Here is a 439,405-nt window from a genome sequence, read left to right as displayed (position 1 = left end):
AGGGTACTGGATTCTGGAGACTGAATTTTGAGGATGGAGCTGACACACTGGAACGGTACATAGCCCACTACCAGGGATGAGGAGGCACTTTGTCAGCATCATCCTCCCTTCTAGGCTTGCCTTATTCTCCAGCTCTCCAAGGGCTCTCAAATACAGCCTTGCCAGTCACCCCTCAGCAGCCCTAAAGCCTATGAAGAGCAGACACTGTTGACCCCATTTCAAGCAAGGAAGCTGAGACTCAGACATTAAGAACTGTGGGGAAAGAAGGTCTGGAGATGCCTCTGACGTGGGCTTAACCTTTAGGCACCTCAATGACCTGTGCAGTGATGAAGGTTGACCTGATGGCCTCAGACACTGCACGGCCCAAAGAGAGGGAAAATAAATGCTTCACCAGGCACCCTTTGGTTCCACCAGTAGGGAGGAGGGATGGAAAGAGAAGGAGCTATTTCCCCACTCCCCCCAATGTTCATATCCCTGCCCCTCCCCCAACTCCAGCACATGACTGTCTCCAGATATTTGCTTGGAATGTTGGCCCAGGAGCAAATTCCCGTGGATTTTTGAAGACCCAGTCTTCCGAGAAGGCTTCGGGAAGACCCCGTGTGACCTCACACAGTTGGCCTTTCCCTCTGTCCTAGAGCTCCTGATAACAAACATTGCTGTAATAACAACTGATGTTTATCCTGCCTCAGTTGCCACATTGAATAGTAAATTACTGGTGTCCATCTAGCGGGCAAGTCCTGAGACAAGGCCTGTGTCATCACGAGAGTAGTCGGGCTTGAACCCTGCCTCGCCATGTGTTGCCTGGGGATGCCCCTTAGATCCAGGCCTTAGTTCCTCATTGGTAATGCCTGCTCCGTCGAGTCGGTTGAGAATTCAATGAGGAAATACAGGTAAAGCTCTCAGAACAGCATTGGCTTGGGAGCTGAGGGTCCTAGGGGAATAGGGCTTGGGAGCAGAGACTGGCAAACACTGCCAGCCTGACCCAGCAGGGACAAAGAACCTTCTGCCCTGCACAGGCAGGTTGGCCCTTCACTGTGTGGCGCCTGAGAGCTGGCCCCGGTGATCTCTGAGCTCACTCCCACCTCTGTGTTTTTGTTTTGTCTTTTAGAGAAGTTGTAGCGAAAAATCAAGCAGAAAATATCTCTGGGATTATTTCGATCCCGACCCATTGCCCAGGTTGCTCTGCCAGCTGCCACTACAACCCTCGAGGCACACATGGGCTAGCGGGAGGCCTCCATGCTGTTTTCCAGGTGTGTTCACCTGCAGGTTGCACTCAAGTTCTTTGAAGAGTAGGAGGTCATTCATGCTAATAATAGTAATTAACCCAACATCTTTTGTTCAGGCATTCGGGTATTACAGGTTTGACAAGGATGTGAAAAATCACAGCTTGTGGGCCAAATCCGGCCTTGATCCCTGGCGATGCCTGGCAGGAAAGGAGTGGAAAATGGCTTGGAATGCCTGCCTTCAGGCTAATTCCTTGAGAGAAGCTGGGCTCAGGGCTGGGAGGGAAGGGCAGTGCTAATGGAGGTGGAAGGTGGGGGAGGCACCTGCATGGTCTGAAAACCATCTAGTCCTCTTTCCCTGAAAGCCTGGATTCCCTGTACAGGTAGAATAGGGGACTTGGTGAGCAGAGGAGAAAGGACTTGAGAGACATTGTGGGTTAGGGTGGCAGAGAGGTCAAGGAAGAGACACTGGTGAGAGGAAGGGGTCCAGGCCTTTGTCCTTGCCTTCCCTCATCCCGGAAGTCCCCTCCCCAGATACCCAGGAGGTCCCTCCCTCCTTTCCTTGACGTCTCTGCTCTAGGGTCACCTCTCAAAAGAGGTCTTCCCTGACCACCTTGTCCAAACTCGCTGTATTTTTCTTCTTGTCACTGTTAGGTTTTTCAGTCAAGAAGAGAAGAGATGAAAACTCAATCAAAAGGAGTTTTATTGTCCGGCCGTGCACAGGCTGGCTGAAGACTAAGAAAATGGCGACAGCCCTGAGCCAAAGGACAGTAGGGCTTATAAAGGATGGTTGGTGGGAAATTTTTTGTCCAGGGAAGGGGAGGCTGCAGGTCTAGGTGTGGCAGTTTCTCAGGGGCTACTTTTGGGAAAGGGGGTAGCTGGCAAGTTTCCATTGGCCAGTTTGAAAGCGGGGACTTGGAAGTTTGAAAGTTTAAAATTTTAAACATTCAGGATTCCTAAGGGTGGGGACAGTGGCTTATTGCAGACCCGCAGGGTTCCTAGGGCAGGGAAGGGTGGTGGCTCTATTGCATAATTCCTAAGGGTGGGGGTGGGGTGAGGAGCCAGGGCCTAAACCTAACAGTCACCACTTGATTTATATTTATTTATTTATTTAGTATTTATTATCTGTCACTGTTTTCTAGAAAGTAAGCTCCATGAGGGCAAGGATTTTTTGCATGGTTTTGTTCCCTGCTGCATCCCCAGCACAGGGCCTGGCACACAGTAAGTGTTTGGCAAATATTTGTTTGATGAATGAATGAATGAATGAGTCAATGAGTAGAAGGAAGGTAGTGGGCTGGGGTTGGACAGGTGCACCCAGGCCTGAGCATGCCAGCGAGATGGGCCCACAGGGAAGTGGGAATCTGCCTGCTGAAGTAACACGTCGGGTGTAAGGGGGAGAGGGATATCTGGAAATAGGAAACAAGGGGTCTGAACAGAGAGGACAGTCACTTCTAACAACAACCTCCTTGTGCTTGGGCAGCAGCCCTGTCATCGAGCTCACGGCATGAGACAGGGAGACGTGGCAGAGCCCGGGAGGTGTGGGCCATCGGCAGCTGGCCCCGTGGGTGGACGCTGCAGCAACGCTCGTGGGGAGCCTGGAAACCACGCCACAGCATGCAGGCCTGGGGCCTGAGTAATGATATCTGCAGTGCCTTTGGTTAGGGCTTAGTTATGCAATATTTGATACAGACAAAAATACATGTAATATGTATGCAAAGCAAGAGGCTCCTATATAATAAAATAATAAAAGGAACACTCAATGAACCCACTGATCACCCCCAGAGTCAACCGCCACCTTGATTTTTGTGTTTATTGTACCCTTGCTTTGTTTTTTAAGTGGTTTTATTGCACCTGTAACCCTAAACATTACATTGTTTGGCTTTGCTTGTGTGGTGGTTCGAAGCTGTATGTGCCCCAGAAAAACTGTTCTTAGATTTAATCCATTCCTGAGGTGTGAACTCATTGTAAGTAGGACCTTTTGATGAGGTTACTTCAGCTAAGGTGTGGCCCACCTCAATCAGGATGGGTCTTAATCCGATTACTGGAGTCCTTTATAAGACAATGAAATTCAGACAGAGAGAAAGCCCTGGAAGCAAGAGGCTGAAATCAGCAAAACTGGGAAGAGAAAGGAGAGACCAGCAAACACTGACATGCACCTTGCCATGTGGCAGAGGAGCCAAGGATCGCCAGTATACAGTCTTCAAGAAGAAAGCATCGCTTTGATGATGCCATGATTTGGGCATTTCCCCAACCTCAACCTCAAGCAAATAGATTCCCATTGTTTAAGCCAAACCGTTTCATGGTATTTGCTTTGAGCAGCCTCAGAAACTGAAACAGCTTGTTTTTGAGCTTTCTAAAAATGGTGTCATACTTGCTCATGAATGTTCTTGGATTCACCCTTGGTTACTTCTTTTTCTCTGGTGCATCCACAGTGTGGCTCTACCACAGTGTAATTATCCATCCTTCTGTTGGTGCCCAGGTTTGCTTTCATGAACAAAGCGGCTGTTCATTAAAGCTGCATCAGTGCCATTGTTCTGAGCAGGGTTTCTGAGGAAATATCGAAGGTGGCTCTGTGTGCCTCCCCCTTGAAGCACCCAGAGGTTCCCTGACATTTTTCTCAAGGGCCCCAAGGACTACTGCCTGGATCCCTGGCTCCTATTGTAGGAAGAGCCAGTGGGAAACTTTACTGGGCAACTCCACTGCAGGCCCAAAGCCTGATGTTTCTAATTTACCATCTGTTGCCATTTAAGAGGCAAAGCAAGATGGAGAGGGCTGGCTGGGTGCTGAGGGAGGGCCCAGTGTGGTGTGACCCCTGTGTGAAAACCATGGTTCCAAGGTGACACTCAGCTTTGCAGGCCCAGAAATATGTCAGTAACCCAAGGTAATGAGCCCACCAGAACCTGTTGTTAAACCCCATGATTAATTTCATTCCCCGAGTATCCATTATTCAAGAGACCCATTCCTAGAGTCAGGATGCATGAAGAGCCTCAGGAGGTTGCTTGGTAGACAGGAACTTGAAGCCAGAGAGGGGAAGATCTCAAGAAATGAACCATCTGGCTGCATCCCTGAGCCTGCAGCTCCAGGGCTGAGAATATCCGCATGTCCCAGATCTGTGGTCCCCACCCAGCATGATGCTGCATCAGCTCTGTGAACTTGCATCTCTCATCTCCATCCAAGCTGACCAGGCACAGGCTTTGGACACCATAACTACAGTCAAGTTGGGTTTTGGTTTCAGCCTATATGTTAGGAATCCCCTATCTTCATGAGGGTTTAAAGGCAAAGAGTGGGCTTATGAGAAAATACCCACCTATCCATGTAATTGAACATCAAAGTAAAGAGCAGAAACTACAGAAGAGAATATCTTACCTGCCACTAGGGAGGAGAATGTTCCTAAGAGCGAGACTAGACTTAGTTCTGAGCATCCCAGCAGACAGGACACAGAGTGGTTTGATTTGGGTTTGAATAATGCAGTTGATTCACACATCTAGAGTTTTAAAGAGAAATCAAGAACTAGGTAAGCACAAGAGATCTTGGAGGTTCCTAGGGAGTTCTTTTAGCAAAGGGTTCTGCAGTTTCCATTTCAAGCACTTTATTAATAAAACAAGGCTAATTCTCATTCTGTGTGGAGCCTCATAGATCCAGAATCTGTCTCTGTTAGGAACTGTGGGGGAGGGTCCCCTGCTCAGGGCCACCAGCATGCAAGGCCCCCACAGTTTGATTCCACAAACATGTATTGAGCACGTTCTACGTGCCTGCCAGACACAGTGCTCAGCCCTGACGATGCAACATCTTATAAGGTGTGACCCCATCCCCCAAAGAGAACTCAGGTGAGTTGGGAAAGGGACAAATAAGTGAACAACAGCTCTGCAGTTGGACTGAGATAAGCACCGGGGCTGGCAGAGAAACATCCTGGACTCAAAACAGGGCCACAGTGTTCAGACACGACAAGCCCCAGATCACCCCCACCGTCAGATGAGAAGAACCCCACATGGCCTGGTCTCCTTTTCTGTGGCAAAGCACCTGTTGGTCGGAGAGGTTGGGGCTGAGGGCTCATCTGACCACTGGCCAGTTAGCAAAGCACATACTTTTCTTACCCACAAATCAAACGCTTGCAGCCTAAAAACCATGCTGACCATATGGACCTTTCCCTGGGGACTTGTGGGCCTTCAGTTCTTTCCAGCATCTGGGGGTCATTATGGGATGAGAAGATGAGCAGGGGCCTGGGTCCAGGTGGCCCAGGGGGGTGCTGGGCTTCCATCCATGATTCAGTCCTGGCAACGTGGGAGTCAGGCAGTTGCTAGGATGTGAGGAAATCGGGTATGTGGCTTCTCCCACCAAGCTGAGGTTCCTGGACTACAGCAGTCACCCAGCAGTGGCTTCTGCTCTGAGCCCTCAGGCAGCAGATGCATACATAAATAAATAAATAAGGCATGTGACAATGAACGTGGAGTTGGGAGACCGGGGTTTGGGTTTCACCTGTGTCACTAACCTGCTGTGTGACCTTGTGAAAGCCAGATCCCCTCTCTGGGCATCAGTTAATTAGCAGGTTAAATGTGAGGGAGATGATGGCTAGCATTCCACAGTGAGGTCGGGCTTCAGAAATTCATCCACTGAGGAGCAAGAGAAAACTTGTTAAAATGCATTATTGAAATAAGCGGGAAGTATGACCTGCGGGGTACAGAAACACGCCAGTCCAGAGGGCAGGGCAGGAAGCAGCTCTTTGGCTGGATGAAAGGAGGACTCACTTCTTTGTCAGAAAGCACAATATCCCTTCCGAGGGCTAAGGAATCTGTTGTTTGCAGAGAAGCTTTCAAGGCTTGCAGAGCGCTCTAAGAACTCAACCTGCTTTCAGCCCAGGAGGCTGGGGCCAGAGCCGCTTTCCCGGGCACGAATGCAAGGGGGCAGGCCCGGCCCGGGCGGCGGTAGCCAATGAGAGCGCCTCCCGGTGAGGTCATGCGGCCCCTCGGCGCTTCATTGGCGGATCCCGGCGAGGCTTCGGCGCCCCGCGCGGTCGCAGCCCCCGACCCGGGGCGCCAGGGCTGGAGCGCGGTTCCGCGGACTTTGTCCCGGCCCTCGTTTACCCTGAGCGGCGAGCGACCCGAGGAGTCAGAGCCGGTCTTCTCCTTCAGGGAGGAAAGAAATGCCCAGAAAAAAGAGCTCCTCCCCACTCCAGAGGCTGGGTTTATTTATTCTGGGGGAACCCTCAGTTTCGTCGGTGAAGTGGAGGGTCTGTTTGTATTTTACTTTAATTCAGGCCAACACACTGATTAAATATCCACTGTAACCCAGTCAGGACTCGAGCAAAGGTCCATGGGTTGACCACCTTGTATTTCTGTCTCCAGCCTTGCTGACTCTGGAACCAGCAAGTTGAAGAAACTCGCAGGCCAGGATGTGAAGCGCACGTTGGGAACGGCTCATTTGGGAGCCACTGACTTGAAGCAGTGGCGCTCCAAGTGGGGACCCCAGACCAGCAGCAGCCGCGTCACCCGGAAATTGTTAGAAACGCAAATTCTCGGGGCCATCACCCCAGACCTACTGATCCAGCAACTCTGGGGCTAGGGCCGGCCTTCTGTGCTTTCACAAGCTCTCGGGTGATGGGGATGCGTGTTTGAGAACTGCCGGTTGGTAGCTTTGACCTTTGCAGCTGCTTCAGAACAACCTGGCGAGTTCGCTCCAGCACTCACAGAATGTTAGGGCTGGGAGAGAGGCCACTAGTCCAGTTCCTTCTGAGGTCGTTAATTTGGGGGAATCCCCCTGTCCACTGGAGGCGGCTCCTAGCAGCTGCCATGATTTTGGCCACAGCTTTTTTGTATGCAAGCTGGACCAATCCTTTCCTGGATGTTAGGAATTGATTGAGACACTCTGTGAGCGACTGGATCCTAAGGGTGAACTTGGTTCCCAGGGGCAGGCCTGCTTGTAATGCCACGAAGCCTGGGGAGTAGAGAAAGCCAATCTGCAGAAGGAAGAGGGAGAATGAAGCAGACCTGTAGAGAGGACTGGAGATGGCGGTTGGGGAGAGAATCCATGCCAAGATGGCCACTGAGGCCTCCCTGGAGACTTCTCTCGTGCCACCCACCCAGGCTCGCTGGACTCCAGGCACATTGTCCTCAAGCAGGCAGAGCATGCTCCCATCCCCAGGCCTTTGCACATGCTGTTCCCTCTGCCTCGAACTCGCCCCCCACGTCTTCCCCACGCTGCTGCTTTCCTCACAATCGCTTCTCAGCTTAGATGTCACCTCCTCAGAGTGATGGCGTGACAGCAGCCCCCTCCTCCCAGTCCGCTTTCTCACATTAGCCTCCTTCAGTGCCTTCATTACGTGTGTCAGCCTCAGGGCTAGCACATACAGTTCTTTGCACATCGGTTCCCCATAAGCTCCTTGAGAGCAGAGATCCTGTCGGTTTGTTCATCGCTGGATCTCCAGGGCGTGGCACAGGGAGTGGTAACCCAGTTAATATCCCTTGAGAAAGATGACTTTCCCAACCTTCCCAGCTTCTTTCCGTGCTCAGGTTCATGAGACACCCAGCCTGTGCTCTCTGATAACAAAACCCACTCCCAGCTAACCCATGCGGTTTCTCTTATTTGCCACCCAAAGACTCCTGAGAGGTTCCACTTTGCTTCGCAGACAAGGGAACCGAGACCCAAGTGACTTGCCCAGGGTTAGGCGGCAGTCAGAGGGACAGTGAGGACCAGGGGACTGAGCTCTCAGGCCACTGCTGCCCCCTCAGGGGACTCGCCCCCGGGACTCTCCCCACAGCAGAGCAGTGAAGCCTCCTTCGGCCTTCTTGCCCCCTGTCGCAGCCTTTAATAAATCTGCTTCATTTTCATAAACATTCCCCAGAATAGTCTGTGGTCAACAGAAAGATGCTGAAGCAGTACCTATTCTAGGAAGGTATTTTAGTTTCTGATGCACTACAGTGGAAATGGATGGTTTGCGGAAGTTGCAAATTAGTAAACTGATTCTCCCCTCACCCGAATTTCTTTTTAAAGACACTTCTAGGACCTTGTATTTCAGCCCCCATTTTGCTGCAGTCCAGAAAGGCTAATGCTTCTGCCCAGAGGAAAACATAATCCTAGTTTCTGCGTGCAGAATACTCTTCTAAGGAGATTTGTCAAGGAAATGGGATCCTTGCACCTGGCCGGGGACCTCAGCAAATGTGTGCTGAATGGCTGACTGAGACACCCACTGCCTGTGATCAGACTCAGAGGGGCAGGCTGGCCATGGAGGGCAGGGAGCAGAAATCTGGTAGCTGGGATTTCAGTAGGATTGCACTGAATCTGCAGATGAATTTGGGGGGTATTGTCATCTTAATTAGTCTTGTCCTGTTTACTCCCCCTGGCCCCCTGGTCTCTGCAGAGCTGCTGCTGTTGGAAAGAGGCCAGGAGGCCGCATCTGCTGGGTTCCAGCATCCCCTGGGACATTTGGGTCCTGAGTTAGAGAAGGCCTTTGCTTTTTTCTCTCAGAGACCCCTGGGGACCAAGGCCCAGCTTCCCACAGAGTCATCTTCCGCATGACTCCTAGAATTCCTGGCACTGGTCTGGATACAGTTTCCCAGAGCTCCTCTCCCACTCCAGGCCTGGCCAGCAAATGTTCCCAACCGAGGCCTCAGGAGCCTTCGCCATAAAAAGGAAGCCAAAGAGGCTTTTACATGTTGGGCCCCCAATATTTTTGTTGCATAAATGGTCAAGATACCCAGATGTACCAGTTTGAATATATTATGTCCCCCAGAAAAAGGCCATGATCTTTTAATACAGTCTTGTGGGGGCAGACGTATTAGTGTTGATTAGGTTGGAACCTGTTGATTGAGTGTTTCCATGGAGATGTGACTCAATCAACTATGGGCAAGACCTTTGACTGGATAATTTCCATGGAGGTGTTATCCCACCCATTCAGGGTGGGTCTGAATTAAATTGCTGGAGCTATATAAAAGAGCTGACATTTTGGAGAACGCCATTTTTGAAACACAACCTGGGAGCAAGCAGATGCCAGCCATGTGACTTCCCAGCTAACAGAGGTTTTCCAGATGCCAATGGCCAATAGGTACTGTGCTGGTTTGAATGTATTATGTCCCCCAGAAAAAGCCATATTCTTTGATGCAATCTTGTGGGGCAGACATATTAGTGGGGATTAAGTTGGAACATTTGGATTAGGTTGTTTGCATGGAAATGTGCCCCACCCAACTATAGGTGATAACTCTGATGAGATATTTCCATGGAGGCGTGGCCCCACCCATTCAGTATAGGCCTTGATTAGTGGAGCCATATAGATGAGCTGACAAACAGAAGGAACTCAGTGCAGCTGTGAGTGACATTTTGAAGAGGAGCTACAGCCAAGAGGGACACTTTGAAGAATGCACTGGAACTGCAGATGAGAGACAGTTTGAAGAAGGCCATTGAAAGCAGACTCTTGCTCCGGAGAAGCTAAGAGAGGACAAATATCCCAAGTGCAACTAAGAGTGACATTTTTGAGGAACTGCAGCCTAGAGAGGAACGTCCTTGGAGAAAGCCATTTTGAAGCCAGAACTTTGGAGCAGACACCAGCCACGTGCCTTCCCAGCTAACAGAGGTTTTCTGGACACCTCTGGCCATCCTCCAGTGAGGGTACCTGATTGCTGCTGTATTACCTTGGACACTTTATGGCCTTAAGACTGTAACTGTGTAACCAATACACCCCCTTTATAAAAGCCAATCCATTTCTGGTGTTTTGCATAATGGCAGCATTAGCAAACCAGAACACCAGGTAAGCAATAGCCCTCAGGGTCTGTTCAAAGTCACCAAAAAAAGGCAGATCTGCCCCAAAGCCCCACCATCATTAGCAATTTTTGCCTTGGGCAGGTGCCTGTTAATATGCCACTGAGCCTGGGGATAAGACTTGAAGCGCAAATTAGTTTCTTATGTCCCCTTCCCTTGGCCCCCGGTGGAGAACTGCTCCTGGCAGAGTGTGGTCCTGCAGGTGGGCTGTGGGAGAAGCCAGGAGAGAGGGAAGCAGCAGACACTGCCTGCCTGAGGTGGGGAGGGGTCTTTATAGCTTCAAGATCCTCCCGAGGCCAGGCCTGGACTGGTTCCTGGAGCCTGAGAATGTCGGGGCTGGAGGGAGGGCCTTGGAGGGCACAGGGTCAGACAGCACAGAGATTTGCTGACCAGGCCAGGGTATTGGAAGGACTTGCCTGAGTCTGGAAGCTGTGCCCCGTGGGATGAGGGCCCAGGACACCTGCCTGCCCTCCTCTCTACTCCCGCTGCTCAGACAAGCCATTCACCTCACAGCTACCGCGTGTCTACCACGCAGTCAACCATCGGGATTGTGCAGTCCCTGCCCTGGGGAGCTGACAATTTAGTAGGGAAGAGATGCATTCATTAATTCCACAGTCACTTACTCATAAAGACAAGTGCTGTTAAAGAGAAGTGTGGTGTGGGTGCGGAAACAGGGCTCTCCAGCCCCTCCCTTAAAGCCAGATGGTTAGGCTGAAGGCCCGGGGCCAGGGGTGTGGGGGTGAAACACCCTGGGCAGGGGGACAGCAGTGACAGTCTGGAGTCAGGAAGGGGTTTGGGGAGTGAGGAAAACAGTGAGAAGGGGAAGGAGCTCAGGACCAGGGCCTGGTCCACGGAGAGGTGGGGAGGTGAGCTGGGCCTGGGAAGGCTCTGGGGCTTTATCTTAGGAGCAATGGGGAGCCAGAGAAGAGTTTTAAGTGGGAACGTGACATGATCAGATTTGAATTTTTAGATGGTCACTGAGGTGACACCCATCTCTAAAATCACTGACTCTGACCATGGTCCTTGGGGGATGCCCAAGCCTCACCCCAGGAACTGCCCCCCAAGAGAGCCCTTGGGGACTTTGAGATTACAGAACCCTCTGTAATCTCAGCAGTGGTCCTTGGGTTAAAAATGGGGCTCAAATGAAGTCCGAGAGGTCACTCTGGAGGGCATTCTTATGCACTATATAGAGATCCCTTTTTAGTTTTTAGTGTACTGGAATAGCTAGCAGGAAGTACTTGAAACTGTCGAATTGCAACCCAGTAACCCTGATTCTTGAAGACGATTGTATAGCAATGTAGCGTACATGGAGTGACTGTGTGATTGTGAAAGCCTTGTGGCTCACACTCCTTTGTGCAGTGTATGGACAGGTGAGTAGAAAAATGGGGACAAAACTAAATGAAAAATAGGGTGGGATGGGGGGTGGAATGTTTTGGGTGTTCATTTTTACTTTTATAATAGTAATTATTATTATAATTATTATTATTTTGGAGTAAGAAAAATGTTCAAAAGGTGATTCTGGTGATGAAAGCACAACTGTGTGATGGTACTGTGAATAGGTGATTGTACGCTGTGGATGATTGTAGGGGATGAGAATATATCTCAATAAAAGTATTTTTTTTAAATGCAGCTCAAGCTACTTTAATTCTCTAAAGAATGGGGACACTTCACCCCACTCTTAACCCTGAGCTTCTGGGAATGTCCCTGGCTCCCGAGAGCCACGCTGGTCTGGCCCTGAGATTGTGACCTCGGAGCCAGGGCATGCAGGGATGTCTCTGGAAGGCTGGTCTCCAACTTCCGCTGGGAGGCCGGGGCGCCGTGTCCCTCAGGCCTCCTCTCCACATCTCTGAGGTCTCAGAAAAGCCACAGAGGCGCCTTCTGACCAGGATGGAGGGTCAGCGTGGCGCAGCTGCAGGTGTGGGAGGGCACGTGGCCCGGGCACCTTCTGCATTAGTAGAACTTGCACAGTGTGAAGGATGCTGTTGTGCAGACAGCCTCGGCTCTAACACCCATCCCTTCTCAACTCACACTCTGTGACCTGCTGACTCGCGGTGTCCGTATAGGAGGCAGGGAATGAGCTTCCTCGCTCTCTCTTCCTTCCCTCCCTTCCTCCCTGCCTCCCTTTTTAAGGAAAATTTCTAAAAATAAAATATCTCGATGCCCAGGATAATTTCTGAGGGTCTTTTCCTAAGACTATGCGTCATTCATGTAACCTTTCTGAACCTCAGTTTTCTTGCTTGTAAAACTTTTCATGACCCCAAAAGTATCCGAGTGAAGGAGTGTCTGGATACTCCACACAAACTGCCTGCACCCCATTCTGATCAGCAGCCAGTGGTGCCTGTCCAGAAACTCAAAGTCAATGAAAACCTGGGCCTCCTTGGCTCATCCTCCAGAATCTCACCTGGAGCGGTTTTAAGAAGATGCAGAGGAGGAGGAGAAAGCCCCCCGCTTCCAAGGGGCTCGCTATGCTCCACAACAGAGAGTGGTTGAAGCCCCAGCCTAAAGCCCCCCCAAACCTCTACTTATTAAGGAGCAGTCATCAGGGAATAGGGTTTTGTTGGTTTTGTTAAGTTTTATTTTAAGTACTGTTAAGTAAAATTAAATGGCCACCTGCATTGATTGGGTTGCCAGGAGGGACCCTTTTCTGAGAAGGTCTTTCTAGTAGACAAAAACAATTGACCTGCAGGAGCTTTAGGAGAAAACAGGACAATGGAAGGCACCTACAGAACTGCAGCTAAGCAACACCTGCTGATAAACCGGCTTTGGTCCAGGAGAGAGAGCTTGTCAGCTTGAACAAGCATACCAGGCTAATCAGTGTTTATCTGCTCCCCACTTTGTAAGACCCCCTTATGGGAAATGGAAACTTAGTGTCAGCCAGTGAGAACATTTCCTCAGTTGCTTCCATGGTTGCCCTTTTTAAGCTCCACCTTTCCCCGCCGTGGTGGAACTCCCTTCTACTTTCTCAGTGGGATGCTGCCCAATTCATGAATCGCTCAATAATGCTGTGATGTCCTAAATTTAATGTTGTTGAAAAGCTTTCCTTTTAATAGTGCCTTTGGAATGAAAAGTATAAAAGTGCATCTCGATGCAGGAGTTTGCACATTATTTTTCCCTGCTCCTGCCAGTAGTCCAAGTTGGATCTTTAGCTTGTTCAACACACACAAAGCAGAAAGTATTTATGGATCAAAATGGCAGAGAACATAGAAAGGCTTATTATTTCACACGTGGACCATGACAAACAGGTTGGCTTGCCCCCATGGGGGCCGGCCACTGCACTGCCCCTGGATGAGGGTTTTATTTATAGTGGGGACATAATCACGCATCAGAAAGTAAGGTGGGCTAACGACTGGGAGAACATATTCAATGTCTGCTGAGGCAATGAGTTGCGGTCTTTCAAGTTGTAGAGGATATAGCACACTCCAGCATTGATAGATTAATCAAATCAACAACTTTGCTGTAATTTGCATTCCTTTCTCCCTCAAGGATAGAACTAAATATTTGGCATCCATTGAGCCCTTTTTCAAACTTGATCTCAGAATAATTCTTACTGTTGAATGAAATGTCTTGGTAGCAAACAGCACATTCATTCCATGATGTTCTTTGTCACCACAGAACATTGCCCACCTTGGGTGTGGGGAGGACGGGGTGAGCAATAGTAGCTTCCAGGGTGAAGAAGGCTCAGAAACTCGAAGCCAATTTGCCATATTTAACCCTCACCCACCTTACCATAGGGTACAAAAATGTTTTGAGCTGCCATAAAGTACTCTAAGATCTGCGTGTCTATGCTTTCACTGAATTCAATTCCATGAGTACTTATTGAGCAGCTACTAAGTGTTCAGGATACTGCTGAGCCCCCAGAAGAAAACAGAAGTGGAGGAAAAAGTTTCTACCCTCCTGGAGTTTGGGATCTGCAGGGAAGACAGATGTCTCCTTAAAAAGGCTGGACCTGAAGACTGGGCAGAACCAGACTACCTGAGGGAGGTGCCATTGATTCTGTCTCTGCCCGGTATCCAGTCTCCCTGCCTCCAGCCTTCTGGTTCTGCTCCCATTTTGCTTCTGAGGAAAGACCTCAGACGCACCTGTTCAGTACCTGTCGGGGAAGAATCCCAGCCCTCCTCCAGCCAAGGGTGGAGCACCTGGCCCAGCCAGGCAGGGAGGACCCTCCCTCCCAGGTATTTCAATCTTGCCTGGAGTTACACAAGGATGAAGGAAAAAAGACACACAGTCACACACACTCACACGCACACACATACACTCACCCATATATACACATATGCAATGCACATACCCTCTCACACCTACCCACACACTTGCTCACATATTCACACACTTTCATACACACATACTCCCACTGGATCAGACTCTGCTCAGCACTGGGGCCCTACAACAATCCATTGGCTTTCGTTCCCAGGCCTCAGGGGTCAACCCAGGTCCCTGTCCTTTCCCAGCCAGTTCTTTTTCCATTTGCTCCTGCAGCTTTCCCATTTCCTCCTCATCTATTCCTTTTTTGCTTAATTTATCCAGAGGGAGTTTTCACTGCTTTCAAACAAAGAGCCCGAGTGGCACACCTGGGAAACTATGTTTATGTCCATCAGCGTCGGAAACGATTAGTGAGAAGTGACCAGCACTCAGGGAGACGGACAGAGAACAGGTCCTGAGCCCAGACCCAGGCAGGGGGGCTGGTGCTGCCCAAGCAGGCCGCGAGCTCTGAGATCAGAAGGAAGACTGCCCTCGAAACGGAGAGCAGGGAACCCCGTCTGCACTGATCAGCTGAGCAGAGGTCTTGACATCTCCCCCCTGCTCTGTTCGTCACCACCCGCACCCCCGCATGTTGGTCTAGGAGGGTCCCACAGTGGGAGCTGGCTGTGCAGAGCGGGCCTGTGCACACGTTCCATTCCGTGGGTCATGCATCTGCCAGGCCAGGAGCCCCCAAAGAAGCGATGGCCTGCGTGAGTGAACACACACAGCTCCTTGAACCGAACTCTGTGCAATCGGCTTACTCACCCTGGGGATAATCTGGGTTAAAGTTGTAATCCTGGGACAGCCTCCTCTGGCCATCCATTGTGCTCAGGGTGTGCTGTTTCCCAAACCAGTTGTTACGGGAATGCTTTAAAATTACTTCCACTAGGTAGCCTTGATTATTGACGATGATTGTATAACTATAGAGCTTTTATTATGTTACTGTGTGATTGTGAAAACCCTGTGACTGACACTCCCTGGATCCAGTGTATGGGCAGATGAGTAATAAAATAAAGACAAAATATAAATAAATAATGGGGGGGGTAAGGGGTATGGGATGTTTTGGGTGTTCTTTTTATTTTTATTTTATTTATTTATTTTATTTAATTATATATATATATATTGAGGAATGCAAATGTTCAAATGTTCTAAAATTGATTGTGGTGATGAATGCACAATTATATGATACTGTGAGCCATTGATTATATACTTGGGATGGATTATATGGTATGCGAACATATCTCAGTAAAATTGCGTTACGAAAAATTAGTTCCACTACGCATGGAAATCTGTTGCATGCAGGCTTTCTCTCTTACAGTACTCCTGTGCCTCTTCTCGAGTTTGTATAATCAAAAACTGGCTACTAGGGGAAAAAGAAAGACAATAAAATAAGGTTTTAGTGGCTAAGAGAATTCAAATAGAGTCAAGAGGCTGTCCTGGAGGTTACTCCTATGCAAGCTTCACCTAGATACGCCAAATGGACACAGTATGATAAGCCCAAGTCAGCAGTAGTCCCGAAAACCTTAAAGAATACCAGGATCCCTATCTGGGACTCTATAAAAGTTTCACTCATTAAGTTTATTCTTCAGAAACTTAAATTCTCCAGAGAGCTCCTATGCCAGCTAAGTTCCAAAACCCAGAGGCAACAGCCTCGCCAAGAACATCAACCAGGTGCATCCACCTTCCCCATAATGTCGACACCCCTTTTCAATAAGAACAAGTTAGGGTGGTCATTCCCTAGACATCCCTGAAGATAGGGAAAGTGATTAAGCCAGAAGAAGGGGTAGTAACAGACAACATGGAATTTAACAAAGGATTATGAATACTGAATCTCTATGTAATTTTCTTTTTCTTAGTTGCTAGGTGTGCTGGTTTGGATGCATTATGTCCCCCAAAATGCCATTATCTTTGATGCAGTCTTGTGTGGGCAGGAAACGTATTGGTATAGATTGGGTTGGAAACTTTTGATTGGATGTTTCCATGGAGATGTGATCACTCAACTGTGGGCGAGATCTTTTATTGGATAATTTCCATGGAGGTGTGGCCCTGCCCACTCAGCATAGGCCTTGATTAGTTTACTGGAGCCCTATATAAGCTCAGACAGAAGGAGCAAGCTTGCCACGGCCAAGAGGGACACTTTGAAGAATGCACGGAAGCTGAGAGTGTAGCTGCAGATGAGAGACAGTTGGAAGACGGCCGTTGAAAGCAACTCTTGCTCCAGAGATACTAAGAGAGGAAAAATGACCCAAGAGCAACTAAGAGTGATATTTTTGAGGAGCTGAAGCCTAGGAAGGAATATCCCGGGAGAAAGCCATTTGAAACCAGAACTCTGGAGCAGATGCCAGCCACGTGCCTTCCCAGATAACAGAGGTTTTCCGGGTGCCATTGCCCATCCTCCAGTGAAGGTACTCGATTGTTGATGCATTAACTTGGACACTTTATGGCCTTTAGACTGTAACTGTGTAACCAAATAAACCCCCTTTTATGAAAGCCAGTCCATTTCTGGTGTTTTGTATTCCAGCAGCTTTAGCAAACTAGAACACCAGGGTATTAAAATAGCTAGGAAGAAAGAACTGAAATGGTGGAACTGTAACTGTACAATTTAACAAGTACTTATATAGGAAATTTCCAAGAATGTTATGAGTTACAGTACCATAGTTTCAGTAATTTCCTTATTGTGAAATATAACATATATACAAAATGGTGATAACTTTTGAAGTATAATTTAACAGGTAGCTATGCAGCAAATTTCAAAGCATGTTACATGTTACAGTTTCACCATGTCAGTTATTTCCTTCTGCTATCCTAGTACCCTAGAATCTAAAAAAAATTTATTTATATAAAGATTCAGTATTCATAATCCTTTGTTAAATCCTATGTTGTCAGTTACTACCCCCTCTCGTTTGATCACTTTTTCAATCTTCAGGGATATCTGGGCAGTGACCACCCTAACTTGCTCATATTGAAAAAAGGGTGTCGACATTATGAGGAAGGCAGACGCACCTGGTTGATGTTCTTGGAGAGGCTGTTACCTCTGGATTTTAGAACTTACCTGGCTTAGGAACACTCTGGGGGATTTAAATTTCTGAGTAGTAAACTTAGTGAGTGAAACTTTTATAAAGTCTCAGATAGGGACCTAAGTATTCCTTAGTATTTTGGGGACTACTGTTGGTTAGGGCTTGGCATACTGTGGGCATTTGTGATATCTAGCCTTGCATAAAAGAGACTTCCAAGACAGCCTCTTGACTCTATTAGAAATCTCTTAGTCACTGAAACCCTATTTTGTTACCTTTCTTTTCCCCCTTTTGGTCAAAAAAGTTCTCAATCCTTCCTTGCCAGGGTCAGTCTCATTCCTGGGATCCGTGTCCCACATCACCAGGGAGATTCACTCCCCTGGGAGTCATGTCCCATGTAGGGGGGAGGGTAATGAATTTATTTGCAGAGTTGGGCTTAGAGAGAGAAAGGCCACATTTGAACAACAAAAGAGGGTCTCTGGAGGTGACTCCTAGGCGTAATTATAGGTGGCTTAACCTCCCCTTTACAGCCATAAGTTTCATTAGAGCAAGCCTCACGATTGAGGGCTTGACTTTTTAAGTAGGGGGGCTCCTAATTTCACATAATATATGTTCTCTCTAAGATAAACAATTAATGTCTCATATTATCTTCACTTAGTTGTACAACCATCATCATTCACCTATGAGTTCTTAACACACTTGTCAATACCAGCTGTAGTTTCAAAATACCATGGGGTCCAATGTGAAAATTATTGGTGGCTTTGCTCAGTGACACCCCTTTCAGCTGCATCATCTGTGACTATGAAAGTTGGACAGAAAAAGCACTAGTATTATTAGAAACATCAATGGATAAGAAGATTCTTGACTCAGTCTTAGCATGTCACTTGGTATCATTTGCAACACAACATTCTGCTAGGTAAACTTGTAACATGGGGCAGCAGTGAGTCAAAGCTACCCCCCTTGCAAGTCATCAGGTGGCCTAAGGTTACCTGCTTCACCCCATCCTGACACGGTGGCTTAGTCCCCAGCCTTTGGTATTACCCGGTCTGCACCTGGGGATTGTATCTACCTTCTTAAAAATAGCCATGTTTACTCAAACACCATAATTACATGGAACTTTGAATAGGAGTGAGTTCTGGTTAGTTTGTGCAGGCTATCATGAAGCCCTGACACTTCCCAGAGTAATTTGGGCAGAAAATGAAAAGTATTTGCAAATCCCCCTTGAGATACTGGGGGGAAATGTGGAAATATTAAACTTCCCCACCTGGGGAATTTCTGATATTCTCGCAAGCACTGGGGACTATCAGTTTAGAAGGCTGAGTCCTTGATCTTGGGGCTTGCCCTTATGAAGCTTGTTACTGCAAAGGAGAGGCTAAGCCTACTTATAATTGAGCCTAAGAGTCACCCCCAGAAAATTCTTTTGTTGCTCAGATGGGGACTCTCTCTCTAAGCCAACTCGGCAAGTAGACTTGTTGCCTTCCCCCCATTGTGGGACATGACTCCCAGGGGTGTAGATCTCCCTGGCAATATGGGACAGTTCTCCCAAGGATGAGCCTGGATCTGGCACTATACGACCAAAAGGGGGAGGCGAAATGAAACAAAATAAAGTTTCGGTGGCTGAGAGATTTCGAATAGTGTTAAGATGTCATTCTGGAGGTTACTCTTATGCATTATATAGAAGTCCCCTTTTAGTTTTTAGTGTATTAGAATAGCTAGAAGGAAACCCCTGAAACTGTTGAATTGCAACCCAGTAGCCTTGATTCTTGAAGATGATTGTATAACTATATAGTGTACACTGTGTAATTGTGTACACTGTATAATTGTGACCATGTGATTGTGAAAACCTTATGGCTCACAATCTCTTTATCCAGTGTATGGACAGATGAGTAGAAACAATGGGGACAATAAGTAAATGAATAATCGGGGGATGAGGGGTATGGGATGCTTTGGGTGTTCTTCTTAATTTTATTTTTATTCTTATTTTTATTTTTTGGAGTAAAGAAAATGTTCAAAAATATGACACTGTGAACAATTGTATAATTGGATGATTTGGATGATTGTATGGTATGTGAATATATTTCAATAAAATTGCATTTAAAAAATAGCCATGCGGGGGGCGGGGCAAGATGGCAGACTGGTGAGCTGTATGTTTTAGTTACTCCTCCAGGAAAGTAGGTAGAAAGCCAGGAACTGCGTGGACTGGACACCACACAGCAATCTGCGTTTGGGCATACTTCATACAACATTCATGAAAACGTGGAACTGCTGAGATCAGCGAAACCTGTAAGTTTTTGCGGCCAGGGGACCCGCGCCCCTCCCTGCCAGGCTCAGTCCCGTGGGAGGAGGGGCTGTCAGCTCCAGGAAGGAGAAGGGAGAACTGCAGTGGCAGCCCTTATCGGAAACTCATTCTACTGATTCAAACTCCAACCACAGATAGACTGAGACCAGACACCAGAGAATCTGAGAGCAGCCAGCCCAGCAGAGAGGAGAAAGGCATAGAGAAAAAAAACAACACGAAAAACTCCAAAATAAAAGCGGAGGATTTTTGGAGTTCTGGTGAACATAGAAAGGGGAAGGGCCCGGAGGCGCATATGCAAATCCCGAAGAAAAGCTGATCTCTCTGCCCTGTGGACCTTTCCTTAATGGCCCTGGTTGCTTTGTCTCTTAGCATTTCAATAACCCATTAGATCTCTGAGGAGGGCCCTTTTTTTTTTTTTTTTAATCCTTTTTTCTTTTTCTAAAACAATTACTCTAAGAAGCCCAATACAGAAAGCTTCAAAGACTTGCTATTTGGGCAGGTCAAGTCAAGAGCAGAACTAGGAGAGCTCTGAGACAAAACGCAATAATCCAGTGGCTGAGAAAATTCACTAAACACCACAACTTCCCAAGAAAAGGGGGGTGTCTGCTCACAGCCATCATCCTGGTGGACAGGAAACACTCCTGCCCATCGCCAGCCCCATAGCCCAGAGCTGCCCCAGACAACCCAGTGTGACGGAAGTGCTTCAAATAACAGGCACACACCACAAAACTGGGCGTGGACATTAGCCTTCCCTGCAACCTCAGCTGATTGTCCCAGAGTTGGGAAGGTGGAACAGTGTGAATTAACAAAGCCCCACTCAGCCATCATTTGAGCAGACTGGGAGCCTCCCTACACAGCCCAGCAGCCCAGAACTGCCCTGGGGGACGGCACTCACCTGTGACATAGCACAGTTATCCCTCAACAGAGGACCCGGGGAGCACGGCCTGGAAGAGGGGCCCACTTGCAAGTCTCAGGAGCCATACGCCAATACCAAGGACTTGTGGGTCAGTGGCAGAGACAAACTGTGGCAGGACTGAACTGAAGGATTAGACTATTGCAGCAGCTTTAAAACTCTAGGATCACCAGGAAGATTTGATTGTTAGAGCCACCCCCCCCCTCCCTGACTGCCCAGAAACACGCCCCATATACAGGGCAGGCAACACCAACTACACACGCAAGCTTGGTACACCAATTGGACCCCACAAGACTCACTCCCCCACTCACCAAAAAGGCTAAGCAGGGGAGAACTGGCTTGTGGATAACAGGAGGCTCGTGGACGCCACCTGCTGGTTAGTTAGAGAAAGTGTACTCCATGAAGCTGTAGATCTGATAAATTAGAGATAAGGACTTCAATTGGTCTACAAATCCTAAAAGAACCCTATCAAGTTCAGCAAATGCCACGAGGCCAAAAACAACAGAAAATTATAAAGCATATGAAAAAAACAGACGATATGGATAACCCAAGCCCAAGCACCCAAATCAAAAGATCAGAAGAGACACAGCACCTAGAGCAGCTACTCAAAGAACTAAAGATGAACAATGAGACCATAGTATGGGAGATAAAGGAAATCAAGAAGACCCTAGAAGAGCATAAAGAAGACATTGCAAGACTAAATAAAAAAATGGATGATCTTATGGAAATTAAAGAAACTGTTGACCAAATTAAAAAGATTCTGGACACTCATAGTACAAGACTAGAGGAAGTTGAACAACGAATCAGTGACCTCGAAGATGACAGAATGGAAAATGAAAGCATAAAAGAAAGAATGGGGAAAAAAATTGAAAAAATCGAAATGGACCTCAGGGATATGATAGATAATATGAAATGTCCAAATATAAGACTCATTGGTGTTCCAGAAGGGGAAGAAAAGGGTAAAGGTCTAGGAAGAGTATTCAAAGAAATTGTTGGGGAAAACTTCCCAAATCTTCTAAACAACATAAATACACAAATCATAAATGCTCAGCGAACTCCAAATAGAATAAATCCAAATAAACCCACTCCGAGACATATACTGATCACACTATCAAACACAGAAGAGAAAGAGCAAGTTCTGAAAGCAACAAGAGAAAAGCAATTCACCACATACAAAGGAAACAGCATAAGACTAAGTAGTGACTACTCAGCAGCCACCATGGAGGCAAGAAGGCAGTGGCACGATATATTTAAAATTCTGAGTGAGAAAAATTTCCAGCCAAGAATACTTTATCCAGCAAAGCTCTCCTTCAAATTTGACGGAGAGCTTAAATTTTTCACAGACAAACAAATGCTGAGAGAATTTGCTAACAACAGACCTGCCCTACTGGAGATACTCAAGGGAGCCCTACAGACAGAGAAACAAAGAAAGGACAGAGAGACTTGGAGAAAGGTTCAGTACTAAAGAGATTCGGTATGGGTACAATAAAGGATATTAATAGACAGACGGGAAAAATATGACAAACATAAACCAAAGGATAAGATGGCTGATTCAAGAAATGCCTTCACGGTTATAACGTTGAATGTAAATGGATTAAACTCCCCAATTAAAAGATATAGATTCGCAGAATGGATCAAAAAAAATGAACCATCAATATGTTGCATACAAGAGACTCATCTTAGACACAGGGACACAAAGAAACTGAAAGTGAAAGGATGGAAAAAAATATTTCATGCAAGCTACAGCCAAAAGAAAGCAGGTGTAGCAATATTAATCTCAGATAAAATAGACTTCAAATGCAGGGATGTTTTGAGAGACAAAGAAGGCCACTACGTACTAATAAAAGGGGCAATTCAGCAAGAAGAAATAACAATCGTAAATGTCTATGCACCCAACCAAGGTGCCACAAAATACATGAGAGAAACACTGGCAAAACTAAAGGAAGCAATTGATGTTTCCACAATAATTGTGGGAGAATTCAATACATCACTCTCTCCTATAGATAGATCAACCAGACAGAAGACCAATAAGGAAATTGAAAACCTAAACAATCTGATAAATGAATTAGATTTAACAGACATATACAGGACATTACATCCCAAATCACCAGGATACACATACTTTTCTAGAGCTCATGGAACTTTCTCCAGAATAGATCATACGCTGGGACATAAAACAAGCCTCAATAAATTTAAAAAGATTGAAATTATTCAAAGCACATTCTCTGACCACAATGGAATACAATTAGAAGTCAATAACCATCAGAGACTTAGAAAATTCACAAATACCTGGAGGTTAAACAACACACTCCTAAACAATCACTGGGTTAAAGAAGAAATAGCAAGAGAAATTGCTAAATATATAGAGACGAATGAAAATGAGAACACAACATACCAAAACCTATGGGATGCAGCAAAAGCAGTGCTAAGGGGGAAATTTATAGCACTAAACGCATATATTAAAAAGGAAGAAAGAGCCAAAATCAAAGAAATAATGGATCAACTGAAGAAGCTAGAAAATGAACAGCAAACCAATCCTAAACCAAGTACAAGAAAAGAAATAACAAGGATTAAAGCAGAAATAAATGACATAGAGAACAAAAAACAATAGAGAGGATAAATGTCACCAAAAGTTGGTTCTTTGAGAAGATCAACAAGATTGACAAGCCCCTAGCTAGACTGACAAAATCAAAAAGAGAGAAGACCTATATAAACAAAATAATGAATGAAAAAGGTGACATAACTGCAGATCCTGAAGAAATTAAAAAAATTATAAGAGGATACTATGAACAACTGTATGGCAACAAACTGGATAATGTAGTGTAAATGGAGAATTTCCTGGAAACATATGAACAACCTAGACTGACCAGAGAAGAAATAGAAGACCTCAACCAACCCATCACAAGCAAAGAGATCCAATCAGTCATCAAAAATCTTCCCACAAATAAATGCCCAGGGCCAGATGGCTTCACAGGGGAATTCTACCAAACTTTCCAGAAAGAACTGACACCAATCTTACTCAAACTCTTTCAAAACATTGAAGAAAAGGGAACACTACCTAACTCATTTTATGAAGCTAACATCAGTCTAATACCAAAACCAGGCAAAGGTGCTACAAAAAAGGAAAACTACCGGCCAATCTCCCTAATGAATATAGATGCAGAAATCCTCAACAAAATACTTGCAAATCGAATCCAAAGACACATTAAAAAAATCATACACCATGACCAAGTGGGGTTTATTCCAGGCATGCAAGGATGGTTCAACATAAGAAAATCAATCAATGTATTACAACACATTAACAAGTCAAAAGGGAAAAATCAACTGATCATCTCAATAGATGCTGAAAAAGCATTTGACAAAATCCAACATCTGTTTTTGATAAAAACACTTCAAAAGGTAGGAATTGAAGGAAACTTCCTCAACATGATAAAGAGCATATATGAAAAACCCACAGCCAGCATAGTACTCAATGGAGAGAGACTGAAAGCCTTCCCTCTAAGATCAGGAACAAGACAAGGATGCCCGCTATCACCACTGTTATTCAACATTGTGCTGGAAGTGCTAGCCAGGGCAGTCCGGCAAGACAAAGAAATAAAAGGCATCCAAATTGGAAAAGAAGAAGTAAAACTGTCATTGTTTGCAGATGATATGATCTTATATCTAGAAAACCCTGAGAAATAGACGATACAGCTACTAGAGCTAATAAACAAATTTAGCAAAGTAGTGGGATACAAGGTTAATGCACATAAGTCAGTAATGTTTTTATATGCTAGAAATGAACAAACTGAAGAGACACTCAAGAAAAAGATACCATTTTCAATAGAAACTAAAAAAATCAAGTACCTAGGAATAAACTTAACCAAAGATGTAAAAGACCTATACAAAGAAAACTACATAACTCTACTAAAAGAAATAGAAGGGGACCTTAAAAGATGGAAAAATATTCCATGTTCATGGATAGGAAGACTAAATGTCATTAAGATGTCAATTCTACCCAAACTCATCTACAGATTCAATGCAATCCCAATCAAAATTCCAACAACCTACTTTGCAGACTTGGAAAAGCTAGTTATCAAATTTATTTGGAAAGGGAAGATGCCTCGAATTGCTAAAGACACTCTAAAAAAGAAAAACGAAGTGGGAGGACTTACACTCCCTGACTTTGAAGCTTATTATAAAGCCACAGTTGCCAAAACAGCATGGTACTGGCACAAAGATAGACATATTGATGAATTGAATCAAATTGAGAATTCGGAGACAGACCCTCAGATCTATGGCCGACTGATCTTTGATAAGGCCCCCAAAGTCACTGAACTGAGCCATAATGGTCTTTTCAACAAATGGGGCTGGGAGAGTTGGATATCCATATCCAAAAGAATGAAAGAGGACCCCTACCTCACCTCCTACACAAAAATTAACTCAAAATGGACCAAAGATCTCAATATAAAAGAAAGTACCATAAAACTCCTAGAAGATAATGTAGGAAAACATCTTCAAGACCTTGTATTAGGCGGCCACTTCCTAGACTTTACACCCAAAGCACAAGCAACACAAGAGAAAATAGATAAATGGGAACTCCTCAAGCTTAGAAGTTTCTGCACCTCAAAGGAATTTCTCAAAAAGGTAAAGAGGCAGCCAACTCAATGGGAAAAAATTTTTGGAAACCATGTATCTAACAAAAGACTGATATCTTGCATATATAAAGAAATCCTACAACTCAATGACAATAGTACAACCAGCCCAATTATAAAATGGGCAAAAGATATGAAAAGACAGTTCTCTGAAGAGGAAATACAAATGGCCAAGAAACACATGAAAAAATGTTCAGCTTCACTAGCTATTAGAGAGATGCAAATTAAGACCACAATGAGATACCATCTAACACCGGTTAGAATGGCTGCCATTAAACAAACAGGAAACTACAAATGCTGGAGGGGATGTGGAGAAATTGGAACTCTTATTCACTGTTGGTGGGACTGTATAATGGTTCAGCCACTCTGGAAGTCAGTCTGGCAGCTCCTTAGAAAACTAGATATAGAGTTACCATTCGACCCCACGATTGCACTTCTCGGTATATACCCGGAAGATCGGAAAGCAGTGACACGAACAGATATCTGCACGCCAATGTTCATAGCAGCATTATTCACAATTGCCAAAAGATGGAAACAACCCAAATGTCCTGTAACAGATGAGTGGATAAATAAAATGTGGTATATACACACGATGGAATACTACGTGGCAGTAAGAAGGAACGATCTCGTGAAACATATGACAACATGGATGAACCTTGAAGACATAATGCTGAGCGAAATAAGCCAGGCACAAAAAGAGAAATATTATATGCTACCACTAATGTGAACTTTGAAAAATATAAAACAAATGGCTTATAATGTAGAATGTAGGGGAACTAGCAATAGAGAGCAATTAAGGAAGGGGGAACAATAATCCAAGAAGAACAGATGGGCTGTTTGATGTTCTGGGGATGCCCAGGAATGACTGTGGTCTGTTGGTTTCTGATGGATATTGTAGGAGCAAGTTCACAGAAATGTTGCTATATTAGGTAACTTTCTTGGGGTAAAGTAGGAACATGTTGGAAGTTAAGCAGTTATCTTAGGTTAGTTGTCTTTTTCTTACTCCCTTATTATGGTCTCTTTAAAATGTTCTTTTATTGTATGTTTGTTTTCTTTTTAACTTTTTTTTATACAGTTGATTTAAAAAAGAAGGGAAAGTTAAAAAAAAAAAAAAAGAAAAACAAGGAAAAAAAAAGATGTAGTGCCTCCTTGAGGAGCCTGTGGAGAATGCACGGGTATTCGCCTACCCCACCTCCATGGTTGCTAACATGACCACAGACATAGGGTACTGGTGGTTTGATGGGTTGAGCCCTCTACCACAGGTTTTACCCTTGGGAAGACGGTTGCTGCAAAGGAGAGGCTAGGCCTCCCTATGGTTGTGCTTAAGAGCCTCCTCCTGAATGCCTCTTTGTTGCTCAGATGTGGCCCTGTCTCTCTAGCTAAGCCAACTTGAAAGGTGAAATCACTGCCCTCCCCCCTACGTGGGATCAGACACCCAGGGGAGTGAATCTCCCTGGCAATGTGGAATACGACTCCCGGGGAGGAATGTAGACCTGGCATCATGGGACGGAGAACATCTTCTTGACCAAAAGGGGGATGTGAAAGGAAATGAAATAAGCTTCAGTGGCAGAGAGAATCCAAAAGGAGCCGAGAGGTCACTCTGGTGGGCACTCTTACGCACACTTTAGACAACCCTTTTTAGGTTCTAAAGAATTGGGGTAGCTGGTGGTGGATACCTGAAACTATCAAACTACAACCCAGAACCCATGAATCTCGAAGACAGTTGTATAAAAATGTAGCTTATGAGGGGTGACAAGGGGATTGGGAAAGCCATAAGGACCACACTCCACTTCGTCTAGTTTATGGATGGATGAGTAGAAAAATAGGGGAAGGAAACAAACAGACAAAGGTACCCAGTGTTCTTTTTTACCTCAATTGCTCTTTTTCACTCTAATTATTATTCTTGTTATTCTTGTGTGTGTGCTAATGAAGGTGTCAGGGATTGATTTGGGTGATGAATGTACAACTATGTAATGGTACTGTGAACAATCGAAAGTACGATTTGTTTTGTATGACTGCGTGGTATATGAATATATCTCAATAAAATGAAGATTAAAAAAAAAAAAATAGCCATCCATATGCCTGGGTAAACTGCTAATCCATGGGGCTGGCCTTAAGATTTCTGAACCACTTTGATGTCAGTTTGGGCTGACAGGTGACCTCACAACTGACCAAAGTTCGAGAAACACAGCATGTGAAGTACATGCTGTTTTGAGCCTGTAGCTGGATTTGAGAATTGATCGAAGGACAGATTCTGAAAAGAGTCTTTGCAACTCAAACGTGTTTATGTTTACCTTAATCACTTCCTCTCTGCCTCAAGCCCATTGGCTGTACTTGTAGTGAAAGGAAATTTATTCCATTTGGTTGGGAGATTTCAGGGCTGAGAGACAGGAAGAGAAGGGGATAGAAATTAAGATGAGTAAGTCTGCAAAGGGAGCCATGCCAAAGGAAAGTCATGAGCAACTAATGAACAGGCTTCTTCCTCAGCAAATCAAAAACGCCATTGCTCTTTTTCATGAATATCCGTTCAAAATTAGAGCTCTAGGAAAGATGTCCTGCAGTTTCATTCTTGATGCAAAATACAAACAAATAAGTGCCCTGGACACATCCTGGCTACAGGGACTCCCAACTCAACCAGTAAACAAATGAAGCTTTACTCTTGGGCCAAATAATGACCTAAGCTTATAAGCTGAGGAAACATTTGTCTCAATCCTGTATTTCTGTTTTAGCTGGTTGAGCTCCAGATGAAAATGTCTTGAGAAAAGCTTTCAGGGGCATTGGTACCACTTCAGGAAGTAGGTGGAAAGTGGGAGATTTTCTTGGGTAAAAGCACTGTAAGATGGCTCTCCTGGGTCCCTCGCTTAAGAAGAGGAATCTTCTTTGTGTTGTATTCATTTGGGGGTTTTGTTTTTTGTTATTTACTTTGTTGCCCCAAAGGAAATGAAAAAACATTATAATCAAGAATCAAGAATTAACAAATGATTATGATTATTAAATCATTAGATAGACGCTTTTTTAACTTATAGTATATTGTAGAATAGGTAGAAGTCAATACCTGAAATTACCAAAATAGCCCCAGCCCTTGTTTATACTTACTACTGTGATGGTAACCGCTCCACCTTGCCTTGTTGAATGCATAAAAATCCAAGACTCCTTGGACTTGGGGAGATGGATTTTTAGGCTGAGAGGCCATCTGATCTCCTGCTTCCATGTTTGTAGGTAAGAATTTGGCAGCAGTTTGGTGACTCTGGTGTGACAAAAGGTCCCTAAAGAACAAGGAGTCTGACTGCCCAAAGTTCTGGAGCCCCTGCAGGACAGGTAAGCACGATAACTCAGCATTTTGTGGCCACTAGACCCTGCTAGTCTGTAGTCTTGGCAATCAGGCTTTCCCCATTCTGCTGGCACTCCAGGCTCTTCAGTGGTTTAAAGCTTCAAAGGGAGAAAGAATTGCCAGTTGAAAGTTCAGATGTCTGATTAAGTGAGTGGCTCACCAAGGTAAAAGTGGATTGGGAAGCTTGTACCAGGGTTCAAGTCCCCTGACCTGGCTTGAGGCCCCAGGTCTTGCGTCCAGAATGATGCCCCTGGCTCCGAGCTGCACGCCTTTCTGTTTTCTGAGTGCCATTCTGCACAGGGTTCGAGGTCCTGCACTGAGTCTTGTCTGTTGAGTATACACCTGAAATATATTGTAAACTAATTAACCCAACAATTAATTGGTGTTTAATAAAATTAAGTGTTTAGTGTGTTTAATTGTTAATTGGTCTGTTGCTGCATTTGTATTGTTCAATTGCTCCTAATTGGTTACTAATTGCTGAAACTCTTTAAAATGGAAAAGTCTAATTCTAATAGCCTTCCTGAATGTAGCCCTGTGGGCTGTATTTTGAAAAATTGGAAAGGTTTCAATTGTGCAACCTATATAAAAATGCTTTATTTCTGTAGTATAGTCTGAGCTCAGTATGATTTAGATATAAGAGAAAAATGGCCTGAAAATGGGTACTAAAGGAAAAAATATACTGTATTACAATTAGATTTGTTCTGCAAAAGAAAGCAAAAATGGGATGTGATGATGTATATTCAATCCTTTATTTGTCTCTCTCAAAAGTCAATGTTATTCCAGAGTAATTTGGGCAGATAATAAAAAATATATTTACAGCCTCCCCCTCCCCAGCCCCAAGGATCTGGGGCAAGGTGCGGATGTGTTGGACATCCTCACCTGGACTGGTGTTGATGTTGTCACAAACACTAGGACTGGCGGTTTGATGTGCTGAGCCCTCGAGCATGGGACTTGCCCTTATGAAGCTCATTACTGCAAAGGAGAGTCTAAACTTGCAGGTAATTGTGCCTAAGAGTCTCCCCCTGAGTACCTCTTTGTTGCTCAGATGTGGCCCTCTCTCTCTCTAACTGAGCCATCTTGACAGGTGAACTCGCTGCCCTCCCCTCTACGTGGGACCTGACTCCCAGGGGTGTAAATCTCCCTGGCAATGCAGAATATGACTCCCGGGGATGAATGTGGACCTGCCATCGTGGGACTGAGAGTATCTTCTTGACCAAAAGGGGGATGCAAAATGAGATGAAATAGTTTCAGTGGCTGAGAGATTTCAAATGGAGTCGAGAGGTCACTCTGGTGGACATTCTTATGCACTATATAGATAACATGTCTTAGGTTTTAATGTATTGGAATAGTTAGAAGTAAATACCTGAAACTACCAAACCCCAACCCAGCAGTCTGGACTCCTGAAGACAATTATGTAATAATGTAGATTACAAGGGGTGACAGTGTGATTGTGAAGACCTTGTGGATCACACCCCCTTTATCTAGCGTATGGATGAGTAGAAAAATGGGGATAAAAACTAAAGGACAAATGGGGTGGGATGGGGGGATGATTTGGGTGTTCTTTTTTCACTTTTATTTTTTATTCTTGTTCTGGTTCTTTCTGATGTAAGGAAAATGTTCAGAGATAGATTGTGGTGATGAATGCATAACTGCGTGATCATACTGTGGACAGTGGATTGTATACCATGGATGATTGTATGGTGTGTGAATGTATTTCAATAAAACTGAATTTAATTAAAAAAAAAAGTCAATGTTAGTGAGAAAATAAATAATTTCACCTGCAAATATTAACGGAGAAAATAAAAATGTCTTCCCTGATTCAAGTCTGGAAGATCCAAGAGAGCCTTTATTAACTCCTCCTTTATATATCTCTTTACCAAAGATAAAGAAATAAGATAGAAATGGCCTACCCACTTCATACCATAATCAGCCAGGGCTGCTCTTGAAAACCATCAGCTGAGACATCGGCATAAGCCTCTCCAGCAAGTGCCGACAGGAATATATGAACAGAGAAGCCCAAGAAGATTTGTATAAATGCATGCCCTAGCCAAACCTGTAGAAGGAGCACTTCCCAAATCTGGGTTTGTCACTCAGCACGGCCAGTAGAAGTCACACCAAACCAGAGTGAGAAGGTAAAGAGGGTTTATTTACACCAGTGGGAGGACAGGGGGGGAGGGAACCTTTCCCAAATCAACCTCCTTGAAGTGTTTCTTCAATTGATTTCTTTTTTTCCTTTAAAATATTTTATTACTTAGAAAGCATAACAAGAGCAATAGTCATACATCAATAACAACACAAATGTTATCAATTGCAAAAAATAATATTTTGGTATTATAATTTATAGAACAATATATAATACTTTATTAATGTGATATCTTGAACATAACATTTTTCTGGCTCACTTTTCTGCAAATTTATTTATTAGGTCATCAAAAACGTAGACTTTTAGCCATTTCTTTTTTTAATTAAATTCAGTTTTATTGAGACACATTCGCATACCATACAATCATCCATGGTGTACAATCAGCTGTTCATAGCACCATCATATACTTATGCATTCATCACCCCAATCTATTTTTGAACATTTTCCTTAAACCAGAAAGAATAAGAATAAAAAATAAAAGTAAAAAAGGACACCCAAATCATTCCCCCCATCCCACCCTATTTTTCATTTAGTTTTTCTCCCCATTTTTCTACTCATCCAACCATACACTGATGCTGGGTACAGGTTTGTGCTGGTTTGGATGTATTATGTCCTCCAAAACACCATGTTCTTTGATGCAATCTTGTGGTGGCAGATGTATTTAGTGTTTCGATTGGAATCCTTTGATTGACTATTTCCATGGAGATGTGACTCAGTCAACTGTGAGTGAAATGTTTGATTGGATAATTTCCATGGAGGTGTTACCCTGCCCATTCAGGGTGGGCATTAATTGGATCATCGGAGTACTTTAAAAAGAGCCACACAGGCCCAGATTCTTGCTATAGCCAAGAGAGACACTTTGAAGAATGCACAGGAGCTGAGAGAGGACCTGAACTTACAGAGGCATTTTGAAGACGGCCGTTGAAAGCAGTTTTGCTGACATTTTGGAGGTATTAGCCCTGAGTTTGCCCTGAGAAGCTGATACAGAGACATTCTGGAGAATACCATTTTGAAACACAACCTGAAAGCAAGCAGATGCCAGGCACACGCCTTCCCAGCTAACAGAGGTTTTCAGGATGCCAAAGGCCTTTCTCCAGTGAAGGTACCCTAGTGTTGATGGACACTTTATGGCCTTAAGACTATAACTTTTTAACCAAACAACCCCCCTTTATAAAAGCCAATCCATTTCTGGTGTTTTGCAAAAGGGCAGCATTAGAAAACCGGAACAAGATTCATCCCTGGGAGTCATATTCCACTTATGGGGGAGGACAGTGAGTTCACCTGCCAAGCTGGCTTAGCTAGAGAGAGACGGCCACATATGGGCAACAAAGAGGTACTCAGGGGGAGACCCTTGGGTGCAATTATAAGAGGTTTAGCCTCACCTTTGCAGCAACGAGCTTCTTAAGGGCAAGCCCCAAGATAGAGGGCTTGGCATACCAAACCATCAGCCCTCAATGTTTGTGAGAACATAAGCAACAAGCCAGGTGATGAAATTTAACACTTCCGCATTTCCCCCCAGCTCTTCAGTGGGGGCCCTGCACACATATTTTTATTCTCTGCCCAAATTACTTTGGGATGTTTGACTTAATTTTGTATTTCTATGTTTTTTGTTTTTTGTGTCTAACCTTCTACTTGTATCTGTCTGTTTGTGCAATGTTTATTTTCCTACCTCTGCATGGTAATACCCAATTAACAAACAAAAATTCTTAAAACTCTATTCCAATTGCTTAAATAGAAATAAATGCTTATATATTTAAATTAATACTTCTGGAGAACCAGAGGAGGGGGAAAAAACCCTCTAGGAACCAGGGTTCAAGGGGTTAATGTTAGCTTTAGGTTCTGGGCCTTCTCCCCACCCCAACCCTCAGGACTTTTGCCATAGAGCCACCACCTCTCACCCACCCTAGGAACCCTGCACATCTGCAGTAAGCCACTGCCCCCACCCTAGGAACCCTGCGGGTCTGAAATAAGCCACCGCCCTCACCCTTAGGTATCCTGAACATTAAAATTTTAAACTTCCCCAATTCCAAGCCCCCGCTTTCAAACTGGCCAATGGAAACTTGCCAGCTACCCCCTTTCCCAAAAGTAGCCCCTGAGAAACTGCCACACCTAGACCTGCAACCTCCCCTTCCCTGGACAAGAACTTCCCACCAACCATGCTTTATAAGCCCTACTGTCCTTTGGCTCGGGGCTGTCGCCATTTTCTTAGGCTTCAGCCAGCCCGTGCACGGCCGGACAATAAAACTCCTTTTGATTGAGTTTTCATCTCTTCTCTTCTTGATTGAAAAACCTAATAGTCAGTACTTGTAATTACTGTAAAAAACCTGGACATGGGAAAGAAACAGCTGCCTGGAATTTCTGAAGGGCAGTAGAGGACTGCCTCAGGAAAGGGCAAAGATCTTTCTAATTGTCCAGGTCAGATCTCTAAGCAAAATAGATCTGATAATTGGAAACAATTAAAAGAAGGGCACTGGAACACTCACCGTTATGCGTCTTAAATCCCACCACCCTTGGTTGAAAAATTTAAAACCAAATTCAACAGAGACCAGCTTCATTCTCTCTGTCTCATGTTTCCCTGCCCCCAGGGTCCCTTAAACCTCGGCCAAATCTGAAGGAAACAGCTAAGACAGCTATGGGGGAATGGTTGGGTGCAGAAAGATGGGGGTAGGCGTGGGTTTGATTTAGGATTCTTTCTACTGGGCCTGGATTAGAAAGGATAGGTTCAGAGGAAATGTTGAGGCATGGTCATTGTTACAGTGCCCGCGAGTTAAAGTACGAGACAGCCAAACAGAATTTAAAGAGCCTTTATTAGCCGGCCGGCGGCTGCCGTCTCTCACTCCGCGCAGGGAGTTCAGCAAGCAGCAGCCCCGACCTGTGTGCGCTGGTGCCTTATATAGGCAGAAACCGTATCCTAGAAACGCAAGCAAGCAAGCTATTCTAACAGAAGCAGAGTTGGCAGTTAGCTCTTGATCACAAAAAACAATTTCACAAAGAGTTTCACTTGGAGATGGAGCAGTTATTGATCATAAAAAACAATTTCACAAAAACAATTTCACAAAGAGTTTCACTTGGAGCTGGAGCAGCTATTGATCACTAAAGGGTTACAAAAAGTTTCACTTGGACCTGGAGCAGTTATTGTTAAAAGGCTTATGCTTGGCTGATGCGTGCAACCGCAGCTTTGCCTCCCCTGAACGGTAAAGTTTTGCTTCCTTTAACTGGTACAGGCCCAGTCTCACTACCCCCTCCTCACGGCCTAATGCCGTTTACACAACACTGTTGCTTTGCAGATGTTTTGGGATTAAGGGAAAGGGACCCCACTACAGTCATTTTTAAAGTTCTGAGAGAATTCTCCAATTAATTTTTTCCCCCAATAATACCTTTGCAACAGTGGTCGTAGTAAACAAATCATTATTAAAACATAGATAGCCTTGGGATAGGGATAAGTGAATAAAATCTAATTGCCAAATTTCAGTAAGTAAAGGAAAATGTCCTTGAGAGCTATGGAAAAGTTTTCCTGCATTTATCCCTGGGACAAATGAAACAATTGTAGTATATTTTCCAGAACCTGATAGTCAGTAGGCTTTTTTTTTTTTTAAGTGCAATTTTATTGAGATATAGTCACATACCATATAATCATCCAAAGTGTATAATCATTGTTCACAGTGTCCTTATACAGTTGCACATTCATCACCACAATGAATTGTTGAATATTTTCATTACTTCAAAAAAAAAAATTAAAATGAGAATAAAAATAAAAGTAAAAAAGAACACCCAAAACACCTCATACCCCTCATTCCCCAATTATTCATTTACTTTTTTGTCCCCATTTTTCTACTCATCTGTCCATACACTGGGTAAAGGGAGAGTGTGAGCCACAAGGTTTTCACAATCATTTGGTCACACCATATAAGCTATATAGTTATACACTTACCTTCAAGAATCAAGGCTACTGGATTGTACTTCAACAGTTTCAGATATTTCCTTCTAACTATTCTAATAAACTAAAGACTGAAAAGGGATATCTAAATAATGCATAGAGTTACCTCCAGAATGACCTCTCGACTCCATTTGAAATCTCTCAGCCACTGAAACTTTATTTTGTTTCAATTCTCTTCCCCCTTTTAGTCCAGAAGTCTTTCTCAATCACATGATGTAGGGTCCAGGCTCATCCCCAGGAGTCATGTCCCACGTAAAGGGAAGGGCAATGAGTTTACCTTCAGTGTTGTCTTAGAGGGAGAGGCCACATCTAAGCAACAAAAGAGGTTCTCTGGGGGTGACACTTAGGCACAGTTATAAGTAGGCTTAGCCTCTCCTTTGCAATAACAGGTGCTATAAGGGCAAGCCCTAAGATCAAGGGCTTGGCCTTCTAAATTGGTAGTCCCCAGTGCTTGCGAGAATATCAGTAATTCCCCAGTTTAATATTTCCACATTCTCCCTCTGACCCTCAAGAGGGCTTTGCAAATACATTTTTATACTCTGCCTAAATTACTCTGGGATGTGTCTGGGCTTCACATTAACCTGTAAAAACCAATCAGATCTCACTCTCTATTCAAAGTTTCATGTAATTATGGTATTTGAATAAACTGACCATAGAAGTTAAATTATATAGTGTGCTAGAGAAAATATAGATTTTTCACCAAATAATAATGTCCTCCTTTGGTCTCGCACAGAAATTAATGTTTTAAAACACAGTCAATATCATCCTTTACCTTTTAGTTTGATTTACCTCAGTCTTAACCAAGCCCATTTTGTTCATATCTCTTATTAAATTCTGATCTCTTTTACAGCCTCTTTAACATTTGCTGTATGGGGTAATGCTGACATTCATAGCCGTCAAACTCCGGCTCTGAGTCTCAGGTGTCACACAGATACCTGAAGTTACAGGGACTTAACAGGTTATACACAAAGAGCTCAGCATGTCAGAATTTAGAAATTACCATTACAACTCACGAATAGATGTGACTGCTGTAAGAGCTTACAATCTAGGAACCTTTACCATAAGCCTTCCCCTGATAACCTATGCTCTCAGATTCAATTCTCAGAGTTTGCACATTATAGTTAGTCCATATTAATGAGGCATTATATTGTTGGTTTATAATATTTTTAAAAAGCCTTTGTGTCAAACTATGTATTCTTACAAAACTGGAGTTTAGTTTTCTATCTGTTAAAATACAGATTTTTGGTCTGCTCTTAATGAAAAGTTATAAAAAATTTTCCTTAACCATCTTAGTATTCTGTCTAGAAGACAAAATTTCTGTTATATCAGAATAATATCCTAGTTGATGTTTTTTTATTTCAAGCTGTTGCAAAAATAGTTTAATATATTTCATGGGAAGTGTTTGGGAAGTGTTATAATAATTAAAAGGGATTTTCTAGCCTTCTGTTAGTTAAATTTGTATGGGTGATATGTTATTCATATATTTAGAAATTATACAAAATTCCTAAAAACTTGACAATATTCTCATGTAACCAAGAAATTAACAATTAACAAATGACTATGTTACTGAATCATTATGTAGATGTTTTTCTTTCTATATTGTAGAATAGGCAGAAGTTAAACCTAAAATTAATGAAACTCAACAGTCTCAGCCCCATTTATGCTTTTGTAATGGTTATTCTAGCCTAGTCTCAACCTTGTGTTTACTTACTATTATAATGGTAACAACTGCATCACCCCCTTGTTTGAATCCATAAAAACCCTGAACTCCTTAGACTTGGAGACAGATTTTTGGGCCAATAGGCCCATCTGATCTCCGGCTTCATGCACAGCAATAAACTCTTTTCTCTCTTTGAAACCCCAGTGTCATGAATTGGCTGTTATCACATTGGTCAGAGTACCTACCACTTTTGTTCAGTATCAATTTGGCAACTGATATCAGTTTTGCTCTTAAGGAAGGAATCCGACGGCCCAAAGTTCTGGAGCCCTGGCAGTACAGGTAAATGTGGTAACTGAGCCTTTTGCAGCCACTAGACTCTTAGTCTAGAGGCCTGGCAACCAGGTTTTTCTGTGCTCTGCCAACACTCCAGATCCTTGGTGCCTTAAAAAGCTTCAAAAAGAGAAAGAGTTTCCAGTTCCAATGACTGGGTAAGTGGCCCTCAAGGTTGAAGTGGATCAGGAAGGTGGTACAGCAGTTCAAGTCCCCCGACCTAGGCTTGAGGCCCTGGGCCCCGCTTCCAGGACTACCCCTCCCCTTACCCTGACCTCTACACCTTTCCGTTTTCTGGGTATCATCCTGCATGGAGTTCGAGGCCCTGTACTGTGTTTGTCTGTACAGGGTTCAGGACCCTGCCCCGAGTTTGTCTGTTGAGCATATTCCTGGAGAATAAGTAATCCAACAATTAACTGGCATTTAATGAAATTAAGTATGCCTGATTAACAGTTAACTGGTGTGTTACTTGGGTATAGTGTTTAATGCCTGTTCAAATGTTAACTGGTGTTTTGTCCAGCTATGATACCAGACAAAAGCAGTGAATTCTCTTCCCAATATGCTCAAATGACCAATTCCTGAGACACCAGGCTTTCAAAGAGAGAAAGAATTTATTGCTAGGCATGAAGCAGGAGAGCAAATGGTCTATGAGCCCAAAATCTGTCCTCCTGATTCTAGGGGGTTCAAGGTTTTTATGGATTCTAGCAAGGGGAGATGAAGTCATTACAATTTCAATAGGAAATACAAACAGAAAGGAAGGGAGACAGAGTTATTTCAATAACAAGTATGGGCAGAAAAAATTTACAAAAGTAGAAGAATGAAACTGGGCTGGAACCAGTTAATGGCTGACTCAACTTCCTCCATTAGCGTTAGGGCATTTGCTCTTACAAATTTCTAAAGTAAAAAAAAATGAACAGAGGCACAAGATAAGGGCTTTTCCAGTCATTCTCAGGGATCAGGGCAACTGGATCACAATCCAGAGATTTCAGGTATTTCCTTTCTATTCTAACATACCAGAAAGAAAAAAAGGAATAATTATATGATTTGGTAGTCATAATCATTCTTTAATTCCTAGCTCCTCAGTTACAGTTATTAATTGGTATGTTACTTAAATATATAGTAAGTTTTAAGCATCTACTTAAATTTCTTAATGGTGTGTTATGGTATTTGTATTGTTCAAGTGTTTTAACTGGTTACAGATTACAGAAATTCTTTAAAATAGGAAATTATAATTCTAGTAGCATTCCTAAATATAGCCTTTTGTGCTGTATTTTGAAAAACTGGAAAGATTTTAGCTATGTACCTATGGAAAAAAATAGTTTATTTCTGTAACACAGTCTGGCCTCAACATGATTTATAATCAGGAGAGAAATGGCCTGAGAATGGCTCTATAGAAAAGAACATGGTATTACAATTAGATTTGTTCTGCAAGAGAGCAGAAATGAGATGAGATGATACATGTTCAATCCTTTGTCTCTCCCAGCAATCAACGTTGATGAGAAAATGTAAATTTTTCCTGTAAAGATCAGAGGAGAATAGAAAAATGTCCTCCTTGATTCAAATCCAGAGGATCTAACAGAACCTTTATCAACTCCTTCATCTGCTCCACCTGCACCCTGCAACCAAGGGGTCAATAGATCAGGAAAGGAGGAAGCCCAAATTGGGCTAATATTCAAGTATACTAGTAAAGGATGTAAAAGTAGGGTTCAAATTAGTGAATCTTATATTTCTATGTTTCTGGGTTTGTGTTTGTGTGTGTGTGTGTGTGTGTAGCTATTTTGTATCTGCTGTGTAATGTATTTTTCCTATCTTCAGGTAGTAATACCAAAGTGGCAAAGAGCTCTACTTGAATTGCCTAAGGATAAATAAGCACACACATGCACACACACACACATTATAAATTTGTACTCCTGGAGTCCCAAAAAGAAAAAAAGAAGAAAGAAAAATCCCTCTAGGCACCAGGGTTCAAAGCCTTAGTACCTGTACTTACTGTAAACAAGCCTGGGCATTGGAAAGAACTGCCCTCTGGAATTTCCCAAAGGCAGCAGAGGGCTACCAGAGGGCTGCTTTGGGAAAAGGCAAAGACTTTTCCAATTGTCCGGATCACAGCCTTAGGCACAATGGATCTAATAACTGGAAACAATTAAGAGAAGGGAATAGGAACTCTCAGCAACACTAAGGTCTCCTTAGGGGTCTTAAATCCCGCCACCCTCATTTAAAACTTTTAAAACCAGACCTCATTCTTTCTTTCTCACCTATCCCTTCCCCCAGGGCCTAACCGACTAAGGCAGCTATGGGGAAGGGTGGGGTGCGGAAAGATGGGGGAGGTGTAGGTTTGGTTTTAGAATTCTTTCTACTGGACTTGGAAACTAGACATGGTGGGCACAGAGGAAATGTTGTGGAATAGGCCATGCTTGTTCTGAGTGACTTCCTCAAGTAAAATGTGTTTTCCAATAATACCTTTGCAATATTAACTACAATAAAAAATCATTATTAAAATATAAATAGCCTTGGGATGGGGGTCATTGAATAACATCTAATTGTCAAATTTCAGAAAGTAAGAGAAAATATCCTTGAGAGCTATGGAAAAGTTTTCCTGGATTTATGCTTGGGACAAATTAAAATGTTGTATATTTTCCAAAGCTTGCTGCTTTTGAGGTTGTTCATAATTTTAGGATATTATGAAAACAAAGAGTTTTTTTCACTTACAACAGAAAAAGCAGCATTATTTCTATCAGAGCTGTAAGACGGTGAAACATGTAAGTTTGCATTTAATGGCATTAAATCATTAGTTTAACAAACTATGTTAAAAATATGCTTTGTAGGATGTTTAAATGCAACCAATTAGTTAGGATTTAAGGACTGATTATAATTACTGAATCATTATATAGATATTCCTTTTTACTTTCTGGTATATTAGAGCAGACAGAAGCAAATACCTGAAACCTGAATTGTAATCTAGCTGTCTTGATCTCTGACAATGATTGTATAGCCTTTATTTTGTGCCCTTGTGATTGTAAAAACCTTGTGACTAACCATCACTTGTACCCATTTATCCAGTTTTTCAACTTCAAATTCTTATGACCACTAAAGAGAACCCCTAATGTTTATTAATGAAGGGTCTTGGGTCAGCCCAGAACTAACCAACCCCAAGTCCAACGTTATCTTGATAACCGAAGCTGGATCTAACCAAAATGGTCCCCTCTGACATGCACAGTAGCTGAGATTTTAACCTACAAGTCACCTATACCTCGTTATAATACTAAAAATCACGCCCATCATCATATTAGGTTGCCGTTTTCTTACATTCTGTAACTAAGCATGTAATCAGTCTGCACATGCTCAATAATTAGATTACTTCTAATTACATAATCTGAGGCCATCGTACTCATTATCCTAAAACCTGCCCATCTTTTGATGCTATAAAACTATCAGAATTTCTGCAGTTCGGGGAGACAGATTTTGGACCGATAGGCCATCTGTTCTCCTGCTTCACACCTAGCAGTAAATTCTCTCTGTGAAACCCTGGTGTCTCAGGAATTGGTCATTTGAGTGCACTGGGCAAAAGAATCCACTGCTATGGTCTGGTAACATAAAGACAGTATTGAAGATCTTTTTGATAACTTAAGGTATCCACATATGTAAAGTACACAGGATGTGCTTTGTTAAAGAAAGTGGTGTAGACTTGTCCATGAGAATGTGTATGACAAAGCCTGGGTGAATATGGAAAGTTGAGGAAGTTTGTGGAAGTGAATTTTGTTTGTCATAGTCAATGTTGTCCCAAATCCATAAGCTTGTCTAAGGGAGTGTAGTTGTAAATGACTAGTTTTTACTGTGTAACACAAGACCTGAACAGATAAGGAAAGTTCTAGGGTTGTAGAAGGGTTGTGAAAGTGAATTCTGTTTGTTGTAGTCAATGCTGACCAAAATTTGATAAGCTTACTTATAGTATTTTGAAAGAGCTTTTTGTGTCAAACTGTGTATTAAAAAAAAAAAAAACAGGTGTAGTTTAGTTTTCTCTCTGTTAAATTAATGCAGATTGTTGGTCTGCTCTTAATGAAAGGTCATAAAAAGTTTTTCTTAACCATCTTGAGTATGCTGCCTAGAAGACAAAGATTCTGTCACATCAGAATATCCTTGCTGATATTTGTTGACCTTATCTTCCTTTATTTTAGAAGACTTTTTGTTGTCCTTTGGTTAAATAAGGAACCAAATATTGTTTCACAGTAACCCATTTTCCTGTTTAGCGTAGTGTTCAAACCTGACAACTTTTGACATTTTGCCCTCCCCAATTGAACCCTCAAGGATGTCTTTCATTTCAAACCATTGCAAAGGATTTGCTCTTTTACCTTGTAAAAGAGGTGCTAAAATAGTTTAAAATATTGCACAGGAAGTGTTTGGGAGGTATTATAATAAATAAGAGGGATTTTCTATCTTTCCATTAGCTAAATTTATATGGGTGAAATGCTATTCACATATTTGGAAATTGTATAAAATTCCTAAAGACTTGAAAATGTTCTCACAGTCCATGTTATATCTTGATACTGATACAGATCATGGAAACAACCAAATTTTCTTGTCAGTTACACTACCTTGCTCTAATGCTTCTCTTAATGTACATGTGGTCAGCAAAAGGGAACTTCAAAAGAGAAGCAGTGCAAGTTGTAAATTATGTTCTATTACTTAACATAACCCCGGTAAATATATAAACATGAGACAGGACAAAACTTCTGCTATGGTTTGTGGTTGATGACCCCAATATACGTCAGCTGTCAAATGTTAAAATAGCTTCATTTAGAAAATATTTATAAGAAAACTAGGGCCTAGATTGTAAGCTCATACAGCAGTCACACTTATTCCCCAGCTCTGTTATTTCTAAATTCTGAGATGCTTTGCTCTTTGTGTATAACCTGGCAGCTCCCTGAAACTTTGGTTCTCTGTGTGATACCTGAGACTCAGACTCAGAGTTCTCCAGCTTAAGAAGTTCTAAAGAAGCAACACTGCCCCATACAGCAACAGTTAAAGAAGCTGAAGAAGATTAGACTTCAGTTAGGAATGTAAATGAGGCTGATCTGGTTAGGAATAAAGTAAATAAGAAGACAGGGTAAAAGATGACCTCTGTATTCTAAAACTTTAATTTCTATGTGAGAACAAAGGAGGAGAGATATATTTTGTCCAAAATTTAAATTTTCTGTGGCACTCTATCTAATTTAACCTTTCTGCTCAGTTAAACAACGTAATTCAGCTTTATGTGGCATGGAACCTAGGATAGGGAATGAGATCTTGGTATTCTGTACCCTGATGTATTTGAGTGTTTGGGGCATAAAATGAAAAAGTATTTGCAAGCTCCCTTGTGGGACTGGGGAAAGAAAGCATGGAACTATTAAACTTCCCCACCTGGGGAATTCAGGCAATATGGGCTCCCAATTTACTCTTTTCAAAGATATAAGCCCTGCCTAATAGGACATAGTGCCTAAAAGTCACTCCCTGAAAATCTATATTGCTCAAATGTGGTCTCTCTCTAAACCAAACTCGGCAAATAAACTCATTACTTCCCCACCATGTGGGACATGCTTTCGTGGGTAAATTTCCCTGACACTGTGGGGCATGACCTTCAGGGGTAAATTTCCCTGACACCATGAAATTAGCAATGGATTCATGACCTAAAGTGGGAGAAGAAATAAAGTTTCAGTGGCCTAGAGATTTCAAATAGAGTCAGGAGATCATCCTGGAGTCTCATTATGCAGGTCTCAGCCAGATATTGCCAACACTATTCCTGAAAACCCTAAGGAAAACCTCAGGTTCTATCTAAAATCTATGAAAAGTTATTTCCCCAATGTAGGAAAGTTATAAATCACCTCCTTCTACTCCTTTTATTTAAACCTGTAATTTTAAATTTAATTATTAGTTTATTTTTCGGAGACTTAAAGCCTCTGGATTGTTCTTATGCCAGTTAAGCCATGAAACCCAAAGGTACCAGTCTCTCCAAGAACAACCAGTTTCATTCCTCTACTCCATAATGATGACACCCGTTCTCAGCATGAAAAAGCTAGAATGGTTGTCACCCAGATATCCCTCAAGATAAAGGAATGGACAAAAACAAAAGGGAGGAACTGTAACTGAGAAATTAAGAATTAACAAATGATTATGATTACTGAATCATTACATAGATGTTTTCATATAGTGTAGAATAGACATTAAGTTAATACCCGAAATTTCTGAGTCAACTTGTCTCAGCCCAGTTTATACTTTTGTAATGGTCATTCTAGGCTAGTCTCAGTCCTATTTACAGTTACTATTGTAATGGTCATTATTATAGCCTAGTTTCAACTGTTTGTTTACTTACTATTACAATATTAACAACTCCATCCCACCCCCCTTGTTTGAATCCATAAACCCCCTCAACTCCTCAGACTCGATGTGGAAGTTTGAACTGTTATGTACCCCAGCAAAAGCCATGTTCTTTTCATCCATTCCTGTGGGTAAAGACCAATTGTGGGTGGGACTTTTTGATCAGGTTATTTAATTGAGATGTGACCCACCCCATTCAAGGTGGATCTTAATCCCCTTACTAGAGTCCTTTATAAGAGGATAAAATAGATGCGGAAGCTAAGAGATGAAATAGAGAGAAACATCCAGAGAAGTTTAGAGAAAAAGCCACAGATGGAGAAGCCAGAAGCTGAAAGCAATGAAACCTGGGAGTGAAGGACCAGCAGACGCCAGCCATTTGCCTTCCCATGACAGATGTGGCCCAGATGTTGGCAGCCTGTCTTCAAAGAAGGTATCATCCTGTTGATGCCTTAATTGGGACATTTTCAAGGCTTTAGAACTGTAAATTTGTTAGCTAATAAACCCCATTGTAAAAGCCAACCCATTTCTGGTATAGTACATTCTGGCAGCTTTAGCAAACCAAAACACTCGGGGAGACAGAGTTTTGGGCCAATAGGACATCTGATCTCCTGCTTTATGGTTAGCAAAAACTCTTTCTCTCATTGAAACCTTGGTGTCATGGATTGGCTATTATGCACCTTGGGCAGAGAACCCCGTGTTTGTTCATTAACAATATCTTCCACAAATTCTATGCAGTACCAAGGAGGAATAAGGCAAATACTAGGAGAGAGCATGGTGAGAAAGCCAAGTAGCAGGGTCAGCAATCACATTACCAAATCCACAGGTGTTTTGAGATGGAGGTGGAGATATATTAGTTTCCTATTGCTGCTATATCAAATTACCAAAAATTTACTGGCTTAAAACCATGCAAATTTATTTTTTAAAAATAAATTTATTGAGATATAATCATATATCATAAAATTCATTCTATTACAAATTTACAATTCAATGTTTTTTAGAATCAGATATGTGCAACCATCAACATAGTCAATTTTAAAACATTTTCATCCTCACAAAAAGACACTAAACACTTTAACTATTGCTCCTGTAACCCGCATCAGCTGCAGCCCTGAGCAACCATTTATTTACTTTTTATTTATAGATTTGCCTAATCTGGGCATTTCATGTAAATGGAATCATACAATATATGGTATTTCGTGACTGTCTTCTTTCACTTAGTGTATTGTTTTCAGGGTTCATCCATGTTACAGCATCTATCATTACTTCATTCCTTTGTAGGATCGAGTAACATTTCATTGTATGACTACATCACATTTTATTTATCCACTTATCTGGACATTTGGGTTATTTCCACCTTTTGCCTGTTATAAATAAGGCTGCCATGAACATTTGGGTATGTTTTTTTGGTGGACATGTTTTCAGTTCTCTCGGTTATATACCTAGGAGTAGAATTGCTGGGTCATATGGTAATTCTATGTTTAACTTTTTGAGGAACTGCTAGACTCTTTTCCAAACAGGCTGTAGCAATTTACATTTCAACCAGCAGTGTGCGAGGATTCCATTGTTCCACTTCCTTGCCAATACTTGTCATTATCTGATGTTTTGATTATAGTCATCCTGGTGGGTGTGAAGTATCTCACTGTGGTTTCAATTTGTATTTCCCTGAAGCTAATGTCAAGTATCTTTTCATGTGCTTAGTGACCATTTGTATATCTTCTTTTGAGAAATGTCTATTCAGATACTTTGCCCATTTTCAATTGGGTTCTTTGTCTTTTTATTATTGAGTTGTAAGAGGGGTTCATATTTTCTAGATATAAATCTCTTATCAGACACGATTGGCAAATATTTTCTCCCATTCTGTGAATTGTCTTTTCACTTTCTTGATAGTATCCTTTTAATTTTTATGAAGTCTATTTTATCTACTTGCTTCTGCTTTTAGTGTTGTATCTAAGAATCCATTGTCAAATACAAGGTCATGAAGATTTATCCTTATATTTCTCTCTGAGAGTTTTATAGTTTTAGCTCTTATATTGAGGTCTTTTGATAAATTTTGAGTTAATTTTTGTATATAGTGTGAGGTAGGGATTCAACTTTATTCTTTTGCATGTTGACATCCAATTTTCTCAGCACCATTTGTTGAAGAGACCATTCTTTGTGTCTTTCTATGAATTTGTCCACTTCATCTAAGTTATTTATTGTTATACAATTGTTCATAGAATTCTTGTATAATTCTTTTTATTTCAGTTAAGGTTAGTGGTAATGTTCTCTCTTCCATTTCTGATTCTAGTAATTTGAGCCTTTTTTCTTGGTCGATCTAAAGGTCTGTCATTTTGACGGTCTTTTCAAATAATCAGCTTTTTGTTTTATTGCTCTTCCCGACTGTTTTTTTGTTCACTATTTCATTAATTTCCACTCTCATCTTCTTTCCTTCTGCTTGCTTTAGGTTAAGCTTTCCTATCTTTTTTTCTAGGGTCTTAAGGTGGAAGATTAGGTTATTGATTTGAGATTATTCTTCTTGTTAAAATATAGGCATTTACAGCTATAAATTTCCCTCTATGCACAGTGTTACCTTCATCCCATAAGTTTTGGCAAGATGTGCCTTTTCATTCATCTCAAAGTATTTTTTAATTTCTCTTTTGATTTCTTCTTTGACCCATTGGTTATTTAGGATTGTGTTGGTTTCCTCCTATATGTACGTTTCCCAAGCTTCTTTTCATTATTTTAAATTTCATTCCATCATGCTTAGAGAATATGCTTTGTATTATTTCTGCCCTTTTATATTTATTGAGGTCTGTTTTATATTTGGCATATGGTCTATCCTGGAGATTTTCCATGTGTCCTTGAGAAGAATATATACTCTGCTATTGTTGGGTGGAGTGCTCTAAAGATGTCTAAAGATGTCTGTTAGGTCTAGTTGTTTTACACTATTGTTCAAGTCTTCTTTTTCCTTATTGCTAATTTACCTAGTTGTTTGATTCACAAATGAAACTGGGACAATTCATAATAATTGGGACTATTATTGTTGAACTATTTCCCCTTCATTTTTTTGCTTTATGTATTTTGGTACACTGTTGTTGCTAGATGCCTACATTGTTCAGAATCACTAATTATTTCTTCTGCCAGTTAAAAGTCAACTTTTGGGTCCTTCTAGTGAAATTTTACTTTCAGTTTTGTATTATTCAATTTCAGAATTTTCATCTGGTTATTTTTAAAAATAATATCTATCTATTTATCTACATTCTCTATTTTATGTGGCATTCATCTTCATACCATCCTTTATTTCTTTAATCATGATTTCCTTTAGTTTTTGAACATATTTATACTGGTCACTTTGAAGTCTTTTTCTGTTAAAACTGACATTTGGTCCCTCCCTCAGGGAGTTTCTGTTGCCTGCCTTTTCCTCCCTGTATGTATGTGTCATACTTTCCTATTTCTTTGCATGTCTAAGTTATTTTTTTCCTATTTCTTTGCATGTCTAAGTTATTTTTGGAAACTGGGCATCTTAGATAATATATTAAACAAGTCTTGGTACTGCCCCTGGGGGCTTGTTATTATTTGCTTGCCTATTTATTTAATGACTGCTGGATTATTTTAGTGCTCCTTTCCTCTCACTGCAGTGTGAAGCCGCCAAAGTTGTTCCTCAGGTGGTGTAGCCATGGGTATGCCCAGTCTCCCTGGGCTGACGTTGTTTTTTTTTTGTTTTTTTTTCATTTTTATTGAGATTGTTCAGATACCATACAATTATCCAAAGATCCAAAGTGTACAATCACTTGCCCCTGGGTACCCTCATACAGCTGTGCATCCATCACACTTAATTTCTGTTCAATTTTTAGAAACTTTTCATTACTGCAGACAAGAAATAAAGTGAAAGATGAAAAAAGAAAAAAAGAAAAGGAAACTCTAATCCTCCCCTATCCCTAACCAACCCCCCTCAATTGTTGACTTGTAGTACTGGTATAGTACATTTGTTACTGTTTATGAAAAAATGTTGAAATACTACTAACTGTAGTATATAGTTTATTAAAAGGTATATAGTTCTTCCTTATATGCTCCTCTATTATTAACTTCTAATTGTATTGTCATACATTTGTTCTGGTTCATAGAAGCGATTTCTAGTATTTGTACAGTTGATCGTGGACACTGCCCACCATAGGATTCAGTTTTATACATTCCCATCTTTTGAGCTCCAACTTTCCTCTGGTGACATATATGACTCTGAGCTTCCCCTTTCCACCTCATTCACACACCATTATTCTCACATCTTGCTACCAACACCCCTGTTCATTTCCAAACATTTAAGTTCGTCCTAATTGAACATTCTGCTCATACTAAGCAACCACTCCCCATTCTTAAGCCTCGTCCTTTATCTTGGTACCTTATATTTCATGTCTATGAGTTTACATATTATAATTAGTTCCTGTCAGTGAGACCCTGCAATAATTGTCCTTATGTGTCTGGCTTATTTCACTCAGCATATTGCCCTCGAGGTTTTGTCATCAACCCTTTTTTTCTTAATATGGTTTTGTTCACTCACCATACATTCCATCCCAAGTAAATAATTGATGGTTCTCTGCGTGGTCATAAATTTATGTGTTCACCACCTTCACCACTATCTATATAAGGGCATCTGCATTTCTTTCACAAGGCAGGAGGGAGAGTCAAAGAAGGCAGAGAGGCAAAAGAAAGAGGAAAAAAAAATGACAGCTAGGAAGTAGCAAAAGGAAAAATAACCTTAAATCAAAGCAGAATAAAGAATCAGACAATACTACCAATGTCAAGTGTCTAACATGCCTCTCCTATCCCCCCTCTTATCTGCATTTACCTTGGTATATCACTTTTGTTACATTAAAGGAAGCATAATACAATGATTCTATTAGTTACAGTCCCTAGTTTATGCTGATTGCATCCCTCCCCCAATGCCTCCCCATTTTTAGCACCTTGCAAGGCTGACATTTGCTTGTTCTCCCTCATAAAACAACATATTTGTACATTTTATCACAATTGTTAAATACTCTAGATTTCACCAAGTTACACAGTCCCAGTCTTTATCTTTCCTCCTTTCTTGTGGTCTCACATGCTCCCCACCTTCCTCTCTCAACCGTATTCATAGTTACCTTTGTTCAGTGTACTTACATTGTTGTGCTACCATCTCCCAAAATTGTGTTCCAAACCACACACTCCTGTCTTCTATCACCCTGTAGTGCTCCCTTTAGTATTTTCTGTAGAGCAGGTGTCTTGTCCACAAAGTCTCTCATTGTCTGTCAGAAAATATTTTGAGCTCTCCCTCATATTTGAAGGACAGCTTTGCTGGATATAGGATTCTTGGTTGGCGGTTTTTCTCTTTCAGTATCTTAAATACATCACACCACTTCCTTCTTGCCTCCACGGTTTCTGCTGAGAGATCCGAACATAGTCTTATTAAGCTTTCTTTGTATGTAATGGATTGCTTTTCTCTTGCTGCTTTCAGGATTCTCTCTGTCTTTGACATTTGATAATCTGATTATTAAGTGTCTTGGCGTGGGCCTATTCAGATCTCTTCTGTTTGGAGTACGCGGCGCTTCTTGGATCTGTAATTTTATGTCTTTCATATGAGATGGGAAATTTTCATTAATTATTTCCTCTATTATTGCTTCTGCCCCCTTTCCCTTCTCTTCTCCTTCTGGGACACCAATGATACGTACATTATTGTACTTTGTTTCATCCTTGAGTTCCCGGAGACGTTGCTCATATTTTTTCATTCTTTTCTCCATCTGCTCCTTTGCGTGTAGGCTTTCAGGTGTTTTGTTCTCCATTTCCTGAGTGTTTTCTTCTGCCTCTTGAGATCTGCTGTTGCATGTTTCCATTGTGTCTTTCATCTCTTGTGTTGTGCCTTTCATTTCCAGATTCTACTAGTTGTTTTTTGAACTTTTGATTTCTGCCATATATATGCCCAGTGTTTCCTTTACAGCCTCTATCTCTTTTGCAATATCTTCTCTAAACTTTTTGAATTGATTTAGCATTAGTTGTTTAAATTCCTGTATCTCAGTTGAAGTGTACGTTTGTTCCTTTGACTGGGACATAACTTTGTTTTTCTTAGTGTAGGTTGTAATTTTCTGTTGTCTAGGCATGGTTTCCTTGGTTATCCAAATCAGGTTTTCCCAGACCAGAACAGGCTCAGGTCCCAGAGGGAAGAAATATTCCATATCTGGTTTCCCTGAGGGTGTGTCTTAGAAAATTGCTCCACCCTTTGATGCCTCAGGTCACTGTGCTTTTCTGCCCAGCAGGTGATGCCTGTTAGCCTATAATTCTTGACTTGTGTGAGGAGGTATGGCCCTGTTCCTCCAGGCTCTGGGGTCTGGTTCTGAATGGAAAGGGCCCCACCCCTTTCCTCCTAAAGAAGGCAGACCCCCCAGGTGGAGGTCATTAGCATTTTAATGGTCTTGCTGTCTGCTTGTGCTGTCTCCACCCTTCCCCGAGTCACAGCCCTGGAAACTGAAAATGACTGGGGCTTTCTCCACTGAGCCAAAAAAGAAGCAGATAGTCCCCTTCAGACCCAGTCCAAGGCGACCCTCCGGCTCTCCAAGGTCAGTCATCACCCAAAGCCTCTGTCTGTTTTTTGGGGATTTGTACCTGTAGTGAGCAGTTCACACTCGCTACTTAAAACCCCAGTTGGAGCTCAGCTGAGCTATATTCGCTTGCTGGGAGAGAGCTTCTCTCTGGCACCACGAGGCTTTGCAGCTCGGGCTATGGGGGAGGGGGTCTCGTGACTTGGATCCGCAGGTTTTATTTACAGATTTTATGCTGTGTTCTTGGGCATTCCTCCCAATTCAGGTTGGTGTATGATGAGTGGATGGTCTCGTTTGTCCCCCCCGCAGTTATTCTGGATTATTTACTAGTTGTTTCTGTTTTTTTGTAGTTGTTCCAGGGGGACTACTTAGCTTCCACTCCTCTCTATGCCGCCATCTTGCCCTGCCTTGCATCCTGACATTGTTTTTGGGAAGGCTCCCTTTCAGTCTCTTCCCTTGACCACATTCAGCTGTGAAGCTCCACTAATTGCTGGCTGATTGCACTACTGTTTTCAAAAATTCCCTGGTGCATAAATTGGTCCACAGACTAATCCAATGAAATTCAGGCTTCTTTGAAGGGATAGTTCATGGAGATGGTATTTCAGATTGTTTTGACCCCATTAGGGCTCCTCTTAGATGCCTCTTTCCCTAGTTGTTTCCAGCAAACTAGTTGGCCTCCAGTTTAACCTGTATCTTCAGCGAATCTACCAAACTCCCAATTGCTTTCCCTCACAACTTCCACTGTTTCCGAGAGTGCTTTAGGCTTGAACTTCTCCTCAGTCTGTTGCAAATGAAACCAGTTTCTTGGGGAAGAGATTTATTTCTGTCTTTTACAGCTCACTTCTCTTACACCCCCCACCTCCCCAGGGAAAATCTCTGGGCCACAGCTCTGGACCTGTGGGTGGGTACCACGGTGAGCTTCTGAATAACACTCCTGAGAATTCCTTGGATGGGGTAAGTAGCTTCCAGTATTCTCAGCTTCCTCTTCCAGATTGGTGAGCTGAGTAATCAGGGTCCCAGGATTCTCAGTAGTGCCACACCCAAGGTAGAGCCTCTGTCTCAGAATTGAGGGCTGGGTGGAAGAAGGGATTCCTTACCTCTCAGCCATCCTTGCTGAGAACTCAGCCTCAGCAACAGGTAGCTGATGGCAGGATGAGAAATGCTGACATCCTATGACTCCCGGGAAGACAGCCTCCAACTTGACATAGAGTGAGCCCTGTGTTCTTGGCTGTGCCAGTTTAGAGTGGAGTTTCCATTTTGCTGAGCTGGATGTCAGGAGTCCAAAATAAGTCTTACTGATATAAAGCCAAAGATGTCAAAATGTCAGCAAGGCTGACTGGAGTTGCTAGGAGAGAATCTGTATGTTGCCCTTTCTAGCTTCCTACATGCTTCCAGAGGCTGTCTACCTGCTGGTAACCCCTCCCTCCATCTTCAAAGCTAGCAGCATAGCATATTCTCTACCATTCGTCTCCTTGTATGAGTACCCTTGTGATTACACTGGGCCCACACAGATAGCCTCCTTACTTTAATCATAAGATTAAAGGATAAGATCCTTACTTTAATCATATCTGCAAAACTCCTTTTTCTATATCAAGTAACACATTCACAGGTTCTAGAGATTAGGATACAGACCCTTTGGGAGGCTCTTATTCTATCTACCACAGGGTGGGAAGCAGGGGAGAAGCAAAATTGTTGCTTCTAGCTCAGAGGTTGGTACTCTGCACTAATGCCCACCTTGGCTCATTCTCCCACCACCCAGCCTGTTCCATCAATCAGCAGAAACACAGGATATGTCTGCAAGGGAAGCTGTCTGTACCATGGGGCTGCCAAGAAGGGACACCCGGAGTGTCTCTCCCTCACCTCTTTGCCTGGTTTCCATCTTCACTTGCATGATCAGTAGATGTTCTTGTCTTGGTTTCTACCTAAACCTAGATAGTAACAACCATTTATTGAATACTTGCTGTGTGCCAGGCATGACTGAGCTAGAAACTTTTTAAACATAATCTTAAATCTATGTAACGACCCTTTGAGGAGATATTATTCCCATTTTAGATTCGAAGAAACTAAGGCACGGGGTGTAACTTGCTCAACATCACATAGTTAGTAAAATGGGGGAGTAAGGATTTGCATCCAAGTAGGTTTTAAAATATGTCCACAAATTCTTTGATACCCCTCCCTTCAAAAGGCAGAGCCTAATTCCCCTCACCTGAAGGGTGGGCTGTACTTGGTTGCTGGCTTCTAGAGAACAGAATGTGGCAGGGGTGATGGTCAGTGATGTCTGAGATTAGGACATAAAAGGAATTGTGGCTTCCTCCTTGCTTTTCCTCTTAGATCACTAAATAGGGGGAAGACAGTTGCCGTATTCTAAGGACACTCCAGCAGCCCTATGGAGAGGTCTGCATGGCAAGCTTCCTGCTGAGTAAGCCATATTGGAGCAGATCAGCCAGTCCCAGTCAAGCCTTTAAATGACTGTAGCCCTGACCGACATCTTTACCTTGATTCCAGTTCTCGAGACTCTGAGCCAGAAGTGTCCAGCTAAGCAGCTCCCAAATTCTTTAACCATGGAAACTGTGAAATAATAAAAGGCTACTGTTCTAAGCCACTACGTTTTAGGGGTATTTGTTATGCAGCAATAGATAACTAAGATAGCACTTGAGCTTATGCTCATCCCATCTACTCATGCTTCCTAAAAAAATAACCAAACTAGGTAACTGTTTCTTTGGAGGCTGAGAGAAGCTGGCCTTGAGGGATGGAAGATGGGTGAGTTTCAGAGGAAAAAAGTGAGGAGATAAGGGAGTAAAGTAGCAGGGGGAAGGAGAGAGGGCTCAAGGAATGACAGGGTCGCAGATGACAGGGCGGGTGGTAGCCAAGGGGAGTGGGGGAATCAGCTACCAAGAGTTGTGGTAATGAAGAACTAGTCATTCCCTCCTGATGACCTGCTCAGGGGCTGGTTTGCTCTGGAGCCCTCAGGTTGTATGCAGAGGTTCTAAGAAGGGAGTGATGAACAGGCAACTTTAGAAGACTGTCATGAAATATTGTAAGGGTCATAGCTTCTCTCCTTTCAAGGGCTTCTTAGAGCAGAGTAAACAGTTAAGCACATAACAGAAACTCTGCATTCAGTTATCTAGACACAATTCTAGTTCAAGCACAAGTTGAGTCTTTTCTTCTAAGAAGTAAAATTACTGATTACTGTAGTGTTTCTTTAATAATGTTACTTAATCTCAAAAAACAACATACCATAAACTCACCCCCTTACCCCTGCACAACCCCCCCCCCCCGACAAATCCAAATCATCAGATATCAGGTATTTTTACATTGACAGGTTTAATTCTTTTCTTAAAGCTTGAAGAAATACATCTTTAAACACATAGAAGTTGGTCAAAATAAGCCCTTACTGCTTTGTCAAAAATAAAACCCACACATAAAGCTTCCTGGCTAAACTCCCAAAGCAAGAAAACATCATATTTCTACAATATATCCGCTTTTTGATACATACGCGCTTTCAAGTCCATACAACTTATTCAGACCTACCCGAACAAAGGGAAAACGAATTTCAAGACCATAAAGGGAAAATAAACATGCCTTTTACAATTTTTTAAGACAAGTAGCTATGGAATTCTGAAAATTCTTAATAAATAGTTCATAATATAAAAATTCTGAACTCCATATAGTTTACCTTTTATCATTGGCAGTACCAATTATCACTATAATAAATCATCCAAAGAACATGAAAATAACAATGCATATTTACAGCAACAAAAGGTACATGTAACATTTAGCTCTTTTAAATAATCCCAGAAGAGAGAAGTTCATTATAAATTAATACTTGAAGATTCTAGCCCAGCTAGAATTAAAAAAAAAAAAAAGGTCTATCATAAAGTATATAAATACAGGATTTAGAAAAGCAGGGAAAGAAAAGCTACTACTTAATAAATGCAGGAGGTATCAAGCAAAAATCACTCCATCTGGGGGAAATTAATACCATACTAATATTAATAAAATAATGGAAGATGGCATAAAATACAGATATAAAATAAAATTGATCCTTGGTGTGAAAATATTTTTATTCCTTGTAATTTAAAGTGTCTTATAGTCTCCAGAAAATATTTGGAAAAAAAGGCATGCAAATAAGATTCCAATTACATGCAAATTGAGTGAGTTTGTCAAGGTTTGCCCCAGAAGGGCTTTTTCAAAGAGGTTCAAGACCCTTTCTAACTACCACCCAAATTAATGTTTACACCAAAATAAGAAATCTTCTATTCCCAAAGCAAACCCTACCAGTGGGCTTCATAGTATCACATACAGTATTTAACAGCACCTTTTGCATCTTTCTTGAATAAAAAACAATTTTACATAGTGAAAAAATTGGGGGGAATGCACGAATGGGAGAGAAAAAGAGGCAGGTATGCAGGTAAAGAACCTCATTAAACCAGGCAAAGATCAGCAAACAAAACAAAGCAAAATGCAAGCAGGTTTCTGCAAATGGAACAGCTTACCCCCTTGACGAATGACTACTCAGCCCTAGCTGGGAGAACTTGCACAAGCTGCCTGGCTGTCTGAATATAACAGATGCTCCTTCATATTTAAGGAATGATGATTAGCTACTGCTTATCAGGCAACTAACAAAGCGAGAAACAAAAAAGGTTACAGTGACACCTTCGGAACCAGCCCCTTGAAACTGGAAATAGTTTTGGCCAGAGATGGGTGTGTAACCACATGTCTCAAAAGAGAAGTTTTAAAAAGGGGCAGTGACTATAGGTTTTTTATTTTATGGACACAGCCACTCTGGCTGGTGAGTTTTCTGTCTGAAAGGCCACTCAGGACTGCTATATAATAGTTGGTGTAGCTGCTTAAAAATGGTCTAACATAGTTAATTTGGTGGCTACACACAGATAAGCATTGCTAGAGTTTACAGTCTATGGCTGACTCAGTTTAACCTGGTAACACAGTAACCTGGTGGCAGCACGATCAAGCTCAGCTTCCCTTAGAAAGATGGTAGAAAGAAGAAGAAATACCATGGTGTATGAGCCTATGTGAGTGTGTGTGTGTGTGTGTGTGTGTGCGCGCATGTGTGTAATGAGCCCCAAAAGAAAAGATACAATTAAGTGGTTTGCTTTGTTGGTGCAAATTTGAGGCCAGTTAGTAAAACTGAGGTGTTATCATTTCCCAAGGATGGAGCAAAGGGTAGAGTTAAACCTCAATGCTAGATGATGGCCCCAAACCTGACCTGGTAAGGGAAAATTGATACATTGGTGTGAAGCCTTCTTACCCGGCAGCTAGTTAGTACAACTTAGAATCCTGGGTCTCCCTGAAGTAGGCTCCCAAGAGGAAAACAGTTTCAGGGAATTCTGACACTTTATTCTGGGAAGGAATCCAGTCCTCTGTGGGCTTTCTACAACCTGGTTCATTAAGTCTGGGGTCCCATCATCTTCCCCAAAGGTCCTGACATTGCTTACCAGTTATTGACACAAAATGAACTGCTCCTAACTGTTTGGAAAAACCTTCAACTCAATCAGTTAATTAATCTAGTTGCCATAGCAAGACAGAAACAGATGTCATGATTTCAGGCCTGTTTTAAAAAAAAACAAAACCAAAATCAAAACAGACCTTCCCTCCCTCCTTGCTATCATAAATACTAAAAGGAAGAAGATATGAATAAAAGGGAAAAAATATTTTCAACTTTTTAAGAAAATGGAGAAAACAACCCAATTGACCAGAGAACCAAAAAAAAAAGAAAAAAAAAAACAACCCCTTCCAGAACGTATTATATAACTAGGCACTTCAAAAGAAGGACAGCACTCAACTAAAATTTTAAATGTTTGCATCTTCTAATACAACAGATGATCAGATCAAGTTTTAGAAAGTTCTTGAACAAAAGATACGCTTCAAAGCAGTGGGGCAGCAGTGCCCCTGGGAAGTTTTCAGGAAGAGAGCACCTGTCAGGGATGTCTCCAAGAAGGAACCCTGCTTCTGGTAGGAAATTGCACTGGGTGAGCAAGCTCTAAGATTTTAGTATATCGTAAAAGTACTGCTATGACTAAGGTTTAATCTTGATCATCTAGGTAGCCCTCTGAAATAAATGAAGTCAACTAGAATAACAAGAGAGACATTCTACAAATTAGCTAGGGCAATGACGTACCATATTTTAAACTCAAACTCAGGCGTAATATATACTATTAACTTCTACTAACATATTTGATGACCACAATTATTAAAAATTTATTTAATTTAAGCTTACCTTACTCTCAGTTTCTACTTCAAAATGCTAGCCAGTGTTCACTATGCAGAAATAGGCAGACACTTTTTAAATTAATTGCACTAAAAATAGAAAGTCTTTAGTATTGAGTATCAGCTACTAAATCTATGTTCTGCCCATCTTTGGGATCGGTGCACTTTATAGAATTTTTTTCTCTCCTTGATCCTTCAGCATCCTGGTGAGGTAGAGAAGGACAGGGATAATTATCCCCCTATTACAGATGAAGAAGTAGAGGCACAGAGAGGTTGAGTGACTTGCCCAGGGTCACAAGTCTGGGCTCAGTCTGGAAATACAAGGTCGAACTGCCTTCCTGCCTCTGTTTCACAAAACCATCAGTAATATTCATGGAATGTGTCATGCATAATACATTTTACTCTTTGACTAAAGCCAAGGGTTCAGGGAAGAAAGAAGGAATAGAGAGAGTTTTTTTATTGGTAACTTTGTTTTCTTTCAGGGGACAAATGTGCTTTTCTGTAGATAATGATAACTACAATTAATAAAAATGGAATACTGAAATCCAAAGCTGAGGCACCGACTAAGCCAGACCTGAAGGACAAGCTTCCTGCTCATTTCTCACAGCTGCCAGAGATGTCAGTTCTCAGAAAAAGAGGCTCACTGTACAATATTCAACTTTTCCTTTAACTTTAACACAGTGTTCCCAATCATCTCAGTAGTCGGTTTAACAAAAAAGAACCAATTTAATAATAAGTATGTTGGTTGACTGAAGGAATATATAGTATTTTCGGTAAGAGTTCTGGAATATAGAAACATGACTTTATGTCCAAACAATTCCACTATAAGAAAGTTATTAAAAATTATCAGTACATTTCCATAAGAAATCATGTCTTTAAAGGTGAAATTTCATCTAAAATATTCTCTCAAATCTATGGCTCATAAGCAAACCACGTTAACTTCCAATGTCTAAATACCCTCAAAGAAAGCAAATCATTAATGTCTATGTCCAATTGTGTGAAACTCACCAAAATAAAATCTGATTTGAAAACAGTCTGTAATATAAAGTGTTAAGTTTAACTGGAAAACAGCATCATACACATCTCAAACTGAAGTCTCCCATTAAGAAAACCAAAGAAGTGGTTAGTAAAAAAGTAGGCAGCACATTTATGGTGTCTAGATAAAAGCAACCAAGTAAAGAAAATGCATTCATTAAGTAATCTTTTCTAAAAAAATCACCTACTAGCTATGGATGTTTTGAATGCTCAAAGTTTAGCACTCCAGAATCTCTGTTATAAATAAAAAAACCTAAGCATCTTTTAAGCCAACTTAATCTTGGATCTCTGGCATGGCATCACCTGTCACAGCTGTAGTAGGTCTTTAGGGAACAAGGTAGCATTACGACTTCGGACTTTTCATTTAAAAAGAAACTAACAACAACAAAAAAAAACCAATAAAACAAAAAAAAACCAAACAGACAAAAAAAGAAGACAAGTAAATTAAGGAGAAAAACATTTTGAAAAACTGAAAACAACAGCAACAACAACAAAAAGGAAACTAACATGGACATCTCCTATCCTTTCAGTTGGTCACAGGTACCAAAAAGTACTTCAGCTCAGGTGGGGATCACTGGCAGACAGTCACTTTAAGGAGTGAGTCTTATCAAGTCCTGTTACAAGCCCCAAATGTGTGTGTGTGTACATACGTACACAAGTGCATGTACACGTCACAATACTGAGCTATTATTCAAGTAACAAGAAAACAGAATGATTTTTCCTCCAAATTTAGATATGTATTTAGTTAGACTATGGATGCAATCTATTTTTAAGTAATTATAATGCAAGGATCCTAATTTTAAGTATGAAAATTTGACACTGTAACATAATTTAAAAATTCTTAAATATGCTGCCACATTTAAAACTAAATACCCTCCCCTCTTAATACATCTGACATAATCTGCTAACATTGAGAAGAAATGTAGAACAAAATACTTAATTTCACACAATTATATGAAACCAGTGCAGAAACTGTTTTCAGTCTATATAATGAAGATTATACATTAAGTATAAAAATCACAAATGTCAACTTTTTAGGTCTCATAATAGATGTATGGTTCAAATCAGTCAAAACTCTAATTAGAATTTTTAAAAACTCAAGATTTTCACTGAATGCGGTCATCACTAAAACAGTTTTCTGGATTTTTAGGTGACTAGGGTTTGACTATTCTGACATTATAAAGCCAACACTAAACTTAAAGTCGAAGACACTGAAATAAAATGTCTGGAATACTTTGGCAGGAGACTTTACTCAAATATCTAAAGATATATCAGAAATAATCATTCAGTAAAATACATACTGTACTTACTACAAATAAATTACCTTCCCAGCCCAGCCTTTTGGTCTTAAAAAATATACCCAATTAGACTAATGACGCACCAAAATATACCAATTAATACATTTTAGGTGTGCTACTAAAAAGTTTGAGGAAAATTTCTCAACAGCTAGGTACTATTAAAAATACTTTCAAAACATTTGCCATTCAAAATTTATAAGAAGTGCTGATTTTATTGTACTGCAATATATATTCTTCACATACAGAATGATTTTATGTAAAGTAATCTGCAGTGTGAAACAACTTTGTTTACATCGGCTATAAAAGTATTTTGAGGTTTTCAAAATGTAATTAATTTTCTTTAATACAGCTCATTTTCGCCAGGAACAAAAGCAAAGTTTGGTGTGATATTGCTATCAATGTCGATACAAATCAATTCTCATGTGGATAAAATTTTGCATCCAATGAATATAGGCATATTAGGATAAATATATTTTCAACAATTACACTGCAGTTAAGGGAGACGATATTGTTCCTGACTACTTTGAAAAATGGCAAAATCACGAGTAATAAATTTTCTGGTATTTCAATGGCATTTTGTTTGACAAAAAGACAACTGTTCCAAATGACTTCATGAATAAATAAAATAATTCAGTTAACCGTAAAATGAACCTACTTCTGAGAGAAAGTTAACAGAGGTAGGGGACGAGAGATCTGAGAGAAGCACTTACCTAAGAAAACTGTAGGTAAGTCAAGGGCCTGGTGGTCCCATTATGATAAATGAGGCCAAAAGTTAAGGATTAATCTTCAGAGCAAAGACAAAGTAATGATAAACTGGATTTGATCACTATTAAAATATATAACACCTTGCTATCTATCCAAGTATTACCCATGACTGGGAAATGATGATGCAGTGAGAGTTCTCTCTTTTTCTCTCTGTTAAGCTGAACTTGTTATCTGCAAGAAACAAATCCACTTTGTCCCAAGAGCTTAATTTTTGCTGTGTGAGAGAAGATTTCCCAAACATAGTATCAACTATGAGCAAACAGAATTGCTGCTGCATGAAGAAAGGAGGGCTGGAACAGTATTCTCTGAATAGCAAGGCGTTTGAACTGACTTCCTCAAAATAATTATATCCTTTTCTAGCTGAAAGTTCTTTTTTATTTTTTAAAAATTGAGAATAAGTTTCACATAATCTAAAAAGTCACCATCTTCTCTTTTTCTTTTAACCATTTTAAAGGGCCATTTCAAGGTTCTAGTGCATTCACAATTGTTGTGCGAACATCACCATGATCTCATTCCAGAGGATTTTCATACCACCCCCCCACAAAAAAAATCGTACCCATTCCCCCTTCTTCCTAGCCCTTGCAGCCACTAATTTACTTTCTGTATCTATGGATTTGCCTATTCTAGACATTTCCTATAAATGGGATCACAAAATATGTGGCCTTTGTGTCTGACTTCATTCACTTAGCTGATAGTTCTTAGCCATTCCAAAAGGGCAGCAATTCCACGAATCCAAACCACAGGGACTCAGGGGTCTTATTTATCCTCGGAGTGCACCTAGCTTCTATGAGGTGACTATACCATAAAAAAGTTCTAGTTTTTTGACTGCCTTGGATCACTTGAAACTGAACTGTAATTGGAAGTACAAAATGTTATCTCTTGGTCTATGTCCTTGGAATAGAAAAATAATCCACTGATGAAGTTTCTGAAGTGGGAAAGGATAAAAAAGAAGAGGCGTATAATTTTGACTATAATTATTTTAACAGTTACATGTGTCCAGATGATATTTTTCTCTTGGTAACAGTGACATTTAAGTAATTCTGAAAGACTGAGAACATTAAGCTACTTTGTAGTCTTTAAAGCATGTGAAATGCTTTTTAAAAAGTGAAGTTACAATGAGAAATCATTAATAGGCTGATTCTTTATCAGATTTTATGTTGACACTCATGGAAAGATTTGATGTCAGAGCTAAGTTTGTTCTCCATTGATCAGTCCTGGAGTATTAATTCACAGTGTCAAATTACTATGCTCCACCAAAGCAAGCATGTGTTTGTCTTGTCTGTGGTGTTGAAACTTATAGCTGGGGATTAACTTAATGTCTTAAGCTTTCAAAAGGTGGGCCAAATATTGATGTATTTTGGGTACACTGTGAACTGTGTTAATCTTGAGAATCTAAAAGGCAAAAAATATTTGCATGAAGTAAGAGGTCATCATTATTCAAAAGATCTCCCAATCTTCAGTCTTTCTCTCCTCTTGCACCACATAAAACGAGTTTGTTTAATGAGTACAAGTACTACACAGAAACCATTTAGTAACTTTTCTATAAAAACAATAGGATATAAGTCCCCAAGTGGCAGAGGTCTTATCTTATTGACTGTTACATTGCCTGTATCTAGAAAAGTACCAAACTTGAAGTGCAGCTAAAAAAAAAGTTTAGGGAATGAAGGAAAAAATGAATAAACCTGGTGTCCTCAAATAGCTGTGAACTAGTGACAACCAAGCCCCTGTGGGGATATCAATAATGTTGATTAAAAATAATCACCACCATATGTCTGCTTTTGGCCACGACAGAGAAGCTTGTTATTGGACTGTTCTTCCCACTGAAAGTAACAACAGAAGAGTGATAAAATATATGAAATATCTGGCTATAGGCCTGGGGGCACAAACCAATGCAGGCAGAACTTAAAGAGCTGCAATCTCTGACAGCAGGGAAGCACATCGAGGTGAGCTCCATTTCCATTCTAACTTCTCTAAAGGCACTGCAAGTTCACAGCCTAGGGAAATACATTCGTAGCAGAAAGCAGCAACCCCACTTGGTTGAAGAGACAAGGGCTGGCAACAGTTTGGGCTGCCATAGTTGTTAGGACTTGAGGGGACAAATCCCAAAGAGGAAAAAACCTCAAGGAAATGAGCCCAAAATGCTGCTGCAATAACCCCTTGAAGTGTTTGCCAATCCTGAACTCCTGTGTACAAAGTGAGAGTCAAGAAACCCAGCAAAAAGCAGCAGCTGGGAGGCTAATGAGCTGAGAGATTTTAGTAGCCCTTGGTATATATACTCCAGATTTTCATTTGAGAACCCAGAGAGGCCACTTGATGGGACTAAGTGCAAAATTGAAATATATGTCCTAATAAAAACTCAAATTCACTCCAAATAGGTACTGTGATCAGCTTATACTCTACTTGCCTGCCAGAAGAAAAGATAGCCATCTTAGGAGGAAGATAACATCATTCAGAGCCTTTACAATCTTTAATATACATTTGGCCAAAATGACAAGGCATGCAAAAACAGGACCAAATAACTGAAAATCAAGAGATAATATGGACAAAAGAAACATCCCAAAGGTAATTCAGATATTGAATTTATCAGACAAGAACTTTAAAAGTACTGATTAATAAGTTCAAGAATATAGAGGAAAAGATGGAGAATTTCAGCAGAGACCTGGAATCTAAAATCTCAACAAATAATTTGGAACTGAAAATATGTTAGACAAAATATTAGCAAACTGAATCCACTGATGTATGAAAAAGAATAATACATCATGACCAAATGAAGTTTATTCTAGGAGTGCATAATTTCAAAATCAATTAGTGTAATTCATCATATTACGAGAATACAGGAGAAAAACTACACGATCATCTCAATAAAGGCATAAAAAGCATTTAATAGAAATAGTGAGAAACTGAAAATCACTCAATCTGGTATAAGGTACTAATAAAAAACTACAGAAAACATTATATTGAATGAAGAAATAATGAATTCTTATTTTGAGTTCAGGGACAAGTTAATATTTCACCACTCTATATGATGTTTGCTGTAGATTTTAAAAATCAATACCACTGCTTATAGTTAACATTTTACTGGAGGTACTAGTAAGCTCAATAAGGCAAGAAAAATAAAAATTGGAAAGGGAGATATTAAACTATCATTATTTGCAGAAGATATGATTGTGCTCATGACAAAATACAAACTACATTCTATAGAATTAGAACTAAAAAGTAAGTTTAGCAAGGTTACTGGACAGCAGGGCAATATACAAAAATCAATTTTATTTCTATATACTAAAAAAATAGATAATGAAATAAAGATGGCATTTATAATAGCATCTTAAAACATCAAAAACCTAGAAATAAATCTAACCTCTACATGAAAATCTATAAAAACATGGCTGAGACAAATTAAATAAGATCTAAGAAAATGGAGGGATATACCATGTCTATAAAGTGAAAGATTCAAAATTGTGACGACATCAAGTCTCCCGAAATTGATCTACATATACAATGCAATTTCAATTAAAATCCTAACAGATATTCCCCATTCCCAGGAAAATGACAAGCTATTTCTAAAACTTATTTGGAAAAGGAAAGGGCTAAGAATAGCCAAGATTCCTTGGAAGACTAAAGTCAGAAGTCATGCACTACTAGATAGGAAGACTTTATAAAACTCACAGTAATTAAAACATTGTGGTTTTGACCCAAAGATAGATAAACAGATCCATGGAGCAAAACGGAGAATACAGAAACTGACCTACATATTTATAGTTCATCTAAAAGGTACAACTTCAATGCATTGAGCTTTTCAATACATTGCCCTGGGTCAACTGAATACCCATATGGAAAGAAACGAACTCTGGCCACACTCACACCTTATACAAATATCAATGCTAGATGGATTACAGGCCTATTAGAAATGGTAAAATAATAATGCTTTTAGAGGAATACAAGCATATCTTCAAAACCATGGAATAGGCAAATATTTCTTAAACAGGACACCAAAACCATTAACTATAAAAGGAAAGACTGATGTATTAGACGTCACAAAAATTAGGAATTTTAGTTCATCAAAGGACATGATTCAGAAAACAGAAAGACAAACCAAGGAGAAGATATTTGCAATAATATATCAGGCAAAACATTAATAAACAGAAAATATAAAGAACCCTGTAAAGCTATAGGAAAAAAGAGACAACCCAATAAATATGGACAAATGACTTGAACAGGCATTACACAGGTGAAGATAACCAAATGGCTAAAAAAGATAAGAAGGGTGTTCAACGTTATACTCCCCACGGAAATGCACATTAGAACACAACGAAATACACACTTGCCAGAATGGCTAAAACTGTAAGGCTGATTGTACCAAGTATTGATGAGGATGTGGGTCAACTGGAACACACATTGCTGGTGGGAGTGTAAATTGGTACAACCACTATTGAAAACTATTTTCCAGTATCTTCTACAGCTAAACATACATCCACCCTATGTCTCTGTAGTTTTACTTTTATGTATAAACCAAAGACTTGAGTACATATGTCCATCAAAAGATATGCACAAGAAAGTTCATGGCAGCTTTAGACATAAGCAAAAAATTATAAAACTACCCCAAAGTCAATTAACAGTAGAATAGACAAACTGTGCTATATTCATATGATGGAATATTATACAACAAAAGGAGAAGCTTTATGAAAGGAGCAAACCATCATGCAACAACACAGATGGATTTCACAGACATAGTGTCGATCAAATGAAACCAGACACAAAATACAAAAGAGTATAACTCCATTTGTAGAAAGGTTAAGAGCAGGCAAAATAATCTATGGTGACAGAGTCATAATAGTGGTTACCTTTGAGTCTTAACTGCAAGCTTCATCTTGATTCTGGGTGATGGTTACATGGGTACATACATATGTAAAAATTCATCAAGCATTTCAAGCATGAGCATGAAAGCAACTGTTACGTCAATGAAGACAACAGTTGACAAAGGATACAAATGTATTCATGTGAACTGAAGTTTGGATTATACTTTTAATTGTCCATGTGGAACAGAAGAAAAACAAGGCTTTTCATCTTTTTATCTTCCATTTACCTTCTAGTAAGACAAATTCTTAACTTTATGTAAAGCTGTGGAAGAATTTACATAGTTACAGAGATTATTGCAGCTCAGATTATTTTCAACAAGTTTTCAATTCCACATCTAAGGATACATGCAATTTTAGAAGCGTACCAGCTATATTCTAAAAATGCCAGTCTTAAAAAAAATTCCACTAAGTATATGTATGCATGGTTTCTTCTTCCTCCTTTTAAAAATTCATGCCAGTAAAGTTTTTAAGGATCTTTTTCAAAACTTTAGTACTAAAACATTAACTTTATATGTCATGTAGCACCTTTATATTTTCCCTTATTTATCAAAAGAAAAATAAGAATCATACATTAAATCTTTTATCAGTATTTATAATTTAAGAAAACAGGATAACATTATGCTACCTAAAATAAACTGTCATGAGCAATAAAACTGCCACAGCAATGTGTCTTCAATGAGCATCACTGTCAAAAAATCCATCCCAACAGTGCATGTTTTACATGACTAGTCTCCTATAAAGTTCAAAATAAACTGCAGTTAAACATGTCAAGTGTTCCTGAAATGCAACCTTACTGGACTTGAAAACAAAGCAAACAAGAGAAAGAATGATTTTCCCATCTACATACAAGCAGAAGTGCCAGAAAATAAAGCTATAGTAGTCCGCTCACACAACTTAAATTTCCTTTGCTAAGTCATGATACTGCTTTTCTTCCTTTCTGTTTTTTTTCTCTCTCTGTCTCTGTCTCTCTTAATATAAGAGTAATGAAAAACATACCTGAAAAGATAAGAAATGCTCAATTTGAGGAAGCAAGAATGAAATTGGAAACAGAATTGAATTTTCCAGTGAAGAGACAAATTTTACAAAACCATATAAAAAAAGTGTTGTGCAATGGAAAAGAATAATGGAAACAACATAAAGCTAAGTATTATCCCAGTGTCCAGGACTTGGAGAGCAGTTGCTATATTAAATACTAATATGGCCTATTTGAAGCATTCAGGTACTAACCCAAAGCAGCATTCTAACTATAAAAATATTACAAAATGTCCATCTAGCCATCCTGGCAAAAATACACCAGAAAAGTTAAGACTAATGAATAATTACCAAGAATCCTGCCTTTTGACCCAAGTCTGCTTCTAAATACATAATATCAAGCTTTTTACCATGTGGTCAGAAATAATAATGGAAAGAAAATGCCTGGCAATAAACAGCACCGATTATTTTGCACTAGTGTGAAGAAACCAAGAAAGATACATTTGGGAGACATTTTAGTTTTTTAGTCCTTTTTAGTCAAATTGTAGAAAAATATAAAGTACTGGCACCTGCCTAATTCATAAATTCATGAAATAGGATGGACAACAACCTTGGGCAAGCGAAGCATTTGAATAGTAATCAACTATTTAATTTAAAAACATAATTGGGAGCTGGCCATACAAAGAAAAGGACTCAAAAGAAATATCTTGAAAACTCAAAAATAAGAGCTAAAGATGAAGACTGAAATGAGACTGTCTAATGTTCTTAAAATGAAAAATGTTGCCTCCTTTAAAATATATTTATTCCCCAATATAAACAAAACTTAACTATTCTTGAGGAAAAGGTTCTATCTAAAGAATGTCATAACTTGGAGTAAAGCTACTTTATAAAACAGTGAATAAAACCTTTATGTTGCTGTAGCAGCTATTTTCTTTGGGTAGACTATGCTTAAAATATTTATTTGATACATATTTCCTCTGTTATCTTATGATTATTTTTCCATTATTTTAACAATGGAAAATGTTTTAACAATGACTTACATTTAAATTCCAAATTTCATCAGAGCCTGCTACATTCATTTTAGTGCCAGACCCTTTATAAAATGTCTTAATCAAATAACCACTTTATTAAATGATAAGGACACTCGTGTAGGGATATAATTAATTGAAGGCCAGAAACCAGGGTATTATGGTGATGTAAGACATGTGAGGGGCTAAAGGGTCACATAATTTTAAGATATTTCATTATAATTCAACTATAAGACAATTATTTTGACATAGAGTAAGTGGCATATTAGAGTTTAAATTAGTACTTAGATACTAAAGAATATTAGGAATCTGATCACCCAAATTGTGTTCTTATTATTGGTCACTGGCAGAACATCCAAAGTAATAAGCAGTCTAAGGCACATATAGGACCAATAACTTAGAATGTTTCACCATTTTAAGGTACCCTATTCTTAATAAATATGAAAATAACAGCTGTTGGGGACAAGAGGAAGGAGCAGACAATAAATTATATACTTTTATAAAGTATATGAGAACACACTTAAAATAAAGTGAGATACAAAAGGAATTTCCTTATTAAAAAAGTAGTCACTGCCTTACTAGTAGCCTCTCTAAATATAATAACTTATATGTTACTTTATATTTAAAATGTAGCCATTTACATATTTAAGAAATCAGCAGTAATCTAAAACAATAACATCAAAAAACAAAAAACCAAAAGCAGTCTTTCTTTAATGGGTAAATGAATCTGTGACTCCCAGAAAGACAAGCATGTTAAAATTAACTCAGGCTACTGTTTTTTGTTTTTTTTTCCAGTTGTTTATTTTATAAAGGTTTGGAAGAAATAATGAATTGTAAAGTAGCAAATTTAACTTGGGAAATAACCTACTCGGTCATTGGATCTGTCACAGTAATTAAAAAGAAACTGGTCTTTTAAAATTTTTTCCTGTATTCCTTTCCTTTCCACATTTTTGTCTCTCAACTAGCCACATATAGTTACAAAATGTGCTACATGAATCAGGATTTATGATGGTATGAAAACCTCATAAAATAAAATCTGTAAGGGAAGAAGGTAAACGGTGATTTGGCTCTATCCCCCAAATCAATGTTATAAAGACAATTTAATGTTTATATTTGTTTTTCTTAGATCTACTTTTATTTTTCTCCTAATACCTAAAAAAGAGTCCTTACATGTAACATTTTTATATGAATTACTTTTTATTCTTTATTTTTGATGTGATTAAATGAAAGCATTATGAATTTTAAAGTGTATTAACAGATAGGCTGCATATAACTTAACTGCTGCAAACTTATGTCCTCCTGGTGTTTATAAGTAGAGTGAGGATGAAGGTATCTGACAAGGGTATCGTGAGCGTTTTTTGAGGTCTTTTCAAAAGCCCATTCTAGATTATTCAGGGAGGCTCACCAGTTGACAGATTAGCCTTATCTTGCCTTCCTCCTCTTACTCTGCCTGCCTTTTCACCCATTTCATTGTTTGCCAAGACCTCCAGAAAAAGAGACAAGGAAAAGAAATGAAAATAAAACCCACTGATTTCCAGTATTCACGGTGAGTCTACTCCATAATCAGTTATTAGGGTACACTTATTGACCATTTTTGTGGATCATTTTCTATTAACATTAGAATGTCCTTTTAGTTTGTACTTTAAAACTAGTATTTTTTTTTTAAACCAGAATACACTGTTTTAAAAATGTCTTGAAGAGTCGACTTACATATTTTCAAATATTTTCAACATAACTACATTTATAAATGGACATTTTTTGGTTATTATAAATCTGTGCTTGAAGGAAATACATTCTGTGACTTAGCTTGCTGAATAGGTATAGTGAATCTAATTCACATAAGATTTCCCATCATTACTAGGAATGACTGAAAGTTAGGAGTACAAAACTTTCATTAACTCAGAATTATGTAGCCAGTTGGGCCACTGAAAAGTATAAAAAGCTATTCCCAGTAACCACTGTGGACAAAAATGTGAATAGGATAATATAATATTTTGAAAATATTTTAATATTTGCCATTTTTGTTGCCTGCGCTACTAATATGTACATTGATTTAGTAATAAATATGCTACCATTACATAGAGTGCAATATTTTTAGTATTCATAACTGGTTGAAATTAATGCTGCTATTATCTCAAAAAAGGAATAAATAAATACCATGCCCAAATTCCAAACTAATGCTCAAGAGGCTATCACTAACAAAACTACAAAATACACAAGTCAGGCATTATCTTTTTAAGCATGATTCCTGTAAACATAGCAAAGATCACTTTTCTCAGGCCTGACAATTCATGTGATGGCTTTTAAAAGAAAATATAACATACATAGCCTATCACTTTTTTTTTTTTGCATAGGGAATGAATTAACTTTTTTTAATGCAGCAATCTTTCAATGAAATGTCTCACACATAGCACTTTGTTGTATGTATGAATTCAGAATTTTTGAGCAATAAAAGTGCTCTGCATAAGTTTATAAAATATGCTTTCCAGATTTAAAATTTAACAGTAAATTTTCAAAACAAGTCATAGTTATGATTCTAAAATATTATGTACATAAAATATGACTACAGGAGGAAATGCCTCACTGTAGCACAACACAGTGTACAAATATGAAGCACAGTGTTTAGTATAATTTCCCTTTAGTTTTTCCTCACATCAGTGCATAAGTGGCTAATGATTATGTTATACAATGCCCTATTCTCCTTGTTGCATACAAAGTAGAAGAGGGATGTGAGGACTAATTTAAAGTAGATAATGGAAAAAATGGCTAAAATACAGTACATAGGCTTTAAATAGCGCACTTCATAAAACAGCTTGTTTTATTCATACTCTTTTATAAAGTGCAATATTACTTAAAACAGAGAGATGTGTACCTTAATAGTCTGCAATAATCATTAAAACAAATTGCCAGGAAAGAGCAGTGCAAAATTAAAAACATACATATCTTAGCATGCATCTCATATAGATCCCAAATGTAGACTATGGGATCTTAAGTTCTTATATCCTTTTTTTTTTCACTGTTTAGAAAAAGATTAATAATAGCTGGTTATCATCATATATAGCCATAAAATAAAAACAATAAGTTAAAATCCTCTCTCAAGAAATAAGTATATGTCACACATAAAATTCATTACAGAATCTTTTTGAAAGCAATCAGATTTTTTTCTCTGATAAATCACTGTTCACAGGGTGCAAATCTCTCAGAAACCCACGCTGTCTACAAGGCAAAGCAAAAGGTATCATTACAGTACAAGTTAACTCTTGTTGGCAGACATCTAATAAGCTGTGACTTATTCTGTAAGCAGCTCAGAGCTAACCCATTCCAATTAAATTTACAGAAACCTTTGCTCTTTCAAGAACAGTCCTGTTGGCATCATTCTAAGTCATTAAACAGTATAACGTGCTCTATTCACAGTAACATTTTCTGTCCAGTGCTTTTGGACGAGGATGACCAAACAGGTCTTCCTGAAAAAATTCACTAAGAGGCAGATTCCAATGACACCAACGGGACACATTTTTAAAAGCACAAAACATCTCCTCAGGTATACACTGAGGGAAATAAAAGTGCAAAGCTTCATCAATTACATTCCTACCATTCCTAGGATACTCAGTCTGAGAAATGGAAGAGGGTTTCTGGATTATTGCCATCAGCAGGATTGCTTGGCTGCAGTGTCTTTGTAGGTGTAGTTTTACCATGAGAATGAGAGGAAGAAGAATGAGAACTTTCACTTGAGCTGCTGCGAGTCTCCGTACTGGTGCTAGTCTTTTTCATTTTCCTTCTCTTAGCCAGAGGAGCCTTATCCACAGTCTGAAGGCAAAACCCCTCTCTCTTGTATTTGTTAAAGGCCTAGGGGAGAAATGAAGGAATCTCTGTGAAGGTAAAAGTATTTAAAATTTTCTTAGCAGTTATGACCTGTACTATAAGACAGCTTGTAGTTGGCAATTGTAGCTTTAAGTTGTCTGGAAAGAAAGTCCTTAAAACTATTATATCCAAACCTTCTGGCAGGTACAGAAGTCCATGGGAAAAGAATCTGGAGGGCTCTGTTTAAATCAAACCAGCTAGGCATGCAGGAGTCTTGGTTCTAATAAATCCTTTGAAGAAATCAGCTACATCCCGGTAAGAAACCAATGACTGATAGAAAATTCCTGAAGAGTATCCAAAATCTAAAATGCCCATTAATTTTATGGGTTCTATGACTGTGATTTAAAATTCTGGCCACAAAGACAACCCTGAGCAGATGTGATCCATTACAGGTCCCTGATCTCCACTTCCAACTAAATGTAATTTGGGTTTACCTTAATATTTAGAAAGAAACTCGGCCCTACACACCTTATCCTGGCCTCGTCGTCATACCTATCTTCATTTTTCTTTGCCTCTGCTTGGGTTGTGCTGTGGCTACTCCTGACAACCTTGTATCACATGTCACTGAGAAGGTTTCGACCATCCAGTACAAGTTCCTGCAGTTACATCTCTTCACATCTCAAGATATCCTAGTTGATCAAATTTTTTATCCATTTCTGCAGCTGAAGAAGAGCTATCCATTCTCCTTTCTCAAGATAATCCCTTCAGATTATTTTATTTTTATTTCTCCCCAACTCATCTACTTCATATACTAATTATGTGTAAATATTATACTTCATATACGACTTTGTATGCTAATTAACTTATTAATTTGCATCTGCTTGGCACAGATGTGCATAATCTACAGTTCCTCCCATGTCATCTCAGCCTTTCAAACATACAATCTATACTTAATTCCAATGAACTCACTTCAATATTTGTCTCAAATTTGTTACTCAGTTATTGTCTGGATGCACACCATATCTCTGACCAGTCTGCAAAGTCTGTTGTATCTCACCACTGCTAAAAGATGGTTACTGAATGAATGGGATTTCACATGTGCCTTAGTTCCTAATGTTTATTTATGGGTTTTAAAGAAAATGATTTAGCTTATTTGAGAGAAAAAAAAGTTCTATTATGCATGTTGCTTTCATTACCTACCGAAAATTTTCAACTGTTCAAATATCAGACTACTTTCCCATTCCGCAAACTCATTCTAAACATCAAATAAATATTTTGGGGCCTAACAGTGACTCTGGTCCCCTATGCACTTCCTGTTCATATCTGTTTATACCATGAACTATTTATAAAAACATACCTAAAATTAAAAGGGCATACATATTATTTTAAATGCATTACTAAGAGTATATCCCTAAAGTTTTAGAGTTAGAACAGCTAATTATGATTCCTTTTCAAACCACCCTACTCCATAGAGCACAGGGGGTCTTACATGGAAGGTTGCTTTCACACAGGTATGCACGGCAGCTCCAGAAGATCCTAGAATGTCTGGAGTCATCAGAGGATTTGAGGACAGCTGGCTGCCATCCTGAAGCCATTCATTGTATCTCAAGCCAGACATTTTAAGCCTTTTATTTGGATCTACTGTGAGAAGTCCTGAAGAAAAAAAATAAAATATTTTAATTTTATGATTTGTCACTTAAAACCTAGTTTAAAATCAGTCTCACAAATAAATCTCAATGATGTTTACAGGACATGATGGTTTTAGATAAGGCTTCAACCTAACACATTTTCATATAAATCCTCTAGTGTATACTGGCTGCTAATGATAAAGTCCACAATAGCTTATTTCTAGGAGGCTGTAGGCTAATTGGCTTTTGAGTCAGGAGAAAATAACCATCCAAAACAAAGACTCCCAGTGGTGACTTAGTAAGCTTCAAATGAACTAAGAGCACCCAGATGTACTTCACTGAAGTATCAAACATTTACTGAGCATCTTCTACAAGCCAGAAAGTGTAGTAAGGCACTAGAGATATGGAGACAGAGACTCAAAGAGGAGCTATAGGGAGAAACAGACAAAAATGCAGCTATTATAACATGAGGAGACAAGTGCAATAGCAAAATACACATGCACAATGTGTGAGTGGGCTTGGGGGAAGGGCTCAGGCCCAGGGAAAGGGTTCAGCCTGGGTAATGGGGGCACCCAGAAGGATTCCAGAAAGTAAGTCCCACTGGATGAGCACAAGTTGGCTAGATGAAGAGTGCTATTCCAGGGATTAAGAAGAGTAAGTGTAAGAGAGTCCCACGCATGGCACATATGAGGATTTCATGAAGGGCTAAGTAGTTTGACCTGAGTTAGCACATTCTCCAAAGGATTTTTAACAGAAAAAAGACCTGATGACATTTGGATATTAGAAAGGTCACTGTGCCGGTTTGAAGGTATTATGTCCCCCAAAATGCCATTATCTTTGATGTAATCTTGGGTGGGCAAAGGTATTGGTGTTGATTGGATTGTAATTCTTCGAGTGTTTCCATGGACATGCGACACACCCAACTGTGGGTGATGACTCTGATTGGATGGTTTCCATGGAGGTGTGACCCCACCCATTCAGGGTGGGTCTGCATTAGTTTACTAGAGCACTATATAAGCTCAGACAGAAGGAGCGAGTTTGCTACAGCCAAGAGGAACACTTTGAAGAATGCACAGAAGCTGAGAGAGGAGCTGCAGATGAGAGACAGTTTGAAGACGGCTGTTGAAAGCAGACTCTTGCTCCGGAGAAGCTAAGAGAGGACAAACATCCTGAGAGCAATTAAGAGTGACATTTTTGAGGAACTGCAGCCTAAGAGAGGAACATGCTGGGAGAAAGTCATTTTGAAACCAGAACTTTGGAGCAGACGCCAGCCACGTGCCTTCCCAGCTAACAGAGGTTTTCCGGACACCATTGGCCATCCTCCAGTGAAGGCACCCGACTGCTGATGTGTTACCTTGGACACTTTATGGCCTTAAGATTGTAACTGTGTAACCAAATAACCCTCTTTTATAAAAGCCAATCCATTGCTGGTATTTTGCATTCTGGCAGCATTAGCAAACTAGAACAGTCACTCTGTTGAGGCAGTGTAGGATGGACAGGTAAAGTTGGAGGAAGTGGGACAAGTTGGAAGTATATTGCACGATTATAGGAGGGAAATGATGATGAGACTAAGGAAGTGGCCATGTGAATGGGGAGGTGGAGACAGCTGGGAGGGATACTTAGGAAGCTGTGCCTGCAGCACTGAGTGACTGGCTGTGGAAGGCATGGAAGGTGCAGGTATCTAGGATGATACCGAGATTTGTTTCAGTGATCTGGTTTCTTGGCAGTGCCAACAGAGGAGACAGGAGGAAGAATAGGTTTGGGAGAAAGTGAAGTAAAAATGTGTAGTTTAGTTTTGGATGTGTTAGATTTGAGATGCCTGTGGGATCCAAATGCTAGTTCATATTGCATGCATGGGTAAGATTACTTAGAGAGGCTCTTCTGAGTAAGAAGAAAATAAGGCTGAAGAGAGTACTCTGGACACCTTCAGAACACACAGGAATCCCTTGAGCAATTAGCCAACAAACACATGGGTAATGGGCATGATTCTACTTCAATCACTGCATCGTATACAATGTAAAATTTCATTATATTCTTACCTTGGATCAAATCTTTAGCTTCTTGGGATACATTCTTCCAGGCTTCTCCTTCAAAGGAGAAATCTCCCTTTTTAATTTTTTTCATGATTTCCACTGCACTGGTACATGTCAAACTTTTATCATGAGATTGGAAAGGAACCTGCCCTGACAACATTGTATACTATGAAGAAAAAGTAACAAAACAGAATAACTGCCAAAATCACTTTTGAAGCCACTCTAATAAACTTAGTACTAATTTAATTAGTATAATCTATAATATATTATGACTAGAAATATTGATTTTAACAGATTACTTGACTTCTATCACTGAAGCAACTGATAACACTTCAGAAACTTAAAAATGAAGTGGCTTGGCTTATTATATCAAGTTAAAAAAAATTTTATACCTATATTCAGAGCAAGAAGACCAAAAACAGGACAAATCCAACTGTTTCCCAAAAGATGGTATAATGTTAATAGAAAATTCAGACAGCAGAAGCCCTTACATAACTTTTTTTCTTCTATCCAATTCCACACATCCTTTCCTCAGGACATGTAACCATGGTTGAAGGCTTTTAAAAATTTTTATTTAGGCCTATTTTGTTTGTCATCCCCACTTTAATTTTCTTCTTTTCATTGTGCTAAATATAATGAATTATCTATGGCCATCTGTTTTCATTGTGCCATGTGTTGAAAATTTATGTTGAAGATTTTTCCCCTTAAAAAAAATCAACAGAAAAGTCAACAAGGTAAGGCTTGTCTTTGTGGCAGGCACTGGATTTTAGGAAAGTGATCCTTTAACATTCCTGGAGGCTTTTCTCCTGCTTACTGGCTGATTTAGTCCAGCAGAAATGGAATGCAAACGGCACTGGTGGTGGGCCGGCTGGAGTTAACTGAGTGACCGTGTCTGCGTGTAGAACTGAGAGGCCCATGAGCTGCCCAGTGTGAGAGAAGAGTGGCACCAACAGAGCCTGGCGGATGGGAGGACTTCACCACGACAGGTGGTTAGGAAGGGATGCAGAGAGGAGAGTCTTGGTTCCAACCCCAGCCCTAATGAAGAGGTATGGAAGTCACAGGGATGTTCCAGGGACACAGAAGGAACACACCATTTTCCTTTTCCTGCCAAGCTCATCCTCAAGATGGCAAAATGGTGAATCAGCTCTTACTTACACACTGACTCACAAAAAAGATGGAAATTCTGAAGACAGGATAAAAAAATATATAAAAAGGAAAACCAGGATATACAAGACCTGATAAGAAGGATGGAGAATCCAGGAATGAGACCCAGACAAAAAGAAGAAGAAATGACACCTCTGAGATTATCAGAGACATGAGGGGCTTTGGGCAAATTTGGACCTTCTGAAAAAGAAAACAGTGGCAGAAAAAAATACACTCACCAGAATGGAGAGTTCGAAAGTGGAAGAAGAAGAAGAAAAGGAGAATAAACTTTAGTTTTTAATTTGGAGCAAACTAACAGGTAAGATACTTGTCTCAAGGAGGGAGAAGCCAGAACATCTGAAGAAGTCTAAAAATAACCTCAAAATACAAGACCCACTCACTCCCCTCAATCTCTGGAGTGGACGGATGGCTCCAAGTAGACCTGAGAGACCAAGAATCCACCGGTTGGCAGGAACTGTCCAAGATTACTCTGCAGCTGCCTCCTGGCAGATCCCGTGGCTGTACCTGCCCCTCTTCCCAACCCCTTCTCTCGTGTATCCTTCATGCAGACACCGAATAATGTTTATAAAATTTACATCTTATCACAACATGCTACTTTTCAAGTCCTTCATTGACTTCACTGACTTCCCAACATGTAAGGATCCCCAAATCCTTGGCATGACTCTTGCCTGCCAGCGCCTGCAGTTCCCATAATCCAGCTCCATATTCTGTACCAACGGTTCTTTGGCCTCCATGACTGCAGAGACTACTTATTCTGCTTAGAATGCCATTTTCCTTCTTCACCATTTAGAGTGTAATTTCTCAGGGCATAACTAGGGTCTCTGCCCCCCGTTTTCCATTACTACAGGGAGAAGACACATGGTACACTTTACAGTCAGACAGACCCAGGTTTACAAAACTGCTTTTTTCTTACTATCTTTATGACCTTAGTCAATCTCTCTTAGACCATTTCTTCAGCTATAAAATAAGAGTAACAAGTAATATTATGAAATTATACATTTAAAATACCTAGCATGGTGACTGGCACAGAGGAGGTACTCAGCAAATGGGTACTCTCCCTGGCTTTTAAGGCTTACCTACTGTGGAAAGAACCGTCTCTTTTCCAATCTCATCCTCTACTCCTGTGCCCAGAGCTGGGGGCTACTATTTACCCTGGCATGGACCGTGTGCAGACCTCTGTTGGATGCCTTCTCACTTTGTGGGATCACTATCTAACACCTGACTGCCCAGTCGTCCAAACCAAGAGCTCTTGAAGGGAGAACTAGGTCTTAGTTCTCTTTCCCCTGTACTTTACACAGTGCCAAGCTGAGTTTGCCATCCAACTTTTATATTTCCTGAATGAGTAATACTCTTTAAAAATACTTAAAGGCAGTGATGTGGTAGATGCAGTAGACTTTGGTCTTAATGAAATATATGAAAGCTACCAGGACACAGCCCTGGGCACTCGGTGGAACATGTGCCATGTACATCCCAGTTCCACTTCTCGTCCTCAGATGACAGGAATTCAGCCCATGTTCCTCCTTTTTTTTTTTTTTTTAAAGTTTCTACCATCCTCTTGCTACATAGTGGAATGTAGTTTCCCCAGCTCTTCCCTTTCTAACTATTAAGTTTCACCTCTTTAAGCATGGGACAGATCTTCTTCTGTTATCTATGGGGGAACAAAGGAAAGACAGCAGAGAAGTTGGTGCTGCCTATGCTATCAGGTATTGCTAAAAAGCACTGTTCTCATAACTCCAGAAAAGATAAAATCACCATTCTACAGATCTCAAAACTGAGTATGAAAGATGATGACAGTAAACTGTTCAAGATCTACCCAAAACGAGGTACTTCTTAGTGGTGATAGTGTTGGTGGTAGTAGTAGGAGTAATAAAAATAAGAGCCAACATTTACTGACTGCTTCATTTGTGCCAGGCTCTGTTCTAAGCACTCAAGATGTACTAACTGATTTTGTCCTCGTAACAACCCCATGAAGTAGGTACTATTACTTTCATTTTCTGAAAAAGAAATTGTGGATGCAGAAAGGCTCAAGAATTTGCTTAGCTACACTGCCAACAAATGCAAAACAAAATATGAAACCAGACAATTGGCTGCCAGAATCCAATTCAGTATTTTCGAAAACACATTCCACACTTGTTTCACTAATTCTTATACAGAAAGTCATGAAGTTCCAGAAGCTTAGCAATATCATCTTGGTATTCTTTCCCTGGTTACATGTCCATGAGCCCCGCTGGTTTTATTTTGGGGGTTTTTCTTAGAGGGTGAGGCATTCTAATCCCTCTTTATAGACTCCTATGCACCTAAGGATATGGTTCTTTTAGCTTCTCCTTCCTGCTCCTCTTTTGTTTTAAAAATAAACTTTTATTGGGGCATAACATACATACATAAAAATGCCAAATACTGGGTGTACAGTTTAATGACATCACAAAGTGAACCAACCTTAACTCAGCACCCACAACAAGAAGTAGAACAATCCCAGCCTCCCAGAAACTCCGCTCACGCCACAGATGTACTTCTCCTGACTGCTGACATCACAGTTTTGCCTGTTTTTGACCTTTATATAAATGGAAACTTATAGCATGTATTCTTGTATGTTTGGCTTCTTTTACTCAATATTGTTGTGAGATTCATCCATGCTGCTGCAATAGCAGTTATTCTATCTTGTTTATTACTGAATGATGCTGTACCAGGTGTCTATGCCACAGCTACTTTATCCATTTGACTCAGACCTCTCTGACGCACCACTTCACATCCTCTTACCCTCACCTGTCTCTGGGGTCCTGCTACTGAGAGAGGAGTCTGCTCTGTGAGGGCACAACTGGCATAACTTACTCCCCATGGTCACTGGCCAGCAGGGTCCTACTCATGCCCACTCTGCATGGCTCTTGCCTCCTGCTCTGGGTAGCGTGGGATTCTTACTCTGGGGGAAAATCTCTCACTCATTATGGGGGATGGGATCCAGTAATAAATTCTTAATCCTCTGACAGACTGACCTGAGACATAGAACTTGGAAGATGGTCCCATGAGATCAAGCAATCAGAATCAATATAGCTTCTGGCATTGATAAATAGCTATTGATCTGGTCAATATATTCTTCTTGATTCCCATCAATATGAAGTAAGTTACTACATGGCAAGGATAGCATTCACTGTCTTGCTCCATCCAGGACATTAACTTTCCTGCTCTCTGTTATAATATAGTCTGCAGGGACCTTGATCACCTTGACAGTCCAAGGAACACTATGCTGATTCTCTATATTGATGTGTTCATTAAATTAGACCTGGAGAGCAGGAACTAGCAGGTGTCTTAGATGCCCACAAGCCACATGCATGCCAGAGGGTGGGAAACAAACTGCACAAAGGTTCAAGGGGACTATCACATTGATAAAGACGTAAGGATTTTAGGTCTCCAGTGGTCAGGGGCATACTGAAATACTTCCCTCTAAAAGACAAATGGCTGTACCTCATACCACTAAGAAAGAGACACAGCACTTAGTGGGATCTTTGGATTTTGGAGGCAGCATATATTGCACTTGAGAATACTGCTCCAACCCATTTATTGGAAGGCTACCAGTTTCAAATGGGGCCCAGAGGAAAAGGGGTTCTGCTGCAGGTCCTGGCTGTAAAGCAAACTGTCCAGCTACTTGGACCATAGGATTCAGTAGATCTGATTGTACTAGAGGTATCCGTGAAGGATGAGAATGCTGTGTGAAGTCTCTGACAACTCCAATAGGTGAGCTGCAGAGCAGACCTGAAGGATTCTACTGCATGGTCACGTCTTCTGTGGTAGAGAATTACTCTCTGAACATAGCCTCTGGGATGCTACTGGGTCCTAGAAGACTCTCCAATGCACAGTGGAAATGGTACACTCAGTATCAACCAGAAGGCATAAAGAAATTGTATGAATAAGTTCATATCGAGGTTCATTATCACCTATTTCTGTTGCGTCAATACTGGAAGAGGAAGAAAGGAACTTGGGCCTGGGTCACAGATGGACTGACACTCCTTCTCTGGAACACAGGTGGCCTGGTAGAACATTAAAGGCTTGGTGAAGGCTCTAGCTCAGACAATACCCTATGGGGCTGGACACTACTTGAGGACTCTGTGTTGAACTAATGGCTGAACCATTGGTGCTGGAACCCCATATCTAAATGCAATGGATGCCTTACCCACTTGCAGAATCCGTTTTCCTGTCCCTTAGGCTCTTGCCCAGTTTAGAGGTCTTGGTTCCATGAACTCAAGTGATCAGTTACACTTGATAATAATAATTTGTGGCTAACTTAGTACAGCAGCCTCTACCTGTCACTGTCCCTTTTTTCTCACTCTTGCTTTCCTGGAATTATGTTCCTTAATTACATAATAAAATAAAAACATTAGCTTCAGATTCTGCTAGGGTATCAGACTAGGTATCAGACTAGGCTGTCTTTCTATTGTTTATGAACATTTGGGTTGATTCCAGTTTTAGGCATTTTCAAGCATGCTGCTAAATACCTTCCTGTACATTTCTTTTGGTACATAAATATACATATTTCTGTTGGGTATATTACTGGCAGTGGAATTGCTGAGTCTGCATATGTTCAGTACATACTGATGAATAGTTTGTCAAAGTGTGCTCCACTTCTTGATACTACCCCACTTCTTAACATGTACATTTGGGCCTCAACAGAAGAAAGCAACCTTTACAAACATATAGTTTTAGTGCTTTCTGATATGTAATAATGCAATAGGCTGTTGGGTGGAAAAACTAACTCTCCATCTTTGGAAGCACCAAAGCAGAGACTGGTTGGTGATCAGGGATTTTGGAGAAAAGATCTGTTCTGTGGAAGAGAGAAGAATTAAATGAATTTTAGGCTCTTCTCAACTCCAGGATCTTACCATTTTAGTGATTATCCAGCAATCAACTTCTGTTAACAATGTTTCTGTCTGCAGAATATTTGAAAATGGCATAGCAAAAAAATATATACATAAAGATACCTATATCTATCTATCGAAAGAGAATTTGTACATGATCACTCACCAGAGAGAATGAGAGAGAAAGAAAAAGCAAATGTGGCAAGATGTTAACAATAGGTGAATATAGCTTGGGTATACAGATGTTCACGGTATTCTTCCTTTATCTTTTCTCTAGGTTTTAAAATTTACAAAATAAAATTTTAAAAATAAGTTTGGTAAAAAAGTGAAAATCTTAACTGTCTCAAAACATGATGGGAGAACATGCTTTAAGTGGAATTACATACCATCCTATAGGTAGGTAATATATTTTATTCTACATTTTCTAAATACTGTGTAAACTCTATTCTACTTAAAGTCCCATCCTTTTCAGTTTGAGACGGCATACCTGGGGGATTGTATCCTGGGGAGAGACTGTGAGACTGTGGGGAGAAGGGAAGCAGTTAAGAGTTGTAATCAAATCCACATGATACTACATGATGCATCTTCCTGAAGTATTTATTTTACTTAGTGAGAATAATATAATTTATTTCCATATTAAAAGATCCACATCGATGTTTATTAGATGCAACATGCAAAAGCGCCATAAATTTCTAAGATATGCTAGAAGACTACAAACAACTTCTGCGCTTCTTATAGGATAATTCAGGTTTTGTACCTAGATCCTCTAGAGATATGTGTTCATATGTGGAAAAGTTAGGAACACACTCTTCTTTTTTGGACAGTTTAATACAGATGTTAATATATATTTTTTAAAATCTCTAACTATTTTCTTTACGTATTTCTAAAAGGCAAGGGTTTTTAAAAACCACAACCACAACACCATTAGCATACCTAAAAAAACAAACTAGCAGTAATTTCTTAATATCATCTAATATCCAATCAATGTTTAAAATTTCCACCAATTGTATTACATATATACACTATATTTGTATATTGTAATTATAACTACATGAATTGGAGTTTGTTTGAATTAGGATTCAAATAAGATGCAAACATTGTTTTTGGTTGTTATGTCTCTTACATGTTTTTTAATTTTTATTTTGAAATAATTTCAAACATATAGGACAGTTGCAAATACAATACAAACCCCATACAGAGAACTCCAACACCCCCCACCCCCAGATATCCATATCTACCAATTTTACATTTTGCTACCTTTGCAGTACCTTCTTTCCTCCCTCCCTCCCTCCCTCCCTCCCTCTCCCCTCTTCTTTCATTCAACTATAGCTATTGTCTTTCTATCAATTATCTATCTACTCATTTATCATCTTCTGAACATTTGAGAGCAGGCTGCATATATCATACTCCTTGAACTCATATCACTTCCATGTACATTTCCTACGAACAAGGATAATCACTTATGTCATTAACTTAACTGCAGTTAATTCAAGAAAATTAATATGGGATATAAAGCTTAAATTCTATGTTCCAATTTTTCCTTATGCCCCCTTTGAGCTTTTCTCCTCCATTCTTAAATCCACTCCAGTATCATATATTGCATTCATTGTCACTAACTCTTAATTAACTTTTTTTCAATTAACTATATAAAAAAAATTTTTTTTAAAAAGATATACAATAAAAAAATATTTCAAACAAACCATAACAAGGGAGTAAGAAAAAGACAACCAACCTAAAATAACTACTTTACTTCCAACATGTTCCTACTCTACCCCAAGAAAATAACCTAACATAGCAACATTTCTGTGAACTTGTTCCTGCCATACCCATCAGAAATTAACAAACCATAGTCATTCCTGGGCATTCCCAGAATGTTAAATTTACCCACAATAGCTTATCTGTTCTTATTGGGTTATCGTTCCCCCTTCATTAATTGCTCTCTATCGCTAGTTCCCCTACATTCTACATTATAAACCGTTTACTTTAGGAGTGTGTTGTTTAACCTCCAGGTGTTTGTGAATTTTCTAAGTCTCTGATGTTAATTGGCTTCTAAATGTATTCCATTGTGGTCAGAGAACGTGCTTTGAATAATTTCAATTTTTTAAATTTATCGAGGCTTGTTTTATGTCCCAGCATATGGTCTATTCTGGAAAAAATTCCGTGATCGCTAGAGAAGAATGTGTATCCTGGTGATTTGGGATGTCATGTTCTATATATGTCTGTTAAATCAAATTCATTTATCAGATTGTTTAGGTTTTCAGTTTCCTTATTGGTCTTCTGTCTGGTTGATCTATCTATAGGAGAGAGTGATGTCTTGAAGTCTCCTACAATTATTGTGGAAACATCCATTGCATCCTTTAGTTTTGCCAGTGTTTGTCTCATGTATTTTGTGGCACCATGATTGGGTGCATAAACATTTATGATTGTCATTTCTTCTTGTTGAATTGCCCCTTTTATTAGTATGTAGTGGCCTTCTTTGTCTCTCCTAACATCCTTGCATTTATATATACATATATTTTTTTGTTAAGTAATTGATGGATATATTTATTTGAGGCATGGATAACTTAGAAAACAAATAATATTTTTATACATTTACAAAGTATTTAATATAAAATGAGTAAACATAGTTTTATTTACTGGCTAAACAAGGCTGTTAAAGGGACTTTGTGCTCATGTTACAGGTTTGTTACATTTTTTTTTTTTTTTTACTTTTGTCACTATTTTTTTTTTTACTCTTCATTTTATTGAGATATATTCACATACCACGCAGTCATACAAAACAAATCGTACTTTCGATTGTTCACAGTACCATTACATAGTTGTACATTCATCACCTAAATCAATCTCTGACCCCTTCATTAGCACACACACAAAAATAACAAGAATAATAATTAGAGTGAAAAAAGAGCAATTGAAGTAAAAAAGAACACTGGGTACCTTTGTCTATTTGTTTCCTTCCCCTATTTTTCTACTCATCCATCCATAAACTAGACAAAGTGGAGTGTGGTCCTTATGTCTTTCCCAATCCCATTGTCACCCCTCATAAGCTACATTTTTATACAACTGTCTTCGAGATTCATGGGTTCTGGGTTGTAGTTTGATAGTATCAGGTATCCACCACCAACTACCCCAATTCTTTAGAACCTAAAAAGGATTGTCTAAAGTGTGCGTAAGAGTGCCAACCAGAGTGACCTCTCGGCTCCTTTTGGAATCTCTCTGCCACTGAAGCTTATTTCATTTCGTTTCACATCCCCGTTTTGGTCAAGAAGACGTTCTCCGTCCCACGATGCCAGGTCTACATTCCTCCCCGGGAGTCATATTCCACGTTGCCAGGGAGATTCACTCCCCTAGCTGTCTGATCCCACGTAGGGGGGAGGGCAGTGATTTCACCTTTCAAGTTGGCTTAGCCAGAGAGAGAGGGCCACATCTGAGCAACAAAGAGGCATTCAGGAGGAGGCTCTTAGGCACAATTATAAGGAGGCCTAGCCTCTCCTTTGCAGCAACAGTTCCCAAGGGTAAAACCTATGGTAGAGGGCTCAACCCTCAAACCACCAGTCCCCTATGTCTGTGGTCATGTTAGCAACCATCGAGGTGGGGTAGGCCAATACCCCTGCATTCTCCACAGGCTCCTCAAGGGGGCACTACATCTTTTTTTCCTTGTTTTTTTTTTTTTTTTTTAACTTTTTTTTAAGTCAACTGTATGAAAAAAAAATTGAAAACAAAAAACTAAAAAAAACATACAATAAAATAACATTTCAAAGAGATCATGACAAGGGAGTAAGAAAAAGACAACTAACCTAAGATAACTGCTTTACTTCCAAGCTGTTCCTACTTTACCCCAAGACAGTTACATAATATAGCAACATTTCTGTGAACTTGTTCCTACTATATCCATCAGAAATTAACAGACCATAGTCATTCCTAGGCATCCCCAGAACGTTAAATAGCTTATCTGTTCTTCTTGGATTATTGTTCCCCCTTCCTTAATTGCTCTCTATTGCTAGTTCCCCTACATTCTACATTATAAACCATTTGTTTTACATTTTTCAAAGTTCAGATTAGTGGTAGCATATAATATTTCTCTTTTTGTGCCTGGCTTATTTCGCTCAGCATTATGTCTTCAAGGTTCATACATGTTGTCATATGTTTCACAAGATCATTCCTTCTTACTGCCGCGTAGTATCCCATCGTGTGTATATACCACATTTTATTTATCCACTCATCTGCTGAAGGACATTTGGGTTGTTTCCATCTCTTGGCAATTGTGAACAATGCTGCTATGAACATTGGCATGCAGATATCTGTTCGTGTCACTGCTTTCCGATCTTCCGGGTATATACCGAGAAGTGCAATCGCTGGATCGAACAGAAACTCCATATCTAGTTTTCTAAGGAACTGCCAGACTGACTTCCAGAGTGGCTGAACCATTATACAGTCCCACCAACAATGAATAAGAGTTCCAATTTCTCCACATCCCCTCCAGCATTTGTAGTTTCCTGTTTGTTTAATGGCAGCCATTCTAATCGGTGTTAGATGGTATCTCATTGTGGTCTTAATTTGCATCTCTCTAATAGCTAATGAAGCTGAACATTTTTTCATGTGTTTCTTGGCCATTTGTAGTTCCTCTTCAGAGAACTGTCTTTTCATATCATTTGCCCATTTTATAATTGGGCTGTCTGTACTATTGTCATTGAGTTGTAGGATTTCTTTATATATGCAAGATATCAGTCTTTTGTCAGATACATGGTTTCCAAAAATTTTTTCCCATTGAGTTGGCTGCCTCTTTACCTTTTTGAGAAATTCCTTTGAGGTGCAGAAACTTCTAAGCTCAAGGAGTTCCCATTTATCTATTTTTTCTTTTGTTGCTTGTGCTTTGGGTGTAAAGTCTAGGAAGCGTCCGCCTAATACAAGGTCTTGAAGATGTTTTCCTACATTATCTTCTAGGAGTTTTATGGTACTTTCTTTTATATTGAGATCTTTGGTCCATTTTGAGTTAATTTTTGTGTAGGGGGTGAGGTAGGGGTCCTCTTTCATTCTTTTGGATATGGATATCCAACTCTCCCAGCCCCATTTGTTGAAAAGACCATTATGAGTCAGTTCACTGACTTTGAGGGCCTTATCAAAGATCAGTCGGCCATAGATCTGAGGGTCTATCTCTGAATTCTCAATTCGATTCCATTGATCTATATGTCTATCTTTGTGCCAGTACCATGCTGTTTTGGCAACTGTGGCTTTATAATAAGCTTCAAAGTCAGGGAGTGTAAGTCCTCCCACTTTGTTTTTCCTTTTTAGAGTGTCTTTAGCAATTTGAGGCATCTTCCCTTTCCAAATAAATTTGATAACTAGCTTTTCCAAGTCTGCAAAGTAGGTTGTTGGAATTTTGATTGGGATTGCATTGAATCTGTAGATGAGTTTGGGTAGAATTGACATCTTAATGACATTTAGTCTTCCTATCCATGAACATGGAATATTTTTCCATCTTTTAAGGTCCCCTTCTATTTCTTTTAGTAGAGTTATGTAGTTTTCTTTGTATAGGTCTTTTACATCTTTGGTTAAGTTTATTCCTAGGTACTTGATTTTTTTAGTTGCTATTGAAAATGGTATCTTTTTCTTGAGTGTCTCTTCAGTTTGTTCATTTCTAGCATATAGAAACATTACTGACTTATGTGCATTAATCTTGTATCCCGCTGCTTTACTAAATTTGTTTATTAGCTCTAGTAGCTGTATCGTCGATTTCTCAGGGTTTTCTAGATATAAGATCATATCATCTGCAAACAATGACAGTTTTACTTCTTCTTTTCCAATTTCGATGCCTTTTATTTCTTTGTCTTGCCGGATTGCCCTGGCTAGCACTTCCAGCACAATGTTTAATAACAGTGGTGACAGCGGGCATCCTTATGTTGTTCCTGATCTTAGAGGGAAGGCTTTCAGTCTCTCACCATTGAGTACTATGCTGGCTGTGGGTTTTTCATATATGCTCTTTATCATGTTGAGGAAGTTTCCTTCAATTCCTACCTTTTGAAGTGTTTTTATCAAAAAGGGATGTTGGATTTTGTCAAATGCTTTTTCAGCATCTATTGAGATGATCAATTGATTTTTCCCTTTGGACTTGTTAATGTGTTGTAATACATTGACTGATTTTCTTATGTTGAACCATCCTTGCATGTCTGGAATGAACCCCACTTGGTCATGGTGTATGATTTTTTTAATGTGTCTTTGGATTCGATTTGCAAGTATTTTGTTGAGGATTTTTGCATCTATATTCATTAGGGAGATTGGCCGGTAGTTTTCCTTTTTTGTAGCATCTTTGCCTGGTTTTGGTATTAGATTGATGTTAGCTTCATAAAATGAGTTAGGTAGTGTTCCATTCTCTTCAATGTTTTGAAAGAGTTTGAGTAAGATTGGTGTCAGTTCTTTTTGGAAAGTTTGGTAGAATTCCCCTGTGAAGCCATCTGGCCCTGGGCATTTATTTGTGGGAACATTTTTGATGACTGATTGGATCTCTTTGCTTGTGATGGGTTGGTTGAGGTCTTCTGTTTCTTCTCTGGTCAGTCTAGGTTGTTCATATGTTTCCAGGAAATTGTCCATTTCTTCTACATTATCCAGTTTGTTGCCATACAGTTGTTCATAATATCCTCTTATAATTTTTTTAATTTCTTCAGGATCTGCAGTTATGGCACCTTTTTCATTCATTATTTTGTTTATATGGGTCTTCTCTCTTTTTGATTTTGTCAGTCTAGCTAGGGGCTTGTCAATCTTGTTGATCTTCTCAAACAACCAACTTCTGGTGATATTTATCCTCTCTATTGTTTTTCTGTTCTCTATGTCATTTATTTCTGCTTTAATCCTTGTTATTTCTTTTCTTCTACTTGGTTTAGGATTGGTTTGCTGTTCATTTTCTAGCTTCTTCAGTTGATCCATTAGTTCTTTGATTTTGGCTCTTTCTTCCTTTTTAATATATGCATTTAGTGCTATAAATTTCCCCCTCAGCACTGCTTTTGCTGCATTCCATGGGTTTGGTATGTAGTGTTCTCATTTTCATTTGTCTCTATATATTTAGCAATTTCTCTTGCTATTTCTTCGTTAACCCACTGATTGTTTAGGAGTGTGTTGTTTAATCTCCAGGTATTTGTGAATTTTCTAAGTCTCTGATGGTTATTGACTGCTAATTGTATTCCATTGTGGTCAGAGAATGTGCTTTGAATAATTTCAATCTTTTTAAATTTATTGAGGCTTGTTTTATGTTCCAGCATATGATCTATTCTGGAGAAAGTTCCGTGAGCACTAGAAAAGTATGTGTATCCTGGTGATTTGGGATGTAATGTCCTGTATATGTCTGTTAAATCTAATTCATTTATCAGATTTTTTAGGTTTTCAATTTCCTTATTGGTCTTCTGTCTGGTTGATCTATCTATGGGAGAGAGTGATGTGTTGAAGTCTCCCACAATTATTGTGGAAACATCAATTGCTTCCTTTAGTTTTGCCAGTGTTTCTCTCATGTATTTTGTGGCACCTTGATTGGATGCATAGACATTTCTGATTGTTATTTCTTCTTGTTGAATTGCCCCTTTTATTAGTATGTAGTGGCCTTCTTTGTCTCTCAAAACATCCTTGCATTTGAAGCCTATTTTATCTGAGATTAATATTGCTACACCTGCTTTCTTTTGGCTGTAGCTTGCATGAAATATTTTTTTCCATCCTTTCACTTTCAGTTTCTTTGGGTCCCTGTGTCTAAGATGAGTCTCTTGTATGCAACATATTGATGGTTCATTTTTTTTTGATCCACTCTGCGAATCTATATCTTTTAATTGGGGAGTTTAATCCATTTACATTCAATGTTATAACCGTAAAGGCATTTCTTGAATCAGCCATCTTATCCTTTGGTTTATGTTTGTCATATTTTTCCCCTCTCTCTATTAATATCCTTTATTGTACCCATACCGAATCTCTTTAGTACTGAACCTTTCTCCAAGTCTCTCTGTCCTTTCTTTGTTTCTCTGTCTGTAGGGCTCCCTTTAGTATCTCTAGTAGGGCAGGTCTCTTGTTAGCAAATTCTCTCAGCATTTGTTTGTCTGTGAAAAATTTAAGCTCTCCCTCAAATTTGAAGGAGAGCTTTGCTGGATAAAGTATTCTTGGCTGGAAATTTTTCTCACTCAGAATTTTAAATATATCGTGCCACTGCCTTCTCGCCTCCATGGTGGCTGCTGAGTAGTCACTACTTAGTCTTATGCTGTTTCCTTTGTATGTGGTGAATTGCTTTTCTCTTGCTGCTTTCAGAACTTGCTCCTTCTCTTCTGTGTTTGACAGTGTGATCAGAATATGTCTTGGAGTGGGTTTATTTGGATTTATTCTATTTGGAGTTCGCTGAGCATTTATGATTTGTGTATTTATGTTGTTTAGAAGATTTGGGAAGTTTTCCCCAACAATTTCTTTGAATACTCTTCCTAGACCTTTACTCTTTTCTTCCCCTTCTGGAACACCAATGATTCTTATATTCGGACGTTTCATATTATCTATCATATCCCTGAGGTCCGTTTCGATTTTTTCAATTTTTTTCCCCATTCTTTCTTTTATGCTTTCATTTTCCATTCTGTCATCTTCCAGGTCACTGATTCGTTGTTCAACTTCCTCTAGTCTTGTACTATGAGTGTCCAGAATCTTTTTAATTTGGTCAACAGTTTCTTTAATTTTCATAAGATCATCCATTTTTTTATTTAGTCTTGCAATGTCTTCTTTATGCTCTTCCAGGGTCTTCTTGATTTCCTTTGCATCCCGTACTATGGTCTTATTGTTCATCTTTAGTTCTTTGAGTAGCTGCTCTAGGTGCTGTGTCTCTTCTGATCTTTTGATTTGGGTGCTTGGGCTTGGGTTATCCATATCGTCTGGTTTTTTCATATGCTTTAGAATTTTCTGTTGTTTTTGGCCTCTTGGCATTTGCTGAACTTGATAGGGTTCTTTTAGGATTTGTAGACCAATTGAAGTCCTTATCTCTAATTTATCAGATCTACAGCTTCGTGGAGTACACTTTCTCTAACTAACCAGCAGGTGGTGTCCACGAGCCACCTGTTCTCCACAAGCCAGTTCTCCCCTGCTTAGCCTTTTTGGTGAGTGGGGGAGTGAGTCTTGTGGGGTCCAATTGGTGTACCAAGCTTGCGTGTGTAGTTTGTGTTGCCCTCCCTGTATATGGGGTGTGTTTCTGGGCAGTCAGGGAGGGGGGGTGGCTCTAACAATCAAATCTCCCTCGTGATCCTAGAGTTTTAAAGCTGCTGCAATAGTCTAATCCTTCAGTTCAGTCCTGCCACAGTTTGTCTCTGCCACTGTCCCACAAGTCCTTGCTATTGGCGTATGGCTCCTGAGACTTGCAAGTGGGCCCCTCTTCCAGGCCGTGCACCCCGGGTCCTCTGTTGAGGGATGACTGTGCTATGTCACAGGTGAGTGCCGTCCCCCCAGGGCAGTTCTGGGCTGCTGGGCTGTGTAGGGAGGCTCCCAGTCTGCTGAAATGATGGCTGAATGGGGCTTTGTTAATTCACACTGCTCCACCTTCCCAACTCTGGGACAATCAGCTGAGGTTGCAGGGAAGGCTAATGTCCACGCCCAGTTTTGTGGTGTGTGCCTGTTATTTGAAGCACTTCCATCACACTGGGTTGTGTGGGGCAGCTCTGGGCTATGGTGCTGGCAATGGGCAGGAGTGTTTCCTGTCCACCAGGATGATGGCTGTGAGCGGACACCCCCCTTTTCTTGGGAAGTTGTGGTGTTTAGTGAATTTTCTCAGCCACTGGATTATTGCCTTTTGTCTCAAAGGTCTCTTAGTTCTGCTCTTCACTTGACCTGCCCAAATTGCAAGTCTTTGAAGCTTTCTGTATTGGGCTTCTTAGAGTAATTGTTTTAGAAAAAGAAAAAAGGATTAAAAAAAAGGGCCCTCCTCAGAGATCTAACGGGTTATTGAAATGCTAAGAGACAAAGCAATTAGGGCCATTAAGGAAAGGTCCACAGGGCAGAGAGATCAGCTTTTCTTCGGGATTTGCATATGAGCCTCAGGGCCTGAGCTCTGCCCTTCCCCTTTCTATGTTCACCAGAGCTCCAAAAGTCCTCCACTTTTATTTTGGAGTTTTTCGTGTTTTTTTTTTTCTATGCCTGTCTCCTCTCTGCTGGGCTGGCTGCTCTCAGATTCTCTGGTGTCTGGTCTCAGTCTATCTATGGTTGGAGTCTGGATCAGTAGACTGAGTTTCTGATAAGGGCTGCCACTGCAGTTCTCCCTTCTCCTTCCTAGAGCTGACAGCCCCTCCTCCCACGGGACTGAGCCTGGCAGGGAGGGGTGCGGGTCCCCTGGCCACAAAAACTTACAAATTTCGCTGATCTCAGCAGTTCCACGTTTTCATGAGTGTTGTACGAAGTATGCCCAAAGTCAGATTGCTCTGTGGTGTCCAGTCCACGCAGTTCCTGGCTTTCTACCTACTTTCCTGGAGGAGTAACTAAAACATACAGCTCACCAGTCCGCCATCTTGCCCCGCCTCCCCTTGCATTTATATTTAATCTGAGATTAATATTGCTACTCCTGCTTTCTTTTGGCTGTAGCTTACCTGAAATATTTTTTCCATCCTTTCACTTTCAATTTCTTTGTGTCCCTGTGTCTAAGATGAGTCTCTTGTATGCAACATATTGATGGTTCATATTTTTTTATCCTTTCTGCCAATCTATATCTTTTAATTGGGGAGTTTAATCCACGTACATTCAATGTTATTACTGTGAAGGCATTTCCTGAGTCAGCCATCCTATCCTTTGGTTTATGTTTGTCAGATATATTTTTCCCCTCTCTCTCTTAATGTCCTTTAATGAACCAATATTGACTCTCTTTAGTACTGAACCTTTCTCCATCTCTCTCTCTCCTTTCTTTGTTTCTCTGTCGGTAGGGCTCCCTTTAGTATCTCCAGTAGGGCAGGACTTTTATTAGCAAAATCTCTCAGCATTTGTTTGTCTGTGAAAAATTTAAGCTCTCCCTCAAATCTGAAGGAGAGCCTTGATGGATAAAGTATTCTTGGTTGGAAATTTTTTTCTCTCAGGATTTTAAATATGTCATGCCACTGCCTTCTCGCCTCCATGGTGGCTGCTGAGTAGTCACAACTTAGTCTTATGCTGTTTCCTTTGTATGTGGTGAATTGCTTTTCTCTTGCTGCTTTCAGAACTTGCTCCTTCTCTTTGGTATTTGATGGTCTGATCAGAATATACGTTGGAGTGGGTTTATTTGGATTTATTCTATTTGGAGTTTGCTGGGCATTTATGATTTGTGTATTTATATTGTGTAGAAGGTTTGGGAAGTTTCCCCCAACAATTTCTTTGAATACCTTTACCCTTCTCTTCCCCTTCTGGGACATCAATGAGTCTTATATTTGGACATTTTATTTTATCTATCATATCCCTGAGGTCCATTTCGATTTTTTCCCTGATTCTTTCTTTTGTTCTTTCATCTTCCATTCTGTGGCCCTCGAGGTCGCTGATAGGTTGTTTGGCTTCCTCTAGTCTTGTATTATGAGTATCCAGAATCTTTTTAATTTGGTCAACAGTTTCTTTTATTTCCATAAGATCATCTTTTTTTTTATTTACTCTTGCAATTTCTTCTTTATGCTCTTCTAGGGTCTTCTTCATGTCTTTATATCCTGTGCCATGCTCTCATTGTTTGTCTTTAGTTCTTTGATTAATTGCTCCAAGTACTGTGTCTCCTCTGATGTTTTGATTTGGGTGTTTGGGTTTGGGTTATCCATATCACCCGGTCTCTTCACATGCTTTAAAATTTTCTGTTGCTTTTGGCCTCTTGGCATTTGCTTTACTTGATAGGGCTCTTTCAGGATATGTAGGATTATTCAAAGACGAATCTCTGATTTGTCAGATCTACAGGTTGGTGGAGTACCCTTTTTCTAACTAACCGGCAGATGGTGTCCATGAGTCACCTATTCCCCTCAAGTCAGTTCTCTCCAACTTTGGATTTGTGGCGTCTGGGAGTCTGATTCTTGTGGGGTCCAACTGGTGCACCAAGTTTGGGTGTGTTGTTGGTGCTGTCCACCCTGACTGTGGGGTGTGTGTCTGAGTGGTTAGGGAGGGAGAGCGCTTTAATAATCACACCTCCCAGGTATTCCTGGAGATTTAAGGCTGTTGCAAGAGTCTAAAACTTCATTTCAGTCTCACCACAGACTGTCTCTGCTGCTGACCCGCAAGCCTTTGGTACTGGTGTATGGTCCCTCTTCCAAGCTGTGCCCTTCTAGGGCCTTTCCTGAGGGAAGGTTGTGCTACGTCACAAGTGTGCGCCATTTCTCAAGGGAAGTTCTGGGCTGCAGGGCCATGTAGGTGCATTTCCAGCCTGCCATAAGGATGGCTATATGGGGTGTGCCAATTCCCTCCTTTTTGCACAGCTCCACCTTCCCAGCTCCCGGACAATTAGCTGTGGGTGTGCGATAGGCTATTGTTCACGCCCGACACTGTGGCGTGTGCACGTGCCGCTGGAAACGACTCGTCACACTGGGTTTCTTGGCGCAGCACTGGGCTGAGGCCCCAGCATGGGGCAGGAGCATTCCAAGCCCACTGGGAAGATGGCTGCAAGGGCATGGTTTTTTTCCCCTTTTGGCTACCCTCTGCTTTCCTCCCTCTGAGACAATTAGCAGCAGGTGCATGAAAGGCTATCTTTCACTCCAGATATTGAGGCATTTGCACAGCCCCTTCCTGCTGTGCTTCACTGTGCGGTTCTCGCTGCTGTATCTGCAGCCACTTCAGGTTTTTTTTTTTAAAAAAAGAACTAGTCCACCTCCAAACGCCAACCCTCAGTTTCCCCACACTGCAGCATGGCTGCCGTATATTCAGTGGCTTACTCATTTCAGAATGCAGACTCCTGGTTTCACCAAGTGCACGGTCCCCGTGGATTTAGCAGACCTTGTCCAGCTGGTGCGTTGCTGGCACTGGTGTTCTGGATCGCTTTCTGGCTTTTATCTAGTATTTTTCAGAGATGTTTTTTTGCCCTGTCTCACCTTGTCACCATCTTAGTTTCTCTTTTTAACATGCCTTTTAATCTACCATGTTGTTTGTCCTGCAGAACTTCCTATAGCCTGGAATGAACTCCTGTGGTATCACTTAACCTGCTCTTTGCTGAGTTTTTCTTAAAAATTTGACAGACCAAGAGGGATGCACATGTCATTACACAAGTGGTTTCTGTCTATATGGCATTAGTAGGCTTTAAAGTACCTATCTACATGCTTATGACTGCCTTTGAAAACCTTAAAGAGCATCATGGTCATAATTGGCCCATATTTAAAGCAAGGTCTCTTTCAAAATGGGTAATCTTATATTGTCATTAGAAATGAAAGTTTTTTTTTTTTTTTTTTTTTAGGCCATTTAGGACAGTGCTACTCATGAAAACAACGCCTTAAACAAAACTCTCAAGTCCTCAGAAATTGTTTATTTTTATTAAAAATAAGTTTATTTTTATTAAACAATTTTATTATTTTATTAATATTGTTTTATTTTTGTTAAAAATCTTATTTTATTAAAAATAATCTTATTCATAAATATGTAAGCATAGTTTGAAAATTATAAACTATGATATAAAGTTGCTCAAATGAAATACATATAAATTTTAAAAATAAAAGAAGTACCATACTGCAGGACAACTGGCAATTGGGGAAAAAGAACTGCCACCAAAATAAATCCTAAATGAAGTACAAATTTAAGTATAAAAATAAAATATAATAATTCCAGGAGAAAATTTAAGAGAATTTTTTTTTTTTTTTTGAATACTGGGTTGGGAGTAGAGGTGGAGTGACAATGACATCAAAGCCAGATACCATAAAGGAAAAGACTGACATTTCTTACTATGTTTCAAACAAAACAAAACAAAAACTTTTCTATTTAAAACTTAAAAAACAAAAACAAAACCTCATATAGTTATAAACAAATTTTTCAAACGATAAAGCAGAAAAAACATTTCAAATATTTATGACAGATTAAGAATGAGAATCATAATAGAGTTTTAAAATTCAGTAAGAACAGTAACAACCTCATAGGAAAATGAGCCAATTTCACAAAAAGCAATTGATAAAAAAAGAAAATACAAATGTCCAAATACATGAAAAGATGCTCAGGCTGAATATTCATTAAATCAATGCATGCAAATTATAACAACAGTGGGATATAATTTTAGATTAAAATTGGTAGCATCCAATGTACTCGCATACATTTGATGAAAATATGACCTGGCACAACCCTCTAGAAGGAAATGTAGACATATGTGTCAAAGATGTGCAAACCCTTTCTCCTAAAAATCTACCCAAAGAAATAATTAAACATATGCAAATACATATATAAAAAATTTTCAATTATATAGTTTATAATTAGTGAAGACTTGGAAAAATAACTGCCCATTAGTAAGTAAGGAACGTTTAAATAAATTTTGCAAACTCAAACCATATCTACAGTAGACTCATTTGTTAAAAAAAACAAACATACATACATGTATAGAAAAAAATGTAGAAAGCTATAAATCATAGCTACATTTGGTGGGGGAAGAGAGTGAGCCTGTGTACCAATACCGTCTTTGTATAATAAGCTTATGGGTTATTTTCACTTTCTTCCTTACACCTTTTCTGTACTGTCTGAAAAATTTTCTCCAAGACCATACATTACAAATTATATGCATAAAAAGTAGAGTTATTATGAGAAAAAACACATATCCTGGACTTTTTTTTAGCTTAATCTGTTTCTGATTATGGCAGCCAAGGCTTCTTTCTGAAAAGCATGCTGATCATAACTTTTACCTCAATAAGTTATTATAAATATAAATATTTCTAATCTTCTCTGTTAATGGGCTAATTTAACCTAAATAACCTTTAATTACATTTTTAGCCTGAAACACTCACTGACTAGTTTTTTAAAATGTTTTTCTCTTAATGAGTCACTTTGCTATTTTTATACTATACCCAATATAATAAGCATATCTTCTGGAAGATAGACTATTGCTTCTTTTAAAAAAAAACAGCATATAACTTTTTTATTCATATAAAATCCAGCTGTCTTAAATGTTTTCAAATTAAAGCAAAATAAAAATTCTTACATTTTCTCCAATGTAATTTTAAAGAAAGGAAGATATTTTTTAGTCAGGCCTTTAACTGGCTATACAAAAAAGAAACCAAGCCACCAACTGTTTCACAAATTTAAGAAAAGCAGCAAAGAGAGAGTTAAGTACATGGGACCCCAACTGACTAACTTGAATGGCTCTACTGAAATGAACTCACCAAAATGACACCCAAACTCCAGAGGTCACAGGACTCATCGTAGCCGTTGTGATTCAAGAGCTCTGGGGCAGCGTAATGAAGAGTGAAGCACGGAGTCTTAAGAGGCTGATTATCAGGTGGCTTTAAGCGTGCAAACCCAAAATCAATTACTTTAATTTCCAAGTTATCATTTTCATCAGTGAACAATAAATTCTGCAAGATACAAACACCAAACAGATTACTCCTTAACACGTCCTGGGTTTTGGTGATCCCCTTTACCTGTATGTTGAAATCTGGCTTATGCGTAGAGGGGTCTGCTGAGGTGAGGCTGGGGAACGATCGCCAGCTTAGTGTTGCTTTCTGCTTTAGGCTTTTTAATATTATCCCAATTTTACAATGCTATGGGAAACACTTTTCCACTGCACCATTCCTCTTCTGATGTCAGACCCTTTGCGTATGCTTTTCCCTCGATTTGAACTTGTCTTTTACTTCCTTAACCAATCTCCCTGCCAGATTCCTCATACAGAGCCATCACTCTTAACCATTCCACCGAACCAACGTTAGAGCTTCTTAAATTTTCATCCAGCACTATTTACTTTCCCTTTCTAGCATTTTACATGGCCATATTACTAGTTTAATGTCCTTGTCCCACATTAGACCATAATCCATGGGGGCAAGGACTTGGTCTACCTTATTTGGGACTGTATCCCCAGGGCTTGGCACAGAAACAGTCATATAGTAGGTGCCTGGTAAACAGTCGTTCCTTTGATGAAACCATAAATAAAAGAGTTATGTAATATCTAGTAGAGTCTGTGAATGAAGGCATGGAGATATATACTACATTTCAGAATTATTTTCTTCAAAATAGTTAACACAAATATTTTTTGATGCTTAAAGATATCTTTGAATTATTTTAAAAAACATGTTGTTCTGAATCATTTGTCTGTTGAGGCTTCTTTCTAGAGCACTAAAATTTTACTGTACTACTTTTGTATTTAACAGATGCTTAATAAAACTCTACTGATGAACCAATAATCATTTTATCAGTATACCAAGCTAGTGCCCAACAACAAGTGAATCTGATTGTACAGGCTTCAAAAATTCTAACAAAATCTGTCATGTCTTTATGTCCATTAAATTATTCCCCAGCTCTGGAACAATATTGGTTTGTTACTACTATTTTAAAAGAAATAAAAGACATCATAGACCATTTCGTTGATACAAAGAAAAATCTTCCAAGCCTTCTGCTTAAATAAGCTAAAAATCAACAAAGATGGAGGAAAGAAAAAAGAAAAGCAAAAAAAAATAACAAAGTTTTCTTAAATTTTCTCTCATACAATGCTTCATCCTGAATTTGTGAAGGAATTAAAATGTGGCTATCATTAAACGTGAGCTTCACCACACTGAAGTCACAACTGGGACCCATGGACGTGCAGTCAGGGTGAGTCTCAGCAAATGACACCTGAGCCCCTCCCCAGCGCCAGGAGATGTGCTAGGCACAGAGAGTGAGGCAAGCACACCTGGCCTCTGCCTTCCTGGGGTCTGCTACGTCCTTGGGAATGACTGAAGTCTGCTCTAAATTAAAACCGAGGAGAAATGGTCTCAGTCTTTGAAGAGGAGGAACTGAGGGGATGTGGCATTCACTTTGATTTCGGGGCTTTGATCCATTCCTCCTATTCCTGAGCATGTAATATTGGAGCTTATTGCTCACTCACCTCCTCCTCTCCTAAAGCCCAAAGTGCAGAGTTACAGACAGTTCTACACAGAGTTGGGTATGGACAGTCAGGAATGGAAGGAAGCAACCAATCCATCCCCTTTTATCCTCATCTCCAGTTCTGCCTGAAACTAATTTGATATATTTTTTTTCTATCTTTCAAGAATATGGGGACAAGTTTGGAAAATACAGAGAAGCCTACTAAAATGTTAGCCAGCTTCTAAATTTATCTGATTCTCACCCAGAACTTATGATTTTGTCTATGCCGAAAATGAATACCATATAGATATCTACCAAAAGATAAATAATTAGATCTTAAAATGCTTTATCAATGGGAAAGGAATTAAACTTTTTACTTTGGAAATAATATACTCTGCCATTTAAAAGTCAAAGTGAAAGCTGTTTTATTATGCAAATCTTAATGCAAAGGTCCAATTTCATTTCTCCAAAATCCAGTTGGATTTAGGACCATCACTTGTAGAATGTTCTAAATAATCTGGTGATTCTGCTTCATTTCAGGTGACTAAAGAAAAGCTTTATAACAAATAAGAAGAATTAAAATACATAATACCTTTTGATCTAAAGTAGGAAGATAAATTCTGCTGGAGAGGACATTTGTATCATTTGAGTCTCATGAGATGACAGATGGCCATTTATCAAAGAATAAAACATGTTAAATGAAATCTATACAGTCATGGAACAGATCTTTTCAATTAAAAAAATTACATGCTTGTTCCTTGTCTACCAAGAAAACATTTAAGTGGTGCGCTTTCACATTCAAAAATAGCTAATTTCCAGTATACACAGCACCATGTTTTCAGTGGGCGTTATGTAGGAGAGTGAGAACTATGATGAAGAAAGCAGAGGGGTAGCTATCACAGTTGCAAGTTCATAAAACAATTCACTTTTGATTAATTACTAGTAATATGAATAACAATAACAGAAAGTAACAGAAGTTTAAAGACTTTAAAGGAACAAATCAATTATACTTAAATGCAAAGAATTCTTTTAAAACCTTCCTTTCCTCCAACAACCCAAGATACTTTAAATAAAAGGCAAAAATGGTGCTTTTAGAGAAATAATCTTTTGTGGTCTAATACACAAAGAATAAACATCAAATAATCTTTTAAATATAATTGGAAATGTATTATAATCACATTGTAATTAAAAATAAAGTTCTATTTTGGAGAGGAAATATGTATAATTTTGCATATGGTAAAAGATGATTCATTATTATCCTTTTATAAATTATTGGTTTCTGGTGTTCAGTTTTCATAGTTATTTGTTAGTTTTCTAAAAGGGAAGAATATTCATATTTTTGATACTAAAAATACTGAAGAGGGATCATTCTATAGTTAGAACTTTCTGTATTAACCTTTCCAAAGAAGAAATATATAAAAAGCTGCTACTTCTGCATTGCTACATAGTTCTATAAATATCATAGTACATGAGCACAGAAAGGCACATATATAGATAGTACAACTAATTGAAGCAAGACAATTCTTTATGTTTAAATATTTAGAATAGAACTACATGCATCCCTATTCATAAAGTAATCAATTTGATTGGAAATGTGAAAAATAAGCTTTAAAATATACTATTTTTAAAATCCTCAAAAATGGTATATATAGAAGGGATATTTTCTGCTACAAAAATTTCCATTGCTATTTTTAGTCCACAACTGTTGCATAAAGTATTTCTTCCACAAAAGGCTCTCACACTTACAAATCTAACGTCAAGATGATCAGGTGGCAAAAAAAAAAAAAAAAAAGAGAAATTTATTTTAAACTGAAATAGAAAAGAAAAAAAAATTCAGAAACATGAAAATTTGCAAGTATCTATTTAGCAGAAAGTCCTGTAAGTTAAAAAACAAAAAACAAAACTAACCCACACATACGTACATAAAACAGAAAACCCCACACGTATTTGGGGACTTCTATAAGAGACTATGTTATTCTATACCTCGGGTTTCAAGTCTCTATGCACCACTCCAACATCGTGCATGTGGCTTACAGCTGAGACAAGCTTCCTCATGATGCAGCTGGCTTCAGTCTCACTGAAGTGTTTCTTTTTCTTAATGCGTTCAAACAGCTCTCCCCCATTCAGAAGTTCCATCACTAGAAATGTATGAAGCTAGAAAAGAAAAAAGAATAATGTGGAGGGCCTTAATAAAGATGGGGAGAAGTCTGTTAATGTATAAAATATTTATTGACTATTATCTAGCCAATAATTTTAAATAATACAGCAATCTTTGTATTTTGCGGGAAGGAGGTGAAGGACAATGTGGGTCTTTTATTTATTTTTTTTTAAATTCAATTTTATTGAGATATATTCACATACCATGCAGTCACACAAAGGGTAATGTGGCTCTTTTAGAATTCTATTTTGGTGACAGAAAATTTCAATACTGCTGTGAAATTTTTATATATCTTTTCCTTGACTAATTCTTTCATTTGAATTCCACTCCAACTCTCTGTATGAAGTTTACAAGCCTTTCTTTTTAAAGTGTGACTTAGAGCTGACAATAATGTGAAATCCTCTGCTTTAATTAATATAGACGATTACTGACTGAGTATGAACAGCTGCCCACAGGAGGCCAGGCATACCCATTCAATGGCAAATTTACTTTTTAAAAGAGGCATTGTTTGATGATGCCCTTTTAAAACCTCCTGTTAGACCTCAACAGATTAGCTTCAGGGTTCCTGTTAATACCCATGGTAAATATCCACAATTCATTGTGGATTAGTAATCATTTTTGATACCAACAGCTTTATCTTAATTAAACAGCTATTTTATAAGTTATATATGTGGTATGCTTTGCATACAATTCCATAAAGAAAATAACAGGAACTCTTAAAAAGGCAAAGGACTTAATCAGCTCTCAAATGAACAAATGGTTTAGAAAAAAATATCAAAACAATATTCAGATAAAGTGCTATGAATTATAGCATTGTCATTTAACAAACAAAATAAAATTTGTCTCCTTCTGAATTAGCAAAACCCACAAAAACTGCTTCATAAAAATACAATTATAAGTACATTATCCTGCCTATGTTAGACAAATTGTAAAGGGTGAACACCCTTTTATTTTCCATTTTTTCATTGTGAACTTTAACATACATATATAACAGTGATAACTTTCAATGTACGATTTCACAAGTAGAGAGCAAATCTCAAAGAATGTCATGGATCACAGTTCCACAACTTCAGCTATTTCCATTATTGTATAATATAACATACATACAGAAAGGTGTCATCTCTTAATGTATAGCTCAAAAGCAGTTACATAAGTAATTTCAAAAATTGTTATGGGTTACAGTTTCACAATTTCAGTTTTTTCCTTATTATGCAATACAAGGTATATACAGAAAGGTGAAGACCTTCAAGGTGCAATTCAACGAGCAGCTAAAGAGCAAATCCCAAGGGATGCTACAGGCTACAGTTCCACGATGCCATTTACCTCCTTCCAGCCATTCCAACACCCCAGCATCCAAAGAGAAAAAAAAAAAAAAAAAAAAAAAAAAAAAAAATATATATATATATATATATATATATATATATATATAATTATACAAAGTTACAGTATTCACAGACCTTTGTGCAATCTTATCTTGTTTGTTGCTACTCCTTCCTCTCAATCTCTTTCTCCATCTTCAGGGGTGTCTAGGCAGTTTATATTAAAAGGGGGTGTCAACAGTATGGGGAAGGGGGCTGCATCTGATTGTTGTTCTTAAAGAGGCTGTTGCCTCTGGGTTTTAGGACTTGTCTGGCATAGGAACACTCTAGTGGATTTAAGTTTCTGAAAGATAAAACTTAGTGAGTGCATCTTTTATAGAATATCAGGTAGGGACCCAGGTATTTGGGGACTATTTTTGGTAAGGGCATGGCATACTGTGGCCAGCTGGAGACTGCAAAAGAGAAACCTCCAGGAGAGCCTCTCTCAGCCACTGTGACCTCAGCTTGTTACCGTTCTTTTCCCCCTTTTGGTCAAGTAGGCATTTTCAATCCCTCACCTGCCAAGGCCAGGCTCATTCCTAGGAATCATGTCCCACAGGGTGAACACCCTTTTAATAAGAGAATTGCTTTCAGGTAACTAGATATCAATCTAATTTGAGTCTCTACAGTCGACAAAGAAGGTCAAAGTTGAAGGTGTATTCTATGGAGGCCAGTAAGCATTAAAAAAGATGAAGGGCAGTATCTATAGTAGTTTAAAAACAGGTTTGGGAGTCAAACCTGGATTTGAATACCAGTTCTGCTATTTACTTATGATCTTGGGGATATTAGTTTATTTCTCTCAACCTTAGTACCCTTACCAAAAAAATGTAGACAACAATGAGAAAATGCATGTGGTCAGCTGGATAATGGCCCCCAAAAATATCTACATCCTATTCTCCAGAACCCATGACTGTGGCCTTACGTGCCAAAAGGGACTTTGCAGATGTGACTGAATGAAGGGTCTTGAGATGGGAGATTATTCTGGTGTGTAAGCTTCTCATAAGGGAGGCAGGAAGACTGGAGTCCATAGTAGATGTGACTATGGAAGCAAGAGGCTGGAGTGACGTGAGGAGGGGGTCAAGAGTCAAGGAAAGTGGGCACCTCTAGAAGCTAAAAAGGCAGGTAAATGGATTTTCCTTTAGAGCCACCAGAAGGAATCAGACCTGCCAACACCCTGTCTTTGAATGGGTCAGACTGATTTTGGACTTCTAATCTCCAGAACTGTAGGATAATAAATTTGTATTGCTTTAAGTCACTAAATGTGTGGCCATTTGTTACAGCAGTAATAGGAAACTAATAAAGTGTGTAAAGGACAATCCATGATACACAAAATGAACCATACTGTTCCATAACCAAAGACTGAAGACACACCCTCAATCAACTTCACACATTAGTTTAAAAGAAGACAATTTATATTCTAGTAACTCTTGAATATAAAAATAGCAAATAATTTGAAGTGATGAAAAAGTTTTGGTAGTGGATGGTGGTGGTGGTAGCACAACACTGTAGATATAATTAATGCCACTGAATAGTAAACTCAAAAATTGTTAAAATGGCAAATTTTATTATATGTATTACAACAAGAAAATAAAAATAATAGTAAATAAATTTAACTTGTGACACAAACAAAAAATTAGGGATCTAGTTCCCAAGCTCTGACATCAGTCTGAAAGTCAGAAGTCAAATGTCTGGTTGTGATGCTACAAGGGGCACTACTGCAAAACCAGAGGGGATGTCTAAGGTTACCCACCGATTCCTTGACTGACATGTGAATTTCCTCCATATCATCTTCAACAAGAGATTGTCCAGTCTCTTCTCATATTTTGTGGGAAGGAGGTGAGGGACAATGTGGCTCTTTTATTTATTTATTTTTAAGTCAATTTTATTGAGATATATTCACATACCATGCAGTCAAACAAAGCGTAATGTGGCTCTTTTAGAATTCTATTTTGGTGATGGATCCATTATCACTGAATAGCTCGATGGGGTGTGAGGTGGTAGAGGATCAAGGAGAACCAAAGAGAAAGCAGATGATGATGTCATTTTTGAGTGTTCACTTGTCTGCTGTGAAAACCAGGCCATGTTTCTGCCTCCCCTAAGGCACTATTACAAAGTAATTAAAAGCTTGAGCTCTGAAGTTAGACTGCTTGGGCTCAGAACCTAGCATCACCACTTATAAGCTGCGAGATCCTGTAACTTATTGTCTGTGAGTTTCTGTTTTCTCACCTTACAGAGTTACTGTAAGCACTGAATAAGATGGTACATGGTGACTATCTGGTTGGGACCTGGACCACAGAAGATATTCAATAACAAATGGCAGCAGTTATTACAGTACGATGCTACTGCTGCTGCTGCCAGAGTTTCACCAAGATGTATCCTTCTTTGGGAGATTTCAATGTGGTAGAGAACCAGGCCACATTATCCCAGCTGAAGTACGTTACAGCAGCACAATGAAGAGAGCCTAGTACTGGAGACCAGGTTCTCCCCACTAGATTTTTACTGACTGGCTACGTGACCTTGGACAGGTCTCAAGACCCTTCTGAATCTCAGGTTCTTCATTGGTAAAATCAGGGCAAACCACATCCAGGACAGGTTTTGGCTCCTGTCCCTAGTGTGTCTTCTTGAGCAGAACTTCATCTCTAAGATAGTCTTGGGGGAAAGAATACTGTAATGGAGCAATCTCTGTCATGGGAGGTTGCAGCAGGAGGGTTGAGAAGGAGATATGGACCTGATACAATGGTGTCCCTACCTTATCCAAAGTTATAAGCTTCTGTGTTAGGTTCCTGTTAAAAAGTAGGACTGAGTGCTGAAGAGGGAGCAGCATGACCCGGCTTATGGTCTGAGAATTTGCTTGGCATTGGAAGATGAAAGAGGAATATCCTTGCCTTTTTTCTTTTTCTTTGTTCTTAACTTGCAGTAATTAGGCTTAAGCTCTACTCTAGAAGTGAAAGGAAACTTGAAGGCTGAAAACCAATATCCATTACTGAGTACTGAGAGGTAAGCAGAGACTACGTCATGGTGGGGGGCAGCTGAATGGGCAATAAGCACACTCACTGCAGCCGATGACAGTGCCATTGAGCTCCTATCTCACTGCCCTACCTTCCATGGCATATGTGGCTTCTACTCAGTGAGAAAAGCAGAAGTGAAAGGATGAACTGATTTGGGGGTGGGTAAGAGTGTGTGTGCTTTGGTTTCTCTGCCCTCTCTGGTGATTGGGTCATGTCCCACATCTCTGACTCTAACCCAGAAGCATCACCAAATCTGCTGAAAGACAGAACGTTGTACGTGAATTAGTACACACAGAAAAAATGTGTAATACCTGATCATGAAAAACTTCATGCAACTTCACTATATTGGGGTGTCCTTCACAGAGTTTCAGAGCTGTTATTTCTTTCTGAGTATTGGCTTCCATCCTGCAAGATGAGGTAGTTAGCCTCTACATATTTCTTCAAGCTTTTTATGCCAGTATTGCCCCAAATCTAATTTTGTTTTTATTTACAGTGCATTTAGAATATATATATGTTAGAGTATCAGAATGAGGTGTCCAGGAAAGTAATGAATCACACTACCAGAACAAGTAACACATTATTCTGGAAAAAATTTATATATCTGAGTCAGAAAAGAGCTAGTCATATGAAGAAATGGATGCTCTACTTGTCCAATGATTTGGTATAAGAATATATAATCATGGAGGTAATAATTAGTTACCAAAACAACTAGCTGGCTCTGAAAGATTTAACTTGCTAAATAATAGTGGCTCCCTAAATAATTTAAGAAAAAAGTATTTCAAATATACAACTAATAAGAATAGCCACATCTGCTGAAATCACTAAGCAAGTCTGATTAAATATCCCTGCCACAAGAAAGTTTTCTCATAATAAACTCAAAAGCATGACATACTATGATTTGTGCCTAAAATGGATTACTTTATCAGAAAATATCTACTACAGCTAAAAGTATATTGGAACAACTCTCAGATAAGCCAAGTAGTTAAAACCCATGGGTAAAAAGCCTTAAAATATACCATTAATACTCTTTTAAAGAAATATCTTCATTTACCAAATGAACTCATTGGTTAGGATGAACACATAAGAAACACTACCAGAAATGGTCATACCTTTTGCTGATTATTTTCACTGCAAATGCTTGGCTACTTTTTTTATGTACACACTTTCGACAAATTGAAAAACTTCCTTCTCCCAATGGTCTGTCCTTCAGATCCAGGTCATAGTGTTGATAGAATGGAGAGTCCTGATAAGAAATCAACAGCATTTAACTTAAGAAAATATTAGTAACACACAGGGATAAATAAAATTGTAGAGTAATAGAAAATTATTAATATTAACATGAATGGAATATATCTGTAATCTAAATTTCATCTAATTAGAGTTAATTTCTATTTTTATCTAAAATTCATCTAATTTGAACTATTTTTATCTATAGCATTTATTTAAGATATATATTTTATATCACTAAAAAAGCTCATTTAAATTATGTTATAATTCTCCAAGGCAAACATTACTATTCCCATTTATTCATTTTTAAAAATTGTGCTTTAATCAAATAGTAAGCTTATTAAATTCACCTTTACAGACTTGAAGACATTAATTAGTGTTGGCATTTAAACATTCATGAAAACTACAAGTATGTCATTTAAATAACCACACATCTTTATACCTTCATCATTGCACTCCTGGCTACATTTGTAACCCCAGGACGTTCATCTCCCATGTCAAACTGAAGAGGATCTATCACAGCTGCATTACGCTTGAACAGAATAGAAGGCGCAACAAAGGAATAGCCCTAAAACAAAACAAAAAAAAAACAAAAAAAAAACAAAAAAAAAAAGAAAAGGTAGAGAAGGTAGAGAATAAAGACTTGAGACTTTGCAGTTTAGCAGACTAGATTGTGACGATTTTTTTTCTTAAATCAAGAAAAAAATGAATGAAAAACATTCAAATATTTGTTGAGATAAATCTAATTTTATTTTATTTGCAATTCAAAATGCAGGATCATTTCGAATCAAAAGAAAAATGCTTTTCAGAAGGAGATAATGCCATCTTCTGGCAGAATTAAACCAATTCAAAATTAAAAGACAGAAAAATACTTCTACTGCATTCTACCCACAAATTGGACTCCTAGCTATAATTCTTTAGCACTGCTGATAAATGTTTGCCTATTAACAAGCTAACTGCTCAAAAAAGATAGTTAAGTGGTCCTAGTGCTAACAGTTTTCAAACTAGGAAAATAACAAGTTTTATTACAGTTAGTTTTATTACAGTTAGTTTCTAATTCAGCAATTATTTGACATTACTTCAGAATAATTAAATTTAAAATTGAGTTTTGGAAAAAACATAAAATCTAACTGCAGAATGGTGAGCTGAACCAAAACTGGTATAATGATAGACAGTTAATCGGGTCAAGCTAGTTCACTCAGCAAACACTTCTCTAACATCTACTATGGTCCTGCACAGACATTGGTGATGCAGAGTGAACAAGAGAGACGCAGTCTGCATGGCCAGAGTAAAGTATTCTAAAGACACACTTAGAGGAGTCAAAGAAATGAAGCCATGAATATTTCATCTTAAGTCTGACAAACATCTTTCTCTAAAAACAAAATCCTTTCTAAATCTTTGTTAAATAGCTGGAATGCAATTAGGATTACTCACTGAAGAAAAAAATCAGGTAACACTGTTTATTGACTAAGGATCCTTTTATGTAACTAAAGGTAAAGTAAATTAGTTGTGAATTTTTTTATAAAAGAGCCTGAACAAAAATAAAATGCCTGGCATAAAATTAACACTTCTTTATGTTGAAAATAAACACACAAACAGTACCTGCTGTTTAGCAAACCACAAACTTCAGTTTTGCAGTATCTTTGCGCTTAATAATTCTTAAGATTAGAAAATCTTTTTTTTTTTTTCCAAAAACCCATTTTAATATGGGAAAATTAATCTTTTCTTTTGCAGCACACACAGCCAGTGTATGCAGGCGTACTCAGGGATTACCTGGAACAGCCTCTCACAGCTCTGGGGAAGTGCTGCAGGAGAGTAGGTGGGATCCATTTCTGTGAACTCCTCTGCAAAGTTACTCACATCTAATTCATCCCGAATGACTGGCTTAAACGGTGCGGGCACTTTTTTGGCAGCTAAATCATCCCAATTTATTTTCTAAAGCAGAGCAAGAAAATTGGTACAAAGTAGAAATCAATCAAGTCAACATATATTTTCCAGGAATAGCAACTACAGATTAGGATTTTTAAATGATTAATAAGGAGAGAGGCTAAAAATAAGGGCACAGATTTCAAACCAATGATTAATATTCTTTTCCAGGCAAAAACACATTTTCAGACTGCAGCTTACAGGCTTCAGCCAACTTTGTGTCTAAAAGATGAGACGGCTGCTTTACGTCACTGGGGAATCTTGTGCTATCCTCTGGGGGCTTCAAGACACCCTAGTTTACCTTTAGGGATAATAGAAAATTAATTTTGTCCTGAGCTTCTAGAGACAGGTATTAAGCCAAAAAAAAAAAAAAATCAATAAAGGGCTTTAAAACACTGTGGATACGAATACTAACTCTAAGGAAACTCCCTGTTTTCTAGAGGCAGTCTTACTTCACTCTCCTCCTGTATTAGCCTTTCCTTCTGGTCATCTGGACAAATTAAAAAATAAACAAACTCGCTACAAATCACACATTTGCTTATGTCTATGCATTTAAACGATACCAACTATCATACTGATCTAATTGCTCTTTTCTCACTGAATGAACTGTATTCAAACATTTTAAACACTGCCTCTTTCCTCCCCCATGGAATAATCCAAGCTCCCTTTCTACCCATGTCAGACATTTACTGTTTACCTGCTGTATTTGACATCATTCAAATCTAACCCACTCTTCTGTCTTCTTTATGTTGCTGCTAGCCACTTAAAACTACATCAGGTAATAACTGAATTGAATCCTACAGATATTCTATGATCACATTTCTTTGAATCTAAGATGCTATCTTTGATAGTAAGATATACCATTACTTTACATACTACTAAGAAAGAAAAAAGAATTACCAATTAGAATAGTAAGATGCTGTCCATTATAAGATGCATAGTGATTTCAGGGTTGGTAAAACATGAAAAGTTGCTATTCTTGGCTGATGAAATTCACTTACATAAAATGTTTTTATTATGCCCCCTTGTGGATGCGAAGGATATAAAATCATTAAATTACAGATTTTCAAACTTTTAGCTAGAATGGGTTTTAGAAATCATTCAGTTATCTTCTTTATTAGATCCAGAAGGAGATGGAAGTCCAGAAATAAGAACTAATGTTTTCATTTAAAGATTAGCTGGGGGAAGAGTCAGGATCAGAACAAATTTCTTGGCTTTCTAGTTAGTATTCTTTCCTTGATCTGGTTGTAATGTTTTCCATTATAAGCATGTCATTTGTGCTTGGCTATTTCATACATACTGAGGGAAAACTTCTAGAATAAAGGGATAATTTAAAGAAATAGACTGTTAGCAGGAGAAAGTTTAGTATGTAGAAAATTGAATGCTATTATGATCCTCCCCATCCCTACTCCAATTTAGGGGGAAAAAAGACCATCTAAGTCCAGAAAAATAGAGCTCTAGTCTTTCCTAAAGTGTCCCTATCATTGTAAAAGCCAAAGCAATGAAGAAATCTAACATTAGTATTCCAAACTATGGAAAGGAGAAATTTCTCTAATGAGAAAGATATAATATTCACAAACACAAAGAACTGTGGAGAAAAATACAATTAGAGGTATTTTGCTTGACTAATTCCTTGAATTTTACCTGATTGTGAATTTCTGAGTCAAGCTGCTAAGCTAGATATTTCAAATAGCTTGTTCAAATATTACTATTCCCAAGCCATATGAATCTTTGAAATGCACATACTGAGAAGTATATTTTATTCTAAATGTATTTCTCACTATGTTACTAAACTTCTGTAGGACATGCACTAATATTTTTTAAAATGGTTTCACTGAGAAACTGGAATAAATATGCCCTTTTTTGAGTATAGAAGAACAAAGAATTCTTACTGTAAATCAGTATTTGTTTTTCATATTTAAAAAACTAACATGCTTAGTCTACAAAAGAGTTTTTCCTTTGTTTTAGTATACTCTTTTCATTCGTTTTGGTGACAATAATGTAAGGACTTAATTTTCAAAATAAAAACAAAACTTGGATGGTCTCTTTAAATCATAAATATTTAGGTCATGCTTATCAATAAGAAGGAATTGTTTAGAAGCCAAAAGCTCAGGGTTTTAGAAATCAAGGTCATGATATCCCAGGTTTGATCATTTTGACTGAAATAACTAGCCAACTTACTCTATTTAACTTATTTAATCTTTGATGGTTTTTTGGACTAAACTGAGCAAACAAAATTGAGCAGTTGTGCTGGTGCCCTGAAGAATGGTCTCATTAGGCTTTTTCAGAATAAGAAAGAACTGTCACAAGTAAAAAAGAAAATAAATGAATATCTCTCTATATGTTATAGATACTAATAGAGAAACATGTAGATTTTGAATTTTCTAAGATTTCTCCTGGGAAAAGAAGAAGAGACACAACCACCATCTAAAAGGTGAAGCACAGTGATAGCCATAGCTCATGAACTGAAAGAGGAGTAAAAATTATAATAAAAGTTTCCTCAGAACATATGCCTAATTCTCAAGATTATACATGGAAACCAATACCTAGAAACTCTAACCAACTGGAATGTGCAAAACTGCTATATGATCTTCTCCACCCCCACCTCACTCTATTTAGGGAGAAAAACCATTTACGTCTTAACAAATGGAATTCTGGTCCTTTCTAAAGGGTCCCTGCCACTTAAAAAAAGATGCAAAGGGACACTGAAAATAAGGAGAAAGTGACCCCAAGAAGGACTGTGTTCACTCATTTCACCAACAATGCTGAGCATTCTGAAAACAGCAGAGGAAAGGAAATCATCTGTTGAATAAATTTCACCTGAAAGAAGAGATGTTCTTTGATTTCATCTGCATCACGTGGACCACATCCTAATCTTTTCTTGGGATCTTTCATCAAAAGACGCTGAATTAGGTCTTTGGCTAAAGCACTCATTTCTTGAGGATAAGGAGGCTCACTTTTTAATATTCTCCTGTAGGCAGATAAAGCTTGCTATTAAAACAATCAGAGGATGAAGTTATAGTGACATTTTTAGCAAAATCAAGTATAAGTGAAACATACTTTGAGACTGAACCACATGTGAAAAATGGAGATAAAAATATTTCAAATAAGATATCATGAAATCAAAGTTATGAAACTTAAGTAAGCTGGAACAAAAGGCATTGAATCAGTTTTCAGTAAAAATCAGCCCTAATGGGAGGCTGATCCTTAAATACTTAATTGAAAAAAAAAAAAAAAAAGGTGGCAGTGACTGCTTAGGGCTATATCAGAATTGTTATGATCAAATATTTCACAATGACAACAACTATTAATGAATTCAGGTAGGTGAATTCATTAAAAGGACAAAAGAGAACTTCAACTTTATCAGGCTCACATAATCTTTCCCTGTGTGCCAGCAAACATATGGGGCCGGCGGGAGAGCAGAGAGGGAAATAAGACCCAGGCAGGATGAGCCAACCATTTGGATATGGTTCAATTCTTGATATCTCAAAACAGACACCAGAGCTTTTCATGGGGGTGAAAGCATCTGCTTTGTTATTTGCTACTATAAAACAGATAGGCAAACCCTATGAGGCAGGCGGAGCCCAGAAATGGAGTAAACTCTACTATTTATTACGGAAAATAAAAAAATTAACATAATCAAGTATCTTGATGCATTTTTCTAAGGTCACAGAGGAAACCAGTCCAATCCAAACACACTTCTCTACCTCTTAAAAGCCAGATTAAGAATTTAATAAGAAAAAATAATGGAGGGGAATGACTGAAATTAAGAAGCATGACACAGAATATAAATGAAGATAAGCAGTTAGTTATTTGGTTTATAAAAAGATCCTCTATATGGGTCAAAATATTAATAACTGTTATGGAACAAAAACAGATATTAAATGTATAAGGAATAGATAGTGTAATAAGAGCATAGACTAGGAGCCAGACCGAGCTCAAATTCCAACTCTGCCGCTTTTTGGCTATGTGACCTTGAGGCGGTCAATTAACCTCTCTGTACCTCTGTTTCCTCAACTGTAAAACGGATATTATTATGACTAAATGAATTAACACGTAAAGTATTCAGTACAGCATCTGGCACACAGCAAATGTCTGATAAGTGTTGGCTATTAACCATTCTATTCCCTCATTCTAAGGCAGCCACACAAAAACACAGGCATAGAAACTGTTTCAAGTACTCATTGAATCAGTAAAATGATAGCAGAACTGTTAAGTTTTTACTAAAAAGTCCATCAGTGTTCTTAATTTAAAAGATAATTCTACTTCTAGCACTCCATTGTGGGGCCAAAGAAAATGGTGGTAGGACAGGGAAAGGAATAGTACCCTCTCTTATTTTTTATTTTTTAGTATTCCTGCTCACTGCCTGTCAGCGTTATCAGCATTGGAGATAATCCTCTCCCCATATCAGACACAGGCATATCAGAGCAAGAAACAGGGAGTTCTGTTTCTCAGGAGAAAATAGGCATAATTTTCCCAACTTTCTCCATCTTTAATTTACTTCCACAGGCAAGAACTCTTCATGTAAGATCAGGGCATAGCTCAATGTACTTTTTTTTCTTTAAGGCAATTTTATTCAGATATATTCACATATCATACAATCATCCAAAGTGTACAATCAACTGTTCACAGTATCATCACATAGTTGTGCATTCATCACCACAATCAATTTTTGAACATTTTCATTACTTCAAAAAATAAGACTAAAAATAAAAACGAAATTTAAAAAGAACACCCAAAACATCTCATACTCCCTTTTCCCCCTATTATTCACTTTTTGTCCCCTTTTTTTCTACTCATTTGTCCATACACTGGATAAAGGGAGTGTGAGCCAAAAGGATTTCACAATCGCACAGTCACACTATATAAGCTATATACTTATACAGTCATCTTCAAGAATCAAGGATAGCGGATTGCAGTTCAACAGTTTATGGTATTTCCTTCTAGCTATTCTAGCATACTAAAAACTAAAAAGGGACATCTATATAATGTATAAGAGTAACCTCCAGAATGACCTCTCGACTCCATTTGAGATCTCTCAGCCACTAAAACTTTATTTTGTTTAATTTCTCTTTCCCTTTTTCGTCAGGAAGGCTTTCTCAATCCCAAATGCCAGGTTCAGTCTCATCCACGGGAGTCATGACCCACGTTGCCAGGGAGACTTATATGCCTGGCAGTCATGTCCCACATACAAACCAACCACATTTTGCTCCCATTCAAGGTTGCATGTAATTATGGTGTTTGAATAAACCAACCACACAAGTTAAATTATATAGTCTGCTACAAAAAGTATAGATTTTGCACCAAATAAACATCTCTTCCTATGGTCTCACACAGCAGTTGAAGTTTTAAAACACAGTCAATATCATCCTTTTCCCTTTAGCCTGATTTATCTTAATCCTAACCAAGTCCGTTTTGTGTGTATCTCTAATTAAAGTCTCAAATTTTTTTCAGCTTCTTTAACATTTCCTGTATGGGGTAATACTGACATTCATAGCTGCTGAACGCTGGCTCTGAGTCTCAGGTGTCACACAGATACCCAAAGTTCCAGGGACTAACCAAGTTATACACAAATGGCTCATCATCTCAGAATATAGAAACAACCATCACAACTCAGGAATAGATGTGACTGCTGTTAAGAGCTTACAATCTAGAAACCTTTACTATTGTCTTCCCCTGATAACCTATGCTCTCAGATTCAATTCTCAGAGTTTGCACATTATAGGTAGTCCATATTAGTGAGGTGTTATAATGTTTATCTTTTCGATTCTGGCTTATTTCACTCAAAATACTGTCCTCAGGTCCATTCACCTAGGTGCATACCTCAAAACTTCATTCCTTCTTGCTGCCATTTGGTATTCCATTGTATGTATACACCACAGTTCATCATTCTGTTTATCCATCAATGCAACTTAGGCCACCTTCATCCATTGTGAGTCATGAACATGGCTGCCATAAACACCAGTGTGCAGTGTCCACTCATGTCCCTGTTCTGTTTTTCCAAGTACATACCCAATAACCAAGTTGCAGGACCATATGACAACCCCATAGTTAGCTTCCTGTAGAATCACCACACTGCCCTCCAGCTGGGCTGTGCCATTCTACTTTCTTATCAACAGGGAATAGGTATATCCCTCTCTACACACATTCTCCATCACTTGTATCCCTCTTTATTTTTTTAAACAGTTGTATTCACACACCATAGAATCCTCCCTAGGTAAATAATCTATGATTCCCAGTATAATCACATAATTATGCATTCAACACCACAATCTATATGAGGACGTTTCCATCTCTTCCCCAAAGAAAGAGGAAAAGGAGAAAAAAATGAAGAATAAAAATAATAAAGATAGAAGAAAAATAAAAATAAAATACAATGAATAGGTCAGATAACATCACCACCACCAAGAATCCCATTAACACTTTCTTATATCCCCCTCATATAGATATTTAGCTTTGGCATATTGCCTTTGTTACAATTAATGGAAGCATCTTTCAATGTTATCATTAACTATAGACTCTAGTTTGCACTGATTGTATTTTTTCCCCTATACCTTCCAATTTTCAACACCTTGCAATGTTGACATTCATTTGCTCTCCCTCATTTGAAAACATTCTTATATTTGTACATTTAATCACCATCATTGACCACTCTAGGTTTCTCTAAGTTATTCAATTGCAGTCTTTATCTTCTATCTTTCCTTCTGGTGTCTTACATGCCCCGAGCCTTCCTCTTTCAACTGTGCTCACATTCATCTTTCTTCAGAGTACTTACAATATTGTGCTACCATTACACAGTATTGTGCTATCCATTTCTGGATCTATACAATTAATCCTGTTGAACCTTCTGTACTCCTTCAGCATCAAATGCCCGATCTCTAACCTCTTTCTATTGTGTTTCAACTCTCAAATTTTGCTCATCATTGTTAGTCCATATTAGTGAGACCATACAGTATCCATTGTTTTCTTTCTGGCTAATTTCACTCAATGTAATGTCTACTCTCTACCATTTTGTCTTTTGGATTTTATATGTCTATCTCACATTATTTTAATTTTTCCCTCTCTCTTTTTATCCTTACTGATAGTCTTCATTTCTACACTCTTCTCCAAACCTCTCTCTCCTGTCTTTTCCTATCTGCCTGTAGCACTCCCTTTAGTATTTCTTATAGAGCAGGTATCTTGTTCATAAACTCTCAGTGTCTGTTTGTCTGAAAATATTTTAAACTCTCCATTTTCGAAGGACAGTTTTGCCAGATACAGAATTCTTGGTTGGCAGTTTTTCCCTTTCAGCATCTTAAATATACCATACCATTGCTTTCTTGCCTCCATGGTTTCTACTGAGAAATCCACACATAGCCTTATCAAGCTTCCTTTGTATGTCATGGATTGCTTTTCTCTTGCTGCTTTCAGAATTCTCTCTTTGTCTTTGACATTTGATAGTGTGATTAATAAGTGTCTTGAATCGGTCTACTTGGATCTTTTCTGTTTGTGGTAAGCTGTACTACTTGGATCTGTAATTTTATGTTTTTCATAAGAGATTCAGTGATTATTTCCTCCATTATTCTTTCTGTTCCTTTTCCCTTCTCTTCTCCTTCTAGGACACCCATGACATGTACATTCATGTACTTCATGTTGCCATTCAATTCCCTGAAATGTTGTTCCTATTTTTCCATTCTTTTCCCTATCTGTTCCTTTGTGTGTAGGATTTCAGATGTCCTGTCCTCCAGTTCATAAATCTTTTCTTCTGCCTGTTCAAATCTGCTGTTGTATGTCTCCATTGTTTTTCATCTGTTCCATTGTGCCTTTTATTCCCATAAGTTTTGCCGATTGTTTTTACAAACTTTCAAGTTCTTCCTTATGTTTACCCAATGACTTCTTTATATCCTTCATCTCTTTTGCCATATCTCCCCTCAACTTGTTGATTTGATTTTTGAACTGATTTAGGAGATATGATTAATAATTAGTTGTTTCAATCCCTGTATCTCAGTTGAAGTGTGTGTGTTCCTTTGACTGAGCCATATCTTCATTTTTTCTAGTGTGATTTGTAATTTTTTGTTGTCTGGGCATCTGGTTTCCTTGATTACCCCAATCAGATTTTCAAAGACCAGACAGGCCTGGGTCTCAGGAGAAGGCTGTATTAAGTATCAGGTTTCCCTGACGGTGAGACCCAGCTGATTGTCAGACTTTCCTGTGAGGCCTCTAGACTCTGTTCTTTCCCTATCCTGCCAAGAAGGTGGTGCTTGTCAGCCCACAGCTCCCTCCTGGCATAAAGAGGTGCAGTGTATTTAATTCCCAGTGGACCCAGTACTGGCCAGGGAACGAGGGTGTCAGAAGCCATGCTTAAGCTGTATATGAGCTGGGCCCTGCCCCCCTCTTTTATTAGGGAAGATAAGCCCTTTAGGGAATTGTCTCCTGGACTTGAGTTTTTCCTTTGACTCTCTGACCATCTTAACTCCACCGTTGCCTGGGTCAGTGCTGACAATTGAAAATGGCTGAGGCTTTCTTTAATGAGCTACTTAGAATAAGAGAGGAAAAAAAAAAAAGAGGGAAAAAAGCAAGAAGTCCCCTTTTCAGAACCAGTCCCTAGCCCTCCAGTTCACCAGGCAAGAACCGGAATTGGTACCCGGTTTTGTGTGCCCCTTTTCTTGGGGCACAGCCCTTTCCCAGTATTCTGATCTCAACGGACTCCAAGAATCTGTAGTTTTATTTACGTATTTTTTTTTTCTGTCAGCCCTGCCTCCCCTCTGCCAGGATAAACCTCCAGGTTCCTTTCCTGCTTGCTCCAGGTTTATCTGTGCTCATAGCATCTGTATTCAGTAGTCCAAATTTCTTAATTACAACCACAATTGGAGCTTGGTTGAGCTACATTTCCTTGCTCCCAGCAGGGACTGCTACTTTTTCTCACAGCGAAGTTTTGCAACTCAGCCTACCATGCTGTTGGGGGTATTTAATTCCCAGTGGACCCAGCTCTGCAGTTTGGGGAGCTTTACTTACAGTTCTATGCTGCGATTTCAGCCATTCCATCTATTCCTGACTGGTGTACAATGTTCTCTGGTCATGCATGACCCCCATCAGTTGTTCCAGACTATTTTCTAGTTGTTCCTGGCTATTTACTAGTTGCTCCAGGGGACTAACTAAATTCCACACCTCCCTCTGCTGCCATCTTGCCCTGATCAATGTACTTTTGCTGACATCACTTAGAGGAGTGACTAAGCACTCTCCATTATTTCTTAAACCATAAGTCAGTCAGCATTTATTGGGCATGTTCTCTATGCTAGGCACCAGGTAAAGGCACAACATACTCTTTTTGCCCTCAAGGAACTACCAGTCCTGTGAAGACATACGAAGAGAAATGTCAGTCATTGGGGGTTCATCCACAAAAGGAGGGAGCACCAAGAGAGGAGAGAGCCCCAAAATCAGGGCTGGCTTCACTGAGATGCCAAGACTGGAAGGAGGAACAGACGGGGACCCATGTACAATTTGGGGGAGGCTGTTTTGGGAAGACAAACAACAGTGTCAGTGTGCAGCCTGGGCCATGTGTGGGAACTAGTTTCAGATCTGGATGAGGCAAGGATCAGATCAGGAAGTAACTGGGTTTACAGTGGAAATATGAAGGAGTTTCTGTTGAAAACAGTGCTGCTGGAAGAGCAAGGAGAACAACCAGTGATAGTCCCAAACCTTTCCCTTTCCTTAGGGAAGACTACAGCCAGAAAACGAACAGGAGTATCCCCCAGCAGATGACAACCATGCCACACCCATCCAAAAGTGACAGTGGGGACCAGCAGCAAGGTTAGAGGAGACTCACTGAAGGTTCCTGCTGTCCCTGCAGACAGGGTGCACAGAGCTTCCCTAGCAGGACAGAGAGGTTCTGAAGACTGTTTCTGTCACTTAATTCCTGCCATGCCAGGAAGAAGAACAGAAAAAGCTTAAACTTTTTCTCCATGTGAAGATGATCTTGGATATGCTTTCTTCTTACACTGCTACCTTGAAATACTGGGTTAAGATAAAGGTGGAATGTCAGATGTGCCGGGTTATTGTAAAAGTAAGCCCTGGCTGTGGAGAAAACTTTGATATCTGACATCCCAGGATGCCTTCTTCAGCTGTAGGCTCCAGGGATGCTCCTGGAAGACTTGGGGCTCACTAAAGAGATAATGTGACCATCATGTTCTCCAAGTTTCTAATGTCTGGCTACCTAATGAGGAAATAAAGTAATGCATTTTGAAAATGAGGCCAGTATATTGAATTCAAGCAGTGATACTTTTATCCCTTTTAGAGGATGAAAAATGAGTCATTACTCTATTTGGATCATTTTTCTGTTCTGTAAAGAAAATGAAAAATCCTACCCTACACTTAACTCTCTTGCAACCTTTCTGTTAGAACCAGTTTCACTGAAGCTGCCTTAGTGGTAGGATTTCATGTAGATCTCTAACAAATAGCTTGAATTGTGCTACTCCCTCAGCATTGGTGGCTCTTGAAATTCAGAAGCAAGAAATCCTGACTACTTGTAGTAATGTGATAGTGTACTGCATTTCTACCAAAATTTAGCATAGCATTTTTACATTTTAATCAAAATTGTCATTGCTGAATGCCTCATTTGCCTGCCCTTTAACAGTACCAGCCATTAGATGAAAGTTTTCGGCAAAGATTTCCTAGAACTGAATGATGGTACAAAAGGCAGAAAATACTCCACCATGTGTGTCTTAATCCATTTCTTTTACCACCCTAAAAGTCTGCTCAAAATGGGGTCTGAAGCTGACTTAGATTCTTTTAGTTGAAAGGTGTTCTAAAGGCCACCTAGCCCACACCCCGCTAAACTCGACAGCTGAGTAAGCAGAACCCCAGGGAAGCCAAGGGCTGTCCCAGCCCACACTGCAAGTCAGGGCAGCCCAGGACTCAGCCTCAGCTCTCCCTCCACTATAAGTGACGCATTCCCTGCGCTCTTGGTAGTCAGGAGAGTTAAATAGTGACCTGGCTTCTCTGTCTGGTCAACATTTTGATAAAATTTTTTAGTAATTTGATGGAGATCATGTAAATTTTTATTTTATTTTGAATGGTGAGGGTCTTATTTTAAAACCCATTTATGTGAATTGCAATCTTGTTTCTTCCGTTAAACCATGAAACAATAGTTTACACTAGCGGGGAAGACATTAGAGTAGCCTTTTAGAATGTAGTAGCAATTGTGAAGAACTTGGGGGTCTTAAAATTCCCAATGTGCTTATACCTTCTGGATCTTAAATCCAATTGCTAAAATTTTAAACTATTTTAACCTAATGTTTTTATCACCAAATTTTCTTTAACAGTGTTCATTTTGTCATCAATTTTCTTGGGTTTGATATATTCGGTAAGGTGGCAAATATGCTTTTCTTGAAAGCTAATTCTCATGGACTGACGTAGCACCCAAGTTCCTTTGTTTGTCATATTCACTCAAGTACCTGGCACAAAATGCACCAAACCTGAAACAGCAGCTTTCTGTAAATGCTCATGAGTTTGTATTGTTAATATAATTGTTGATCCACTTATGATTTGTGCAGTACTGTATATGTGTAGAGATTGAATTGTCAATAAAAACAATGTGGCTTCTTTGTGATCATTAAAAAAAAAAGTAAGCCTGGTAGATGAACTGCACCTGGACGGAGGACTGTGAGCTGGTACATAGGCCCTGAGGGTTTTCAAGTCCAAGACTATATAAAAGACTTTTGGAGAACACAAGCTTTGGTTTCCTTGTGTTATCTCTTATGGCCAAGGTATCCTTGTGGGGGCTTGGGAGCTCTGCTCAGGGGCTGTGATAAGATAGAGTTTCTGTGTTGAGGCTGTCTGCACCCCAGCTACTGGAAGGACCCTGATGAAGCAGTATGATGCTGTCATGCTGATACACTACATTTCCAACCCCACATCCTTTATAAAACTATGTAACACTGGTGCCAGAGTGCAGCCGTTTTGAGCGGTGAGTGGGGATGTCAATCTGAACCTGAGCCCACTGCTGGCTGTGCAGAATGGGCACTGCAAAGGAGGGTGTGGGTGGGAGATTCCCAGGAACTTCTACTCATTCACAGTGCTAGAGCACCTGCAACAAAGGCAGGAGACATTTCACCCATTCCAATGGGCTTGATGTCTGAACTGGTAATAACCCAGAGTCAGTTCTCTTTCCCTTCTTCAGAACGGATGTAGGAAACTCCAGAAATGAGCTGCAGTGGGGTAGGACCCAAATCAATCTTAAAGCCCTCTAAAATCAGAACAGGCTCTGGGTTGACACACATCGTACACACTTCTTCACGTGCATGTTATCATTTAATCCATACAACAATCCTACCAAAAGGATGCTTTACTATCCCTGTTTTACAGATGAGGCAAGATCTCTTTCAAAAAAGCAAAAAATATAAATATGAATTAAAATTCCAACAAGATGTTCCACAATACAGAGAATTTTACTATTCATCTGCAAGAATAAGCACATAACAACACAGCCAAAAATTTTTCCAAAAAGATAATTAGAGAGGGAATTTCCCTAACTACATATTGAAATGAATTCTAAAACAATACAGTAAAATCAACAGCCAAATCAAGAAACAGGAAAGCTACTTGGAAAATACCCAGGCATTTATAAAAACTTAGTATTATTTTTTTAAATGACCAACCAACACAGGAAAGGCTGTGCTGCTCAACAAATGAGTTAGGAAAACGAGCTATTTGGGAAATAACCATGTTAATCCCTTGCCTTATACCACAACCCAATATAAACTCCAAATGGATTGAAAAATTACATGCAAAAATAAAATGGAATAAAATTTAAAACTATAATAATATAAAAACAAATAGAAGATTCCTTCCCATTCATGAAAGTTAGGTTTTTGAAAATCCATGTGGTAAAAGAAATTCACAATTGACTAGCCTAAGAATTTACCAATTGGGGTAAAAGCATCAATATTAAAATTAAACCTATGGATCTAAATTTTCTAAACGGTACAACTCGACAGTCGATTTGTTCAAACACCACAATTGCATGGAACTTTGAATAGGAAGTGAGATACGGTAGGTTAGTATAGGCTGCAGTGAAATAGTGACACATCCTAGAGTAATTTGGGCAGATAATAAAAAATATATTTACAGCCTCCCCCTCCCCAGCCCCGAGGATCTGGGGGAAGGTGCGGATGTATTGGACATCCTCACCTGGACTGGTGTTGATGTTGTCACAAACATTGGGACTGGCGGTTTGATGTGCTGAGCCCTCGAGCATAGGACTTGCCCTTATGAAGCTCATTACCACAAAGAAGAGCCTAAAGTTGTATGTAATGGTGCCTAAGTCTCCCCCTGAGTACCTCTTTGTTGCTCAGATGTGGCCCTCTCTCTCTCTAACTGAGCCATCTCAACAGGTGAACTCACTGCCCTCCCCACTACGTGGGACCCGACTCCAAGGATTGTAAATCTCCCTGGCAACGCAGAGTATGACTCCCGGGGATGAATGTGGACCCGGCATCATGGGACTGAGAGTATCTTCTTGACCAAAAGGGGGATGCAAAATGAGACGAAATAGTTTCACTGGCTGAGAGATTCCAAATGGAGTCGAGAGGTCACTCTGGTGGACATTCTTATGCACTATATAGATAACACCTCTTAGGCTTTAATGTATTGGAATAGCTAGAAGTAAATACCTGAAACTACCAAACTCCAACCCAGCAGTCTGGACTCCTGAAGACAATTATACAATAATGTAGATTACAAGGGGTGACAGTGTGATTGTGAAGACCTTGTGGATCACACCCCCTTTATCTAGTGTATGGATGAGTGGAGGAATGGGGATAAAAACTAAAGGACAAATGGGGTGGGATGGGGGGATGATTTGGGTGTTCTTTTTTCACTTTTATTTTTTATTCTTGTTCTGGTTCTTTCTGATGTAAGGAAAATGTTCAGAGATAGATTGTGGTGATGAACGCATAACTATGTTATCATACTGTGGACAGTGGATTGTATATCATGGATGATTGTATGGTGTGTGAATGTATTTCAATAAACTGAATTTAATAAAAAAAAATAAAACCTATGATTGAGAGAGAGATGGATGGGGGGATAGATATGCATAAGCAAGGATGGTCAAACATTCAAGGCAGGATTTACGTGGTAAATACACAGGTGTCCAACCTAAGCAACTTCTCTACACGTTAGAAATTTTCATAACATAATATTGGGGGAAAAGGGGAACCTAGAAACCCTGTATGTGTGTTTTGCACATTCACTAAAATATAACAATAAAAAATTCTCAATTAAGAAAATACTAATGGCCTTGAACACATTAGTAATAATGGGCAATGAGCACTTGTGCACTTCAAAGTCTTTGCTCAAGGATCACCTTATCAGAGAAACTTCCTAACCATCTGTTCCTTGTTTGCTAAAGCTGTTTTGTTCATTGCTCAATTCTCAGGGTCTAGAACATTGCTTAGCACATAGAAAGTACTCAACAAATATTTACTGGATAAATAGTTGTCTATTGTTTGCCATTTACCACACCTTTCCTCACTCAGGATCTTTCTCCTTCACAGTTTCAGTGAGATGCTCACAGTAACTTTTCTGCATTTTTGCAGATGGTATGCATTCTTATAGGTTAGTTCCTTGTTATTTCTATTTGGTCATCTATTTAAAGGTTCACAATCTTTCCTGTTTTGTGACTTAATGTTGTTGATTCTTACTTCCAGGTTTCCATGTGGTCCTAGAATTATGGAATTACTTAAGTATAGTATATGCCTGCCTGAGTTAGAAAGCTTTCTGTGACTTAGCTTACTCTAAATTTTTGTCCAACATTAGGGGAACAGTAAAGTATATATTGGCACTCAACAGTATATTCTACAGCCATTACAAAATTATGTTTACAAAGGGTTTATGATTAGAGAATGCTTATGACACAAATTTAAGCAAAAACTGCAAAATATAAAATTATGTTTCTAGTGTAAGCACAACACTATGCAGGGGGAAAAGACTAAACTGAAATATATCAAAATATTGTTTGTTTCTCAGTGTTATATTTACGACTGTTTCCATCTTATGTATGTTTTAAACTATAACATGAGCTACGCTTAGGAAAAATAAAATGAACTTCATTTATAAGATCATGGATTCACTGACAGCAGTACAGAGTGGCAAGGGGGAAGGAAGTTTTGAACCGCCCCTGTGCAGGCCCACCTGTGTGCCCTGTGGCACTCTAAAAATTACTCAAAATAGTCCAATGATGCATGAAACAATGGATTCCCTTATTATGGTCCATGGGTCAGTGCTTCCCTTTCCTTTATCTTAAATAAGCATCTGCCTGACTAGAAAAGAAAACAGCGACAAGCAAACAACTGTTATTCATAAAAGAGCATGAAGCAGCTTTCCAATCACTTTATATTTGACCCCAGTCCTACTGCACAAGAGCTCTAGGTCCCTAGACAAGTAAGCCCTGTTCCTTCACCTGTAAAACAGTGAGCGCTGTGACCTACCTTTCAGGGCTGTAAGGTTTAAGTAGGTCACCTGGGTGACCCAGCACAGAGCCTGGCTCACAGTGCTGCGTGGTGAGCAGTGCCCTCAGCAGTGTCACTGCAGAGGAGGGTACCTTCTCTAGGCCACCAGAGTGGCTGACAAGAGTCCCTTGCCTTCACTTCCCTTTGGGTATTTCTGAGTTCTTCCTTGATCCATCTAACCTGTGTTTCCCTAGGCCACACCACCTAGGTCATTAAGAATGATAAAATGAGATTCTTTGGCTGGTACCCTTACCTGCTTTTGCGGAATCTGCAACTCTATTCCTTGGGGTTCCCAGGGCATGTCTTACGTGAGCTCATATCTTCTTCGCATCTCACTTCCCTCTTCCACCCAGCATGAGAATGGGTCTCCTACCACCACTACCTGGGAAGCCACTTGGAGGAACTCCCTTCTTGCTGCTGCTTCTGGTGCTGAAAAGAGAAAGCCTCTGCTCCCTGTGAGGTTTTATGGGACTCAAAGATGTATGGTCCTGCAAAGATTTTGGTAAAAAACAACCTTTTTTTTCCCTAGTCAATTGACAGTGTCCTCTCCCTAAAAGTGATAGATACTACTCAGAATTGCCCTTCCTCTCCAGTGGCTAAATTTTCCTTGGTGAACTGAGCTGATCTGCCTGGGCTCCTTTTCCTTGGACTTTGGTACAGTGACAAAATCATTTTATCACTGGTGGGGCTACTCCACTGGTTTACCAGACATGCCTGAATGTAATCATAATCTCAGAGGTGGCCACAGCTTAGGCTAAAGCTGGGTGCATTGTCATACTCACTACAGTGTTTATTGGCAGATTACATCCCTGTCCCTTTTCTTCTCTACCCTGTTTACTGTGATTCAGAAAATGCTCTTGATGACTCTACTTCTCTACATACCCAGTTCTCACTATTTAAGTGATGCTAAGGATGGGGGAGGATAGAGAACTCAGACCTTGGGGGTTCACTGAGGCCAAATGACTGTAGGTGACAATAAAACTAAGAGAATGTACAGATCCAAGAGCCAGGTAGAATGCAAGGAATTTCAAAAAGATTGCTAAATTGAAAAGAGCCAGAGGCAAAAAGCAAGAGTAAAGGTTATCGTCAGGATAAAGGAAGAGACCCTTACAGAGAGGCCATGGAGAATCATGAGTTCATGATGGATATTGGGGCTCTCCACACCCACAGACCAAACTCAATGACAGAACCATGAATGGGAAAGGTCACCTTCTTCCATCCGTGGTCCGTTCTAAAACGCATGACGCTGATTTTTTAGACTTCAGGGTGACGGGAATAATGGAGAGGTGGCAGTAAAGTGCCTTTATAAGCTGGGAACAACAGAAGATCAGGTCTTCAGGTGCAGCTGTGAGGGACTAAGGGGCAAGCACAAGAACTGATAACCAGGCTGTGATTCTGATGGACCTTCTCCAGAGGAGAAAGGTTTTATTCAGGTCCCCCAGGGCAAATTAACATCACCCATACCCCCATATATCATGTAAGTGACTAGCAGTAAAAAGATCAAATGGATGATGAAAGGGAAGAAGGTACAAAGCTGAGTGCAAAGGGGAAGGGTCATCTTCACCCTGTTTCTCACCTTGTCCTTTTGTCCCTGTGCTCTAGTTACATTGCTGGAACTGTCATGCAGAAAAAGGTTTGTGGAAAGGGTCCATGCAGGCAGGCTTCTAAGATGGCCCCTGTGGTAGACTGAGTCATGTATCTAAGAAAACACATGTTCTTAATCTTAATTTGCATTTCCTGTAGGTATGAACCCCTTGAAAACAGGACCTCTAGAAGATGTTATTTTTGGTTAAGGAGTGGCCAACGGAATCAGGATGGTGTTAATCTGGATTACTGGAGGTCTTATAAAGAGGACCCAGAAGTCACAGAAGCCAGAAAGGAGAGGGTGTGGCTAAGTGATGGGTGACAGAAATATAAGCCCAGGATCACAAAGACTCTGGCAGCAATCACCAGAATGCTCCAGATTTTGGGGGGAAAGCAAGCCTTGTCATCATCTTGATTTTGGACTTCTAGTCTCAAAACCATGAGCTATAAATTTCTATTGCTTAAGCCAACCCATTGTGCGGTATTTGTGATAGTGCCTCTGGCAAACTAAGACAGGCCCTAATGATTCCTGTCTCCTGTATTTATGGCCTTGTGTAATCCCCTCCCCTTAAGTGTAGGCTGGTATTAGTTACTTGATTATAACCAATATCATATAGTAAACATGATGGGATGTCCTTTCTATGATTAGGTTATAAAACCCTGTGACTTTCAACTTATTAGCAGACTCTTTCTACTGCCTTCTCAGCTTGCATGCTTTGATGAAGCTAGCTGCCATACTGGAGAGGCCCACATGACAGGGAACTGAGGGCAATCTCCAGCCAACCACCCATAAAGAAATGAATCCTGCCAACAACTGCATGAGTCTGGAGGCAGATCCGTTCCCAGCAGAGCTTTGAAATAACTACAACCCAGCCAACACCTTGACTGCTGTCAATGGGAGAAACTTTGAAGTAGCACCCAGCTAGGCTGTGCCCAGATTCCTGAGTCACAAAAATTGTAAGATAATTAAATGTATGTTCTTTAAAGCCATTAGGTTTCAGGGTAATGTTTACGCAGCAAAGGATAATGCATACAGAGCCAGACAGTAAATATTTTAGGCTGTATGGTCTTTGTGGCAACTATCCAGCACTCCTGATGTAGCACGAAAGCAGTCCTTTTAGACAATACGTAAATAAATGTGTGGCTCATTCAATAAAACTTTTATTTATGGACACAGAATCTGAATTTCACATAATTTTCACAACATGAAATATTATTCTTTGGATTTTAATTACTTAAAAATCTAAAATGATTCTTAGCTCATGAGCCAAACAAAAACAGGCAGAACAATGGACTTGGCCCATGGGACATGATTTGACCTAAAGAGTAATAACTAGAGCTTTGTTTAATGTCATAACTTTGATAACACTTAGACCTGGATTTATATAACATTATGCTAATAATAATACAATAAAACAATTTAATGAAGCATTTTATTGATGGAAAATGAAATACCAAATAAACACTTCCTGGCAAATATTTTCTACATTTCGAAGATAGAGAAAGTGAAACAAAGCAGCAACCCTGTCAGAGACGATCGAAGAGCTGCAAATAGACCTTTATGCACTGATTCCTAGGTGAGGCTATATTCAATTATCATGGTTTATGGAGAGAAACCCCAGGCAAGTGAAGGGATCCTTCTTAAAGGGACAAGCAGAAGAACAGATGGGGATTCCAGTGACTAGGTATGTATCTCCCCATGTAGCAGAAACACACACCCTAAAAGAGGAGGTTCTACACAGAAAGACATGGAAAACTAAAGGAATACACATATGTAAGAAAAATATACATTACCTACATGAAGTAAAAATAAGAAACAGATTCACAGGAAAGCTAAAAAGCCATAATTCTAATCTATGATGCTGACAATTGAGTGATGTCAGGAATCTGGAAATGACGTCATGTGAATGGTTAAAGGAACAAGAAAGGTTTGTCCTAGATAAAAATTATCTTCAAATACTTGAAACAGTGTTGAAAAGGAAGTAACAGAATTATTCTATGTTCTTTAGAGGACATGTGGTTGTTTGGAACTGTATGTATCCCAGAAATCATATTCTTAAAGCTAATCCATTCTTGTGGGTGTGAACCCAATGTAAGTAGGATCTTCTGATGATGCCACTTCAGTTAATGTGTGACCGACCTCAATCAGGATGGGTCTTAATCCTCTTGCTGGGGTCTTTTATAAACAGAATGAATACAGAGAGAGAGAAAGAAAGTGGGTGGGGGGAGAATGCCACAGGAGAAAAAAGCTGAAATCAGTGGAACCTGGAAGAGAAGGGAGACATCAGCAGATTCTGCCATGTGGCAGAGAAGCCAAGGACTGCCAGCGGTCAGTCTTCAGGAAGGAAGCACTGCCTTGATGATGCCTTGATGTGGATATTTCCTGGGACTCTAACTGTAAGCTAATAAATTCCCACAGTTTAAAGCCAACCCATTTTATGGTATCTGCTTTGAGCAGCGTAGGAAACTAAAACAGATTTTGGTACCAGGGGAGTGGGGTGTTGCTACAGCAAATATCAAAAATGTGGAAACTACTTTGGAATTAATGAGTAGCGGCTGGAAAAATCGTGAGGTGCTTTAAAGAAAAGCTTAGATTGCTTTGAAGAGACTGTTGGTAGAAATATGGATTGTAAAGGTACCTCCAATGAAGCCTTAGACAGAAATGATGACTGTCATTTTAAACTGGAAGACAGGTGACCCTTGTTTTAAAGTGACAAAGAACTTTGCAAAATTGAGCTCTGATGCTGGATGGAATGCAGAATTTGAGATCGATGAGGGTGGATATTTAGCTGAGGTGATTCTGAAGCTAAATGTGGAAAGTGCAGCCTGGTCTTTCTTTGCAGCTTACAGTAAAATGCAAGAGGAAGGGGATAAGGTGAGAACTGAACTGATAGGCACTAAGAAGCCAGAAATTTATCTGGAAAATTCTGAGCTTCCAGAAAGTGAGTCCCCAGATATAATGCTCCATGTAAAGGTTTACCTGAGCATGGAACAAGTCAGCTATATCAGTGTAAGTCAGAAGAGGAAATGCAGCTATCCATAAAGGATTTGTGGAAAGTTCTTTAGTCTGATGGTTTGGAGCCCTGTGTACTACATGCAAAACCAACAAGTTTTTTTGTGATATCTGTATGAATGGAGCTTCTGAGAGGGTTGAGCTTATGCCCCAGAGATGTGGAGAGTCTGGCTGCCCCCAGTTTTCTCAGAGGGTGGAGCCTATTCCTTGGGGATTCGGAGAGTCTGGCCATCACCCCAGTGTTTTAATATGGTGTAGCCTTTACCCCAGTGTTCTGGGAGAGCATAGTCATTAATCTAGCACTTGGAAAGGGTTGGGCTGCTGCTCCATCAGGCCTGAAGGACAAAACATTGTTCTATAGATGACTCTCAGACCTTGAAATCCAATGGAGTATGCCCTGCAGGGTTTTGGAATTATTTGGGACCTGAAACCCCTGTTTTCCTTCTAATTTCTCCCTATGCAAATGGTAATGTTTATCCTATGCCTGTCCCTCCTTTGTATATTGGAAGCAGACATCTTTTTCTCTAGGTTTCACAGGTCCTCAGAGGGAGGGGAATTGTGCCCCAGGACAGACCATACCTATAACTGATTTTGATGACTTTGTACTAAGCACTGTTTCTGGAATGACTTAAGGTTTTTGAGATATTGTGATGGAATTAATGTATTTGCATATAGAAAAAAATGTCCTTTTGGGGTCTAGAGGGTGGAGTGTGGTGGTTTGAAGCTGCATGTACCCCAGAAAAACATGTTCTTAAATCTAATCCATTCCTGCGGATGTAAACCCATTGTAAGTAGGAGCTTTTGATGAGACTACTAAAGTTAAGGTGTGACCCACTTCATTCAGGTTGGGTCTTAATCCTTTACAAGATATTGACATTCAGACAAGGAGAGAGAAAGCCACAGGAGCTAGAAGCTGAAAGCAACACCCAGAATACAAGAGGCAGACCAGCAGACACTGGCATGTGTCTTGCTATGTGGCAGAGGAACCCAGGACTGCCAGCAGCCGGTCTTCAAGAAGAAAGCATCACCTTGAAGATGCCTTGATTTGGACATTTCCCAAGACGCTAACCGTAAGCTAACAAATTCCCAAGGTTTAAAGCCAACCCACTTCATGGTATCTGCATTGAGCAGTCTAGGAAACTAAAATAGTAGGAAAACAGACAAATTGGATGATACATTATTTTGAAACACTGAAAGTCAAAAAACATAGACACTAAGCAGAGATCATGGAAGATCATAATAATTAAGGAATGGAAGAAGTCAATGATGAAAAAGAGCCTTGGCTAATCAGGACATTTGGGGACAAAATAATGATGCATTTTGCTGAATGATGCATTTTGCTGAATGATGCATAATTTAAGAACAGGCTATGAAAGATTTTATACCAGAAAAGACAATCAGAATGATTACCTTGAAAGGAAAGGTACAGTAGGATAATTCAGCTATTATAGTTTGTAAATTTAAGTCACAAACATGGAATCATAGACTAATATCAAGCTTTACGCAAAATTATTACCAACATGGCAAAGTGGATAATTAATTGATTAAAGATAAAAGACTCCTATTTAAATCCCTGAAAAATTTATTTGCTCTAGATTTTTAAGATTTTAGACAATCTGATTCAGATTCTCTTTCTCTTTCTGAAACCAGATGCCAACTGATTGATCTAAAGGCAATACAAGCCATTTAAATTTAATGTCACTTGGTCCAGAATATTCCTGCCCTCATAATAAGCAACATATTCTCTCTCTATAGGCAGACCTATGGGGGAAAGGCAAAGTACAGAAGAAGATTGTATGTGGAATCAGAAAGAGGAGAATTAGTCAGAGGAGCTACTGTTGAATGTTGTCAGACCAAAGACACACTTTGTACCTGCCACCACAAAAGACATGACCTTGCCAACTGGACCTAAATTATAAAGACTATGCCGTGGTTTCCTGTAATTCTCAGGCATTTTCAAATTGTCAAAAAAAAATTTTTTTAATTTGCAAAATCATATTCAGAACTGTTCGTAACAGGCATGATTTTAAGTCACAATAATTTCAAAAAGAAGTATTCCTGATAACTTACCTTTGGTCTTAAATAATCTGGAATACTAAGAATTATTTACTTCCTAGCCTGTCCTGGAAAAGGTACATTTAAAAAATGTTTAACAGTTTTATTGACATACAATAAGTACAAATGACATAGAATAAACTGTCCATATATAAACTGTACACTTGAGTAAGTTTTAACATATGTATACATCTGTGATACAATCACCGATATCAAGATAATGAACATATTCATCATCCTCCAAAGTTTCCTCATGCCCCTTCTTCCCTCCTACCCTGCCCCGTTCCCTGTCCCCAGGCAATCACTGATCTGCTTTCTGTCACTATAGATCAGTTTCCATTTTCTAGAACTGGAATCATACAGTGTGCATCCCAACTTGTGTGGTGTAACCAGTTTTGGGCTATTACAAATAAAGTTGCTATGAAGATTTGTGCACAAGTGCTTGTATGGACATAGGCTTTCCTTTCTCTTGGTATACATCTCAGAATGGAATGGATAGATCATATGGTAAGTGACAATTAACATGCTAAGAAACTGCCTGTTTTCCAAATTGGTTGTACCACTGTATGTTCCCCCTAGCAGTGGATGAGAGTTCCAGTTCCTCCACATCCTTATCAACACTTGGAATCTCTTTATTTTAGCCATTTTAATGGGTAACAAGTGGCACCTTGTTATGGTTTTAATTTGCATTTCTCTAATGACTAATGGTGTTGAGCATCTTTCCATGTGCTTATCTGCCATCCAGAGATCTTCTTTGGTGAAGTATCTGTTCAAATCTTTGGCCCATTAAAAAAAAAAAAAAAAACTGGACTGTTTGTTTTCTTGAGTTTTGAGAGTTTTTATATATTCTGGATACATGGATCCTATCAGCTACATGATTTGCAATTTTGACCAGTCATTGACTTGTCTTTTCATTCTATTAATGGGGTCTTTCAAAGGGCAGAAATTTGATTTTTATGAAGTCCATTTTATCAATGTCTTCTTTTATGGACTGTGCTTCACTGTTGTATCTAAGACATCTTTGCCTAACCCAAAGTCACAAAGATTTTCCTGTATGTTTTCTTACAGAAGTTTTATAGATTTAGATTTTTAATTTAGGTTTATGGTCATTTTTTTGACATAAAAATACAATTTGATTAAAAGTGTAGGTTAATAAAACATCCAATCTCAATAATTATCAAAGAAATACCAAATAAACAATGAAATATAATTTTCACCTATAAATTGATAACAATTTAAAATGATAATATCCAGTATTGGCATGGTTTTAGAAAATGGACGTTCCTATATATTGCTTTCATTATATTATTTCTAGAGGTCAGTTTGGCATCATGTCTCAAAAGCTTTAGTACATTTCTAATACACTATGAACCTACAATTTATTTCTAGAAATTTATTCTACATAACCAGAAAAATCCACAAACGTATACATACATATATAGCACGTGTGTGTGTGTGTGTATGTAGCCTGTTCTCATTAACAGCAGAAATTTGAAATAATATAAACCTCCACCGATAAGATATAAAATATATTTATTACATTACCAAGTATATTGATCCTGCCTCTGCTTAGCCCATTTCAGTTAATTGGACTTTGCTCAGATAAAAACATGGGTTTAGTCTTGTTCCTTCTACTTCCCTTCATCATCCACATCCAGTGAATCCCCAAGTCTACTTCTTAATAACTCAGGTTGAGGTCCTAGCATTTTTTAATATATTCAATTTTATTGAGATACATTCACATACCATACAATCATCCGTGTACAATCAATTGTTCACATTACTATCATATAGTTGCTCATTCATCGCCCCAATCTATTTTTTGAACATTTTCCCTGTACCCGAAAAAGTGAAGATAAGAATAAAAAACAGTGTAAAAAAAGAACACCCGCATCGTCCCTCCTCTCCTGCCCTATTTTTCCTTTAGTTTTTTTGTCCCCATTTTTCTACCCATCCATCCATAAATTGGATAAAGGGAAGTGTGATCCATAAGGCTTTCCTAATCATATTGTCACCCCTTGTAAGCTACATTGTTATACAATCGTCTCCAAGACTCAAGGCTACTGGGGTGCAGTTTGTTAGTATCAGGTATTTACTTCTAGTTATTCCAATACATTAAAACCTAAAAAGGGTTACCTATTAGTATGTAAGAGTACCTACCAGAGTGACCTCTCGACTCGATTTGGAATCTCTCAGCCACTGAAACATTATTTCATTTCATTTTGCATCCCCCTCCCCTGCTTTGGTCAAGATGTTCTCAATCCCACAATGTCGGGTCCAGATTCATCTCTGGGAGTCATATCCTGCGTTGCCAGGGAGATTCAGACCCCTGGGTGTCAGATCCCAGGTAGGGGGGAGGGCAGTGATTTCACCCACCAAGTTGGCTTAGCTAAAGAGAGGGGGCCACACCTGAGCAACAAAGAGGCATTCAGGGGGAGACACTTAAGCACAATTAATAACCAGGTTTAGCCTCTCCTTTGCAGTAACAAACTTCATAAGGGCAAGTGCCGTGATAGAGGGCTCAGCCCATCATACCACCAGCCCTCAATGTTTGTGAGAACATCAAAGCTATCCAGGTGAGGAAGCCCAACACCTCTGCATTTTCCCCCAGCTCCTGAGGGGGCTCTGCATATGTATTTTTTTCATTGTATATATTTTTTCAATTAACTTTATCAGAAAATTAAAAAAAAAAAACATTTCAAACAAAAGCAAAATAAAGAAATAAGAAAAAACAAATAAGCTATTATAACTACATTACTTCCAACATGCTCCTACCCTACCCCAAGAGAACATTTAGACTATAACCCAGCAAAGGAATAAGAAAAACAAGTAACCTAAAATAACTACATTTCTGCGAACTTGTTCCTACCATTCCTCTCAGAAATTAACAAACCATAGTCACTCCTGGGCATTCCCAGAACATTAAGTTTACCCACAATAACTTATCTGTTCTTATCAGATTTTCATTCCCCTTCACTATTTGCTATCACTAGATCCCCTACATTCTACATTATAAACCATTTATTTTACATTTTTCAGTGATCACATTAGTGGTAACATACAATATTTCTCTTTTTGTGCCTGGCTTATGTTGCTCAGCATTATGTCCTCATGGTTCATCCATGTTGTCATATGTTTCACGAGATCGTTCCTTTTTACTGCTGCATAGTATTCCATCATGTGTATATACCACATTTTGTTTATCTATTCATTTGCTGAAGGACATTTGGGTTGTTTGCTGCTATGAACATTGGTGTGCAGATACCTGTTCATGTCACTGCTTTCAGATCTTCCAGGTATATACCGAGAAGCGCAACTGCTGGATCAAAGGGTAACTCGGTATCTAGTTTTCTAAGGAACTGCCAGACTGTCTTCCACAGTGGCTGCACCATTATACAGTCCCAGGAGCAATGAATACGAGTTCCAATTTCTCCACATCCTCTCCAGCATTTGTAGTTTTCTGTTTGTTTAATGGCAGCCAATCTAACTGGTGTGAGATGATATCTTATTGTGGTCTTAATTTGCATCTCCCTAATAGCTAGTGTTTTTTGGCCATTTGTATTTCCTCTTCAGAGAACTGTCTCTTCACATCTTTTGCCCATTTTATAATTGGGCTGTCTGTACTATTGTTGTTGAGTTGTAGAATTTCTTTATACATGCAAGATATCAGTCTTTTGTTAGATACATGATTTCCAAATATTTTTCCCATTGAGTTGGCTGCCTCTTCATCTTTTTGACAAATTCCTTTGAGGTACAGAAGCTTTTAAGTTTGAGGAGTTCCCATTTATCTGTTTTTCCTTTTGTTGCTTATGCTTTGGGGGTAAGGTCTAGGAAGTGACCTAATACAAGATCCTGAAGACGTTTCCCTACATTATCTTCTACTAGTTTTATGGTACTGTCTCTTATATTGAGGTCTTTAATTGATTTTCAGTTAATTTTTGTGAGGGTGTGAGGTACGGGTCCTCCTTCATTCTTTTGGATACGGATATCCAGCTCTCCCAGCACCATCTGTTGAAAAGACTGTTATGTCCCAGTTCAGTGGTTTTGGGGGCCTTATCAAAGATCAGTTGAACGTAGATCTGGGGTTTATCTCCCAATTCTCAATTCAATTTCATTGATCAATATTGTCTATATTTGTTCTAGTACCATGCTGTTTTGACTACTGTGGCTTTATAATAAGCTTCAAAGTCAGGGAGTATAAGTCCTCCCACTTGGTTTTTCTTTTTTAGAATGTTTTTAGCAATTCGAGGCATCTTCCCTTTCCAGATAAATTTGAAAGCTAGCTTTTCCAAGTCTGCAAAGTAGGTTGTTGGAATTTTGACAGGGATTGCATTGAATCTGTAGATAAGTTTGGGCAGAATTGACTTCTTAATGATATTTAGCCTTCCTATCCATTAACAAGGAATATTTTTCCATCTTTTTAGGTCCCTATATATTTCTTTTAGTAAAATTATGTAGTTTTCTGTATATAGGTCCTTTACATCTTTGGTTAAGTTTATTCCTAGATACTTGATTTTTTCAGTTGCTATTGAAAATGCCATCTTTTTCTTGAGTGTCTCTTCAGTTTGGTCATTTCTAGTGTATAGGAACATTACTGACTTGTGTGCATTAATCTTGTATTCTGCTACTCTGCTAAATTTATTAGCTCAAGTAGCTGTGTTGTCAATTTTTCAGGGTTTCCCAGATATAAGATCATATTATCTGCAAATAATAACAGTTTTACTTCTTCCTTTTCAATCTGGATGCCTTTTTTCCTTTGTCTTGCCAGATTGCCCTGGCTAGCACTCCCAGCACAATGTTGAATAACAGTGGTGACAGCAGGCATCCTTGTCTCGTTTCAGTCTCTCGCCATTGAGCACTATGCTGGCTGTGGGTTTTTCACATAAACCCTTTATCATATTGAGGAAGTTTCCTTCAATTCCTAACTTCAGAAGTGTTTTTATCAAAAAAAGGATGCTAGATTTTGTTGAATGCTTTTTCAGCAACTATTGAGATGATCATTTGATTTTTCCCTTTTGATTTGTTAATGCGTTGTAATACATTGATTGATTTTCTTATGTTGAACCCTTCTTACATGCCTGGAATGAACCCCACTTGGTCATGGTGTATGATTTTTTTTAATGTGTCTCTGGATTCGAATTGCAAGTATTTTGTTGATAATTTCTGCTTCTATATTCATTAGGGAGAGTGGCCTGTAGTTTTCCTTTCTTGTAGCATCTTTACCCTGGTTTTTTTTTTTCTGAAACCTTGACTGTTTTTTTTTTTTTAATTGAGATTGTTCAGATACGATACAACTATCCAAAGATCCAAAGTGTACAATCAATTGCCCACGGCACCACCATACAGCTGTGCATCCATCATCACAATTATTTTTTTTCAACTTTTAGAACATTTTCACTACTCCAGAAAAGAAACAAAGACAAAAAAAAGGAACACTATACATTCCGTCCTAAGTAAACAATAGTTGGTTTCCCATATAGTCATGTATTTATGTATTGAGCACCATCACTACTCTCTAGATAAGGACATTTCTTCCACAAAGATGGAGGAAGAGTCAAAGAAGGCAGAGAGGCAAAAGAAAAAGAAAAGAGAAAGAGAGAAAAACAAACAAACAAACAAACAAAAAAACTTGATAGCTAGAAGGTGACAAAAGGAAAGATAGCATTAACCTAAAGTAGAATAAAGAGTCAGACAACATCACCAACGCCAGGAGTCCCATACTGTTTCCCTATTCCCCACCCCCCCATATGCAATTAGCTTTGGTATATTGCTTTTGTTACATTAAAGGAAGCATAATACAATGTTTCTGTTAATTCTAGCCTCTAGTTTGCACTGATTGTATTTTCCCCCCAATCCCACCCTATTTTTAACACCTTGCATTTGTTCTACCTCATGTAAAAACATATTCGTACCTTTTATTACAATCATTGAGCACCTGAGGTTTCCCTAAGTTACACAGTCCCAGTCTTTATCGTTCGTCATTTGTTCTGGTCTCCCATGTGATCCCAGCCTTCCTCTTTCAACCATATTCACAGTCATCTTTGTTCAGTGTACTTACATTGCTGGGCTACGATCTCCCAAAATTGTTTTCCAAACCTCTCACTCCTGTCTCTTCCTTTCTGTCTGCAGTGCTTCCTTTAGTGTTTCCTGTAGAGCAAGTATCTTGTTCACAAACTCAATCATTTTCTGTTTGTCAGAGAATATTTTAAGCTTTCCCTCATATCTGAAGGATAGTTTTGCTGGATATAGGATTCTTGGTTGGTGGTTTTTCTCTTTCAGTGTCTTAAATATATCACCCCACTTCCTTCTTGCCTCCATGGTTTCTATAGAGAAATCCACACAGTCTTATCAAGCTTCCTTTGTATGTGATAGACCGTTTCTCTCTTGCTGCTTTCAGGATTCTCTCTTTATCTTTGATGTTTGATAATCTGATTATTAAGTGTCTTGGCATAGGCCTATTCAGATCTATTCTGTTTGGGGTATGCTGTACTTCTTCGATCCGTAATTTTATGTCTTTCATAAGAGATGGGAAATTTTCATTGATTATTTCCTCTATTATTGCTTCTGCCCCTTTTCCCTTCTCTTCTCCTCTGGGGACACCAATGACACGTAAATTCTTGCTTTTCGTTTTGTCTTTAAGTTCCCAGAGATGATGCTTGTATTTTTCCATTCTTTTCTCTATCTGTTCTTTTGTATGTAGGCTTTCAGGTGCCTTGTTCTCCAGTTCCTGAGTGTTTCTTCTGCCTCTTGAGATCTGCTGTTGTATGTTTCCAGTGTGTCTTTCATCTCTTGTGTTGTGCCTTTCATTTCCATAGATTTTACCAGTTGGTTTTTTGAACTTTCAATTTCTACCTTATGTACATCCTGTGTTTTCATTATATGGTTCAGCTCTTTCACCATATCTTCCATAAACTTTTTGAATTGACTTATTATTAGTTGTTTCAATTCCTGCATCACAGTTGAAGTGCAAGTCTGTTCCCCTGACCGGGCCATAACCTCATTTTTCTTGGTGAAGGTTGTAGTTTTCTGTTGCCTAGGTATGGTTTCCTTGGTTACCCCAATCAGGCCTCCCCAGACCAGAATGGGCTAAGGTCCCAGAAGGAAGAAATATTCAGTATCTGGTTTCCCTGAGGGTGTGTCTTAGAAAATTGGTACACTCTGTGATGCGTCAGGTTGCTATGCTTTTCTGCCCAGCAGGGGGCGCCTGTTAGCCTGTCATTTTTGACTGATGTAAGGAGGTGTGGCTTTTTCCCCAAGTACTGAATGAAAGGCAGGTAGTAGAGCTGGGCCCCACCCCTTTCCTCTTAGAGAAGACAGACCCCCTAGGGGGAGGTCATTAGCATTTCAGTGGTTTCTCTCTGCCTGTGCTATATCCTTGTCTGGGTCACAGAACTGGGAACGGAAAATGGCTGAGGCTTTCTCCACTGAGTCGAAAAAGGAACAGAGCTAGTCCGAGGCGACCCTCCGGCTCTCCAATGTCAGTTGTCACCCAAAGCCTCTGTCAACTTGTTGGGGATTCGTACCTCGTAGTGAGCAGTTAACACTCGCTAATTAAAACCCCAGTTGGAGCTCAGCTGAGCTATATTCGCTTGCTGGGAGAAAGCTTCTCTCTGGCACCACGAAGCTTTGCAGCTCAGGCTGTGGGGGAGGGGTCTCCCGATTTGGAGCCGTAGTTTTTACTTACAGATTTTATGCTGTTATCTCGGGCATTCCTCCCAATTCAGGTTGCTGTATGATGAGTGAATGGTCATGTCTGTCCCCCTGCAGTTATTCCAGATTATTTACTAGTTGTTTCTGTTTTTTTTTGTTGTTGTTCCAGGGGGACTAACCAGCTTCCACTCCTCTCTATGCCGCCATCTTAGATCCCCCTCTTTACCTTGTTTTGGTAGTAGAGTGATGTTAGCTTCATAAAATGTGTTAGGTAGTGTTCCATTTTCTTCAGTGTTTTGAAGGAGTTTAAGCAAGATTGGTGTCAGTTCTTTTTGGAATGTTTGTTAGAATTCCCCCGTGAAGCCATCTGGCCATGGGCATTTATTTGTGGGAAGCTTTCTGATGACAGATTGGATCTCTTTGCTTGTGACTGGGTGGATGAGGTCTTCTGTTTCTTCTCTGATCAGTCTAGGTTGTTCATGTGTTTCCAGGAAATTGTCCATTTCCTCTAAATTACCTAGTTTGTTGGCATACAGTTGTTCATAGTATCCTCTTATAATTTTTTTTCTTCATTTTATTGAGATATATTCACATACCACGCAGTCATACAAAACAAACTGTACACTCGATTGTTCACAGTACCATTACATAGTTGAACATTCATCACCTAAACCAATCCCTGACACCTTCATTAGCACACACACAAAAATAACAAGCATAATAATTAAAGTGAAAAAGAGCAATTAAAGTAAAAAAGAACACTGGGTGCCTTTGTCTGTTTGTTTCGTTCTCCTATTTTTCTACTCATCCATCCATAAACTAGACAAAGGGGAGTGTGGTCCTTAACGGCTTTCCCAATCCCATTGTCACCCCTCATAAGCTACATTTTTATACAATTGTCTTCAAGATTCATGGGTTCTGGGTTGTAGTTTGATAGTTTCAGGTATCCACCACCAGCTACCCCAATTCATCAGAACCTAAAAAGGGTTGTCTAAATTGTGCATAAGAGTGCCCACCAGAGTGACCTCTCGGCTCCTTTTGGAATCTCTCTGCCACTGAAGCTTATTTCACTTCCTTTCACATCCCCCTTTTGGTCAAGAAGATGTTCTCCATCCCACGATGCCGGGTCTACATTCCTCCCTGGGAGTCATATTCCACGTTGCCTCTTATAATTTTTTAAATTTCTTCAGGATCCACAGTAATGTCGTCTCTCTCATTCACTATTTTGTTTATTTGTGTCTTCTCTCTTTTGGATTTTGTCAGTCTAGCTAGGGGCTTGTCAATCTTGTTAATCTTCTCAGAGAACCAACTTTTGGTGTTATTTATTCTGTGTATCATTTTTTTGTTCTCTATGTCATTTATTTCTGCTTTAATCCTTGTTATTTCCTTCCTTCTACTTGATTTAGGATGAGTTTGCTGTTCAATTTCTAGCTTCTTCAGTCGCTCCATTAGTTCTTTGATTTTAGTTCTTTCTTCCTTTTTAATATATGCATTTAGAGCTATAAATTTCCCCCTCAATACTGTCTTTGCTGCATCTCATAAGTTTTGATATGTTGCGTTCTCATTTTCATTCATTTCTATATATTTAGCAATTTCTCTTGCTATTTCTTCTTTAACCCGTTGATTGTTTAGGAGTGTGTTGTTTAACTTCCAGATATCTGTGAATTTTCTAAGTCTCTGATGGCTACTGACTTCTAATTGTATTCCATTGTGATTAGAGAATGTGCTTTGAATAATTTCAATCTTTTTAAATTTATCGAGGCTTGTTTTATGGCCCAGCGTATAATCTATTCTGGAGAAAGTTCCGTGAGCACTAGAGAATAATGTGTATCCTGGTGATTTGGGATGTAATGTTCTAGATATGTCTGTTAATGCAAATTCATTTATCAGATTGTTCAGGTTTTCAATTTTCTTATTGGTCCTCTGTCTGGTTGATCTCTCAATAGGAGAGAGTGATGTATTGAAGTCTCCCACAATTACTGTGCAAACACCTATTGCTTCCTTCAGTTTTGCCAGTTTGTCTCGTGTATTTTGGGGCACCTTGACTGGATGCATAAACATTTACGATTATTATTTCTTCTTGTTGAATTGTCCCTTTTATTAGAATGTAGGGACCTTCTTTGTCTCTCATAACATCTTTGCATTTAACATCTATTTTATCTGAGATTAACATTGCTACTCCTGCTTTCTTTTGGCTGTAGCTTGCATGATATACTTTTTTCCATCCTTTCACTTTCAATTTCTATATATTTAGAAATTGTCCCTATGGTCATTTTTGAGTTAATTTTTTTATGTGGTGCTATGTATGAATCAAAGTTCATTTTTTACATACGGATATCCAGGGGTTCCAGTACCAGTTGTTGAAAAGACCATCCTTTTTCCACCGAAATGCCTTTGTACCCATTGAAAATCAGTTGCCTATATATGTATGGTTCTATTTCTGGGCTCTCTATTCTGTTCCACTTATCATTTGTCTTTCTTGATGCTGACACTACACTGTCTTAATGAATGCAGCTTTATAAGAAGTCTTCAATTCAACTTTGTTCTACTTTTTCGAAGTTGTTTGGCTATTCTAAGTCATTTGCATTTCCACATGAATTTTAAAACTCATGTTAATTTCTATGAAAACAAAAAGCCTGCTGAGACTGCATTTGGGAATACAATGAATCCACAGATCAATTTGTGGAGAACTGACATCTTAACTATATTGAGTAGTTTTCTCACATGCATGTGATTTTTAATACCCAAACACTCAAGGGTGCAGTTGAGTATTAAACTGAATACTTCTTCAAATCTCTGGATTTCTCTCTCTGTGCCGCTTTTTTTCTCTCCAATTCTCTGTCCTGCAAACTGTAGCTGCCTTGGTCTTCTTGGCCTCTCAGCTCCATCTCCAACTGGGTTTCCCCCTCCCTGTGCCACGGCCTGGAAACTCTCCAAGGCAGGAAGCTGGAGCAAACATAGGGCCCACCTGGTTCATTTTCCATCTCTCAGTGCTCACTGTCCTCATTGCCAGATGTTCAATGTCTTCAAACTGTTGTTCCATATATTTTATCCATTTTTAAACTGTTTCAGGCAGGAGGGTAAATCCAGTCCCTCCATCTTGGTTGGAGGTGGAAGTGCCCATTTTAAATATTTAATGTCAAATCTATTCTAAAAGTTATAAAATTCAAGTAAAAACAGGACAGAATATGTTAATAGTAATTGGTATAACGTTTTATCACTGTTTATTTGTGCATTAACTCATTTCATTCTACAAATATTTATTGATTCCACATAATAAGTACTGTACTAGGAGCTGGTGTGCAATGCTGAGGATCAAAACCAGACTTGCCCCTGTTCTCACTGAACTTACACAGACATTGACCAAATAATTACAAATGAAAATTCAAATTGCAATTGTGAGAACCACTGAGGAGGAAAGGAACAGATTAATGCTATGAAAACCAGTAACAGGGTAATTTTATGGTATTTGTTTCCATGAGTCTATATCTGTGTGTTGAAGAATATCATCCCTGTTTCTTCATGTTAAAGTCACAAAGAAATTACATTTTGAAAACAGAGGAAAAAAGTATCCATAACTTCATCAAATAAACTTCTCAATATATAGTATACTTCCTAGGTGTAAGACAATGTGCTGTGCTTTGGAGCATACAAAAATATGATATTCCCTATGAAATTTAAGATCTAATTGGGGCAATAAAACATAAAGGTTATATCTCTACATAGTATAAGAAAAAAATGGAAATTTACCACTTTAACATCACTCTGTCTATTCTCATTTTGAAAGATTATTTTTCCATGAGGCTAATTGCAGAAATTCATTCAATTCCTTTGAGAAAATAATATTTTTATTTTATTTTGATAACACTTACCTAGATATCTCAGCTTGGGAATTTTTCTCTCCATCAACAGTGAAAGGAGATGCCCCAGTTAGCAATTCATACATTAGAACACCTAAACTCCACCAGTCAACTGCCTACAAAACAATGTTAATTTCATTTTATGCAACTGTCAGCTAAAATATATTTCATAAGAAATAAAAATAGAGCAACGTATCTGGTAAATATTTTAACACAAAGATTTGCACATAGCTTTTCATACATGGAGAATTAAATTAGCACATGCAAGAAAGAAATTTACAAACAAATACTGAGGTCTCCTTAGTACAGAATTTAAATACAATGAAGTCAATCAAAGGGCTGAAAGTGTTTTAATTATTTCCTAAACTAGTAACAGTTTTATTTCTGTTAATGTTTAAAATTTCTAAAATGTGAAATAAATTTTTAAATAAAGTTTTATGTAAGTGAAACCTTTGAACTTAGGATGGGGAAAAAAAGATGTTATTAAAAAAAGTATCAATCAGCATTTTAATTAATTATTTAGTGCCAATGAATCTTATGGAATTCCTTAAAATCAAGTTCCTTGGAGGAACAAAAATGAAAATATATATTCCAATCAAGGGATTTTGTTATTTTTTTATATCTACCTAGATCACTTCTTCTTATAGAATATATCATATAAATCTAAGAGTCTTAATTGGAGAGAAGCATGAAAAGATTTAAAATAATAAATATTAAATAAAAGTGCTTTAAATTGGAAACTAATATAAATACAGTTACCTGAAATGGGAGCACTGCAAATAATATATGGCTTTAAGAATCCTGATACATTTAAATTAGTCCTAAAATTTAGACAAATCAATATTTTAATGACTGCTGAATACTCTAGTTTAAGCCAATGAGAAATCTTAACTGGATGGTAAAATTTTAAACTATCTGCTTTCAAGTCTCAAAGTTTCAGAGATAATGCAAAATTTATGCATCTATAGCTAGTTTAACGAAAATATGTAACACTGATGTATAAAGCAGGAACAGGCAGACTGAAATTGTGAGATGAAGAATGTTTACTGATGCTACACACTGTGATAAACACTTTGTATACACCATCTAATTTAATTAACTCAAAGTTATCAGGGTGTTCCATGTATAAGAAAGATTATTTATTAAATAACTGTACTGTATTCTGGACCATAAGTATGCAGAAATTCTAGGAGTAAAATACAAGGTTTTCTTAGTTAAAAATCAGTTCCATTAGGTCTTAGAAGGTAATTTTCAAATTCTAACAGTCATAAATTCCTACCAAATTCTCCAATAGCTTCAACGAATACCATGGAGCAAATTAAATCAGCAATTCAATTTTTCTCCTTATATGAGCCATTTCAGTGCCATTTGAATTAGAACCCTAAGAATGTTTTATTTTTGGATTTGAAAATACGTTCTTAAATCAATACAGACTAATAATTAAATTCCTAGCCCTAGGCTTGAAACACACAAAACACAAGTTTGAAGAATGGAGCTTTTAAATACGTAATTAGTCATTAAGAAAGAGACCAAAGATTCTCCACAGTCAGATATCTGGACTCTATATGTGGGATTTTGAAAGGGGATGAGGGAGAGTGAAAGAAGAGGAGCAAAGAATAGTCAGAATTCCTTATTTGGAGAAAGTTATTAATAAAGCAAAAGTGTTAAGAAAAAAACTAAGCAAATCTGTACTCTTTAATACAGGAAGAAAAAAAATGTGACCTAGATTTTGTAACAGAATTACTTAGAAAGACTTTTCTACAATCTTCATTTTGCACAGGCAAGGGGAAGTGAGAAGAAAAAAAGTTGGAAGTTTTAGAGGGCGTAGGAAAAAAAACAACTTATGACTATTTTGAATTTAGAATTTTATTCATTCTCCAAAGATTGCTTCAGAGATGGTTATTTTTGTTGAAGAGATATTCAACAAATTCTCCAGTATCCCATAATATTAAAGGCAAAAACCGGGAATAAGAAAATAAGAGTGATTTCCTTCTCATATGCCCTTTCAGTGACCTCTTAGAAAGCAAATAACAAAAGGTAATAGACACAACTATATGTTTCTGTATTTTTCTAGCAGAAATTAATAATGACAATAAGCATTGTTCAAAATCATTCATCACAACTCAGATGGGAATAATGTGCACAGAAACATTCAGTGACACCTGTATTATATTGTGGCACATCTGTATCCTAAAAGATTAAGGTCCCATGCAACAAAAAAAGAATAATCTTTTTTCAAAGGGAGTTACAATTGGTGCTTAGCTTACATATAGGCTCCTTTAATGGAAATAAAATACAAATTATTAGAAGAATTAATCAAGATTGAGGTTTCACTTTACCAAGTATTAGTCTACAAAATAAAAAAAAATATTTTTACCAACAAAACCTTTAAAAAGGCTAGATAACCTTTCTATTATCCTTTTTCCTCCAAAATACTAGATATCCTAATATGCTCAGGTATATAAAACAAAGGAAAGAAAAGATGAAGGTAAGAGGGCTCTTTTGAAAAGATGCTGTATGTAACTTATTAACTAGAATTGTTATTATATATAACAATATATAATGTATAATATATACATAAAGAAGCGGCAGAAAGAGAACATACCTTGTCATGTCCTGAATCTCCTCCTCTGACAATATCTGGTGCCATGTACTCAATAGTTCCACAAAAGGAATATGCTCTTTCAGCCTTAAACAAACAAACAAACAAAGTGATTTATTTCAAGCTGGTATGCCAAGTGACCAAAGAAGAAAGGAATAATACATGCCAGTGGTTGTGATACACCACAGTAGTAATGCAGAGGTAGGTAGAGTCTAACGACAGACCCTCTCTTCAAGAGGACAGACCATCACCGACATTGGAAAGACTTCTCCACGGATGCTTGAAACCCTACCATCACCCATCCCTTCATTCAGCCAGCCAGTCAGCCCTCCATCCATCCTCTTCTTCATTCTTTTTTTTGTGTGTTTGTGTATTTCAATTATTGGTTTATTCAACCATTCTTTTTAAAAAGTACAAACAGTCCTAACAGAATAAAATAGATTCTCTAACACTTTAATATGAATTACCCTATTTCTAGATAAGCAAGATTGGGAAATACCATGAAACATGAAGAGGGCAGGAAGACTAAGTGCTAAGAAGAGGGAGTAGGAAACCCAAAGATGAAAAAAGGATGCAAAATGTTTTTTTTTCTATCTTACCATCTTGCCTAAGTTTGGCACCATATGTTTAGTCATAGCTAGCAAAACTGTCTCTTTAAAAAGACTGTCTCTTAAACCTAGTGGTTTACACTCCCTTTATCCAGTGTATGGACAGATGAGCAGAAGAATGGGGACAAAAATTAAATGAAAAATAGGGTGGGATGGAAGGGATGGAATGTTTTATGTGTTCTTTTTCACTTTTTTAAAAATTTTTTTTGGAGCAAGGAAAATGTTCAAAAATTGATTGTGGTGATGAATGCTCAACTATATGATGGTACAACTGATTGTACACTGTGGATGATTGTAGGGTATGTGACTATATCTCATTAAAACTGTATGTAAAAAAAAAGATTGCATCTTAAAGATAAGTGTTTCTTTTCTGTAGAAATTCATTTTTAAAAGTAACTATCAGGCCTGAAAATTAATTTTAAAAATGAAAGTAAACTAATTTTTAACATGACTGAGTATCATATGACTCAACCCAACACAATAAAGGAGAGTAAATCTCTAAATTGTCATGCAAACATAATAAAGAGGGAAAAGAGAATTACTCTTTAACAACATATTTTCTTATGGCTATATCTGAGACTTTTACAAGCACTTAGGTGTTGTAAAAAATTTCACAAGACTCTTTAAAGGAAAGTTTCCAATTTCACTTTCTTCTTCTGTCAGCAAGGTTGCAAAAGTAAAAAAAGCATCCTGTTGCCAAATGACTTAGAGGAAGCTCAGAACCAAATTAAGTGCTCAAAGATCTTTCCTCCACCTTCATGTGATTTTTTAAAAACTATTTTTAACTTTCTATTTTTGAAATATTTTCAGATTTACAGAATGGTTGCAAGAATGATACAAAGGTTTACTGTTTACCATTAAATGGACTCCAAAGTATCTATGGTGGGGGCAGGAAAGATTACAAGCCACTATTTACTAATTATGATATAAAAAGGCTAAGTTAATGCAGCTAAAATCAGTTACAATTGTTGTTTTTTATTTGTTCAAACACCTATAAAGTAATATTTTTCTAAAAGAGATAGGCAAATAAACCTATTTAACATTTAAGACCATATTAATTTATCACTAATATTACCTGTCATTCAAGCTACTACAGAGTTAAAAACTAGTGAATGAGAATTTACCTGAATTTAAAAACAGCAAAAGCAGTGTATGTGCACCAATACAATAGATGATATGGAGTATTCACAAGCTTTGGGATCAGCTGTTCAAAAAGGTTTCACTGTTCCTTACAGGAGGATCAGATAACACTGGACAAAAAACTTCTAAAGAAGAATTCAAACAGGAGATCAACTGACAAACTCTCAGCTGTTTCTTAATAAATACTTATTTGATAAAATCAGTTCTAGCCTTTAGTTGCCAAGGTTTTGTCCTGATCTTATCTCTTATGATAGATAAATTTATGAGTTACATATAAAAATTACCAATGAACAAATTTTTTTCCATCCTATATTTGGTAAAACTCCTAATTTTGGCAAGTCTTTAACTACAAATATCTAGAAGTGTTTGATTAGAAAAGAAAGACAATATTGCCCTGCTTATCACCCAAGACTATGCTGACAAGACAGAAAGGGAAATCCTTAGGTGCCAGCAATGAAGAGGGTGCTGAAAACCAGAGAGGTAGGCATCTGACTTAATGCTGTAGCTGCACAGAGGAGGGAAGGTGAGTTGTAACTCCATACCCCAGTAAATCAGTAACCCAGAGCCTTGAGTGCTAATACTCTGATGAGGACAGATGATGAGGTCCTGAGCTCAAATTAGGAGGCAATGGAATTACCACTTGTGCATAAACCTTGTAACCTAAGAAAGCTAAACCCTCAGTAAAGTGAAATCTAGAAAAATAAATCCAGCCCTAGCACAGGTTTGTCTCTGTCTGAACCCTAGCTTTAAAAACAAATAAATAAACATTCCCCTATTAAATCAAATCCTCAGGGTTGTCCCTCTTGTAGATTTGGATTCTACTTTCCCCCATCTATGTGAAAGTGGTAACATTTGGTCTAATACAATGATACCCTGGGGTGCAGGAAAGAATCAGAGACAATTCCTACAATCTAGCTGGCAAGATTGCATAGATAAAGCCCTGAGGCCTCAAAATTACTAAAAAAATCAACCAGATTCAGTAAACACAATAACAGAAGCATTACTTCAAATACTAGACCAACAATCTGTAAAACACTGGAAAATATACTGTAAAAGATGAGAGATATAAAAGAAGGGAAAATAACCATTAAAAAGTGACAGCACAGAAAAGATTAGGAAGATTTTAAAAAGAACTACCTAAAACTTTATAAATGAAAAAATATGGTAATTAAAAAATCAATGAACAGATTAAAAGCAGACTAGACACAGCTAGAGAGAGAACTGGTAAACTAGAAGAGACATTTGAGAAAATTACACAGAATGTTTTTTAAGAGTCCCAAGCAGAAAAAATAAAAATACATCCATGGTAGAAAGATTCTATTTCTTGACTTGAGTTCTTGTTACAAGGGTGCTTGCCTTATAATAATTCACTAAGTCATACATTTCTTTGTTTTGTATGGTTTTTTAAACCTGTTTTATTTTACAATAAAAACATATTAAAAAAAACACAAAACCCATACATAGACATATTTATACCCAGGTTAATAATCAGTCAATAGCAGGACAAAATAAAGGCATAAGACAAAGACAGAATTTGCTATTCATTGATCCTTGTTAAAAAGAAACCTAAAAAATGTACTTTGGAAATAAAGAAACTGAACTCAGAAGGAAAAAGCAAGAAGCAAGAAGTAATAATAAGCAGAGAAACAGGTAAACACATGAGTAAATCTAAACGAGCACAGAATTTATACAACAAAAATGATAGTTACACATATAATTATATATTTGGGGAAATTCAATATAATATAGGATTAATATACTAAATAATAATCACAAAAAATAAGATGTAGAACTGAAGTAAAAGCTCTTTAATGTTTTTGTAGTGGTTATGAAAATCTAGAGATAACAGTTAATTTTAGACTCTTAAGTCAAGATACAAGTTAAAATTTTCAGGGCAACCACCACTAAAAGAATAAAAATTGAATATATGTAACTTCTAACCTATTAATGGAAAATTGAATAAAGAAATTTTAATGAATGAAACAGAAGACAGAGAGGAGAAAAAAAAGGAGAAAAGAGAAACTATGATAAAGAGAAACACAAAGCAAGATAAGATAAATAAAAGTATACCAGTAATCATAATATTCAGCTTTAACTAAGAAACTCTCTGGATCAAAAACAAAATCCAGCTATATGTTATTTACAAAAGGCACACCTAAAAACATAATGACAAAGAAAGACTGAAAGTAAAGAGATGGAAAAAGATATATCAGACCAACACCAACCAATAGAAAGTTGGAGTAACTTTATTAATAGCATAGGAAATGGACTTTAAGGTAAAAAGTACTGTTACGATTAAATAAAGTCATAACATAATAATAAAGGGAATATTTCACTAAGGAAATAACACAATTTCAAGCCTGAATTCCCTTAAATTTTTTTGCAGAGCTTTAAAATACATAAAGCAAAAATGAAGAGATCTTCAAGGAGAAATTGACAAATCCATAATCATAGTGGGTCTAACTCTTCTCTTATAGCTGATAGATAAAGAAGGAAAAAATGAGTGAAGGTATAGAAGAATTGAACACTATTCCTGAGGATATATAAGACCAGGTATCCAACAACTAGAGAATACACAGTCTTTACAGGTGTACATGGCATATTTATAGAAATTAACAATGTACTAGGTCACTAAGCAAATCTCAAATATGAAGGAATCAAAATTGCTTACACTTTGTTCTCCAACCACAAAGCAATAAAATTAGAACTCATAAAAACTAACCAAAATTCCTATATATTTGAAATTTTAAAACCCCATTTCTAAATAATTCACAGCCCAAAGAATAAATCACAATGAATATTAGAATAAGAATAAAATACTATGTATCAGAACTAGTGTGATGTAGCCAAAGAAGTTCTGAAACTATTCTGCCCTTTAAATTTCAGAAACAAGAAAACAATACATGCATATATTTATAAAACTTGGTAGGCAGAGCAATAAAATTAAACCAACCCAAACCAAAACACCCACTCCCCCAGCCCACACACAAAAAACGTAGGAAATAAAAAAGAAATACAGCTTGAAAATAATGGTTTTGATTTTTTTCTTTTAATATAATCATCTACATAAAAATCCAAATGAATCTATAAATCAGTGGAACTAATAAGAATTCAGCAAAGTTTCTACGTACAGGATCAATGATATTCCTATACTTCAGCAACAAAAAAATATAATTTGTGTAGACAGTACTTACAATAGGAACAAAATTATAAAGTTATTAGAAATGAATCTAATAATATATGTGTAATACATTCATAGAGAAAGTTAGAAAATAATACAGAAAGACTTAGGACACTAAATAAATGGAGATACATGAATATTTGTTGGTTGAAAGATCCAATATCCAAAGATTGCAGTTTTCCCCAGATTAATTTAAAAATTCAATGGCATATTTTATAATTCATATGGAGGAACAAAAGGCCAAAGATGGCCAAGACAGTGAAGAGGGAGAAAAAACATCAGGGGAAAGGAGAAGAGGGAAGAGGGATAGAGAAGAGGAAGACAAAAAAAGAAAAAATAAACCCAATACATACAAAGATTATGATAGTGGTAAAGAGGAGGAAGATTTCACCTTTCAGGGTCAAGACTTATGATGAAGTCCTAGGCTTTAAGATATCGTGGTTTTGACATGGGGAGAAGTAAAAAGACAAATGTAACTGAATGAAGAGCCCAGAAACAAACTCACAAGCATACAAAGGAACCTGGTATATGACAGAAGCTACACTTCAAATCAGCGAGGACTGACTAACTCTTCAAATGAATAGCTCAGAGGCAACTGGGCTACATAGGTAAAAAAAAAAAAAAGATAATTTCATGCACAAGATTTAATTCTATTAAATAAAAGATTTAGTGTGAAAAGTAAAACTTCTAATTTAAAAAAGAAAATGAGAGAGAATATCTTTACTACATTGAGACAGGAATAAGTTTCATTTTAAAAAGTTAAAAAAACTTAACCCATAAAAGAAAAGATTAGTAAATTTAATTATATTAAAATGTTAAACCTCATAATGGCAAAAAAATAAACATTAAAGAGAAGTAAAAGACTTGGAAAGTCTTTTAAATATCTTGGAAGATATTTACAAAATATATAAATTATGACAGATGAACACCAAAAATTCTAGGTATTTAAAGAATCCAACAAATCAATAAAATCACGAAAAACTACACCACTGAGGCTAGAGAAAACAGAAACAATTTAAATGTCTCTTGGTAGAAGAATGCATAAAATTCTCTTTATACAAAATACACAATTATATTCATGTACTAGAATGAAAATGAATGAAACAGATCCATATTTACTAAAATGGATAAATTTCAAAAATGAGTTAAATTAAAAAGCAATTCGTAATAGGATATGCCATTTATGTACATCTTTAAAACACAAGATGATATATCTTGTTTATGTATACACACCACACATAAGAAGTAAAGGTACTAAAATGAGATTAAATCCTACCCATTGCCCATATTTTGCATGCAGCTAAATGTGTTTAGAGAAAACATACAGTCAGGTTGACCAATTTCACTTTAAATCTATCACCATGAACCTCAAGAGGGCCTTCAATGCGTCTTCCTTAATGCTAAGGATGAACTGACCATGCAATTAGCTAAGTACTGTACCTCCACTTAGGCACTTGATTTTATCCCTCTCTGGAACAGTGTTGAAGCAATTTTCCTCTTGCTCTCCTGCATCATGATATGTACCTCCAATCCCTTTTCAGGACTGTTCCAACTAGCACATGCATAATTGTTATTTTTCCCTTCTTAAAACAAAAAAATCCTCTCTGACCCCAGTTCATCCTTTGCTACCCTCCCACCACTTCACTATTCCTTTCCACAGCAAAACTCAGAGTTGTCAATATTGGCAGATGACAATATGTCTACTCCCATTTTTTCTTTCCTTGGGTTCAACTTTATGTAATTTTTCTAGTTTCTAAAGATGAAAACTTAAGTTATTGCTATTTAGTCTTTCTTCTTTTCTAATCTTGTATTTATGCTATACATTAACCTCTAAGCACAGCTTTAGCTACATGCCATGAGTTCTCAAATCATGTCTTCATTATCATTCAGTTCAAAGTTCAAATACTTTCTAATTTACATTCTTATTTCTTCTTTGACCCATAGGCTAGTTAGTAGCAAACTGTTTAATTTCCAGCCATTTCTTAGTAATCCTTTGGTTATTGATATATTGCTTACTCCACTGTGGTCCAAGAATACACTCTGAACAATTTCAACCTCTTGAACTTTATTGGGTCTTTCTTAATGGCCCAGCATATGATCAACTTTGGTAAATGTTCCATGCACACTTGAAAAGAATATGAATTCTGTCACGGTTGGGTAGAGAATTCTATATATTTCAATAAGGTTTTGTCTTCATCTTTTCAGAAGTTTTACTATGATGTGCTTAATTGTGTTTTTTTTTGGATTTAACCTACTTGTTGTTCACTAAGCCTCTTGAATCTATGTCTTGCACCAGTTTATAAACATCCTTGGCTATTATCTTTTCAAATATGTCTTCTGCCGCATTCTTTCTCCTTGTCTTCTGAGACTCCATTTACACCTTAGGCCTCTTGGGCCTTACTTGGTTGGGTTTTTGTTTGTTTTGAGGGGGATCCTTTCTCTGATTCAGTTTGAATACTCTATTGTCCTGTCTTCCAGGTCCCTAATCGTGTCTTTTTCCAAGCATACATTGCTCTTAAACTCATCCTATTTATTTTATTTTATATATTATTATATTATTATTTTTATTTTATTATTTTTCCATTGTCTGCTAGAAATTGTATATAAACGAATCGCCAAGTCCCCAGTTGATATCCACCCCCTTTCTTTAAGTAGATAGAGGAGGGGCTGATCACCTCAGGTCTGTAAGAGATTGACTCAGAGTGGGTGGGATGCAGTTTTAGTAAGACTCATTCTACCTCTGATTCATTCCTATTTCTCAGGCATGGTCCTCCACATATTTTAATTGAGAACCTGGTGGGTATCCATCACCTTGGCTCTGAAATGCTATGGGCAACTAAGCTCTGTCTTTCAGAGGTCTCCACCCAACTCTCCAACCTCCTGCCCCACATGTCTTCAAATTTTGGTAAATATTGAGGGGGAGATGGCCTTGTGCTTGAAGCCAGCTTTCGGACCTGACAGATATTTTTTTCCAAAGCACTGTGAGAATGTAAGGGATTTCATTCTACCTTTTAGACATTTTCCATTTAACTCCCCAGTTTTGAATACAACCCTCAACCCCACCAAACGTACCATAAGGAAAGCTAGTTATATCTTTGGGGCTCCTCAATTTTTCAATTTGCTTTAAATTGAAATTTTAAATTCAATTGTTAAAAGCTTTAAAAGATTGTTTTTCTCAGTAGAGTCTCTCTGAGTGGACTAAGTCTGATTCTCTTCACAAGCACAGATTTAGCAAATACTCCCAGGGAAAAAATGGCCAAAGATCATCAACTCTGAAAAGTTCTCTTCTTGGGAATTTTAGTTCATCTAAGCCCTCCTCACTGTTTCTACAGCCATCTAATACCTTTTAAGAAAATGATTTTTATAATCTATCTGGCTTTTTCTCATTGTCATACCATGAGTATTAGCCTGATGTAACTTTCCACACCCCATCCAGAAGTGAGAAGTCTTATTTTCTCTTAAATCTACTCTACTCAGCTCTACCACTCCATCAAAGCTGTTTTGGTCAAGCTCATCAAAAGCTTCCACACTGCTAAAGCCAATGATCAATCTTCAATCCTTATCTCACTTGGGCTAACAACATTATTTGATATAGCTGAATATTTTTCATACTTGAAACTTTCTTTACTTGACTTCCAGGACCACATGCTTGCCTGTTGTCTTTCCAACTGCAATGGTTAAATTCATGTATCAGCTTGACCAGGTTATGGTATCCAGTTGCTTGTTTGGTCAATCATGAGGATATTTCATGGATTTAAATTATCAGTAAGTTGACTGCATCTATGGCTGATTACATCTACAATCAACCGAGGAGACTGCCTTCAACAATGAGAGAAGTATCATCCAATCATTTGAAGACCTCAAAAGGAGAAGTGATAATTTCAGCAATCAGAACGGAGAATTTCCATCTCAATTTTTGTCAGCCAGCTTCTCCTGGGAAATTCATCAAAACTTCATGGGAATTCCCAGCTTGCAGCCTGCCCTATGGAATTCTGACTTACCCATTCCCTCAGTCACATGACCCAGTTCCCATAACAAACCTCATAATATTTACATAATATATATCTCCTGTCAGTCTGGTTTTCCTAGAGAGCCCTGACTAACACAGATTTTGGTACCAGAGGAGGTTCATGAGAAACAGAATCTTAAGGATGAGATTTCTGAGTTGTTTCTAGAGTTTCTGGAATTTGGTTCTCTGAACTGATTAGATTCAAAGGCATTAATGACTCTATTTCTAACAATCAAGGTGGTACTGGCTGCAAATTGGTAAAAGAGATGTGTAAAATATGACCACTGGATATGGCTACTCGAATGCTTTTAAGAGGCAAGGCTCTGAATGAGTGTTTTTGACATCTTAACACAGTTTTGAGGAGTTAACAAGTATAATGATGTTCATTGTCATTCCTAAGTACTCTGGATACAGTTGTAAAAGAAAGGGATGAACTCAAGGCTTTAAATTCCCAACTTGAACACTGCATGAAGGATATGACAGTTTCTATGTGTTTCTTGAAAGAAAATCTTATTTTCGTAGTCGCAGACTTGGGATTTCTGAAAACCAAACCTAGAGTCTCATTATGAGAGTGGCTGAATTGCAATGTAAATTGAATTCCAACCTAACAGGGTGTCTGCTGTTAAACTGAGGGAATTGATTGGAAAGGAATGGGATACTGAAAATTGGAATGGGGACACAAGGGTTGATAATAATAAAGGTGGGGACATTAAAACCCTAGATTCTGCTGAGTCTTTGTCAGATAAACCTTTAACAGTCTGCCCTGAGGAATCAGCCATTCAACCTCCACAGGAATAGATTAACCCTGCTGTGCCTGATAAACTTGTAACCACCGCCTCTGAGGAAATAGCTCTCACATCTCTGTCCGAAGAAATTAATTCTGTTTTACCAGATGAAACTGCAATGGAATGTTCTTTAGTTGCCTTGAAAGACACTTCCAATTCTTCTCACAACCTACATCCAGCATTCCTCTTTACTTCCAGATCTACAACTAGGCTGAAGTTCCAACAGTCCCCAAATGGTAAGGTACAAAGTGTGACCCATGATTAGGTGTGCTACACTCTAAAAGAACTGCATGATTTTTCCAATTTATATAGACAGAAATCAAGGTAATACATGTGGGAATAGATATTAAGGATGTGGAATAATGATGGAAGGGATATAAAGTTGGATCAGGCCAAATTTATTGATATGGGCCCACAAAGCAGAGATTCTGGATTCAGTGTTGGAGCTAGGGGGTTAGAAAGGGCTCTAACAGTTTGTTCAGGTGGTTGGCTGAAGCATGGATCAAAAGATGGCCTACAATGCCTAAAGTTGAAATCCCAGAACTGCCTTGATATAATGTAGATAAGGGGATCCAAAGGCTTGGAGAGACTGGAATGTTAGAATGGATTTATCATGTAAGACATGCTCACCCACCACAGGAATGTCCAGAGGACACATCTTTCATCAAGACTGTGAGGGAATACATACGTGAGACTAACTTCATCATCTGTGAAGAGCTCTGTGGTTGCTCTTCTTTTAGGACAGATATTACTGTGGGAACTGCTGTTACTGAACTTAGATGCTTAAACACAACAGGGATGATCAGATACTGGCTTGGCAGAAGCCAAGTGGCAGCACTTAATCACAAAAGACAAGGTGGGTGTGGCCACCATAATGGACAGCAGATTCAAAGCAGCAGTCAAAAAGTCTGACTGACACAACCTACAACATTGGGTAGTTGATCATGAGATACCTAGAAGTAGAATAGATAGGAAGTCTATTAAATTCTTACTTGATCTATATAAGGAAAAGAGTTCTGGGTCAAGTGAACAAAAGTCTAACTTGAACAGAGAGTCATGGCCCCTTAATTCATTTCCAGACTTGAGACAGTTTACCGACTCAGAGACCTTTGAATGAAGGGTAGGCCAGCTCCCCTTAGGGAAGGACCCTGCTATACTGCCAAAAATTTTTACTGTTAATCTGTTCCCAGCCTTCCCCAAAGTGACCTACAGTCTTTTACCAGTGTAACTGCACTAGGGAAAAGGAAATGATCAGACATTTCAGGGATTATTAGACACAGGCTGGGAATTCCAGGAGATCAAAAACATCACTGTAGTCAGAGTAGGGGCTTATGGAGGTCAGGCCATCAATGGAGTTTTAGCTCAGGTCTGTCTCACAGTGGGTCCAGTGAGACCCGGCCCATTCTGTGGTTATTTCCCCAGTTCCAGAATGCATAATTGGAATAAACATACTGAACAACTGGCAGAATCCCCACATTGGTTTTGTGACTTGTGGCGTGAGAGCTATTATGTAGGAAAGGCCAAGTGCAAGACACTAGAACTACCTCTACCTATTAAAATAGTAAATCAAAAGCAATACCAGATTCCCACCACATCTCCATTCAACTTTCCTATTTGGCCTATACAGAAAATAAATGGATCTTGGAGGATGAGAGTGATTATTGTAAACTTAAACAGGTGGTGACTCCAATTGCAGCTACTGTTCCAGATGTGGTATCGTTGCTTGAGCAAATCAATACATCCCCTGGTTCCTGGTATGCAGCTATAGATTTGGTAAATGCTTTTTCTTCAATTTCTGTCAGTAAAGACTACCAGAAACAGTTTGCTTTCAGCTACAAAGGCCAGCAATACACCTTCACTGTCCTACATTGGGGGTGTATCAACTCTCCAGCCCTAGGTCATGATCTAGTCTGCAGGGACCCTGATCATTTCTCCCTCCCACAAGACATCACACTGGTCTACTGTATTAATAATATCATGCTTATTGGACCTAGTGAGGAAGAGGTAGCAACTGCTCTAGACTTACTGGTAAGGCATTTGTGTCTCAGAGGGTGGGCGATAAATCCCACAAAAATTCAAGGTCCTTCCACCTCAGTGAAATTTCTAGGCATCCAGTGGTATGGGCCATGTCAAGTTATCCCTTCTAAGGTAAAGGATAAACTGTTGCATCTGACCCCTCCTACAACAAAAAAAAAGAGGCACAACACCTAGTTGGTCTCCCTGGATTTTGTAGACAACAAATTCCTCATTTGAGTGTTTTCGGCCCATTTACTGAGTAACCCAAAAAGCTGCTAGTTTTGAGTGGGGACTGGAACAAGAGAAGGCTCTGCAACAGGTCCAGGCTGCTGTGCAAGCTGCTCTGCCACTTGGGCCATATGACCCAGCAGATCCAATAATGCTGAAGTGTCGGTGGCAAACAGAGATGCTGTCTGGAGCCTACGGCAAGCCCTTATAAGAGAATCACAATTCAGGAAGTTAGATTTTAGAGCAAAGCCTTGCCATCATCTGCAAACAACTATCCTCTCCTTTTGAGAAACAGCTTTTGGCCGTCAACAGGGCCTTAGTAGAGACCAAATGCTTAACCATGGGCCACCAAGTTACCATGAGACCTGAGCTGCCCATCGTGAGCTGGGTGTTGTCCCACCAAGCCATAAATAAGTTGGGCACGCACAGCAGCACTCCATCAACAAATGGAAGTGACACAGCTTGAGCAGGTCCTGAAAGCACAAGTAAATTATATGAGGAAGTGGTCCAAATGCCCATGGCCCCCAGTCCTTCCACATCCCCTTCTCTTTCCCAGCCCATAGCTGTAGCCTCTTGGGGAGTTCCTTACAATCAGTTGTCTAAGTAACAGAAAACTTGGGCCTGGTTTACAGATGGTTCTACATGATATACAGGTACCACCTGAAAATGGACAGCTGCGGCACTGCAGTCCCTTTCAGGGACATTCTGAAGGAAAGTGGCGAAGGGAAATCTTCCCAGTAGGCAGAACTTCAAGCAGTGTGCCTGACTGCTGATTTTGCTTGGAAGGAGAAATGGCCAGAGGTGCATTTGAATACCAATTCATGGGCCATTACCAATGGTCTCGCTGGATGGTCAGGGACTTGGAAGGACATGATTGGAAAACTGGTGACAAAGAGGTCTGGGGTAAAGGTATGAGTATGGAGCTTTCGGAGTGGGCAAAAAAGAGGATATTTATGCCCCATGTGAATGCTCACCAGAGGGTGACTTCAGCAGAGGAAGATTTTTTTTTTTTTTAATTTAAAAATCTTTTAATTGTAGTAACATATATACAACTCAAAATTTCCCAATTCAGAGGTATTAATTATATTCACCATATTGTGCAGCCATCACCAATATCCATTACCCTAATTTTTCATCACCTCCAACAGAAACTCTGCACTTACTAAACAGTAAATCCCCTTCCCTTCACATCTGATCCCTGTTAACCTGTAATTTACTTCCTGTCAGCAGAGGAAGATTTTAATAATCAAGTGGATAGGGTGACCTGTTCTGTGGATGCTAGTCAGCCTTTTTCCCCCAGTCACTCCTGTCATTGCCCAAAGGGCTCATGAACAAAGTGGTCATGGTGGTAGGGATGGACATTATGCATGGGCTCAGCAACATGGACTTCCACTCACCAAGGCTGGCCTGGCTACAGCCAATGCTGAGTGCCCAATCTGCCAGCAGCAGAGACCCACACTCAGTCCCCAATATGGTACCATTCCCCAAGGTGATCAGCCTGCTACCTGGTGACAGGTTGATTACATTGGACCATTTCCATCATGGAGGGGACAGCCTTTTGTTCTAACTAGAATAGACACATATTCGGGATATGGGATTGATTTCCCTGCATGCAATGCTTCCCTCAAAACTACCATCTGTGGACTTACAGAATGCCTTATCCATTGTCATGGTATTCCACACATCATTGCTTTTGATCGAGGAACCCACTTCATGGCAAATAAAGTGTGGCAATGTGCACATGCTCATGGAATCTACTAGTCTTCCCATGTTCCCCATCATTCTAAAGCAGCTGGATTGATAAAAGGTGGAATGGCCTTTTGAAGACTCAAGTACAGCATCCACTTGGTAGCAAAACCTTACAGGGCTGGGGCAGTGTTCTCCAGGAGGGTGTATACGCTTTAAATCAATGTGCACTCTGTGGTGCTGTTTCTCCCATAGCCAGAATTCAAAGGTTCAGGAATCAAGGGGTGGAAATGGGAGTGGCACTACTCACTATTGACCCTAGTGATCTGCTAGAAAAATTTTTGCTTCCTGTCCCTGCAACCTCAAGCTCTGCTGGTCTACAGATCTTAGTTCCAAAAGAAGGAGTGCTTCCACTAGGAGACAACAATGATTCCATTGAACTGGAAGTTGACTGCTACCTGGTCACTTTGGACTCCTCCTGCCTCTGAATCAACAGGCAAGGAAGGGAATTACTGAACTGGCTAGGGTTACTGAACCTGATTATCAAGGGGAGGTAGGACTGCAACTACACAACGGAGGTAAAGAAGAGTTTTCCTGGAATAAAGGAGATCTCTTAGGGTATCTCTTGGTACTACCATGCCCTGTGATTAAAGTCAATGGAAAACTGCAACAACCTAATCCAGAAACTTCAGGAATGAAGGTTTGGGTCAGCCTACCAGGCAAAGAACCACAGCCAGCTGAGGTGTTTGTCGAGGGTAAAAGGAATATAGAATGGTAATGGAAGAAGGGAATTATAAATATGAACTACAACCACATGACCAGTTACAGAAATAAGAACTGTAAATTATGAATATTTCTTTAGTTTGTTATGAACATTTGTATATATACATAAAGCAAATATTTTTGTTTTCTTCCTCATCTTATCCCCTTATCACATAATGTAAGTTGTATTAACTTCATGTTGCAGTATTTAAGTTATAAGATATTAAGTTTAAGAATGAATATTACCCAAGGACATGCATCCTATTCTTGGGGAAGTTACTGCATTTCCAGTTGTACACAGGACAGTTGACAGTTGAGAATTGTTGGAATTCACTGTTATTGTTTTCATTTAGAGATAAAATATGGTTTAAGGAGATATGTGCCAAGCTGATGAGGGGTGGATAGTTTTGGTTAAGTTCATGTGTCAACTTGACCAAGTTATAGTATCTAGTTGTTTGGTAAAGTAAGCACAGGGCTGATTGTTACTGTGAGGATATATTTCACGGATTTATCTATGGCTGATTACGTCTACAATCAACCAAGGAGACTGCCTTCAACAATGAGAAGTCTCAACTAATTAGCTGAAGGCCTTAAAAGGAGAAGTGATGATTTCAGCAGTCAGAAGGGAGAATTTCCATCTCTCCTTCAGCCAGCCAGCTTCTCCTGGGAAATTCATCAAAACTCACCAGAGTTCCCAGCTTGCTGCTTGTGCTACGGAATTGGGACTTGCCTATTCCCACTGTTCACACGAGCCAATTCATATTAAAAAAAAATCTCATAATATTTACATTATGTATCTGTGTATGTGTATCCTGTATGTTCTGTTTCCCTAGAGAACCCTGACTAATACACCAATTTACCACTCCCCTTTTCTCAGTTTCCATGGCTGGCTTCTCTTCATCTTTTTAACCTCAATGTTGGAATAGTCAAGAGTTCAGAGCTTGGTCTTTTTTTAATCTCTAATATTCTCATCCAGTTTCATGATTTTAAATATCATTTATAGGCTGGCAAGTTCCAAATTTGTATCTCCAGATGAGACCTTTCTTCCAAATTCCAGACTCATATATCCCACTGCCTATTCAACATCTCTGCTTGTATATCTTAAGAGACACCTCAAACAACTTGTCCAAAACTAAACTCCTTATTCCCGTTCCATACCTGCTCTCCATCAGGAGCCTTCTCATATTAGTTGACAACAACTTCATTCTCCTAGCTTGGAGCCACCCTAAGATTTCACTTGTTTTCTCATTAAGAAATTCCAGTAGCTCCATACCAAAATATTCTAAAATCTGACTACTTCTCACAATTTACCCTGCTACCCCATGGCCTAAGTCAACACTATCTCCTGCTGGAATTACTGCAACAGATTCCTAACTGGTTGCCATACTTCTACATTTAACCCCATGATAAGACTATCAGTCTTACCAATCAGAATTATCCTTCTAAAATAAGTCAGATCATGTCACTCTTTTGCTCAAAACTCTCCAGTGGTACCTTATTTCACTCAGAGAAGGCACAGTCCTTAAAATGGTCTTCAAAGTGTGCACGATCTGCACAATTCTTTTTCCATATGATCGCCTCCATATCCTTATTTCCTACTACTCTAACCCTCACTCATTCCACTAGCCACTTCAGCCTCCTCACTGTGCTGCAAACACTCCAGGCATACTCCCACCTCAGGGCCTTTATACTGGCTGATCCTTCTACACAGAAATGTCTTTCCTAAGATATCTACATGGTTCACACTCCCACTTCCTTCATGTCTCTGCTCAACTGCCACTTGATTTAAAGTGTTTCACCTTGACACTTCCTATCCCTGTTCCTTATTTTACTTGTCTTCCTGCTACTACTTGTACTTGCTTCTTACTACTATCTAACATACACACATACACATATTTTACCTATTTACTTGTTTATTGTCTGCCTTCTTGTCTAGAGGAGGAATTTTTGTCTATTTGGTTCATTGCCGGATCTCAAAACCTAGAACACTGCCTGGATCACAGTAGACTTCCAATCAATATTTGAATGTGTGAAAAAAAAAAAAATAGCAAAAGGTTCATAACTGTAAATGTGAATAGTGAGTGCATAGTGTTATATCATTTTCTGAATTCTAATGTATTTAGAATATTTTGTAATGTAAAAAATTTAAAATAAATTTGAAAAATATAAACATTTATTAATCACATTTATGTGATCTTATTTTTCCAGGAGATCTCTTGTTAAATTCCCTTTATGGGCTTGAAATTGAAAGTCACTGACACTCACCATAGTTTAAAATCATTTTTGCCTCTTAGAAAATAGATGAAAATAAGTTATGACTGTTAAATATGGTTTTCAAGTAAATAAAAAAGTATATATTTCATATTATTTGAACAAATGTAATATATAATACTTAGAAATGTCTATGAAAATAATCTCAATTCAAAAGTTTTACCAGCTTGCTCTGTGATACTATTTACATTACACCTCACCATTAAACCTGTGTATTGGGCCTGCCTTGAAAAAAGAAACAATATTATGAATAGACCTTGTGACAATCAATACTTCTTGTCATAAGAAAAGTTATAAAGGGATCTGTGAAGCAGAATTTCAGGTCAAAGCCATCTCCATTTGCCCCTGTCCAAAGGTAGGGGATCAAAAGTCTGCAATTCTAACACGATGGTTCCATAATCTTAAACCAAAATTGTTCATAGACATCCATGTTGAAATGCTCCTCTGGGCAAATCTGAACAAAAATCCATAATGCATACAGCTCTATCCCCTGAAATGCTTACATTCTATCCCATTAAATTTTTCATCACTGCTTACATTCTGTTATTACTAACTTCAAATTAAAATACAATACTCACTTCATCAGCCACAAACTCCTTACTCAGACCAAAATCGGTCAGCACCACATGGCCATTAGAATCAAGGAGAATGTTTTCAAGCTTAATGTCACGGTATATAATCCCCAACTGTAAAAACAAACAAATATGCATTTTAAAAAAACACTTTCAAAAACTGAATTAGGACAGTCTTATATCTACTGAAAAAAAAAACAGCATTCCCTTGCTGAGGATCCAAAGATGGCTCTGCTCTTCATCACTGGTCAGAGCAAATGTAAATTCCTCAGCCTCGGGGCTCATCTGCTGGGTTCGCTTGACTTGTCCAACTATGCCCTTATTCTCAGAGGAATATGGCTCCACTCTTATTGGACCTCCCAGTTGACTACTGCTTCTTCCTGTCTCTATTCTTGTTAATACAGTTCACCCTCACTCCAGATGATCTTCAGATCCCTCTTAGCCAATTCTAACCATCACTTCCTGATGGCTTCTGAAGGCTCTCCTGAGTACTAGGTCTCGCACTGGTTATTTTCTTGTTTTATCATCCAACAGCACCTATATTTACACTGTACTTATCTGTAAATGTCTGATATTTTTTAGGTATTTCCTGTTTGTCTAGTTATAAGCAGACCTAAACTCTGTTTTTTAATTCTTATACATTTATCCAGTATCTAGCTCAGTGCCATGTATTAAATTGGTAATTAATAAGGATGTGTTCAATAATAGACTTCTAAACATAAAGGTGGAAGATCACAGGATAATTTTAGTTGATCTCAGGTATAAATAAGCAAAGTAAGTCAATCAGATAATATTTATATATCCTTCTATTTTGTTTTATATTTAAGTTTTATTGCAAAATACTTTAGCTTTTACTTCAGCTACATAAATAAATCTATACAGGGTATATAAAAGGTGCTCTTATATCTACGTGAATTTTATGCTTTATATTTTAATTATGTCAGTCTGAACAAAATCCTTTTTAATTTAGAAACACTGCCCTCCTCAATACCAAGTGTATTTTAAAAACAGGTTCTTAATAATATCTTAATACTGAAATCAAAATTCACAAAGAAAAACTAGGCAATTTGCCTCCTAGAACAACAGTGCTTTACAAAAAAGACAGAAAGGAAACTGCTTAAAGAATTGACATGGGGAATTACATCCAGCTAGAAGCCAGTAGTACTTTTTTCAAAAAAACAACTTCTTTGGAAAAGATAATAGGAACAAGTCATTTACTATCTGTTCTACCTCATCACTTCCAACTAAACTCCTGTTTTTTGTCTCTTCTTGTAAAATCCAGTGTTAAAAGTGATATCAAGATTAATGTTGCTGGCTTTGGTTTACACTAACCTTTTATTTATCATTTTAGCATACAAAGACTAAGAGAAAGTTGGCTGGGATCTGATTTGCTATATTACTTTCATTCAATTATCAATCATATTTATATCCAGTATTCACTATGTTTTCCACTTCCGTGTTTCTAATTACCCTGTTTTAATAATAATGAATGTTCATGGATTTTTTTTCTTTAATAAACAGAGTTAAGAGAATTAAACCTTTCACCTAATTAAAAACTGAATTTGCTAACTTATTACTTGTGAATTTGTATTTTGTTTGTTTTTTTACTCTGGTATTTACAGTGATTTCACCATTGTTTCTATATAATGAAAAATTATCTAATATCCCTAGGCATAAAACACAAGGGTCTTATCAGCCTATTCCTGGGTCCAATTGCTTTCACGTATAAAGATAACTTAACAACTTTATATCCTGGAAAAAATAATCATAGGCATAAAGCTTATCACAAAAATACTACCACGAGGTCTGCTGCCCACTACTGCAGCTCAGCTCCCTACGTGAATCCTCATATTTTCCTTTTCTCTCCACTGTACTGGAGCAATCCTCCCCACCACTATCCACACTGCCTTTTTTCTTTCTCTCCAAGTTCTTATATTTTTTTTCATTCATTTTTCTTAACGTTCCTATTTCCTTCTCACAGCCTCTTTCATTCACTGACTCCATCTTGCTATTCTAATCCTTTAAAAATGCCATCCATCTTTCTTGCCTTTCCCCTCATTTGCCTCCTTTCTTTTCTATGCTCTGTAATGTGTATTTTAATCTCTTTTTATATGTGATCTAGTGTGGGACCTGAATACAACATGACAGAGAAGAACAGTGATTTTAACATGTACCTATAGTACTCTCTTTTACTGACTCATGGCAGGCTGGTCTCCTTACTGTCTCACACACCTCTGGTAAAAGTTACTTTAGTACTTCCTATTGCTGAGAAAAAACACGCAAGCCCAGTCTTCCACAATAATGTTCACTCATTAAATATTAATGATATAATAATGAAATAAGTTTGTGAAAAATAAACAAAAATTTAACTCAAAATTTCTAAGATTAATGGTATGTAAAATAATATAAGAAAAGTTTAAGCTGATTGTATAGAGTGTACAAAACTGCATCATGGATATGTATTCCATGGATATATGAAGTTTTTAGTAACTGAATTTGTGCTCCATGGAGGCAATGGAGGAGCAGAGAGGGGGTGGGGCAAGAGAGGGTGTCAGAGTCAAAAAAAAATTGGAAAAGAAAGTCAGAGTGGGAAATGGGGGAAAAAAAAGTTGGGTGGTCTAGACAGGTGCCTCTTTAAAATAACTCCTATTTCCCAGCTTAATAAGAAAAGAAACCCTTCAGATGTACAGGTAGAGTCTACACTGGAGTAAGTCAAATTAAGGAAACAGTTATCAAGACTTGAGGTTGCATTTTAAACGCTATTTTAAGAATGAAAAACTTTTGTTCTAATGATACTTTGTAATAACTAACCATAGGTGATTTTTTTCATGAACTATCACAACACCAAAAAATTGCTTAGATTCTCCCATTTTAATCTGAAGCACCGGAACTAAAATAAGAAGGTAGATTTAAATAAAGGGAACTATAAAACTGATAAAATTATTAAAACACTATAAGGATGCTTTCACAATCTCCACCAAGACAGACATGTAAAAACATTAACTCTCTTACCTCTATTGTTACTTCAGTTAAAATATTTTAAAAAGAAACCTCAAAGATTAAGCATCTTACCTTGTGGAGATGTTCGAGGGCAAGCACAATCTCTCCAACATAGATCTGCACCTCATGCTCTGTGAAACGCTCTCTTTGAGAAAGATGAGTAAAAAGTTCTCCACCATTTATGTAATCTAAAAACGAAATATATTTTTCTTTCTTTCACTTGTGGTCTTAAACTAAAGAGGGAGTATTCCTTTTAATCACTTTAGATTAATCTTAAGGCACTGATTTTAATTATTATTTTGTCCAATTCGTATATATAACATACAGTTTTATATAGAATGTATTACTAGAGTCATATAGTAAGTTTCGTAACACAATGATTTCCCGAAACTGCAATCAAATGATTATGCATGACTCATTGCCACTAAAACGATTATATGAAACCCGCAGATATTTAAACACATTCTAATATAGCATATCAGCAATCTCGGCCATCAACACACAATGGATACTTAACTTACTGTACAACATGCAGTAAAACATCAGCCAATATACAACACTAAAAAAACCCCAAACAAAACACAAAAAATAAAGCCTTTCGTTTGTGCTAGCTGCCACTTCACTATTTTTAAGATCTGTAGGCAGATTCCCTATTTTCCAGAATTGTCTGTGCACAATTTCAAAATTGTATACTAAGCAGCAAGCAGCCTTCTTGTGGTTCCATATAGCCCCCAAATAACAAGGGAGGTCATAGCACCTGAAATGAAAAGACTCCCATTTCCCTTTCAATTTGCCCTATTTATTCCAAGGGGTATAATGAAAGAGGAGAAAAAGACTACAGGAAGAAATAAATAAGGATAGGGAAAATAAATTGCAAAAAAAACCAAACCAATAATTATACTGAGAATTGGTTTTAAAAACACATTTATTGATAAACCAATAACTGATTGCTTATTAATTTAGGCAAGAACTATACAGAGTAACATTAGAAACTACTCAAAACGAAACAGGATAAAAAACTTTTCCAAATAAAAATTGCAAAAATGTTTTCAATTAGTTTCATGAGAAACTAACCATTTCTACATTAGCATACAAACAACATTTTGTGAGAAACAATGCTTATATAAAAAGTCACAAATGGGGTGTTCTGGACTCCGTCGGCCTTTTCCTCAGAGAAGTTACTCCTCCAGAAAAGTAAGCAGAAAGACAGGAACTGCGTGGACTGGACACCACAGAGCAATTTGACTTTGGGGACACTTCATACAACACTCATGAACACGTCGAACTGCTGAAATCAGCGAAATCTGTAAGTTTTTGTGGTCAGGGGACCCATGCCCCTCCCTGCCAGGCTCAGTCTCGTGGGAGGAGGGGCCGTCAGCACTGGGAATGAGGAGGGAGAACTGCAGTGGCAGCTCTTATCAGAAACTCATTCTACTGATCCAAACTCCAACCACAGATAGACTGAGACCAGACACCAGAGAATCTGAGAGCAGCCAGCCCAGCAGAGAGAAGATAGGCATAGCAAAAAACAGCAAGAAAAACTCCAAAATAAAAGCGGAGGCTTTTTGGAGTTCTGGGGAACATAGAAAGGGGAAGGGCCTGAGGTTCATTTGCAAATCCTGAAGAAAAACTGATCTCTCTGCCCCTTGGATCTTTCCATAATGGCCCTAATTGCTTTGTCTCTTAGCATTTCAATAACCCATTAGATCTGCGAGGAGGGCTTTTTTTTTTTTAATCTTTTTAAATTTTATTTTTTTCTGTTTCTAAAACAATTACTCTAAGAAGCCCAATACAAAAAGCCTCAAAGACTTGCAACTTGGGCAAGACTTGCAGTCAAGACAAGAGCAGAACTAAGAGAGCTCTGAGACAAAAGGCAATAATCCAGTGGCTGAGAAAATTCACTAAACACCACAACTTCCCAAGAAAAGGGGGGTGTCCGCTCACAGCCATCATCCTGGTGAACAGGAAACACTCCTGCCCGTCGCCAGCCCCATAGCCCAGAGCTGCCCCAGACAACCCAGTGTGACGGAAGCACTTCAAATAACATGCACATACCACAAAACTGGGCGTGGATATTAGTCTTTCCTGCACCCTCAGCTGGTTGTCCCAGAGTTGGGAAGGTGGAGCAGTGTGAATTAACAAAGCCCCATTCAGCCATTATTTCAGCAAACTGGGAGGCTCCCTGCACAGCCCAGCAGCCCAGATCCACCCTGGGGGGACGGCACTCACCTGTGACATAGCACAGTCATCCCTCAACAGAGGACCAGGGGGTGCATGGCCTGGAAGAGGGACCTACTCGTAAATCTCAGGGGCCATACGCCAATACCAAGGACTTGTGGGTCAGTGGCAGAGACAAACTGTGGCAGGACTGAACTGAAGGATTAGACTATTGCAGCAGCTTTAAAACTCCAGGAACACCAAGGAGATTTGATTGTTAGAGCCACAACCCCTCCCTGACCGCCCAGACACATGCCCCATATACAGGGAGGGCAACACCAACTACACACGCAAGCTCGGTACACCAATTGGACCCCACAAGACTCACTCCCCCACTCACCACAAAGGCAAAGCAGGGGAAAACTGGCTTGTGGAGAATATGTGACTCGTGCACGCCACCTGCTGGTTAGTTAGAGAAAGTGTACTCCAAGCTTAGATCTGATAAATTAGAGATAAGGACTTCAATTGGTCTACAAAACCTAAAAGAACCTCATCAAGTTAAGCAAATGCCAACAGGCCAAAAACAACAGAAAATTATAAAGCATATGAAAAAACCAGACGATATGGATAACCCAAGCCCAAGCACCCAAATCAAAAGATCAGAAGAGAGACAGTCCCTAGAGCAACTAATCAAAGAACTAAAGATGAACAATGAGACCATAGTACAGGATACAAAGGAGATCAAGAAGACCCTAGAAGAGCATAAAGAAGACATTGCAAGACTAAATAAAAAAAATAGATAATCTTACAGAAATTAAAGAAACTGTTGACAAAATTAAAAAGATTCTGGATACTCATAGTACAAGACTAGACGAAGTTGAACAACGAATCAGTGACCCGGAAGACGACAGAATGGAAAATGAAAGCATAAAAGAAAGAATGGGGAAAAAATCAAAAAAATCGAAATGGACCTCAGGGATATGACAGATAATAAAAAACGTCCGAATATAACACTCATTAGTGTCCAGAAGGGGAAGAAAAGGGTAAAGGTCTAGGAAGAGTATTCAAAGAAATTGTTGGGGAGAACTTCCCAAATCTTCTGAACACCATAAATACACAAATCATAAATGCCCAGCGAACTCCAAATAGAATAAATCCAAATAAACCCACTCCGAGACATATTCTGATCACACTGTCAAACATGGAAGAGAAGGAGCAAGTTCTGAAAGCAGCAAGAGAAAAGCAATTCACCACATACAAAGGAAACAACATAAGAATAAGTAGTGACTACTCAGCAGCCACCATGGAGGCAAGAAGGCAGTGGCACGATATATTTAAAATTCTGAGCGAGAAAAATTTCCAACCAAGAATACTTTATCCAGCAAAGCTCTCTTTCAAATTTGAGGGAGAGCTTAAATTTTTCACAGACAAACAAATGCTGAGAGAATTTGCTAACAAGAGACCTGCCCTACTGGAGTTACTAAAGGGAGCCCTACAGACAGAGAAACAAAGAAAGGACAGAGAGACTTGGAGAAAGGTTCAGTACTAAAGAGATTCGGTATGGGTACATTAAAGGATATTAATAGAGAGAGGGGAAAAATATATATGACAAACATAAACCAAAGGATAAGATGGCTGATTCAAGAAATGCCTTCACAGTTATAACGTTAAATGTAAATGGATTAAACTCCCCAATTAAAAGATATAGATTTGCAGAATGGATTTTAAAAAAATGAACCATCAATATGTTGCATACAAGAGACTCATCTTAGAAACAGAGACACAAAGAAATTGAAAGTGAAAGAATGGAAAAAAATATTTCATGCAAGCTACAGCCAAAAGAAAGCAGGTGTAGCAATATTAATCTCAGAGAAAATAGACTTTAAATGCAGGGATGTTTTGAGACACAAAGAAGGCCACTACATACTAATAAAAGGGGCAATTCAACAAGAAGAAATAACAATCATAAATGTTTATGCACCCAATCAAGCTGCCACAAAATACATGAGAGAAACACTGGCAAAACTAAAGGAAGCAATTGATATTTCCACTCTCTCTCCTATAGATAGATCAACCCGACAGAAGACCAATAAGGAAATTGAAAACCTAAACAATCTGATAAATGAATTAGAGTTAACAGACATATATAGAACATAACATCCCAAATCACCAGGATACACATACTTGTCTAATGCTCACAGAACTTTCTCCAGAATAGATCATATGCTGGGACATAAAACAAGGCTCAATAAATTTAAAAACACTGAAATTATTCAAAGCACATTCTCTGACCACAATGGAATACAATTAGAAGTCAATAACCATCAGAGACTTAGAAAATTCACAAATACCTGGAAGTTAAACAACACACTCCTAAACAATCAGTGGGTTAAAGACGAAATAGCAAGAGAAATTGCTAAATATGTACAGACGAATGAAAATGAGAACACAACATACCAAAACCTATGGGATGCAGCAAAAGCAGTTCTGAGGGGGAAATTTACAGCACTAAATGCATATATTAAAAAGGAAGAAAGAGCCAAAATCAAAGAACTAATGGATCAACTGAAGAAGCTAGAAAATGAACAGCAAACCAATCCTAAACCAAGTACAAGAAAAGAAATAACAAGGATTAAAGCAGAAATAAATGACATAGAGAACAAAAAAAAATAGAGAAGATAAATATCACCAAAAGTTGGTTCTTTGAGAAGATCAACAAGATGGACAAGCCCCTAGCTAGACTGACAAAATCAAAAAGAGAGAAGACCCATATAAACAAAATAATGAATGACAAAGGTGACATAACTGCAGATCCCGAGGAAATTAAAAAAATTATAAGAGGATACTATGAACAACTGTATGGCAACAAACTGGATAATGTAGAGGAAATGGACAATTTCCTGGAAACATATGAACAACCTAGACTGACCAGAGAAGAAATAGAAGACCTCAACCAACCAATCACAAGCAAAGAGATCCAATCAGTCATCAAAAATCTTCCCACAAATAAATGCCCAGGGCCAGATGTTTCACAGGGGAATTCTACCAAACTTTCCAAAAAGAACTGACACCAACCTTACTTAAAATCTTTCAAAACACTGAAGAAAATGGAACACTACCTAACTCATTTATGAAGCTAACATCAATCTAATACCAAAACCAGGCAAAGATGCTACAAAAAAGTAAAACTACCAGCCAATCTCCCTAATGAATATAGATGCAAAAATCCCCAACAAAATACTTGCAAGTCGAATCCAAAGACACATTAAAAAAAATCATACACCATGACCAACTGGGGTTCATTCCAGGCATGCAAGGATGGTTCAACATAAGAAAATCAATCAATGTATTACAACACATTAACAATTCGAAAGGGAAAAATCAAATGATCATCTCAATAGATGCTGAAAAAGCATTTCACAAAATCCAACATCCGTTTTTGATAAAAACACTTCAAAAGGTAGGAATTGAAGGAAACTTCCTCAACATGATAAAGAGCATATATGAAAAACCCACAGCCAGCATAGTACTCAATGGTGAGAGACTTCCCTCTAAGATCAGGAACAAGACAAGGATGCCCCCTATCATCACTGTTTTTCAACATTGTGCTGGAAGTGCTAGCCAGGGCATTCCAGCAAGACAAAGAAATAAAAGGCATCCAAATTGGAAAAGAAGAAGTAAAACTGTCATTGTTTGCAGATGATATGATCTTATATCTAGAAAATCGAGAGAAATCGATGATACAGCTACTAGAGCTAATAAACAAATTTAGCAAAGTAGCAGGATACAAGATTAATGCACATAAGTCAGTAATGTTTCTATATGCTAGAAATGAACAAACTGAAGAGACACTCGAGAAAAAGATACCATATTCAACAGTAACTAAAAAAATCAAGTACCTAGGAATAAACTTAACCAAAGATGTAAAAGACCTATACAAAGAAAACTACATAACTCTACTAAAAGAAATAGAAGGGGACCTTAAAAGATGAATAATATTCCATGTTCATGGATAGGAAGGCTAAATGTCATTAAGATGTCAATTCTACCCAAACTCATCTACAGATTCAATGCAATCCCAATCAAAATTCCAACAACCTACTTTGCAGACTGGGAAAAGCTAGTTATCAATTTTATTTGGAAAGGGACGATGCCTCGAATTGCTAAAGACACTCTAAAAAAGAAAAACGAAGTGGGAGGACTTACACTCCCTGACTTTGAAGCTTATTATAAAGCCAGAGTAGTGAAAACAGCATGGTAGTGGCACAAAGATAGACATATAGATCAATGGAATCGAATTGAGAATTCAGAGATAGACCCCCAGATCTATGGCCAACTGATCTTTGATAAGGCCCCCAAAGTCACTGAACTGGGTCATAATGGTCTTTTCAAGAAATGGGGCTGGGAGAGTTGGATATCCATATCCAAAAGAATGAAAGAGGACCCCTACCTCACCCCCTACACAAAAATTAACTCAAAATGGACCAAAGATCTCAATATAAAATAAAGTACCATAAAACTCCTAGAAGATAATGTAGGAAAACATCTTCAAGACCTTGTATTAGGCAGCCACTTCCTAGACTTTACACCCAAAGCGCAAGCAACAAAAGAAAAAATAGATGAATGGGAATTCCTCAAGCTTAGAAGTTTCTGTACCTCAAAGGAATTTCTCAAAAAGGTAAAGAAGCAGCCAACACAAGGGAGAAAAATTTTTGGAAACCATGTATCTGACAAAAGACTGATATCTTGCATATATAAAGAAATCCTACAACTCAATGACAATAATACAGACAACCCAATTATAAAATGGGCAAAAGATATGAAAAGACAGTTCTCTGAAGAGGAACTACAAATGGCCAAGAAACACATGAAAAAATGTTCAGCTTCACTAGCTATTAGAGAGATGCAAATTAAGACCACAATGAGATACCATCTCACACCGATTAGAATGGCTGCCATTAAACAAACAGGAAACTACAAATGCTGGAGGGGATGTGGAGAAATTGGAACTCTTATTCATTGTTGGTAGGACTGTATAATGGTTCAGCCACTCTGGAAGTCAGTCTGGCAGTTCCTCAGAAAACTAGATATAGAGTTACCGTTCGATCCAGCGATTGCACTTCTCCGTATATACCCGGAAGATCGGAAGGCAGTGACGCAAACAGATATCTGCACTCCAGTGTTCATAGCAGCATTATTCACAATTGCCAAGAGATGGAAACATCCCAAATGTCCTTCAACAGATGAGTGGATAAATAAAATGTGGTATATACACACGATGGAATACTACATGGCAGTAAGAAGGAACGACTCGTGAAACATATGACAACATGGATGAACCTTGAAGACATAATGCTGAGCGAAATAAGCCAGGCACAAAAAGAGAAATATTATATGCTACCACTAATGTGAACTTTGAAAAATGTAAAATAAATGGTTTACAATGTAGAATGTAGGGGAACTAGCAATAGAGAGCAATTAAGGAAGAGGGAACAATAATCCAAGAAGAACAGATAAGCTATCGTGGGTAAATTTAACGTTCTGGGAATGCTCCAGAATGACTATGGTCTGTTAATTTCTGATGGGTATAGTAGGAACAAGTTCACAGAAATGTTGCTATATTAGGTAACTTTCTTGGGGTAGAGTAGGAACATGTTGGAAGTAAAGTAGTTATCTTAGGTTAGTTGTCTTTTTCTTACTCCCTTGGTCTGGTCTCTTTGAAATGTTCTCTTATTGTTTTTTTTTTTTAATTATTATTTTTTATTTTTTTTTATTTTTCATACAGTTGATTAAAAAAAAAAAGTTAAAAAAAAAACAAGGAAAAAAATATGTAGAGCCCCCTTGAGGAGCCTGTGGAGAATGCAGGGGTATTGGCCTACCCCACCTCGATGGTTGCTAACATGACCACAGACATAGGGGACTGGTTGTTTGATGAGTTGAGCCGTCTACCACAGGATTTACCCTTGGGAAGACTGTTGCTGCAAAGGAGAGGCTAGGCCTCTGTATAATTGTGCCTAAGAGCCTCCTCCCATATGCCTCTTTGCTGATCAGATGTGGCCCTGTCTCTCTACCTAAGCCAACTTGAAAGGTGAAATCACTGCCCTCCTCCCTACGTGGGATCAGACACCCAGGGGAGTGAATCTCCCTGGCAACGTGGAATATGACTCCCGGGGAGGAATGTAAACCTGGCATCGTGGGATGGAGAACATCTTCTTGACCAAAAGGGGGATGTGAAAAGAAATGAAATGGGCTTCAATGGCAGAGAGATTCCAAAAGGAGCCGAGAGGTCACTCTGGTGGGCACTCTTACACACAATATAGACTACACTTTTTAGGTTCTAATGAATTGGGGTAGCTGGTGGTAGATACCTGAAACCATCAAACTACAACCCAGAACCCACGAATCTCGAAGACTATTGTATAAAAACGTAGCTTATGAGGGGTGACAGTGGGATTGGGAAAGCCATAGGGACCACACTCCCCTTTGTCTAGTTTATGGATGGATGAGTAGAAAAATAGGGGAAGGAACCAAACAAACAAATAGACAAAGGTACCCAGTGTTCTTTTTTACTTTAATTGCTCTTTTTCACTTTAATTATTATTCTTGTTATTTTTGTGTGTGTGCTAATAATGAAGGTGTCAGGGATTGACTTCGGTGATGAATGTACAACTATGTAATGGTACTGTGAACAATCGAATGTACGATTTGTTTTGTATGACTGCATGGTATGTGAATATATCTCAATCAAATGAAGATTTTAAAAAAAAGTCACAAATGTAGTTTAAAGACTTTCTTCTAAAAAATTTGAAAAGCATGTATCCCAAGTACATTCATTTGCCAAGTTTACCATAATTAGATAAAAGAACAAAGCAAAATCTTTATGAACTCACAAATTTTACTTTCTTCTTGCCTATGTAACTTTAAATTCCAAAAAGCAGAGGCAACAGAAAGAAAGTACTCAAATAGCTGGTTGTTTTGCAATGTATTTTACAAAGCACATGCCAGCAAAAAGCATTTCTCCTTCTAAAGCTTCTCTATTTTGCCAAGGTTTTTAATTATATCTGAACCCAAAGCTAATAATTAAAAAGGTGTAAAGGAACACAGCATTCCTGCAAACTTACAATGAATTTTTTTTCTATTTTGAAGTATTTAATTAAATCTAATACTGGTGTTTATGTATAAATGGATTCCATGGTGAGTCATAATATAGAAACAGGTACTCACAGATCAACTGGCAAACCGCTACGCATCCTTGAATGTCCAACTCAATTATCTTCTGTGGCCACTCCAGAAGAGATGATCACTTCTTCTTATGTTACCATCATACTTATTAAAGACTTCTACCACTGCAATTATCTTGCTGCATTGCAAATGTTTATTTGCATGCTTGCTTTCTCTGCTAGTCTGAGCTTTGTGAAGTCAGGATCAATGTATTCATTTCCATAGTGCCTCAATAAATCCCACATGAATACAAATTCTTATTAGAATAAACATTTAATAGTGTCTCTGAGAAATCAGTCTGAAACTCAAACAGCAAGTCTTTTGCAAAAAAAAAAAAGTCCAATGTACTGCTATCTCTGAGGCAACTTGATATATTCAAAAGACCTTGGGCTTTGCAATTGATAGCCTGGACTAGACGCTGGCTCCACTGCTGTCCTGACTTGAGTAAATTAAGTCTCTCTGAACTTCAGTTATTTAGCTATAAAATGGGAAGAATACACACTTACGGATTATTGTTGCTTGGAACATATAAAATGCTTTATTTTCCACTTACTGGGTAGCCTGAGAAAAAGTAACTACAACTCTAAGGAGAACCTAAGGCAACATCAAGTAATCAACTTACTACTTTTGGAATAGATTTACCTGACAGTCCAATGTAAAAATGATTCGACATCCATAAAATAAGTATATTTTATGCAAATATGTGTATATGTATACCTGACAAGGTAAATAACCAACTCTGTCTGGTGGTCCAGTTTGTACCTGTGGTGAAGTAGCTACAGAGGCACTGATACGTGCAGTGTCATTATTAGGTATGTGCTTATAAACAAAGGCAGGGATATAAGAGGCCAGTGGGAATATCCTGTAAGGGAAGCATCTTGTATTCTCAATCTTTATAATTTTAATTATTCTGTTGAGTGTATAGTGGTATTTTATTATGGTTTTAATTTGCATTTTCCTAGATAAATAATGATATTTAGCATCTTACCATGGACTTATTGGACATTTCTGTATCTTCTTTTGTGAAGTATCTATATTTTGGTTTTCTTTGTTTTTTTATTTGACATATAATACTCATATGCAATTCACCCATTTAAATTGTGCAATTCAACGATTTCTAGTATACCCATAGGGTTGTGCAACAATCACCACAATTTTAGAACATATTCATCACCTGTTCTGGTTTGAAGCTGTTATGTACCCCAGAAAAGGACATGTTCTTTTAATCCATTTCCATGGGTGCAGACCTATTGTGGATAGGACCTTTTGATTCAGTTGTTTCAATTGAGATGTGACCCACCCAATTCAAGGTGGCTCTTAATCCTTTACTGGAGTCCTCTACGAGAGGGTAAAAGGCAGAGAGACAGTACAGAGAGAAACACCAACAGAAGTTTAGAGGAAAGCCCTGAGAGGAGCTGAGAAAGCCACTGAAGCCAGGAGCTGAAAGCAAGGAAACCTGGGAGAGACGGACCAGCAGATGCTGGCCATGTGCCTTGCTATTTGAAAGAGGCACCCTGGATGCCAGCGCCCTTTCTTCAGAGAAGGTATTATCCTGTTGATGCCTTAACTGGGACATTTCCATGGACTTAGAACAGTAAATTTGTAAACTAATGAATACCCATTGTAAAAGCCAATCCATTTATGGTATATTGCATTACGGCAGCTTTAGCAAACTGAAACATCACCTCAAAAAGAAATCCACATTTATCTAATTTTTCCTTAGTTGCTTGTGCTTTGGACTCATATCTAAACAATCACTGCCAAATCCAATCAAAACTGTAAGGCAGCAAGTTTACCAGAGAGTACCAGAATAAAAGAAAATCAAGAAGAGCTCTTTTGGGGTCAGAACAAACCTCAACCATCGGCCTCAAAAACTAACCCCGGCACAGGGGTCAGAATTTATTGGCACAATTTATGCCACAAGGCATTGATGAAAACAAAAGAGCAGTCAGCCACCATTTGGTGGCATCTAACAGCTGGGTATAATACTAACAGTGGCTGACAGCTTAACAAGAAAACAAGGAAAGAGAGTCAGAAAAAGCCCTGCTTGAACCACTATGCACATAGCCCCAGCTGTGCATCACACGCAGAGGAAATAAACTTCATTAAAATACTCCAGCAAGTTATTAAACGAATAAAGAATCAAACACGAAGAAAAGCAAGCCTCGTGGCATTCTAAATTGTCACTCTAACGCACTAGGCCTTTAAAGATTTGTTAAAATTTCAGTTGTTTTCTTCTTACCCATTTTTATGGCTGCCAGTTCTTCTTGCTCTGCTGAATGCGAAACAACTCATGTGCTCCATCTCCCCACTAAGGGACTTGTCACACTTTGGAATTCAATTCACCTAACTGCCTTCTGACCTCAGCTCTTTGACGGACTTCCAAAATAGAATTTTTTAGATTATGCATCTTTTTCTCATTGTTAGGGGAGGAAGCAATGTTTTCTGGTGGCTTTCTACCTCCAAACAGAAATGGAACTCCCACTTAAAAAGTATTTTATATTTATCCACATATTTACCATTTCCACCACTCTTCATCCTTTTTCCAACTGGCATTATTTCCCTTAAGCCTGAATCACTTTCTTTAGCATTTCTTGTAGTACATATCTGCTGCCAATAAATTCCTTCAGTTTTAGATTATTTGAAAATGTTTTTATTTCACCTTCATTTTTGAAATATATTTTTGCTCACTGTGGAATTTTTGCTTGAGTTTTATTTCCAGAACTAACAGATATAATTCTATTGTCATCTGCACTTCGTTGCATTTTATTACAAGTCAAGCTGCGTGTGTATCCAATACTCCTTGTAAGACATTTTTCTCTGGCTGCTTTTAAGATTTTTCTTAGCTTCACTATAATGTGCTTAGATGTGAGTTTCTTTGTATTTGTCCTCCTTGGAGTTTTCTGAGCTTCTTAGTTCTGTGAGTTAATTTATTGAACCAAAATTTTTAAATTTCTGACTATTATTTCTTAAAAATTTTTTTTGCCCCATTCTGTCCTTTTCTCCTAAGATTTTACTTAAATATATGTATGTGCCGGTTTGAATGTATTGTGTCCCCCAAATGCCATTATCTTTGTGGTCTTGTGGGACAGACGTTTTGGTGCTGGTTAGATTTGCTTGGACTGTGCCCCACCCAGCTGTGGGTGGTGACTTCGGTGGGATACTCCTATGGAGGCATGACCCCACCCATTTAGGGTGGGCCTTGATCAGTGGATCCATATAAATGAGCTGACTCAAAGAGACTGAAGGGAGTGCAGCTGTGAGTGACGTTTTGAAGAAGAGCAAGCTTGCTAGAGAGGAATGTCCTGGGAGAAAGCCATTTTGAAACCAGAACTTTGGAGAAGACGCCAGCCACGTGCCTTCCCAGCTAACAGAGGTTTTCCGGACGCCATTTGCCATCCTCCAGTGAAGGTACCTGATTACTGATGTGTTACCTTGGACACTTTATGGCCTTAAGACTGTAACTGTATAGCCAAATAAACCCCCCTTTTTATAAAAGCCAGTCCATCTCTGGTGTTTTGCATTCTGCAGCATTAGCAAACTAAAACAGATTTTGGTACCAGAGAAGTGGGGTGCTTTTGCTGCTGAGTTTGCGAATACCAAACATGTTGGAACGGCTTTTTAAATGGATAATGGGGAGTTTCTGGAAGAGTTGTGAGGAGCTTGATAGAAAAGGCCAAAACTGCTTTAAAGAGACTGTTTATGGAAATATGGACTCTAAAGATACTTCTGATGAGGCCCTGAGCAGAAATGATGACTGTGTTGTTGCAAACTGGAAGAAAGGTGATCCTTGTTTTAAAGTGGCACAGAATTTGGCAAAATTGAGTCCTGGTGTCAGATGGAAGGAAGAATCTGGAAGCAACAACCTGGAATACTTAGCTGAGGAGATCTCCAGACTACATGTGGAGGAGATACCCTGGCTTCTCCTTGCAGTTTATAGTAAAATGCGAGCAGAGAGAGATAAACTTAGAACTGAACTCTTGGGTTCAAAGAAATCAGAAGCTGATGGCTTGGAAAATCACGAGCTTCCAGGGGGTGGAATCCCAGAAGCTATAGCCCAACATGAGGATGTTACCAAACATGGAACCCAGCTGCAATTTCAGTACAAGCCAAGATTGGAGATGGAATTATCCAGAAAGGATTTGTGGAAACTCTTATTGTCTGATGGCTTTGACCCCTGCATGCTTCATGCAAAGCCAACAGAATTTTTGCGAGATCTTTATAGACAGAGCCATTGCCGGTCTGGACTGGAGGAGACAGACAAGGAAAAAATTAAAGGAAAAATTTCTTCAAAGACAGAGCCACGGAGGTTGAGGTCTGGAGTCAAGAGGTTTAGGGCTGGGAGAGCGGAGCAGCCCACACGCATGGAAAGGGTGAGTTTGCCCTGGAGGTCGAGGGCGGGCTTTCCGCCTCGATGCTCTGGAAGAGTTTTGCCACTTCAGGTCCCAAAGAGGCTGGAGCACATTCCCAGGGAATTGGGGAGAGCCTGGCTGCCACCACACTGTTCTGAAGGGGTTAAGCGTGTGCCCCGGAGATGGAAGGGAATCCGGGAGCTGCCCGGATGTTTGAGGAGGGTGGGGCCAAGAAGGTGGTCTCCCCAATGTGTGGATATGTTGGAGTACTCACCTAAGCATTTGGAAAGGAAAGGGCTGCCGAAAAGGCCCTTAAGAAGGGTTAGGCTCCCGCTCTCTCAAGCCCCACGGATGCAACGTTGTTCTGTAAATGACTCTTAGACTTTGAAATCTAATGGAGTTTGTCCTGCAGGTTTTAGGAACTGTTTTGGTCCTGTTAACCCTGTTTTCCTTACTCTTTCTCCTTATGGCAATGGAAATGTTCATCCTATGAATGTCCCTCCTTTGTATATTGGAAGCATATAACTTGTTCTAAGTCCACAGATCCAAAGCTAAAGGAAAAGTATGCCTTAGGACTGACCACGCCTATATTTGATTTTGATGGGATTTTGTACTTAACTTTTGTTACTGAAATGATTTAAGTTTTTGTGATATTGTGATGAAATGAATGTATTTTGTATTTGGAAAGATAATGTCATTTTGGGGTCCAGGGGGTGGAATGTGCCGGTTTGAATGTATTGTGTCCCCCAAATGCCATTATCTTTGTGGTCTTGTGGGACAGACGTTTTGGTGCTGGTTAGATTTGCTTGGAATGTGCCCCACCCAGCTGTGGGTGGTGACTTCGGTGGGATACTCCTATGGAGGCATGACCCCACCCATTTAGGGTGGGCCTTGATCAATGGATCCATATAAATGAGCTGACTCAAAGAGACTGAAGGGGGTGCAGCTGTGAGTGACGTTTTGAAGAAGAGCAAGTTTGCTAGAGAGGAATGTCCTGGGAGAAAGCCATTTTGAAACCAGAACTTTGGAGAAGACGCCAGCCACGTACCTTCCCAGCTAACAGAGGTTTTCCGGACGCCATTTGCCATCCTCCAGTGAAGGTACCTGATTACTGATGTGTTACCTTGGACACTTTATGGCCTTAAGACTGTAACTGTATAGCCAAATAAACCCCCTTTTTTATAAAAGCCATTCCATCTCTGGTGTTTTGCATTCTGCAGCATTAGCAAACTAAAACAATGTATGAACAGTTTGATAATGTTCCAAAGGCCATTGATTTCCAGCTGATATTTTTAAATTGTTTTCCTCTCTTTGCCTCAGCTTGTATAACTTCTATTGACCTGTCTTCAAGTTCACTGTCTCCTTCTTCTGCAGGGTCCAATCTGCTATTAATACCACCCACTTAATTTTTAATTTCAGATATTATGTTTTCCAATTCTAGGAGTCCCACGTGGTTCCACTGGGTTCTTTCTAAAGTTTCACACCTTAACTTTATTTATAATATCCATATTTTTCTTAGTTTCTTTAACATTTTATTAGTTGTTTAAAAATCTTTGCTAATTCATTACTCTTAGTTATTTCCTGATTCTTTGTATGTGTAAATATTTCTCATTGTATACTGAACACTGTCAATGATACATTGTAGAAACTGAATTTTATTACCTTCTTTTTTTTTTTTTCCTCAATTGTGGAAACATATATACAGCCTAAATCTTCCCATTCCACCGCCTTCCTAGCATTCCATTAGTGGGATTAATCACATTTAGAATGTTGTAATGCTATCACCTTCCCACCATCCATTACTAGAAATTTCCCTTCACCGCAAACAGCAACCTTACACTCATTTCATAACCCCCCATTGCCCCTTCCCCCATTTCTCTTAACCCATACTCTACTTTTCATCTCTATGGTCATATTCTCTGATAATTTCTTTGTGTTTACTGTGGGGCTTAAAATTAAACTCTTAAATCCATAAAAATCTTGTTTTTCTTTGATACCAACTTAATTTCAATAGGACACATAAACTATGTACCTATACTCCTCCATTCTCCCACCTTTATATAGTTCTTTCAAAAATTACATATTTTACATTGAGTTCAAAACCACTGATTTGTCATTAGAGCTTGTGCATTTTATATCATGTAGGAAGTAAATAGTGGAGTTACAATTCAAAAATTATTGACTTCTATTTGTATCCCATTGTGGTCTGAGATTGTGCTTTGAATATGTTCAGTTGCTGTTTGTTTGCTTTTTTTTAATTTATTGAGGCTTGTTTTATGTCCCAGCATATGCTCCATTCTGGAGAAAGATCTGTGATCACTAGAGAAAAAAAGAGTATCCTGGTGATTTGGGATGTAAGGTTTTATATATGTCTGTTAAAATTCTCTATATCTCTTTCTCCTTTCTTTGTTTCTCTGTCGGTAGGGCTCCCTTCAGTATCTGAAGTAGGGCAGGTCTTTTATTGGCAAAGTCTCTCAGCATTTGTTTGTCTGTGAAAAATTTAAGCTCTCCCGCACATTTGAAGGAAAATTTTGCTGGATAAACTATTCTTGGTTGGAAATTTTTCTCTCTCAGATTTTTAAATATGTCATGCCACTGCCTTCTCGCCTCCATGGTGGCCGCTGAGTAGTCACAACTTAGTCTTATGTTGTTTCCTTTGTATGTGGTGAATTGCTTTTCTCTTGCTGCTTTCAGAACTTGCTCCTTCTCTTCAGTATTTGACAGTCTGATCAGAATATGTCTTGGAGTGGGTTTATTTGGATTTATTCTATTTGGAGTTCACTGGGCATTTATGCTTTGTGTATTTATATTGTGTAGAAGGTTGGGGAAGTTTTCCCCAACAATTTCTTTGAATACTCTTTCTAGACCTTTACCCTTCTCTTCCCCTTCCGGGACTCCAATGAGTCTTAAATTTGGACATTTCATCTTATCTGTCATATCCCTGAGATTCTTTTTGATTTTTTTGATTTTTTTCTCCATTCTTTCTTTTGTTCTTTCATTTTCTGTTCTGTGGACCTCTAGGTCACTGAGTCGTTCTTCACCTTCCTCTAATCTTGTATTATGAGCATCCAGAGTCTTTTTAATTTGGCTAACAATTTCTTTTATTTCCATCAGATCTTCTATTTTTTTATTTCATCTTGCAATTTCTTCTTTATGCTCTTCTAAGGTCTTATTTATGTCCCTTTTATTCTGTTCCATGGTCTTCTTCATGTCTTTTATATCCTGTGCCATGTTTTCGCTCCCCGATTGTGATTGTTTGATTAATTGTGCCAAGTACTGTGTCTCTTCTGATATTTTGATTTGGGTGTCTGGGATCAGGTTCTCCATATCATCTGGTTTTACCATATGCATTAAGATTTTCTCTTGTTTTTGGCCTCTTGGCATTTGCTCTGCTTGACAGGGTTCTTTCAAGTCGTAAAAAAAAAAAAAAATACCAATCTAATTTTTCAGAAATACAAGTTGGTGGCGTACACTTTCTCCAACTAACCAGCAGATGGTGTCTGCGAGTCACCTGTACCCCTCAAGTCAGTTCTCCCCAACTCTGTCTCTGTGGTGTGTGGGGAAATGATTTTTGTGGGGTTCAGTTGGTAAACTTAGTTTGAGTTTGTTGTTGGAGCTGTCTGTCCTGAATGTGGTGTGTGTGTCTGGGTGGTCAGGGAGGCAGGGCCACTTTAATATTCAAACCCAGGTGTTCCTGGAAATTCAAGGCTGTTGGAAGAGTCTAAGCCTTCATTTCAGTTTTGCCCCAGATGTTCTCTATTGCTGACCCACAAACCACCAGCATTGACGTAGCGTCCCTGTGTTTTCCGAGCGGGCTCCCCTTCTTAGCTTTGATCTTCCAGGACCTCTGGTGAGGGAAGGCTGTGCTACGTCACTAGTGCGCATCGTCCCTCAAGGGAAGCCCTGGGCCGCCAGGCCATGCAGGGGTACTCTCTGCCTGATGCAAAGATTAGCCTATAATTCTTGACTGATGTAAGTTCTGAATGAAAGGCAGGTAGTAGAGCTGGGCCCCACCCCTTTCCTTTTAGAACCTAGGACCCTTTCCATTTGGACATAAATTACATTTGTTTATATTAAAGAATGATTATAAAGCTCAGACTGAATAAAGCACCTGAGTGAAAACTGTATACTATTAGAATTATTCAAGGTCCACTCTGCCTGGTGGGCTTTTGTTCCATGCCAACTGGTTTGCCTTGAATAACTTTTCTGTCAAAATCATGGGTCTAGTAGATTTCTGGAAATTTCTTCTCAAATCCCTGAAAAAAATTTTTTAAAAGCCAATGATGACTGTTTTTATTCTCTTTATTATGGGAAAACTGTCAGAAACACGAGACTGTTCCATTTTTATTGCTATTCCTTTAGCTTTTTGCCTTTGTGTACATACAACAAAAATGGACTAAGCAGCATTGGTTCAATATACATTCCTAGGTACTGATGTTTCTTTAGAAGCAATATCATAATAACCCCAGATGGGGTAAGTGGGCAACAGCTCCTGAAAGATAAGAATTAAGTGATAAAAACAAGGGTTTGGGGTGCTTTCTTTTTAAAAATCTGTATCTTAACATAGCTCACATCTACTGAGACTAGACAAAGAAATAATAATAATAACCACTACTATGGATATTGGACCCCTTCTATATACACATTCTATTTAGATATAACAAATTTGATCCTCATAAACAATCCTATGTAAGGTAGGTATTATTATACAATAGTGCAACTCAGGTTAAATACATTATCCAGAGTCGCACAACTACTGGGAGAATAAGAATTATGAATGGGCACTCTGACTCCAAAAACAGTGATTTTAACTGGTATAATAGAGTTGCTCCTTTCTACCTCCAAATATGGTTTTACTGCCACTTACAAGGAGCAGCCTCATCAGGAAGTTGGTCTTTACAATTACTGTGAGAAAACCTGCCTTAAGATCAACTACTCTGTCCTTCAAATATTTAAATGGCTTATAATAATTCTATATATTTAGTTATATCACTCAGCTATGCTACTTGCTTTTCATAATTAATTTGTTTTGGAGGGTTATCAAAATTAGACATTCTATGGGGCCATACTGAGATTTTTTTTTCTAATGGTCACAGTGAGCAATGGGTTTAATATCTTTTTTTGAGAATTTGCAAAGGTAAAATTATCACTGACAGATTTTATGGCACCAAACTTAAGTGCATCAATTTATGTCTTATAGGAGTGGACCCAGGAATGTTTTGTTCAGGAAAAAAATACTTGGCCTCACAGTGGAAATGTCTGCAACTTGCAAATGTTCCTTACTTTTTCCTGAGAGGTTATCTCCTTAACCTATCTGCCCAACAGATGGATCTGAATACGGCAACATAAAAAAAGCTACATTCTAGGTTCTAGAATTAGACTAGAACCTCAAATTGTCTGCAGTCCAAATCTCATCAAATACTCAGTTGTGAGAAATAATACATACCAATGAAAATACAGGTAAATATATGTAACCTGTACATTTTTCTAAATATGCTATTTGACTTTGTATGATGTCAGAGAAGTAGAAAGCTACAAATTTTGATAACATTGTTTTGGGAAAAGTATACTCTGATCTTGTTCCACAGGCTTGCATTATAAAGAAGCGTATGAAACCTGCCATTGTCTTTAGTCCAGGAAGACTGGTGAAAACTGTCCATTACATCACATATTAGCCCCTAAATGAAGCTCTATTAAGGAAGTTTTTCCCAGTGCCTTACCTTTGGGCTTTATGTTTCATTAAACTTATACAATTTCAAACTAATAAAAAAAATTGCAAGAATAGTACAAGGAATCTCCATATACGCGATACACAAATTCACAAATTGTTTAAATTTTGCTTCATTTGCTTTAGAATTCTCTCCCTTTGTTTTTATATATGTGCGTATTTTTTAACCAGTTGAGAATAAGTTAGAGACATCGTTCTCCTTTATCCCTAAATACTTCAGTGTGCATCAACTAAGATCAAAGACATTGTCTTATACAACCACAGAATAATCATCAATATCAGAAACTTCAACTTTGCCAAATACTATATGTAATCTATACTACCTATTCAAATTGTCATTTGCCCCAATAATGTTCTTTGTAGCTACTTTTTTCCAGTCCAGAATCGAGGTCAAGATCACACAATGCATTAAATATCATGTCTCTTCAGTCTCTTTCAACCCAGAATCCTCAGTCTTTCTTTCCTGTTATCTTTGAAGAGGAGAGACCCAGAAATTTTGTGCACTGTCCCTCAATTTGGGTTTCATCCAATGTTTTCTCTAAGTTACATTCAGGTTATGCATTATGGGCAAGAGTATCACTGAAACGGTGTCATCCTTCTTAGAACATCATATCAGCATGTGATATCTGTTTGTCCCAACCCAAAGTGTTGACTTTGATTATGTCACTAAGAGGAGTCATTCAAGTAGTGTTTTTCAGGTTTCTCCACTGTAAAGTTATGATGTTTCCTTTTGTAATTAACTAGGAAACTACGAAGATGAAGTGAGACAATGTAAATATTCTGTTCCTCATCAAACTTTCAACCATTCGTTTTAGCAAGTAAAGATGATTTTCTAACTCCATCATTCCTCCTCTATGTTAGGTGGCATTCTCCCATAAGGAAGTGCTTTCAATCTGCCAACACTCATTGCACTTCCTTACTTTCTCAAACAACTAGATATTCCAATCTCATCTTGTAATTTTCTAGGCCTTATTTTAATGCAGCCATCACTGATGGATTACTATCTGCCCAGAATGGTACTAAGCACTTTACATACACCTTCCCATTTAAGCCAAACAACTCCAGGTATATGGGAAAGCAAATGGTCAGAGAGATAAAATGACTTCTGTGGTCCTATATCCAGGAAACATTGAAATCCATAGTTGAACACAAGCTAGTACTTAAGTTCAGAACAGGGAAAGAAAAATGCATGCTCACAGATGAGTGAGTAGATTATTTACACTGGCTGGAGCAGAGGTATCAAAGAGCAGAATAGTAAGAGATTGGGTGGAAAAAAGAGACATGGGTCAGACTGTTTTCAAAGCCTGACTATGGACTCTAGACTTTATCCTATTCAAGTAAATAGGGGTAACTGGAAGACTGAAAGCAGTGGAGTGACCAAATGATGGCTATGGAGTGACTTAATCATGGTTATGTGGCGAGAAGACTAATTTGATAATGTGTAAAGGACATCTGAAGAGGACTGAGAGGTAAACAAATGGACACGATGGCTGTTTCTAATTTGTTTTGCCATTAAAAATAATATTGCTTTCCCTGATTTGCCAAAGAAGTCAATACACATAGGCTGCGCTGAGTGGAGAAATGAAGTCATGTGCTCCCTCAACATAACAAATACGTGCTCTTGGGCACCTTTCTTGAGTTCCTGAGCCTCAGGATACCTCGACTGTAAAATAAATAAGATAATCCAGATCCTGAAGGCTGCTTGCAAAGAATGAAAGAGATAAGGTATGAAGAATGCCTAGATTAGTGCCTGATAATGAGCAGGTGTTTTTTAAAGACTAAAAATAGAATACAGAATATGTGTCACCTTCATCTTAAACCTCTTTGTGATTCTGGACAACAAGGGGTCTAGGATTTCCTGGCCCACAGAAAACCTTAGTTTGTATGGACATTCTTGTTACTATTCTAATTAGAACAACAATTTAAAAACATCAAAAAAACAACAATACAAGAAACATCTTTGTACATACATCTTTGTCTACTTCGTCAGGTACAGATTCCTCAAATTGGATAGCTAAGTCACAACATGTTTGCATTTAAAATTTTGATAAATGCTGCCAATATTACCAAAAATTTTATCAAAGTACTTTCTTAAAAAAGGTTGCAGCCATTTATCTCCCTCACCACAAATGAATGAATGCTTTAAAAAAAAAGAGAATTAAATTCTTACCTCTTACTATCAGTATCTTCAATTTTAGCCAAACCAACAGGCATGTACAAGACAGAGAAATTTTAAGGTGCAGAAGAACGGAAAGGGGAAGAAAATTTGGGAGTGTATAGATGCTGGACTTGATAAAAATTTTCTGTGGAAGTAGGACAAGTGGTCATCTCAGACAGGTGAAAGACAGTGATGGACTGTGGTTTTGAGAAGTAGTAAGAGACTGGGAAAGCTCATAACAAATTTCACAAGAGAGGAATAAAATGCTGACTTTCTGTGAAGCTCTGTTCAGACTGTCAGCACGAATCTTGTGCCAGACCCAGTTGATACATTTTGGTGACATATGAGCAAAATTTAGAAACTTAATATTTGGGTGAATTTTGTTCACCATGGACTTTCTGCATTACTTTTGATTTTTTAAAACTTTGCATTCAAATACTATTTCCTGAGTTTTTTGGTGCCCCTTAAATTTGGGGCCCAAGGCAAATGCCTCACTATCCTTCCCCGCTTTAAAACCTGAAGCACACTTTTTCACTTTAATTATTATTCTGGTTATTTTTGTGCATGTGGTAATGAGGGTGTTGGGGATTGATTTTGGTGATGAATGTACAACTATGTAACAGTACTGTGAACAATCGAATGTATGATTTGTTTTATATGACTGTGTGGTATGTGAATATATCTCAATAAAATGAATATTAAAAAAAAAAATATTTGGGTGAAAAAGTTCAGAGACTAATCAAAGTGACTGCTATGTCAGGCAAGGAGGAAGTTTAAGAGGCCAAGCAATTTTAGTGTGCCAGACAAAGCAAAATAGACGTGGTGGAATTTGGGCTAGTAAGGATGCACATGAAGCCCAAAAGAAGTGGTTGTGAAAGAACAGGAAAGACTTGAGGGAAGGCAGAACTCACAGAACAGGCTCAGGGATTGTGAGAGAAAATGGAAAAATGAAATATCACGGTGACGTAAGATATGTATCTGACTTTGAGATCTAAGAAGTGCAACTGGTCTGAGCAGCTATACTTGCAAATGGCTAAAGTGAAGTAAAGGCCAAAGTAAAAGAAGTCAAGGAGGTTTCACATGGTGTTGAACTGGTCTTCAATATAGCTACTAAAATCATGGAAGGTGACAGAAGGAAACCGGAGGAAAAGGAAACTAAACCTGGTGAATAAGTCACTGCAAAAAGCAAGCAGGTGCCCTAGGAGTACAAGATTGAGGAAAGGGGATTAGAAATGCTCCTTCAAAAACAAAATTCTCACCCCCCAATCAAAAAAAACAGATAGGCAGAAAGTACAAAAAAGCACGACCCAACAACAAGTTGTTTACAAGAGACTCCTCTTAGACCCAAAGACACAAATAGGGTGAAAGTAAAAGGACGGAAAAAGATATTCCCAGCAAACAGTAACCAAAAAAGAGCTGGAGTAGCAATACTAATATTAGACAAAACAAACTTGAAGACAAAAGCTGTTACAAGAGACAAAGAAGGACACCATATTCTAATAAAAGGACCAATCCACCCAGAAGACATAACAATCACAAATATTTATGCACTGTGCTGGTTTGAATGTATTGTGTCCCCCAAGATGCCATGTTCTTTAATGCAATCTTGTGGGGGCAGACGTATTAGTGTTGATTAGGTTGGAACCTATTGATTGTTTCCATGGAGATGTGGCAGTCAACTGTGGATGAGACCTTTGATTAGATAATTTCCAAGGAGGTGTTACTCCACCCATTCAGGGTGGGTTTTAATTAAATCACTGGAGTCCTAGTAAAGAGTTCACAGACAGAAGGAGCTGAGAGCAGCTGAGAGTGATATTTTAGAGAGCAGCTGAGAGAGACATTTTGGAGATGGCTGCTGAAAGCAGACTCTTCCTAATGCTCTGGAGATGATAGCCCAGAGTTTGCCCCAGAGAAGCTAAGAGAGGACAAAATGCCCCAAGAGCAACATTTTGAAGAACACAGAGGAGCTGAGAGAGGAGTGGAACACAACCCGGGATCAGCAGATGCCAGCCAAGTGCCTTCCCAGTTTACAGAGGTTTTCCGGACACCATTGGCCTTTCTTTGGTGAAGGTACACTTGTGCTGATGCCTTAATTTGGACATTTTCACAGCCTTCAAACTGTAAATTTATAACCAAATAATCCCCCTTTATAAAAGCCAATCCATTTCTGGTATTTTGCATAAAGGCAGCATTAACAAACCGGAACATGTACCTAACCAGGGTGCCCCAAAATATATGAGGCAAACACTGGCAAAACTGCAGGGAGAAACAGATAACTCTACAACAGTTGGAGACTTCAATACACCATTCTCATTAATAGATAGAACATTTAGACAGAAGATCAATAATGAAACAGAACTTGAATAATATGATACATTAGCCAGATCTAACAGTCATATACAGAACACTGCACAACAAAACTGTAGGATATACATCCTTTTCCAGAGCTCATGGATCATTCTCCAGGATAGGTGACACGTTGCGTCACAAAACAAGTCTCAATAAATTTAAAAAGATTGAAATGATACAAAGCATCTTCTCTGACCACAACACAATGTAGCTGGAAATCAGTAACAGGCAGAGAATGGAAAATCCACATATACATGGAAATTAAATAGCAGACTCTTAATCAATGTATCATAGAAGAAATTACAAGAGAAATCAGTAAATATCCTGAGATGAATGAAAACAAGAATACAATACATCAAAACTTAAGGCATGTAACTAAGGCAGTGGTGACAGGGAAATTTATAGTCCTAAACAAGTTAAAAAAGAAGAAAGAGCTAAAATCAAAGACCTAAGTACACACCTGGAGAAACTAGATAAGGAACAGCAAAGTAATCGCAAAGCAAGTAGAAGGAAAGAAATAAGACTAGAGCAGAAATAAACGAAATAAAGAATAAAAAATATAGAAAGCATTAACAAAAGCAAAAGTTGGTTCTTTAAAAAGATGAATAAAATTGACAAACCGTTAGCTAGACTGACAAAGAAAAAAAGAGAAGACGCAAATAAATAAAATCAGAAATGAGGGCACATTACTACTGAATGCACACAAATAAAAAGGATCATAAAAGGATACTATGAACAACTGTATGTATGCCAACAAATTATACAACCTAGATGAAATGGACAAATTCCTAGAAACACACAAACTACCTACATTGACTCTAGAAGAAACAGATTATCTCAACAGATCAATTACTAGTAAAAAGATTAAATCAGTCATCAAAAACCTCCCTTCAAAGAAATACCCAGAACCAGATGGCTTCACAGGTGAATTCTATCAAACAGTCCAAGAAGAATTAATGCCAATCTTGCTCAAACTCTTCCAAAATACCAAAGAGGAGGAAGCACTACCTAATTCATTCTATGAGGCCAACATCACTCTAATACCAAAGCCAAATAAAGAAACTACAAGCAAAGAAAATTACAGACCAATTTCTCTTATGAATGCAGATGCAAAAATCCTCAACAAAATATTAGGAAATAGAATCCAACAGCAAATTAAAAGAATTACATACACCATGATCAAGTGGGATTCATCCCAAGTACGCAAGGGTGGTTCAACATAAGAAAATCAATTAATGTAATACACCAACCACAATTTCTCCAACAAAAAAATTTTTTAATAAAAATAAAACTTTCATTTTAGGACACAGTAGCATCCACAACCATCATTTTTGTATCACTACCCCCACTTTTCTGGTTGTTGTTTGCATGAGATATCCTTTTCCAACCTTTCACTTTTAACCTATTTTTGCTAAAGTGAGTCTCTTGTAGATAGCATACAGATGGATCCTGTCTTTTTATCCATTCTGTCAGTCTATGACTTTTGATTGCGGAGTTTAATCCATTAACATTTAATGTTATTACTGTAAAGGCAGTACTTTCTTCCACCATTTTGTCCTTTGGATTTTATGTCATATCATATTTTTTTTCTCTTTTTACCCTTTTAGTTGCCCTTGCTGTTAATCTCATTTCTACACTCTTCTCCAAACCTCTCTACTGTCTTTTCCTATTTGCCTATAGCGCTCCCTTTAGTATTTCTTATAAAGCAGGTCTCTTGTTCACAAACTCTCAGTTTCTCTGTATCTGTAAATATTTTTAATTCTCCCTCATTCTTAAAGGACAATTTTGCCAGATATAGCATTATTGGTTGGCAGTTTTTCTCTTTTAGTATCTTAAATATATCATACCACTGCCTTCCTGCCACCATGGTTTCTGCTGAGAAATTCAAACTTAGTCTTATCAGGCTTCCCTTGTATGTGATGAACTGCTTTCTCTTGCTGCTTTCAGAATTCACTCTGTTTTTGGCATTTGACAGTCTGATTAGTAAGTGTCTTGGAGTAGGTCTACTTGGATCTATTCAGTTTGGGGTATGGCTGTGCTTCTTGGACCTGTAATTCTACGTCTTTCATAAGAGTTGGGAAATTTTCAGGGATGGTTCCCTCAATTATTATTTCTGTCCGTTTTCCCTTCTCTTCTCTTTCTGGGATACCCATAACACACATATTCATGCACTTCATGTTGTCATTCACTTCCCTGAGACCCTGCTCACATTTTCCCATCCTTTTTCCTATCTTTGTTTTTTTGTGTGTAGGACTTCAGATATCCTGCCTGCTAGTTCACTAATCCTTTCTTCTGCCTCTTCAAATCTGATGTTGAAGGTCTCCATTGTGTTTTTCATCTCTTCTATTGTGCCTTTTATTCTCATAATTTCTGCCATTTGTTTATGCAAGCTTTCAAGTTCTTTATGGCTGCCCAGTGTCTTCTTTATATTATTCCATATTTTTCCAAAATTCCAAAATTTTCCCATATTTTCCTTCAGCTCATTGATTTGATTTAGCAGATTTGTTTAAATATCTTTAATTAGTTGTCTCAACTTCCGTCTGGGCCATATCTTTGTGCTTCCTAATATGACTTGTGATTTTTTTGCTGGTGTCTAGGCATCTATCTTCTTGATTAGTTTCTTTTCTCTTTTTTAAGTTTATTATTTTACCCCAAAATTTTATTGATATACATTCACATACCATGCAATCATACATCGTGTACAATAATTGTTCACAGTATCATATTATAGTTGTGCTTTTATCACCACAATAAGGCCTTGAACACATTCATTACTCCAAAACAGTAAAAAATTAAAATAACAACAAAAATAAAAATAAAAATGAAAAAGAACAAGCAAAACTTCCCACCCCATCCCCTCCTATTATTCATTTATTTTTTGTCCCCATTTTTCTACTCATCTATCCATACACTGAATAAAGGGAGTGTGAGCCACAAGGTTCTCACAATCACATGGTTACACTATATAAGCTATATAGTTATACAATCATCTTCAAGAATCAAGGCTACTGGATTGCAGTTCAACAGTTTCATGTATTTCCTATTAGCTACTCTAACACACTAAAGATGCCTTTTAAGGCGATATATATATAATGCATAAGAATAATCCCCAGAATGACCTCTCAACTCCATTTGAAATATCCCAGTCATTGAAATTTATTTTTGTTTCATCTCTCTTCCCCCTTTTTTGTCAAGAAGGCTTTCTCAATGTCACGATGCTGGGTCCAGGCTCATCCCCAGGAGTCATGTACCATGTTGCCAGGGAGATTTATACCCCTGGGAATCATGTCCCATGTAGGGAGGGAGGAAGCGAGTCCACCTACTGAGGTGGCTTAGAGAGAGAGGCCATATCTGAGAAACAACAAAGGTTCTCTGGGTATGACTCTCAGGCACAATTACAAGTAGGTGTAGCCTCTCCTTTTCAACAATAAGCATCATAAGGGCAAGCCCTAGGATTGAGGACTCAGTCTACTAAATTGGTAGTCCCCAATGCTTGCAAGAATATAAGGAATTCCCCAGGTGGTGAAACTTAATATTTCCAAATTTTTCTCCAGTCCCTCAAGGGGGTTTTGCAAATACTTTTTTACCCTCTGCCCAAATTACTCTGGGATGTATCAGGGCTTCACAATAATCTGTACAAACCAACCAGATATCACTCCCTGTTCAAGGTTCCATGTAGTTATGGTGGTTGAATAAACTGACCATACAAGTGAAATTATATAGCCTGCTACAGAAATTATAGATTTTGCACCAAATAAACATCTCGTCCTTTGGTCTCACACAGAAGTTGAAGTTTTAAAACACAGTCAATATTATCCTTTACCCTTTAATCTAATTTACCTTAGTCCTAACCAAGTCCATTTCATTCATATCTCTTAATTGAAATCTGATCTCTTTTTCAGCTTCTTTAACATCTCTTGTATGGTGTAATGCTGACATTCATAGCTGCCGAACTGTGGCTCTGAGTCTCAGGTGTCACACAGATACCCAAAGTTACAGAGACCGACCAGGTTACACACAAAGAGATAAGCATCTCAGAATTTAGAGATAACCATTTAGAGATAACCATTTAGAGATAACCATTTAGAGATAACCAGGAATAGATGTGACTGCTGTTAAGAGTTTACAATCTAAGAACCTTTACAATAAGCCTTCCCCTGATAATCTATACTCTCAGATTCAATTCTCAGAGTTTGTCCATTATAGTTAGTCCCTATTAGTGAGGCATTATGATGTTTGTCTTTTCATTTCTGGTTTATTTCACTCAACATACTGTCCTCAAGGTCCATGCACCTAGTTGCATGCCTCACAACTTCTTCCCTGTAGCTGTTCAATATTCCATTGTATGTATACACCACAGTTCACCATTCCATTCATCAGTTGATGTACCTTTGGGCCACCTCCATCCAATGCGAAACATGAATACTGCGGCCACAAACATAAGCGTGCAAATGTCCATTCATGTCCCTGCTCTCAGTTCTTCCAAGTATATACCCAATAACATGGTTGCAGGGCCATATGGCAACCCCATACTTAGCTTCATGTAGAACCACTACACTGCCATCCAGATGGGCTGCACCATTCTACTCCCCACCAACAGCAACTATGGTTGATTAGTTTATTTTTTGAGGTCATTTTCTCTTCTGCCTTGCGTTTTCTTGTTATTTGGCTTCATTCTCTAACTGTTCTTTGACCTTTCACTCAACTTATTCTAGACCTCTAGCATAGCTTCTGTTTAACCAATAAGAATTTTTCAGCTTTTATTTTTTCTGATTCTTGCCCTGCCTATGTGAAAGTTTATGAGAGTTCCCCTTTTTGTGTGTGCAGTTTTTTCACCCTTGGAAAAAAGCTCTCTCTTCCCTCTTCCTCCTCAGAGAATGTTGATTTGCTGTTTGTTTTTTCCTCTGTATGTTTTTAACACTCCTTTCTTTACCTCTAGCAACTTTTACCTGGAGGTCTGTCTCTGGAAGGAGGTTCTCCCCATATAGGATCAACTCCAGTCAGATTTTCCCAGACAAGACAGGCCCAGGACTCATGAAGGGGGTGTAATCAGTATCAAGGTTCCCTGGGGATGAGACCAAGCAGGGTGCCAGTCTTTCCTGTGAAGCCTATTAATTCTGTGCTTTTCCTGTACTGTCCAGCAGATGGTGCTTGGCATCCTACTGCTCCCCACAGGTGTAAAGTAGTGCTTGCCTTTAATTCTCAGCAGATTCTGTCCCTGCCAGGGGCATGGCTGAGACAGAGGCTGAGGCTGACAGTGGGCTTAACCTGTTTCTGATTTCTAGCTCCTGGGGTCTGAATTCTCTAAATAACAAGTTACTGTCTTGCTGGACCTTGTCCCCCTCTTTTTTTCTGGGAGGTGAGGGGAGCTGCTCTTCAGCCCCGTTTCCTCTAGGCTGGAAATGTTACAGGACTTTCAAGTAGCCTCTCTCTCCTCCTGCCAGAAATGTACTTGAGACAGGCTGTGCGCAGCTTTTTTATGGTGAAATTATTGCATGTTTGAGACAGAGGCTGGGCTTTGCATTTTGTTGGTTGAAACTGTGGCTACCTCAGTTTCTGAGGTCAGAATTCTCAGAATGAGAGCCACCACTTGCACTGGGTCCTGCCTCACCCTTATCTTGGGGAAAACATACCCTTTAGGGAACTATCTCCTTCACGGGATTAGTTATTTTGTCCTTCAGTCATTCCTTAGCTCCACCCTTGCCTGGGGAAGGGCTGAAAACTGAGAATGCCTGCTTTACAGAAAGGGGGAGGGGGAGAAGGAGGGAAAGAGAGAGGAAGAGAGAGAGGGAAAGAGAGGAAAGGAGGGAGGGAAGGAGAGAGAGAGAGATCTGTTCCAAGAGCAAGTCCCCAGCCCACCTTCGTTCGCCAATCAAGAGCTGGAGTTGCTACCCAGCTCTATGTGCCCCTTTTGTTGGTGCACGGGCCTTTTCCAGTATTCTGAGCTCAGTCAACTCCAGAAACCTTTGGGTTTTTGTGCTGTTTTTGTTTTTTCTCAACAGCCCTGCCTCCTCCCCACTAGGGGTGGGGCTAATATAGATTCCTGGGTTTCTTGTTTGAGTTGTGGCTTTATCTGTACTTGGAGCTGGTATTCAGCAGTCTGTATTTGTTAATCAAATCTGCAACTGGAGCTTGAATGAGCATCTTCTTCCCTTGCTCTTAGTGGAGAGGGCTCCTTTGCCCCACTGGGAAGAGACCGGAGTCAGCCTGCTGTGCCAGTGGGGGAGGGGTACCAGCCTCCACAGCACGGAGGAATTTACTTACAGTTCTGTGTTGTGATTTATCAATCTTGACCCTTTCCCTAGTCCCAGGCTGGTGTACAATGTGTGTCTGGTCATGGAAGACCCCTAAATGGTTCTTTCAGACAGTTCCTGGCTATTTAGTAGCTGCCCTAGAGGATGAACTAAATCCTACACCTTCCTACACCACCATCTTGCTTTCCACAACCATCATTTTAAACATATCCTTTCTTGTTCTAAGAAGCCTCCTTTACTCAGTAAGTAGAAGAGTAGTCATCTCATAGAATAAAGATATCTTGAATGCAATACAAAAAAAAATTGAGAAATGCTTTTTTTTAAATGATGTTTATTATCACTTTGTTGAGTGCAAGTAGCATAATGTGAAGACAGATGATCTCTGAAAATGGCTGCTAGAGAATAGCGTCCTCCAAGAACAGGAGGTTTTACTTAGGATGAGGAGATAAATAAAGGGGGATGTGAAAGGAAATGAAATGGGCTTCAGTGGCAGAGATTCCAAAAGGAGCCGAGAGGTCACTCTGGTGGGCACTCTTATGCACAATTTAGACAACCCTTTTTAGGTTCTAAAGAATTGGGGTAGCTGGTGGTGGATACCTGAAACTATCAAACTACAACCCAGAACCCATGAACCTCGAAGACAATTGTGTAAAAATGTAGCTTATGAGGGGTGACAATGGGATTGGGAAAGCCATAAGGACGACACTCCACTTTGTCTAGTTTATGGATGGATGAGTAGAAAAATAGGGGAAGGAAACAAACAAACAAACAGACAAAGGTACCCAGTGTTCTTTTTTACTTCAATTGCTCTTTTTCACTTTAACTATTATTCTTGTTATTTTTGTGTTGTGCTAATGAAGGTGCCAGGGATTGATTTAGGTGATGAATGTACAACTATGTAATGGTACTGTGAACAATCGAATGTACGATTTGTTTTGTATGAGTGCGTGGTATGTGAATATATCTCAATAAAATGAAGATTAAAAAAAAAAAGACTTAAGGAGCTTGTGCACATCAGGATTACTCACAGAACACAAAAGAAAGGATTAGTAGAGGAACATGAGGGAAAGAATGTCTGAGAAGGGGAAAAACATCACAAAATTCCTAAAAATGTAAAAAAATCTCCAAAGCTTCTAGAGAATATAGCCCACAGAATCAAACCACTCTGATTATATATTTTACCTTTGATTACAGCAGCTGATTTTAGGATATCCTGCCAGAGAGACAAATTGAAATCTGGCACTAATGAGGCAGAGCAAAGTCCCAGGGCAGTTTTCCCTCTGCCAAGTACAGGGTCTAGCACTAGCAAATACAGGCATATTTCATTTTATTGCACTTTGCTTTACTATGCTTCATGGGTATTGCCTTAATTTTTTTTTTTTTTCACTAATTGAAGGTCTGTGGCAACCCTGTGTCAAGCAAGTCTATTGGCACCATTTTTCTAACAGCATGGGCTCACTTCCTGTCTCTGTGCCACATTTTAACTAAGGTATGTAATTGTTGTTTTTAGACATAATGCTATTGAACAGTTAATAGACTATGGTATAGTGTAAGTATAACTTTTGTATGCACTGGGAAACCAAAAAAATTGTGACTCACTTTATTGCAGGCAATATCTCCAAGGTATGCCTGTATAAAGCACTCACTAATAGTTGTTATAAGAAATTACTAAACATGTAATATATCAGTTAGTAACTGCTACACGAAAGGGAAAAGATTAACAGCGAAAAGAAAACCGGAAATAACACAGTAAGAATATCTTCCTTATAGACACATCTCTTAAGTTCTGATATCTTCTCCCTCTGCTAAGGGGGTTTAGAGTAGGTCTTGAGACTTATTTTGTTCATAACTGAAGAACACAAGGGACCATCAATAATCCATTCATGACAATATTTATTTCTAATTAATAGAAATAAACAGGTAAGGAATAAATCTTGTAAATATTATCAGGCATTGTCAGGTATATTTCATGAATATGACTTCCAGAAAACATTCACTAATTTAAATTACACTGAGATTTATTTACAGTCTACACAATGGAATATCTTATACAATCCTTGTATACTACTGGTTCCTTGATTAAACTAAAAGAAATTTCTTTGTTTTATAAAAATGATTATATCTCAACTCTTTTGAATTTAATACACGATCTTCTTTATACGTAAAATGGCTCATGCTCTATATGTGCAAAATATTAGTATACATAATTCCATCTCCCATATAGGATTGTCATGAAAATTAAATGAGATATCTAGGGTTAAGGTAGGGCCTGACATATGGTAAGTACCCATTAAATGGTAACTATTAGCTACTAATTAGCTACTTTGAGCTACTGTTACTATTATTTACAGATATCAACTACAATCCATAGAATTGAAAAATACTGCCAACTTTAATTTTAATGATCTAAAAATAAAAATAATATTTGTGGTGTCCTATCTTCTCTATTCTCGCAATGTGAGTATAATTTAAAGGCTTATAAATGTTTAATATACTATAAAGTACTACTAGGATCTAATTAGTAAGTGTTAAGTTAATGAGAAATTAAGTGTGCTGCTATATAATTTCTATATACAATGCAAATTTTCTTACATAATTGATATTTAGTGCAGAGATATTTGATTTTTATTCAAGTGCAACTAACTTGCATTTAATGATTTTTATGTGATGGTGTTTGGCATGCCAGATGAAACACTTTCATACTGTCTAAGAAGGATAAAAATAACACAGAAATCACACAAATAATGTGAAAATTTGAAAACACACCACCATCCTCCCTAAATCCCGTATGTCCCTTCCTCTGTTTCTTCTTTTCATGGCAAAAAGTTAAAGAGTTGTCTATATAGCTGACTCTCTTTACTTATCCTCTATATTAGTTTCCTATTGTTGCTGTAACAAATTACCACACACCTGCTAGCTTAAAACCACAAAAGTTTTATTATCTTATAGTTTTTAAGTCTGACATGGGTCTCAATGGGCTGAAATTGAGGTGTGGGCAGGGCTGTATTTCTTCTGGAGTCTTCGGAGGAGAGTTCATTTCCTTGCCTTTCCCAGCTTCTAGAGGCTGCCCACATTCCTTGGCTCATGAACTCTTCCTCTGCCAGTGGTGGCAACTGTGTCACTTCTTACACTGCATCATTTGAACCTCTTCTATAGCCACATCTAATTTTCCACTTCTGCCTTCCTTTTCCACTTTTAAGGACTGGGCCCACCTAGATGATCCAGGGTACTCTCCCCATTACCTGATTAGCAGCCTTAATGTCCTTTACAATGTAACCTAACGTATTCACAGGTTCCAAAGATTAGGGCATAGACATCTTTGGGGAGGATATTATTCTGCTTACCACACACACCCTCTATTCATACTAAAGTACTTCTACCTCCATAATACCACCATAAAGTTAAAAATAACCTCATGTTACTAAAGTCAGTGGATACTTTTCAGACCTCATATGCTTTTCAGCTGTATTTTATGTGTATAATCACTTTTCTCTTCTTGAAATGTTCTTTCCTCTTGGTTTTCATGACCCTGCATTCTCCTGGTTTTTCTCCTACCTCTCTAGCTGCTCTTTCTCAGACTTTTCCCTCCACATTTTCTTCTTTAACCCAGCCTTTAAATGTTAGACCTTTCTCGGGGCTCTATCTTAGGCCCTCTTCTTTCTGAACTCTAGACTCTTATGTCCAAAATTGAGCTCCACAACCTATACCTCTTTCAATGTTGCCCATCTCATCATATGGTGCACCCATTCATCCAGTTGCTCTTGGGTTAGAAATCTAGTTTTCTTGACCTTTCCTTTTCCCTCATATCCTACAACCAAACTATCACAAATCCTTTCTCATTATCTATTAAATATTTCTTGAACCTCTCCACCTTTCTTCAGCTTCACTGAGACTGTGGGCTGTTATATAAGCCATCACTATCTCTTTCTAGGCTATTCTGACAGCCTCCTACTTTTCTCCATTGTTTAAAAGTCACCAGTGACAGTTCCATTAATTTTTTGATACATAATAATGATTAAACTAAACCAAATGCTGCTCTTTTACTATGTGCCTAAAGCTTCACATGTATTTAAACATTACATCCTCTCAATAACCCTATGAAGCCAGTATTGTTATCATCTCATTCTATAGATGGAGACTGAGGCTTAGGGTGGTAGATTTAAGATGGTCACAAATTCTGTGAAGCTCCTCCCATTAAGAGGTTGTGTCTGTTTCCCTACTCGTTGACTGAGGAAGCTCTGTGACTCGTTTTGACCGAAAGAATGTGGCAGAAGAGATGTCATGTGACTTCTGAGCCTAACCCTCAAGGGGACTTGCTGCATCTGTTCTCTATCCGTTCCTGCGCTGGCCTGCTGCTGCAGAGATGAGCTAAACTGGCAGAAGGACCACTGTGGGCCCAGCCAAGATACTACAGCATTCAAAACATGAACATGAGAAAGTTCATACACTGTTAGTTTGGGAGTGAACACCTTCAGTTACTCAAGACCTTTGCACATCTGACATGACAAAGTTGAACCTAGAAAGCACTCCATCATTCTGTACTTTGTGTGTTTTATTGACAGAGACACTGAAATCCACTGAAGACAATGAGTCAGAAAATCCTTAAAATATTACTGAAAACTATAGAAGCTATCTAAACAGCACTAGTTTCCATTGAGAATGCAAATGCAGAACCATGAGAGATCTGGTGAGCTTTTTATGGCCATGTCTTGTTCATGCAATCTTAGGCAAGTCAGCCAATAGGAGAGGAGATGGCAGAGTTAACTCACAGAAAGAATGTCTAAATTCTCCATCTCTTACTTTCAAGGAAAGATGCTGATTTGTTTTCATTCTCCAAACACCTTCTTATTTCTAGTAATACTCTGACTGACCTTTAGTTATCTAACCTTTCTATCTCAAATTCTCTTACTAGGAATTCCTGCCCTATCCCTGCCTTTTCTTCTTATTGTGGCACCTTCTAAAGAGCTGTTGTTAAGTGCCATATTTCCCCTGTACTTCAGACTACCTTTCCCTCTCTTTCCTTCTCTCAGTTTCTCTCTGTTTCGTGCTATCCCTTAGTCTTTTTTTCCCCTACAAGCTTTTCTCTTCCTTCAGATTAATGTACATTAACTCCCACACATTTTCTCATTTTCTCCTCCAGAACACCTAAATCTCTCTCAATTGCTACCTTTTCTTATCTTACTAAACTTAACATGATGGTCCACACACACTTGAAAGTAATTTTTAAAAAATATCATACCAATATCATCTCATCTTTTTTTTTTTTTGTTTTAGTTCAACGTTCTAATAGCACCTCATGTGAATGCATTCCAGCTTACCAAAATCATTATAAAATTCTAAGACATATCTGTTTATCAGTGTTGTAAAATAGTCACATTTACTTCAAAGCAAAGAAGCTCCTTCAGTTAGTCTGTTTTGCCATATTCCTTTCTACAATGTACCATGAACCATTCTCTTACATCTCAGCTAGTATACTCACCCCTGCAATTTTTTAGATCAAACTAACACTCAAAAGTGAAATTTTAATTTTTAAATACCTTTTTACTCATATTGAAAGGATGACTCATAATGACAGAACTGTCTAGAAGGCTGGAATGGCATTCATTATTGAGAATGCTTTTGGTATCACTTTAATAAATACCTTTGTGCTTCTTTAGTGTCTTATGAATTCTACTGATTAATCTGACAATTTTTGCAGTCATACATCATCTGGTGTTTTGACAAAATCACCATTAAAAGAGATCAGAGAACACCAAAAGAAAAATTGTTTTTTTACAGATTATTTTCTACACTGAATTTCCTCCCATTTTTAGTTGAAATGAATAAGAGTTATGAGCGACAGAGAATAGATGAAAATATTTTTATATTTTTTATTGTAATCATGCACAGGTACATAAAGTTATAAAATGAGATATGGTCTCCATGTTCTAAGAATTGGAAAAGCTAAAAGAAAAAAATGCATCAACTCCATATGAAGCCATTAGGTATAAATTAAAACAGAGCCTAAAAAGATATTAATGCTATAGAAATTAAAACAAACAAACAAACAGGAATGTGACTTACAACAGATGGCTTTAGACTAGAAGTCAGCAAATTATAGCCTAGGGGCCAAATCTAGTCCACCTCTGTTTTTGTAAATAAAGTTTCACTGGAATCCAGCCATACCCATTCATTTACTATTGTCTACAGTGACAGATACCTTAAGACCTACAGAGCCTAAATGATTTACCATCTGGCCCTTTACAGAAAAAGTACTGATCCCTGGTTTAGAGGATGGCAGAATCAACATAAATGAATGGAAGGCAATCCCAACTAAACAAAGGATACTCAGTTCTGATATAAATGCTAGTTTTTTTTATATCTGGTAATAAAAGCAAATATCACGGATGAGGATTAGGCAAGATAATGCTAACATAATAATCTTACCACTTGGAGAAGGCTTTACCAACCAGGCAAATGTTATCCCAATGGAACAATCCCTGTCCAGAAGTTGGTGGTGAGCCATGAATCCCAGTAGGAGCATGAGAGCGGCCTAGATCTAAATCTCCATTTCTACTCTCCAAACATTGTAAAGAAGAGCAAGAAGAATGACTGTAAACCGTATAACCTACTCCTGCAACAAAACAAAGAGGCAAAGAAAACCCAATACACCAAACAAAGTTCACATGGAAAAATAAGCAAACAATAGGAGCTCCCAAAAATGCTCTAAAAATTAACAGCAATGCCAGTTATTAAAATATTCTGTAAAACTTTGATAAATTAAAACAGTATGGTACTGGCACATGATTCAATAAACCAAACAGAACAGAAAGTACAGAAATAGACCCAAATACATATGGGAATTCAATAAATGAAAAAGGCAGCACCTCAAGTCATGAACTTCTAACAAATGGTGTCTGGACAAATGGATAGCCATTAAAAGGATGAAGCTGGATAATTACTTCATGTCATAGCCAAAGAATAAAAGTTCTCCATGCAAAAAATAAAACCATACTAGTACAAGAAGAAAACATCAGTGAATCCCTTTATAACGCTGTAGTGCGGAGAGGGGCTTTCTAATTATGACTCAAAATCCAAGAGACATAATATTTTTTTTAAAGTCGCATTACATGTAAATCTAAAATTCCTACATGGAATAAACATCATAGGAAAAGTCAAAAGACAAGTGACAAACAGGGGAAATATTTGCAATGCATATGAAAAACAGTGTATCTCTCTAACAGCTCCTAGAAATTGAGAAGGAAAAAAATGAGTAAGGGGTGCAAACAGATAATCCTTGAAAAAATACAAATGGCTCTTTATGCATATGAGAAGGTGCTCAATCATACCCAGAAGAGAAATGCAAATTAACTCAACAGTGAAACACTACTTCTCATCTATGAGACAAGCAAATATCCATAAATTTGACAATATAATCTGTAGAGAAACAGGCATTGCTGGTAGGAGTACAAAATGGTACAAATGCCATGGAAGGGAATTTGGCAAAATTACACATGTAATGAATCAGCAATCTCCCTTCCAGTATCCAATCTTACTGTTTTTTTTTTTCTAAGCAAAAGGGAAATGATATGTGTACAAGTTATACTCTGATATTATAATAATCTAAGATTGGAAATACTCCCAAGGATTCAATTACAGAGAACTGGTTAAGTACACTACAGAAATGGAATAGAATACTATGCAGGAATAAATGGAAGGAAGTAAGCACTATGCAGGAATAAACACCAATGAGGAAAATCTCTAAGAACTGATATGAGGTGCTCTTTAAGATATCCTGTTGACAACAGAAAAGTGCACAACAATGCAGAGAGTAGACTACCCTTGGTTACAACTGATGGTATTGATATCAGGAACTCTGAAATAAAGCACCATTTGAGGTTGCTCTGAAACTAACTTCTTATTTTGAGTACTGACAGTTAAAGGGAAAGAACTGAGCATGTATCTTGCTTTTCCTTTAGAAACTATATTTCAAGGTAACCAAAGAGCTGCAGTTGATGAGAGAACTTTACTTTACTTTAAGGAAGAATGCCAGCTAATAAATATAGAAGAAATGATAGATTTAGAAAATCATCATTTCGCAGTCCAAAATGAAATCACTGATTTAAGCAAGGAGTTATCAAGTGTTGTTAAAACCAAAACCATAAGGTGTCAAAACTTCACGTTTACTTCCATTTCTGAGGAATGAAACTGAATGATAAAGAAATCAAGCTATCATCACTGTAACCCATTCTTAGCACTACTAATTGTGGAACAATCAGGTAACAGATTTCTCCTGATGTGATTCAGTAAGAAATATACATCACCAATGGCCCATTCCAGCCAAAAATGTTTAATTACAATCTACCAAGCCTTTAGTTCTAACTTTCAAATTACTGGAATTCAGCACAGAAAGGAATAAGCTAAAAGACACTACAAAATAGTTTTTTAGGCCAATTAGCCAGAGATATAAAATAGAGACTGCTCCAAATTAAGAGATTTCATGGACATAAGAACCAAGTGAGTATTCCTGGATTGGATCCTGGTTTTACAAACCAGCCGTAAGGGATTTTATTGTGACAACTACTGAAATCTGAAGATGGACTGGTATGGCAGATGGCCACAAATTCTTTGTAGCTCCCCTCACCAAGAGGTCAAGTCTATTTCCCCAGCCCTTGGATCTGGTCTGGTCTTGTGCTGGACGTGATGCTCTGTGAATTCCAGAGCCCAGCCTCAAGAGGCCTTGCTGTTTCTGCCTTTGCTTTCTGGACAGTCTTCCTGGACTGTCCTAAGAATGCCGTACTTCGAAAAAGCTGATCTATTGTACTGGAGCATAAGAGGCAATGTGGAGGAGAACAGAGGTACCCCAGCCAACAGCCAGACCAATCGCCAGACACGTGAGTGAGACAGTCTTGGCTCTTCCAGCCCACCCATCCTCCAGCCGAATGCTACGTGAGCAAGCCCAGGTTAAACCAGCAGAGGAACTGTCCAGCCAACCCACAAAATCATGAGAAAAATTAAATCACTGTTTAACCTACTAAATTTTTTGACAGTTTGTAACACAGCAATAAAAAACTTGTAAACTAGGTATTAAGTGATATGAAAATTTATTGATCAGGAAAGGTAAACATCATTAACTGAAAAAAGCTTGTTACAAATAGCATGTACAAGACACTTCATTTTAACAAAGCACACACATGCACACAGACAGAAAAAGCTAGAAGGCCATATACTAAGTAATTAGAGAGGGATATATATAATGAGTTAAATGCTGCATAGGCAAACTCTAGGTAGTGAAAATACGTTTTTACTTTCCTATTTTTGCTTTTCCAAATTTCTATATATATAATATTGATTTTATAATAAAATATTTTTTAACGAGTCTTTTTTTTAAAAGGTGTAGAGTGTTTATTTACTCTATTGTCAGACAAAGGGGTGTCTGGATCCAAAACAGCTGGAAATGTAAACTCTTGCTGTAACACCTAATAATCCATAAAATATGGATAAAGTCAACAATAAAACTTTGGGGTCTAAGTACATAGCATAATATTTGGAAAACTGACCAATATGCATTTCAAGCACTGCAAACAAAAAACTGACCATAAAAATAGTTCATACTAAAGTTCTGTTCTAGATTTCTGAAAAGTTTTGGTCTGTAAAGTCAAAATAATAGCTGAAAACATAGATAAAAGGAAATTATGTTAAATAAATCTATGTGGACAGAATATAGAAAGGCACATTTTCTAAAAGCACTGCCTCACTTATGGAATAAATATGTTGTCTAGTCCACATTCTATTCTTGAGTTGGTGCAAGAAAGGGTTTTTCTTGTTTTGTTTTGTATTTGCTGGTTTATGGGTCACTGACAAAAAAACAAAAATCGTGGAAAGCCAATAAACAAAAAGCAAGAAACTGAAGAAGCATTATTTTTTTAGCCAAATACAGAATATTTCACTTATCTACTTTTAATTAAAAACATGATTTACAAAAAACATACTATTTACAATAAACAATAAAAATATATTGAGGACTGTTATGATAAGAAAACAGAAAAGAGGGAGGAGAGAAGAAAAAAGGGGGGATGGAAGGAGGGAGAACTATGTGAAATTACATCTCATCTAAACTTCCAACAGTGATAGGAGAGAATTATAATATACACATGCAAATTAACACAAGAATGGAAAAGCCTATGATGATAGAGTGCAACACTAAACAAGCACTGCCATTTACTTCTATTAGGAATAGAAAATAGTGCAACTTTTCTGCAAAGCAATCTGGCAGTGTGCACTGAGGACCTTTCCGAAGTTCATATACAATGGTCCAATTCTATTTGCGAAAGGAAAGTATTCAGAAAGTGCCTGTGGGAGGAAATAGGAATGACTGAACAGCTGAGTGATTAGTGGCTACCCCATTATATATGCAAGTTTTTCATCAGGAAAAGCAAAGCATCTCTAGGAACAGAAGTCTTTTCTTTCTTTTTTATTTTTCCCTACTACTGGTTTCCATCAATGTCCCCCTTGTCTGCCCAGGTCACTGATTTGTACATTTCTGAGAACTCCTAAAGTCAAAATTGTGGCCCTCGTCACCATTCAGCCCCTCACATTTGAATGGAAGCACACTGTCCAAGGAGTACTCCTAATGATACTGTTTCTTAAGATTAATAAAGGAGTATGGAGTAGAAATTCCTTCAGGTCAGGAGGCCCCAAATCCAGAGCAATGCATGATATTCAAGGAAATGCCACCAAAAAGAGAAGAATGAGAGTCCAATGTCTTTGGTTCTAAGTCCAAAGTGTGTTGCCCCTTGAGTGCATGACAACTCAAGACCCAAGGAGAAACATTTTCATAAAAAGTCTGATGACAAGTGACACTTACCTAAAATGAGATGAAGCTTGGTTTCTGTCTGGAAAGCATAGTGCAATGTAACCAAAAACGGTGACTGCCTAATGTGCTCCAGGACTTGTCGTTCTGTCCTTGTGTGCTCGGTGGTTTTGGCCTTTTGAACTATTGTTGCCTTTTTCAAAACTTTCATGGCATACAGTTTTCCAGTATCATGACCACTTACTTTACGAACTAGAAATACTTTTCCATAGGCTGAAAATGAAAAGAAAAAATACAAAGAATTAAAATACTATAGAAGCAGAATGGTAATTTACTGGAAGTTGAAAGTTACAATGCACACACAAAAAAACACCTTTTTGAAGAAAAAAGTATCCTTGTGGTATTTCAAATAGCTCTTTGATGGATTTCTTCAATTTCATACCAAAAATACTTCTATGTCTAACCCTCAGTGTTTACATATCTAACCACTGCTGACAGTTATGTCTTCACTCTTTTACTGCTATTCTCTCCTCAATATTTTTAGCTGTAGGAAACTAGGTGTTATTATGGTCAACTAACCATAACCCAATTCTGGAACAACTAAGACATTTTAGACATCAGATAAAACCTCTAGGTATATGTATTGCTGTTGATACAGACAACTTAAAATAGTTCTTCATAAGAATCTCATACCCCCATATAAATCAAGCACCTCAAGTACCCCTCTATACTTATTAAAAAAAAAAAAAAAAGCCTAAAGTAACATAAGCTAGCATTATAGAAACAAAAGAGGTCTTCAGATTTAATAAACAGTAAAAGATCCTAAACTGCAAGCAATATAGACAAAGTCCTTTACATTTTTAGGCAGTATATTGCAGCTCACTGGGCCAACCTGACCATGCTTTCCATAAGTTAGCATTCCACTTGGCACAACCCTGGTGTGATGCCCCTTCACCTGGTGGAGATACTGGGCTGTGGGTACTGTGCCTCACTGAGCAGAACCGGTCCTCTACATTTATTTCCCTGGAGAAGGGAGAGAGCACAAAGAAGCGCAAAGAAGAGGGAGGCGGAAAGGCAGACAACATTTTGTGGGAGGGAAAGGTAGGTCCACAATTCACAATTCATCCCTACAAATTATAAATTCTCTAGAGTTAATCTCTTTAAAAATGCCTCCTGGAATTGTTAGGCTCAGTCACTGCAGAAGTTAAATGCTTTAACCAGACCAATGTTTCCATATATCCTGTCCACACCTCTACAATATTATCACATAATTCTGTTCTAATCCACCCACTAGAATAAGAGCTTTAAAGGAAGGGCTTGTCTACCCTGTATGTTATTCTGTTCAGTACCTTGGGAACTAAACACTGATACCTGATAAGCAGCAGGTGCGTGAACGTCTGTAGTGACCACGGGAGGTGCAGAGCTAATGCCTACTAAGGCCTCGTTTATGCCAGACACCTGCCAAGCCCCTTCCACATACTGATTCACTTCACCTCACAACAGCCAATGCAGTTAGTACTTTTAGAAGTCCCGTTTTACAGATGAGGAAATAGGTTCAGAATATTTAATGACTCAGGTAGGAAGTGGCAGACCTGATTCAACCAAAGCATTCTGATTCCAGGAACCACACTTTTAACCATAAATGAAAAAAAAAATGATTTCTCACAGATGCTAGGAATTTGATGTTATGGATTTTAATAAAAGCAACACTATAAACTTACTGAACACATTCTGGAAGACAGAAAAATTTCACAGAAGGTTTGTGTCTTATCTCATTATAAATATGGCAATTACAGGTTGAGAAGTGAACCAAAAAAGAAAATGACATCTTTTAGAACCTAACAAATTAACCTCATGTATAAAAATGAAAAATGTCCATCTATTCAGAAGCATTGAAATGAAGCTAGAAAATACTCTAATGAAGTGTATTTGCAACGGAGTGAGCCACTATATAAACTTGGGAGAAAGTCTTCTACAAGTAGCCTTGGAGCTTTTGTGTTCCTTACATATACAACAGCACCTACCCTAGTTCCTAGTCTCTCAAATTCATACCTCCAGAGTGTGACAGTCCTTAGAAATTATGTGATCCATCTACCCTCTCCCATGAAGGTTCCTTCAACAACATCAAAGATCGCCGTTCAGGTTCTTCGGAGGTTGACCATGTGACAAGACTGCTGGGTGTCAGCACCTGACATTTGAATACTTGCAGGTAGTGGATAAATGTTAACTCATTCAATTCTCATAACATCCCTATAAGGAAGTGGGGATGATCACCTCCATTTTACAGATGAAGCAACTGAAGTACAGAAAAGTTGGGTCACTTGCCCAAGATCACACTTACCCATTCAGCTCAACTCTGAGCTCACACTCTTAGCTGTGCTCCCACTGCCTCCCTTAAATGAACCCCCTCATAGACAAATAAATAAGCAATCAGACATTAAACAGAAGTCACAATGCAGGTCAGGTATTTTAATGGTGGAAGGGATACAGTGCTACCTCTTCCAAGAGCAGAAAGTTTTGCAAACTAGCCCATTTTATTGACAAAGGGCTCTAAATGTTAGAACATTTTCCCAACACTGAGTGGAAATAGGCCTTCATATAATATTCATCTGTTGTTCCTACTTCTATCTCCCATGGACTTCCAAAAAAAAATGTTACACCACTTCTATAATTTTTCAAATATTTAAAAACACGGTCATGCCATCTTGTCTAGACAAAATGTCCTCCCTTCTTAAACCAATCTTAAAGTAATATGACTTTGAGACTTCACACCACAGGAGGTTTCACTGATGTGTTATCTGACTTTGTAAAACAAGTACAAGAAAGTATTTTTTCTTTGATTTCTTTCCTGTTACTTCAAAAAAATGTTATACCACAATCCACATAAGCATGAGGCAGCATGATATATATGGTCAAATAATATTAAATCATCCTTTATATTCATGTGGTCAAATAAAAATTAGGTGTGGATGAAACAACTATAAAAGTCTAGATGAAAAAAATCTAAAAGGATTCTGTACTCTGATTACATCAAATATGTCTAGTTTCACTCCACTTTAAAGAAACCAAAACTTTAGTTATAGATGATACATTACCAGTGTGGTTTATGCAAAATAGTCAAATCAGTGAACTCATTCTCAAAGAAAGGACCTTACACCTACATCCAAAGATCAACAAGTAAATATATATTTATACATTTTTTAGAGGAAAATAATATGCTCAAAGTAGATATATAACATTTTTTTATGATTCTCCACTTGAACCAACTTCTTTTGACCACAAGTACAAAAATGTGTCACACAAGAGTTTCCACTAAAGGATATTTATCACTGCTGAAATTCATTCTTCTCATCTTTCCAAGTTATTGGAATCTTGTTAAACAGTGACTTGGTACCACACTAGCTGTACTTTTCTTTCATCCTCAGACTAGTTAAAATGTCTTTTACACTGTCATCTAAGTCACTGATAAAAATATAACCTTCCTGGCTCAAAACACTTCTTAAAATAAAGAGCACCCTTAACATGAGCTCAAGTTTTAAAATTATCTGGTGTTCAATCCTTCAGAACTCAGCTCAATCATCATTTTCAGACATCTCAAACTAGAATTCCTCTTATTGTATGTGCTCATAATACCATGCATTTCCCTTCACAGAAACGATCAGAAAAGAAAATTTACATTTATTTGTGTGATGCTTAATTGTCTAACTCCTACTAGATTGTAAATTCCAAAAAGTCATGGACTATGGCTGATTTTATTCACTTTGAATCACCAGCAAGTAACTACAGGGCTGGCCACATCATGGAAACTCAAATAATTTTTGAATACATGAAAAAATGAACAAGCAAGCCAAGTAAACAGGACAAGACCAAAGAAGTCTTAATAGTATATTACAAAACTGCCCTCCTCTCTGTTGACAATGTTGGCCTAAAGTTGAAGCTGGGTCTTTAGCAAAAGAATCTAGCATTTTAGACTCATGGTACAAACCCATAGTTGGCCAACCATTTCCCTTCCAGGAAACAACAATAAACTTTCATGAAAGTTTCCCTTTCAATTTTATTAAATCTGAGTCCTGACTACATTCCCTGGTGAAAGTAAGCTTGGCAAACTTAGCTGAGACCATTCTAGAAGAGAAAAATATTTTAACATAGTGACCTCTATATAGGGCCAGTAATGTAATCTGCCTGTATTATGCCACATCCCTTTCTCATATGCAATCTGAGAAACTCAGGGAAAGATTTCCACCCCTCCACATGTGATATGCCCTTGGCACTATCTCCCAGCTCTGACAGTCAATCCACCTGCCTATCTCCATGTTCTTCCCCTGCAAAAGCTCACTCACCCCAGAACAACAGAGCAGGAAAAGGAATGGAACAAGAAATACACACTTGGAACTCTATATTTCATTTGTCCTGCCCTTAGGAAACTGGTATCCTTACTAACAGTCCAGCTGTATGTATATGGCAAGCAGCACTTCAGTAGTAAGCATCAATGTGCCAGTAAAACTGCCATCTCTGAATGAATGGATTCTCAGAGAAGCCATCTCATTGTCACTGCAGTACAATTGGTACACAAAAGGCAAACACTCAAAGTTCAACCAAGAAACCAGCCATAACTTGGTGCTTCCTAAAAACTCATCTGAACATCTAATTAATTAGACCACAGAAGCTAAGAAACACTACTGTCCATCTCAATAAATTCTTTAAAATCTGCACTATGTTAAAATAGAGAAACACAAAGTATCTCACTTGGACAACTGTGGAGACACGGAAGGCCCCCTGGCTTAACAAACTATAGAGCAGGGCCTTCCCAAAGCTCCAGATGTCTGAAGGCCAACACTGGGCTAGGAAAAGGCCAAAAGCTTTGCATGTCTGAAAGTGGACTGCAATTTAGATGAGGGAATAGTCTCTGAGCTCCTGCTGGGCTCCTTCCGTGCTCCTGTCTCCCGCCCCCACTGTTTCCCGTCTAGCCCCCAAAGAAATTGTCCCTTGAGACTAAAGATATGTAAATACACCTCATGGCTTTAGAAAAAATGTACCCTCTCTGAGATACCTGAAAATAGTCACGTAGGAAACTACCTTGTATGCTATAAAGACCTGTAGAAATGAGTAGAATAAAACTTTATTTCGCATGAACACTGAGGACGGAGTGTGCTCCCCTTCTTTCACAATCATAGCTAAGCTCTACTCAAAAAGACTTTAGAAAATTGAGATTTAATCTTATGTGCTTTACTTTAAGAGATGACAAAAAAAATAATAGTTGTTTTCAAGAATATCTATGTATCTTTTGTCAAGATCCTGATCTCAATATATTATTTAATTTCCCCAATACAGGAACTTTTAATAACTTTGGTATTGGTTAAAAGTCTCTAGATTAATGGATTTGCAAAATGCAGACTGTGATGCAGTAGTGGATGATAATATCAATTTAGTGGGTCCAACCAGCATTTTTAAAAAAGAAACAGAGTTGAATATATTAAAACAGAAACTTCTATTTCCTCTGTATATACATATGTACATATATATATGTATGTGTATATATATATGAATGTATACAAATCTGAGCACATGGAAGGCAAAAAGGAGGGGAAGTACAGAACAATAATTAAAAACATAGACTTCAGTGACAAAAACTGCCTGGATTTGAATCCCACATATGTAACTTACTAACTGGGTGGCCTTGGGCAAATTATTTAACCTATATATATTGCAGTTTCCTCATTATGGGTAGTAACAGTTCCTATATCATAGGACTTGTTGATTAAATGAGTTAATACATACAGGTGTCTAGATAGGGCCTGGCAGATAACAAACACCAAGTAAGTGTTCGTGGAAAAAAAAAGTATGTGTGTGTGTGTGTGTGTGAGAGAGAGAGAGAGAGAATGTATGTACGTGAATACATATACTAGGCTTCAATATGAATATATCTATTGATCTGGGTAATAATTTCTAAAAGTTTGAAAGCCATTTTGTAAACAAATTTATATGTTCCCACCTTTAAAAAAAATAATAAAACAATACACATTATATAGGCCAAAGAATTTCCCATTTTGCATTACTTCTTACTAATCTCAGAGGTGAATTTAAGACTCAATTACAATGATTTGCTCATTCCAAATGTCTATGTCTATTTCACTTTCCTTTTATTTGGCTTTTAATCTGTTTTCATTTCTTATTTTCCTATTTTTTGTTGTTGTTGTTGTTGTCTAACTATGCAAACCCCCCTAAACTCTCTTTGGAAACAGATGAACTTTATTTAAAACACATTTACAATAATTTAAACATATTTGCCTTTACATATTTATCAAAAAGAAGCCTTAATCCTAACTTTCTTTACACAACAAATATTTTAATTGCACAATAAATTGTGAATATTAAAAAACATACCTTACAGGCCCCACCCCATCAAGATGTCAGAATGAGAGCTTTCAGTGCTCCAACTCCCCACAAAAGCTTTCAACAATCAGGAAGAACTTGCAGAAACATCTTTCTCAAAATTCCAAAAAACCAGGTAAAGGATTGCAGTTAACAGGGCAAGCACCACTATCAAGACAAAGCCTACTTAAAATCCACAGGAGCTCATGGCTCCTTGGCAGGCCCCTGCCTGATCTCTCATCTGCTCAGCAGGGAGCTGCCATCACTCCCAGTAGGGATCCCTGGTCCCAGTTCTGGAGGGAGCAGAGTAACCTGCTTGCACATACTAGGAGCACATGGATGGCCCAATCTGTCTGGTGGTGGCCAAAGGGACTCACTGTCCAGAATTTACTGTGTATGTAGAAGGTGACTAACAGAACTCTCCCACAGAACTTCACCTGGAGCAAGGGACAGCTAGCTGTAGGGCATGAAGTACAGTGCCCAGGACCATTAAGGAAACTGTTTCCTAGTGAAGAGGAAAGATCTGTGTACATGTTAACTGAGTAATGCCAAAGGCCAAACATGAACACCCAAGACAAGATACGTGCAAAGAAAGGACCAGAAAGGTCCCTAAGCTTCGGCCTGGAGCTATTCCTGAACTCTCTCTATGGATAAGCTCTGAAGGAGAGCACTAGCATGAGGAAAATCTGCAAAGACTGGAAAAGGTGTTTTCTTTTTTTCCTTCTCTTTTTCATATGGTTAGCTCCTGGACCTTAAGGAAAACTCAGTCATAACACTAGCTGGATACAAGCTTAAGGGAGAGAGACCTCAGATTCTAAATTCCAATGATAACACTAAAATATCAAAATGTCCAGTTTCAACAAAAAACTGTAAACCATACCAAGAAACAGGAAAAATGGACCAGGCAAAGGAGAAGATTAAAGCATCAGAAACTATCAATAAGGAGGATCAGAACTGGGACATTCCAAACAAAACTTTTAAAAAATGGTCCTCAATATGCTCAAAGAGCTAAAAGAAAAAACGGACAAAGAACTAAAGAAATCAAAGAAATGAAAGATGAATACAAAGAGAATATCAATAGAGAAATGGAAATTATGAAAGGGAACCAAAAAGAGCTGAACACCACAGTAACAGAAATTTAAAATTCCCTAGAGGGATTCAACAGCAAATAGGAGCTAGCAGAAGAAAGAATCAGAGAACTTGAAGGTGAGACAGTTGAAATCATTCAGTCTGAGGAGTAGAAAATAGAATGAAGAAGAGTGAGCAGAGCCTAAGGAACCTGTGCATACTGCATTAGCTTGAATAATTAAAAACAAATTGTATAACAATCTTCCTAGAACACCACTTTCTGGGTTTCTGAAAAAACTTGAGACTACATTATTAAATCAGTTCATAACTGCACCTATGTATGTGGTTGTGGCCAACTCCTGCCTCTCTTCATATGGATGACCCATGTAATTCATTAGGCCATTTCTTATCCCTGGTCCCAAACTACTTGAGTCCCAAACTACTTGAAAACCAAACAGTTTTTTCTACTTGGAAAGAAGAAAAAACTGCAAAGGAAACTTCTGCTCTGTCATGAGGTCTATAATCAGAGATGACTACCTATGGATTTAATTACCAAGGAGTGATGGTTAAGTTCATGTATCAACTTGGCTAGGTTATAGTATAGAGTTGTTGGGTCAAGCAAGCATTGGCCGGATTGTTACCAGGAGGGTATTTTGTGGATTTAAATCATCAGTCAGCTGATTGCATCTACGGCTGATGACATCTACAACCAACAAAGGAGATTGCCTTCAGCAATGAGAGAAGTCTCATCCAATCAGTTGAAGGCCTTAAAGGAAGAACTGTTGATTTCAGCAGTCAGAAAGAATTTTTATCTCTAATTCAGCCAACCAGCTTCTCCTGGGAATTCATCAAACCCTGGAGTTCCCAACTTGTAACCTGACCTTCAGACTTCTGTCAATCCCTGCAGTACCATGAGCCAATTCCTATAATAAACCACATAATATTCATGTACATATATATCTTGTCAGTTCTGTTTCTTTGGAGAACCCTGATGATATACAAGAAAAATACAGGAAAACATAGGTGCAAGAATGACTAAGAAGCATATTCATAAATGATTCTGTTTATACCTTCAACAAACAAGCTGTTTTACTAACTATATTAGTGCCTTAACTGCAAGTGTTTTTGTCCATCTGTAGCGGATGATGCTGATCCTCCCACTCTACCCCCTCAACCCCCAGAACCCCATCCCCCAGTTGCTATGAGTATTGGCTGCTAAGGACTCCCACTGCCCCCATCTCTGGACAAGAGCCCAATGTAGAACAGCAGTCACCTTACTGGGAGGTTAGATTCCACCATTCCCTACCTCACCGCAACTCAAGCAGCCTGCAGCCAACGACTGACACAGGTACAAAAGGCCTGATCCCTTACTCTTGCCCAGAAACTTCCCATGAATTCAGGCTAAATCAAGGCCTCAGTATCGACCATATACTTGCTTAGACACTTCTCCTGCCCTATCCAGCTTCCATCACTATGTTTCTCCTGAAAGCATGCCCATAATAAATCATATGTACCCAAATCCTTTTTCCAGGCTCTGGTTCAAGGAAATCCAACCTAAAACAGCTTCAATTAGAAATCAATTTGTATTTACACTAGGGTATCAACAACACCTTCATATGGAATCATCTTTTGATTATGGCATTAAACATCAGAAATATTTAACCCCTGGGATTTACATAACTCCACAGTTGTACACAAAATCATAAGGTGTAGTGGATATACACACACAAAAATTATAAACTTTTAAAAATGATAATTTTGACAATTTAATGAATACATGTTTTTAAATGTGCTATATTAAGAAGGATACTTTCTAAACACCTAAAAGAAAGAAATGACAAATGATGACTAAGTCATACTTTTAAAAACAGTTTTTACATGCATGACTCAACCAAGTTTCTTTCCTCTATTTTAAATTACCAAAAAGTAGCTGTATCTTTAAATTGCCCAGTGCAATTCCCAATACCCACTAGTGGAGAAATATGTGAAAGTATTTAGAAATTAAATGTTTTTCAAAAGTCTACTCCAAAAAGATTAAGAAATCTAAACAGAAGATCAATAAGGAAATAGAAGACATGGAAGATACTATAAACCAAGAGATGTAACAGACATGTATAGAACACACTTCACCCAACAACAGCAGAATACACATTCTTCTCTAGTGCACATAGATCATTCTCCAGGATGGACATAAGGTCACAAAACAAGTCTCAATAAATTTAAAATACTGAAATCATACAATGTATCTTCTCCAACTACAGGTGAATGAAGCTAGAAATCAATAAGAGATAGAGAACTGGAAACTTCGCATATATGGGAAATTAAATAAGGCACTCTTAAACAACCAATGGACCAAAGAAGAAAACACAAGGGAAATTAGAAAGCATTTTGAAGTCAATGAAAACAAAAACACAACATACCAAAACTTATGGGATGCAGCAAAAGCAGTTCTGAGAGGGAAATTTATACCTCTAAATGTTTACATTAAAAAAGAATATCTCAAATCAGAGACCTACCTCACAACTGGAAGGTCTAGAAAAAGACAAGCAAACCCAAAAGGAAAAGAAAGAAGGAAATAACAAAGATTAGAGTGGAGATAAATGAAATAGAGAATAAGCAAAAAAAAAAAAAAGAAAGAAAGAAAAAAAGAATCAACAAAACCAAAATTTGGTACTTTGAAAATATCAATAAAATTGACAAGACTTTAATCAGACGGAAAAAGATAAAAAGAAAGAGGGTATGAACAAAATCAAAAAAGGGAGACATTAGTACTGTCTCCACAGAAATAAAAAGGATTATAAGAGGATATTATGAACAACTGTATGCCAACAAATAAGATAACCTAAACGAAATGGACAAGTTCCGAGAAAAGCACCAACTACCTAAACTGATTTAGGAAGAAATAAAAGATCTCAACGGACCAATTACAAGTAGAGATTGAATCAGTCATCAAAAACCTCCCAACAAAGAAAAGCCCAAGGCCAGGTGGCTTCACTGGTGAATTTTACCACACATTCCAAAAAGAATTAATATCAACCCTGCTCAAACACTTCCAAAAAAAAACTGAAGAAGAAGGAACACTTCTTAACTTATTCCATCAGGCCAACATCACCCTAATACCAGAGCCAGATAAAGATACCACAGGAGAAGAAAATTTCAGAACCAATATTCCTTACATAAACATATAGAAAACTTGGACTAGAAGGAATAGAAGGAACAGAAGAAAACTTCCTCAACATGACAAAGCACATATAAGAAAAACTCAATACCAACATCATTTCCAATGATGAAAGACTGAAAGCTTTGCCTCCAAGATGAGAAACAAGACAAGTGTGTCCACTTTCATTTAACATTGTACTGGAAGTTCAGGCCAGAGCAGCTAGGCAAGAAAAAGAAATAAAGGCATCCAAATTGGATCCCTATTTGCAGAGGACATGATCCTATAAACAGAAAATCCTGAAAAGTACACAATAAGCTACTAGAGCTAATAACCAAATTCAGCAAAGTGATGGGGTACAAGATCAACATGCAGTGATCGTTAGTGTTTCTATACACTAGTAGTGAACAATCTGAGGAGGCAATCATGTAAAAATCCATTTACAATAGCAACTAAAAGAATCAAATATCTAGGAACAAATTTAATCAATTATATAAAGAACTTGTAGAAAGAAAATTACAACACATTACTAAAAGAAATCAAAGAAACCTAAGTAAATGGAAGGACATTCCATGTTCATGGATTGGAGACTAAATATCACTAAGATGTCAATTCTACCCAAAGTGATTTACACATTCAATGCAACCCCAATCACAATTCCAACAGCATTCTTCACAGAACTGGAAAAGTCAAATATCAAATTTATATGGAAAGGTAAGGGGCACTGAGTAGCAGTAGTAGATATCATCTTGAAAAAGAAGGAAGCTGGGGGACTCACTCTTCCTGATTTTAAAACTAATTACAAAGCTACAGTAATCAAAAGAACATAATTACTGACACAAGGGATAGACTTACAGGCCAATAGATTTGAGTTGAGGATTCAGAAATAAACCCTACACTAAATGAAGGTCACATCTATATTATTCAATTTGCAAATTTGTATTTAACATATCTTCTTTTTTTTTAAAAAAAAACATATTCATTACTCTATCTCCGGCACCCAAAACAGTTGCTGGCTCTCAATAAATACAGGTGAATGAATGAATCCTAAGAGCAATGTGAATGAACTGCAAGATTTGAAATAGAGATGACATGATCAAATTTGCACCTAAGAAAGATCACAGAAAGCAAGCCTGAAACCAGGAAGACCTTTTGGTGGCTGTACTTCCCTACTGCTGGACACTTTTTAGGCTTTACAATAAAATTGTTAAGACATGACATTCATTTATATATGACGCTAAACTGAGAGTTTGATATTGCATTATAGTAGCTCTTCAGAAGCTGGAGTACTTACTCTTAAACTTCTACAACAATGGCTAAAACCTATATAGCATTTACTATATATCAGGCAGTCTAAATATTTTATTACTCATTTTATGTATATCTTTCTATAAGACTGCTAACCTAAAACACACAAAGGTATTCAGAAGTTAAAATGCTTGAAAAATTAACAGAAGAAAACAAAGAATAAGAAATACAATCTTTTTACTTGATATGTTATTTTTAAGGTAATATACAAACCAATTTCTTATAAATGCTAACAAAATCTCAACTACCAATATCTCATTTCCAAGATATTTTTATGTGTAAAAATTTTTATTAATAGACATATCACTTTAGTTGAATTTATTCCCAGAGATGTTAATAGGGTTAGTGATTATATGAAATAACTAATAATCTACACAGGTCAGTTAGCACAAAATGATATTTATTTAATTTTTTCAATTTAGGGTACAGATTATACAAGGGAGTCCCTGCTCAATAAATAATCACAATGGACGTTTATTTAGTCATTGGCAATTCATATCCATTATCTCATTAATCTTATAATAAGATTAATACATATCTGTGAGACATGTATTATTATCTCATTAATCTTATAATAAGATTAATACATATCTGTGAGATATGCATTATTAGCTTAGGTCTATAGGTACTTAATGCTTGTAGCAGTCAATCCTGGATCTTCTAAGTCATCCTTACTGCCCACAACTGTGAAACCACCAAACGTGGATAAGTAAATCAACTCAGCTGCACCCTCTACAAATACACAGCCATTTTTTTCCTTTTTTGTCACAGTGAGGCAAAAGTACTTCAGATATCCAAAACACATGATAAAAGTATGATGATAAAAGGAAATTCAATGAGAATACGTTCATGCTCCATCAGAATTATTAATAATGCACACAAGTACATTTAGAATTTCTTTTATACTCAAACAGATACCCGAAAGAAAGTAAATGGTAAAAACGAAAGCAGAAGAAAAGATAAGGAGAGAAATTCAAACAGGATCATCATTCTCACAAATATCCAAAATTTCATCAAAAACAAAAGGATTCTAAAGGATCATTCAAAGATATTTTCTAGATTTGGGAGCATTCGTCTGAAGGTTAATGCGAGAGACTAGAGCATAAATTGCTATACCTCTTACTGTTCTGGGCTCTGGGAAGGGGGCCGGGCAATGGGTTCAGAAAAATATATAGGGATGATCTTAAAAGCTGGCAACCTAGAAGGAAAATAGCAGATGTGAATGAAAAACTTAGAGAACAAGTAGTGCTATGTTTTCCGTGAACTGACTCTCTGTGGAACAATTCAGAGAACGAAGCAATTTGGGCAGGATTTGGACAGCTGGAGAAAAGGAGGCGCACTACAGATGGGGGAACCGGAGAAGGCAGGGCATCAGAGGATGGGAAAGTACACGTGATGGCAAGGGAGCAAAAGAAAATTAACCAGACTAGAAAGTAGGCAAAGTACTAGAGTAATGACAGACAAAACAGGAGAAACAGAGCTAAGTTTGAAAGCAAAGCAGGAATTTGGACTTGAATAATTAACTGGAAAAAGAGGCACAATAACTTCTGAAACAGGAGAACTGCACAATAATATTGTATTTTAACACTATATTATTTACAATATTACATGGTATAAAAATGCATAAATGGGAAAGAGCTTGCAGAAAGGCAGGCTAGCTAAGAAACTTCTACAGCAATCTATGATTAGAGCAGAAAAGAAAAGGTAAACCCAAGGGTGACCTTAAAGGAAAAACTATAGAACTTTGTGACAAACTAGAAATAAAGAAGTAAAATTACAGAAGATTAAAAATTAATTCAAAGTTTCTAGCTTAGGATCTGATCAGCAGATTAATGATAGGTGGAAGGAAATAATAGATGGAAAGGAAAAAACAAATCAATACTCTGAATAAAAGAGAGATTTTCCATGAATGGTACGCGTATTTAAATACGTGGTCAAAAAGTAAATTTTTCATATTAAATACTCCATAAAGTCTTCAAGACATTTGACTTTTCCTAATCCACAATACCAAAAAAATCCAATTCTCCAGAAAAGTTTTCAGTTTCACTTCCAAAGAAAACCTTACATGATACATAAAGATATCTGATGAGGTTTTTCTATTATTCTAAGTAGTACTGAAAAAAACTTATCTTAAAAAAAAGGTAATGAAACTGAAAGGTCAGTTGTGAAATTTTTTTAATAAAAATCAAGATTTTATTATATTCATAATAAAAATTTCCACCTACTCCATTTAGTCATCAAAACTGTGATTTTTAAATACAGAAATATCTATAATGACATTTCTTAGTTATTCCATCTTCTTATGAAAGCAGCATACCATTATCTGACAAAAAGGAAAAGCAGTATCCATGTCTGTAACAGTAGACCAATTATAGGACAGTGAACAAGCATGGAATGGAAATGTAAGAGCAAAACATTACTGGTAAATTGTTTCCTTGCCTTTGCAGAATTGTCTTGAAGATCTGCCATCAAACCACTAAAAGTTGAGATACATAATGAGACAGAGTATTAAATATATTGAAAGAAAATACACACAAGGTTTGGATTTTAATTTCATATTGAAAATTTCACAAGTAGGAAACTAGCCTATAATTTCCTTCTTCCTACTGTCTTGCGTTTTTTTTGTTATCAAGATTATGTTATTCATAGGTCTTAACCGCAAACCACAGGAGATGACAGTTCCAAGAAGGTACACTTCTGCAGAATGGCACCATCAGTGAAGGATCTTTTGCTGTATGCCTCACTGAAGGATTCTTCACTTGCAGGAATAACCCTTGACAACATGATTATGTTGACCATATGGGAAACTGATATCATTGCTTCTACCACCAGTTTTGCCAAAACTAAAATACAGTCTTCCTAAGGCTTGCACACTCCTCTTCCTTTTTGTGTGTTGCAGTAGGTACTCCTTGAATATGAGAATAACTGGACTGAAAAATGAGAAAGCTCATGTTTACAAAGTGACGCAAAGTGTATCATCATAATGAACTGTAACTAGGCAATCTGACTGCTTTCACTGTTGCCACTGGACTAAACCCCAGGAGCCTGAATGGCAGAGCCATGATTACCCAGGGAAGCTCAGGATGATGGAACTGAGGGCTCCTTCTCGGTGGTCCCATAAGTGTGAAGTGCTTACGTTTCTAATTCTCACTTGTCACTGGATAAATTTTAAAAGCTGAGTCACAAAAAATCATTTTTCAATAAATTTAGAAGACATAAGAAAAACATATTAGCATCATACAATGAGTTTGGGGCAATAATTCTTTTTTCTATTCTCCGAAAGAGTTTGTAGAAGATAAGAATTATCTATGCTTTGAATGTTTGGTAGAACTTGTTCTTAATACTGTGCCAAGTGGTTTCCTGGTGGGAAGACGTTTATTTACTGACTCGATTTCTTTAATGGTTATAGGCCTTTTTTCAGGTATTCTATTTCTTTTTCAATCAGTTTGGTAATTTAGACATTCAAGATTCATGTACACATTAAAGTTTGAGGTAGAACTCAGAACACTAACTCCTATCACATCCCATATTATGTGCTCTTTTTGTTCAATATTTCAGGTTTCTTTTTTTAACTCCACAAAATTAGACATTATGATCACGGTTTTATAAAGTTGATATTGTTTAGATTTTTGTTTGTTTGCCAATCCTTTTTTTTTTTTTTTTTTGGCTTTTATAAAGGGGGTTTATTTGGTTACAAATAAATAACAGTCTAAAGGCCATGCAAATGTCCAAATTAAGGCATCAATACAAGCATACCTTCACCGAAGGAAGGCCAATGGCATCCAGAAAACCTCTGTTAGCTGGGAAGTCACGTGGCTGGTGTCTGCTGATACCAGGTTGTGTTCCAGCTCCTCTCTCAACTCTTGTGCGTTTTACAAAATGTTGCTTTTGGGGGCATTTGTCCTCTCTTAGCTTCTCCAGAGCAAAGTGTCAGCAAAAGTCTGCTTTCAAAGGCTGTCTCCAAAATGGCTCTCTAAGCTGCAGCAGTGAGTGCCTTCTGTCTGAGACTGTATAGGACTCCAGTGATTAAATCAAGACCCAGCCTATATGGGTGGGGTCCATATCTCCATGAAAATAATCCTAATGTTTCACCAATAGTTGATTAAATCACATCTCCATGGAAACATTTAATCAAAGGATTCCAACCCAACCAACACTAATATGTCTGCATCAAAGAACATGGTGTTTTGGGGGACATAATACATCCAAACCGGCACACCATCATCCCTGAAGAGCTCTGTGGTTGCTCTTCTCAGTAGTGCCAATCCTTTTTGCATCTCTGAAACTCTTCTCGGATTTTTTTTCTTCTCCCTAAAATATATCCTGTAGAAATTCATTTACTGAGGCTCAGTTTGTGGAAAACACACTTGGCTTTTTTAAGTCTGAAAATGTCTGCTGTGCTCTTACTTTTGAAAATTAGTTTCACTGGGTATACAATTCTAGACTGTTGTTTAATTTCTCTGGGCATTGTCTAGATATTCCACTCTCAGATGGCTTTCATGGTTGCTGTTGAAAAGTATGTTGTTAATCAAATAATTGTTCTTTTGTAAGTAAGTATTTTCTCTCTGGCTGCTTTTAGGGTACTTCCTTCAACTGCTGTTCATCAGTTTCTTGCCCATGTAGTTAGGGAAGAATTTCTTTTTTACTTATATGCTTGGGATTTGTTGCTCCCTAAATCTATGGGCTCATAGCTTTAATCAGTCATAGTATATTCTCAGCTGTCATCTCTTTGAATAGAAGACCCTCTTCCCATTCTATTAGTTCCCTTTGGAACACTGAATAGATACATGTTTTATCTTCTCTGTCTATTCTCTATGTCTTAATCTCTTTTATATATGACATCTCTTTTTTTCTCCATATATTCTGCATATTTTCCTCAAATCTATCTTCCAATTAATGAATTTTTTTCATCCCATCTGCTATTGAACCATCCATTTTTATAATTTATTTCATTTTTTTTTTTTTTACTTTTGGAAGTTCTATTGATGCTTTTTCAAATCTGCCTAGTCATTTTTGAGCATGTCTTACTCCTTAATGTTACTATCAATTCTCATTTCAAAAAATATACAAATATACAAAAAAATAAAAAATATATATTATATTTCATATCTAATAATTCTATCAGTCTCTTGAAGTCTAATTCTGCTGTTTGTTATCTTCACTTCTTTCAGTCATGGTGCCTTGTTTCTTTAATATTTGTGATTTTTGATAATAAGATCATGTTTGTAAAACTTTCTTTGGAACTTCTTTAAGGTCTGAGTAAGAGTTATTCCTCCGAAAAGGATTTATATTTGCTTTCTTTAGGCTCCTGTGAACACTACCAAGTCAGGACCGTTGTAAATTAAATTCTTGCTTGTTGTTTTTTTGTTATTGTTGTTTTGGTTGTTTTTTATTTACTTTGATCAAACAGGTGGTAAAAATTTAAGCTGCAAACCTCATGATGCCTGGCTTATATGTATGAATGCTCAGAGAAGGCTTTTGTTTATTTATTTTCTCTCTCCCTCCTCCCAGAGCTGATGCTGAGACAGAGAAGTTCCTCTCCATCTCCCTTTGCAAGCTGGATTTTTTTTTTTTTTTAACTCTATTCTTTTACCGAGCCTTCCCTACCTCTTCTGGGCCTTAAGATATTGTCTCCCATGCTCTGCATGAAAATAGTAAACCCAAAGAAGCAGCTCACAATTCCTTCGTAGATGCCCCCCGTGAAATTTCTATCTTTAAAGAGATTAATTGCTGCTCTAGATTCCTGCCCCTTTTAAATTTTGATTTAGGAATTTTCCTTATTCTTGCCTTCTTATCTATGCAGTTAAGTAGCCTTTTTTTTTTTTTTTTAAAGGTAATTACCTGGCATTTTTATGGGTTTAGTAATAAGAGAACATTTCTGTCATATTATCGTATTATCAGAAAAAGAAAATAAGTTGCGTTTTCATTTCTACTTCTGTCTCTGGAATATACTGTGAAACCTAAACTGACAAAACAAGTAATAGAATGGCTCTTGTTCCATTAACAATACATTTTAACAGTGTGCTTGAGAAGATTTTGTGGATACTATATTTTGCTGTAGAGAAGTATCCATTTCTATCGAATAAAAGCTGTTTGGCTACAACAATATCTGGAATAAAAATGATCTTACTCTGAGTTTTTATTTTCTAAAAAACTGCTACAAGTCTACTTTTAAAACTAAATCAGTAATAACTAAGTTAATCAAAAGCAGAGGTAAATAATATGTAAACTGTAGTTGCATTTGACCAACTGTGCTTATGTTTTTACTGTTTTTGCTTTTGGTATAAAAGCATAAATGCTGAAATTTCTAAAACTATAATAAGAAAAAGAACGTAACATCTAATCCCTTAGAAAGACAATGTAAACATTGCAAATAAAAACAGTAATTTGCTTTCAAATATTTGAGGATCTTTACAGGAATCCCTTACTATATGGAATAAATTTAACTCATTCATTCATTCAATAAATATTTATTGAGCAACTATCAATGTACAAGGCATTATCTTGAAAAGTTACCTGTTAAGAAAATTTCTCTTTATCCAAATCCTGTTTTCCTGGTGATTTATATTAATGAATTAGAGATGAATTCTAATGGAAGAAAATATACCAAGACACTAAAAACCCTTCAAGTAATACAGATTATAATTTAAGTTTAAGCATGTAATATTTTTCCAATTTCTTAACATCTCACAAATTGCTAAACTTAACCGGTAGCAAAAAAAAGGAAAATAAGACCCTTCTGACATCAAGGATTACTTAAACGTGGAATAAACTTAGGAGGGAAGTCATATAACCTTGCCTTCAAAATATCTAAAAGTATGCCTGAGTTCATGCAAAAATCTGAAAGTGAGTGAACTAACCTGAACGAATTGATCATTTAAGTTGGACAACAGGAGGCATTAATGAAGTTAATTCTAAAGAATATATCTAAGTTACTTCACACCAACTAGTATGTATTTGGTGTTAGATAATGACTGTTGGTCAGATGTGGAGAAATCAGAATACTTACACACTGCCAGTGGGAATGTAAAATGGTACAGCCACTTTGGAAAAAGTCTGGCAATTCCTTAAAAAGTTAAACATACAGTTACCATTTGAATCAGCAATTCCACTTCTAGGTATATACCAAGAGAAATGAAACTTATGTTTACAGAAAAACTTACACACAAATGTTCATAACAACACTATTCATAATAGCCAAAAAATTGGAAACAACCTCATGTCCATGAAATAATGAATGAATAAACAAAATGTGTGGTATGTCCATATAACTGAATATTACTGACCAGAAAAAGGAATGAAGTACTGATACAAGACACAACAAGGATGAACCTTGAAAACACCATGTTCAGTCAAAGTAGTCAGTTACAAAACCACATATTTTATGATTCCACTTATATGAAATGTCTAGAACAAGAAAATATACAGAGCCCAAAAGCAGATTAGCGGTTGCTTAGGGCAGGGGAAGATGAGGGCATAGGGAGTGAACACTAAAGGGTGTGGGTTTCTTTTTCAGGTGATGAATATGTTTAAAAATTGATTGTGGTGATGGTTGCACAACTCCGTGAATATATTAAAAACCACTGAATTGTACATTTTAAATGGGCAAACTGTATGGTATGTGAATTATATCTCAAAAAAGCTATTCCCCCGAAAAAAAGTATGCAGATAAAAGATTCTATGGACATAACATAAATTGACTTCAAAAAGCTTTGGACAAGATGTTGCAACTAATGTTTTTCAAGAAAAGTGAGTCACCATAGGATTGTGACTCTCCTTCCCCTTTGGGTAGATATTGCCTTAGAAATAGGAAACAAAGAGGGATAACAGAGGTTAAGAACATTATTTTGACATTTTTAAAATTCAATTATTGAGATATATTCACATGCCATACAATCATCCCCGATGTACAATTAATTGTTCACCGCCACATTCAATTTTTGAACATTTTCATTATCATACACAAAAAAGAACAGGAATAAAAGTTAAAGTAAAAAAAAAAACCCAAAACATCCCATCGCCATGTCCGCATATTATTCATTTCCTTTTTGCCCTCATTCTTCTACTCTTCTGTCCATACACTGCATAAAGGGAGTGGGAGCCACAAAGTTTTCATAATCACACAGTCACACAGTGTAAGCTATATAGTTATGCAATAGCCTTCAAGAATCAAGGCTACTGGGTTGCAGTTCAAAAGTTTCAGGTATTTCCTTATAGCTATTCCAATACACTAAAGAGTGAAAAGAGATATCTATATAATGGAGAAAAAAAACCTCCAGAATGACCTCTCGACTCTATTTGAGCTTTCTCAGCCACTGAAACTTTGTTTCATTTCACTTCCCCCTTTTGGTCCAAGAAGGCTTTCCCAATCCCATAATGCCACAGCCAAGCTCATCCCTGGGAGTCACGCCCCACATACAGGGGAGTGCAGTGAGTTTACCTGCACAGTTGGCTTAGAAAGAGAGGCCACATCTGAGTAACAAAAAGAGGTTCTCTGGGGGTGACTCTTAGGAACAATTTTAAGTAGACTTAGCCTCCCCTTGTAGTAATAAACTTCGTAAGGGCAAGCCCCAAGATCAAGGGCTTGGCCTTCTAATTTGGTAGCCCCCAATGCTTGTGAGAATATCATTAATTCTCCAGGTGAGGAAATTTAGTATTTCCACATTTTCCTCCAGACCCTCAAGGGGGCTTTGCAAATACATCTTCATTCTCTGCCATAATTATTCTGGGATGTATTGGGGCTTCACATTAACCTGCACAAACCAACCAGACCTCACTCCCCAATCAACACTCCATGTAAATATGTTTGAATAAACTGACCATACAAGTCAAATTATATAACGTGTTACAAAAAATATAGATCTGGCACCTAATAAACATCTCTTTTTTTGGTCCCACGCTGAAGCTCCAAAAACACGGTCTATATCACCCTCCATCCTTCAGTATGATTTACCTTAGTCCTAACCAAGTCCATTTGGTTCATATCTCTAACTGAAGTTTGATCTCTTTTTTCAGACTCTAACATTTGCTGTATATGGTAATGCTGACATTCATAGCTGCCAGGCTCTGGTTCTGAGTCTCAGGTGTCACACAGATACCCAAAGTTTCAGGGAATGAACAGGTTATACACAAAGAGCTCAGCATCTCAGAATTCAGAAAAAAACCATTACAACTCAGGAACAGATGTAACCACTGTTAAGAGCTTACAATCTAGGAACTTTTACAATCAGCCTTCCCCTGATAATCTATGCTCTCAGATTCAATTCTCAGAGTTTACACATTATATTTAGTCCATATTAGTGAGGCATTATAATATTTTTCTTTTCATTTCTGGTTTATTTCATTCAATATACTGTCTTCAATGTCCATTCACCTCACAACTTCACTCCTTCTTGTAGGAGCTCAATATTCTATTCACAGTTTGCCATTCCATTCATCAGTCAATGTACCCTTAGGTCACCTCCATCCACTGCAAATCATGAATACTGACATCATAAATCCCACCATGCAAATGTCCCTTCATGTACCTCTTTTCAGTTCTTCCAAGTACATACCCAATAACCAAGTTTCAGAACCACATGGCAGACCCATGCTTAGCTTCCTGTGGAACCACCACACTGCTCTCCAGATGGGCTACACCATTCTACTTCCCCATCAAGGGTGATTAGGTACACCCCTCTCTCCACATTTTCTGCAGCACTTGTATCCCTCTGTTTATTTTTTAGATGGTTTTATTCACACATCATACACTCCATCCTAAGTAAACAATCAATGGTTCCCTGTATAATCACATAGTAATGCATTCACCACCATTATCTATATAAGGACATTTCCATTTCTTCCACAAAGAAAGAGGAAGAGGCGAAATAAGTAGAAAGAAAAAAAGAAAGAAAAAAAGTGACAACTAAAAAGCAACAAAAAAAAATTAAAATATAATTAAAAAGTCAGACAACACCACCAACACCAAGAATCCATACCCCTCCCTTATATCCCCCTCTGATAGACATTAGGTTTTGTTACACTGCCTCTGCTACAAACAGTGGAAGCATATCACAATGTCAACACCAATCATAAACACTATTTTACATTGACTGTATTCTTTTTCTCCAATACCACCCCATTTTTAACACCTTGTAAAGTTGACATTCATTTGTTCTCCCTCATGTAACCACATATTTGTATATTTAATCACAATCATGACCACTCTAGGTTTCACCAAGCCATACAGTCCCAGTTGTCATCTTCCATCCCTCCCCTGTCATCCTACATGCCCCTAACCTTCCTCCCTCAACCCCACTCACAGTTGTCCCTGTTCAGTGTACTTACATTATTGCACCACCTTTACCCAATACTGTGCTTCAAACCTCTCTCTCCTGTCTCTTCCTATCTGTCTGTAGTGCTCCCTTTGGTATTTCCTGTACAGCAGGTATCTTGTTCACAAACTCTCTTAGTGTCTGTCTGTCTGAGAATACTTTAAACTCTCCCTCATTTTGAAGGACAGTTTTGCCAGATATAGAATTCTTGGTTGGCAGTTCCTCTCCTCAGTATTTTAAATATATCATACCACTGCCTTCTCGCCTCCATGGTTTTCCCTGATAAATCTTATCGAGCTTCCCTTGTATGTGATGGATCGCTTTTCTCTTGCTGCTTTCAGAATTCTCTTTGTCTTTGACATTTGATAATATGATTATTAAGTGTCTTGGCGTAGGCCTATTCAAATCTATTCTGTTTGGAGTATGCTGTGCTTCCTGGATCTGTAATTTTATGTCTTTCATAAGATATGGGAAATTTTCAGTGATTATTTCCTCAACTATTCTTTCTGCCCCTTTTCCCTTCTCTTCTCCTTCTGGGACACCACTTACGACACACCCATTCACGCTGTCATTCAATTCCCTAAGTGCTGCTCATATTTTTCCATTCTTTTCCCTATCTGTTCTTTCGTGTGTAGGATTTCAGATCTTGTCCTCCAGTTCATGAATCCTTAGTTCTGCCTCTTCCAATCTGCTGTTGTGTGTCTCCATTGTGTTTTTTATCTCTTCTATTGTGTCTTTCATTCCCATAAGTTCTGCCAGTTGTTTTCTCACACTTTTCAATTTCTTCCTTATGTTCGCCCAACATTTTCTTTGTATCCTTCATCTCTTTTGCCAAATCTTCCCTCAACTCATTGATTTGATTTTTGGATTGATTTAGGAGATTTGTTTAATAATTAGTTGTTTCAATTCCTGTACCTCAGTTAAAGTGTAAGTTTGTTCCTCTGACTGGGCCATATCTTCGTTTTCCCTAAGGTGACTCAAAATCTTTTGTAGTCTAGGCATCTTGTTTCCTTGATTGTCCCAGTCAGCTCTTCCCAGACCAGACGGGCCCAGGTCTCAGAAGGAAGGTGTAATCAGTATCAAGTTTCCCTGAGGAGAAGGTTGTCCGACTTTCCTGTGAGGCCTCTAGACTCAGTGCTTCTCCTATCCTGCCCAGCAGGTGGCACTTGTCAGCCCACAGCTCCCCACTGGTGTAAAGAGGTGCAGTCCCTTTAATTCACAGTGGACCCTGTCCTGGCAAGGGGTTGAGGGTATCAGAAGCCAAGCTTAAGTTGTTTCTGGTTTGTTTATTTTCCCCCAGGTCCTGAGGTATAAGTTCTCTAAGGCAGGGCTGCCACTTGAGCCGGGCCCCATCCCCCTTTTCTTAGGGGAAGATACACCCTCCAGGGAGTTATCTTCTACACTTGAATTCCTCCTTTGTCTTTCTGACTCTCTTGCTCGGGTTAGGGCTGAGAGTTGAAAATGCCTGAGGTTTTCTCAAATGAGCTGCTTAGAATGCAAGGAAAAAGAAAAGGAAAAAGAGCAAAAGCCCCTTTTCAGAGCCAGTCCCCAGCCCCTCAGTTTTGCCGTTCAACTGGTGTTTGTACCCAGTTCTCTGTACCCCTTTTCTTTGGACACAGCTGTTTTCTGGTATTCTGAGCTCAGCCATCTCCAAAAGCCTCTGTTTTTATTTAGTTTTTTTTCCTTCAGCCCTGTCTCCTCTCTACTGGGAGGAACCTCAGATTCCTGCTTGATCAAGGCTTATCTGTTTTTGTAGCTTTTATTCAGTAGTCCAAATTTGTTAAATTAAAATTGCAGTTGGAGTTTGGTTGAGCTACATTCCCTTGCTCCCAGCAGGGACTGCTTCTTTCACAGCGAAGTTTTGCAACTCAGCCTGCTATGCCGGTAGAGGGAGGAGCACTGGCTCCACAGCTGTTACTTACAGATTTTATGCTGCAATCTCAGCTGGTCCACCCATTCCTGACTGGTGTATGATGTGTGAACAGTCTCGGATGTCCCCCAACAGTGTTCCAGCCTATTTACTAGTTGTTCCTGGCTATTTACTAGTTGTTCTAGAGGACTAACTAAATTCCACACCTCTCTATGCTGCCATCTTGCAGATGCATCAAACCAAATGCAGGGGTCTTCGAAGTGAAGGTTCTGTGTGACTGCACAGGTTATATATCCATGAAGCTACCCTGACTTTTGAGCAACAAGAGCAGTGGTAGCCAAAATCCAGAAGGCACAGAAAAGCATAAAGCAAAATATCAACGTCCCACCACCCAGAAACTACCACTGTTATCATTTTGGTGTAGATCCAGAGATTTCTCTATGTACATAAATATATATATATGTATTCACACAATTTTTTTCATTATGGAAAAGGTGTATTATACATTCTCTTCTGTAGTCTTCATTTTCTTATTACATTTTGGAGAGTTTTTCATGTTAGTAAATACAGATCATTTCAATCCTATTGCACAGAGATTTCATGTTCTTTTTTCCCAAACCCCTATTGTTGGATGCCTGAAGAGTCTTGAGTTTTTCATTATTACAAATGATGTACACTGAAATCAATAATGCTGAGTGAGGACTGAATGAGTCAATCAAAGTAAAGCACTTCACAGAGTACTTGGCAAATCCCAAGCTCTCTATGTAAGTCATTTAAAACAAAATACTGTCAGATTGCCCTGTGTAAAAATTGAACTAATTTACATTCCCAAGAGGAGAGTGAGAGGGCTTAGTTTCCTTAAATCCTTGCCAATTCTTTCGATTTTTACGTTCTGTATTTCTTCCTCTGTGAATAAACTTTCATGTTCTTTGACAGTTCTCCTACTAGATTCCTCGTGCTTTTTAAGTTTTAATTGATTTCTGTATTGGAGACAGCAATCCTCTGTCATATGAATAACAAGTACTTTTTTCCTTAAAAATAAAGAATTAACATAAGACTTACCTCCAGTTCCTAGGACCTTCAGGAGTTCAAAATTTTCAATCCCCACCTTCTCTGCATGTCCTGTTAAATTAGCTAAAAAGAAAGAGAAAAAAGAAGTAATTAGGGGATCAGCACCAGGAGGGGACATATGGGGGCCTCCAAGGTGCCAAGAGGGTCCTAGTTCTTGATTTGGGTAGTTAAATCAGGGATAACTGTATAATGATCTATTAAATTGTACAGCTATGTTTTAAGCAATTTTTGTATGCTATATATTACAATAAAATTTTATTTTAGAATTTAGCAAACATATTTCATATGTACCAGAGAATATAAAAATTAAAAGTGTTAACAGATTATGTTCTGACCAATATAATCAGAAATAAACAAAAATCTAATATATAGGTATGTAGTGGGGGAAAAACTGGACAGATTTGTAAGATTTATCACTGATTCAACAAGTATTTACTGAGTGTCTACTAAATGCCATTCCCTGGTATTCAGCTGGGTTCTAGTCTCATATCTGCCACAAAGTACCTGAGCACATCTCAGCATCACCAACTCACTCGTCCACCCTGTGTCTCTGTTTCCTCATCTCTGAAATGACAGCATTGGCCTCAATGATCTCAGTGATGTCTGTCAGCCCTAAGACTATGTTTAAAACCATAAACTCTTCAAAATATATTCTACCCTAAAAGAACAAATTAGGACCTCTTATAAATATTTTTCCAAAGCAAGTTCCACTGAATCCTGGTCCTATCCTATGAGATGACAGTAAGTACTACGTTTGCAGGAGAGGTGGGGAGCAGAGTGCTCTTGTCAAGTAAATTTGGAAATGGCTGGCTTAAATAAGGTAAAGCAAAGTTTCTTTACTGCTGAAACTCAGATCCTGTACTATGAAAATATGCATTGTGAATCTCCAAGACTGAGATACTCTATTTGTCAAAACTATTTAACAAAAAAGTTATTTATGGTAGCATCATGTGAACATTGTGTGCACTAGCACTCTGTGGAAGTGTTTAAGAGGCAGCTGGTCCAGGTCTACCAAAAACAAGCTGTGTGTCCTTGGGTAAATTATTCTCTCTGTATCTCAGTTTCTTTTAGTGCAAAGTAGGATAATAAAAACACCAACCCTTAAAGTGTATTGATGTCTGCAACTTAATTTGAAATGCATTAAAAAATTAAATGGATTGATGGATGAATACAGATATGGACAGATATATGATAAAGTAAATATACAAAATGTTAACTGCAGAATCCTGATAGTGGTATAAGGATATTCAATGCATGATTCTTTGCAATTTTCTGTATCTTTGAAATTTCCATAATAAAATGGTAGAGAATAAAATAATATCTACCCACAGGATTGTAATGAAGAATAAGTAAGCTAGTAAATTTATACAGTGATTCTAAGTGTTTGTAAATAAGTTAATGCTTTGGGATTACAACTTTAAGAAAGTTAGACTCAACTAAGAACTTCTAGAATTAAAGATCTCAGAGAATATGTAATTTCATTGTCTTTCCACAGCATAAATAAACACATAATTTTACAGTGGGCACAAATCATTGACATCAATAAAGACCTAAAATGAATACCAAAAACAAGGATATTATTGTAAACTCATAAAAACATATCCTCTTCTAGTATGTCAAGCACATCATATTAAAAGCCAAGCTCACAGGAGACAACCACTTTCAAAATAATGATTTGGATCTCTTCTAATTAAATGTTAAAACTGTCAAAAAAGTCTAACACTGAAAATGTTAAAATTATTAATTTGTTCTCATTATTAGAAGCCATGTTTTATCTACTATAAAATAAGTAAAGGCCCAGCTTTCCAAAAGCATTTCCCACATATACTATATTTTTCTCATATCTGTATCTGCTGCTAGATTAGGAAGATAAGGAAAAATATCTTTTGATATGCAGCTACTTCAGCCTTTCTTCACTAACCATAGAACTATTCTCACAGGAAATAAAAGAGCTCACATAGTGTTCTACAAAGTATACTATCAAAGAAACCCTGGTCATTGACAAAAATCTTTCCGAAGGTCTGTAGAGGACTGTTTTATCTCATAATCTACTCTCTCTCTCCATTATTTTGTTTCTGACATAAAGTAACACTTTGTCTGCAACAGGACCTCCATGTTTCCCCCAATCTCCGATCCCCCGGAAAAAGAATTAACAGTCTCACAATGAAAAGCACCAAGGAAATGACCTTACGGTGACGGAATGGGGTGAAATTCTCCACATATGGAGAAGTTTGTTCTGGTTTCTTCAAGGTATATTCTCTTAGGATTCTCTTCTCTTCAGTTTAGCTGCTTTGAGTTTATTTTTGTCTTGCTTTTCTATGGATTGTTCCCAGGTGGCTGGTGAGGTAAGGCAAAGCTTGTGTGATGGTTAAGTTCATGTGTCAACCTGGCCAGCTTATGGTGCCCCATTGTCTGGTCAAGTAAGCACTGGTCTGATCGTTAATGGGAGGAAATTTTGTGGAATTAAATCTTCAGTAAGTTGATTCCATCTATGGCTGATTACATCTACAATCAATAAGGAGACTGCCTTCAACAATGAGAAAAGTCTCATCCAATCAGCTGAAGGCTTTAAAAGGAGAAGTGATGATTTCAGCAGTCAGAAGAGAGAATTTCCACCTCTACCTTGGAGAGCCAGTTTCTCCTGGGGAATTCATCGAAAACCTTCATTAGAGTTCCCAGCTTGCAGCTGCCCTATGAAATCTGGACTTGCGTATCGCTACAGTCACATAAGCCAATTCTTATAAAAATCTCTTAATATTTACAGGTATCTCCTGTCAGTTCTGTTTCTCTAGAGAACCCTAACTAATAACAGCTTGTAAGAGGTTCTTCCCTTCCTCACACCTCCAGCCCCAGGTCCAAGCCAAGAACTGTTGGCTTGGAAGGACCTTGAACCTGGGCTTATGAAAAGCACTCTCTCTTTTTTTTGTAACCTCGAGTTTCTCTACAGTTCATCTTTATTGACCTTTTTTTGCTTAAGAATGGCGAGATTACAATGGTTAAGCTTAACAGATACCTGCTTAAGGTAAAGAGACCAGTAAGTCTTAAATGGTTCCATAACATTCAGCCCAGCTCACCAAGGAAAAAAGGCTTCAGTTTGGGGTATGGAACCAAAGATTGAGCTTGTTATAATGTATTCCTTTACTTCAGTTTGTCCTCTCTGCCTTAATGTCACTTGGGAACCAAACAGTTATAATTGCAATAGGGTAGGATACAGAGATCTTAATTCTGATAACAGTCATCAGAGCTATTATTTGGGTTTATCAGATAATATTCTTTTGGTTCATATGTTTCTCCCTTGAAGATATGAGAAATACCAAATTTTTCATTTAATAAAATTAATTACAATTTCACTGGTGTAATAAAAACATTATTCATCATTTAACTCTGATTTTTCTTTATTTATTTTTATTATTTTACTTCAGAAGTGATAAGAAACAGAAACAAACAGTTCACAGATCTTAATTTTTTGCTCAACAGGTCAAATAACCAAAGACATCTGAGCACCAAAAATATAAAGTCAACATTTTTTTAAAGTTTCATTGAGCTATAATTTACATATAATAACATTCACTCATTTTAAGTGACAGTTTGATGATTTTGATAATTGTGAACAGTCACGAAGCTGCTACTGCAATCAAAATATAAAACAGTTCCATCACACAGAAAAGTTTCTGGATGTCCTTTTGAAGTCAATTATTTGGCTGACCACTGGCCCCAAGCAACCTCTGATCTACTTCCTGCCATTATATTCTTGACTTTTCCAGAATGTCAGAATCATGCAGTATGTAGTTTTTGCATTCAACTTCACTTAACCTAACATTTTTGAGTTCCATCATTTTATTATGTGTGTTACAACTTCATTCCTTTTTATTGCTGAGAAGTATTCCATAGTACAGATACAGCACAACTTGTTTCTTTCACCAGTTGATGAACATTTGTTTTGTTTCCAATTTGGGGTTATTATGAGTAACACTACAATAAACATTTGTGTAGAAGTGTTTATGCTATGTTTTCATTTCTCTTTGAGTAAATACCTGGAAGTGGGACTGCTACACAATATAGTAAGTGTATGTTTACCTTTATAAGATACCACCATACTATTTTATTAAAGTGATTCTAATATTTTGTATACAAATAATACATGAGAGTTCCAGTTGCTCCACATCCTTTCGAAGTCTTGGTAATACCAGACTTTTAAATTTCATCCATTCTAGTGGGTATGGAGCGGCACCTCACTGTGGTTTTAATTTGTGTTTACCTGATACAAGTATATTGACCACCTTTTCATGGGCTTACTGGCTATTTGCAGATCTTCCTTGGTGAATTTCTCAAATCTGTTGACCATTTTCACAGAGTTTTTGTCTTATTAAGTTGTAGGAGTTCTTTTTACATTCTGGATAAAAAGTCTTTGGTCAGATACTGAGTTTTGCACATTTATTCTCCAATTCTTTAGTTTGCCTTTATTTTCTTATTTGCGTCTCTCAAAAAACAATTTTTTTTTAATTTTAATGGAGTCCATTTTATATTTTGTTTGTTTTGTTTTTTGCTTTTTTTTTTCTTTTTGGTCCATGCTTTTCGGATCCTGTTTAATAAACTCTTGCCTAACCTAATTATCACAGAGATATTCTCCATATTTTCTACTAGACGTTTAATAGCATTGGGTCTTACATTTAAGTTTATACTCCATTTCAGGTTAACTTTCTTACAGGGTGTAAGGTAAGAGTCAAGGTTCATTTTTTTCCTCATAAAAATATCCAGTTATTCCGACACCACTTGATAAAACAAAACAAAGCAAAAAACTATCTTTTCAGCATTGAATTATGTTGACTTCTTTATCAAAAAATCAATTGAACAGAAAAGTATGGGTCTATTTTGAGACTTTCTATTCTGTTCCATTAATCTATATGTTCAGCCTTACACCAATTGCTCACCATCTTGATTACTGAAAGTCTTTAAATCAGGTAGCATAAGCCCTCCAATCTAATTATCTTTTTCAAGTTTGTTTTGCCTTTCCACATCAATTTTAGAAACTAGTTGCCATTTTCTACAAAAAAGCCTATTAAGATTTTGATTGGAATGTCTAGTCCTTTAATGTTTAGTATAATCATGGATATGGCTGGATTCGGGTCCATTGTTTTATTATCTGTTTTCAACTTTTCTTCTCTGTTTTCATTCCTATGTTCCTATTTTCCTCACTTAAAAAATCATTTGAATATTTTTTAGAATTATACTTTAATTTTCACTTTGGCATTTCAGTTCTACTTTGCATTATTTTCATAATCATTTTTCTAAGGATTACAATGTAATCTTTATCCATAGTTCTCTTATAGTTAATACTGTACCACGTCACATAAAATATATAAACCTTCCAAACATTATTTATGTTATTGGTGTTATATATTATTTGGGGTGTATAATAGCTTTTATATAAATTATAAACTTCATAAGGCAATGGTATAGATTTGGCTAATATGATTTATAAAGAAATTATGAAGAAAAAGGTGGGGGTGGGATAGCCTTTTGTACTTGCCAGGATATTTACCATTTTTGATGATCTTTCTTTCCTAAGGATCCAGGATTCCATTCCATGTGACATCATTTAACCCCATTCTTAAGGAACTTCCTTTGATATATCTTATAGTACAAGTGATGAATTCTCTGAGATGTCTCTCATCTGAAAAAGTCCTTATTTTACCTTAGAATTTAAAACGTTTTTGTATTGAAATATAGTTTACATAACAAAAAAAATTCACCCTTTTAAGGTGTACAGTTCAGTAGTTTTTAGTATATTAACAAGGTTGTGCCATCATCAACACAAACTAATTCCAGAACCACCTTCATTCTTGAAGGGTATCTTTCTTTGATGTACAATTTTGGGTTAGCAGGTTTTTCTTTTTTCGAGCACCTTAAAGATATTGTTTGTTCCACTCTCTTTTGTCCTCCACAGTTTCTGAGAAGTCAACTATTAAGCAGATAACCATTCCTCTGTTTGAAATGTGTCATTTTTCTTTTATTGCTTTCAACATTTGCTCTTTATCTTTGGCTTTCAACAGTTTTACTACTACATGTCTTGATGTAGACTTCCTTGGGTTCACTGTCTGGTGTTCACTGAATATCTTCTATTTGTTGATTTCCATTTTTCATCAAATTTGGGAAATTTTTTTGGTCTTAATTTTTCAAATATTATTTATAATCCATTTTCTTTCCTCTCCTTCTGAGATGGACTGTTTGATATTATCTAAAAAGTATCTGATGCTGTGTTCATTTTTTTTTTCAGTGTTTCCTCTCTGTTCTTGATATTAGTTCATCTCTATTTTTCTATCTTCAAGTTTACTTACTTTCTCCTCTGACATTTCTATTGGACTATTAAACTCATCCAATTCTGCATTATTTTTTACTTCTCATACTTCTATTGGTTCTTTTGTGTTATTTCTATTTATCTGCTAACATTTCCTATTTTTTCATTTGCTAAACACCTGTCATTTTATTTTTTGGAGGATACTACAGCAGCTGCTTTTTAAATCCTTGTTTCCTAGTTCTAATATTTCATTCATCCCAGGGTAGAACTGAGTTGATTTTCTTTCCTCTTAAATTATCTTCCATTTTCTTGGTACTTCATATTCCAGGTAATTTGGGAATGCATCCTGGATTATGAATGTTAATTTGTGAAGATTCTAAATTATAATTTTTTTCTGCAATAAGATCTGTTTCTTTTGTTTTAGTAGGCAGATATCTTGCCTGGGCTTGAATTATAAATTTTGTTCCTTGGGAGGCAGATCCAGTCTTAGTTCAGACTTATCTTTAGCTGAGCTGTTTTTAAACTCTTACACTCATGCATGGTACAGAGGTCAGTCAGATACTTGACTGACAAAATTTGGGGGCCTTCTCTCTGGCTCTAGCTTTTCTTCCTCTAGGATTCCCCCACTATCTTCAGTGGTCTTGGTTCCCAAGTTTCAGTTTTCTGGTTTCTCTAGCCCAAGAGACTATTGTTTCCAACTCCATCACTGTCCACCCCCAGCAGTGTGGACTGCACTTTGCCCATGGCAAACATCAGTGGAAAAGGGAAAGTTACTTCTTCCAACTGTGTATTTCCCATCAGAGTCTGTTTACTCTGTTCACTCTTAAATATCTTCAGTTAGTTGCTTTTTGTATTATGTCCAGACTTTGTAGTTGTTTTCTGCCAGGAAATCCTCCAATAGGGTCTTATTCTGACATTGACAAATGCAAAAGTCTTTCTATAGTCAACATTCTAATAGTTTCTATTTTAAGTAAAATAACTATTGCTTTAGCAAGTTCACCTAAAAAAAAAAAGTGATATGAATACAGACCCATCTCATGGATACTGAACGTAATATCCACATAATTCTTTCCTCTATAATATTTCTAAAAGGCAAAGTAAGTGATCACACATATAGTGGTATATTAACAGGGAACTCTACCATATTTAGAAGTGGGGAAGGAGTACTTGTTTATTATAAAGATTTTTAAAATTGTATTAACGATAAATCACATGAAGCAAATGATAAATATCATACTAGGTAGAATCCTAAGTGATGACAAACACATATTCAAGTATGTGGGTCCAGGTGGTTGTCATTTCCATCCTATTCTTCTGTCACTGTGATTAGAAGCCTTTGTACATGCAAGTCTCAAAATAAGCTACATTTCTCTTAATTAAATTGTTATTCTAAGAATAAGAATTGAAACTTCCCAGCAACAATGATAACATTTATTAGAACACACAAAATATTTATAGATTTTATTTGAAATAAGCATCAGCCAATTGCTGATATCTTCTGGGTTTGTGAGTCATTTGTGTGCTTTAGCAAAGTTGAAACTGTTGATCAGATGGTTTGGCACTACCTGCATGCCTGGGACAAACTGTACCAAAAATGGGGTCTGTATTATTCAGAGATAATTAGAATTGTCCATAATCTTTCTTCATACCTGAAAGTAGATGGTACTTTATTATGGTTGTAGGAGGAAAAGAATTTGTGCTGTTTTTCCTGTACCAGAGATGCCATGGCCCACTCCCCTTTCCAGTTCTCCCCAAAGGTAAGTTCAATCTAATTATTCAAGAGTTCAAAATTCTGAATGGGCACAATTAGAAGGAAGAATTACTGTGTTAAAAGATCAGTCTCCACACAAGTTCTCTATCTTTGTGTCTCAGACTTGTGGTATGGCTTGGCCCCCTGGGGCAGACTGGTCATTCTCTTGTAATTCTCCTCCCTTCCCTCAGTATACAGGGGGCTTAGCTAAATGGATTAGTGGCTTCTCTTGGAACTTGCTGTTCACTAGTTTGCCTCCATTTCAGCCCTTCTCAGTCACATATCTGAATATGTCAGTCAAAAGATTATGACTGGATGGGGTTGGAAGGGAAGTAGGAGGCTTTCCTTAGACCTTAAGCCTAAACTACATGCACCACCAGCTTTTACAGAAGAGTTCTGCACTGGTGTGTTGGAAGTTTACATGGCTCTTATTAAAGTGGTACTCTAATTCCCACTAGCCTTTTAGACAATTCCCTAATTACTCTATAGAGGGCAAAGAGAGTATATTGGCAGAGCAGAGTTTGGACATTTCTAGGTTTCTAGTTATAAGAGCATCAAAGTGGTACCAAAAATTCACCCTTAGCCCCTATAAATCATAACTAAAAGGAATAGACTCTTCCCATAGAAGCAATGTCTTATGAAAACTCTTTCTAGATATATAAAATAGAGAAGAATGTCAAAACTTTAAAAACTTAGACTACCAGCTATTCGATTGGTACGGAGCAGTATGACCGCATCAACTGCTACATCAACTGCTGCATCTGGCATCTATTCTAATGTCCACATCATTCAAGCTGTTAAACCTTAGTAAACTTAGACTAAAGCAATAAATATTTTAGATATTTTCAAGGTCTACTTTAGTACTATCTATATTGTTTAATCAGCTTAGACAGTTTCCTCTCATCAATAGCATTTATGGTTTCTACATTAACGCATCATTAAGTTTAATCATTCAGAAAAGGTTAAGTGTAAGCAGTTTTCATGCTTTCACAAAGCACTTTTAACTATTTTTTTCTTACTAAAAGATTAGAAACCATCTCATTGAAAACCCTGTACTTGCTGATTAGACTTAGTATCCTACCAAGCATGCTCCCTGGTAGGAAATCACTTTTAAGACTGAATTTAACTAATCCCTATACAAGAAGTCAACTGATAACTAAAATTTTTTGTAAATACTCAAATGAATTTCAAAATTTAAGTGATTCACTTTAGAAATAGTTTGAAGTATTAAGAGCTCTTTGGGGAAAATTCTCATATTACCCAATTCGTCCTTATACTATGTTTGGATTCCTTCAGCTCCTCCTATAATAAATGAACTCACACACATGGACATATGTTAATATAGCTAACATGGCTTTGTGCCGTATAGGACTGATGCAATTTTAAAAAACAATAAACTTAGACTGAAAAGATAATTGGCTTTCCCTCCAATTTAAAGAGCTTCATTGCTTTTTTCTTAGTCATACAATTAATTCATATTCACTGTGTTTTTTTTAAGATTAGACAACATAGATAGGCCTAAAGTAAATCTTGAAAATCTCCCATAACCCCACCACTTAAAGATTACTATTGTTAATCCTTGGCATATTCTTCCAGGATTTCAGCCACAAATCTATGACTAATATATGGCTTCTTAGCCCACCTTTCTAGCCAATTCTATTACCAAAAGTAATTTGAACCACATATTAACTATGATCAATTTTTTTAAAGTTCTAAGATGTTTACCTTGGAACTGCCCACTCTAATGAAGGAAAATAATCAGTAAAAACATACTTTTTATACTATTGCCATAGTTTCTGCTAAACTGCACAAAGGTAATTGCACAGAAAGTGTGCTGAAATCATCATTTGATTAAATTCAATGATTCACTCTTGTTAAAGCTAAGGAAAGGCTTAATTTAAAAGCACTTTCACAATTAAAGTAGAAATAAAGAAATAATAGTGCTGCTGGAGTCATTTCAAATAAATTTCTAACTAAAATATGACTAAGAGGCACACACCAGATATTGCTCACTGAATTAATCATTTATTAAAATTTTAATAAGATGTGAAAAATTTAATTACATATATAGGCTTGCAGAGTTTGTCATCATTACAGGGTATATAAAGCTAGTTAGAAAAGCTCCTTGAGACTATAGGTCTTCATTCACTCACTTAAACATTTTTGGGTGTCTTCTATATATGCTAGGCCCTGAGCTAGGTGTAGTAGGTCTTTAGTTAAGAAGCACAGGATTTCAATGGGCAAAAATGAAGGGGATGGCTGGGCTAAGCTAGACAAACAGTGGGAGCAAAGGTATAAATGGGAATGAGACTTCTTCTAGTAGCAGATAACAAGAGTATCCTAATTAGCTATAAAGGGTTTATGTAGAGAAAACAGTAAAAAAAAAAAAAAAAAAAAAAAAAAAAAAATTAAATAGGTGCATGGAACTAGCTGATTCAGACCCTGGAATACCAGGCTAATCAGTTTTAATTGAATCCATAGGCAACAATCATGCTTGACATGATGAAAGTAAGGGTCTAGGAAAATTATTCTGGCAGCACTGTGCTCTGTGGATGGAAGCAAGGAAAACACTAATGAGCTTTTTGCAATAAAGTAGGTGTTTGGAGACAAGCATCTGGTTTGAGAATAAGCAAAAATGAAGAGGAAAAGATGAACCCAAGAATCATTGTAATGTTCAGTTCAAGAAACATTCACTAAACACCACATCTTGGGAACTGACGTTATAAAAAGCAAACAAGACAGGTCCCTGTTTTCAAGGAAAATTTAATTGAACTTCTGTTTGTTTTTCCCCATTGGCCCTATATCTTAAATTGAAGTCTACTGAGAGTGGTAGACTTTCTGACAGAACAAGGAAGTTGAAAAAGTGTCTGGGTTTCAACACTAATTTTGAAGTGATGGTAGGACCACCCAAAAGGGTTGTGCTATAGGCAGCTCTAGAAAAGGAACTAAAGTTTTGCAGAAAGATCATACACAAAGTTATTAGGAAGGGGTAATGGCTAAAGCCTTAAGAAGAAAGCCCTTCAGGAGACTACTCAAAGAGATTACCTAGAGTGAAGAAGCAGGAAGAAAAAGAGACAGAGAAATGGTTAAGAAACATAACAGTGTATAGAATTCAAGGAACGATAGAATGTCAATAAAAAAGAGATTATCAAGGAAGTCAAATGTAGCAAGAAGGTGCAAAAGCATGATGACTGAGAAACTATAATTCAGCCAGGCTAGCATTGATTTTTTTAAAAGATCTGTTAGCAATGGAGGATGAGTACAAAAGCCGGATTCAGGAATATAATAAAGGAAGCAGTATTTTCTGTACTTTTTAAAGTTTAAAAGGGGGAATTTAAAAAAAATATAATAAAACAAATAGTTAAAAGAAAAAAAGTGAACTATTTGCATGATGACCTATCTTTAGCCCAGATGATCCCATAACTGCTGAAAGGGATCATGACCATGGAGATTACCTTATTCCCATTACGAATTCTGATGTCAAACAGAACTGGCTTGACCCAAGAGCTCATAGCCACAACTTGGGGAGCTAGAAAGTTCATCCCAGGATCAAAACAACAAACTAGGTGAAAGAACTATAATATTCTGGATCATCAAATTGCTCAATAATATCTTTGCAATCCAAATCACACCCAACCTTTTAAAGACAGTTTGAAACCCCTTTGTGGTAATTTCAATATAAAGAGCATCTTAACTGCCCACAATAAAAATCCAAGCCCCAACATAAAATTATAGAAATAAACAAGGACAGAGCCCCAAATATACACAGCAGGCTAAGAGTGTGAGGGTGGGAATGGAAAAACAAAGTAACACACTTAAAAGCAACAGATAAAAAAAATTCTGTTTAAGGAATGGAGTATTAAAGGAAGGGATAAAGGGAAAATGTGAAAGAATAACATGAAACTTTTTTCTAAATTAGAAGGTAGATGGGTGATATGGACAAGGGGATTATGGGAAAGACTAGAAAAAGTGGAGAAGGGCGGTGTGGTTCCTAAGGGAGCAGATTCTTCAAGACATGATAAAAACAGGATCCAGAGCAGAAGTGATCAGAGAGAAGGGTTAAAGTTTAAAGAGAAGGATAAGTATATGTTTAAGTGTCAAAGGTGGAAAAACAAAAGATTATATACCTTTTCTATTGGACACAAATGGTCTCTAAAGGCAGAACACTGAAGCAAGAGGAAGATACCTCAGAAATTGGCCTCACTAAAAAATTTATAAAAAGTATAATATGAGATCTATGCAAAGTCACCACAAGACATAAAAATCATTATAAGCAGGTAAGAACTTGAACTATCCTAATCAAAGAAAGTAGATATTTAAAGAATGGATCAGCAGACGATGAACAGAAGAAAATAAAAACTAAAACAAAGAATTCCAAATTGGGTGGTGTTTCTCGCATTGCTCAAGGGACAATCTAATCAGTCAATTCAAACATCAGGTCCCCAGAAAGGAACAGCAATATCATGAAGATGACCGTATCATGCTCTCAAACCTTGATGTCTTTAGCTATTAGAAAACTCAACCAACTCTCCTTTTATTCTAATTCAGAATTCACCAAGAAATATGATTTTAACTGGACACTCTTAAACACAAGGAAAGAATGCAGTAGTCAAGGAAATCAAAATGTTTTACTTACTTATTTTTCTCATATTTATCTGTCATTTGGATTTTATATATCAGTCTTTTCTGATTAGAGCTACAGCTGAGTCCCAGTTTAGATATACTATGTCCCCCAAAAGCCATATTGTTTAATGCAATCTGGGGGCAGACTGATTAATCTTTTTGATTAGGGTGTGACCTCTTGATTGTTTCCGTGGAGATCTGACCCTGCCCATTCAAGGTAAGTCTTGATTAGTTTACTGGAGTCCTTGAAAAGGGCCGGCCCAGACCCAGATACTCGCTGACGCTTTGAGATGCTAGCCAGAGTTTGCTCCAGAGAACCTAAGAGAGACAAGCCCAGAGACATTTTGGAGAAAGCCATTTTGAAACCAGAACCCCGGAGCAAAGGATCAGCAGACACCAGCCACGTGCCTTCCCAGCTGACAGAGGTTTTTCAGACACCATCAGCTGTTCTTCAGTGAAAGTATCCTCTTGTTGATGCCTTAGTTTGGACATTTTCATGGCCTTAAGAGTGTAAATTTGTAACCATGCCACTGTTAAAAAAAAAAAAAAAAAAAAAAGGCAGAAAAAGAGCCCAGACTTCAATTAGTGATATGAATGAAGCAGGTCTGGTTAAGACCAGGGCAAGCCAGGCCAAAGGGTAAAGGTTGAAACTGATTGGGTTTTAAAACTTCAACTCCCATATGAGACCAAGGGAATAGATATCTATTTGGTACAGGATCTAAATTTTCTAAATGGTACAACTGTACAGTCAATTTGTTCAAACACCACAATTGCATGGAAATCTGAATAGGAAGTGAGATACGGTAGGTTAGTATAGGCTGGAGTGAAATAGTGACACATCCCAGAGTAATTTGGGCAGATAATAAAAAATATATTTACAGCCTCCCCCTCCCCAGCCCTGAGGATCTGGGGGAAGGTGCGGATGTGTTGGACATCCTCACCTGGACTGGTGTTGATGTTGTCACAAACACTGGGACCGGCGGTTTGATGTGCTGAGCCCTCGATCATGGGACTTGCCCTTATGAAGCCCATTACCACAAAGGAGAGTCTAAACTTGCATGTAATGGTGCCTAGGAGTCTCCCCCTGAGTACCTCTTTGTTGCTCAGATGTGGCCCTCTTTCTCTCTAACTGAGACATCTTGACAGGTGAACTCGCTGCCCTCCCCCCTACGTGGGACCCGACTCCCAGGGGTGTAAATCTCCCTGGCAATGCAGAATATGACTCCCGGGGATGAATGTGGACCCGGCATCGTGGGACTGAGAGTATCTTCTTGACCAAAAGGGGGATGCAAAATGAGACGAAATAGTTTCAGTGGCTGAGAGATTTCAAATGGAGTCGAGAGGTCACTCTGGTGGACATTCTTATGCACTGTATAGATAACACCTCTTAGGCTTTAATGTAGTGGAATAGCTAGAAGTAAATACCTGAAACTACCAAACTCCAACCCAGCAGCCTGGACTCCTGAAGACAATTATATAATAATGTAGATTACAAGGGGTGACAGTGTGATTGTGAAGACCTTGTGGATCACACCCCCTTTATCTAGTGTATGGATGAGTAGAAAAATGGGGATAAAAACTAAAGGACAAATGGGGTGGGATGGGGGGGATGATTTGGGTGTTCTTTTTTCACTTTTATTTTTTATTCTTGTTCTGGTTCTTTCTGATGTAAGGAAAATGTTCAGAGATAGACTGTGGTGATGAACGCATAACTATGTTATCATACTGTGGACATTGAATTGTATACCATGGATAACTGTATGGTGTGTGAATGTATTTCAATAAAACTGAATTTAATTGAAAAAAAAAAGTGTAAATTTGTAACCAAATAAACCCCCTTTATAAAAACCATTCTGTTCCTGGTATTTTGCATAATGGTAGCATTACCAAACTGGAACAAGTTGTATGCATAAAATTAAGGCACAAAGAAAAGAACAAACAGCATAATGATCTAGCATTGAATCGAGTCACTTCTATCACGGAACATTCGAGTAACATCAATATATAAATGGCACTGTAGTAAGTATACTGTACCTTATCAATTTTCTGATTTTCTTCTCATCTCAGAAAAAAGAGAACAATTTAAAAAGCAACATTGTGAGATTTAGTTGTGAATGCAATCCAAGTCTAGAAACCTAAATCTTGTTGCAGCTGACAATGAAATAATTAAGCCATAATTTATTTAAAATCTCTGCTCTGCAGAACACAACCAACTTCTAAGAATTCAACACTGTCTACTCAAAAATGTGTTCAATTTTCAGATAATTAAGAGATATTTTTCTCTTTTAGACATTAGCTTGTCAATTCAAAAGAAAGAGCGAAACAAAGTCTGTCAACTTAATTTAAAAGTCCCTACTTGGCAATGATGACCCCTCCAAAGGAACAAGATAAAAATACAAAAACCATGAATGAAGAAACAAGACTTCAGACATACTGGACTTTTTAAAAAAGACTTTTAAAAAGGTGATCCTCAATATACTCAACAAGGTAAATGAAAACACATAGAAAGAACTAAAAGATGTAAGGAAAACAAAGAGATAGACATTTTAAAAAAGGAAATAAACAGAACTACTGGAGTTGAAGACCACAATAACTGAAATGAAAAATTCCTACATGGTTTCAACAGCAGATTGGAGTTAGCAGAAGAAAGAATCAGTGAACTCAAAGACAAGACACTTGAGTGATTCAACTGAGTAGCAGAAAGAGTTACAAATAGGAAAAAAGTCAACAGGGTCTAAGAAACCAGTGGGACACCATAAAGTGTACCAATATACACATTATGGGAAACTCAGAAGGAAGAGAGAAAGAGCAGAAGGAAAAAAGAATAGGAAAAAATTAAACAGAGTCTATGAAATTTGTGGTACATCATAAGGCCTACCAATATATGCATTACTGGGGTCACAGAAGAAGAAAGAGAAGGAATATACAAAGAAATAATGTCAGAAAACTTTCCAAATGTAACGAAAGACACGAATATACACAGTCAAGAATCCCAACAAACCAGAAAAAGGATAAACTCGAAGAGACAATATCCAGACACACAGCAGTCAAACTGTCAAATGCCACAGTCAAGGAAAGAGTTCTGAAAACTACAAAAAAGAGAAAAGCATCCTGGTATGCACAAGGGAATCCCAATAAGATTAAGTGTCAGTTTCTCATCAAAAGTCATGGCGGCAAGAAGGCAGTGTAACAAAATACTTAAAGGGCTGAAAGAAAACAACTGTCACTGTCTTTCAAAAATAAGAGACAGGAGATCATCTAAGATGGCAGCATAGAGAGGAGTGGAAGCTAGTTAGTTCCCCTGGAACAACTAATAAACAACCAGGAACAACTAGTAAATAATCTGGAATAACTGTGGGGGGACAAACGTGACCGTCCACTCATCATACACTAACCTGAATTGGGAGGAATGCCCGATTTCACAGCATAAACTCTGTAAGTAAAAACTGTGGATCCAAGCCAGGAGCCCCTTCCCCCCCATGGCCCGAGCTGCAAAGCCTCCTGGTGCTACACAACAGCTCTCTCTGAGGAAGTGAATACAGCTCAGCTGAGTTCCACATGGGGTTTTAATCAACAAGCGTGGACCACTTGATACAAGCTACGAATCCCCAACAAGCAGACAGAGGCTTTTGTGACAACTGACCTTGGAGAGCTGGAGAGTGGCTGCGGACTGGCCCTGAAGGGGGCTTTCTGTCCTTCTTTCGGCTCAGTGGAGAAAGCCTCCACCATTTTCAGTTCCCAGCGCTCTGACCCAGACAAGGGTGGAGATAGCACAGGCAGAGAGAGAATATTCAAATGCTAATGACCTCTCCCTAGGGGGTCTATCTTCCCTAAGAGGAAAGAGGTGGGGCCCAGCTCTACTACCCGCCTCCCATTCAGAACAAGACCCCAGAGTCTGGGGTAAAACAATGACGTGCTACACCTCCTTACAGCAGTTGGGAATGACAGGCTGACAGGCACCGCCTGCTGGGCAGAAAAGCACAGTGACCTGAGGCCTCACAGGGTGTACCAATTTTCTAACAAACACCCTCAGGGAAACTGGATAGTGAATAGTTCTTCCTTCTGGGACCAGTGTCTGTTTTGGTCTGGGAAAACCTAAGGAAACCGTGCCTAGACAACAGAAAACTACAACCTACACTAAGAAAAACGAAGTTATAGCCCAGTCAAAGGAACAAACTTATACTTCAACTGAGATACAGAAATCGAAACAACTAATACTAAGTCAATTCAAAAAGTTTAGGAAAGAGAAACTAAGATGGTGGCTAGCTGAGACAGGGCGAAAAGAAACGCCTCCGTGAAAAACACTAGCTAAAAACCAGAAAGTGACCTAGAATACCGGTTACAGCAATGCGCCAGCTGGATGAGGGCTCCTCGCTCCAGAGGGGCTGTATATACTTGGTGAAACCGGGAGTAGGCATTCCGAAATGAGTGAGTAAGCTGGCTGCAAGACGCACAGCCACGCGGCGGGCTGGGAAAGCCAGGGTTCAGCGTATGGAGACCAGCTGGCTCTTTAAAAAAAAAAAAAAAAAAAAAAAAAAGGAGCAGCTCCAGTAGCAATTGTGGGAACCACGCAGTAAAACACAGCAGGAGGGGGTTAGGCCGGCCTCTTGCTGTCTGGCCAGGAAGATAGCCCGCAGCAGATACCCTTGGGTTCGGGGGAACGGAGGAGACAGCTGGAAGCAGAAAGAAACCCCGCGGCTCACAGCTGGCCCCCGGAGGGCTGGATAAACTTCTGCCCGGGGCCGTGCCCACAGCCCACAGCCCCACCAGTTGTCCCGGAGCTGGGAAGGAGGAACTGTGTGAGGAGGTGGGGGCTGAGACGCCCCGCTCGGCCATTTTGCTTTGGGCTGGGAGTGCACCGCCGCACGGCCCGGCGGCCCAGGTCTTCCCTTGTGGGACGGTGCGCACTGGTGATGCAGCACAGCATTCCCTCGGCTGAGCTCCTGGAGGAACACGGCTGGGAGAGGGGATCCACTCAGAGAACCCAGGGATGCTACGCCAAGTCCGGTGGTTTATGGATCAGCGAGAGAGAGGTTCTGGGGCTGAACTGAAATGAAGGCTTAGACTCATGTGGCAGCCTTGAATCTCCGGGATCCTGGGGGATTTGAACATTAGAACTGCCCTTCCTCCCTGGCCACCCGTACACACGCCCCACATTCAGGGCAGACAGCTCCAGCAACACACCCAAACTGAGTTCTCCAACTGAACCCACAAGAATCATTTCCCCATACAACGCGGAAAAAAGGTTGAGAACTGACTTGAGGGTGACTCACAGACACCATCTGCTGGTTAGAGAAAGTGTACGTCACCAAACTGTGTTCCTGAAAAATTAGATCGATATCCCTTTTTCTTTACAACTTGAAAGAGCCCTATCAAGCAAAACAAATGCCAAGAGGCCAAAAACAACAGAAAATCTTAATGCATATGATAAAACCAGAAGATATGGAGAATCCAACTCCAAACACACAAACAAAAATATCGGAAGATACAGTTTACCTCACAAAATTAATCAAAGAACTACAATCGAGGAACGAAAACATGGCAAAGGATTTAAAGGACATCAAGAAGACCATGGCCCAGGATATAAGTGACATAAATAAGACCCTCGAAGAGCATAAAGAAGACATTGCAAGAGTAAATAAAAAAATAGAAGATCTTATGGAAATAAAAGAAACTGTTGCCCAAATTAAAAAGACTCTGGATATTCACAGTACAAGACTAGAGGAAGCTGAACAACATCTCTGTGTCCTAGAAGCCCACAGAACAGAAAATGAAAGAACAAAAGAAAGAATGGAGAAAAAAATCAAAAAAATCAAAATGGACCTCAGGGATATGATAGATAAAATAAAACGTCCAAACTTAAGACTCATTGGTGTCCCCGAAGGGGAAGAGAAGGCTAAAGGTCTAGAAAGAGTATTCAAAGAAATTGTTGGGGAAAACTTCCCAACCTTCTACACAATATAAATACACAAAGCATAAATGCCCAGCGAACTCAAATAGAATAAATCCAAATAAACCCACTCCAAGACATATTCTGATCAGACTGTCAAATACTGAAGAGAAGGAGCAAGTTCTGAAAGCACCAAGAGAAAAGCAATTCACCACATACAAAGGAAACAACATAGGATTAAGTAGTGACTACTCAGCAGCAACCATGGAGGCGAGAAAGCAATGGCATGACATATTTAAAATTCTGAGAGAGAAAAATTTCCAACCAAGAATACTTTATCCAGCAAAACTCTCCTTCAAATGTGAGGGAGAGCTTAAATTTTTCACAGACAAACAAATGCTGAGAGACTTTGCCAATGAAAGACCTGCCCTACTTCAGATTCTGAGAGGATCCCTGCTGGCGGAGAGACAGGGAAAGGAGAAAGAGATATAGAGAATTTTAACAGACATATGTAGTACCTTACATCCCAAATCACCAGGACACTCACTTTTCTCTAGTGATCACAGATCTTTCTCGAGAAGGGACCATAAGCTGGGACATAAAACAAGCCTCAAGAAATTTAAAAAAAAAATTGAATATACTCAAAGCACATCCTCCAACCACAATGGAATACAAATAGAAGTCAATAAATTTTTGAACTGTAATTCCACTAGTTACTTCCTACATGATATAAAATACACAAACTCTAAGCACAAATCAGTGGTTTTGAACTCAATGTAAAACATGTAATTTTAGACAACTACATAAAGGTGGGGGAATGAAGGAGTATAGGAACATAGTTTATGTGTCCTACTGAAGTGAAGATGGTATCAAAGAAAAACAAGAATGATATGGATTTAAGAGGTTAATTTTAAGCCCCACAGTAAACACAAAGAAATTATCAGAGAATATAACCATAGAGATGAAAAGTAGAGTTTGGGTTGAGAGAAATGGGGGAAGGAGCAATGGGGAGTTAAGAAATGAGTGTAGGGTTGCTGTTTGAGGTGAAGGGAAATTTCTAGTAATGGATGGTGGGAAAGAGCATTACAACATTCTAAATGTGATTAATCCCACTAATGAAAGGCTAGGGAGGGAGTGGAATGGGAAGATTTAGGCTGTATATATGTTTCCACAACTGAAAAAAAAAAAAAGTCTAACTAGATGACAATTGAATGCTAAGGATGAACTTGGATGGAACAGGAGGATAGAGGACAGGTGGCTCAAAGGGACACAGTTGAGACATAAGGAAGAGGAAATACAGAATGTAAGCTTTGTATCATTGTTGAATCTATTGTACTTCTTAGCTGCGCTTAATGGGATTGCATGAAAGAATGTTCTTGTTCATGGGAAGTGTATACGTGAATTATAGTGAATGCTCAAGGATGCGTGCAGCTAACTCTCATATGTTCAGACGACAGAGCAATAGATGATGGATGATAGATAAGGAGGGAGGGAAAGAAATAGTGATGTGACAGCAAGTTAAAGTTGGTGGATTGAGCTATCGGGGGAGGCAGGTCAGGGTATGATGGAATTCTGTGCATGGTGCTAGTATTGTTTTTACAACTGTTCATATAACTTTGAATTTATTTCAAAATAAAAAAAAAGTTTAGGAAAGATATGGCAAAAGAGATGAACTATATAATGAAAACACTGGGTATACATAAGGTAGAAACTGAAAGTTCGGAAAAACAACTGGCAGAATCTATGGAAATGAAAGGCACAACACAAGAAATGAAAGACACAATGGAAACATACAACAGCAGATCTCAAGAGGCAGAAGAAAACACTCAGGAAATGGAGAACAAGACACTTGAAAGCCTACACACAAAAGAACAGATAGAGAAAAGAACGGAAAAATATGAGCAACATCTCCAGGAACTTAAGGACAAAATGAAAAGCAGGAAAGTACATGTTATTGGTGTCCCAGAAAGAGAAGAGAAGGGAAAAGGGGCAGAAGCAACAAGAAAGGAAATAATCAATGAAAATTTCCCATCTCTTATGAAAGACATAAAATTACAGATCCAAGAAGGACAGCGTACCCCAAACAGAATAGATCTGAATAGGCCTATGCCAAGAAACTTAATAATCAGATTATCAAATGTCAAAGATCAAGAGAGAATCTTGAAAGCAGCAAGAGAAAAGTGATCCATCACATACAAAGGAAACTTGATAAGACTATGTGTGGATTTCTCAATAGAAACCATGGAGGCAAGAAGGAAGTGGAGTGATATATTTAAGATACTGAAAGAGAAAAACCACCAACCAAGAATCCCATATCCGGCAAAACTATCCTTCAAATATGAGGGAGAGCTTAAAATATTCTCACACAAGCAGACAATGACAGAGTTTGTGAACAAGATACCTGCTCTACAGGAAACACTAAAGGAAGCACTGCAGACAGAAAGTAGAGACAGGAGTGAGGTTTGGAAAACAATTTTGGGAGATAGTAGCACAGCAATGTAAGTACACTGAACAAAGATGACTGTGAGTATGGTTGAAAGAGGAAAGTTGAGACCATTTGGGACACCGGAACAAAGGACGAGGGATACAGACTGGGACTGCGTAACTCAGGGAAACCTCGGGTGCTCAATGATTTTAATAAAAGGTACAAATATGTTTTTACATGAGGTAGAACAAATGAATGTCAACATTGCAAGGTGTTAAAAATAGAGTGGGATTGGGGGGAAATACAATCATTGCAAACCAGAGACTATAATTAATGGAAATATTATATTATGCTTCCTTTAATATAACAAAGGCAATATACCAAAGCTAAATGCATATGGGGGGGGAGGGTATGGGACTCCTGGCATTGGTGATGTTGTCTAACTCTATTCTACTTTAGGTTAATGCTGTCTTTCCTTTTGTTGCTTTGTAGCTGCCATTTTCTCTCTCTCTCTCTCTCTTTTCTTTTTCTTTTGTCTCTCTGCCTTCTTTGACTCTTCCTCCATCTTTGTGGAAGAAATGGAGATGTCCTTATATAGACAATGGTGATGGTGCTGAATACATAAGTAAGTGACTATACAGGAAACCAACGACTGCTTACTTAGGACAGAATGTATGGTTTGTGAACAAAACCATCTTAAAAGAAATGGGCTGATGAAGAAAACTTGAGGGCACTATACTGAGTGAAATAAGACACATAAAGGCAAATATTGCAGGGTCTCACTGATATGAACTAATTATAATATGTAAACTCATAGACATGAAATATAAGTTACCAGGATATAGAATGAGGCTAAAGAATGGGGAGCAGTTGCTTATTAAGAGCAGAATATTCAACTAGGGTGAACTTAAATGGTTGGAAATGGACAGGGGTAATGGTAACACGTTGTGAGAATAACTAACAGTGTTGAAAGGTGTGTGAAGCTGGCGGAAAGGTTAAGCTCAGAGTCATGTATGTCACCAGAAGGAAAGTTGGAGGTTAAAAGATGGAATGTATAAAATGGTGAATCTTGTGGTGGACAATGTCTGTGATTAACTGTACAAATATTAGAAATCTCTCACGAACTAGAACAAATGTATGACACTATAAGTTAATAATAGAGAGGCATATATGAAAAATATATATACCTATTGCAAACTATATACTATAGTTAGTAGTATTTTAACATTCTTTCATCAACAGTAACAAATATACTATACCAAAACTATGAATCAGTAATGGAGGGGGGGGTGGTTAGGGAAATGGGAGGATTTGAGTTTCCTTTTTTTGTCTTTATTTCTTTTCTGGAGTAATGAAAATGTTCTAAAAATTGAAAAAAAATTAATTGTGGTGATAGATGCACAGCTATATGATGGTACCATGGGCAACTGATTGTACACTTTAGATCTTTGGATAGTTGTATGGTATGTGACCAATCTCAAGAAATATATATATATATATATAAATATAAAAGGGAGAGATTAAGACATTCCCATATGAACAAAAATTGAGGAAGTTCATCACCACTAAACCTGTCCTCCAAACAATGCTAAAGGGAGTTCTTTAAGACAAAAAGGAAAGGACACTTGACAGTGGATTAAAGCAGCATAGAGAAATAAAAAATACAGGTAACTATAAATACCAGTACTACTGAAGTGTAGTTTTTGGTATGTAACTCCAATTTTTACTTCTTACAGGTTCTAAAATACAAATGCATTAAAAGTGATGATAAATCTTTGCTACCTGGACATACAAAACATAAAGATATAATTTTTAAAAAGTGAAACAAAAAGATTAGGGATGGAGAGGTATAGGAACAGTGTGTGTAAGGGGTATAGGAACAGTGTTAAGTGTATGCTACTGAAATTAAGTTGGTATCAAATCAAACGTGATTGTTATAGATTTGGGATGTTAAATTTAAGAACCATGGTAACTACAAAGAAAGTACATGAAAAAATACATAAAGAAATGAGAAGGGACTCAAAATGATATACTACAAAAAAAATCACAGTATGAAAGAAAGTACGCAACGAAGGAAGAACTGAGGAGCAAAAAAGGTATAAAACTTACAACATCCAAACAGCAAAATGGCATGAGAAAGTCTAATGAGAAATATTGTTATTATGAATGTAAATGGATTAAACTTTCCAGTCAAAAGACAAAGAATGGCATAATGCATAAAAAAGTGTGACCCAACTATATATTCTTTACAAGAGATGCATTTTAAATTCAAAAACACAAGTGGGTTGAAAGTGAAAAAATAGAAAAATATATATACCATGTAAATAATAACTAAAAGAGGTAAGGTAGATGTACCAATATCAAATAAAATGGACTCTACATCCTGATAAAAGAGTCAATTCAACAAGATCTAATAATTATAAATATATATTCATCTAATATGAAAGCTCCAAAATATTTGATGCAAATATTACCAGACTTCCAGGGAGAAATAGGCACTTCTACGTCAGTAATAGAAAAAAATACACTACATTCACTAAGGGAGACAATATCTAGATAGACTATCAATAAGGAAATAAGAGGACTTGAATAATACTCTAAACCAACTAGACCTAAAAGACATATATAAAACCCTCACCCAATAGCAGCAAAATATATATTCTTCTCTAGTGTACATGAGTTATTCTCCATGACAGACCACATGTTCGATCACACAGGAAGTCTCAATAAATTTTAAAGTAGTGAAATCATGCCATGTATCCTCTCCAACCACAATGGAACGAAGCTAGAAATCAACAGCAGAGAGACTAGAAAACCAAGAAATATGTGGAAATTAAACAATGCACTCAACCAATGTGTCAAATAAAAACCACGAGAGATTAAGAAATCTCTTGAGGGCAATGAAAACTAAAACAAAACAACTGGAGGGTCTAGGAAAAAAGCAGACTAAACCCAAAGTGATAAGAAGGAAGGAAATAACAAAGATTAGGGCTGCCATAAGTGAAATAGAGAATAAAAAAATAATGGAAAGAATCAAGAAACCAAGAGTGGGTTCTTTGAAAATATCAATAAAATCAACAAACCTGTAGGAAGACTGACAAAAGACAAAAGAAGAGAGGACACAAATAACTAAAATCAGAAATGAAAGGCAAACATTACTACTGTCCCAACAGAAATAAAAGGATTGTAAGAGGATACTATGAACTGTACAACAACAAATTAGAAAAATTAGATGAAATGGACAAATTCCTAGAAAAATACATACTATCTTCACTGACTCAAGAGAAAATAGAAGATCTCAACAGATCAATATCAAGTAAAGAGATTGAATCAGCAATCAAAAAACTCCCAAAAAAGAAAAGTCTAGGACCAGAAGGCTTCTCTTGTGAATCCTACCAAACATTTCTACCATATAACACCAACCCTGCTCAAACTCTTCCAAAAAATGGAAGAGGAGGGAACACTTCCAAACTCATCTATCAGGCCAACAGCACCCTAACACCAAAGCCAGATAAAGATATCACAAGAAAACAATTACAAACCAATATCCCTTATGGACATTAATGCAAAAATCCTCAACAAAATGCTAGCAAACAAAATCCAGAAGCACATTAAAAAACTATACACCATGACCAAGTGGGATTTATTCCAGGTATGCTACCATATTTTGAAATAAGAAAATCAATTAATGTAATACATCACATTAACAGAACAAAGTGGGGGAAAAAAAAACCATTATCTTGACAAAGAAAAGACAAAAATCCAACTCCCTTCTTGATAAAAACACTTAGAAAACTAGGAATAGAAGGAAACATCCTCAACAGGATAAAGGGCTTTTATGGAAAATCCACAACTAACATCACCCTCAATGGTGAAAGACTGAAAGGTTTTCCTCTAAAATCAGGAAGAAGACAAGGAAGCCCACTGTCACCACTATTATTAAACATTGTACTGGAAGTTCTAGACAAAGCAATTAGGCAAGAGAGGAAGAAATTACACTTTCCCTATTTGCAGTTGACATGACCCTATATAGAGACAATCCTGAAGAGTGCACAACAAAGCTACTACAGCTGATTAACCAATTCAGTAAAGTGTCAAGTTACAAGTTCAACACCCAAAAATCAGTAGTGTTCTATACACTAGGAAAGAACACTCTAAAGAAAAAAACAAGAAAAAAAAAATCCATTTACAACAGCAAGTAAATGAATCAAATATCTAGGAATTAATATAACCAAGGATGTAATGGACTTGTTTACAGAAAACTACAACAGATTGCAAAAAGAAATCAAAGATGACCTAAATAAGTGGAAGGACATTTGTGTTCATGGACTAGAAAACTAAAAATTATTAAGATGTCAATTCTATCAAAAGTGATGTACAGATTCAATGTAATCCCAATCAAAATTTCAGGAGCCTTCTTTGCAGATTTGGTAAAGTCAATTATGAAATTTATATGGAAGGGTAAGGCAGACCATATAGCCAAAAGCATCTTGGAAAAGAAGAATGAAGTTGGAGGACTCACACATCCTGATTTTAAAATTTATTACAAAGCTACAATGGTCAAAACAGCACGGTACTGGAACCAGAACAGACAGGTTGACCAATGAATTCGAATTGACAACGCAGTAATAAACCCTCATATCTATGGCCAACTGATTTTTTTTTCAATTCAGTTTTATGGATATACACTCACACACCCTACAATCATCCACAGTGTGCAATCAGTTGTTCACAGTACCATCATATGGTTGCGCATTCATCACCACAATCAATATTTGAACACTTTCATTACTCCAAAAAAAAAAATAAGAATAAAAATACAAGTAAAGAAGAACAACCAAAACATCCCATCCCCCCTATTATTCATTTACTTTTTGTTTCCATTTTTCTACTCATCTATCCATACACTGGATAAAGGGAGTGTGAGCCATAAGGGTTTCACAATCACACAGTCACACCATGTAAGCTATGTAGCTATACAATCATCTCCAAGAATCAAGGGTACTGGGTTGCAGTTCAACAGTTTCAGGTAATTCCTTCAAGCTATTCTACATACACTAAAAACTGAAAAGGGATATCTATAAAATGCTTAAGAATAACTTCCAGAATGACCTCTCCACTCCATTTGAAATCTCTCAGCCACTGAAACTTTGTTTCATTTCTCTTCCCCCTTTTGATCTTGAAGACTTTCTCAATCTCACAATGCCAGTTCCAGTCTTATCCCCAGGAATCATGTCCCAAGTTTCCAGGGAGATTTAAACTCGTGGGAGTCATGTGCCATGTAGTGGGGAAGGAAGTGAGTTCACCTGCTGAGTTGGCTTATAGAAAGAGAGGCCACATCTGAGCAACAGAAGAGGTTCTCTGGTGGAGACTCTTAGGCTCAATTATAAATTGGCTTAGCTTCTCCTCTCCAGTAACAAGTTTCATAAGGGCAAGCCCCAAGATCGAGGGTTCAGCCTTCCAAATTGGTAGTCTCTAATGCGTGTGAAAATATCAGTAATTCCTCTGGTGGGAAATTTTAATATTTCTGCATTTTTCCCCAGCCCCTCAGGGGAGCTTTGCAAATGCATTTTTATTCTCTGCCCAAATTATTTTGGGATGTATCGGGGTTTCACACTAATCTGTACAAACCAATATGGCCAACTGATTTCTGACAAGGGTGCCAAGTCCACTCAATGAGGAAAGTACAGTCTCTTCAACAAATAGTACTGGGAAAACTGGATATCCATATGCAAATGAATGAAGGCAGACCCATACCTCATGCCACATACAAAAAGTAACTAAAAATGGATCAAAGACCTAAACATAAAAATCCAAACTATAAAATTCCTAGAAGAAATCATAGGGAAGCCTCTTCAGGACCTGTATTAGGCAATGATTTCTTAGACTTTATATCAAAACATGAGCAACAAAAGGAGACATTATTAAATGAGACTTCAACAAAATTTAGAACTTCTGTGCAAAGGACTTAATCATGAAAGTAAAAAGACAACCAACACAATGGAAGAAAATATTTGGAAGCTACATTATCTGATAAGGGTTTTCAATATACAGAATACATAAAGAAATCCTATAACTCAACAACAAAAAGACAAACAACCCAACTAAAAAATGACCAAAAGACTTGAATAGACATTTCTCCATAGAAGATATGCAAATGGCCTAAAAGCACATTAAAAGATGCACAACATCATTAGCCATTAGGGAAATGCAAATCAAAACCACAGTGAGATATCATTGCATACCTACTAGATGGCTACTATTCAAAAAACAGAAAATAAGTGTGGGAAAAGATGTGAAAAACAGGAACATTTGTTCATTGTTGGTGGGAACGTAAAATCCTGCAGCCGCTGTAGAAAAGTTTGGTGGTTCCTCAGAACATTAAGTATAGAACTATCATATGCCCCAGCAATCCCACTTCTAGGTATATACCCAAAAGAACTGAAAGAAGGGACTCGAACAGATTATTTGCATACCGATAATCATGGCAGCAATTCACAATTGCCAAAAGAGGAAACCTACCCAAGTGTCCATCAGCAAAGAATGGATTTTTTAAAAAAGTGATATATACATACATTGGAATATTATTCAGCCCTAAAAAGGAATGAAGTTCTGATACACATGACAACACTGATGAACTTTGAAGACATGATGTTGAGAACTAAGCCAGGCACAAAAAGACAAATATTGTGTATCAATGATATGAAGCAATCAGATTCAGAAAATTCATAGAATCAGAAAGTAGAATACAAGTTACCAGGGACCAGGTTGGGAGTAGGGAATGAAGAGATAATGCTTAATTGATACAGAGTTTCTGTTTGGTAAAGGATGGCGGTGATGGTAGCACAACATTGTGAATGTAATTAACACCGCTGAATAAATATTTGAAACGTGGTTAAAAAGGGAAATCTTTGATTGTATATATGTTTACTAGAACAAAAAAATTAAAAAAAAAAATCATTGGACTGTACAACAAAAACGGTGAACCATAATGTAAACTATGGACTATAGTTAATAGCATAATTTTAATGTTAAAAGTTCCTGTTTTTTTGCAAAGAAAGGAGTTTCAGTCCTGACCCTTATTCCCTATTTCTCAATAATTGGTTTTCATCATCCCCGTGCTGGCATCTTTAAGGAAATCTCAACATTATCTTATTTTCCCCTTATGCTGTGAATAAGATCATGACACTATGTTCTACTTATTTTGCCTCTGAATACTTTTCTTCTACTGTGAACTATAACAGAGAAAGTATCAAGAAAATAAAAATATCCCTAAAACCCCAACATCCTAATATCAGTTGCTCTCATTTTTAGGTTTTCCTTTCTAGTCTTTCATTGTATATGCATCCTAATTGTTAGCTGGGGCTTCCCAGTCCCTTGTAATGTAGACTAAACGGACTGGAATCCTGCAATGTCGTGGCATGCGGATGTTCAAATTTCCGCCTTACTCCCCACCCCACCCCTAAGGTTTCTATGAATTACCAGGAGAGCTGATATTCTGAGAACCATAAAATACCATCTGCTCAGAAACTGTCTCCGTTCTGCACTGCACCAATCCAGATATGAAATGCAGATCCTCCTTTGAGAGCCACAAAAGACAAAACAAAAACCAAACAGACACAAAAATCACTCCTTAGCATAACAGACTTTAAGGAAGACTTCTGGATAAAGACAAAAGAATGTTTCACATGACAGCAATGAAAAGACTCTTGAAAAGGAACTGCAAGAAGGAGCAGTCTTAATCCGTCTCCGTGTCATCCATCCTAAGAGGAGAGAAGCTTTACCTCACGTATCCCCCGACCTCACTTCACTTTTTTTATTTCTCTCCTCCTTTTCTCCTTCTCTTTTCCTATTAAGAACAAAACCAATAAATTCCTCCCCTTGGTTGCTGTCAAGCAGCTTCTTCTACTTCCTCTGACCTCCCAGCACCACTGACATCCGTACTCATGAATCTCCTCACCCCTAAGTGAGCTGTCGAGGTAATGCCCCAGTGCGGTTCCTTCTGTATAAGAAATTCTGGTGCCCACTGTTGTGACAGTACATTTTTTCTTCTCCTTACCTATTTGCTAGATCTTATGTAGTCATCACATTCTACACAGAATAGTCTACTAATTGAACCAACATACAGAATGTTTACTATGTGTATGATACTGTGCAAAGCACTGCTGAGACAGCACAACTGAAGCAGATGCCCTTCCCAGAGCCCAACTAGCTGACGGTCCCAAGAAGAGATCAAAACAGTGCAAGCACCATCCCAGGAGAACAGAGGAGAGCATCTCACCCATCTGAAGGTTTGGGGAGGTCCAGTAGCAGATGGATAGCAGAATAGGAAAAAAAGCCTGTTAAGTCAGATAGAAAAACAAATTAAAGCACCAAGATGACAGAGAACATGGCATATCTGGAAATCTACAATTAGTACAGAATGGCAGATGCATGGGAAGAGAAGGGAAAAAAGGCACACCAAAATACGAGGCAGGAAACAATTAAGGAAAGACTTTGTGTTTTATCTGAAAAAGCTTTTATTTTGTTCTGAAAGCAATGCGGAGTCAATGAAAGATTTTAAGCAGAGGATTAAGATGATCAGATCTGTGTCTTAGAAATTTCTGACACTGGCAGCAGGGTGGCAGATGCATTAGAAAAGGACTGAGAGAGATGACAGCAAAGCCAATGCACAGGTTGATGCAACAGTCAAGAAATGATTAAGTCTAAGCTATGGCACTGAAAGTAGAGAAAGAGAAGAAAAAGTAAAGTCATTAATATAAATACTATTAAGCACAAAGTAAAATTACTAAATAAAACTTTTAAATTCTGAATAGCTATAGTACAATCCTTAAACTTCACAATCATAACCACTGAGTTACTGTGAAATCATAAAGTACCGTGAGTAAAAGGAAAGTTGAAATCAACTTTCACAATGTTTTAAATGTATGCAATTGTCAAAATTCACACAACTGCATACCAAAACGAGTGAATTTTGTTGTGTGTAAATTATATCTCAATAGAAAAAAATTAGAGCTATATTGGTAAGAATCGTGAAAATATTTTTAAACACGAATATCACAAAAAAGAAATTCTCAGATTCAACAAGTATTTTCTTAATGTTTAACTTGATTATTGGTTTGTATACATATCTATTTACTTCCAAAGCTAATACTTTTTAGAAAAAAAATCACATATTTCTAAGTAGGAATATAAAGCTTCTAAGACTTATTTTTCTAAATGCATACATTTTTGATACATCTTACACTACATCATCTCAAAAACTTTGTTCTTCGTTTTTACAAAAACATATTATTTAATAGTAAATTATTTTTAGAAATTTCAAGTTTTACGTTCTTCCTTATATGATTTAATATCACAATATTTAATTCACATCTTTTCCTGTGTTTGGGAGTCTGGTGAACATGAACTTTATGTATAAAGAAAAATGAAATGTCTGTGGGATTTCCAAATGAGGATGGCCAATGAGTAGTAGTTAATTTTACTATCATCAAATTATGTAAAATTCACAATTAATATAAAACATATAGCTTTATTTAAAAGAACTGTTAATTAGAATACTTCATTTCCTGGCCATGTCAAATAGTTGAATGTAAAACATGCAAAAATGTGAAGGCAATAATTTAGAGAGCGATACAGAATATCAAAAGGAATTTAAAAGGCAGATTTTCAAGAAAAAATTCTTTTAGTTAGTTTATAAATCATTAACTACATGACAGACAGATTAAAGGCAACGAGGCCTCGAACCTGTATCCAGAGGGAGAAAGAACAGATCTGCCTTCTTTTGCTCAGAACAGCATTCCTTATTCTTATGTTAAGGTATACATTTACATAAACGTCATGCTTTAGTATTCCAACAAGCAAAAATTAGATAGCCTGTGAATGAAAAAAAATTAAACCATTACATACCATTTAAGGTTTCCTTAGGCAGCTTATTTATTTGTTTACAGTTGTACTATCTGAGTTAACGGTCCTGTGTGGACCGCAACAGTTACTGGCTGTTCCAAACGTATTACGTTGTACCAAGGTTCTTTGTGAGAAATATCCCCAACATACAGCAAAGTGAACATTCCAGCTTCCAAAGTTCTCACAAAATAACTTTGATATTTGTTGACATATTTTAAACTATACCTTTAATTTAAGGCATAAAATAGTTTTCAGTAGCCCAAAGTAATATTCTCAAGGATAAGCTTTCAATCTGATGTGGGAAAACACAGCAGCACTTTCGTTCCTCCTAAGTCATAACCTCATTTTCCACCACAACTCTGTTGTCACCTCTACACCTAATTCTACTGTGAGAGAATACTTTATCAATGCCCTTTCCTTCTTATATTTTCCAGACTACATGCTGGTTAAATAATGCCAATTTGGTTTCTATTAACACTTACATGTAGCAGCCTTGAATCAATTGTCAGTTTGCAATAATCTTTCCTTAAAACTATAAACTTTCATAGGACTACTGCTAACTTTTTTTTTTTTAAGAACAATTCTACCTTCTAAAAGTGCTAATTTTAACTCACAGTGAAGTGATATATAGCGCTATGAACATTAGGAACAAAAGAAACGAGATTCATCTTGTTTCGTTCCATCGTTCCACTCCCCACTAACTTCAAACTGTATTTTCTCCATCACAACCATGCTCCAACCCTAACTCTGTGACTTAGAAGATAAAGATCAAGAGTGTTCTGGAGAGACTTACAGGTACTGCACAGCTATAGCAGTGCGCTCTCCTCTTGACCCCTCCTTTCCTCAATTCAGTCTTGAAGTGTGCAGCCCATTCCCCCAAAACCAAGTTAAGTAATTACACTTCAGATTTTATGACAAGGGGTATCACCACAACTGTTGCCATATAAAAAGCTACAGATCTTGCCTCTAAACACAATTATAGGTCATTTATTTTTTTTTAATTTTAAAATTATTTCACTCTAAAGTTGCAAAAATAATAGATAGAACTCCCAAATACTCTGTTCCTAATCAGTTTTAACACTCTGCTACTTGTGTTTTCTCTCATTCATTTATTCATGCACATACATATTCATTCACACATATTACTTATCTTTTCTGACCTACTTCAGAGTAGTTTTCACACATCATGACGCTACCCTTGAATACGTCATTGTATATAACCTAAGAATTCTCTTAAGGAATCTCAGTACAGTTATCAAATCCAGAAATTTTAACACTGATAAAATACTTTAATCTATGAGCCCTATTCCGCTTCTGTCGATCGTCTGTCTAATATCCCTTAGAGCATTTTCTTCCTCTAGTATAGAATCCAGCATATTTGCATTGCATTTATTTTGTCATATCTTTTTAGTCTCCTTTAATTTGAAGCAGTTGTTAGTCTTTGTCTTTTATGTCTGACTTTTTTGGAATAACAGAGGCCAATGTTTATTGTTTTTTTTTTTCAAAAATAATTTTGTTTGTTTGCAGTTTCCTCATGATTAGATTCAGGTTGTGCATGCCAGCTGGAATACTACTGGGGTGATGTGTGCTTCTCAGGGTATCACAACCAGAAGCATATAATGTCAGTCTGCCCTTCACTAGTGATGTAAATCTTGATCACCTGTTCAAGATGCTGTCAATTTTCACCAGTATATAGTTTACTAATTTTCTCCTTGTAATAAGCAATCTGTGGGGAGACACTATAGGGCCATGAAAATAGCCTACTTTTCATTGCGCTACTTCCCCCTAGATTCAGCACCCACGGATGATTCCTGCCCAAATCAGGGTTTACTGTAATGGTTATAAAATGATAATTTTTCAACTCTCTTCCTTCTTCTACATTTGTCAACATTGTACTGTAGGAAAGAACCCTCACTTCTTCCCATCTATCAATCATCAGACTACATTCATGTATTCCTATTTTTTCAATGGCTTAGAATTCATTGCTGCCCTTAATTATTTTAATGCAACAATTGTACCAGATTTGGTCAATGGGAATACCTTCAAGTTGGCCTCCGTGTCATTCAGAATGCCCCTTTCTTTTTCTTTTCTTTCTTTCATGTTTTTGGAGTACTTTCTTGCTATCTCTGAGAAGCAGCCTTGATTATTTTTAATGGGAAATGGTATTAGAAACCCAGATCAGGGCCCCCACTGTGTTCATTGCTATTGGGATATCTTTGCTTTTAGGCCCTTTCACAAACAGAGCTAAGAAATATATATTGATTTCATATATATTTATATTTATATCATATTCTATGTATATTTAAATTTGCTGTACAAAGACTTATTCTGTACATGGATTTTTTTTTATTTTACACATAGGTAGTGTGTGTTTCAAAATATTGAAAGCATGCCTTGCCCCACTGGCTTGTAACATCTGATTACAATTTTCTCACGCAAAAGATTCCCTAAAGGGAAATTATGTGATCTTAAACTTGTTTATTGGTTTAAGTCATCCCAAACGAACCAAAACACATAAAACTACACTACCCAGAACAGAGAAGAATGTAATGAATCTAAGAGCAAACTCTGAATGATGAAATCCAAATATTATAATGTTAAACCAATGGAATGTGAGGGATAGCCATGACGTCCAGGTCTCTAGTTAGTATAAAAGCCTGGCCTTCCCCACCATCACTAAGTTCTCATCAAGCAACCTGTATGCTTACCTCCCAGTGTTTCTTCAAGGAACATCAGAAGTCAGTGACTATTACTGGGTGGCAGCTAAAACAGAAAAAGAGGCTGAGAAATTTGAGGATTCAGGTTTCTATAGCTTCCCTAACATCTCTTTAGTTTGTTTACCATTTACATTGTTAAGGAAATAAATGCTTAAATTTGAAAATGTTTTACTAAGTGGTTTGTGTGGTTTTTTAGTTCTGCTTCTGTATGCTACATCTCAAAGAACTAGATTTTTTGCTGTGACCTCAAGTAAAATTGAAACTAAAATTGGGAACATGTACATGTTCTTACGCTCTATGTATGCTTATGTATGATAAATTATAAGTATTTATTATATACAATATAATTTATGATGCATATACTGTTCATTTACCCATGGCCCAATCCTTGTTTTAGTCTCAGCTCTACAAATAAATATATTAAAAATTCACCACCAGTCCTCTTCCCCAGTCAACTCTCGTTTGGATGAAACTCACTGTTTATTCTCTGGGATCTTGCACATTCAAAACTTTTTCTTTTCCCTTAAACTTGAAGGCAGTTGGTTGGATATATCCTTGTTTTACACTTTCTTTCATTAAGCTTCTTTTTAAAAAATATCATTCCACTGTTACCTTGCTTTGTATGTTCCTTTTGAAAAGTCTGGTGCCAGCTAATCCTATCAATGTGTAATTTATTTGATCTTTTTTCTTGAAACTCTGAGAATTTTTTTTAACAACTAATACATCCTTTCTCTTTCATATATTTTTCAATCGTGGTAACATATATATAAAACATAAAATTTGCCATTTTTACCATTTTAAGTATACATTTCAGTAACACTAATCACTTCTACAGTGTTATGCTACCATCACCACTTCCATTACCATAACTTTTTTAACACCAAAAACAGAAACTCTTTATCCATTAATCAATAACTCCCATTCTCCTTCCTCCTGTGCCCCTGGTAACCAGTAGCCTACTTTCTGGCTCTATGATTTTGCTTTTTGTTATAAGTGGAATCATACAATATTTGTCCTTTTATGTCCGGATTACTTTATTTAGCATAATGTTTTCAAGATTCATCCCTGTTGTACCATATATCAGAATTTCACTCCCTTTTTCTTTTTTCTTTTTTAGGGGAAAGCACAAACACAGTTCCCCACTATGCTGTCAAGTTTCCCACATTTGGGGAAACTGGAGGGGTCGGCACATCCAGAGTGCAATGGATAAGCCTCGTCCTGGGAAAACCACCTTCATGTGTCTCCCCTGTAAGGTAAGTATACTTCCTTCCTTTTTAAGGCTGAGTAATATCCCATTGTATGTGTTAACCACATATTGCATATTCATTCATCTGTTAATGGACACTCCAATTGTTTACACCTGTTGGCTACTGTGAATAGTGCTGTGAAGAAAATTGCAATAAATGTATCTGAGTTCCTGCTTTCAATTCTTTGGAGTATATAACTAAGAGTAGAATTGCTAGATTACATGGTAATTTTATGTTCAACTTTTTTTTCTTTACACTTTTTTTAAAATGCAATTTTATTGAGATATATTCAAACACCATATAATCTACCCAAAGTATACAATCAATGGCTCACAGTATTATCATATAGTTGTGTATTCATCATAAACTTTATATTTTAAAATAATTTCAAACTCAGAGGACAGTTGCAAAAAGAATACCGACCCGATACAGAGAACTCCTACATGCTAACCCCCCCCCCCCCAGTTACCCAGATCCATCAGTTTTAATATTTTGCCACATTTGTTGTATCATTCTATATACCCATCGGTCAACCCATCATCTATCACTCTATTTACTGAACATTTGAGAGCAGACTGCACACATCATACTCCTTGATAACATAATACATTTCCTAAGAACAAGCTTATTCACTTGTGTGTTCACTTTAAGTACAGTTACCAAGTTCAAGAAAAATTAACATTAATATAAAGCTTACATTCGATATTCCAATTTGTTCTAATTTGTTCATATGTCCCAAAAAATGTCCTTTTTTAAAAGCCAGTTTTATGGAGATATATTCACACACCATACAGTCCATCCAAAGTGTATAAACATTGGCTCACAAGAACATTTTCACTACTACAAACAGAAAACCCCCATACTCCTTATATCCCTTATTATTAAAACTTAGCATTGGTGTGTTACCTTTGTCACAACTGATAAAAGAAAATTAAAATATTACAGTTTACTAAAGTCCATAGTTTGCACCAGGTGTATTTTTCCCCTATTGTTAACACCTTGTAATAGACATACATTTGTACTATTAACTACAGTCATCGACCACAACAGGGCTTGCTATGTTTTACAGTCCCTTGTTTTAGCCTCTAGCTTTCTTTCTAGTGATATCCACAATCCCAAACTTCCTCTTTCAAACCACAATCACACCCATAATTCAGCACTGTTAATTATACTCACAATAATGTGCTACCATCACCTCTATTCATCTGCAAATATTTACAATCAACCTAATTAAAAATTCTGCACAAATTAAGCATCAGCTCTCCATTCTCTACCTCATGCTGTCTCCTAGTAACCTGTATTCTAGATTTTAACTCCATGAGTTTGCTTATTATAATTAGATCATATTAGTGAGATGACACAATATATGTTCTTCTCTGCCTGGCTTATTTCACTCAACATAATGTCCTCAAGGTTCATCCATGTCACCTGCATCAGGACTTCCTTCCTTCTTACAGTTGAATAATATTCCACTGTATGTATTTACCACATTTTGCTTATCCATTCATCGACTGATGGATATTTGGGTTGCTTCCATCTTTGGGAAATTGTGAATAATACCTCTATAAACACCGGTCTGCAAACGTCTGTTCGTGTCCCTGCTTTCAGTTCTTCTGGGTATATACCTAATAGTGGGATTGCCAGATCAGATGGGAATTCTACACTGAGTTTCCTGAGAAACCAACAAATTGTCTTCCACAGCAGCTGCACCATTTTACATTCCAACCAGCAGTGAACATAATTTCTCCACATCCTCTCCAAAATTTGTAGTTTTCTGTTTAATAGTGGGCATCACTAACAGGTATGAAATGCTATCTCATTCTGCTTTTTACTTACATTTCCCTAATAGCTACTGATGTTGAGATGTTTTCATGTGCTTTTTGGCCATCTGTATTTCTGCTACGGAAAAATGTCTATTAAAGTTTTTCCCATTTTTCAAGTGGGTTGTCTTTTTATTGAGTTGTAGGATTTCTTTTGATATTCTGGCTATTAAGCCTTTATCAGATATGTGGTTTCTAAATATTTACTCCCATTGAGCAGGCTGCCTTTTCACTTTCTTGACAAACTCCTTGGAAGCACAGAAGTATTTAATTTTGAAGAGGCCCCCTTTATCTCTTTTTTCTTTTACTGCTTGTGCTTTGGGTGTAAAGTCTAAGAAACCATTGCCTATTACAAGAACTTGAAGATGCTTCTCTTCATTTACTTCTAGGAATTTTATAGTACTAGCTCTTTGCGCCAGTTTGGATGTATTATGTCCCCCAAAATGCCATGTTCTTTAATGCAATCTTGTGGGGGCAGACATATCAGTGTTGATTAGATTGGAATCTTTGGATTAGGTTGTTTCCATGGGGATCTCACCCATCCAACTGGGGGCAATACCTTTGATTAGATTATTTCCATGGAGGTGTGGCCCTGCCCATTCAGCATGGATCCTGATTTAATCACTGGAGTCCTATAAAAGAGCTCACAAACAGAAAGACCTCAGGGCAGCTGCGAGAGACATTTTAAAGAGCAGCTGAGAGAGACATTTTGAAGACAACCATTGAAAGCAGACTTTCACTGATCCTTTGTAAATGCTAGCCCAGAGTTTCCCCCAGAGAACCTAACAGAGGACAAAATGCCCCAAGAGCAACATTTTGAAGAATGCAGAGGAGCTGGAACACAACCTGGGATCAGCAGATGCCAGCCACGTGCCTTCCCAGCTAACAGGTTTTCCGGACGCCACTGGCCTTCTTTCAGTGAAGGTATACTCGTGTTGATGCCTTAATCTGGACACTTACATGGCCTTCAGACTGTGAATTTTTAACCAAATAGATCCCCTTTATAAAGGCCAATCCATTTCTGGTATTTTGCATAACGGCAGCAGTAGCAAACCGAAACACTCTTATATTTACATCTTTGATGAATTTTGAGTTAATTTTTTATAAGGTGTAAGATATGGGTCCTCTTTCATTATTTAGGATATGGATTTCCAGGTTCTCCCAGTACCATTTGCTGAAGAAGAGACTGTTCCGTCCCTGCTGAGTAGACTTGGCAGCCTTGTCAAAAATCAACTGACCATACTAGACCACAAAGGGCCACAAACAAACTGAATGGAAAAGATAGCACATCATCTGGAATTCTAGATTGGAGCTGGATGCTGTGACTGAATAGAACTTTGGGTTATCTACCTCAGAGAAATGATGAATGTTCAAAAGTTAAGGTGTGGCCCAACCAATGAGGTTGGAGAAAGAAACCAGAGTCAGAGAAAGCCATAGGCAGGAGCCAGAGGCTGGAAGTCAGTAGGAACCCAGAAGAAAAAGGAGAAAACTTGTCTCTGTGATGGGAAAGCCAAAGAACCCCAAGGATTGCCAGAAAATCATCACCAGCATGCTACAAAATCTGGGAGGAATCAAGCCTTCCAGCCTCCAAAACAATATGACAATAAATTGTAAGCCAAAAAAAATAAAAAGTAAAATAATTGACCATAGATTTGAGGGTCTATTTATGAACTCGCAATTTTATTCTGTTGGTCAATATATCTATCTAACAATAAAATGCTGTTTTGACCACTGTAGCTTTGTAATATGCTTTAAAGTCAGGAAGTCCCTCAAATTCACTCTTCTTTTTTCAAGATGTTTTTGGATATTCAGGACCCCTTACACATCCAAATAAATGTGATAGTTGGCTTTTCCATTCCTTCAGAGTAGGCTGCTGGAATTTTCATAGTGATTGTGTGGAATCTGTAATTCTATTTGGGTAGAATTCACATCTTAATGATACTTGTCATCGAATCCATAAACAAGAATGTTCTTCCATTTATTTAGGACTTCTTTAATTTCTTTTAGCAGTGCTTTGTAGTCTTCTGTGTACAAGTCCTTTACATCCTTGGTTAAATTTATTCCTAGATATTTGATTATTTTAGTTGCTGTTGTAAATGGAATTTTTTTTCATTTCATCCTCAGATTGCTCATTAGTGTATAGAAAAACTACTGATTTTTGCATGTTCATCTTGTATCCTGCCACTTTGCAGAACTAATTTATTAGCTCTAGTAGCTTTATGTTAGATTTTCAGGACTTTCTCAATACAGGATTTCTATATAGGATCATGTGAAAGTTTTACTTCTTCCTTTCCAATTTTGATGCCTTTTATTTCTTTTTCTTGCCTAGCTAGAATTTCCAGTACAATGTTGAATAACAGTAGTGACAATGGGCATCCCAGTCTTGTTTTGGATCTCACAGGGTAAGTTTTCAGTCTCTCACCTTTGAGTATGAAGTTAGCCATGGGTTTTTTGTATACTCCCTTTACCATGCTGAGGAAGTTTCCTTCAGTTTCCTAACTTTCGAAGTGTTTTTATCAAGAAAGGGTGCTACCCCCTTTATCTAGTGTATGGATGAATGGAGGAATGGGGATAAAAACTAAAGGACAAATGGGGTGGGATGGGAGGATGATTTGGGTGTTCTTTTTTCACTTTTATTTTTTATTCTTGTTCTGGTTCTTTCTGATGTAAGGAAAATGTTCAGAGACAGATTGTGGTGATGAACGCATAACTATGTTATCATACTGTGGACAGTGGATTGTATATCATGGATGATTGTATGGTGTGTGAATGTATTTCAATAAAACTGAATTTAATAAAAAATAAATAAAAAATAAAATAAAATAAAATAAAATAAAATAAAAAGAAAGGGTGCTAGATTTTGTCAAATGCCTTTTCTGCATCAGTCAAGATGATCACGTGGTTTCCCATTTCAATTTGTTAATGTGATGTAGTATATTAACTGATTTTCATTTGTTGAACCACCCTTGCATACCTGGGATAAAACCCACTTGATCATGGTGGATAATTCTTTTAATGTGCTGTTAGATTCGATTTGCAAATATTCTGTTGAGGATTTCTGCATCTATATTCATTAGAAAAATTGGTCTGTAATGTTTTTTTTTCTTGTACTATCTTTATCTGGCTTTGGTATTAGGGTAATGATGGCTTCATAGAATGAGTTAAGTAATATTACCTCCTCTTAAATTTTTTGGAAGAGTTTGGGCAGGACTGGTATCAACACTTCCTGAAATGACTGGTAGAATTGAACTGCTGAAGCCATTTGGTCCTGTACTTTTCTTTGTTGGGAGGTTGCTGATGACTGATTCAATCTTTTAATATGTAATTGGTCTGTTGAGGTCTTTTATTTCTTCTAGAGCCAGTGTATGTTGTTTGTGTGTTTCTAGGAACTTGTTCGTTTCATCTAAATTGTCTAATTTGTTGGCCTGTATACAGTTGTTCAAAATATCTTCTTGTGATCTTTTAATTTCTGCGCAGTCAAAATAATACCCCTCTCTCATTTCTCATTGTATTCATTTGCATCATCTCTCTTTTTCTCTTTTTTAGTCTAGCTAAAGGTTGGTCAGTTTTAATGATCCTCTCAAAGAGCCAAATTTTGGTTTTGTTAATTCTCACTTGACTTTTTTATTTCCAATTTTATTTACTTCTGCTCTAGTCTTTATTAATTTCCTTCTGCTTGCTTTGAGATTATTTTGCTGTTCTTTTTCTAGTTCTTCCAGGTGTGCCATTAGGTCTTTGATTTTAGCTTTTTCTCCTTTTCCAACATAGGTATTTATGGATATAAATTTCCCTCTCAGCACTGCTTTTATTGTATCCTACAACTTCTAATACGCATTGTTCCCCTTTTCACTTGTCTCAAGATATTTACTGATTTATCTTGCAATTTCTTCTTTGACCCACTGATTGTTTAAGACTGTATTGTTTAACCTCTATATATTTGTGAATTTTCTAGTCTGCACTTGTTATTGGCTTATAGCTTCATTCCATGATGATAAGAGAAAGTCCTCTGTATAATTACAATCTTTTTAAATTTATTGAGCATTGTTTTGTGACCCAATATGTGGTCTATCTTGGAGAATGATCCATGAGTGCTTGAGAAGAATGTATACCCTACTGTTTTGGATTGCAATGTTCTGTATACGTCTATCAGATCTAGTTCATTTATTATATTATTCAAGATCTCTGTTTAGTTATTGATCCTCTATCTAGTTGTTCTATCTATTGATGAGAGTGGTGTATTGAAGTCTCCAAATATTATTGTAGAGGCATCTATTTCTCCTTTCAATTTGGCCAGTGTTTGTGTCCCACGTGTTTTGGGGCAGCCTCGTTAGGTGCATAAATATTTATGACTGTTATTTCTTCTTGATGGACTGCTCCTTTTATTAATACATAGAGTCCTTTTGTCTCTTATAACGGTTTTGCATTTGAAGTCTATTTTGCCCAAAATTAGTATAGCTACCTCAGCTCTTTTTTGCTTATTGTTTGCATGGAACGGTCTTTTACCAACCTTTCACCTTCAACCTATTTGTGTCCATGGGTTTAAGGTGAGTCTCTTACAGACAGCATACAGATGGATCATACTTTTGTATCCATTCTGCCAATGTGTACCTTTTGATTGGGGGAGTTTAATCAATTAACATTCAATGATACTACCACATAGGCTGTACTTACCTCAACCACTTTCTCCTTTGGCTTTTATATTGCATACCTAAGTTTCATCTTTCTTTTTACCCTTTTAGTTACCCTTACTGATAATCTTCATTTCTAAAATCTCCTCCAAACCTCTCTCTCTCCTGTCTTCCTTTCAGTCTTCAGAACTCCCTGTAGTATTTCTTACAGGGCAGATCTCTTGTTTATGAACTCTCTCAGTTTCTGTTTATCTGTGAATATTTTAAATTCTCCCTCATTTTTAAAGGACAGTTTTACCAGATAAAGATTTTTGGCTAGCAATTTTTCTCTTTCAATACCTTAAATATATCAGTCTCCATATAGTTTCTGACCAGAAATCAGGACTTAGCCTTATTGTGTTTTCCTTGTATGTGATAAATCGCTCTTCTCTTGCTGCTTTCAGGATTCTCTCCTTATCTTTGGTGTTTCACATTCTGATTAGTATGTGTCTTGGGGTAGATCTATTAGAATGTATGCTATTTGGAGTATACTATGCTACTTGAACATATATTTAAGTCCTTCATAACAGTTGGGAAATTTCTGACCATTATTTCCTCAAATATTCTTTGTGCTTCTTTTCCCTTCTCTTCTTCTGGGACATCCACGACACATATGTTTGTGTGCTTTGTGCTGTCATACAAATCCCTGAGACCCTGGTCAATTTTTCTCATTCTTTTCTCTATCTATTCTTCTGTTGATAAGATTTCAACTGTCCTGTTCTCTAGTTCACGGATTCTTTCTTCTACCTGTTCACATCTGCTGTAGTATCCCTCCAGCGTATTTTTAAATTTTTTTATTTTTAAATGCAGCTTTATTTAGATACATTCACATACCATACAGTCATCCAAAGTGTACAATCAGTTGTTCACAGTATCATCATACAGTTGTGAATTCATCACCAAAATCAATTTTTGAACATTTTCATTGCTCCAAGAAATAAAAATGAAAATAAGAATAAAATAAAAATAAAAGTATGAAAGAACACCAAAACATCTCCTTCTCCTTCCTCTTACCCCCATTATTCATTTACTTTTTGTCCTCCTTTTTTCTACTCATCTGTCCATACACTGGATAAAGGGAGTGTGAGCCACAGGTTTTCACAATCACAAAGTCACACCGTATAACGTATATAGTTATACAGTTGTCTTCAAGAATCAATGATACTGGATTGCAGTTCAGCAGTTTCGGGTATTTCCTTCTAGCTATTCCTAATACACTAATAACTAAAAATGAATATCGATAAAATGCATAAGAATAACCTCCAGAATGATCTCTCAAATCCATTTGAAATCTCTCAACCACTGAAACTTTGTTTTGTTTCATTTCTCTTCCCTCCTTTGGTCAACAAGACTTTCTCAATCCCATGATGTTGGGTCCAGGCTCATCCCCGGAAGTCATGTCCCAAGTTGCCAGGGGAGATTTACACCCCTGGGAGTCATGTCCCACATAGGGGGTTGGACAGTGATTTTACTTGCAGGGTTGGCTTAGAGAGAGAGGCCACATTTGAACAATGAAAGAGGTTCTCTGGGGGTGACTCTAATGCACAATTATAAGTAGGCTTAACCTCTCCTTTGCAGTAACAAGCTTCATAATGGCAAGCCCGAAGATCGAGGGCTTGGCCTACTACAATGGTAGTCCCCAGTACTTGAGAGAATCTCAGGAATTCCCCAGGTGGGTAAGTTTAGTATTTCACATTTTCCCCCAGTCCCTCAAGGGGGCTTTGCAAATACATTTTTATTCTCTGCCCAAATTACTCTGGGATGTATCAAGGTTTCATGCTAACCCATACAAACCAACCAGCATCTCACCCCCTATTCAAGGTTCCATGTAATTATGGTGTTTGAATAAACTGACCATACAAGTTAAATTATATAGCATGCTACAGAAAATACAGATTTTGCACCAAATAAACATCTCTTCCTTTGGTCTCACATAGAAGTTGAAGTTTTAAAACACAGTCAATATCATCCTTTTCCCTTTAGCCTGATTTACCTTAGTCCTAACCAAGTACATTCTGTGTATATCTCTAATTAAAGTCTCATTTTTTTTTTTCAGCTTCTTTAACATTTCCTGTATGGGGTAATACTGACATTCATAGCTGCTGAACTCTGGCTCTGAGTCTCAGGTGTCACACAGATACCCAAAGTTCCAGGGACTAACCAAGTTATACACAAATGGCTCATCATCTCAGAATGTAGAAATAACCATTACAACTCAGGAATAGATGTGACTTCTGTAAGAGCTTACAATCTGAAAACCTTTACCATAGCCTTCCCCTGATAACCTATGCTCTCAGATTCAATTCTCAGAGTTTGGGAGTTACAATGTTTATCTTTTCAATTCTGGCTTATTTCATTCAACATACTGTCCTCAGGTCCATTCACCTAGTTGCATACCTCACAATCTTGTTTCTTCTTGCCGCTGCCCAATAATCCATTGAATGTATACACCACAGTTCACCATTCTGTTTACCAGTCGATGTACCTTTAGACCACCACCATCCACTGGAAATCTGAATACTGCCCCATAAACAACAGTGTGCAATGTCCATTCATGTCGCCACTCTCAGTTCTTCCAAGTATGTACCCAGTAACGGGGTTGCAGGAGCAAATGGCAAACCCATAGCTAGCTTCCTGTGGAACCACCACACTGCCCTCCAGATGGGCTGCACCATTCTACTTCCCCACCAACAGGGAATAGGTATGTCCCTCTCTCCATGTTTTCTCCAGCACTTGTATCCCTCAGTATATTTTTTAAACAGTTTTATTCACACAATACAATCCATTCTAAGCAAACAATCCACAATTACTGGTATAGTCACACAGTTACGCATTCACCTCCACAACCTATATGAGAACATTTCCATTTGTTCTGCAAAGAAAGAGGAAAAGGAGAAAAAAAATGAAGAATAAAAATATAAATGATAGAAGAAAAATGAAGTAAAATACAATTAAAAGGTCAGACAACACCACCACCACCAAAAATCCGTTATCACTTCTATAACCCTCTCTTATAGACATTTAGCTTTGGTATATTGCCTTTGTTACAATTAATAGAAGCATATCACAATGTTACTGTTAACTATAGCCTCTAGTTTGCAATGATTGTATTTTTCCCTTATTCCATCCAATTCTTAATCAATGTTGATATTCATTTGTTCTCCTTCATTTAAAAACATTCTTATATTTGTACATTTAATCACCATCACTGACCGCTCTATGTTTCACTAAGTTATACAAACTCAGTCTTTATCTTCTGTCTTTCCTTCTGGTGTCATACATGCCCCTAGCCTTCCTCTTTCAACCATACTCACACTCATCTTTGTTCCGAGTACTTACAGTATTGTGCTACCATCCCACAGTATTATGCTATCCATTTCTGGATCAAGATAATCAATTCTGTTTACCCTATGTACTCCTTCAGCATAAAATGCCCAATTTGTAACCTCTTTCTATCTCTGGATAACCTGTATCCTCAACTTTATCACATTACACTCATCAATTTTAGTTCATATTACTGAGTCCATAGAGTACCCATCCTTCTGTTGCTGGCTAATTTCACTCAACGTAAAGTCTACATTTTGACTTTTGGAATTTGTATGTCTATTTTATTTTATATTTTATTTTAATTTCCCCTCCCCCCCCTTTTTATTCTGATAGTCTTCATTTGTACTCTTTTCTCCAAACCTCTCTCTCTCCTGTCTTTTCCTATCTGCTTGTAGTACTCCCTTTACTGTTTCTTGCAGAGCAGGTCTCTTGTTCACAGACTCTCTCAGTGTCTATTTGTCTGAAAATATTTTAAACCCTCCCTCATTTTTGAAGGACAGTTTTGCCAGATATAGAATTCTTGGTTGGCAGTTTTTCTTTTTTAGTATCTTAAATATATCATGCCACTGCCTTCTTGCCTCCATGGTTTCTACTGAGAAATCCGCACATAGTTTTATCGAGCTTCCTTTGCATGTGATGAATTGCTTTTCTCTGGCGGCTTTCAGAATTCTCTGTCTTTGGCATTTGATAACCTGATTATTAAGTGTCTTGGAGTAGGTCTATTCGGATCTATTCCATTTGGAGTACACTGCATTTCTTGGAACTGAAATTTTATGTCTTTCATAAGAGATGGGAAATTTTCAGTGATTATTTCCTCCATTATTCTTTCTGCCCCTTTTCCCTTCTCTTCTCCTTCTGGGACACCCATGACACATATATTCATGCACTTCAGTCGTCATTCACTTCCCTGAGACCCTGTTCATATTTTTCCATTCTTTTCCCTATCTGTTCTTTTGTGTGTAGGATTTCCGATGTCCTGCCCTCTAATTCCTAAATCCTTTCTTCTGCCTCTTCAAATCTGCTGCTGTACATCTCCACTGTGTTTTTAATCTCTTCTATTGTGCCTTTCATTCCCTTAAGTTTTGCCAATTGTTTTTTCAAACTTTCAAGTTCTTATGTTTGCCCAATGTCTTCTTTATGTCCTTCATCTCTTTTGCCACATCTTCCCTCAACTCGCTGATTTGGTTTTTTAATTGATTTAGCATATTTGTTTGAAGATATTTAATTAGTTGTTTCAACTCCTGTATCTCATTTGAAGTGTAAGTTTGCTGGGCCATATCTTCGTTTTTTCTAGTGTGAATCATAATTTTTTTTTTTTTTTTTTTTTGTCTAGGCATCTGGTTTCCTTGATTACCCCAGATTTTCTCAGACCAAACCGGCCCAGATCTCAGGAAAAGAGTGCAATCAGTATTAAGTTTCCCTGAGGCTGAGACCCAGCTGATGTCAGACTTTCCTGTGAGGCCTCTAGATGCTGTGCTTTCCCTATTATGTCCAGCAGGTGGTGCTTGTTAGCCTGCAGTTGCCCACTGGCATAAAGAGGTGCATTGCCTTTAATTCTTAGTAGACCCTGTCCCTGTCAGGGGCTGAGAGAGTCAGAAGCCAAGTTTAAGCTGTTTCTGGTTTTACACCTCCCACACCCCAGCCCTAGGATCTGAGTTCTCTGAGGGAGGGCAGCCACTTGAGCTGGGCCCCACCTCCCCCTTTTCTTAGGGAAGATAAAACTTTTAGGGATTTATCTCCTACATTTGACTTCTTCCTTTGTCTAACTATCTTAACTGCACCCTTGCCTGGGTCAGTGCTGACAACTGAAAACGCCTGAGGCTTTCTCTAATGAGCTACTTAGAATGAAAGAACAAAAGGAAAAAAGAAAGAACTCCCCTTTTCAGAGCTAGTCCCCAACCCCTCAGTTACCAGTCAAGAACCAGAGTTGGTGCCCAGTTCTGTGTGCCCCTTTACTTGGCACACAGCCCTTTTTTTCAGTATTCTGAGCTCAGCCAACTCCAAAAGCCTCTGTTTTAATTTATTTACGTATTTTTTTCCATCAGCTCCACCTCTTCTCTGCCAGCAGAAACCTCAGGTTCCTGTCCTGCTTGCTCCAGTTTATGGGTTCTCATAGCTTGTATTCAGTAGTCCAAATTTGTTAACTAAAACTGCAGTTGGAGCTTGGTTGAGCTACCCTCCCTTCCTCCTGGTAGACTGCTTCTTTTGCCCACAGGGAAGCATTTCAGCTCAGCCTGCTGTGGTGGTGGTGGAGGGGCACCAACTCCATGGTTTGAGGAGCTTTATTTACAGTTCTTATGCTGCAATCTCAGCCATTCCACCCATTCCATATTGGTGTACAATATGTGTTTGGTCAGATGTCCCCCAACAGTTGCCCCAGACTATTTACTAGCTGTTCCTGGCTATATGCTAGTTGTTCCAGATGATTAACTAAACTCCACACCTCCTTATGCCACCATGTTGCCCCTAGATCTCCAGTGTATTTTTAATCTCTTCTATTGTGTCGTCCATTCCCATCATTTCCATTGCTTCTTTTCATATTTTCAAATTCTTCTTTGTGGTCACACACTGTTTTCTTAAAATCTTTTATCTCTTTAGCCATATTTTCCTTCATCTCCTTGAACTGACTTAGGAGATTTGTTTTAACATCTTTTGATTAGTTCCAAATTCTGTGTCACCTCTGACTTTTCAATCTATTCCTTGGACTATCTATATCCTCCTGTTTATTAGTGTGGCTTGTAACTTTCTTTGGGTGTCTAGGCATCTGATTATCTTGATGAGTTTACTCTGGAGGTCAGATTCTCTCTCTTGCCTAGGGTTTTCTTGTTGATTGGTTTTGTGCTATGGCTCTTCATTGACGCTTGGTACAGCTTATTCTAGACCTTTAGAATAGCTCGTGTTTAACTGATCAAATCTTTTTCAGCTCTTATTCATATGATTCTTGTCCTGGATATACAGTACAATTTTTGAAATTGCGCTATTTGTGCAATTGTTTCAGTGTCAGAAGAAAGCTTCCCTTCCCTTGTTCCTTTTCCAGGCATATGGATCTGTTCTTTGTATTTTGCTTGCCTCTATAGTTTTTTTTTAACACTTCTTTCATTATCTCTAGCTTCTTTTGCCTGGAGGGCAAATTCGAGGAGGCGGGTTATCCCAGAGAGGATTTTCCCAACTCAGTATTCCCCAGTCAAAACAGGGCTGAGCCCTCAATCATGGGACTTGCTCTTGGGAGACTGTTACTGAAAAGAAGAGGCTAGGCCTACTTATAATTGTGCCTAAGTGTCTCCTCCCGAATGCCTCTCTGTTGCTCAGATGTGGCCTTCTCTCTCTAGCTAAGCCAAGTTGGCAGATGAAATCACTGCCCTCCCCTCTACATGGGATCTGACACCCAGAGGTGTAAAATACCCCTGGCAATGTGCAATATGACTCCCGGGGAGGAATATGGACCTGGCATTGTGGGATGGAGAACATTTTCTTGACCAAAAGGGGGATGTGAAACAAAATGGAATAAGTTTCAGTGGCTGAGAGATGCCAAAAGGAGGTGAAAGGTCACCGTGGTGGGCACTCTTATGCATAATATAGATAACCCTTTTTGGGTTCTAATGAATTGGAATAGCTAGAAATGAATACCTGAAACTATCAAACTACAACCCAGAACCCATGAATCTTGAAGACAATTGTATAAAAATGTAGCTTATGAAGGGTGACAATGTTATTGGGAAAGCCATGTGGATCACACTTCCCTTCGTCCAGTGTATGGATGGATGAGTAGAAAAAAGGGGGGGAAAAACACCCAGTGATCTTTTTTACCTTACTTGTTCTTTTTCACTTTAATTTTTATCCTTATTACTTTTGTTTGTGTGGTAACAAGAATGTTCAAAATTTTATTTTGGTGATGGATGCACAGCTGTACCACCTGGTACTGTGAACAACTGATTGTATGCTTTGTATGACTGTATGGTATGTGAATATATCTCACTAAAATTGAATTATTAAAAAACAAAACAAAACAGGGCCAGGGACCTACAAATGGGGCATAGATCAGTTCCATAGTGCCCTGGGGAGGAGACCCAGAGGATGCCAAACTTCTCTTTGATGGCTCCCTGAATCTGTGCTTTCCTGGCCTGCTCAGCAGATAGTGCTATATAGCAAACTGTCCCCCACACTCCTAAGGTGGTACTGTGCCTTTAAGTCTCAACCAACTCTGCCCCTGTCAGGGGTGTGTTTGAAACAGGCTGCCAGTCACTTTTGTCTGGGACAGGTTGAAACCATAGCTCCAAGCCAGGACCCAGTGATCTGAATTTGCTAATCAAAAGCCACAAACAGTGTTGAGCTGTGCCCCCCACCCCTTTCTTGAGGAAGAGCTACCCTTCAGCAAACTGTTCCCCCCATCCCTAAGAAGGTGCTGTGAGTTTAAATCCCACCCCCACTTCCACCCATTAGGGGAAGAGTTGAAATAGAGGCTGCAGGCAACTTTGTCCTGGTGGGTTGAAACTGTAGCTGCCTTCAGAGCTGGGACCCAGCATTCTGAATTCACCAATCAGAAGCCACCACCAGTGCTCGGTCATGTCCCGTGCCCCGTCCACATTCTTCGTATCTACCATATCGCAGGCACCATTCTAGGTGCCAAGATACAGCTCTGAACAAGACACAGAATCCCTGTCCCAACAGAACTTTAATATCAGTAAGGAGTCTAAAGCAATACAGGAACAAGAAAAGTTTTAGAATAGCCAATGTGAATATAAAAACTCAACAAGCAATATTAAGCAGAGTGGGGGCCCAGCCATGCACATCAAATGAGAAAGAGTTCATTCCTTCTCCTGCAACACTCAGAAATCTAAGAGAAGCTGACTTTGGAAGGCTGTAATTTAGCATTTTAAAAGATAATTTTTATATATGTTGATTTACAATAATACATACTAATTACAAAAGGTTATCATCACTATCATCACTACTAGTAGGGTATAATAATGCTCACACTAATCTAGAGGTCATAGTTTGGCAAATACAACCACCCAGAGTCCAAATACTAGCCCAGGTTTTGAGGAAAAGTGGCTGTATCACAGTACATTTACTTCATAAAAGATAATTCTCAGGGCTTGACTCAGACAATTTTACTAAAATCAGACTGCAGAGAAAAAGCAATGAAATACACTGAAAGCATCAAGAGCAGGAGCTAACAAACAAGGGAAGAAAAAGGAAATACTTTTTAAGAATGCAAACAGAAACACTGTAAAATGCAATGATCTAGGGCCACTGGATAAGGGGGATACATACTTTCAGAATTGCTATCAATTCAGTGCAATAAATATTGCTTAGTAACTGAAAAAAATAAAGGTCAAATTATGTTCAGAATACTCTGTTTAAGAAGTTAAGGACACAAGACATGTAATCACAGTGCATGCAGCTGTATAAAGCACTCCTTTTAAAACAAACACATAAACAATCCAAGAGAGAATCCAATTTTTAAATAAGGAGGCAAATGATCTGTACCAAAAGTTTTACAAAAAGAGGAAAACTAAATGGCCAACAAACATATCAAACCTATCAATATTGAGGAACACGCTAATTCAAAGAGTACAACTACTTTACTCCCATCAAATCAGTAAAAATTAAAAAGCCTGATAGTACCAAGAATTGAAAAATGAAGCAAAAAGAACTCGTGTGTCCTGCTAGGGGGATATGAAAGAGTACAATCAGTTTGGAAAGCAATTTGGCAATATTGAGTAAAACTGAAGGTATGCATACCCCACACCTCTGACTCTGCTCCTAGGTATAGACTGGAAAGAAACTCTTGCACACATGGATGCAGAGACATATACAATACCACAGTAGACATCATCGTACAATAGCAAAAAATTTTAAGTCTAATATCCATGACCAGGACAACTGAAAAGAAATCATGGCACAGCCATACAATGGAAAGGAAGAGCTAGGGGGACAGTATCAAGGACAGTACATAGGATTTATATGAATTGATATGAACTAAACATGACAAAATATTAAGATGAGATAAAGCTAGTGAATACTTTATGAATGTTCACTCTCTACACCTATGAGAAAAGATCCATGCTTTTAAAAATGATCTCTTAATAACAAAACATAAGGCAAAGTAACATAATTCCTAAAGAGACAAAAAACATTAGATGGGGTGTTCAGCACACCCACTGTCAATCAGGCAAATTCCACATTGCACATCATACATTTAAGAACCCAAATTTGTTTCTTCCATAAATATGTGGAATTTTAGCCATGTGGCACATAAAAGATGTTTTTGTATAGGAAAAAGGTAGAAAGTCAAATACATTACAATGATCCATTAAAGACAACATTTTTACAGAACTTTTTCAGATACTGTTTATTAAAAAAAGAAAGAACCATGAATTTCTGATTCCAGAGTTTTAACTAAACAATATTAGAGGAAATAAATTAAAAGCTATTTAAAAAATTTTAATTGGTCAATTAACATTATAAAGTATATGGGAGAAAGTGTCAATCTTACTAACTTAAACTTTAGAATGACTGTAATATAAAGCTGATCATTCTTCAGATTTTCTGTTTATCTTCTTTTAAAAATGAGGATCAATATGATCCACTAACATTCAGATTATTCATAGCCAGTAGAGATGATAGTCATCAACAGTATCTCTGTTCTAATTTAAGTAAAATTAATCCATTTAGTGGATACCTACTGTGTATCACAAAAAAAGAAAAAGACACAGTTGGCTGGTTTAGAGACAACAACAATTTGATAAGGGTGGGGGGCAGAGAGGAGACAAACTTAAATATACAATTACAATGCATTATAATGAATGCAACTAAAGAGAGGTAAAAGTATTTAAGAACACAAAGAAATAGCAAATATCTGAGCACGGAAACTGGAGTAGTACCAAGGAAGACTTCAGAAAAGAGAAGATAAGTTTGCTAGTTGATTCTTTAAAAGTATAGCGATTTCCAAGTTTGGAGAACAATGAAGGCTGCCCAGTTTCAAATCTCCTCACTTACCCTCAAAAAAAACTAATAAAAACTAATGAATAAATAAATAAATCTAACAAAGAGAGCAAATAAAACTATATATGACCCATGCCTTCAGCAGTGCTGAGAGACAGAAAATACTACAACCTTCACATTATCTGTAACAGAAAAATAAACCAAATCGCAAGTCTACAGGTTTGTGGAGAGGGGAGGGAGGTTTAAGAGACAACGAAAAAAAGCAGAAAGGCACAAAGGGCTTAGACAAAACTCAGAAAAATCATCCCTAGAAAGAGGCCAATGATGAAAGCCCAAAATACTAAACACAAGTTGAAACTAGGTACTTGAAAGCACCAGCTAGGAAGAGTCTTGAGAATGAGTGGGATTAGAAGAAATGGCAGCCTCAGACAAGCACAGCTTCCAAAAGACAACCAGATATAGAGAAGGGGAGTATCCCTGGAAACCTGACAGTAAAGAGAAGAAGGAAACGAGGGAAAAATTAAGGATCCACAGAAATGAAAGAGAAACAAGACTTACCAACGTGACCCCCAACACCATCGATAAAAAAGACTGTACTGAGGACAGTGTTATCAAACTTCCAAAAACTAGGAAATGGATATAGAAAAAAGCAGACCATAGAATATAAAACTAATGTTAAAAAAACAAAAAATCAGAAAAAGTTAATCAAAGCATTTCAACTAATGAAACCCTCTCCAAGAAAACCAACACCACGAAACTGAAGAAAATGGTTAGTAACCCAACACTCCAAACTGAGTTAAATATCCTCAAATAAGCAGTTGGAATGTGACAAAAAAAAAAAAAAAAATCTTCAATCAGAAATACAAAAACTAAGAACATAAATGAGGAAACAATAATAACAACAACAATAAAACAGAAAGAAACTAAAGAAGAGTTGATTGAACACAAAAAAAGAAACAAGGAAAAGTACAGACATTTTCCAAATAGTCTGGGGCAGGCCACGGCAGGGGAGATGCATCCTCCCACCCTGAGGAGCAAGGAAAAGAATTTATTGGAAAAGGGACAAGCACGTGCATGGCACAACTTGTGGACTGGTGAACTACAAACAACTTGTATGGACAGGTAGGTAGGGGTCAGATTACTGAGGACCTTTGAAGGACAAGTTAACTAAATCCTTCTGACTTCACCTTCAAAGGTGGGGAAATAGTATAATCAAGAAGGAAAAGAACATGTTTTAGCTTTAGATGAACCTCAGTTTAGAATTCAAGCTTTGCCTCTTACTAGAGCTGTACTGAGCACTTGTTTTTACCACTCTGGGATCCTTATTTGTAATCTGTAGTTGGATGGATGGATAGATGATGGGTAGGTGGGTAGGTAGGTAGATATATAGAGATAAACAGACAGATCAGCAGATAGACACACACAAACACACACACATACTTACACATAACAATCATACCTGTCTGAGCCTGGGTTCCTCCCAAAAGTAGAGCATCAGAAAAGGAGTTGTATATAAGTAATTTAAATGGGAAGAAAAGTAAAGGACCATAGAGTGAAACTAGAAAGGAGAGTAGCCAATACAAGGGTACTTGATTAAGATGGTCAATGCCATGGACAGCTGGAGGTCAATCTGCCAGGATTCCCTGAATAATGTTTAGAATTCTCTTAGAATTGTTGGCCTAAAGACAGGGAGAGGCATTTCTCCATCTACTCCTGCTCCTCCCAGGTTAAGGGTTGCCCTAGGGGAAACATTAACTTCCTGCCACTTCCAGACTGCTCATACCTGTGGGCTCTCCCACCTGTATCTCATGCTGGGCATTGGAGAAGCCCCAAGTAGAAAAGGAAAGACATACCATGAGCGTGCTCCAAACAAGACACTGTCAGCACAGTGAGTCAAAGTATTCGTGGAAGAGTATGAAGATGATGTGAGGTGATAACCAATAGAATATAGCTCAAATCTCCTCAAGCCCACCATTAAATACAAATCAGTCATTGAGTCTTCACAGAGAAGCCAGGGTTGCTACTACTTAATGGTGTTGCTACTACTTAATGGTGATAGGGAGGAACTTATCTCAAACTCAAGGTATTTACTGGATGCTTCTTGTTGTTTCCATGGCTGGTGAACAAGTGCAGCAACTACAGCCCAAGAAGGCCATGGCAACTGAAGGCTCAGATCCCTCAGGGATGAAGGTCTGAGTACCATACTGGTTGGTTTCCCATCTGTCTTGCCCCATGATCTCTCAGCCACTGCCACAGTTCTCTGTGGGTCAGAGAACTGTGAGTGCCACTCTGCCCATTATGGTTATTACATCCACGATGCCCCTGAAATCTCTATGGATACTAGAGAACTCTGTTCCGTGAAAGCATCTCCTATCAAACCCAGTCTCAGTATCTCCCTCACCAGAGTGTTCTTCCTTACCTTAGTGAAGAAAGTGTTTTATTTGGATCTTCTCAGAAAACACGGTCAAATAGTGTGTTCTCTAGTCTCGTTTAATAAATCTATTCTAATAGTCTCTCTTCTATGAGACTTGGGACCTCAATACTCTGGCAAGACAGTTCTTGCATATTTATTCATTGTAGGCCATATTTATGTCCAAGATTCAATATCCCAGGAGGATATCAGGACCAGCAAGTTAAATTCTGAGTTATTATAGTGCTCTCATGTCAAATTCTCTCCTGTTCAGCATTATTTTTCTGCCATCCCTGGTCCAAGACTTTCAAGATCCATTCCTTGGCATGTTTCCCCTGTTCCTATTGGCACATACAAGCCAGATGCTAGAATTATTTGCCTGGGTAATCTATTTTCTGCCAGAGCAAGAACTACATCCATGCTAGGACTATGCTGAGACTATATCTAGTTATTGTTCTGGAGGCAGTCCTTAAGGAGGACAAGCATCATCGTGTGAGGCATCCATCTCAATGGGATCTCTGCATGATCTCCAAGCAAGGGAAGGCTGTTCTCTTCCAACAAGTGGAAGGGGGATACTGATTTAGCCTGTCCAGAGGATTCAGGGAAATTCAGGAGTTCAGGGTTCTCAGGTTCATCCCTATTTGATGTCTCAGGGTCCTACTCTTTCCATATCAAGACTTAGACTTTGGCATAGAACATCTGTGAAGTGTGTATCAGAGAGGCAAAACAACAGAGTGATATAAAATAAGGGACTTATGTAGGGGTTTGACCTTACACATATGTAAGAGATGGCTATGGAGTCTTTATACGACTGTTGCTTCTGCACCTGGAGCTGGGCCTGAAGACAGCAGAATAGGAAGTTAGAAGGGAAAGATGGACATGAAGTGGGAAGGGGCAAGGATAAACTGGAAACTCAAAGACAAGCTGGAACCCATTAAGACAAATAAGAAACCCTGTCTATCTCTCACCACCGTCAGGCCTCCAACTTCTATGATGCAGGTAACCTGCAAAAAAGCTGAATTCACTGGCCCAAGATTCCAAGAAGCTGATGGAGATGATCCAACGAGAACTGGAACTGCTGCAGGCCTGGCTACTGTTCTGTGCCAACAATATGATACAGCAAATCAGTAACAATATACAGGAGCTGCAACAACATCCAGTACCATCACCAACCTTCAAACATAAAAGAAATACAGCTGTCACTTCCCTTCTGTCTTCCAAGGCTAACTCAAAATCTCTATTGTGGCCAGTGCAAATCTAGAACCCAGAAGGGAATTCTGGAAAACGTCATTCCAGCTTAGCTCATCTGACACAGTACAAACCCACCACAGAAGGTATGCAGCTGTCATTCGTATGATTAAATCCTGGATGTGATTTTTAGCAGAATCTGTTACTATGGCTACAGTATGTAAGGGTCTTTTTAAATGCTGCCATGGAGGCTCTCTAGTTTTCCCAGAATGCCCAGCATTGATAGTTGGCTGACCTAAACCTGTAATTTTCTTGTTGCAAGGTTTCCAAAGGTAAAAGAGATGAGCCACCTTCAGAGTCCTTAAAATTCTCATTGTCTCCATAGCACTCAACTATCAGAGCTATCACATAACCCCATGCTTTACCTTCCATTCAAAGCTAGTTACAATCCACTTGAGGTGAGAATTTTAGTAATTGCACTGTCATACACCAGAGGTTAGCATCATTACTCCCACCAGCAATGGGATTCTTGCTATAGTGTCACCAGTAAATGATCCACTCCATTATCCCATCTGAGGGTATGCTTTCTAGAACCACTTTAGGTACTGTCTTAGCCTTGATTCCCTTCAAAAGTAGAGCTTCAGGCAACACTTGTGCACAAGTGGTTTATTAGGAATGCAATCCCAGTGAAAAAGAGTGAGGAGGAACTGAGGAGAGTGAAATAGGGAAGAAAGAAAAGCCAATACAAGGATGCATTACTAACTCAATCTAACCTAGACCCAATGAGGAACATATAGTGTGCCCCTCGAAAGTTTGCCTAATCAGCTCCCATCCCCCACTAGTAGAGGGTTTCTCCAGTGGGACAGTAACACTACTTACTTTTGTGATATGCATTTGTGCTTGTTGAGCCAGCTCCAACAAGATCCTAAGCCTCAAAGTAGGAGTCAAAGTCCTGGGGCAGAAAGTAAAAAAAAAAAAAAAAAAAAAAAAAATGCAAGCCAAGTCCTTGAAGCTAGATGCTGTCAACCTGAAGTTAGCTGAAGCCCACAAAGCACTGTATGCCACAGACTCCAGAGATGAGACAGAATGTGAGGTTGTACACAAGAAGAGTTAGATACAATATCCATCACATAGGTATGCTGTGAGAATTAAACAACACATGCAAAATGCTTGGCAGAGCACCTGACACTTAGAGCTCAATAAATGATAGCTATTATCATTAGGTTATAGACTGACCTAGGACTGTGGCAGTGGTAATGGTGAGCCAGAAACAGATAAAGGAGATATTTCAGACTTATAACGGACATAACTGGGAAAGCAAATCAGTAGATGGGGAGAATGTAAGGGAGAGGAAGAAGTCTAGGATGCTCCTAGCTTAGGCTCCTGGCAGGACGGAGAACAGTAGTGTCACTCAATAAAACATGGTTAGTGGGAAGAAGAAGCATTATTCGACTTGAGAGTCTAAGGTTCCTGTGTGCTAGCCAAATGTTTTAAGTTCAGTTGGCGGTTGGAAATAACTGAAAAGGAGCTCAAGAAAGAGGTCTATGCTGAAAATAGAGATTTGGATGGTAGTTTAAGCCATTATATTTGATCTCCCAGGAAGAATGTGTACAGCTGCAAGAGAAGAGGACTGACAATGGATTACCAGGATTCAAGAGACAAGGAGAGGGATGGCACCTAGTAAATGAGGGAGGAGCAGTCAATGACAGAGAAAAACCAGGAGGCAAAGTACAGCCTGTCACTAAACAAAGGGAGGACATGCTCAAGACCAACTGCTCTAAGAAGGTTTAAGTAAGATTTTAAAAAAAACTGAGACGTTTCCACTCATTTGGAAAAGAGGAAGACATTAGTAATTTAGTGAGAACAGTTTTGGTGGAATGGTTTTGGTGGAGTGGTTACAGCACATGAAAGAACAAATGGGAGATGAAGCAGAAACAGCTTTTTCAAAAAGCAGTGGAAAAGAGAATGAGAGGGATAATTAGAGGGTCACAGAGGATTTTATTTTTTAAAAAATAAGAAGTCTCAAACATGTTTATGGGAAAGAGAGATTGAAGATCATAGAAAGGGGAGGAAAAAAACTGGAGTAAAGTCTCAGAGGAAGTAAAAGATTTCAAAACAATGTGCAGAGCACAATCTGACTCAGTCATCTTTATTTAATATACTTGGATTTGTTTTCAATATACCAACTAGGAAATATGTATATAGCATTTCATTTACTGAGAGCAACCTAATAATTAAAGGTATAAAATTACTTCTTATCAAACCTTGTCTTAGCATTACAAAATATAAGCGTCTTCTTGGACTAATTTAGTTTCAGTAAAAAGGTGACAATTGTATGCAGCAAGAAAAAAATCTTTTTCCTGCCACTTGAGTTTTTTTTTTCCTGTTGTCAGCGGGAAATAAATTATTTATAAAGCAATTATCAGATAAGCTCTAATTTAGGGGGTGTCCAGTATGTATTGACAGCACATACATAACTCTGAAATCAAAAATTTTAACTCCTGTCTACAGGGTCCAATTAGCCCAATTCTAGGGAATTCATACAAGCTTGAAAATAAACAAAATGGAGAGCACACTAGGTTCCTTTTTACTGCCAGGTAGTAAGCTATTCTGAAGCTGTTTAGATTTGTGGTTGGGCCTCAAACCACTTCTCTGGACAGTGTTCTGCTGGAGGCAGAACAAAGTTGTATTTAATATCTGTGTACTTTAAAACAATGCTGTCCATTTTCTCTTATTGCCGGGGTCACTTGCCTTGGAGACTCGCTGTACTTTTGGTGTATAAAACAGCAGTGTTTATTTATAGAAATGATTTTGGGATTACATGATAGAGCAAATATGAAAAACAAGTCAATAAGAAAACAAATGCTTATAAAGCAGTAACAAACAGCTTTTTTTCCTATAAAGGCACCAAGTAAATTTAACTTAGAAGAAGTGAACTAAAAACAAAACATTTCAAAAAGAAGAAAGAAAGCATTAAACTTACTAAGAATTCTGGCATGATCTAGAGAACATCTTCAGGGAACTGACCTCTGTGGAAAGTGAAGAGATAATTCAAAGGCTATGCCTGAAAACCTCTTTCTTCTGTAAGTTATTCTACAACATTCTATAAACTTTCATCTTATAGCCTGTAAATTTTGTATCAACTTTTTCTATATATAAGAATATTTTAAGACCAGAATAACAATTTATTAAACAATGAAGCTATTTTTCTCTTCTTGAATAAAGAATTGACTTTCTTCACAATTCATAAGAAAAAAGCCAAAGTTCGAAACTCCCATAACTGCCTGCCACCAAATCTACAAATGCACCTGTATCCTCTCCCTGTCCCTCCTATTATAATAGAAGCTTTCTCCTGTCCGAGGCCCTTCTTCTGCCCACCACCATGTGCTGAACATCCATCCCTTCTCAGGGCAGCTATCCCCTCTCGTTTTTGTAGTTTCAATGTTTCTCTCTGTGACGGATACAGGATAGTGGTATTTAACCATGTTCAACCACGGCTCATATTAAAACAAGGGAACAAAAAATAAAGTCCTCTCTGAACCCCATGTTTCTCTCTAGCTAAGTCTCTCACTTTAATCCCCTCCAGAGCCAAGGCCTCTTAAAAGTTGTCTTCACTTGCATTCTTTCCTCAACTCATTCCAATTTGCCTTCTCCCCTCAAATCTCCACCAAAATTGCTTTTGATCAGATCATCAGCTGGTCTGTTGAATCTGACAAATATTCCTTGAAGCACTTTCTCTCCTTGGCTTCCATTATACCACAACTTTCCCAGGTTTTCTCCTGGTTTTTCTTCTACCCTCCCTAGCTATTTCTCCTTGTCTTTTCTATACATCCTCCAAATTTTGGAGTTTTTCAGGGTTCAGTTCTGAGTCCTCTTCCTCTCTTTCTACCCTACAATCTCTCCCAAGGTGATCTCATCTACTACCTTGGCTTTACATATCATCTAAATGCCAAGGGCTCTAGGATTTTCATCTGCAGCCCAGACCTCTTTTCCAAGCACCAGACCCATATCCCACTGAGGACATGAAGCAGTGGTTTAGATGGGCTCTGGGGCCAGACTGGTTGGGTTATGAAACCAGTTCTTCTACTTACTTCCTGGACAACCCTGGGCAAACGACAACTTTTCTAAGACTCAGTTTCCCCATTTGTGAAATTGGAATAATAACAGTACTCACTTCACATGGTTATGGTGTGGATTAAATGGATTGATAAAATATCTATTATTTAGCAAAAAGTTAAGTTCTCATTATTCATGGTTACTGTTACCATACGGATGTATCAAAGGCATCTCAAATTTACTTTGATCTGTACAAAACTGGATTTTGCCTTTCCTTTCCACCCCAGTATACATCTCCACTGGCTCACCAGCTATGGAACTAAGGCAGAATTCCATGACCCCAATGACTCTAGCCTTTGTGTGATCTCCTCTCGTTAAGCGAGTGGAAGTGATGAGATATCATTCCTGGCACTATTTTATGTTACATGGCAAAGGGAATTTTGTGGATATAATTAAGGTCTCAAATCAGATGACCATATGACAGGGAGATTAACCAGATAGGTCTGACCTAATCATATGAGTCTTTTTAAATCTGGGTCTAAAGGTCAGAGAAGGAAGGAGATCTAGAAGTCAGAGAGTCAAAGCACGAGAAGGATTGGACACACCACTGATGTCTTGAAGATGTTGGGACCATATGAAAAGGAATGCTAATGGCCTCTAAGAGTGGAGATCAGCTCCCCAGCTCAGGATGACAAGCACAGAATCTGAATTTTGACCTTTCTGGGAGTGGAGTTTTCCCCAGGGCCTACAAAGACTCGGTCTGGGTGACACCTTGATTTTAGCTTTGTCATATCCTGAGCAGGGAATCCAGGATTACCCCACGGACTTCTAATATATCAAACTGTGAGCCAATAAATGGGTGCTTTTATAAGCCACTAAGTTTGTGGTAATTTGTTACACAGCAATAGGAAATTAATACAACTCAACAAACAGCACCATCAAAAACACATTTGTCCCACATCAGTACATCACCAAGTCACCAAGTTCTATTGATTTTTGTCTCCTAAATATGTCTCAAAATGTAAGCAATTCTTAATCTCAATCATTATCTAATCTGAATCTTTAAATTCCATCTGAATCTCTGCAAAAGCCTCCTAACTGGCTTCCCTTCATAAAGCTTTCCTCCCATTCACACAGCAACAGAAGTAATTTTTTTAAGATGCAGAACTAATCTTATCTCTGCTCAATTTAAAAATCCTTTAATGGCTTCACATTGCATACAGGATGATGCCTGAATGCTTACCCTAGCCTACAAAATCCTGCATAAAATGGCCCTGGCTACCTTTCAGCCCCAGTTCCTATTACGCTCGGCTTGGATATCATGCTCAAGCCACAAAGGCCTTTCTTCCAGTAACCCTGGTGTGCCAAGCCGTTGCACACTTTAGGACCATCTGTGTTGCTACCTTTGAAACAAATGCTTTATCCCTCCTCTCTGTACCCCACGATAGCCAGGGTTTTAGCTTAAACATTACTGTTTCACAGAAGCATTTCCTCACCCTTCACACAATGTGAAGTCACCCTGTTAGACTCTAACAGAACCCTGTACTTTCACAACTATAATCAGAGTTGGTGTGTGATTATGTATTTAAGGTCCTTCTCTTAGATATAGTTCAATGCCAGTAAGAGCCATGTCTAATTTGTTCCCTGCTAAAATCCAACATCAAGTACAGCACCAGCCACATAGTTGAAATTCAGTAAATCCCTGATGAATGAATAAAAGTGGAGCTGTTTTGCCCAACTTCTACATGGTAAAATTAGGTCAAAATTAGGAGTGTGATTTTTGTGTGGACCATTAGACTTGTTTTATGCTAGCCCTAACTGTGAGGTTTCCTCACAAACACATGACATTGGTCTAAAGAAAAATCAAGGGCAAGATCATGAGACCAGATTAGTACGAATCTATTGCTAACACTCAGTGTTCATGTCTTAGTGCAGCATCATATTTAGATAGGAAGGGCAAGTATCATTAGTACATGTTCTAAGCTGGTTTCTTCTTAGGAAAAACAATCCCACTCCAGGTTAGTGATGTGGTTAGAGGACAGAATGCTTCAGTTGGCTGAATTTTCCAGTTACCCATGGGTTATTCCATTTATGTAGGAAAATAGCCTGGTACAAAGGCAGCCCTGTGTACGATCTTAACCTTCTAGCCACTAGAATTCTTTAAGCATACTTCTATTTTATTGATTTCCCATTAAGTATTGTTTTAAAATCAAAAGTGCTACTAATTGATCAGGGACCTCACTTTTTTATTCTTTGGAGAGATATAAAAATAGCACGAACACCATATGACTGAGATTTTATTTAAAAAGTGTGGAAAGTCAAATATGTTCCCACATTTTCCAAATTATTTAAGGTATGTATATTTGTGTTTATATATAAATGTATCTATTTAGGTATGTATTTACCTAGTCCTGCCTTGGTCCAGAAAAAATTTAAGACAACTTAAAAGGATAAATAAGAGCATAAGAAGAAAGAAAAATAAGAACAAAGACATAAAATGGCACCAGGAGAAGGCTGAAGACACATGCCAGACTATGCCTTTATGTGGTATAGCCTAAGGTTTGAAGATTTCTAGCCACCACCTTGACCAAGTCTGCTCAGGGACCCACTTCAGAGCATTTCTATGAAAAACAGAACGGCTGGTCAAAACCAGCAGAGCTAGGCTTGGTACTGAGGTCAGAAACAAACGACTCCTTGAGGATTCCTTAGAGAAGACACTCTAATTCTTTAGGGGACAAGACTTTTTACCATATCCTATTAAAATAGTTGTTTAAATAACAGTTTCACATTCTGTTATCATTCTTAGTTACACACACCTGCAGCAAAACTATCTCTTGTCTCATCCAATGTTAAAGAAGATACATTAGCTTCCTATTGCTGCCGTAAAATTTACCACAAATTTAATGGCTTAAAACACACATATGTTCTTACAATTCTGGACATAAAAGTCTAAAACTGGCTCTTACAGAGCTAAAATCAAGGTGTCAGCAGGGAAGAGACTCCATTCCTCACCTTTTCCAGCTTCTAGAGACTGCCTGCACTCCTTGGCACAGGGCACCTTTTCAGCAATGGCATCGCTCAGATTTCTGTTTCATAACATCTTCTCTACCTCCGCTTCCATCTTCACATCACTTTCTCTGACACGGACCTCCCGCCTCCCTCTTACAAGGGCCTTTGTGACTATACTGGGCCCACCTTGATAATACAGCATACTCTCTCCATCTCGAGATCCTTAACTTAATCACACCAACAAGGTCCCCTTTGCCATGTAAGGTCACATATTCACAGGTTCCAGGGATTAGGATGGGAACTCTCTGGTAGTAGTGGTGGGGGGGCATTATTCAGCCTACCACACAAGACTTCATCTAAAAAGTCTGAAGCTACCTAGATTGTAGGGATGGTGTCAGAAAGGCCAATCTACATAATAACAGTAAATGCCACAAATGAAGAACCTAATCAAAAGAGTTTTTTTTCTTTATAAAAGAAATAACCATAGAACAGTTTTAAGTACCAAGTTCATCTTCTTATATTCTAAAGAATTTGATATAAGAAAATGCCATTTACACAATTTTTTGTCAGGAACACAATGATTATATAAAAAGTACACCTACACAAAAACTTGAGTGTGAAATAAAATAACTGCAATACCAAGTACTGTACTAAAACTTGGGAACTGTATCTCTCTTTTCTCCCTGTAGTCACAGGGAAGGATGACTTCTGAATATTTAAAAAAAAAAAAAAAAAAAAAGTCAGACAACCAGTTCACTCGTAACTTTTGGAGTATATAACGTCCAAAGAACTTACTGATTTTTGGAAGAATAGTTACTCCTGAACCCAGAGGGTCATGTTAGAAATAAAAACAATAAGGGAAAGAGAATATTCTATTTTAGACCTTATTCATCTTCTCTGACAAACAAGATGAATGTAGGAGTGACCACACCTTTGAGGTGCATAGAGAGAGCCATAATCATTACAGGAGCTCAAAGGAGTTATCTGTGGTAACCCCTCCCTCCCACTGCATTTTGGGATTGACATCTTTCAACAGGGTTTTTAATTGTGAAGCTTCAACCAACACATGATATTACCATAACAGATTTTCCCTCGAGGAGTTTTCACCCAAATTTTAGTTTCTTTTCCACAGGGAAGAATTCAATCCTGCCCACCAAAGCACTTATGTCTCCAAAAAGCTAAGGTTTCCAGATGCTTCTTTGCTTTAGAGTAGGGGTTAATATTGGATCTGCTACTACATGAGGCTTACCACCTGAGAAGATTTTGACTCCTACAGACTGCAAACTGAATCCAGCAACATATAAAAAGGATTATACATTATTACCAAATGAGAGTTATTCCAAGAGTGCAAAGTTGGCTTAACATCTGAAAATCAATTAATGAAATAAACCATGTCAATAAACAAAAACAACCACATGATCATCTCAATAAATGCAGAGAAAGCATTTGACAAAATCCAACACCCTTTAACATTAAAAAAAAAAAAATCCCACAAACTAGGAATAAAAGGGAACTTTCTTAATCTGATAAAGGGCATCTAGGAAAAACTCATGGCAAACCTCACACTTACTGGTGAAAGACTGACTGCCTTCCCCCCAAGACCAGGAACAAGACAAGGATGTCCACTCTTGCCACTACTACACAACATTGAACAGAAAGTTCTAGCCAGGGCAACCTTCTTAGTTTTCCAGGGCTGCTATGACAAATACCACATAATAGGTTTGCTCAAACAATGGGAATATATTGTCCCATGGTTTTGAAGGTCAGAAGTCCAAAATCAAGGTCTCAATAGGACATGCTTTCTCCCAGAGCTTTGGCTTGTAACCCTGCCTCTGTCACATGGCTTCTCCTTCTCCTGCTCAGTTGTCTGTTGAGATTTCCTCTCCTTATCAGCCATTTGGGTTAAGCCCACCCTGATTCAATCTGGCTTCATCTAAATAGGATCTTCGAAGATCCTATTCAAAAATGAGTCCACACCTTATTAATAACAATATTTTCAAGGGTCCTATTTACAAATGGGTTCACATATACAAAAATTAACTTGAAACAGGTCAAAGACCTAAATGTAAAAGCTAAAACCATAAACTCTTGGAAGAAAACACAAGCTTAAATCTTCATGGCCTTGTATTAGTCAATGATTTTTTATGTATAACATCAATAGCACAAGAAAGGAAAAAAAAATAGATTGGACTTACAAAATGGGAGAAAATGTTTGGAAACTATATATCTAATAAGGGTTTAATATTCAGAATATATAAAGAACTTTTACAATTCAAAAACAAAAAGACAAATGACAATCTGATAACAATTTAAAATTGGGCAAAGATCTTGAACAGACATTTCTCCAAAGAAGATATACCAATGGCCAATAAGCACATGGAAAGATGCTCAATATCATTAGTCATCAAGGAAATGCAAATCAAACCACAATGAGATACCACTTCACACCCACTAGGATGACTATATGCAAAAAGACATACAATAACAAGTATTAGCAAGGATGTAAAGAAATTGGAGCCCTCATACATTGCTGGTGGAATTGTAAAACGGTGTAGCCACTTTGGAAAAGTTTTGGCATTATCTTAAAAAGTTAAACACAGATTTATCATATGATCCAGCAATTCTACTCTTGGCATCTACCCCAAAGAAATGAAAGCCTAGGTCTACACAAAAACTTATACACGAATGTTCATAGTAGCATTCTTAACAATTGTGAAAAGGTGGAAACAACTCAAATGGCCAACAATGGATGAAATGATAAACAAAATGTGATATATCCATACAATGGAATACTATTTGGCAATAAAAAAAATGAAGTATTGATACGTGCTACAACACGGATGAATTTTGAAAACATTATGTTCAGTAAAAAAAGCCAGCCACACAAAAAACACCTATTTTATGATTCCACTATATGAGATGTCCAGAACAGGCAAATCTATATAGAGAGAAAGCAGATTAGTGGTTGCCTAGGACTGGGAGTAGGGGATGAGAATGGGGAGTGACTGCTGTAAATGGGTATGAGGTTTCTTTTTGGGTGTTGGAAATGTTCTAAAATGATTGCAGTATGGTTGTATAACTCTCAATATACTAAAACTCACTGAATTTTACACTTACAACAAGTGGATCTTATGGTATTTAAATTATATCTCAATAAAGCTGTTTAAAAAAAAAAACTTCTCAATTTCAACCTTGCTCTATCTCTTGGATCACCTGTTCTAGGGGAACACTATGGAGACGTCCACAGGGCTAGGAACTGAAGCGTGTATCAACAGCATGCAAGTGAGCCATACTAGAAGCAAAACCTCCAGACCTGCACAAGTGTTCAGGTGACTGCAGTCCTGGCTGATGTCTTGACTACAACCTCATGAGAGACCCTGAGTCAGAACCATCCAACTAAGCCACTTCCAAATCCCCGACCCACAAAAATCATACTGTTCTAAACTACTAAATTTTGGGATAATTTGTTACACAGCAATAGCTAACTACTTTACCTTCCTTGACCTGAGTGTTAGGCTCTCTCTCCTAATGGTATCCCCTCCTCTTCTGAGAGTTTAATTTCATTTCCATCCACATTGTTTACTGAAGTAACTGTCATGCCGATATAACATGATCCTATCCTCTGTCTTTTTGATCCAGAAGTGGGTACCTGACCACAGCTAGGCCAATAAATCCTTCCCTGAGACTTTTATATTTGAAGTTCAGTAAAAGGCAGTGTCTCTCTAGCAGCCAAAACTGTACCATGTAAAATTTGGGGTCTTTCAACAGTCATGATCTTCCCCATGTAAGAGAAGGTAGATAGCAGTGGAGAAGAATGAAGCCAACTGAGAGACAAGCAGAGATTCAGGATGGAAAGAGTGCAGACAATGTAAGTGTCTGGTTCCATTGATTCCTGATGCAACCCTATCCTTCTACTAGGAAACCACATCTATCTTGTAGCCCCAACATCTAAAACAGCACCTGGTACACAGAGGAAATGAAATATTTATTTAACAACTGAATAGAGATAAAACAATCCAATATCCTTCCAATAAATAATCCCCCCTTTTTTCTCTTTATAGAATTGGATTTGATTAATTTAAACCCAAAAGGTCTAACATCTTCTTTGCTGTCTTTGCACTTTGTATAATACACCTTTATTGTACTTATGACAATACATACCAATTACTGCTTTACACAACTTCCTCCCTTACTACCGGGGGCAGAACATTTTCTTAGTAATTTTTGGTATCATCAGTACCATTTACCTTAGAAAACAGAAAGTGCTCAAGAACTATGTGTTAAATCAATCTAATCAATCCTTTACTCTTAATTCTTCAGCTTTTATAGTCATTGCCATCAATTTATCAACCACCTACTATACACAAGGCATTGGGAATATGACGAACTATTAGAATTGGTCCTGGATTTTCATCCATTCAATTAATTCATTTAACAATATTTGAGTGCCTACCATATGCCAGAAGCTGAAAATGGACAAAGGACACAGTAAATGCCCTCAAGTACCTTACAGTCTAGCACAGACAAGTGAATGATTATTACAGTATCATTTGTAAATGTTTCTGAATAGATATGCACAGGCTCTTAGCAGCAGCAGGGATTATGAAGAGTTTACTAGAGAAGGCAAGACAGATACAAAAAAGGTAACAGCCAAGCAATGTGACATAGGCTAAGGACCAAATAAGTGATGTGGATTAATTCACACACTTTAAGATACTGTTATGGCGTGATGTTTAGATATACATTCAACAAACATTTACTGCTTAGCACTTGCCCAACAGTGTTTTAATTGTCACATTTTGTAGATGAGAGAAGTGAGTATCAAGCGGGTGAAGCAACTTGCCCAGTCTACAAAGCTAAAGAGAATAGTATGCCATGCTATTCTGTCTTAACCTGGAGCAATTTCCATCCCTTACATGTGACTTCTATTGCTTTTTACTCACCCTTCAGCACAAATGCTCAATGACCAACTGCTGACTTGGTATGACTATATGCTTTTGTACATTTTGAGAAGCAAGAGACCACATCAGATCAAATTACTTTGGTGCCTATTATAGCATCATGTGCTGACAGGAGTGCAGTTGGCTGAAGATGAGCATATCTTCAAGTTATATTTTAACAGTGTTTTTGACCACTATATCCGGTCAGTTGTTCAAGTGTTCGGCAAGAAGTCAAAATGACTGTTCATTTCCTTTGATAGTTGACAGTACTAAAGATTTCAGTATAATCGCACCATCCATCAGAAAAATTTCTAAAATGTAAACTTGAAGCTGATGATTCACACAGTTAGTAGAAAAGGAGAAATAAAGCAGCATTCATTGTTTTCTACAAAACTAACATTGTCTGCAAACCCAGAAACTGAGCAGATGGTTGACTACTAGTCTTAAGTAGGTTGCTTCTTGGTCATTTAGCAGAAGGTTGCTTGTTACACCATGATAAATGGCTAAGGGGAATATCTTCTAGTAGCTTTTGCTGTACAACACAATTCTGCATACATAAATCAGTGCACTGCTTTATACGATCATAAAAGAAGAAATTAAAATTCTCCAGAACAGACAGCACCTGACACAGAACCTGGTACAAATCAGGTATTAATAATAAATGTTTACTAGCCCTTTGAAAACATCAACTATTTATTAAATTGATAGAGAAAAACAAACCCATCCAGGCTGTTACAAATTCAAAACGATTAGGGAGTAACGGGCTCAAGATATATGAGATTCACAATGACGGCAAACAATGATTTTTTTTTTTAAGTTGAATTAAGTGGGCATGAATATGACATCTGTCTTAAATTAAGTCACCACACTGGTCTCAATGGAACTGACAATCTCATTAGAAATAAAAACTAAAAGAAGCAGCCACAGAACTACCTTTATAATCTGTTCAAAACAGAAACAAGGTGTATATCTGAAACCTGCTGCATAAGCTTTGTGTCTACATAATAAAATAATATCCCAATACAGCGAATAAGTTGTGTCAAAGACCTTAACAAATGCCTCAAGAACATTTAATAATAATATGAAACTCTCAAGTGTATTTTCTGTTCAGACAAAATGGATCTTTAATAAGAGATTAGGTTCCACAAATATAAATCCAAACTGTACTGATTAGTCCAAATAAGCATTTTCCAAAAGGCAAAATCCGGATCCACATGCAATGAATAAAGTAACTGAACACGTATAAAGCTTAGAACAACTCTAGTGATATCCAACACTAGGAAGAAAGCCCGTAAGCCACCTAGCTAGCCGCTGTACCTAGAGCTTTAAATTTACAGTGCCTTCACCCCAAGAGTCAGAAATTCCAGGCCAAGTATAGTATTTCACGACAAATGCATATAAATGCACTCAATCCTTGGAGCCCGCGATCCCTATTTATCTCACTAGAGACCCGACTCATTAAAAGTCCGAGGAACAACCGCCCATTTATCTCCTACAGGACCACAGCACCTTAAGAGATGGTTCCACAAACCCCGCCGGGAATCTCAAGTGAAGCAGAGGCGTGAAGTGAGCCACGCTCCAAAACAAAGCGTCCTTCACCCCACACCGAGGAAGGCGCACCTTTCACCCTAGGCAGGATGCAGTGACAGATGTGTCACCTGTGCGGGATGGGGGTGGTGGGCGAAGACATCCTCAGAAACAAGTGTCGACCGGCAGGTGTTGGCTGCTTCGAGAGCCCCCAACGCCCCGTGCCGGCCGCTCATTCCCGGACTCCCCAAAACTTTTGGCCGGGCTACTGCCAGGCGCGCCCCTACCTCCCCAGATTCCCCCACCCCACCCCACCCCACGCGGCTCCCGCCCAGCCCGCGACGAGTCCCCGCCCCGGGCCCGCCCCTCCGCGCCCACTACTCCGGCCCGCGGCCGCCCCGCGCCCCGTCAAGCCCCAGCCCCGCACCGCGCTGCTCCCAGCTGCGGCGCAGCCCCCCAGCCCGCGCCCTCGCGCCCGGGCCCGGCCGGCAGAGGGCGGGGTCGCTCACCCGTCCGCAGTTCGTGCTTGACGGTGAGAAGCTGCTCTTCCCCGTCGCCGCCGGCCCCCGCGGCGGTGCCGCCGCTGCCTCCCTCCTCCTCCATCTTCTCCTTTTCCCGACCCCACGGGGTCGTTACGACGCGAACCCGGGAGACAGCGGACGCCCGGCCCCTCACAGCTCCCGCTGCAGCCCCAGGAGCCGAGGTGCAGCGGTTCCAGAACTCGGACGCACAGACGAGTCTCTTTCCCGCTCTGGCCTCACGGCTCGCTCCTCCGCCTCCTCCCTCCCCCTTCGGCGGGCACCGCTAGTACCGCGCAACCAAACCGCCCCCTGCTCCACCGCCTCCTCCTTGGAGCCGCTCCGCCCACAGCCAGCAAGGTAGGGAGCCTTTCGAGCCGCCAACGCTTATTGGGCATAGGGCGCGCGCATCCCTTAACGCCGGCTCCCATTGGACAATCCTTTCTGACGTTGCTCCGCCCCGCTCCTCGAATTGTTGTTGCTTGGCGGGGAGGCAGGAGAGGGAGGAGCGCGATCACTCGGATTGGTGAGACGCGCGGTTCTGCCCCGCCCATTTCCTTTGGTGCGCACGCGCCATCAAGACCTTCCTTTCGCTGACCTCCCCAGAACCGTCACACCCCTTATTCCCCAGCTTCTGTCTGTTAGTAAACAGAGTCTAGTAGTCAGGAGGCTCTCGGGGTCTGTGATTGGCTGCTGCTGAAAGAGGCGGAGAGGACTGATTGGAACGTTTGATCCGCCAATCACCGTGGGGAGAGGAACGACCTGAAGGGAAGCGCTGCTCATCCACGTGTTTACCGTCATACCTCAGGGTCTCAGACCGCGATACTCAGGTGTGTGCCCAGCTGGAAGACAGCGTACCCTAAAAGGGCGTTACTCGCTCTGGTAAGCACTAAACAAGTTGAGTTTGTACTTAAATACAGGTCGTTCTTAGACTTAACGAACATTCACAAACCCAGCTCCCGTTGAAGAGTTTTGCAAAGGGTAGACATTTCCATTTTGTACAAGGCATTTCCTAGACGCTCAAAGGATGCAGAAATTAATAAAAATAGGATACAATCCTTGCGCATTAGAAGCTTTCAGTAGGACGGGAGAAACATACGAACTGTGTAAATGCACAGAAAACTATAATACATGGCAGAATTTGAAATAGAACAGTGTACAAAGCATTAGAGAATCCACAGGGGGCAGCAGTTATTCCCAGTAGAGGAGCTGGGGAAGGCTTTTAGGAAGAGGAGGCATTTGAGATAGCCGACTTAAAGGATGGGTAAGATGGAACCTTCGGCTTCAGACATTTCATACAGGGATGATAACCGAGCACAGGCCTAGAGGTAGAGCAGGCAAAGGTGGCTGGGTAACTTGCCAGCGCTCTTGTAACAAATACCACACGCTGGTTGGCTTGAACAACAGGAATTTATTGTCTTGCAGTTTGAGAAGCTAGAAGTCCACAATCAAGGTCTGAACAGGACAGGGCATGCTATCTCCAGGAGTTTGCAGCCTTTCTGGTGCTGGCTTGCTAGAAATTCTTAGGGTTCCATGCCTTGTATCTCTACCTCTGTCATATGGCAATTTCTCTCATTCTCTGTCTTCTTCTGACTTCCGGCTTCTGCTGACTGACCATGTGGAGATTTCCTTTGCTTATAAGGAGTCCTGTTATATGGTTTAGGCCCCCCCTGCTTCAATTTGGTTTCATGTAAATAATATCTTGGCAGAGCCTATTCACAAATGAATTCACCCCTTAACTAATAATAACATCTTCAAAGGTCCTGTTTACAAATGGGTTTATAGCCTCGAGATCTGGGGTTAGGACTTACACATGTCTTTAGTGGGGGACATGATTCAATCCCCAAAAAGTGGCCCATAGTTTGCCAGCCCCTGGATTAGCCTGCCATGGAAAGAAAGCACAGAAGCTTTGGGAGCCACTTCAGGTCACCCCCATAGCTCTCTAGGCCTACAGCATTTATCACACTGAACTATGATTTCCTACTGAATTGCCTTTCTCCTCCTCAAGTTGTGAGCTGTTTGGAGCCAGGGACTGACTGTGTGCAGTCATTCATTTGTTCACTCAAAAATTTTCATACTAGTTATATAGCAAGTACTGTGATGGGTGCTAGAGATACAGTGGGAGCAAAACAGATGCAGGACTTGCTCTCATAGACCCTACAGTCCAGAAATGGAAATAAATATTAAATAATCACAAAGAAAGATTAACTTTCAACTGTGATCATGTTGTAAAGGAAAATTATAGGATGCTACAATAGAATACTTCGGGGGGTCCTAATTTAGGTTGAAGTAACTGGAAGGCCTTTCTCAGGAAGTGAGATTTAAGCTTTATCTATAAAGATGAGTAGATTTTAACCAGGATGTGGCAGAGACTGGGCCTGATACTCACCAATTTCCTCTCCTCTTCCTGGATACACAGGAAGACTCCTTTTTTTTTTTTTTAGGTTTTTTTTTTTTTTTTTTTTTTTTTTTTTGCCTCCTTTGAAGTTAGGTTAGGATCATTTAACTTGGATCTTGCCAGTGGGGTGTTGGTGGATCTGTTCTGTGCCATTTCCAAAGCTGGCCTGAAAACCCCATATATGATCATTCATACTTTCTTCTCTTTCCACAGAAACCACAAAGGCCACAGCTGGGAAGGAGCCTGAACCCCTAAGTCTTCAGTTGAAGAACAGCTACCTGACCTACATCAGACAGTGAGGTACACAATAAATAAATCTTTTTGGTCTTAAGGCACTGAGATTTGGGGGTTGTTTGCTACCAAAATGTAATCTAGCCTACCCTGACTATTGCACAGGTCCTCATGGAGAATTCAAGGAAGAGGGAAAAGCAGATACAAAGTACCGAGGGCAGGCAAAGAGCCTGTTGTATTTTAGGGATTGAGAGAAAGCCGTTGGGGATGCAACACGGTCAGCGAGAAATAAGGTGGGGAGGGTAAGCAGAGATCCAAACATGAAATGTGCCTTGGGCTTTATTAATATTTTTTGAAGTGTATCCCTTGTGAAATGGGAAACAAGAGAAGGAACTTAATTGGTGTAATATTGAAAAGGTGACTGTGATTAGTGTTTGGGCTAGAGGGAGCAAAAGGTTATCACTGTAGTCTAGGCAAAAGACAATAGTGAATGTAGCAGATAGGGAGAGCAATGGAATGTTTCTGGATATATATGTTGGACCTCATGAAGAATTGGGTTTGGTAAGTGATGAAAAAAGCTATCTGAAATGACATACCAAGGATTCTAGTAGGAGCAACTGGGTGGATGGAGGGGGTGTTGATACTGTTTAATGAGAGGGGCCAATCACAGGAAGCACTTCAGGGAGAATATTAAGAGTTTAATTTTGAGATGTCTGATTCCAATATTAAGGAGTTATCTGGAGCTCAGAAGGGAGATCTGGGTTAGAGATATAAATGTAGAATTCACTGAAATGAAGATAATATTTGAGATTAGAGGTAAGAATAAAATGACCTGTGGAGAGAGTTGGGCCAAGGAAGAAAAGACGGGTCCAGGATGAAGCCTGAGATATTTCAGCATTGAGAAGCTGGAATGAGAAGGTGCAGGAGGAAAACCAGAAAGTTTGTATCTTGGAAGCCAAAGTGTTTCAAGAAGGAGAGAGTAGCCAGCTGTGCCAAAAGCCTGGAAAGTTTGTGCAGATGAGGTCTGAAAACAGTGCAGTGAGTTTGCCAACATGAGTGCCATTGGTGATATTGTTCAGTGGGGTTTTGGTAGAGAAAATGTGAGGCAAAGAAGTGGAAACAGTGCATGTGGACATTTTCGTAAGGAGTTTGACTCCAAACAGAAATAGGGAAAGAAGGCCCTAATGGCAGAAAAGGGACCCAGGTAGATTTTTCTCTTTTACCTTTTATATTGAAATAAGTTTAGAATTGCAGAAGAGTTGCAAAAATAGTACAGAGTTCTCATACACCCTTCACCAGGATTCCCCTAATGTTAATATATTACATAACCATCAGACAATTATCAAAACTAAGAAATTGACGTTGGTACAGTATTAGTAACTCTACAGATTTCACCAAGTTTTCTACCAGTGTCTGTTTTCTGTTCCAGGATTCAATCCAGATCCAAACCCGTTACATTCAGTTGTCATGCCTCCTTAGTTTCCCCTATTCTGTAACAGTTTCTCAGTCTGACCTTGTCTTTCATGACCTTGACTCTTTTTAAAGAGTTCTGGTAAGGTATTTTGTAGAAAGCCCCTCAGTTTGGGTCCATTTGATGTTTTCTTATGAGTAGATTGAGGTTATACTTTTTTGGCAAGAGGACTGCAGAGGTTCATCATCTGAGGGCTCACCCACTCATGTTAGCATCCATTGGTGGACTTTGCCTGCTGCAACTACTGCTGTGATTTTCTAATGGTGATTATCTGTTAGATTGCTTTATAAGACAAGAGATGCTGGAACATGTTTGAATGGTGATGGGATGGATGTAGCAGAGAGAAGTGACAAAAGATACAGGGGAGAGGTTGGATGACCAATAGAGAGAGTGTCTGAGAAAGTGGGCAGGGCTGGGAGCCTGAGTTCACTGGGAGGGTTTCCCTTTGACTGGAGGAGGCACCGTGTCCTTCACTGTGGCAGGAAAGAGGGAGGAGCTGCTGAAGGCAGGCAGGAACCAGCTTCTCGATAAACTTAGCGGTATCTTATCATCTCATCTCGGTATCCCTGGAATGGAGTCTGGCCCAAAATGGGCTTTCAGTAAATGTTTGTTGAATGAATGAATGAGTGAGTGAATGAATGAGAGAGAGAGAGAGAGAGAGGTAGAACCATGTGTTTAAAAGGTATGTATGAGCTGGAGGCGGGGCAAGATGGTGGAGTGGTGAGGTGTAGGTTTTAGTTACTCTTCCAGGGCAGTAGGTAGAAAGCCAGGAACTGCGTGGACTGGACACCAGAGAGCAATTTGACTTTGGGCATACTTCATACAACACTCACGAACACGTGGAACAGCTGAGATCAGTGAAATCTGTAAGTTCTCACAGCCAGGGGACCCGTGCCCCTCCCTGCCAGGCTCAGTCCCGTACGAGGAGGGGCCATTGGTGCTGGGAACAAGGAGGGAGAACGGCAGTTGTGGCTCTTACTGAAAACTCAGACTGTGATCCAAACTCCAAACAAAGATAGACTGAGAGGAGACACTGGAGAATCCGGGAGCAGTCAGCCCCACGGAGAGAAGATAGGGCTAGCAAAAACAGCAAAAAAACCCAAAAATATAAACAGAGACTTTTTGGAGAAGGGCAGGGCTCAGACAGAATCAGGCTTATATGCAAATCCAGAGGGCGACGACCCTTGTCTGAAAAGCCGGTTTCTCTGCTTTCTTGATTGTTCCTTAATGGCCCTAATCTCCTTGTCTCTTAGCATTTCAATAGCCCATTAGATCTGCAAGGAGGGCCCTTCTTTTTTTTTCTCTCTCTTTTTCTAAAACAATTACTCTAAGAAGCCCATTACAGAAAGCCTCAAAGACTTGCAATTTGGGCTCAGACAAGGGCAAAGCTAAGAGGGCTCTGAGACACAAAGCAGTAAGTCCAGTGGCTGAGAAAATTCACTAAACACCACAACTTCCCAAGAAAAGGGGGGTGTCCCCTTATAGCCATCTTCCTGGTGGGCTGGGAACACTCCTGCCCGGCACCAGCGCCACAGCCCAGAGCCGCCCCAAACAACCAGTGTGATAGGAAGTATTTCCTACAACACACACACACACACACACACACACCACAATATCGGGCGTGGACAAATAGCCTTTCCCAAACTCTCAGCTAATTGTCCCGGAGCTGGGAAGGTGGAGCTGTGTGGAAAGGGGGAAATTAACACACCCCATTCAGCCATCCTTTCAACATACTGGAAATGCCCCTACTCAGCCCTGCCCCCCAGAACCTCCCTCGGGGGACGGCGCTCACCAGTGATGTAGCACAGTCATCCCTCAGCAGAGGACCTAGGAGTGCACACCTTGGAAGAGGGACCCACTCGCAAGTCCCAGGGACCATACGCCAATACCCAGGACTTGTGGGTCAGCGGCAGAGACAAACTGTGCAAGACTGAACTGAAGGATTACACTATTGCAACAGCTTTAAATCTCCAGGAACACCTGTGAGATTTCATTATTAAAGCCGCCTCTCCCCAACTGCTCAGACACACGCCCCAACTACACATGGAAACTTGGTGCACCAATTGGACCCTCACCAGAAAGACAAAGTGAGGGAGAACTGGCTTGAGGGGAATAGGTGACTCGCAGACACCACCTACTGGTTAGTTAGAGAAAGTGTTCTCCACGAAGCTGTAGATCTCATAAATTAGAGATAAGGGTTTGAATCAGTCTACATATCCTAAAAGAACCCTATAAAGTTAAGCAAATGCCAAGAGGCCAAAAACAACAGAAAATTTTAAAGCATATGAAAAAACCAGACGATATGGATAACCCAAACCCAAACACCCAAATTATAAGATCAGAAGAAACACAGTACTTGGAGCAATTAATCAAAGAACTAGAGATGAACAACAAGAGCATGGCACAGGATATAAAGGACATGAGGAAGAGCCCAGAAGAGCATAAAGAAGAAATGGCAAGAGTAAATTAAAAACCAGATAATCTTATGGAAATAAAAGAAACTGTTGACCAAATTAAAAAGATTCTGGATACTCATAATACAAGACTAGAGGAAGGTGAACAGTGAGTCAGTGACTAGAGGACGGAGAACGGAAAATGAAAGAACAAAAGAAAGACTGGGGAAAAAAGTTGAAAAAATCGAAATGGACTTCAGGGATTGATAGATAATATTAAACATCCAAATATAAGATTCATTTGTCCATATGTCCAAATGTCCTTCAGCAGGTGAGTGGATAAATGAAATATGGTATATACACACGATGGAATACTACACAGCTGTAAGAAGGAACAATGTCGTGAAACATATAACAGCATAGATGAACCTTGAAGACATAATGCTGAGCGAAATAATCCAGGCACAAAAAGAGAAATATTAAATGCTACCGCTAATGTGAACATTGAAAAATGTAAAACAAATGTTTTATAAAGTAGAATATAGGGGAACTAGTGATAGAGAGCAATTAAGGAAGGGGGAATGATAACCCAATAAGAACAGATAAGCTATTGTGGGTAAATTTAACATTCTGGGAATGCCCAGGAATGACTATGGCTGTTAATTTCTGATGGGTATGGTAGGAACAAGTTCACAGAAATGTTGCTGTATTATGTTATTTTCTTGGGGTAGAGTAGGAACATGTTGGAAGTAAAGTAGTTATCTTAGGTTAGTTGTCTTTTTCTTACTCCCTTGTTATGGTTTGTTTGAAATGTTTTTTTTTTTTTTGTATTTTTATTTTATTTTATTTTATTTTTGGATATAGTTGATTTTAAAAAAAAGAGTTAATTAAAAAAAGAAACAATGAAAAAAATATGCAGAGCCCCCTTGGGGAGCTGGTGGAGAATGCAGGGGTGTTGGTCTTCCCCACCTCGATGGTTGCTGATGTACTCACAGACATAGGGGACTGGTGGTTTGATGGGTTGAGTCCTCTACCACAGGATTCACCCTTGGGAAGACTGTTGCTGCAAAGGAGAGGCTAGGCCTCCATATAATTGTGCCTAAGTGCCTCCTCCCAAATGCCTCTTTGTTGCTCAGATGTGGCCCTCTCTCTCTACCTAAGCCAGCTTGGCAGGTGAGATCACTGCCCTCCCCCCTATGTGGGACCTGACACCCAGGGGGAGTGAATCTCCCTGGCAACATGGAATATGACTCCCAAGGAAGAATGTAGACCTGGCATCATGGGATGGAGAACATCTTCTTGACCAAAAAAAAGGGGGACGTGAAAGGAAAGGAAATAAGCTTCAGTGGCAGAGAGATTCCAAAAGGAGCCGAGAGGTCACTCTGGTGGGCACTCTTACGCACAATATAGACAACCCTTTTTAGGTTCTAATGAATTGGAATAGCTAGCAGTAAATACCTGAAACTATCGAACTACAACGCAGAACCCATGAATCTTTAAGACAATTGTATAAAAATGTAGCTTATGAGGGGTGACAATGTGATTGGGAAAGCCATATGGACCACACACCCCTTTGTCTAGTTTATGGACGGATGAGTAGAAAAATGGGGGCAGAAAGAAAAAAGGCACCCAACGTTCTTTTTTACTTTAATTGTTCTTTTTCACTTTAATTTTTATTCTTATTATTTTTGTGTGTGTGGTAATAAAAATGTCAAAAATTAATTTTGGTGATGAATGCACAACTATATAATGATACACTTATTCAATTCAAATTGAATGCACACTTTGTTTTGTATGACTGCATGGTATGTGACTGTATCTCAATAAAAATGAATTTTAAAAATAAATAAATAAATAAATAAAAGGTATGTATGAAAAAGAGCCACAAGGATCGAATTTTAGTAAATTAGGAATAAGCCCTATGAGCTGATCCCACCTGCAGATACTTGAAAACCACTCAGATATGCACGCATGTGGGAAAGAGTTTATTTCAGAGAACAAGCACTGTGCTGAGGGATTGGGGAGATGGGAGGGGATGGACTTGGAATTTGAGGATAGTGGAAATGGTTTTGTACAGTCCCTGTGGGAAATAAATACAGGCATAACTCGTTTTATTGTGCTTCACTTTATTGCACTTTGCAGATATTGCGTTTTTTACAAATTGAAGGTTTTTGGCAACCCTGCATTGAGCAAGTCTATGGTTGCCATTTTTCTAATTGCATGTGCTCACTTCATGTCTCTGTGTCAAATTTTGGTGATTCTTGCAATACTTAAAACTTTTTCATTATTATTTTATCTGTTGTGGTGATCTGTTTCAGTAATGTTCGATATTACTGTTATTAATTGTTTTGGGTTCCATGAACTGCGCCCGTATGAGACAGCAAACTTAACCGATACATGTGGTATGTGTTCTGACTGCTCCATTGACGGGCCGTTCCCCATCTCTCTCCCTCTACTCGGGCCTCCCTATTCCCTAAAACACAACAATAGAGAAATTAGATCAATTAATAACTCTACAATGGCCTGTAAGTATTCAAGTGAAATGAAGAGTCTTTGTAAGGCTCTAGCTGCCATAGATAGTGAGAGTCCTCTGATGGATCTGGACAAAGTCAATTGAAAACCTTTTGGAAAGGATTCCCCATTCTGGATGCCATTAAGAACATTCGTGATTCATCAGAGGAGGTCTAAACATCAACAGGAACAGGAGTTTGGAAGAAGTTGTTTACAACTCTCATGGGTGACTGAGGAGTTTGAGGTTTCAGTGGAGGAAGTAACTGCAGATGTGGTGGAAATAGCAAGAGAACTAGAATTAGAAGTGGAGCCTGAGGATGTGACTGAATTGCTGCAATTTCATGATAAAACTTGAACAGATGAGGAGTTGATTCTCATGGATGAGCAAAGAAAGTATTTTCTTGCAGTAGAATCTACTCCTGGTAAAGATGCTGTGACTGTTGTTGAACTGACAACAAAGAATTTAGAAGATTACGTAAACTTAATGAATAAAGCAGCAGCAGTGTTTTAGAAGAGTGACTCCAATTTCGAAAAAAGCTCTACTGTGGGTAAAATGCTACCAAGCAACATTTCTATAGAGAAATCTTTTGTGAAAGGGAATGTCAACTGATGCAGCACAGTTCATTATTGTCTTATTTTAAGAAATTGCCATAGCCACCCCAGCCTTTGGCAACCACCACACTGATCAATCAGCATCCATTAACATCGAGGCAAGACCTTCCACCGCCAAAAAGATTACAATTTGCTGAAGGCTCAGATGATGGCTAGAATATTTTAGCAATAAAGTATTTTTTAATTAAGGTATGTACATTGTTTTTTTAGGCACAATGCTATTGTGCACTTAATATACTACATTATAAGGTAACGATAACCTTTATATGCACAAGGAAACCAAAACATTCATATGACTCACTTATTGCGATATTCGCTTTATTATGGTGGTTGGGATCCGAACCCATCGTATATCTGAGGTTTGCCTGTATAGACAACTTGGATAATTTCTGAATGGTTCTGGGGGCTCAGGTGGAGTTATAAAGGCTAAATAAATAAGGGTCTTTCTCTAGCAACATTTCACAGCCAGAAGCAGAAACAAAGGAAATGCACGGTTACATTTCCCCATGGGATTGGAGATTAGCAGTTGGACAACAGCCTACCTTAAATGAGTGTGCATGAGAAAACAATGAAGGCCAGAGTAAGCTGCTGATTTGGGAGACTAGGGTGGAGCCCAGAACCTGGAGCTGGTGTAGATGAGTTGAACAGTAGTTCAACTACTGCAATGTAGCTGCACATTGGCACATTGGAATCCCTGAGATGCTTGGGAAAAAGAAAAAAAAGTACTGATCACTGACTCCCACCCCAGAGAGTCTGATTTAATCACTCTGGGGTGAGGCCTGGACTTTGGGAATTTTTTAAAGCTGCCCAAGAGATCATAATATACAACCAAGTTTGGGAACCTTTGGAGTAGATGATGGTAAATAGGGGCACTTTGGAGTTTTGGGGGAAAAAAAAAGGCAACTTTTCAAGGTTAGTGATGATGTTAGATGTGGTAGGAAGGAAACTATAAATCAGTGGCCGTAGAAACCAAATGCAAGGAATGGGGACTTAACTAAGTAGCTGGTGGTGTGAGTGGACAAAGGAGGCAGAGTTGTTGAAGGGAGTGAAATGAAGGACTGTAGTCTGGATGTCACAGCTGGAATTGAGGAAAACATCGCTGCCCCTCTGCCCTGAGAGATGGACAAGTAGGGACGGCCTAGTCTGCCCATGAAGCGCCTGGGAAAGGGAAGTGTCCTAGAGAAAGTCAGGTTTCTGCTAAGGCTGGGAGGAGTAATAGAGAAAGTTTGACAATGTGTTTATTCCCCTTAGAAAAAGCCTTGCTGGCACCCAGTGCCAGAATGGGGATCCCTGCTCAATCCCTTGTGTTGTGGATCTGAGCCTGTGACACTATTCTACATGGCCTCACTGATCCTTACCTACTTCCTGTTCACTAGGGCCTGAAGTGAAGTGGGAGAGGGTCTCACTTGGTGTGAGCCTTTAGGAGTTAATTAATCTCATCGTTTTGCAGTGTGAGCAGGAAGCCCCTCACTTTTGGATTTGCAAGAATTAGGGAGTACCAGAGGCTCACATTATACTTCCCTTAGCTGCTTCTAACAAAACACTCAGATGTGGTAGTTTGAAGCTGTTAGGTACTCCAGAAAAGGCCATGGTCTTTGAATCCATTCCTCTGGGTGCAGACCTGTTGTGGGTGAGACCTTTTGATTAGGTTATTTCCATTGAGATGTGACCCACCTCATTCGAGGTGGGTCTTAATCCTCTTACTGGAGTCCTTTATAAAGATATAAAAGACACACAGAAAACCCAGAGAAGCTCACAGAAAAAGCGCTAGAGAGAAACTGAGAGACAAGGACACACCCATAGAAGCTGAAGAGAGGAAGCCACTGAAGCCAGAAGCTGCAAGCAGTGAAACCCGGGACCAGCAGACGTCACCACGTGCCTTGGTATCTGACAGAAGAGCCCAAGCTCACTGGTAACTGGTCTTCTGAGAAGGTGTCGTCCCGTTGATGCCTTAATTTGGACATTTTCACAGCCTTATAAGTGTAAACCTGTAAGCTAATAAACCCTCGTTGTTAAAAGCCAGCTCATTTCTGGTAAACTGCATTTTGTCAGCTTTACCAGACTAAAACATCGGCTAAGAAAGAACGTCTTTCAAGAAGTCAAAAACTGCATTATCAATGTCTTAAAACTGTTTTTGACCCTGGCAGAACCTTCACTGTAGAATGTAGATCCAGTAAATTTGAGGACCAATGGCAGGACTCAGACACCAACCGAGGTCGGGGAGGAGGGTGTGAAGTCCACACTGAGCTGAGAACACCCAACCAGTGCTCCAGGCTACATGTTGCCACTGTAGTGAAGTCAGGATGTTGGGAGGGCACACAAACACATATTTCACAACCGGGAAGGAAAGCCTGTGATGGGGGCAGCGCATGTAAGCAGTTTTCTCACTCTGCCCTGTGACATCTCAGAGGGTACCTGCAAAGCCTGGAGCCCTCCGCATGCAGCAGACGTGGTACACTAGGCTGAGTGGGAGGATCCAAGTCTGAGATCTGGCCACTCCTCTGTTATGAACTTGTGTCAACCTGTGCGCAGCTGGGAGAACCCTAAAAGGGTACGCATCCACATACATATATCCTGTTAAAGGCAGTCAACATTTTTACTGCCTTCTTTTCCCCTCCCTTGGAATCTCCCAGAGACAACAAAAAGCAAAACAAATCAGAAACACAGAAAAAGACCCATTGTTAATGAAACAAGAGAACTCTGAGAACCCAAACATAAACCATGAAGTAATCCTGCCAAATACTGCAAAATCTGTAATAAAATTGGAAAAATGCTGAGAGCTGACATACACTGCCCCCAGCCTTGAGCCAGAACAAATCAAAGATCCTTGGATTGGAGTGGTGTTTCCCAAAGCGGGAGATGGGACTTTATTACTGGGGAAACATCAGATGACTTAGGTGATGCATGGCAGTCGTTTGATTATATCCAATAGCATAATGGAAAAGTGATTCATTTTTTTTACTTCTCTTTTATTCCTGATGACAAGAAGAAGAAAGTCTTGGCCTAGTGCCAATTTTTCTTTAATGCAAACTAATTGCTCTTTCTAATGAGTTCAGTGCAGACCTCAAAATCAGCTTCCAGCAGACAACTGTATCTAGGTAGAATTTACTGTAATTGTTTTGTTTCATTGCACTTATTTTAATGGTCGCATCCTATTTATGGCAAGAGATACTGGTTTTTCATTTATGACAGTGATATGCCTCCTTTTAAAATAAGTAAAAATTGTAAATTGATTTAAAGAAAAATGTTGTTTATTCTAGGGGTGATAGGGAGACAGGGAAAAAATTATGGAAGTGGTACTCAAAAAAATGAAATTTAGATTTGAGTATGAGGACCTAAGGACTCCATGGGAGAACAGGTAGCATTCCTGCCAAGAACCAGCAGTATAATCCAGAATAACAGAGGAGGTGGGACTCAAGGAGAAATCAGGCTTTTATTTCTATTGTCTGTGCCCTGACCTCCAAGCCAAAGGAGCGTCCTGGAGACCAGCAGATAAAGGGGTGGGGAGGCAATTGCTTGATTATATCCCAGAGAGCCTGGACCCAGAAGGCTTGGCCGGGGGCCTCAGTAACCTCCTGGGTGTCCAAACCTGGGAATCTCAGAGACATTCTCTCATGGAAAGGAAATAAAAAAAGATTTGGAAAGAGGAGCTTTGGGTTACATACCTAAACCAATTGCCTCAGCATCCTTCTTCCATCCCTTCCTATGCTAGTCTTGAACAATTAATTCTCCATTGCCTCAGAAAAATTATAGTTACCTCCTTTAAAATAAAAAAATAAAATTAAGAAAAAAAAAAGGAATTCTCAAAGAAGAGATTCCAGATACAAATAAAGAATTATAGAACAACAAAAGAGATTAAAACTGAATGACAGAGCTCAAGAAAGAAAAGAGAGGAAAGTCACTTTAGAATCAACCAAAATTGAATTAACACACAAAGGGACAGTATGCAAAAGAATGAAGAAATAAAAAAACTGATAACTATTTGATGGTTATGGAAAATAAACAATGGAGATGTATAATTGGCATTCCTAAAGAAGAGAGCAGAACAGATGGAACGATAGACCAGAAGAAACTTAACTGAAACAAAGACTTGAGTCAGCAGGTAGAAAGTATACACTGGTCCAAGGTAAAATTGGTGCAGAGTGATCAATGATAAGGTGTATCAGACAATGACAAAATCAAGAGCAACACTTAATGCTAGAAGACAATGGAGCAAGGTCTATAAAATCTAAGGGAATGAAGGTGTGATTCATTCCAAAGGTGCCAAATTATCCTTTAAGTATATGAAGGCCACTGACATTTTCCAGCACAAAAGAACTCAGGGTTTCCACATTCTTGAGGGAAAAAAAAAAAATAGAAGTCCTTTATACTGAAATCTAGCCAGCAAAGCAATGAATCAAAATAAAGAGATGGAACTGAGAATTCAAAAAGTTTGAAGGTGAGTTTTGAACTGTTTTCAATATAGGAATTTATGGTTAAAAAATAATGTAAACATTACAAATTCTTACAATGTAAAAATAATGACATACCTAACACAACTTGGGAGATGAGGGAAATGGAAGTGGGAGGACTTCTAAGCATGTAAATTTACTCATCTTTAATAGCAGGAAATTAATCCACTCTAAAAAATGAAATGCGGCTCTTTTAAGCAAGCACAGTTCCAGGTGTTTGATGATTTTTACATTAGCTGTACTTACCTTTAAAGGAGGTAATTTAAGAAACCTTGTGGTAGTTGAACTTCCACAATTCCTTCTGTTTCTTTTTTCTGTGAAATTAAATTTAATGATTTTACTTAAAAACAATTTGCAGAGTAAAAGCCCACTGTTGTCCGTTGATCTTTCTGCTTTGTTTCTATGCACGGAAACTTGTTGAGATGATGTATTCCAATATTGAGGGTGTTTCTGGGAAGTGAGATTTGAGGCACTTAAAAAAAAAACAGCAACTTCTTCTTCATACATTCTATGTTGTTTTTTTATAACAAAACACAACATGTAAATAAAAATAAGTCATTTTTCTTGAGTATTATGGTAGAACTATAAGATGGCCCCATGCCCTTTGCCCCCAAGTGTTGCTCCTATGATTTATGATTTATAGCAAAAGGGATTTTGCAGGTGTAATTAAATGTACTAATTAGTTGATTTTAAGGTAGGATGAGCCTAACCTAATCACATGAGGCCCTTAAAACCAGAGCATTCTCTCTAGCTCACAGCAAAAGAGAAAGTCAGAAAGATGTGAGGCATGAAAAGCCTTCAATACAAGGAAGATGTCCTGATGCTGGCTTTGAGGATGAAGGGGGCCACATGGGAAGGATCTGAGAGTGACCTCCAGGAGCAAGGAGCAACCCCATGCTAACAACCAGCAAGAAAACAGGGACCTCCATCCTACAATCTCAAGGAACTAAATTCTGCTGACAACCCGGATGGGCTTGGACATGGTGTTGCAGTTTACTAATGTTGCAGTTATGCAAAACACCAGAAATGGATTGGCTTTTATAAAACAGGGTTTATTTGGCTACAAATTGACATTTATACAGCAATAAAAGTGTCCAAACTAAGACATCAACAAGATGATACCTTCACTGAAGAATGGCCGATGGCATCCAGAACACCTCCGTCAGCTGGCAAGGCACGTTGCTGGTGTCTGTTGATCCCGGGTTGTGTTTTAGCTCCTCTCTCAGCTCCTGTGTGTCCTTAGTTAACATCTCCAAACTTCCTTCTGTCTACAACTCCAAGCATCTCTAAGTGTCAGCCCCCAAGCTGCTCTTGGGGCGTTTGTCCTCTCTTAGCTTCTCTGGAGCAAACTCTGGACTAACATCTCAAAGTGTCTCCAAGCATCTGTGTGTTAGTTTGGATATATTTTGTCCCCCAAAACCATATTCTTTTATGCAATCTTGTGGGGGCAGATGTATTAGTGTTGATTAGATTGGTATCCTTTGAGTATTTTTGTGGAGATGTGACTCTGTCAACTCTGAGTGAAACATTTGAGTGGATAATTTCCATGGAGGTTTTACCCCACCTATTCAGGGTGGGTGTTAATTGGATCACTGAAGTCGTATGAAGGAATTCACAGACAGAGGACTTCAGAGCAGCTGAGAGACACCTTTTGAAGATAGCCGTTGGAAGCTGACACTTTGAAGAGGAGCTGTAGCCTAGAGAGGAGCATCCGTCTGTGAGCTCTTATAGGACTCCTGTGAATTAATTAAGGCCCACCCTGAATGGGCAGGGTCCATATCTCCATGGAAATAATTTAATCAAGAGGTCACACCCTAATCAAAAAGATTAATCAAACTGTCCCCACAAGATTGCATTAAATAATATGGCTTTTTTCTAGGAGTCTTAATATATATACAAATCCGCACACATGGATTCTTTGCCAGAGACTCCATATAAGAGCTGAGTCTGGCTGACACATGAATCTCAGCCTTGTGAGACCGTGAGCAGAGAACCCAGTGTAGCCTGCACAGACTTCTGTGAAGTAATAAACGGGTGTTGTTTTAGGCTGCTAAATTTATGGTCCTTTGTTAAGCAACAACAGAAAACTAAGACAAGTAGTAGACATGTTTCTTCGAGCCAGGATGTTGGGACATGCAGAATCAGAGTCAGAATCCTAATCATCAGTCCCCTAGCCATCACCTCGCTGTTGCAGTACCTTATTACTCCTGGATCTCCAGAGCTCAGAATATCTCCAGAAGCCCCAAATGCTCTGTGAGAAAAGGGACCATTTTGTGTGAAGACTGAAGACCCCAGCTTGGAATTAGGTATCTGTGGGGACTTTAAGTCAGATTATGTCTTTTGTACCATTTGACCTTTTAAACAAGCTGCATATATTACTTTGAAAAATCTTTTGAAATTAATAACCAGAACGTGGGACCAGCAAGCTGGAGATGAAAGTGGGGGGAGAGAAGTTAGAAAAGGATAGAGCGGTGAGTAGGATGCAGCAAAGTGAGAGGCTAAGTAGATGGAATGAGGAAAAATACCTCTGTCCCACGCGTCGTTCTCCCAGCCCCATTCCTCGGAAACAACCATTTTTACTCTTCCAGGTATTTCTTCTGGAGTTATCTTTATACATATCTTTATAATATTCTTCTATCACTATTTATTTTATACATTATTTTCTTCCTTACATGATAAGTGAGGATTTAGCTCATTTCACTGGGCCCTCATCTTCTCTCTCCTCTTCTCTAAATAAGTTATATAAGTTATTTGCTTCTCTATGGGTGACCTTCTCTACATCGATACATGTACACCTTTATTCCTTGTTCCATCAACTAAGTTAGGATAGTGTTTCGGTTTGCTAATGCTGCCCATTATGCAAAACACCAGAAATGGATTGGCTTTTATAAAGGGGGTTTATTTGGTTACAAAGTTACAGTCTTAAGGCCGTAAAGTGTCCAAGATAAGGTACCTTCACTGGAGGATGGCCAGTGGCTTCCAGAAAATCTCTGTTAGCTGGGAAGGCACATGGCTGCCAACTGCTCCAGAGTTCTGGTTTCAAAATGGCTCTCTCCCAGGATGTTTCAAAATGGCATTCTCCAAAATGTCTGCATCGGCTTCCAATGGCCGTCTCCAAACTGTCTCTCATCTGCACCTCCTCTCTCAGCTCCTGTGCATTCAAAGTGTCCCTCTTGGCTGTAACAAGCTGGCTCCTTCTGTCTGAGCTTATATAGTGCTCTAGTAAACTAATCAAGGCCCGTGCTGAATGGGTGGGGCCACACCTCCATGGAAATTATCCTATCAGAGTTATCACCCTTGGTTGGGTGGGGCGCATCTCCATGGAAACACCCAAATTCTGCCCTGTCTAATTTTACAGTGTTAAGGATAAGTACTTTTATTTATATTCTATTCTTAACCAAAGTCAACTCCTCCTTAGACTGCTCCTTAAAAATAAGAATCAGAGAGCACTTACATTGCTCTGACTCGGTAACTCTCCATACTCTGAAGAGGCAAAAAGGATAAGGAGGCCCCTTTTGTTGTCCCAGGTTTTTATTCCTTGAGCTGTTTGCCTTTGTTTTATCTTATTGCGTGTCTCCTTAGCATATCTCACTTTCCCCTAGCTTCTTCATCCAACCAGAAGCTCTGCTGAGTTTCTCAGCTCTCTCCTCGCGGCCTTTCACCCTCTCACTGCCTAGCCGACCTCGTGGGGTTTCCCTTCGTGGCTTTCCCAGGTCAGTTCCAGGTTTTCCAGGATCCACGTTTTCCTCCTTCTTAGATTACATTTTTGTTTGGCTACAGCACATGTTCAGGTACCTGTCTAAGAAACGGTGTGTGAGAGGTGAGTTTTCTGAATTCCCTTTGTCTCAAAAGATCTTTATTCTACACTCACTCTTGGAGGTGAGTGTGGCTGAGTCGGACATTCTAGGTCGGAAATCATTTTCCCAAAGAATGTGCAAGGCATTCTGCTATTGCCTTCTAGGATGCAGCATTGCCGATGAGAGGTCTGATCCCTGCTTGTGTGAGCGGGTGGGTCTTTTTTACAAACTCTGCATTGGCCACTCAGTAGGCCCTTTCAGTGTAGAAGACATGTGACCATAGATGCTGGAAGATGCTCTTACAGTAGTTCTTTTCTCACTGTCCTCCCCTTGGTTTTCTTTACTTTCTCTTTCTGAATCTTGTAATTGGATGCTGGGCCTCCTATATTTATTCTCTAGATTTTTTTTCTCACCTTGGTCTCTTTGCCTTTTGGTTCAACTTCCAAGGAGAATACTGCGATTATGTCTTTCAAACTTTCCATTGATTCATATTAATTTTTTATCATATTTTTTACTGTAGAATAAAGCATATATACATCAAAGTGATAACTTTCAAAGTGTAATTTAACACTCAGCAAATTTCAAAGAATATTATAGGTTGATTCATATTAATTTTAATCCATACTTTTAACTTATAAAAACTCTTCTTGTTTTTCCTCTGTTATAGTATGGTATTCCTCTTTTTTTGGTGAAATATCTTCGTGAGTCTTTCTGAGAGTATAAATTGGAGCTTTTTTGTTTGTTTTGCTTTGATTTGGGTTCTCTTCTCTTCCTTAAAATAACTGTTTCCTCCAGAGTTGATGGTGATGGTTGTTTCTTCCGTTTGTCTGTTTTAGTCTTACTCTTTTATTTTGGAAACTTTTCATGAAGTACCTATAGATTCTTCATTGTCCATTCTTCTTTAAAAGTGAGGCTCCCAAAAGGTGATTAGGAGTTCTGTGTACCTAGGCAAGGCTTGTTCATTCACTGGGAGACTCCAAATGCCTAGGAATCCTGAATTTAAAAAAAAAAAAAATTTAGATTGGAATGGGACAGTACCTTTCCTGGAAGATAGAGACCTTGCTTCAGGCATGGAAGGTGAGGGGTAGGATGGGAAAGCCCAGCTGTTCCATATGCAGACTTTTAATTAACTCCCCTGTCTTCCCATGTCTCATGCCCTCTGCAAAGTTGGCATTACCACATCCTAAGCCTCTCTGGGATTCAGCTAGGAAGATCAGTCTTCTCCTGCAGGATGTCCCTCCATATGTACTCTAGGCAGGGATCCCCAAACCTGCCATTCCTTGGATTGTTGTACCCCTGAGAGGTATGTGTACCCCACTTGGGGAACCACCCATCTAATCTGTGGCCTTTTCTTCCCTGGTGTCACAAAGCTAATGACTGTCAGATCCTGGACTGAAACCCACTCTCTGACTCTGAGGCTGAGGTCCCTATCACTAAACAGCAATCTTGTAACTGCATGGTTAGGACTGAGGAAGTCGGGCAAGAAATTTGGGTCTATTTTTTAGCACATGTCATAGATTTGCTCACTTTTAAGTGCTTACAGCACCTCGGGGTCATACTAATATTCTTTAACTTCAAAGTTTCCAACTCAAGTGTTTACGTAGGTCAGTGATACAAAGTATATGAGTGAAGCAACTGACAGAGGGGGCCTGGGGCGGGCGGAGCGGAAGCCGCTGTTAGAGATGGCGGTCCCTCCTCAGCTGCAGCCAGTTGTGTAACACAGGAAAGCTGGTCTACCATGCCTAATCTTCCTATTTTCAAGAACCATCAATGTCCAGATTATTAAGTAATTGTTTTAAGTGTTAGCAAGTAATTCAAGTTCAAATGAGGCTGTGGGCCAACTAAGGTTATTAGTTTGCTGCCTCTAGACATTGCTTGTGGAAGTGAGAACCTGAAATAAGTTGGTAGAGAAAACAAAGTGAAAGCCATCACGGGACCACCCAGCCAGTGGCAGATGCCTGGTTAGGACAGACCGAGGCAGGGTGTCTTCTTTGAACCCCAGACACTCAGAGGTGGGTAGGGTGATCATTTCAGACTCCCCTTAGCATTCACAACCCTGCTGCCTCTTAGATCCAGTTAGTTTCTCTTCCTTTCTCCTCAAGTCTCTTTGCTCAAAGAACTCTTCCACCTTCTTGGGTGGCAGAGCCAATAGCACATTTAAAGAGCTCGTAAGTACTGTATAGAGATATCAAAGCTGCCGTGCTGTTTTCATACTCTGGCAGTAAGGGAAGTATTGTTGCATGGATTTGGAGGAGATGGAGAGTAGGAAACACCTTCTCTACCCTCTCTGGCTCAGAGATGCTCATCGCATCACAGCTGCTGGCCGCAGAACACCCAGGGACAGGGAAATGGATCAGAAACCATTTAACATCCTGGATAAAGCCTGAGCTTCTGTGTCTGTAAAACTGGAGTAATAAAAATAGCTGTACTTCAGAGTATTGTTCCGAGAATCGAGTGTGATGATGTATAAGGTGGTGGCATTGTTACTTCAAAGAAACCATGGCCTCTATTGGAGAAAATGAGAATGCATTTGGATGGCACGAGGTCAGGGGAGAAAAAACATCTTGGAAATATTCCAAGGTTACTCCGTAATGAAATTTCCAGTCATTTCAGAGTTGATGTCATCCTGTCTGATGCAATGAGCTGTGACTTCTTTTACTTAACTAAACCTATTAAAGTAACAAGACATCTATAAAAGAGGGTGAGACTGTGCCACCAGAAGTCTTTGGAATATTCTGACCCCTGTTTCCAGGTGACAAAATGGGAAGAGCACTTCCAGGAGACATTAGACATTCTTTAGTTCTCAGGATCTTCATTTATGGGCTGATCTGTACCAAGACAACAACTGGAAACTTGCAGGAAACTGACAGAGAACTGTAGTTGGAGGCTATCCTGAGTTCTAATTTAACTCAGGTATCAAAAGAGCAGGAACTTCTAAAATTCATTTAGTTGGGAGATCATGACCTACCAAAAAGGCAGTATCTGCTTTGCTGTTAAGTTTCACAATTAATGTCTACAAGATGTATTTCATATTGAATGGCGCAAACATTCATTTACAAGTATGTCCTCTGAAGCAATTTTTGTAAGAGCAAACAATGTGAAAATGACACCTATGCTCAGCCATAGGGAATGGTTAAATTACATCATCTTTTTGTAATGAAGGATTATGCAGCCATTAAGAATTGTGTTTTCACAGTGGTTGCACTCAGACATAGTTCCACTGGACTGGTCCGATGCAGGCTGGGAACATTTAATTCCGCTGCCCAACACAAACCAACGGAGACCACACAGCAGCATGCCTTTAAGTAATGCAGCCCAGCTGTGCAATGCTGGTGACCATCCCCGACCCATGGTCAGGTGACGTTTGCAGCTGTCAGAGGAGGGACTGTTCATAGCAGGCAGACACATTTGGCACCCTTCAAGGGGAAATGGATGCCTCAGATGCTGCAAAATCCAAGCACACCAGGGGAAAATCCCAGAAGTCACCAGTGCATGTTTTCTGAGAAGGCTGATGTGAACACTGCTCCCCTCAGCTACATTACCCCTCGTAAGAAGAACCAGGCCACCAGGAATACCAGAAGGAACTCAGCCACATGCATCAGTGAAAGCAAAGGCCTGTAAGGCTCTAAGGCTGTTATTTAATGTAAAAGAAGGTTGCAGTGGAGTCATTGCTTTTATTTATTGACCCTGGGATATGTAAGAGGGGTCTCACCTTAAATCCAAGTGGAAGGGTTGGGTGGGCTCAACAGAAGACTATTTTCAGAGGTGGGGTGGGGAGGAGCCTCCTGGAGCAAACATATTCCAGGAGAAGCAGCCACCCCGGGCACAAAGAAATTTCCCTGATAAGAAAGTCACAGTCTTCAGAGAGACAGGGCAGTTCTGATGTCCTTCTCCTGACTGGGCCTTTAAGGCTTCTCCTGGCTCAGCCCCAGTGATCTCCTCTTGGATTTTGGAGAAGTGAGGGTAGTATGAGAAGCATGATTTTACTAGAAACTCTCTTAAATACTGGGCCTTGAGTAGCCTTGGTCTGGTGCCCCTCTAACAGGGAACTATAGGCAGCACAGGGAACCTTCTCTCTCATCCCAGAAGATCACACCGCTCTGGTGTCTCGGGTGGGGTCTGGGCCCAGAGCATCGGTGACAGCCCCCAGTGAAGCCAAGGCAGCCCTAGCAGAGGCTGTGGTGCCTGGCTAGACAACAGTGATGCTCAGCAAGAACGGGCTTGTTCAGGAGCACATGTGGGACATGCAGAAGTCACTGAAGGAGGCTCTGATGGAGAATGTGGGGCTGAGCACTCGGAAGGTAAGCTTGGAGAAGACCATATTGCATATGGATGGGGAAACTGAGGCACAGAGAAGTTCAGTCACTTTCCCAAGGTCATAGAATTGGTAAGTGGCAGAACTCAGATTTGAACCCAAGTCTTCTTGACTCCACAGCCCTGTTTGTTCTTTTGGACCATGAGGCCTCTCCGGAGAAACCAGAGAATACCAGTAATCCAGTTGGATAAAGAAAAAAAAAAAATACAGCAAGGGGAGCAGCAATGATTGAAGTTGTAGAGATATTTGGGACTTTATGGAGGAAGAGTTTGCACTGATTTCGGCAATAGTGGCCTTGTGCAGGGGACAGTAAACTATGGTCCATGGGCCAAAACTGACTCATTACCCTTTTGGGCCCATGAGCTAAAAATGCTTTTTACAAATGAACATTTGCAATCAATCCAATGAGCAAGAACACTAACTTTAAACCCCACTTATGTCGAATGTTACCCAATAAAAAATAATTCCATTCTTCTTATTAGTGGACCTGTATTACAAAATTTTATACTCAGTTATTATTGTTTTATTTGTCAATAAAGTTTTGTAAAAATTTGTCTTCTCTCTTGTAAGTACCTACTATTATAATATCCTCGATTTTGCCTCTTGCCCACAATGTCTAAAATAACGTACTACCTGGCCCTTTACAGAAAAATTTTGCCAACCCCTGGCATAATTAGTGAAATTTAGTGGAGTAATGATGTGGAAAACAGTCATGGAGTATATTTTACTCTTACTGCACACTTTCACCAATAAAAAGTTTACACTTGAATACTCTATATATACATATTTATTTAATATATATTGTACACTATACTACTGATGTATACAAGCAACATAGAGTTACCCAAACTGCCTAAGTTCAAATCCCAGACCGTCCTGTTACTAGCTTTATGATATTAGGACCCCCCCCCAGTGCCTCAATTTCCTTGCTGGAAAATGGGGATAATATCTATCTCATTGGATTGTTATGAAAATTAAATTAGTTAATATATGTGAAGTTCTTAGAACTTCATGTAGCAAGTGCTGAATAAGGGTTATTATAATGGTGTGATGCTATAATTCGTGTACAACAAATAATTTTAAATGAGATGATATTAAAAGCCCTGAACTTTTCTTTTGCCATCCTCATGTGGCATTTCTCATCACCCCTGGGGGATGCTCAGAGGAGGCCACAGGTGACGGGGGTGACTTCTCAGGCAGGTGGCAGGGAGGCTGATTAGGAGACACTTCATTGACTCTGGGAAATAGGAAGGCCTGACTTTAGGGCTGGCTGACTGCGGGAATGGAGAATAAGTCAGTCCCTGCTACCATCAAAAAAGCAATCAGCATTAGCCTGGGTAGTCAGTGTGCTCAATTATTCTACAGTATTTACTGAGCACTCAGGTGTTCTAAGAGATGAATCACAAACGGTACCTGCCCTCAGGACGCTGATGGCTGGGCAAGAAGAGACAGATGCAGAAACAAGTGAGAGCCACAAAACATCTTAAGTGTTTTAAAAGGAGCCTGTTTAGACCTGGTGGAGGTAAAGAGGGGGAAGTGATCAAATCCACTGGGAAGAATCAGGGGAACTTCACAGGGCTGATGATACTTGGGTTAAGTACTGAGAGATGAGTAGGCATGGGCCAGAGATGGAGTGGGCCTTCCAGGCGGAGAAGGGAGCGGGAGCAGAAACGGAAAGGCAATGCGGGACCCAGGGTGATCTGGGGCCTGCAAATCCTGGAGCCCAGGATCAATGAGCAGCAAGGAGCAATGAGGGGGCCTTCCACAAGGGACAGGGTGCCAGGAGCTGGGAAATCATTGAGGGCTTTCAGATGGAGCAGTGCCGGGATCGGATTTTTGTTTCAAAAAGCTCAAATTGCATTGTAATATACTTTTCTTTAATAGCAAGCTTGCCAATAAAGCCATCCTGCAAAACAGACCCTGGTGCAGTATACATTGGCAGGGCTTAAAAAACTAAGCTAGTTTAATTATTTTTAAAAGACATTGTGAATCAGTGTCAATGAAAGTTACTTTCGGTGGTTTGCTAGTGAGCATTTAGATTGCATTCCCCTCAGACACTGAATTTAATAATCTTGGCTTCACATTTGCATTTTAGGGGCTTGGTCATCTGCTTTTATCCCATAAATGAGCACTTATGGTTTTAGAACCTAGCTTTTTATGATGAATGAAGAATTTCATTCAAGTGGGTCTCTTCTTTTGAGCTCTTTCTTCCCTCCCTCCCTCCATTCATTCATTCATTCACTGAAGTGGTCAGTCTGTCCTTTTGTGATTGACCACAACAACTAGGATTAAAATAGCAGCCATTAGAAAGAAAATAGTTGCATGCTGGGGAGGATGTGGCAGCTCCAAATAACGTAGAAATTAGAAATCTGCCACTAAAAGTTTTGTGGGTTGTTTTGTTTTGTTTTTTTTTGGTCTTCAAAGTAATGCATGTTCTCTGAAGAAAACTGGAGCATACAGGAAAGTAATATAAACAATGAGGAAAAACCATTTTTTATTCTACCATCTAGAGCAGCATCTGCTAATATTTTGGAATATTTTCTTCTAGTATTTTTATTCTATGCTTTTTTTTAACTTACCTGGGAATCATACTTAGCACAATATTATATCTTGCTTTGGCATTATAAAATGAGCACTTTCTCATTCATTTACGTACTCCCCCATGAATAAAATCTCTTAGTAGATGTGATTTCGGATTTCTTAATAATCTGTAATTTAGAGATACACTAATTTCTTAACAAATCACCTACTGTTAAACCTTTATATTATTTAGAATATTTTATTATTATAAGCAACACTGTGATGAAGAGCCTTCTAAAAGAAATTCTCAAATTTCAGATTTTTTTGCACTAGAATAGATTCAAAAAAGAGGAATATAGAAAGAGATGAATGTTTTTAAGGATCTTAATAAATACTTACAAATTGCTCTCGAAGATTTACCAATATATGCCCCTAACATCAGTATATGAGAGTGTCCAAATCATTAAATAATTGCTAGAATTAAAGATAATCATTAAAATATATGTTTTATTTTCACAGGTAAATAATAGTATCCCTGTATTAAAATAGTATTAAAAATAATTTGCATACTTTTGATTACTAATTTTGCAGAACATTTTCGTATTACCTGTCACTTTTGTCTTCTCTTGTGAATTACTTATTTCTTTGATCACTTATCTGTTAAAACTCTCAGTGTTTTTCTAATTGATTCGTATGAGCTCTTTCAGTCTTAAGGACATATATATATATAGTTTCAATATATATATTCACTCTTGGCTGTCAATATTAACATCGAAAGAAAATAATTTGTACCTAGTGCCTCGTAGCCTTAAAAAAAAAAATAAATTGAAACCCTGACTTTTAGAATTTATTTGAAGTTTACTTAAGGGTAAATATACTTACTGAAGGCAAATGCATCAAAGTACAGGATTTAAAATCAATTAGCTTGAATCTGACTTCCAACTCTGTCACTTACCGGCTGTGTCACATTAGGGATATTGTTAACGTCTTTGACCATCAATTTCTTCATATGAAAAATTAGATAATAATAATACCTGCTTCATAGGGTTGTTGGGGGGCTACATAAATAACATAGGTGAGAAGTATGTAACAAGCTAAAAAATACTATATGGATATTACTTTTATTTTTAATTTTTTAATATTATTTCCTAAACCAGGAAATTAGAAGTCATTTCTAGGTATTTCAAACATAGGGAATACAATCTAGAGAACGGGTTATAAAAGTATCAGAAGGGCAGAGGAAGAAAAAGGGAAAGCTGAAGTTACACGAAGTTGATCACTACAGAAATTTGCTACCAGCCAGGCTGGGAGCAAAAGGGGAAATGGTGTTTACCAAAGCCGTAGTTGCTGTATTGCTGAGGCTTCTGGAGGCTTGATGTGGCCACTAGAAGTACTACCTTGCAGCAAGTCGGGAGCCCACCACTCCCACGTGCGCTCTAGGACCTGGGATTCCAAAACTGCCCAGAAGTACTGCGCTCCGGAAGCTGCTGGAGCACCACTGCAGCCACTGCCAGTGGCTCCACACTGCCCAGGCGGGAAACAGGTAGCTCCGAAGAAAGGGGGGCAGGGGAGGCTTCCAATCTGTTGTTTAGTGTTTCCCATTGACAGAATCTAACTGGAAGCCAGCTGGCAATGGAGTCTGGGAAATGCAGCTTGTTGGTTTCCAACCCCCTATAATACTAAAAAGAGCGTGAAAGAGCAGGCATAGAGCTGAGAGCTAATAGACAAATGATTGGCACATTACTTATTACATTTGATGACTTAGTTCTATAAGGAAAAAGAAGAAAGAAGCAAGTACAATAAAAGCTCTCTCACCAGCTTTCTGTTAACCAATTGGCCTTTCCATCTAGAATGTATACTGGCTGGTACACAACATACTGAACACTCCTGGCTAGCAAATTATTCTCTAGTGTGTCCATGTACATTTGCCACCCCCCCAAACTGAATTTATGCTTTCCAAGAGACAATTGTATTTGTCCTAAACATGTTTATGCCAGTTGTACCTGTTCTTGAAAGTACATAATTTATTTAAATATTCTATAAGCTGACACATAAGTATCAAAAAGAGTAAGAGTTGTGGTTTCTATGAAAAAGAAATAATAGTGCTTTGAAAGACTCTGTAAGGGCAAGTTGCTAAAACCAGTTCTGTCAAATTAGGTGTAGTAGGCAAGAAAAGAATAGAAAAATGGTTGTTAAATTCGAGAAGAATCCAGCACTCTGATTGCTTTATCCTTCTCTTTACATGTTTGTACCATTTTATGGAGCCCCAAACTGGAAATAATGATGAAGTATGAATATCAGTAGGCACACACTCAAAGAAACCCCCTTGGTGCTCCATCAAAAGATTGGCAGATGATAACACGTCTACATGTTTTAAGTTAATATAAATGTTTAGAGAATGCATGTACCATTTTAAATGATTTCACCATTTTAAACAAGAAGTCCCAGACTCATATAAGAGGCTTCAGTTATAAATGTGCAACCAGTGCAGAAGTAGGTTTCTGGCCAAATGGTGTACATGCTTTAGACTTTGGAAAAACAATCAACAAACATACGAGTGCCTTTTCTGTACATTGTGCAATATTCAGTCTTTTAAGAAATGCAGAAATGTCTAGAAAAATACTTGTTCATTGATTCATTTATTCAAAAGTATTTAAGAAAGTATATGATAGGTAAGGCCCTGTTCCGTGTTCTAAGTAAACTAGTGCCATGTTAACTAACCCAAGGAAAATATTTATTCAAGAAAAAACAAGCAGCACATCCCACGGCAGTATATTATTAACTTTCAAATGACTCAATAGTTAAGTAGTAGGTGTTCATAGACTGGAACAATCCTTGAGAGCTACAGGTCAGGGCCTGCATAATCTTTTTGAAGGCTAGGGAATTCCAGCTGGGTAGATTTGGAAAAGCAGAGAAGGGGGAAATTATAGTGGAAAGAGCTTGTGGAGGATATTTGTCAGCAAATACCTCTTCTTATTTGGGAGGAATTCCAAGATAAAAGTGAGACAGGCCCCATTTTCTTACTTTTGGAAAATGAAAGAGGCACAAAACCCAAGTATAATGTTTCCACTCAGGGTTTTGATCAAATTGCTCTGCTTTTAGTGTTTCACTTGGGCTTGCATTTAGGAACCTTAAAGAAACAGCCACATGAAGCTTATAATTGTGATTACTTCAGGGACTTTGTTGAGAACAAATTCCACCTCATCACACCCTTTATGAGGGCAAATTTCTCTTAGACCTCAATACCATGAATACAGCAATTCTTCTGAGCACACGACTTACTTCCGACTTGTACAGGTGGTGATTCCTGTAACTTAACACTTCTCAACTCTTCTGTAGTACTCTGGTGTTCTGTAAGATTGAGGCCAGCTCTCAGAGATTTGAGGGTGCCAATTAATCACACCCCTCTTCCCTTCAGTGTTGGAAAGCCATTAAGGGCAGACTCAAGAACCCTAATGAGGTTCACATCTGATATTGGCTTTATCATCCCAAACACGGGCCTTTGGTAAACTTTGTTGGTGATGTAGTTTGTGTGTCGTTAGTTCAGAAACATCTACAGGCATTGTGTGCCCACTTCCAACCCTAAATCCACATGTTGGGGACAGTATCGAGTGAGCCATAGTTGTGGGCCTGCTCTGAACACATTTATGCCTCACTTTAGTTAAGCAAAGAGAGGAAGATCTAGAAAAGACTGAATCTCCACACTCCTACCCAGATGTCCTAGTGTAGGCAAGCAACAGTAGAAGGAGCAAGAATTCCTTCCTGAGGAATGAGGAAGTCTCCTTGACCACCACAATGTTTTTTTCTTCTAAAATTTGTTTTTTAATTATGTAAAAAACATATTGTGACCTTACTAACATGTGATCATCTACCTTTAAGAAATTAGATACCATGTCTGAGAAAAACAGGAAGTACCTCATGATGTCTAAACTGCATGACAAATGAGAGGCTGCATGTCCCAAATCATCTTGATGTCCGTCATCTATTTGAAGCTTATGTGTCGATGCTGAGTATCTTGTCTTACATACTGGTGATGTTATTTTACTGGATACCAAATAGTTTTTCTATATAAATTCATCGTCTGTCTCTAATCCCTCTCTTCCTCTCCATCCCCACCCCCAGCTGACATTCGGGCCCTAAGACAATTACAGTGGTATCAACTGCTCTGTCTGCCCCAGTGTCCATCCCACCTTGCTGCCCACGGCTCCTCCTGCATCTTACCATGCTGCTTCCCTGTTCATTAACCTTACCTTCTGCACTCCTCCACGCAAACCCAAGAGAGGGGCACCCCCAGGTGAATACACTGAAATTGGAGGTGGGAGAGTAAGTGTGTGTAGATTGAAAATAAAGCAATTGCTTTCTCCCAGCTTTACTTGTCTGTACTCATGATACTTAATTTTTCATGTCAAATATTGCTGAGGGAGGGCCTGAAATTTTATGTTTATCAAGGGGGACTAAGGCATGGTTTTTAAAAGGTTAAGAGGGCCATAAATTGCTCTCTTTCTCCTAAACGTAGTGCCCCCTTTCCCCATGCTGATTCTCCCTCCTGATCTCTGCCTTGGAAACTCCTTCTGTCCAAGCAAGCGCCAGTTCAAAGGCTGCTCCTGTGAAGCAGTCCCACAGGTTTCACCCCTTCCCCAGGAGAACTAAGCACCCCAGACCCCATAGCTCTGGTAAGTCATGATTTGTTCTTGTTTGGATCCTCAATCAGATTGGGTGGCCCTGAGGGCAAAGCACAGTTAAGAGAAAAACTTTTCATGCAATTTAGGATCTCACAGCTTTATCGAGTGGTTTACAAATCCGGCACCATCCCATTCAGAAAGGAAAAGGGAGCCCCCTTAGGGGGTAGAAAGGGAACGCATACAGAGGGCAGACCTGGAAGCAGACGAAGAAAGGTTCTGATTGGCTAAGTTTCTGTTTACATAGGGGTCTGACAAAGTGGGAAGCTGATATACATTTGTTGGTATAGTATGCTTGTCCATTCTGATAAGCTATCTCTATTGGGCTGAAACTGCTTTATCACCAGCTGTTGCCTGTCTGCATTTCTGAAGGGCGTGTGTTCCATTCCATTGCCCCTGCAGGTCAATTGTTTTTGTCTTCTGGAAAATCCTGTCTCAGAAGGAGGTCCTTCCCGGCAACACCCAATGCACATGCCCATTTTAATTTATTTATCAGCACTCAATAAACATTTTTAAATAAATAATGGACCTAGGCACCTTTAGATTCCCCTTGACCAAGGACAGGGCTGATCCCAGTGTCCAGTGCAGGGCACCTTCAGGCGGCTGCAGTTCGTGGGACCCACCTTTGAAAGTCAAGCATGAAAGGAGTCTAGTAATTTCTTACCATCTTGAGGTAAGGTGGTCTCATCACCTGTTCTCCTTTTCACAGATTAAAAAAGTCAAGCCCCAAAGAAGTTCAAGTGACTCAATGTCTTATTTGTCTTATCTGTGCCAAGAAATGGACATTGCTCACAAAGTCATCTTTATCCATTCAAAAGAGATTTATTAATCTTCTACGTGCCAGGAATTGTGTTGGCCTCAAGAAACCCTTGTCCAGTGGAGGAGACAGACCTAAAACCCACCATGGCAGTTACAAGGCTGTCCGGGGAGGCACATCTAACCCAGCCTGGGGTCAGAGGAGGACTCCTGGAGAGGTGACAGCTGAGTGGAATCTCCAAGGATGAGGGGGAAGATATTCCAGGAAGAGAACAGGACCCCCATGGGAATTGCAAGTAATTACTGAGAATTCAAGCACTGTTCCAACCTCTGGGCTTACAAGGAATTAGAAAACAGGGATCCTACCCTCAAGGAATTTACAGTACAAGATATGTGAAAAGGGAAATAAATAGCAATTTGGGGTATTATGTTCTGCTTCTCCTCCCTGGGGAGGACTTAATGAGATTACAATTTAAATATGATTCCCAGTCCCTACCCCACTCTTGTAAGAATGCATCTCTTCCCTCCCTGGGGTACCTCCTTCTTCCTCGTTGTCCAGCCACCCCAGGGTCCTACTCAGTCCCTGAGGGCAGTCCTAGTGATTGTTGTCTTGCCACTGGGAGAGAAAAATCGGAAATGCTAAGGAGTCCTCTGGAGGGTTGTGTTCTCCTGCAGAGGGTTGTGTTGTTGCTCATTGCTGCCAGCAGTGCCTGTTAGCCTGGGGCAGTGATTGTCCAAGGAAGAAAGTGCTTCCAACACAGAGGTGTGTGCAGTGGTCAGGGAGAGAGGGGAAGAGGCACTCTTTCCACAGGGTCACCTTCAAGGGGGGCTGCTCCAGGCCACAGTGGACTCGCAGCTCCCAGGGCCTTATCCTGCTGGCGCCTGACTCTGTCAGGTCCTGTGAACGCACACACACATGCACACGTGCACATGCTCACACACAGGGCCATGTGCATTCTGGGAAGCAGCGTTTTCCTCAGGACCCCTGCCCTCGAAAGCAGAGGAAGTCCCTTCCGTCCCTCTCCCGTTCCAAGGCCAGCTCACCTCCCACCCCAAGATGAATGACATCACCTTCTGGGCAGCGAGGGGGAATGAGACCCCTCTCTGGTTCAGAAATGACAACCAAGTGGTTAGATAAAGAACAGAGGGGTCACTCAATAAGTACTTGAGGCTGATTGTATTGGACCTGGAAGATATTTTCTTTTCCGCACCCCTCGCCCCTTCTAAAAACACCTCTTCCTGCATTTCTCTCTACAGTTCTCTAGAGCACTGCAAGGTTCTTAAACCATCTTGCCCTCTTGCCCACAGTGTCTCAGTACGTCCTTTCCAGGGGATTTTCAGGCTTGCAGCTGAGAAAGTCAGTCTCCCCCTAATGAAGGAAGCTGTCAAATGCTCAACTCGGGAGCTACTGGCAGCCCTGCTCCCTGTCATGAAGAAAAGATGGTTGTGCCCAGAGAAAAGGCAGCTGAAGCCACAAAGGAGAAGGAAGGAGGGGGAGACATGACAAGGGATGAGGGTGAGAACCGGTTCCTTCTGGTTCTGACTTTCCTGTGGTTCTGGCAATAGGATCCTCGTTTTCCTTAAACTACTTTGAGTGCTTTATGTAAGTCTGTCCCTGATAACTAGGGTGACCAAGTAATTTATTGTCCAAATCAGGACATTTCAGGAATGGAAGGAGTCACTATTTATAATTACTCTGAGACAACAGTTTCAGTCTGGAAATGTCTCAGGCAAACCAAGACATCTGTTCACCCTGCTTAAATCACTAACGCAGCGACGGGGACGCTCAGTGCAGTGTCAAGGTATACCCCTGTGGGGCCCTGACGGCAGAGGAAATATCTGACTGTCTAGGCATTTAGCTGGTAATTGCAGAAACATGTGCCCTAATGCATTTCCTTTCTCTGGCACTCTGGCCATGTTTTTAGTCCACCGTGGAGAGGAAAACACCTCATTGCAGACTTGTTCAAAAATTGCATCACATTCTTGTGGAGGAAAGCCCATGTATCAGGAATTAGACTTGGTTACGGCTTCAGTCAGGGTTTTCCAGAGAAATAGAACCAATGGGAGATTAGAGGGAAAGAGAGAGAATTATTTTGAAGAACTGGCTCCTGCGATTGTGGGGGTTGGCAAGTCTGAACTCGGTGTGGCAAATCCGCGGGAGGCTGGAAACTCCGCAGAAGTTGACACTGAAGTCTTGAGGGAGAATTTCTTCTTTGGAAAACTGCAGTTGTCGCTCTTAGGGCCTCCAACAGAGTGGATGAGTCCACCCACCCACCCCCCACCCCACCACACGCATACATTATCAGAGATAGTCTCCTTTATTTAAAGTCAACTGATTGTAGATGTTAACCACACCTATAAAATAGCTCCACAGCAAGACCTACCTTAGTGTTTGACCAAACAACTGGGCACCACAGCTTAGCCCGTCTGACACATGAAAATAACTGTGACAGCATCTTAGCTGTGGTTCTGAGGAAGGACCTCTTACTCTCCCTGGACTGGGGCAGGGGTACCTGTTATATGACCAAGTGATGTCCCTTTATTCCTTATTCTCATGTTTGGCTTGCTGCTGCCTCCTGAGCTACATCTTCTGAAATGGTTGTTAGGCTTCTTTTGGCAAGACACCTCCTCCTCATCTGAGTTGAGGGCAATGGGGTTCCCGAGGGTTGGGCAGTGTTGGATCATGAGGAGGAAGGAGGGCCCTGGGGAGGCTGACCTAGTTAGGAAAATAGGAGCCACTGGCAGGAGTCCCCACATGCCATACCTGTGAGGTGTGATAACCCACCCACCCGGCCCCATTGGGAGCCATTTGCAGAATCGCACAGGTCAGGTCTCTAGGACAGGAAATGCCACACCTTCTTGTGGAGCCAGACTGTCTCCCCTACTCTGTCTTCATCAGGATCCCCGGAAATGTACACACTAAGGGTGGAGGTGGCTCCTTCTTCCATGGTCACTTAGGGTGAGCTGTCAAGGACTAATTCAGGGTTACTCCCAGAGGCTGTGTCCCCGGATGCAAATCAACCAATTACTATGGCTTCTGTCAACCACCCAGCCTTTTAGATTGCCACCCTTTGCTCCCAACGGGGGTGGGGGCAGGGTGGAAGGTGTGGCCAATGTGGACTTTACCAGGTGAAGGGCTATTGCTTTAAAGCGTATCGAGGGTAGAAACCCAGCTTGGCAAATTCTGGGTTGGTTTGTGCATTCCCAGAGGGCACAGGCCTTTTCCTGAACCTGGAAAAATATGCAAAAATTGCTGGCCACCAGGGGCAGAGGTCCGTAGCCTGCCTGGGAAATTTAGATTTGCATGTCTGAGACAGGATGGCTGATGTAGGGGAGAAGACAGCCAGGACTGTCATCAGAGACCACTCTGAGTACAGACCTCTGTTCCATTCCTGGTGGAATCTCTGTAACAACTGTAGCCTGGAATGAATGTTCTCAGGTCTCCTGAATCCGTCCCTGGCTCTGGGCTCTCCTGCCTCAGCCAGGCTGAGTTTCATGGGGCACTACTTTCATTCATCCTTCTCCTCTAAATCTTCATTGGCTTTGGCCACCCATCATCACTTCTGCAACTCTTGTGCTCTGTTCTCTAACTTCCTACCCATGTCTCCCAAATCAAGCACTTCACTCCAGGCAGGCCAATATCCTTCCCCCATACTCCTTGCTCATTCCTGTCTCTGCCTGCCTGGGAGCCCCCTGCCCCATTCAAGCCTTCCCTATCCTCCAGGCCAACCTCTTCCTTGAATCCTTTCCTGATGACTTCTGCCCACATTGATTTCATTTGTTCTCCAGCCCTCTGGGGGCCTGTGGACATAGGTGGGGATACCTTGGACTTCTTGGGGCCTGGAGTGAGAGTTCAAGCTGTGATCTCATGAGACCAGGCGACCCAGCTGTCAGCTGGCCTCCGTGTGCATCAATATAAAGGGTATATAATTTTGTAAAAGAATCTACCACAATTAGTGAATTGTGAAGCCTATTCAATTCCAGCCTTGGGCACAGGAGGGCTAAAACACCAGCAGCTTTTCAGTCACCAGTCACCTCTCTTAGCCAAGCAGTGTTCTAGCCATTTTCCCTCTTCTTGAGCCAGCACCCATGAAAAATCGCCGTCCATGAAAGCAGAGCACATACACCACTCACTCTTCTCAGCTGCAGCACAGCAGACAGTCATCCCTCAGTGGTTCTGCCTTCTAGAACTGCTTTCTGTAATATCATGAAAACCGTGATTATTGCTAAGCCTGAAGAGCTTCCAAGGGAAGTGGCTGGGTAATGCTACTTTCTGGGGCAAGAGGAGGGAGGAGGGCTCATTCTCAGGATCTGCAGAAATGGGAGCTCTGTTTCTGGCCTACACTTGTTTATCTCACCTCAGGGCCGCGACAGGGAGAGCAGTTACTAAGACTTCCCCTAACAGTGTGCTTTTCTTTGCAAGGGAATGTTTTTTCCTAATGGAGTCAAGTCTCTTTAAAAAATACTCATAGTTCAATTTCTTTTGTGGATTTCAAAAGAGATGTTTTATTCAGCTGGAGAAGCTATTTCCAAGGCAAAGAACAAGTACTTGCAATTATCTGTAGTGTGCTCTGGAGGAAGCATGGGGGGAGCTATGCAAATGTGAGGAAGAAAAATGGCAGCTGAAGGGATCAGCTCCAAGCAGACTCCCCAGATTTTTTCTAAAATATTACAGCCCTCTCCTTTCTACATCTCTTGACCAACCTATCCCTGCCTCCCCAGCTTCTTACCTAGGCCCACCTTTCCCAAAAGTATACCCCTTTTCTTTAAAATCTGTAACTGTCATTCTCCACCTCAATCCAAAACTCACATCTCCAATATCCCACCACATCCAGTGCCTGCTTTCCAAGACAGAATCTTGCTGAACTGAGATGCTGATCTAAGCCAGTATATTCACCTGTGGCCTTCAGGGAATGATAGCATAACTCATAGGAATCATGGGAATTGTCAGGTGCTGTAATAGGCTGGTGATGGGAATATTTTGAGACAGGTGGGGTCTTCATCATGCCCTCAAACTATACCACCTAGGGGACCCACTGAACCCCTGAAGAGATGCATTGTTGAAAATCAGAAAGTGAGGCACTCTAGCCAGTCCTCCTAGGGCCTAGTCAGTGATGGAGCAGTTTATACAGCTGTACATCCTCTGGACTTCCTCAGAAATGTCTGGAGACTGACCACAGCACACACAATTCCCCAGAAAGGCCTAGCTGCCTTTGGAAGGTTCTGGGGCCACACCCACACTCAAGCCACTGCTGAAGTCAGCACCCCCTAGCTTGTTTCCTGAGTTCCTCAGTCACCTAGACTACACTGTCAGTCCTGGGCTAGCTCTAATGACAATTCAGCTCTACATCTCCTTGATATGCATCTCCTTGATCCTTCCCAGGGGACCCAGTTGACCAACCCGGCGTGGTTGGATCAGTGATGATCAGGAGGCAATTTTACTTGAGCTCACACTGGGAAAATAGAATAAATTACTGGACTGGCATGGAGCATGATACCCATAAAACTTTCTCCAAGATTAACTCATACAATTTCTGACTTCTGTGTCAGCTTAAAAAAACAGCTTATATCTACAGAAGCAATAAGTAGATTAGTGGTTGCCTAAAGGGGTTTGGGGTAGAGGTTGCAGTAAGTGGGAGGGACTACTACGGTGGGGTGATGAAAATGTTCTAATACTGATTGTGGTGATGGTTTGTACAACTGTGAATATCCTAAAAATCATTGAATTGTACACTTTAAATGGGTGAATTGTGTAATATATGAATTATATCTCAATAAAGTAGTTATCAAAAAAAATTAGCCACACCTTATACAAAAATCAATTCAAAATGGATCAAAAACCTAAATATAAGAGCCAGAACTATCAAACTCTTAGAAGAAAACATAGGGAAGCATCTTTAGGACCTTGTGTTAGGCAGTGGTTTCTTAGACTTTTCACCCAAAGCACAAGCAACAAAAGAAAAAATACATAAATGAGACCTCATCGAAATTTAAAACTTTTGTGCCTCAAAGGACTTTATCATGAAAGTAAAAAGGCAACCTACATAATTAGAGAAAATATTTGGAAACCAGTATCCAATAAAGGTTTAATACCCAGAATATATAAAGAAATCCTATAACTCAGCAACAAAAGTATGTAATTAAACAATGGGCAAAAGACTCGAACAGCCTTTTCTCCAAAGAAGATACACAAATGGTCATATATGCACATGAGTCAATGTCATTAGCCATTAGGGAAATGTAAATCAAAACCACAGTGAGATACCATTTCACACCCCATGGAATGGCTACTATTAAAAAAAAAAAAACTATAGAAAATAACAAGTGTCAGAGTGGCTATGGAGGCGTAGGAGCACTATTCATTGTTGGTGGGAATGTAAAATGGTGCAGCCAACTGTGGAAAACAATTTGATGGTTCCTCAGAAGTTTAAGTATAGATTACCAAAAGACCCAGCAATCCCACTAATAGGTATTTACCCAAAAGAATTGAAAACAGGGACTTGAACAGATAGTTCACGCTGATATTTCTAGCAGCATTATTCACAATTGCCAAAAGATGGAAGCAAACCAACTGTCCATCAACAGAAGAATGGATTAAAAAAAAAGTGATATATATATATATATATATATATATATATATATAGTGGAATATTGTTCAGCTTTAAAAAAAGGAATAAAGATCTGATACATGTGACAACATGGATGAACCTTAAAGCCATCATGTTGAGTGAAATAAGCCAGACACAAACGGACAAATATTGTACAATCTCACTGACATGAAATAATTAGAATCAGAAAATTCATAGAGACAGAAACTAGAATATAGTTTACCAGGGGCCAGGGTGAGACTTGGGAATGGGAAGTTAATGCTTAATTCATACAGAGTTTCTGTTTGGGCTGATGGAAAGTTTTGGTGTTGGATGGTGTGATGGTAGCACAATATTGTGAATAATGAACTCTATCGAATTACCTATTTGAATGTGTCTAAAAGGGGAGATTTTAGGTTGAATATATGTAACTAGAACAAAAATTTTACAAAAAAATACAGGTCTGAACAATAGAGATAATGAACCCTATTATAAACCGTGGACTATGGTTAATAGTATAATTATAATAATATTGTTTCGTGGTACCACACTAATGCAAAGTGTAAATAATAGGGAAAACGGTGTGTGTGACGTGATTTCTGCATGATTTTTCTGTAAACCTATAACTTTCTCTAAAAAAAAAAAAAAAAAAGACAAAACATAGTGTGGAAGTCACCCGGAAAGACAGGCAGAGAGCCTTGGTATCCTCCTCTTGCCCTGACATGGTGCATGTCCATACAGCCCTCACAGTCACCTGCTGGGCTCCCTCCAACTCTCTGCATCTCCTCCGCACAATCCGTCAGTCCCTCAGCCCTGCTGACTATTCTGCTGGAATCCATCGCTCCTCCTCAGCACGGTCTCCTCCTGCCCAGATGATAACCACACACGGTTCTGGTTTCTTTCAACTACTCACTCTCTTCAGCGACTCTTCAACCCTCTAAGAAAAAAAAGAAGTAGCCTTATCTTCACTCCAAAAGCAATTCAACATTGACAGACCCCACAAGATAGTCGTGCAGAGGACTTTGTCCCCACCGGTACCCTCACCCCCACCTCTCTCTACTTAGCATCCAAAGACCAGTAATTAAAGCCACGCCCTCTGGATGTTCTTAATGACTCATTTGGATCTTCCTCCCTTACTATGTCGCTTGCATGCAGTGGTGTGCTAGTGAACACATTGCTCTTCAGGGTGGGAAAAGGGCCCTAGTTTGCAGCATTTGTTGATTTCTTTGATGTAAATACTCCCACCACAGCCAATGTCAAGCTCTCTACACGATGGCACTGAGTGCAAAGTTGGAAGAAAATTCATATGCATGTAAATAACATCAAGGGCATAGAGAGTAAAACACAGTAAAATCATTAGGAAGTGATGAGTTTTGAATATGTGTTGCCTTTGTGTTTAATGTAATTTAGTTAATTGTAAGTTTACATAATTTAATTTCTAATAATGGCTTTGTCTATGATTGGCTCGCAAAATTCCTGAAAATGTAACCATCAGCTCTTGTGTGCTGGTAAGAGCCGTCTCTGGGACCCCACTATCTCATCCTGACCACCTGACTGTCCTCTTGCTGGAAAGACATCGTTTCTTAGGAAGCCAGCTGGACGTTCTGTGAGGGCAGGGACAGTGTCCATCTTGTTCATCATTGAATCACCCATGTGACCCAGTGGCCAGCACACACTAGGTGCCCAGTACATATATGATGAACGACAGATAGGGGCCGTCTTTGTAACCACAGCAGCAGTTAAAAATTGTTCCACAAATAATAGGCTCCTGTAAATACTGGCTAGTTGAATAGTGAAAAATAATGGAAAAATAGAAAATTTAATGCAAGTGGGTCTTCAGCTTATTCATCTTTGTAAACTAAATAAAAGTAAAAGATGTCTATTCTGCCTGGGCACAGGTAATTCTCTCTCTGCCTCTTGGGTGTGATATTAGAGGAACATGAGAGAAGATGAAGAGTAGAAAATGGAGCCTGCTTGAAGCAGGAAGTACTTTTAGAAGAATCAAGACCAAGAAACTGGTCTCTCAACTGACCTACTGAAGGAGAATACCAGATTAAAAAGGGTAGTGACACGGTGTAGGGTCCCATCAGCATAAAAATCTCCCTTCTTTCCAGATTCTGATCTGTCCCCCTAGGAGTATATAACCATTGCCCCATGTGTGAGAATCATAGAGACTCAGAAGTTCTGGGTCTCCCCATCAGTCCAGGGGCTTTACAGTTGGATTTAGGAAAGTGTAACACTTTGGGTTGGTTGGGCTGTTTTCCCATCCCAGGTGTCACTGCCTGAGCACAGGCCTGGCAGGAAGTACACCCATACCCGGCTTCACTTGCTGTGCCACCTTAAGCAAGCCACTGTCCTCCTCTGGGTCTCAGTTTTCTCCTCTTTAACTTCCTCCCCTTTAATGAGATAATCAAGTGGTTTTGAAGTTTCCTTTGTACTCTAACATTCTGTGAACCCAAGTTCATTTTTCGCCCTGACCTAGATTTTAAAGATAATGTAACTTAGAATATTATGAAATTTGAAAGTGATCAGTTATCTCCTCCGCTTGGAGATGTCATCGCTGGCAGTGCATTGGTGGGTGTCAGGGGCTATTTTGGTGCCTGAATGTTCAGAAAAGGAGGAAGAGAAGGTGGGGAGATTACCAGTACGCTAACCTCCTCACGACTTCTGAGGCCAAGTTGACGCTTGTCTTAAATATGCAATCCACATAGCCATGTATTGTGGAGGTGTGTTAGAATGGTGGTAAAAATAGCAAGAGCTTTCATTCTCTGAGTGCTTACTTAGGGCCTGGAATTTGACATAACTTCCCTCTGGTTTTCAAAACAGTTTCTCAAGGTGCAGAGTATGATCTCCATTTTATGAGCAAGGAGTAAAGTAATGTGCTCAGGCTTCCATAACTCAGTGGAGTGGGGATTCAGACTCAGAGCCTGTCTTCTTCCACTGTGCTAGTGGTTATAGTGTGGCCCCCAGCCCAGCAGCATTAGCCTTCCTTGGGCACTTGTTAGAAATGCAAATTCTCAGGCCCCACACCCAGACCTACTGAATCAACAACTCTAGGAATGGAATCCAGCAATCTGTGTTTCCACAAGCTCTCCAGGTAAGTCCGATGCATGTTTATGTTTGTGAGCCACTGGATGTTGTTAGGCTGCCTTAGGCAACAGCCAGGTCTGTGGCTACACTGTGGACATCTTCAGAAAGCCAACATTCCTAATACCTTTACAATAATATGACATTTCTACCAGGCCATTGAAAACCATCCACTCCCTTGCTAGGGGATAACATCCTAACACTTCAGGGATGTTCTGCATGCCACGCAATCAATAAAGGTGGCTTATGGCAGCATTCTTGAGTCAAGTCAGAAGAAACCACCGGAGATTGTTTTGCTAATTTGCCTTTCTGGCTCCTAGAAGGTGATCAGTGCTCCAGTCTTCTGGGTGTCTCTCTTACTCTTAAATTTCTCTGGAGGATGGAAGGATTCCCCCAAGGAGGTGTTAGGGTGAGTTTATGTTCCTCTCTTTGAAGTTTCCTTTTGATTCATGTCCAGTAGTGAACTGCCCCATTTTAAGATGAGGAAATCACAAGGTTTAGAATTGTGCATGTTGGTTCCTACCTTGAATCATTGCTCGCTCCTGCCCTCTCTCTGTGACTGGGGACAGGAACTAAGGAAGATGGCATTGGCAGGCATTTCTTGCAGAGGAGCAGGATGTCCACTGGGGGAAAGCGGAGTGTAGGTGGACTCTGGTTATAGCTTGGTGATGTAGAGTAGAGGCTGACTTGGGGAATTGGGTGTGATCTGGGAGATTTATGCATCTGATCCTGGGGGTGGCAGGGAATGCTGTAGCCCCAGTTCTTGATCCAGAAGAGGCCTTTACACCAAGCTGCACAGACATGCCCCCCGTGGTTCCCTCCTGCTGAAGGGAGAACAACCAGATATTGGGACCATGCTCCTGCAGGTTGCCTGGGAGAGCTGCTGCCAGTCACCCAGGCTTCACCCACCTGCTCCATGCTGTTCCCGGAGCAGGTGAAATCATTGGAGAAAGTCTAACTCCCTGTAGGCTGGCTTCACTTCAGATTTCTGCCCTCCGACTGCAAATGGGCTATCAACACTGCCTAACAACCTTACCTTCTTCTTCTTTTAGGCTGCTTTGCTGCTCTCCAGTTCAAGTATTTTATGCTATTTCCTCCCTCCTCCTCCCCTCTCTCCATCCAGCTTTGCCATTGACCTTGCCAAATGCTCCACTGGGAAAATAGAAGCCAACAGATGGGAACTCCCTCCTCTTGCCACCACCAAGTATACACACCATTCTACATCTACATCTGCACCAGGCCTCTCTTCTCTTACACTGGAATAAGTGTCTCCCCTCCTTTGGAAGGCTAATCCCCCAGCTTCTGGTCTGGATCCTGTTCCTTCTTGCTTACCCCAGGTATTCACACCTGCTGTTCTTCTCTCTCTTTTCATCTCTTTATCTCTCTCTCTCCTTTATTAGCAAATATGTACTCCCTCCTGGTTCATTCCCATCAGCCTACAGACTTTCTCTGCTATCTCTCATCATGTATGTATATATGAAAGTCTTAAAACAACCACCACAAATATCGCCTTTGGTCCCACCCCCTCCTCCGTCTCCCACCTCATTTCTGCACATGTCTATGCAGACTTTCTCCTCTCCCACACCTCCCATTGTTTTCTCTGTGTACTCCAATCTGGCTTCTGCCCCCATCACTCTAGAGCAGTGTTTCTTAAATTGGGGCAATTTTGTCCCCAGGGAACAAAAAGGTAGACAGTTTTGGTTGTGACAACTGTGAGGGGGATGCTACTGGCATCTAGTGGGGAGGAGTCAGGGATATCCCACAGTGCACAGGACAGCCCCTCACAACATGGAATCATCTGGGTGCAAGTGTCTAGTGCTGAGACTGAGAAACCCTGATAAAGAGACTGCTCTTGTCAAGGTTCCCAAAGGCTTCCATAATGCCAAGGCTGATACACTATATTCCATGCTCGTCACCCCAGCCTTTCTCTCTTGGTTTCTGTGACACTTCTCTCTCTTGGTTTTTCTCCTATACTTTGACCATTCCTTGCATGTTTCCCCTCTACCTGACTTATTCCTAGGCTTTCTTCTTATGCTTCTCTTGCGTCTTTTCCTAACTGATTCATTCATTGGCTTTATCTAATTTGAGTTGGCTCTGGAGCCACACTTTCTGGTTTTAGCCCCAGCTCTCAGCTTCCCAGCTGTGTGTCCTAGTGAACATTTCTTCTCTGTTGGCAGCCTCAGTTTCTCCTTCAGAAAAATGGGGATAATATTAGCCCTTACAGTATAGATTCATGATAACTGAATGAGGAAATCCAAGTAAATCTCATGGCGCAGGGTTCAAATCATATTAGCTGTTATTATTTTTGTTTATGACTCTGCGACCTAAAAATTGCATATTTTTACTTTTCACCAAAGAACTCAAGAACAGGAACTGAGGGCTCACCAGATCAAACAGATGGATGTTTAGTTCAATTTCATTTAATCTGGGGATTCACAATGGGCAAGGCAGGGTTCCTGCCCTGGAGAGCTTATGTGCAGTGAGTAAACAGGAGAGAAACATAGAAAAATACCTGGAAACATTAAGCAGCATACAATAGGTGTCTGATTATTGAGAGACCAGTAGTTTTCAAACAGGGTTCCATGAAACCCATTCTTCAGAAACACTTCAGGGGTATCTCCAACTTTTGAATGCAAATTTCTTTCTTAAAATGCATTCTAAAATATTTTAAAACTTTAATAAAAGGAATACACTAATAAATGTGTTATAGGCTAAAATTTCAAAATTTTAGCATGGAGAACATCAATACATTAGTTTTGTTTGGGGTAATAAATTTTTTTTAACTTTTTATTTTAAAATAATTTCAGACTCACCGATACTGGCAAAAATAATACAAACCCCATATAGAAGAACTCAAACATACCTTCACCCCACCCCTCAAGACACCCAGATCCACCAACTTCAACATTTTGCCACTGCTGCTGCACCATTCCATCAATCCACCATCTATCCATCCACTTGAGAGCTGGCTACACACCTCATACTCTGTAAACACATAATAACTCCATGTATATTTCCTACAAACGAGGATACTCACCTATGCAGTCACCTTAAGTGCAGTCAGCAAGTTCAAGAAATTTAACATTGATATAAAGCTTATATTTTGCATTCCAGTTTTTTCCTATGTTCCATTAATTTCCTTTTGAGACTTTTCTCTTCCATTCCTAGGTTACATCCAGTATTACGTATTGCATTTAATTGTCATTATCTCTTAAGTTTCTCTTTCTTTTTTTTAACTGTGAAAGCATATACACAACATAACTCTCCCCATCCCAAGCTCTCCTAAGCATCCTATGGGATTAATCACATTCTCAATGATGCAGTATCTTCATGACCATCCATTACTAAAACTTTCCATTCACTCCAAACAGAAACCCTCATTTTGCCTTAACTCAGCATTGTCCCCACCCCTCCCCCCCCCACCTTGGTAACTCGTAATCTACTTTCTGTCTCTATGAGTTTGCATAGTCTCCGATATTTCTTTGGTGCTTAACTTTAACATCCTAAATCTGTAACAATCTTCTCTGCTTTGATACCAACTAAAAAACTTCATCAGCTGTATAAACTATATTCCTATACATACCCTCTGTTCCCACCTTTATGTAGTTCTTTCACAAATTACATATTCATACATTTTGAGTCCCAAACCGTTGATTTATCATTACATTTTATGCATTTGTCTTTTAAATCCCAAAGGAAGTAAAAACGGGAGTTACAAACATAAAATACAATAGTACCGGAATTTATATTTGCCCATGTCATTATTTTACTGGAGATCTTTTTTTTCATGTGGTTTCAGTCAGTTGTCTAGTGTCCTTTCCTTTCAACCTGCAGAACTCCCTTTAGCTTCTCTTATAGGGCCAGTCTAGTGATGATGAATTTCCTCAGCTTATGTTTATCTGGGAATGTCTTAATCCCTCCCTCATTTTTGAAAGACAGTTTTGTTAGATATAAAATTCTTGGTTGGCAATTTTTGCTTTCAGCACTTTAAATATGTCTTCCCACTGCCTTTTTGCTTCCATGGTTTCCTATGAGAAATCTGCCCTTAATTTTATTGAGGCTCCCTTGTATGTGACATGTTGCTTCTCTCTTGTGGCTTTCAGAATGCTATCTTTATGATTGGCATTCTGCAGTTTGATTAAAACATGAAGCAGTGTGGGTCTATTTGGGTTTATCCTGTTTGGAGTGCATTGAGCATCTTGGATATGTATATTCATGTCTTTCATTAAATTTGGGAAATTTTCAACTATTATGTTTTTGAATATTTTCTCTGCCCCTTTTTCTCTTCTCCTTCTGAGACTCCCACAATGCCTATATTAGTACTCTTGATGGTGTCCTGCAGGTTCCTCAGGCTCTGTTCACTTTTCTTCATTCTTTCTTCTTTCTGCTTCTAAGATCAGATGCTCTCACTTGCCTTATCTTCAAGTTCACAGATTCTTTCTTCTGACAGCTCCAGTCTGCTGTTGAACACCTCCAGGGAATTTTTAATTTCTGTTATTGTGGTCCTCTTCTGTTTAATTTCTGTTATTGTGGTCAATATTCTGTTATTGTTACTTTGTTCCTCTTTATAATTTCCATCTCTTTATTGATATTCTCTATGCGTTTATCTGTCATTTCCCTGATTTCCTGTAGTTCTTTGTCCATGTTTTCCTTTAGCTCTTTGAGCTTATTTGGGTCCATTTTTTAGAAGTCTTTGTCTGAAATGGTCCAGACCTGATTCTACTCACTGATGGTTTCTAATGCTTTAATAATCTTCTTTGCCTGGACCATTGTTTCCTATTTCTTTGAATATTTTGTTGAAACCTGGACATTTTGATGTTTTAGCACTTAAAATTTAGACTCTGGAATATCTGTTCCTTAAGTTTGTATCCAGCTAATGTTATAACAGAGCTTTCTTTAAATGCCAGGAAATTAAAAAAAAAGAAAAGAAAAGAAAAAAGAAGACAGAAAGAAACACCTTTCCCAGTCTTGTCTTTGCAGATTGACCTGTGGAGTGCTCTACTTCAGAGTTCATCCATAGAATGAGTGTATGGAATAGCTCCAGGCCAAAGAGTAGGGGTCCCCCTGGTCCTTTCTGCACATGTCTCTTGTCTTGGGCATACACACTTGTCTCTAGGAATTCCCCCATTTACACATATACAAATGTCCCCTCTTCCTTAGGAAACTTCACATTTTGAGATATATACAGAGAGAGAGAGATTGAGAAGAGAGGGATAATTATATTTATATTTTAAGATTGAATATACAAGTTAGTTTGGGGAAATTCCATTTGACAAGTATTTATTGAGTATGTGCCACATACCAGGCCCTGTTCGAAGCACTGGAGCACAGCCACTTATAAACAGACACAAAGCCTGCTCACACTAAGCTCAGTTTCTGGTGCAGGGAGACAGACAATAAACTATACATAAATTGAATGGGACCTCAGTTGGCAATAAGTGCTATGGGAAAAATAAGCAGACTAAGTTGGGGTCAGGAGCAGGGTGGGGCAGGGGTCAGGGAATGGGGAGCCCCTTTACACAGGGAGGTGAGGGTGGGCCTCGCTAGGAAGGAGGCGTGTAGGCAAAGATGCCAGGTGTGTCAAGGAAGCGTGAAAGCCCTGCACTTGGGCAGTAGGAACTAGAGGAGGTCGCAGAAGGCAGAGAAGCGTCTGTGAAGCAGCTGAGAGCTAGGAAACAGCAAGGCTTAGAAGAGCCAGGAGGAATTGTGTGGTCTTCTGAGTGAGAGGCACCAAGGGGCAGTAGGAGCAAATACATGCAGGTGAGAATGTCTGTTCCAGGTTTGGGGAGCAATGAACTGATTGCCAGGGGCAGGTGAGTGCAGTGTGTCAGACCCTGCCTTTATTGAGAATTTGATTTTTCACTCATCATGGATTTTTTTGGCATTATTTTTTTTGCATTAATTATTTCGGTACTGAGTTTTTTGGTGGCCCCTTAAATTTTGCATCAGATGCATGCTCATTTGCCTCTTTCTAGTTCCAGCCCAAGTGGTTAAGGGGGGCAGTTTTGTTGCTGGAGGAGCCTTCAGCCTTTACTCTGTGGTCAAAGGGAAGGCCATTGGTGCAAATCAATAGTGGACTCAAAATACCATTTGGGGAATATTGTTTGGAACCAGTGTGGAGAATGAGTGGAAGAGACCAGAGCACAAAGAGCAGTCAGGAAATGTACTGAAATGATCCAGGCCCCAGATGTTGGGACAGAAGGCAGCAGGAAGACAAGACAGCTGTCCTCACCTTTCGCGTGTCTTTGCCTGCCCCTAAACCCATTCCCAGAATTCATCATGCCCTTCCCAAACAGCCAAGCAGATGCAATGAATGCCAGCCTCTTGCCCCTTTCTGTTTTTAATAGGGTGGATTTGTGCAAAACAGGAAGTGCTACCGTGACAATGGTATTATTTGTGGTTGGGAAATGTACGTTTGAAAACTTTGCAAACCATGAGTCCCTTTCGCTGAGGCTCACTTGTGCTTATCAACACTCACCATTGGGTGGGCCGTCTTCCAAGAGCCATAATTTCCCTCTGTTGTGCCAGCAGATTGGACTCAAGAGCAGCTCTGAGCCTAAGACAGGCTAGCATGGAGCCTTTCCTTTTGAGAAATCCAGCTGGGTGAGCCTGGGCACTGCAGAGGAGAGGGCCTGACTGGTGCCCAGGGCACCGTGACTGCAGATTTACCCGGAGGGGATAGGAATACATCCCATCTCCTACCCCCCTTAGTCCCAGATGAACCTTTTTTTTAATCTTTAAAAAATTTATTAATGTCTTTCAAAATAACCATGAAGTTACTACGTTATCCTAAATATCATATTTTCTATGAAAAATAACTACATTTTTTAAAACAGAAAAGTTACTGAGAAGAGAGGCATTGTTTTTACACATTTGCAAATCTCTTTAATGTCTAGCTTAACAGGAGACAGCTGGCTGCTCATATCTGTTGCAATGTGCTGTTTTAGCTGAGGTGTGTGAAGGAAATCTGGTCTCTCACTGATGTGTTTGGAAAAGAAAAACCCTTACTGACTGAAAGAATCTCAAGGGTCCCCAGAAGACCCTGGGCCACACTTTGAGAACCACGACTGTCGTCTTAACTGGTCCATGGACCAGCAGCAGCAGCTGGGATCTGTTGGAAATGCAGCATCGCAGACTTTCTGAATCAGAATCTACATTTTAATGAGATGCTCAGGTCATTCCTGTGCTGAGAGGCGTCCCTTCAGTAGCTTCCTAAGAAAGGTGCTAGAGTAATACATTTTGAGTCCCTGCATGCCTGAAAATTGCTTTATTCTAGCGTCATGTTGACTTGATAGTTTGGGTATAAGGGCCAGAGGCTAGGTTGAGAATCAGTTTAATTTTCAATTTCTGTTTTCCAGAGAATGAATCAATGGTATCTGACAGCGAGTAGGGGCATTACTTAATCGAGCAACTTTGGGAAAGGGACTCAGTGGATTCTAACTTCCCTGTAAATTGACTTTCAACCAGTCTCCCTGTTTTGAGCCCCTTCTCCCATCTCTGCCTTCCTCAGAACATTGGATCTCCATGCCCCATGCCTTCCAGACAAACCTTTTAAATGGAGATATCAGCTGCTGGCTGGGGGAACTCGGAGGAAAGGCAGATGAGAATGTGCGGTGGATGCCAAGTTGGAGTGAGGGGGCCATCCCCTTCAGCAGGGGCTCCTAGTCTTCTGTCCGATTAAATCAGAATTTCTAGTTCTGATTTGACCCTGGTGGCCTTTCACCCAGCCTTCCCTAGTTGTTTCCTAAAATGTTATTTTCTGTTGAGCCCCAATGAAGACGTTCTTTAATGGTAGGACAAAGCAGTCCTTTGGAATCAGACCCTGGTTGGAATTCTGACACTGTGGCTTCCTAGCTATGTAACCTCACACAGGTTGCTTACTGTCTGATCCTCAGTTCCCTCGTGGAGTTTATATGAGAATGAAATGTAATTATATAAATATAAACCCCATACATACAAACACCTGCTCTGCTACTCGATGTATATATGGCCTTGGGCAAGACACTTAGCCAACCTCTCAGAGTCTCAGTCTTTTCTTCCTTGAAATGGCAATAATAATAGTGCCTACTGCATAGCATGGTTGACAGTTATCAGCATGTAATGAAACAAACTTCTAAATAAACCATGAACCTATCATAGCCAGCACTCAATAAATGGTACAATAATTATTATTATAGTTGGAAATGGTACCTATTATTAACATAACTTTGGGAAAAAGTGAAATAAACACTTTAATTTTAAGTTTAATTTTCAGGATCCCAAATAAATATTTCAGAACTCCTCTTCCATCTCTTCTGGCTCCCGTTAATTCATTCATTCAATAAATGCTTACTGAGTGTCTACTATGTGCCAGGAGAACAGCAGTAAGCAAAACAGGTGTTTTCTTTGAACTTGTGCAGCTTAATATATAGTGAGAGAGTCAGACAATCAAAGAATTTTATAAATGTAGAATTCTATAAAGTAATGAGTGCTTTGAAGGAAAAGTCTGGGAACCATGAGAACATAACAGGAGATGCCGGTTTGGTCTGAGGAAATAAAGCCTGATTTGCAATCAGAAGGGGAGAGGGGATGGCTTGGCCTGTCCCTGTGCCCCTCCTTGGACCTGCCAGGGGCCCTGAGGCCTCCCACTGCCCTCCTACCTGGCTCCTCCGGGCCTCATCAACTAGGGTTAAGGTTTGGATTGTAAAACTCAATGGTCTCCTGCCCTGCGCCCTGCCTTCCCTCAGATAGGAAGAGATCAGAGGGCAAATGCATTTTGCAAAACAGGAAAGTAGTAGGAAGCATAGGAGCCGAGACCCAGGTAGAGACCCAACTTCAACAGGAGAGAGTCAGAAATCAGACGCCAAGTCCTTCCCAGCTACCTTTGACTACCGAGCACATAGGAACTTGCATTATTCCTACCCTAACTTACTTACACCTTTGGGGTGCTGGCCAATAGCCAATGGCTTCTCTTCGGCATTTCAGGCAGGGCGGGGATCCACCAGCACAAGGGAGCTAAAATAAGAAACCGACTTTTGAATTCTCTTTTGCAGCTTGCAGAAACCTCAGTTGCAACAAGGGGCCAAATCAACTTTTGAAGGCAATTCCCTCAGCCCCACCATTTGTTAAAGGTGACCGTTTCTGGAAGCTTCATATCCAATTCTGGATGAGGCACTTCTTTGGGAAAAGCAGCTTGATTTCGTATTTCTTTCACCCACTGAATCCCTTCAATTGCCTTCTCTTTTCTTAACTTTTAAATAGCTACAATTACCTGGCATACAATAGCTACTTGGGTTTAATTTTTTTTTTTTTTAAGAGGGGCTCATTTTAGCTAAGCAGTTGCAAACAATAGCTTGATCATATTCCTGAATTCTTTTGACAAGTAATGGCTTCTCTTCCAAAGCTTGCTCTGAGACGGTCTGAATATTGAGATATTACTTTCCCTTTGCCTGGATCTCACCCACTGAAGAGATTAACTGTAAATATTAAGCATTCCTTGCACCTCTGGTCATGCAGTTTCACCTTCTGGGTCTCTGCATTTTAGCTTTAAGCCTTAAGAAAAATGGAAGGAAAGATCATTTATCATTTCAGATCCTGAAGCTCGACTTCTTTATAAACGATTAGTCTCTCCAGGCTGCAAGTTAGGGATGTTGCCACAGTTGAGGTTTCTCATAAAGATTGATATAATAGAGGGGACCTGAGACCAACTTAACAACTACCTTTTGATTTACTTTATTTCATTCTCTGGAAATGCAACACCAAACGGAGCAACTTAGACACCAGCTAGTTTCACCAGAGCTCCGCAGGCAAGCTGGGCCTGGAGAGTGTGAAGGAAGGGAAGGTAGCTGTGGTCCTTAGAGACCTTTGCAGAGCCGCAGCTGAGGGTTCACATGCCCCATAGGTCTCACTCTGGGGTGGGTGGAGCTACACAACATAGGGGTTCTGATTCTATAATGTAAGAGACCTTTCACTTAAATCCATCCATTCATTCACTCACTTATTCACTCATTCATTCCAATATTATTCAACATTCATCATGAATCAGGGCATAAGTCAACTGAGCAGGACAGGTCCTGGCCAGCCTAAACTTACAGCCGCCGGAGGCAGATGACAAGTAAACTGACGTGACAGTGCCAAGGGGTTAGGGTTTCTGGATGAGAAGCACAGGATGCTGTGGGAACACAGAGGGGTACTTCACCCCAACTTGGGAGCCAGGAAAGGCTGCCTAGAGGAAGTGACACCGTGCCAAGTCCTACGGGAGGGAAGAAGTTAGAAAAGGCGGAAAGAGAAAACCAGGAAAGGGAGGACCTGTAGTGGTAAATGTGTGAGTTGTGTTGGGATGGGGGGTGGGGAGGTGGGGCATGGGAAACCAGGGGGGCGGGCAGGGGCCAATTGGTAAAGGACCTCTCATGGTTTTGGGCTTCCCATGGCCGAAGGGAAGTCCTGAAAACTTTGAAGCAGGAGAGAGAGGGAGAGAGAGAGATCATAAGGAAGCAGATCTTGTTCTTCCCTTCTAGAAGGTCCCCAGCAGAAATTGTCAACAGCCTACACTTACTGAGCACTTTCTGGGTGCCTCGTACTGTTCTGGTGCTTTATGCTTTTCAATCTCAGTTAATCCTCACAACAGCCCAACAAGATGGGTGAGGCCTAGAGAGAAACTTGCCAAGGCCTCCAAATTTGGGTGGCCTTGCTATTCAAATTGTGGTTTATGGACCAGCAGCTTTAGCATCACCTGGAAGCTTGTTAGACCCAAGAATCTCAGGCCCCACTCCCACACCTTCTGGAACAGAAATCGGCCTTCAATAGGATCCACAAGTGATTCCTGTGCATACTAAAGTTTGAGAAGGGCTAGTGGTGATTCTCAACACTCCACCACCCCACCCAGCCCCCCACCCCCGACTCCAATCAATTTCTTCCGAATTTCTGGGGCAGCGACCCAGCAGGCATCAGGATTTTTCAGTTGCTAAGTCGCTGTCAGCGGAGCCCTCATAGTATGCCTCATTGTTTCCCGGGCAAGGCAGGCGAACTCCTGCAGGGAGGACTTGCCTACGTTTGCAGGGTCTACCCCGCCGGACACAGCTCCGCGGCTTTAAGAGCCCGGGCCGCTGCCTGCCCGGGAAGCCGCCGCTGTCGGGGCCACGTGAGCGCCGGCCTCGGAGCCAGGCTGTGAGCGGCAGCGCCCACCCGGGGTCGGCCTGCCCGGGGCTTGCAGAAACCCGGTGGCGCGGGCGAGCCAAAGAAAAGGGACCTTTGTGCCTCTTTCAGGGAAGCACGCATTCTGCAAGGCCCTGGAAAAAAAGAGACGAATTGTTTGTAGCCCTAGGCCAGACGTTCCAAACAAACAGTAAGTCCGAGGGAATGGTCCTCCCGTGGCCCCAGAGACTTCCGCACACCCAACCCGCCGAGGAGCTTTAGGGTCCGCGAGGGCCGGCCCTGGGGGCTAGCAGGGCGGAAGAGTCCCCGAAAGCCACTCTCCACTGGGGGGGGGGGGGGGCCCTCCCTGAGAAGTCAGGGCTCCTCTCAGGACACGCCGCTCCTGATGACTGGCCGACACGCCCCGGCAGGGGGGTGATTATTCTCCTCCGTGTTCCCTTCTACGGGAGGCCTTTCGGTCCGCGTCACAGCCCTTAAGAACCCCAAGTTCGTATGAAAGCAAAGAAAGTGAAACTGAAACCTGTCACAGGGACCTGCCAGCCTTCAGGCCACAGGCTTACTGGGGCTGAGGTGAGGAAGTGAACCCCCAAAGGTGGGGGTTCCGCGCAGGGACTCCAGCCTGCGGCAGGGGCAGGGGCAGGCGACCGCCGGCGTTTCCTGGGCACCCGCGGGGTTCAAAGTGTCCTGCCCTTGGAGAATGGAAGGGGGAGGAGCCCACGCGGACTGCTGGCAGAAGGCTCCGAGTCCTCCCCGAGGCTTTTTCCAGGCCCCGGTCAGCTCGCTCTGCCCCACTTAGGGTTTGGCCAGCACCGAGGTGGCACAGGCGGTGGCTTGCTTCCGCCCCCCTTCTTCATAACGAATGAGTGCAAGCCAACTCAGATCCACCTTACTTCCTGAGAATGCAGACAAAAATTATTGGGGTGTGAGCCCTGGAAACGCTATGCTGAGTGAAAGAAGCCAGACACAAAAGGACAGATATCATATGATTCCACTTATATGAAATATCTAGAGCAAGCAAACTCATAGAGACAGAAAGTCACCAGGGGGCAGGGAAGGGGGAATGGGGAGTTGCTGCTTAACCCGCACAGAGTTTCTGTTTGGGGTGATGAAAACGTTTTAGTGGTGGATGTTGATGATAGTAGGACATTGTGACTATAATTAATTCCCCTGATGTGTGCACTTAAAAATGGTTAAAATCGGAAATTCTATGTTACATGTATATATTTCCACAATTAATTTCTTTTTAATGATTTGTGTTGCCAGTAGAAGGCCGTTGGCTCTGGCTGGCACAAATAGGAGGGAAGCTACTTTGTGCTTTAAGATAACTGGGTAAAAGCTAAAAAAGGAAGAAAAGCAGAGACCGGGAGCAGGAAATGAGGAAGAAGTGGCTTCACGGGGAGGGGGTGGGGCTGGGAGTTAAACTAAGGAAGAAGGGAGGGGAAGGGCCCCATGGGGTGAGCTGAGAGAAAGCTGAACTGTACCTGGTACCTAATCTTGACAAATCATCTTAAAGAGCTGGATGTGGCTTCCCACTGCAGGACTAGATCCCAGGAGATCAACTGGAAGCCCATAGACACCTTTTATTTATACACTTGAGCATCCTTGGAAAATTGGGGAACTTCACACATAAATCCAAAAGGTCTAGCAACATCAGGTTCACATTTCAGCAGGGCAGCTAGAGCTGGCGCTGCCTGCTTGCCGAAGTCCCCACCTCACTTGCAATGTAAGCATTTGCCCTACCGGCCCCTGTCCTTCTTATTTATTTTTTGGTGCCAGGCACACAGTTATGCTCTCTTTCAATTAGTTTCAATTAATATCTCCCTTTTTATATTGAGGATGGCAGATGCACAAAACCAAAGGTACAGATTTTGCAGCCTTGAAAGATTTCACAGCCTTTCCAGGCGATCTGCCAAATTGCTAGATGGAATTTGCATTTTAAAAAAACGTGCATTTGTTATTTTGGTTTTAAGGATTTCCCAACCTGTCTTAAGGCAATATTTCATTTATGCCACACTTCAGAGCTTTCAAAGCATTTCTTAAGCACAGATGAATTTGTTTCATCCTTCCAGCCAGCCCCAAGAGGTCAGTGGTTTGGGTCTCCTTTTATGCTGTCTTAGAGAAAACTGACCTGGAGAGAAGCTAAATGGTTTGCTTTGGTCCTCCCTTAATTTTGAAAAAAAATTTAACATTCAGGCACAGCTATCTGGAAAACTAAGAACTAGTGCTCTTGTTACTGCATGATATTATGAAAAGTTATGATTTGAAAAGCATAATGACTAAGAGTATAAGCTCCATCCTGAACCCTTGGGTTTGACTGCTGATTCGACCACTCAATAGCTTTGGGTCCTTGGGTAAAGTGCTTGGCATCCCTCTGACTCCTTTTCTGTAAAATGGGGATAACACCACCCATCCAGGGAGTGTTGTGTGGATTAAATGAGATAATACTGGGAAGTGTTTCAAACAATGCCTGGCATGTAGTATAATTTTAATAAATACTACTATCATTATTACTACCAATATTGCTAAAATAACTATTATCTGTACTGCCAGGAAATACCCTGTATTAGTTAGGGTACAGAGTTGTTATAACAAAAAGATGCTAAAATACATGTGCTTGAAAAAGATAGTTCATTTTTCTTTCACCACATAGCTTAGAGGTAGGTGGTCAGCCCAGTGCAGGTAAACATCTCTACCCCACAGTGTCATTCAGTGTCCTGGGTTTCTTCCATCTTGTTGTCCCCGAGTGTCTTCCTCCTCTGCATAGTCAAAGCTGGCTTTATACCATGTCCACCTTCAGGTGCTGCCTACTAGAATAGGGGGAGAGGAGGTGGAGGGCAAGCAGCCTCCTTCTAAATGGTGTGATTCAAAAGTCGTACATATCCTTTCACTCTTATCCCGTTGGACAGAACTGGGCACAAGGCCATTTGTAGCTGCAGGGAAATGTAGTCTCTAGCTGGGCTGTTGTGTACCCTTCTAAAAATTGGGGGATCTCTTGCTAAGAGGAAAAGGGGGAGAGCGGAAATTGGGAGCAGTGAGCAGTCTCTGTTCCACATTGCTACAGACACGTGCTTTGGACCTGCATTTGAGGTTGTTCATGTCTACTCAGCCTGCCCGTTTCTCAGCCCACCTGTGTTCTACTTCTTGGGTCCCCTGGATACCTGATTTACCCTTGGATTTCATCTTTAGCAAAATCTAGGAATGACTATTGACTCCATGCTTTGGACGAACGCCTCTGGAGGCAGTGCAGTTATCTTCTGCAAGCTGTTTGGGTACCCTGTTCCCTCCCTGTCTAAACCCCCCTACAAGAAGGGCATTGGTAAACTTCATTCTTCTGTATATGGCCTGAGACTAAAAAAAAAAAGGAAAAAAGAGAAAAAGAGAAAGACAGTGGCACTGGGCTCTGGTGTTGCCTTGTTTTTTGTTTGTTTGTTGATCTTTTGACAACTTTCCAAACCTTCAGCGTAAATTCCATAGTCCCTTGTGTCTTGAGAGACACTGTCTTTGGTGATCTTGGGTCTTAGCTGAATGACTAAGGAAGGGTACCTCTGTTTCCTTCCATTCCTCTCGACTCCGTGCTCACCTCCTCCACCTCACCAGGATTATCTGTGATCCCACAAGACTGTGGTAAAGAAGCCACACCATGAGTTTGGTGTTTGAAGGGACAGCATTGTGGTTCCAGATCTCTGTGGTTGTAGATTTCAACCACCATGATTTATACTTTCCTGAAACCACTAAGCTAAGTAACAGGCTGGCTCAATTAAAGCAAGCATGGATGAATGTTCCATTTTCATTAATGCGAGTAATTGAGATTGGACAAGTCAAGGAAGGGGAATGCCAGTTGTCTCAGGAGAGCTTACTCCAGGGCTGAGAAGGTGCACAAATGAATATTATCTAACAGATGAAGAAGGAAATTTGTATCTGCTGAGTGCTTAGTGTATGCCGGGCACTTACTAGGAGGAGAAGTTAGAGCACTAAATAACAAAGTGAGCACCTGTCTTAGTTTCCTAGGGTGGCTATAACAAAGTACCACGAACTGGATGGCTTAAAGCAAAAGAAATTTATTGTCTCACAGTTCTGGAGGCTGCAAGTCCGAAATCAAGGTGTCATTGGGGCCATGCTTCCTTTGAAGTCTGAAGGAAAGGTTCTGCTCCATGCCGTCTCCTGGCTTCTGGTGGTGGCTGGCAATTTGTGGGCTTAAATCTCAGTCTCAGTCATCACATGTCATTCTCTGGTCCCGTTTGACTGACTGTGTCCAAATTTCCTCTTCTTATAAGGACACTGGTCACATTAGATTAAAGGCCCATCCTACTCCAATATGACCTCATTTTACTTGCCTAATTCCATCTGTAAGGATCCTGTTTTTAAATAAGGTCACATTCTGAGGCTCCAGGGATTAGTACTTGTGCCGGTGTGAATATATTATGTCCCCCCAAACACCATTATCTTTGATGTAATCTTGTGTGGGCAGACGTATCAGTGTTGATTAGACTATAATTCTTTGAGTGTTTCCGTGGAGATGCACCCCACCCAACTGTGGGTGATGACTCTGATTGGATAGTTTCCATGGAGGTTTGGGCGCGCCCATTCAGCATGGGCCTTGATGAGTTTACTGGAGCACTATATAAGCTCAGACAGAAGGAACAAAATTGCTACAGCCAAGAGGGACACTTTGAAGAATGCACAGAAGCTGAGAGAGGAGCCGCAGATGAGAGACAGTTTGAAGATTGTCATTGAAAGCAGACTCTTGCTCCAGTGAAGCTAAGAGAGGACAAACACCCCAAGAGCAACTAAGAGTGACATTTTTGAGGAACTGCAGCCTAGAGAGGAATGTCCTTGGAGAAAGCCATTTTGAAACCAGAACGTGGGAGCAGACACCAGCCATGTGCCTTCCCAGCTAACAGAGGTTTTCTGGATGCCACTGGCCACCCTCCAGTTAAGGTACCCTATTGTTGATGCATTACTTTGGACAACTTTATGGCCTTAAGACTGTAACTGTGTAACCAAATAAACCCCCTTTATAAAAGCCAATACATTTTTGGTGTTTTGCATTCTGGCAGCATTAGTAAACTAGAACAGTACTTCAGTGTATCTTTTGGGGGCACACAATCTGTAACAGCATCTACTGGAGTTTAATACCTAGTTGGAGTATTTTAAATTATTCATTGTGTTTAATCCTTACAAGCTCTGCAAAGCATGCATTTTCCATATTTTATAAACACACAAAAAGCTGAGCTCAGAGAAGTCGATAGTAAGAGGCTGGATTTGAACCCATGTCTGTCTGATTCTAAAACTCCAGCTCTCTCCCCTACCCCATCCACCTCCAGTTGCGGTCTTTGTTAAAGAAGGAGCTAGTCTTTATACAGAATTAAACATGACTTCGTCTGCCAAACACCTGAACCAGTGGTTAATGTTGACTAAGGGGTGTGCTTTGTTCAGCTGTGGTAATCCAGTACCTCTGTCTAACTACTCTTGTCGATGACCATCCTGTGTGAACTCACCCAGTTAAACCCCACTCTGGAACCATTCAACCATACCTCTGCCCTCACCCACTCTCCCTGGAGCCCAGCTGCTGCTGGAGGACCTTGACTATGCCTACTTGGGCCATTACAATCCTGGGTCCTCGAGGCTGCCTGGAAACCCTTCCAGGTGTCCCCAGACACTTCCCTGTTCCATTGCCATCTCTTTCTGACTTTTCCTCTTTTTTCAACTCTCTTTTTACTTCCATTTTGTTGACTCTTGTTGACATTGTCATTTCATTGTCATTGACAGAGAATCTTGACCATTAATTAATTGAACAAAATTGGTCCTCAAGGGAACTCTCTCTCTGGCAACCACCCAGCTTATCTCCTACTCCTCTTCTCTGTCCCTTCTATGCCAGGGAAGAGGGGTGCTCCTGCCCGAGGCTGACCTTCTCCCTGTGCTCCAGATGCCCTTTGGTCCTCCCTGGAACCTTCATCCGTCGTTCTCCCTCTCTCACACCTTCAGCCCCTTCTCTATGAACACTTCTCATTATCTACATGTTCAGTCTCTCCAGTCTGAAAAATATCCTGTCCTTGATTCTAGATTTCTTACTTCTCTCTTTGGTCCCCCTTTCTCTCTTTCTCCCATCATAGCCAAGCTTCTTGAAAGAATCATCTATACTGGCTGTCCACACTGCCTCCCCATCCGTTCAGTCCTGTACCACCCACTGCAATCTGGTTTCTTTCCCGTGATGAAACCTCCAAGGCAAAAGACCCTAAAGCCAGCCATGCTCAGAGCCAGGTGATACTTTTCTTCCTTGATCTGATGGCATCCTCCTGGAGCCTTATGCAGCTGCACACTCTCCCGCACCTGGAGCCTCTCCCTCAGGATGGCTTTACTCTCTAGGTTTCTGCTTTACTTTGCTGGCCCGTTTTCCCCCAGTTTCTTCACAAATACCTTCTGTTTCACTCACTCCCTAAATGACCTCTGGGCTGCTGGATCCTACCCACTATTCTCTCCCTTTGCCCTCTCCCCTCTCCCCTGGTACCCTCAGCCACACATAAGCTGACGACTTCCAGTTCTCCCTCCTCTGTGCGGAGATCCTGACATCTGATCCTGAATGTTCACCTTCTCCTGGACCTCTGACGTGGATGTCCCACAGACTCCTCCTACTTAGCATTCTGAAGCCCAGCTCCTCATTTCTGTCTTCTAAGACTTGCCCCTTTTCTTGTATCCCTTATTTTCCTGAATGCCACCATTACTCAGCTGCTCATGCTGGAAAAAAAGAAATGTGTTGATTATTTTGGATTCCTTCTTCCCGTTGCACCTTTTGCATTCAGACATCATGTTCTGGTGGAGTCTGCCACTTCCAGTTTCTTAAATGCCTCCTTCCTCGTTTTGTCCCTGCCATGGGGCAGCCCTGTATTGCTTCTCACACAGCTATGACAAAGAGCCTCCAAGTGAGCTCCGTCTCCATTCCCATCCTGCACACGAATACTGTCAGGATAATCCGTTTGAGGCTGTCTGCACATGTCATCCTCCAACTCTCTGGTGCTCCCAGAGTGCTCCCATAAATTTCACACTCCTTTAGTTTAATCACACGACCTTCCTGATCAATCCATGGCCTACCTTTCTAGCCTCCTCTCCACCTTTACTCCAGGTGTGCCCACCTCTCGGATGCTGCCAGCACATGCCTCAGGGCAGGACATCACCTGCAGTGCCTTCTCCTCCCCTCCTGCTAGTGCTCATTCCAGCCCTCTGTCAAAACTCAGCTCAAAGAACACCTCTCCCAGGAAGCCTCCCAGGCCCTGCAGCCTGGTTAAATGCCTTCTTCTCCAGTGGCATATCTACCTGGTTCTATGATTATGTTTTTATTTGCCTCTTTCCCCCTGGCAGCTCATTGCCTGATACACAGTAGGTGCTCTATAAACGGTGCCCTATAAATTAACTGTATTTTTACAGAAACTTTTAGCTCACACTCACAAAACCAGATGTATGGTTAAGGTCCATTGTAACAAGTCTTCAGGGTGTATCCCATTTTTTAATAGAAGCATAATTTGGCTTTAATAATCAGACAGAAACCGCACCCCCAGTCAACTGGGGATGGAACAGCTGTTCCTTATTAATTCACTACCAAGCAACTGAGCAAAAGGAAACAGAAACGGACCCCTCCTCCCTGCTGCCTCTTCTCTCCCCAAGCCCTGGGAAACCGGGCCTTCGTGGAAGTAGCTACTTATGAATTCGTAGGTGATCAGACTCTCTGTTAACAGCTTGGCTTTCCCCAATGTTGAGCCTTGGAGAAAGTGCTTGTGGAGGGCAATGCAGGGCGGGCTGGGGCACATGTGTTTCAGAAGGGACAGTGGCTGAGGGTTGATTGCAGCTCACTGGATAAAACCCTCTTTCTGTGGTTGAGCCTCCGGGAAGCAAACCTTCATAATTCACAGAAGCCCTCATTGTACTTTTGTTTGTTATGATGAGATTTTACCTGCTGTACTTGGAATTTACTTGATTCAGAATCTGCTCTCTGGAATGGTAGAGATTCACTCTCCAGCTTCTGGTGATAAACTCGGTGTGTCAAGTAAGGCACCAGGCTTTCTGTCCAGCTGTGGGTTCCAAGGCTGGTGGAGCAGTCCCAGCCTAAGAGCCAGTGCTGTCAGGAGCCTCGTCCGTGTCACAGGGTAGGACCTCTGTGCGCAGGCTCCCACATGGCTGAGATGCCTGAGGGCTCAGATACCTGAGGGAGCGTGCAGTTCTGTGAGTGACAGGGTCCCAACGCAAACTGGCCAACACAAAAAGTGAATTTACTGGCTGAGAAGTCTAGAGGTAGATCCGTATTGAGGTATGACTGTTTCTAGAGTCAGGGATGAATCAAGACCCCCAGCTCTGCATACTTCTCTGCTGGCTTCCTTCTCAGACCAGCTGTCTCCATGGAGTGACAGAAACAGCCACAGGCAGCCTATGCTTGCATCGATTGTCCTTGGATCTAGCAATTGCAGAGGCAAGAAATACTTCTTTACCAGAAGCTATACAAAAATCACAGGATGACTCTGACTGTCTAGTTTGGGTCATGTGGCCACCCCAAACTAAGCAACAGAATCATGGGGATGGGGTATTTCAGTTCATCACCTGAGATAGTGATTGACAGCCACCAGGGAGGGGAGGGGTGGGCTTAAAAATGCCTGGGTGTGTATTCGTTTCCTGTGGCTGCTGTAACAAATCACCACAAACTTGATGTCTGAAAACAATAAAAATGTATTCTCTCACAGTTCTGGAGGCCAGAAGATCAAAATTAATGTGTCAGCAGAGTGATGCTGCCTCTGAAGGTTCTGGGGATGAATGCTTTCTTACCTCCTCCAGTTTCCAGTGGCTCCAAGGCCACCCTTGGTGTTCCTTAGCTTGTAACTGCATAGCTCCCATCTTCCTGTTGCCAGCCCCTCTGTGCTTCCCCTGATCTGTCTGTGTCTCTTGTCCTTAGATTTAGGGCCCACCTGGATAATCCAGAATGATCTAACCCATGATCTTTCGCTTAATTACATCCACAAAGACCCTTTCTCCAAAAAAGGTCACATTCACAAGTTCCGGAGGTTAGAACTTGACATACCCTTTTGGGGGCCTCAGTTCAATCCATTTCAGGGCAGAAAGAAAGTAGTAGATAAGCACTCTTCTCCATCCCGTGGCTGCCAGCTTCCTCCCACTCCTTTTTCCCATATAAACAATTTCAGAAATGTACCACGCCAATGTGGGACAGGCAGCTCACATGTAACTGAAAATGGCTGTTGCGCATTCTTCCTGGTCATGTCTGGATGTAGCTTCTAATTATCTGTCAGCTTATAGCTAATGATAAATTTAAACACCCCCAGCATTTAAGGTGGGGAAAAAAAATAGGCTACTTGAAGCAGAAGCCACTTGCATTTAGCAAAGGGGAGAAGAAGTAAGAGCATGCTATGGTCGCTCATCAAACTTTCTATCGAAGAGGGAGGCAAGGAGGCACTTCATATCCACTGAAGGATATGAGTTTCTCAGTCAGCCAGGGGTTCCTGGGGCTCTGGAAGACTCTCCTTTGTCCATTGACCTCCATGACTGGCATCTGAGAGGAGGATCCTCCGGAGTGTGTCCTTGAGCAGGCGACTGTTTGCAGACATAAGAACAGGGGCCTGCGCCAGAGTCAGTGGTTGAGCAATCTCGTGCTGTGGTTTGCCGGGCTGGGATGTCTCTAATAGAATGACTCTGAAAATCTTAAGACAATTGCCGGATGGTTAGTTTGCTGATAACTCCATGAGCTGGAAGCCCAGTCAATTCATGCTTAGGAATCTGGACCCTGTTCTTGCCATGTCCGTCTCCTAGCAGTCACCTCAGTGCTGCCTCCCCCAGCCTTCACGTAGACTGCCTCTGACCTGGGCACACAGGGCTGGGGGTACGAGGCAGGGCTAATCTGCCCACTTGCCCGCAGGCTGTTTCCCAGTGGACAGCTGTTTATGGTTCAGGCAGTGGGCATCTTGGCGAGGCAGGGGGGGCCAGGCAGGAGCTGCTAGCGTGGAGCCCAGGGAAGAAGCCTTCTTTGGGCTTTCCATATTTTCATTCTCCCAGCCTTTGCACCACCCTGGGGCAGGGAATTTGACTTTTGCAATCCTGAAAAATGGTTTTCTGGTTCTCAGCTCAGTTGAATTACTGGCCACAGGCAGAAAGGGGATCTCCTGGCTTTGTTTTTGCATTTCTCTGCTTTCAAAAGGTTAGCCAGACTGAAGGGTGTCTTTTTCTCATAGGATCACACTGAAGGCTGAGAAGTGGCCAATAATACCCCAGGAAATTGGCTTTTTTCCCCTGTCTGTTGGCTTCATTTTTAGGTTGATCTTCATGGAGCCCTAAGCTTACCGTGTATTTACATATAGTGATCCTGCCTCTTTCTTATTATTCCAGCAGCAGGCCCAGAGATGGCTCTGAATGGTCGGCTTGGGACCTGTGCCACCCCTCTATTAACCACTGAGTCCAGAGAGGAGGAAATGCCTCATTAGCTGGACTGTGTCACACACCCACCACTGAGATGGATAGGCATACCACATGAATGGCAAGGCCTCTGGGTTGGGGGAAAGGCAGTTAATTTCTGAAAAGAAAAAATAATAGACAAAAGTCAGTGTTCAGGGAACTAGACCACTGAAGAGGTTCTTGATTTGCATTCTTCTGGCCACCAGCCCGGCAGCCTGCCTAGCTTCTGCCAGCACCCCTTAGTAGATTTGACCCTCTTCTTGCATTCTTAGCTATCCCCTAGAAGCTTTTTATCTTTTCTTTTCGTTTGTTAAAAAAAAAATTGCAAAATATATCATACATGAATTAGAATAAAAAGCCATATGAACAGCCTAAAGAACAATAAAACAATCATGCCCCCATTGCTCAAGTTAAGAAATAAAACATTGTTGGTTTCTTAGAAGCCCATGCATGTGTGCTCCTCCCCACTCATGCAACTTTCTCTCTCCCAGAGGGAGAGTACAAAATTCTGTGTTAATCATCCCTTGCTTTTCTTTGTGGTTTTACTACCCGTACACAAATATACTTAAATCGCTAAACAGTGTATCATTTGGTTTTTCAGAGCACTGAAGCCTGTTGTTAAGAGTGTATGTAAGAATGTGATATATATTATTCTGTAATGTCTTTTATTCAACCTTATGTTTTTGAGATTTATTCATGTGGATGCAGGTAGTTGTAGTTCGTTTTCACGGCTGTATAGTATTCCATTGTATCATTATTCCACATTGTATGTATCCATTCTGTTCTTTAGATTATATACCTATGAGTCGAATTGCTGGGTTTAAAGGTAACTCACTTCTTTAACTCTATCAGATGATGCTAATTTTTTTCCCAAAGTGGTTATAACAATCTACACTCCCACCAGCAGTTGGTGAAAGTGTTTTGGTTGATCTTATGTTGCCAGCTTTAATTTTTGTCACCCATGGATGTGACCTGTGTCTCATTATGGTTCAAATTTGCATTTATTTGATTACTATTGAAGTAGAGAATCTTTTCATGTTTATGGGCCATCTGTTTTTTCCTCTACTGTGAAATGACTGTTTTTGTCTTTCCCTCAATTTTCAAATAGTGGTTGCTCTTTTTTCTTATTGATTCATAGGCGCTTTTTACATATGCTGGTTGATAATCCTGTGTCAACTTTATATGTTCAGATATCTATTCCCAGTTTGGGATTACCTTTGCATTTTATTTATGGTGACTTTTAAACACATGTTCTTAAATTTGATGTCAAATTTATCTTGTCTAAGAAACTTTTCCCAGCCTAAGGCCATGAAGATATTCTTTTCTATTATTTTCTAAAAGTTTCTAATTTTTCCTTTCATATTTAAGCATTCAATCTTTCATGTTTAAGTATGATCTAGGTACCTGGATCTACCTGGATTTGATTTTTGTGACCATTGTAAGATAAACTTCCAGTTTTACTTTTCCTTCCACTTATCTGCAATGTCTTCACTGTCAGAAATCAAGTTTCCATGTATAACTGGGTTTTATTTTCTTGAGCTCTGGAACTTTCTGTGTTGACCTGCAGTTTTTCCCTCAACCCATTGCAGGCCAATTCTTGAATAAATATTATGAAATTAATTAGAAAAATGAAATGAAAAAGACACAACATAAAGGACCCAGTTGTTTATTAGATTCAACAGACATAAACTTACTCTGTCAAGTTGTTACAAAAGTTTCAAAATGCTTACTCTCCTTTTCTATACTTACCATGGGCCCATAACAAACAGTTACAAGTGGCACCGGTCTACAGACAAGACTTTGAGTAATACTGCTCCACTAATCTGTTTGTCTATCTCTGCCTAATATCACTCTACCTGAATTCCTGTCGTTTTATAAGTCTTGTCTGTTGTTCTTCTTTAAAAGTGACTTGTCTAAATTTATTCCTAGATACTTGATTCTTTTACTTGTTATTGTAAGTGGAAGTGTTTTTTTTTAATTGATTTCCTCTTCAGATTTTCCATTACTAGCATATAGAAACATTACTGATTTTTGCACGTTGATCTTGTACCCCGCAACTATGCTGAATTCATTTATTAGCACTAGTATCTTTAATGTGGATTTTTCATATTTTCTGTGTATAGGATCATATCACCTGCACATAGGGAAAGTTTTACTTTTTCCTTTCCAATTTGGATACCTTTTATTTCTTTTTCTTGCCTAATTGCTCTGGCTAGAACTTCTAGTACAATGTTAAATAACAGTGATGGCAGTGGGCATCCTTGTTTTGTTCCAGATCTTAGAGGGAAAGCTTTCAGTCTTTCACTGTTGGATACGCTGTTATGTTAGCTTTGTGTTTTTTATAGATGCCCTTTATCATGTTGAGGAAGTTGCCTTCTATTCCTAGTTTTAAAAGTGTTTTTATCAAGAAGGGGTGCTGGATTTTGTCAAATGCTCTTCTGCATCAGTAGAGGTGATCATGTAGTTCTTTCCTCTGTGTTCTGTTAATGTGGTGTATTACAATTATCGATTTCCTTGTGTTGAACCACCTTTGCACACTTGGAATGAATCCCACATAATTTTTTTAATGTGCTATTGGATTCAGTTTGCTGGTATTTTGTTGAGGATTTTTGAATCTTTATTCATAAAGGCTATTGGCCTGTATTTCTTTTCTTGTACTATCTTTATCTGGCTTCGGTATTAGGGTGATGTTGGCCTCCTAGAATGAACTATGGAATATTTCTTCCTCTTCAGTTTTTGGAAGGGTTTGAGCAGCATTGGTATTAATTCTTCTTGGAATGTTTGGTAAAACTCACCAGTGAAGCCATCTGATCCTGGGTTTTTCTTTCTTAGGAAGTTTTTGATTACTGATTCAATCTCTTTACTAGTTATTGGTCTGTTGGGATCTTCTGTTTCTTCTTGAGTCAGTGTAGGTAGTTTGTGTTCCAGTTTGCTAATGCTGCTGTTATACAGATTACCAGAAATGGATTGACTTTTTTAAAGGGAATTTATTGTTTCAAATTCACAGTTCTACAACCATAAAAGTGTCCGAACCAAGGCATAAACATGAGTATACCTTCACTGGAGAAAGGCTGTTGGTGTCTGGAAAACCTCTGTTAGCTGGGAAGGCGCATGGCTGGCATCTGCTTGCTCCCAGAGTGCATTTCAAAATGTTGTTCTCCAAAATGTCTAAGCATCAGCCAATGTCAGGGTTCCACAACTCCAAGCGTGTCTGAGCTAAGCCAGCAATCGTCTCAGTCTGGCCAGAGTTTTTAAAGGACTGCAGTAAACTAATCAAGACCCAAGCTGAACGAGTGGGGCCACACCTCCACAGAACTAATCTAATCAAAATTATCACCTACAGTTGGGTGAGTCACTTCTCCCTGGAAACAAACTAATCCAAATATCCCACAAGATTGGATTAAAGATCTTGGTTTTTTTGTGGGACATAGTATATCCAAACCCGCACAATGTGTTTCTTGAAACTTGTCCATTTCATTGGGTTCTCTAATTTGTTGGTGTACAGTTGTTCATATTATCCTCTAATAACCCTTTTTATTTCTGTGGAGTTAGTAGTAATATCGGCCCTTCATTTCTGAGTTTAGTTATTTGCATCCTGTCTCTTTTTTACTTTGTCAGTCTAGCTACAGGTTTGTCAATTTTATTAATCTTTTCAGGGGAACAACTTTTGATTTTGTTGATCCTCTCTTGTTTTTTTATTCTCTGTTCATTTATCTCCACTCTAATCTTCGTTATTTCCTTCCTTCTGCTCACTTTAGGTTTAGTTTGCTCTTCTTTTTCTAGACCCTCCAGTTGTGAGGTTAGGGTTCTGATTTGATATCTTTTTTCTTTATAATATAAGCATTTAGAGCTATAAATTTCCCTCTCAGCACTCCCTTTGCTGCATCCTATAAGTTTTGGTATGTTGTATTTTCATTTTCATTTGCTTCAAGATATTTCCTAATTTCCCTTATGATTTCTTCTTTGACCCATTGGTTGTTTAAGAGTGTATTATTTAATTTCCACCTATTTGTGAATTTTCCAGTTCTCCCTATTGTTGATTCTAGCTTCATTCTATTGTAGTTAGGGAAGATGCAGCGTATGATTTCAGTATTTTTAACTGTATTGAGACTTGTTTTGTGACCTAACATATAGTCTATACTGGAGAATGACCTATGTGCGTGAAAGAAGAATGTGAGTTCTGCTGTTTGGTGAAGTGTTCTTTGTGTATCTGTTAGGACTCGGTTTATAGAGAATTTGTGTTTTAAAGGGACATGAATTTAAATTATATTGACTTTGGAGACCATGTACTGAGCAGTCAGCTTCTGCGTGGCCTAGATCTGGTAGTGTTCACAGCTTGCTGGGCAGAGACAGAAGGAAAAAGCCTTAGTTATAATCTAAACACAGTGAAATTGCAAGAAACAAAGCATTCAAGCAGCAAGTATATGTTTGGCGGGGAAGAGGCTGGAAACTTCTCCCCACCTGGTGGTCAGTGTTTTCTCAAACTTCTTTATCTTTCTTTAGCCCCTGGGTAGGGTTGGCCACCATCCATGGAGCAGGGGGTGAACACCTGTGATGGCCACCACTGGGCAGTACCCAGCATAGAAGAATAGTGGGGACAGAGAAAAGAGTAAAACTATGCAAGGTATTGTGCTGGTCATTTGACATAAAATAATCTTCCGACAATTCAGAGAGGTGTTGGGGTTATGTATTCATTTGAAAAATGACAAAATGGAGGCTCAAATACACACAGTATTTTGCCCAAGACCACCTATTTAATAATAAGAAGAGCGAGGAATCAAACCCATGTCTGTGGACCCCATAGTCCTTTCACTTCCCACCCAGCCATGTGTCATTGCAAGGGGCCACTGCCTCTGAGTTTGTTCCTCTGAATAGGTTCCCCTCTTCCAATCCAAACAGCTGCACTCACAGGCCTTGGCAAAAGGCCACTTGCCCTTGGGTCCAGAATAATGTAAATACAATGAACCATGTTTTAAAGCTGAGATTCCAGATGTCAAGCACTTAGCCCAGTGCCTGGTACTTTCTAAAGCACTCGGCAGACCTCCTGGCATTGTCAGCACCCCAGGCCAAGGTGTTCCTGGCTGCAGGAGGTTTCCTTGATCATTTAGTAATAAACACTTAACAAGTGACTACAGTGGATGGTATCAATAGGAAGAAAAAGTAAACCTGTGTTCAAGAAGTGCATAATCCAGCGGGGGAAATGAAACAATTTAATAGAAGAAAGAAATTTTAAAAGAAATAAACACCTATTAATAACCCACATATCACACAGGGCCCTGGTTTCTAGTCTTTACCCTGTCAACTACTAAACGTGTAGAATGTGGAGGAAAGGATTTCACACCTTTTGGGCCTCATTGTCCTCAACAAGTTTTATTTTTAGGGTTAGATGCAAAGGTGCTAATCTCAAGGAGTTTCATTTTTAGGGTTAGGTACAAAGGAACTAGATGTTAAAAGAGGAAACAGAATTAGGTGGACTTCCTTCAAGACCTTGCTTTTGAATTGAGCTTTGAATATGGAAAGGGCCCTGAAACTGCACAGAAGAAGCAGTGTTTCAGGTGCTTTTGTTCTTATGTTACAGAAAACCCAACTCAGATTGGTTTAAACAATAAATGGAATTTATTGACCCGCGTAACTAAGAAATCCAGAGATAGGTCAAGTTTTAGGTGCAGTTTGATCCAGGGGTTCATAATGGTATCTTGCCAATTCTGTTAGCTGGTGCTCTCTACGGGTCGGTTTTGCCTACAGGCTTTGCTCCTGATGGTAAGATGGCTGGGGCAGCCCCACGTCTCACGTCTATACCGCCTGCTGAACTTCTGCCCCTCATTCTTAGGCAGAGTCCCAGGACTCATGCTGATTGAACCACCTTGGGTCACGTGAACCAACCACTGCAACCAGGGGGATGAAGTCAGCTGATTGGCTTAGCTTGGGTCATATGTTCCACCCTTACAGCCTTGGAGAAGTGTCCAGTTCCTTGGCAGCACATGGAGCCCCAAATGGAAGTTGGGACCTGGGGGAGGGGAGGGTCAGCAGGGAGACAACCACAGTGTTCACAACAGGAAAATGGTTTTTATAAAATAGAAAAGTCAGGACTGAGGAAGCTGCATATTAGAAAGAGCCCGCAGATTTGTTTGGCTAGAGCTGGGTGTTCTTGAGAGTGAATTGTAAGAAATGGAGCATTGGAGAGGGAATGGGGGCACTGTAGGGAGTAGGCAGCCCTTGACAAGAGTGACCAACCCCCACCATTCCCCATCAAGCCCCCCTGGCTTTGGGCTCCGTGTGAGCCTGGGAATTATACTGTGACGTTTAGCAGCACCACCGGCAAATTCAGGAAATGGCCTGTTTCCTTCTATTATAAAAGCTAATCTTATAGTCATTAAATAGACTATTTTCTGCTTTAAAATGTTCAATGTGGAGATGGGAGGAGAAGGGAGCCCACAGTTACTGAGAGCCCACTACATGCCTGCCCTGGGCTAGAGGCTCCTCCTACCTCTTTTAACACTCTCGACCTCCCTCCAAGACAGGTGGCATCACTCCATTTCACAGTTAGGGAAGGAAAGGGAGGGTAAATAATTTGTCCAGAGTCACTGAGTTAAGAGCAGAGAGGAGACCTGAGCCCCCAGAGCTGCTCCGCTGCAACGCCCACAAGCAGGTACCCATGCTGGGATTTTCTCAAGTACGTAAGAATTCATTGTCCTGTGTGTCACCGCAGATGCCCGGGTCGTTGACCCTTCTGCATTGTGCCACCTGCTTAGAAGCATGAGCTGGTCCTTGCCTATATTTGTTATGCCCAAGGAGGTTGATAAATGCGGGAGCTGGGAGGAGGGGTCCACTATGGCGGGGGGCCCTGTTTACATCCGACCCTCAGGGATGGAGGGCGGAAGTCAGGCCACAGAGAACGCGGCAGGGCTGGCACCTGGCTGTCCCAACTGGCATCGCTGTCCTCCTCCCCACACCCTTGTCGCCAAGATTTCTTGAGTGCTTGCTATGTATCAGGCACTCTGCGCAGTGCTTTACCTATATATTCTCCTGGAATCATCACAAAGCTCCTTCGAGGCAGATATTATTATTACCCCTATGTTATAGACGAAAGACCAAGGAACAAGCATGAAAGCCAAGGTTGCAGAAGGGGTTTGTCCCTGTGAGCTGTGGATGCGTATCCCCATTTTACAGAGGAGTGAATATAAACCTCAGAGAGGTTGCCCAGTAATCTCACATGGCTAGCAAGTGGCTGAGTCAGGATTCGAAGTCAAGTTCTGTTGGACCAACCCAGAGCTAACCCAGACTAACTGGGTTAAGTGCTTTGCCCTGAAGAGTAATTGTTAACTTAAGGAAAACCTTCAGGGAAGTTATTTGGCCTGGTGGGTTCCTCCCTGTAGAGCATTTCCAGGAAAGCTAGTGATCCTCTCTGTCAGAATAAACTCCCGTTGTCTGTGCACAACTCCCCACTTCTTCCCCCTTCACCAAAACATCCTGTGTGAGGCCCAGAAACAAACCATGACAGGAGCCATGTCCTGTGTAGTTTCCCTCCAGGTGAATTGTATACCTGCAACAAGTCAACCGAGACTTTCCTAAAGACTGGGCCATACCACCCCCAAGATGATGCTAATGTGGATAGTTAACCTTTTTTTTTAAGGCCACGTGCAACAAAAACACAGGAAACTTGAGTGGAAAAGGTACATGTGAGCAGTCATAAGGTATAACAACAGCTGCGGGAAAGTGGATTGCCCCCCTTTTATGTTCTGTTTTTAGCCTGTGCTTTTCAGCGCAAGTAGGCGCCATGGTGATAGGTGCCATAGAAATAGATGGAGCACACAGTCCTGTGTGGTGCTGGGCTGTTCCCATGGAAATGCAGAAGGCATCGTGGAGCTGAGGGTTCTGCTGGCGCTCTGGCCGCTGTGGAGCCGAGAGGGCCACGCCCCAGGCCCACCAACCGTGCAGCCAGTGGGGAAGACGGCACTGTGGAAGGCCCTCGAAGCCTCTGTCTCGCTGTGACTGGCCTTGGACCACATTCACTCATCTGTAAAATGGGAATATGCATACACATCTCACAGGGACAAGCCCCTTCTGCATCCTCAGCTTTTTTGATTGTTCCTTGGTCTTTTTGTCTATAAAATAGGGTTAATAATAATATCTGCCTCGAAGGAGCTTGGTGTTGATTCCAGGAGAATATGTAAGTAAAGCAATGCACAGAGTGCCTGATACATAGCAAGCACGGTGACCTGATACATGTGTGCCTGATACATGGCACACCCTCCCTCCGAGGGGCACCCATGGGGATCCTTTCTCTGAGTCCTCCCAGGAGCTTGCTCAAGGAGTTCTGCCTTTGCCCGGCACGGCGATCACCCCTGAACTAACACCTCCAGCATTCCTGGCCCCACCTTTGGAGACACACGGTCCGAAGCCTGCCTGGGTGTGAAACTGCCACTGGTTTTATGCAGTGGGTTATAAAACACAGAAAAGGGCAGCATCCCAAACATCTGGTGCTCAGAAATAGTCATAAAACAGAATCTCAAAGGATCTAAGTCAGAGAACGGAGCAGTGTGGGGCATAATTTCACATCTGCAATTGTGGTTTTCAGTTTGTGAAACCTTGGGCAGCACAGACCTAGGCCCAGCCTCAGCTGTTTGTTGGGTACAGCTTTTAACGGACTAAAAGACTTTGAAACAGTTGAGCCATCTGAAAGCGCTTGCATAACCATATCTGTCTGGCTGTTGATGGATGCATGTTAATGAACCCAGTCGGAGCTTAGCTCATTTTTATTTGGATTTAGACCAATCGTGTGACTTCTAAAACATACAGCCTTTAAACCTAATGCACAAGAGAATTCAGTTTAAAAGATATGTGTTGTTTTATCTGTCCCATAATACCTGTTTCCACAGTGGGCCTCTGTTTTGCTTCCATATATTTATCCTGGCAGATGGGATACTTCTTCAGGGTAGGGCAAGTATAATTCTGGACAAAAGTGTGGTTCCGAGACCAATAATTCTAAGCATTGGCCAACTGAGAGTTAAGTTTACTCTCAAGTTAAAGAAACACACCCAAACACATATATACCCAACAGAGGAATAACATAAAAGGACTTGAGGATTTGCTCTTTCCTGCCACAGGCCTCATCCTGCTTCTTTGGTTTGGTTCTCTGCTCTCTCTTCCGCTCCGGTTTCCCCTCTTTGCACTGCCATGCCTTGCTCTGAAGAGACCCCCGCCATCTCCCCCAGCAAGCGCGCCCAGTCTACAGAGGAGGGAGGGGTGTGCATATCTGCTTGGCCCTGCTCTCGGAGCACTCCATGGCTGCAACCGAGGGGTCACCCAGGCTACAGGCTGTGACCTGTACAGTGCCTATAATTGTATAGGACCACCCATAAGGAAAGCCCTTGTGAAAACAGACATTCAGATAGCCCTTCCTTCTGGATGTTATGGAAGACTAGCTCCACATTCTGGCATAGCTGCAAAACACTTCATAGATGTCATAGAGGAAGACTATAGAGGAAGTGGTGGTGTGCTGTTTAATTTTGGCAAAGAAAAGTTTGAAGTGAAAAAGGGTGATCGAATTGCACAGCTGATTTGTGAATGCATTTTTTATCCAGAAATAGAGGAAGTTCAAGTTTTGGATGTCACTGAAAGGGGTTCAGGAAGTTTTGATTCCACTGAAAAAAATTAAAATTTATGCCAAGAATAGAAAACATACTTTTATCCCTTAAAACCACTTTTACTTAAAATGTTTTGGTGTTTGTGCTTCTGTAAACTTAATAGCCTTAACCTCTAAAAAAAAATGTAGTTTTCTTAAAATCAAGGAAACCTCTGGTGGGATCGCATAGTAACTTTCTTGTGTTTTTCTACTAATCGATTGTTGTACGTAAATCTGCTTTACTGCCCTAAAACAAGCAGTTTCTTTTTCAGTTCATTTTATGTATAAATGTATATCTGTTGGAAAGTGTGTATTATTTAATTCACTAAATGCTACCCCTTCAGCAACTTACTTTGCTTTAATTGCTTTATGAACCATAAACAATGTCTTTTATTCAGTAAACTCGAATTCTTTCAAAAATACACATTATTGCATAAACTGAACTAAAAGATAATAAAAAGGAGAGGTTAAAGTTTTTAAAAAAAAGGACTTAACAAGCAATACCACCATAAACCCATAAATACTTGCTTACATAGCCACAGATTATGAAAATCATAGAACTAGAAGACGCTCAAGAAACGTCTGCTTTGACATGTCTGACATTTTATAGATGAAGAAACTGAGGCCCAAAGAGTAGAAGGTCTTTGATGTTTAGTTCAGCGTATCTTCTGCATACACAGATGGTGGCTGTTTCCAGATCCCCACTAGGCTAACCCTTTCCCAGCCGTGGAGGGTCAGGGAGTCTCCAGCAACCCCAGCCAAGTGAGAGTGCTCATGGTGACCTTTAAATAGGCTTCTAGGTCACACCTTTGAGCTGTGTAGCTAAGGGTAGCTAGATGTCATTAAAGCAACTGCATGGTTTGCTTTTAGGACTTACCCATAGAACCATGGGACTCAGCATTTACTGTTAGTAGCAACATAAATTTAACCTACATCAGGATTCTATATATCATATTTTGTGGTTGTAGGAATTGGATCTGATAGAGCTATTGCAGAAGCTCAACACTGAAAGCAAACACATGTGCTCCAGTGTTACAGGCCAAGCAAACCATGAAACAGAAGGAATTGTCTTGCTTGTCCACAGCAGAGTCATAACTTGGGGTTTTGCCACTTGGTTGGGTTGCTTTATTTGGCTAAGTAACTAAAAGCAGATTCGTTTTGAAGAACAAGGCTCTCAAATATTCTGTAACTCTCTAGGAATGGAAAGTTTATATTCGTGTTGGGCAGACAGTTATTCCCAAATTTACCCAGAATCATAAAGTTAATATTTGGCCATGTGAAGCTTACAAACAAAAATCTTCCTTTCCAAAGATGAGCAACTTTCCATGGAATTGGAACAGCATCCCTGGGGGAAAGAATATTTGATATTCCATTCAAAAAACACGCTAACCATGGCATCACTTTTCACATCAGATGTGAAACTTAACATTTAATGTGAGTATATCTTCACAATCATCATTTCTTTTTCAAAGTTTATTTCTTATTTTTTTATTTTGAAATAATCAGAAAGTGACAGAAAAATTGCAAGTACAGTACAAAATACCCCTTTTTTTTTCTCAAGCTATTTGAGAGCAAGCTGTCCTGATGCCCCATCTTCCACTACTTTTGTATGTATTTCCTACATATAAGGACACTCTCCTGCCTAACCACAACACAACCCTCAAATTCAGGAAATTAACACAGATGCATTAGTACCATCAAATCCTCAGACTCCGTTCAAGTTTTGCTAGTTATCTCAGTAGCCTCTCTTGTAGCCAAGGATCCAGTGCAGGGTCATGCACTGCGCTCATTTCTGTTTAGTCTCCTTAGGTCTGAAACTGTTCCTCACTCCTTCCTTGACTTTCATGACCTTGACACTTGTGCAGATGACAGATGTTGTGGAATGTTCCTCAGTTAAGGTTTGTCTCATGTTTCCTCATGATCAGATTCAGGTTATGTATCTTTGGCAGGAATATCACAGCAGTGACGCCGCATTCATCTCACTGCACCCCTCCAGGGAGCTCAAAATTTTTGTTTATTCCTACCTAATGATGTTGACTTTGATCACTTGATTAAGGTGCTGTCCACCAGTCTTCTCCACTGTAAAGTTACTCTGTCTCATTGTAATCAGTAGGCATTTATGGGGAGGTACTTTGAATCTGTGCAAATAATCCCATTCCTCATCAATTTTTAATCCATTTATTTATGTCTTCTATCTGTATGGACTAAAGGATTCCTATCTTAGTTAATGAGTTATAATCTGTTGCCATTATTATTTATTATGAAGCTCAAATTTCCTCAGTTTGACCAGTGAGCGCCCCTTTGATCCGCATCCTTTCAATGTGCCCCCATCATTCTTTCAGCACAGTCTCACTTTCTGGCTCGTCTGATATTTTCCTTGCCCCAGACCTAGATTCAACCATTTCTCCAAAGAGTCTTGATTCATTTTAATGGAACATGGTATTCAGAATCCAAGATCTGGGCACTAGGTATGCTCATTACTATTGAAGTGTTGCTGCTCCCAGGCAGAACTAGGGAGTATGTTTCCTTGCATGTGTGTGTGTGTGCTCACACACACACACACACAACACACACTCCACACTTCTATTATTTTTATATCTCGTTCTATATATTTGAAAACACTAATCTTCGCTAGATATATCCAGTTCCAATCCAAAAACACAGGGTTTATTTTCATTTTCTTCCTTTCCATGGTTGTAACTCTCTTCTCCAACAATGAAGCACCTGGGTTCTCTTACCCTTAATATATTTGCTTATTAGGTCAGTCCCTGAATTAACCAATTTCCCATTTCCAGACACCTTTTTCCCCACACAGCTGCTCTGTTGACTCTCCTTGAACTCTGAGCAGGTCACGTCAGGCCAACACCCTGCCCCTCCCAACACACACACATACAGGTGAACTCCTCACCCTGATCGGGCTCTGACAGCTCAGTGCAGGCCACCCTCCAGGGCCCTCCTCGTCCGTCTTGGGCTCTATCACTCCCCGGCTCCCCACCCCCACTCCCACCATGAATTCCTACCTCACTTTGGCACACATATCTTCCGGAAGAAAAAGGAGAAGGGGCTCCCATTTGCTTTGATTGAAGATATTTGTTTTGTTAACCATCCTTTGCCTACTGGGAGCACTTGTCTCTGGCCAATTAAATGAAGAAATACTAATTGTGACTGCAGGCATTTCCCCAATCTTTTGTCTCCATTACTGTAATGACATTTTTCGTATGAAATGTTTATGCAGTTAGGATACCTTCTTCTTCGTTACAGCAACATTTATTTTGCAAATTGGTAGTTGTATTTAGGCTACCACCAGCAACTCTTTTGGCAAACATTTCGTAACTCCCACCACAAAAATTAATGAGTGGAGAGACAAGGTCTATACACCTACTTATTCTGTTCTTCCATTATCAAATCACAGGGCCCTGGGGAAGTGATCCAGAGGACAGCGACACAGACCAGAAATGGAGCTTTGTGGAACTGTGAATTCCTTATGCCTGTGAATAATGGGGTATTGTTTGAGTAGACTATGAACTTCAACAAAAGGGACTGTATCTTCTATTTATTTTTGTATCCCTAAAAGGTTGTTAATATAATCTTGTGTATGTACAAGATTCTCCTCCTGTGCTTGTCAGCTGACAGAGCTGGATGGCCTCATCGTGGTGGTGTGGAAGAAAGAACAAGGCTTACCAAGTCCAACACATGCTTATTGGTCTTTATCTTCCTTGACCTCCAGGACCACAGATCCCTCCCTGAAGCACTTGCTTCCCTGGGCGTCTGAACCTCCTGGTTTCTCTCCCACCTCCCTGGCTGCTCCATCTCAGTTTCCATTGTGCGCCACCTGTCCTGCCCTTCCCTTAAACAGTGAACATTTATCGGATCTCTTCCATGGGTCAGGCTCTCTCCTAGGTGCTGGAGATACAGCAATGAATAAAACAGATTTAAAAAAATAAAAAATTAAACAAAAGCCCTTCCCTTGCGGAAGTGCAAGGCAGAGAAAGCAAGGAAAAGCTTCTTCCTTGTGCATGTTCCTGCTCCTGGGGACAGCCTGGGCTGCTCCTCTATGGGCAGTGAACGTTACTGGCTCGTCTTGCAGGGCACTCAGTGGGGTAGGCAGCCTCTCCCTGTGCAAGGCTCTTTTCTGGGAGGGAGAATTTCTAGACACCTGCCCGTCTATCTGGCCTAGCCTCCCTGCTCATCTGCCAGCTCCCCACTTCCCACCCCACGCCCGCCTGCCCTGCAGTCCACCCCCCATCTGCAGCCAGAGGGATTGTTATAAAAGGGGAGTCTTGTCAAGTTGCTCCACTGCTGAAAATCTTCTGTGGTTTCCTATTGCTCTCAGAATGAATCCAAATTCCTCGACCTAATAGAAGATACTTTGTGAGCTGGCTTCTGCCCGCCTGCCCAGCCCCTCTCTCCTGCTCCTCTGGCCTTGCACCATGTCTCCCTTCCCACCCTTCCCAGCCAGAGTGCCTTCTCCCTCCTTCCCTTTTGCTAGTCTAACCCCTACTCTTCCTTTTAAACTCAGCCCCATCTCCTCCTCCACCCCCAGCCCATGTGGCTCAGGAGCACGTAGCACATGGTGTTATAGTTAACTGTGTATGTCTCTGTCTCTCCACAGGAGACAGACATGATAGTAATTATGTGTTTAATATCTATCCCCTGGGACAGTAAACCCTCTGTGAGCGTGGGCTGTGACTGTCTTATCCGCTGCTGTATCTCCAGCATGCCGAGCGTAGAGTCGTAAACATAGCCAGTGCTTCCATGGCGCTGACTGTGGACTGTGCCAGGAATTGTTCCAGAATCCCACGTGGGTTAACTAATTAAATCCTCACTGCAGTTCCATGAGGTGGGTTCCACTATTAATCCCATTTTATAGATGAGAAAACAGGCACAGAGAGGTCAATGATCCCATCCTAGGTGATAGGACCAGGTTTAGAATCCAGGCAGTCTGCCCCAAAATCTGTGATTTTCACCAGGATGCCTGATGCTATGAAAGGGTGGATAAAAGGATGGATGAATGGATGGATGGATAAAAGGGTGGATGGATAGATGGATGGATTGTGTCTGGAGCCAGTTAATTTTGTGGTGGTGCCTTCGTAAGGGTGGGAATGTAAGCCAACTTCCTCCCTGCCCCCAGTACCCCACAGTTAGCATAGATGTAGAGACATATGGTCTTTACCTCCCTGGGGAGTGCATGGAGTTAGCCCAGCAGCTGGAGGGGGAGAGGACAGTGTTTGTCATGAGGGAACAGCATAAAGGAGGCCGGAACCTTATGGTGTTCACGGAGAGGTTGGGGTAGCAGACCCCTCCTTCAGGCCTGGGTAAGCCCTGGGGCCTGGAATCTGCGAGAGAGGGAGAGTTTTCAGGGCAAATCGAGGAGAACCCTGGGATTGTGTGGAAATGGAAGCTGGGAGAGGAGGTGTGTGTGATGCCACAGGATGGGTGAGAATAGCAGAATGTGAGTGTTCCTAGAGGCAGACATGGTGAGGAGTGGGAGGTGAGGGCCTTGAGGGTTGTCTAATAAGTGTGAAGGCCACTGAGTAGAGGAGGTTGGCCAAAGCAGAGAATTTGTGTGAGGGAAACAGAGAGGAAGGTAGACAATTACACCTGTGGAAGCTGGAGTGCGGAAAGTGGAGAGCAGAGCCTTGAGTGACACCCTAAAGAGTTTAGGATCCATAGGAAGAAGGTTGGAGGTGTTGAAGGTTTGGGGTGAGGGCTTCTATAAACTGACTTCCTAGAATAGAGCTCAAAGCAACAATGGTCCTTGGGATTTGTAATAGTGAAAGAAGCTATAGTTTGACTCTAGTGAAATCAAACCAATATTTTAGGGAGGTTTTTTATGACAAGGGACCAAACCTGGTGTGGAAGCAAAGCAACTAGCAAGAGTCTGTTGATTTTTCATGACAGTGATGAACCCTTGATACCTTCCACTTCCCTCTCAGCTTTTTCTTCCCTAAACCATCTTTTTGTTTTCTCGTTTATCATGTCCACCCACCCCTCCACTGGAGAGTGAGCTTCCAGAGGACAGACATCTGGTCTGCTTTGCTCCCTCCTTTCATACACAAGGCCAGGTATGTGTTAGGTAGATAAAATGAATAAATAAATGCTATCTGTCCATGTCACTATTCCCTGAGTTCTTTCTAGGGATCAGATAGCTATCAGTTCACCCCCAGGTTAAGGCTTTGGCATCCAAGGTTCAAATCCAGGCCCTGCCACTCTGAGCTACCCGACAAAGTGCACGTTGCTTGGCCTTTCTCGTTCAGTTTCTAACTCTGCAAAGTAGGGGTAAGGCATGGCCCAGCTCACAGGATGCCGTGAGGATTAGCCATCCTGTACATCCGGTATACCTAGCACTTTGTGGGCACTCAGTCAGCAAAAGCTGTTATCTCCATGGCACTCATACTACAGGTGTGCATGCATTTTTAAATGAGGATAAGCTGTGTTTTACTCACCTCTGTCTACTCAGTGTATACCACATGGTTAGGGCTAAATAAATACTTACTGAGTGAATGAAACATTTTGTAAGACCCAGTTCCTCAGAAGAAATGAGTTTATTTTACCATAATGTTTTAGTTATTTGAACAGGACCTAATTCTCAGGAGATAAGTTAAATTTCTAAGTAAATTGCATTTATTATTTATTTTTATTAGGTCATACTTGCATGTTGTATTATTCAAAAGGTGCAGAAAGGATAACAGCATCAAGTCTCTCTTCCATCAGGGCTACCCCATTGCACAACTCCAGAGGGCACTGTCACTTAAACCCATGGTGGTAGGCACTGCTACCACCCAGACCCCCATCTACTTGGTTCCCCTCCCTGCAGACACTGCTCTTACTAAGCTCTTTCCCGTCCTTCCAGAGATGGTCCTTGTGGATACTAATGAAACATGGGTGCATGGATTCTCCACCTTGTCTTGTTCATTTTACATCTGTAGGAGGTTGTTCCATATGAGGATGTCAAAGTTTCCACATTCTTTTTAGTGGCTACAATGGTATCCCATTGATATGCATGTGCCATAGTTTACTTAGCTGCTCTGTTAAACCAGTCAGGGTATGTAAGCAATTCCTATTTCTAAATTGTTTCTGTTACAGACAGTGCTACTATATACCCCAGTCACTCTGTCATTCACTCACTCTTTCAGCACATCTGTAGGATACATTCCTGGAACTGGGTTCCTTGGGTAGATAGAGGAATGACTTTATAATGGCAGAATTTCAGATATTTTTAAACTGGGGTTTTGGGTCTGTCAGATCCTGCTAAGGAGTCAGTTGCCCAGGGCCCCGGCTCTGGTATAATCAGTGTTGGAGAAGATATTTGTGGTTTTGATTGTTATTCTCTAAAGAGAACAGAGAGATCTCTCAGCAGAAAGGCAGTGTCTCTGGGTTAGGCCAGCGCTCACTGATTGTATCCCATCTCCCTTCCTGAAGATGCTGCTGGGGAACGAGTCACCTCCGCTACTCAAGCAGCGAGTCCACCAGATACCCTGGGGTGATGCCTGAGAGGCTCAGGAATTAGACCCCCCAGAAATATGGGCTCAAGAGGCTCTTATAGGGGGTAACTTTTCCTGAGACATACTGAGAATGTGATTCCTGTTACCACCACAAGTTAGATAGGTTAGATAGATATAGATAGATGAAAGGTAGGTAGGTAGGTAGATAGATAGATAAATACAGATAGATGAATAGATAGGAAAGTTAGATGATAGATATATCTCAAGCAAGCATGAACTTAGACCTTCTTTTGGATTTGGGCTCAATCACTTTCTAGCCATGGGACTTCAGGCGGCTTCTTTGACCTCCTTGAGGCCCAGTTTCCTTGTCTATAGTGGGATTAACATGTCTTCTGTGTGGGACTGTGGAGAAGAATCAAATGATGATTCACATAAATGGCTGAGGGCAATGCCTGGCACACAGTGGACACCCCATATAGGTGGTGGTGTGATGGTGTATTATGGGAGTGGCTTTCTCTGGTATATTGAAGGCAGTTCTTTGGTAGGAGCCAATGAGCATGTAGTTCAGTCTTCTTGGCCCATGCCTTCAAGGGGATGACATCTGAAAGATGGGGGTTCTCAGCTTCCTTCCCTCCCAGTGTGCATGGCAGGTGTCAGTCCTGGCATACCCCCAGCATGCATTTCACAGGCCAGGATTTCTAGCTACACTCATTTATCTCCTGGTCAGGAAACTGTTAGTACAAAAATGACCTAGAATCCACTGAAATTAATAAAAAATAAACAAATAAAGCAAAGGCAATTGCTCTCAGACTTCGGTTTTCTGGCTACAGTTTAGCTGCAAAACAGCGCCCTGCTTGCATCTGCTGCCTTAAGGAATAATAATGAGGGAGGGGGTTAAAAGGTACCTGTGGGGGCCTCCCCACCTCAGTGGGTTTGGGGTAAACTCCACTCCCTCCCCCAGACATGATGTGAGGACAGTGATCAGCGGGGTCTGGCTCTGTCCCCAACATTCTTTGGAACGATTCTCTCTTCGACCTTCGCCGAGCGCCAGGCCGAGGTGCTAAGTCCTCTGCAGTCACCCTGGGAAGCCGCAGTCGGGCAGGACCTCAGCAGGCAAGCACTGGCCCTCCCTGCCAGAGCAGCTGTTTTAAGCCTCAACCCGTCTTCATCTCGGGTGTGGGCTCTGACCTTACCTGACGCCTTCCGCACCCCCGCCCCAGCCCAGCAAGACAGACTGTCCTCTCCTCTGTGACCCTGCGGCAGTGTGTTCTGGTCTATTAAAGCATTCACTGCCAGTTCTAAATACATCTCTCCTCCTTCCATGGCAAGAAGCTTTTTGTTTTGTCTGTTAGAGATTTGATGCAATTTCAAATTCTTCCATCAGAACAGTTCTTGGGTTTACATGGTTTTCTATCCATGAGATTAGAGTTGAAAACATAAATTGCTGGTTTGGAATCTCATTGGGTTCTTCTCTTTAGGTAGGAGTTGTGGAAAAATCAGGCTTGTCCAGACCCTTGTCATGGGGACTGCCCTTGAATCATCCTTTTATCTGTTCTGCACTCAACAAACATTGAGTTCCCACTTTTGTGCCAAGCACTAAGCTAAACACTGGATATACTGAGGTGAAAAAGACATGGGCTGTGCCTTGAGGGCCAACACAATGTGGCTATCTAGCTCTTGATTTTACTGACACATTGAAGCCTCTCTTAGATAAGAAGTCAATTTATAGGATTTCTTTCTGAGTGTAATTTCCTACAGCTTTGAGACCATTTCTCTTTCTTTAAATCTACAATATTCATATTCATATTAATATTCATTCATTCATTCATTCATTCACCAAAAGTCTGTGTAAGGTACCACGCCTAGAGTAGTTGGGGTATGAGTAAGATATAAAGATGAAAATATAAAATTCCTACCTTCTGGGAATCCAAATCAGGAGTCACACATAGACAGAAATTCCAGTGTGCTACTTCATTTGTGATTGCAAGTGGCATTCATTCATTTTATTCATTTACTTATAAATATTTTTTGATACTCAGGGCTTACTTAACATGTGGTTTACGTGCTCTGTAGCCAGTGGAAGAAACCTTACCTTTGCCCCTGCCCCCTGGGCCCTCGGGGTCTCCCAGGGAGAGATGAGGTTCAGAGTTAAAGTGCAATTCCAGACCCATGGGGACTCCAGGCCAAAATTAGTGGCTCAAAGAAGCCTCTGGGAGCAGAGAAGCCCCGTATGAGCTTCCCGGCTGCTTCACGGAGGCCCTGAGTGCTGGGCCGGGTTCTGAGGAAGGGACAGGCCCTCGGGGAGGGGAGGGTGGACATTCCAGGCCAGGAACAGGCAAAGCAAAGTCCGTAGCATGTCAGAAACTTCTCATTAGAAACGAGAGGTGGCGGAGGGGAGCGCTTGCCCCAAACATCCCCCATCCCAGGGCAGGGCCAGGAAGAGCCTGCAGAAGGTGGTTTCCCACGCTGAACCTGCTGCCTTCTAACTTGCCTCTGCTCCTTTCTTCCCCTCTCCTGGATTCTTTGCAGCCTGTTCAAGGATTGCACCATGACCCTCCCACTCTTCTTGAGGTCCTGCCTTCCCTCTGCCATAAGGAGTTTGACTCTACAAAAGAAGTTAAGCATCAGAAACTCATCTGGAATGGTTGGGGGTAAGTGGCATTAGATGATTTTTTTTTTAAGTTCATGGGGTCCAGGAATTCCGAGACTTCTCGCTTCTGTGGGAGGAGAATGATGTCAGCACCGGTCACTGCTTAAGTCCCCAGAAGAGATTGGCACCTTGGGCCAGACTCAAGGCACAAAGCCTCATCAGGTAGCCTGGCACCGACTGGTTCTCCTGGGTCATCTCAGCTCCAGGAGGAGAACCACCCATGGCCTCAGATGATGAGCGGGGTTATCCCTCCTGGAAACTGCTCCTGATTATGCTGTATTTTAATCTAGTTTTGATTCAGGCCAAGTCCCCCTACACAGTGCTACCCACTGTCTCCAGGAAGGACACCCAGGGCTCTAAAAGTTCCTGCAAGAGAAAAGGATGTCTAAGTCATCACTGAAAAATTTCACAGTAAAAATGACCTTTCTGAGTTTTGTCATGGATGGTGGTGATGGTAGCACAACACTGTGAATATAATTAACTCCACTGAATTATATATTTGAATAGGTTTAAAAGGGGAAATTTCAGGTTGTATGTATATTACTAGAGTAAAATTTTTAAAAACCATAGGATAATACAACACAAACCGTGAAATCTGATGTAAACTATGTACTATAGTTAAAAGTATAATTATAATGATATCATTTCATCAGTTTTAACAAAGGTACCACACTAAAATATTAATAATAAGGAAAGCTGCAAGTGTAAGAGAACTATATGAAAACTTTATTTTCTGCTAGATTTTTCTGTAAACCTATAGCTTCTCCAATTAAAGAAAAAATATGTAAAAAAATACTTTCCTGGTTATGGTAGAAGTGCCAAAGGGAGAACCAGCGCCACTATTTAAAGTACCAGAGCAAGATAATTTCCATTTCAGTTATAGACATGTCTGGCTTCTGTTCCTATTTATAGGCCAACAGAGTTATCTGTTGTTGTATAACAAAGTGTCTGGAAACTTAGTGGCTTAAAATCACAATTCTTCCAAATCTGCAATCCAGGCAGGCTGGGCTTAGCTGGGTGATTCCATCTGCTGGCACTTGAACACCCAACATGGCCTCTTCACTCACATGTCTGGAGCGTCCACAGCTGGGACTGGCCTAGCATCTCTCTCTCTCCGGGAAGCTTCTCCAACAGTGTTGGCCAAACTTCTTTACATGGTGGCTCTGGGCTCCAAGAGAAAGTATTCCATGAGGATAAACCCTAATGCATAAGAGCATATCAAACATCTTGCATCAAACTTGCTAATGTCCCATTGGCCAAGGCAAGTCATGGCCAAGGTTAGAGTCAGTGGGGGAGAGGCTCCTCAAGGGCATGGATACTGGGGGATGGTGTGGTTTGTAGAGATCCATCAAGGTAGTAAGTCTTCCAGGAGCCCATTATACACAATCAGCAAACTCTAGCTCAACCCCAATTAGACCACCCGTTGTGCTCTGGTAGCTCTCTGCCTGTCAGTGAGCGCTGTTTGTCTTCTGCTGACGAATGCACACAGCACCATCCCAAGGACGTCAATACTCTGGTGCCAACTGGCTTCTCATGGACCAATCTCTGATCCTTCACCACAGTGTAGGGTGGGCTTTGGAATCAGACCAATGTGGATATAATTTCTAGTTCTTATGCTCACTAGCTGAGTGACCTTAATTTTCTTAACCTCTCGGAACCCTCCGTTTCCTTGGCTAAAACTTGGGAGGCATAATAGCCTGTTACTAAAGTGGACGACCCAGGAACTTTGGTACTAGGAGTGGGAATGAACAAACCAAAGAAAGTGCCGTCTATAGTACATTTAATTAAAAAGGAAACAAAGAAGGCTTTGTGTGCATAATGCCTTCCTGATACCATGTTAAAAATCCAATTTGTTCACGTAATAAATAGGCTTTGGGGATAAGAAGGGGGTGGCAGGGAAGGGGGTGGCAGGGAATGGGAGGCCTAGGGCTGGCTGTGTTCCCTTCCATCATACTCCACATTATTTTTGGAGCCATGCTGGGCTTGCTGGAGACGTGTAGTTAGCTTCCCTGGGCTTTCGGCACCTGGGGTGTCCAGTCTGTCCTCTTCTGAAAGTCTGTTTGCAGCACTGGCAGGCACCATAGGGTTTGAGATAATGAGTTCCAGGCACCACCGGAAAGAGTAGGAGCCCAGCTTGGCTTGTTCCCAGCAGATGGCTGCGTTGACTTCAAGCCACAGTCACCGAGGAAGAAGGCACGGGTGCAGCTGCTGGTGGGTCTGACCCCAGGAGACGGCGCCTCGGTCCAGCAGATTTGGCACAGTGATAGGGGAACTGACTCGGGTTTGAATCCTGTCCATGCCGCCCACCAGCCATGGAACCCTGGGAAAGTCACTTCATCTTTCTGAGCTTTATTTTCCCCATTTATAAAATACAGAGAATGGCATATGTAAATTACGTGGCACAGAGATCCTGCCACACAGTAAACACATGGTAAATATTGCAGAAAAGAAATGTCCACAGGTTGATAGAGCAAATCTGGCATATGTAGAATTGCCAGTAAGATTATTTTTCCAAAAGGGCATACATTTTCTGTTTTTCTTTAGGATGGCCTTTTTAAAGGAAACTATCCTTTTTTGGAGCAACAAAACTTTCCTTATTTGTTTTTCCTCCAGTTATAGAAGCGAGACATGTTATTGCAGAGATTTTAGAATAATGAGGGAAAAACACAAAAAAAGAAAACTAAAATCATCCACAGTCCCGTCACCTGGAGATAACCATGATTATCATGTAGATGTAGTCTTCTAGTCCTTTCTCTCATTGATTTTCTGAAAAGATTATGCTGAACATACTATTTCATTACCTGGTATTCTTTTAATGATATGTCATGAACATCTTTTAATATCATTAAATACTCTTCTGTACCATAGTTTTAAACATCTATACAGGATTCCATTGAATGGAATGGATGTCACTCTAACCCCTGCTTCCTCAGGTAGTTAACTTACGGGTCAGATAATTTACACACATTAACGTCCGAGGTAGGTTCCATGGTTGCTGCCACTTTAGACAAGAGAACTGAGGCTGAGGATGCTAAGCCATGGCCTGACCAGAGAGGGAATTGGATCCAAACCCAGATCTGTTTGCCTCTGAAGCCCAAGGACTTCCTGTTCCAGAGGGTCGCTGGTGGCCACCAGAGGAGGTCATGGGGAGCAAGTGGGGCCTTCCTCTGTTGTTCTGTTAAGACTCTCTTTGGAGGGAGAGTCAAGGCTTCTATGAGCCTGATTCGTCAAGAATCTGCCCAAAGGACTTGAACAGTCTCTTCCCCAGAAAGGATATCTGCATGGCTAATAAAATGTAGGAAAAGGCACTCAACTACTTTAGTCCTTCAGGCAGATACCACTAACACCTGCTGGATGGCTAACATGGAAAAGACAGCCAATACCAAGTGTTGGAGACGCGGCAGGGCAACCAGTACCTTCGCGCACTGCTTACAGGAGCGTAAATTGGTACAACCTCTTTGGAAAACCACCTGGCAGTCTCTACTTAATCTGAATGTATACATGCCCTATGACCCTAGATATACACCAAACAGAAATGCATACAAAGGTACCCCAAATACACGCACCAAAATGTTCATGGCAGCAAACCATTTGTAATACCCAGTGTCATTTGTACTATTCCAGTGTCCATCAGCAGTAATTTGCACAGATACATTGTGATCCATTCATGTAATAAAACACCACACAGCAATGAGAATGAACCAACTATTATTAAATGCAGCAATGTGGATGAATCTCACAAACGTACCATTGAGTAAAAGAAGCGAGGCTCACAAAACACATGGTGGATTATTCCAACATATGAAGAACAGGCACGAGTAGGCAAAAGTAGTTGCAGTGTTAGAGCAGTGACTCTCCTTAATGGGGAGGAGAACGCTGAGTGATTGGAAGGGGCACAAGGCGGGTTTCTGAGATGTGGATAATGTCCTGTTTGTTTCCTGGTGCTGGTTTCATTTTTTGAAATTTCGTCAAGCTGTATACCCTTAAGATATGTGCACGTTTCTGCGTGTATGTTATACTTCAATTAAAAGTTAAGGAAAGGTTGCCAAGAAGCAACTGTCTGTGCACTTGTCCCCACTCTCTCCGAACCCAGGGCCCCGGCCAGCCAGCATGGTGGTCCTGCCCAGCTCCCTCGCCCCAGCCTTCGAAAGCTTCTGCCAGACCAACCGTGGTCTCCTGCCCCTGCTGGGCCGATGCAAGCCAGGCCAGTGGACATTGCCAGCCCTGGGTGGTGACTCGGGCACCAGGTAAGAAGCTCATGTTACCAGAGGTTAAGTCTTAGGGGTGGCCAGATGGGGTGGCCATAAGCTGCAGTCAAATGTCTATCTTTGGGGACCTGCCTCTCCAGCCTCAGGAACCCCAAAATATCTGGCATGGAGACTCACTCATGACTGTTGCTCAGGAAAGGGTTCCCCCTCCCAACCCATTCCACTCCTTCCCCTATCCTTACCCCTTGCCCCTGCCCTGGGCAAAATCTTTGGGACAACCGAGAAAGTCCAGCCCTGGAGAAATCCCTCTGGCATTATTATCCACCCACTTAATCACCCAAGCCAGAAATCCGTTTGCACTGGGCTAAGAAGAAAATAAAAACACTTGTAGTTCCAGCATCTGGAGATGGACCTCATCGCTATTTTGGTGTGTGTTCTCCCAGGTTTTATAAATGGCCCTACCGATTCTGCTTCTCTGATGCCTCTCCAGCGAGGCTGCCTTTCTCCACCATCCTTGCCTGGGCTGGCATCTCTCACTGAGGTTGTCACCACCTCTTAATGGTCCCGTGGTCCCAGAGTCATCCTTTCCATGCCGCTCGCCCTCCTCCCCATCTTTTCCTCTCCCAGCAGAGTGACTTTTCAGACTAAATCTGACTGTGTCGCTCCCGTATTCAAAATTCTTCAGCACCTTCTCATGGCTTGCCCCTTAGCTTGGTATCGAGACCTGTGGTGACGTGGCCCTGCTCAGTCCTGCCCCCGCCCCCCGGCACCCCAGTCACCCCACCCACATGGGCCAAATGACTTGAAATTGTGAATCAGCTGGCTATTTTCCTGGGTTGCGGACAGCATGGACACAGGTGGCAGAAGACCTAAGCGCCACTGGGGGACATTCTGCCTTTACCCTTTAGTGGGCTCCAGAGGAGGGAGGGTCCCACAGAGGCCCTCCCTGGGTCTGAGGTTTTTACTTGGCTACATCAGTGGTCAGCCAATGTAAACAGCCAACTTGGAGACTCCTAGAGCAGACCCTGCAATGGGCCATGGTGTTTGATGCTGCCATGCTTTTCACATACTGTTCCTTTTCCTAGGATATGCATTCCTCCTTGCCTACCCGGCAAACTCCTATGCATCCTTCAAGACCCAGCTCCATCACTTTCTCCTTTCTCCCTCCTCTGTGTTACTGCTGTACCTAGACTGCTCTATATTTCAGATATCTCTTTTCAGTGCAGTCCCATCAACCAACATAGGACTGTGAGCGCTTTAAGAGCTGGGGCAGTGTCCTCTCCCTCCCTGTAGCCCCATTGCCTCCTGCCTGCCTAGCATGGAAGAGCTGCTCTGTAAATGATTTTAGAGTGAATGAAGGATAGACTTGTAACCAAAGAAGCCCTTCAACCCCACAGAAGGGTTTCTCTCAGGAAAGAGAAAGTCCTCATCCACTGCTGCCACTGAGCAATTCCATGAGACACGTGCCCACTGTCCCTTTTGGTCTGCCAGCACTGCCTCAGTGCAGAGAGGGCATCGCTGTTCTTTTCTTGCTGGTTTGGCTGGCCTCCGGTCGAGGTTACAGGAATTACAACAGAGGGAGGGGATAGATTCTTTCTCCACACGCCATCTCCCATGTGGTAAGATTGGAAAGATGCCAGCAAGGCCCCCTGCTGGAAGCTGTGTCCCCTACCTCAGTGTCAGTGGCTGAAATTTTAGCACTAGATGTTCTCTTCCCACTCCCTAGTCCTTTTTAAAAAGGCAGCCATCAGGGCCATATTGAGGGTTTAGGGGCCTGTCAGCTTTCCTTTGTGTCACCAGGATGGGCTGTCCCCAGTTCTGGAAATACGAGTTTGGTGCCTGCACGGGCAGCCTGACCTCCCTGGACGAGTACTCGGAGCAGCTGAAGGACATGGTGGCCTTCTTCCTGGGCTGCAGCGGCTCCCTGGAAGGGGCCTTGGAGAAGGTGGGGCTCCCCAGAAGGGACCCCGCAGCTCATGCCCACGCCGGCGCCTACAAGGTGAGGACACAGCCCTCAAGGGCCAAATGACTTGAAAATGTGTCAACTTGTATTTTCGTGGGGTGGGGACAGCGTGGGCACAGGAGGCAGAAGACCCCAGCTCAGCCACTTTCTAGCTGTGCAACCCAGGCCAAGAGGTTCAACCTCTCTGAGCTTGTTTCCTCTGCTGGAAAATGACACCAGCAGCCCGTCTGCCCCACCTCTGGGACTGCCGTGAGCACCCAGTGTGAAGCATTCGAGCCCTTTTGGACTGATCCTTTCCACTGTGTAAACCAAACCAATTTGCAGCTTGCCTGGCTCTTACAATGTCGGCACCACGGTGCGATTTTTGAAAATCCGCCCTGGCTGGGAGGAGTGTCACCTGAGGGGGAATGTGCCTGGCTCTCCATTTGTCCAGGAATTTGTGGCAGAGCCTCAGCCCGGCCATTAGGGGCTGCGTCACGTCTGGGTCACGTCAGGAAATCTGGGTCATGTTCTTGGCTCACGATGGCTGCTGGCAGTGCTGCCTCTTAGAGGCTTTACTCCCGCCAGTACTTGTCAGGGTGAGAGAACTAGATTCCCTTACCCCACTGACTCCTTTGGGGTCCTAGGCACTTAATTAAAGACTGAGAGTTTACTTGGCTACATCAGTGGTCGGCCAGTGTAAACAGAGCCAGCCTTCCAGGTTTCTTTCTTTATGGAGGACTCAGATTGGAGATTTAATCTTGGGCTCCAGCAATTTATTAAAACTTGCCTGGTTTGGGCTCTTGCCTCTGATCAGAAACAAAGCTGCCCATAGTGTGTGCTGCCTTTCATGTGTGAAGCGAGCATCCCAGCGGTTTTCTTGAAGCTGGGGAAGGGCGGAGGCTGAACCGCAGCTCCTGGCGGGCCCCGGGGTCTGGCCCTAGCACACATCGTCATTCCGTAGCATGTAAAGAGCTGGGAGAGTCTCTTGGCTCATCGTGTCCAGCCTTTCCTTGTAGATGAGGAAACCAAGGCTTAGAAAGAGGAAGGGTCTCAACCAAGTCCCAAAGCCAGACTGGAACTCAGGATTCCTGGCTCCCGTCTGTGAAATGTCCATAGCAAGAGCTGTGAACATTAAGCGATGTCTGTGAGAAATGTTTATTTCTCAGCTGCTAAAACAAACACCATACAATGGGTTGGCTTAACAACAAGAATTTACTGGCTCAGGGTTTCAGAGGCTGGAAGTCTTACTTCCTCCTTGGGTCCGTATCTTCTGGCTGGCTGGCAATCGTTGGGGTTCCTTGGCTTTTTTCCTCACATAGCAGTGCACATGGTGATGTCTTCTCCTTTCTCTTCTGGGTTCCCTTCACTTCCAGCTTCTGGGTGCTCTCTATAACTGCTTTCTCTGTGTCTAATTTCCTTTGCAGTCTATGGGATTCCTTAGTTTTTCTGTCATGTGGCAGTGCACATGGCAGCATCTTCTCCTTTATTTTCAGAGTTCCATTGACTTCCATCTTCTTGCTTCTCCAGTGGCTTCTCTCTCTATAACCAATTTCCTTTGTTTATAAGGACTTCAGCCATATTGGACCAGGCCCCCCACCCCCATTTAGTTAGGGCCCACCTTCACGAATGATGTCTTCAAAGGTCCTCTTTACAAATGGGTTCACACCCACAGGGCCAGGGGTGGGGACCTGAACATGTGCCTTGTAGGAGGCATGATTCAGTCCCCAACCCTGCCCGTTTTCAATGCTCCACGTGGCTGTTGTTGTTATCCCAGTGCCCTGGTGTTTCTATGTCACCTCATTGCCTCTGATGGTCACTGTACAGCTGTCAGTCAAATATTGATGCCTCTGCCCATTGGCTCCTGGGAGACCACACTGGATTCAGTTGGCAGCTTTGGGGAGACAAAGTGCACCCCCAGTTGGGAGGTGTCTCAGCCTCAGGGAGCACTGCCTGCCTCCTGGGGGTGTCCCTGGCCTGTGGTCCCTCCCGAGTGCCATTACCCAGACGCCAGGCTGGCAGGCATACCCGGGTTTCATCTTGCTGCCAGGGTGGTAATGGTGAGCCCTACAGGCAGCAGCCAAGACTGTCCCAGGAGATTATAATCTGGGCTATGTCCTAAAGCTTTTGTAAACCCCATTGCAGGGACCAGAAACTATTCAGAAAACAAAACAAAACAAAACAAATATCCCCAGTGAAAGTCACGCAGGTTGTCCTGGGCAACTTCTGTTGATGCAGGAGTGAGACGAGGCTAAGCGGGTGTCAGGACAGGCCTCTGTCCCTTGTGTGGGTACAGGAAGCAGAGCAGGTGTCATCTCCTCTTCCCAAGCACCCTCCCTTGGGCCCTTCTGCCTCAGATGGTCCTAGAGGTTCTTCTGTGGTCCATGGGCCCCCTTGAGGTCTGTGGATAAAATTCAGAGGGGCCATGGAATTAGAGGGGGGTAAATTAGATTTTCGTTTTCATAACCTGTAAATGAAGTTTAGCATTTCCATCAGTTATGAATGTGGGCAGCAAACATGGTGGTATCAGCAGACCCTTGAACTTTGTGGCTGCCAAGAGAAATCACGGATAGTTTCATGTCACTAAGTTACAGTTTTTCCACATGTCTCAAAGTGTCCTGTATGCTGTTAAGTACCTCAAAATTATCATGGTTTTTAGATCTGATGTCTTGTTCCTTAAGCTGTTAATGAAGAAGCGCATATATCATTTTATCACTTTTTTTCTTAATTTGGTAACTGCATTTGTAACATAATTGGTTTTCTTTGATCCTCTGCATTTCATTTTATGCAGTTAAAAGCATCACTTTGGGCAGGAGCCCATAGCATCACCAGACAGCCAAAGGGGACTGTGGTGCACAAAAAAGTTACGATTCCCTTTTTAAACCAGTAATTGTCAGCAAAAGTACTTGTCTCTATGACACATGAAAGTAGAAGCTATGTTTTTATCATAGCTGCTGGGGCCACCGCCTTCATTCAGCTGCCTTGAACTCTTGGTGCTCAGAGCCTGTATCTGGGCTAATTCTATTTTTAAAAAATTTTACTTGATTTTTTTGTCAGACCTTGGTGCCTTGTGCCTCCTTTGCTGGCTTTTGCTGCCCTCTGGTGGTCACGATGAGGCCCATTCCCAAGGACAAGCTGGACAGGCTGGTGCGGGCCAGTTGCTCCGTGGAGGGTGAGCATGGGCAACCAGTTCATATCGGTGACCCAGGTGAGTGTCCCTTTGTTCCTGATCCCGACAGCCTCACATGGACTTGGGCTTGATAAGCACACAGGAACTCGCTACATTCCTGGGCCCTCACAGCTTGTCCTCATCTTTTCCCAAGGGTCTCAGGGCTGATGCCCCCAGACAAGACTCAAAGTTTCCAGCAGCAACATCAGGGCTGGTTCCTACAGATTCCCTTAGGGTTAAAGGGGCTGCCCTTGGTGGAACTAGCCAGCCTCACCCGTCAGTGGTTTAATGTACATAAAGCTCCAGCCAACTTTAAAAGAACTTCGGATGGGGGCAGCAAGTGTGGTGGATAATTACTGCCTTGAGACTTGAGCTGCGTATCTGGGCCAGGGAAGACTTCCAAATGTTAATTCAAATGAAAATCCACTGGTCCTAGTGTATTAGCTCAGTCCAAGGCTCAGGGTGAAGGGCCAAAAACCTGAAAACTGCCCACAGGGCTCTTAGTGGCTCTTGGAGGATCTGTGAGAGCTTGGAAGGGGCCTTGGTGAGAGTCCGAGTTCTGGGTACCTGAACTTGCTCAGCTGTGTAACAAAATCAGATAAAATCATGAATTGTGTAAATACGTGATCAACGCTTGCTGCCTTCATCGTACAAAGATGAGCCTGGGACCACCCAACAGCAAAGTGTCTGCTGAATTGTTTTATCTTTAATGGAATAGGTTGGGTCCAACACATTCATCTTTGCTATGTTTGTCAGGACTTTGACCCGGGTTAGGGATGCTTTGGGTGGTCTGTACAAAAAATGAAGATGTTGGACTGAATGAGCCCCAAAACTCTTTCCAGTGACCACATGAGATTCCATGTTCTGAAATTGCATCACTTAGACCAGACTATAAGGTATCAAGGATCTTAGTATTACAATTCTCCAGGAAAACCAAACCAACATGATATATATGTGTTTGTGTGTATGTGTGTGTGTGCACGTGCGTGCGTGTGTAGGTAAATACCATAGGATTTGTTATAGGAATTGGTTCATGCATCTGTGGGGATGGGCAAATCTGAACTCTACAGGGCAGGCTGCCAGCTGGAACTCCGATGAAGATTTTAATGAATTTCCCCAGGAGAAGCTGGCTGGCTGAAGTAGAGATGGAAATTCTCTCTTCTGATTGCTGAAATCATCAGTTCTCCTTTTAAGGCCTTCAACTGATTGTATGAGACATCCCTCATTGCTGAAGGCAATCTCCTCTTGTTCATTGTAGATATCATCAGCCATAGATGTAATCGACTGACTGATGATTCAACTCCATGAAATATCCTCACAGTAGCAATCAGGCCAGTGCTTGGTTGGCCACACAACTGGATACTATAACCTATTCAAGTTGACACATGAACCTAACCATCACAATCGTCTATTGCTAAAGTCCCCATGCCATTTCTCCTACTCTTCCTTCTCAGATACCATTTCAAATAATTCTGTGACCAGAGTGCCTTTTTGAGAAAGAAGCACAAACGTATATTCAATGACTTACTTGAATGGTACCTGCCAGTGCAGGAATGACTGACTTCTACATTTTCTTTTCCCATATGCAGAACTGCTAGGAATCAAAGATCTTTCCAAACCTGACTACGGGGAAGCTGCAATGTGTCGGCCAGGGGATGTTCCAGTGTTCTGGTCTTCTCAGCTGACCAGCCTTGAAGCTGTCAGCAGCTGCAGTACGTATTTCTAGAAAAGGGGGACAATTACTCTACCTAGAATGGAGCCTGATGGGTTACATTCAGCTTACAATACAATAATTTTAAAAATAAAATAATAAAACAAAAACATAGGCCTACAGCCCACTACGAAGATGGTTCTAGCTTTCTTGTTTAAACCGAGGGCTGTATCTCCTCACCAGGGCATGCTGTCTTAAGGCCAGGCATCCCTTTCAGCTCAAGTACATTCTGATTCGATATATTCCTATCTGCTAAAGCCACACAGTCTATTCACATGGAAGGACCAACCTTTAGTGTGACCTTGTGAGACACTTTGGAGGTCAGTGTGGCCTTGAAAACAAAGGTGAGGCCAAGAAATATGACTAAACAAACCATATCAAATGGGATTTGTAAGATTGAAAGCCATAGTATTACTACCTTTTATTCAAAGATCTAGAGTGATAGTACAGTGAAGAGACACAAAAGGATGCTCTAAGTAGCTCACAGTAAGATAAGAAAACATTAAAAAATAATAAATACTGGAGCCCATAGTCATAGACACTGGAAAATTCTGGCCAGGTCAGCCACTCTTGCACTACAAAACACAGAATTTGGTGTCACTTTATTTTAAAGCATTCGGGGAGAATATCTATGAGAATAGATGCCAAGATCCATGGGATTCTATTTATTTGTTTGTTTAACAAACAGGTATTGAGCACCAGTAGTTCCAGGTTCTGGGAATACAGTGCCGCATAAGACATGATGTGGTCCTCTTCTCAGGGAGCCTGTGGTCCTTTCTGAGTGTGTGTGTGTGTGTGCATACACACGTCCACACGTGCAGTAAATATCCCGCAGCACAGGGGTCTCTCCTTCTCCTGCCTCAGGCCACAGGGCATGTCCTGCAGAAAAGGTCAGACTGTCTCATTTGACTATAAATGGGAACAAATGACACCATCATTCATGACATCACCAACCCAGAAACTTTTTCATTAAAAAAACAAAAAAATCATTGTCAAATTTCAGCGTTTAAACTTCAACGAGCAATAGCTTATTTGCTGCACACCTCACAGCTGATAGGGCAAAGCTCTGTGTCACATTCCGAGCTGACTGCTCTGATGTGGGCCTGGCTTCAGAGTGACCGACTTCAGGTGTTGTGCAGAACACAGAAAAACAGTTATTGCCTTCATCAGCTTCATTAGTTCTTCTCCTTACACATCATGTCTAAAACTTAAGTTAAAATGCTTTCTTTGTCAGTGGGTTTTCCTTGTGAAGGGTTGGCTGGCTTTGGCTTTCCATTTGATCTGAGAAATTTTACTGTTTCTGTGAAACCCAAGACATCATTATTTACTCAACTCACTTCAACATTTATTGAACGGCTGTTTTGTGTGAGGCACTCTGTGGTACTCTGAGATGAATAAGCAATGGACCCTTTTCTCTTGGAGAGTACAGCTGAGTAGGGTTATGGCACCTAAGGATGATAATGATGCTAAAGAAGGCGAAAGAAGTAAATCAAGTAGTAAGTAGTAAGTTTCTAATGAGCCAAGCACAAGGACACAAGAATGAGTAAGATACAGTGCCTGGTTCAATAATGCAAACCATCATTTACTGAGAACTTCCTCTGTCTCAAGCACTTTGCTAAACATCTTATGTGCATTTTCCAATTTAGTTCTGAAAACAACCATGTGTGGCATTATTGGTGTTATACCATTCGGGAAACAGGTTTAGAGAAGTTAAAGCCACATCTCAAACTCAAGGGCATTTGCCATGCTAAAGCCATGTTCTCAATAACTATGCTAGAGTGCTTCACATTGCCTGTAATCTAGTAGGAGAAATTTTCTGAGGAACGGAATTAGCATAATCCAAAGCAAAATAGAAATGCTGTGAGAAAAACAGAAACTTGTGTTGAGAGAGGGTACCAAATCTAACAAGATGGTGTCATACATTGTAAGAGTTCAGTAAAGATTTTCTGATATCCCTGGAATTAAATTGATGGAATCTTCTAGGGCCCTAGTGGTAGCTGTAGCTGTACCTCACTTCTTTTCCCACATGCAATTTATCATCATTTCCCTAAAAATTGCAGATACTTGTGTAAATGGAACTCAACTTAGCATAAGCTTGCTTGTTCTGAGACGGTGCCAGTGAAGGGTGGAAAGGGTGCAGTTGGCAGAGTTGTTGCACCGTGCCATCCTTCCTGTCAACAGAGGGCTGGATGAGCATGTGCCGGGTTTGATGAAGTGGTTGGGCTTAGCCCCCCTTGTTGTGTGTTCTAGAGGCCCCACTGGCTTTCACCAGCGCCCCGGGTTGCACGGTTATGACAGACCTGAAGGCTGTAAAGGCTCCAGCCAGCTCTCTCACCCCTGAGGGAATTCCAGAAGTCCATCATATTTCCCAGGATCCTTTGCTCTACAGCATTGCCTCAGCGCCAGCCGTGCAGAAGATCAGAGAACTAGAAACTCTAATTGCCGTAGACCCAGGTAAGAAACAAAACATTCACACCCCAATGACCTAGAGAAATCAATCACTGACATCATGTTCAGTGTAAAAAAAAAAGAAAGAAAGAAAAGCAGGATAAAAGCTGTATCATGATCCTGCTTTCTAAAAATGCTTATACTGTGCATGAATCCCAAAAAGACTAGAAGTTAATATTAGTGATTTCTGGGTAGGGGGATTGTGGGTGATTTTTATTTTCTTCTGTGTGTTTTTTTTTTCCTAAATTTTCTACACTGACCATGTGAGGGGGTTGAGGGGGTGGCTTATTAGCTGGGCTCATTGCCCCCAGAACCACGTTCGTGTTGGGCAGAGAAGGTTGAGGAGCAGAATGGTTCCTGGAAAGGAAACTGCCACCACTTCTTAAAAGTTAACTAGTCTTCCCCCTCTGTGTCATTGCCCTGGGGATGGGCACAGAACCGACTTCTTTTATACTGAGCAGCAGGCGTAAGGGTGGGGTCTGGGTGCTGCTCCTTTGGGAACCCTGGTGGGTTGGGACCCTTGTAGCCCAGCCTCGCAGCAGTTTGCAGCCGACATGTGCCTCAGGGAAAGGACAGCCCTGCTGTGGCTTGGGAGCTGCTGGCTTTCTGGACATAGGACAGGACTGGTAGGATCCACTAGGGGTTCTGCTGATTCCAATGAGGAGGAGGTTCTCTGGTTGATGGGCATTTAGCTCTCAGATGCATCTTCATTTAAGAGCAGAACTTCTAATCCCAGGAGAGCAGCAGAGGGCGCCGTCGTGCATGGTGAATTCAGTCCACTTGGCAAACAGGCATGAGGCAGTTGTGATGTAAAGACTTCCCGGCTGCTGTCCACCTCAGTTTCTTGTCAATGTAACAGGGGTAATAACAATTATCGCCCCTTCTCAGGGCTGCTAGAGGCAATAATAATAGCCACCACCTATTGAATTTTACTCTGTGTTTATGTGACATGGGCCATCTTATTAAACTCTCCCAGTGACCCTAAGAGACAGTTAAGTTATTGTTAACCCCATTTTATAGCTGAGAAAGCTGAGGCATGTAAAGGTCAAGAAACTTGCCCAAGTCCACATAACTGGTAGACCGTCGAGCCGGAATTTTGAAGTCAGCTGACTCAAAGCCCCTGATCAATAAGTGCTGGATAAATTAAAATCTTAATCTAAATGATACACCAGTCTTGCTTGCTCCAACCCCTCCTGGCTTACACCCCATTCCCTCTTCCTCATCTTCTCATGGGCAATAATTCTAGACCCAGGGTGCTAGCGACCTGTTGCACCCTGAATGTCTGGAGAAAGGCCTGTGCAGACACCTGGCTGGCTGGCAGGGTGGGCACCTTGCGGAGCAGAGGGCAGAGGCCGGCCTGGGAAGGCCATGTTCTAGGTCAGGTTCCTGGGACACAGGCAGAGCTGACTGCAGTGGGCGTAGTGGCTGTTTAAATAGAGCAACAACTGGGCAGAGCCATAGGGCAGATAACCTGGGGGCCCTTTAGTTGTGTTGGCTGTGACTGAGATGCTGACAGTTCAGGGCAGCCTTAAAGGTGTCTGATTCCCCCTTGGGCCATGAGCAAAGGCTGCCCCCCAATTACAGGGTGTTCTGCAGTAACAGATGTCTCTGCCAAACTTCAGGGCATAGCTCTCTGTTTGCTTGCTTCTTTGTCTCTTCGATAGTTCATTCATTCATTCTCCCATTCATTCCCTCATTCATGCATACTGAAGAGAATATGATTTCCTTTTCATACAGACACACAGTAAATTTGGGGTCCAGACCCCCACAGACACACCTTTTAGGACATAGGCACATGTAGAGGTGAGAGCTCACAGTTCTGCATGGAATCTCCTGCACAGTTGAACTCCTGGTGTATGGATGTTTTAAAAAATTTCTGCAGTATTTTCTCCCTCCCAAGCATTCTCACCCAGGCTGTTGGATCTCCCACTCAGTACACGAGCCGTGTAGGAAGATGAGTGATTAATTCTGCCATCAGTTTGGATAATAATTGGAAGTAAATTTACTGCAGACGCGATGCACCCATTGCCCATTGAAAATGACCTGGGGGGTCGTGCACCCCACCTCCCTTCAGGCTTGAAGCCCGAAGCTCAGGGGAGAGGCCCAGCTAAGACTGTCTGATGTGCCGATCTCATCCATTAGGAACATTTTGAATCCTCATGAATAATAGATGCCTTTGATGCCGACTACATTAAATAAGCAGATAGAAGACGGATGGCAGTGTCCTGAGCACGCCTCACTGGGCTTAAGAATAGAGCCACTCAGTCACTTTTGAGAGGATACTGGCTTGCCTTCAATGTGTCTGGGGCATCTGAAGGAATGCAGGCTTTTATAGTAATATTTCTTGCACTAATAAGTCATTGTAAATGTTTATATCACTTTACAGTTACAAAATTCTCTATCCCCTTTCCTCTCCTATAACATAAGGTTGCATCCCAGTTTTTTCCTTTAAAAACGTTATTCTTTTCCCCTCCTATCAACTGTGATTCATGTTCATTGTGAAGGCATCAGATCATGTGAAAGCAAAGAGGCAACAAAAACAGTAATTAACTAATCATAATTAACCAATATTAATAGTTTGGCATCTGCTCTTAATGTGTTTTCTCTTCAGTTGTGCAGCCTTGAATCTCTGTGTGTGTATGTGTGTGTATACATACATATTTTTAAACAAAAATGGGGTCATACTTGAATTCTATTTTTAGACTTATTTTTTAACCTTTTAGCACATTGTGAACATCTTTCCATGTCATTAGGCTTCCACAACATTCTTTTTAATGTTTGCATAGTATTCCATTTTACAAATGTTTCACCATTTTATTAACATCCTATTATTTGACATGTATGTTGTTTCCAATAATAATTTATTGGATAATATATCCTGAACACCATTGCAGTAAACATCCTTATGACTAAATTGTGTACATACCCACAATCACTTCATTAGAATAAATTCCTAGAAGTGGAATGTACAACTCTAAGGTACACGTCACCCCCCAGACAAATGTTCCCATTTCCTCTATCCCCTGCAATGTGTGAGAGGCCATTTCCTCATAGCCTTCCTACACCTGGACCACCTCCCATTCTCCATGTAGGAAAACAGGTTCAGGGAGCTCAAGGGGTGAGGCCAAGGTCACACAGCTACGATGTGCAGCACCTGGACTTGAATGTAAGTTTCCAGATTCTAAATCACATGGCACGTGTTTTAGTGTCCTGGCTGCTGAAACAAATACCATATAATGGTTTGGCCTAGACAGTGGGAATTTACTGGCTCATGGTTTTGAGGCTGGAAGATATCCAGGTGTCAGCAAGGCCATGCTTTTTCCCCAAAGACTCTGGCATTCTCGGGGGTGGCTGCTGGCGATTCGTGGTCCTTGGCTCTTCTGTCACTTGGTGGCATCTTCTCCTTTCTATTCTGGGTTCCATTAACTTCCAGATTCCAGCTGCTCCCCGGGGCTTCTTTCCCCATGGCCTTCTCTCTGAGGACTCCAGTAACTGGATTAAGACCCATCCTGATTCAGTTGGGCCACAACTTAACTGAAGAAACCTCATCGAAGGATCCTATTTACAATGGGCTCACGCCTACAGGAGTGCATTTAGATTAAGAACATGCTTTTCTGGGGTACCTATCTCCAAGCCACTATAGCACTGTTTCCCTCTGAGGCAACTTGAGTGTAGACAAAGGCACATAGTGTCTGATGAGGATCAAAGGCTGTGCTGCCCAGAGGGGACCAGCTCAGCAGCCACTAGTGCCCCGAGCAGATGCTGCAGCAGATGCTGCTGGCCCCACCCATAGCCCTCTGCCCACCTGGGTGCACCTGCAGCTGCCGTGGGCAGTTCCCACCTGAGGCCTGTGTCTCCCTGCTCCTCCACCTGAGGCCTTTCTCTGCACCTCCAGAATCTCCCCTGCCCCAGCAGACACAGTGTGGGGGAGTCAACACCCCATGGGCATTCTTCATCAGGAGGGGATGGGGTTTGGTGGGTGAACTCCCAGCCTCCCTGTCCTCTGGTGGGACCACTCTGAGTTTCACATAGTTTCTTAAAGGATCCCAAGCAGGATGGAGCCTCAGTTGCCTGTAGGAACAAGAGTAAACTTGTTCCCTTAACATTCCCTTGATCGGCTTTTCTCCCTTTCCTCTCTTACTTTCTCCATCTTCTGACTTACGTGTCCTGGGGTCACTTCCCACTGAAATACCTGCACCCAAGTCCTGGTTAGAAGCTTCTTTTGGGGGATCCCCAACTAAGACAGCACTATTGCCCTTCTTAACTGCATGGTCCCTGCATTAGTTAGGGTAGGGTAAACGGCTATAACAAACCAACCCCAAGGTGCTTTGCTCAAATATACTAGAAGTTTCTGTCTCATTTAACAGCCCAGGGTGGGTCTTCCGGGCTGAGTATTCTAGGTCAGCAGAAAGAGAGACCTGCTCCACCCAGTGCCGTAGGGACCCAGTCGCTTGGCCTTCACATCACCATCACGTGACTCCCCAGGGGGCTCTAGTTGTCCACGGTCCAGCCCACAGTGAGAGGGAAAGAGCTCGGAGGAGCACACAGGAGGCTTATGGCCAGGCAGGGAGGTAGCACACACCAGTTCCACTCACACTCCATTGGAGAGAACCTAATCTTGCAGCCACATCTACTCAGCTGCCCTTCACTGCTCGGGGCACAGAAAATGCATTTCGGTGAACCCATAGCACTTTCTGCCACACTTTCAAATCTGCTTCTTTAAAAAGGCAAGAAAAAAAAGCTATTCTGAATGTGATTGTCTGCTTTAAGCACAGGTATTTGATGATTTTCTTCTCTTTGGAATTTTAGGCAACCGGGGCATTGGGCACCTGCTCTGCAGGGACGAGCTGCTAAGGGCCTCCCTGTCGCTGTCCCATGCCCGCTCAGTGCTCGTCACCACCGGGTTCCCCACACACTTCGCCCATGAGCCTCCTGAGGAGACAGACGGCCCACCAGGAGCCCTGGCTCTGGCTGCCTTCTTGCAGGCCTTGGAGAAGGAGGTGTCCCTGATCGTGGACCAGAGAGCCTTGGGCTTGCACCAGAAGCTGGTGGAGGAGGCTGTTGAACAAGGTGAGCTAGTGATCCAGAGGCAGCCCCTTTCCCAAATGGGCCTTTATGGGTGGAGCCAGGAGGGACTCGGCATCGGTGGAACGTCCGCTGGCAGCCAGGCCCCGCACTGCGCACTTGACATAGGGCATCTGCCTTAAGGCTCAGAACAGCCATTTGCTGAAAGCAGCAGTATCTCTGTCTTGCAGAAGAAGGGACTCAGGAGGGGTCAGGTGACTTGCCCAGGCAGTAAAGGTGAGCTGGGATTTGAACCCAATCCACCAGATTACAAAGCCTGTGGTCCTTCCTAGGTGCACCTGCTGCCTTCCTCACCAGAGGCAAGCAGTGACCGAGTACCCTCAGCTCCCCAGGGCAGTCGAGACCACCAGGGCTGGCGTGGAGGCAGGGAGTACTGAGTGGTGGAAAAGCTCAGGTAGCAGTGTCCCATCTGGCCCAAATGGGCAGCGATGCCCCACTCTGCTCAAGCTTCCCAACCACCCAGATGGGCGCTAGCTCCGCAGGTGTCTTAGTGGCCTGAGCTGTGATGCCGCTGTCCCCGGGATGAGACTGGCCTTGCTTGGGGCACGGTGAGAACAGTTGCTCCTCACCTCTTCCCCATTCTGCAGGAAGAGTTACTCGGGCAGCAGCCGGAAGCCTGGTGAATCTGCTCCCCACTCCCTGTCTCTGTGTCCCTCAAATGTGCTCTTCCGGAAAGGCTTTTTCCCTGTAGCTTCAGCCCGAGAGGCAAACCCTTCAGCACCTGTTCAGTTAGAACTTCCAAAAAGGCTGTGTCTATACACACAGAATCCATTTCATTCAATAAGTGTGTATTGAGCACCCACTGGGTGCCACGCCCAATTTTAAACTCTCAAGATCCATCAGTGAATAAAACAATAACAATCCTGCCCTCCTAGAATAACCAACATAATAAAAATGCAAAGCGTATGATATGCTGGAAGGTAATGATGCTAAGGGGGCGGGGACCAGATAAGGGAATGGCGTGGTGGCCTGAGCTGCTGTTTTAAATGGGATGGTCAGGGCAGGCCTCACTTGGAGTCAGTACTCAAAAGGTTTGAGGGCATGACCTGGGACTGGCAGGCTAAAGGAAGTGTGTCCCACGCCTGGGAACAGCCAGGGCAGAGGCCACGAGGTGGAGTGGGCCTGGCATGTTCAACAAATGGCCGTGGGCCAGCCAGTGATGAGAAGAGAAGGTGGACAGGAAGGATGAGAAGTAGTAGGGCTGGATCAGGAAGGACCCGCGGGGTACCGCAAGGACCCAGGCCTGTGGTCTAGTCGAGTCGGGGAATCCTGGGAAGAGGCGGGGCCCAGGAGGGCTGTGTTCTGGCTTTGGGTCTAACAGACCTCTTGGGTTGCTGTAGGGGTGAGGGTGGAAACAGGAAACCAATTAGGCTGTTGTAGGCGTGAGATGGGGGTGTGGGTGGCGCCCGTGGCACATCCCTTCAGCCCACCGCTGATTTCAGCTGCATCTGGGTGGAAACTGTCACGCAGGCCTGGCCGGGCCCTGCAGCATCTCTCCGAAGCTGGTGAAAGCCCTTGGCCCGTGGGCTGCACACACACAGGGAAGTGTGAGGCAGCTCTTAGGCCTCCTCAGCCAGTGGAGGCCAGAGCCAGTGGATGGACGCCCTGCCTGCCTTCCTTGGCATGGATAATTCTGGTCGGCACACAGGTCCTGAAGGAACTGAGGCCCCACTGCCCACAGCAGTGACCTTGAGAATGCACATGTCTTCTATTGTCTTTTCCTTCCCTGCCTCACTCTCCCTGTCCCTTCCCTCCTGCTTCCTGATTCCCTGCACCCAAGTCTTGCCTCAGTCCCCGGTTTTAGGGAAACCCAAATGAAGACAACGAACAGTGCAGGTGGAGGTGGTGAGAAGTGGCCAGATTCTGTACATATTTTGAAGGTGGAGTCAAGGTCATTTCCAGATGCATTGGGTACTGGTGTGAAGTAGAAGACTCGGGGATTTGCTCTCAGGTTTTTGGCCTGAGTAACTGAAACGATAGAGTTGCCCTTTGAGGGGTAAACCTAGAGTTCAGGTTTGAACCTGTTAAATGTGAGGTGCCATTAGATACCAAAGTGGAGTGTCAGATAGGTATTTAGATCCATGAGTCTGGAGTTCAGGAGAGCAGTCTGGGCTAGAAAGATTAATAGGAAGGCTGTTGGCATGTTGGCATATTGATGGTGTTGAAAGCCACAAGACTAGATGAGCTCACAGAGGAAATAAACGGAGATGGAGGAAAGGACCCGGGATTGCACCCCAGACTCTCCACCATAAGAGGTCGAGGAAAGGAGGACCAGCCAGCAAGGGGGGCTGAGAAGGAGCAGCCACGGAGGGAGGAGGAAAACCAAGGTACCGTGTTGTCAGGGAGCGAAGAAAGTCATCAAGGAGGAAGGGACAGCCGACTTGTCAAATGCTGCCACCCGGCCGGTAGTCATTTCCATCTGACGGGCTGGCTCGGTGGATATTTTTAGCTGCTGCTTTCCCAGAAGTAGCTTTGCCCTCTCTGCTCGTGATAGCTGGACTCAGAGGCTCCCACTGGACTTAAACTCAGAACTGGGTCTCGCCCACACTGTGGCTTAGAGGGTGAGATTTGCTATATTGGGTTTTGCAGAGCTTTTATTACATTTGGATGAAGAAAGTAAAAGTGATTTGGCCTTTTAATGAAAATTATTTCAGTCCTTTTTATAAGTGAAGCCTAGGAAGTGTTTTAAGGAAGAAAAAGCCAGCCATTTCTTCCCTGTCTTGAGCATAACCCAACCAAAAATCTTTTTTTGTGGGTCAGGAGAGCCTCATCCAGCCCCCTGACATCTCTTTCCAGAAGTTCTTTCTCGCTGTGTCCGCCCTGCTTCCGGTGTGTTATCCCCCCTGCCCTGCTTTTGTTCTCTGGTGCCCCTTCTTACTTGTGTCCCACATCCTCAGTCCAATTACAAGGAAGTAAGAAAGAACCAGTCTTTCCTAAATACCTGACCAGTACCCAGCTCGCAGCTGAGTTCTTGGCACACGTCACGTCGTTGCCTCCTCCAGCAGTCCTGGGAGGTGGGCAGGATTAACCCCTGCTTTGCAGATGAGGAAACGGAAACTCAGAGTGCACACAGCCCAGGGTCACACAGCTAGGAAATGGTGCTGAGAGCCACACCCAGGGTTGTGGTTCAGTCCCCACTCCGGGTCACCAGGCTGGCCCTCCCGGCACACTCCGTCCCCCATCTCCTAGCTTACAGCTTCACACGTAGAACGTGCTCGGGGAGTATCCTTGGCTGCTTTCCCCTTGCTACCCCCCGTAGATGTGCAGTGGGGCTGGGCAGGGGGGCCAGGAGAGAGCCACAGTGGCGGGTCATCGTAGAACCACTGTCAACGATTCTTGCTCCAGGCAAGTCCCTCCTTACCCTCAGCTTGCCCCTTGACCCACTGGGGAGGCAGGGGCTGCTCCCGAAGGGTTTAGGGCAGCAACGGTTTGAGAGACCCGGGGTGGGAAGCAGCTTTTTTGAACCTACATTTGCAACACGAGCCCATGGTTTGACATGGATGGTGTGCTTATTGGGGTGGCTTTATGTGAGGCTGATGATGGAGATTCTGGGGGTGGCCGATGCTCCCCCAGAGCTGCCCCTTGGCACCCCTCCTGGGCCCCGGGGCAGTCTGGAAGCTCCTGCAGAACCAGAGGGACTATAAGGGTGGGGTCCAAGATCCCCTGTCCCCTGGCTCTGTTCACCTTCTTATGCTCTGCACCGAGAAGACTTCATGCTGGGTGAAGTAAGGATTCTAAGCTGCTCTGAGATAGATTTGTTAATGAAAATCAAATTTATTTTCTTTTATTTGGGGATTTTTCTGCATTTTCCATACATTCTACCATAACGTTTATATTTTTGTGATTAGAAAAGGTGTTATTTTTAAGAGTCGAATTCACTTTGGAAGTCATTCCAATACAAGTAGTTAACCCAAGGCCCTGACTCGGGGATTTTCCCTCAGTTGTTCTTGATGTTCTCTGAAGGTTTGCAGGGAGGCAGTAGGGGAGCTTTGGGGGAGAGCAGGTGAGAACTAAGCTTGGAAGTAGAGTCACGGCACCTACCTGCATCCTTGGCCTTGCCCGAGTTGTTGGACATCTCTGGTCCTCAGTTTTCCTCCTCTGAAAAATGGGGACAGTAATGGTTTTTATCACGTAGAATTGTAAAAATTCAATGAAGGAGTGCATGCAAGGGCTTAGCCAAGGCTGGCAGCCTGTCCCCACGGGCGTGCGAATGTGATCCAGCACTCACAGTGGAAGTGGCCCGAAGAGGCCCCTGTCAACGCAGTATTGTGAGCATCTGCAGGCTGCCTGCTTGCCAGCCCACAGTGTTGGTGACCCTAGCCCCAATTCCCCCTGCCCCTTCCCCAACCATAGGGCTTACCCAGGACCAAAAGTAAACTGAGTATCCCCTGTTGAAGTCTTGGCTTACCTAACAGTGCTCTAAAGTGGAGGCCATTCAATAAAGGTGGTGATGTTTTCCAAAGAAGCTTTTGCGAAGTCGTCACGAATCCCAAAATGCAACGGTTAGCCTGACATGTCCACCGTTCGCTTTTATTTTCAAGGTGTTCTGAAGGCACGCATCCCGATGTTAACTTACCAAGGAGGATCAGAGGAAGCTGCTCAGGCATTTCTGTGCGAAGATGGGGACCCCAAGTTGCCCAGGTATGTATGTCACATCCTGGTTTAATTGTGATGGTGACAAAACCCAGATGCTATCAGTTTGTCAACCAAGATTCTGCTCACCTCAGCCCTCCAAAGAGAACAAAGCCAGGAACCTAGGAATAAAAGGTTCTGATGGCCCAGACTAACAAATGAGTCCAGGAGATTTCAAAGGGAAGTAGCAGGTCTGTGGTCAGCAGGGAGAGATGGCATATCTTTCTGTTAGGAGGAGATAGGGGAATTATATATTAAAAAAAAAAAACAAAAAAAAAAAAACTAGTAACTTCTCAAACTGTGGGTCAGGACCTATTAGAAAGTGGTGAAATCATTTCAGTTCGGGTGTAACTAGAACTTTTGAAATTGAATAGAAAAGGAAATATCATTGTATGTCTTGTGTAGAAATAAGTAATGTCTTGTGAAACTGTGTACGTTTGCATTTCTTATTGTGTGTTGTGATCAAACATTTTGAAAAATATTATATGTAGGGATGTGTTTCGGATCTTATAACCTTTAACATAGTGTTTTGCAAACCTTTATGACAACAAACCACAGTAACAAATATACTTTGCATTGCAAACCAGTATACAGACACATAAACTGAAACAAGTTTCAAAAAACAATATATGCTCCTGCTATGTACAGTGTACTCTGCTATTTTCTATTTTACTCTATTCTATTCTCTTTTTTTCTATTTATTCCATTTTATACCATTCTATTCTGCTCCATTCTGTTTTACTTTTCAAAAAATGTTGATCAGGCCCAATAAATTGATTTCACAACCCACTAACAAGGGTCCACTTAGGGTTTTTAAAATGCTGCTTTATTAGACTTTGAGGACACAGCTGTATCGCAGCTCACAGCAGACTCCGGTGTTCAAATGAGGACCCACGTCACCAGCGAAAAGTTTGATTTGGGATCCAATATGCTACTTAAAGCTGCCAGTTCATGTGTGATGCATATTAGAAAGGTTTATATCCCCAAACAGCTGGAAGACAAACTGTATCTGACTCCTAAGGGAGAAACCAGAAAATCCTCTGGGGAGGAACCTCTGGTCCTAGATAAGGGGGGTTTTACTCTGTTTGTGAGTCCGGGGGTGGTGAGCCAGATCTGTTGATGGGGAGAAGGAATTCTGTTCTCTTTGGAGAAGACACATTAACTCTTCCATGGTGCAGGCTTCCCACGAGTGAATTACTTCCTGCTTTAGCCAAATGGATCCTCCTGGCCTGAAAAATCAATATACCTCTACAATGTAGGTAATTGAGTTCTCCCTGGGGGGAGGTCCAGATACAGCACTCTCACTCCAGAACTGAGGGGAACAGCGATCTCAGGAGGAGCACTTGTTCTAAACCGCCTTTTCATCACCCCGAATTCAGTGATCACACTCCCTCCTCCTACTCATTCTGCTTCTCGCCGGCTGCCTTTTCCCTACACTGGGAACGGAGCCTCCGGATTGCGTTCCAGGCCTAGCTCAATGGCCTGCTCACTCAAGGCATAAAAATCCGAGCACAGCCAAAGGATATGGTCAGGTTCACAGATGTTGTTTTTAAAAAATATTTGTAGAAAAAGCATTCAGAGTTAAGGTTTTAAAGAACTTCCTCCCCAGGGGAGGGTTTAGAGAGATGTACAAGTGCAATTCTCATGTTCTTAAATTAGATTGTCAAAATAATATTCTTGCTAATAATAATAGCCACAACAACCACCAACACTTACTGAGCACTGAGTAGGTGCTTGACTCTAGGCAAAGTGCCCCTCGTGCATTTTCTCATTGAATCCTTTGTACCATGTAGGAGGTAGGTCCTGTTGTTAGGCCACTTTACAGATGCAGAAATTGAAGGTTGGACAGGTTAAGCAACTTGCTCAGGAGCAGTCACTGGAGGACCTGGAATCCGAACGTAGAAAATCTGATTGCACATTCATATACCCTGCTCTCTGTGCCCCTTATCTTTATCTATCTGTTAAAAAAAAATAGGTTTATCTTATGCTAAATTCATTTGTCTTCTACTTCAAATCCTTTTCAGTCCGTGTTGTGTCTGCAAATTGGACAAGATCCTGGAAGGGGGCAGCTGGGGGCATTAACAGGCAGCACTCACAGCAGCAGGGAACTGGGTACTCCAGAAGGGGAAGGGGGTCTGGGCTGGACACCAGCAGGGGCCATGCAGTGACGCTGCCCACCAGCCCTCCTGCTCTCTGACCTGCCTCTAACAAAGAACTCGCTAAGGATTACTTATTTTTTTTAATCATCTGGCTGGTTGGCTGGCCCCCAGCACAGGGCCTGGGTTGTCACAGGTGTACCATCAAGTTTTGTAGGAATAAAGGAATCAAAGAAAGAACAAATGGCCCTTCACACAAACACTGGCAGGCACAACCCAGCAGAGCCTCCCCTTTATCCATAAAGACCCCACCACCCTTGCTTCCCAGCAGGTTTGACCATCTGGTGGCCATAGAGCGTGCAGGAAGGGCCGCTGACGGCAATTACTACAATGCGAGGAAGATGAACATCAAGCACTTGGTTGACCCAATTGATGATCTTTTCCTTGCCGCGCAGAAGATTCCTGGAATCTCGTCAACTGGTAGGTCAGGAGCACGGAGAACTTGGGCACAGATAAGAACGTGTCAGTACTCAATGTCTTGTTATTGGCCATTGAATACATGACAGGAAAGAGTTTATGGGGACCATCGTTTCCATGCCAGAGGTGGTCTTTGTTGATTATGGTTGGAGTAGACTCCTAGCACACCACCATTTAGAAATATAGCATTCCCACATGTAAGGGTGGGAAATGATGCATTACCCAAGCATCTCCTATTTGCCTGACTTTAAAGTGATAAAACTAATAAGAAAATAATCAATAATAAAATTTGAGGTATGGCATATTATTTTGGTCATATAGGATGAAATGTATTATATTTACTGTGTATTATTTTATAAAGCATATGAATTAAAATATATATCTTAAATATATGGTTAGTACAACATTTCTATTGTTCAAAGTATAATAATGTGATTATACAGAACTTTATAGTTTACATACTGTTTTCACATCAATTGCATTGTTAAAGCCTCTTGGAAACCCTGTAAGTAAGGCACGTATGCTGTACAAAAATGAGGCCAAGGAAGGTTCCATGACTTTCTCAAAGTTGTCTGGCTAATTAGTGTTGCTGACAGATTTGAGACTGGAGGCCTGACTCCCAGGCCTTAACCCATTGTGCTTTTCATGGAGTCGTTGCCTTTATGAATTTCTGGAAAGCTTCGTGTCACTCCCAAGGGGAACCCACATTCCTCCCTTTGGGAGGTAGGTCTCCGGCCTGGGGTAATGAAAACCTCTTTCTCTGTGTTTATTTGTCCTCTCTGTCCAAACACTTCCGAGCATTTCCCGGACTCATTAGTCTCCTTTGGCTTTTGAGGTTTCATTGAGACAATGAAAGCCTTTCTGGGCTGATTAGAAAATTTCTGCAAACCACCCTGGCCCTTCCCAGAAGAGGCAGTGGGCGTGGTGGGCACAGTGGGATCAGCTTGGCGCTTCCTGTCGCTGTGCTGGGTGGGCAGGTGGGGGCCCTTGAGGCCTGTGAGGGAGGCAGTCCCGGGGTAGAGGAGGAAGGGGTTTCCAAGACTTCAGGGGGCAATCAGGGTCCGAAGGAGCTGCTGGAGATCTTCTCCCCCCACCAACCCCCATCCCCTCAACCCCCACACACAGTCTGCGCTGTGAGGCCTTGAGACCCCAGAGGAAACAGGTGGGGCTGGGCATTGGTGGCTTCACACTGCCCCTTTCTTGGACCCCTGGACCCTTCCTTCTCTTGGATGCAGGCCCCCAAGCCCCTGCCCCCTGCTAACAGGATCTCCCTCCCTCTCTCTCTCTCTCTCTCTCTCTCTCTCTCACACACACACATTCCCTTCCCTCCTCTGCTCCACCAAACTCCCTAGTCCTCAGTTTCCACGGGCGGCTGCCATGTCACAGACGTAGCACTCAACTGAGAGTCAAGACACATGGGTGTGTCTCCATCTTCCAGTCACTACCCAGGAACTGCCCCTCTCAGAGACTAGGGTGGAGGGTGGGGGGGATCTGTAAAGTGAGGACAACCACACCCATCAGACAGGACTGGCAGGAAAAGCTAATGAGATGAAGATGCCAAAACACAGAGACAGGAATAGACCAAACAGAAAGGCTGGCTGCTGCTACTATTTCCCTTCACTCAGTGGGCATCACAGAGAAAACTCTCCTGGGAAAATCCTCTGGTTGTGAACTGACCCAAGGCCTTGGTCATTCACAGTTGCCTGGTTCTTTTGGTCAAGTCCAGGCCTCCGAAGCTCAAGGCGGATTAGCCTTAGTTCTCCAACCCCACCATCTCACATTGAAAGTCAGCCTCCAGGGGAATTTTCCTACTCCAAGCTCTTCTTGTCAGCAGGCACAAAAGCAAGCATATGCTGGCTTGGGAGGTCTGGCTCTGTCCTTGTATGAAAGGTTATCTTGAAGCAGCTGCAACCATCTTCTAGTGGCAGGATTCAGCTGTCCTTCTAGTCTACAGAATCTTCCAGAAATACCTGAACACAGGCTTAATCACTATCCCTTAGGCCCAGAGCACCACCTCAAAGAGAACAGGCTGCAGGGCTTGCTGGATTTCACATCTTGTTTGGAGGTGCCTGATAATTATTTGTAGCCAATCCACCTTGAACACGACTCATTTCACCAAGGAAATAAGTCATTTCTAACATCTAGCAAACCCTCTGGTGCTGATCACAAGGGTCTCTCTAACATGGAGTTTTGAATTCGTTGCTTGCAAATGCTAGCCAACCACCCCTGGGGTGTGAATTCCTGATTAGGGTACTTCAGATGTCAACCAAGCAACCCTCTAGTGTGGACTAAAATGAACTAACCTACATACATTTCACGTTCTTGGAACTGAAGTCTTTTAAAGTAAATTACAGGACTGACTTATCAACCTGCACTAGCTCCCCTCTGTGGCCCACCCTGAGCAGGAGCCACTCGAGGGAAGGCCCCGACTGTCACCATCAGCATAGAGGGTGCTCCATCCATGACCCTCGAAGGGGCACCCAGGCTCCAGTGACTTACAAACTCTGACTCATTTTTAACTGGAAAAGTCTCTAGCAGATTGAGGGCAGGGCCCTACATCTCCAGATTGTCTGAAAATGTATCCAGAGCCGATTCCTTCCCTCTCCCAGAGGCAGTGAGGCACATGTGGGTGGAGTGGGGTACTGCCCTGCTCCACAGTCACCCCACAACGATTCTGTCCACTGACTCAGTGCCCTCTTTTGCCAGGGGTTGGCGACGGAGGCAATGAGCTTGGGATGGGCAAAGTCAAGGAGGCTGTGAGAAGGCACATTCGAAATGGGGCTGTCATCGCCTGTGACGTGGAGGCCGACTTTGCCGTCATCACTGGTGAGTGCACGGATGTCAGCCAGGCCTGGCTGCCCCTGGTGGGACCCTGCCTGGAGCCTGACCAGCCCGGAGAGGTGCTAGCGGGTCGGGAAGGCACCTGCTTTTCAGACTCCAGTCTCTCGTTCACTCATTCAACAAACATTTTTTGAATGTCCACCGTGTGCCAGGTACCATTCTAGGTACTGGGCTTATAAGAGGGAGCAAGCGTGTTCCCTGATCCACAGAACTGACCTCCTGGTGTTGGGAGACAGACTGTGAGCACATTAAGGAATAAATGCCCCAGATCATTCTGAATAGTGTTGAGAGCTCTGGGGGTGATAAAACAGGTAGATGAGAGAAAGTGACAGGTGGCCACTTGAGCCCTGTAGTCAGGGCGGCTTCTCTTGAAGAGGGGACATCTGTGCTTTCCACGGTGCCTCCTGCATGGTGGGCAGGAAGAGACGATCTGGTAAATGCCCAGAGGAAGCAGGAGCCTCCTCACCTCTCCTTCCATGTGGCTCTGTCCCGGGTGGCCCTGCCCGCCCCTGTCCTAGACCACCCTTTGCTGGGCCCAGTGATCCCGCACCCTGACCCCATCACAAGTTCCAGGAAGATTGGCAGCTACCTGAGAAAGCCTCCCTCCCACTTAGTGATTAAAAATAGCCTGGAGAATGACTAAGGTTTGTTAATTTCTTGTGGGTAGGGTAGGAACAAGTTCACAGAAATGTTGCTATATTAGGTTATTTTCTTGGGGTAGAGTAGGAACATGTTGGAAGTGAAGTAGTTATTTTAGGTTAGTTGTCTTTTTCTTACTCCCTTGTTATGGTTTATTTGAAATTTTTTTTATTGTATGCTTTTTACAAAAATTTTTTTGATATGGTTAATTTTTTAAAAAGTTAATTAAAAAAAAAAAAACAATGAAAAAATATGCAGAGCCCCCCTGAGGAGCTGGTGGAGAATGCAGGGGTGTTGGGCTTCCCCACCTCGATGGTTGCTGATGTGCTCACAGACATAGGGGACTCGTGGTTTGATGGGCTGAGCCCTCTACCATAGGTTTTACCCTTGGGAAGACTGTTGCTGCAAAGGAGAGGCTAGGCCTCCCTATAATTGTGCCTAAGAGCCTCCTCCTGAATGCCTCTTTGTTGCTCAGATGTGGCCCTCTCTCTCTAGCTAAGCCAACTTGGCAAGTGAGATCACTGCCCTCCCCCCTACTTGGGATCTGACACCCAGGGGAGTGAATCTCCCTGGCAACGTGGATTATGACTCGCAAGGAGGAATCTAGACCTGGCATCATGGGATGGAGAACATCTTCTTGAGCAAAAGGGGGATGTGAAAGGGAATGAAATAACCTTCAGTGGCTGAGAGATTCCAAAAGGAGCCAAGAGGTCACTCTGATGGGCACTCTTATGCACAATATAGACAACCCTTTTTAGGTTCTAATGAATTGGAATAGCTAGCAGTAAATACCTGAAACTATCAAACTACAACCCAGAACCCTTGAATCTCAAAGATGATTGTATAAAAATGTAGCTTATGAGGGGTAACAATGTGATTGGGGAAGCCATATGGACCACACTCCCCTTTGTCCAGTGTATGGATGGACAAGTAGAAAAATGGGGGCAAAAAAAAAAAAAAAAGGCACCCGATGGTCTTTTTTACTTTAATTGTTCTTTTGCACTTTAATTTAATTCTTATTTTGGCGATGAACACACAACTATATAATGGTACTGTGAACAGTTGAATGTACGCTTTGTATGACTGCATGGTATGTGAATATATCTCAAAATTGAATTTAAAATATAGCCTGGAGCTCTGGTTAGCCCTGCAGCTGGAAACCAAGTCCTCAGCTCTCCTGAGATGCTTGCCGTGGACATTGCCCCTGGCTGCCACCATCGGAGTGGGAAGGGAGCCGCAGTGTCTTGGGAAGCCCTCAGATTTCCTCATGTTTATTCACCTCCCAGAATGTCAAATTCTGAGATCTTGGCCAAATTCGAGAGAGAGGAGGGCCATCCCAGTGGGCAGTAGGGGGGAAGTCGTTGTTTGGGACGAGACTACCAGTGAGAATCTATCTGTGTATTTGGGCCAAGGACAGATCAAATAGGACTCCTCCAGGAGGGCTTCTGAGCTGCTGGGTCCCAAAGACAGAGAGTTTTGTGTGTTCCATCAGCTCAATTTAGACAGGAAAGATCAGGGGTTCTGAAATCAGGCAGACCTGAGTTCAAAGGCAGGTTGCAGTGTCCTCGCCCATAAAGTGGGTCACTGGGAGGATCAGAGAAAGCCTTTGGAAAGTCGTCCCCACCCAGCCCTGGGTCCGGGGAGTGTCAGAGGGGATTTGCAGCTCCTGTCCCAGGCTGGGTGGTCAAGGCAGGGCAGTAGGCAAGCACTGGGGGCTGCTCCCAGGAGAGGAAATTAGGAGGCACAACTGCCCTGCCCCACCCCATCCTCCACTTCTTGATGCTCCCAATGGAGGCAGCCCCAGGCTGGCCAGCTCCTTGCCTGGGCTGGGCCCAGTGCAGCCAGAACTGAAGTGAGCAGAGAAGAAGAGAGCACTGCAGGTCCACAAGGCAGTGGCACCCCAGTGGTACGCTGTGCTGTCCTGTCTCGTTCGGCGCCTGCATCCCGAGCAGGCGTGAAGATCAAAGTCGGCAGTGGGACTGATGCCCTGCGTGAGGGATCAAGTCAGCTGTCTTTCCCAGGCTCGGGGCCCCTCTCAGTCTCATCTCCCCAGCCCCACTATGTGCCCCATGGTCCAGCCTGGCAGTAAACCCAAATTAGATGACCCTCTCTGTGAACCCTTCCTACACCAGTCAGAATTAGTGCCCCCCACTTCAGGATGTCCCACCCTGGGCTTGGCTCTGTGGAGGCCATCTCCCCCCTGGGTCCATAGCTCCTCTGGGGAAACCCAAGCCACTTTCTTCTTGAATCCTCAAGCACCTGGAGCCTAGCAGGGCCTTAATCAGCCCTTCTTGGACTGAAGGGAGAACTCAAGCATATTTCAGAGAAGAGTCAGTGAGATGGTCCCTGAACAGGGGAAGAGGGTCTTTGGAGCTGGCCAATAGGAAAGGAAGGGAAGTCTGTGGCCTGGCTCAGGGCTGATCCTCAAATACATGAAGAGGTGATGCAAAACAGCATTCCGGGGCTGTCCTGCGTCCCCTCTGAGGATCGGGCAAGACAACACGGTCTTCCGTGTCGCAGGAGGGATCAAGGTTAGACATGAGAGAGAGCGTCTTAATGTGGAGAGTTCTGGAGTGGGTTCCTGGAGGAACCTGTATGTAGATATAGCCTGTATCTTTGCCTCTGACAGTCGCTAACAGTCCCTAACCTGGATGGATTGGCACAGGAGTTCTCAAATTTCAGTTTGTATCAGAATCACCTGGAGAGCTTATTGAACCTCAGATTGCTTCCCTCCCCTCCCTGAGTTTCTGATTCAGTAGGTCAGTCTGAGGCCCGGGTATTTGTGTTTCTGACGAGTTCCTGCCGATCTGGGGACTATTCTTCAAGAATCACTGCTTTAGAGTTCTGCTGCCTACAGGCAGGGGGATGGACCACATGACCTCTCTGATACTACAATGGAATCTTTTTTCTTCTCTAGGTGTCTCCAACTGGGGAGGATATGCCTTGGCCTGTGCGCTGTACATCCTGAACTCATGTGAGGTCCATGGACGGTACCTGAGGAAGGCAGTTGGACCCCCCAGAGCACCTGGGGAGCAGAACTGGACTCAGGCCCTCCCGTCTGTCACTAAGGTAACATACCACGGCAGGCTGCACCCTTGGAAGCAAGTTTTTCCCTCAGTGAGGACTAGGGCTGGAGTTCCAAGCTCTAAGCGCAGGACCTGTAACACGCTGCCATCAGAAGCCAGAGGCAAAGTCTACCCTGAAGCAGAGATATTTCAGCAGGGAGCTGATAGGCTGGATTTATAAGCATTCTCATTTTATGTGCCATAACATCCTAAGTGATCCTAAGTCATTAAGGAGGAGCTGATAGAAGTGGCCCTTTTCCTTCCAGTGTGACATCAGGCAAGTTGCTTAACCTCTCTGAGCCTCATTTTCCTGGAGATCTGCACAACCTACCCCCACTGAGACAATCAGCCACCCCTCGGAGACACTGTGGACGAAAGTGCTCAGGTTGTGGTACAGAAAAGAGGGGGCCCTGCAGGGAGGCAGGGAAGAGAGCCTGTGGGCTGGAACCTGGGAGGAGAAAATGGGACAGGAGAAGGGAAGGCTTCCAGGCGGGAGGAGTGGTGGGCTGCACAGCTGGGAGATGAGGACAGGCTCAGTGCAGGTCGGGAGGCTGCTCTTGAGGTGGAGACCATAGAAGGGGCAGGAATAGGTGTGGAGGGGACTTCTGACCCCAGAGCCCATAAGGAGGGTCCATGAGCCCCCGCATCTGGGAGGTAATAGGCAGTCAAGTCTTTGCTGAGCTCCTCTGGGTGGGGGAGACCCTCTGGCTGGGGTTTGGCTGTCCCCTCGGCTCTCACGGAGCAGGCTCGTCCTGCTGATGCCGATTCCAGCTACACGCTGTCTCCTCTTGTGAATCTGTCCTGCTGGAGGGGAAGAGGGCTGGGCCAGGCTTACCAAGACCCAGACAGTCAGTCTAACGGCAATTTAGACCTTGGGAAACTGGGACCATGGGAACTGACTTCACCCCCAGGGCAGGCAGGAGGGTAGGAGGGCTGGAAATATGGTGGGAGGCAGTGAGGGAAACTGGGGTGTTTAGCCTGGAGGAGAAAAGACTTGGAGGGCCTGAGGCTTCACCCACCTGAATGGCTTCGGGAGGCGGGAGGACAGAGGTGGACAGATGACCCCCTGGGCCATCTGAGAGACACATGCAGGCCAGAGGCAGAGGGGACGAGCGCAGAGCCAGGTTCAGCGTAAGGAAGAGTCTGCTCACTGCCGCTGGCTGCCCCGGCTGCAGGGCTGAGCTCTCGGACCCAGGGCCCTGCTCAGGCTGCCTCTGCACCGCTGGCCCCCGCCCCGCCCAGCCCGACTTCGGGGCTGCCACAGTTGTCCACAGGATTCTCATGCACCTGTCTCATGCAACACAGTTTCACTTTCCTGGTCTCATCCCCCCAAAAGACACAGAGTCCTATATGCTACACCCCTAGGGGCAGGAACCAGGTCCTTTGAATCTGCCTTCCTAGCACCCAGCAGAGGAGACAGAAGTGGGGGCTCCATTAATCCTTGTTGGATGAACAAATGAACAAATGAACGAAGCAGTACTTGGTTAGAACAGCGGTTCTCAAACCTTAGAGGCATCGTAACCCCCTGAGGGGCTTGTTAACCACAGATTGCTGGGCCCCCTTCCCAAAGCTCCTGATTCATTCGGTCCAAGGTAGATGGAGGATCTGCGTGTCTAACCCACTCCCCGATGGCGCTGATGCTGCTGGTTCTGGGGCCACGCTTGGAGAAGCGCTGACATAGGGGTGTTTGGCAGTGGAGTGGAGAGGGTTGGTCCGGGGAGCTGGAAGGCAAGCCAAGGGGCATGAGGGTCCCTGCACACGGAGCCTCAAGAGCAGCAGCTGAGATGGGGTGGGTGGTTGTTACAAGCCCCCCAGCCAGCCACTGGGCCTGAGCTTCTGGAGCCTTCTGCTTCTGAGAAGTGTCTCGACCCTCATCCAGAGCCTCTCTGCCTCTTTTCTGTCTTTCTTTAACATTGTCTTGGACCCTTTCTTCTCCCTTTTCCCATTCTCTCCTTTTCTGGGTCTCTGCTCTTTCTCCCTCCTGATCCCTCCCTGTTTTTCTTCAGCAACCCCCTGGACAGATGTTATCCCCCTGTTGCAGGTGGGGGGGCTGGGGTTCTGAGCCAGGAGGCGACTTGCCTGAGACCACCTGGCTACAGGGCAAAACTGAGATCTGAGTCTGGGTCTCTCTGGCCCCATGAACTGGGCGCTTTCTGCTACAGCTCAGTAGCTTCCCAGTTCCTGGGGATGCCGGGGTGCCATGCTGGGTGTGGGAGGCATGGGGGAGCGCAGGCAGCGGAAATGATCTTCCTGAGGGGGTGCCCGGAGGGCCCTCTGTGCTTTCTTTGCACTTCCTGGATCTGAATTGGAAAAAACACTCACAGGCTGCCTCACACATGATCCCTGATTCACATGGGCACAAAAGAATTAACCCAGCCAAACAGATGCAGAGTCCCCTCACCCTCCAGGGACAGAAAATTTTCCTTTTGCAGTTTCACCCAGTCCTTCATAAATATATTAATAATATGCCATTCATATAAAGAAAATAAAAGGAAACTTTTTTTTTTGGAAGGGAACATTTTTAAAGCAAAAGTACCAACACATGTTTGTCAGGCATCTCCTCTGGGCCAGGCCTAGACTTGCTCTGGGAGACGGTGGGTCAGCCATGGCACCTGGGTAGGGAACTCAAGGTCCATCCAGGAGACAACACATGGAAGGTGACTTCGGGGGGTGTGGAGTTCTGCCCGGCAAGCTGCTGTGGGGTACAGAGGATGGGCACTTAGCTCACTCAGAGAGTTCAGGGAAGGCTGCCTGGAGGAGGTGGCACCTGCAGGTCTTCAAGGGTGGGCAGGACATAAATAGCCAGGTAAGGCAGGGCAGGAAGGGCATCCAGGCAGCAGGACAGAGTGGAGTGCGGGGAATAGCTAGAATCCCAATACTAGAGCTCTGCTGCCGTTTCCTGGGAGGCCCTGAGTTATCAAGGATGCTGGGCAGGCTGTGGTCTGAGCTGGTGGCAAGGCTCGATTCATTAGGGGCAGAGGACTGTCCCTCGTCTCTGTTCCGTAAGCTGCTTGGAAGTAAGGCCCCCCCATATTCGGGGACAGGCATTCTTGGGGTCTGTTGGTGACTGCAGCAGGAGTGGGTGCAGCTGCTGAGGAGCCCCAGGGGAGCGCCGCCCTATCTAGGACCTGTCCACTCTGGCCTCAGCCCCGGGGGCTCCTCAGAGTGAGGGAGAGGCAGTACCCTCGGGCTTTGCTTGGGCTCAGATCAAAGGCTGTTGAGCACTCCCCAGGCCTTGTCAGGGGCCGAGGGCCAGTCACACCTTACTGGAGGGACTAAGGTGGTGCCTGCAAGTGCAGGTAGTGGAGGGCCCAGAGCCGGAGCCTGGGGGCCACAGAGCCTTGCCTCCCTCCTCGGAGCTGCTGCGGAGTGGGGCCCTGGGAGAGACCAAAGACCCTGAGGCTGAGATCCAGGAAGCCCATTCCTTCAGCCTCCTCCCTTCACCGGGGCCACTGCTCTGCCTGGACACTGCTCTGGGCTTGGATCCTTTCCTTCTCTGTACTTACATAGTTTGCAGGTTTCTCCTCCGTTGCCTAGAACAGAATCCTTTTTAAAAATCTCCTACCTGTCTTGGCTGAGTGACGTGGGTGGTTGGAGAGAGCACAGGCCATAACCCTGCAGCCTGGTGCAAATCCCAGCCCCACCCACCCACCTGAGCCCGAGCAGATCTCCTGACCTCAGAGTTCCTAGGTGTCCTCATGAAAGCTGGAGGTAACTGCACCTGCCTTGTGGGTTAGCATGAAGATTAAATGACTCACTGTGCAAAGCGTTAAGCCTACCGTCTGGCATGTAGTTAAAGGTTCAGTAAATGCTAGCCACCACCACCATCATCATCATCGTCGTCGTCATCATCATTCAAGGATCCTTTCTCTACCTCCGTCCATCCAGGGCAGCCCTGAGCCAGGCTTGGCGGTCTCAGTAGGTGGCCTGGAGAGCTCGGCAGCCAGAACAGAAAGCCGGGAGGCAGAGTTTAACCAGCTAGCTTGGGTTCACAGAGCTGGGGCCCCCCGACACTGTGTGGCATCATGTGGGACAATCTGTCTTTCCTTTCATGTGGGCCCAGGAAGCAGGCAGAGTCATTTGTCCAGCCAAGCCCACAACCAGTTCTCGCCTCCTCCTGTTGAAGTGGGACCACGCTGACACCTGCCCACTCCACTCCAGCAGCGGCAGCAGCCCCCCTCCCACCAGCCCCATCGTCCCCTGGCCTGGGTCAGGACCAGGGCCGAGGGAGCATCTTAGTCTCCACACCTGCCTTGCTTCCCAGCCCCTTTGGTGCCAGCCCCATGTGAGAGGGCCCAAGGCAGAGGGTCCTCCCTAGGAGGGGGTGGGCAGAGGACAGGGAGCAGCCTTGGGCAGGAAAGAACAGGCTGTGGGGAAATGGCTCTCATGGTGGAAACACCAGGAAAGGATTCCTGGACGTCCCCACCTCGACCCGGGCGCCGGGGAAGAGAAACCCGAAGCTGGGGCTGTTTAAGGCAGGCTGGAGCAGGGCCTCCTGAGGTCTGCGGCCAGGGTCCCGGCCCCTCCCTGCTCCTTCTCTGATCCAGGGTGGGCACCGAGCATCCCTGGTGAGTGTGCCACCTGTGCACATGTGTGTGTACTTGTGCCTGGGCCTGGCCATCCCTTCTTAGTCGCTCCATTTGTGAGTTTCCCCCAGCCTAGGGCACACAGCCCTGTGGGCTGGGGAAACAGAAAAGGGCCCGTTTATTTGCATGGCCAGTGGCAGGCAGGGAGTGAGGGGCCAAAAAGCACGGGTCGTCAGAGGAGCCCACTTACTTGTCTGCCGTGGGACCTGGCCCAGAGAAGGGGCTCAGGAAGTGTTGGATGGAGGGATAATGAATGAATGGGTGACGGATAGATGGGTGGATGGATGGATAGATGGATAGATCAGTACAGAGAAGCAGGGACATGGCTTCTGGCCTCATCCTGGGCTCCCATTCTCTTCCAGCTCTCGTCTCACCCCACTTTTATTTTTGACTTTTTGAAAATTGAGTTTTAACTAACCTTCAGTTAAGTGCTGAAGCCATTAAGTGTGGAGTCTGATGAATTTTTACGTATGTATAAACTCTTGCATGCACAGCACCAAGATCAAGATACAGAACAGTGCCAGCTTCCCAAGAGGTGCCTTTGTCCCACCCCACTTTGAACACAACATCACCTAACGTCAACATCAGCCCATGTGCTCCCAGGCACTCAGCCACCGAGCCTGAGCCTGGAAGTCAGCCTGGGGCCTCCTTCCTCACCCACCATGAATTAGGCCCCAAACCCCTGTCTACTCTGCCTCAGCCAAAGCTGGTGCAGCAGCCTCCAGATGCTCTGTCCCCAGCCTCCCACCCACCATCACGTGCTCCACTCAGCCTCTTAGAAGACGGTCTGGTCATTCAATGATTCCAGGAAGGTTTGCAGGCAGGAGCTGTGGCTCCTAGAGGCTGTGGGCCAAGCGGTTCCCAAGCTGTTGACTGATCCTGTGCTCCCTGAGGACCCCGTGGTCCTCCCTGGGACCAGAAGGATGCACATGGTGAGGGCAGGCAGTGGGCTGGGAGGAGGTGGCCCAGGGGTCCCAGGAGCATTCCCCATAAAGAGAGGATGTGACCCCATGGGGAAGAGAAGTGGGCGAGTAAAGCCCAAACAAAGGGAGGGAAATGCCACTCTGCACTGGGTAGCCCCAGGGAAGGGGCTGGTGGACAAAGGGTTTGTTTGTGGGGCCTCCCTCCCGCAGGGGAACATCCGCCCTGGCCCCCAGGGCAGAAGGGAACTTTGGGCTCTCAGGCCAACCAGACATAGCTCTAGTTCCCAAGTGACATCTGCCGATGTTTTCTCCATTGTTGTGAAAAGTTCTAAGTGGGTCTCCTTTGGCCCCTTGCTTGGATCTTTCCTCCTCTTTGGCCACCTCCTCCAGAAAGTCCCCCTTGGCGCTCCCCCCAAAAGTAAGGAGGGTGCCCCTGTTCTGTGCTGGGGTGCCCTGTGCTGTGAGTGCCTGGTCACTCACATTCACATTCACCACGGTATCCCCGGTTCAGGACCCGGCACATTAGGGGGTGCACATTAAACCTTTGAATGTATGAATGAATGTGCAAATGTGTGAGGAGGAAGGTGAGAGCCCTTCTCTCATCTGTGCCCATCTTCCTGTTCTGGGCTCCTGCAGCCCCTCCTCTCATCTCCTCCTTCTGTCTGTGGGAGGAGGAGGAGCTGGGGGAGGATGTGTTGACCTCTGTCCGGGCACTGTCCTCTCACCTTGGGTCTTTACCTAAGACCACCCCCCTTCCTCAGGGGGGCCAGAGTTATTCAACCAGGGGCATTAGCTTAGATTTAGATAAGCAGTTCTCTGTGACCTAATTTTTGGAGGGAGGGGGGGAGAGGAAAGGAGGGGAAGCAAACCACTTTTTTTTGTTTTTAACTTGCAGGTGAGTCAGAGGAAGACAGCACTGGGCTAAAGGCCAGGAGACTTGGCCCTGCCAGCAGTAACCATCCTCATTTCAGGAGCACCTACTGTGTACCAAGCACCATGCTTGGCATTATCTTGTTTAATTCTCACCGATACCCTCTGAAGAAGGCATTATTATTATTTATCATTAGCCTCCCATTTTACAGACGAGGATACTGAGGCACAGAGAGGTTAAAACACCTGCCAAAAAGGACCCAAGTCAAGTCTGCCCAATCCCAAAACCACTGTGTGGTGGGGCCTGGGGGCTGCAGCTCAGGAAGGGGCTCCATTTTCTCTGTGACTCTGCTCCCTCCCTCCCTCTAGGTGCCTCCACATCCACACCCGGTAATACTGGAAGGCAACAGCAGCAGGATTTGGTGCATCCACTGCTGGAGACGAATGGAGGGGAGGGGGTCTCGGCAGTGGGGGCCTTCCTGGCATGATCAGAGGCCACTGGGAGATGATCCCAGACTGGGCAGAGGGTAGGTTAGCAAGAAGGAGCCCATGCTGCACCTGCAGGAGCTCATCGGGGTGGGGGAGCAGTGAATCTTCAGTGTTTAAGCAAATGCAGTTTTCCCTCACATCAGCCACACTCTGCAAGCAGAAGCCCCAATGCAGGAGAACCCAAGTGTGGCCAGCAGCTAGGGTGCCGGGCCTGGGTCTAGACCCGAGCTTTAGCCCCGTCCCTCTAAAAGACTTCTGCCTGCGTAGGTTAGAGAAATGCATTTTAGCTATGGAAAACTGGTGTTTCTATTTATTTTTAAAAGACAATGAAATGGTTAGTATTGAGATTCTGACCCTTGAGTCCTTGGTTTTTCCATCCTTTGAACATCAGCTTGGCTTCAGAAAGTGTCGCTGTGGTCAGCAGGGGTTAGGGATAGGAAGAGAAGACACACATCAGCTGCATAGTGAGCCCAGTTTGTTTGTTTGTTTTAAAGGCAATTGGAAACTCCAGGGAAAACAAAAATTAACCAAGAAAGGAACGATATTGTATACTACTGGACACTGCCATAAGCAATATTCATGTGGACATGAGAAAGTAAACACTATTTGTATTAGTTTCCTCTTGCTGCTGTAACAATAATTAATGGCTTAAAAGATGCACATTTATTCTTACAGTTCTGGAGGCCAGAACTCCGATGTAGGTCTCAGTGGGTGTCAGCAGGGCTGCGTACTTCTGGAGGTTCTGGGGAAAATCCGTTTCCTCCTTGCCTTTTCCCCCTTCTGGAGGCCACCTGCATTCCTTGGCTTGTGGCCCCTTCCATGTTCAAAGCCAGCAGTGGCAGGTGGGGTCTCTCTCACATTGTATCGCTCTGATGCTGACTCTGCTGCCTTCCTCTTCCACCTTTAGGTGCCTTTGCTTTTACACAGGGCCCACCCAGGTAATCCAGAACACTCTCCTCATTTTAAGGCCAGATGATTAGCAACCTTAAATCCACCTGCTTCCTTAATCCACCTTTGCCATGTAACTTGGCATATTCACAGGTTCTGGGGTTCGCATGTGGACATCTCTGGGGGGCCACTGCTCTGCCTGCCACACCACCCATTAATTTAACTGAGATGATGATTGTAACTATATTGAGAGGATGGAGGACAGAGGTGGGGTTAGTAGAAAAGCGAAATCTTTTTCATACAGGCAGTAAATACATAATGGCTAACATTGATAAATCAAGAAAAGAGTCATAAAAGCATATTCTTTAGCTAAATGAAAGTAACTGTCAGAAGACATAGCCGCAACAGTTAAAAGTGGTTGCTTCTGGGCATGGGTTTGGGGGCTGATGAGGCCTGATATAGGACACTGTTATTTTTCATTAGGAGTCTTTCAGTGCTGTCAGTACTTTTAACCACAATTTTACTATTTAAAAAGAGAGCACATCAAGTCGAACAATCTTTCTCCACTTGTAAATGTATGTATTTATTTCTTTCTCCCCTCCCTCCGCTACTTCTACCTCTGCCCCCATTTTTTTTTTCCAGGAAGAAAAAATGCTGGGGCATCCTGGCACAGCACAAAGTCCGGAGTGGAGTCACGGGCACCGTGGGCATGGAGGTGGACGGGCTGCCCTTCCACGGCATCCACGCAGAGATGATCCAGAAATTGCTGGAGGTCACCACAGTGCACACATGACCAGGTTACATGTGTGTGGAATGCACAGCAGATGGCCAGGCCTGGACCCAGGAAACAGTTCCCCGAGGCCCCCAGCTTCCTTCCACAGCAGCCTTGCAAATCAGCACTGGCCCTGGGTGAGCAACGAACTCTGCACTGGCCTGGGAAACTGCATGACACTTCCTGGGAGAGAGTACTACAGGTGATGGGCCCCAAGGAAAGCATTCCTCTGAGCTTTCAAGTTTTTGCTTTTATTCCCAAGGGCCAGAGGCATTGATTTCCACCTTCCTTCACCTAGGCCTTTTCAGCCCACCCAGTTTATCTGTTCAAGAATCTTCTCCCCAAATCACTTATGGGGGACACCAGTGAACAATTAACTGCCAGGCAGAACACAAGCAAGTCATGAACACGGCCACGGATAATCCCCTAGGATAATTAAAAAATGGCAAAATGTACAAATGTGTAATGTATATTAACAGTGGGCCTTATTGAAGGTTTCTTCACCACCACCACCATCAATAAAAACTTACACCATTGAAATGCTCTCTTTTTCAAACTGCTCTTTTGTTTACTTGGACAAAAGATCCCTTGAACTTTACATTGATCACCATTGCCTCCCTCAGTCAGCCCCTGGCCTTTACCTCCCTGCCCTTCTCATTCCCCACCCCAGAATCCGTCACATCTGTCCCCCTCCCCGCCACCCACCTGCTCACCCTGTCCCAGGGCCGGGCGTGACAGGAGGGTGGCCACAGCCAGCCCAGGACAACCCAGGGCTCCCGTTGTCCAGAGTCTTCCTGGACAACTCCAGGCAGCTTGCCCTTATCTCCATCACAGCCTCCCACTGCACATTCCCAACAAAATTAGAAACTGAGTCACCGACCATATCCCATTACCTGCTCATGCCTTGCACCGTTACCTGCCGGGCAATGGCCAACGCATCCGGCAAAGGCCCCAAATGTTTGTGGGGGCCTGCTGGGCTTTACTTACATTTCCTTAAAAATGCCTAGTTTGATTCTTTAAGGGGCATTCATTATAAAGAATAGAACGCATGCTATAGAAATTTACTCTATGACACTGCACAGTAAAGCATAAATGTGTAATAAAGTGGCTCTGGGGCCAACTTCCCATTCTCACTACACAGGGGGACTGTGTAGGCCTGGGCCAGGAGTAGCTCGGGTAGGTGTCTGTCCAGATCCCCCTGCAGTTCCTCCCGTGCCCCGGCTGCTGAGAGCTGAGACGCCCAGTGTCCCGTGAGCTCATGAGCTCAGTCCTTCCATCTGCACCTTCTCATGCCCAGGGTCCCACCCCCCCCCACCCCACCCCCGCCTGAGCACTGTATGTCATGAGCCAGGTCTCACTCCGACATGTGCCCACCAAGCTCCATGTAATAGGGGTCTCTGATAGAGAATGTACCCTGACATTTGTGAAATCTTGATGTCTAAAAGCGAGGAAACATCATTGTGGCAAAGCTGAAGTACTTTTCTGACTCATATTTTGGGGAAGTTACTCATGAGCCTTTGGTTTGGCGATAGCAAGAGCAGAATTCTTTTCCAGCCTTGAGAAGTTTGAGGCGTAACCATATAATAGGTTACTTTCATGGTGGGCAGAAAATTTATAGGGAGATGATTAAGTGGTGTGGGAAAGAAGCTGAGCTGCAGGTCGTACCCGGAGAAAGAAGGGAGTAGGGTCCTAGACTCCAGGGTGGGGCACCTGAAGGCCATCCTGCAGAGGAGAGCAGGCCGTGGCCCTCAGACAAGGTCTAAGGTGCAGGGGAGGGCCAGGAGAAGACCCCTGAGCAGGGCCCAGCCCAAGGACCTGTGGGGCTCCAGTTTTAAAGGCTTTTCTCTCCACTTGATGATTCCTCTTGGTTATCTCAGGCTTTAGTAAAGTATTGTTCAAGTCTGTCCTGGCCATGGCTGTGCTTTGGGGAAGGGCTTGTGTGCATGTCTGGGATGGCACTGTGAGCACAGTGGGACAGTAGGTCAAGAAGTGACAGACAGGGAACGGTGGGGCATCCAGGGTAAGAGACTGGCTAGAGTGTCAACCAGGATGGATTTGCAGAACATAGGCACACACCCCTGGGGATGTGTCTAGGATGGGGGCCCTGGTAAATAGTGTGTGGGATGCTCTTTGGGTATTCCAGGGGCAGGCTGAAGCACATGCCACACAGTCCCACCCTGCAGGAGGTAGACTTGAAGGAAAGCAAGCCAGCTAAAGACTCACTCCCGAGCTCTCTGGGTGTCCCCTGGCCAGGTGCTGCTCCATCACTCAGCTGGGCAAGGCAAACCTCTGAGGCCATTGCCATCCTCTTATTGCATGGGCCCTGCTGACCCACAGCCCCGATTACCTGCCCTCTGCATTCTGTCACTTCCTGCCATTACATGTGGGGTTCCACTGGCTCCACCATGAAGACTAACTGTCAGATTCAAAAGACCAACTTCTGTAGGCGGGATGGGGAAGATGTGGGCTTAACAGCAATTCACATAAGCCCAATGGATGTGAGTGATGCGAGGCATTTGCCAGAAAAGTCAGTGCATCACGAGATGCCCTGTGAGGTAGAAGGTTCCTTCTCCTCAGTTCAGGGCAGACAGACTTAGTCTCACTTCAGATGAAGAAGTGGATTTTGTTCAGATGAAAATGATAGCTTAAAACCTGCCACACTGGGGGTGGCTTGAAGAGCCGTCTCTGAAACTGGCCACATGCTCACCAAACCTGCTTCCTCTCTTTGCACACGGTAGGAAACTAAATTTCCCAGCTTCTTTGCAGTTAGGTTGTGGCATGTGGCTGGAATCTGGCCACTGGAGTGTGAGTAGCAGGGATCTCATCCACTTCCACATATGGCCATAAAACCCTCTGTGAGATTCTCTTTGTGTTGCTTCCCCTTGCCTGTGTGGGGAAGACCCCAAGATGAGGGAACCTCTTGAGAGAAGGATCCTGAGTCACTGGCACCACTTGGGAAAAAACATGCCAAAAAGAGCAGCCTCTCATTGGACTTGGCATGAACAAGAGACAAACTTTTATAGTTTCAGGGCATGATTTGTGGGGTTTATTTGTTCCTGCAGTATAATCCAGCCTTGCCTAATAAGCTTGGAAGGTTGATCCCTGGGATGTAAGACGGGAGAGTACCTGAAGGCCACGTGGCCTCAGGGGCCAGAACTGGGACCAGGGGGAAAGAGGTTCACTTTGGCTCAGTAGGAGTTACGACTTCGTGCCCAACCCTGGAGCGCCTTCTCTTGGGTAGCAGCGAGTTAGCTGTCACTGGAGGTGTGTGTGTGGAGACTGGGGATATGGATGGGACGCTTTCATGGAGAGCAGGTTGGACATCGTGACCTCTGCAGTGCATTCCAGAACTGATATCTAATGTCTAATCTAGCAGTGTCCTACCGATAGTTGTTGAATTAAATCCTGTGGAGTGGAAATACATCATTTCCCCAGAGTGCTGGGCACCACTGTGCCACGAGAATGACAGCCATCAAAGACCAGTTTTGCCAGATGAATTCCAGGAATGGAGGCTGCAAGATCACCAGCTCTGAGAAGCAGGTTTTTCAGAGAAGCACTGAACAAGACGGCCAGATTCTAGCTCTTTCTAAGTTGTATCAGCCAGAGGGAAGCAGCAGATGGGGATGTCTTCTGTGTTGAAATGTCCTCCTACTCTTGTCTAGCCAACCCACAGACCAGTGTGTGTAAACAGGAAGATGAGCCTGCATCTTACCAAGCAATGCTGGTGAATAAGAAAGGAATCTAATGGCTTCTGCCACCTTCAGTCCAAACCAGATGGACCTTTTCTTCCATTCTCTCAGGAGAGAAAGGACTCAATCTCCAAGTGTCCTCACTGTGTTTGGAGGAAGGCTCTACTCTTCCGGAACACTCCAGGGCTCCAGGAACCCTGCCCAGAGAGGGATTAAGTGACCAAAATCAAACTTACATTTTTGTATGATGCAGTTAATCCTTAGTGATAAACATGGAGCCTACCACCTTTGGGAAAACACTCCAGCTTAAAGAGGCTTCTCAACAAATTTGGGCCTCCCCAAAGAACACAATCGCTGAGGACTGCCTCAGAGAAACCAATACAATAGGTCCTTCCCAAAGCTGTTAGAAAAATCTTCTTTGGTGGGGAGGAGCCGGTTCAAGCAAGGTTCAACCAAGTCCTTCGTTGCTTTGGGGAGAAGCCATCCAGCAGGGAAAAGGGCCTGTGGCCAAGGACAGAGGGAAAGATAGTCTCCAAACCACAGGGCTGGGCTCCATCCTCAAAAGGGACGCAGGCAAGTTAAGTCCCAGAATGAATTGCAACAGCGTGCTAAGGGGCTAGATGACACTCTGAATCTCAAGAGGAGCAAGAGAAGACTACTTCACTTGAGGGCTCTATACTTCTTTACCACTTGCTGGGCAATGAAGGTTAAATCCCCTCATTGGTCTGTGCAAATTTTCTCTGAGATCAGTCTCTGGACTTTCTTGACTCCTTTGAGTGTTTCAAGGGTCCTCTAGATCTACTGGTGTTGGAAGAGCCCCTTCCCCATAAGGACTGCAGTTCACCCCAGCTATGGCTGGTTCCTTTGCTTGATTTGCAGACTGAAGTTTGCTACATAAATCCAATGCCCAGTCCAACATACGTATATTTGGCATAAAAGAGAGGACGATATAAAAATATAACTCTAAATAGTAAATGAGACTGCCCTCAGCTCATCCCAGTGGGAACACCAGTGGAGAAGGTCAAAATGGGGGAATACTCTGTAATGAGGAGTCAGAGGGCTCAGCCATGCCTGTGCCCCGATAGGATTCTGGACTGGGGCTGGGTGAGCTCGTCCTGCCTGCACAGCCATTTCTGCCACCTTCAGAAAGGTGGTCACTTTCTCCAGAAAACGGAACAGAACCTCTCCAGGTCAACAGAAGTCCTACATAAGGAGCAGGGAGAGGAGCTGCCCTGTCAAAACCAAGTGTAACCTGAGGCCCCAGTAACCACCTTCCCTGGGGCACTCCCAGCCTGGGCTACTGCCCCTGGGTGCCCCCCAGTGGAAGGGCTAAGAGATGCACGGTGAGGGACCAATGTCTTGGAGGGTGAAGAGGAGAGGGGAAGGGAGATTGAGGGAAGGAGTCCTGCCTGGTCGCCCCCTTGACAGATTCCAGAATTATTCTACGATACCAGCTTCCACCACCCCTGCCCCTGGTCCTTCCTCAGGCTTGCGCCCACCTAGCCCCTTTGGATCCGAGGAACTAGAATCCCAGGCCTTTGAGTGCCCTGGGCAGTCAGAGCTGGCCCCAGCCCAAATTTGCGTAAAGGTGGGCAGGTCACCTGAACAGCGAGACACGCTCTCCTGGTCCTTTGTATGTTGAGTGGGGCAGGGGCTGAAACTGTCACATGGCAGAAGCAAAAGTCCCTGGCTTTGGAAGAGTAGGATGAGGCTAAAAGACCCCCATGGAACGTCCCTGCTGCTGTCCAGGGACCTTTGAGGGGAGGGCACTCCGGGGCAGGAAGCTTGGTTGCAAATTGAACAGGAGAAGTCTGGGGGGAGGATGGGCGTGATGCTTCCACATGGTCAGGCTCAAAGTTGCAGGAGAGCTGAGCCCTGTATCCAGCCTTCCAGGGCAGAAGAAAAGGTGGCTGGGACCCTGATCTCCGTAAGGCCCACGGACCCACTGCTGCTCTCCAGGTGGGTGAGGCAGAAGCAGGAAGGAGAACAAAGGAAGCCAGGGGTGCCCAGGGCTCCCTCCTCTCCTCACAGGGACTAATTAAGACTCACTGGCATAAACCCCAGGCCTTTGGGCTGAAAGATGTCAGGGAGTGCGACTGGCACATTTGTTTTGTTGTATTTGAGAACTTGGGGAGAATGTCACACTTCTCTTGAGACTGACAGACCCTCCATGGCCCATGGGTGGGTGGGGAGCAAAGCCAAGGTGAGAATTTTTCCCCGCAAGCTCCTCAGCAGCCACATGACCCTAACCTCAGCATCCTGGCAGACGACCATCGTGGGGACCTGACCCCACCATGAACACACGTGCACATACAGGCTTCCAGCCTGGTGCTTCTGGGAAGATGGAAACAGGAAACTAGGAGGAATCTGTGTAGGGAACTCAGTTAAAGACACACTGGTGTTAGGCCCCTGTCATGACCCTTGAACTTCAAGTTACTGCCTTTAAAGGACGGCAGGCATCTCCCTGGGGTTTGAGTCCATCAGCCCACGGCTCAACCATCCCTGTGGAACCGTCTATGCAGCTGGAGCTGGGGTCTACTCTGTCAGTCACCACCCCCTCCTGGCTCCGCCCTCTTACCCTAAACCCCAAGCACCTCCCCACCCTCCTCCTCTGCATCCAACCTCCTTGCCCACCCATCTACCTTCCCACCCCCTTGTGGGGTGGTGTACAAATGTTAATGATGATACAGCTTCACATGTCCCCCCTCAGGTAACACTGGTGCATTTGAACAAGTAGCATATCAGGGGGTCCTGGCAGGTGCCCACTCAGTACCCACCTTCCCACAACAACCTTTACCCCTCCATGTCCTTCTCTGCACACCCCCATCCTAGCTTCTCTTTGAAAACCTCCTGGAGGTGACAGTTCTCTGGCCTCCCACCAACGGCCCAGCCCCACAGCCTCCCAGCCGGCAGACGACACCCATGAGCTGGTGGGCTCATTCCCACACTCAACAATCCCACCGAGCTCAGCGAGCCAGAGCAGGCTTCCTGGAGCCCAAGAGGCCTTGCTGAAGCCTGGGCCATCTCTCTCAAGCAGAAAGAGACACCTGCAGTTGGCAAAGTGGGATCCAGCCGGCAAGCAAATCAGGGCCACAGGGCTAGTTGGCTGAAGGCTCAGGCCTCCCTTAGCTGCACACATGGGTGACCCAGGCTAGACCAGCCCGCCCGTGGGGGCTGCCCCAGTGCCAGGCGGTTCAGGGGCTGGGAAGGCTGAGTGGAGCTTAGTTAACAACTCGGGCTCCTCATTGTGGGCCCCGCTCTTCCCATAGGCCTCAGGGGTGCCCAAGGGGCAGGCCTCCCTGGCCCGGCCTGTCCCCGAGCAAGTGAGGAAGGCCAGGCAGGCCCCGCGGAGGCGGGCCAGGTCCCTGTGGGTGGTCTCGCTGACGAAGCAGTAGAGCACGGGGTCCGCCACGCAGTTGAAGCTGGTGAGGAGGAGGGAGAAGTGGTAGGCGTTGAAGACACCCTGGGCGAACTCGCAGCTGGACTCCCAGAGGCTGCGCACGAGCAGCAGCACGTGGTAGGGCAGGAAGCAGGCCAGGAAGATGACCACCGTGCTCAGCACCAGCCGCTGGATCTGGTCCTTGCGGCTCTTCTGGGTGCCGTGGCTCCGGCGCACGGCCCGCAGGATGCCCTGGTAGGAGACGAGCAGCAGGCAGATGGGAAAGAGGAAGCCCACCAGGAAGCGGTAGTAGTTGATGCGGCGCTGCCACTCTTTGATGGGATAGTGCTCAAAGCAGACGCGGTGCTGCTCCTTGTCCTCGATGACCTCCTGTGCATGAGGAAGTAGATGCTGGTCAGCAGCTCCTTGGCCCAGATGACCACACTGACGCAGACGGCCGCCTTCAGGGTCCGGAACTGGTGGAAGCGGAAGGGATGGGCCACGGCCAGGTAGCGGTCGATGGAGATGCAGCAGAGGAAGCCCACGCTGATGTAGATGTTCTCGTAGAGGAGGATGCCGCACACCTGGCAGGACAGGTCGCCATGAGACCAGTTGTCGTGCTGCAGCACATACTGCAGCCAGAAGGGCAGCGAGCAGATGTAGAAGAGGTCCGCCACCGTCAGGTTGCACAGGTACACACCCAGCTCGTTCCGGGCCTTGATCTGCAGGTAGCCGAAGTACAGGGACAGGCAGTTGGCTGGGAAGCCCACCACCAGCACGATGACGTAGACCACCGGGGCCAGCGTCTGGTGGATGGTGTGGTCAATGGCACAGGGCACCTGCGAGGAGTTGTCTGCAGTGACGTTCCCCATCTTTGGGCTGCACGGGGGCTCGCCCCTCATGGGCTCAGAGAACAGGGAAGTCTTTTGTCCGCCATCTTGTTTGTAGAATGTGGCTCAAGCTGTCAAAGGGCTGGGTCTTGTTGGTGATGGGTAGAGCCCTGAAAGTCAAAAGCAAGAAAAGCTTAGAATAATAATAGCTAACATTGACATAGTCACATGGCACCTACTGTGTGTCAGGCACTTCCCAGTGCTTTACTCATTTAATTTCAATGTATCAGTCAATCAACTCCAACTCAACTAGACTATCTGTGAATGGGTCCACATGCTAAGATACTGAAACCTGGCTTTGTCTCCCCAGCCCTTTTCCCGGGCTTTCCTGTCGTCCCTTTTTCATTTTCCTGGCCCCTCGCTGTAGAGCACGTAAGGCCAGCCAGGAAGTTTTACTCCATCCCAAGCCCAGCTCTCCAAGGAAGGCTCAAGATAAAGATCACCTCCAACCCCCAGGGACAGTGAGGACACCAGTCACCCCTTCAACAGTGAAAAGCAGTTTTCACATTTTTCCTACTTGCTCACAGGAATGGTCAGTCAACATCAAGGCCACAGTGCCTCCTGGGGACCTCTCCAGCCTGACCTTGTCCACATGCTAATGTGTCCTTGCAAGTCAACAACGGCTGAGCGTCCCACAGGGCACTGCCCGGGCTCCCGGGCTCACAGCAGGTGCCCCCTCTGCTCTCCTCTGTGGAACGGAGCGGACCCTGTGTGGGGATGATGTCGGACCAGGGGCTGAGAGATGTGCTGCCAGGCCAGGGTCAGCCGCCTACGGGCTGTGTCAGTCACTTACTGTCTCTGAGCCTCAGTTTCCTGGTCTGTAAAATAGAGATAAAAATGCCCACTCTTGGGGTCATTGTCAGGACCCCATAAAATGACAGATGTGGAAGTGTACAGTGTGGTTCCTCCAGAGGCAGAGAGAGGGAGGAAAAGATGGTCATCATAGTCAAATTAACGCAAAGTTTGTACTTTGAGAATTTTACAAGAAAATGATCTATACGTGAATAAGTTTGAATGAGTTAGAATAAAAATTTTTGTTGTGGGTTACTTTATAGTTCGGTGTATCAAAATCAAATGCCTGAGCTGCTCTATGGATTTAACACCTCTCTCAGATGAAAAATCTCTCTGTTTAAATCTGTGTTTCTCAACCTTTATTTTGCATTATCACCCCCCCCAACACACAAGGAGACCCTTCACACATTTTCTCCTAACCACTCCCCCCACCCCCATGATATTTAACTACCACAGATCTGCACAGCTCTTTCTGTATGTGGCCCTTAGGAGGGCTACGCATCAGTGTATCATCTAGGATTTTTTCATGTACCGTCATCCAAGAACCAGTTTTTGCCCCCCTTGAGGGCAGTATCAGCCCCCTTTGAGAATACTTGGTCTAAGTGGTTGTGCACCCTGCGTGTTGGGGACTGGGTAAGGCTGGTATGCAGTACCTGCAGATCAACCCTGCCCTTTGCTGGCTCTTCAACCAAGTCAAGCCGGGTCTCACGGACCCCGAAGGGAACCCCTCAGTGACCGTGACCTGCGTCTCACCGGGCTCTGGCCGTGGCTCTGTCCACCTGCAGCCCCCGCCCCTCCTGTGGGCTCCTGCCTGGCCCTGAGGCCACAAGCTCGTGGGAGGGGGGTGCAGGACTTCCAGCCGGGCCATTCCTGTCCTGGGGTTCTCCAAGGATTAACTTGAGAGGCTCTCCTGAAAGTACATACTCAATCTCATAAATATTTAAATATGTGAAGTTTTCCCTGGAAAAAGAGCCCGAAGCTTTCAAGTGTCTTGAGAATGAGCCAACAGCCATGGATCTGGTTCAAAGCCACCCCCCACCCCCCACTCCGAACTCCCTACAGCTACACTCCAACTCCCTATAGCTCCTTCCCTAGCTAACCAACTCCCCCCACTCCAACCCTAGCTCTCCCCAACTCCTCTACCCCCAAGCTGTCCCCCCCAGCTCCCCTCACCCTGCTGTCCCTTCACACCTGGGCCATTATCCACATGGCAGCCAGAGCAAACTTTCCAAATGCAAGCCAGATCCTCCTCCTCTTTGCTTAAAACCCACTGAGACATGCAAACTATGACCTATAGTTAACAGTAATATTTGAATATTCTTTCATCAACAGTAACAAATGTACCAAACCAATGCTAATGGTTAATAACAGGGTAGGAAAAGGCATACAGGACAATTTAGGTTTTTTGTTTGTTTTTTGAGTAATGAAAATGTTCTAAAATTGATTGTGGTGATGAATGCACAACTATGGGATGATACTGTGAACCACTGATTGTACACTTTGGATGGACTGCACCGTATGGGAATATATCTCAATGAAACCCTCTGGGACGGCTTCTCAGCACACCTAGAAAAATCCAAAGCCCTCACGAGCCCACAAGGCCCAACCTGGTCTGGCCCCTGTGCCTCCTGCTGTCTCCTCACCTCCAGCTCCCCACCTGGCCCACGCTGGCCGTACTTGGCCACATGGGCCAATCTTCTGGCTCCGGCTCTAGCCGCTCGGGCCTGCCTTGGGCCTCCCCATGGGCTCCTGCCTGCTCCAGGCACGTCCCTCTCTACCCTCCACCCTGACCCCCACCACACAACTGGCTCCTTTTCTGCCAGATCTCAGCAGAATGCCCCTTCCTCAGGAGGCCTTCCCTGACCTCCCAGCCTAAAGCAACCTCCTCCCCAGTCACCTCACGTGGTCCTCTTTGACTCCCCCGTCACTAGCTAAGATTGTTCTCACTGATTTGTCTGCTTGCTAATGGTCTGTCTCCCCATTGGGATGTAAATCCCAAGAGGGTAGAGGTCTTGTCTGCCCAGCACCTTGAACAGTGCTTGGCATACGATAGGCACTCAAAAAACATTTCCTGAATGAGTAAATGAATGTGAACTTCCATTTTACAGATGAGGAAACCAAGGTTCAGAACAGGAAGCGATTGGCCCAATGCCAGACTGAGGAAGGAAGCATCACATCAGACCCCAGACTTCCTTGCCCCAGCCACGCTCACTTGCCCAGGCCAGATACAGTCCACCCCTCGAGACGCACCTCTCAAGCTCTCCGTTTCCAGGGGATGAGGACTGCCACTCAGACTCGCCTCCCCCTGTCCTCTCCAGGGCACTGACCTGGAATTCGGGGGTGGTGATGGTGGCAGAGGAGAGGTGTTTACATGTCGTTGTTGTTTTGCTTATACATGTTTGGTGGTGAGAGGAAGGCAAGAAGCAGCAGCTGTGGCCCAGGACCCCTAAACTCTGCCCAGGGAAGCAGAACTCTGCCCCACGCGCCCTCTTCATGCCTACTTCCCTCTCTCTCAACCCCAAGCCCATATCTGTGTGGCCGAATGACTCACATGGCTGATGGCAGAGCCGGTCCCAGAATGGGCCCCGGGAGCATCCGCCCAGGATGGTCCATGGGTCCAGATTTACTTCTGGTTCTCGCAGCCCTGATAAAATCCCCCCACAGGCCCACAGTGCCACAAAACAGGGCAAATGAAGCTACAGTGGAAACATGTCCCGTCCCGTCAGGTCTTGGGAAGTCTGCAAGTCATCGGGTCTGGAGCCCATTGTTTACCAGCAAGGAGTGTTATCTACGTGTGGGGTGGGGGTGGGCTGGTGACCAGTGGCTTCCTCCTTCCTAGGCCAACAATAAGCTAATTCTGGGAACAAAAGTGAAAAAGATTCCAGCCTTCAGAGCAAAAAAAAAGAAACACTTAGTATGTTTAGACTAAAACACCTCCAAATTCATTTTGGAGCAAAAAGAGGGTTTCAATATTCTAGATTAGTAGTTCTTGAACTTTCCATGCTTCGGAATCATCTGGAGGATTTGTTAAAACGCTGCTGGCTGGACCCACCCCCAGAGTTTCTGAGTCTGTGATTCTGAGGTGGGGCTCCAGAATTTGCATTTTGAACAAGTTCCCAGGTGATGCTGATGCTTCTGGCCCATGGACCCCACTTTGAGGAGCAAGGTCCCAGGAGAGCTGAGGTTTGGGGTTCTGCTGCTGAGCAAGCATATGTCCTACACGAGTTCCCCGGGCTGGGGGAGCAGAGGGACTGGAAGGGGAACTTGAGACCTCACAGAACCTCGTGGTACAGAACCAGGAATGAAGCCCTGGGGGAATCTCCAGACTGATTTAGGGTCTCAAGAAACAGTGACTTAACCTGGTGTAGGCCTTTTATTTGCAAAATATTCTACAGTTTTCAGAGCATTTCACAACTGTCCTCTCATCTGATCTGCACCACGGCCCTGATACTGTCCCCATTTTACAGGCGAGGAAACTGAGCTCCACCCAGAGAGACAAAGTGGCTTGTCCAAGAGTCCAGTGCTTCTGGGTTCCATTTGACGAGTATGTTCACGGCACCAGGCTAGGCAGGGGGGACTGGGTGATAAACAAGACATGGCTCCCGCCCTCAGGGAACCTGAAGTCTCCTAAGCCGGTGCGCCACATGTGCACGTTACCCCTGGATGAGCCAGGGTGCGGCGGGTGCTGTGGCACCCCTCCCACACGCAGTAAACGCTGGTCCGCTCCTTTTACTCCCATCTCTGTGGTTTCAACCCCATCTGCACTTTGACAACTCCTAGCCCTCTGAAGCTGAAGGATACATAACCAGCTTCCTGCCCCCTCACTGGACCTCAGGCCCAGGGGCCCACCTTGGGCCCATCATTTTCTCCACTGATGTGTTCTTGAAAGGGCCATCACCACCCACCCTGTCACTCATGCTGGATGGTGACCTTCAGCTTCCTCTCTCATCATCCACAACATCCAATTAGCTGCTCAGTACAACCATTTCAAAGCATTTACCAAGTCCATCTCTTCCCATTCGGCTCTCTCACCAGTGCCTGAGATGGGCCTGGTCAAGATTTCCTCCCCAGAGTGAAGGCAGCAGCCTCCTATTGGGCTTCCTGTCTCCATCTTACCACTTCTCAAGCCATCCTCTAGCACACAAATCTAACCAAACCTTTCTGGGGCTCCCCATCCATCCATCCGTCTGTCTATCCATCCAGTTATTCATTCATACGACAAATACTTACCGCGTTCTATTACATGAAAGGCACTGTGTCAAACATTGATCCCTACTCTTGAGTTGTTTATAGTGTCCTGGAGGACAAAGAGAAGTGACCCAAGCTCACAAGGAAAGCACAGGACTTTATAGTACTTATTAGGAACTGGTTAGGAAGACCTTCCCGGGCAGTGACAGATGTGCTGAGATCAGGAGAAGGAGGGGGGCTGCCTCCTTCATGTAGATAGGAGAGTGGGTAGATGGGGATGGGTGGATGGATGGATGGGTGGGTGGTGGGTTTTGGAGCCGGGTGCTGGAAGGGTGGAGCAATCAACAGAAACAGAGAAGTGAAAAGGAGGAATTGCCATGGCCGCCTTTCCAGCAGCCTGGGACCTGCTTAGCTGCCTGGGCTATTGAGAAGGTCCAGCTTCTTTGTCCAGGCCTCGGCACAGTCAGTTCCCTTCTACCAACACCCGCAGCACCCCACATGGGAACTACCCCTTGCCAGGAGTGTCCCTTCTCTATCTGGTCTCCACAGGAACCTTGCTTTCAAAATTCAAAGAACACAGCGGATGCAAAAAAAAAAAAAAAAAAAGTTCTGTCAATGGAAAATCACAGATAGGATAGAATGACCAACACACGTCTGTTGAGAATCTTCCACATGCCACGCTCATTCTCTCTTTTTCAACACCACTCTCATCAGCTCCATTTTACAAAGGAGAAAACTGAGGTTCACGGAGATGAACACGGCTGCTCAAGATTGCAGTTACAATGTGATGCAGCCAGGCTTTGAACTCAGACTGGCCGTGCTTTCCTTGACACCAGATTGTCACTGGTGTAACCCCCCTCAGCCTCAGGCTCCACCTGGCTCCAGTCCTCCCAGATGCCACCAGCTGGGAATCCTCGCTTGCTGTCCTGGGCTAGCCCCTTGCACCTGGAGGGTGCTCTGCCAGGTCATTCATTCACTCAACATCCTGCTGTCACGCCCAGCCCGTGGTTCCCCAAGGTGGTGGGGGTGGGGAAGACGATCAAAACAAGGCATCACTGCCCCGAACCCAAACACTTTATCATCCACCTACGGAAATGAAAATAATAAACACGAAGCAAGTCAGAACCTAAGAGCAAACTTGAGACAATTGCTAATCAGCATGAAGGTCTCTGAGGACTTTAATGATGACGGGAAATTAAGCCCCCAAAGGAAAGAAGGATCTGATTTCTCTTGTATGAAATACTCAGAATAGGCAAATTCATAGGGACAAAAGGCAGAATAGCAGTTTCTGGAGGGTGGAGAAGGAGGGGGGAAATGGGGAGCTATTGATAAATGAGTATGAGCTTTGGTTTAGAAAGAATGATGAAAATAGTCTGGAAATTGATGGTGGTGAAAGTTACACAGCACTATCATACTTAATATAAAAGAATTATACACTTAAAATGGTTAAAAGGATTTTTATGTTTTGGATATTTTGCCATAATTAAAATTAAATTCTTAAAAAATGGAAAGGAAGGAAAGGTCTCTTTGACGTGGCAGGACCTTGCACATTCCAAGTCAGAATAAAAGCGGTGAGTTCGCTGTGCCTAAACGCAGGTCTCCAGCTGGCGCCGAGACAGCGACCCTCCCCGCCCGCGGCCCTGCGCCCACCCGCTGCCGCACAGCCCCCCGCGGTGCCGGGAGTTTCCCGCGGGCCAGCTTCCCTTCCCCTTTAGCCCATCAAGCCTCTGCCCACTTGAAACAGGTTTGTTTCATTTCCTAAAAGCGCTCATTTCTGAGGACGCCGGTACTTTCCCCGGGGGAAAGAATTATCAGCCAGGCTGCGATTTTCCACAGTCCCCAACTTTTCCCCCAATGGCCCAACTCGGAGAACAGCAATATTGAATCTCATTTCCAAAGCCCTCGTAACGCTTCAAAGTTCTGTCCCAACTGGGCTCCCAGGTCCCCCTGGGTCGGGTGTGGCTGGCCCTGCTGACCCATTTTACAGAACCCGAGGCCCAGAGAGGCTAAACCGGGGGCTCAAGTCCACACAGTAAGGGGGTGGGTGGGGAGGGGTGGGGGGAGCTAAATCCAGAACCCAGGGGTCCAGGAGCTCCTTCACTGCCTTTAAACGTTTTGTGACCATAAACCACAGCGAGAATCCACTTCAGGTTGTGAATCAGCACACACGGACATTATACACACACATGCACACCTATATGAATATTCAAAAGAAACAAATTTTCCCGAAGCCAAACTTACCCTTGCTACTTGCCATTCACTCTGATGCTTTCTATTTCGTTTATTACAGGCAGGTCACAGCTACTAAAGCGGTTTCCCGACCCGGCGGTGGGTCCCGCCCGCAGTCTGGAAGCGGCTGGGGCACCCCCGCCTGGGGGCCCGGCCTCCCGGGGCGCCTCTGGGTCCCCGGAACGCGGCGCCCTCGCTGCAGCCAGGTGAGGGGCCGGCGGGACAGGAATCAGCCCGGAGGGAAGGCTCCCGAGGAGGGAATCCGGGCTGAGCCCCTCTCTGCCGACCCCGGCTGAGCTCGGCGCTCAGACCTCAGACCCGCCACGCGGACCCCCGCGCGCGCCCCGCCGCCAGGACCCGCGCTCCCTCCCTGCGATCCCCCGCAGACCGCGCCTCCCGGCTCGGGCTAGAAAACCCCCAGCCCGAGGCTGCCCATTCCCGAGCTGAGGCAGAATCATGTGAACTCGGAGCTGGTGTGGGCTGGGCGGCTGCCAGCGGCAGGATGCGGGCGGAGGGCGGCCGCCTGCGCGCTTCGCGGCCGGGAGCGCACCGCCGAGTCAGCCAGCGGCCTTGCCCGGAAATGCTGGAGACTGAATCAAAGGCAGGAGCCCTAGGGGGCTGGGGGGCTGCAGGAGGGCTGGGCAGTGCAAGTCCTGTCCCTCAAACCACTATTGTGAACCTATAGCTTACCAGGCACTCAGACCTATACACAGGTACTAGAATATTCTGTGGTCATTGCTGTAGTATGGGCAAGAACCATGGGACAGCAGGCAAGCAGAAGAAGTGGACTCTTTTTACTCCTCCCTCCAAACTGTTACACTTCATCCCCTGGCAACCACCATCTGGGTCACTGGGTCTCAGCCCTGGCCAGAGACATTGGAAATTACCAGCAGAGTTGTATGCAATACCAGTGCCCAGGCCCCACCCCAGACTAAAACTCATACTTCCTGGAGGTGAGGAGCCACCACTGATGTTTGCAAAAGCTCCCTGGAAGATTCTAATGTGCAGTTGGGGTAGAGGACCCCAGCCGACATGTGGAGAAAGTGAGGGGAACAGCGATCTCAGGAGTAGCACTGTTCTAAACGCCTTTTCATCACCCCGAATTCAGTGATCACACTCCCTCCTCCTACTCATTTGCTTCCGCCGGCTGCCTTTTCCCTACACTGGGAACGGAGCCTCCGGATTGCGTTCCAGCCTAGCTCAATGGCCTGCTCACTCAAGGCATAAAAATCCGAGCACAGCCAAAGGATATGGTCAGGTTCACAGATGTTTTTTTAAAAAATATTTGTAGAAAAGCATTCAGAGTTAAGGTTTTAAAGAACTTCCTCCCCAGGGGAGGGTTTAGAGAGATGTACAAGTGCAATTCTCATGTTCTTAAATTAGATTGTCAAAATAATATTCTTGCTAATAATAATAGCCACAACAACCACCAACACTTACTGAGCACTGAGTAGGTGCTTGACTCTAGGCAAAGTGCCCCTCGTGCATTTTCTCATTGAATCCTTTGTACCATGTAGGAGGTAGGTCCTGTTGTTAGGCCACTTACAGATGCAGAAATTGAAGGTTGGACAGGTTAAGCAACTTGCTCAGGAGCAGTCACTGGAGGACCTGGAATCCGAACGTAGAAAATCTGATTGCACATTCATATACCCTGCTCTCTGTGCCCCTTATCTTTATCTATCTGTTAAAAAAAAATAGGTTTATCTTATGCTAAATTCATTTGTCTTCTACTTCAAATCCTTTTCAGTCCGTGTTGTGTCTGCAAATTGGACAAGATCCTGGAAGGGGGCAGCTGGGGGCATTAACAGGCAGCACTCACAGCAGCAGGGAACTGGGTACTCCAGAAGGGGAAGGGGGTCTGGGCTGGACACCAGCAGGGGCCATGCAGTGACGCTGCCCACCAGCCCTCCTGCTCTCTGACCTGCCTCTAACAAAGAACTCGCTAAGGATTACTTATTTTTTTTAATCATCTGGCTGGTTGGCTGGCCCCCAGCACAGGGCCTGGGTTGTCACAGGTGTACCATCAAGTTTTGTAGGAATAAAGGAATCAAAGAAAGAACAAATGGCCCTTCACACAAACACTGGCAGGCACAACCCAGCAGAGCCTCCCTTTATCCATAAAGACCCCACCACCCTTGCTTCCCAGCAGGTTTGACCATCTGGTGGCCATAGAGCGTGCAGGAAGGGCCGCTGACGGCAATTACTACAATGCGAGGAAGATGAACATCAAGCACTTGGTTGACCCAATTGATGATCTTTTCCTTGCCGCGCAGAAGATTCCTGGAATCTCGTCAACTGGTAGGTCAGGAGCACGGAGAACTTGGGCACAGATAAGAACGTGTCAGTACTCAATGTCTTGTTATTGGCCATTGAATACATGACAGGAAAGAGTTTATGGGGACCATCGTTTCCATGCCAGAGGTGGTCTTTGTTGATTATGGTTGGAGTAGACTCCTAGCACACCACCATTTAGAAATATAGCATTCCACATGTAAGGGTGGGAAATGATGCATTACCCAAGCATCTCCTATTTGCCTGACTTTAAAGTGATAAACTAATAAGAAAATAATCAATAATAAAATTTGAGGTATGGCATATTATTTTGGTCATATAGGATGAAATGTATTATATTTACTGTGTATTATTTTATAAAGCATATGAATTAAAATATATATCTTAAATATATGGTTAGTACAACATTTCTATTGTTCAAAGTATAATAATGTGATTATACAGAACTTTATAGTTTACATACTGTTTTCACATCAATTGCATTGTTAAAGCCTCTTGGAAACCCTGTAAGTAAGGCACGTATGCTGTACAAAAATGAGGCCAAGGAAGGTTCCATGACTTTCTCAAAGTTGTCTGGCTAATTAGTGTTGCTGACAGATTTGAGACTGGAGGCCTGACTCCCAGGCCTTAACCCATTGTGCTTTTCATGGAGTCGTTGCCTTTATGAATTTCTGGAAAGCTTCGTGTCACTCCCAAGGGGAACCCACATTCCTCCCTTTGGGAGGTAGGTCTCCGGCCTGGGGTAATGAAAACCTCTTTCTCTGTGTTTATTTGTCCTCTCTGTCCAAACACTTCCGAGCATTTCCCGGACTCATTAGTCTCCTTTGGCTTTTGAGGTTTCATTGAGACAATGAAAGCCTTTCTGGGCTGATTAGAAAATTTCTGCAAACCACCCTGGCCCTTCCCAGAAGAGGCAGTGGGCGTGGTGGGCACAGTGGGATCAGCTTGGCGCTTCCTGTCGCTGTGCTGGGTGGGCAGGTGGGGGCCCTTGAGGCCTGTGAGGGAGGCAGTCCCGGGGTAGAGGAGGAAGGGGTTTCCAAGACTTCAGGGGGCAATCAGGGTCCGAAGGAGCTGCTGGAGATCTTCTCCCCCCACCAACCCCCTTCCCCTCAACCCCCACACACAGTCTGCGCTGTGAGGCCTTGAGACCCCAGAGGAAACAGGTGGGGCTGGGCATTGGTGGCTTCACACTGCCCCTTTCTTGGACCCCTGGACCCTTCCTTCTCTTGGATGCAGGCCCCCAAGCCCCTGCCCCCTGCTAACAGGATCTCCTCCCTCTCTCTCTCTCTCTCTCTCTCTCTCTCTCACACACACATTCCCTTCCCTCCTCTGCTCCACCAAACTCCCTAGTCCTCAGTTTCCACGGGCGGCTGCCATGTCACAGACGTAGCACTCAACTGAGAGTCAAGACACATGGGTGTGTCTCCATCTTCCAGTCACTACCCAGGAACTGCCCCTCTCAGAGACTAGGGTGGAGGGTGGGGGGGATCTGTAAAGTGAGGACAACCACACCCATCAGACAGGACTGGCAGGAAAAGCTAATGAGATGAAGATGCCAAAACACAGAGACAGGAATAGACCAAACAGAAAGGCTGGCTGCTGCTACTATTTCCCTTCACTCAGTGGGCATCACAGAGAAAACTCTCCTGGGAAAATCCTCTGGTTGTGAACTGACCCAAGGCCTTGGTCATTCACAGTTGCCTGGTTCTTTTGGTCAAGTCCAGGCCTCCGAAGCTCAAGGCGGATTAGCCTTAGTTCTCCAACCCCACCATCTCACATTGAAAGTCAGCCTCCAGGGGAATTTTCCTACTCCAAGCTCTTCTTGTCAGCAGGCACAAAAGCAAGCATATGCTGGCTTGGGAGGTCTGGCTCTGTCCTTGTATGAAAGGTTATCTTGAAGCAGCTGCAACCATCTTCTAGTGGCAGGATTCAGCTGTCCTTCTAGTCTACAGAATCTTCCAGAAATACCTGAACACAGGCTTAATCACTATCCCTTAGGCCCAGAGCACCACCTCAAAGAGAACAGGCTGCAGGGCTTGCTGGATTTCACATCTTGTTTGGAGGTGCCTGATAATTATTTGTAGCCAATCCACCTTGAACAACTCATTTCACCAAGGAAATAAGTCATTTCTAACATCTAGCAAACCCTCTGGTGCTGATCACAAGGGTCTCTCTAACATGGAGTTTTGAATTCGTTGCTTGCAAATGCTAGCCAACCACCCCTGGGGTGTGAATTCCTGATTAGGGTACTTCAGATGTCAACCAAGCAACCCTCTAGTGTGGACTAAAATGAACTAACCTACATACATTTCACGTTCTTGGAACTGAAGTCTTTTAAAGTAAATTACAGGACTGACTTATCAACCTGCACTAGCTCCCCTCTGTGGCCCACCCTGAGCAGGAGCCACTCGA

General features: G+C 40.9%; 3 protein-coding genes, 1 long non-coding RNA gene and 2 pseudogenes across 7 annotated transcripts; 3 read left to right on the top strand and 3 right to left on the bottom strand.

The window, feature by feature from the left end:
• Positions 1-66,273: 66,273 nt before the first annotated feature.
• RPS6KA5 (ribosomal protein S6 kinase A5) lies at positions 66,274-297,863 on the bottom strand. 3 transcript variants are annotated; one of them, XM_037832058.1, is made up of 17 exons: positions 297,581-297,863; positions 228,315-228,386; positions 203,219-203,437; positions 162,226-162,341; positions 159,160-159,267; positions 141,899-141,982; positions 139,306-139,409; positions 108,464-108,614; positions 105,491-105,652; positions 104,160-104,285; positions 103,600-103,733; positions 102,802-102,895; positions 97,950-98,120; positions 94,295-94,486; positions 73,018-73,156; positions 70,840-71,003; positions 66,274-69,395 (listed from the first exon to the last, which is right to left on the bottom strand). In XM_037832058.1, the coding sequence occupies exons 1-17, from the start codon at positions 297,672-297,674 to the stop codon at positions 69,156-69,158; spliced, it is 2,370 nt and encodes a 789-aa protein (XP_037687986.1). In that variant the 5' UTR covers positions 297,675-297,863; the 3' UTR covers positions 66,274-69,155. The 3 variants fall into 3 exon arrangements, with proteins under 3 accessions (XP_037687986.1, XP_037687985.1, XP_037687987.1); XM_037832057.1 differs by having other exon boundaries at positions 73,018-73,177; positions 297,581-297,862; XM_037832059.1 differs by lacking the exons at positions 228,315-228,386; positions 297,581-297,863 and adding an exon at positions 204,021-204,058 and having other exon boundaries at positions 73,018-73,177.
• Positions 193,820-294,258, top strand: LOC119531158. Of its 2 annotated transcripts, XR_005216236.1 has the most exons (4): positions 193,820-193,861; positions 236,304-236,378; positions 263,050-263,185; positions 293,827-294,258. It is a non-coding gene; the product is annotated as an uncharacterized LOC119531158 (long non-coding RNA). The 2 variants fall into 2 exon arrangements; XR_005216235.1 differs by lacking the exons at positions 193,820-193,861; positions 236,304-236,378 and adding an exon at positions 267,333-267,401 and having other exon boundaries at positions 263,159-263,185.
• On the bottom strand, positions 263,047-263,193 carry LOC119533750 (annotated as a pseudogene).
• A 342-nt stretch (positions 297,864-298,205) lies between the features above and the next one.
• Positions 298,206-419,695, top strand: DGLUCY (D-glutamate cyclase). The gene is given in 15 exon segments (XM_037832060.1): positions 298,206-298,471; positions 300,201-300,287; positions 378,573-378,694; positions 382,787-382,940; positions 384,702-384,900; positions 387,901-388,051; positions 389,602-389,724; positions 391,974-392,177; positions 396,981-397,241; positions 401,798-401,897; positions 404,316-404,464; positions 407,168-407,287; positions 410,859-411,010; positions 419,405-419,419; positions 419,421-419,695. Coding segments are annotated over 13 exon segments (1,866 nt in total). The 5' UTR covers positions 298,206-298,471; positions 300,201-300,287; positions 378,573-378,591; the 3' UTR covers positions 419,556-419,695.
• Positions 367,275-368,671, top strand: LOC119531157 (annotated as a pseudogene).
• A 6,494-nt stretch (positions 419,696-426,189) lies between the features above and the next one.
• Positions 426,190-434,767, bottom strand: LOC119531156 (ovarian cancer G-protein coupled receptor 1-like). Its single transcript, XM_037832062.1, is given in 3 exon segments — positions 426,190-426,994; positions 426,997-427,602; positions 434,714-434,767. Coding segments are annotated over 2 exon segments (1,128 nt in total). The 5' UTR covers positions 427,505-427,602; positions 434,714-434,767; the 3' UTR covers positions 426,190-426,374.
• Positions 434,768-439,405: the final 4,638 nt, after the last annotated feature.

The sequence above is a fragment of the Choloepus didactylus genome, chromosome 4 (assembly GCF_015220235.1).
Source record: "Choloepus didactylus isolate mChoDid1 chromosome 4, mChoDid1.pri, whole genome shotgun sequence".
NCBI lineage: Eukaryota > Metazoa > Chordata > Mammalia > Pilosa > Megalonychidae > Choloepus > Choloepus didactylus.
This window is presented reverse-complemented; position numbering and strand designations above follow the sequence as displayed.

Coding starts and splice junctions, on each gene's coding strand:
- RPS6KA5 (XM_037832057.1), bottom strand. CDS start 297,674: ATGGAGGAGGAGGGAGGCAGCGGCGGCACCGCCGCGGGGGCCGGCGGC. Junction 108,615..139,305: donor TCCCAAGCTGAGATATCTAG/GTAAGTGTTATC, acceptor ATCTGCCTACAG/GAGAATATTAAAAAGTGAGC. Junction 104,286..105,490: donor GCTGTGAGAGGCTGTTCCAG/GTAATCCCTGAG, acceptor GTTTTGTTTTAG/GGCTATTCCTTTGTTGCGCC.